Below are 528,666 nucleotides of genomic sequence, written 5' to 3' on the forward strand. Positions count from 1 at the left end.
TGCTGAGATGTATACATGTAGTAGGAAGAACTGAACTTCCAAATGATCTTTCCTAAGGCTGACTCCAAAACCTTCACCACTGAAGAAACCAATGGACAGCCAGCATAGCTGTGGCACACCCGTTGGAAATTTATCTGGTTTTTGCATTTGTGTATGGCAGATGCCCGAGTCTCTCCTGGTTTCTTCCCTCAGACCCTTCCCTGACAGAGCCAGAACCTATACCAGCACCCACACCTGCCAAATGAGGCTGCACAAGTATACGAGGCTAGGCTAGACCCCTGCAGCTATCCCACAACAATATGCACATCCATGGGGCTAGCCCCTCCAACTGTGCATGTGCAAGGAACCTAAAACCTATCATAGATTTCCAATGCCATGTGCCCATAGGAAGACAGTGTAGCCACAGGGGTATATACTCAGAACCAAAGATCCTACAGTTGCTTGTGGATCTGGATCAGACCTTGTCTGTTGTCACTGGTTAGCACCATGGGGCTCACCTGCAGGTAGCCCCTGAAGGGGCTGTGTAATTGTATGTCCCTGACCTGACTTCAAATACTGACCTAAACTGCTGTGTGCCTGTGGTGAGACCCAGCAGCCACAGTAAAGCACGCTAATAGCCAAGGTCTCCTAAGTTGCATTCTCTGTACCCAGGTCTTGCTGCCTGCTCTGGCTACCACTATTACATATGTTCTGCAACAGGCCCCTACCACCACACAGAAACTCACAGCTCTCACAGCCAAATATGAACACCACTGGCTCCAGTCACTACCACTGCCTGTCTTGGTCCCTAACCATTAGACCTGAATGCACCTCTGAGGACACCAATAGCCCTAGCAGCCACCGAAAACACTCAAAATGCTAGCCAAGGACTAAGGGTTGTCAATGCTGTAGATGCCAGTGGCTCGAGCCAAAGATACAACATGCCTTCCTAAATCTGGAGCCACAACACACCCTTGCAGTTGGCATTCTGCACAACTAAACCTGGGGTCACAACATGCTCCAGTGTGCCTCCATCCACAAGTGAGATCTTTCCATTCTAAAGTTAGTCCATAAAGTCTGGAAGACGCAACTGCTTCTTCAAATATGTAGACACCTATACAAAGTTACAAGGATCATGAAGAATCAAGCAAATGTGATACCACCAAGGGAACACAATAAACTTCTAGTAAGTGAAAAGGAGAAAAGGAGATCCAGGACTTGCTTGACATAGAATTCAAAACAAGTGCCATAAAGATTCACAGAGAGCTACAAGAAAACACAGATAAACAGTGTAGTGAAATCAGGAAATCAATACAAGAACAAAATGAGAACTTCAACAAAGAGATAGAAAATGTAAAAAAAAAAAAAAAAAAAAAAAAGGAACCAAATGGAAATTTTGGAGCTTAAGAATATAATAATTGAACTGAAGAGTTCAATAGAGAGTTTCAACTGCACACTTGACTAAGTAGAAAGGAATCAGTGAGCTCAAAGAAAGAGCAATTGAAATTATCCAATCAGAGGAACAAAAAGACAAAAAAGAATGAAAAATAAATAAATATTTTGGGACTCATGGAACATCTTTAACAGAAACAATGTATGCGTCATTGGACTCTGAAAAGAAAGAGAGGTGGAAACAGTGGTAGAAATCTTGTTTAAAGAAATAAAGGCTGTGAGCTCCTGGGTGGCTCAGTTGGTTGGGTGTCTGACTTCGGCTCAGGTCATGATCTCAGGGCTTGTGGGCTCAGGCCCTGCATCGGGCTCTGTGCTGACAGCTTGGAGTCTGGAGCCTGCTTTGGATTCTGTGTCTCCCTCTCTCTCTCTGTCCCTTGCCCGCTCACTCTCTGTCTCCCTCTCTGTCAAAAATAAATAAACAGTAAAAAAAAAAAAAAGAGAAAGAAAGAACGAAAGGCTGAGAGCTTCCCAAACCTAGGAGGTATTTGGACATTCAAGGTCATGAATCTAATAGGTCACCGCAAAATTAATTCCAAAACAATTTTCTCCAAAATATATTATAATAAAACTGTCTAAAATCAAAGGCAAAAAGAGAATGAGAATATCAAGAGGAAAAAAAAATTGGAAGAGAAAAAAAATTCTCATCCAAGAGAGTCTACAAAGGACTTTCAGGTTTCTCAGCAAGAATCTTGCAGGCTCAGAGACAATGGGATGATATATTCAAAGTGCTAAAAGAAATAAAAAACTGCCAACAAAGAACACTGTAACCAATAAAGTTGTCCTTCAGAAAAGAAGGTGAAATAAAGACTTTCCCAAATAAACAAAAAATGAGGAAAAGCATTACCACTAGATCTGCCTTATAACAATTGCTGACATATTTCTTAAAGCTGAAACAAGAGGCCCCTGGGTGGTTCAGTCAGTGCTGATAGCATGGAGTCTGCTTGGGATTATCTCTCTCTTCTCTCTGCCCCTCCCCTGCTTGTGTTCTCTCTCTCTCAAAATAAGTAAATCAACTTTTTTTAAAAAGCTGAAACAAAAGGATGATATTAGTAACATGAAAACACATGACACCACACAACACACTGATAAAAAGGTAAAGATATAGTCAGATCCAAAACACTCTCATACTGTATTATGCAGTGTATTAACCACTTAACTCTAGTACATAGATTAAAAGACAAAAGTATTAACAATAACTATAGCCATAATAACCTGTTAATAAACAATATAAAAAATTATATATTATCTAATTATATATATTATATATATAATTAGATAATATATATTATATATATTATATATATAATATATATAATTAGATAATATATATTATATAATTATATATATTATATATATAATATAATAATACAATATAATATTGTGATAATATATATTATATATATTATAATATATATTATATATAATATATAATAATATATATTATAAAAATATAAACAATATAAAAAATATAAAAATTTTTAAATTGCTACCTGAAAAACAAAATGTGGAAAGGAAGAAAAAGGGGACAGTTTTGGTATGCAATCAAAGATAAGTTGTTGTCAGCTTAAAACAGACTGATTTGTCCATAAGGTATTTCAAGGAAGCCTCAAGGTAACCATAAAAACGGATAGTAGGTACTAACAAGATAAAGATAAGATAATCAAAGTATACCACTACAGAAAATCATCAATTCAAAAAGGAAGACAACAGAGGAAGAAAGGAACAAAGGAACTACAATACAACCAGAAAATAATTAACAAGATGGCAGTACTAAGTCCTTACCCCAATAATTACTTTAAGTGTAAATGGATTAAACTCTGAAGTCAAAGGGTATAGAATGGTGGAACTGATTATTTATTTATTTATTTATTTGTTTGACTGAACTGATTTTTTAAAAAATCAGACCCAAACATATGCTGCCTATAAGGTCACACATAGGATCAAAGTGAGGAGGTGGAAAAAGATATTCCATGCAAACAGAAACCAAAAGAGAGGAGGGGTAGCCAAACTTATATTACATAAATATGCTTTAAGTAAAACACTGTGATAAGAGACTAAGGCCATTATAAATTGATAAAGGAGTCAATTCATCAAGAAGATATAAAATTGTAAATATATCTTCATACATCAGAGCACCTAAATATCTTAAGCAAACACAAACAGAGCTGAAGTTAGTAATAGACAATACAATAATAGTAGGGGACTTAAATATTTCACTTTCAACAACATTTGGACAATTGAGATGGAAAATCAGTAAGGAAACATTGGACCTGAAATACATTTTAGACCAAATGAAACTAAGAGACACATACAATCCATCTGATAGCAGTAGAATATAAATTTTTCTTAAGTGTACATGGAATATTTTCCAGGATAGAGTATATGTTGTGTCACAAAACAAGTCTCAGGAAATTTTTGAAAATTGAATTATACCAAGTATATTTTCCAACCACAATGGTATGAAAGTAGAAATCAGTAACAGAAGGAAGTTTGGAAAATTCACAAACATGTGGGAACTACACAACACATTCCTGAACAACATATGAATCAACAATGAAATCAAAGGTAAATCGAAATATATCTTGAAACAAATAAAAATGGAAGCCCAACATACCAAAATTTATGAGATTTAGCAAAAGCAGTGCTATGAGGGAAGTTTATAACAATAAATGCTTACATTAAGTAAACAGAAAGAGTTCAAAGAACCTAGTTTTATATGTCAATTACCAAGAAAAATAATAACAAGCTACCAAATGAACAGAAGAAAGGAGAAAACAAGAATGAGAGCAGAAATAATTGAAATATAGAACAGAGAAAAATATAAAAGATAGACAAAACTAAGAGCTGGGTTTTTTAAGATAAAATAAATAAACTTTAGATAAATTTACAGAAACAGAAACAGAGGACTCAAATAAATTAGAAATTAAAAAGCAGACATTACCATTGACACCACAGTCATTCAGAGGGTCATGAGACTACTATCAAAAATTATACACCCAAAAATGGACAACCTAGAATAAACGGGTAAATTCCTAGAAACATACAACCTACCAAGTCTGAATCATTAAGAAATAGAATATCTGAACAGACCAATAAAAAGTAAGGACACTGAATCAGTGATCAAAACCTCCCAACAAAGAAAACCTCAGTAACAGATGGCTTCACAGGTGAATTCTACCAAACAGTTAAAGAAAAATTAACACCTGAACATGGTGACAGCTTTATTCTTGAAAATAAAAAGCTTGTGCGCAGCAAAGGAAATAATCAACAAAACTAAAAGACAACCTACTGGACAGGAGAAGATATTTGCAAATGACATATTCGATAAAGGGCTAGTCTCCAAAATACATAAAGAACTTATAAAATTCAACACCCAAAAACAAATAATCCAATTTAAAAGTAGGCAAAAGACATGAAAAGACATTTCTCCAAAGAAGACATATAGACAGTCAAAAGACACATGAAGGGGCGCCTGGGTGGCGCAGTCGGTTAAGCGTCCGACTTCAGCCAGGTCACGATCTCACGGTCCGGGAGTTCGAGCCCCGTGTCAGGCTCTGGGCTGATGGCTCAGAGCCTGGAGCCTGTTTCCGATTCTGTGTCTCCCTCTCTCTCTGCCCCTCCCCCGTTCATGCTCTGTCTCTCTCTGTCCCAAAAATAAATAAACGTTGAAAAAAAAAATTAAAAAAAAAAAAAAAGACACATGAAAAGATGCTCAACATCACTCATAATCAGGGAAATGCAAATCAAAACTACAGCGAGATATCACCTTACACATGTTGGTATAGCTAAAATAAAAAACACAAGAAACAACAAGCATTGACGAGGATGTAGAGAAATAGGAACCATGGTGCACTGTTGATGGGGGTGCAAACTGGTGAAACCCCTGTAGAAAACAGTATAGAGCATCCTCAGAAAGTTAAAAATAAAATACCCTATAATCCAGTAATTGCAGTACTAGGTATTTACCCCCCAAAATACAAAAACACTAATTCAAAGGAATACATGCACCTCTATGTTTATTAAAGGCATTATTTACAATAGCCAAATTATGGAAGCAGCCCAAGATGAATGAATAAAGATGTGATATAAATAGGTAATGGAATATTATTCAGCCATAAGAAATAATGAAATCTTGCCATTTGCAATGACATGGATGGAGCTAGAGAGTATAATACTAAGTGAAATAAGCCAGTCAGAGAAAGACAAATACCATATAATTGCACTCCTATGTGGAATTTAAGAAACAAAACAAACAAGGAAAGGGGAGAAAAAAGAAGAAAGACAAACCAAGAAACAGACTCTTGACTATAGAGAACTAACTGATGGTTAGCAGGGATAAGGTAAGTAAGGGGAAGGATAAAATAGGCAATGGGGATTAGAGATTACACTTATCACGAGCACTGAGCAATGTATAGAACTGTTGAATCAGTATTCTATACACCTGAAATTAATATTACACTGTATGTTAACTATACTGGAATTAAAATTAAAAACTTATTTAAAAATGACAATAATGACAGTTTTACTTCCTTTTCAATTTGGATGCCTTTTATTTATTTTTCTTGCCTAATTGCTCTAAGACTTCCAATTCTATGTTGAATAAAAGTGGCAATGATGGGCATCGTTGTCTGTTCCTGATCTTAGAGAAAAGACTTTCAGCTTCTTACCATTGAGTATTAGTTGTGGACTTGTCATATATAGCCTCTATTATGTTGATGTACATTCCCTCTCCACCCACTTTGTTGAAAGTTTTTATAATAAATTGATGTTGAATTTTGTCAAATGATTTTTCTATATCTATTGAGATGATCATATGATTTTTATCCTTAATTTTGTTGAGGTTGTGTATCACATTGACTGATTTGCTAGTGTTGAGCCATCTATTCATCCCTAAAATAAATCTTACACTATCATGGGTATGATCCTTTTTTTTTTATGAAATTTATTGTCAAATGGTTTCCATATAACACCCAGTGCTCATCCCAACAGGTGCCCTCCTCAATACCCATCACCCACCCACCCACCCTTCCCTCCCACCCCCAAAAAACCCTCAGTTTGTTCTCAGTTTTTAGGAGTCTCTTATGTTTTGGCTCCCTCCCTCTCTAACTTTTTTTTTCTTTCCCCTCCCCCATGGTCTTCTGTTAAGTTTCTCAGGATACACATAAGAGTGGGAAAAAAAAAGTTAGAGAGGGAGAGAGCCAAACCATGAGAGAGTCTTAAAAACAGAATAAACTGAGGGTTGATGGGGGGTGGGAGGGAGAGAAGGGTGGGTGATGGGCATTGAGGAGGGCACCTGTTGGGATGAGCACTGGGTGTTGTGTGGAAACCAATTTGACAATAAATTTCATATTAAAAAACAAAAACAAAAACAAAAAAGAATCATGGACAAATATTGAACTCCTGTCAATCACATACAGACTGAAGCATCTGGGAGGAAGTATAAATAATGTCTCTAAATTAGTCTGAAATGCATCAAAAAATTGATGGATTGATGGGTGGATAGAGGATGGATCATTGAGTAGATGTATATATAATAAAACAAGTATAGTAACACGTTAAGGGGAAGAACCTAAGTAGTGCAGACATGGGTGCCCACTGTAAAAGTTTTCAACATTCCGATTTATTTGAAAATTTCCAAAATAAAATGCAGGGGTGGGGAAGAATGTCAATGATCCAAACTTCTTAAGGAAATTTATTAAATAATGATACATCCACATAATGGAATGAAGTAAATAATTATAAAAGAATTTTGTTGCTTTAAGGGTGTCTGAGAAGGGATGGAGTGGGAATACTTCTGCTTTTTCTATTTGCACAATTCTATTTTTCTGTGCTTGTATTACTTTGATAAAAACAAAAGCAAACAGAAACTTTAAATAAAATAAAAAATAAATGAAAGAGAAGTCATTACTACAGATCCTATGAACATTAAAAAAATATTATGAATAATTCTATGCCCATCAATTTGATAACCTACATAAAATTTAGGAATTCCCTGATAACAGTTAACCAAAACTCACACAAGAATAACAATTTGAATAGGCCAGCATACATTAAAGAAATTGAAACATTAATTAATAACCTCCCAAAAAAGAAAGTTCCAGGCTCAGATGGGTACCTTCCACTCAATTTTGCTGTGAACCTGAAAACATCCTATTTGAAATCCATTAGCTAATTAATTAATTGTAAAAACTTATCTGTATCAGCAGACAGGAAACATCAAGAAATCAAATACTGGGTAAGGAGAGTTTAATGAAGAGGCCATTATAAATGTGTGGATGGTGTTTAGGAATGTCAACAAGGGGTGATTTAGTATCTTAGTGCTAATGACAGCGGGAAGTTCTCACTATTCTTTTACCTGAAGAGGAATTCCTAGAATTCAGAGAATGATATATGACAGGAGGTGCAAACAGGTAGAGGGACTTCATTCTCCTCCAATTTCCTGAAGAATTTCTCCAATTTCTCCAACTTTTCTTCCCATTGGTCCAAAAGAAGTAGAAGAAAAGAAAGAATATTGGTAAATTATAAGGCAATAATATAGAAAACAAACACAAAAGAGAAATTCAGTGAAAACAAAAGTCAATTTGAGAAACTCAACAAAATTAATAAACCTCTAGTTAGGCTGATCAGAAAGAAAAGAGAAGACACAAATCACTAACAATAAAAATGAGAGAGGGGACTTTTCTATAAATCCTACAGACATTGAAAGGATGATACAGGAATATTATAAACAATTTTATGCAAATGAATTTTAAAATTTTACTTGAATGGACAAGGAAATATCTTTCATTGAAAGACAAATTAATAAAATACACTTGAGAGAATATACAGGCCTAGATATCTCCATTATTCAACTCAACCAAACGTTGAGGGAATGAGTAATACCAATTCTACATAAACTCTTCCAGAAAACAGAAGAAGAGGGAACATTTCCCAACTTATTTTATAAGGCCAACATTACCTGATACCAAAATCAAAGACATTAATAAGAAAATAAAAATCTAGACCTATGTCTTTTATGGACATAGATGGAAACATTCTCAACAAAATGTTAACAAATTGAATCAAGCAACCCTTTTTATTTTTTATTTTTTTAGTATGAAATTTATTGTCAAATTGGTTTCCATATAACACCCAGCACTCATTCCAACAGGTGCCCTTCTCAATACCCATCACCCACCCTTCTCTCCCTCCCACCCCCCCATCAACACTCAGTTTATTCTCAGTTTTAACACTTTTTAAAAAGTAAGACAACATGACTAAGTGGTGGTAATCTCAAGAATGCAAGTTTGAACATTCAAAACTCAATCAATGTAATTTAACACATTAGCAGAGAGGAAAAACCATAATTATCTAAATGAAGAAAATGTATTTAATAAGATTCCACTTTCATTCACATTAAAAACTTAGCAGATAGGCAATAGAAGGAAATAACCTAAATGTGATAAAGAACATCAATGACAAACCTACACCTAACATAATACTTAATGGACAAAGAATGAATGCTTTCCTTCTAAGAACAGGAACAAGATAAACATGTCTTCTTTCATTGTTCCTAATCAACATTGTACTGGAAGTCCCAACCAATGCATTAGGGCAAGGAAGAGAAACAAAAGACAATCATATTGGAAAGAATGAAAGAAATTCTCCCTATTTTCAGACAACATGGTTGTCTACATAGAAAACCCCATGAATGTACTAAAATATTTCTAGACTTATTAAATGAATTAAGCAAAGTCACTGAATTCAAGGTCAATATACAAAACTCAGTTGTGTTTCTATATACTAATTACAAACAATTGGATATTGAAAATTTTTAATATTTTATAATAGCATTAAAATGTGTGAAATACTTAAGAATAAATTTAACAAAAATGTGCAAGGTCTATACATTAAAACTATAAAACCAAACATTGCTGACATAATTTAAAGATCACCTGAATAAATAGAAAGTTACACCATGCTCATGGATCAGAAGACTCAATATGGCTATAATATCAGTTCTTCTCAAAATGATATATATATTCAATATAACCCCAATCTAAATTACAGTGGGGACTTTTGCATAGATGAGCTAATCTTAAAATTTATAGGGAACAGCAAAAGAACAACAATGATCAAAACAATTTTGAAAAATAATAACGAACTTGAAGAACTCACACCACCTGATTTAAAGACTTACTATTTATAATCATTCCAGTGTGAAATTGGTGACAGGATAGGTAACTATAGCAATGAATTCAAATAGGAAGTCTGAAAATAGTACACAAAGGTGGTCAATAGGTAACTGATAACAGTGCAAAAGCCATTCAGTGGAGAATGAATATTTTGAACCAACTGTGCAGGAACAAATGGGCATCCATATAAAAAAAAACAAAAATGAAACTTGACCTATACATCACATCTTATCTGAAAATTAACTCAAAATATATTATAGATCTAAATGTAAAACTTTTAAAAGAAAATACAGGAACAATATCTTCATGACATGGGGTTAGGCAAAAACTTTTCAACCATGACACCAAAAGCATAATCCATAAAAGAAAAAAATCCATAAATTAGGCTTCATCAAAATTTTAAACTTTCTCTGTAAAAGACTGTCAAGAGAATGAAAAGACAAGCCATAGACTAGGAGAAAATATTTGCAAATCATGTATTTAACAAAGGATGTGTATCCAGAATGTTTAACAAACTCTCAAATTTCAACAATAAGAAAACTTTAATAGATACAAAAATTGAACAGACATTTCACCAAAGAAGATATATAGATGATAAAGATATTCAAAATCTTCAGTTATTATGGAAATACAAATAAAAACCAAAATGTGATACTACTGCACATCTTTGAGAATAACTGAAATTTAAAAAAATAATAAACTAACAATACCATATTCTGATGGAAATGTAGAGCACCTATAAATGTTATACACTGCTAGTGAGAATTTAAAGTGCTACATCCAGGGTGCCTGGGTGGCTCAGTTGGGTGTCAGACTCTTGATTTTGGCTCAGGTCATGATCTCAAGGTGGTGGGATCAAGCCCCTGATCGGGCCTCCACATGGCATATGGAGCCTGCTTGAGATTCTGTCTCTCTTCCTCTTTCTATGCCCCTCCCCTGCTCTCTTTTCCTCACTCAAAATAAATAATATTTTAAAAAATAAAATAAAAGTATAAAGTGCTACAGCCATGTTGAAAATCAGCTCGTGGAGGCGCCTGGGTGGCACGGTCGGTTAAGCATCTGACTTCAGCTCAGATCATGTTCTTGTAGTTCATGAGTTTGAGCTCCACATAGGGCTCTGTGCTGACAGCTCAGAGCCTGGAACCTGCTTTGGATTCTGTGTCTCCCTCTCTCTCTACCCCCTTGCCCTCTCTCTCTCTCAAAAATAAGCATTTAAAAAAGAAAAAAAGAAAATCAGCTTGTGAATTTCTTTTAAAATTTTTTTAAAATTTTTTTTAACGTTTATTCATTTTTGAGAGACACAGACAGAGTGTTAGCGGGGGAAGGGCAGAAAGAGAGGGAAACAGAATCTGAAGCAGGCTCCAGGCTCTGAGTTGTCAGCACAGAGCCAGACGTGGGGCTCGAACTCAGGAACCCAGGAACCAACCATGAGATCATGACCTGAACTGTAGTCAGACGCCCAACTGACTGAGCCACCCAGGCTCAGAAACCCAGGCTGAGAAAAATATGTCATATTTAAAGGATTTACATGCAGTGTGATCTCATTATATGGAAGTTTAGAAAAGCCAAAACCATAAATAGAAGGCAGATGAGGGATAAGTGGGTGGGGTAAAGGGATTGAGTGAAATCCCAATGGAACATTTCAGGATGATGGAGAAGTTCTATATCATGATTTTGGTTGTCTCGTGGTTGTTACACAATTGAACACATTTGTAAAAATTCATCAATTTAATTAATTTTACCTTGTACAAATTATACTTCATCCAGGCTGAAAAAACAAAAGGTTTATTTATGGACTACCCACTAACTGGGCCATAACCACACCCTAAAATGTGATGCACAAAGTTTTCAAATCCCACTAGCACCATAATTCTTTCTTCATGGTAGGCAGTATAAGGTACATCAATTTATCTCTTATTCTTGTGGTTATATTCCAATATATGCCAGACCACAAGATCTCTAAACACATCACTAATTTATTAGGTTCCTTATCTTTTGCAGAGTTTATCTCCTACTCTCTGCCACGTATATGTGTCATCAAGGTATCTAGAATGCTTGATATTTCCTGCCCTCTAGGTCTACTAGCATAATATCATCAATATGATGAGCCACCTTGTTGGTCTATGGGATATCAGAATAATGAATTTCCCTTCAGTTTACATTATGACAGTGAGCAGAAGCATGAGAGAAAGGATATATGACCTCAAAAAGGCAAATTACTTTAAGTACTTTTGTTTTCAAGAATGGGGAATTTTTTTTAATGTAGTTTAATGCTGTATATCATATGGCAGGAAATAAGCAAATGAAATTAGCATTTCCATCTTAATAAATTTGGATATCTTTGACAGAAGTTTTCAAAGAGTGGTCTCAGGACCGGCAAGATTACTATCACCTAGAACCTGTTAGAAATGGAAATTCTTAGGTTTTACCCCAGACCTGCTAAATCAGAAATTCTAGGGATGGAACCCAGGAATCTGTGTTTTAATGACCCTGCGGTGATTCTGATGCTTACTAAAGTTCAATTACAACTCATCTACAGGTATTCTCCATGAATCATCTGGATTTTGCATAGCAGAATTAAGATTAAGAGGCTAATTAAATTGGGATGTAGTGGAAATCACTATCATACATATTTCAAGTCTTTGAAATCTCTGAAATTCACCCAGAGCTCCATTATTGATTTTGGTTTATACTGTTTTTTTATGCAATGAACAAGAAAATAGGCACATTTCCAGGCCCTTCCACTTCATCTTTTCACCAGAGAACAAAAGTGAAGATTCTGTCAGATACTAATTATATATATAATTAAGTATATTCTTCTCTACATACATTCTTGGCCTGGGGGAAAAACTGTGGTCCTACTGGCCTCACTGGGACAGACTTGGACCAAGATTCTTCAATTACCTGACTTTCTTAAACTTCCACTCTAACTGGCGGACCATGGTGGGGTTTCAGGTTACTTGGAAGCCACTATCAAATAATCTACAAGACATCTGGATATCTCCATTTCTCCCAATGTCCAGTCGCCCTGATGAATGACAGGTATTTTTAGGAAAGCCTGGGGGGAGAATGACAAAATATGTCTAGGGCCACCTTGCAGGGTCCTTCTTTTAAGAGAATGTTTTTTCCTTCATTCTAGAAGCTTGGGTCTGGGAACTGCCTTAGGTGTAGGCACTAGTATTAGGACATGGATCCCCACCACAATGATTTAGGTTGGATTTCTGCCCACCAAAATTAGAATTTTTCCTCTGATATACATTATATCCTTGATATGCTTCCCATCAATTTCATTTGTAGCAGTTAGATCAATTAGCCATTATTGTAGATTCATGGCTACCACTCATCCTGTGGCTTCTTTGTAATTCTGCCCAACTTGCCTCTGCCACTTAAGCACCATCAACTGCCATCTGCCACTTCTAGGTGAAACATTTTCCACCATCATCTCTGGCCTATAGATGTCAGTCACGTGGAGTTTTTCAAAAATGCTGGTTCTCCTTTGCTAGCTAAATGTCTCCATTAAAGGAACATCCTCTAGGCCCTGCCAGGGAAGGAGAGGGGGAGAAGGAGGGAGAAAGAGACCTGATTAGAAGCTAACTAATCAAGTTGTACTCAATAGGTACATTTCAACTTTTTTATTTTCCTGAGCCATTAGGGAAGTATTAGAATCTCTCTAACTCCAGGTCACTATTGAGTCCAGGTTTCAATTACTCAATCTAGTAGACTCAAGCCAACACATTAAATTCCAAATCACAAATGTATACATCTATTACAATAAATACAGCCTAAACAACCCTTATGTTTCATTTTTATTGGCCTCATACCCTTAAAATACATTCCCATACATTCCCCCCAAGCTCTAGCAGATAAAAACTGGCAAGATCTTATAACTCTTTTGGTGGATAGGCTATCTCCTACAAAAATAGGTTTTGTGTTCCTCCATCTGGGTTCTACTGGGATCTAACTCTCATATGGGCCTGGAGGCAATCAGGGCTGGTAGGAACATATAGCTGAGGAGAATCAGTATCCTTTTATTAGCAAATTCCTTGGGCACATTCATAGAGAACACTTATGTATGGGAAGGGGTTGCCTAATGGCAAGAGTTCAGGGGGATTTGGAGGTTTAAACTTCTTAGCCTTCTCTGTGTCTGCCCAAATGGCCCCATTACTTATCTTGGGGTCCCACTTATTCCCCACAAGTGCCATTAACTTAAAGACCCATAGGGCTATACACCATTTGGTGCTGCAATTCTGCAACCCATACATCATCAGGGTTTGTACCTCAGCCATATCTGCTGTGTGTCTGCAAAATATGAACTTCTATAAAGCTTCCAAACTTTCTAATTGTCTGGGTGTGTTCTGAGTAAATAGTGATAATAATCACAATCTTCAATTTCTCCTTTTCTCTTTTTACATTTTCTAATGCCAACAGAAACAGCCAGCTGACCTTACAATCCTTAGTATCACTGTTGCCATAATGACCAGGGCCATTTGATCTCCCTATTGCTAGTCCTCCACCTGTACTTCATCTCATGCCACCACTGGGGATTTGAGTGACTGTGATGTCACAATATGCTACAGCTGACCAGAGTCTTATTTCCCCCTAGCAAAGTTGTTGTATAGCCCTCTAATATATGAGCAAACCAATGCCAGAATTTCATTTTGAGGGTTTTGTTCCCAGGGCCATTTCTGGTACCAATTACTATGTCAATCAGATGTTATAGACATCATACTCAAATGGAGTAATTGAGGGAAGTTTAATAAAAGAACTACTTCAAAAGATTTGAACAAAAACAGAGATACAGGGGCGCCTGGGTGGCTCAATCAGTTAAGCCTCTAACTTCGGCTCAGTTCATTATCTCATAGCTCCTGGGTTCGAGCCCCACATCAGGCTCTGTGCTGACAGCTCAGAGCCTGGAGCCTACTTCGCACTCTGTGTCTCCCTCTCTCTCTTCCCCTCCCCTGCTCACACTCTGTCTCTCTCTCTCTCTCAAAAATAAATAAACATATTTTTTTCAAAAACATAGATACATAGAGGATAAATGATTAATAGATAAATAGATGAGTAGATAGATATTTGATGAATAGATAAATAGACAGATGGATGGCATGGGAGTAGTTTAGATAAGCCCATTAGGAATAATGAAGTATCTCATTTCAACATACAACAATAGACAGCCATTACCACTCCTAGCTTTCAAGGAGCAAGTTCTATTACAGGAAAGCAGAGAGAATAGCTATATGAAGAGAGCTATATAGAAAGAACTGTGGCCTTGATAAGCTGATACAGCCAAATCATGTGGTCCTGAATGGAGCTGGAAGATAAAAAGCCCAACTTCACTCTTTTGGTGTTTTCACAAGCAATTTCCTTGACACAGAACAGATGGCTTACCTTCTTAGGAGCAGGGCAGCAGGGAAAAGAGTGGAGAGAGGACCTGGAGGCCCAACAAAAGATACCCAGAACACTGTGAAATAAAAACCTTTCCTTGACGTTATCACTAGAAAATCGCCACCCAGAGCCAGACAACAAGGTGAAGCAGGTCAAGGAGGGGGGGGCCTACTGCTGTTGCTGCCACCCTCTCACTCCACTTCACTTCTCTCCCATTAAAACCCCCACAGCCCTCAAATGCTCTGACAAAGACAAGAAAAGGTTATTCAGTACTCTCATAATTTTCATTGCAAACAAACATGTCCTATTAGTGAACACATGTTGACCTCTTCTATGTTCTATTTCCCTAGAACTATCATTGTTGTCAGTGACTGGCTAATCTGATCAATTCAGTTGTGTTTATGAGCTAACTCATGCTATTGACTCCATCCATTTTTTATACTGTACAAGTGCATAAAGGAGATAGTACTTGTTGGGTGGTGCCCTAGCCCCTATAGAGGGATTTTTTTTCAGTGCCATCCCCTTGGGAATAGAACTACCTCTGGCCTTGAAATGGTCATATAGTGGTTTTAAAGTTAATGAGATAAAATAGTTCAAAGTACTTTATTTAGAAAAAATAAACTGACCAAAAATTTCAATAAAATGAAAGCAATATCTTTTTTGATTTTAGTAGGAAGCTCATCTAAAAAAATTCCAGTATTACATTCCTTTTAAAACTCTTCTAAATGAAGGTAAAATTTCATTACGAATTATGATAATTTGGCTTTAAAAAGTCATGTTCTGGAAAGTTAAGTCGTCTGCCTATAATAGAGCAGGAAGGGGGAAATACTTAGTCAAGAAGAAGAACAGAATGAAGAAGGTTTGAGGCAGGAAGTTTAGAAAAACAAAATGGCTGAAATTGAATATGCCCGGGAAAAATATTTGCCTTACCTAATCAAGAAATCCAATGCCATATAGCATAAGGTCAATTCTGGGTAAAACTGTGAAATAAACAAAGTTGCAAAGTTGGTATTTTATTTGATTTCTGTGTTCTTTCTCCACTTGTTAGCAAGCATTCCTTAACTCCATAGACACTGTGTTTCCTTCTTCTCATCCTTTATCTCTCCTCCTCTTCTCTCTCTTTCTCTCTCCCAAACCCATCCTTATTTCTTTCCCATCCCTATTTCTTTCTCATCCCTATTTCTTTTAAAATGGCTGCTATAACCTATGCAGTCCATTTAAATTTCACACTCCATTTAAATTCTAATTTCAAGAATTAGGAAAGTATCTAAGCAGGTCATTTACACTGAAAGTAAAAATGACAAACAAGGCTTATTATGTTATAACTTTATGAACTGCTATCATTTCACAGAAGACAATGACTTTATTTTTAAAAGAGAGAGTGTGCATGTGCACATGTGAGCAAGAGGGGGAGGGACAGGGGGAGGGAGAGAGAGAGAGAGAGAGAGAGAGAGAGAGAATCCCAAGCAGGGATCCCATGACCCTGAGATCATGACCTAAGCCAAAATTAAGAGTCAGAGACTCAACTGACTGAGTCAGCTAGGCACCCCTGACTTTTTAAGGAAATTAGGTCAAAGTGATATAATTTTGGAATTTTAGGCAATAATAAGTGTCAGGAAGAATATTCCTGTGCCTGAAGGTTGGTCACTAACATTCTAATCAAATATACACATTATGTATCTGGTGCCTACTAGGTACCCCATTAGGAGTTAGAAATGCATATATGGGTAAGACACAAACTCAATTGAGAACACTCTCAAAGAGCAATCTCTATAAGTGAACCAGGTCCAAACCATTTCACCACTAAATCATTTCTTTTTTTTCTTCTTTTTTTTTTTTTACATTTTATTTATTTTTGAGAAACAGAGTGAGACAAAGCGTGAGCGGGGGAGGGGCAGAGAAAGAAGGAGACACAGAATCTGAAGCAGACTCCAGGCTCTGAGCCAGCCGTCAGCACAGAGCCTGATGCGGGGCTTGAACCCACAAACTATGAGATCATGACCTGAGCTGAAGTTGGACGCTCAACCGACTGAGCCACTCAGGTACCCCAATTTCTTTTTTTTTTTTTTTTATGTTTTTAACTTATTTTTGAGAGTGAGGAAGCTTGGGGAGGGGTAAAGAGAGAGGGAGACAAGGATCTGAAGCAGGCTCAGCACTGATCTCAGAGCAGGATGTGGGGATGAACTGCAAGATCATGACCTGAGCCAAAGTCAGATGCTTAACAGACTGAGCTATCCAGGCACCCCATCACTAAATCATTTCAAATGTTATTCAAAATGTATATACTTCTAATTCTATTTAAACTGTCACAGAATTAGAAAGAAAAGCTTTGCATTACTTTTATCATTCTAAGGAATACTGATATTAAAATCTGAATAAAAAAAACACAAAAAAAGAAAAACTTAGGATTTTCCTATAAAATAGCTGTCCACATAAATTGTTCAAAAGCAGTAAGAAGAAACATAAATGCAATTTCTATCTTTGACAAAACAAGGATACATCTCTAACAACTAATCACAATATTTTAAAATGGGCTGCCAAATTTCTATCTTAAAAGATATTCATTAATCTCACTGATTAATACAGATGAAAAAATCACAAATAAATAAAATTGAACAATATTTACCAAAAACAACCAAGTAGAGTTTATCCCAGGAATAAAAATAAAATAAATATAATTATATTTATATTATTTATTATATATTAATACATATTAACTGTTTAAAGAAAAACTATCTTATCATCTTAATAATGGGGAGAAAACACTTACTAAAATTCAACATTTCTATATATGATATAGTAAAAAGCGTTATTTGCAAGTAGTAATAGAAGAGCTATCTTTTAATTTAATAAAAGATAGTTATCAAAGTAGTGCTAATATCACATATAATAATGAAAATGTAGAAGCATTTCTATTAAAATCAGAAATAAGCAAAGATTCCCCCTATCACTACTTCTGTTTGATATTAGACTGAATGCCCTAACCATGTATCATAGCAAATAATAATAATAATAATAATAGGTGTAGAAATTACAAAAGAAGGACTCAAACATTTTCTTCTGCATGTGATACATTGTCTCATAGAAAACCTAAGAGAATCCACAGAATATTATTAAAACTAATAGGAAACTTCAGCAAATTATGGAATAAAACAGCAACTTATAAAATATTACAATATACCATACAAAATTCAACAGTGGGAAGAAAAAAGACATCCTATTTCTTTTTTTAAGTTTATTTATTTATTTTAAGAGAGAGAGAAAGAGAGAGAGAGCATGTGAGTATGAGCAGAGGAGGGGCAGAGAGAGAGGGGGACAGAGAGATCCCAAGCAGGCTCCACACTGTCAGCACAGAGCCCAACATGGGGCTTGATATCCCAAACTGCGAGATCATGACCTGAGCCAAAATCAAGAGTTGTTGCTCAACTGACTGAGCTGCCGAGGCACCCCAAGATATCCTATTTCTAACAGCAATGAAAACTATAACTATATATATATATATATATATATATATATATATATATATATGGCAAAAGTTGTAAAAGGTTTTTTTGTCAGTGATTACCAAACATTACTAAAGAGCAAGAAGAATTGGATAACTTAAAATTTGAACTACATTCATGGAAGGAAAGATTCTCAAAATCATAAAGTTATCAATTATTCCTTATTTAAAATATAAATTTAAAAAATTACAATAACAATTTTAACAAGATTTTATGGGATTTTGACAAGAGGAAATTTTGTTAACAGATAGAAAAGCTTATGAAGCTGTTATAATTAACATAGTGTTTTATTGTCATCTGGATTGTGTAATATACAAACGAAGCAGAATACAGAAATATAAATGAAAGTATATGAAAAGTTGGTATATAACAGCATTGATATTAAGTATAGGGTGGCTGCGATTTCCCTCAAAAATAATATGATATCAGAGGAAATGAATAAAACTTAAATAGGATAGAAATGGCCAAGGGTTGATGGTTGTTGATTTGGGAGATAGGTACATGGGTATTCATTATTATTTTGTCTACTTTTCCCAAAACTTCCAGTATAAAAGGTATTGAAAAGGGGGCACCTGGGTGGCTCAGTCTGTTGAGCGCCGGACTCTTGATTTTGGCTTAGGTCATGATCTCACAGTTTGGGAGTTCAAGCCCACACTATCAGCATGGAGCCTGCTTGGGATTCTCTCTCTCTCTCTCTCTCTCTCTCTCTCTCTCCCCCCTCCCCTGCTCACACACTCTCTCTCTCAAAACAAATAAATAAGCCTTAAAAAAAGTATTCAAAAGTTACCTCATAAATATAGTAATAAACTCATATATAAGATTAAATATATACATACTGAGCAAGAAAAATCAAGGGAAATGAGAGATTATTTAATGAATAATTCTGGAACAATGGGTTATCATATGGAAAAAAAAAAACAAAATTATATCCCTATCTTATCACACACACACACACACTCCAGATAAGTTAAAAAAAAAAAAAAAAAAAAAAAACTTCTATGTGAAAAGCAAATTTTTTGAAGAAAATAAAGCAGAATATTTTCTTAATCCTGGGGTAGTATGATTTCTTCAACATGACACAAAGAGAACTCCTATGAATTACTAATAAAGTGACAAACAATAAAAAAAACTGGAGAAAGTTTATGAACAGGCAATTTACAAAAGAGAAAACCCAAATGAACATTAACAATATGAAAAATAATTTTCACTCTTGCTAGATATCTGGGCAATGCAAATTATAACACGAGATACAATTAACTTCACACTCATCAGCTGGGAAAAACTTTCAAATTTGAAAACAATAAGCATTGGCCAAGATATGAAGTACTAGAAATGCACATATAACGCTGGTAGAAATGTAGAATGTTAAATCGTTTGAGGGAAATTTGGCAATATCCATTAAATAATGAAGATGTGTATTTACTAAACACTGGCAATTTCATTTCTAGCTAAAGCCAAGAAAAAAGTTCACATATCTTCAAGGAGACTGTAAGAATGTTCATTATAGCATTCTTTCATTACAGTGTTTTTAATGGAGAAAAAGGATAATAGAATAAATTATGGCACATACAGCACATATATTGATGTGACCAAATCTAAAACAAAGTTCTGTTGAAACAAGGTACAAATAATATGTGTCCTGTAATACTTATGTAAAGTTTGATAACATGCAAAATACTACATATGTATTATTTACATACATGGTAATTGATAAAAATGTGCAAAGAAATGAAAACTACATAATTGTGAGTAATAACTACTCCTGAAGAGGTCAGAGGGAGTAGAATTATGAGTTTTGGGGCTTCAACTGTATTGTATTTCCAAAAACAGAAAATGAAATTTAAAATAAAATAATAAGGGGCGCCTGGGTGGCGCAGTCGGTTAAGCGTCCGACTTCAGCCAGGTCACGATCTCACGGTCCGTGAGTTCGAGCCCCGCGTCGGGCTCTGGGCTGATGGCTCAGAGCCTGGAGCCTGTTTCCGATTCTGTGTCTCCCTCTCTCTCTGCCCCTCCCCCGTTCATGCTCTGTCTCTCTCTGTCCCAAAAATAAATAAACGTTGAAAAAAAAAAAAATTAAAAAAAAAATAAATAAATAAATAAAATAAAATAAAATAAAATAATAAAATAAAACTAAGACAAATATAGTAAAACTATATGATTTGGTAAAGCTGGGTGCTAGATATGGAGATGCTTGTTTTATTCTCTATATTTTTATGTTTATTTAGATTATTTTATAATTAAGAATAAATAATTCAAGAAAGCTTACAAGAAATAAAATTAGATTTTAATTTACCTACTAAAAAGTTCCAGAAAAAGCTCACAAAGAATGACAAACATTAAGAAATATCTTGGTAAAGTAATTGGATTTTAGAGAGAATATCTTGAACAGCAAGGAAAAAAACACTAGATGAAGCCTTCTAAAAGAAACTATCAGGCAGTCCTCAGCTTTTTCCATAGATTTCACATTAAGAGACAGTGAACGATACCTGCAACATCTTCAAAGACATAAAAAGTAGTCTAAGAATTTTACAGTCAACTGAACTCTCATTTACATAAAAAGACAACAGTAAAATTTCATGAACATGTAAGAACTCGGTTCCCATGACCTCCTACTAAAAAAATTATTAAAAGATGGAGTTTGGCCAAAAACTAGCAGTGAACACTAAATCCATCAAATTGCAGGAATAGGATTAAAACAAATATTTATAAAGTAAACTTTATAAATCCTATTAATATATAAATAATACCACAAAAGATATAAGAAGAAAAAAGAGAAGATGGAAAAAAATAAAAATATGCTGGTTTTATCCTTACCTCTTACTCTTGGTTATATGATTATGCCACCTGGAGCTGATGAGTCAAATAATAAATATAAGTACATTTATAGGTATAAAAATAAAACCAATAATAAGTTAATACTGAATAATGGAGGGGAACAAGGAGAAAGAAGGGAAAACATTAATTATAATATTGTTCATAGCAAGAGGTCAAAGGATATTGTCTAAAGAAATAAAAAAGTAAAGTTATAAAGTTAATCATTAGAACAAAAATGTAAACCATTTCAGTTATCAGAAAAACAGTAAAAAATAAAGAAAATATAAGCCATATTATGAAAAAAATTAAAATCAAAGGTTTAGTGTTAAATATAGTGGCACATAGGAATTGGCAAAGGGTTATGTCAACATATGTAAATGAGTAAAACATTTTTTTTTTAATTTTTTTTTTCAACGTTTATTTATTTTTGAGACAGAGAGAGACAGAGCATGAACAGGGGAGGGGCAGAGAGAGAGGGAGACACAGAATCGGAAACAGGCTCCAGGCTCTGAGCCATCAGCCCATAGCCTGACGCGGGGCTCGAACTCACGGACTGTGAGATCGTGACCTGGCTGAAGTCGGACGCTTAACCGACTGCGCCACCCAGGCGCCCCTGTAAATGAGTAAAACATTCTTAATTACAGAAACAGACTTACAAAATATACAACAAAGCAAAATCCAACATTATGCCATATATAATCTAAATATTAAACATCAAATGATAGAGGGTATTAGGCAAATACAAATAAAAAAGAAATTGTAAATTTAACATTATTTAGGATTGACTTCAGAGCAAAAGTAGTAAATTATACCAAGGTAAATTTATTAAATTCTATCTATCAAATCTACTTTCATAAATCAAATTATACAATTACTCTAAAAAGAACTATACAGAAATGCATTAGTTATAGGAAACTTTATTTTACAAGCCTCAGTTCAGTACAGATGAAGTGATAAAAAATATGGAAAGATCTAATTGATATAAGGAGATGCATATATATGGATATATGGTGAATTCTATGTCCTGAAAGGAACAATATATCTTATTTTGACACATAACATGGAATATTCATAAAATTGGCCATATACTAGGTCATAAAAATACCTCAAAAAGTTAAAGGTATAAATAATATAGGCACCATTCTCTGGTCAAAATGAAATAAAACTATACATTAATATGGGGTTCCTGGGTGGCTCAGTCAGTTAAGCCTCTGACTCTGGCTCAGGTCACGATTTCATGCTTCATGAGATCAAGCTCCCTATCCAGCCTTTATGGAGCTTTGCACTGACAGTGGAGCCTGCTTAGGATTCTCCTTTTCCCTCTCTTTCTGCCCCTTAAATGTAAAACTGCTCTCTCTCTCTCTCTCTCTCTTTCAGTAAATAAAAAAAAAAGAGTGAGAGACCAAGAGTGGTTTCAGTATTAAAAACAAAAACAAATATATATATATATATACATTAATAACAATACAAGAAATAAAAATAAATCCCTGTCATCTCAGAATTTTAGAATGTTTACAGAGAAACAGAACTGTTCACAGAGAAATAAAAATTGAAATTGAAAAAAAGCTATTAACTTGTCATGAAATTATAGACATTATTAGAAATTATCATAGAAACACTCCATATCTGAACTTATGGGATACACATAAAGCAGTGAGAAATTCATAGCCCTAATTACACATATAAAAATAAGAAACAGGAAAATCTATAAATTAAGCATCCAATTTACAAAGTTAGAAGATGGGGTGCTTGGCTATCTCAGTCAGTAGGGCATGTGACTCTTGATCTCAGGGTCATGAGTTCAAGCCTCATTATAGGCATAGAGATTACTTTTTAAAAAATTTAGAAGAAAGGGGCACCTCAGTGGCTCAGTTGGTTGAGCATCCGACTTCAGCTCGGGTCATGATCTCACAGTCCATGGGTTCAAGCCCCACATCCGGCTCTGTGCTGACAGCTCAGAGCCTGGAGCCTGCTTCAGATTCTGTGTCTCCCTCTCTCTCTGCCCCTCCCCTGCTTGCACTCTGTCTCTCTCTTTCTCTCTCAAAAATAAATAAATATTAAAAATAAATAAATAAAATAAAAAATAAAATAAAAAATTAGAAGAAAAACATTACAATAAACCTAAGAAAAGCAAATAAAATTAAAAACAAGGGCATTGGTTAACAAATTATAAAATTTTCAATTTGCTTTTCTTTTTAAATAAATAAGTAAACTGATAGTGGTAAATGCCTGGTTTGGCTCTCTCAACTTCCTTTTAAGCCCCTTTCTATTTGGACAAGATATAAAATAAAGAACAATTTTTTCAATATTCCCCTGAAGTTGGGGTTCTGGTATATGTATAAGAATCTGCCAATTAGATGCACTTGCATAATACTTAGAAAGTTTTAACAACTTGAAGGGAATTGTCGATGGAGCAGGTAGAGGAGAAATATGAGAAGTTCAACTCGAGGCATGTTGATTTTACTTGTCTATTAAATATCAGCTGGATACATGGGAGTAGGCGACTGGATACATAAATGTGAATTTCAAAAAGAGCTCAGAGCCGGAAGTATAACTTCAGGAGTTATCAGCATATAGATGGTATTCAGTCAGGAGACTAGATGAGATACTCAAGAATAACTGTAGACAGAAAACAGAAAAGAACCAAATTGTGTGCCCTGAGGTACTCCAACATTCATTCAGTGAAAATAGGTGGAACCAGCAAAAAAAAGACCAAATAAGTATGACCAGTGAAATATAAAAACTGGAAAAGGGTGATTTCTTTGAAACCAAATGTAAAACAAAATAAAAAAGGTAGGGGTTATTAACAGCTAATAGAACAAGTAAGATGAGAACTGAGAATTGACCTTGGAAATAGCAGTATTGGTCTAATAGAGACAAGTTATTTAACTTTTCTCTATTTATTACTTATAAAATAAGTATATTTTAAGTTATTTATAAAATAAGAATGCTAAAAACATCTACATCAAAGGTAGTATTGTGAGGGTTGAGTGCATGAATATATGAAGAATTGTGCCTAGCATGTAATGACCAGTCAACAGATGTCATTTTTGCACAGCATTTTATTCATAAAAGAAGGAAACCCAAACAATAATCCCCAAAGAGTTGAGTGTGTGTGTGTGTGTGTGTGTGTGTGTGTGTGTGTGTGTAGAATATAGTGGAATAATATGCATAAAACTATTAATACCACTTCTGAGATGATAAGCATGATTTGGAGTGGGAACCAGAGCTGTAGAAAAAGTAAAAGAAATATTTTATCATATAGCTCTTTATTGAGGTCTTTGAACTTAGAATGTGCTCATGTATATTATCTGTTTGATTTTTTCTAATTAAAAATGTATAGAGAGGAACATTCTCAACTTGATAAAGATCATCTATAAAAAATCCACACCTAACATCATACTTTATGGTGAAAAACTAGATGCTTCCTTCTAAAGATTGGTAACAATCAAGGACATCTCATCTTGGGGCACCTAGGTGCCTCAATCGGTTAAGCATTGGACTTTGGCTCAGGTCATGATCTCACAATTCGTAAATTTGAGCCCTACCTGGGGCTGTGGCTGACAGCTCAGAGCTTGGAGGCTTCTTCAGATTCTGTATGTCACTCTCTCTGCCCCTCTCTCTCTGCCCTCTGTCTCTCTCATTCTCTCTTAAAAATAAATAAACATTTTAAAAAATCTTTAAAAACAGACATCTCCTGGGGCACCTGGGTGGCTCAGACAGTTAAATGTCCCACTTCAGCTCAGGTCATCATTTCTTGGTTTGTGAGTTCAGGCTGATGTCAAGCTCTGGGCTGACAACTCAGAGACTGGAGCCTGCTTCAGATTCTGTGTCTCCCTCTCTCTCTGCCGCTCTCCCACTCATGCTCTGTCTCTGTCTCTCAAAAAAAAATAAAAACATTTTATTACTTATTTAATATGAAATTTATCGTCAAATTGGTTTCCATACAACACCCAGTGCTCATCCCAAAAGGTGCCCTCCTCAATACCCATCACCCACCCTCCCACCCCCCATCAACCCTCACTTTGTTCACCGTTTTTAATAGTCTCTTATGTTTGGCTCCCTCCCTCTCTACCCTTTTCTTTTTCCTTGCCCTCCCCCATGGTCTTCTGTTAAGATTCTCAGGATCCACATAAGAGTGAAAACATATGGTATCTGTCTTTCTCTGTATGGCTTATTTCACTTAGCATAACACTCTCCAGTTCCATTCTGGAGAGTGCTACAAAAGGCACGTTGCTACAAAAGGCCATATTTCATTCTTTCTCATTGCCAAGTAGTATTCCATTGTATATATATAAACCACAATTTCTTTATCCATTCATCAGTTGATGGACATTTAGGCTCTTTCCATAATTTGGCTATTGTTGAAAGTGCTGCTATAAACATTGGGGTACATGTGCCACTATGTATCAGCATTCCTATATCCCTTGGGTAAATTAGCAGCAGTGCTACTACTGGGTCATAGGGTAGATCTATTTTTAATTTTTTGAGGAACCTCCACACTGTTTTCCAGAGCAGCTGCACCATTTGCATTCCCACCAACAGTGCAAGAGGTTTCCCGTTTCTCCACATCCTCTCCAGCATCTATAGTCTCCTGATTTGTTCATTTTCACCACTATGACTGGCGTGAGGGGGTATCTGGGTGTGGTTTTGATTTATATTTCCCTGATGAGGAGTGACATTGAGCATCTTTTCATGTGCCTGTTGGCCATCTGGATGTCTTCTTTAGAGAAGTGTCTATTCATGTTTTCTGCCCATTTCTTCGCTGGATTATTTGTCTTTCGGGTGGAGTTTGGTGAGTTCTTTAACATTTTAGATACTTAGCCCTTTGTCCGATATGTCATTTGCAAATATCTTTTCCCATTCTGTTAGTTGCCTTTTAGTTTTGTTGATTGTTTCCTTGGCAGTGCGGAAGCTTTTTATCTTCATGAGGTCCCAATAGTTCTTTTTTGCCTTTCCCTTGCCTTTGTGGATGTGTCAAGTAAGAAATTGCTGCGGCTGAGGTCAGAGAGGTTTTTCCCTGCTTTCTCCTCTAAGGTTTTGATGGTTTCCTGTCTCACATTCAGGTCATTTACCCATTTTGAGTTTATTTTTGTGAATGCTGTAAGAAAGTGGTCTAGTTTCATCCTTCTGCATGTTGCTGTCCAGTTCTTCCAGCACCACTTGTTAGAGACTGTCTTTTTTCCATTGGATATGCTTTCCTGCTTTGTCAAAGATTAGTTGGCTATAGTTTTGTGGGTCTAGTTCTGGGGTTTCTATTCTATTCCATTGGTCTATGTGTCTGTTTTTGTGCCAATACCATGCTGCCTTGATGATTACAGCTTTGTAGTAGAGGCTAAAGTCTGGGTTGTGATGCCTCCCGCTTTGGTCTTCTTCTTCAATATTACTTTGGCTATTCGGGGCCTTTTGTGGTTCCATGCAAATTTTAGGATTGCTTGTTCTAGCTTCGAGAAGAATGCTGGTGCAATTTTGATTGGGATTGCATTGAATGTGTAGATAGCTTTGGGTAGTATCGACATTTTAACAATATTTATTCTTCCGATCCATGAACACGGAACGTTTTCCAATTCTTTGTATCCTCTTCAATCTCCTTCATAAGCTTTCTATAGTTTTCAGCATACAGATCTTTTACATCTTTGGTTAGGTTTATTCCTAGGTATTTTATGCTTCTTGGTGCAATTGTGAATGGGATCAGTTTCTTTATTTGTCTTTCTGTTGCTTCATTAGTAGTGTATAAGAATGCAACTGATTTCTGAACATTGATTTTGTATCCTGAGACTTTGCTGAATTCATGTATTAGTTCTAGCAGACTCTTGGTGGAGTCTTGGGAGTCTTGGGTTTTCCATGTATAGTATCATGTCATCTGCAAAAAGTGAAAGCTTAACTTCATCTTTGCCAATTTTGATGCCTTTGATTTCCTTTTGTTGTCTGATTGCTAACACTATGTTAAACAACAACGGTGAGAGTGGACATCCCTGTCGTGTTCCTGATCTCAGGGAAAAAGCTCTCAGTTTTTCCCCATTGAGGATGATATTAGCTTGGGCTTTTCATAAATGGCTTATGATGTTAAGTATGTTCCTTCCATCCCGACTTTCTCGAGGGTTTTTATTAAGAATGGATGCTGAATTTTGTCAAATGTTTTTTCTGCATTGATAGACAGGATCATATGGTTCTTTTCTTTTCTTTTCTTTTATTAATGTGATGTATCACATTGATTGACTTGCAAATGTTGAACCAGCCCGGCAGCCCAGGAATGAATCCCACTTGATCATGGTGAATAATTCTTTTTATATGCTGTTGAAATCGATTTGCTAGTATGTTCTTGAGAATTTTTGCATCCATATTCATCAGGCATATTTGCCTGTAGTTCTTTTTTTTCTGGGTCTCTGTCTGGTTTATGGATCAAAGTAATGCTGGCTTCATAGAATGAATCTGGAAGTTTTCCTTCCCTTTCTATTTTTTGGAACAGCTTGAGAATGATAGGTATTATCTCTGCTTTAAATGTCTGGTAGAATTCCCCCAGGGAAGGCATCTGGTCCTGGACTCTTATTTGTTGGGAGATTTTTGATAATTCAATTTCTTTGCTGGTTATGGGTCTGTTCAAGCTTTAGATTTCTTCCTGTTTGAGTTTTGGAAGTGTGTGGGTACTTAGGAATTTGTCCATTTCTTCCAGGTTGTCCAGTTTGTTGGCATATAATATTTCATAGTATTCCCTGATAATTGCTTGTATTTCTGAGGGATTGGTTATAATAATTCCATTTTCATTCATGATTTTATCTATTTGGGTCATCTCCCTTTTCTTTTTGAGAAGCCTGGCTAGAGGTTTGTCAATTTTGTTTATTTTTTCAAAAAACCAACTCTTGGATTCATTGATCTGCTCTACAGGTTTTTTTAGATTCTTTATTGTTTATTTCTGCTCTGATCTTCATTAGTTCTCTTCTTCTGCTGGGTTTGGGGTGTCTTTGCTGTTTTGCGTCTATTTCTTTTAGGTGTGCTGTTAAATTTTGTATTTGGGATTTTTCTTATTTCTTGAGATAGGCCTGGATTGCAATGTATTTTCCTCTCAGGACTGCCTTCACTGCATCCCAAAGCGTTTGGATTGTTGTATTTTCATCTTCATTTGTTTCCATATAGTTTTTAATTTCTTCTCTAATTGCCTGGTTGACCCATTCATTCTTTAGTAGGGTGTTCTTTAACCTCCATGCTTTTGGAGGTTTTCCAGACTTTTTCTTGTGGTTGATTTCAAGCTTCATTGCATTGTGGTCTGAAAATGTGCATGGTATGATCTCAATTCTTGTATACTTATGAAGGGCTGTTTTGTGACCCAGTATGTGATCTATCTTGGAGAAAGTTCCATGTGCACTCAAAAGTATATTCTGTTGCTTTGGGATGCAGAGTTCTAAATATATCTGTCAAGTCCATCTGATCCAGTGTATCATTCAGGGCCTTTGTTTCTTTATTGATCCTGTGTCTAGATGATCTATCCAATGTTGTAAGTGGAGTATTAAAGTCCCCTGCAATTATCACATTCTTATCAATAAGGTTGCTTATTTTTGTGATTGTTTTATATATTTGGGGGCTCCCATATTCAGCACATAGACATTTATAATTGTTAGCTCTTCCTGATGGATGGACTGTGTAATTATGATATAATGCCCTTCTTCATCTCTTGTGACAGCCTTTAATTTAAAGTCTAGTTTGTCTGACACAAGTATGGCTACCTCCGCTTTTTTTTGACTTCCAGTAGCATGGTAGATACATAGTTCTCCATCTCCTCACTTTCAATCTGAAGGTGTCCTCAGGTCTAAAATGAGTCTCTTGTAGACAGCAAATAAATGGGTCTTGTTTATTTATCCATTCTGATGCCCTATGTCTTTTGGTTGGAGCATTTAGTCCATTTACATTCAGCGTTATTTTTGAAAGATATGGGTTTAGAGTCCTTGTGATGTCTGTAGGTTTCATGCTTGTAGTGATGTCTCTGGTACTTTGTCTCACAGGATCCCCCTTAGGATCTCCTGTAGGGCTGGTTTAGTGGTGATGAATTCCCTCAGTTTTTGTTTGTTTGGGAAGACCTTTATCTCTCCTTCTATTCTGAATGACAGACTAGCTGGATAAAGGATTCTCAGCTGCATATTTTTTCTGTTCGTCACATTGAAGTTTTCCTGCCATTCCTTTCTGGCCTGCCAAGTTTCAGTAGATAGGTCTGCCACTAGTCTTATGGGTCTCCCTTTATAAGTTAGCGCCTGTTTATCCCTAGCTACTTTCAGAATTTTCTCTTTATCCTTGTATTTTTCCAGTTTCACTGTGATATGTCATGCAGAAGATCAATTCAAGTTACGTCTGAAGGGAGTTCTCTGTGCCTTTTGGATATCAACGCCTTTTTCCTTCCCCAGATCAGGAAAGTTCTCAGCTATGATTTGTTCAAGTACACCTTCAGCCCCTTTCTCTCTCTCTTCCTCTTCTGGAATTCCTATTATACAGATATTGTTCCGTGTGATTGCATCACTTAGTTCTCTAATTCTCCCCTCATACTCCTTGATTTTTTTACCTCTCTTTTTCTCAGCTTCCTCTTTTTCCATAATTTTATCTTCTATTTCACCTATTTTCTCCTCTGCCTCTTCATTCTGTGCTATGGTCGCTTCCATTTTATTTTGCCCCTCATTTATAGCATTTTTTTTAGCTCCTCATGGCTTTTTCTTAGTCCCTTGATCTCTGTAGCAATAGATCTTCTGCTATCCTTTTGCTTTTTTCAAGCCCAGTGATTAATTTTATGACCATTATTTGAAATTCATGGTCTGTTATATTGCTTAAATCATTTTTGATCAATTCGTTAGCTATTGCTACTTCCTGGAGTTTCTTTTGAGGAGTATTTTTCCGTTTCATCATTTTGGATAGTCCCTGGAGTGGTGCGGAACTGCGGGGCACTGCCCCTGTGCTGTATGGAGTAACTTGTGTTTGTGGGCAGGGCCACAGTTAGACCCAATGTCTGTCCACAGCCCACCACTGGGGCCACAGTCAGACTGGTGTGTACCTTATCTTCCCCTCTCCCAGGGACAGGACTCACTGTGGAGTGGTGTGGCCCCTGTCTGGGCTATTTGCACACTGCCAGGTAGCCATGCTGCCTTGATGGGATTTGACGTATTAGCCAGTGTGGATCCGCAAGGTGCACAGGGGCTGGAGGGGTAGTCTCAGCTCGCTTTTCCTTTGGTGGTCCCCTGTGAGAGGGGCCCTGCAGCACTGAGAGGGAGGCTAACTCGTCGTCGGAGGCATGGACCCACAGAAGCACAGCGTTGGGTGTTTGTACCATGCAAGCAAGTTCAGTGACAGGAACTGGTTCCCTTTGGGATTTTGGCTGGGGGATGGGAGAGGGAGAAGTCACTTGCCAGTGCCTTTGTTCCCTGCTGAGTGGAGCTCTGTCTTCCAGGGCTCAACACCTCTGTCTCCCGGTGTCCTCTCACCCTCCTGCTCTCTGAGCAGAGCTGTTGACTATAACATTCCAGATGTTAAGTCTCACTGGCTCAGAACTCACAGAGTCTGACCCCTCTGCTTTTGCAAGTGAAACTTCAGGGGCTCTGCCTTGCTGAAAGGGCTGCCCCTCCACTGCCCTGGCTCCCTCCTGCCAGTCCATGTAGCATGCACTGACTCTCTGCCCTTACTACCCTCTTCTGTGGGCCTCCTGTCTTGCTTGGCTCCAGAGAGTCCATTCTGCCAGTCTTCTGGCATTTTTATGGGTTACTTAGGCAGATGTGATGAGCAGGATGAGGTGAGCCCAGCGTCCTTCTATGCTGCCATCTTCCATCCCTCCTCAAATAAAAACATTTTAAAAAATTGTTTTAAAAAAAGGACATCTCTCACCACTCTTTTTTATATTTATTTTATTTTTTAGAGAGAGAACAATGGGGGAGGGCCAGAGAGAAAGGGGGACAGAGGGTCTGAAGCAGGCTCTGTGCTGACAATCAGAGAGCCTGGCATAGGGCTCTGGGACTTGAACTGTGACCTGTGAGATCATGACCTGAACCGAAGTTGGACTCTCAACCAACTGAGCCACCCAGGCACCACTCCTCTCACCACTCTTATTGAATATTGTATTGGAAGTTGTAGCTCATGCAATAAGAAAAGTGAGTGATGGGCATTAAGGAGGGCACTTTTTGGGATAAGCACTGGGTGTCATACATAAGAGACGAATCGCTGGGTTCTACACCTGAAGCCAAACTACACTATATATTAACTAACTTGAGAATAAAAAACTAAGATAGTGTGGTATTTGTGGAAGAATCAATAACTAGATCAATTAAACAGAATAGAGAAACAATATATAGACCTGCATAGTCAATTGATCTTTGACAAAGGAGCAAAGACAATTCAATAAAGGAAGGATCTTTTCAACAAATGGTGCTGGGAAATTCAGACATCCACATGCAAAAAAAAAAAAATAATAATTAATCTAGACACAGACTTTACATCTCTCATAACAATTAACTCAAAATGGATTTTAGACCAAAATGGACTATAGACCTAAAATTCATAGAAGACAACGTAGGAGAAAATTGAGGTAGCCTTGTGCTTGGCAATAACTTTTTAGATACAACACCAAAAGTATTATCATGAAAGAAAAAGTTGATAGATGAGACCTCATTAAAATTAAAAACTTCTGCTTAGCAAAAGATATTCTTAACAGTTTGAGGAGACAAACCAGAAACTGGGAGAAACTATTTGTAAAACACATATCTGATAAACAACTAGTATCCAAAATATACTAAGTTCTCTTAAAACTCAATAATAAGAAAACAAATATCAAACTCAAAGAAGCAGAGAGTAGAGTGGTGATTACCAGAGATGAGGAGGCATGGGAAATAGGGAGATATTGGTCAAAGGGTACAAAATTGCACTTATATGGAATGAATATGTCTAGATATCTTCTCTATAGCATGACGACTATACTTAAAATACCATATTGAACACTGGAAATATGCTAAGACAGTAGATTTTAGGTGTACTCATCATAGCAAAAAGAATGGTAACTGTGAGATATGTTATATTTAACTATAATAATCATTTTACTATGTGTATGTATATCAAATCACATTGTATGCTTTAAATATATATAATTTTATCAAAAATACATAAATAAAATGAAGTAATAGGGAAAAGTGTAAAACAAATAACTCAGTTACAAAATGGGCAAAAGATCTGAACAGACAACTCACCAAAGAAGATGGCAAATAAGCAAATGAAAGGATTCTCAACATCATGTGCAAGTAAGGAATTGCTAATTAAAATAACACTGAGATATCAATATACACCTATAAGAATATAACAATTAGAATAGTAGCACAGAGTGGGTGCCTGGGTGGCTCAGCTGGTGAGGTGGCCTACTCTTCAGATCATGATCTCAGAGTTTGTGGGATTGAACCCTGGGTAGGGCTTTGCACTGACAGCATGAAGCCTGCTTGGGATTCTCTATCTGCCCTTCCCCAGCTTGAGCTCTCTCCCTCTCAAAATAAATAAATAAACATTTTTAAAACATAGTGGCACAGAGATTTCTCTCAGTTACCTATGGAATAAACATGGATTTATTTGCACTTAGATAAGATGTTTCAAAAAAGCATGATTTTGAACAGCAATCAAGGGGAGTAGATTTTGTGTCTACTTAAATACAATCTGAACTAACTAGAAAACAGACTAACCAATCAGACCACTGGCAAAATAAGGAAAAAGCAATCAGCCTTAAATGAGTATTAAGCAAGCAAATAAAATATTTAACATCCAAACCTAACTTTGTCATATTTCCTGTCACATATGGCCCATCCCTCAACCATCGCCATCATAATAAAAATATTTCAGAAGTAGAACTGTTATCAGTTTATTATATATATTTTCTCTTTCTCATCTCACTTCTTAATAAAAAAGTCCAATAGTGAATCTATTGAAGGCAGTTGTCCTCCAATTCCACTGCACATTAAATCACTAGGGAGCTCTAAAATGTCCCTGCCAATGAAATCAGAATTCTTAGGTGATTTTGTTTAGTTTACTTAAGATGTAAATTATTTATAATTGGATGATACATTTCTCTTATTTCATATTTTTGACAAGTTAGCCTTTGATATAATAATAACAATATTAGCTAACATTTATACAGTGCTTACTATGTAATGGAAGTTATGATAAAACATCAGCTTCTATATAAATAAATATAACTGCAATCTCAGCTTCTTTATGCATTTTCTCTTGCTCTTTAAGAAGATAAAGTCCACTTACTTGGTTATATTTAAACTGGAGGACTGAATTAAAGACTTCATTTGTTCACACACTAAAAAAATGCATCTGAAGGAGTGTCTATTTAATTTGCTGCCTGTGTATGAAACTGAAATTATGAAGAACTTAAATACATGATGGAAATATTTTAAGTCATTTGTCATTTCACTGCTGCAATAGGACACTGTCCTTATAGCTAATCTTGCTATCTTTAGGTTGTCTGATCAGACATTTCCTCCCCCTGACTTATTTGTAACCTGTAAGCAAGCCCCCAGAGGGCAACATAGCCAAAACTGTATGCCATCTTAAGACCACACTTAGTATTTCTCTTATCTTCAAAGCAGTCCAGCTGGACAATATGCAGATAAGAACCGGATTGCCCACTCAGGACCTGTGGAGTTATGGATAAAAAGCTAAATTGTATAGTTCCCAAAGGAAGTTAACCAAAATCTCCATTAAGCAGTTTTGTTCCTTTCCTCAAAATTTCTCTTCTCTGCCAACTAACTCTACTTTCCTCTTCTTTCCTTATAGGACCTATAAAAATGCTTTCTGCCAAATCCACATATTAAACTCTTGTCTTCATTTTCACAAGCCACTTAGCAGACCAAAAACCACCAGTTAGCCAGCCTTGAAGGGACAATCTATGTTTCTTCAAGCAGTCCCTTGAGGGACCTCATCTCCCCAGACAAGCAGCCTATCAGGGGGTACCTCCAATAAAAACAAGGTCTAGTTCTGTTTTCTTAGAAGACTTTTACTCATTAAATGTTTATTCAATTATACTTTTTCAAAGAATTTTATTAGAAAGATATAAATACATACTCACTGCAACTCTGAATCTACAGTTCTGAGGATACAAAAATGAACTGAATTTCACTTCCACTTGCAGATGGAGAAACAAGGGTATTGAAAGAATAGATGGTTTGTCCAATTTCTCATAGCTAATGGCAAAATTGAGACTATTACTCTGGTCCTTTGATTTATAGACCAACTTTCTTTCCACTAAAGAGCTCTGCCTCCCGCCAAGGGCCAACCTTTTGGCTTGAATTAAGTCGTTAATCTTTATTTTCTCATTTATAAACTGAAGCTACACTTATCTATGAAAATTCAAGTGGTTTCTATGAGGATTCATATTGTGAACGTATACATACTTAATGTTTCTTAAAAGAAATATATCTAATCAATACAGGGTGTTGCTCCAACAATGATCCAAGTTTTGACCTCTGATATATGTCAATGATTGATGTCATACATTTCAAAGCAAAATGTAGCATGATATTGTCTGGGTAAACCAGGCATGTAAATTAATTCAGCCATAAAACTCTTTTAAAAATTTAAAAGAGAGGGGCCTTGGCTGGTAGATTAAAATACAGAACAATGTAAGTATTTCAGGCTGTTAGTGCTACTCACTGCCATCTTGTACATTGTGATGACATTGACAAACGTGGGAAAGAATAGCAATTCTTGTGGGTTGCTAGATATTTTTAAACCTATTCTTAAGATCATTCATGTTAACTTCTCAAACTACCAACACAGGGAAGAAGGGAAAATTGAAACTACCTTCTTCCCTCCCTTCCCCTGGTGCATTGTCTATCTAGATAACATAGCAAATTGAAGCAAAAGTAAAGCTAGTAAATCATTTTTCTTTCCAATGTGGCTTATTTTACAATGCTGAGAGGATGATGACATCTTAAAACATGGATGACAGTTGGTGAACTGAATAGCATTAACTTTATGCCCAGAAACCTGAAGTTTCTAGTGTTTTGTTTTTTGTTTTGTTTTGTTCTGTTTTGTTTTGTTTTTTAATGCAGAAAACACATTTGAAATATATATGCCTGATAGGGGTATAAGATTGGCATAAAAGTAAACAACTGGCAAATTGTTCATAGGAATGAATTTTTGCAGTGGCTTTTCACTGCAAAACGTTAGAAATTACAGACTGTTCACCAGATGTTGTAAGAAAAAAAGGGGGGGTCCTAATTTAACTACTAAATTGCTAAAAGGTACACTCTGGTAAGTCTTCTTCTGACTGAAAATGTCTGTGTCTTATTAAATGTTTATTGAATACTGTAATTATATTGCTTTTGCTGTTAAATGATATTGACATGCTTGAATACAAATTTTTATCCAGGCAAGATGAAATGTGAACATCTGGCAGTAACCTTATGTGTAACATTGAAACAAACAAACAAAAAGCTAGACCAGTGTGTTTTTTCCTAATTTCTCTGGATGTGACTCACATCATAATATACTTAGACATTAGGACTTTGTCACTTATCATTGAAATGTTCAAAGTAAATCCCTAACAAGCTGGTGGCTGCTGAAATTGGGATCAATTTAGCCATGAAACAACTGTTTCTCAAACAATGAGGCAGCTGCTTGGTTCCCTTCAAATTATTGTGGTAGTAAAAAGGGGAAAATACTTTAAATATAGACATAATATAATGGCCATTTGTTCTAACATTGCCAGAAGCATAATATTTTGTGTAAGTTTATCCAAGATACCACAAATAAAGAAACAAATTTCCATATGGTACTGTCAGTTTGCTGTAGGCTTTTTTTTCTCTACGCAGAATGTTTTGGCTTAAGAATCTCTTAATTTTATCTATTATACAACTGACCCTCCACAAATTGGTCATAATTAGGCCACAGCAAGAGTATCAGTAGAGTGGCTGGCTTACTGTGTTCCCAGCACATTTCTTTCTTCTCTTTCCCATTTCCTATTGTGTAATGGAGTATGACAGAAACTTGGCTCTCCTGAACCTTGAGAACTCCTTATTAATTTAAAGGCAAATTTTGATTTATGCAGAAGAAAGAAGTTGCATATATCCCTGAGTGTTTCACAAGGAAATCTTCAAGGCAATTTTTTTTTCCTTTTAGGTATCCCTGTCAAAAATTAGATTTAGACATCAGAGTAAGTCAAATATTATCAAATGCAAATATCTAACACCAGCTGTATCTACACAGCAAAGCAACAGTTGGCAAGCCAATTCCCTTAATCCAAGCCCAAGTCTGAAGGCATTCATTCATCTTAAATATCCAGAATGGTTATCAAGAATGTCCCTAGTTGGCCAAATTGCTCAGCATCCTGTTTGCTTTAGTTACTTGAAAACATATTTCCGTATAGCCATGGCATAACAAAATGGAGCCAAAAGGTCAGATCCCTGTCCTTCTGCTCATCCACATAACTGCTTTTATAGTGTGCTAGAATGGCCTTAAGTGAATGGGAAGATCTAAATTCCACAGTCCCAGAACAGATTCTCAATCTGAATGATCTCATCTATCTATTAAAATAGCCTTGAAAATGGCAGGCCTGGAAACTTGCAGATAATTGATAAGGTCATTCAAGTTAAGGAAAAGCATAACAACACAAGTATAGGTGTTCAAAACCATAGGACATATTTGGTGAAAAATGAGTAGATTAACCTAGTTGGAGTAGATTCCTTTTAATCTTGAAAGATGTGCAGGTGGATGATGGCAGATGGAATGAGAGAGCATTAAAAAAACATCATGTACAACAGATTACATTAGCCTGGCAGGTAAAGATCATTGCAAGAAGCTTGGCACAACTTGAGCATAAGTTCTGAGTATGGCTAAGGTAGGCAGGAGTCAGGGAACCAAGGCCCCAGGTATGCTAAGAAGTTTGAATTTAATGTAACAGGCAATAGTATTTTGAGCAAGGGTGTAATATGATCAGGTATGTGTTTTAGAAAGCTCATCCTTATGCTTTATGGAAGATGAACTGGAGGGACAGTAATATAAGGGTGAAGAGATGAAGTGGGTAAGAGACACTCTAAAAAGGTAAAACAGACATGCCTTCTTGTTAGGTAGAATGTGGAAGGTGATGGAGATAATACCCCAGTTGATGGTTTCGGTTGCTGTCTCCATGAAGGTGCTAGTCTCAAATACAGAGAAGAAGATTTTGATTGGAGATATGATAAACTAGAGACTTGCTTATTAAACATTATAACTGAATATTTAATAGATGGCTATGGAATTCAGGGAGGATAACTGAAGTAAATAAACATATGTTGTTAGTATTATATAATATAAATAATATATAAATTATATATAACTACAGTAAATTATATAATATACTATATAATTATTCTTCTAATTAAAAAGTAATGCATGTTCCTTTAGGAAGATTTAGGAAAATCAGAAAATTGTAAAACATAACATATGCAGCTGGGTTAGCATATAGATTTAATAATTAACTATCCTGAATAATAATTGTTACTTCTCATAAGTGAGGTACACATTTTCAAAGACGTATCAAATACTAAAACGTATTTCAAAGTAAAACCAAACTGTATGCGTGAGATAGTTTGACTGTTATGAATAAAGAATAAGAAACAAGAAAGCTCAATATTAACTATGCCAAAATCTAACTCACATTCATATCAACCAAATTAATTCTTCAACTTCCTGGGAATATCTTTGCAGCTAACTCATCTTGGCATGCCCATTAAAAAATGGTAGTACAGTGAGACATCTGGGTGGCTCAGCTCAGGTCATGATCTCGAGGTTTGTGAATCTGAGCCCTACATCGGGATCTGTGCTGACAACTGAGAGCCTGGATCCTGCTTCAGATTCTGTCTCCCTCTCTCTCTATTTCTCCCCTGCTTGATCTCTCTCTCTCTCTATCTCTCTCTCTCTCAAAAATAAATAAACATTAAAAATATATAAATTTAATTTTTAAAAAAAGAAAATGATACTATAGAAAATCAGGCTCCACAAGAGACATAGCCTCAAGTTCATCTATAGTTCAGACAGGTAACTATCAACACCTGCTCTTACAGTTTTCTATTTTCTATATATGTAATTCTAAGATCTCAAATAATAATTGCCCAAATATATGAGCAAATCCAAAACTTTCTTTGAGAAATGACCTCTGTCTTTGGTTACCTCTACAGCTAATTTGTATTAGGAGGTGGAATAGAACCTCTTTGGGGCAAGAATAAAAGTATCTATCATTTTCATAAGAGACTATAACCTTTTAGGTTCATACATTCAGTGTCTCTCTTACCTATGTACATCATCATATACACTCTAGGCACTTACCAAAACAACTAGTTCTTTTCTTGTTTAATGACGTGTAACTTTCATAAAGTGCACAAATCTTAAATATATAGCTAGAGGGACACCTGGGTAGCTCAGTCGGTTAAGCATCTGACTTTGGCTCAGGTCATGATCTCACCATTTGTAGGTTCGTGCCCCACATTGGGCCCCATGCTGACAGCTCAGAGCCTGGAGCCTGCTTCGGATTCTGTGTCTCCCTCTCTCTCTGTCCCTCCCCTGCTCTCTCTCTCTCTCTCTCTCTCTCTCTCCAAAATAAATAAACATTAAAAAAATTAATATATAGCTAGATTAATTCTTGCATGTGCTATAATAGACCTATGTTATCACCACCAAGATCAAGATAAAGAACATTTTCAGCACCTAAAGATGATCCCTTGTGTATCTACCTGGTAACCACTGCCCTGAACTCCCATAGATAAACATTATTCTGAACTCTAGCATCATAGATTAGCTTTTCCTATTCTTGAAATACAAATAGAATCATTTAGTATCTTTAGCATCTGTTTTCTTTTGTTCAACATACTGTTTTTCGAGACTTATCTATGATGTTACATGTTTCAGTATTTTGGTCTCTTATTGCTGCATAGTATTCCATTGTATAAATACACCATAGTTTATTTATTCACTTTCCTATGATGGACATTAAGGCTGATTCCAGTTTGTGTCTATCATGAATAAAACTACTACAAATATTCAGCATGCATATTTTTGTGGACATAAGCATTCATTTCTCTTGGATATTACCAAAGAGTGGGTATATGTATGTTTAGCTTTAGAATATACTGTATAACTTTAGAATATACTATAAACAATCTTCCAAAGAGTCTATCCAAATTTATACTTTCAGCAGAAAATTTAATCTTCACTTTACAGTTGCTTTGAACACTGTGGGCTGAATTCATATTATATCAGAATAATATGAGAAACATAATAACTTCTTATTCAACTAGATTATTAAGGTCATACCTTATTTCAAGCTAGATTACGAGAAATACTTGTCTTTATTATTCTATTTTTTAATACCCCGAAGAAATGTCTCACTGGGTTTTATCAAGAATCTGTATTAGGGCGGCGCCTGGGTCACTCAGTCGGTTAAGCGTCTGACTTTGGCTCAGGTCATGATCTCGCGGTCCGTGGGTTTGAGTCCCACGTTGGGATCTGTGCTGACAGCTCAGAGCCTGGAGCCTGTTTCAGATTCTGTGTCTCCCTCTTTCTCTGACCCTCCCCTGTTCATACTCTCTCTCTGTCTCAAAAATAAATAAATGTTAAAAAAAATTAAAAAAAAGAATCTGTATTAGAAACAGAAACAAAAATTAAAACTTAGAATATCTTATCGCTATGACAGATGAAGATTTGTCCAACTTCCTCAAAACCAAAGAAATGTTGGATTTGATCTTTTAAAAAATGTTAATGTATACCTGACCTCAAAAGTAAGAAAAGGAAAAATTCCAGGTGCCCTATATATAAAAGGGAATTTAAGGTCAGAGTAAAATGTTGAGGTGAACATCATATGGTCTGCACAAATATCAGAATGTGATATGTGCCTAAGGAACAAAGGTATAAACGCTTACTCAAGAATCAAGTGTCAAATATTTTTCTGGGTTAACATCAATACCTCAAATTTGACTTCTCCCAAGGTAAACTACTTATCTTGTGGATTTCCAAACTCAGTGCATTTCATTCACCCAGTTAACTATAACAGATTCAGGGCTTGGCAAACTTCTTCTGCAAAAAGTCATATAGTAAATATTTTAGGCTCTGCAGGCCAGATGTTCTCTGTCACAGCTACTCAGCTCCACTTGCTATAGTGCAAAAACAGTCATCATGAGCAGTCATGGCTCTGTTCCAATAAAACTTTATTTACAAGAAGAGGCAGCAGACCAGATTTGGGGCAAGGGTTATGGTTTTCTTATGTTTGCTTATTAGGGCAGCAAGCTAGGTTCCTCTAACATACTTCACATCAACTTCTAATCATTTACTCTATCCTTTTTTAAATTACAATGTAATCTGTTCCCACTTCACCTTTGCTGACTACCCAAACTAATTATATTTCTACAAGTCTTCCATGTTGTTGTGTATACTTCATTCACTTTCAACTATTGTATAATAGTTCATTGTGTCAATATTTTAAAAAAATGTTTTATACATTCTCTTGTCACTGAATATTTGGGCTGTTTCTACTTTTCTTCCTCAATTTCCTCATCTGTAAAATATAATATCTACTCCATATGATTTTTCATGGATTAAACAAATAAATGTATATAAATTGCTTGAAAAATGCCTGATGTGATAAAGCCCATAAGAGTTTTCTACTATTGCCATGTTGTAGTTGTGTCTGGTTGCCTACCTCCCTACTAGACTGCAAGTTTGTTGAGTTCAGAGGTTATGTTCCTTCATTTTCTTATTCCCAGAACCTACCATAGTGGCTCTATAAATGTTTCTTAAATAAATTAATGAATGAAAAATTAAAGAATTGATTTGATATATAGATTCTAAGCAATTCCAATCAAAAGTCCAACAGAGCTTCCATGGAATTTGATAAGCTAATTCTTAAATATATGTTGAAGGACAAAGGACTGAAAAAAGATAAAATACTCCTGAAGAAAAATTAAAATTGGAAGAACTTGACTTGCCAGAAAATGAATATACATATAAATAACCATTTTTTAATTACAATAGAGATTTAAAAATTGACAGAAAATAACAGAAAAGAGAACTTGAAAGATAGCTGTGCATTTGTGGAATTCTGATAATTGGCAGAGGTGAATACATCAGTGGGAAAATAAGGGACTACTCAATAAATGGTGCTAGGGCAATTAGCTATCAATATGGGTAAAAAAAACATTGATCCCTACCTCACACCATACACAAAAATCAATAACAGATCAAAGACATAAATATGTAATAGCAAATCTCCAAAAAATTTGAATATAAAAAAATCATAATGTGTATAAAAACCAAATACTTCTTTTAATCAAATGACATCACTTTAATATGGAAAATTCAGTTCCTAAGCTAGAAGAAATTATTTGTAACACATATAACCTACAAAATATTCATATACAAAATATATGAAGAAATTCTAAAAATCCAGCAAGATAAGAACAAACAACCCAGTGGAAATATAGCTAAAAGACTCAAACAGATGTTTCACAGAAGAGGAAACATATGGTAATGCCCTCAATATCAGTAATCACAGAAATGTAAATTAAGATCATATAAGATTTCAAAAATTGTCAAGAATTAAGAAATTTGATAATATAATATGTTAGAGAGAAATGAACCAATGGGAATTCTTGCAGACTGCCAGTGGAAGTGTAAAATGGCACAGACACTTTGAGGAAAAATGTGGCATCATCTTATAAAATTTAACATTTACCCAATGACCCCTCATAGCTAACCATCCTAGAAAATATTTAAACATGTATATCATGAGACATGTACAAAAATGTTCATAGCAGCACTGTTCCTAGTAACAAAGAAACTTGAAACACCCCCAAATGTCCAATGATAGGCAGACAAATTGAAATTTTTCTACTTACACAATGGACTATATTATATTACAGTTGAAAATGAATGAACTGTATGCAGTGACATGGAAGACTCATGGAAATCTCATGTTGAGCATAAAAAGAAAGTCCTAGACCACTTAAAATTAAAAAACATAATAGTCAAGCTTAAAAAAGTTAAACAATATATTGTTTAGAAGTGTAGACAAGTATAAAATTTTACTTTTTAGACAAGTATAAAATTTTACTTTTTAGGATAAGAAAATGATAAAAATAAAAATTGAGATAGTGCTCACTTCTGGTCCATAAGTGGGAGGCACCAGTTAGTGGGAATGGTGTCAGTTTCAGAGTGAGTTTATACTCTGACATTATGCTTCATAGTTTCTATATGTTACATATACTCTTTTGTATCAAATATTATATTAATTTATTATAAAAATACAGAAAATGAACAAATCTTGTTAATGAAATGCCAGGTAAGACTGTTATCTGTATCAAACAGAACCTGATTTAAAAAAAAAAAATTAACAGACCTTGATCACCATTTCAGGTTTAGAAGGAAAAGGCAATATGTATATTCTCCAACATAACAGAGTAGATTAAATCTCTTTAGAGTTATCTTGGAGTGATCATATTTCTCCTGGATATTCTAAGAATTATTATTAGTAGTTTCTTATGTCCAGTACATTTAGAAGTCAGTTTTGCAGTTCTACAGAGCAACCTAGAACTACCAGGCAAAGGTCAGTATCTAATTACTTTCTTTGCCCTGCTCCTTGCTGCCCCTCTCAGGATGGACTAAAACACTAATTCTGTTTTCTCCATAAAGATAATCCTGGAGATTGCATGTTGTTTAACCTCCATGTACTTATTTGTTTCTTCAACTGAAAGGCTTGAATGGGTGAAATGTTTGGCATTTTAAGTGAGCTAAAGGATTTTGCTGTGAGGAACCATAGGAACAACAACAACAAAAAAAAAAAAAAAAAACAGATCCTGAAGAGATTTTATACAGGACAGATGTATTTTGGGAGGGTGGACTCAAGAAGGAGGTAGATCTGGAAGCATGAGTAGGAGGCCACTGCACTCCACAAGATAGGCCACTGAAGTGGGGGGGAGTGGGATTGGAGAGTGTAGGTAGTATCTGGATGTTGCACTCAGATAAGAAAGTGGAAGGGAAATGAAAAGGGGTAAGAAGAGGTCATAAAGATTAACAGATATAATAAATAGGGGCGCCTGGGTGACTCAGTCAGTTAAGCGTCCAACTTCAGCTCAGGTCATGATCTCACAGTTCATGAGTTCAAGCCCCGCATCGGGCTCTGGGCTGACAGTTCAGAACCTGGCATCTGCTTCGGATTCTGTGTCTCCCTCTGTCTCTATGCCTTGCCTGCTCACACTCTGTCTCTTTCTCTCTCTCTCTCTCAAAAATAAATAAACATTAAAAAAATTACAAAACAACATATAATAAATACAACCAAAAGAAATTTTGCCTATGTTTTGGCTTATGTAGTCACACCCTCAAAAGAACAAAGACACAGACAGCTGTAGGGTAATGTGGACACAAACATGTTGTAAGAATCCACTGTGTCTGACATGAGAGGCTGAAGTAAGTATGTTTTAGAAAAATTTCAAAATAATATTGCAAGATTAGACAGTTTTTCTATGAATACATGTTCAAAGTAAGTGAAATATTTCAAAAAAATATTTACAAACATTTCCATTTTAATTTATTCAACGAAAATCATTTTATATTGAAAGGGTAAGAGTACAATTATGTCTTTGAGAAAAAGGAAATGGGGTTTTTACCTTTCTTACCAAAACAGTTACCTTAATTTCCTCTGCTTCAATGAAGACTGTTTTGCTCATTCTCTACTAGAAGATAATATGAATGTAGATTACATTTGTCAAAAGAATATACACATTAAAACAATTTTAATTTTTTATCATCAGGGAAATACAAATCAAAACCACATTGAGATGACACATATCAGAATGGCTAAAATTAACAACCCAGGCAACAACAGATGTTGGTGACAATGTGGAGAAAGAGGAACTCTTTTGCACTGCTGGTGGGAATGCAAACTGGTACAGCTACTCTGGAAAACAGCACAGAGGTTCCTCTAAAAATTAAAAATAGAACTACCCTATGACCCAGCAATTACACTACTAGGTATTTATCCAAAGGATATAAAAGTGCTGATTTGAAGGGACACATGCACCCCAATGTTTATACCAGCGCTATTGACAATAGCCAAAGTGTGAAAAAAAGCCCAAATGTCCATAGACTGATGGATGGATAAAGAAGATGTGGTATATACATACATACATGGAATATTACTCGGTGATCAAAAAGAATGAAATCTTGCCACTGCAACAACATGGATGTAACTACAGTTTATTATGCTAAGGTAAATCAGTCAGAGAAAGACAAATATCATATGATTTCACTCATATGTGGAATTTAAGAAACAGAACAGATGAACATAGGGGAAGGGAAGGAAAAATATGATAAAAAAACAGAGAGGGAGACAAATGATAAGAGACTCTTAAATACATAGAACAAGCTGAGGGTTGATGGAGGGGTGTTGGGTGGGGGGATGGACTAAATGGGTGATGGGCATTAAGGAGAGCACTTGGGGTCAGCACTAGGTATTATATGTATGTGATGAACCACTATATTCTATTCCTGAAATCATTATTATACTATATGTTAACTAACTTGATTTAAATAAAAGATGATATTAATAAAATAAAGTAAAAGAAACTATTTTAATTTAGTAAATCAGGTTAAAATTTTCCTAAATAATCATTTAATGAGTCAGATTAACAGTAAGAAAGAGAAGAAACAAAAAAGACCTAAGCATGAAGAGACTCCAAAATGATATTAATGTATTTTCCTTTACAAATCCCTTATGCTTCGGCAGTGCTTTCTGTCTCCAAATGTAAGTAATCTCAGAATATAAAAATTTTAAGAAAATAAATATGTCAATCCTATTTTGGTCTCAGTAGCTTATGACATTAAGAACAAATATTATCTTGGGGAGCCTGGGTGGCTCAGTCGGATAAGTATCCAACTTCAGCTCAGGTCATGATCTCATGGCTGGTGAGTTCAAGCCCCTCACCGTGCTCTGTGCTGACAACTCAGAGTTGGGAGTCTGCTTCAGATTCTGTGTCTCCTTCTCTCTCTACCCCTCTTGTGCTTGTGCTCTCTCTCTCTCTCAAAAATAAACATTAATTTTTTTTAATAAAAAGGACCAATATTATATTGGGGCACCTGGGTGGCTCGGTTGGTTAAGTATCTGACTTTGATTTTGGTTCAGATCATGATCTCACAGTTCGTGAGATTGAGCCCTGCATTGGGGTCTGTGGAGCCTGCTTCGGTTTCTCTCCCTCCTTTCTCTCTGCCCCTTCCCCTGCTCTCTCTCTCTCTCTCAAAATAAATAAAGAAACACTTTTTTAAAAAAAAGAATAGGTGTACCTGAGTGGCTCAGTTGGTTGAGCGTCCAACTTTAGCTCAGGTCATGATCTCACTACTCATGAGTTCGAACCCCAAATTGGGCTCTGTGCTGACAGCTCAGAGCCTGGAGCCTGCTTCAGATTCTGTGTCTCCCACTCTCTCTGCCCACCCCCCACTCATGCTCTGTCTCTCTCAAAAAAATAAACAATTAAAAACAACAAATATTAACTTCCTGATGGTTTGGAATACTTCATTCATTCATTCACTTCTCAATTTTCTGAATAACCTATTACCTTCAAACTGATTTAGAAAGTGTCCTATATCTGGATAATTACTGGGATTAAGAACCTAAATGTAACGTAAAAGGCTACCTACTAATGGCATTAAATAAATGACATTCCCTTGTGACATATATTAACAGGGTAGAACTCTTTTTTTACACTTTTTTTAATGTTCATTTATTTATTTGTTTTGAGAGTGGGAGGATGGGCAGCGGAAGGAGAGAAAGAATCCCAAGCAGCCTCCACGCTCAGTGTGCAGCCCAATGTGGGGCTGAATCTCACAACCTGAGCCAAAGTCAAGAGTTGGACACTCAACTGACTGAGCCACCCAGGCACCCCTACAAAATTCATTTTCCATGAATGTTTGATGATATTCTAGAAGTGTAAAAAGAGGGATGCTTGGGTGGCTCATTTAGTTAAGCATCTGACTCTTGATTTTGGCTCAGGTCATGATCTAACAGTTAGTAAGATGGAGCCCCATGTGGGGCTCCATGCTGACAGTTTGGAGCCTGCTTGGGATTCTCTTTCTCCCACTCTCTCTCTGCCCTTCCCCCACTCACTCACTTTCTCAGAAATAAATAAATAAATAAACTTTAAAAGAAAAAGAAAATGAATTTTGTAAATGTGTATTATAAAACATTCATCTTCCTTCATCAATTTGTCTAAAATATTGTCCTACATTCTATTCACATTGGATCTATTAAAATCTTCCTTAATATACATGCTTAATATTTTTTGATATCAATCATCATCATAATCATGGCCAAAAGAAAAATACTCTTTATTTGGCTGAATTACCCCATAAATAATAATATTAAAACTATATAATTAACTGGAGAAATTCAACAATTGATAACCCAAGCCGAAAGGCTTAAGCTATTAACCTTGTAGGCACCAAACCATGGAAGAAACACAATATTGGACTGCACTTCTAAGGAATGAATTTCTAAAACAGAGTCTAAGTAGTAAAAACCTTTTCTACTAAAGATGTACATCTATATTGTGCCCATGGATATAATACCAATGCAGAATGAGCATGGCCACAGCAATTATTTTGAGCCGAGCCTTCAAATTTCAGCTGTTCTCAATAAAAGTCAATTTTTTAATTCTTTTCATGTTATCATTATTTTCCTATATAAATATGCTTATTTTTTTACTTATCACACATGTTACAAGTCAGTGATCTACGAGCAAAAGATTTTGATTTGGCATAGTGATGTTTTTAAAGTTTGCATTAGTTGTCAACATACAAAAATTTGGAGATTTCATATAAAAATCCAGTTTTCCAACTTGAAAACTCAGATGATCTGCCAGTTGGGGCCCATTTGTTTGATGGGTAATTACTTCCCTTCAATTACAACAAGTACTCCTTAGTTTGCCAGAGTCCCTAACCAACTTACTTTACCTGCACCCCAGAAATGTGACTTTGCAATTATTTTGTTTCATGGTTTTTAGCCTTTAAAAAAATTTTTTAAATTTACATCCCAATTAGTTAGTATATAGTGCAACAATGATTTCGGGTGTAGATTCCTTAATGCCCCTTACCCATTTAGCACATCCTCCCTCCTACAACCCCTCCAGTAACCCTCTGTTTGTTCTCCATATTTTAAGAGTCTCTTATACTTTGTCCCATCCCTGTTTTTATATTATTTTTGTTTCCCTTCCCTTATGTTCATCTGTTTTGTCTCTTAAAGTCCTTAGGTGAGTGAAGTCATATGATAGTTGTCTTTCTCTGACTAATTTCACTTAGCATAATACCCTCGAGTTCCATCCATGTAGCTGCAAATGGCAAGATTTCATTCTTTTTGATTGCCGACTAATTCTCCATTGTACGTATATACCACATCTTCTTTATCCATTCATCCATCAATGGACATTTGGGCTCTTTCCATACTTTGGCTATTGTTGATAGTGCTGGCATAAACATTGGGGTGCATGTGCCCCTTCAAAACAGCATACCTATCCCTTGGATAAATACCTGGTAGTGCAATTGCTGGGTCGTAGGGTAATTCTATTTTTAATTTTTTGAGGAACCTCCATACTGTTTTCCAGAGTAGCTGCACCAGCTTGCATTCCCACCAGCAATGCAAAAGAGATCCTCTTTCTCCGCTTCCTCGCCAACAACTGTTGTTGCCTGAGTTGCTAATGTTAGCTATTCTGACAGGTGTGAGGTAGTGTCTCAGTGTGGTTTGATTTGTATTTCCCTGATGATGAGTGATGTTGAGCATTTTTTCATGTGTCAGTTGGCCATCTGGATGTCTTCTTTGGAGAAGTGTCTATTCATGTCTTTTGCCCATTTCTTCACTGGATTATTTGTTTTTTGGGTGTTGAGTTGGATAAGTTCTTTATAGATTTTGGATACTAACCCTTTATCTGATATGTCATTTGCAAATATCTTCTCCCACTCCATCGGTTGCCTTTTAGTTTTGCTGATTGTTTCCTTTGCTGTGCAGAAGCTTTTTATTTTGATGAGGTCCCAATAGTTCATTTTTGCTTTTGTTTCCCTTGCCTCCAGAGATGTGTTGAGTAAGAAGTTGCTGCGGCCAAGATCAAAGAGGTTTTTGCCTGTTTTCTCCTTGAGGATTTTGATGGCTTCCTGTCTTACATTTAGGTCTTTCATCCAGTTTGAGTTTATTTTTGTGTATGTTGTAAGAAAGTGGTCCAGGTTCATTCTTCTGCATGTCGTTGTCGTTTTCCCAGCACCAGTTGCTGAAGAGACTGTCTTTATTCCATTGGATATTCTTTCCTGCTTTGTCAAAGATTAGTTGGCCATACATTTGTGGGTCGATTTCTGGGTTCTCTATTCTGTTCCATTGATCTGAGTGTCTGTTTTTGTGCCAGTGACTTTGCAATTCTTCAGAACATGTCTACTGACACAAAGACTAAAGATGGCAATTTTTATTGTTTAATCATATAAATATAGAGCCACCTCTATATAAGAAAATATAAATTGTGTTTTTGTCATATATGTTTTTTGTCAAAATTTCTTGCAAGAAGGTATAACTAAATGGTGATAAAAATTCTTAGAAATAAAAAGTCTTATTTATTTATTTTGATCATATTTGGCTCACAAACTCTTTATAAACAGTATCTTATTAGAAAGCAAAGGCAGAGACTGATTTATTTTAATCAGATGATCTTCATTCTCCTGTTAATGAGGACTGGGCAAGTAGGAAATGTTAAAAGGTGCTAGACGGGAATTCCAAAGTTCAAAGTGTCAAGGGGAAAAGTTCTAAAAGAATATAAGGTCGTGTCTGTGGAGCAAAGTGCAGCACAGATGAAAGCTGTGGCTTAAAAGGTTGAGAAATGGGAATATGCCTAAGTGTGGGATGAGTTATGACAGCAGAGAAGTCAGGGAGGAAGACTAGTTACCTAGATCATCAAGGAAGGTGTCCAGAACATCAGTTCTGACAGCATGAACTTTGGAGAAGTGGTGAATGATGTACACATGAAAGGAGAGATGTGTATAGCATTTACTGATATAAGCTCTACACCAGGTCAATCTGGTGGTGCTTAAAAAATTTTAATCAGAGAAAGAAAGAAAGAAAGAAAGAAAGAAAGAAAGAAAGAAAGAAAGAAAGAAAGAAAGAAAGACATGCCAGGTACAGCCACTTGATATGAATGCAAACAGGAGAAATAGAGAGAAAGAATGACCTGGAGGAAGAGACGGAACAGACTCCTTTTGGAAGGATTTGTAGGGGAAAGAGTGGAGGGAAAGTCAGACTTCATTCAGATGAAGAAATAGGAAAAATTGTTGAAAAAATGTTCAGGATATAGACGAGTTTGCTCAAAATTGAAAAAGGGATTCACAAGTGTAGTCCAGTTTCTATTTAAAAGGAATTAATGAAAACAAAAGCCCAAATGACCCATGTTAGAGAAACAAGATGTTTCTCCATTTCCAAATACTGTACTCATGATTAATAAGCTCTTCTCTTTAACCTGGTTTCTACATGCTAATATAAGGCAAATACTTTATTAGATCATTTTTTGCTAATTATAATTTTAAATTGTTAAGAACTTAGTTGGCTGTCCTATAGATTGTCAAATGAATTCTAGTCAAAGGCAGTATTTAATACATTTCTGCCAGAACTTCAAACACAATGATAGAATTATGTAAATTGACTCACTTTTCTAGGTTAAGTCTCCTCAAATATAAAGAGAATGTTGTTCATCAGCTAAGTTTCATAAACTGGCGATACATTTAAAAACTACAAAGGTACTAGAGTTCTAACATGAGGTAGAAAATTGACTTATAAGTATAGGATTTCTTTTTTCCACCAGAAACTTTCCGAGACTCTTTCTAATTTGGTACATCAGGAAAACCAAATAATTAAATATCTTGCTTTGATGCTTTCATTAAATTGGCCCTAGAAAGAAGCCTATTACTTTTAAAATTATTTGGTCTTAGTGGCACTTAAATTCTCCTTACTTATTCCCCTTGTCGCATTCTAGCATTTAAAAACAAAACAAAACAAAACTTGTTTTTCCTTATTAAACTGGACATTCACCTGATATTGGTGCCCTGAAGTTTTTTTCCCCCTTTTGTCACAAAATTATTAGATTCATATAATACAAAAAAGTGTGTTATTTGACTGTAATATAAGACATAGTAAAGTAGATGTTCACAGAAACCACTCTTAGTAGAACACAAAAATGCAGGAGTTATGGGGAGATGAAAAAAAAAAACTAGTATAACACATGATTGGGCTGGCAGAAAGTAAAGGAATTCCTCAGAAGCCTGAGAAGGAAAGTTCTTATCCACAGGAGTAAGCAGCACTGGAGCCACAGATTGATTGCCTTCCAATCTATGCTCAATCCTGGTGGCCTAGGTTCTGGATTTTAATGGACTACTCCTTAGGAGAAAGAAAACAAAACCAGAACCTGAACAGCCTAGATGATTAGATTAGAAACTAGAATTATAAGCTGGGGAACAGTGGTTCCAACCAGTCAGGAGAGAAGGCATAGAGAAGAAACACAGAGGAGACTCCCGTTGTGAAACTGCCATTTTACTCTTTAGGTGGGTGATAGGTACATGGGGATTCACTTTCTTTTTATTCCCCAAATTATACATGTATTATTCAATAAAATTGTTTTAGTTTAACTTGAAATAACTTTGCTGAACTCAAACCCATGTCAAAATATCAAAGGGTAATTACAATTTATAAAATGATTTTTTTTTTGCCCACAAAAAGCACACCTAATATGTTAAAATATCTGTAGACCTAAAGTCACCCATAGGAATGCTTAAACAACATTTTTACAATAACCTTTCTCCTCTGCCTCATTATCCCCATCTTGTATTTGAAAAATCAGAGAAAATCCTGAACCATGGCTTGTTCAATTAATTAAAGTTTAATTCTGCACCAAGTTCAACATCCTCTTCATTTTGCTCTCAGTTTGCAACAGACAACCCTCTGTAATCAGTAGGATCACTGCAAATGACTTGTGAGTTCAGAAATCAAATTCATACACCCAAAGCAAAGAATGATCAAATATAAGGTTTCATGGGGTACCTGAGTGGCTCAGTAGGTCAAGCACCTCACTCTCAATTTAGGATAAGGTCATAATCTCACAGTTCATGAGATCAAGCCCTACTTTGGGTTCTGCCTACTTAGGATTCTCTCTCTCCCTCCCTCTCTGCCCCTCTCTCACACTCTCTCTCAAAATAAATAAATAAACTTAAAAAAAATAAAGCTTCATCTCAATTTTACAATCATTGAAAACAATTTGAAACAGGAAATGCAAAATATTTAGAGGAATGGTCACTTACCAGAATATATGTCCAACTTCTTAACTGACAACCCAGAAGAGGCCAACATTGATTCAAATGCCAAAACTTTGTGCTATGTTTTTAAAGAATCAATTTCTTTTATTTATATTATACCCAAATAGTGCTTGATTAATAGGGAATTTTTTTTCTGACAGTCCACAGACTACTTACAGAAAATACTAGGTGTTGAAATAAAAAATTTAATATTTTCTCTTTGGAGTACTTGAAGAAATTAAAATAGATGTTGGAATTTGCTATTTTAATTTAGATTCACTTAAAATACGATCTGTTGGTGCAGCCGGGTGGCTCAGTCTGTTGGATGCCTGACTTCGGCTCAGGTCATGATCTCGCGGTTAGTGAGTTCCAGTCCCGGGTCAGACTCTGCTAACAGCTCAGAGCCTGGAGCCTGCTTCGGATTCTGTGTCTCCCTCTCTTTCTCTCTCTCCTTCTCTCTCTCTCTCTCTCTCTCTCTCTCTCTCTGTGTGTGCCCCCTGCTTGCTCTCTTTCTCTCTTTCTCAAAAATAAATAAGTAAACATTTTTTAAAGTCATCTTTTTCTGTGAGGCTTCCCTGCTAAGTCATTTAACACTGAAAGCCCTCCCTTAGCATTTCCTATCCTCCATTCTTCCTCCTTCTCATCCTTCTTTTTCCTCTTCATTTTGAGATATAATTGACACATAAAATCGTAACACATTTAAAGTATACATTGTGGTAATGTGATACACATTGTGAAAAGATTTGCCCCACTTAGTTAATTAACACATTCATCACCTCACTTTTTTTTCTTGAGAACATTTAAGATCTACTCTCTTAGCAAATTTCATTTATACAATACAGTGTTACAGTGTTGTCAGCTATACTCACCATGTTTTATATTAGATCCTAAGATCTTATTTATCTTATAGTTGAAAATGTGTACCCTTTTATCAACCTCCCCCTATTTCTCCCACCCCCTAGCTACTGGCAGCCACTTTTCTACTATTTCTATGAGTTGGATCTTCACTCCCTCTCTTTCTCTCTCTCTTTCTCCCTCTCTCTCTCTCTCAGATTCTACATCAAAGTGATACCATGCAGTATTTGTCTTTATTTGTCTAGCTTATTTCACATAACACAATGCCCTTGAGGTCCATTTATGTTATAACAAATAACAGGTTTGTTTTCTTTCTCATGGCTGAATAACTTTCCCTTGTACATATACACCACATTTTCTGTACCCGTGTATCCACTGATAAACACTTGGGTGTTTCCATATCTTGGCATTTGTAAATAATGTGAACACAGGAGAATATTTGTGAACATAGGAGTGTAGATATTGCTTCAATATCCTATTTTTATCTCCTTTTAATATATACCCAGAAGTGGGATTGTTGGGTTATATGGGGGTTTGGGCTTTTATTTATTTTTTTGGAGGGACATACATACTATCTGCACAGATTTACATTCTGCCAACAGCGCACAAGGATTCTCTTTCTTCCACATTTTCAAAAACACTTATTATCTCTTGTCCTTTTAATGATAGCCATTTGAAGAGGTATGAGGTTATATCTCATTAAGGATTTAATTTGCATTTCTCTGAATATTAGTGATATTGACAACCTGTTCATATACCTTCTGGCTATCCGTATGTCTTCTTTAGAAAAATATAAATTCAGTTCCTCTGCTTATCTTGTAATCAGATTGGTTTTTTTTTTTTGATGAGTTCTATAAGCTCTTTATACATTTTAGATATTAACCCCCTTATCAGATATGATTAGCAAGTATTTTCTCACATTCTGCAGGTTGTCTTTTCATTTTGTTGATGGTTTCTTTTCCTGTACAGATGACTTGATTTAAAAAAAAAAAGTTTTTATTAAAAAAAAATTTAAATGTAATCTCTGCCCTCAATATGGGGCTGGAACTCAAACCCCAGATCAAGAGTAATATGCTCTGCTGACTGAGCCATTCAGGTACCGTTCCTATACAGAAGTTTTTTGTTTGATGTAGTTCTACTTGTTTATTTTTGTTTTTGTTGCCTTTGCTTTTGGTGTCAAATCCAAAAAATCATCACCAAGACTGATGTTAAGGGAACTTTCTATGTTTACTTCCAGAAGTTTAATGGTTTCAGGTCTTATGTTCATGACTTTAAACTATTTTGAGTTAATTTTTGTGTAATTTTTGTGTTAAGATAGGGTCCCCAGTTCCATTGTTTTGCATATAGCTCTCCAGTTTTCCCAGCACCATTCATTGAAAAGATTATGCTTTTCCTATTTATATTCTCGGCTCCTTTGTCGTAAATTAACTGACCAGAGGTGCCTGGGTGGCTCAGTCAAGTGTCTGACTTCAGCTCAGGTCATGATCTCATAGTTAGTGAGTTCAGTCCCCATATCAGACTTTCTGCTGTCAGCACAGAGCCTGCTTCAGATCCTCCGTCTCCATCTCTCTGCCCCTCCCCTCCTCATGCTTGCACTCTCTCTCTCTCTCTCTCAAATATAAACATTAAAAAAAGTATTAAAATTTTAATACTTGCATGCGTTTCTTTCTGGGCTCTTTATTCTGTTCCATTGATCTATGTGTCCGTTTTTATGCCGATTCCATACTGTTTTGATTCCTATAGCTTTGTGATATATTTTGAAATCAGGAAGTGTGATGCCTCCAGCTTTTTTCTTCTTTCTCAAGATTGCTTTGGCTATTTGGGGTCTTTTGCAGTACCATACAAACTTTAGGGTTGCTTGTTATATTTCTGTGTAAAATGTCATTGGAATTTTAATAGGGACTGCATCAAATCTGTAGATTGCTTTGAGTAGAATGAACATTTTAATAATATTCTTCTGATCTATGAACACAGAATCTTTCTATTTATTTGTGTCATCTTCAATTTATTTCATTAATGTCTTACAGTTTTTAGTGTACAGATCTTTTACCTCATTGGTTAAATTGATTCCTAGGTATTTTATTCTTTTGATGTAATTGTAAATAAGAACATTTTCTTGATTTCTCTTTCTGGTAGTTCATTGTTAGTGTATAAAAACACAACTTATTTTATATCCTTCAACTGTACTGAGCTTATTTATTGCTCTAAATTTTTCAGTGGAGTCTTTAGAGATTTTTTGTATATAATGTCATATCATCTACAAACAGTTCTACTTTTTCTTTCACATTTTGATGCCATTTATTTTCTTTTCTTACCCAACTGATGTTGAATTTTGTCAAATGCTTTTTCTGCATCTGTTGAAGTGATCATATAATTTTTATCCTTCATTGTGTTTATGTGGTGTATTAATTGATTTTCAAATGCTGAACCATCTTTGCATCCATGGGATAAATCTCACTTGACCATAGTATATGATCCTTTGAATCCATTGTTGAATTCAGCTCACCAAGGCCACTATATTCATCTGGCATATTTGCCTGTAATTTTCTTCTCTTGTAGTGTCCTTAATTAGTTTGATATCAGGGTAATGCTGCCTTCATGAAATGAGTTTGAAAGTGTTTCTTCTTCTACTTTTTGTAAGAGTCTGAGAAAATTTTGTATTAATTCTTCTTTAAATGTTTGGTAGAATTCACCAGTGAAGCCATCTGGTCCTATACTTTCACTTGTTGGAAAGTATTTTTATTACAGACTCATTCTCCTGTAGTAGTAATTGATCTGTTCAGATTTTCTGTTTCTTTGCAATTCAATCTTGTTTGATTGTATGTTTGTAGGTATTTACCCATTTATTTTAGGTTGTCCAATTTTTTCTTTCTTTCTTTTTTTTTTTTTTTTTTTTTTTTTTTTGGTCTATAATTACTTATAGTAGTCTCTTAGGGTCCTTCGTACTTATGTGGTATCAGTTGTAATGTCTCCTTTTTATTTATAATTTTATTTTGTTCTCTTTATTTTCTTGGCAAGTCTAGCTAATGGTTTGTCTATTTCATTTTTTCTTTTCAAAAACAACTCAATTTTGTTGATTTCTTCTATTGCCATTTTAATCTCTATTTTGTTTATCTCTGCTCTAATCTTTGTTATTTTCTTCCTTCCACTAACTTTGGGTTTACTTTGTTCTTTTTCTAGGTCCTTGAAATATAAAGTCAGGTTGTTTATTTGAGCTCTTCTTTTTTTCTTAAAGTAGGCATTTATCATTATCATTTTCTTCTTAGAACTGTTTTTGCTACATCCCATAAGTTTTGGTATGTTATGCTTCCATTTTCATTTGTCTCAAGATATTTTTTAATTTCCCTTTTGATTTTCTTTGACTCATAGGTTGTTCAGTAACATGTTAAGTTTCCATTTATTAGTGAATTTTCTAGTTTTCTTCTTGTATTGATTCCTGGTTTCATACCATTATGGTCAGAAAAGGTGTTTTATATGATTTCAATCTTCTTAAATTTACTAAGACTTGTTTTGTGGTCTAACATACAATATATCCAGGAGCATGTTCTACATGCTTTAAGCTTTGGCTTAAACCCCCTATTTCTTCTTTATTTCTCCATAGTATTTGTCATATCTAACATATCACAAATTTTTTAATGTTTTTATTTTTTACCTTCCCCACTAGAATGTAAACTGTGTAGGTGCAGGGATTTCTGCCATTTCATTCCTACTTTGTCTCACTTAGAAGAGTACCTAGCACATAGTAGATATGCACTAAATATTCTTGAATAAATGAATGAAAGAAGGCCACCTATAGTCAACTATTTTGAATAATGATGAGAGGAAAAATACACCTAAGAACTCTTGACATTAGTCAAGATTTCTATTTACTATAATTATTAGGGTTTGCCAATGCAGTAATTTAGGAGCATTGCCAGCAACCCTCAGTCTTCTGTGCCTCACTACCAAATCAGAATTATAGAGCAGGGTACATTCATTCAAAGATTTTTCTCCCTTTGACCACTTTTTGAATCAAATAAACATTATAGAAAAATCCCTTATTTCCAATAGATCTTGCCAAAACCCTCCAAACAATGTTTCAACACACTCCCCAAAGAAGAAACCCAATGCTGGGAATGAGTCAAGCAATCAGTTAGCAGCTGCCATTCTTAGGTTACTCTCCATACCCTGTTTTTTCTCTCCATTTAAAATCCTTAAACCTTCAAGTTCTTTTAATTTCTTCTGGTGAGAGATTTAATTATTGGTATTTTTAATAGTACATGTTCACTACAGGAATGATGAAAGGCAATTAGCATCATGATTGAGAGAAGCTAAAGCATGCTGTGGTGATGATGAAAGTGAGCAATGAAGGAACACTGAGTGATGGCAATGGACCTAAACACCCACCAAGACTGGAGACGTTCAACCTCATGCAGCTATTACTAATTTATAATAAACTCTATATTCATAAAGCAGCTCAAAATCGCCAAAAGAGTCAATTTAATTCTTAGCATTATATTTTCTTTACATGCTGAATTATAAAATCTTAGTGCAATCTCAGCATTGAAAACTGTAATTTGCATGTGCTTCCTCTATGTGCCACCTTTGTAGAAACAGAGTTATACGGACTAAAAATTATCTACTTGCACTCTGATTTTGGTCCGTAACAATTTCCTTGGCTGGCTGAATAGTAAAATAAACATAAGTAAAATAATCAATTTTCTCTTTTATCACACTGATTTCTTACTGGTTTCATCCAACTATTAATTCAACACTTTATCTAGCTTATAGAAGTTGATAGTATACAGAAGTTGATACACAGTGAAATGAAAACAAAAAGATATTATTAACTAGCCACTGCTGTTTCTAAATGGGATAGAAACTTATTTATCTGCAGATCAGTTAGTGTCATTTGTCCTAGGGATTTCAGAAGGAGTTATAATAAGATTTCTCAGTTTATTTAATAACGCTAGCTACTCAAATTCTAAATGCAATCCTAACTTTCTACAGAAATTTACTAGTCTACATAGGCAGGTATATAGCTTTAACTGATGGATTTATTTTATGTATGAATCTTATTCATCATTTAGAGTTTACAGAAAATGCAATAACGTCACTTTTAACTAATTACATGGAATATAACGTAAACAATGTTGTCCAAACTTTAGGTATTCTTATTCTAGTTTCATGATTTTCATCATCTCCATTGTACTATCACTTCTTAATAGAACTCTTTAAATTCCCTTAATATATTTCTTTTTTTTTAATTTTTTTTAACATTTATTTATTTTTGAGACAGAGAGAGACAGAGCATGAATGGGGGAGGGGCAGAGAGAGAGGGAGACACAGAATCGGAAGTAGGCTCCAGGCTCTGAGCCATCAGCCCAGAGCCCGACGCGGGGCTCGAACTCATGGACCGCGAGATCGTGACATGAGCCGAAGTCGGATGCTCAACCGACTGAGCCACCCAGGCGCCCCAATATATTTCTTTATAAACCTACCTTTATCTTCATTCCAAGTGACAGTAACTATGAAATGATCCATTTGATTCATGAATTAATTTAAAAAATATGTGTCTATCACACACTTTGTGACACATTTTGGGGAGCTTAAAATACAGCTATAACTAAGAAAAGACCATCTCTCATGAGGGTTACATTCTAATGAAGAAGGTAATCAATCAGCCAATCAATCAATACAGGGCATTCTACAAATACAATGTTAGCTAAGTGCTATGAAGAAAGCTAAAGGAAAGTGAGGGGGGAAGAAAGAAGATGGAGTAGAGTAAATGACCTCTGAAGTAGTGATATTTTGAATGGAGACTTGACTGCAAACCCATGAAGGCCTCAGCAATGGAAAACAGAATGGTAAATGCCCACTGTGAAAATACTCAAGGAATAGCAAGAAGGCTGATGTGCTAAAACAAAGAAAGGAAGCCAGAGAGGCCTGGAGGTGAGACTTCAGGGTCAAGCAAGGTCCAAAACAGATAGGATCTCATAGGTCCTGGGAAGAAGTTTGGATTTTCTTTTGAATATAATGAGAAATCATTGGAGAATTTTTAGCAGGGGAATGACATTAAGTGTTTTTCACTCATAATCATTACTCAGGCTTTTGTGTGAACTGACCTTGGAGTAGAAATTCTGGGAATCACTTAGAAGGTTTCTAAAGTTAAGGGGGCCGTGAGGAGTGGGATGGTAGTAATGGTGGAGGTGGAGGAAATAGGTGGATTGGCTAGTTAGTTTTATTTTTTTTTCTCTGATACATATAAAAAATAAATAAACCTTTCTTGATAGTTGTACATGTTTCATCCATGTTCTACCTGAAAGTATTTCACATCTGGCATTCTGGCTCCCATCCTCTGTGAGATACTGGTGCAGTGGTTTGACTTCAGGCTCTGAAATCAGACTGCTTGGGTTTGAGTACATTATCTGACTTATTGTTTGGCAGACCTTTTAAAGTTTCTATTTCTTTGTCTTAGATAATGAGGATCTGATAGCTCTATCATAGGGTTATTAGAAGTATTCAGCTGGATAATGCATGTGCAGTGCTTAGCACAGTACCTGGTGGATCATAAGTAATGACCATTGTAGCTATGTAAATAACATATATCATGAAGATATCCAGTTCTTATTTTTTCTCACTACAACCATAATGAGCACATATTAACCTTACAAATATATTTGCTCATTTTTAGTCATTGTTGTTACCCTTAAGAAGAACCAACATTTCTTAATTGGGCATTTAATACATAGAATTAATATATTACAAATGTGGTGGTAATTTCCAAATAATTTTAGTGCTCCAGATTCAAAGTTCCAGGGGTTTTTTGCTCTTGTGCTCACACAGGTGAAATAACAGCTGGAACTCACCAGAATTCTACTTGTCAAAAAATCTGCATGCAGTGGCATAAAACTAACACAGGTGCCCCAGCATGCTGACAAAGAATAAATAGAAGCACATGTTCTGAAAGGTACATAATACTTCACTTCTTAAAATACTACTTATAAAATGTGGTCAGCTTTGTTCTGCAAATTGGCTGACACCTAACATATAAAGGAGCTGCTGTTGGTGCCCCAGTGGCCATGCCACCTGGATTCTCTTTATCTTGTTTATTATTACTAACTGTTTCAAAAACACTTTGGAGATTTTAAAGAAAGGGATAGATTGTGATCTCTGCTTTGAGTGTGGTCCTGCTAGGAGGCCAAATGACTTTTTAAAGGTCCCTTTAGTGACATGGTATGTCTTAACTGATACTTTCCTTTTAAAAACAACTGTCCTTTTGGGGAGCTCCCAGAAAGGATATTAGGGATTATGTTTGAATAAAAACACTGGAATTTGCTTTCCTATCCCCCCTTTTTTTAAGGAAGAAATCTTCGTGGAATGTGGAAAAGAAATGAGTTTGAGCATACTAAATCCAAATAATGCAACACTGATCTCTCTTAGTCACAAGTCAATACAATAGCAAAAGCCCCAATAACGTTCAACTCACTTTTGGGAGACAGGACCCATGACGTGCTCTGCCTGTGCGAGATAGACGGGTGGTCTGAAGAATGTGATTCTCCTGTAAAAACAAGGGCATACACACACACACACACACACACTTACAAAAACTTCTTGCAGGAGGCCTTCCAAGGAATCCCTGTGCCGCCACCCCCAATCCTTCTAACTTAAGTTGAAGAGCCTTCTTAGTTTTCAAGCTTTCCCTAAGTAACACCAAATGTTGGACTTTGCAGTGCTTTCCTGATTTGATTCTTACGTGACCAGCCTAATCAACCATCATTTGAGAATAAGCTCCCTAGCTTAATCCTTAATTTTCTTCCAACCACTGAAACTATGATGGCCAGGGAAGGTTTGCTTATCACTCAGTTGCCTCCCCTCAGCCATCCACCAAAATGAATGTGAAGGAGTAAAATTCAAGATAGAAATGAGCCCAGGCTCTTTCAAACTCAGGACTGGGTTATCGACAAAATCTTTTGATTTAGCCCAAATCTACCTGAGAGTTTTTACAAAGTGCTCACTTAGTTTTACAATTCGTTGATCAGTAGAGCTGGGCCCAAATTAACCTAGATTTGCAGTAGAAACATATGAGAGAAATACTAGGGACAGCATGCTCTAACACTGTCTTCCTAGTATGTTTCTCTAAGTCTGAATAATACAAGGTATTAGCAATGCCCTTGGGAACTGGTAAAAAAAACTAGATTACTCTACCTGGAGTAAATATTTCTTCTTCAGGACTTTTGTAGTAACTGAATCATTCTACATATTAAAAAAATGTAATAAGTGCCCCATTTATGGAGAATTTTACAGTTAAAATGTAGAAATACTATGGTTGGAATATTTTATAAAAGAGCCAAAACACATAGTAAATTAAGATTGATTTGCATGAAATTTTGCAGATACCCAGATGATAATATAAAAAAAGGAAACAAACTTTGTTTGAACTCTATTGCTGTTATATTAGGTTATCCCCTTGTCTGTACTCTACTCCTGTTCCTAATTTAACACCTGTAAATTGCCATGGAAATTGCATATAAAATGTAAATTTCATATTGCAAAGGTAGGGAGGTCAAATTGTGTATGAGTCAGAATTTTATTAGAATTTCTTTAGCTCATGCCTTTCCCCATCCTTAAAAATGTGGGTAATTCATTTTCTATCATTTTTTGTATCTTGTAGTGTTTGGCAATGGTTAGCAAAAGTGGTCAGGAGAGCCGGGAGGCATTGCTAGGACTATAAACCATGGCAAAGAGATGAAACACATAGAGTTTGAACTTAAAAGTCTTCTAATTCACTTTTTAAAATTAATTTCTTGAACAAATAGAAAAATTGGAGAAGGTCCTGGTGGCTTCAATGATACTGAACACTTGAACTAAAGGGCTGGTTAAGTGCAAGAAAGGTCTGGCTGTGCATCTCTGAAGTAATGAGGTGAGTCCTGGAGTTGTGCTTTTATTGTTCATTACATTAGCTTTCTTCTTTCTACAAATGGGACTTGTTGATTCATTGCTAAAATGGTCTGAAAGCTAAGGCATCAGAGAAATTCTTTCCCAGGTGCACTTTTATATATACTAATCCTTCTGAAATGTTTCATCAGCTTGAGTTTTCTAGCAGGAGCTGTGGGTCATGCTTGTCTTTGCCAAAGTGCCTTTCATCTTTTTTGGTCAATGTACCTTTGATCTTTTCTAATTTCTTGCCTGGCCTTTCTCTCTCTGCCTCTCCCTCCTCTATCCCCTCTCTCAGTTTTGAGAGCCAAGAGTATGGGGTCCAATTCCCACAATGCACAGAGCCATGCTCAGAAGGACTGTTCTAGAGTCACGAGGAGCTTGCCAGGACAGCAGCAGAGTGCAAAGCCTTGAAAGGGGCTTCTATACATGTGTTCTCTGCTCCTCATGTCTCAGACTCAATGAAGTTACAGAGCAGCTTCTAAGAGGACTTTCATTCCCATGGTTAATTTTTTGCCTTTATAAAAACAATTGTCATCTGGGTATCTGCAAAATTTCATGCAAATCAATCTTAATTTACTATGTGTTTGGGCCCTTTCATAAAATATTTTGACCATAGTATTTCTACATTTTAACTGTAAAATTCTCTCATGATTTTCAATTAGTACCATGGTGAAAGAGCATATCCTAAGCATATGTGCCAAGTATATGTCATTTTTCCACAGTGGACACAGTACTTCAGCTTCCTCAGTTCCCAAATCCTGAATCGTTCTCCAATTCTGCATCTACTGTTATGTTCTGTGTTTCTCTACTATATTAGCTTATAACAGGTTAATGGGAAGCACAGCTCATAGTTCATATGATGTGCTTTGAAAACTAAGTGCTGTGAAAAGTATTGTTTTTATTATTGTCATTTTTGTTATTATCATTATGCAAAGTCCTTGTAGCAAAAATTATAGTATCTATTTTCCAAATCTATTCTGAATCTATCTCTGAGCTAGAACTAGAATCTAGACTTTCTTAAAATCTCCATTTGCAGTGCTTGCAGTTACTTCATACACTTCCTTTGATAGGAAAGCATTTAACTTTTCTTTTCTCCTGAGTGCCCCAGCAGTCAACAGATGTGCCAAGACCTCAATAGGCAGGTGGGCATCAAAGACTCAGGATAGTGTGACTCCAGATGGCTAAACCTAGATGATGCGTTCTCCCCCAATAAGTGTAAATTTCCCATTCTTTGTTCCTTAATTAAAGCAGAAGGGGGTGCCTCAATTGGTTAGGAGCTCAATTGGTTAGGAGTCTGACTCTTGATTTAAGCTCAGGTAATGATCTCACAGTTTGTGAGATCATGCCCTGTGTTGGGCTCTGCGCTAGAGGTGTGGAGCCTGCCTGGGATTGTCTCTCTGCCTCTGCCTTTCTCTCTCTCTCTCTCTCTCAAAAATAAATAAAACCCCCCTAAAAACCATTTTAAAAGGCAGCAAAACTTAAAGGTAATCATTATTTTAAAGATAATTTTTTAAATAATGAAAGGAGAAATTCTAATTGTTATCTTTCCCTAGTTTTTCTGCCATATGAATGTATACGTTCAGTTCAAAGCTCTCTTTTGCTGGCAATTTGTTCCAAATGTTTGAGCTTCCTGCTACTACCACTCATTGATCACCTCCATGCTGTCTTAGCAGCTATAGGCCGGTCAAAGATTATTCTTGACTTAAACTGTTCACTAGGAAGATCTTAGGTGACTGAGCATTGATTTATATCTTCACAGGGAGAGAGAGGGAAAGAAAAAACTGACAAGGAGATCCTGTTGAAGGAGTCCTCCTTCCCCAGTTAAAAGGTAGACATTTCCACTCTTTTTGAGTTTCCACCACCTGCTAGTTACTTAACTTTGGTAGGTAGCCCTAGATGCAGCCTAATTTGTGTATATTACACTCATTTATTTGTGCCTTTAGTATTGGCAACAACCTGAAGTCACAAACTGCTTAATAAAGAAAAGTCCAAACAAAATATAAGCAACTCCTTACAAGCGTCTTTATTCTCAGTTAATTACACCATCCATTAACTGATGCTAATCTCCAACTGACAATCACCTGATCTCTCAGGGTAGGTTCCTGTAATACAGTATAGTTTTGGCATAACTACAGGACTAGAAATCCCAGTAGATCATAGCTATCCACTTATAAATTATAATTTTCCTCTATGTGGAAGAAAATATTCAAGAAATATATGATTCACATACTAAGAAATGAAAACAACTTATTTTTTGTCCTACTTTCTCAAATTGCTTGAAGGCAAAAAAATGTTAAACGGATAATATCTTTCAACACTGAATTTATTTCTCAGCTTAATTTAAGCATAGAAATTATGTGCCAGATGGCATAATCAACATGTTCTGTTGAAAGATTGCAATTTTATTCTTATAAGAAAAAATAAAGCATTTTTCCACGTGGTCTACTCAGTGGGAAAGAAAGTTTATATATGTTCACCCTAACAATGCCATCTTTGACATGGAAAATGACAATGGCTTTGAATGTATTAATTGAGCTCTTTTCCTGCTCTTGCTTGGTCTCATCCTGCCATAGATTTCACATAAGATTCATGGTGAATAACTGGAAAGTGAAATAGTAAAAAGAATAACCATGAATATAGTAAAATTTGTCTTAGTGCCATTTGGACATTTAAAGATGTCTGAAATGCACTTCATTTTTAATCATGTCATAACTGTATTTCATTCAATATCCTGAACTTTGTGCTATAAATCAGAATATGCCCTAGGCTCTTTCCTCCCAAGGAGGTCATTCAAAGATTTGCCTATCTTAGGAGAGATGGGAACTGACTGTTTTCACAACTCATTCCATTTTTATGTGAGATTTCTATTCCCAACACTTCCATAAAGCACTTGGCCAAGGAACTTAGTCATGAGCTAAAGAGAAAAGCGTGATGTTTATAAAGATGGAAGGTACAAACAGTTAACTGATACAAAAGTTTGAGCACTTGGAGTGTCAAGAAGAGAAAGGGAAAGGAGAAAAAGGAAGGGAAGGGGAGAAAAAGAAGGGAGATCAGAGGAGAGGAGGGGGTAATCAATGAATACAGAAAAACAAACACATGTAAAATAATTAGTGACTTTGTCTCTGAAAAATGAATGCCCTTCCTATAAAAGATAAATTATTGGGGCGCCTGGGTGGCGCAGTCGGTTAAGCGTCCGACTTCAGCCAGGTCACGATCTCGCGGTCCGGGAGTTTGAGCCCCGCGTCAGGCTCTGGGCTGATGGCTCAGAGCCTGGAGCCTGTTTCCGATTCTGTGTCTCCCTCTCTCTCTGCCCCTCCCCCGTTCATGCTCTGTCTCTCTCTGTCCCAAAAATAAATAATAAAAAAACGTTGAAAAAAAATAATAAAAAAAAGAAAAACAATTATCTTTAATAAAGGCTAACTTTATAAAAAAAAAAAAAGATAAATTATTGCTAGAGAAGATGGGACATTTCTGATTACTTTGAACAAAAATTTTAAATGATTATTAAAATAGATACTTGGAATAAAGTATGTATTCTGATGAAATTATAATTTCTCAATCTACATGTTTTGAAAACAACAACAAGAAGTCTAATAATCATGTCACCGTGACAAGTTTTTTTTCAACTGCAGGTTAAGATTGTTCCTTCTTATCTCTAAAACATCTGTATTTTGATGGCTAGTCAACTCTGGGCATTTCTGCCCTGAAAATGATAGCCTGCTTGGGATTATTATGCTAAAATACGTTTTTCAAACTTCTCGTGTAAATGCATTTGCTTGTAATATTGGATATACTTCAGGAGAACAATATTACAATCTTATTAAGACATGTAAATCTCATTTCTTGAGTATCAAATGTTTTCCCCATCATTATTCTCAGGATTAAATACACTAGACTATGATCTCTTACACAGATTACACCTACATACATATAACCACCTACTAAATTTACTAGGTATCAAGCAGGTCACTGCTTATACATGGTTCAAAAATGACAAATCATATCATTTGACATGTTGGTCACTTATTCTGTGCTTGGAATGCTATAAGAAGTACTACAGAATGTCTGGAGTCAAGTCTGAATTTTCTATGTGTTCCAATCCCATTTCTTTTCTGATACAAATGTAAACAATACAGAATAAGAAAATTTATTTTTTTAAGTGATTTGCCTTTTAGTTTGTATTTTAAATTAAGGCAACTGAAAATAAATAGCCCAAATAAGTGCAACATGATTTATAAGACAATGTGAGCAGAAAAGCTACATGTCAGTGGATTTAAACAAGAAAAGGAAGAATCAAGCATGTAGAGAAAGACCACAAAGTTTACATCCAACATAACAAGTGGGAAGGAAATTTCAAGGAGATAGCAGGTATCACTGTCAAAAGCAATATAGAGGTCTAGGAAAATAACTCAAAACTGTCCACTGGGACTGGCTGATCAGAAGTTACTTATTAGGAGATTTAGTGGAAAGGTGGGGTCTGAAGCCAAAGTGCAAGAGTTTAAGGTGTGAATGTGCAGTAAGAAAACAGGCAGCAAATAATCTTCTGTAGAATTTAGAGCTATCATCCTCTATTTTTTTCCCCCATGGACAGAAAAGAGAATGCCTAGTACCACACTACAGCTCCATCCTCAATTCTTTAAGTGCTATTGTGTATTTTTAAATTTTGTGTAAATTTTACAGACTTATTTTGCATCTGAGTGATATTGAGTATTGTGTATCATAGTTTTGAATTTTCCCCGTGCAAGTGAGAGAGCAGAGGGAAGGAGATGGAGAAGGAAAGAAAGCCATGAAGAGTGTATTGTTGAGCTGATTGCAACTGTGGGCAAATGGAATTGAACTTCGTTGAGATCCTTTGAGAAATTACACAGAGTGCACCTCAGAGAATTGACCTTTTGAAGGACTGGAAGCTGGGGAATATATGCACTGATTCCTGCCCTCACTAAGAGTCAATGCCAGGGGCATTAATTCCTTTGGCATTTCCAAAGTGTCTAAGTTCTAGGTGAGGAAGAACTTCTGTTTTGGAGAAAGCCCATTGTAGAGGAGCTGAGAGATGGAGTGAGCCTGGGGTGGTGGCGAAGCATGCACAAGGAAAGTGCCCCACCCTGCAGCAGAAGTCAGGGGGATGATGGTGGGGCACAGAGCACAGATGGCATCCTGGTTCCACCAAAAATCTCCAATAGAATTATCACTCCAGCAAGTGCCATGCTGATCCTGTACTTTCCCATATTCCCTAGCACATGGCAGGGATCACACATAACCTATTTGAGAAGCATGAATTTAGAAGCTGTGTATATAGGTATCTTTAAAGAAACAAACAAATAGGTTAAAAAACAAACAAACAAATAGGTTAAAAAAAAAAAAAGTCCAGGCTGTCTATGGAATTTGACTCAGGGTCAGCCTCCCAGAGCCCAGGCTGAGTGAGGGAGTGGTCAGGCAGACTTCACTCAGAGGTGAAGAGCCCAGGTTGCTGCCCAGAGAGATATGTGAGGATGGGGACCAAAGTTTAATTCTCCTACCAGTCCCTGCTTGCTACTTCAAAGGGAGGACCAAACCTGCACCACAAAAATGAATGAGGAAATTAACACTTTCCCTGACCATAATATTCAGGCAAACTCTTCCATTGTTAAAAATCACACGTAGTTAATGATTCATACTTTAAACACTGTCACACTATTAATAACAAAATTAACACTCTCTTCCAAACTAACAATCTGACTGGGTCTCTGCCATTCTCCATGCTCATGGCTCCCATTGCATTGACAGGTATTACATGTCTTACTCAGCTAGAAGTTAAATATTACCTCTAACAAAGTCTTTTTCCGCAAGTAGATCAGCCAAAAGTTGAAATACCAATTCCAGCTCTTTCAGTCTGAGTCAAACTCTAAAACAACTCTTCTTCCTGATGGCACTCATAATATTCTAAACCTGTGGGTCTTGAAACTTGGTTCCCAGACCAAGAGCATCATCACCTGGAAACATGTAAGGAATACAAATTCTCACCCCCTTACAAAGACTCTCTCCTTTACCAAACTTCAGTCAGGTTCCTCCAAACTCTTTTCTCAGGTCCTGAATTTTGGGTTCCTGTGTGTTTCTCTGCATTGTCCAGTTTTAGCAAGAATCCTGCTAATTTGGTTTAGCCAGATTCTCCCACCCTCAATATCTAATCAGGTTCCAGCACCAAGCCCCTCCTATATCTGATCACTCTAGCCTGCCTTCATAAAGAATCCTGTTAGGTTGGTTTAGTCAGAATCTTCCTTCACTCCTGATATTTCCTTTTAGTAATTTTCTATCACTGAGTACCACCCCTGCTCTGCTCCTTAACTGTAAATTCCCACTTTCCCTTGTTGTATTCAGAGTTAAGCCCAATCTCTCTCCTCTCCTACAAAACCCTGTTAAAGTAGCCCCCTTGAATAAAGTCTTTCCTACCACTTTTAACAAATGTCATGATCAATTTTTTCTTTAATGCCCCTCCCAGACCTACTGAATCAGCAACTCTGGGGGTAGAACCCAGCAATCTGTATTTTATCAAGCTCTTTAGCAGATTCTGGTGCTTACTAAAGTTTGAGACCCATTGCTCAAAATGTGACCTAAGTAAAGATGCATTCATGCCACAAAGGCAACATACTAAGTGATGTGGACAGGTGCCAGAACACACAGCAAAAACCAAATCCTCATTCTCATAGATCTCACATCTAGTGAGAGTATTTGTGAAGCTTCATTTAAAGATAGGTGCACACTAACGTTAAATAAAATGAAGAAAGGCTTACCTAGGCCCCCTGGAGAAACCATGGTTGTTCTAAAATAATGATGCCTAACATCATATGGTAGTAATTTAAGGATCTGGATTTAAAATACAGAGTCAGTTGTGGCTCTGAAAACCCCACAGGACAGTGGCTAAAATTCTAATTGTCAGGATCAGTTTTGTGGTTCTGTACTGACCTATGAGAAATACCCACAGCTGTAGAGGAAACCACAAAGGTCTGGAAGCTGCAGGCAGAGGTAAACAGAACCACAGTATATTCTACAAACGATAATAAGGAACCACAGAAAAATATCAAAAGGGAAAAAATGCATTCCTTGGCTGGGAACTTATTGAATGTTTAAAATCAGAGAACAGACTGGTAAGAAAGGGAAGGGGATATCCATAACTTTAATTCCACAAAGAAATAGCAGTGAAATCCTATATTTTTATTCCCCATTAAGGTTGGTTAAATACAGAATACAACAGAGAAGTTTATTTCAAAATATATCAGTATTTCACTTCATATTTTTTTTAAGTAAGCTCTATGCTCAACGTGGGACTTGAACTCATGACCCTGAGATAATTTTTAATCTCTATACACATTAGGAACTTATATGTCTCTGCAAAAGTTTAAAAATATTGAATTTTTTTTAACCACACATGCTTTTATAAGAGAAATATTCAAATAAGGGGAAAAACTAATTCTCCAACTTTAGCTTTTTGACCATTACCATTAAATCTGCATCCTAGGAAATTCTAGGTAGCAATGAGTAAGCTTTAACTGTTATGATGCAAAAGTTGCTTAAATTTTGTCCAAGTTTCAGAATCCTTGACCATTCAGAGGCCTTTCATACTCCCTCTAGTGGTGGCAGTTTTGGAGCTGGAGAGCAACAGGGCATTTCCAAAGTCTGTGCAACAGAATTTAATGTGAATTTTCAAACTCAAAAATTACTCTTTTACTGTTACCTGACCCCCCTCTACAAAAAAAATCACCTTTTTCTTAATCTGCTAGAAATACATACAGGGTATTTACTTTTTATTTATTCACTAAATCTCTAATGTAATATTTGAATATCATTACATTCTTTAAACTATTCCTTAAAATTATAATTTTAATGTGAATCCTTATAGTATACATCTTGATATAGTACTATCAAAGCAGTGTTTAATATTCATAACACAGAAATACAAAAGCTAGTGCTTTAATTATGAATGGTATGATCTACAAAATTAGTAGATTATCTCCAGACTTAGAAAATTATGTATCTTTGCAAAGGTTTAAACATATTCAACTTTTTAAACAGTCAAGCTCCTTACAATAGCAATATTCATTTTAGGAGAAAACTTCAATTCTCCAACTTTAGCTTTTTCAGCATAATTATTTATGCTCCAATTCCCTTCTCATTCCTACTTCAGAACCTAGCCCCTTCACTCTGAACACACCATTCCCAACAGCATGCACACCAACTTAATTCTTGTTCATCATAAATGGCATCACTCTTTACCCTACATGTCCTCCAGCTACCCTACCCCTATTTCTCTATTCATCTTCCCAGCAAAATTTCCACATTCTCATCTCACATTCTCTCTTTATTTAACACACTCTGGTTTAAAGCAGTTGCCATTCCTATGACTCAGCTAAACTGGCATTTATCAACAGCACCAACTATTTTCTTCTAGCAAAATCCAGAGATCCCTCCTGGATTCTTTACTTACTTTCTAAGTGGCATTTGACACATTTAACCAGCCTCCCTTTCTTTAATATCTAATAAAGTACCTCATATTTAAAGCCAAACTGTAGCTGTAGCTCTGTTCCCTGAATCCTGCTTATCCTTCCCAGTTTATTGCATCACCATCCACAAAATCCTAGGAGTCAGATTCACCTTCTCTGTTTTCCTCACAAGCATATCCCTCCAATGGCAAATCCTGGCCACTTTACCACCAGGATAAATTCTGAAACTGCCATCTCCTCACAGTTATACTTCCAGCACCCTAGTGCATATCACCATCATCTCTAACCTAGCACCCTTTAAACCTGCCTCCCCTTGGGTTACCTTCCACAATTTATTTCCACAGCAGCCAGAAAAACCTTTAAAAAAATTTTTTTAAGTTTATGTATTTTTGACAGAGACAGAGTGTGAGCATGAGCTGGGGAGGGGCAGAGAGAGAGGGAGACACAAAATCTGAAGCAGGTTCCAGGCTCCAAGCTGTCAGCACAGAGCCTGATGCGGGGCTCAAACTCACAAACTGTGAGATGATGACCTGGGCCGAAGTCAGATGCTTAACCGACTGAGCCACCCAGGTGCCCCCAGAAAAACCTTTTAAAAGTATAGAGTCGGGAGTGCCTGGGTGGCTCAGTTGCTTAAGCCTCTGATTCTTGAATTTGGCTCAGGTCACGATCCCAGGGTTATGGGACTGAGCCCTGCATTGAGCTTCGTGCTGAGCATGGACACTGCTTAAGATTCTCTCTATCTCTCTATCTCTCTATCTATCTACCTATAGATCTATACAGATAGATAGATATATCTATATAGATATCATAAGAATATACAGATATCTATGTTATATATCTATATATAGATAGAGAGATATATAGATATATAACATATCTATCTATATATAGAGAGAGAGAGAGAAAGAGAGAGAAAATATTCTGCCTCTCCCTCCCTGCTTCTGCTCTCTCCATTTCTAAAAAAAATTATAGAGTTAGATAGGTAGAATCTTATCTCCCAGTTTCCAACCCTCCAGTGGCTGCCCACTCAAATTAGAAGAAGATACAACTCTCCACACCCCATGGCCAGCAAGACACTCCATCACCTAGCTCTTGCCAAACATCTACATTTACATTTCCTCCACTCCTGCCTATATGTTTCATCCATCTTATCTGCTTTGTCAGTAGCTGTTTCCTGTGCTTGGCATTTGACTCCCTATGCATTGCTAGCTCCTTCTCATCTTTCATATCTCAAGTGCACTGTCACTTTCTCTGACTACTTCTCTGACCACTCTGTCAAAAGAAGCCCCTTCCAGTATCCCATTACCCTTTTTCATAATGTTCCTAGCACCTTTCCCTATTTTAAACCACCTTATTGGGACATCTGGGTGGCCCAGTTGGTTAAGCATCCGACTTTAGCTCCCTTCATGATCTCACAGTTTGTGCATTCAAGCCCTGCATTGGGCTCTCTGCTGCACAGAGCCTGCTTCAGATCCTCTGCTCCCCACTCTCTGTCCTTACCCATTTGTTCTCAGAAAGAGAGAAAGAAAGAAAGAAAGAAAGAAAGAAAGAAAGAAAGAAAGAAACTTAGAAATATAAACCACCTTATTGATTTATGTATGTGTTGTATCTCCATCCATCAGAATGTAAGCTCAACAAAGTCAGGGATCCCTTCTTGCTTATTCACCACTAGATTCTAGGTGTCAAGTGCTCATTACATAGCATACTTATTGAACAAGTCAATAAATGAATAAATTCCTTGGCCTGTGACTGGCAACATGCCCAACTCACATGCCATGAATGCTGTGAATTGCCCCTTCCCCAACATGTCTCTGGGTATATGGTTTGTTTCTTCTTCCTTGGTATACTCACAGTGCTTCAGAGCCTGTGCCCCAGTGAGTATCCTCCTCAGATTTCCTCTAGTTCCCTAAGACCAGAAGTGCCTTAAAGGGAAACTCTGATTCCAATTCTATATTCCTGGCTTTGGTCCCTGAGGCTAAAGAATTAGAGTATGAAGGATAAGTTGATTACAGCAGACACAAGACCAATATGAAGACTATTTTTTTTTTTTTTAAACATTACATGCTTTTAAATTTTTTTTTTTTCAACGTTTATTTGTTTTTGGGACAGAGAGAGACAGAGCATGAACGGGGGAGGGGCAGAGAGAGAGGGAGACACAGAATCAGAAACAGGCTCCAGGCTCTGAGCCATCAGCCCAGAGCCCGACGCGGGGCTCGAACTCACGGACCGCAAGATCGTGACCTGGCTGAAGTTGGACGCCCAACCGACTGCGCCACCCAGGCGCCCCTATGAAGACTATTTTAATTGTTCAAGAAAGAGATAATAAGGCCCCAGCAGTGAGCTTGGTGGAGAGTGAATAAATTCAAGAGATATTACAGCACTAGAATTGATCAGCTAGGTAAATGAAAATGGGAGTGTCTTAGTCTGCTGGTGTTACCGTAACAAAATACCACAGACCGAGCTTCTTTAACAACAGACATTTACTTTTCATAGTTCTGGAGGCTGGAAGTCCAAGACAAAGGTATTGGCAGGGTGTTTTCTCCTGAGGCCTCTCCCTTTGTCTTGCAGATAGCCATCATCTTACTGTCCTCTCACTGGTGTGTGTGTGTGTGTGTGTGTGTGTGTGTGTGTGTCTTCTTTAAGGACATTGGTCCTGTTGGATTAGGGCTCTGTCCTTATGACCTCATTTAATTTACATTACCTCCTTGAAGTCTCTATCTCCAAAGACAGTCAGGTTGGGGGTTAGGGCTTCAAACATATAAATATGGCGGGGGAGGGGGGGGAGGGCTGGGTGGGGTACAAAATTCAGTCCACAACAGGAAAGAAGATCTGTTAGGTTAAGAAGCATCAATGATGACCTCCAAAATTACATGATTTGTCTAATTGTTCTTCATTGCTGTTACAGATATATTATTTATTTTACATAGTAAGCACATTATAATCATTTTAAAGGGTAAAAAAATTTTCTGTTTACTTGAAGAGCATAATCTATATTGATTTTAGGATTTAGGATCTAGATCAGTTTTAGGACACATTATCCCTTAACTTACAAATTACACCCACAAATTTCTTTGTGCCAATTTGTGCATCATTTAGGTGAGTATGTCAGTTGGCTTCACTACTTTTAAGCAACAGAACAATCCCTGTTGTTTCTCAATCCTTCTTAAAGAATTGGGAAGGAATTGAAAATACCATGGGCCTCAGAGAAGTGCCAATCTGAAGGTTAAGGGTTTGAGGAGCTCAAGCTTGCACAGACCTAGGCAATAAGAATAGGAAGGGTCTGGGGCCTGTGCTTGGCTGCTGTGTTTTACTGAGCTGTCTGCACTTCCTCACTTCCCTGTTTTCCATGGTTCACTCCACACAGGCTTGAAGCCCCTCCTATCTAAGTTACCAGTTACCTGCATTTACCACATTCCATGTCGAGCCTGAAACCCACTTCATTTGAATTTTCAGTAAGAACTAACACAGTTGACCACACTTCTTCCTTGAGTTACTAGTTCCCTTAGAAAATGCATTCTTATTTCCCTCAAACACCACTGGTTCCTTCTTTTTACTCCTCCTCCTGGCTCTTCCTTTTTTCCCCCCACCTCTCCATATTCATGATCTCATTCAGGACTCTTGCTTTAAAGATCAAATCCATATCCAAGTTCTGGCCTCTTCCCTGCAACTCCAGATTCTTATGTCTAGCTCAACACCTTTGCTTAAAAATCTAATGATGGGGCGCCTGGGTGGCGCAGTCGGTTAAGCGTCCGACTTCAGCCAGGTCACGATCTCGCAGTCCGTGAGTTCGAGCCCCGCGTCGGGCTCTGGGCTGATGGCTCAGAGCCTGGAGCCTGTTTCCGATTCTGTGTCTCCCTCTCTCTCTGCCCCTCCCCCGTTCATGCTCTGTCTCTCTCTGTCCCAAAAAAAAAAAAAAAAAAAAAAAATCTAATGAACATCTTAGACTTAACACTTCCAAAATAGAATTCCTGATATTTTCCCCCAAACCTACTCCTCCTCCAGTCTTCTCCATCACAGTAAATGGTGCCAAATTCACCTAGTTGCTTAATTCACAAATAATAATGATAATAACACTTACTGACTTGGGCCAAATTCTGTTCTAAATAGAACCTTATTTTTCTGTTTAGAAAATACCTTAGAAAAAAACTTATTGTTAAGGTTTAATATTTTCTGTGTTGGGATTCCCTTTTGCCTTAGCTTCTTAGGAAAGTTTCTTTTGTTTGTTGTAGAAGCACATTCAAGGGATATTTCACTAGCTCTCCTCCCACTCCAGACTCCCATGCATTCCGAGGTTACTATGGATACTGTAAGCCTGCCATGCCTTGTTGACTGCTAAGTAAGTTTCTCCTCTCAGGCACATGCCAAACCCTTTTGTGTGGTAAGAATTAGCCAATGATAATAATTACCATGGCCATTTTACAACTATAATAAATATATTTCTGAAGAAGGTGTTGCCTCTCAAAATTATAACAGGATAAGCTACTAAAAAGCACAAACACAAGAAAATGCTGTGGGGAAAAATTAAGAATCACAAGGTAACAACAGTACAAATATTGCTTTACGATACTCTGAACTACTGTTTAATGTCACCTTTTAGCCATGAAAAGCATAGTATGAAAGAAGTTACATTCATGAGCCAGTCAAGGCATATAATGAGTATTGGGAACATAAACCCTTTGCCTCAGATTTTGGTGTCCATCTCTCATTGAAGGGCTCAGTGTGTGCGGTTCAGTTTCATAAGCAATCATGGGTATGGGTAAACATGCTTGACTGATTAATGATAACAGCTCTTAAAACACCACAGACATTTCCAGCGCCCAGAAATGTTTATTTTTTATACTAAATTAAATTCATTTTCTCTCTCATTCCCTCTAAGGAAAATGGTGACAAATTTAAATTCAGAGTGGACTGCTACATCGAAGATGGCCATGCGCTGCAACCTCTAAATAGACTATGGTTTGGGTTTGCATTTTATCTAGAGGATGGTGGGAGGGAGGAAGCTTAAGAGCAGGGAAAAGAAAAGAAAACCCACAATGAGCACTGAACCAGTGCTGAGCCCATTGCCTTGCACACAGAAGGACCTTGATAAATATTTTATATTTACCAAAACCAGTAATACTCAAAATAGTAATAATTTATCATATAGTATATGATAAATACTTACAACAGAAAAAGAGAAAGAAATAAATAAGGGGCATCTGCTTTGTGCACTACAATGCTGGAAACAGAAAACATTATCTCCATAAGGCACATTAATCCACTTTCCCACGGCAATACAGGGAAAAAACAAAATAAAAGCATGAGTCTTTTGGATTCCAAAGCCCACTTTCCATCTATTTATGTTTACCCACACTGCCTCCAGTGATGAGAGAGAGTGTCTAGTTTGTTAATATTAATTATTCTGGCCATTTATATACTGATAAATTTGTTACCTTTTAAAAATCTATATTGCACTAGACATCCTAGTCATGGCATCCTAACTGTTGTGGCTTCTTTCATGAGGAATGAAAGACATGACTCTGGTAATTCCTACCAGTTTACACTGGCCAGCAGAGAGATGCTCTCAAAGGGCACATCCTTCTAATAGATAGCTTTACAGGCTTCTAAGGATCATAGCTCTATGATTCAGAAATGTACTTAGACCTTAGCATGAGCTGAATCAGGAGGAAAAATTTAGATTGTTGTGACTATCATTTAAAAACAATGAGCTGAGGGATGCCTGGGTGGCTCAGTTGGTTAAGCGTCCGACTTCCACTCAGGTCATGATCTCACAGCTTGTGGGTTCAAGCCCTGCGTCAGGCTCTATGCTGATAGCTCAGAGCCTGGAGCCTGCTTCAGATTCTGTGTCTCCCTCTCTCTCTCTGTCCCTGCGTGCTCGCTCTATCTCTCTCTCTCAAAAAATAAATTTAAAAAACATTTAAAAATAAATAAATAAAAAATAAAAACAAACAAAACTCTTGTCCAAACCTAGTAAATATTCTTTGAGTTAAAGAGTTTTTCTGAAAGAGGCAACACACTTTGTGAAACACTTCAGGCCTTTCTACCATCGTGTTTCTGATCATAATGAACCTGTGGGGTGAATGGCCACATCCTATTTCTAAATGTTCTTCAAAGTCTACTAGAAAAGTTGTTCCTTCAAAGAAGATTTTATTGATTCCCTAATCTGAATATGCTGCATGCTTGCTTTACTACCAACTTCTAAATAGATCACTTTTTAACCTATGTTATGGCGATTTTTTCTGATTTTTGCTTTCAAGAACATATGGCTCAGGTCAAGACCATCTGAAGTTACCAAAAAGAGAAAGTTCACCTTTCTCCCTTTTCCTGGAGAATTTCTTCCTCTCTTGGCAGATAAGCTGATGTTTCGGAAATTCAGTCAAATAAATGTACCTCAAATGAGTATATATGGACTCAGTTACTAACTGAACAGTGGTATCCATAGCTTTCTGGGTGTGCCCTTCTCACCCAGCTCTGGCCTCCAAAAAGAAGAGACCATCTGTGGAATCCTGGAACATTGCACTGGGTATCTGCCCTCCATGAATCTACTTTTTGATCTTAGTAAAAAAAAAAAAAGTTACATCATGATGTATATAATTTCCCTGATTAAGGTTAAACTATACAGATGGAATGGGTAACCACTAGCCAACCAATCTCTGTTTTGGCAGCAATGCAATGTAGCAGTCAGCTGAGGTTGTGTTTTGCTGCAACAACAAACACCTCTGAAATCTCAGGCTTACAACAACAGAGATTTCTCTCTTACTCCTAATATATCTTTCTTGGCTATGGCTCTGCTCCATCCATTCTCTCTTAGGACCTAGAAGAATTAGCCTTTATCCAGAACAATGCAGATGTCCCAAAAGAGGGAGAAGTAGGTGACAGACCATGCGATGGCTTTTTCAGCTTTTCTTGGACACGGCACAGGTCACTCTTGCCCCTGTTCATTGTTAAAACAAGTCCATGACCAAAATTGACATTAATGTGTTGAGAGTATATAATTCCCTCAGAGGAAGAAACCTGTAGCAGGAGAAATGAATATTTTAAACAATAATTTCACCTACCACAATATGTGAGAAAGATTCAGATATTGTAGCAATCCAGAAAGAACACTAGACCAGCAGTTTCCTATTGAGTTTTAGTGAAAATGTGATCATGTTGATTGTCTGACTCTAGGCTTTAACTGTTTCATCTATAAAATCAGAGGTTTGGTCTACATAGTATCAAGGTCCCTTCCAACTCTGCCATTGAGCCAAAAGCCTTGCATTATGGTTATTTGTTTTGTTATCTTATTCAACAGACAAGTGCTAGTACCATTTTTACATTTCTCAGAGACCTCACCAAGTATGGTGCTTGGAAACATTTGTTAAATAAATAAGCTAAACCCTACAAATAACTTACACATTTGTGCATATTCATTAGATAATTTTCTGGAAGCAGGTTCCAATGATGGAATGTGGAGAGCACTGAGAGCCTCAGGCGGTGGTGAAGGAAGACAGAAATGAAAAACACAGCACGTGAGTGGACAAAGGCAAGCTGGAAAACCAAGGCTGAGAATGCTCCAGTTCCTGGGTAGTTCCTTTTAGAGCAGTTCTGTGACTGAAAGCATATATTATGTACAGTTCTGCATTTCCTTATGGCTGAAAATTGCTTAGCTTACTAAATCTAAAGACAAATATACTTTTAAACTATTGCAAATAGAAGGAGGTTTGGGCTTTTTACTGTTCCTTATTTTATATAGGAAAACTAGGTAAAGAGCACACTCTGAAACTGTTGGAATTCAATTATAGGAAATGTTGCAGTATTGTATAAAAATGAAATTCCTGATTTTACTGTGAAAAGGAAATGATAGCCTTTGAAAACTAACAAAATAGTTGATTTGCCAAGAAAATGCTCTCAAGTCAAGGGACTCAGCTAAGGAGAAAAATAGTCAGTACTTTTTTTGTTCCCATTTACTCTCCTAAATTTAGCACGACTACACAGCATTGTTATCTAAATAACTACAAAGCATAATTTGAATTTCACATTTAATCTTCAGCTGGACTGATGAATATTTGTCTTCTACTTACCCATATCATTCTTTCTGCCCACATAATTATAGCTTGGTGAGATCACTTGAGTTTTATTCCTTCTTTTAATAATTGTAGTCCATATTAGCTCCTCAATTATTTCACTTCTTGGTTGTAAGAATACATCAAATATGCAGATTTACTTTTCATCAGTGTGGTGTAATGGTGATCAAAGAATTTAGTGTAGCTTGAAGTTAAAAACAATTAGATCCACAACACAGTTAAAATCCATTCAAAATGATAGGGGCTTTTTTGTAAGCTCAACCAACACCATGCTGCTGAAAAACTAACCCCTTTTCTTCTTTTTTCCTTAACTAACTTTAATATGATGAGCTGTAAAACTCCAAATGCTTAGTGAAGATCTGAGAAGTGAAACAGAAAGCAAGTAAAAGAGTGACAAAGCAGGAGAGTACATGATCCCCCGAAGAATCCACTGTTTTCTATCATTCTTTTTTTGGTTTTCAAGTACTAATCTCAAACTAGTGATTTGAGCATTTTAGAAAAACACAATCAAGGAAAGGGGCTTTTAAATCATAACTTTTTACCTCCCTTAGAAATCTGTGTTCCTACATCTCTTGCTGACTCAAGAGACATCACAGAACTGCTTTGCTTCTGAACCAGTTGTCCCTACTCCCCCCATGAACCCCCACTGGCTCTGGTATGTTAGCAAGCAATGCCACCAAGTGGGAAATATCGATCCTTATGCCTAATACTTTAAATCAAAAGCATTTTGTAATTTTCACCAACTGTCCAGAATAGTGCTGTTTCCGGTGGTTAAAACTGTTTGTGGGGAATACTGAGAGTGCTTAATAAGCCTATGACATAAAATAAGTAATGCCACCAGAAATTTCAAGTGTTACTTCACTATTAAACTTCCAAATCTTGAAGCTTACCCTTGGTCAGGATGTAATACCCACTGGTCTGCTTTAGGAAGTCAGTACTAGCCTATTAGCATGCAGTTTTCCTTGGAGACAAGCCATCTTCACACTGTGCCTGCGATTCCCTTTCCAGCCTTCCTGTCACTGCTCCGTGTCCACGACCCGGCCTAGGGCGCCTTGGACGGATCTCTTGCCATTTCCTGCATTCAGCATGAGCACTAATTGAAAATTTGGGTGGCCTTGCTTATTTATTTTCCTGGAATGCAGTGGGTTATATTTTCATGGCATTTTCTCAGTAGTGCAGCATTTCCATTTCAAACTAGGACAATGGGAAGAAAAGCCAGTCCCCATCAGCACACAGACACACAACAAAAGAAGACTGTATGCCCCCCACCCGTTTGAATTTGCAGTACTGCCTTTATAAATTGTAACTAAATGTAAGCAATCAGTTTTTTTGTTTTTTCATGCAACTGAAAAGACAAGTTTACTTTCTCCTTGAAAAGGAGAAAACACAGTGATGTACTAAGTTACTGGAAAAATAAAAGATAAATAGGAGGTAATATTAAAAATTATTTGCTAAAATTTAACAACTGACTGTCCACATCTAAATCTTCATAAAATGCACTGGCTCAAATTTCCTGTCTGATTAATAAATGTATTCTTACAAAATCCAAAAATCTTGCTTCACCATCCTGTAACACTGGAGTTTCATACCGATTACAGCCTGCATGTGTTGCATGAGAATTTTTCTTTAGGAATATGAAGGCTAACAGTGAAACTTTTAATTTTATCAAGATGTTATGCCATGTTGTTCTAATAATCTACCACTGCTGTAAATTTTGTATTGCCTAACATTCAAAGAGGACTGTATTTCAGTGAATTTGTATAAAAACACAGTTTTGGCAAAACTTAAATTTATATACATGGTTTATAGAATTTACACCTCCAAATTGACTTTTGATTTCACCCTGGATGTGTGCATCTCTCATTTCTGAACTAAGAGTATATAGGGGGAGTAAATTTTTAACATGTGATACCTTTTGCATAAAATATATTAAAAGAAAGATTTAGGATGATTGAAATATATACACGTTAGAGTAATTTACTAAAAACAATTAGTTTAATTCAACTCCCTGAAAGTGTGCCAACTGAGGGGCAAACACAGTTCCAGTTTTGTACCTTTAAAACAGAACTGAGTCTAGATTATTTTCTTAATCGTGAGAGCTACCTTCCCTTGCTTTATAGCATTTCTGCCATTGGTATAACTGATGGGCACACTAATTATACATCAGTTAACTCCAAATGGGAAAATGGTAAGACATTTCTGCAGACCAAAGGTTGCCAAGGTTGTGAGCCAAAAGTAAAATCTTAAAAACCAATTTGTCCTATTTGGTTTGAGCAACTGCTCTGGGAAATAAAAAAAAATGTCATCTGTTCATTTTAGTCAAGCAATTGACAGTATTAAATTGCTATTCTGAGTTACTTTTATAAATTGGATCTAGCATTAAATTGTCAAAAAATCAATGACAATCACACTTAAGTCATATCTTTATATAAAGAATAAGTACATACAGGTATCTGACTTCTCAGCTGAACAAACTTTTTAATGCCTTACCATAATTCATAAACAAGATTTCTTTTCCATACAGATTTTGTCTTAACATTAAATATGTTAAAGAGGAAAAAAACTGTGCTTGGACTATGCAAATATTACTTAGCTGAAGTACTTATTTTGAATTATACATGTGAGCTAAATAACATAATTACAGTTTTTCATGTGATACTGATTATTTATTTGAAACTCATTATATAAGACATGCTGTGCAATTAGCAATGATCATTTCATATTTGTATAGCTCTTCTTAGGCTGTAAAAGTATTTTTCAACATATATAATTAAGGTTCATTATAATTCTCTGAGGCTCACTTGTTTAAAAAGCATATTAAACTCAAGAAAAAAATTAAAGTCAAATAAGTTTACGTTTATTAAAAAGACACACATACTAATAGAATCAAGTATGAAAAAATAGGAAAAATATGGCAGTTTACATAAAGAAGATACTTAACCTTAGATGGCTGTGCTGAATATTTAATCCAGTGAGGAATAGGATTATTGCAGCTCTTTCAATCTTCTGAGCGGTTTGGAAAACAGCCTAGCAGAAGTTAACTTGGTAAATTCAAATATATTTTATTGAGTAGTTTTTCTTTCCATTTGACTTTTTAAAATAAAATACTAAAAGCAAATTACATTTTCATAACCATATCATTTTTCTCACAGTTGTGGGCCTCTTATTGTGTCTGTCTTGTTATGTTATACCTCAAGGAAATAAAAATAAAAATGCCATCTGGGATATAGTCCATTTACAGACTTGCCTTTTGGGAAAGACATATTATTTGTACAAAGTCTCAAAAAATAAAAATGACACATTTCTAAGATTGCCCACTCTAATTTCCTCTTGGCTAGATTTAAATAATTTTAGTATGGCTGATGATTTATTCCCTAGATGTCAAATAGCAAAATTAAAATATTTTTTAAAACAAATGTACTTGACAGAATAAGCCAGAACAAAACCCATTTCTGGTGACTTACCCTTTCCGGCATAGAGCAGAGAGCTGCCATTTCCTTTCAGTAGAGATGTGTGACTCCAGAGTATATTTTACAATTTATACATAAACATAATTCATAGCTGAATTTAGGGATTTCCCAAAATAAATTAATTCCTAAAATTTCAAAACTATTCCTAATAGAAATGTACAGTCTGGGCTGCAAGATTTATGTAACAGAGGATGGGCCATTGTGTGCTGAGCAAGCTGGAGAGGCACAAGGTTGCCAAATGGGTGTGCACCCCCTGCCCCCAAAATGAAAGTGTAAGTATGAACTATTTTCTCATTTTTCTTCCTCTTGAAACTTAGAAAATTAGGGTAGATGTACAATGTTGGATAATAGAATTATTGGATCTAGGTATCTGTTCTACATCTGACTTCCAACTGTAAACAACTGACAACTTACCTGATTTGGATTGGTTTATCCAAAGCATAAGGCAAAATAAACCAGGTTCCAGATTTCTTTTTCTTGAAAAAGTAAGCTGGTTCTTCTGCACACTTTCTTGTGACAGAGGCAAAAAAAAAAAGCTATATAACTAAGACAACAAGGTGCCTAACAGACCTCCAGGCCTAAGGATCTACCAGTGTAGACTTCCTACTCACTTCAAGGCTAGAGAAGATGTCTTGTGGCTAGGAAGCCCAAATTCTCCCAAACACAATTCTCCTGTTATATAGGTCACGAATGATCTTAAGAGCTGTTGAAAGCAAAGTACCAGTTTACACTCTTCCTATGATGAGTAGGTCAGCCACAAAAGAGGAATGTGTTAATCAGAGAATTTTTTAAAAATTAGAATGCTGCTGTCAGCATTCTTTTTACATTGAATTCTGCTGAAAACCTCAATTTACAGAAAAGATGAAAGAGATGTAGGGAAAATAAATATTTAAACTGTGATTGATGAGATAGTCTGATACACGGTGGGTTAAAATGGGGCTAAGACAAAATGGAATCTAAACATTCAAAAGGCCTCAAGTCCCTACAGCCATTCCCCACCCCCAGTTCCTTACACCCACCATCAGGAGCATGATTCTAGAGGGACTGCCCCCCACTCACCCCATTCTAGCTTTTCTCAGTAGTTGCTACCTCCAAATTCAGTTTAAGTTTTCAATCTTGTTTTAAGAGGGTGTGTATGAGTATGTGCACGTGTGTGTGTGTGGTAGGCAGTGGTGGGCAGTGACCCACAATGTTCACCGCTGGCCTGACCACACTGCAAGCCTTTGGATGGCCTGCCAGGCAAGGTTTGCCCAGAGGAAATAGGAGACCCCTTGAGTTTGAATAAGGGACATTCTTCTTCAGGTTTTGGGAGGCCTGCCTTAATCTGCCACTGTCATTAGCTTAAACAGAGTAAAAGATAAAATGATGTCACGGAAGTTGTTTTTAAAAAAACTTCTAATATTCTCAGAACTATTTGCTCTGTTCAAAAATGAAAATAAAAGCAAGGAAGAAGGAAGAGAGGGTGGAAGAGAAGGAAGGAGGAAACAAGAAACTAGCCAGTCTATCTTGACTCAATTCTTTCTTCTGTCTAGTTCCACTGAATTTTTTTCTCTTAAATTTTAATTAGTTAGGTAATTATTCTCACTTGCCTATTGCTGGTCATTTGTGGCTTTGTACCATCTTTTTCTTCTCACTATGAAATGAAAAGCCATAGGATATGATCCATCCCTATGAATCTAAGATGAATTATTTATGCAAAAGGAATAAGAAGTTGACATCTATTGCTACCATTACTCGCAGACCAATCTGCTTGCTTCAATCTTCTGCAATGTTCCTGTGGCCACCATCTACTGACCACCCTGGAGCACGGGCACTCCCTGGACTGGCCATTAGGATCTCTGAGTATGTTATGTTTACAAAGGCCTGATAAGAACTTGGGATGTGTCAGTGACCAAAACTGGATCGAGATTTAATACTTCAGACTCCCATAGATTTTATACACTAAGGAAGGTTTTTGTCTCCAAGTGTTTCTTAGCAGTTGAAGACTATTATTAATTATAAATATTATTAACAATACTAATTATATTATAATTATTATAGATATGCTGAAAGGATAATGAGCCAGCATAAGTTCATGCATCAAAGTCACTAAATTTATTTATTTATTTATTTATTTATTTATTTATTTATTTATTTATTTTGAGAGAGAGAAAGTGAGAGAAAGAGAGAGAGAGAGGAGGTGTGTGGCAGAGAAGGGCAGAGAAAAAATCTTAAGCAGGCTCCAACACCAGCATGGAGCCTGATGCTGGGCTCAATTTTACAACTATGAAATCATGACCTGAGCCAAAATCAGTTGGATGCTTAACCAACTGAGCCACCCTGGCACCCCTATATTATTTCATATTTAAATACAGTGCTTATGTAGCCTTCTTGGAATTGTCATTCATTAAAATTTTTCTACAATGAGAAATATTCTAATTTCCATTTTAAAAAATATAAAGTCTCTCAAGTTTATAGAAGTTAATTAACTGTTGCTATTAGTTGGTATGCTAAGATAATATGAAATCTCATTGCATAAAGTAGAAAGCTTTGATTCCATAAAAGAACTACAGTTTATAATTATACTTTATAAAGGTCCGTATTCTAGTTATTTAGATTCATTAAATGTCATGCAATATATAACATTTCTGGTAATTTAAAACTGTTTAATGTGTAGTTATTATATTCCTAATCAGGATGTTCATATAGTTTCAAAACACATTTGAATGATTTCTCAGTATCAGTTTTCAAAAATAGCAGTAATAATGTGTATTTAATTGCATGTTTATTCTCATATGAAGCTTACAAGTGCCTATATTTCTATATTTCCAGTAGAGATCACAATAATGTAAATGAATACCCATAATGTGAATTACAATATACATATTTCTTCCAATACGAATAAGTCCATATTAAAAACTTCAAAGATTAATGGTATATGGGTCACTTAACATTTTTAAAGTAGTGAGTTTATTCAGGTTTGCATTGTAACAACCTTAGTTGTGTCAATAACCTTGTGCCTGGGATTATTTCCACCTCCAAATATTGCTTACATAATTGTATTTACTCATAAACCTAACTAACAGAACAGTCCTCTACTTGGTTCTACTCAAAATTTGATATTTAAATGTGTTAGAGTATACTTGAAAAGCTAGCAGGAAAGATGGATTCTTCAGAGTTTTAGCTGATATTTTCTTATTTTTTAAAGGTTTTTCCCCAACAGATTCTCCTAGGCGATCAATTTATATCAGCCCTAATTGTAAACATTTATCAAATAAGACCTGGGCACAAAAATTAAAAGAATACAAAATAGGATATTTCACTTATCCTCATTACTTCCCACCATTCAAAATATGATTTTATTTTGCTTTTGGAAAATAAATACTGAAAAAATAATAACTATAATATTTACCTTAATGGCAGATTAACTTAATATATAGAAACCAAGAGAGGACATGAAGAAAAAAGGATCAGTGCCTGAAGTATAAGAGGCACCATGTCAATATTTGTTGATTCACAAAAACAAGCCTGAATTGCTGTAATAACATGTACAAAGGATCTCTCTGAATTAGTAGTTAGACAATTAGTTTTATGCAGAAATAGACCTTTTCTGAATATGATTTCTACAATTGCACTCCCTCTAGGATGAAACACAGATCCCTGAGACACTTAAAAAACTTAACATCTCTATTGAGGTATAATTGATATACAAAAAATTGCATGTTTAATGTATACTATTCGATGAGTTTGGGACTTCGACATCTTTAAAGGAAAAAATTACTCTGTTATAAACCAAGAAAAGAAAGCAATGTGTAAATTCTATAAATATAGAAGATTAAAAATACAAAAAGCTCCTCTCTCTGCTTGATGTGGAAAGCTGACTCGTCTTGTTCAGGAAGAACAATCTAAATTCTTTGAGAATTAATTTATCTTTTATTTCTCTTAAAGCATGCCAAAACCCATTGGGGGATTGGGAGGAAGGACAAAGCCTGGTATAGCAATGCATTTCATTCCTCTTTTCCTTTGAATGATATCCTACTTTACATAGAGTTTCTGGCTTGAAATTATGATTACTAGAAAATTTGCTGCCATATTTACAGTCAGCAGTTACCAGCATAGTTATGCAAAGCATTAGAAAATTAGATGGTGTTTAATATTTTTTCCTGGATATTAATCAACATTGTGCCTTGTCACACCAAAGCTGGTCATTTTTCCACTGGACAGTGGCAGAGGACTGACACTTCAAAGCAAGCCAGGATAACCAAGGAAAAATATGGCCTATAAATTCTGGTTCAAACTGATTTTTCTAAAGAATGAAAACTTCCTTTGTAATGTGTTTTAACAAATATATGCTTATAAACAGGATGCCACTTAACAGCAATATCATATTTAAACATATCCAAAACACAAAATGATGTGAAAGGAACAGTGATTGATGAAATTTTCTTTCACAATTTGAAATCAACAGAGTATACAAATCTCTAGGATAAAATTATAATTACATCATTAGAGAGATAGTTGCCATTTGTTCTCAAATAAAACTTTCTTTTTTTTTTAAATTTTTTTTTTCAACGTTTATTTATTTTTTTTGGGACAGAGAGACAGAGCATGCACGGGGGAGGGGCAGAGAGAGAGGGAGACACAGAATCGGAAACAGGCTCCAGGCTCTGAGCCATCAGCCCAGAGCCCGACGCGGGGCTCGATCTCCCAGACCGCGAGATCGTGACCTGGCTGAAGTCGGACGCTTAACCGACTGCGCCACCCAGGCGCCCCTCAAATAAAACTTTCTTAGGAATCCTCATAAGTCTACAGTCCTGAAAAGCTATGCTTTCTTTCTTTATCAGAAAGAAACCATATGTATGGCTAAAATCTATCATTCATATCTTTTAATCATGCATTCATTCATTTGAGCTTTTAATCTATGTTAGTTGGATGAATATGTATCATGTTAAATATATGTAAAACATAATAATAATGCAAATCAACAAACACCCACACATTCAGGATCCGATAAAACATAGCCAAGTTTAGAAGGAAATACTTCATGGAAAAGTAGGACTTCTATAAAATCACAAAATTGAAAATTCAACCTAGGTATTTAACATTACACTATTTTCCTCTTTATTACTTTTCTTCACAGCCAGTCTACTATGGTTTGGCTTTCTACTACAATAACCTAGCAAGGAACAAAGAAGCAAAGCAATTAGTTCACAGGGCAAGGGCTGAGGAGGTGTGGAAGTCATTTGGGGCAAAAAAGCAAAAAGTTACAGAAACACTGAAGGACAATGTGCTTCAAGGTCTGAGAAAGCAACCAAGAAGTTCTCAGTGTGAAAATGGATTGCTTTACAGGTAACAAATTCAAAGAACAAAGTATCCAGGAGGAAAAACATTTCCTTTAATTGAATAACAAGAACAGTTAGTGTGATCCACTACTGCTGGCATATAGAGTTATTTGGAAAAACTCCACTAACACCACCCATATGTCCTGTCCTACGCAGATGGCCAGATAAAGTTGCCAGAGAGAAGGCCCTGTAGTTCAGCCAAAACTCACTGCAGAATAGTTGTTTGTTGAAAAGCGCAGTCATGGGATTTTAGAACTTAAAGGGACTTTAAATTTCTCTCTCCTAACCACCTTATTTTAAAAAAGAGATAACTAGACCTCTCAAGAGGTCAAAGAACACATCTGATCAGGGTCAATATCAGGCTCTACCCAAAATGTGGGTTTCTGGACTGCAAGTGTAATTAACCTATATCATCTGTACCTATCAACCAACAGCACTATAGTCAGCTGTTGATTTTTCAAGAACTATGGATATTTTTGTTTCTCTTGGTATTTCACTCCTCATTCTCCACTATGGATGGAAAAATAAGTACACATTCAAATCAATTGGCTATACTCTATGTTACCACTTTTGTTATGAGTTCAGTCAGAAAGAACCAATGTTCAGACTGTTGTCCAAAGTATGAACTGAAAATTATCTTTGGCTTTTTATTTTTTGTGCATTTCTTGTCTCTTCAAACCACAGAAAGTATAAAGAGAACTCAGAAAGCTTTGCCCTGTTGGGGGACTGGCCTGGGATACTGGTCAGCAGTAGAATACCAGCAGCAGCTTGAAGATGAGCTCATGGAAGACAGTTAGGTGCAGGTGGGCAGGGTAAGTCCTCCAGGGCACTCAGTTGTGAGCAGCCAGGAGACAGCCACAGAGGGCACACTGAGCGGGCATCTTGCACACTGATGCTCGTAATTGCCTTCAGGAATTATAGCCAATAACTACAAGGCAAACTCGGCTGAGTTAACAGTATAGATACGTGAAATCTATTGAATTTGGAGAAAACTGCCTTTAAGGAATTTATTTATTTATTTATTTATTCATTCATTCATTCATTCATTCATGCATTCATTTAACTTGAGAGAGAGAGAGAGAGAGGGAGAGAAAGAGGACGAGCTGGGGAAAGGGGCAGAGGAAGAGAGAGAGAGAGAGAGAGACAGAGAATCGCAAGCAGGCTCCACTCTCAGTGCAGAGTCTGACATGGGGCTTGATCCCATGACCCTAGGATCATGACCTAAGCTGAAATCAAGAGTCGAATGCTCAACTGACTGAGCCAGCCAGACATCCCTGCTTTTAAATTCCTTAAATTCTCCTTAGGGAATTTAAAATCTTTTATTGGGTTTATGGGAAACCAAGGTGATATCTGACTTATGATGAAGGGACTCAGATAAAAATTGTGTCATATTAGAACAAAAAGAAATAAGATATGAAGCCAGACACTCAAATGTTATGCAAGTCATTTCTAAAGTTTCTTGGAAATGGGAAGTCTTCACAAAGGAGTGTCAATAGGGTTCAAATCCTACACAAAAATCCAGAGGCCAGGAACATGGTTCTCTACTTAAGTGAAACCCAACTGGTGCTCCTGCTCTCAATGGGGTGATATTCCTTGACAGCAGATGTATAAAGTGGCAAGCAAGCTGGTGTGCTGCCCTAAGCCCCGATCTATTTATTAGGGGAAATACCATGTCAGTGGAATCAACTGGAAATACGGTACCATTTTCTAAGTCTTTTCTGTGATTGCAGACACTACTGATAAAATGCAAATTGGCCTTGTTCCTCCTGAAATATACAGAAACTTCAAGTGGAAAGTTTTAAAAAACAAAAAAAGAAAAAACCCACAAACACGCATAAAACCCAAAACAAAAATGCCAACCATCTATTGTCTAACAATTTAAAATAAATGAAATGTTATCTTATGTTGTTATAAGTTCTTCATTCAGAACAGAAAGAGGTCTAAATTCCTATTCACAGAAAATCACAGAACTTAGATTGTCCTGCCCTCTCTGTAGCAGCAGGGTAGGCCTATCATGGAAGGGAGATCCCCTGGCCACTAAAATGAGTCATTTCACATTCTGACCCACTTCCCTCTCTGCAGGTTCATTATCTCTCATATCTCTCTTGGTACTAAGTGACATTCCTTCATCTCTCTGTTCTCCAGACCACCTACAGATACAGTCTACTGCCAGAGGCACCCCAGTATAAACACAGGTGGTAAACACAGCTGCATCGTTGGGCTGGGTGGCAGTGATGGCCATATGGTTGGAGTAACACTGTTGAAACACCATATCCCTACATAGATCCAGCTTTATTTACAGTTTTCTTAATAAAATATGCAAATAGCAACTCAATAGAAAACCACAGAGCTCTACTTTGCTGTAAAATTGAGTGGAGACATTTGACTATTTTGAGGACTTTACACAAAAAGAGCTCTGAAGCTGTTGAGAAACATAGATGCTAAAACCTAACATAAAGGTATTTGCTAGAATTACACAATAGTGAGATTAAGGTAAAAGCAAAATGATGCAAGGGGCTTCCTTAACCAATAAACCCAATCCGGGAACGGGTACAATAGAGTTGTAATTGTTACAACCTTGGAGGATTTCAAATTGTTCTTATGATTTTAAACCATAAAAGACACCAGCAAAGGATGACAAAGTTGGGTGGTATTGAATGAAAGATCTCAAACATTCATATATCGTCAAGATTTACATATCAGATTTTGCTTATCTTTTATGCTTTTAAGTGACCATTAAGCATATTTTAAAATAGACAGCTGAAAACAGCCATCTCTCCAGCTTTGCTACTATAAGGTGCTGCTATTTTCAGTAGTTTTAGTTTTTCATTAAACATTGATTGAGTATCTACAATGTGTGAGGCATGAGTGCAAAATATAAAGTCCCTTCCCTCAAGGAGTTTATATCCCAGTGGAAGGAGACAAAAAAAGTAAACAAGTAGGCAATAATATATTTGTAGGCTGTGATTAGTGCTATTATTGGGTGGCTATTGTATTCAAAACCTGCTATGTAAGGTTCTGTGGTGTCTATAACAATGAATAAGACAGGAATCTGCCAGCAAAGGACTTAGAATCTATGAAACAACAGACTAAACAATTATCAGTCTCTGATAAAAAGCATCACTAAGATATGGCAAATTACAGTTGTTTTGAGGATTAGATTCTATAAAAACTATGGTCTATTACAAACTGATATGCCATGTAGTATGAAACACTTCAGGTGTTCATTTAGTGTAAAAAAAAAAAAATCTAAAAAACAGGGACTGTCATAGTGTTTTCTAAGCCTGAAACCAAAGGAATTTCATGCTTCAAAGTTCCTTTTTCTCTTTAGGTCAAACTAAATCTGATGTAGAATTAAAAACACACAGTTATATGATGATATTGAATTGCCTCAGTATCTACCACTGCAATTTTACATTAAATGATATTATTTGCTGCCAGCTTCTGCATATACTGCACTAACATTTGTTAGCTGCCTTCAGAATACAGACCAGAAATTTAAGTAAAAGAAAATACCACCAGTAAATTTTACCACCAGAAATTAGCAGAAGAATCTATCCTCTTTTGTGCTTTTGTTTCAGGGATACAGTACTGCCATTCTTTTGATCCAGGAAAGATCTATGAGTCCTCAAGAGCCATTCATACCAGCATAATTGAAGAATTGCCTAATTTGAGAAATGGTGTGTTACTGAGACCCAAAGGGGAGAAGATTAGCATGGGGATTAGTTTCACTTTAAGCAGGGTATCACTGTCAGGGATACAGAAAATTTAATTTCCTTTCAGCTTCTGCTTCCAGGTGTCTGACTCATGTTTTCTGTGTCTTTTAACATGGATGATCCTGGGACAGTCAAGTTATTGCACACTGGAGTAATACTTTGACATGTCTTCTTCTTCTTTTAAGTTTATTTATTTGTGAGAGAGAGAACACGAGCCGGGGAGGGGCAGAGAGAGAGAGGGAGAGAGAGAATCAATGTGGGCCTTGATCCCACAAACCGTGAGATCATGACCTGAGCTGAAACCAAGAGTTAGACACTTAACCAACTGAGCTACCCAGATGCTACTTAACAAGTCTTCTGATGTAGAGACAGAAGAGAGTCATGCTAAATCCCACCACTCAAAGCATCTATACAAAAAAATCACCTTTTCTTAGGATATATTTCTCTAATAGGTTTGTAATTCAGCACATTCAGATATTTGAGTTGTAATAACTATAGGTTGTTTTTGGTCTATGATAATGACTATCTCAGCTGGATTTCCCCCAGAAGCCCACTCTGAGATACGGTTTCAAGGGCTAGTATTTAACTTAGGAGATGATACTAAGGAAACACAGAAGGGAAGTGAGGAAGCCAGGAGGGAAAGGGAAGGAAGCCAATAAAAGGTATACTGTGAAGGTGTTCCTGAGGGCATTGGAGTTCAATCTCACGGGAAGGTCTGGAATATGCTGGATAACATGCTTTTGAGCTACCCTAGGATTGAGGCAACTGGATACTTATATACAAAATCCTTGCCTACCTTTGGCTAAAGCCTGCATCTGGGCCAATGAATTCTCCAGTGCTTCCAGCTTGCCCTGTGTCTAGGAAAAAAAGCCCTAAGGCAAAAAGGGGTATGTGTTCCAGGAAAGTAGCCATTAGAGAGTAAAGGGGACAGCAAAGGGGTATGGGTGGGCTCTGACAGCCTCTGTTACTATCTATCCTTTGCATGCTGTGTTGTGTTCACTTCGTTCTGTCTCTGATTCCTTATGCTGATGTCCAGTCATACCAACATCAGATGTATTGATACGTTGAAATATGGGCTTATGTTGCAGTTGATCCTGAGGCCACAGTGATTCCATCACCTTCCTCCTTTACCACCCATTCTAGATTCCCCTCATTCTCAACTAGCACTTCTGCTGGCCTGTACTGCTTGCTTGATGAAGTGACCCTGACCTCTATACCTGTGGGGTCTGAGCCAGTTGCCATGCCCTTGTCAGGCCAGGGTTGCTATGTTGCCCATTTACTGTTATCATCAGGCATGGAAAAGATGCCCAGGGAGTGCCCTGAGTTCTAGAAAAAATACTCCCTGTCCTATTTCCTCTTAACCATAAGGTCATTTTTTGTTGCCCAAATGAGGAGCCCAAATGAGGAGAGGCCTTTAGATTTAATGGAACCTTGTATTCCCTGGAAGAGCATTCTCTCCCACCACAAGATCTGAGGTGCAGTACCATATGCTGGCATTAGGTTCAAAATACATATTGCATTGAATAACATAGCATCTCGACCCTGCAAAATATTTTCTCCAAGCTGGAGCCTTAGTTCTCCAAGCTGGAGCCTTTAAGAGGTCATTCTAAAGTTCTCTCAGAGTGGCAGCTTCTGGGCGTGTGATGTAGGGTAGAACCAGTAGATCTTGTAGTGTCTTCTTTGTCAGACTTGTTTCACTCTTAAGTGTGTCCCTGGTCCCAGATGTTATTATGGGAAATCCCATGATGATAAATAAAACACTCTGTGAGCAACTGGATAGTGATGCTTGTCAGGGCTCTGCAGACAGGGAAGACAAACCAAAACCCAGGATATGTAACTGGGTCTGAAGAAATTAATTTGCCAAGTAGTTGCACTGGCCTTTGCAGTTGGAGGGAGTAGACACACTATCTGGATCTGCCTTGTTGAAAGGGGTCCATGGAGCTCCATCCCTGCTACTATGGCTATACCATTCACAGGCCCACTGCATAAACATTGGTGTGACCCAGGACTGAAGGTGTTGGTCAAATCATCCTGGGTACTGAGTTCTCCTCTGCTGTGGATGCTCTCTGGTGGGCATTCATGTGAGACATAAAAATTGACCAAAGATGAAATTTAGGTGAAGCACATGTCTGAGTTCTTAGAGTGAGAGATGGCAAAACCTTTATCATGGTTGTGCCTCTGCTTCACAGCTATCCTTTCTATTTAGCTGTAACTGGTGACTCCAACAGGTCTCGTATCTTTGGGAATTTCTAGACCAAAAGCAGATATAGCATACTAAGCAGATATAGCATACTCATAATTATGTTTAGTGCCAATGGCAGGCCAACTCTTCCAAGAACTTTGTTCCTATGCTCAGCTCCACTCTGATAGCAAACATAGGCTCCTGTATACCTCAGGTCAGCATGTACTAACTTTGCTTAGAGCCAGGTGAGGGAATCCCTTCTAAGCCCTGAAGAGATGTCTGACCTCAATTGTTTGCATCTCTCTTTATAAAGCAGTGTGACTTTAGTGTGACTACATATTGTCCAAACAGAGGCATTTTTGACACTGAAAGGGACACTCTTAACAGTTAAGCCAGGATAACAGACAAAAACCAGAGCTATCTCATGCAGAGTGGGACAAATGATCATCCTAGTTATCTGATACCTTAATAGTCTAAGTGGCCAATTTAAATTCCAGGACAACCAGAAAAATCCCTCTAAATACTGTTACACAAGCTTAAACTCCATTGTCCTCCATAATAACATTTCTTTGCACAGACTTTCAACTCCTTTGTTTCCTGTTCCTTTTGCCTTGTAAAACTCCATCCTCACTTAGAAATAGTTTTCTACTATTTCTCTACCTACACCAGAGCAGCCAAAGCATAACCAAGCATGCTGACTGATTCCATTTTAAATTTAGGACTACACATCCCAAGAAAGCTCTCAGCCCTGCCTGGAAATCTTGCCATATTTTCTTAGTAATTTGATTCGCAGTATCCAAGACAAAGATTTCACCTTTTTTTCTTAAACCTCCCTTGCCTCCCATCCTCCATTTTCATGGATGATCTTAATGAGTCTTCTGCTAATAAAGTAGAAACAACCAGAATTCTATTTTCTCAGTTTCCTATCACCACTTTCCCTTCATCCCCACCATTGTCTTTTCAGTGCAAACCAGTCATTTCTTGCCTAGGCTGTTGTAGTCACTCCCTAAGTGCCATTCTTTTTCCTCTAACCAGGCTCTGATTTATCCTCAGCCCAGCCAGATCCCGAAAGGAAGTGACTGCCTTTAATTCACCTTTATATCTCCAATGCCCTGCACAGCGCCTAGCCCATGCAGTTGTTCCTTAAATTTAACTACAACAGTCACCAAGTCTCAGAGTCTCCAGGTTGTAGCCTGGCATCCTCCTCCACAATATCCAAGGTCCTGTGGCTTTTGTGCCTTGCCTAGCTTCCAAAAGCCTCGGTAGGAACTACAACATCCCGATTCGGTGCAGAACCAACCAGAAACGCACCATCTCATCCTACATCCTCCTAGAGGAGATCCGAGGGTACCGAACCGACGCTGCAAGCTGTGGATCCCCTCGACCTCCCCACCCCAACCCTCCAGCGTTCCCAGCCACGCCTTCTGTCCTGCGGCCCCAGCGCCAGTCCCAGCCCTACCGGAAGCCGGCTCCGACCCTCCCACCAGCTCTTCCCGCAGAGGCTTGGATCATCTAGGACTCGGAGCTCGACTAGCCGGCGGATCGACGCTCTCGGCGCTCCCAGCGGGCGGAAGTGAAGGCGCCGGCGGTTAGGGCAGCCACCGCCCGGGACTCTTCGCGAGAGCCGCCTGGAGCTCGGTCGTTGCGGGCCGTAGGGGGCGGCAGGCAGGCTGGAGGTACGTTGTGGAGCCTGGAGGTCCTGGCTGAAGGCCAGCCTGGGGAGGCACGGACAGGCAGGGCGGCGGGCGCCGGCGGCTGGCCTCGCTCCCAGAGAGGCGGGTGGAAGTGGTCCGCCGGCGCCGGTGTCAGTCTCCTGCACCGCTCTTCAGTCCCTGACTGTGAGGAGGAAGGCGCCGCGCGGTTCCAGTCCGCACCGTCCCTGACACCTGCTAGAGGCCCAGAGACCTTCACCCCTGCGCCGGTCATGGGCCTCCAGAACACTGACCATCGACCCGTTGGTTGTAGTCGGCTTCACTCGTCCCCCTTGCGTCCCTGCGTATTGTCACTGTGTCAGGTGTAAGAATTTATTCGCGAAGAGCGAATGTGAGACATGTTTTGCTTGTTTTGCTTAAGTTTGCGTCATTTAGAGCTATACTGAGCATTTTCTAGGTGCCTTTCATTCAGTGTTTTAAGCGTTTATATTTACTAATTTAATTCTCACGAGAGGTAGATGCTGTATATCATCCCCATTTTACAGAGGGAGAAACGGAAGCCCGGAGTGGTTATGTAACTAGCTTGTAGTTACTCAGTCTTTTAACTTCCTTTGAGACAAGGCACCGAAGCTCTACAGCCTGCACACCCAAACACGGTGTCATCTCTCATGTAAGCCTGGTGATGCTAGCTTGCTATCCCAAGATTTTGTATAGACACTTCCTTAATTTCCAAGAAACAGTTCTTGCAAAAGATTGTCTTTAAATGGAAATAAGCTATTCTTAATCAGTAAAGGTCAATTATAATAATAGGTATGAGAAAGTTTTTTTTTTTTTTTCCTCTCATGAACCTGAGTAAACTTACAAGGAAACCTTTTAAAAAGGCTTACCCAGCCACACTTTAATTAAATCATTTGGATGGCACTATATTGAAAAACTAGTTATTTTTTTATTTTTTATTAAAAATATTTTTTTAGTGTTTGTTTTTGAGACAGAGTGCTAGCGGAGAAAGGGCAGAGAGAGAAGGAGACACAGAATCTGAAACAGGCTCCAGGCTCCGAGGTGTCAGCACAGAACCTGATGCCAGGCTTGAACCCATGAACCGTGAGATCATGACCTGAGGTGAAGTCTGAGGCTTAACCGACTGAGCCACCCAGGCACCCTGTAAAGCTAGTTGTAACTGAGGTCTTGTGGCTCAGTCTCCTAATACATTATATTTTCTGTATAAACATTAGTACATTCTGGTCAGGCTCTGTGTATCTGACTCTACCAACAGAAACTGAATGCCAGAAGCTTCCTGAGGATCATCTGTGTGTCCAAAGTTGTTGACTGAAAGGGTGGTAATAAAAAGAGGATGATGTGTGTTTACTACTCAAATGTTCTCTTCTGTTTAGGAACTTTAAAACATTTTTTTTTAATGTTTATTTTTATTTTTGAGAGAGAGAAAGAGAGAGAGAGAGAGAGAGAGAGAGAGAATGTGAACGGGGGAGGGGCAGAGAGTGAGAGGGAGACAGAGTCCCATTCAAGCTCAAACTCACCAAAGGTGAGATCATGACCTGAGCTGAAGTTGGATACTTAACTGACTGAGCCACCCAGGGGCCCCTAAGTAGGAACTTAATTTAAACAAGGAAACAGAATCCCCCAGTGTAATTTGGAATGACCCTTGAAAGGTTCAGAAATTTCTTTTTTATCGTGTCAAGCATTTAATTTTCTGTACTGAATATAATTTTGAAATGTTACTTTTTGAAAAGATGATTGTTAATCTGCTTAAATTTTCACTCATTGCACTAATATTTGAGAGCCTGTTATGTATGAATTGTAGGGAAAATGAAATCAGAACTCAAATTTTGCAAAGCAGCCTTCTAGTAGAGGACTTTGCATAATTTCTAGCACCAGGGAATGGCAGGATTAAGCCAGAGTATAGGAAATGCTATGTATAGTTATGTATATAGTTAATCTTTTAATTACTTTTTCACCCATTTTCCAATTTATTCATCTTCATGTAGCCAGGATCTAGTTAGCACCTACCACATCCCAGGAGCTTCAGTGTTTATTGAATGGATAAGTTTTAGGCCAGTGTTGAGTAGAGAGGATTTTGAAATTGATTGGCATGGGAAATAACATTGATCACTGTGCTAAGCAGTATGCTAGAATGTTGATTGTTCTCAGATGGTGAGGAATGTGTTCATGCATCTCCTGGATTGCCTGGTGAAATTGCATGGTAGTAGTGTTGTTATTATCACATGGTTCAGTGTATGTTTATGTTAATTTAAAATAATTATTATTTTAAAAAAGATGTTTATTTATTTATTTTTGAGAGAGTGAGAGTGAGCGGGGGAGGGGCAGAGAGGGAGGGAGACAGAACCCGAAGCAGGCTCCATGCTATCAGTGCAGAGCCTGACGTGGGGCTTGAACCCACAAACTGTGAGATCATGACCTGAGCTGAAGGCAGACGCTTAACTGACTGAGCCACCCAGGGGCCCATAAAATAATTATTCTTGATACAAACACACAAACTTAAAGTAATTGTAGAGAATATGACTCTTGAAGCTATGGGTACACCTATAGTCATCTTTGGCCCTCAGTTTGAAAATTATGGAGTCAAAAGGTTTTTCAGCTTAGGAGTCAAAGCAGCCATTTACTGGTCTGTGAGCTACCACCTACCTGCTTCATAGCATGGGCATAGCCTCTTTGGGCTTCAGTTTCCTTTTTCCTGTAGTCAGGGAATATATAAAACTAGATTAAGGGGGCGCCTGGGTGGCGCAGCCGGTTAAGCGTCCGACTTCAGCCAGGTCACGATCTCGTGGTCCGTGAGTTCGAGCCCCACGTCGGGCTCTGGGCTGATGGCTCAGAGCCTGGAGCCTGTTTCTGATTCTGTGTCTCCCTCTCTCTCTGCCCCTCCCCCGTTCATGCTCTGTCTCTCTCTGTCCCAAAAATAAATAAACGTTGAAAAAAAAAATTAAAAAAAAAAAAAAACTAGATTAAGATTTTTTCCTGGTTTGAAATTTTTCAGCTCAGTGAATCCAAAACCAGTTAGCACTTGTCCTATCCCTGTGTTGTTTTAGGGGCTATAGGTATTACTGGTATTTACATCTGTCAAAAGGCTAAGTTCTGGCTGGCTGGAGATTAGTTTTGGCCATTTTTGTATCTTCCACTTTAGCATATGCTTGACATACACATTAGAAATAATATTAGCTTAGATTCAGAAGGGGCATTTTTGCTCTCAGTTAAAGAATATCTAAGAACTAAACTATAATATTGAGTGTAAGAATAGCAGGAATTCAGAGAAGGGGATCTGTTGGGGTTAGAGTAATTGGGAAAGCTTCATGGAGGTCAGACCTTGATGGGGAGGATGTGGCCCTTCATAGGGAAGGCACTGGAACGTCTGGGTGGCACACAGAAGAAGGCCCACAGGCTGGTAAGTAAGTATGTTTTGAATTATGGAGTGCCTTGAAGGTAAAGCTGAGGGGTTTGGAACTGACTTACTATGCATTTTTTTTCCCCCAGGAAAATTGTATTAGGCTTGCTCTAAAGTTTCATCAACATTCTTTTTTTTTTTTTATTTTTTTTTTTTTCAACGTTTATTTATTTTTGGGACAGAGAGAGACAGAGCATGAACGGGGGAGGGGCAGAGAGAGAGGGAGACACAGAATCGGAAACAGGCTCCAGGCTCTGAGCCATCAGTCCAGAGCCTGACGCGGGGCTCGAACTCACGGACCGCGAGATCGTGACCTGGCTGGAGTCGGACGCTTAACCGACTGCGCCACCCAGGCGCCCCATCATTCTTTAACTTTAATACCATTGGTAACATTTAAGACTGGGGTGCATCCCAGGCTTAATTTTCGGTTTTGATTTTAGTAATTCCTTCTACTTACTACTTCCTGCTTAAAATAAGTCTTGGTGCCTGTAGTGGAAACAACAGTGGACACTGGGATTTGGGAAACCTGGAGTTTAGTAATTAGAATGTAAGCTGCATAAGGTGGATCCAAGCAGGCACCTAGAGTGGTGCATGGCACAAAGTTAGCATTCAATAATAATGGTGCATTGATGAATGAGTTCTCCTTTTGCTGCTTGCTAGCTGTGCTGCTCTTGTAAGGTTGTCTCATAGTTTCATCTGTAAGATTTGATGAATTTTTATTTTTTAATGTTTATTTATTTTTGAGAGAGAGAGAGTGAGAGACAGTGTCAGCAGGCTTCAGGCTTTGAGCTGCCAGCACAGAGCCTGACGTGGGGCTGGAACGCACGAGCTGTGAGGTCAGACGTTTGACTGAGCCACCCAGGTGCCCCAAATTTCCTGAATTTTTAAAGGCCTTTTCCACTTACAAAGTTATGTGATATTGAAGATTATATGATTTTAACTTTGGTTGTATTATAATTTTACTGAAAGACAAAACAAGACTGAAAGTCAGGGATATTTGGTTTTAGTTTAATGAAATCCCCATGTGATTGACATGATGTGTATCTTGATAAATGAGGGTCTCAGCAGGAATCAGAATTCATGCCAGATGGTTCAAGTAGGGAGATTTTAATAAAGGCACTACTTGCAGAGGTGTGGGCAGGGTTAGGGAACAAACAAGGGACAGTGAGGCCCAAAGAGAAACTGACAACAAGTAGAGGGAACAAAAGGACAAACTACAGCCTCCTGAGAGCTGGAGCCAAGCAAAGGGATATGGCTATTGCCAGAGATGTACCTGGGAGTGGGGAGGCAGGACTAAAGTGCCCATACCTGAAACTAGTCCATTTCTGAAATGCAAAGCTCAAATCTTCCACTCTTTGCTTAGTGTCTTATCTTTCTCACCCTCACTCAGTTACCTCCATTACAGCTGCACTTTTACCGGATCTTTGGTCACTCTCATACCAGAATGCTCAATTGTATTATTATCCGTTTGTAGCATCTGGCTGGCAAATTCTCCGCCCTGGACCATCTCAATTCTTTACCTTCTTTAATGCTTGAACTGAGTTGCTGAAACCAACAGGGGAAAATTCTAGCATCTAGATTTGTACTCCTACGGATCCATGGTCATCAATCTCAACTGACCATCAAAGAGTTTTCTAGGGTTTTCCTTGTAAGTGTTTGCTTCTGCCCTCTGCAGAATCTATTTTAAGCATTTTCCATTTTTCTCAAATCTCTCATCCTTTCACATAATCTATACTCCCAGCAGATACTCTTGCCACCTACTTCACAACGAGTAGAACTATCAGTGGAGAATCCCATGCTCTTTCTTTCAAAAAACCTTTCCTCTTTCCCCAGTTACCCCAAAAGAGATTGCATTTATCCTAAGACATATGTCCCAGGCCCCTGTATCCACTCTTGCCTTTGGGAGTACTTTATTTAGTTGTTCATTGGCCAAAGGCTCATTCTTGTCAGCCTTTAATCATGCCTAGACACAGATGACAATTAAAGCAAAATAGAAAAACAGTAACAATAAAAAAGTAGCATGCTCCTTTGATTTCACATTCCTCTATTCAAATTTCTTTTTCCATCCTAGGCAAAATTCTTAAATAGTTGTTTAAGTCCATTTCACACTCATCCCACTGCTTTCTGGTTTCAGTACCTGTCACTCTATTGAATGTCAGGGTCATCCATGACTTCCTTGTCACAAAATCTTGTTCCTATCATTTTACCAGTATAGTGCCTGGGACATAGCAAGTCCTTAATAAATATTTGTTTTGACTGAATTATCTGAGGTTCCTTGTTCCAAATTTTAGTTTATTTATCTCTTTAATGAGGAATCCAGCACTGTCATTTTTTGAGGTGCTAGATGACCAATCTGTATATGTCCCAAATCTTCTTGATGGACTAAACAAAGATAAAAATCAGTTTTATTTGATAATGCCTTCTTCAGTATTGTCCACGTGATCTGTGTTTCTGAAAAAACAAACAAACAAAAAAAACACTGGGACACTTTTTTTTTCCTGAAGAAATAATGTTTTCTGAAATATCAAGAAGTAATGTTTTGTTCACCCAATGTAAATCTAACGAAGATGAGGGTGGTAAGGGACATGGGTACAATTGGCAATAGATTGGTGAATGAATAAAGCTGTGCTTTTACATGAACTACGATTCCTTTTTCCTTCCATTGAGTAGTGTATTTTCTTTAAAATTATGTTTTTGTTTGTGTTTTTGGAGGGTGGTGGATTTGCGCTGGCCTGTTTTATTTTCAGTATGCTATCAATGTCCAGTGATGTAAGTTAGAGAACCAGCCACCTTTAGACCTAACAGCTTTTGACTTTGAAGTGTAGTGAAGCTAATTGTCTTCTAGGAAGACTTAGCCTGCTGTGGCAGGGGATTTTAAAGTTTCTGGGAAATAAAGAATGAGACTTTTAATTGACGGAATTAAGATGGTATCCAGTGTTTGTTTTAGATTAGCTGTGTACTCAAGTATTTATGTAACAGATCAGTTATGTGGGAGCTCTAGAGAGCCAAATTGTCAGGCTTTTCCCCTATATACTCTCTTGCTTCCAGTATTCTTTTCTAGTTACTTCTTGTACATTCCCTTCCCTTTACTCCAAAACATTATAGCAAGAGTGAAGGTTTTTTTTCATTATGTATGTGTGTGTGTATAATATTTTTTAAATATTTATTTTTGGGGGAGAGTGAGAGAGACAGTGCACAAGTGGGAGAGGGGCAGAGAGAGAGGAGACACAGAATCCGAAGCAGGCTGTCAGCCCACAGCCCAACGTGGGGCTCAAACCCATAAACCGTAAGATCATATCATGACCTGAGCCAAAGTTGGACCCTTAACTGACTTGAGCCACCCAGGCACCCCTATATATATGTAATATCTATAGATGCATAAGTTTATAGATACATAATTCAGTGCCATTTATCAAAGTTAAATTTTTTTTAATGTTTATTCATCTTTGAGAGAGAGACAGAGTGTGAGTGGGTAAGGGGCAGAGAGAGAGGGAGACACAGAATCTGAGGCAGGCTCCAGGCTCTGAGCTGTCAGCACAGAGCCTGATGTGGGCTTGAACCCACGAACCGCGAGATCATAACCTGAGCCGAAGTTGGACGCTTAACTGACTGAGCCACCCAGGCGCCCCTCAGAGTTTTATTTTTAAAATCATTGTTTTTTTTCCCAAACGAATTAACACATAAAAAGTTATGCTTTCATTTAAAAACAGTTATTTTGGGGAACCTGGGTGCCTCAGTCAGTTAAGTGTCTGACTTTGGCTCGGGTCATGATCTCATGGTTTGTGGGTTCGAGCCCTGCATAGGGCTTTGTGCTGACAGCTTGTAGCCTGGAACTCACTTTGAATTCTGCGTCTCCCTCTCTTTCTCTGTCCCTCCCCTCCTCGCATTCTCTCTCTTTTTCTCAAAAGTAAATAATAAAACATTAAAAACATTTTAAAAATTGCGTATTTAAATTATATTTTGTTTGTAGGAGTGATGAAGGAAAGAAGTCTAAAAAGAGCTGGGAAAGTAGGGATGCTTTATCTCTTATTTGTTCAGTCCTTCCTTTGTGCAGATGACTCACGTCATGATCCCAGGGTCATGGGATCCAGCCCTGCACCAAGCTCCACACTGAGAGTGGAGCCTGCTTGAGATTCTCTTTCTCTCTCCCTCTCTCCTTCTCTCTCCTTCTTTCTCCCTCTTTCTCCTTCTCCTTCTCCCCCTCCTTCTCCCCCTCCCTCTCTCCTTCTCTCCCCCTTCCATCCCTCCCCACCTTGCATACTTAAAAAAAAAAATGTTGGATAGAAGAATTCATGACCCTGTCTTTGAGACTTGTCCCACCCTGTGCCCTTAGATGGTAAAATGTGTGTTTGTGCTGAGATAACTTGATCTTGAACCTGCACAGGAAAAGTAGAATGAGTTTACAGAAAATGGAAGAAAACAAATTACCATTCTTTAAAACCCTTTTCCAGTATCTCAAGGAGATCCCTCTGGGGTTAGCCCAGCCCAACCCCAAGAGGCAAGTCTATTCTAGAGCAGGTTGAACATGACTCAAGGAGGATGTGGTGAATTCTACATTTGGTTCTGTTGCTGGGCGGCCTGAGTCTAGTGGCATGTAATTTTATCGTTGAAACTCTAGGCATCTCTGCAATGAGATTTTTCTGGGGTCCTTTGGATCCATGATGACTCTGGACAGGAAAAATCTATCTAGTGCTATTATTTTTTGGGGGAAACTTTCACTTTTCTGTGGCCTGATTTAAGAAAATAGTGCTTTAACATCAGGAGGCTTTCCCTGGCCTCTTTGGTGAGGGTTCTTTAAGTCTGCAGTGAATCAGAACTCCTGTTATTTCCAACTCCTGGTCTTATCTCTTTAGCTGAACCGAGCCTCTGGGGACCTCAGAGGGTAAGACACCTGATCACTTATTTCTTGTTAGCTATTAAAATCAGCAAAATTCTTCTTTAATAAGTAGTAAAAATTTGGTTAATCATTCTAAAGCTACTTTTGTGGTTACTATTTTTCTGTTTCTTTCCCTTAATATTTTTGTTACTAGTTATTTTTTTAAATGTATATTTAGACTGAAGTTATGTAAAAGATATTTTATCCTCTGTTCTTCTACCAGTAAATATTTTGGAAAATCAAAGGTTGTGTTACAGTGAAGTATGGGAAAATTACAAAATTAAAATTTTCTGACCTCTGTTGCAGAAGCACTAAATTCATTCTGTGTGCTCCATTAAAGGAAAAGAAGCAGATGGGTTAAAACCAATATAATATAAAATAAAAGAAAATGCACTTGTTTAAGTATACATTATAAATTGTAAGAAAATGTGGCCTTTCCTCTTTATTTTAATGAAATACTTTTATAATGGCAGTTTTCTCTTTTGACCTGTGATGGATAGAAGGTTAATTGATGTTAAATGCATGCTTTGTTAATCCTTCATCGGCTACTAAATTGGTATGGGGGAGTACAGGTCAAGGATACACAAGGCCATGGCCAGCTTGTTTTCTCAGGGAGGTTTTTCCCTTTCTCTAAACCATGTATCACTCAGTCCAGCTGTATGTAGAGGAGATTCTCCACTTTCCCCTCCCCCCTTTCCCTCTCTTTTCACTCTCCTTCAACCTCCCCCCCCCCCCCCCCACCATCCCTTGCCCTCTGTGCTGCCGAGTGACAGCTTGTAGATGTTGCGTGCGAGGAGTTCAGCTGGCGCTGTGTGGTCTGAGTGTGTGGTCTCACTCAGTAGAGAGGCTGCTAACAGGGTGGATGAGAGAGAGCAAGACTGTTTACTTTAATTTATTTCGGATGCCGGAATTGTGCCCAGAGTTTCTCCTAAACTTGATTCCGTAGCTAGCAGCTTCAATCCCTCACAGCTGTGGTGCAGTCTCAACTCCCTGTCTTCTCCCAACAGGCACTTTCCATAGCATCTGCCTGTTTAATCCCTGTGGCTCAGAAATGTTAATAGCACTGCTGAGTGCTGTGATTATTTTGCTTTCACTATGTCAAGATATATGGCCTTGAAGAAGTTTCTTTTGAGGTCAAGCTAGAGAAGTAAAGCAGAGATTTTAAGTAAGTGACAAAGTTGATGTATTTTTAGAAATGGGAAAAGCTATTATACAAAATTTGGGTCAAATTAATCCAACTCTGCTCATGTAAAAGAATCTGGGAGTTGTGTGACGACAGTCTGTCATGTTTAACAATTTTAATAGAATTAACCAATTTAAGCTGACAGTTGATTCCTTGACCCTTTTTGAAAATCTGCATTGATTTTGGCATGCCTGTTTACTGTAATTATTATATTTGTCATATTGGCTTATAATACAGTGATATTGGCTTATAATACAGATCTGACAGGTTGAGACAAGTGAAACTTTTTATGCAGTAGTATAAACTTAGGACAATATCTTTTTTTCTAATTCTTTCATTATAAATAAATTAGCAGTAGTATCTTGATTTTTGTTCCTCTCTCACTTCTGAACATTATTACTAAGATAGTCAAGTATTTTGTCATTTAAGTAAACACTAGACTGTTGATATCACTTGGGATTTCGCATTGTTTAGCTTCTTTATTTCCCCATCTTCCCCACAGTCTTGCTGGAATGGAGTTGGTGTTACTGATGTGTTGTCTAGGACTGGAAAGTCTCGACCACTGACATTTTCCAGAGAGGTTAATATGTCTAGCTTATTGTTGTTCCACTATTTTCCCTGTCATTTTTGTTTTATTTACTTATTTTTTAAAAGTTTATATATTTTATAAACTCACCTCAGGAACCATGAGATCACAACCTGTGCTGCAGTCAGGAGTTGGATGCTTAACCGACTGAGCCACCCAGGTACCTCTTCCCCATTATTTTTACCCTGAGTTTTAGTTAATGAACTCAGTTTCCATCACTGGGAGGGTAAATAAAGTCTTTCCTACTCCCTCCTGTTCTTTCAGTCCTGGCCAAGGTTTTCTTTCTTTCATCTCATTTGATCTTAAATCAGAAGACTTTAGGAATTCAAGTAGTGTCAAATGCTTTTTTTTTTTTTTTTTTTTTTTAATGCTATCATCTTGTATTTCCTCTTGTGTCCATTTTTTGAGTGTTCTGTTTTGTGGTGAAAATGGTAATCTTTTGCTCCCAAGAATTCTGAAGCAAAATTAGTGTTATGCAAACCATTGCTACTATCTAATCCTGGAACATTTTCCTTACTCCCCAAGAAAACTCTGAATCCAGTCAATCCTTTTCCATTCCCCCTTCTCTAGCTACCAATAATATACTTTATCGTTATGGGTTTACTTATTCTGAACTTTTATATAAATGCAATCATATAATATGTCACCTTTTGTGTTGACTATGGCAAAATATGTGCATAGTGTCAGTCATTACCCTATTTCTTTTACCTAATGACTGAAAATTCTGTAGATAGAAAAAACATTGATAAATGATGGGTATAGTCAAGTAAACATTATAAGTAGAATTGAACTTATGTTTCAGAAACTCAGAAATATTTAACAGGAGCTGTGAAATGCTCTAGGCTTATATTTTATAGAAATGCTATGTCAGTCACCCAGCCCTTACTTGTAGGAGTAAGTCATGCAGGGACCTATTCTCAACCTGTCTTGAACTGAACAATGCCATTGCTAACTGGCTTTTGAAATTTGATCTAGAACTCTAAAAGGATAAATCCTGATTGAACCAAATCCCTCCATTCCTGCTTTGCTTTTATTGGGCTAATGAACACTGAAAAGGAAGAGGAGCAGAGTTTTGGTCTATGTAACTGAGGTGGCAATTGGCCTCAACAGCAGTTGATTCTCTTTCAAGGGCAGAGAAACATTGTCTTTTGAGCCACACTGCTTTGGCAGCATTTTTAAAATAGCATTTCTAAGTGCATCTTTGTTGAATACAAGTTCATCTTTAGATCTAAGACAAAAATTACTGTCTTTGGAATTTTCATTATTTAGAACCAAAAAGTAGAATTTTAAAATATATTTTTGGTTTTGCTCTTCTTTTTTATGTGTGGATTTTGACATTTGAAAGATCAAACTTAAGTCAGTTTTGGCCTAGTTTTTATAGAAATAAAGGATGGTTGAAAAATAAGTATTTTTCTAATGTAAAGAATTATGAGGGGCGCCTGGGTGGCGCAGTCGGTTAAGCGTCCGACTTCAGCCAGGTCACGATCTCGCGGTCCATGAGTTCGAGCCCCGCGTTGGGCTCTGGGCTGATGGCTCAGAGCCTGGAGCCTGTTTCCGATTCTGTGTCTCCCTCTCTCTCTGCCCCTCCCCCGTTCATGCTCTGTCTCTCTCTGTCCCAAAAATAAATAAACGTTGAAAAAAAAAATTTAAAAAAAAGAATTATGAGAGGTACAATTAATTTTGATTTAGACATTTAAGATATTTTTTTGAAAAGGACACAATATTAAAGATCTGACCCTACTCATTAGAATTTCTGATTTTCAGGTAATTCTTTATGGAAGAGGTAATACAGTATCAAGTTTTTCACCTCTTGGGCCTTGTAATTAGAGGCCACGTTTGAACTTGACCTACTGTCACTCAGAGGTGACCCATAGAAGATGAGTTGTTCTGCACTTTGTGGTTAATTTGGATTCATTTCTGATTCCTTTCTGTGGCATGAACAAATAACTTGTCTTTATAGTTAGCATTTCTGTATAGAGTATTAAGAGGAGCTGTCACAGTTTGAGTAAACTTTTAGGTTGTAGTTAGAAGACTTAATTTCTTAGTAGTTTTTGATTGCTAGTGTGGCATGGATTTATTAGTTTACATTTGATCTTAGCCTGGAGGCTAACAAGTGATAGATTTACTGGTTTAAAAAATAGTGTGTGGGACACGGTACGGAATCAAGAAATGGTGTATATCCTGCAGTGGTACAAATCAAGCTGACATTCTGTTCGAAGACCACATCTCAATTCTCATAGCTAAAATTCCACATGGCTTAAAGTTTGCTGCTGTCCCTGAAGAGCCAAAAGAAGAGAGAATTGACAGCCCGTGTGTTCCCAGGTCTGTTCAGCCCAACCACTGTTTTACTGAGTATCTGCTTTGTTCTGGTACTGGACTAGGTCCTAGGAGTAAAGAAAAGAACATGATGCAGTCTTAGCCAAGCCCATTGAGGACAGTTCTTTATCAGAGACCTTGGTACAGCAATTCTCCCCCCCACCCCCGCCTTTTAATGTTTACTTATTTATTTTGAGAGAGAGAGAGAGAGAGAGCGAGTGTGTGTGTGTGTGTGTGCAAGCAGGGGAGGGGCAGAGAGAGAGAGAGGTAGAGAGAGAGAATCTCAGGCAGGCTTCATGCTATCAGTGCAGAGCCTGATGTGGGGTTTGATCTCAAACCATGAAATCATGACCTGAGCTGAAATCAAGAGTTGGACGCTAAACTCACTGAGCCACCCAGGTGCCCCATCCTTTCTTTTTTTGTTAAATGTAGGGAATATTATTTGTTATCTCTTTCATAAGAAAATCAATTAATAAGAGAAATCAACAGTTCCAGATCTGTCAAGAGGAAACATTATGTGGTCAGCATTACCAAGGAAGCTATATACTGCCTTGTATCCCCATTCATAAGGTTACTCCATACCATGCTCTGGAATTGACCTTTCTGTGTCCAAGGCCTTACTACATCTCTGAAAAATTTGTATACATGCTCACTGCCACAGGGAAACCAATATAAAAATGTATAAAAAACATGACTTTTCTGACCCCTCTACCCTCCTCAGTCTCCTTCCCCCTGTAATGTTAACCTCTGGTGTCTATCCATCTCAGACTTTCCCATATCCATTCAAGCATATATACTTGTACAAAGGCAGGTTTTTTCTTTTTTTTTTTTTTATATGTTTTTTAATGTTTTATTTATTTTTAAGAGAGAGAACCTGCAAGTTGGGGAGGAGCAGAGAGAGGGACAGAGGATCTGAAGTGGGCTCTGCGCTGACAGTAGGGAGCCCAATGTGGGGCTTGAACTCACAAACCATGACATCATTACCTGAGCTGAAACCAAGAGTTGGACGCTTAACTGACTGAGCCACCCAGGTGCCCCATAGTTACCTTTTAAATAGAAACTGTCTGTGCTAGAATGATGTCCATTGAGTCAGTTTTCCCTTTCTTCCCAATAGGCTCTTGACCAGTAAAGGGCATTTGATAAGCAGGCTAAAATTTTTCCAAACATCTAGTCAGAAGACTGTCCCATGGAAGCTTTATAATATATTATACATAATATAATGTATATACATACATACACAAAATGATTTAAAAATATACAACAAAGTTCCTTGAAGTAAGTATTCTAAAATGCTAAATGATTTGCTAAATATAGATTTACATATTTACATATACACACACACACACCCACACACACACACACACACATACATGGCCCCTTTTAAAAACTAATTTGTTATAAATATTTTCTTGCTCTGGCATCTTTTTGTAATATATCACTTACTGCATAATATTTCCTTGGATGGGGCACCTGGGTGGCTCAGTCGGTTAAGTGTCTGACTCTTGATATCAGCTCAGGTTATCATCTCACAGTTTGTGTTTTGAACCCCATGTCAGGGTCTGCCCTGACAGTGTGGAATCTGCTTGGGATTCAGTTTCTCCTTTCTCCTCTTTCTCTGCCCCTCTCCCTCTCGCTTGCACATGCTCTCTCTCAAAAATAAATAAACTTAAAAAAAAAATTTTTCCTTGTATAGACCTTCATATTTTACGTAAGTCGTTTTCTAGTTGTTTGGGATGTTTTTATTTTTTTCCCCTTTGTGTTAATAAATAATTACAGTTATGGAAACCTTCATGCCTAATAACAGTCCTCATGGTTTGGATTATTTTATCCATTGGTCACCTTTTAAGAATGTTTTAAGTCTCAAAATATTAGCAAACCACATTCAACAGTATGTTAAAAGGATCATTTGCCATGATCAAGTCGGATTTATTATGGGATGCAAGGATGGCTCAGCATTCCCATATCAATCAACATGTGAAGGATATAAATCATATATTTATCTAAATAGATACATAAAAGGCATTTGACAAAATTCAACATCTGTTCATGATAAAAACTCTCAAAAAGGTGGGATTAGAGGGAATATACCTCAGTGTAATAAAGGCCTTATATGACAGTCCCATAGCTCACATTATATTCAATGGTGAAGAAATGAGAGCTTTTCCCCTAACATCAGGAATGAGACAAAGATGTCCATTTTACCACTTTTATTCAACACACTACTGGAAGTCTTAGCCAAGACAGACAAAAAACAAAAACAAAAACAAAAAACAAAAAAAGCAAAAAACAAGTAAGAGGCATCCAGATTGTTAAAGAAGAAAAGCTGTCACTATTTTCCGATGACATGATTCTATACAAAAAAATTCCTTGAAGACTCCGCCAAAAACCTATTGGAATTAATAAATGCATTCACTAAAGTTACAGGATACAGAATTAATATACAGAAATCTGTTGTGTTTACACTAATAACAAAGTAGCAGAAAGAAATTAAGAAAACAGTTTCATTTACACTTGTACCAAAAAGAATAAAATACCTTTGAATACAGTTAGCAAAGGAGGTAAGAGACCTGTACTCTTAATACTACAAAACATTGATGAAAGGAATTGAAGACCACACAAACATATGGAAAGACCGAACATGCTCACAGTTAGGAAGAATTAATATTGTTAAAATGTCTCTACTACGCAAAGCAATCTACAGATTCAATCCAGTCATATCAAAATACTAACAATATTTTTCACAGAACTAGAACAAATAATACTAAAATTTGTTATGGAACTACAAAAGACCCCAATAGCCAAAGCAATCTTGAGAAAGAAGAAGAAAGCTGGAGGTATCACCCAGATTTCAAGATACGCTATAAAGCTATAATAATCAAAACAGTATGGTACTGGCACAAAAATAGACACGTAAATCAATGGAACAGAATGGAGAACCCAGAGATAAACTCATGCTTACTTGGTCAGTTAATCTATGACAAAGGAGATAAGAATATGCAGTGGGGAAAAGAGAATCTCTTCAATAAATGGTGCTGGGAAAACTGGACTGCTTTCTTACACCATACACAAAGATAAACCCAAGATGGATTAAAGACCTAAATGTAAAACCTGAAACCATAAAATTCTTACAAGAAAACATAGACAGTAATCTTTTTGACATTGGCCTTAGGAACATTTTTCTAGATGTGTCTCCTCAGACAAGGGAAACAAAGGCAAAGATAAACTACTGGGACTACATCACATAAAAAGCTTGTGCACAGTGAAGGAAACCAACGACACAGAAAGGCAACTTACCGCCTTTTGCAAATAATAAGTGGCTAATATCCAAAATATATAAAGAACTTACAGAACTCAACACCAAAAAACCAAATTAACTCAAGTAGAGCACCTGAATAGACATTTTTTCCAAAGAAGACATACATATGGGTAACAGACTAATGAACAGATATTCAACATACTAAGTATCAGCTAAATGCAAAGCAAAACCACAGAGATAGTACCTTTCACTTGTGAGAATGACTAAAATAAAGATAGGAAATAAGTATTGGTGAGCATGTGGAGAAAAAGAAGCTCTTGTGTACTGTTTGTAGGAACATAAATAGGTGCAGCCATTGTGGAAGACAGTGTGGAGGTTCTTCAAAAAAACAAAAAAACAAAAAACAAAAAAAAACCAGCAACAACAACAGAGGGCTGCCTGGGTGGTTCAGTCGGTTAAGCGCTGGACTTCAGGTCATGATCTCATGATTCGTGAGTTTGAGCCCCACATGGGGCTCGCTGCTGTCAGTACAGAGCCCGCTTCAGATCCTCTGTCTCCCTCTCTCTCTGCACCTCTCTCCCCTTGCGCATGCTCTCTCTCAAAAATAAACATTAAAAAAAAAATAGAAATATCATGATCCAGTAATTCCACTGCTGGATATTTACCCAAGAAAATGAAAACACTAATTTGAAGCGATATATGCACTACTGTTTATTGCACTATTATTTATAATGGCCAAGATATGCAAGCAACCTAAATTGGATGAATGGATAAAGAAGTGGTATATACATTCAGTGGACCATTAGTCAGCCATAAAAAGGATGAGGTCTAGCCATATGTGCAAAATGGTTGGATCTAGCAGGCATTATACTAAGTGAATAAGTTAGAGAAAGGCAAATACAGTATACTTTCACTTATATATGGAATCTAAAAAAAACAAACAAAAAGTGGAAACAGGCCCATAAATACAAAGAACAAACTGATAGTTGCTAGAGGGGAGGGAGAAAGGAGGGATGGGTAAACCAGGTAAATGGGAGTGGGAGGTACAGAATTCTAGTTGTGGAATAAGTCACAGTATGAATGTATAGCATAAGGAGTATAGTCAATGGTATTATAATAGTGTTGTATGGTGAAAGATGGTAGCTCTACCTGTGGTGAGTATAGCATAAGGTATAGAGTTGTTGAATCAATATGTTGGGGAAAAAAAGAATATATTCCAAGCACTTGTAAGACTTCGACACATTTTGCTAAATTTTTGTTTTCCAAAGGGTTGGAATGGTTTATATTGCTGCCAGCAGTACATGGGAGCACTACACAGATTCACTGGACAATCATGATTGTCTTAAATATTTTTCACTAATTGTCCAACCATGGAATCTCTTGTAATTTTTATTTCTGTAAGATTGATTTTTTTCCCATATTTTTCTTTATTGATTGCATTTCCTCTATTGGGAATTTTCTGCTTTATGCCTTTCTCTTTTTTTTTTTTTTTTGAGTCTTAGTGTTTTTCTGTTGATTTTGTGAGATGTATTTATAGTAAAGCTATTCATGTTTTATTTTGAACATTTTCTTTAATTTCCCATTTGGCTTTTAAATTTGGTTGTCTCATTTACTAAGGTGCACATGTCTTTAAAAAATTTTTTTTAACGCTTATTTATTTTTGAGAGACAGAACATGAGGCAGGGAGGGGCAGAGAGGGAGGGAAATACAGAATCCAAAGCAGGCTCCAGGCTCTGAGCTGTCAGCACAGAGCCCGACGTGTGGCTGGAACCCATGAACTGTGAGATCATGACCTGAGCTGAAGTCAGACGCTTAACTGACTGAACCACCCCAGAAGGCGTACATTTCTATATGATGTGTTCACTGTTTGGATTGTTCCATCAGGTTCAAACTTAGTCTTCCCATACCCAAAGCTGTAATATACATTCACTCTTAACGTTATTCTAGGTTTTTTTGCTTGATCAAAATTATATTTGACTCTTTAAATAACCAAGAATTCTTAAACTATATTGATGCTTGAATTAATGTAAGCAAGAAAATTATGCCTTGGACTATAACTATTTTGGGGATTCAAATTAATATATTAAAAATAAACAAGATGGGGCACCTGGGTGGCTCAGTCGGTTAAGCATCTGACTTCAGCTCAGGTCATGATCTCACAGTCTGTGAGTTCGAGCCCTGCATCAGGCTCTGTGCTGACAGCTCAGAGCCTGGAGCCTGCTTCGGATTCTGTGTTTCCTTCTCTCTACCCCTCCCCTGCTCATGCTCTGTCTCTGTCTCAAAAATAAATAAAAACATTAAAAAAAAAAACCCAAGAAAATAAAGTAATTGTTTAGACTATTAAGCTTAGTATTTGACTATCTTGGGTATATATCATAGTCAGCATTTGGAATTGTTTCATTGGATTGTGAACTACAGTGCTGTCGCTTTAAAGAAGTAGTTTCCCTGGTCTTGAGATATAATTGTTTACGGTTGCAGTATTATATTCAGCCATCTCCCTCCTGCTTCTTGGGTCTTTCCCAAATTATGTGGCATGAATCTTATAATTTTCTTATTTCTTTGTTAATAACATCTCTTCTGTCTTAAAACAGATTAAGGTCATCCTCCTGTAAAGTTTCACATCCAGTCTCCAACATGACAGCACAGTTAACGACTCACCCAGCCCATAAATTCACTTAAAGTTGTATTTTTATATATGCAGAGTAGCAATGCTGTATTATTCTTATAATGAGCTTTAAAGTTGGGAGAGACTTTTCATTTAATCCTCTCAGGGTACCTGTGAAGTTAGCTATTATTCCCATATTATAGATGAGAAAACTAGGAGTTTAAAGGGGCCTGAATAAATCATATAGTTAGGATTTGCATCTGTGTCTTTTGACTCCTACTAGTTAATTGGCTTTTCTAGGGTTTTATTTCCTTCCCAACTGAACAGGTCGGTTTTTCTTACTAAAGTGTGTTCTAATGACATCAGTGTTCCTTACCCCATTTAAGTTAATTTGCTTTGTTCTGATAAAGACTGTTGGTGGTGCCCTTAATGGCAGTCTGCATCTCTTAGTGCATTAACATGGCCACACTGTGGAGCTGGGCTGAGAGGTCAGCTTGTCAGCACTTGTGAAAACTATTCTTTTTGGTGCTTTTTTCATATATGAAGTACATCTATGTGTGTGTGTGTGTGTATGAGAGAGAGAGAGATATTACAGACACAGGCACTTGAGCAAGATTGCCTACGTGTGAATCCTGCTCTTTCAGTTATTAGTTGTGGGATGTTAATACAAAGTATTAATGGGGTATCCTCACAGGGAAGTTGTGAGGATTAAAAGTTATTACATGGGAAGGATAATACAGCGTTCAATAATTATAACTGTTATTACTATTATTAATTGATGTTTGCTTATTATCTAAGACATGTTGTGTTATTTTTTAATTAATGGCTATGTCCTTTACTGATGTTATTTGTGTTACATTATATTGAAAAATATTTTTTTTAAATTTTTTTTTTCAACGTTTATTTATTTTTGGGACAGAGAGAGACAGAGCATGAACGGGGGAGGGGCAGAGAGAGAGGGAGACAGAATCGGAAACAGGCTCCAGGCTCTGAGCCATCAGCCCAGAGCCTGACGCGGGGCTCGAACTCACAGACTGCGAGATCGTGACCTGGCTGAAGTCGGACGCTTAACCAACTGCTCCACCCAGGCACCCCGAAAAATATTTTAAATAAAGGCAAAAGCCATATTTGTTTCTAAATATACACTTCAAATGCTAACTGTCCATTACACATGAAAACTTTAATCCACTAATTAAGTAATCAAGATCCCCCATAAAGTGTCATGTGGGAAATTGCAGAACCTTGCATCCTCAAGAGTCACCAGGAGAACCTGTCCTTTCCAAAGAGTCAGTTTGGAACCATGGGTGATATGGTACACATCTCTGAGAATGAATAAAGCATCTCTTCATGTAGTCTGCAAAAGTCAGAGGTCAGTAATCCTGGATTCTCCTGTCACTAATTTGCCTTGGATAAATAATATAAAAACATAACTGTGGCCAGATTCCCTTAAAACACTTGGAGTTAAGGAATTTCTAAATATTTTTTGCTTTCTTCCCTCCTGCTAGCCTGAGACTCTCTTTGGTGAAGAGCGAAGATGGCATTTATTCATAGTGGCCCAGAAAAGATTGAAAAGGGAGGACTGTTTTAAATGTAGGTTTTATTATTATTCAGTTATAGTGAGGCCAACAGCAGGAGAAAAGGTAGCTCTTGAAAAGACAGTTTGTTATTCACAGTCCCTAAGAGGAGGGGGCATACCTTGCCAGGCAGGGTGGGAGAAGCCAGGGTTGGGGAAAGTATTAGGGTTGGTCAGTAGGCAGAAAGTGTGAGAATGGCTAGAGCCTTTATTGTGTTTTTCTTCAGAAGGAACAGGCAAGGCAGGGTAGGCAAGCTGAGCAAGTTTAGGATTGGATAGTTTGATTTTGGCAAACTACAGTTATCCTCAGGTGTCTAGTGTCTCGCCTTGGTGTGTTTAGGGCTGGGGAATGTTGTTCTGGACTGCAGGAGCCTGAGAAAAGGTAGGTGTGGACTCTGGATTGGTTGGTTTGCGTATCAAAGGCCTGCTTCTGCCAAGTTGTTTGCTCTCTAGGAATTAGCTAACCCTCTGAGAGGCAGTTCCTTTCCTAGTCTGCAAGGCCCCAAGATGTCAAAGCATTATAAAATACAGAAAAACAAAAACCATGATTAATACATGGACCAGGACTTTGTATCACAGCTTCACGATTTAGTAGCAGAGCAGAGCAAAGATCATAGTAGTGAATCATATTGACAATGAGAAGAGGCATAAATATGACCTAGAAAAGAGTATTGAGAGAAAGCATTTGATATCTAACCCCCTTCTCCCAATTATTTTTGAAGTTACTGTTGTGTTTTGGAGATACGCTTTCTTTTGTGTTTACCATAGTCCAAACTCATTTTTACTGGTAGGCTTTGGGAAGTGTTCACAGTCTACATTTTGTACAAGATAATTTTCTTATAGGGTGTGTGAACTCTTCAGAGGAAAAATGGCCCTCATGAGGTTTTTTAGAGTGGAGGGGTGGGGTTCGGAACCCACTGCCAAGAAAGAATCCTTGAAGACGTCTTTGGTGCAAGAAAGGTGATTTTATTAAAGCACTGGGACAGGACTTATGATCAGGAAGAGCTGCCCTGGGACCATGAAGAGAGACTGACTATATACTTGGCAGTTGAAAGAGGAAAATCATGGGTACTTGAGGCTTGAACTCATGAACTATGAGATCGTAACCTGAGCTGAAGCTGGATGCTTAACCGACTGAGCCACCCGGGCGACCCCCATTTTTTTTTTTTTAATGTTTATTTTTGAGAGAGAGAGAGACAGCATGAATGGAAGAAGGACAGAGAGAGACACAGAATCCAAAGCAGGCTCTAGGCTCTGAGCTGTCAGCACAGAGCCTGACTTGGAGCTCGAACTCAGAAACCGTAAGATCATGACCTGAACCAAAGTCGGATGCTTAACTGACTGAGCCACCAGGCTTCCCCAGAATGAGCTTTTTAAGTTTAGGCACAACTATTACAACTTTTCAAACTAAAAATGAAAAAGCCACTGAAGCATCCTATAGGTTTTTGGTTCTAATAAATATTAATGATGTTAACCTAAAAAATAAAACTTATTTTACTAGCAGAAGCCTCAGTTCTTTTTGCTGCCACAGTAAAGAATTACAGGACAGATAAATGAAAGTAAAGTGAGAAAAGTTTTGTTAAAGTACACTCCAAGGGAGAAGAGGGCCAGTCAAGAGAGGCAAAGGCCCTAGAACTCCATTTTTTTCTTTTGTGTGGGTGCTAGGGTTGCAACATTTGAATGACAGGCTTGGATTATACAATAAATAGCTAACTAAGCATGCCCTTTCCTGTGAAACCGCAGCAGTATTTTTATTCTAGAGACATAGGTCAAATAAGGGCAAGCACAACAAACGTAGCTCTTCCTCTGCCAGGATCTTGTAACCATAAACAGCCTGCTAGAGGGGTGAAATGGGGTTGTCTCTGGGCAGTCCTCTGTTGGGTCTTTCCATCAAGATGTCTAAGGTCCATCATCCTGTCACTCATGCCTAGCTTCCACGTAACAGTGATGGTTTCCCATCGTCTGAGTTGTGGCTGAGCTGTTGCTGGGCAAGGAGAAAATCTTCCACCTGCTGGGATAGTAAATTGGATTCTTCCTGCCCAGGAATGTGAAGTAAGCTGTGATGGAAAACTCCTTCAGGGCTTCCTGACTCCATCCTAAATGAGGTTTCCCTCAACTAATACTTACAGGTATATGGGAATTCTCTGTACTTTCTACTTAAATTTCCTGTAAGCCAAAAACTATTAAAAAGTCTATTCAGAAAAACATCTAACTTGTCAAGTCTTAAAAGAAACAAAGCTAAGTACCAACTCTCTCAGTTCTGTGCAAGAACTCTGATTTAACAGACCTTTATTTCTAGAAGGGATGTTAAAACGATTTTTGAAATTCTTTTTGTAAGCGTAAGTAATATTTGGAGGATTCATTCAGTTTTGTATCATTAGGATTTACAGGATAAAAATGCCATCGTATATGCCAATGTTTTTTACTTTCTCTCTTATTTTCTTATATGTTCTAATCACTATGAGGAAAATGCCAGTGCTGGAAACAGAAGGGAACCTTAACATATACCTGGAAATTCAGACAGTTTCAGCTGCAAGTCTTTCAGATTATAATCCTGTTGAGGCAGGGGATGCTGACCTGACCTGCCATCACCTAACAGGGGTTGATAGACTTTTTCTGAAAAGTGAGATAGTAAATATTAGGCTTTTTTTGGCCTTAAGATTTTTATTGCAACTACTCATCTCTCCTGTTGCAGTGAGAAGGCAGTCATAAACAACATGGAAATGAATTCACGTAGCTGTGTTCCAATAAAGCTTTATTTACAAAAACGGGTGGGCAGACCAAATTTCTTGGTTGCTGTAGTTTGCTGACTCCTGATCTAAAATAGACACTGGAGAAGCTCAGTGAATAAGTAAATGAAGAGATTTAAGAAGAGAACTCTCAATAAATTCCCCAGTTAGGACATTTGTGGACTAAATTCTCTGACCAAAACAAGTAAACAAACTCTGGAATAAGAATGAAGCCAGTAAAAGCTGGAATTAAAAAAAAAAAAAAGTTTGACAATAAACTGTTAACTGGAAGTTTTTAAAGTTTTCTAAAGTTAATCTTGGATCAAAGAAGAAATAAAAACTGCAACTACGGATCATTTACAAATGAGCAATGCAACCACTGCTTGCCAAAATCTATGGTGTGACTAAAGCTATAAGTAGAAAAAATGGTGGCCTTAAAAGTTATTACTAAAGGAAGACTAAAACAAATGAACTAAGTATTCAATCTAGACAGGTGGGAAAAGCAAAGCAAAATAAAATGCATGGAAGAGGACTTAAGCAAATGTTGAAGCTGCAGGTTGAAGCTGTAGGTAATGAACACCTCTCCTGAAAAAAGAAGGTAGAATTTATAACTTATATCAAGTTCTGCTATTATAAAAGATCATTAAAACAGTGAGCATTTACAAATCTAACCATGAAAAAAGAGATATTTACAGATACTGGAGACAATGAAAAAAGTGATAAAACCACAGCCATTCAAGAAAGTAGTGTGATATTAAATTTGAAAATCAGAATGAAATATTTAACTTTATGAAACATACTAATTATTTTAAGATTTATAAAATATGGTTCCATAACCATGAAGAAAATTCTCAAATAATCTTAGCTAATGATGCATTAGATGTAGATTGTTTTACAAGCAAGCAACAGGAAACATATAAGGAATAGACTATTTCTATAATTAAACAATTGTAAGATAGCAGATAGGAAAACTTCACATTCTTTCTGTAAGGCCAGCATAGCACTCCAGATATAGTAAATGCTCAGTAATATTTGTAAACTACTGAATGCTTCTTGATATTACAATAAATGAGCAAAGAAGTACAAGAAAAGATAATTTCTGACTAACTGAAAATAAGATTTAACATATAAAACTCTTAAAGTAGTAGCAAATCAAATCCAGGAATGTTTAAAGGATTGATAAAATGGAACCAACTAAAGTTTATTCCTAGAATATGAACTACTTCATTAAGAAATTTATTTCAATTCATTATATTAATAGGTAAAAATAAAGTTATGTCAAAAGATGCTGTGAAAATATTTGATAGATTTCACTGTCCATTTCTAATTTTAAAAACAGACTTCCAGTGAACTGGACTTTGTTCACAGGACAGTGATCCTGAACTTTTCAGGATCGAAAGCTGTTTTCTGTAACATAATTGTTACTATGTAATACAATAGCAAACAGCCTACCTAATGGTACAGTACTAGAGCGTATATTCTCTTTTTTCCTCTTTAAGATTTTATTTTTTTATATTAAATATAATTTATTGTCAAATCGGTTTCCATACAACACCCAGTGCTCATCCCAACAGGTGCCCTCCTCAGTGCCCATCACTCACTTTCCCCTCTTCCCCACCCCCCATCAACCCTCAGTTCTCAGTATTTAAGAGTCTCTTATGTTTGCCTCCTTCCCTCTCTGTAACCTTTTTTTTTCCCTCCTTCCCCTCCCCCATGGTCTTCTGTTAAGTTTCTCAGGATCCACATATGAGTGAAAACATATGGTATTTGTCTTTCTCTGCCTGACTTACTTCACTTAGCATAATACTCTCCAGTTCCATCCATGTTGCTACAAAAGGCCATATTTCATTCTTTCTCATTGCCAAGTAATATTCCATTGTGTATATAAACCACATCTTCTTTAGCCATTCATCAGTTCATGGACATTTAGGCTCTTTCCATAATTTGGCTATTGTTGAAAGTGCTGCTATAAACATTGGGGTACAAGTGCTCCTGTGCATCAGCACTCCTGTATCCCTTGGGTAAATTCCTAGCAGTGTTATTGCTGGGTCATAGGATAGATCTATTTTTAATTTTTGAGGAACCTCCACACTGTTTTCCAGAACGGCTGCACCAGTTTGCATTCCCACCAACAGTGCAAGAGGGTTCCCGTTTCTCCACATCCTCTCCAGCATCTATAGTCTCTTGATTTATTCATTTTGGCCACTCTGACCGGCCTGAGGCAGTATCTGGGTGTGGTTTTGATTTGTATTTCCCTGATGAGGAGTGATGTTAGGAATCTTTTCATGTGTCTGTTGGCCATCTGGATGTCTTCTTTAGAAAAGTGTCTATTCATGACTTCTGCCCATTTCTTCACTGGATTATTTGTTTTTCGGGTGTGGAGTTTGGTGAGTTCTTTATAGATTTTGGATATAGAGCATGTATTCTCAACAGGAACTGTAATTGAAAATTAGCCCATGAGGGGACAAAAAAAGATCTTAATTTTTATGCATAAAGTACATAAATGTGTATTTATGATATTAAAATTTTGGGGGGCAATGAGGATAAAACCTAAAAAATATCTTTTCTTAGAAGTAAGACAAAGATACTTGCTAATACTGGAGTTATTTAAAAAATTTTTTTAATGTTTTTTATTTTTCAGAAAGAGAGAGCATGAGTGGAGGGGTCGGGGAGGGCAGAGAGAGAGGGAGACACAGAATCTGAAGCAGGCTCCAGGCTCATCTGTCAGCACAGAGCCCGACGTTTGGCTCAAACTCACGAGCTGTGAGATTATGACCAGAGCCGAAGTCGGACGCTTAACTGACTGAGCCACCCAGCCACCCCAGTAATGGAGTTATTTAGCATTGTTTTGGAAGTTATATAACAAAAGCAGTCAGGCAATTAAAATAAGTGAGACATAAATATTGAAGAGCAAACGTCCAAGTTATGATAGGATTTGAAGGTAATAAGATTTTCTGTAGAGAAAACATTAAGGAAAAGATCATTTGGAAAATGATTTCAATTGAGAGAGACTCAGTGCTCAGTAAGTTGCCTGGCTTCAAGATAAATTACATGGGCTTCTCTGTGAACAGAGCTGAACAGTTTATTGACAGTTATAAGTGATTTGAATGTGTGGGAAGATTCAGTATTGTAGATAGTTTAAATGTCCTGAGATTATCTAGATAGTCAATGTAATTGATATATTTGTTCATTTAACAAGTATGTGTTGAGTGTCAGTGATATCCAGGTGGATGTTCTAAATGCTGGGTGTGTAGCAGTGTATGGAAATATAAAAAACCCTTTTCTTCTGGGACTTACAGTCTGGTTAGTAGAGGTAAATAAAAGAAGCAGGAATATAGTATGTCAGGGTCATGATAATCCCATCAAAATTTTAGTAGGGTTATTTTTAGAATCTTACACAATATTTTAAAGTTCATCTGGATCAATACCTATGACAGGATGGTAAAGATAACTTGTTAAAGATTATTTGTCCTATTGAATATTTCATTAAAATAACTATGTTATAGTTATAAAATACATCAGTGGGACAAAATATAGAAGGTCTAGAAATAGTCTCAAATGAGGATTTTTGTCATTAATAAAAGTGGCATTTCAGACTAGTGGAGAAAACAATGGATTGTTCAGTGAAATGGTATTTGGTCAACTAGCTATTTAATACTCCAAAGTAGATTCCAAATGAGCTAGGTAATTAAGAAGATAAAACAACATTAAAGTACCAGAAACAGGACTTTGAAAGCATGATTCTAGAAGTAGCAAAGAAAAGGTTTATAGGTTTGGCATTAAAAAAGACTCAATTTCCTAAGAGCAAAGAGCACCATAAACAACGTGAAAAGACGAAGGATAAACTGGGAAAGATATTCACAGTGTATAAAGTGGACAGAGAGTTAATGTTTTTACTAGAGGTCTTAAAATCAAGGAAAATAAACCTAATAAAAAGTTGCAATGATCATTAAAATGGAATTCACCCACAGTGCAGGTTGAGAGCATTTATTTTACTTTGCCTATCAAATTGCTACAGATTAAACAGATTGCTACTACCCAGTGTCCCTGGTGGAAGGGTGTGTTGATAAAGCTTTTCTGCAGGCCAGTTTGGTAATATGTACATGTTAGGATCTTAAATGCACAACTTTTGACTGGTAATTCGTCTTTGAATGTACTGTAGGGAAATAATTGGATAAATGTGCAAAAAGTTTTATAGAAAAATGTTCATTGTTATATTCATCATAGCAAAAAATTGGAAATTGTCACTTTGATTATACATCACTACAATGGAATACTAAGCAGCCTGAAAATGATGTAGATTTATATTTGCCACTGAGGAAAGATGTCCATCTTATAGTTTATAAAAATCAGTTGCAAATGTATGCCTAAGCATGCTACAGTTTTAGAAAGCACATGTAACGGTATGTACGTATATGTCCTGGTTGATGAAGACAGTATTAATGCATATACCAACAGAGTGAAATGTGGCTCTGTGAAAGATGATTTCAATTTTCTTTGTACAGTTTAGAAAGAATATTTAGAAGTTTCTGTGGTGGAATGCCTGTCCTTTTAATTAGCAGAGTGGAAACAGTAAAGCTCTTTTTAAGGGAGGAGGTAGAGGGAAGATGAAGATGGGAACAGAGGCCTTGGTTTTAGGGACCCCATGTCTGCCATGCCATGTTGCCCTTCTCAGGGGGCCTGCAGGTGAGTGGAACCCGAGTATTGGCTCTGTTGAGACCTGCTACATGTGGGGTCGTCCCCTGCTGACCAAGCTCTGGATGCCATCCTCATGGCATCATGAAGTTTTGTGCCAGCATTTCTGGCAAAGACTTTATGGAGCTCTTTATTCACATCTGCAGCACTGTATCAAAGCTGGAGAGAGTCTGTGTGCTCCACATGTGCCAGCACAAGTGTGCTTCAGGCCTGATGACTGCAGGGTCATCTGTGATGCTAGAGTGTGGTGTGAGGTGAGGCGGGAGACTTCTTCCACTGGTTTCACATGAAAGATGTTTCAGAGGAGTTTAATGAGATTTATTTAGAGCTGCCATCTGAGCATTTGTTCAGAGCGGTGAGAAGCACAGGGAATGCCTCTGCCCTGAAGCCCCAGTTGACCAATAAGTGGCTCCCCCACCTCACTGTGGCTGTGGAGCTGCCATTGCCCACAGGTTGGACTCTTGTTGTGGTACACAGTCGATTGATCGCCTGTGAGGTTGCTTCCCAGAATGGTGTTGGAAGATTTCCTGGAGCCCAGTGTGCAAGCCCATGATGTTAGTGTTTATCTTCCTGCTTTGAAGACTCTGAAGAGCACTATAGAAAGGCTAGCAAACTTGGGTGATCGAGTGCTGGTTGAAGCAAATCTAAATGGCAAAATGAACTTGAGGGTACAAACTGCTGTGTCTATTAAAAGTTATTTTAACAATTTTGGAAAATCCTTCCAAGTCTGCTCAGGATACGCCTCAAGATAGAAACCCTGAGAATATGTTGCAAGTACTAGTGGAAAGTAGGAAGCTTCTGTAGTTTTTCGAGGGACAGCAAAATAAATCCTACAATAGCCTTATGCAATATTTTGAGCAATACTCTTCTTCATCTTGTTTTTGGTTCATGAAGATGTCTCTTTTCAGTATTTTATTTTTGCTTATAAAAATTCAAGCGGCCTGTATTTTTTTTTTTTTCTTTTTAAAGCTTATGTAGTCTTTTCAAAACTGAAACAGACCCTGAGTTAATTGGGTTGCAAGTCTGCACTCTCACTGACCTATATAGAATGTACATTTTGTTCAGCCCTTCTTCCTTTACAAAGCTTTTATTAAAAAAGTCATTGGTGAAAGAATTGGATAGTTCATTTTTTATGTTTCTTGGCTTTTATCAGTTTTTTTCATACTTTTTAAGATGCCAACAAGAAAAAGATTTTCTATTTTAACTCTTTTTAACAAAAAGGATTGTAACAAAATAAATAAAAACTTTGACCTGGAACATTGGATCAGTTTTTATTATAAAATACTACCATGTGAAATGGGAACTTCATTCTTTTAAAGCAAGTATAATTTTCTGAGGGAATTTTCTTAGCTTGATATGATACCTGAAAGGTATTTAGCATTTGTGCATATTACATAGTTTTTATTAAGCTGTTTTTTGGTCAAAGTATGTATTAATGTATATTCATAGTTTTAGATTTATCATCTGCAAAGCTTGAGTTGGTTATTAGGCTCACTAATAGTGCATCTTATTCACTGTGATTCAAGGAAATGGTCAGTTTATGTTTACTAAGATATTTCTTATGGGTAACTTTTATATAAACCTAGTTTTCATTTTTTCCCCATAGTATTATTCTAACAGAAAATGATTCTTAATGTTTCAATATTTTGAGAAGAGGAAGGAGGAGTTATAAAGGACTACTACAGTGATTAGAGGGAAGGTTTATATTCTTTCATATTAAATTTTACTTTTTTAATGGCTTATGCAATAAGACAAGTCTTTAACTTGGCAGCCTTTATTTTTGCAGACTCAGTGAACTCCCATGGCTACATTTTAATCACCAATGAATAATTTCCTACTAGATTTGGTGATAAAATGCTTAAATTTGCTAATTTATTTTGTTTTGCTGATTTGTAAATTCCATTCATGCTGTTGTGGAAAGAACACAGAAACATGAGACCTAGGCAAGTCACTTGAACTCTGGCTCTTTAAGATCTTTCAGTTTGAGCAGATTCCGTTTCAGTCCTCTGAGGGTTTCAATATAAGAAGATTAAATAGTTGTTTTAAAAATTATTTCAAACATAGTATCTTAAAATTATTAACATAACTTTCAGAATTATGGCTTAAGTTTTTTTCTAATTTATGAATTAAACACAGTTGCTTGGTGAATATTTTAAAGCTTTTTAAATGAAAGATGAAAATGTAAAACAAATACTTTAACTCAGTTAGAAAATTATAAGATATGCACTTTTTTTTTTCTGTGCATAACACAGAAATGACTTCTCATACTTGTTTCTATATCTTTTCCAATTTTTTTTCCTTTGGTTTATTAATTAAGTGAGAATTTTCAAGCTGTAGTAAAAGTCTGCCTTTTTACCTCTCCTTCCTTCCCTCCGTCTGTCTCTCTGTCTCTCCCTCTCTCCCTCTATCTTTTCCTGTGCCTCTTTTCTCTGTATTTAATAAAACCAGGAAAATGAAAAAAACCTATTCTTTGTTTTGGAAAATACAGATTTGTGCACTTTAATCTAAGGTAAATTATTATGATGGTTAACTTTTAATAATTCATTAACAGAAAGTATCTATAAAAGTTTTGTAGCCTAGTCTTTCTAATGTAACTTTTGAAAACGGAGAGGTGTAATTTATTCCTCTACTCAACCTACAGGTATGTTGCTATTAAAGAAAAATTAAAAGACCATCTCATACTGTAACATCTAAATATAAGGTCTTAAAAATTCAGATTCTTTCAATGGTCTAGTAAAAAATGTTTATAATGAATACAAACATTTTAAAATAACATGTTTTTATTATAGTTTAGTTGTGAAAAGTCAGGCACTGCCAGTTTCTAGTCTTACAATTATTAATTGAATTTAAAAGCCTGGTCCAATGATAAAATTCTTACAGAATCATCCTTAGGGATGATCTCATCTACCCACCTTATATATAGATAAGAAAACAGTTTCAGAGAGCATAAAAGTAAGGGCTTTTAATTTTCTTTTCTTTTTTAATGTTTATTTTTGAGACAGAGACAGAGACAGCATGAGCAAGGGAAGGTCTAGAGAGAGGCACAGAATCTGAAGCAGGCTCCAGGCTCAGCTATCAGCACAGAGCCCGAGGCGGGGTTCGAACCCACAAACCCTGAGATGGTGACCTGAGCCAAAGTCCTATGCAGCATTGACTGAGCCACCCAGATGCCCCAGGGCTTTTATCTGTTATTGCCATTGTTAATGCCAGAACCCATTTTAAAACCCTGATCTACAAACTATGTATGTTAAGTATTTGAGCTTGGTCTATTATGGCTTAGTTTAGAGACTTAACAGATTGGATATACTTTTGTTTATCAAAATAAATCTAGATTGCCTTGTGACTCTATTACTTATCTGAAAAGATAAAATTTAAATGAAAAAAGTCCAAAACATTTTAAAAGCTGTTGTCTACTGTCCTTGTGTGAAGATATCCTTTGTTCTTGCAGGTAGGAAGGGGTTTATCTGCCAGAAAATGGTAATTCTCTGGAAGACCAATACACATTAAAAAATCAAGGCATCAAGTTTAGAAATTATTTCAGCTTCTGTTTCTGTATTTTAGAGAAAAACTACTAAGAAGCAGGAAAACACTTAGGCTTTTATGTTTCACTGTATCTTTAGAAAATAAATCATTGATGAAATGTGTAAGGTTAATACTATATTATTTTAATTAAATGAGGTTTATGACAAGGCAAAGCCAAATTTTTGTTAACCTGTTTAGTATATTTGCATAAGAAAGACCTTAGGACAGATTTTCAAAGACTACTGGTATTGCATTTGGAAATCTCTGTGAGGAAAATTTGTAGATACTTAATGACAAGTACAGATGAGAATTTTCCTTTAAAAATGTCTCTGTTAGCCTGGCATGGGTTGTGAAACTGAAAATGTTTGGAGATGAATCCTGTTTTGTAAGGCTTAGACTCTTCCCTCATAGTGATAAGAAATTATTTATTTGTGACACTAAACAAAACATTATAATGTAGGATATTTCTAATTTGGGACAGGTTGAAAAGAGATCTCTTTCTATAATTCATTTTACAAATAATTACTGAGTGCATACTGTGTGGTGGGCATTGTTTTATGTGTTTTGGACCTTGTAGAGTAAAAAGTAGATATTCTTATATTACTAAATTAAATGCCTAAATGGTCTTCCTGAGATAATGGTTTGCCCATATTTGGGGACATGTAAGTAATGTTTCATGGTAAGGAAATACCATTAATTTTTACATATGAGCCAGTATAATGAATGCTGGATTTTCAGCTGCCTCTGATTTGAATGTCTGGAACACAGCTGTACTCCTCAATCATAAATAAGAAAATAGATCATACTTTTTGATTCATTATCATTAGTAGTGGCCCAGACATTACCTATTGTTACCAGACATTACTTTGTTTTACTTGGACAAACTTTGAGGTTAACATAGTTAAGATTATGATCCTCTATATATAAATGCTCTCAAAATGGATTTGAAATACTGGAAGTAAATCGGAAACTACTTCTTAGTAGTGTTTCTCTGTTTGTTTGTTTGTTTGTTGGAGTGGGGAGGGTTTCTTTTTTTTTTTTTTTTCTTTTTCTTTTTTTAAACTAGAGTTTCTCTAATTTCAATTCTTTTTCATACCAGAATGAGCAGTAACTCAGTCACATAGGAAGCAACTAAGGTTCTCAGAATGTGGGCTATCAGATAGAAAAATGACCTCATAGTATGCAGTGTGGTATAAAGGAAAGAGTGATTTTAGACTCCTAGGAGTCAGGAAACCAAGGATATGGTCTCTTTTATAAGTACTTAGATGTGTGACCTTGAAATAATCATTTAACATCTTTGGGTTGCAATTTCTTCAGATGACAGGTCTAGGCATTAATTGGATCAAGTCTCTTGGCTTTGATTCTGTTGAGTAATTACAAAGTAATTACCTTTTCTGAATGTTTTCATCCTACTGTTTTTCTGGAAATAAAGATTGTAAGATATTTCTGCTTAAATCTTCTTTAGATTCTGAAAGTAATCAGTTGAAGCCACATGCTTATCTGTTTTATAGTCTAATACTAAAGACAGGGATTAGGGGCACCTGGGTGGCGCAGTCGGTTAAGCGTCCGACTTCAGCCAGGTCACGATCTCGCGGTCCGTGAGTTCGAGCCCCGCGTCAGGCTCTGGGCTGATGGCTCAGAGCCTGGAGCCTGTTTCCGATTCTGTGTCTCCCTCTCTCTCTGCCCCTCCCCCGTTCATGCTCTGTCTCTCTCTGTCCCAAAAATAAAATAAAAACGTTGAAAAAAAAAATTTAAAGACAGGGATTAATACTATAAAGATAATTAAACCACCACTCAACAGTGGTCTGATTTTCCATGCCAATTGAACAAAGCATTTTCCTTTGTCCAGAACTGTAGACATTAATCAGTGAGGCAGCTTAATTACCCACTCTTTCCTTAGTGTTTGTTTTCCCTGCAGTGTTATGGTATCTTTGGGAACAATATAATTTCTACTAATTAAAGCAGTTGTCGGAACTTTGTGTTGAAATATGTCTGTGCTTTCTTGAAAAAATTTATTAATATGTGTTAGCTTACTAAATTTCAGGCTTAACGATTTATAATAGTTTTCAAGCACATTCTCAAAACAAGCTTTATATTCTTTTGTACATGCTTAGAAACATGTTTAAAGAGATAGTACTATATGACCCATTAAAAGAATATTTATTTTTGAAATTTTTATAATTTTAGTGTATTTACTAAATATAGTTAAATATATGGGACTTGATATAAATATAGTTAAATATTTTTTTAACCAAACATTAGTTTTAGCATGTCTTTTGTTTAGTAGTTGTTTATTCATTGCTTATTTGTGCATTTTGCTAATGTGAATATGCAAGTAAATATCTGTTGACTAACAGTGGACCTTGTACATTGATTAGTAGGAGAATAATAATTTGATTTAGTTTTGCTTTATTTTAAAATATTAACAAAGCATTATTGAGAACTTTTTATTTTGATACAGGTTCAAACTTACAGAAAACTTAAAAAAAAATAGTAAAAGTAACTCACTCCTGTAAACTTATAAGAAAATACAGTGGTGGGGTGCTTAGGTGGCTCAGTCAGTTAAGAGTCCAGTCTCAGCATAGGTCTTGATATTAGGGTCTTGAGTTTATGCCCCATGTTGGGTTCCATGTTGGGCATGGAGCCCATATAAGGAAAAAAAATTATGGTAAATAACAACTGTAAGCTCTTTAGCTAGAGTGACCAATTGTTTACTTTTCTTTTTTTCTCAAGTTTTTATTTAAATTCCTGCTGGTTAACATACAGTGTAGTATTAATTTCAGGTGAAGAATTTAGTGATTCAGCACCTCCATACAACACGTTGTTCTCATCACAAGTGCCCTCCTTAATCCCCATTAGCTATTTAACCCAACCCCCACTTTTGATATATTTACTTTTTGTCCCATTTATTTTTATTATTCTGTCAGTCTGTCAGTATGTATTTCTTTAACTCATTTGAAAATATGGTGCAAACAACATTTTTTCCCTACATACTTCAGTAGGTAACTAAGAACAAAGACATTCTCTTACATTACCACAGTACGTTTATCAAAGTGAGAATTTAATAATAATACCATACTATGTAAATGGCAGTTCCAATTCAGATGGTGATAATTTGTCCAATTTTGTACTTTATAGAAGGTATTTTTTTCCTCTTCTAGAATCCATCCAGGATCGTGCAGTATATTTAGTTGTAATGTGTCTTTTCTCTCTGTCTCTTTTTTTAAATATTTTATTTATTTTTGAGAGAGAGTGCAAGCAGGGGAGGAGCAGAGAAGGGGGTGGGGCAGAGGATCCTAAGTGGGCTCTGTGCTGACAGCAGTGAGCCAGACATGGGGCTTGATCTCACCTAACATGAGATCGTTAACAGATGCTCAACTGACTGAGCCACCCAGGCATCTCTAGTTGTACTGTCTCATTATTGTCCTTTAATATAGAATAGTTCTTCAGCTTTTCTTTGTTTTTATTGACCTTGACATTTTCAAAGAGTACAGACCAATGATTTTATAGAATGTCTGTGAATTTAGGTTGTCTGATGATTAGTTTTGGGTTATGCATTTTTAGCAGGACTATCACAGAAGTGATGTCAGATTCTTCCCAGTGTAATACATCAACGACATGATGTTTGTCTCAACATTGGTGATTTTAATTTGGATCACTTGGTTAACGTGATAGGTGTCAGATCTTTTGTAAAATTACTGTTTTTCCCTTTGTAGGTAATTTGTAGAGAGATGCTTTGAGACTATGTAAATATCCATTTTTTTAAGCCAAACACTAGTTTTAGCATCCATTGGTAATTAATAATTGCATCATAACTTTCTTATTTATTGGTTAACATTCTGTAGTAAGGAGAGTTTTCTTCTCTATTTTTTTTACTGGTTTATGTTAATAGGATGGTCTTGCATATTTTCTTATATAATAGATTACAATGCATTGCTATCATTAATTTTTTTGATGTCCAAATGTCTCAGATTTGGGTAATGGGAGCCCCTTCGGTGAGTACTTCCCTATTGATGTAACAAAATGATTTAGGTTTATCTTGTAGTTGTCCTGCTTTGGCCCTGGAATCAGCAGTTTCTCCCAAGGATTCTGGTTCCCTTTATTGGATGATGGTACTTAGAAGTTAGGTATGCTCATTGCCACTTATGTAATATTACGTGTAGCCTCTCTCATTGTGTACAGAGCTAGGAAACACACACTCACAATCTATCGGATACATACATCTGCCTATCTGTGTATCTGTCCATCATATATGTCATATATATGTTTATTAAAAACTCTGAGTTCATCTTTTATGAAGAGGATTTTCAGAGTTTTTGCTCATTTTTTAAAAATCGGGTTACTTAAGTTGAAAAATTATGTTTTTGATATAAAGTCCTTTGTCAGATAAATCTATTGAGAATATTTTCTGCCAGTGTATGGTTGCCTATTTATTTTCTTTTGATGAGAAAGTTTCAGTTTTGATGAAGTCTAAAAATATCAGGTTTTTCAATGTATGGTTATTGTTTGCCATGTTGGAGAAGAACTCTATGTGTAGAGATGCCCTCTTATTTTATCTTCTTTATTGTTTATAATTTTATGTTTAGATGTGATCCATCTTGAATTAATTTTTGTAAGTGGTGTGAGGCTACATTTATATTCTTCCCCCCCCCCATGTGGAAACTGAATTATTTCAGTACCATTTGATGAAAATGTTTTTATTTCCCTTGAATTGTTTTGTTGTGTTGTCAAAAATCAACTGGTTATATAAGCATGGGTCAATTTCTGAACTCTGTTCTTCTCATTCATTAGGTTATCCTTATGCCAGCAACTCACTGTCTTGATTACTGTAGATTCATAATAAGTCTTTAAATCATGTTCTGTAAGAGTTAAAAAAAGTTAAAAAACTTTTCCCCTCCTAAAACTGTTTTGGCTATTGTAGGTTCTTTGAAGATCTGTAGGAATTTTAGCATCAGCTTGCTAGTTTCTTTACATAAGCTTGTATAACTTACTCTTCCATTTGGGGAGAATTGATATTTCAATAACATTGAATTATCTGGCCCATAGACTGTATAGTTCTTCACTTATTTAGTTCTTTTTTTGCCTTCTCTGTTATATTTTAAAGCTTTCAAGAAGTATTGTATGTTGTTTTTATTAAATGTATTTTTTTAAGTATTTTGGTTTTTATAATGATATTCTTAAACAGAACTTTTAAAAATTTGACTATAGTTGTTTCCCACTAGAATTTAAAGTAGATACTTTTTGTATATTAACCATGAATAATGATATCTTGCTAAATTCAGTTATTAGTACTATTAGTTGCTTAGTAGATTCCTTAGGATTTTCTATATAAACAATCTTGACATCTGCAAATGGAAATACTTCCTTTGCAATCATTATGCCGCTTATTTCTTTAGCCTTATTGTCTTATAGCACTGGCTAGGACCTCTAGAACATTGTTATATAGACAAAATGAGCGAGACATTTTTCCTTTATTTACTGGTCTGAGAGGAAAAGCATTGTATATTTCATCATTAAGTGTAATGTTAGGTGATCCCTCCCACCCCGTTTTCCTTTATTAAGAGGTCCTTTCTATTTCTAGTTTGTTGAGGTTTTTAAATCATGAATAGGTATTGAATTTTGTCAATGATTTCTACATCTTTTTAGATAAATATATGGTTTTTCTTTTTACTTTAATGTGATTTACAGTGATTGAGTTTTGAAAGGGAAACTGCCTTTGCACAGCAGAGTTTATAAACCCCACATGGTCATGATGTCTTCCCACAGCTTCTGTTTTCTGAAATAATTCATGTAGGCTTGGTATTATTTCTTCCTTAAATGTTTGATAGCTTTTATCAGTGAAACCACTAGGTCAGGAGTTTTTTTTTTTTTTTTTCCTTTCTTTCTTCTTTTTTTAATGTTTATTTTTCAGAGAAAGAGAGCGAGTAGAGGAGGGGCAGAGAGAGAAGGAGACACAGAATTTGAAACAGGCTTCAGGCTTGGTATTATTTCTTCCTTAAATCTTTGATAGTTTTTATCAGTGAAACCACTAGGTCTGGAGTTTTTTTTTTTTTTTTTCTTCTTCTTTTTTTAATGTTTATTTTTGAGAGGAAAGAGAATGAGTAGGGGAGGGGCAGAGAGAGAGAGGGTGACACAGAATTTGAAGCAGGCTTCAGGTTCTGAGCTGTCAGCACAGAGCCCAACTTGGGGCTCTAACTCACAAACTGCGAGATCATTACCTGAGCCAAAGTCGTACTCTTAACTGACTGAGCCACCCAGGTGCACTTCTGGGGTTTTCTTTATAGGAAAGTTTTTGATGATGAATTTGTAGCAGGATTCTTGCACAGAGAGACAGGACACTGAACCTTTTCTGTCCAGGAAGCAACTTCACTCATCGTGCTGGCATGGGCTCAGTGGGTTTGTACCCGAAACACTGAGCCCCTAGTGCAGTGGGGGTTTTCCTTTTGTACAAGTTTTGCTCCTTTGTCTCCCATATATAGTAACACTCAAAGTCTGAATGGATGGTCTTTGTTGCAGAGTTGTGAGGAATGTTGCACACCTGCACGTAACCAGGTCGCCTTCCCTTGGCTTTAGGTTTTCACGATATTCCTTAGGGAGGGACTCTACCACATTACCCCTATTGATGCTCGGACCCCTTACTTTGGGTCAAAGAGCATCATCTTGGTTTAGGGGTTTATACTTCCATAACATCATCACATGCATGGCTGTTTTCTTTTTGACCATTACGTCAGTGAGGCTGGAGACAGACTGCATAACCAGGGGAGCTAGGCAAGGTAGGATTAAGCAAGGTCACCAAATTAAGAGAATAATACCTATGAGGATTTTGAATCCCCTAAGAGTTGAAAACCGTCCTCCAAATAACTCCCTGGGGTCCCAACCTTTCCAGGTCTGGACTGGGACATGAGCAACCTTTCTCATTCGATTTATCGCCTCTATGACTTTTCCTTCATCATCTATCTGTAGGCAGCAGTTGCTCAGGTTAAAATTTCCACAAACTCCTCCCTCCGAAGCAAGCAAATAATCTAACGTCAAGCAATTTTAATAGATAACATTGCTTATTTTAGTTTGCTGCATGACTAGTAAGTTAAGAACTCTGGCAGTTTCATTGGTTATAATTTGTACAACTGCTTGCAGTCTGATTATGTGGTTTAGCATGCAGATGGGAGTGCATTAGCCCCAGGATCCATCTTCTGTCCAGGTGACAGGGCCATAATATTGGATTATACACTTGGGAGGCCATTCATTATCTTTCCAATTGCCAATTGGTAGGGCATGTTGTTTCCTTTGAGTCTCCCTGTCCCCATACACTTGGATTCCCAAATGTTCCCCTCTGGCAAGTGGGATCAGGAAGAAAGATGAACAAATAGTTCCCAGCACACATGATCCTGACCAGCCTGAGGGAAGTGTTGTGTAGTCTGTCCTTCCACATATCCAGTATAGTCCACCTGGGGCCCACCATTTGATGACTGTGTCGACAATGTCCCAGGCCTCTTGGAGATGAGAGAAGTTAGACAAGGGGTGGGGATCTGGCTCAAGGTGATCTGGGGTTCCCCACCATTGGGTTTCCTGAGTTATAAAATCTTTGGCCTAGGTAGGCATGTTAAGCTTCCAACAGAGATGGTGAACTTCCTTTCCCCCTGGGCAAGGCAGTTTTTTTTTTTTTTTTTTTTTTTTTTTTTCCAGTAATTGAGGTTTTGAGGAGCCAAACCCCAGTAGTAGGGTTGGGGCATTCTGTTCCATTATAAGGTTCTCAGGGATCTGATTCTCTAGCCTCCTATGGCCATTGATCCCCCATGTTGGTTCCCTCGCATACATAACAAGAAGAGATCTTTAGAGTTTGGGCTATAGTCTCTGCTAGGGCTAGAAGTAGATTTTTCATCGCGACAGACAGGAGGAGGACCCTTCTCCATTTTTTCATAAAAGGAATGAAAGACCTGGTGAGTTGTGGCCTCATGTGTGACAATAACTCTCTTAAAATACGACACTGTTCCTGTGTCTGTGCCCCGTCCATGGATATATATCCCCATCTGCCAGGTACCGTTCCATCAGGGGTCTCCCAGGTTAAGAGTAGTAAAATTAACCGGATTACAGGTCCCCAACTGACAATTTGGTGTAGTCACTCCCTTCTGAAAGAATGCTGTCGTGCCTTCTTTTTTCCCAAGTAGTCCATGAAACACAGCTCCTGCTAGGGCGTAAAAACTCAGGTGTATAGGCACCAAAACCATTTTCCTCACACACGTGTTTGTCATTGAGTCAGTATTCCTGCTCCTAATCTAAGCCTCTGCATGGTATATCAAGAGTCCTTGGGCCCTCTATGACAAGTGCCCACTTTTTTCATATGACATGCCTCTGGGCCAATACCTATAACCACATATGTCAAACAGCATTGACACCTGTCGTTTTGGGTTAATAATTTGTGTCTAGCTGACCAAGGCCCCCTACTCTTGGTAGGATCGGTCTTCTAAACAATCTTCACTGGGGGAATATTGTGGGTCAAAGCAAGTATATTGACTCTCCCATTGGCAGATAGAATATGTGGTCTTATTATGTCTGCAGGTCCCCAGGACTTTTCCTTGGCATAAGAAGTGAGTATGGTATAGTAAGGTCCAAGTGACTCCCTGGCCTGACTTGGTTATGTGAATACATGGGTCACATGGTGAGGAATCTAGGTCTACAGAAAGGGTCCAGATTAGAAGCAACCGATACCAATGAAGCATCCTATCCACAAAAGGAAGATGAGTGCTAGCAGAAATCTCTCACCATACTGCCATCTGGCCAGGGCGGTCTCTGCCAATCCTGTGGCAAAAAGTAGAACAAGAATCACAGTGATGGCAAGACACAAGGGGTGACAGCTCTTCACAGTAAGGGAACAGATATAGAAAATAGGGACAGTCTGTCTGTTCCACCAGACCATCGATTTCTCAAGCTTCTGCTGTGTGTAGATTAGTCAGCGTCCGGAGTGACTGTCCCCAGTCACTGCAGGGCTGCAGTCTCCCAGAGCCTCTGGAGTTGCACATTGCTTCTTCCATATGGTCAGCTTGCATGGCATTGATGAATCAGCTCCCAGTTTCAAGATGCTGGCTTCATTTTGCTGTGGTGAATCCAGAGACCCACCTCGGTTATCTTTACTTCAGTAGGGGTGGACGGAATGACAGTGAACGGGTCCCTTCAGAGGGATTTTAGGGGCTGGACATTCTCCTTCTTCACCCATACAGCATCTCCTGGTTCAAAGGGGTGAGCCTCTGTGGTCAGACTCACAGGTAATCACTCCCTAACCCAGTGGTGTAAGATGGTTAGGGTAGAGCCAAGGGTCTGTATCTCTTGCCTTAGGGTTAGTTGCCTATCTCATTTAGGTCCCCCCCTTATGCCCTTGATAATTGGGAAAGGGCACCCATAAAGATTTCATAAGGGGAGAACCCCATCTGCTTAGTGGTGCTATACCTGATTCTTACTTAACAAGGCATTTGGCAACACCTGGTCCCAGTGTAGGTGGGTTTCCTGGCATAGTTTACTTAATTGTAGCTTCAGGGTTTGGTTCATTCATTCTACCTTCCTGGAGCTCTGGGGTTGGTATGCCGTGTGTAACTTCGAGGTGATCTTTAACCCCTTTGCCACCAGCCGCACCACATCAGCCATGAATGCTGGCCTATTATCTGATCCCATAGTGATAGGGATCCCAAATCAAGCAATGATTTTTTTCTTTAAATATGAAATTTATTGTCAAGTTGGTTTCCATACAACACCCAGGGCTCATTTCAACAGGTGCCCTCCTCAGTACCCATCACCCACCCTCCCCTCCCTCCCAGCCCCCATTAACACTCACTTTGTTCACCGTTTTTTTTTTTTTAAACTTTTATTATTTTTTTTTTATTTTTTTTTTCAACGTTTATTTATTTTTGGGACAGAGAGAGACAGAGCATGAACGAGGGAGGGGCAGAGAGAGAGGGAGACACAGAATCAGAAACAGGCTCCAGGCTCTGAGCCATCAGCCCAGAGCCTGACGCGGGGCTCGAACTCACGGACCACGAGATCGTGACCTGGCTGAAGTCGGATGCTTAACCGACTGCGCCACCCAGGCGCCCCTGTTCACCGTTTTTAATAGTCTCTTATGTTTTGGCTCCCTCCCTCTCTAACCTCTTTTTTTTTTTTTTTTTTTCCCTTCCCCTCCCCCATGGTCTTCTGTTAAGTTTCTCAGGATCCACATAAGAGTGAAAACATATGGTATCTGTCTTTCTCTGTATGACTTACTTCACTTAGCATAACACTCTCCAGTTCCATCCACGTTGCTACAAAGGGCCGTATTTCATTCTTTCTCATTGCCACGTAGTACTCCATTGTGTATATAAACCACAATTTCTTTATCCATTCGTCAGTTGATGGACATTTAGTCTCTTTCCATAATTTGACTATTGTTGAAAGTGCTGCTATAAACATTGGGGTACATGTGCCCCTATGTATCAGCACTGCTATATCCCTTGGGTAAATTCCTAGCAGTGCTATTGCTGGGTCACAGGGTAGATCTATTTTTAATTTTTTGAGGTACCTCCACACTGGTTTTCCAGAGCAGCTGCACCAGTTTGGATTCCCACCAACAGTGCAAGAGGGTTCCCATTTATCCACATCCTCGCCAGCATCTATAGTCTGATTTGTTCATTTTCGCCACTCTGACTGGCATGAGGTGGTATCTCAGTGTGGTTTTGATTTATATTTCCCTGATGAGGAGTGATGTTGAGCATCTTTTCATGTGCCTGTTGGCCATCTGGATGTCTTCTTTAGAGAAGTGTTTATTTATGTTTTCTGCCCATTTCTTCACTGGATTATTTGTTTTTCGGGTATGGAGTTTGGTGAGCTCTTTATAGATTTTGGATACTAGCCCTTTGTCCAATATGTCATTTGCAAATATCTTTTCCCATTCTGTTAGTTGCCTTTTAGTTTTGTTGATTGTTTCCTTGGCAGTGCAGAAGCTTTTTATCTTTATGAGGTCCAATAGTTCATTTTTGCTTTTAATTCCCTTGCCTTTGTGGATGTGTCAAGTAAGAAATTGCTGCAGCTCAGGTCAGAGAAGTTTTGTCCTGCTTTCTCCTCTAGGGTTTTGATGGTTTCCTGTCTCACATTCAGGTCCTTTATCCATTTTGAGTTTATTTTTGTGAATGGTGTAAGAAAGTGGTCTAGTTTCATCCTTCTGTATGTTGCTGATCTACACATCTATCATTTCACGTATTTACCCTTTTTTGTTTTATTTATTTGGTGAAAATACTTCAGCTCTATTCTCTCAGGAAATTTGTTATATACAATATGGTGTTACCAGGTATAGTCACTATTAGATCCTTAGACTTTATTTGTAACTGAAAGTTTGTATCCTTTTACCGGCTTTTCCCCATTTCCCTTACTCCACAACCCCTGACAATCATCATTCTACTGTTTCTATGAGTTAGCCTTAAAAAAAAAAAAGTGTTTATTTTTTACTTATTTTTTTAGGTTCCACATTTTTTTAGTGATACCATGTAATATTTGTCTTTCTCTGAATGGCTTATTTCACTAAGCGTAGTGTTCCCTAGTTTTATCCATCTTACACAAATGACAAGATTCCCTTCTTTTTAAAGGCTAAATAATAATCCATTGTATGTGTATGTTACATTTTCTTTTATTCATTCATCCATCCATTGACATTTATGTTGTTTCCATATCTTGGCTATTGTGAATAATGAATGCTGCAGTGAACCTGAGAATACATATATCTCCCTGAGATAATGATTTTATTTCATTAGGCTATTTATTCAGACGTGGGGTTGCTGCATCATATGAAAGTTTCTTTAAATTTTTTTTTCTTCATTAAACATTGTTTTAATGGGTTTCAAAATTTCAGATTTTTGGTCAAGTTGCTTCCATCAAAAAGTACTGAATTTCCAGGTGCCTTGGTGGCTCAGTGGGTGAAGTTGTGTGACTTAGGCTCAGGTCATGATTTCATGGCTCATGCCTTTGAGTCCCGCATCAGGCTGTCTGCTGTCAACACAGAGCCTGCTTTGGATCCTCTGTCTCCCACTCTCTGCTCCTCCCCCTCCCGCCCCCTCCCCCTTCCCTGTCTCTCTCAAAAATAAACATTAAAATTTTTTTTCTTTTAGTACTGAATTTAAGGGGCGCCTGGAGTGGCTCAGTTGGTTAAATGTCCAACTCTTGATTTTGGCTCAGGCCATGATCTCATGGTTTATGAGATGGAGCATCGTGTTGGGCTCTGCACTGTCAGTATAAACTCTCTCTCTCTTCCTCTCAAATAATGAAAACATTGAAAAAAATAATGAATTTAAAAACTAATAATTTAAAACTGCCATATATACACACTGCCCCCACCCACATGCCAAATGGTTCAGATTATTCTCCTTTCCTTCTTAAGGTTTTCTCTGCATTATTATTGTTAACTAGTCTTTTACTATTAAACTTAAATGAATTGAGACAAATAGTACCGAGACTGTTCTTCCACCACTGATTAAGATTGGGGTGGCAGGTATTAGGGATAATATCCATTTAGATTTCTGACCTTTCTGAGAAGATTTGGTAACCTTGCCTGCTCCAGCAGTCTTCTTGTCCATGCTTTGATGACACCCACAGCAACTGTCTGTCATGTCATGAACAGCAACATGACCCCTAAGAGGATAGTCAGAGGAGCCCTCAACACATGTGAACCTGCCAGGAACCATATCAACAATGACAGGATCCCCATTTCAAGAGTAACTTCTGGCTACTTTTCAAAATGATGATCAGTCTTTTCTCTCATCTCAGCAAACTTGCAAGCACAGACACAAACCAGCATTGATTTGGCCTGGAGGGCTTAGGTTAATCACTTGAGCCATGAAGCCAGTAGCTTCTGTTGGTGGGTCATTTTGCTGTTACCAGACATGTTACCTCGATCAACATCTCTGGCAGACAAATTCTTTACATTGAAGCCCACATTGTCCCTAGGAAGAGCTTCACTCAAGAGTCAGTTGTAATGTTGACTGGAACAAAGGTCAACATGCTGGGTTTGAGAGTCTTCCCTCAGCCCAAAGACACAGAACCAATACCACCAATTTCGTAGATGTCCTGGAGGAGGGTCAGATGCAAGGGTTTGTCAGTTGGATGAGTTGGGTGTAGGATACAATTTAGAGCTTCAAGCAGCATTGCTCCACTGTCATTACCATCTTTAAGAATTATTTTCCATCCCTTGAACCAAGGCATGTTCTCATTCCAACCAGAAATTGGCACAAATGCTACTGTGTCAGGGTTGTAGCCAATTTTCTTAATGTAGGTGCTGACTTACTTAATTTCCTCATATCTCTTTTGGCTGTAGAGTGGCTTAATGGTATCCATTTTGTTAATACCAATAATTAGTTGTTTCAGACTCAGTGTGTAAGCCAGAGGGACATGCTCATGTGTCTTCCTGTTGCGGGATCATTTGAGAGAGTCTCCAAGGATCCTTGAGACATTTCATGGTGCAACTTAGTAAGTTCATTCAAGTAGCATGGGGATAGGACCTGTGGACAGAAAGAGTTGTACTTTTGCTGTATGAGGCTAGTGCTTATATGCTTAGGGATCATGGGGGAGGGGACACGGAGGGAGTATTAGATCATAAATGTTTTCTTCGAATTTCTACTTGTAAAACTACTTTCGCAAGATTTCTTGGGTGCTTAATTATAGGTGAGATTTACAAGCATTCATTATACCTTTTAAGAATATAGCAACAAGCATGTATTTGATCCTTATCAGAACTATGCAGGTTAGATGTTAGCATTCTGGGCTAAAGATGAACATTTTTCTGCTTCTATCCCTCATCATTCCCATTCTTGAAGATACTTGCTTCAAATTCATAAACACCATCAACAACAACCAGGACAGCATAGTCTGACGTGTGCCTATAATCATATATTTATATATCCACACATACACATACATATATATTTATCAAGTCTCTGTGTGTTGGGGCACCAATGATGGTCACATAACACTTGCTGGTCTCAAATTTCCACAGAGATATCAGTGGTGATACCATACTCACATTCAGCTTTCAGTTCATCCAAGATCCAGGCATACTTGAAGGAGCTCTTTCTCATCTCAGCAGGTTTTTTCTCAAATATTGTAATGGTTCTTATATTGATTCCACCACATTTGTAGATAAGATTGCCAAGGGTGGTAAACGTGCCCAAATCTACATGTCTAATGATAATGGTGTTGGATTGAGCCTTTTCCTTATCCATTTTGGCTTAGATTTAGCAGTGGTTTCATGACACCCTCTGTTCTGGTGGCAAACCTAGTGTGAAAAACTATTTTTAATTTCTTGAGGACCCTCCTTGCTATTTTCCATAGTGGCTGTACCAATTTCCATTTCCACCAGCAGTATGTAAGTGCTTTGTTTTGTCTACAGCTAATGTTGTTAATCTCTTTTTTATTAGAAGAATTTTTTTAAATGTTTATTTTTGAGAGAGTAAGCAGGGAATGGCATGAGAGAGGGAGAGAGAGAATCCCAAGCAGGCTCCATGCTGTCAGCACAGAGACCATTGCGGGGCTGGAACTAATGAACTGAGCTACAATCAAGAGTTAGACGCCCAACTGAGTGAGCCACCCAGGTGCCCCAAGAATTTTTTAAGTTTAAGAGAATGACAGAAAGAGAGAAAGAGAATCCCAAACAGGTTCCACATTGTCAGCACAGAGCCTGATGCGGGGCTCGAACCCATGAACATATCAGCCCATCAACTTCAGCTCGGGTCATGATCTCACTGCTCGTGAGTTCGAGCCCTACGTTGGGCTCTGTGCTGACAACTCAGAGCCTGGAGCCTGCTTTCAATTCTGTCTCCTCTCTCTGCCCCTCCCCCACTCACACTCTGTCTCTTTCTCTCAAAAATAAATAAACGTTAAAAATAAACCTTCATTTTTGACTTTTTTTCCCCCTTTCAGCACTTTAAGGATGTTCCATTTGTCTTTTGGCTAGTTTTTCTGATTGGAAATTATCATCATACAGTCATTCTTATTTATCAGTGTTATGTGTCACTGTTATTCACATCTGTTTTTAAGATTGTATCTTTGATTTTTAGCAGTTTGACTTCAGTGTGTCTTGGTGCAATTTTCTTTATATTTATCTTGCCTAGGGATTGCTGGACTTCGTAGGTATCTAGAAAATAACAGTTTTCAATAAATTTGGGAAAATTTCACCCATTGTTTTCTTGAAGTATTGTTTTCTGCCCCATTTTCTCTCCTCTCTCCTTCTGAGACTTCACTCATACCAGTGTTCGATATTTTCCATACGTCCCTGGTCCATAGGTTCCTTTTCTTTTTCCTCTTCTTTATATTATATAGTTTCTATTGATCTATGGTCATGTTCATTGTTTCTTCAACTATCTTTTGTTCAACTCATCAGTGTATTTTTCATTTCATATATTGTACCTAGAATTTCCATTTCAGTTTTGCTATTTTGAATATCCATACATTCATTCATTATGATAATATGTTCTTTAATAGCTTATTTGTTATAAACTCTTTCAGATTCTTGTTTACTAATTTGGATTTGGCTCATTTTGTTTCTATTGTCTGCTTTGTTACTTGACTAGGGGCTATGTATTTTTCACTTTTTTTAAATGGGTCCAGTCATGTTTATTGTATCTAGGTATGTGGATAATACATTTTAAAGACTTTGGATTCTTTTGTATTCTTCTGAAGAGCATTGGCTTTTTAAAAATTTTTCATTAAAGAATATTTTTTAATAGACATTGTTAATTTGATTAGATTCAGATTTCAAAATCTTGTCTCTCCTGTAGTGGGCAGCAATTGAAATCACTGCTTCTTTCATTCTTTAAGCTGTTGCGGTCTACTGTGCTATTTGGAGTCTCTCACGTACAGTTCAGGGTTCAGCCCAGGGTTTCAGTAATGTTTTTTCTGCCTCTGTGGCTCCATCTGCTCCAGGACTTTGTTCCTCTCTTTCTAGTTACTGTTGGCTCAAAGCTCCATCCTCCTACTCCTCAAGCCATAGGACTGTGGCTTTATGATTTTGTTTAGCTCCCTGTGCTAGTAAACTGGGAAGTTCTCTCAGATGAAAACTGAGTATCTAATATCTGTGTGTATTGAGTGATTTTGAAATTCTCTGAAATATCCTAGCAAAATACTATAAACTTTGTATGCCTCTTTAAACTTATCTGAAGAATTTTTTTAATGTTTACTTATTAATTTTGAGAGAGCAAGAGCACATACACACACACACACGCACACACACACGTACATTCGGTGGTGGGGGACGGGGGCGTGGAGTAGTAGAGAGAGATAGAGGCAGAGAAACCCAGGCAGGCTCCATGCTCAGTGCAGAGCCCAACCTGAGGCTTGATCTGCCAACAGTGAGATCATGACCTGAGCTGAAATCAAGAGTCAGACACTTAATCGACTGAGCCACCCAGATACCCCCTGAAGAAATTTTTTGTTATCTTTTTTTTTAAACATTTTTTTTAATTAAAAAAAATACGTTAGTTAATATATAGTGTATTAATGATTTCAAGAATAGAATTTAGTTATTCATCACTTACATGTAACACCGAATGTTTATCCCAACAAATGCCCTCCTTCATGGTAATCTCCTTCATGGTAATCTCCCATTTAGCTCATCCTGCCACACAACACCCCTCAAGCAAACCTCAGTTTGTTCTCTCTACTTAAGACTCCCTTATGGTTTGTCTCCCTCTCTGTTTTTATCTTATTTTTCCTTCCCTTCCCCTCTGTTTTATTTTTTTAAGTTCCACATATGAGTGAAATCATATGATATTTATCTTTCTCTGATAGACTTATTTCACTTAGCATAATATACTCTGGTTCCATCCATGTTGTTGCAAATGGCAGGATTTCATTCTTCTTGATTGCTGACTAATATTTCACTATATGTATACACACTACATCTTCATTATCTAATTATTAGTCGATGTACATTTGGGCTCTTTCCATACTCTGGCTATTGTTGATAGTGCTGCCATAAACACTGGGGTGCACGTGCCCCTTCGAATCAGCAGTCCTGTGTCTGTTGGGTAAATACCTGAGTCATAGGTAGTTCTATTTTTAAGTTTTTGAGGAACCTCCATACTGTTTTCTAGAGTGGTTGTACCAGTTTGCTTTCCCACCAGCAGTGTGAAAGGGTTCCTCTTTCTCTGCATCCTCGCCAACATCAATTATCACCTGAGTTGTTAATTTTAGCCATTCTGACAGGTGTGTGGTAGTATCTCATTGTGGTTTTGATTTGTATTTCCCTGATGATGAGTGATGTTGGACATCTTTTCATGTATCTGTTAGCCATCTGGATGTCTTCTTGGAAAAAGTGTCTATTCATGTTTTATGCCCATTTGTTCACTTGATTATTTGTTTTTTGGGGTGTTGAGTTTGAAAAGTTCTTTATAGATTTTGGATACTAACCCTTTAACTGATGTGTCATTTGCAAATATCTTCTCCCATTCTGTTGGTTGCCTTTAGTTTTGCTGATTGTTTACTGTGCAGAAACTTTTTACCTTGATGAGGCCCCAATAGTTCATTTTGCTTTTGTTTCTTGCCTCTGGAGACATATCAACTAAGAACTTGCTGCGGTCGAGGTCAAAGAGGTTGTTGCCTGTTTTCTCTTCTAGGATTTTGATGGCTTCCTGTCTTACATTTAGGTCTTTCATCCATTTTGAGTTTATTTTTTTGTATGGTATAAGAAAGTGGTCCAGGTTCATTCTTCTGCATGTTGCTGTCCAGTTTTCCCAACACCATTTGCTGAAGAGACTGACTTTTTTCCATTGGATATTCTTTCTTGCTTTGTCAAAGATTAGTTGGCCATACATCGGAACATTTCTGGATTCTCTATTCTGTTCCACTGATCTATGTGTCTGTTTTTGTGCCAGTACTATCCTGTCTTAATGATTACTGCTTTGTAATACAGCTTGGAAGTCCAGAGTTGTGATGCCTCCAGCTTTGGTTTTCTTTTTCAGGATTGCTTTGGCTATTCAGGCTCTTTTCTGGTTCCATACAAATTTTAGAATCGTTTTATTTTGATAGAGATTGCATTGAATGTGCTGATTGTTTTGGGTAGTATCGACATTTTAACAATATTTGTTCTTCCAATCCATGAGTATGGAATTTTCTCCACTTTCTTGTGTCTTCTAATTCAGTTTCTTTCATAAGCTTTGTATAGATTTCAGTTTATAGATTTTCACCTCTTTTGTTAGGCTTATTCCTAGGTATTTTATGGTGGTTGGTGCAATTTTAAATGGAATCAATTCCTTGATTTCTCTTTCTGTTGCTTTATTATTGGTGTATAGAAATGCAATCAATTTCTGTATGTTGTTTTTATGTCCTTCAACTTTGCTGAATCCATGTATCAGTTCTAGCAGTTTGTTGATGTAGTAGAGTATCATGTCATCTGCGAAGAGTGAAAGTTTGACTTCCTCCTTGCCAAATTGGATGCCTTTTATTTTTTTAATTTATTTTTATTTATTATTATTATTATTATTATCATTATTATTATTATTATTACTATTTTCTTTTTTTTGTCTGATTGCTGAGGCTAGGACTTCCAACACTATGTTGATTAACAGTGGTGAGAGTGGGCATCACTGTCTTGTTCTTGGCTTTAGAGGGAAAGCTCAGTTTTTTCCCAATGAGGATGATATTAGTTGTGAATTTTTCATATATGGCCTTCATGATTTTGAAGTATGTTCCTTCTCTCCCTACTTTCTTGAGGGTTTTTATAAAGAAAGGATGCTGTATTTTGTCATGCTTTCTCTGCATCTGTTGAGAGTATCATGAGGTTCTTATCCTTTCTTTTTTAAATGTGATGTATCACATTGATTGATTTGCAGATATTGAACCAGCCCTGCATCCCAGGAATAAATCCCATTTAATTGTGGTGAGTAATTCTTTTAATGTATTGTTGGATCCCATTTGCTAGTATCTTGTTAAGAATTTTTGCATCCATGTTCATCAGGGAAATTGGTCTGTAGTTCACCTTTTTTGTAGGGTCTTTGGTTTTGGAATCAAGGTAATGCTGGACTCGTAGAATCAGTTTGGAAGTTTTCCTTCCGTTTATATTTTTTGGAACAACCTCAAAAGAGTAGGTGTTAACTCTTCTTTGAATGTTTGGTAGAATTCCCCTGAAAAGTCATCTGGCCCTGGACTGTTGTTTGTTGGGAGATTTTTGATTACTGATGCAATTTCTTTACTGGTTATGGGTCTGTTCAAATTTTCTATTTCTTTCTGTTTCAGTTTCGGTAGTTTATATGTTTCTAGGAATTTGTTAATTTCTTCCAGATTGTCATTTCTTCCAGATTTGTTCATTTCTTCCAGAATTTTTCAGTGTATAATTGTTCATAATATTCTCTTATTGTTTGTTTTTCTGCAGTGTTTGTTGTGATCTCCTCTTTCTTTCGTGATTTTATTTATTTGGGTACTTTTTTTTTTATCAGTCTGACTGGGGGTTTATCAATTTTATTAGTTCTTTCAAAGAACCAACTCCTGGTTTCATTGTTCTGTGTTTTAATATCTGTATCATTGATTTCTGCTCCGAGGTCTATTATTTTCCTTCTTGTGCTGGTTTTGGGCTTTATTTGCTGGGTTTTTTTTTTCCCCCCAGCTGTTTTAGGTATAAGGTTAGGTTGTGAATTTGAGACCTTTCTTGCTTCTTCAGGAAGACCTGGATTGCTATATACTTTCCTCTTATGACTGCCTTTGCTGCATCCCAGAAGTTCTAGATTGTCGTGTGTTCATTTTCATTGGCTTCCATGTACTTTTTAATTTCCTCTTTAGTTTCTTGGTTAACCCATTCGTTCTTTAGTAGGATGTTCTTTAATCTCCAAGTATTCATGGTCTTTCTTGTGGTTGATTTCCAGTTTCATAACATTATGGTCTCAAAATATGCAAGGTATGATCTTGATCTTTTTGTACTTGTTGAGCATTGATTTATAACCTAGTATGTGATCTATTCTGGAGAATGTTTCATGTGCACTCAAGAAAAATGTGTGTTCTGCTGCTTTAGGATGAAATGTTCTGAATATATCTGTTAAGTTCATCTGGTCCAGTGTGTCATTCAAAGCCATTCTTTCCTTGTTGATTTTCCGCTTACATGATCTGTCCATTGTTGTAAGTGGGGTGTTGAAGTCCCCTACTATTATGGTATTATTATCAATGAGTTTTTTTATGTTTGTGATTAATTGACTTACATATTTGGGTTCTTTCATGTTGGAGGCCTAAATACTTACAATCGTTAGATCTTTTTGGTGGATAGACCTCTTAATTATGATAGAATGCCCTTCTTCATCTCTTGTTGCAGTCTTTATTTTAAAATTTAGATTGTCTGATGTAATCCAGCTTTCTTTTGATGACCATTGTCATGATAGATGGTTCTCCATCCCCTTACTTTCAATCTGCTGGTGTCTTTAGGTGTCCTAGTTCCTTTCCATTTCCATACAATTTCCTGATCAGCTTGTCAATTTCTGCAAGCCAGCTGAGAATTTAATAGAGATTGAATTTTATTTACAGATCAAGTTGAGTATTGTCATCTTAACAGTATTAAGCCTTCCTGTCCATGTCTTTCCATTTATTTAGCTTTTGAATCTTTTTCAATATTGTCTTGTAGTTTTCAAAGTACTAGTTTTGCATTTTTGTAAAATGTATTACTGAGTATTTTATTCTTTTTTTTTTTTCTTCAATGTTTATGTATTTTTGGGACAGAGAGAGACAGAGCATGAACGGGGGAGGGGCAGAGAGAGAGGGAGACACAGAATCGGAAACAGGCTCCAGGCTCTGAGCCATCAGACCAGAGCCTGACGCGGGGCTCGAACTCACGGACCGCTAGATCGTGACCTGGCTGAAGTCGGACGCTTAACCGACTGCGCCACCCAGGCGCCCCCTGAGTATTTTATTCTTTGTGAAGGTGTTGTATACAAGTGTCCTTTAAACTTTTAAAAGATTTTTGCATGGATATACCTAATATACATGTCTATATACCCAATAGGTATATAGACTATGTCTCTATACCCAATAGGTTATATAGACTATGTATCTATACTTTACCCCTTGTATTTCTTCTCTTCTATTTTAATTCCAGTGTTCCACTGATACCATGAAACATTCAGAAAACATTCAGAATTTATGTGATTTCTTTCAGCAGTCATATGATATGTCTATTTTGTGAGATATGTATGACAAGCATTGGTTGTATAGAGTTGGTTAAACATCTTGTGTTTTCAAAGAGGAGATGTAAACATGATATCTAAGATTTAACACAGTGAATATTAGAATTATGTATCAGAAGCATTGTAGAGGATCAGGGAGACTATTTTAGATTGACCTTGAAATATTGGTAAGGGTTTAGCAAACTTGGAAAGACTTTCTATTTAATCAAAATAAGATAAATCATGAAGACATAAAAGTTCTTGACAGTTCATAAAAGGTGAATGGGCTTATATAGTTAGTATCAAATGAAGGAAATGATTGAGAGTGAAGTAGGAAATACAGAATAGTTGTGACAGGTTTTAATAAAATGGTAAGGATTTTGTGGGCACTGGAGATTTCTGAGTAGTGGAGTATCGTGGAAGATTTTTTTAAATCTGGGATGATGTTGATTAGATCTGTATTTTAGCAGGTGTTTGCTGAGAGTGGATTGTAGTGGAGAGGTAATCGGGGCTGAGTAACCAGTTAGAAGTCTGTTAAATATCCAGGGAGAGAAGATGAATTTAAAAAAAAATTTTTTTTTAATGTTTCTTTTTTTTAAAACAGGATTTTTCTTTATTTAAAAAAAAAAGTTTATGTTTATTTTTGAGAGAGAGAGAGAGAGAGACAGAGAGACAGAACATGAGTGGGGTTGGGGCAGAAATAGAGGGAGACACAGAATCCGAAGCAGGCTGCAGACCACAGCTGTCAGCATAGAAGCTGACCCATGGACCATGAGATCATGACCTGAGCCGAAATCAGATGCTTAACCAACTGAGCCACCCAGGCACCCTGAGAAGGTGAATGTCTTAACTGGGAAAACCACAGGCTCTGACATGAATAGTTAACTTTGGATTCTAACAGAAAGATTTTGACTCTTTGATTTTGGAAGTAGGATAGGGAAGGGGAAGGGTTCAAAATAACTTGAGTTTTCTCATTTGGTTTGTTGGATGATTGGTAATCTCTTTCCTGTCCTTCTTTTGTTGTTGTTTTGTTATTTTAATTGTATTAAATAAATTATGTAGGCATGATTGATTGCCTCATTGGCTATGAGATTGAACTCAATCTCAGGCCTCATTCCCCATTTCTAGAAGAGGCCAAGCTGATGATGGCTCAAAACCCCAACCCTCTAATCACATGGTTGCCCTTTCTGGTTAGGCTTTGATATTGAGACGTCATGAATATTACATACATATGATATTGAAGGCTCATGAATAACAAAGATACTTCCTGGATTTTGAGTCTCCCAGAAACTAGGGACAAAGGTCAGTAACATTTTTTATTATACAACATAACCCAGACACCTATAAGTCTTCTGCCATATACCTCCACATTTCCAGATTCTGTGTCTAATCTGCCATTATCTTGATAATCAATTTTAGATAAAATGTATAATTCCATTTCTCTCTTTATTCACCTCTCCTACTCCCAAACACACATCTGCCTATTTGCAGCCTTATTGCTACCTTTGGTTAAACCAGTGTCAGTTCCTGCATTAAAAGTACAATATAAATCTTGTGTTGTTTTTTTTTTTTGCCTCTTTTGAAAGTTTCAAAAGTTTTTACTCTTGGATTGATTCATTTTCATGACATCCTATTCTTTAAGATAAAAATTTTCTCCCTCTGCAGATACTAATTTGGGGTCAAAGCTTACAATACTTTTAAAGGCTTTATTTTTCTTTTTCTTCTGTGTTTGTTAGCTAAAAATGCCGTAACAAAGTCCAATACATTGGGTAATTAAAAAGTTGAAACAATAGAAATTTATTTTCTCATGATTCTGGAGGCTGCAGGTTAAAGGGGTCAGCAGGGTTGGTTTCATCTGAAGCCTCTCTCCTTGTCTTATAGCTAGTTGACCTCTCCCTGTGTCCTTAAATGGTCTTCTTGCATGTGTGTCTGTGTCCTAATTTCCTCTTCTTATAAGGACACCAGTCATATTGGATTAGATCCCATCTGTATAAACTCATTTTACCTTTATAGCATGCTATTTTTTAGGGGACACAGTTTAGTGTATTACATTTGCCTTATCTCTGTTTTCTGTGGATTTTTTTGTTTATCTGACTTCCATCTCTCTCTTACATATTTTCCTTGACCATCTTATAGTCTTTGGCTGTCCTTGTATATTTTAGAGTCTGGGAGTAGCTGGTTTGTTTAGTTTGTATATGGGCAGAGTTTGTAAGTGGATTTTCTATTGGGCAATACGACTGCAAATAGCCCTTCTTTTTGGGGGAGAAGACGCTTACATGTCAAGATCTTTGGTCTTTTTCCCCTTTAATTTCCCCAGAGAATAATATTCAACTTATTGCAGGGTGAACTTTCACACCTTGCTGATAGAGGTATAAGAGCAGAGAAGGAAGAGGCCTGAATATTCTCACAGTTAGGTGTGCAGGTTGACACTTAATCACCCTTACTGTGCCTGGTATTCCTGATTACAGGTCCTCTTCAGCTTGGCTCTTCAGAGACTAAACTTCTAATCTCCTGAAGACTGCAAGGTTGAAGGCAGACGCCAGGGTGTCTTAACTTCTCAGTATGTGAAGATATAGAAAACCTGCAATTTCTTGCTATTTTGCTCTGAACCTCCCCTTCATCTTCTGGGGCATCTGAAGCCTTGAGCAATTGAGGAGTTCTTTGGGAGTATATTAGTGAGGTTTTTTTATGTATTGGTTGCCTACCATATGCTAGGTACTGTGCTAGGATTATCCTATGTAACCTTAATTGTAATCTTTGAAAGGTTCTACTATGAGGTTCATTTTACATATATGAAAACAGAGGGTTTAGAACAGAATTAGTAAATTGGAGCACCAGGCTGTGAAAACAAGTGTATTTGACCTCAGAAACTGCACTTTTACCGACTCTGCTACACTCAGAACAGTTGGCAAATTCATGCTTTTGCCAGTACGTCTACATTCTAGGTTTTGAAAAATGTCAATATATTGATTTGATCACATTGAAAAAGAGTTGTTATACTAAGTATAATACAAAAATAAAGTGAAGTTCAGTACACCTTTGGGAATATAGATGTATTTTACTATTTGTGAACATGATAATCAGAACATTTTCCTTTAACAACTTTGAGAGTAGAACAATTTCTAGCATATTTTGAGGGTTCTGCAGGTATAAGCATAGAACTAAATGGTGACATTAGGTTCTGTTATTTTATTGAAAGTTCTAGAACCAAGGGCTTATTTGTCTATTATTTTTCTGACATTTCCCTCACAGTACTAGATACAGTGTCCTTGGTAAATTTAATGTTCATGAGATGGCATATAAGCTAAATGACAACTAAGAAATTCAGAACTATATGTTTAAGAATTGTTTTTATGTTTTGGTACTTAGTGTCTAGCATTGTTGTATTTTTAGTCAACGCTTATTTCAGTTGTCACTTAATCCTTTTCTTTTCTTTCTAACAGATTACTTCTGTAACTAGATCTCCAATTTGCTCAACAAAGCAGAATGTCCCGATTGCGACAACCCCCCCTTGTGACAGGCATCTCTCCAAACGAAGGAATACCATGGACAAAGGTCATAATTAGAGGAGAAAACCTTGGGACTGGCCCAACTGACCTCATTGGTAAGAGCAAGAACTGTGCTGTGTTTCCATGGTAAATGCAGTTTTATAGTGGGCAGTTGAGGAAAGATGATATAAAAACAACATTGTGATCTGTACAGAATGAGCTGAATAAAGATTAAAGAATTATTTGGTTTTATGACTTTTCTGTTAAAATCATTATTTTATCAAATCTTGTCAAAATTGCCTATCACTAAGTCCTTCAGAAAGTTTCCCACAGGTGAGATTTTGCCTCCATTTCCTCAGTTTTGATCTCTCCTGCTTTGATTGCTCAAACAGCCTCCTAGCTATTTTTGCTCTCTTTAGTTTTTCCCTCCATTATACAACTGTTTGTATTCTTTCTCTAGTGCTTGTGAATTATGCCTCTTCTGTTTCTTATTGCCCTTCAAATCAAATCTAAACTCTCTCTCCTTGGTACCACACTATCAGTTTGATCTCTATAGTTAAGAGTCGGTTTCTTAGTTTGCCTTTCCCTTTCCTTTTTTCCCTATGCCCATTTGTTTTGTTTCTTAAATTACACATGAGTGAAATCACATGGTATTTGTTTTTCTCTGAGTGACTTATTTCACTTAGCATAATAGTCTCTAGCTCTATCCATGTCATTGCAAATGGCAAGATTGCATTCTTTTTTATGGCTGAGTGATATTCTGTATATGTATATCTTCTTTATCTACTCATTAGTTGATGGACATTTGAGCTGTTTCCATAAGTTAGTTATTGTAGATGCTGCTGCTGTAAACATTGGGGGCCATCCCTTGGCTTGTCTTAATCTCCTCTAGAACTTAAAAAAAATGCTCTGGGCTGCTATGTCTCAGTCTAAAGATGGAGCCTAATCATCTTTTTGAAAATGCAAATAAGTGTCATGTACAGCCAGGGTAGAGAGCTAATTATAAATATAATTGTATGGTCAGTTAGGATTATTTTTCTGTGAACTCTGAAGTGCATTCAGAGTAGAGGTGCATTCAGAATGAGGAAGGGAGAGGCTTCAGTATATGCTACTGCATGTATATGCCAGTTTCCCATATAAACTTTTCTGGATTCAGACATTCTCTTGACTCTTCTTAATTTATGAGGGACCTATTGGTAAAATACTGGAGATTATGAGTTGGAACTTGTTTTTCTTGAATTATTGGTGCAGGTTGACAGATTGTTTTTTGGCCATCTGGAAAACTCTTGGAAAAGAGAAAGTAAATTGGAGCTCAGCACTATATTTAATAACTGATTTTTGTACTTCCCAACTAATTCTTTTCACTAGTGTTATTTAAATGTCTTATTTTATATTCTTCTCTAGCCATGGTTTTTGTTTCTCCAGTAAACAATATTTAAATTATTATTCTTATGAAGATAGTCTTATTTAACTTTTGTCTTGGTTTTTTGATGTAGCTCATTTTAGTTTTTTCTTCATCCAAAGTAGAATAGTCCCTAGAATGCAGGCAAATAAACCATACAGATGGAGGTTATGTCCTACATTTTAACTGGAAGCTCCCAACATGACAGTTACTAGTCTATGTAAATTTTAATCTTGCTTTAGCTTCAGGCAGTGCTGTTCTTAATTTGACTAAGTGTGTATACTTTTATAAACCTCACTAGTTCAGCTTTCAACCTGCCTATGTATTGCCAAGAAACCATTTTATAAAAAAAGCAAACTTAACCTGCTAAATAATTTGAGTGTTTTTAGCTCAGATGAAGTCTACACTAGCCAAGTAAAACATTATAAAAGCAGTTTATTTGAAATTCTACAAGTTACTTAAAAAAAAGATATTATATTGTATGAAGCAGATTTCTTAGCTTGCAGTGACTTACTAAAAATGTCCTTAAGAAATTAAGAAATCTTTCTTACTATCTTATTTAACTTTTATGACATTTAAAATGATCTATTCAAATCTATGTTTAAAATTAAATGAGGATTATTAATTTTTTTTTTAGTTAAAATGCAGAGCAGATATTAAATCAGAGAAAACTTTATAGCAGCTACAACTAGATGAATAAACTTATTCTGGGTAGTTATTTTCCAACTTGTGCTTTCATGGATATCATTCATGTTTGTTCATCTGAACATGTTTTTAGGCTTCCTGTCAGTATATTGGAAAGCTAATTCCATTTCTTAATTTTTAAAAAAGATTTATTTATTTATTTACTTATTTATTTATTTAGAGTGTATGAATATGGGAGTGGGAGAGGGGAAGACAAAGAGGGAGAGAGAGAATCCCAATGTGGGGCTGGACATGGGGCTTGAGTCCAATGTTTAACCCGGGTGCCTCTCTCATTGTTCAGTTTTTGTTTTTTTTTTTAATTTTTTAAATGTTTATTTTTGAGGGAGAGAGAGAGAGAGAGAGCATAAGTGGGGGAGGAGCAGAGAGAGAGGGAGACACAGAGTCTGAAGCAGGCTCCAGGCTCTGAGCTGTCAGCACAGTGAGATCATCATCTGAGCCGAAGTTGGACACTTAACTGACTGAGCCACCCAGGCACCCCTCATTGCTCAGTTTTAATCATAAGGTTGTTCTTTAGCAAGGAACCTATATTAGGAATGACTTTATGTTAAATCCTGACATTTATTGTTGAGTAATTTTCCTTTCTGAAATGAGTTAATATTTAAAATGACAAGAATCTTTTTGATAGTATAAACTTTAAAAACATTAACGTATTGACCTAGAGTAATATCAAAATACCCACCATATATAACACTAAAAGTATTCAGTTTATTAATTAAAACTTTTTCCATTCATTTAAAAAATACATAGACTGATTTATGTATGCATAAAAATTATTTGAGCAAATATTCACTGAAGTGTTTCACAGTGCCTATCTTTTTTTTTAAGTTCATTTACTTATTTTGAGAGAGTGAGCAAGCATGGGAGAAGGGGCAGAGAAAGAGGGAGAAAGAGAATCCCAAGCAGGCTTACCGCTGTCAGCAGAGTCCAATGTGGGGCTCAAGCCCATGAACTGTGAGATCATGACCTGAGCCCAAATCAAGAGTCTGATGCTTAACCGATTGAGCCACCCAAGCTCCCTACTCAGTGCTTATCTTAAAGATGGAGAGGAATTCTAGGGGTGTTTTCAATCTCTTAGATTGTTTACATTTTTCAAAACAATATTGATTTTCAGGAAAGATATCAAAGATGTTCCCATTTTGAAAAAATAATTTTGAATTATGAATGCATTTAAAAATGTGTAAATGCCATTACACATTTAAAGAAACCAAAAGAAAACTTAGTCCTAAAGAAGCCTTTAAATGCTATTATTAGGGGGGCGCCTGGGTGGCGCAGTCGGTTAAGCGTCCGACTTCAGCCAGGTCACGATCTCGCGGTCCGTGAGTTCGAGCCCCGCATCAGGCTCTGGGCTGATGGCTCAGAGCCTGGAGCCTGTTTCCGATTCTGTGTCTCCCTCTCTCTCTGCCCCTCCCCCGTCCATGCTCTGTCTCTCTCTGTCCCAAAAATAAATAAACGTTGAAAAAAAAAAATTTAAATGCTATTATTAGGATTCCATACATGTATAAATCATATAGCTGTTTTAGGGAAATCTCTAAAATTCATTATTTCAATAAATGCATCTTTGAAATGTAGTTATTTTTCTCAATGGTTAGTACAACATTCCTACTAAATAGTGCTTTCATTTTAACGAAGGATGACTTGACTCCCTTCCTACACTTTTTAAACCAAATTTGGCATTAATTGAGGTGTTCCTGGTATCTGAAAAAAAATTGTATTACCAAACTTGACTGTTGAACAGTATAAAAAGTTAAATAATGAGAAAACAAAGTGTGAAGTGTCTGGGTCTTTACCACATACAGTTCGGTTTACTTTTTCCATAAATATTTATTACATTGTTCTCTGCTTTGCAGAAATAGAAAATACAAAGAAAATAAGTTAGTAGAAGAGCTGGCAGTATGTCCATATGGTGATATATTGTTGTTCTGTCTGGGGTACATCTTCCTCACTATAATCTTTCAGTGCCTCCATATTTGGCTACTGCCTAAATTATAATAATTTACTTGGTATCGGGCCTGAGATGCCAGGCATGAGTTGAAGTTTTGGGAGTGTTGGTTTACTATGAGAACAGAATGTAATATAGTGATAGTATCATTAGGGAAACTCAAAGGCACCATGCACTACCTTTATAGGATGCAGATATTAAAAATGAAATAGTAATCCAGTAATTCCCAAGAACATTAACTACATTCACCTGATTTCAAGCTGTGCCTGGAATAAAATATCCTCCATATATGCAATATATAATTTAAACACTAGGAAAAGTAAGTGCAGATTATGTTTAGGAAGATGGATAAATATATTTGTTTGTAGGGAATGATATATACATTTCTTTGTACACTGTAGAATTTTATATCAGCAACTTTGATTTCTAATAATAGTAATAATTTCCCCTTCTAAAACCTACGAACATAATTTAAGATTCTCATAAGCTGAGTATATGGAATGCCTACACATAATTATTATGGTCATTTTTTTTTAATCCCATTGGTGTTTGAAGAAATTTAAGTATAATCTAAAGAAGTCTTTGATAATAGAGATAAAAGAGTAGACAAAAATCAATAGAGACAGTATGTTTGCAAATAACATTGGGTATATTCAGTAATAGAAATAACTATTGAACAGGAAATGTTATTTCTAGATTTATTTTCTTCATGGAAAAAACCTGGTAAGACTGACAGAAGAATTGTCTTTTTATGTAACAGACATGACCAAGATCTTTGTTCTTTTGAACTTTGTTACATGCATGCTTTTATTTTCAGGTTTGACAATTTGTGGACATAATTGCCTCCTGACAGCAGAATGGATGTCTGCAAGTAAAATAGTATGCCGAGTGGGACAAGCTAAAAATGACAAAGGAGACATTATTGTCACAACCAAGTCAGGTGGCAGAGGAACCTCAACAGTGTCTTTCAAGCTACTCAAACCTGAAAAAATAGGTATCCATCTTTTATGACTTTTTTCTAAAGAGGAAAATGAAAATACATTTTGTCTTTTAAAATGTATAACTGGTAGATTTGTATAAAACGTTCCTATTTTCACATCTCATTAACTTAGATTATATTTATTTTGACAGGAATGGGATATTGGTTAAAATTTGCATTACTTTTGGAAACGCAGTTTAGTGAGCTAACAGTAAAACCTAAGGAGGATGGTCATGAGAGAATTATTATCCTAAATTCTTTATAAAATCTGTTTATTTAACATTTTGCTTTGCCAATTTTAGTTCCTTGATCTTGAACACAGTAATTGCATTTCTTTGTATTATACAGTTGAGATTTGAGGTAAAATATTCTCCTGATGTGGCCAAATTAGCAATCATATTATCTAAATAATGTTCTTGTTTCCTTCTTTTTCTCTATCCTTTGAGGCCAGTACACAATGTTGCCTGGCCAGAATGTGCCTTTAGCCCTCCAAACTAGAAATAATCTCTCTTTTTTGTATCCTATAGCACTTTATATGTTACTTTTTATGCACTTAACACTTGCTTCCTCAAATTGGTCTGAGGAGTCACTCTGAATACAAATCTGCGCTCTAGCACTACAATAGCTGTGGAACTTGAATGCTTAGGTTTTTTTGTGGGTAAAAGTAGAACAACAGTATTACCTACCTCACAGGATTAAATGAGTTAGAGCATGTATTGTATAGTGCTTAGTATAGACCCTTACCCTAAGTAAGTGTTTAATTAATTTATCATTTTAAATTATTCTTCTCATAGTTATTTCTGTGTATGGCCATCTCGCTTACTAAAATTAGGATAGTGTCAGATTCATCTTTCTGGTCTTGCAATGTCTTGTACATGGTCTGTACTTGATAAACATTTGTTTAAAGTAGCGCTATCACAGGCTTAATTAAGCCCAGGTCACATATCTCTCTTAAACTGAAAAGTAAATAATTTTAATAATTTTGCAAATTGTTTTTGTTCTCTATCATAAAACATAGAGCTTTTCTACAGCATTATCTTCCTTATATTTCTGGATTTTTTTTCCATAAATAAAAACTTAGATAAGGAATTTAAGGGAGAATTAAAAAAAAATATATATATATATATACACACACACATATATACATATATACACACATTTATACATGTATATACACACATCTGCACACACATGTGTCTGCATACATTGTACATATATAATATTCCTGTTTTTATTTACTCATTTTTATTTAACATCAAAAATTAAAAATTAAAGCAGGAACTTGTTATCAGTTTTCTGGAGGAACTTAAAACATCTTGGCAGAATCCAGCAATGTCTTATATTTATACAACAGATAAAGACAACTTAATCGAAAGTTTTAACTTTATTCTAAAACATCCTGCCCAGGACCTGGCACAGTATAGGTTCAATAAAGGCTTATCAGACTGAACTCAGGAGTATCTAGACTTGAGCATAACCTCTAACAAAGCCTCTTGTTGCATTCTGTCAGAACTGTGGGTACTAATAGAATTAGTTGGTTCACAAAGGTTCATACAGCTAGAAGTTGCCTGGGATCAAATACCTTCCATGAAGCCTTCACAGCCTCAAGCCACCCATTGGCCCTTTGCCCATTTTCTGTTTCAACCCACATTCAGAAGTGGTAAGCCTGTTAGTCCTATGCCAAAGTGAATGTCAAGAATCTGGTCACATAAAAGAGAGTACCATTTTCAGAGATTATATTTTGTTCACAGTGTCTGTCCACTTTTTCCTGAATATCCTAGTCATTTCCATTACTCAAGCCATGCATTTCTTGGAAAGTGTTTGACTGATATCCTTATATAAAGAATTGTTGGATATTTTTTTGAATTAGCCAACTTAATTATACTGTTTATTTTTTATAAAATACATTTGTTTGAGCAGAACTTTTTCTCAGAGGCTTAGCTTGTCTTCTCTGTTGAATAATGTACAATGTAACCATGAAGCAAGAGATATTATTTTTGCCATGTGATAGATTTTTAGTATTTTTAATCAAGCCACAAGCCATTAAAAAAAGAAAACACCCAAAAAACAAACAGAGCTTTTGTGCTGTCAAATCTCTTAAAAATTACCTTAGTGTGCATTTTGTTTTAGGTCTTTAAAAAGTGAAGCAATAGCGAAAGACTTAGCCTGTATCTTATTAAGGATGTGCTCCTCATTTTGGTAGGTATTTTGGATCAGTCTGCTGTGTGGGTTGATGAAATGAATTATTATGATATGCGTACTGACAGGAATAAAGGAATTCCTCCCTTGTCTTTGCGTCCTGCTAATCCACTTGGCATTGACATTGAAAAGTGAGTACCATCTTGCCTTCAGTTTTCTTTATTGCTGAAAACTTTTATATACTTAAGAGTGAAGAGAGTGACACTCCAGAAATATCCAGGCAAGCATAGTTGAAGACATCTCTGTTGTTGGGAGACAAGTTGTATTTCTGAAGCCTTGTCAGGTTTGCTGCTTGTGAGTGTTCCAGTTAGTTAAAACTTTTGGTGAAAACTACCTACCTCTTTTAGTTTTTTGAATTTACACTTTGTGAAGAAGAAAAGTATCTTGAAATATTTAATAACTAATACTTTTAATGATAGGAGAATGCGTTATCTCAGGTTTGTGAGTTTAAATATTTAGATGGTACTTGAAATCAAAATAGAATTTTCTGTGGCGCCTAGGTGGCTCAGTTGGTTGAGCCTCGGACTTTGGCTCTTGGCTTGTGAATTTGAGGCCACGTGGGGCTCTGTGCTGACAGCTCAGAGCCTGGAGCCTGCTTCGGATTCTGTGTCTCCCTCTGTCTCTGCCCCTGCCCCACTCATGCTCTGTCTCTCTCTTTCTCTATAAAAAATAAATAAACATTAACTTTTTTTTTTTCAAAACAGAATTTTCCAAGTGCTTGATGTTTTGGGGAAATATTTTAGAATAATTAGGCCCAGTGTAGTTTTTTATTTTGTTTACGATCCCTGCCTGTAAGTCGTACTTAATCCAGACTTACTTTATCAGTGTTGTGACAGGTAAATGATATTTTTCAAGATGTTACCGAATCTGTAATTTTTTATTCTTAATTGCTAGGACAATGTTTAGTAACTTTTATAATTAGTACCTTTATCCTTACATCTTACTTAATCAATTCATCTAACACATCAATCGTGTCTAATTTATTTTCTAGCCTTGATGGTTCTGCTCATGAAGTTATATACTGAGTGTTGCTCTGTAAACACTGAGGGTGACAAGTTAGTTCTATTAACACTTTACCCATAGCTTTAAGTTTTTCTAAGAATGGGGAAAATTCTCTGCTTAATCTTTATATATTTAACCTTCAAGCCTACACTTGAAGACCATTAGTAATTCAAATAGTCAGCTGCTTTTTCACCTAGTGAGGTTTTTACCTCTGGCTAAGAGGAAGGGAGCAAGTGTTTGTCTTGGAATTTACGATGTGTTGAGAAGTCCTCGGGTTTAGCAGCTTTTAGTGAGCTTGGACTGTCCTAGGTCACATCTTTGAAGCTCTTTGGCAGTATGGGTCATTCTGGAGCTGTTTTAAGGATTTCAGTGCTCTATAAAGAGTTTGAGGATCAAGAAAGTCTAGAAAAGAATGGTAATTACTAGCTATTTAGTTGAGCAGTTTCAAGCATGAATAGACTTTGCAGTTGATACTAAGCCTTTTAATAGGCTGCTTCAATACCCTTGAAAGCCAGCTTCTTTCCAAGTCCTGCCACAAAAGAAGTGTAGAGCAGGAGGTCCTATATGATTGTTCTTTCGTGAGGAAAATACAGTTTAGGAGTATTGTATGAATTTTGTATGAGCTTGAGACAAAACTTTCAAAGTTAGGATTAAATTGAATGTTTACTATCATAAAATAGATTTTCTTAATTTTCAGTTTGGCATATAACCCACCCCTTCTATGACTTTTTTACCTTCCTAGGCCCTTCCACCTTTTGACCGCCTTTATTATTCCTGTTATTGCTGCTACCCACAAAGGAGTTAGGCTTGAAATCTCTCTAATAGCACTTTTTCATAATACGGGTCAGGATTATTCTTTGCTAACATTGGTAATAGTAACCAGGAATAATGGCACTTAAAGTTCTTGGCTCTTTAAAAGTTCTTTTTTTTCTTTTCTGAGAGGTAATCTAATTTAGTCTAGAGCCAAACTCAGTTTGAATCATAGCTCTACTGCTTACTAGCAGTATGACTTAACTACTCTGACTCAGTTTCCTTAGGTAGAACATGCCATACCTGTGTCATGGGGTGGTTGTGAAGATTCAGTGAGTGAGTGCTTTAGAAGAGTGTCTCTCATAGCAAGTGCTTAAAAAATGTTTGTCATCATTACAAGGATTCAGTGCTCTTGTATAATACACTGTTCCTTGGCTTCGCTCCGTCACTTAGGAGGAGAATTTCTTTTTAATGACTATTAAGATTTCGGGGTAATAAATTTGTTAAAATCTTAAAATAGTATTATGTACATTAATTTAAGAAGTGTTTAAATGGGGATAAAATTAACAGTAGTATTTCTTTCAAGCTCTTACTTAAGTTTCAAATAATAATTTGCTCAGCCATGGGATAATTAAAGAGTAGCCTTTTGAAAAGGTAAAATCATGACTGTCCTACAAATATAAAATGAACACATTTTAAGAGCATTATTTCATTCATTAATTAATGGGAAATCGAGTAAAATGTTAAAACCAGTTCAGGGGGAATTCCAGAGGGTAGACATAATAGGCAATGAGGAATGCTAACAGATGCAGATGGGGCACTTATACTGCATGGTAATTAGTTACATCTTTACCTGATAGGTATTCCTGGTTGCCATCAGCCCTCTACAGTTTAACTTCTGTGTTTCTAACAGAGTTGCAAAATAGGGACAAAGGCATAGAGATCCCTATAAGAATCAGAAAATACTGGGAAGGTCCTCCAGACAGTGAAAGGATACCCAATAATCCTTTTGCTTATTTAAAGTCTTCTGAAAATTTTCCAGTAAAAGAAGGACAGACTAGATATACTAGCAAGCAAGAAAATGAAAGGTGAAAGTAGGAAGAGTTATAGACAACAAGAGAAGAGAATGTTTTTGGCTAGACATGCTTTTTCAGGTTCCTTTTTTATTTTTTAAAGGTACTGCCAGGAAAACCGCATTTATTTTATTGAATTCTCTGACCTCAGATAGAAATCTTATTTTAGAAAAAGAGAAAAGGAAAGGAAAAGCAGGTGTTAAAATATTGATGGATTTTATTTCCCTGACTCAATATTTTTCAGATAAAAGTTTTGCTGTCTGTAGAGAAGGATGTACTTTCAGGTTAGAATCCCTAAGAGCATTTCCTTACTGTTTTTTATTTCTGTATATTAATGTCATTTGGGGGATTCTTTTATTTAAAAGGTTGGAAGAGGATCTACTTTTAATTTTTTAGAAAACTTCGTTAGAGAACGAACACCAGGGTTTTAATTATTACCTGCTTGTTGAAATATATTAATTGAGAAGATTGGAAGAGTTATGTTATAAAATACTGTGGTCCCGATGAATTATCAGATTAAAGTGGTCAGGTCACTTTGGAAGATGAATCAGTTGTTGGTAATTGCATTGTGAATGTTTATGAAATTCTCTTCAGCTGACAGTCAAATGTGCAACGTGGAACAGTGGGGTGTCCTGTAGTGTTGTGGCCAGTTCATCTGAATTTGAAAAAGTGAGTGAGAGTAGCAGAATATAGTTTTCTGGTTGCTCTTTGGTGTGAGTCAAAGTTTAATAAACATTTTATTGTTGTGCCCAGCATGCATCCTGTTGTCTTTCAGCTATGGGTTTAACAACTGGCATTTATTGGCTTCATTTGCCTCCTTAAGTCCTTCATATTCCTAAATTTTTTACTGATGTTTTGCATACATGGTGCCTTGATATTTATAAAAATGTTACCAATTGCTTCAAAAAAGATAACTTCACCTTGAACTGAGACTAGGATTTAGTTGTAAAAAGTGTATATTTCTGATTTGTTATATTGATTGTCACAGATGTATGTGTTCGTTGCACAGCTTAAATTGTAATGGAGACAAATCATTTAAATTGAAAGAGAAGGTAAAACAGGTTCATGTTAAGTAAAAGCCCTCACTGGGTTGTATTTCTTAAAATAAATATTTGTCGAATGGAATATTTATAAGTAATGTTTTTGGACATTGTACATATATGGGAGTGAGGACATAAAAATGAAACTTTGCCCTTGTTTTTATATGGTCTACAACTTTTTTGTGAAATAGTTACATAAGAAAGGCTATCTAGAGTAGTCATTTGATGTGCCGTTTACTTGTTTTATTTCCATGTGGATTTTAGGGCATTGCAGATCTGATTTTCTTCTCATCAATTAGGTTTTTCAGTAGAAAGAAAAGGTGACCAGTTTTCCCAGTAGATTTAGAAACCAGGGACAGGTGGAAAAATAATTCTTAGTATGAGTGTAGAAGAGAAAAGCCTTGGATAAATTTGTCTTTTAGAAATTTTATAAAACAGGTTGTGGGCTGTGATACAGTGCCTAAGTTCAGAACCTGTCACGCCCTATCCCCCAAAATAAGAAAGAAAGAAAAAAACAACAACAGCACACATACAACCAAAAACAAGCTCATAATATTTAATATACCAAAGTGAAAATAGTGATGCTAAAAATTGAAAGCCAAAAGAATTGAGCATAATATACACACACTCAAAAGAACTATATAAGCTTACTTTTACTGTGTTGGCCTCCCTGCCTTTCATCTTTCCATCTGCCAAATCAAGAAAACATGTTCTCTTTAATGCAAACACAGAGTAACACAACTGTAACCAGGCCTCACTCTATGTGAGGTGGTTAGAATTTTTCTCAAAATGATTTTGTTTTGCTTGCTTAAGGATCATTACTGCAGATTAAGGGTCATTACTGCAGATTGTTCTCATACTTGAAAGCAAATTCTGATATGTTAAAAACATTCCTGTTAGTTTTAAATCTGACCAGTGACTCTGTATACCTGGATCTTCCCATGGCATGGGCTAAATCTTTTCAGAAGATTTAAATCTGAGCTTACACTGCCATCTAATGGAAAGTGTATATTTTAGGGGTGGCAAGAGTTGTCAGCTACTGAAATTGTTTTGATTCATGAACTTGCTTAGTAGAATATGTGTTGCTTTCACTGTCCCAACTATGGTAGTAGATTTAAAGTGTAAATTTAGTTTAAATTACTCAGAATATACCTTGCTTTTACTGACTTGTTAAGCCATCACTTCACTTGGTGGGCCTTATCCTAAAATCTGGTTATTGTGAACAAACATTTAAGTTTTAACTTTCTTACTTTCTCAGCACCATTGACACAGTGCTTCCTCCTCTCCTAATACTGTTATAAAGACCATTAACAATTCTCTGTATTCTAAAACAGCGCTGCCTTCACTCTCCTTAAATTTCTATCTTTCTAGATATGTAGTTGTGGTTTTATTTTATACCTCAGAGTCACCGGTTCTTTATTTGACAATAGAAGTACCAGGTTCAAATCTCAACTATTTACATGCAATGTCTCTGAGGCTGTTTCCTCACTGTAGTATGGGAATATGTTGTTATGACAGTATGTTGTTATGACAATCAAATAAAATGATACTTATGAAAATAGTCTGTGAAATACAAAGAACTAAATAAAAAGAATAACAATAACAGCAAATAACATTTTTGAAAATTTATTGTGTGTTAAAACTGCTAAGCCTTTCAAATGCATTATCTATTTTAATTCTCAAAACATTCCTGGGAGGAAGATATTATGATCCTAGTTATCCAGTAACTGGGACCTTAGAGTAAATAGCTTCTCGAAGGTTATACAGACAAATCTAGCAAACTTCCGAGATTGAACCTAGAGCCTGAGCTCTTAACCACTACTTATTATTATTGCCTCCCACTTATATAATGCTATGAGCCATCTTTGCTTTTTGTAGATACGTTCCCTAGGCATTGTCATTCATTGTGTTTTTTCCAGATCTTCTATTGCATGTTCATTTTGAGGTATTTGTGTAAAGCATATGTTAGGCATATATTTTAGGATCAAATACTGACTCAGGATGCGTTCAGCTATAAGAAAATGAACATTAACAGAAAATGAAAATTAAGCTTCAACAAAAAAAAAATATTTATTTTCTCATAATATACTGAGTCCAGAGATGGTGGACTCCATTGTTGGTTGAGTCAGTGACCTAGTAATGTCACCCAGATGTAAGGAATGTTGGTGTGCTATTCTGTGGCCCTTACTATAACACTTTTTTTCTTTGTAATTGTCAAGTGGCTAAAGCAATTTCTGCTATTCAAGCAATAATAACACACAGTAAGTAATAATATAAAAATCTAATATGGAAGCCATAATACACAATAATTAATAAAACACAACAATGTCTAGAGGCAGAAGGACTCTATTTCTTCTTTTTTTTTTTTTTTCAACGTTTATTTATTTTTGGGACAGAGAGAGACAGAGCATGAACGGGGGAGGGGCAGAGAGAGAGGGAGACACAGAATCGGAAACAGGCTCCAGGCTCTGAGCCATCAGCCTAGAGCCTGACGCAGGGCTCGAACTCACGGACGGCGAGATCGTGACCTGGCTGAAGTCGGACGCTTAACTGACTGCGCCACCCAGGCGCCCCCTCTATTTCTTCTTTATTCTCCTTCTTAAAGTTTGGAGACCTTTCTCAGAAATAGTCAAGTAGATCTTCCTCAGACATCACTGGTCAAAACAAGATCACTCAGTAGATAGCAAGGGAAATATGATAACCATGATTTGCTTAGGATAATTGATATTTATGATTGCGCTGGTGTGTGGGATTGTTTGGTCTGAGGGTGGAGAATGCATGTTGGATCACTACCCAAAATTAGACTTAATTGTGTGATTTGGGGCAAATTATTTGACCTCTCTCTTAGAATTTTGTCATCTTTAATATTATAATTTCTTATTCTTATAATTCTGATTCTTAGGGTAGGTCTCAATACTCTTCTTCCTATTTAAATTTATATAGTAACATTGGTAAATGAGTTTTAATGTCTTCAGTATGAAATCACTGTAAAGTAAACTCAGTCTTAGGGGTGATTATGAGGAGATAGTATTTTGACCAAAAGATCCAATACTTTTCAAACTCTGACTCATTTAGGTGCCTGAAGAAGCTATGTGAATGAGAAATAATAGTATAGTACATGAGAAATGAGATACTAGTAGGTAGATTAATGCTTCATATCTCAGCATAGAATTCTCTTGTAGAAGCACATAGCTTGTTCCAAATAGCCGAAGTGCCTCCTTACCACTTATACTAATTCCAAAGCTCCATTTCAAGATCTTCCGTCTCTTCCTCTCACCCTTGCCCTGCCAGTGGCGTGATGTGCCTATGATTGAGGAGATGAGGGTGCAAAGCCTATGGAAGCCTGGCCATGTCCCATGTGCTTTTCTTTATCACCAAGAAACTCCACTATTAATAATGTGGCCAGGCCCATTTCTGCTCCCTCTTGAGGAGGAGGGAGATATGGAGGTGTCCTGGAGTAGGAGAGTTTCTTAATGGTTTACCTCCTAGAGCCTTACCAGACATGAGTCTTTTATCTTGTGATAAGACAAGTTTATTTATATTTGTCGAAATAACAGTTTAGTACATTGTAAATGACACGTTTCTAAAATGTCAGAATTGGGGGCTCCTGTGTGGCTCAGTCAGTTGAGCGCCCGACTGCGACTCAGGTCATGATCTCGCAGTTCACGATTTTGAGCCCCACATCAAGCTCTATGCTGACAGCGTGGAGCCTGGAGCCTGCTTCGGATCTGTGTCTCCCTCTCTCTCTGCCCCTCCCCCACTCTTGCTCTGTCTCTCCCCCCAAAAATAAAACACCAACAAATATTGAAGTTTAAAAATTAGATGAATTTTAAATATGGGAAGTTGTAGATAGCTGCATATTTACATTGTTCAGCATCACCAGTTTAAGCATTTTAGCTGTTTAGGATGTGACCTTTTTCATATGTGCTATGTGTATCCAAGGTTGTTTTTTTTTTTTTTTTTTTTTTACACATCATCAGCTTTATTGAGGCATAACTGATAAATTTGTAAGATATTTGAAGTGTACATCTTGATGAGTTTATAAATGTATACATTGTGAAAGGATTTCCACCATCAAGGTAACTAATACATCCAACCCCTCACATATGTTTTCTTTAGCTTTTGTGTGTGTGTGTGTGTGTGTGTGTGTGTGTGTGCATGCATGTGTGTGTGCACATGCACCTCTCGACATTATTTTGTCTTATTAATTATAAGTGGCTGGTGCAGCCACACTGGAAAACAGTATGGAGATTCCTCAAAAATTAGAAATAGTACTACCATTATGACACAGAAATTCTGCTTCTAAGTGTATATCCAAAGAAAATGAAACAGGATATTGAGATATTTACACTCCCATGTTCATTGCAGCATTATTCATGATAGCCAAGGTATGGAAACAACTTAACTTCATTAATGGATGAATGGATGAAGAAGTTGTATATATGTACAGTAGAATATTATTCAACCACAAGAAAGAAGGATATCCTGTCATTTACAACATGAATGGACCTTGATTTCATTATACCACACAGAGAAAGACAAATAACAGTTTTTTCTTTCTTTTTTTTTTTTAAACTAACTATGTTAAGCGTGATTTAATGTCAAACCCATGGGGACTATGCAGTCTCAGCCATTTCACCAATACATACAACTGCTGTATTTTTTGGATTTGTGTCTGCATTTTTTTTATCCTTTTTTGATGTTAATCCCTCTTCACACTTCTGCTCTGATTATGGGTAGGGAACCCATGCAACCATAATAAAACTACAGGGCTTGAGTGAAGGGTAAAGTTCAGTTTGCCTTCTCAGAGTCCCCTTTTGCTGCTTTTTTGTTAGCTGTGTCTTTAATCTGTGAGTTTGGAACTGACCTTTGTTAGAAGAGGATTTCACATAGTTGAATACTTCATAAAGAATGTTAATAGTAGGGATTTAGTTGATATCAGATGATTCTGTAGTACTTTTTGATTCTGTTAAGATCATTCAACTTTCTGAACAAGCAAAGTGTTAGGACTACATAGAATACCAGTTTAAGTGTCAAAAAGAAGTAAGGTTGACAAAAAAAATGTTAGGCATTTCTCCATGTACTTTTCCTTCACACCATAGACAGACCCCACTAATTCATTATGCTTTTCTTTCCAGTTTAGACATATGATCTTTGACACAACACTCTAGACAGATACTGCCCACCAATTAAGGTAGAACTAGGGAGTATGGACTATGCATATCATAAGGAAGTGTTTTTAGTTACTTAGGTAGGGCTCAGCCCTTTCAACTCAGTCATTATATTCCCCCAAAGTTCTAACTTGGAGTCATGATGTACATTTTATTTATAAATGAGAAAAACTTCCCAAGGTGACAGGATTTTATTACTAAGTAAAGTACCAAACCAGCAAGAAGCATCCAAATCAAAATAAACTTCTAAAAATGCAGAGTTCTCCAGAGTCCTCTCAGAGATTCTGTCTGGTAAAAATGACCAACAAGCTTCTGGAACACATATGCACCCCAAGAAGATTCAGACTATAATCTAACTTTTGGAGCCAGTGAGTTATGCTGTGAGATTGACTTACTCTCTGAATTACTGATTACTGAGGTAATGCCAGCTTGATGTCCATGATTCTCTTAAAGTCTCATTTTATCTTGTCTGTTACTGTAGTGCTAAGCAAGGCTTTTTTCCCCACTAATTAAAAAAGAAAACATTGTAGGGCATGTGGGTGGCTCACTTGGTTAAGCATCTGACTCTTGATTTCAGCTCAGGTCATGACAAGCCGCACATTGGGCTCTGCCCTGACAGCACGGAACCTGCTTAGGATTCTCTCTATCCCTCTCCTTCTGCCCCCAGCACACCTTCCCCCACCTGCACTCCCCCACCCAGTAAATAAATAAACATTAAAAAAAAAGAAAGAAAATGTCATAGTGAGAAAGGTAAGTGTAATAGGAAATAAAGTGGGTCTCTTTCTATTGACTGACTTACAAATAGATGTAGGATTCTAGATTAAAGTGTAGGGTTTACAAAGGAAATCATAGAGAACTGGTTTACTCTTTGCATCTCTTGCCCTTTTAGGGACTATGAAGGGATGAAGGGAGCCAGGAGTGAAGGGGAAGAGTTTATGAGATTCTTTGACAGGAGCTGTGCTAGGCTGTGAAGGGGAGGTATGACAAACATCTGCTTTTCTTAACTCATAACTGGGGAGTGTGGCTTCCATGGAGTGTTCCCTGCATTTGTGAAACAGAGATCCTGGCACCTGAGAGCACAGGAACAGTGCACATAGACAGTAGAGGTGTCTGCCCTGGGAAAGATGTTTCTTGGGACAAGATGAGCACCTCACTAGAGAGTAGGCCCCAGTCCATTGTAAGTTGTATGTAAGGTCACTTGTAAGTCAAGGAGCTCCATCAGAGAGTTGTTGTTGGTAAAGATGGAGTGCTGATCTTGGACCACACTACGTGATTTCTGAATTGAGGCTGTGTTCATAATAATGTGAAATCAAGTCTCTCTCAGATAAGAGTGAGTAAAAGTCATTGCACCTGCTCACATTTTCTTACAGGGTGGTGATAATTCTGCATCACCCCCTCCAAATGGCTCCCCACAACCCTGAATACACTGGGCTATAAAACAGTGCTGTGTGCTGTCCATATCCCATGAGTTTGGCTTATCCAGTGTATGGGGTTGAGGACCACACTTCAGTCATAAAGGACACCAAGATCAGAGGAGTGAAGTGAAAATGAACATGATGTGTGCAAGAAAGTGTAATCCCTTTGAAGTTACTGAATCTCCCAGTTTTGAGGATTAGATGAGTAGAAATGAGTCCTGAGAGGTAAGCAGTTTTGAATCATGGAGAGACTTGACTATAGAACTTGGACTTTATCCTCTACAGATGAAGAGTTGGGGATATGGTGAGGGCTGCTAGCTCATAAGCCCATAACAGGGTTTGCCCATACTACTTTTGCTCTTAGATACAACTGTCTGACTTCCAGCATGGAGCCTGAACTATAGTAGTATTTAGTTATTATTTGAATGGATACATAAATGAAATGATCTGGAAGTTGACCTTAAAAATGTAGGCAATAAAGTCAGCTGCAGATAGGGGATTGCCTGTTATAAGCTTTTCTTAAAATTATTCTAGATATAGACATAGAAGTATAAATATAATTATTTTATTAATTAGCTCTAATTTTTATTAATAGGCTTTAGTATGTTTTAAAACAACTTTCATATAAGTCTTTAACAAAAACCATTTTAACAAACTAATGTTTAAATTTCAGTGTATACAAATTTTGATTTTTATTCATTGAATAGAGAATGATTGCCTATTTGGATAGATATCATAAAGTATCAACTCGGCCTCTTTAAATTCTATATTGATGTAATTTCTGTATTTTAACTAATTTCTTGCATATACATAAAGTTTATATAATAAGAAATGAGCTGAGGTGTAGGAAATATATTTTGTATACACATGTAAATATAGACTCCATAATGTAAGATGTATAATTTTAATGGTATATTTTGTATACACATGTAAATATAGACTCCATAATGTAAGATGTATAATTTTAATGGTTTGTAGTCCTGTTTATTACATTAGGTACCCTCGGATGTCTGTTACATTATTGTAGTAATAGCATTTGAAGTATATTTTAAATCTTTTTTCTCCCTTAGAAGTAAATTTCCCCAGAAGGACTTAGAAATGCTGTTTCCTGGAATGAGTGCTGATTTTACAAGTGAGAATTTTTCAGCTGCTTGGTATCTTATAGAAAACCACTCAACTACCAGGTCAGTGGATGTTGGACTATTGTTTCATGTGGTTGTACCTAATAGGATTATATGATACAAAGAGATTTAGGCTAGCCTCTGCCAGGTAGGAGCCCTTTGACTTTGGGTGAGCTCATGAATATCTCAGGCTATCTTTTCTCCTATTTATGAAATGTTGTTAATAATTAGCAGTCCCTTGTTTCCTGCTATCTTGTTTCTGTATGATTCATATTTGTGCAACCCATTAAAACTTTGTGGAGTCTCATCTGGGTACCTAAACTGATGTGATCTTTCTCTATTCAAATAACAAAACTTTCAAGTCCTGGTGTAAAATAGTAAACATACTTCTTTTCCTGACCATAGAGCAAAGGAAGATGATTTGATTTATCATTTTGCAAAGACTTGCCTTAAAATTAGCCAAAAATAGTCAAGGTCTTATATCCAAATTAAAGTGCTCCTTATTGTCTGCTAATTACATTTTGCCACACTCTTGATAAGAGTAGGTTTGTAACTTTTTTGCAGCAATTAAATTTAGTAACAGTGTTTGAATAAATGAATGGTTTATTGCTAAAAATTTACATTCCTGAAAAGTTAATTTGTTAAAATACACCTTAGGAGAAATTTTTCCTTCACCAGTTAGAGTGAAAACCATTAGAAAACATGAGGAAACATTGGTGTGTGTGTGTGTGTGTGTGTGTGTGTGTGTGTGTGTGTGGAGAGAGAGAGAGAGAGAGAGAGAGAGAATCCTGATACATTTTTAAAGGGAATGTCAAATCTTTAATTGCAGAAGATGGTTCTAATTTTACATCACGGATGTGCTTTTTCTATTACTGTATTTCAGAATCGATCTCTGTTTTTACAGCCAGATTTTCTTAGCCCAGCTGGAAATAAAAAAATATAGAGATCTACCAATTTTCTCTGCTTGAGATGTAGAGATAAAATATTTTGGTCTTTTTAGTTATTTAAATTGTTGAGTTGACTGCCCCTGCTCCCACCCCCCAGGTTTTTCTATAATTTCACTGTTAATGACAGAGGACTGGATATTGATGTGGTGAATCATGATACGGTTAATTTTGATATAGGACACAGAAATGAACATACAGAGGAGTTCTGCCTTAGATAACTTAGATAACCACTGCATTGATCGAGGTCTGTGCAAAGGGACATGATGTTCAGGACTCCTTACCTGGCAAATCATATACATGATACATATTACTTATAGAAATATTTATATGTATGTTCATTTCTTAGGGATCTGACATTTGGAATGACCATTTGAGGGCTACAGATCTGTTTTATAGTTGCTGTAATTTTGTTATTTATAATAAAAGGGTTTAGATGTAGGGGTGCCGCAGAGGCTCAGTCGGTTGAATGTCCTACTCTTGATTTCGGCTCAGGTCATGATCCCAGGGTGTGGGATTGAGCCCCGTGTCGGACTCCATACTGAGCATGGAGCCTGTTTAAGATTCTTTCTCTTCCTCTGCTCCTCTTCCCTGCTTGTACTCTCTCTTAAAAAAAAAAAAAAAAAAAAAAAAAAAAATTTAGATGTAGGTAAGAATTTGAAAGCTTTTTGTTTTAATCTGGTTACATCTTGTGTCAATCTATGTCTTTCTTAACTTAGGCTTCAGTATTTCACGTTTAATGCATTATCTGATTTCTTTTTTGCTTTTTAGGAGTCTCAAACTTTTGGTTTCTTAATTTCATTTCAGTTTTGAACAGCTTAAAATGGCAGTCACCAACTTGAAGAGACAGGCTAACAAGAAAAGTGAAGGCAGCTTGGCATATGTGAAAGGAGGTCTTAGTACTTTCTTTGAAGCCCAGGATGCCCTCTCAGGTAAGGTGACCCTCAGAGCCATCTGCTGGGGCTTCCACAACAGAAACCCAACACTGTGTTTGCAGAGTGTTTACAGGGTGTGACATTCAGTCTGTATTTATAAAAGTAGAGATCTAAAATGTGCCATAAATATTTGTTGCAGACCAGGCTGGAATCTCTTTGAAGGCTTGGTACTTTAAATATTTGTCTCTGAGGCTTTTGTTGACCCATTGTACATATGTGAAATAGGAGACTACTTTGCCTTCCCACAATGCCCAATCTCCAGGGCTGATAAGAAACTAAATCCCAATAGGTAAAATTCTAGAATTTTAAAAATCCTCTTATACCCATCAATATCTTACACATGTGACTAATTCTGTAAATGTGATCCATTGTGTGTTTAGTGTGTGGTAAGGACTGATGATAATGTGTCATTCTTTTCAGCTATCACCCCATGAACCTCATACACAATAGTTAAAAGTCCACCATCCATTTTGTCATCTTTATATGGGGGAGCAAGTATAGTAAATAGATATAGCATAGTTTTAGACATATCATGGAAAAGATGTTGGGTACGTTTTTTTCTCACCTAAAATTAACTTTATTTATTTAATTTTTAAGTTATTTATTTATTTTGACAGAAAGAGCAAGAGAGCACACATGTGTGCCTGCTGGGCAGGGGGAGGGGCAGAGAGCGAGGGAGAGAGAGAATTCCAAGCAGGCTCTGTGCTGTCAGAGGAGAACCAGATGCAGGGTCCATCTCACTGACCTGAGCCAAAATCAAGAGCCTGATGCTTAACTGACTGAGTCACCCAGGCACCCCTAAAATCACCTTTAATTAATAGAAATCAAATTACTGTTTAGTAAAAAATATTAATAAAAGTTAGCCTAATTCTTTTTAAAAACAAATATACCTATAACTAAGTACCTGCACATAAGCACTTTTAAGTGTAGACTAAGAAGCCACACTTCCTTTAATTCAGTAAGACTTAATTTTTTTTATTAATTTGTATTCTCAAAGTACAGACATCCTGTTACTGTTTCTAAAACCCTTCTCCTGGGTCAAACAAGCATAGATGACTTCTGGGAAGTTAATGTGCATCTGATACAGCTCTTTCCTTGCTAGGTAGAAGTTAGGTTTTTGAAGGAGCAAAATGTGAATGCCTGGGGGGAACAGAAATTAGATAATTTTCTTTGATAAACACTCTGTGCCCTGTATTTTTTGGTGGGATGCTTTTCTTTCGTTCTTTGTGCTTATTGATATTCTGTCTTAAGTTACTAATGTTACTATATTAACAATAGAAACCTGAGCATATATGAACAGAGTTTAGCATTATCAAGCAGAATTAGGTTAGTAATTCCCTAGTAGCTATGCAAGTGATAATTTGCCATAGGTGATTAGCAGTTCTCAGAAATTATTGTATTTAAAATTATTTCACCTAAGTATATTGGAAACTTAACATTTAACAAAGATAATTCTGACCAATTGCTTAATCATATAAGCAGGTGACTCTATAGCATATAGAAAGTGATTTTAATAATAAAATTCCAAGATTTTAGCTACACACATATCTAGCTTTTCTGTGTTTTAATGTAAATGAAATGCATATTACAAAAAGACAGTAAATAAGTAATGAACAGACACTATTTGTAATACCATTGTAAAGATAATTACATTAACATTTTGATGTATTTTCTTTTGGTCTTTTTGCTCTTGGCCTATATGAGTCCATATTACAAAATTGGAGTTGCGTTGTATATTCAATTGTGTATGCTAGAAACCTCCTTTACTCTTTAGAGTGTTCCTTTGGGTAATTATTTTAATATACTATAGCATTTGATTTGTTGGTAGCTCTTTAGAAAATTTTCTGACTATAGTCTTAAGTGAAATTGATCTGTAGTTTTTTGAAATGCTTTTTTGGTCAGGTTTTGGTATTAGTGTTTTACAGAAGCATTTGAATCTGTATGTGTATATATGTAGGTACTATGTGATGGGTTATGTAAAGTAGGAATTATCAGTTGGAAATTTGAAAGAGCTAATACATTGAAAGAACTAATAAATTATTTGCTCAGGTAATCTGTTTTACTTTTCTGTTTTGAAAAATGTCAAACATGTTAAAAGTAGAATAGTACAGTCACCCCTGTATAACTGTCAGATTTAAGTTAGTAATGTTTTTCAAACTTGCTTCAGTGATATTTTTTGAGGTTGGTTGTGTTTTGCTGATCTCAAGCAGTGAGTCTAAAGCTCTATGACATTTCCCTCCTATATACATTAGTATATGGTTCCCACCCAAATAAGGACATTTACCTGCATAACCACAATGCTGTTATTACAGCCAAAATAAGTTTCAGTAATTTTTCAATATCCTCTAATTCCCATGTCATACTCAAATTTCCCCATTTACCCACCAACTTTCTTTATAGTTGGTTTGTCCAAATCAAGATTCAAATAAGGTCCAAGCATTTCATTTGTTCTCTTTTAGACTAGAATACCCTTACCTTTGCTACCATGACTTTTTGTTTTCCCCCATGTAATTGATATGTTGAATACATGAGGCTGTTTGTCCTATAGGGTATCCCATACTCTGGATTTGACTGATTATTTCCTCATGGTGTTATTTAATTTATTTTAGTTTCCATTGTATTGCTTGGACTTATTTGGACATTAGATTTGGTTTTCAACATTTTGGTCATATATGGTACTGTGTACTCCTATGTTATTATTTCAGGAGGCCTTTAGTGTCTGCATGTTTTTCCTGTGGAGACACTGTGATGGATCAAGTGGGTTCCCCAGTGGGGTGGGTATTGGTAGTTGTATCGATTAGAATCAACCAAGGGAAAGGATGCATGAGGCACAGTTCAGGAAAGTTCTGTGCATGGAGTGAAAGTTGCCCTCTCACGGTCGAGTCATAAACAACGTTGATTTACCTGGTATGATGTGAGTCAGTGTACATGGAGTATTGCCTACTAGAGAATCTCATCCAAGCCTTGGTGTCCAGAGTTTTTATTAGAGCTCTGTCACATAGACATAGTTGACTGCTCCAATGGCTGACCTCCATCTAGAGGTCTCTCTGGAGGTCAAGCTGATATGGAGTGACCCAAAGTCTTCACTGTAAATTACGTTGTTACACTATCTGGTATAGCTCAAGGCTCCCAAGTAAACAAAGATACTTTTATCAGGTAAGAATTTGAAAAGCTTAGAGGTAACCTCTCAGAAGCTAAAGACAAAGGCCAGACCTCTTTTTGGATAAGATTAAATTCTTTAGTACGCGATTATATTAATATGAAATATTATATATGCATTTGCCTAATATATTATACATCATATTCTTTTTAACCTTTAGAAATTTTGATTTTACCATTTCTCTTGTAAGCAACATATGGTAGAATTTTTATATTTTTATACCAGTTTGGGAGTCTTTGCCTTTTAATAGAATAATTCAAGCCATATACATTTATCCTAACTGACATTTTTGTCTTTTTGTTTTTATTGTTCTATTATATTTTTCGGTTTTCATTTTTCCTTCTGTGCTATATAGACCATGTTGTTGCACATTGGCAAGAAATGTTTTTAAATTCTATTATAGGTTGCCTTTTGCCTCCTGTTGTGTATAACATCGGTTCAGGACATCTATATTTCTCATGCTCTTTCCTTTTTTTCTGGTCTTAATTTAATCTGGAGTTATAGCTTTTTATTTTACCTTTTCTTTTCCATTTCATTATTATGTTTCTCAATTATTTTTGTTTTTGCATTTCATTTTATAACACATTTACTGCAGTTAATTAAAATTTACCATCTATTCACATAAATTTAATTGGCTTTAATGTTTCTTGCCAGTCATTTTACATTTCATCTTTTCTATCTTTGAATTTTTTGAACAGTGGGATATATGTTTTGTGCTAGAGCTTTTGAATTCTTGCATATCTGGAAATGTGTCTTGCTTCATACAGAATTATTTTCTGAAAACATTGATCCAGTATCTTTTAGTGTTACAGAGAGAAGTCCTGAGCCAGTGTAATTCTTTATTACTTATAGATGAATTGATGTTTTTCTCTCTCCCTAAATGCTTAAAAGATATATTTGTTTCGACTTGAATTAAAAAAACCAAATGCCTTTCAGGATATATTAGAATGTAGGTCTTGTCTTTATTCATTTTTCCCAATACTTGATAAGCTTTTAGAATCTGTAGACCCATATCTGCAGTTTTCAACACTTTTCTTTTGTTGTGTCAACTATCATTTATGGTTTGTTTCTGAATGGCCTTGTATAAAAATAGTATTCCTTTCCTTCTGCTCTCCTATATGGTACCCAGTACCTTTTCTGTTTTTCAGTATGCTGCCCAATAGTAGTATGCCTCAACTAGTTTCCTTCTGTTTCCTGCCATACTGGGTGTTAGGAAATGTGGTCTCTAAATATTGTAAAGAGAAGGGAGTTGTTACAAGTAAGAAAAATGGGGGAGCAGAATTATAGTCCTGAAGATAGTTATAAAAAAATTAGAAGATGCGTTGTGTCAGAATTAAGCTAGATAGAGATGACAGAGTATAAATAAACACCTTACTCTTCTTTTTTTTGGTATCACCTGTGTTCTTCTCTTTGATTAAGTAGACTGTTTGATATGTATCCAAGGGTGTTTTTCGGGCCATCCCAGTCAGGTAAACAGTGGCTATTGCCCTCTTGTCTGGCCTTTATTTATCTTGAAGTATTTATGCTATTGTCAATTTTCTTTTTTCATGTGTGTATCCATAAATATTTTAATTAGAACTTGACTAGTGTGTCTGGTATAACTTCCAGTGTTAACCTCAGTATATTTATTGTAATTTTTACTTTACTATGTTCTGCAAAGATACTCCCAGCATCTTGTGTTACTTTTCCATGGCAGTCACCCTGCCATTCTCTTTTAATCCCTTGAAGTCTTGAAGTACTTTTTTGTTTGTTTGTTTGTTTGTTTGTTTTCTTTTGTAAGTAGGCTTCACACCCAGCACAGAGCCCAATACAGTGCTTGAACTCATGACCCTGAGATCAAGACCTGAGCTGAGATCAAGTTTAACTGACTGAGCCACCCAGGCGCCCCTTCAATCCTTTGAAGTGTTGATGAGACATATAGTTTCTTACCAGATATGAGTTCACACCAGTTCTCGCAGGCCACGGTGATGTTTGTGGAGCTTTTCATATTATTAAAGGCCTTCTTCATTTCCTCAGTGCCTTCTTCAATTTTTTTTTTTTTAATGCTTATTTATTTTTGAGAGCAAGAGAGACCAGAGTGTGAGCGGGGGAGGAACAGAGAGAGAAGGGAGACACAGAATCTGAAGCAGGCTCTAGGCTCTGAGCTGTTAGCACAGAGCCTGACATAGGGCTTGAACTCATGAACTGTGAGATCATGACCTGAGCCGAAGTTAGATGCTTAACAAACTGAGCTACCCAGGCACCCCTTCTCAGTGCCTTCTGATTGTCATCTTTGTTTTGGTGAACATTTCCCTGACTGCCCCTTGAGCTTTTCACCTGTTTGGTCTCTTGTTTTTATGGGCAAGTCCAACATTATCACTTGCTTTTTTTGAGAACAATTATGGACCAAAACTGTATGAATTATTTTTATTCATGTTATACTAAAGAATAACTAAGAGGCCGAAGCAGAGTAAATAACACATGGTGCTCGATACACAATTGACCTTCCCTCCCATGTTACTTTTGTTGCTGCTACTTGAGACAATGTAGCCATAACTGATTTTTTGGCACATTCTGTTATTAGTGTCTGTTGATATCTGAAGGTTATTTAGGCAGGTATGGTTGTCTAGGATCCAGTTATCTAAGTGAGAATCCTTTATACCTATTAGCCTTCTATATAATAGTCGCAATTATTTCATTATTGTTTTTCTTCCCAGTGTAACTGAGGAAATGATTCACAGATTACCTGGCCTATTTAAATGTAATTTATATAATTTAGCCACTCATAAAAATTTGGTGTAAGTAAAAACTAAATGTTTGAAAGTTCTTTACAAATTTAAATTTTTAAGAGATCTCATTTTAACTCTTCCTAGTCTCCTATTTTAGTAAATATTATCCTCAGAGGTTGGTGTGTGGGCCAGATTGGCCATTTTCTGTCTTTGTACAGGCCAGGAACTAAAGATGGCTGTGTTTTTCAAGGTTTGTGTGAGAGGAAAAAAAAAAAAAAAAAGAGGGAAGCAGTTGTAGAATATGTGATAGAGGCCCTATGTGGCCCATGAAGCCTAAAATATTTACTATGTGGTTCTTTATAGAAATAGTTGGTGGGGCACCTGGGTGACTTAGTCGGTTAAGCATCTGACTTGGGCTCAGGTCATGATCTTGTGGTTCATGAGTTTGAATCCTGTGTCGGGCTCTGTGCTGACAGCTCAGAGCCTGGATCCTGTTTCGCATTCTGTGTCTCCCTCTCTCTCTGCCCCTCCCCTGCTTGTGCTCTGTCTCTCCCAAAAATAAACAAACATTAAAAAAAAAAAAAAAAAAGAAAAGAAATAGTTTGCTAGTCTCTGACCTAGTTTGAATATTCCTGTCTCATATAGGCTAGTAGTAATATATAGTGGTTAGAGTGTGTAGATCACAGTGTACCTGACATTAAATCTTACAGACATTGCCTATACGCACATATCATTTCTAGTACCTCATTTAATAATGGCATTATATAAATGTATGGACAAATGCTATGAATTTTTTTTATTGAAATCTGCAAATTTGATGTCCACATTTAATTAGAGAGTTAAATAAAACAAATTTCAGTGAATCAATAGGCAGTCTTTTTATAACTCTGAATTTTCTTTGAATAGAACTTTTATATACATACTTTTTTGTTTCCCAAATACAATTTTATGGTGTGCAACTGTTTCACATATTTAAGTTTTAATAGATTAGAAACAATAACAAACCTGTGATCATGTACCAAGTTGCTTATTGAGTTATACTATTTAAAAATGTTTTTAGAGAAAATAAAAGGTCAAGTGAACCAGACATTGGGTTATTTGGTTTAATTTTCTGGAAAATAGGATTGCCTTTATCAGATCCAGTGTCTCCTGGTCCTCATGCTTGGCTGAAAGCTTGACAGTGACTCTGCTGTGCTGGAGATGGGTGGCAGGAAGCTGCTTTGTCAGCATAAAAAGGTTGTAAACTGAGCTGAGGGGAGCCAGACTTACCTCATTTTGACCTGCTGATCAGTGATGGGTTTTGTCAGCAACAGAAATGTGGCTGCATGGTTTTTAACAGTTTTGACTTAGAAAGCAACATTTGAAGCAAGGCTACTGTAAAATGCAATATCTTATTGCCATGGAAGAGCCATTTGCAATGCCCCCTTAATAAAATGCAATGTATGCCATATATTCTTTTGCAGCAAGATTGTCAGAAAATTACACCAGCATTAAATAAATAGTGTGAGTAGTCTTTTTAGTTTCTATTTTTTATATTTGGGCATTTTTATCTCTTTTCTTTAAAGATAGGGAAGTTCTTTTCCATTTAACAAGTTCAAGTTAAGTTTAGGTTTTAATATGTGGAAACATTTTATGTTGCTATTACTGTATAATCCAATTTTGGAGCATTAAATAACTTTTTTTTTTTTTTTTTTTTTTTTTTTTTATAATATATGAAATTTATTGTCCAAATTGGTTTCCATAAAACACCCAGTGCTCATCCCAAAGGGTGCCCTCCTCAATACCCATCACCCACCCTCTCCTCCCTCCCACCCCCCATCAACCCTCAGTTTGTTCTCAGTTTTTAACAGTCTCTTATGCTTTGGCTCTCTCCCACTCTAACCTCTTTTTTTTTTTTTTCTTTTTTCCTCCCCCTCCCCCACGGGTTCCTGTTACGTTTCTCAGGGTCCACATAAGAGTGAAACCATATGGTATCTGTCTTTCTCTGTATGGCTTATTTCACTTAGCATCACACTCTCCAGTTCCATCCACGTTGCTACAAAAGGCCATATTTCATTTTTTCTCATTGCCACGTAGTATTCCATTGTGTATATAAACCACAATTTCTTTATCCATTCATCAGTTGATGGACATTTCGGCTCTTTCCATAATTTGGCTATTGTTGAGAGTGCTGCTATGAACATTGGGGTACAAGTGCCCCTATGCATCAGTAATCCTGTATCCCTTGGGTAGATTCCCAGCAGTGCTATTGCTGGGTCATAGGGTAGGTCTATTTTTAATTTTCTGAGGAACCTCCACACTGTTTTCCAGAGCGGCTGCACCAATTTGCATTCCCACCAACAGTGCAAGAGGGTTCCCGTTTCTCCACATCCTCGCCAGCATCTATAGTCTCCTGATTTGTTCATTTTGGCCACTCTGACTGGCGTGAGGTGATACCTGAGTGTGGTTTTGATTTGTATTTCCCTGATAAGGAGCGACGCTGAACATCTTTTCATGTGCCTGTTGGCCATCCGGATGTCTTCTTTAGAGAAGTGTCTATTCATGTTTTCTGCCCATTTCTTCACTGGGTTATTTGTTTTTCGGGTGTGGAGTTTGGTGAGCTCTTTATAGATTCTGGATACTAGCCCTTTGTCCGATATGTCATTTGCAAATATCTTTTCCCATTCCGTTGGTTGCCTTTTAGTTTTGTAAATAACTTTCTTTTCACTCCTGAATCAACCAAGACAATTAAGAATATACTGGCTGACTTTGTTTTCAAAATGTATTTCTTTTTCTCTCTCTGAATGTGTTTCTCTAACAGAAGCATTCTGTTTATAAATTTCAAACACAATTTGAAATTGCTTTAAAAAAGGTATTAAAAATGGGCAGGGGCTCCTGGGCGGCTCAGTCGGTTGAGCATCCTACTCTTAATTTCGGCTCAGGTTATGATCCTAGGGTTGTAGGATCAAGCCTTGCATTGGGCCTCTGTGTTGAGCATGGAGTCTGCTTAAGATTTTCTCTCTGTCTCTGCCCCGCTCATGCTCGTGTTTGTACTTTCTCTTTCTCTAAAAAAAAAAAAAAGGCAGGATCAAAATTAGGAAGTAATTAAAGAAGGAGAGAAATAGATGTTATTATGCATTGAGAATATTTTTATACTGCATTTGAACACTGAATTTGCCCAGAATTTTCTAATCAATGAGTCAAAGGAAACAAATCAAATTGTGATTGATTAAAACAAAACACTTCAGTTTTTTTTTTCTTAAGCAGACCCCCCACTCCCTCAAATCTACCATGCTTGACTGATGGGTTGAGACAGAACCTGTTAATTCCTTTAAGAAGAGTTTGACATGCTATTTGAATGTTGGAGAATAAGGACTGTAAGAGTGATGTAATTTCATTGTACTGGCTGTGAAGCCCTTGGAGTTATACATGTTACATTTGAGTTTTTGCCAAGGAAGTTATGTGAAACAATAAAATCCTGGGTATTTTAGCAGCTATTATTTGGAAGAGAGATATCTTTTATTTGCATCTGAATGCAGTTCCCAACTAACATAGTAAGTCTATCCTTTTCATTCTATAAATGTGAAAACCGGCTTACACAGGTTAAATCGCTTGCCTGTGCATATAATCATATGGGGTGAAGTTTTGTTCTGAGACTAGACAGCTTGAGTTCAAATTTTGGGTTTGGCTTTGTGAAGTTGGTCAACTTATTTAGTATCACTGAGCCATGTAATTTCTCATCTATGAAATAAAAATATTAGAACATGCCTCATTGACTTCCTGCCAGATGAACAATATTCATTAGAAATTTATGATTGTGCTTAACTTATGGTCATGGCTCAATTAATGTTTGCCTTTCTAATTTTATTTTTATTATGTCACAGTTTTGATTTGAAATTGTATTTGGTTATTTCATTTTGTAAATTTTCTTAATACTTTACCTAGATAAGCTTGATTTGCTCTGTTTAAAACCTACCCTCTAGTAGGTAAAGCAGTTTTTAAATATAAAGTTATTTTTCATAATGTGTATCAGAACCATACAGACATATATCAATAGCAAAAAACACCAATGTCATTTGTATATCCACAAATTGATATATTGTTAGATATTACTAGATAGTTCGAGAACTTCCAAGGAAGTAATAACAGAATGAATAGAACATGAATAATATGTGTTTTGCCATTTTATGTCCAAGGCTGAAATGAAATATTTTGAGGTTGGTAGACTTCAAATACTAGTATTTCTGTTTTGCAGATGGTAAAACTGAGAAAGAAAAATGACTTTCCTGTGGCCAAATATCAAAGATATTAGTTACTTACATCTCAGTTTTCTTTTTTAATTTAACTGTGTTTACCACTTAGCCTGGATTATCAGATGATTTGAGTATATGTATTATGTACTATTTTAATAGTGTTAATCTGTGAATAACTTAGACTGGTGTCTGCTGGTTGCTTTGCAGAGTTTTTTCATGTTTGTGCTTCTTTCCAGCAGTGAAAATAATATGACCTTTTTTTGTTTTTAAAGTTGTTTAAAAATGTCATTTTGATGTAATGTGTTCCCACCCACTAAAATAGCCCACACTTTAACTAGATGTTTTTTCTAGCTATCCATCAAAAGCTAGAAGCGGATGGAACGGAAAAAGTAGAAGGGTCCATGACGCAAAAACTGGAGAATGTTCTGAACAGTAAGTTTTGTCCTCCTACCCAAAACTATTTATGGACTTTATAACAAGCTTTAATATAGTTCTTTGACCTGGTTTCACAGAATAAGGCAGTGAGTTGCATTTAATATTTATTTCTGAATAGTAATGAATTAATAAATATAAAGGGGAATAAAAACATTGAAAATGAATGTTCTGTTTCTGTTTGCATTTTGTTTATAAGAAATCATAATTTGAAAATAAGCCAATATGCTTCTTAAGAAGTGAAACTTGCTACCATAAAAGAGACCAATATATAAATAGCATTATCAAATATAAAATAGTGCTAAAGCAGTAGCCAGGATTGTCATTGACCAGAAATCTGAAAAACATCTTCATGTATCTGACAGTGTTAATATAAATAATATTAGCTACTAGAATGACATATGCTTACATGTCATTTATTTATCTATGGCATGCCTTTTTCCAAAGTGAGTTTAAGGCAGCTTCATATTTAAGAGTGTTTCTAACTCTGAGGCATTTTGTTAAAATTGTATGCCAAGAGAAACTGATAATGTACAGAGTTTGGGGTCCCATCCATTTCCTCTTATATTTCTCCCCCCCCACCCCGACATCCTAGTTCCCAGCTATTTACCCTAATGATCTGGAAAAAAAAATAATCAGATGAATTGATCCCTATTGTAATATTAGCAGCTTAAAAGTAAATTACCCTCTTTCACTCATATAATAAACATTTGACAAAGAGCAATAATGTCCAGGAGAATCTCCTTGTTTTTAAATGTAAGTATAGCAAATGATTTCCTCATGAAATAGGACTAATAATAACTAAAACATCTAAGAACCTTAACATCATATCTATAATGATTCTGTGAATGCAAGATTGTGATACTGAGTTAGTTTTGTACTTCTAGCTCAGTTTACCCCTATGAGTGTAACTTTCTGAACTTTTCTGTAAGTATCTATTTTAAAACCCCAGGGATCCCTGATAAAGTAGTTTCTGGAATGAAGCTTTAATTTGATATAGGCTTTCCTTGGTAGTAGAATTTGAGTACTTTGATTTTATCCTAAATTTGTGAGTTTAACAGCACTTTAAATATTTTTCCTTCTGGTGCTTTTGGGGGAGGGTTGTGGTTGTTGTTGTTATTATTTTGCCTTGAGATTTTGCCTGGTTTTTGTCTGAGAACCATCACCAGCTTGGTTGAAATTAATGTATTCTGACTTCAAACCAAATAAACATTTATTAAAGCTATTACTATATTAGCATAGTCAGACATTTTATGGTCTTGGAAAGATAGTTCTACTCATGGATGCTATTTTCACTGGGAAAATTGTCATCAAACCATGATACCTCTAAAAAAATTATTATTTCAGTAACTTTAATGTGACTTGTCGGACTTCAAGCTGTATTACAAAGCTTTAATCATCAAGACAGTATGGTACTGGCACAAAAACAGACACTCAGATCAATGGAACAGAATAGAGAACCCAGAAATGGACCCATAAGCATATGACCAACTAATCGTTGTCAAAGCAGGAAAGGATATCCAATGGAATAAAGACAGTCTCTTCAGCAAGTGGTGCTGGGTTATATATAACACCCAGTGGTGTTAGTATATAGTTAGTATATAGTGCAACAATGATTTCAGGAGTAGATTCCTTAATGCCCCTTACCCATTTAGCCCATCCCCTCTCCCACAACTCCTCCAGTAACCCTCTGTTTGTTCTCCATATTTAAGAGTCTCTTATGTTTTGTTCCCCTCCGTTTTTATATTATTTTTGTTTCCCTTCTCTTATGTTCATCTGTTTTGTCTCTTAACGTCCTCATATGAGTGAAGTCATATATTTGTCTTTCTCTGACTGACTAATTTCGCATAGCATAATACCCTCCAGTTCCATCCATATAGTTGCAAATGGCAAGATTTCACTCTTTTTGATTGCCGAGTAATACTCCATTGTATATATATACCACATCTTCTGTATCCATTCATCCATCGATGGACATTTGGGCTCTTTCCATACTTTGGCTATTGTTGATAGTGCTGCTATAAACATAGGGGTGCATGTGTCCCTTTGAAACAGCACATCTGTATCCCTTGGATAAATGCCTAGTAGTGCAATTGCTGGGTCGTAGGGTAGTTCTATTTTTATTTTTTTGAGGAACCTCCATACTGTTTTCCAGAGTGGCTGTACCAGCCCGCATTCCCACCAGCAGTGCAAAAGAGATCCTCTTTCTCCACAGCCTCGGCAACATCTGTTGTTGCCTGAGTTGTTACTGTTAGCCATTCTGACAGTTGTGAGGTGTATCTCATTGTGGTTTTGATTTGTATTACCCTGATGATGAGTGATGTTGAGCATTTTTTCATGTGTCGGTTGACGATCTGGATGTCTTCTTTGGAGAAGTCTCAATTCATGTCTTTTGCCCATTTCTTCACTGGATTATTTGTTTTTTGGGTGTTGAGTTGGATAAGTTCTTTATAGATTTTGATACTAACCCTTTATCTGATATGTCATTTGCAAAGATCTTCTCCCATTCTGTCAGTAGCCTTTTAGTTTTGCCAATTGTTTCCTTTGCTGTGCAGAAGCTTTTTATTTTGATGAGGTCCCAATAGTTCATTTTGGCTTTTGCTTCCCTTGCCTCTGGAGACGTGTTCAGTAAGAAGTTGCTGCGGCCAAGGTCAAAGAGGTTTTTGCCTGCTGTCTCCTTGAGGGTTTTAATGGCTTCCTGTCTTACATTTAGGTCTTTCATCCAGTTTGATTTTATTTTGTGTATGGTGTAAGAAAGTGGTCCAAGTTCATTCTTCTGCATGTCGCTGTCCAGTTTTCCCAGCACCAGTTGCTGAAGAGACTGTCTTTATTCCATTGGATATCCTTTCCTGCTTTGACAAAGATTAGTTGGTCATATGCTTATGGGTCCATTTCTGGGTTCTCTATTCTGTTCCATTGATCTGAGTGTCTGTTTTTGTGCCAGTACCATACTGTCTTGATGATTAAAGCTTTGTAGTGTAGCTTGAGGTCTGGGATTATGATAACCCCTGCTTTGGTTTTCTTTTTCAAGATTACTTTGGCTATTCGGGGTCTTTACTGGTTCCATACAAATTTTAGGATTGTTTGTTGTAGCTCTGTGAAGAATGCTGGTGTTATTTTGAAAGGGATTGAATTGAATATGTAGATTGCTTTGGGTATTATTGACATTTTAACAATATTTGTTCTTCCTGTCCAGGAGCATGGAATCTTTTTCTGTTTGTTTTTTTTGTGTCTTCTCCAGTTTCCTTCATAAGTTTTCTATAGTTTTCAGTGTATAGATTTTTCACCTCTTTTTTTTTTTTTTTTCAGATTTATTCCTGAGTATTTTATGGGTTTTGGTGCAGTTGTAAATGGGATCAATTCCTTGATTTCTCTTTCTGTTGCTTCATTGTTGGTGACTAGGAATGCAGCCGATTTCTGTGCATTGATTTTATATTCTGCAACTTTGCTGAATTCATGAATCAATGCTAGCAGATTTTTGGTGGAATCTTTTGGGTTTTCCATAGAGAGTATCATGTCATCTGCAAAGAGTGAATGTTTGACCCCCTCCTGGCCGATTTGGATGCCTTTTATTTCTGTTTTGTCTGATTGCAGAGGCTAAGACTTCCAATACTATGTTGAGTAACAGTGGCGAGAGTGGACATCCCTGTCTTGTTCCTGACCTTAGGGGGAAAGCTCTCAGGTTTTCCCCATTGAGGATGATATTAACATTGGGTCCTTTATATAGGGCTTATGATCTCAAGGTATGATCCTTCTATCCCTACTTTCTTGAGGGTTTTTATCAAGAAAGGATGCTGTATTTTGTCTAATGCTTTCTCTGCATCTATTGAGAGGATCATATGGTTCTTGTCCTATATTTTATTGATCTGATGAATCACGTTAATTGTTTTGCGGATATTGAACCAGCCCTACATCTCAGGTATAAATCCCACTTGGTCGTGGGGAATACGTTTTTTAATGTATTGTTGGATCCGGTTGGCTAATATCCTGTTGAGGATTTTTGCATCCATGTTCATCAAGGAAATTGGTTTATAGTTCTTTTTAGTGGGGTCTCTTTCTGGTTTTGGAATCAAGGTACTGCTGGCCTCATAGATAGAGTTTGGAAGTTTTCCTTCCATTTCTATTTTGGAACAGCTTCAAGAGAGTAGGTGTTTGAATGTTTGGTAGAATTCCCCTGGAAAGCCATCTGCTCTTGGACTCTTGTTTTTTTGGGAGATTTTTGATTTTCAGTTTGATTTCTTTATGGGTTGTGGGTCTGTTCAAATTTTCTATTTTTTCCTGTTTCAGTTTGGTAGTATATATGTTTCTAAGAATTTGTCCATTTCCAGACTGCCCATTTTATTGGCATATAATTGCTCATAATATTCTCTTATTATTGTTTTTATTTGTGCTGTGTTGGTTTTGATGTCTACTCTTTCATTCTTTATTTTATTTACTGGGTCCTTTCCTTTTTCTTTTTGATCAAACTGGCTACTGGTTTATCAATTTTGTTAATTCCTTCAGAGAACCCGCTTTTTGTTTCATTGATCTGTTCCACTGTTTTTTTTTTTTTTTTGGTTTAAATAGCATTATTTTCTCCTCTAATCTTTTTATTTCCTGTCTTCTGCTGGTTTTGGGTTTTATTTGCTGTTCTTTTTCCAGCTCCTTAAGGCGTAAGGTTAGGTTGTGTATCTGAGATCATTTTTCCTTTTTAGGAAGGCCTGGATTGCTATATACTTTCCTCTTGTGACCACCTTTGCTGCGTCCCAGAGGTTTTGGATTGTGGTGTTATCATTTCATTGGCTTCTGTATACTTTTTAATTTCCTCTTTAGCTTCTTGGTTGGCCCATTCATTCTTTAGTAGGATGTTCTTTAGTCTCCAAGTACTTGTTACCTTTCCAAATTTTTTGTGGTTGATTTCGAGTTTCTTAGTGTTGTGGTCTGAAATTATGCACGGTATGATCCCGATTTTTTGTACTTCCTGAGGTCTGATTTGTGTTCCAGTATGTGGTCTATTCTGGAGAATGTTCCACGTGCACTGTAGAAGAATGTGTATTCTGCTGCTTTAGGATGAAATGTTCTGAATATATCTGTTAAGTCCATCTGGTCCAGTGTGTCATTCAAAACCATTGTTTCCTTGTTGATTTTTTTGATAAGATGATCTGTCCATTGCTGGGAGTGGGGTGTTGAAGTCTCCTACTATTATGGTATTACTATCAATGAGTTTCTTTATGTTTGTGGTTAATTGATGTATATGTTTGGGTGCAGCACATTGGGGGTATAAATGTTTACAATTGTTAGGTCTTCTTGTTGGATAGACCCCTTAGTTATGATATAATGCCCTTCTTCATCTCTTGATACAGTCTTTATTTTAAAGTCTAGATTGTCTGATATAAGTATGGCTACTCTGGCTTTTCTTTCATCTACCATTAGCATGATAGATGGTTCTCCATCCCCTTACTTTCAATGTGAAGGTGTCTTTAGGTCTAAAGTGGGTCTCTTGTAAACACCATATAGATGGATCTTGTTTTCTTATCAATTTTGTTACCCTATGTGTTTTGATTGGAGCATTGAGTCCATTGACGTTTAGAGTGAGTACTAAAAGATATGAATTTATTGCCATTTTGATGCTTGTAGAGTTGGAGTTTCTGGTGGTGTTCTCTGGTCCTTTCTAATCCTTGTTGCTTTTGGTGTTTATTTATTTATTTATTTTTGTATTTGTTTATTAATTTTTTCATCTTTTCTCCCCTAAGAAAGTCCCCCTTAAAATTTCTTGCAGGGCTGGTTTAGTGGTCACAAACTCATTTAATTTTTGTTTCTCTGGGAAACTTTTTATCTCTCCTTCTGTTTTGAATGACAGACTTACTGGATAAAGAATTCTTGGCTGCATATTTTTCTGATTGAGCACATTGAATATATCCTGCCACTCCTTTCTGGCCTGCCAAGTTTCTGTGGATGGGTCTGCTGCAAACCTGATCTGTTTCCCTTATAGTTTAAGGACTTTTTGTCCCTTGCTGCTTTGATGATTCTCTCCTTGCCTCAGTATTTTGTGAATTTGACTATGATATGCCTTGTTGATGATTGGTTTTTGTTGAATGTAATGGGAGTCCTGTGTGCTTCCTGGATTTTGATGTTTGTGTCTCTCCCTAGGTTAGGGATGTTTTTTGCTATGACTTGCTTACATAACCCTTCTACCCCTGTTTGTCTCTCTTCCTTTTCTGGGACCCCTATGATTCTGATGTCCTCTCACGATTACTCTAGTTGTTAAATTGTGCTCTTTTGCCTTAATCTCCCTCTTGTTTTCTGCTTCATTATTCTCCACAAGTTTGTCCTCTATATTGTGATTCTCTGTACTGCCTCATCCATCCTTGCTGCTGCAGCATCCATTCGAGATTGCAGCTCCGTTATAGCATTTTTTATTTCATCCTGACCGGCTTTTACTTCTTTTATCTTCGCAGAAAGGGATTCTAATCTGTTTTTGACTCCAGCTAATATTATTGTGATTCTAAATTCTGGTTCAGACATATTACTTTTATCTGTGTTGGTTAAGTCCCTGGCTGTCATTTCTTCTGCTCTTTCTTTGAGTGAATTCCTTCGTTTCATCATTTTGAAGGGAGAAAAGGAATTAATGAGGTAGAATAAATTAAAATTAAAATAAAATAAAAAATTAAAAACACACACACACACACACTCACACAAATCAAATAAATGATGCTAGATCCTAGGTGTGTTTTGGTCTGGGTGTTGAAAGTGGCTTGATAGACTAGAGAAAAGGGGGGAAAAAAAGAAATCATTTGAGAATTTGAAAAAATGAATACACTGATGTAGACTAAAATGAAATGATGGAAGTAAACTAGAATTTGAAAAAATTCACATAAAAGTAAAAAATACAGTAAAAAAAATAAAGAAAAATATTTTTAATAAAAATTGAAAGTAAAAATGAATTTTTTTCTTTTTCTGTATTCATGAAAAAGAAAAGAAACGAAAAAGAGAAAAAGGAAGGGAAGGAAGGAAGGAATGAACGAAAGAAAGAAAGGACGAAAGAAACAAAGGAAGAAAATTGAATAGTTGGACCAGCTTACAGACTGAAATATGACTGAAATTACTTCGTTTCCCCCTAGAAGTCAAACTCTGAAGTGTTTTATAGTCCATAAGCTAAGCAGGTGGTGAGACTTGTGTTCTTGAAGAGTGAGGTTGGCCCAGTTGGTCAGGGCTCAGTGTTAATGGCTCCATTCTCCTCTAGATGGCAGTGCTAGCATATTGGGGTGGATTGTTGTGGTGCTTGTAGGTGCGTATGCGCATGTGCAGGAGTGGTGAAAATGGTGTCACCCAGCTACCCAGTCTCTAGTATTGGAACTCTGTTCTCCACAATCAGCAATTGTGCACCCATCCTTTATCTTCAGCTTCCATCCACTCCCACTTCCACACTGTCCGTGACCAAGCCCCAGGCACCACCTTCCTCCCCAGTTTTGTCTCAGGTGTGGCTGCCTTCCCCGGCCCCCCCGCTTCTAAGGGAATGTGGCATCGACCTACACTGCCCGTCTGCAGAGAGTCTCATCGAGCAATGGCCAGGTGCTGGCTGCACCCAGGAACGCTTGTGGCACCATGCTGTTGCCAATGCCTAGACACTGTGGCCATGTGCCAGTCCACCCCAGAAAAAGTTTGTGAGAGAGTGTAACAGCAGCGCCTCAGGGATTATGGAAAATCACAACACACATATGGTACCAGGCTTCACCCCCAATGACCTTGTTTCAGTACTAGCGAATGTGGCCGTTCTCTGGGGTCTCCTGGGCCCAGGTGGCCTCACAGCCTCCACCAAATGTCCTTCCAGCAGTGGAACTGCTTCTCCCTGTGTGGCCCAAGAACCTCCTGGACCCCACTCTGTTCCTGGGGATTTGCTCTTTCCACCAGAGCACTACCAGGTATTGAGCTGCAGAGTTTCAGACTCTGTGCTCCTCCTGTTTACCGTCTTAATGGAATTTAAACCCTCTCATTTCTCCTTTCTCCCTTTTTAGTTCAGTCCCTGTGGCTGTCTCCAATTTTCCACTTTCTCTCCAGCTGCTTTTGGAGAGGGGTGCTTTTCCCATATTCCGCCCCCCCCATCTCCATCCTTTCTCCATGGCTTTTCTCTCCCCAAGTTCCCCTCTCCACGCCCCATACCTGCTGAATTCTATGGTTCAGGTTGTGCAGATGGTTGTGTTAATCTTCAGATCAGTTTTCTAGGTGTGCAGGATGGTTTAATGTTAGTTTGGCTGTATTTTATGGTCGTGAGACACACAAAAAATACCCATGCTGTTCTGCCATCTTGGCTCCTCTCCATGTTGATTTGATATACATGTACATGTATCTTGCAACATGATTACCACCTTAGCATTAGCTAACACCTCTGTCATGTCACATAATTCCATTTCTTTTTTGTGATGAGAACATTTGAAATTTAATCTAAGCAGTTTTCAAGTATATGATATATAATGTTAACTATATTCATAATACTGTGCATTAGTTCCTTAAAATGTGTTCATCTTCTTACTGGAAATTTGTACCCTTTATCAACATCTCCCTCTTCCCCCCACCCTCCAGCCTCTGGTAACCACTATTTCTGTCTTCGTATCTATGACTTAAGTTTTTGTTTTGTTTTGTTTTGTTTTTTAAGATTCCATATATGAGTGATACCATGTAGTATTTGTCTGTCTCTATCTGACTTATTTCACTTAAGGATGATACTGTAAAGGTCCATCCATGTTCTCCTATCTTACAATGAGGAATATTTTACTGCTATTGTCAACATGACTATGATAGTGGCAGCCACAGTGCCATTACAACAGGCTTGCTCTTGGTGCTTGGGGTGCATCTGTAACTGAGACGAACATAGTCACAGTCCAGTGAGTTGGAGTTAAGACACCCCTTGTGGGGAGAAATGACCAACTTTCAGGTCTAGAGTTGCCTAGGGCTGGTATTTGTAAGATCAGGGTTGGTTCTGCAAACTATAAGACCTAAGTCATGTCTTTCACTACAATATAGCTCATTTAGTTTTGTTTCGTGGGTACACACTGGATGTTAAAACCCCTGCTAGCTGTCTTAAAATTGGGTGTTCTCGGTATAAGAAGGTGGAGTGAAGATGTGGATGGATTGGTACGTGGGGGAAATTGTTCTTGGGAGACTTGACGGATGTCTAACTGATGGTTTATCTGCAGTGCCACTTCATGTGTGAACAGCACCACTGAGTTTAGTGGTTTCGTTTTTCTTGTTAGTAGCCCTAGAGAATGAAGACATTAAAATACATTTTGTGAGCTTTTGGTGATTTTATCTGCTTACAGAAATCTTAGTTTCACTGCTTTCATTTTTTATTACTGATAGAATCATTCAGTTATCAAAGAGTTATGAACTCCCCAAATTTTATTGTGTATGCAGTAAAATTCACAATACAATAACAGTTTATGGATAAAAGTTATTTTTTAATTAAAATTATGATTTCTCTATGCACATATTAAAATTCTCCATATCTACCTTTCTGTACAAATCGTAGTTTTATAGTCTAATTTCTGCCTATTAAATTTTCACTATAAAAGACTTAATGATAAGTGAATTTTTTACTTGTACTTGTTTTCATACTTTTTAGAGGAGTTAAAATTATTAGTTGGTATTTTTTTGTTACCTTTAAAATACAATGAGTAAAACCTAATTTTGAGCTTTTATAGCTTTGTCCCAAATTCTTTTATTGTACACACGCACAAAAAAGTGCTTGGGAATTTAGTATCCACAGCCTACCGATTAGTAATCAGCCTTTTAAAACTATTTGGTCACATTGATGTATCTTTTCATTTATGAAGCGTCAGATCACAAAGTTTATATTTTTAAATGATAAATACTTAATAATAATTGTCTTTGAAGAAAAATGTTTTAACCTTTAATCAGATTTCAAATATTCGGTCACATTGATGTATCTTTTAAAACTATTCGGTCACATTGATGTATCTTTTCATTTATGAACCCTCAGATCACAAAGTTTATATTTTTAAATGATAAATACTTAATAATAATTGTCTTTGAAGAAAAATGTTTTAACCTTTAATCAGATTTCAAATATTCATTTAGCCACCATTATGTGGTTTGATGGGAACAAGGGAATATATTTTTTTCTCATGTTACAGAAATTTAGCATTCTGCATCAAGGAAAATGGCTATATTGACAAAGTTTTTATATAAGGTCTTTAAAATTTCAACAGAATTTCAACATTATTTAGATAAAACAATTATGTTACAAAGACAACTTTTAACGTGATCAGGCCACCCACAGTGTGGACTAAAGAATATGGCATGCAAACCACCCAGTGAGACTGAGGTCATTTTTTCATCTTTGCTTAAAGTATAGTCAGTAGACCAGATAATGTAGAAACTTTTTATGAGCAGCGATCAAATAGCCAAAAACAGTTACTCTTTTTCTCCCCTTTCTTTGTGGTTAATTAAAAATAATTCACAAGTTGAAAAAGTTAAACTATTTTTGTACATAGTAAATTTTGCTTTAGATAAGCAACTCTGTCATTATAGTGATTTGTATAGTTGGAAGACTTTTATATATATATTATATATACATATATATATATATATATATATATATATATATATATATATATTATATACACATAATGTCCAGTTTGTGTATAAATTGAATTAGCTGATTTAAGAAGCAAGTATTCATTAATGATATGTTAAAATTTGTCATTTAAATTGTTTATGTAATTTTTGTGCCTGTTGCATGAACAGAAGATAATTTTACCAAGAAATAGGATTAGTTCTAAAATACTTCTTTTGAACAACTTTCCTGAAAGATATTTTTATTGTTTTATTACCATATAATGCAGATATTAAATCCAGAGAATTTATCTAGTATAGTACCTAGTATCTAGTATGCCCATGCATGTGCATGTGTGTGTATATGTGTGTTTTAACCTATTATCTGAACTAATGAAATAATCTAAGGACCCATAATTGCTATAAAATTTGGAAGAGTAGCTAAAATAAATGTAGGTTCACATCAGCAATTTTATTTGGGCCTGGTAAATATAGTTATTTTTAATATACAAAAGGACTTTGTAGGCAAAGTGGAAATGTATTTTAACAAACCATAAAAGATCTCCAATATAACTAACTTTAAAAAAAGTCTGTTGAGTTTTAATGTAAAGCTATAATAGTAGCCTAACATGCCTAACATTTTGTTTTATCTAAGCTTCTTTTGGTCTTTGTAAAATAGGAGCAAGTAATACTGCGGACACATTATTTCAAGAAGTATTAGGTCGAAAGGACAAGGCAGATTCCACTAGAAATGCACTCAATGTGCTTCAGCGATTTAAGTTTCTCTTCAACCTTCCTCTAAATATTGAAAGGAATATCCAAAAGGTAGAGTACATATTTATGTACCCATGGTTATGATGTCATAAATTTTAAAGAGTTATTGAGATAGTTATTTATCGTAACCAAATGTGTTCATGCTACTTTACTGACAGTCTCCAAAATGTTTCTTTATTTTAAAGGGTGATTATGATGTGGTTATTAATGATTATGAAAAGGCCAAGTCACTCTTTGGGAAAACGGAGGTGCAGGTTTTCAAGAAATGTAAGATTTGTTTATTACTTTTAGATCTTCTACTTTACTTTTACAGGAAGAATGTAGAATGCATTCTGCAGAGAAAGTTATTTGAATTTTAATTTTTGTTATATGGTACTCTTTTTAAAATGTAAAACAGTTGCTTCAAAAATAAAATGGCTTTTCTAACCAAGATGTAGCAAAGATGAACAACCGCAGCTATAGGATAAGTTAGTCTTGTACATTCTGTGCTCCTTGTTAATCATAATGCTATTAAAAAAATCTTTTTTACTGGAAAGAATCAATTACAGATACTTTATAGAGATGGAAACTTAGTTTTAATCTTTTCAGAAAAAACATTATGTTTATGAATTCTAACCTTAAAGTGAACTAACACAATTTTTGAAATTATCTCTAATACAAGAGTTATAAAAAGTAAGAAAAGCCTAAAATGTCCTATGGTAATGCCTTATCAACTAGGAGAAATATCATAGGGCTTTATTAAATTTCTAAATGAAATCCATAAGGACTCAGAAAACTTAATTTCATTTTTTTATTGTGGTAAATTTACATGCAATGAAATGTACAAACCTTACTTACAAATTACAGGTCAGTGAGTTTGACAAAATGCTCACACCCATGTAACCCACACCCAGCAAGTTTCCTTGTGCCTCTTTTTAGTCAACCCCTATCCCCCAAGGCAATCACTGTTCTACTTGCCATAATTTGATTTTAAGTCTCCATTTTCTAATCTTATATGTTCTTTCCTTTTTAAATAGATTATGCTGAAGTGGAAACACGGATTGAAACTTTAAGAGAATTACTTCTGGATAAATTGCTTGAGACACCATCAACTTTACATGACCAAAAACGTTACATAAGGTAAACCTTTTGCAAGAATTTTGACAAATCACATGTACCTTACAGTACTAGATACATCATTTGGGGGAAATTAGGAGACTGATGAAATGGTGAAAGGGAAGATAAATAGAAATTTAGTGGTATCCAGTATAGGACACCAAAATTCTTTTGTATACTAACAAATTTGGGAGTATTCAGGGCAAGAAAATTCTGCTTGTTTGGGGAAAGGGAAAGTGGCCTCATTGTTTAGTCATTTCTTCCTCCTGCTCAATAAGGATTTACCTAACCTAGCCGGACAGTGTGGGTGTTGCACTCTGTGGGCACCCAGAGATCACAGGCAGGGGGCTTTTTGTCTGGTTTAGAGCACAACACTGTCATATTCTGGGTGGGAAATTCTTCATGCCACAAGAGTGGGCTGTGGCTCAGTGGTATAGAAAATTCTGAAAGGTTTTAGTATTGAGAAGAAAAAATAAATAAATTTAAAAAATTGCAGGAATATGAAAAGTGATGGATACCACAGGGTATGATGAGAAGAAGGCCTTAGAAGGAAGCATTATAGCAGGGTGGTAACTGGCTGTTCCCTTTCGGTGACTTACTTGCATTCTGTTTTCAGTTTCTTGATCTGAGATGACATGATAACACAATCTATGTCTTAGGGTAGTTATAAAGATAATCTAAGAATGCATTTAAGCATTTAATACAGCACCTGGCACATAAGCAGTAAATATATTACATACATATGTAATGTTTATACCAGGATTTGGAGATAAAGCATATGTTACAAACTTTTTATATCTATGATTTGAAAGTATTAACTTTTTTTTTTGAATGTGGCCTTTATTCTCAGAATAAGCTACTTTCCAAACTTAATGCCCTCTCTCTTTAATTAGTGAAGTTTATGGAGTATTCAGTACTTATAAAATAATAGATTGACTATATATATTTATGCATTTGGCTGTTGTTACCATATGACCATTGAACATGATTTCCAGGTATGAAAAGAAGGTCTGGCCTGAAAGCTGCTGTGTTTGCAATGGTGGTGGGGACAATGATCCACACTCAAGACTTGCATTCTTGGTGATTCAGTAGAATAGTAGCAACATGAGCCTTTGTCATTATCAGCACATTTGCGTTACTAAAGAAGAAAGGGAGAGGAGGCTTTAGCAGGGGAGTAGAGAGTACTAACATTGATTACTGCCACTACCTGGAGTCTGTAGTACCCCTGGGCATCATGCTAGATGCACTATGTATATAAATTCTAATCCTGATAGTTACCTTGTGGAGGCATTTGTCTGATACCCGTTGTATATAGATCAGGAAGTTGAACCTCAGACTTCATTCTTGCTCAGTGCACACGGCTAGCAGTAGGATTCCTCTGTTTGTCTGATTTCAAAGCTTATCTTTGCTTTTCTCTAAGCTGTCTTCATATAGGAAAGAATGTATTTGGGAGATTTTTCTGGCTTGTAGAATAATGGAAATCTAAAGCTAGAAATAAACTATATATATGTTAGTTCTCCATCTGCTTTTTTTTTTTTTTTTTTTTTCCTTTACATGTAAAGAAAAGCTCCAGGAAGGTTAATCCTCTTGTCCAGGGATATACAGCTGGTTAGTGTCTTGTTGTCTGTGTTCCACCATGCTACTTAATTTTGCTTTGTATTTATATTTATGCTATTAAATTTGCCAATAGTAATATATTAAACCTTATTGAATGTACAGTGTCTTTATATAGTGAATTCCCATTTATATACATAATGTGTAGTTCTTGTAACTAGTTAATCTATTGAATATTATTTTAAAGATGGTAGGTGTTAAAAAAGATTTTTTCTAAATGGCCTGTTTAGGTGCTTTTTTTCCTGTCATTTAAAAGGGGAAAAGAATAAGAATGTTAACAAAAATGTCAAGTAGTTTACTTATTTTGTAATAATTATTTTTGATGCTTTGAGAAGACACTGAGCAATTAATCCTCCCCTTTTTAAATTAAGTTTTTAGTTATTAATAAATAGGAAAAATAGCATCACAACCAGGTCAAGTATCTATTGGACTTTGGAATCTATGATGATAGGTACTGTGAACATCAGGAAGGGATGGAGAGGGCTTTATCATCAGCAAAGCATGTCTTTATTAGTTCTCTTACATATTCGGAAGTTTTGCATGGTGTGATTAAAAATCAAATTACTTTTGTATTTCATTTTTGTTCACTATTTTGTATAATTAAAAACTTTTGATTATTTTCACTCTTATTTTGTCTTGATTCTAGTAGCTTTAGTGAGAAGCAAAGTTATGTCATATATACTTCTTTCCATATGAATGTGATCCTATTCCTGGTAATTGTTAAAAATCATGTTAGAATATGGCTAAAAATTTTAATTCTTTAATTTTAAAATACTGAGGCTGTGCTCATAATTAGCATTCTTTACCCCTCTAAAAAAGCTGTTATGTTCTTTGATACATAGTTTTAGAAGAAATAGTAGTTAACATGTGGCATGTTTTAAACAACGATCTTTGAAATGAAATACAGTTGAGTGTTAAAACAGTGTGGGGGTTGGAGCACCAACCGTCTGCCCAGTCGAAAATCCATGTATAACTTGACTCCCCTGAAACTTAACTACTTACAGCCTAATGTTGACTGGAAGCCTTATCAGTGACGTGAATAGCCGATTAACACATTTTGCGTGTTATATGCTCTATTCTTACAATAAAATAAGCCAAAGAAAATGTTATTGAGAGAATCATAAGGAAGATAAAATACATTTATGGTACAGTACTTAAAAGATCTTTGTATAAGTGGACCTACACAGTTCAAACTTGTGTTTTCAAAGGTTAGTTGTACTTATTGTTTACTACTAAAAGAAAAGAAGAAATTTATTCAGTTAAGTCATGTAAGCAAGGAAAAGCCTACCACAGATTATACTTTTGAACTGCAACACTGTAGAATTTATGAGAGAACACATTTATCTTTATATCACATTTAATGTAATACCCACTAATAAGATGCTGTAAAGGATTATTAGTAAATTTTGCAAGGACCTAGGCAACATACTAAAGGAGCTTATAATTTTAAAAGTTATTAAGCAAAAGAGCATATTGATTTCTCTTGCTGTATTGAGCTCTTGTAATGGACCCTGTGTATTCCTATTCAGTAGTTTAAAAATTAAAAGGAAGCAGCTTTCCTAAAAGAGTATTCCTATATTTTACCACTGACACTAAATCTGAGGATGTTATATGAGTGAAAGTGTTAGGAAAAAGTATTGTAGAAGTATTCGGAGGCAAAACAAACCTACCTAAGGAGAATGCTAAGACAAATTATCCCCAACAAGAAAGAATAAAATTATGTTTTTTGAAAAGAAATGACATAGTGTACTATTTGTCATTTTATATTCCAGATGAAAAAAGAGGAGAAAGCTTTGTGTGAGTGGAAGAACCAGATTATGTTGAAATATTTATGCCATACTAAATGTATTTTGTTAGATTGTAGTTTTATTTTTGGGTGCTGTTAATTGATTTGTGCCTTTCTCAACACAGACATAGCCTATTAGCAGTCTGTAAATAGACGGTTAAGGAGAGGGAAAAGGGCCAGCTCTTCGGCTTACTTTGAAGCAGTGCTGTACAGTGTGAGCTACATTGTTTAAAGGGCCCTTTTGCAGGATGATCCTAGGCTCTGCTCAGAGCCCAGGCTATCTGCATTAGCTTGTGAAGGTCAGGGTGGATAGTTCCTCAATGTGATTGATGTCAGATGTCTCAACATTTTATTTATTGCTTATTACAAAATGTTTCTCCTCTAATTAGCTGCTAATTGAGATATCGGTGAGTTAGGAAATACCTAGTACTAGAGGGACATGGAAGAGAAGCATCTGGTGTATCCCTCAGTGATTAGGATAGAGTCACAGCTTGTAACCATTAATTAAAATTTATCATTGAACAAAATTCTTTAACCTCAAGACAATAGTTAGCTTATGGTTTAAAAATAATTTCAAGACAATAAATTCAGCTTTTGGAGTTGCTTTAATTGGATTTAACTTATTGCAGTAGTCCCCACCTTGTCTGCAGTTTCAGTTGCATGATTTCAGTTACCTGCAGTCAACTATGATCTGGAAGCATCATCCTTCTGAAGTGTAGTCAGAAGGCCAGTAGTAGCTCAGTGCTACATCTCAGTGCCTACATCATTCCTCACACTTCATTTCCTCTTGTAGGCATTTTGTCATTTCACATCATCACAAGAAGGGTGAGTATAGTAAGATATTTTGAGAGAGAGCGACACTGCATTCACATAACTTTTATTATAGTATATTGTTATAATTGTTCTATTTTTATCAGTTATTGTTGTTAATCTTTTACTGTGCCCAGTTTATAAGTTAAACTTTGTCACATATATGACAAAACATACTATACATATAGGGTTCAGTACTGTCTGTGGTTTCAAGCATCCTACTCAGGGTCTTGGATCATATTCCCCCTTTGGATAAGGGGGTGACTACTGTATGTTTATATATTTTGTGATAGCCGAGGGCCAAATCTGGAATTTGTCGGAAATTTTTCAAATGAAATGTATTTCAATTGTCATTCTGGGTTTGGATGTTTTATTGTACAAAGAAGATGTTAAATATTTGAAACTATTTAGAAACTAAGAAAAATGCCCATCTATACTACATTTTGTAGAGAAGTGTTTTCTCAAACAGTCATGAAAGTAGAGTTCAGACTTTGGAGGTTAAGTGTTTATTGTCACTGAATCTCTTCATATAATAAAATAGCCTATTAGGATGTATAGAAAATGGTGTCACACTGCCATCTAGAGGCCATGTTTCAGAACAGAAAGGAATAAAAAAGCAATTGAAATCAAAAGAATATTCACTAGGTGTCCTCTGCTGGCTCCCACTTGTGTTTTCTATAATGGTTGAGAACTAGGTATGGAAACACTCTGTGAATTAAATATAAATATAAATTTAAGTTCTAAGGTTTTAGGATTATTGCAAGCTGTAAATTTGTCTTCTCGGTTGTTTTTGTATAAAGTCCTAATTTTTAAAAAATACAGTTTTATTGTTTATTTTTGCATGAAAAGAAATTTGAATATATTTCATTTAGAATGAACTATTAAAAGAGTTCCTGGGTGGCTCAGTTGGTTAAGCGTCCAAGGCTCAGGTCATGATTTTTGGCTCATGGTTCGTGAGTTTGAGCCCCACTCGGGCTCTGTGCTGATGGTGCAGAGCCTGTTCGGGATTCTCTCTCTGCTCCTCTCACTCTCTCTCTCTCAATAAACAAACAAACAAACTTAAAAATTTTGAAGACTAATGTTAACAGGTGCTTTTACCATTTGATAAAATTTTAGGTTTGTTTTTTTTTCTTTTCTTGCTTTTTTTTTTTTTTTTTTGTGTGTGTGTGTGTGTGTTTATTTTTGAGAGCGAGCATGAACTGGGTAGGGTCAGAGAGAGAGAGAGAGAGAGGGAGACAGAGAATCCAAAGACAACTCCACTCTGTCAGTAGAGCCAGATGTGGCATGTGAACTCAAAAACTGTGAGATCATGACCTGAGCCAAAGTCAGATGCTTAATCGACTGAGCCACCTGGGCCCCCCCTTATAAATTTTCAGGTTTTCTTAAAATAAGTAATGACTTAAAAGAAAAATGCTAGCTTTCCTTTTATCCTTATTTATGGCTGTACAGAGGAAGCCTACTTGGTTAAACTTGGCCTTGTTTTTTCAGGTACCTGTCTGACCTTCATGCACCAGGTGACCCTGCTTGGCAATGTATTGGTGCCCAACACAGATGGATCCTTCAGCTCATGCACAGCTGCAAAGAGGGCTATATACAAGATTTGAAAGGCAAGTCTGCTTCTCTTCTAGTGCATTATGCCATTCCTTATTGTCATGCCATTCCTTATTGTCAGTTTAATATTTGGAAATGCTTAATGATTAAGGGAATGATTAATTTTCTTGATATTTGTGCCTGGTTTTTGTTTTGTTTTGGTTTGGTTTTGGTTTTGCTCCTGGTTTAGCATTATACCTGAGTGATTAACAAAACGGGAGGGAAGGGAGAAAATTCTTGATTATGCCTATTTTTATGGTTGGCACCCAGTGTTGACAAAGGTTTGGTTTCGGGAATAGTTAAACTTTTATGGGAAGCAACATGTTATTGTAGAAATATTAGTCTTTAATAAATGGTAGGAGTCCACTCACTATTCATCAAATATACGTTGAGCTCCGCTATGTGCCAAGTACTATGCCAAGTACAGATGGTGTTAAACTAACAAAAGATGAAATTATTGACAAGTAATATAAAGAAAAATCATAATATTGCGCAGGAGGAGAACAGAGGAGAATACGTTAGATGGCCATTTTTTTCTGAGAAAAAGAAACATTTACAAAGGCCCTGAGGTAAATTTTAAAGGAAGAAGTCACAGCTGCATTCACATTCAGGTTTATCAACCCTTATTTGTATAATTCTATCATTCCACAGATAGTAGATATATCCAGTTCCTGCTGTGTGTTGGCCACTATTGGGTGCTAAGGATATAACGGTCAGTGTGGCAGACAGGGGCCTGGCTCACATGAGACTTATAAAATAGCAGGGGGCTATGGACAGGGAAAGTAGAAAGGACTAGTAGAATACAGTGTTACTTTCTAAGCCTGGGAAGTTCCTAGTGCCATGGTAGTAGCACTTAAGAACAGCATTCAAATCAGAGTTTTGAGGTCACAGTGACATTCCAAAATCTGAAGGAAATAACACTTGTTTTGAGATCGGAATGATATATGTATGGGCCAGTTGAAATAGAGGAGGAGAAGAGGAAAGACCACTCCAGGAAGAGAAAACCGAATGTGCACAGGACTTCAAGCAAGAGATGGCCAGTGAATTCTCTGTGGCTGGAACATAGTGCACAATCAAAATGGCAAGAGTAGGGGCCAGAGTTAGGAGGTGCCAAGGCTTATATGGACCTTGTTAGCCACTTCAGGGGGTTTGGACTTGATCTAGAGGACATTGGGTTGACAGTTACAGGTCTGAAGTCTGAAGCAGGGGAAAGATCCACTGAGACTTAGTATTTGAAAGACTCCTTTGGCTTCCATGTAGTGAATGGATGAGAGGGAGCAAGACTGAACAGCAAAGCTCGTTACGAGGCTGCTACATTGATTCAGGCATCTTGCCTCACGTGGACGTGGTGGATATGGAGAAAGAGATACAAGAGCTGTTCAGAAACTGGAAGTGATAAGACTTGGTGATTGAAGAATGAGGAAGAAGAAGGGGTCAAAGGTGACTCCCAGATATCTGATTTCAACAACTAGTTAGGACGATGGCACCATTGAGTTAGGGAGCATAGAAGAAAAAACTTATTTTTTTTTCTTTTGTTTGGGAAGATTGATTTGGAGTTGTCTGACATACAAGGGAAGATACCCAATAGGTAGTTCGGATTTACAGAACAAGAGATTTGGATGTGATCTGTGTGTAGATGGTCCCTGGGAGTTGATGCATTCACCCAAGAAGAGTTAAAAAGGATAAAATTTCAGGCAGAAATCTGGGACACAATATTTACAGGGCTGATAGAAGAGACAAAGGAGGAGTGGTCTGCTGGGGTAGGAGGAAAACAGGGCGTTTAATGTCATGACATCACAGAGGAGTGATCAGCAAGTTGTTTTAAGATGAAGAATAAGATGAAAAGATGTCTTTTAGATTTAGCACTGAGGCTATTGTTGGTGACCTTGGTAAATGTAGTTTCAGTGGCATGAGATGCCAAATAGATTATATAAATGTAAAAATAAATGAGACATAGTGATACTTACATGGCAAGGTTTCCAGGAGGAATAAGTGAAGTAACATAAAAACAGTCCTGGAACACAAGGAAGTATAATGGAGAGGTCACAATTATTTGTTTATAGCATCATTTTGTCATGAATTACTTGGCTTGGTTTTGAGTACTTCCCAGCTGTAATTTTGTTTTATTCTAGGTATTTAGGAAAACCCAGATATCTCCTTATTGATGCCACATGAAAATTCCTACTAATGTCATTAATTACTTTAAAGTTTTAGCAGGTAAAAATGACCTCAAATTATATACACAGTCTGTATGTAGTCTTTAGGGATATTTAAAAGGCCTTACACATTTGTTTATTGGGTGTACTTTATTAGCCAGAACTTTCAACATTGACTTCCCATCAGAATTCCCTGGATCTTTTTAAAGACTGTCAATTCCTGACCTCTACTTTATTCCTACTGATTATTTTAGAATCTCTAAGTCTAGGCATCAGTATTTTTTTTTAATGCTCTCAGATGATTCAGGAATAGCCTGGATTGAATCTGTGCACTACATGCTGTGCTAGGGACTGGAAGTACAGTGGTGAGCAAGGCGACATGGTCTCTGACCTCTTAGAGCTTGTAGCCTAGTGGGAGAGATATATATTTTTAAAAGCCACATATATAATTGTGAAAAACATCATAAAGTAGGGAGTATAAAATTCTACTTCAGTCTATTGAGGGGGAGGTCCAAGGAAGTTTTCTAAAGGAGATGATATTTCCATTGAGTCTAAATGATAAATATCAGTTATCCAGATAAAGAAGTATAGAGTAGCCCAGATTCCTAGGAGGTGCTCAGTATTGTCACCCTATTCCCCAATCCACTAAATGGTTAATAAGTAACAGTGATTAACATATATCTCCAGATTCAAAGAGGATACATGGTCTAACTAAGGATTTTCCTACTTATAAGAGACATCTGATTGTGTAATTTGGTTATGAAAATATTTGAATTTTTGGGATATGTGTAATTTATAAAGACAACATGTAGACTATTTGAAATTGGAAATGTACCATGAAATTTCACTTATCTGAACACCTAATAACACATTTTGTTATGTCCATACCTGAAATATCTGGTAACCAGTATTCCATTGCTAAAGGTCTGAATCTTTAAGATAAATGGAGACACACTTTTACCCGATGGATTCCTTTCCTGTCATCTTGATGTTATGTATCACCATATGTATTTATCTAGAACTGGTTAAAATCAGTATGTCTGAAAAAAAATGATGATAGCTTATGTGTAACTGGAGCTGTACCTTTTAAATTCACTGACCAAAGTTATTGCAGAACTTGCTCATCACTTGTACTCATGAAATAATGAAAAGAATGTACGTTAAATAGATCCATTTGTTAGTGATGAGCTCTACCTAAATTTATTTTCATAAGTTGGTCTTTTTGATTAGGAAGTAAAAACATAACAATTTATAACTTACTCCACAGATTTTATAACCATACAAGATAAATTTCCTAAATATATAATTAGTCACATATTTATAGGTTATATTTTAATTTTTCTCTTTCAAAAGAACATGCTTAACTGCACTCTTTTTTTTGAGAGACACAGCATGAGCCAGGGAAGGGCAGAGAGGGAGACAGACTCTGAAGCAGGTTCCAGGCTCTGAGCTGTCAGCACAGAGCCTGATGCAGGACTCAAACCTATGAATGACAAGATCATGACCTAAGTCGAAGTCGGTTGCTTAACTGACTGAGCCACCCAGGTGCCCCTTAACTGCCCTCTTTTATTGTCAGCAAATACGACTAATAAAAACAACATAGATAATCCTAACATGGAAGAGCCTTTTACTTGGAAAATTGATGTGTTCCTTGAGCTCATATCAGGATGAGTTTTTATGATTTTATTTGCAGAATTCCAAACATACTTAAAAGCAGAAAGTGTGATAAAATAACCTCCAGTGTACCTAACCTAGTTTCAGCAGTTATCAATTCATAGCCAGTCTTACTGTATCTGTGCTCTTACCTGTTTTTTACCTCCCCTCACCCTGAATTATTTTTGAAGCAGGTCATATTCATTCATAATTATTTCAGTATGTAAGTTTCAGAGATAAAAATTCTTTTTAAAAACTGTAACCAAAACACCATTATGATTACTTAAAAGTTATTAATAATTTCTTAATATCAAATATTTAGTCTTCAAAATTCAGAATCAGTTTGATGTATCTAAGTACACTGATACCCTACCTTTTTAACTTACACTCAATGCAAAGGCAAAGGACATGAAATGTGGCATAGATATAGACTGAACATGTGTTTCCTAAAATGGAAAAACTAGCCATTAGTAAAATATGGCCCACAGACCCATTTCTGTTCTGGTTGCTCTCATTAATGCATGTATATGTCATTGGACACATGTTAGCTCTTACATACACATAATACACATTTACTACATTCACACAGATGATGTAATCATATATAGTATAGGTGTATGTATGTGTGGATGTGTTTATATAAAATATATGTCTTAATTAGAAGTGTGCTGGGAATAAGCTGTTTGTTCATGATGTACTCTCAGTTGATATTTGAGTGTCTAAATATATAAGTGTAAGGTAATATGGGGGAGGTCTCCTAAATATCATTTGGATTTTTTATTGGCTATCTTCTCATTGTTATGTCATTTTAGAAACGTAAAAAACCTGGGATAGTGTCTAGTTCAATTGATGACTATGTCTATTGTGCATGTGAAGGCGGTAATCTCAGAGAGTGACAACCCAGCTTCCCCTTGTCCTGAATAGGGGTGGAAGTAGTGAGCAGTTCAGATTTCTCCCCATTCCACCAGACTCTACTCCTTCTGGACCAGTGAGGTAGGACAGCAGGTTCTCTGTATTCTATTGTAGGAGCAAATATTTCATCAAACAGGATTTCTGAACATGATGATCATGATGATGACAGTGCCTTTATTTCATCTGGCACTTCATTATGAAGTTTCATTGCTTTTATTCAGGTATTCTCAGCATACTGTTTTCAAAATGAAACCTTATTGCATTCTAAATCTAAAGAATGAATTGTAAGTTCCTCTATTATAATATCTGTACTTTGACTTTTAACACTGGATAAGATAAAATGGTTGTAATTGTTTAAACCCCTAGGCAAAGAACAGTAGTCAAGAACGGAGACAGTCCTGTGAAATAAAATACAATTTTAAATAGATAGACTATACGTATTTCAGACAGGAAAAGGTTTCTTAATGTCTTTTTAAGTTGGTCTTTATGCATTAATTTAAGAAATCTAACATAATTTTTTTTCAAGTCTTAAAGCCTTTCCATAGTGGTTTAAGGAAAAAAAAATGTTAATTATATTTAGTCTTGTGGTCTTCAGAGAAAATTTCATAAGCAAAGATGGTGATAGATGTTCAGAGACAGCAATCCTATATTAAAAAAAGCCACCTTTTTCCAAGAAGGATTCTTTTGTATAGCAGAGCTATTCTTTTGTTAGCAGAGCTAGGTCATAATATTGATATTCTTATGGACACTGCATTAGACCTTTCTCTGAATTCTTATTTTTATAGTAATAACATAGGCTGGATTTAGTGGATGGTGTCTTCCAGATTATAAACACACAGAACAAGAGATTACCATTGTACCTTAAACATGCTTTGACATTTATCCCCAAATGTTCTTCATTGCTTTTCTATGACCTACCTCTATAGTGCAAATGTGACTTTTGGCTTTTCTAAGGGGAGACACAGGGGAAAAAACATAGGGAATAGGCATAAAGATTAATATTTTAAAAACTCATCCTAGCTTAAATACTAAAGGAAGAGTTTGATTGTTTTTTTTTCCCCCCAGCCTAAACTGTTTAACCATTTTGCTACTGTTCCCCTGCATTCACAGCAGCTTTATGTCCTGAATTGTTGTACAGAAAACTTTTACCACCTTATAAGAAGTGTCATTCCTCTCTTAAAATTCCTGTGAAACAGGTCCAAAATTAGACTAAGTCTTCAGGTTTCCTGTCAGGAAAAGCCTTTGGTTAGCCCCCTACTGACATTCTCAAACAGGATTTTTAAAGGTAGCCTTCAAAGGTGTTTTTTTCTTTGTTCTGAAAATGAATTTAACTCTTAAAATATATGCTGGTGATATCTAATAACTCAAGGGGAAAGGTATCAGCCTACTCATAGAGTAATTATTCCCTTCTTTCAGGTATGTATTTAATTAGGACTTCCCCCAAAGGACGTATTTGAGTATGGGCATAATCAGGGGCATTTAGAATAGGAGCAATAGCTTAAGTAAGCAACAGATTCTTTAAAATAGTCACACAACAGAAGAAAATACATTTATATGTGGCTCAGGTTCTCTTTGAAAACTTTGAGATGATATGTCATACTTGAAAGGTTTATTCTGAATCATCACGGTGTGTATCTATTATGGAAGAAAAAGTATTAAGAATAGAGGCTGTGCTAAATATCTACTCTTAATTTTTTCAAACACTGAGCAGATTATTGATTACTTGCTGAAATAAAAATATTTATGTTTATCTGATGATCTTAAGATATAAAAGGCTGTATTTTCCAGTTTATGAAATAACATGCATAGGGGCACCTGGGTAGCTCAGTTGGTTGAGCATCCCACTTTGGCTGAGGTTATGATCTTGCAGTTCACGAGTTCGGGCCCTGTGTCAGTCTCTGTGCTGACAGCTCAGAGCCTGGAGCCTGTTTCAGATTCTGTGTCTCCCTGTCTCTCTGCCCCTCCCCCACTTGCACTCTGTCTCTCAAAAATAAATGTTAAAAATTTTTTTAATGAAAGAATTTTAAAAATAACATGCATAAAATATTTTTTAAAACTTATATTCAATTTTCTGAATTTACAGAGTATAACTAAACTATTTTTCTTGATATTTAGAAAGTGTACCTATGAACTTTGTGTACATAATTTATACATGTGTATATGTGTGTGTATGTATACATACATATATATATGTATATATATGTGTGTATGTATACATATACATACACACTTTTAATTAGTGGAGTTAATAAATATAATTCTGGTATTTTTATAATGTAGGGTTAGGTAAATTTCCTGTACTCTTGATTAAATTGCAACCTCTATAGGGAATAGGCAGCAGATTATAGAACTACAAAAATATTTCCATAGTTAAAAGACATTAAAAATGTGTCTTTTTATTATTATACATGCATTAAATGTTATATATTTAACAATATATATTATATACATAACAATATATAGTAATATTGTTATACATATATTAAATATTTTAATAAAATTATAATTTTTTTAAGTTGTTACAATGAGGTTGTACCTAAGGATGGTTCTTTATGAAATTTATTTTCTGGAGATTTAAAAAATAATTTCTTTCCTGAATTTTGATCATAACAGTATAAATCTAGAAAAATAGAAGTTTATTTAAAAAGAAAAAAAAAGGAAAGGCACAACAGCAGCTACAGATAGAAGATTTTGATTTGATCTACCTGCTCTTCCTAAATCCCTTCTGATGTAGATTATACAACCCCAGCTTTATCTGTACCCTTGTTTTTTGTTGTTGTTGTGACTAGAGGATTTTTTTAATTGGCTCTAGAAGATTAAATGCTTCTAATGGGATTTTAGTCATTTGCTTTGAGATTTATAAGCTACAAGGGATATATAGAATAAGGCAGATTCAAGAGAGAGAAGTAGAGGTACCAGTTTAGGACTGTTATAAAAAAACTCTATTCAGCAATGTGGTGGTCTGATTTTCTTTTCCCGTTTGTCCTTTTTTACAGAAAGGGAAAAAACCCAAGTGATGTTCAGGGTGCCATGAATTAGATTTACAAGGCATACTATTAGAAGTCATCCCTGTTGTTTGTAGTAAGTGTAAGTTTATATAAGCGGTATTCACTACCTGAATGCAGATCAGCAGGTTTTTATATAATGACTGTAGATTTGTTTTTAAATCTAATTTGAAAAGAGAATTTTAGCTACCAAATTAAAATTAAGAGTAGTAATTAATACTAGTAATTTAAGTAGTGTTTTAAAGTCAGTAACTTAGGACTTGAATATTTGATTTACTTTTTTTGAATAACATAGCATTTGTTTGTAGATTTGCATAGTAAAATAACAGCTGTTAAACATCATAGGAAAGAGTTGGATTAAGTTCTTTTTACTTGTTTCTTCTATTTTATACTAGATTCCATTCACCTTACAATGAATGAGTGATCCATCTTTGTTAAGACAGGCCAATAAGGCTTATGTCAAAAGGACCTTTTTTTAAATTTGTTATCCTAGCAGCTGGTTCTTTTCTACTGTCTTGGCTTACTGTACATCTGGAAGAAGACATCTTGCAGCTGGGAGCCATTTCATGTCTAATTCATGTCCCCCTATCCTTAAGAGAGAAAAAAAATTTTGACAGTGCGTGTCAAGCACACACTGAATGCTAGCATTAACTGGTAATTTTAAAATATTCATTACAAATATTTTGTGTTATGTCATTTTGTAATAATTCTATTGCTTATATATTCTGAGCATGTTTTTTCTATTTAGATCTATAAAAAATTACAAAAAATATAGTACTTATTTATTTTTTTATTTAAATATTTTTTAAAATGTTTGTTTATTTTTGGGAGATAGAGAGACAGAGTGGGGGAGGGGCAGAGAGATTGAGGGAGACCCAGAATCTGAAGGAGGCTTCAGGCTCTGAGCCTGTCAGAACAGAGCCCGACGCAGGGTTCCAACCCATGAAGAGCGGGATCATGACCTGGGCCAAAGTCGGACGCTCAATCGGCTGAGCCACCCAAGCGCCCCTAAAAAATATAAGTATTTTCATAAAAACATAAATAATTTTATTTTGTTTATTCATCTTTCTAGCTTATTTCAAATATCTGGTTCTTGCTTACATAGCTAATGTTAGCTAATAAATACTTATTCAAAATTCACACTTCTAGTTTTGCTTTTAAAATATACTTTACTGTTTTACCTACTGTTTTGAATGATGTTAAAGTACACCAGAATTTTTGCCTGGAACCTGCTTAGGACAGTTGTGACACCCTAGAAAGTAAAGTGAGGTTAACAAAGAGTATGTTAAATATGTTTCCCTTCATTTAATTTAGATGAAATGATCCTCTTTAAATTAAGGAAATGCCCCTGTAGCAACTTTAAATATAGAGACACAGTAAGATCAAAAAGAACATTTTTATCTGTTGACACAGGTCTAATTCGTGAGGAATTTCTAATTCTGTCTTGATATAACCACCACCCCCTACTCCCCCCCCCCCCCCCCACCCCCTCCAGCTTTGGCATTGAAATTCTTCTGTGTGGTGTGCTTGAAAGGAATCCTATCCTGCCTGTGTCTGTGGAGGCTCCTGGCCCGTGTGTTTGGTCAACAAGCAACAGTGGGTGGTCGGGCTGCAGTGCAGGACAAGGGCCCGCTGTGCGCAGGAAAATGTGTTCAAAGGTGTTTAAGGGCGGTAAGGAAGTCAGCCGCCCTTCTGAGATTCCGGGGGCTATAGATCAGTGTTCTCCACACTATTGTAGACTGTGAGAAAACTTGCTGCAGGAGGCACGAAGGATGAGAAAATATAGTAAACTTATTCACCTGGTTCCACATCTGCAGGCTTCCCTTAAGAAAGGACTCTTCTGCCCTTTATGTTGTATAGTCTGTTAAATAAATATTGACTACTATTTGCATTGAAAATAGGGAAAACTTGCACAGCTTGAGTTGAAAGGATTTGATTGATACATGATAAGGTTTCCTGGAACTCTTTTGGAGTACTAGATACAATAAGCATTTTCTACAAAATCAAATTCATTATCAGGTTTTTTTCCTTAGGAATCAATGTTTTAATGTAAACCATTAAGTTTTTGGGCCTAAGGGAAGATCTTTTCAGATCTTTTAAGAGCAAATTGTGAAAGATTGTTTATTTTCTTTTAGAAAAGTAATACATTTTAAACTTTTGATTATTTCTATGCTTGCAGCTTTATTCTTTTAGTGAAGTGACTAGGATTGTTTTATTAGTGTCCTATAGAAAATAACTTCTGCAGCTTTTGAAAACATCTTTTTCTTTTTCTCTTAATGAAAACAAATTTTCTGTTCTGTTTATATAGTATCCTTAAAAGGGTTTTTCTGATTTTATGTTTGTTTACAATCTGTTAATTTCTCCTACATACTCACAATTAGAAAAAGTTCCTTTTGAGGTATAGAAGCTTTAACTGGAGAAATAAAACATAGATTTTTGATTGTCAGTAATTAAGAAGTTTAGTTATTATTTTTAAAAATTTTAAATGTAGTGTGGTACACTTAAATTTTAAGTGTAGTGTTGGTTCTCATGCTATCGGGTATGTTTCTGTGTGGAATTTTGTCTCCAGAGTAGTCTTTACACTGTTCCCCAGCTAACTGTTTATAGCCAAATAATTTTGATCTTATAAGCATTTATTCCTTTGAATGTATTTATTGGTTACCCTGCTTCGTGTCTTTAAAATAGCCAAGCTGTAACAAAATTCTGATGAATTTCAGAACAAATTCTGATGAATTTCAAAATAGGTTTCACTGTTACTTTTTTGTTGTCTTTATATTTTCTTTATATAATTTCCATTTAAGGCTTAATTTTCGCATTTGCTCTGTAGAGGCAGACTTTTTATACATTTAGATAACAACAGTAATCAGTGACCTAAGTTGTAGGAATAGTGAGCAAAAGAAACATATTTTCCATTTTATTCTCAGTGGTGATATAAAGTTTCAGATTTAAACTTCATATCTTAGAATCATTATTTTACAGCCAAAAAAGACTTTAAAATTTTTATAGTTTCAAGTCCTGATTTTTACAGGTGATGAAGCATTGGCCTATTATGACTCCTTCAGCTAGCTGTAGAATTCCATTCCAGTTGTAAAACCATGAGAATCCTGGGTTAATCCCTGCCTCAATTTCAAATATAGTGAACAGGTTGTTAGTATTAGCACAAATGAAGCCAGAAAGTGATAACCTTTCATCAAGGCTGCAATCCTACTTTTAATTTTTTTTCATCTAGAAAAAATTGTCGAAACAGTTAATTTCTGGAGAAAATTTACTGCCAAGAAAACAAATGATTTCTCATAACCTAATGCAGTATTGAGAAAGACATAGCCAAACACAATTTTACAAAAACTTTAGTCTCTGTCACCTGTAAAATGTTCCATTGCAAGCTAAAATTCTAATGAAAGAACTGAAGTTGTGTGTATACACTTGAACACCATCTTGTATGCAGGGGCAGATAACTTAGGTTGTCAGGGAAAACACACAAGTAAGTAACATAAGTTTCAGTTGCACATAAGTCAGAACATGATTTTATGAAACTTCCTAATTATTCTCATTTATTTATTTATTTATTTTTATTTATTTTTTTAACATTTATTTATTTTTGGGACAGAGAGAGACAGAGCATGAATGGGGGAGGGGCAGAGAGAGAGGGAGACACAGAATCGGAAGCAGGCTCCAGGCTCTGAGCCATCAGCCCAGAGCCCGACGCGGGGCTCGAACTCACGAACCGTGAGATCGTGACCTGAGCTGAAGTCGGACACTCAACTGACTGAGCCACCCAGGCGCCCCAGCTAATTATTCTCATTTAATAAACATATGTTTTGTATAATGTATGTATGTCTCATGAACACATCAAAAGATGTTGCTATCATTGTGTTGTAAAACAGCCAAGAAAAAATGCTGATTTCTTGTAAGGTATTTTAAAGCCTTTTGTTGATTTGATGTTACAGAAATAGTTTTTCTCATTTTTTGTTTTCTTTTTACTTATCGTCAAAACCACTTCATGTTTGTAATAATTTTATAGTGTAGGAATGCTACATCATGTAATTTAAGTTTAAAAGGGCTGTCAATCCTCAAGGATTTTTTTCTTTTGACACTTGATAGTAAATAGTTTCTGATAAATGAGATTTAAAATGTTTTAATTTTCTCTTCAAAGGATAATCTTCCTAATTCCCTGTAAAATAACTGATGATAAGACCTTTTCTTTGAGCAAAAAAAAAAAAAAAAAATGTTAGAGAAATGCATTTGCGAGTTTAATGCCCACTGTTGAGTTTTCAGGGCTGATGAATGTGTGTGGTGCTGTTGCGCTATCTTCTGGTCACTCAGCAAAAATGCGTCTTACAGATTTGTTCCAGATGCTGGTTAGTCCTGAGGGTGTATATGCTGTTTTAACTCCCTGATGCTGTGCTACACTGGATGGTAATTTGACACTGCCAATTAGAAATCAGTTCATGTTAAACTTTCTTTTCCTGATATAATAGAAAATGATGATATGGTTTCTAATAGAAGAAAAGCATATTCATAATATAATTTCTGTTATTAAAGGGGAAGATAAATCAGTGCTTTAACAGTTTCAAAATTCCAAGATTTACTTAAACTTCATAAATTACTTAAAATTAAACTATTTAAATTAAAGTTGTAAAGACATTATTTATGGGGAAAATCTTTTTCTGAGGATCTACTTGAATAATGATAATTATATTTTTCTGTAGGAATGGTACATAATGTATTTTTAGGAAACTAGGAAGTGTTTTCCTTCTTAATTAAAAATGTATAGTTCTGGTAGGCGCCTGGGTGGCTCAGTCGGTTGAGTGTCCGACTTTGGCTCAGGTCATGATCTTGCGGTTTGTGAGTTCGAGCCCCGTGTTGGGCTCTGTGCTGATGGCTCAGAGCCTGGAGCCTGCTTCGGATTCTGTGTCTCCCTCTCTCTCTGCCCCTCCCCCGCTCATACTCTGTCTCTCTGTCTCTGTCTTGCTCTCTCTCTCTCTCTCTCTCTCAAAAATAAACATTAAAAAAATTAAATAAAATTAAAACATATATTTCTGAAACCTTGAAGAGTAACTTGTAACATTTTAAAATTAAAACGTTCTAGGGGCTCCTGGGTGGCTCAGTCGGTTGGGCATCTGACTTTGGCTCAGGTCATGATCTCAAAGTTCGTGGGTTTGAGCCCCGCGTCGGGCTCTGGGCTGACAGCTCAGAGCCTGGAGTCTGCTTCGGATTCTGTGTCTCTCACTCTGTCTGCCCCTCCCTAGCTTGCACTCTGTCTTTCTCTTTCTCAAAGGTGAATAAATATTTAAAAAAAATTTTTTTTAAGTAAAACATTCTTTGTACCTTTTTATATAAAATTTTATTTATATTATAATTTTAATGTAAATACTTATTGTGATGCTAAATAAGTTTGGTCTTCTTTATATTTCCTATTAAAGTATGTCAGAAAATTGATATTATAATACTAATTTCCTGAATTCTACAGTTAATAGCAGTGGCAACTGTGTAACTGCAAAGGAAAATGTCATATCATTAAAGCTTCTACACACAACTTCTTTAATACAGAAAACAATCAATTATAAAAATACTGTTTCTCCATTGTATTTTTTTACTCTGTATCACATATCATTTATTTTGTTTTCCAAAGTAGAAATGCAGGTAAATAAATTATTTATATTTAGCACTTTAGTAGAACATAGTATGTCTTCAATAAAATTCTGTTCCACTAAAAAATCTGTTCAAATGATTTAATTTTTATTTTTACAATCCCTACCTTAGTAGAATTTGTGAGAATACAAGGAAATAGCTCATAGTGTATCATGTTAAGTGGCTCATGTTAGGAGGAGCTTGTGAAGGCAGGTTCTCCATAGCATGTTTTTACTGTATTTTTTTGCCTTTATTTTTTGCTTTATTTTTTGCTTTATTTTTTTGCCTCCACTACCAGAATGTAAACATTTTGAGAGCAGGGCCTTGTCTATTATTCATCACCTTATCCTCAGGGTCTACAGTTACTGGCACATAGGAGGTACTCAATAAATACTTGTCAGTGTTACTGAATAACTAATATTATCAGTGGCATAGATATGTTTTATCTTTTGTATCTGAAAACTAATCTATAAGCTTTTATTATTCTACTAAGTTATAAAAGAAGGAATAGAGTTCTTACTGAATAATTTAGTACCAGTCACTCAGTATATATTGAGGGAGTTATTTGCAGAAGGTCCAGTAATTATGGACACAGATATAATATTTAATCCTTACACCTGAGAATATAGTATTTTGATTTGGAAACAGGAGTAACTTGACTGTTAATGAACATCAGAAGGTAGAATGTCAAGTCAGTTGAATTATGTTACTTTTCACTTGTGTCAGAAGACAGAGAAGATAGGTAACACTTTGAGTTGGAATAAGAGGTGACTTCATGGAGCAGCTGTAATTCAAGTCCTATTTTTTTTTTTTAATTTTTAATGTTTATTTATTTTTGAGAGAGACAGAGCATGAATGGGGGAGGTGCAGAGAGAGAGGGAGACAGAATCCAAAGCAGGCTCTAGGCTCAGAGCTGTCAGCACAGAGCCTGACACAGGGCTTAACCCCACGAACCGTGAAATCATGACCTGAACCAAAGTCTGAAGCCCAACTGACTGAGCCACCCAGGCACCCCTCAAGTCGCGTTTTTAAGAATGAGAGTTTAATTGGGTGGACAGGAAGGATAGGTGAGGCCTTTCAGGTGGAGAGGGTAGGATATAAGGCAGAAAAATGTAAGATGATTTTTCATAGGGTGAATATGTAAATGTCCTATGCATGGCAAATTCTCTGTAAATGTGTTGAATTCAGTTTGTTTTGAACATCTTTGGATGCCCAACTAAAGAGCTCAAAGTGGTGTAGATGCCTCTACAGACTGGCAAGGCAAATGTTACCACCTAAAGCCAATGTCTTACTAACTCATTAAGCAACATGGGATACTAATAGTTCTTGGTATCCATTTTAGGAAAAAATGTTTCCTGGTTCTTAGAATAATTTGGGTTGGATTTATTTTTTTAATTTTTTTTTTTAATGTTTATTTATTTTTGAGAGAGAGAGACAGAGACAGAGCATGAGCGGGGGAGGGGCAGAGAGAGAGGGAGACACAGAATCTGAAACAGGCTCTAGGTTCCAGCTCATGACCTGAGCCAAAGCTGGACATTTAATTGACTGAACCACCCAGGCACCCCTGGGTTGGATGTCTAAGGGTTTTGTGGAAGACTTCTGAGAAGAGAATCAAGAAAGCACTATTTTGGTGATATTAATCCAGACAGTAAAGAGAGTTTCTAGACAGTAGTAAAATGTTAGGCTTCTGGAATATTAACAGTGTGAGGTGGGAAGGATCCAAATTAGGCGGCTGGCATCAGGAATAGAAATAGGGGATCAAATCCCACATACCAAAGAAATCATAGGATTTGGAGATTTAAATTTTACAGGAAAGTTAAAGATGTATGCTGTAAGTCTGCTCCATTAAAAGAATCAGAACTCCGTGACTTCCAAGCGCCAAGTTGTTTTTCAAAAAAGGATTTCTCATCCTGATTTTTATTTGTAGACTTTGTCCCACCCTTGCCCCTGCCAGTATTGCTGAATATTCATTCTAAAATGAAACATAAGTTTCTTTCATGGTTTGTTACCTCTCTGTATTAAGCCAAAGAAATGGATTGAATCCTACAAATCTGTCATGGTGGGACTGACTTTTAAAAGCTATTAAGAGAAAACATTTTTTTATTTTGCTTAGTGAATGTTTTATTTAAAAGAATGGAACAATTGATCAAGAAATAACTCTGAGAAGCAGTTCATTACATCAACTAAATAAGAATATATGGAATGTATGGAAATGTCACCTCTCTTCTAGGTACCCCAGGCCTTCACAGTCCCATGTTGGATCTGGACAGTGATACACGTCCCTTGGTGTTGGGTCATCTTAGTCAGACAGCGTCATTAAAGAGGGGCAGCAGCTTTCAGTCTGGTCGAGATGACAGTAAGTATCTCTCTCTACTCCTACTTTGTCTTTTAAATTTGTACTTCTATAATTTCAGACATTTTTGTCTTGGAAATTTTCCTTGTGTTGCTGCTGCTAAGTATTACCAACCTTCACAGGTGAATGTATATTCAACATACATAGTTAAAGTCTACTTTAATTTTTCCTGTGGTTGACTTTTAAAAAATATGCTACAGAAAATATTTTGTGAGAAATTCTTTAAGATGACATTTGTAATAAAAGTAATCTCTATAGTCAGTACAGAGAAACACCTTTTGTATGCATTTTATTTATTTATTTTTTTTTTCAAAGTTTATTTATTTTTGGGACAGAGAGAGACAGAGCATGAACGGGGGAGGGGCAGAGAGAGAGGGAGACACAGAATCGGAAACAGGCTCCAGGCTCTGAGCCATCAGCCCAGAGCCCGACGCGGGGCTCGAACTCACGGACCGCGAGATCGTGACCTGGCTGAAGTCGGACGCTTAACCGACTGCGCCACCCAGGCACCCCATGTATGCATTTTAAAACTTGGTTTAGAAAGAAGGGTTAATAATATATTAATTACTAATCATTTTTTCCTGAGAATAAAGTATCTTGAATTGTAACTATATTACATTTCCTTTGTAAAGTTGATATTTACCTATTGTTTATTTACCTGTGTGAGATACAAAATATATTGGTTATAATGCATTTGGGTACCAGTTAAATGCTATTAGTCACTAATTATTTATAACCTCAATAACAAATCTAAGAAATCCAAATAGGGTGGGGCACCTGGCTGGTTCAGTTAGTAGAGCATGTGACTCTTGATCTCGGGGTTGTGAATTCAAGGCACATGTTGGGTGTAGAGATTACTTAAGAATAATTTTTTTTTTTTTTTTAAAGAAAGAAATCCAAATAGGCTAATAGAAATATCTTACTTTATATTAAAAGTAAATATCTCAAAGTTTATTTTAAAGTATTTTATGTTATTCTTCTAAGTATTGGAGTTTACTTTTTTGTGTGTGATTTTTTAAATTTTTTTAATGTTTACTTATTTTTGAGACAACAAGAGGGAGAGAGACAGAACGTGAGTGGGGTAGGGCAGAGAGAGAGGGAGACACAGACTCTGAAGCAGGCTCCAGGCTCTGAGCTGTCTGCATAGAGCTTGACGTGGGTCTCAAACCCACGAACCGTGAGATTATGAACTGAGTCGAAACCGGACACTTAACTGAGCCACCAAGGCGCCCCTCTGTTTTTTTTCTTAAAGAAATTTTTCTTTACGTTGGTGAGAAAACAGTTGTTCCTTATTTTTCTTTGGAGTGGAGGCATTCTCCATGACAGACTGATCTTTGAGACCCAGTGGTCTATATATGTAGAATGTCTATATACTGTGTATATGTAGAATACATGGAAGTGCAGTAAGCCAGGCCACTCAGAGAGCCTGTTCAGCATCAGAGCCAACAAGGACTTGGTTCGGCATAGGGTGTTTTCACTTTAATTTCCCAGCAAATAGTCTTGCAAAGAATATATGAGATAAGGATACTAGTTGAATTTCTCACAATAGTGTTATATAAGTAATGATCGATATAGCTGCATGGAGGAGCTCAAACCTTTGAAACACTAATTTGGGGGAAGACATCATAACAGTCTACTTGCCACCACATGAGGCACGTGTTTCAGTGCTTCAGTTTTTAGATTTTCTTCTCCTATTTATTATCATTGGCCCATCATGCACTGGGTTGTGGTCTATGCTGTGTAGCATGCTGCCTGCCATTTGGAAAACAGTGCTTATCTGTATTTGTTTTGTCTCTTTCAGCTCTGTCTCAAGATAAAAAATACCTCTAATTTCATTAGACTCATATCACATTATCATTAGGACTCCTTTCATTGGTTGTCTGTTCAATTGTAGACTCCATGAAGGCAAAGACCTGTTCTGTTCATTCAGTATTAGTGGTCAGCATCATAGATAGACGTTATGGTATAGCCACAGGATTAAGACACAGGACACTTAATAAATATTGGCCAAATAGACAAGTACAGTTTGTAATGTACCCCTAAATAAAGAACTATGCCTTTCACGTATGTGACAACAATTTAAAGCTTTTCCCCCCAACTCATAGACAAAGGGCTAATATACCTAAGAGGTAAAGAGGCTCTGTAGGCCACAGATAGGAAGTCTGAATGGCTCTTAAGTATATGAAGGCTGGTATTCAGCCTCACTTACAGTAAAAATTTAAAAGGCTATGTAAGAACGATGGGATGTGAGTTTGGCAAAATCCCTAAATTTTTATTGTTTTAGGTTTTATGTATTTGGTTTGTTCATTGGTAAGATTATAAAGAAGCTTATATGTGTTTATGTGTGTTGCTGGTGGGTGTGTAAAGAATCCCTGTAGAGGACAGTTTAATAATACTTATCAAAATCATAACTTCATGTACTCTTGGACCTAGAAGTTCTTGTTCTGAGAATTTATTCTACACTGATACTTGCATATAGGCTAAATGTTGTAGGTAAAAAGTTATTGATTAAAACACTTACTTTGTGTTTTTTTTTTTGAAGTACTAATTTTAATGACAAAACATTGGAAACAGTCTTATCCATTAAAAGGGAATTTTTAAAAATTATCATACATACAAAATATGAAATACATTTGACCCTTGAACAACACTGGTTTGAACTGTGTAGGTCTACTTATACACAAATTTTGTTCAGTAAATATATTGGAAAGTTTTTTGGAGACTTGTGACAATTTGAAAAAACTCTTAAGATGAACCAGGTATCATTGAAATACAGAAAAATTAAAAAGGTATTATTGTAAGGGTACAGTATAATACATATAACACATAAAATATGTATTAATTGACTGCTTTATGTAATTGGTAACTTTCCTGGTCAACAGTAGGCTGTTAGTAGTTCAGTTTTTGGGGAGTCAGAAGTTATTCATAGATTTTTGACTGTGCAGGGGATCGGTGTCTCTAGCCTCTGTATTGTTCAAGGGTCAGCTGTACACAAATGTATTCGTGGGGGGAAAAAAGAAACATTTTATGTACGAATAGGGAAGAACTTCAGGATCCACTGTTAAATGAAAAAAAGGCCAAGTGTCAAAAGATTGTGTTGAGTTTGCTTTCATTTGTGTGAAAGAACATTTGGGTGGGTGGGTGGGGAGAATATGTATTTATATTTGCTTGTGTATATAAAAGACATTTCAGAAAGAATCACAAATGACTAATAACAGTGGTTTCTTATGGTTGCAGCTGGGAACTGGGCAAATGGAGAACTAGTGGGAGATAGACTTTGTTCTGTATGCCTTTTAAGTTTTCTTTTCCAACCACATCTTGTCTTTTTAAAATACTACAAAACATTTAAAATAAATAAAATCCATCTCCCTCCCCCCCCCTCCCCGCCAGAATAACAACAGTAATTATAGCAACAAAACTTTTTGCCTAGGAGTAATTTGAAAGGAAGCTGACAGTTGATAAAGGAGTTAAGTTCTCTTATCTGGCCAGTCTTTGAAATTGCTGAATAGAAGTTAGAAGTTGACCCCAGAAGTTCTCCTAATCATTGCTGTGAAACTGGACAGTGGGGATGCCTCTGCCTGCTCCTGCTGGAGGCTGTGAAACAGAACAGCAGGGCCAGGAAGCAAGGCATGGAGGAAGAAGGAAACAGGAAAGAATGAAATAAAGAAAAAGGAAAGAGATTGGAAGTGATTAATGCTCTTTAAATTACTAATTTGTTTTTATTCCAATGAACTTATTCCCATAAGAAATCTATAAGATGTTATTTCCCACTTGCAACAATAACTGCATTAAATGATATGTAACCCAAGAGACTTCAGTATTTTTATTTCTTAAATTTCTTTGTCATGGGAAGTTATTCATTATATGATTATACTTGAATATGTTCCTTTTACATGGTGAAAATTCAGTAATGAATCAAGTTATCATAGTGGCATTTCCTTTTTTTTTTTTTTTTAATTTTTAGATGTTTATATATATTTTTTGAGAGAGAGAGAGAGCATGCACACATGGCGCAAGCTGGGAAGGGGCAGAGAGAGAAGGACATACAGAATCTGAAGCAGGCACCAGGCTCTAGATTGTCAGCACAAAGTTGGATGTGGGGCTCGAACTCAAGAACTGTGAGTTCATGACCTGAGCCGAAGTCAGACACTTAACTGACTGAGCCACCCAGGCACCCCCATACAGTGGTATTTCCAACTGGTTGATATTTGCCTGAAATTTAAGGCTAATTGGCCTTGCCCTGACTTTGCCTTACTTTGCTGTTTGAGGGTAGGACTTTTGAGGGAAGTAGAACATCCTGAAGACAAGGTTGAAAAGCCAAAGCATCCTCCTTCTCCTGCTGTGCCCTCCAGACCAGTCTGCCATGCCCCTTTGAGAAAAACAGGAACCTCTGGTTAAAGTGTATTCTGTGTGCTGGCAGGCTTTGGTAGTGTGATGTGGAAAAGAACATTTACTGATATTGGTCTATCAATAAATTAAAGCTCTGTAGCCAAAGTGGGACAAAGTGCAACACATTTTTTAGGTGGGGGAGCAGTAATATGTTGAAACCAATTTTTATTCTTGACTCAAAGTATATTCATAGTATTTTCCCCCCTTAGCATGGAGATACAAAACTCCTCACCGGGTGGCATTTGTTGAAAAACTGACCAAGCTTGTTTTAAGTCAGCTGCCTAACTTCTGGAAACTCTGGATTTCATATGTTAATGGAAGCCTTTTCAGTGAGGTATGTATACAAATTTGACTGTAGATGTCGCTAAGTCATTGTGAATTAATTTCTAGTCTTAAAAAATTTTAGATTTCTAAGTGACTTTTTAAAAACTTGAGTCCCAAAGCTTATTAATATTGTCAGATATTTTAAGATTAATTAAGAGTTCTATAAACCTCTAACACTTCATAGCTGTATGATCTTAAACAAGTTACTTCATTGTTCTGAGAGTATTCTCAAATGTAAAAAGAGAGTAGGGCTATCTGTCTCAAAAGGTGGTCATGAGGATTAAATGAGAGTCAGTTAAAGAAAAAAAGAAAATGTGAAATATCTTCAAGGATTTAGAGTTGAGTAGATTGCCAGTTAGGTAAAATTATAGATGAAATTATTGTACAGTTGATTATGAACAAATGTTAAAACGAAGATAAAACAAAGGTAAAAGGAGCTTGCACATGGGTCTGAAATAACCCATGTAATTATGGAGGTTTCTAGCTGGAAAGAATTAAATGATCTTGTTTTCTAGCCCACTGTGATCAGCGCATAGAAGCTATTGCATTTAAATTTTCAAAAGTCGCACATTCACTTAGTGTCTTATTCATAATATAATTGGTAGCATAGAAATTATGAACAGAAAGTAATTGATGAAATTTTGGGGTGATGGTGGGGTCTTGGTCATAGCCAACGACCAAGAAAGAATTCTTGAAGATGTCTTTGGTGCAAAAAGGTGATTTTATTAAAGCATGGGGGGAGAGGACCCATGGGCAGGAAGAGCTGCACTGGGGTCCTGAGGGATAACTCATTATATTCCCTCAGGTTGGGAGGGAGTCAGGGACAGAATAAGTCTCTAAGAAATTTTGGAAGCAAGGTTTTCAGGACCTCAGAGGGGCTAGCTGTTGCTGGGGAATCACCCTTATCACCATTTTATAAAACCTCAGTCTGGAGACCCTTCAGATGCATATCAGGGGCCATAAGCTTGGAGCATGATTGCCAGCATATGTCCTGGAGCAGTTGAGATAAAGGAAGTAGATTTACAGGATCCTCAGGAGGTTGAGACAATGTTAAGTCAAGGTTCTCTTTTGCCCCTAGCAAAGTGTCATCATGGAGGCAGCTGAGCTCCTAAAGCTAGGTCACTCTGCTGGTTTCAAGGACTTGTCAATGGGCTGCAGGCAGTAAGGGAATTTAACTTTTCATTTGCCTTAGTTGCAAGCATTTAAACCCCTTTCCTTTGTTCTTGGGTAGCTGGGAGTGTCCAGGAATATCACACAGATACCAGCTGGGGTAGGGGTGGGGTGCTATCTTGTGCTTTGCCCCTCAGCCTGCGGCATTCTCCCTCCACAGTAATGACTGATTTTTGTGTGTAGCACACGGAATTCAGACTCATCATTCCAGACTCTCATTTCAAGTGCCCCATGAAAAGCCCCCAGGCCCTGGAGTGTAGACACTAATGCCCTTCCTTCGCCTTCAGCTGCCAAAGAGGCCCCACCTGTCACAAGGAGAAGACAGCTCTGGTTTTGTCTATCTACAGAGAACTCCTTTTGTCCCTGGGAGCTGGGACAGGTAGAGATCTTCATGAGGATAATGGCTATTTCCTGCTCTTTTATACTTGCATAGAAATAGAACATAGAAATTGGATATGGAAAGGGCTAACTGGTTTTGGTATTTTGGATGTAAGCACACCTTTGTGGTTCAAGACCTCTTCTCCTTCATGGAAAGTGGTTGGGTGTCTTGGTACTCCAGGGGTCCATCTTTTCTCCCTTGACCCATGGACATTATTCACGTGACTTCTAAAAGAAATAGAATTATTCTCTGGAGCAATTTGTTTTCCTTTGTATGTTTAATTCTCATTGGTTCACTGACTCTTTTCTTTTAAACCAGGTAGATCCTTGTTTGTATGAATGGTTAGTTATCTAAACCATAAAATTTCCTTGGTGTATGAAAAATGGAAAAACTATAGTGTATGACAAAACTCCTTAGTGCATAAAAACTGAGCTCTTAAGCATGAGTTATCACCATATTTTTTTCTTCCTTTTCAGCAGTGTATTAGTTACTGTGCTTTATAACATTAAAATATTATAGCATTAAATAATGTATGTCTTCTGTCTTTTTGTATCACTTGATTATACAAAAACTCTATTGAAAAGTTAACTATACAGGGGAAGTGAGCCTTCCATAAAATAAATGTAGAGTTTGGCTGCCCTTGATAAATGCAGAGTTGCTTGTTGCTACTGAGGATGAGAATGCTTTATTTTTTTTTTCTACAAATTTTTATTTAAATTTTAGTTAACATGAAGTATAATACTGGTTTCTGGTGTAGAATTTAGTGATTCATCACTTACATTTAATACCTGGGGCTCATCACAAGTGCCCTCCTTAATACTCATCTATTTAAACCATTCCACTGCCCTACCTCCTCCCCTTCTGCCTACTTCCCTAACCATCAATTTGTTCTCTATAGTTAAGAGTCAGTTTCTTGGTTTGCCTCTCTTTTCTCCTCCCATGTTCATTTGTTTTGTTTCTTAAATTCCACCTGTGAGTGAAATTATATTATATTTGTCTTTCTCTGACTGACCTATTTCACTTAGCATAATACTGTCTACCTCCATCCACATTCTTGCAAATGGCAAGATTTCATTCATCTTTATGGCTGAATAATATTCCATTGTGTGTATGTGTACACATACACACGCACACACACATACGTACACACACACACACACCAAATCTTCTTTATTTTTTTTATCTTTGTAAATTTTTATTTAAATTCTAGTTAGTTCACATATAGTATAATATTGGTTTCAGGAGTAGACTTTGCTGATTCATCACTTACATATAATACCCAGTGCTCCTCACAATAAATGCCCTCCTTAATACCCATCACCCATCTAACCCGTCTGCCACCAACCTCTGATCAACCCTCAGTTTGTTCTCTGTCATTCAAAGTCTCTTGTGGTTTGTTTCCCTCTTTTCTCTCCACTCCCCTTCCCATATGTTCCTCTGTTTTGTTTCTTAAATTCCACATATGAGAGAAATCATATAATATTTGTCTTTCTCTGACTTACTTCACTTAGCATAATACTCTTTGGCTCCTTCCACATCATTGCAAATGGAAGATTTCATTCTTTTTGATGGCTGGGTAATATTCCATTGCATGCACACACGTGTGCACGCACACACACACACATACATATATGTATGTCACATCTTTATCCATTCAGCAGTCGGACATTTGGGCTCTTTCCGTAGTTTGGCTGTCGATAATGCTGCTATAAACATCAGGGTGCATATGTCTCTTAGAATCTGGATTCTTTATCCTTTACCATGTCTACTTTATCCATTCATCAGCTGATAGACATTTGGACTCTTTTCCATAATTTGGCTATTGTTGATAATACTGCTATAAACATTGGGGTGCATGTGCCCCTTCGAATTAGTATTTCTGTATCCTTTGGGTAAATACCTAGTAGTGCAATTGCTGGATTGTAGGGTAGTTCTATTTTTAACTTTTTGGGGAACCTCCATACTGTTCTCTCAGTGGCTGCACCAGTTTGCATTCCACCCAACAGTGTAAGAGGGTTCCCCTTTCTCTGCATCCTCACCAATACCTCTTGCTACCTGTGTTGTTAATTTTAGCCATTCTCAGTGGTGTGAGGTGATATCTTATTGTAGTTTGGTTTGTATTTCCCTTATGATAAAGATGGTGGGCATGTTTTCCTGTGTCTGTTAGGCATCTGTATGTGTTCTCTGGAAAAACATTTATTCATGTCTTCTGCCCATTTTTTAACGATTATTTGTTTTTTGAGGTGTTGTGTTTTATAAGTGCTTTATAGATTTTGGATACTAACTCTTTATCCAGTATGTCATGTGCAGATATCTTCTCCCATTCTGAAGGTTGACTTTTAGTTTTGTTGATTGCTTATTGATTGTGCAGAAGCTTTTTATTTTGATGAGATCCCAATAGTTTATTTTGCTTTTGTTTCCCTTGCCTCAGGAGATATATCTAATAAGAAGTTGCTACAGCTGATGTCAGAGAGTTTCTCCTTTAGGATTTTGATGAGTTCCTGTCTCACATTTAGGTCAATCATCCATTTTGAATTCATTTTTGTGTATGGTGTAAGAGAGTTGTCCAATTTCTTTCTTTTGGATGTTGCTGTCCAGTTTTCCCAGCACCATTTGTTGAAGAGACTGTCTTTTTTCCATTGGATACTCTTTCCTGCTTTGTTGAAGATTGACTATATAGTTGTAGGTTCATTTCTGGATTTTCTATTCTGTTCCATTGATCTATGTGTCTCTTTTTGTGCCATTACCATACTGTCTTGATGACTATAGTTTTGTAGTATAATTTGAAATCTGGAATTGTGATGCCTCAAGCTTTGCTTTTATTTTTCAAAATTTCTTTGGCTATTTAGGTTCTTTTGTGCTTCTGTACAAATTTTAGGATTGTTTGTTGTAACTTTATGAAAATTCCAGTGGTATTTTGATAGGGATTGTATTAAATGTGTAGATTTCTGTGGGGAGTATAGACACTTTAACAATGTTTGTTCTTCCCATCCATGAGCATGGAATGTTTTTCCATTTCTTTGTGTTATTTTTATTTTCCCTCATCAGTGTTTTTTAAATTTTTTTTTTTTCAACGTTTATTTATTTTTGGGACAGAGAGAGACAGAGCATGAACGGGGGAGGGGCAGAGAGAGAGGGAGACACAGAATCAGAAACAGGCTCTAGGCTCTGAGCCATCAGCCCAGAGCCCGACACGGGGCTCGAACTCACGGACCGCGAGATCGTGACCTGGCTGAAGTCGGACGCTTAACCGACTGCACCACCCAGGCGCCCCCTCGTCAGTGTTTTTTTATAGACCTTTTACCTCTTTGGTTAAATTTATTTCTGGGTATTTTATGGTTTTTGGTGCAATTGTAAATCAGATCAATTCTTTAATTTCTATTTCTGCTGCTTCATTATTGGTGTATAGAAGTGCAACAGCTTTTTGTACATTGATTTTTAAAAAAAATTTTTATTACGTTTATTTATTTTTGAGAGAAAGAGAGAGACAAAATGAGAGTGGGGGAGAGGCAGAGAGTGAGGGAGACACAGACCCAAAGCAGACTCCAGGCTCTGAGCTGTCAGCACAGAGCCCGGTGCAGGGCTGGAACCCACAAACCGTGAGATCATGATCTGAGCCACAGTCGGATACCTAACTGACTGAGCCACTCGGGCGCCCCTGTACATTGATTTTGTATCCTGTGATTTTACTGAATTTGTGTATCAGTTCTAGCAATTTTTTGCTGCAGTCTTTTGATTTTCTGTATATGTCATCAGCAGTGAAAGTTTGACTTCTTCCTTACCTATTGGGATGCCTTTTATTTCTTTTTGTTGCCTGATTGCTATGGCTAGGACTATTTTAAATAACTGGTGAGAGTCGACATCCCTGTCTCATTCTTGACTATTGAGGAAAAGCTCTGAGTTTTTTCCCATTGAAGATGATATTAGCTGTGCGTTTTTCATATTGGCCTTTATTATGTTGAAGTTCATTCTAAATCAACTTTGTTGAGGGCTTTTATCATGAAAGCAATGTTGTACTTTGTCAAATGCTTTTCTGCATCTACTGAAAGGATCATATGGTTTTTATCCTTTCTTTATTAATATCTGTATCATATTGATTGATTTGCGAATATTGAGCCACCTTATAGCCCAGGAATCAACCTCACTTGATCATGCTGAATGATTCTTTTAATGCACTGTTGGATTTAATTTGCTAGTATTTTGTTGAGAATTTTTCATCCATGTTCATCAAAGATACCAACCTGTAGTTCTCTTTTTTAGTGGAGTCTGTCTGTTTTTGGAATCAGAGTAATGCTGATCTCATAGAATGAATTTGGAAATTTTCCTTCCATTTCTGTTTTTCAGAACAGTTTGAGAAGGATAGGTATTAACTCTTCTTATTTTATTATTATTTTTTTAATGTTTATTTATTTTTGAGAGAGAGACAAAGCACTAGTAGGAGAGGGGCAAAGAGAGAGAGAGGAAGACACAGAATCTGAAGCAGGTTCCAGGCTCCGAGCTGTCAGCACAGAGCCCGATGCAGGGCTTGAACGGAAACCGTGAGATCGTGACCTGAATTGAAGTCAGACACTTAACTGACTGAGTCACCCAGGTGCTCCTTAACTCTTCTTTAATTAAATATTTGGTAGAATTCCCCCTGTGAAGCCATCTGGCCCTGGAATTTTGTTTGTTGGGAGATTTTGATAACTGATTCAGTTTCTTTGCTGGTTATCAGTCTGTTCAAGTTTTCTGTTTCTTCCAGTTTTAGGTTTGGTAGTTATATATTTCTAGGAATTTATCCATTTCTTCTAATTTGTTGACATATAATTTTCCTAATATTCTCTTATAATTGTTTGTATTTCTGTGGTGTTGGTTATTTGTCCTCTTTCATTTGTGATTTTATTGATTTGGGTCTTTTTTCTTTTTGATAAGCCTAGTTAGGGGTTTATCAATTTTATTAATTTTTTCAAAGAACCAGCTCCTGGTTTCATCGATCTGTTCTATTGTTTTTTAGTTTCTATATCATTTACTTCTGTTCAAATCTTTATTATTTCCCTTCTTCTGCTGGCTTTTAGTTTTGTTTGTTCTTTTTCTAGCTACTTTAGGTGTAAGGTTAGGTTGTTTATTTGAGACTTTTCTTGCTTCTTGAGGTAGGCTTGTATTGCTATATACTGCCCTCTTAGGATGACTTTTGCTGCATTCCAGTGGTTTTAGATAATCATGTTTTCATTCTCATTTGTTTCCATGTATTATTTTTATTTCTTCTTTGACTTACTGGTTGGCCAATTCATTCTTTAGTAGGATGTTGTTTAATCTCTTTGTATTTGTCATCTTTCCAGATTTTTTCTTGTGTATGACTTCAAGTTTCATTTCATTATGATCAGAAAATATGCATGGTATGATCTCACATTTTTTGTATTTGTGAGGCCTGATTTGTGACCTAGTATGTGATCTATTCTGTAGAATGTCCCATGTGCACTTGAAAATAATGTTTTCTGCTGCTTTGGGATGAAATGTTCTGAATATATTTGTTAAGTCCATCAGGTCCAGTATGTCGTTCCAAAGACACTGTTTTCTTGTTGATTTTGTGCTTAGATTATCTGTCCATTGATGTAAGTTGATGGTGTTAAAGACCCCTACTATTATTATGTTATCATCAAAGAATTCCTTTATGTTTGTTACTAATTGTTTTACATATTTGGGCACTTTCATGATGCGGGCATAAATTTTTACAATTGTTGTGTCTTCTGTTTGATAGTCCCCTTTATTATGATATAGTGGCTTTTCTTTTTTTTTTAATCTCTTGTTATAGTCTTTGGTTTAAAATCTAGTCTGTCTGTTATAAGTATTCCTACTCTGGCTTTCTTTTACAGTCCATTTACATGATAAATGTTTCTCCAGCCCCTTACTTTCAATCTGCACATGTCATTAGGTCTAGAATTAATCTCTTGTAGGCAGCATATAGATGGGTTTGGTTGTGGGTTTTTTTTTTTTTTAATCAAAAGAGCATTTAGTCCACTTACATTTAGAGTAATTATTGATAGATATGTATTTAGTGCTATTTTATTACCTGTTTTGTCATTGTTTCTGGAGATTTTCTCTGTTCCTTCTAGTCTTTCTTTCTTTTGGTATTTCCTTCCCACTCAAAGAGTCCCCTTTAATATTTCTTGCAGGGCTGGTTTAGTGTTCACAGAATCCTTTAGTTTTTCGTTGTCTGGGAATCTCTTTATCTCTCCTTCTATTCTAAATGATAGCTTTGCTGGGTAGATTATACTTGGCTGCAAATTTTTCCCATTCAGCGTGTTGAATATATTGTGCCCCTCCCTTCTGGCTTGCCAAGTTTCTGTGGTGAGATCTGCAGCTAGCCTTATGGGTGTTCCATTGTAGTATAGGGACTTCTTTTGTCTTCTTTTAGGATTTTTTGCTATCACTATATTTTATAAATTTAACTACAGTATATCTTGGGGTTGGTCTGCTTTTGTTGATTTTGATGGGAGTTCTCTCTTACTCCTGGATCTGGATGTCTGTCCTTCCACAGATTAGGGAAGTTTTCAGCTGTTATTTCGTCACATAAACCTTCTGTCCCCCCTTTCTCTCTCTTTTTCTTCTGGGAATCCTATGATAAAATGTTATTACATTCAATTAAGTCAGTGAATTCCCTGAGTGAATTCCCTAAGTCTGTTCTTGCAATCCATAATTCATTCTTTCTTATTTGGCTTCATTTTCCATTATACTGTTTTTTATATCACTTATTCATTCCTGTGTTTCTTCCATTCTTGTGGTCATTTTATCCAGTCTGTTTTGAATCTCAGTTGCTGCATTTTTCATTTCTGACTGGTTGTTTTTTATCTCTCTTATCTCTGTGGTAAGAGTCCCCTTGATGTCTTCCATACTCTTCTCAAGCCCAGCAAGTATCCTTTTCACTGTTGCTTTAAATTCTGCATCAGGCATATTATTTATGTTTTGATTAGATCTCTGGCTGTGACCTTTTCTTGTTCTTTCTTTTGGGATGAATTCCTCCATCTGTGTACTTTATCTGGGTCTCTGTCTTCTCCTGCTCCTGAGAGTGATGGCTTTATGAAAGAGTAGTCCTATAATGTCCATGGCCTGGAGCTTCAGGAAGTGTCTCTGGTGTGTACTGCATGTACTCTGCTGCTGTATTTTGTCTGCTTTATCCCTCAGGTCAGTTGTCTACAGAGTTTCCCCTGTCTGCATCAGAGAGTGTTTGGACCTTGGCCAAAGCATGCCCAGTTTTAACTAGGTGTGCTCTGGTCTATTTGTTAAATGAGATCTGATGATATTTCCACCACACCTAACGTTTTGAAGAACTCTATAGTTAGTAGATGTAGTGCGTGTGGGGGTTTGTGCCGGTCTTCTGAGGAAGGGCCTACTGTGCTGGTTCTTAGGTATACTTGCCCAAGAAAAGCAGTACAGGGGGATAGACTTGGTGTGCAGGGGGATAAGACTTGGTGTAAGTAGGTGAGGCAGCCAGTTTTGGGACTGTGCTGTTTACTGAAGTTGGTTTATGCTGAGGGAGAAGGGAGGGAAAATGGTGCTAGCCAGCTTCTTTGTCTCCAGAGAGTGGTCTCCATGCTTGCTGGTCTTGGAGAAGCACTCCCAGAAGAGTGAATAATTTCCCCCTCATTCATTCCAGGGATTTTTCAGATTGGTGTTTTCTTTTTTTCTAAATTTTTTTTTTAATGTTTTTATTTATTTTTGAGACAGAGAGAGACAGAGCATGAGCAGGGGAGGGGCATAGAGAGAGGGAGACACAGAATCCGAAGCAGGCTCTAGCCTCTGAGCTGTCAGCACAGAGCCCGACGCGGGGCTCGAACTCACAGACTGTGAGATCATGACCTGAGCCGAAGTCGGATGCTTAACCGACTGAGCCACCCAGGCACCGCTCAGATTGGTGTTTTCATGCTATCTGTGTCCACATTATTTGTCTGCCTGGAGCAGTCCAGTGCACTTTGGGTTATATACCAGCCAAGCCTGCTGACTTTTAAAACTCCACAAACTTTAAGGAGCTGCTATAGTGGGGGCCTGTGCTGGTCTTCTGGGGGAGGGTCTTCCTGGGTTGGGACAGATGGAGGATTAACCCAGAAGAGCAGTCACACAAGAGTTCAGGGGCGTGGGATTTGGAGCAAGTAGGCTAAACAGTCAGTGTCCAGGTTTGCCACCCTCAGCACATGTCTCTGTACCTGTGCTTAGGTGCAGGCAAAGGAAATGGCTCCCTCTGGTTCTTTTGTCCCCCAAGAGGTGTGTTTGTGAATGTTACCTCTCACAGGTATGCTTCAAGAAGAGCAAACAGTTAGTCTCTCCCTGTGCACCTTAGGTGATCCTCAGATTTCTGTCTGCCGCCAGGGTTGCTTGCCTGCTTTCTCTCCAGGAGTGGGGCAATGCCCTCAGGTCTCTATCCCAGCCAAACCTGCCAACCTCTACAACTCCAGTCTTTGAGCCCTACTGGTTGCAAACACTCACAAAAATCAGCTCTTCTCATTTTCCCAGCCACTGGCTTTGGGGAAGTGTTCTCCTTATTCATTTCCCTGGGCACTCCACTCTCTCTCTTGCCTTTCTCCAAGACCAGGACTTCCTCTCCTCCACAGCACTTGTGATCTGTTTGTCCCTCAAACCACATCTCTGCACTTCCTATCTTCCTTGATGTGACCTCTTCTCTTCCTTTAGTTGTATAGTTTGTTCTGTCAGTCCTCAGGGAGATTTTTGGGTATTCAGAATGATTTGATAGTTATCTAGTGGTATTTGAGGACAAGCCTAGGATTTTCTACAAACCTCTATTTTCTACACACCTCCATCTTACCTCCTCCCAAACCAAGGAAGAGAATGTTTTAATTTCAGCTTTTCTGGTGTCCTGAAAAAAGTTTTCTCAACATTCTGCTTTCATACATGTCTCCATCAATTTGCATTTTTATTCCTCTTAGCTGCATGAGAGTTGTGTGACTGTGTGCTGAGGACAGGTTTGGATTTCTTGCCCTCTGCCACAGTGGGGAACAGCTGTACCACCCATATCATGGCATAACTTCCCCTTCTTATCTACTCTGTCTCTAATCCTGATTGCTCATAACAACTGGAAAGGTAGATGCTTCCATTTAAGTGCCTTGGACAGATTGTGTGCACAGCTCCTCTTACAGAACATGAAGTGTTTTAATAGAAACATCCAGTATATTTCACTTACTAGCTGTGACCTTAGGCAAATAACTTTACTTCTTTATGCCTAGTTGTATAGTTCTGGTTTGAGAATTAAACGAGTTAATGTCAGTGAAGTACTTATAGCAGTGTCCAGCAGGTCAATGAAAATGTGCTCTTATTATTTGGAAAAAATATTTATTCCAGTACTTGAAATCTCATTGGCGTGGCACATAATAGGTATTCAGGGAACAAAGTTTAGTAGCATTAAGAAATAGTGGACTGATGAACTACTAGAGTCATGGTGAATAATGTCAAGATAGATTGACTCATCAAAAGAGTTAGTACCTTAGGAAATGGATTTTAAACCTAGTTATTTGTTTCCAGTCAAATGTTTCTTCCTTCCAATTTGATTGGTTCCCGTAGGTGGCCTACCACACAAGGATCGTAGTTGCCTTATTTTGAGTCTTTTTGGAGGTTGTAAAATTCCCAAGTTTTTGATCTGGGTATTTATTCATTCATTCATTCATTCATTCATTCAGAGAGCGGGAGCAGGGGAGGGGCAGAGAGAAAGGGAGAGAGAGAGAGAGAGAAAGGAAGGAAGAGAAAAAGTCCCAAGCAGGCTCCATGCTGAAAGCTCAGTCTCACAATCGAGCCCACCTGAGACTCAGTCTCATGTGAGATCATAACCTGAGCCGATTGTATGGAATCCAATTTGACAGTAAATTTCATAAAAAAAATAAAATAAAATAACCTGAGCCGAAATCAAGAATCGGATGCTTAACCAACTGAGTCACCCAGGTGTCCCTTGATCTGGGATATTTTAGTGAAACATTAGTTGTACTGAATTGGATATGTCTGTGGTATTTGTAAGCTTTTAAGAGTTGATAGTAATTATTGTTAATTGAGTGTAATTCATTATGCAGATCTGGGCATGTTTTTAAATTGTTTACCCTCTATTGAAAAGCTAGAAAGACACTAAGGGTACTAGAAAGGAATGGATGAGTTAGGAACGTGTGCCTACCATGTCAGTTTACTAGTGAAATCCTGAAACTTAATTAAATTAAAACTGGGAAGAGTTCTGAGGTTTTTGATACTTGGTATTCAAACTCATACAAGAAAGCTCTGTAATATTTAAACAAAATTTACCTGAAAAATTTTTTCTAGTTATAGTAACTATTTGCTTTATTAAGAGCCCATCCGTTAAATATTTAGATGGAGTTTCCAACAGTTTAAAAAATGGTTCTTCAAACCAGTCATGCCCATGTGAAGTAACATACATGAATCAAAACAGTGAAATCTAGCCGTTGGTCTCACCACAAAGTAGTTTTGGTCTGTGTGTGCAGGAAAGAGTTAAGGTTTTTAAAGAAATGGTTAACAGTAGCTTGAAATCTCACCTTTAGACATATTTTAAATATAGTATAATTTGGAATGAAAAATTGTGAAGCATCCAAATAATTTTCAACATTAGTAATTGACATTTTTTAAGTTGCATAACTCATAAATTGTAGATTAAAATGCACTTTATGTTCCCAAATCAGATTTTCTTTTAAAAACAGGGCAAAAATTATACAGTTCAGTATGTTAAAGATATTTGACTCTTCATCAAATTAAAATAATAAGTAACTTTTTTAATTGATAATTTTAAGAGGTATGCCTTACAATTAATTCCTGTCCCCCTCCACTCTCTATATATTTGGAGACCAGTCCTTAAAGTTCACAGATTATTTTGTCTAGTAGATGCCATTATGCACTCATTAATACCTCTTTGATGGGCAAAATTTAGTTTTAATTTTGATAAATAATCAAATTTTAAAAATTACTTTTCACTCTTTTCTTTGATTTAAAAATATTTCACAGAAGGACTATGAAATAACTAGCCGATTAAACAAAAAGTTCAGTATTAGGTACTGTGACAGATATAATTAGAAAGGCACCAACTGATCAGTATACTTAGAATTTTATACTGGCTTGACTCATTATTGAAACAAATTGTGCCTTTATTTCAGAGCTTCATCCCTTTGTCCACAACATACTAAACCAGCGTGTGTTAGGGTTCAGAGAAACAGAACCAATAGGATGTTGATTCTGTATCTGACTGTGTATATAGAGAAAGATTTACCATAAGGAATTGGCTCACATGATTATAGAGGTTAACAAGTCCCAAAATCTGCAGTAATCAAGCAGGAAACCCAGGAATGCGTATGTTGTAGTTCCAGTCTGAAAGCCAAGAGGCTTAAGACCTAGGAAGTACCAGTGTTTCAGTTCAGTGTCCTCAGTCAAAGCAGTCAAGCTGGAGGATTTCCCCCTTACTGGAGGGAAGGTCAGCTTTCTTGTTGTATTCGGGCCTTCCACTGATTGGGTGGGTTCCACCCTCATTAAGGAGGGCAATCTGCTTTCCTCAGCCTACCAATTCAAATGTTAATCTCATCCAAAAATACCTTCACAGACTTTACCCAGAATAATGTTAAAGGAATATGGGGCGCAGTCAAGTTGACATATAGACTTAACCATCACAAGGTCCTTAACTTAGATTTTGCAGTATAGAATTCCAGTGTCATTTGTGCCTCCTGACATCACAGTAGGTACAGGGCTCCTCAGCAACATCTGAATTCCACACCTACAGTAGTCCTCCTAACCCCTAGGAAATTCTTAAACTTCTGCATACCCTTTTGTTGATATCTTAAATCTCTAGGAGAACAGTAAGTCTGTTGGACTTTTCAGGAGTATATCATAGGATTATGCCTAGCAGATACCCTTCAAAGGGCCTGTCTGCCATGTGGAGACCCAGGACTTTGAGTTTTTTAAAGAAAAACTTCAGATTATTACAGTACTGTTCAGGGCCCTCAGGCTTTCTGAAATATATCCCAGGAGGTCCTGAAGAACACTAACCCTAACCTAGGTGATCCTTCATTCACCAAATATTTCATGAATACCCTGAACACTCTATGTGCCAGGCACTGATAGATTTACATACACACACACGTATACGTACATGTACACATAACGCACACGTGCATAAATTGAAAAAAAATATATATATAAAGATGACCAAGATAAACATCATCTCTCCCCTCCTGGAGAGACAGAACCAAAATAATTTTTTTAAATGTTTATTATGTTGAGAGAGAGAGAGAGAGAGAGAGAGAGAAATGAGTGGGGGAGGGGCAGAGAGAGAGGGAGACAGAGGATCCAGGGCAGGCTCTGTGCGCAGTGCACAGCCTGATGCGGGGCTCAAACTCATAAACCATGAGATCATGACCTGAGCTGAAGTCAGACACTTTACCAAATGAGCCACCCAGGTGTTCCCCAAAATAAATTTTTTTAAAAATTATCCTAAATTTTGCTAACAGCTATAAAAGAAATAGGGTTCTAAGATAAAGAATGTCAGTAGTGGGATGGAGATCCTGGAAGATCTCTCTGTAGAGATGATATTGAAACTAAAACTCAAAGCATGAGAAGGAAACAACCTCACGAAGAATCGGAGAAAAAATGTATTAGGCAGAGACAATGCTACATGCAAAGCCAAGGAAAAGAGTTTGGCATATTTAAAAAACAGAAGGTCATAACATCCTGAGTATACTGAGCAGGGACCAATTGACAGGGCTTTGTTGTACAGACATGGTAAAGGATTTATATTCCAAGTGTGGTAGGAAGCCATGCATGGACTCTAAGTGGTAGAGTGACCTGATCAGAGTTTTGGTTTTAAAAAGACCACTTTGGTTACCTATTCAAGAATGAATTGTCAGGGAATAAAAATCGAAGTGGGTAAGCTGTTCAAGCTGTCTGGACAGGAAATGATGGTGGTTGGATTAAGGTTTGTTAGTGGAGTTGGAAAGAAAATGATGGATTTCATTTGTATTTTGGAAGTAGTGTTGACCAAACTTACTGATAAATCAGGTGAGTAAGATAAGGACAGGAATTAACATAGAGCTACCAAATGGACCGACCCCTGAGTGAGTAGGTATGCCACTTATGAAGTCAGAAATGATGAAGCTCTGAGGTGACAGTGGGGTTTGTGGGGTCCCATAGTTCATTTTTGCTTTTTTTTCCCTTGCCTCCAGAGACATGTTGAGTAAGAAGTTGCTGCGACCAAGGTCAAAAAGGTTTTTGTCTGCTTTCTCTTCTAGGATTTTGATGGCTTCCTGTCTTACATTTAGGTCTTTTATCCATTTTTTTAGTTATTTTTGTGTATGGTGTAAGAAAGTGGTCCAGGTTCATTCTTCTGCATGTTGCTGTCCAGTTTTCCCAGCACCATTTGCTGAAGAGACTGTCTTTATTCCATTGGATATTCTCTCCTGCTTTGTCAAAACTTAGTTGGCCATACGTTTGTGGGTCCATTTCTGGATTCTCTATTCTGTTCCATCGATCTGGGTATCTGTTTTTATGCTGGTACCATACTGTCTTGATGACTGCAGCTTTGTAGTACATCATGAAGTCTGGAATTCTGATGCCTCCATCTTTGGTTTTCTTTTTCGGTGCAAAAAAGTGATTTTATTAAAGCCTGTGGGAAGAAAGAGCTGCACTGGGGTTGTTGTATGGCTGGTTATATACCATGTACTTGGGAGAGGTAAAGTTAAAAGAGAAGTTTCGGAAGAGACTTTCATGTGCTGAAGACTGACAGATTACTGGAGGCCTACCTATTGTCAAGCTAAGGTTGTTTTTCCCTCTAGCGAAGCATTAACATTAAGATAGATAGTAAGGAGTTCCTGGAGTAATGTTATACTTTGTGTTGCCTCAAGTATTTGCCAGCGGGCTGCAGGTTATAAAGAAATTTAATTTTACCTGCCTTTTTCTTCTTGCATTTGTTCCCCACATCAGAATGGTTGGGATGGTGATACTATGGGCTCCAGGAAACTTGAGTCTATAAGTTTCTGGATATTAGGCTGTTGATAAGATTGCCTTTTTCTTGTAATTTACTAAGGTATTTGTAAACTGATGGAGACTGTGTCCTGCATGACTGTGATCTTTATCAGTTAGCCATTTGTTTTCTTTTCTTTCCTTTGTTCTTGGGCATCCAGGAGTACCTGAGGAATATCACATGTGTCCCTCCTGGGGGTGGGGAGTGTACTAGCTTGTGTTGGCCCTCAGCATGCTTTATAGTCCCTCATCAGAAAGACTTGAAGAACATGCAGTTTTCCACTTTTAATATATTGGATTTGAAATTCCTGTGAATTATTCAAGAAGAGACATCAAGTAGTCAATCTGATATTCAAATTTGGGCTTCAGAGGAAAGATTTGGGCTGGAAATATAAATTTGGAAGTGTGACATTGTGGTTATATATAAGAAATATATATTTGGTCTTCTGGTTTCTGGCATAGAGCTCCTAAAACCCTCAGAATTTCCTAAGTGAGGAATGCAGAAGTAATGTTATGTTATGTTATGTTATGTTATGTTATGTTATGTTATGTTATGTTATGTTATGTTACTTTTGTCCCCACCTATGGAGGAAGAGGGTTGGAATTTTCAGTCTCACCCTCAGACCTCTTGGGAGAGGAATGGAGCTGGAGGTTGAATCAGTTGACAATGACCAGTGATTTTATTAGTTGTGCCTATGTTAATGAAACCTCCTTAAACACCCAAAGGACAGGGTTCAGAGAGCTTCCAGGTTGGTGAATTTTTGGAAATTCAGGGAAGGTGGCTTGCCTGGAGACTGCATGGAAGTTCTGCACCCTTTTCCTATACTTTGCCTTATGCATCTCTTCCACCTGGCCATTTCTGAATTATATCCTTTTATAATAAACTGGTAATTGAGTGAGTGAACACATTTTCTGGGTTCTATGAGCTATTCTAACAAATTATTTGAACCTAGGCAGCGAGTCATGGGAATGTCCAATCTATAGCCAGTAGGTCAGAAGCACAGGTAACAACCTGGTCTTGAAATTGGCATCTAAGTGTTAGGGGGAGGGGGTGGCACAAATCTTGTAGGACTAAGCCCTTACCTGTGGGATCTCACTTTATTCCCAGGTAGAGAGTGTCAGAAGTGAGTTGAATTGTAGGACACTCAGCTGGTGTGACAAATAAGCCCACTGCCCCAATCAAAGGAGGGATGCAGAGACTCGGAGCACAGTGAAGCAAGGCTTTAAATCAACACTTTTGCAAGAGTGGGTGGCAGTTACAGTAGGCAGTTTATCTCCCAGCATGAAGTCCTTCTCCTGATTCCTCATTGGCTGAGTACTACAGAGGTTATAGCCTTACTGGGAAGTCACCTATGCCCTTGTAAGGCCAAAAAGTAGTCTGTTTGTAACAAATGTACATTCCTTGAGGTGACACAGAGACTTCAGTTCTCTGATGCATACTCATTGTGAAGCCTTCGAAAAATAAGCCTGCAAAATGGAGAGGGGGTGGGGAAGAGGAACCAGGAAGTGCAGTGTCTTAAGGGTTTGGGACTGCATTTTTGGCGGGCAGTTCGTACGCATTTCCAATAGGTTGTAAATCTCTTGCTACTAGACAGCACAGCTTTTATCTGGTATTTCTGAAAATGAATCATGTCACTTCTCACAGCTGGTATCTGGAAAACTGCTTGTTTTTAAGGGGAGGCCCCTACCCCTACCCACACATGTTGGAATTGAGTGCAGAATCCAAAATAGAAGGCATTACATAGAAATGATATTTGAAGCCATGAGAATGAATTAGTGAGAGTGTATAGAGAAAAAAGTGCCTAGGACTAAGACCTGACAAACTGCACTATTTAGAGAATAGTTAATTCATCACCTCAGTAAGGCTGTGGCCATTCATTTGTTTTTCTACACCTAGGCCACTATATTGCCCAAAGTGTTACTTTGAATCAGAGCATCACACTTGACAGAAACAGAAAGTAGGCTAACAGACATTCAAGGCTGGTTGGACTTACCTGAGTAGTCATGACTCAGATGGCAGTCACTCTTGACATCATCTCTCCTTTCTCACTGCAATACCCAGTAGAATTGCCATGATCAGTTTACTCTACCTTGGAAGCTTGTGGCTAAGCCATCAACAGGAGTTCATGCTCCACCTCCTTTTGTCTAAGGTGCTGTGATTGCTCACCTGGTTAGTGTAGCATCCTCCTAGCTGGCTGTGCTCCTAATATTAGCCCCTCTAGTCAGTTCTCACTGTTGCTTTAAAACACTTTAATTACTTCTCATTTGTCTTAAAAATAAAGGGACAAAAACATCAGCTTCTGAATTAAATCCTGGTGTTCAAAGAATTTTGAGTGTTGTTGCCTAGTAAATTTTAGGAATTGGCTTATTGACATTATTGAAGTGAATTTTAGGTTTAGATTTTTCAAAAATTAAACTTTTATCTTTTAAAGCAAACGTGCATTTCTACAAAGACAAAATGATAGGAGCGCCTGGATGGCTCAGTCAGTTGAGCGTCCAACTTCGGCTCAGGTCATGATCTCACAGTTCCTGGGTTTGAGCCTTGTATCAGGCTCTGTGCTGACAGCTTGTTCAGAGCCTGGAGCCTGCTTTGGATTCTGTCTGCCCCTTCCCTGCTCACTCTCTGTCTCTGTCTCTCAAAAATAAATGTTAAAATTAAAAAAATTTTTTTAAATGTTTATTTTTGAGAGAGTGTGAGTGGGGGAGGGGCAGAGAGAGCCAGAGACACAGTATCTGAAGCAGGGTCCAAGCTCTGAGCTGTCAGCACAGAGCCCGACACAGTGCTCAAACTCCTGATCATGAGATCATGATCTGAGCCAAAGTTGGGCGTTCAACCGACTGAGCCACCCAGGCGCCCCCCAAAAAATGTTTTTAAATGATAAAAACCTACAGTTTAATATAAAATTGTAAAATAAATGTAAATCAGAGCCTGAAGAGGTATGTATGTATATGTATGTTGACTGCTTTTTATTAGGTACATCTGATGGTTTTTGTCGAAAACATTTAGCAATCCTTACCCTTCTTTTAGTCATTCACATTAGTAATATTCATCATAATAATGAACTCTATACATTGTTTCTCTAGCTTATACAAAAGATATATATAACATTGTATTTTATTTTATTTATTTTTTTTTTTTTTAATTTTTTTTTTCAACATTTATTTATTTTTGGGACAGAGAGAGACAGAGTATGAACGGGGGAGGGGCAGAGAGAGAGGGAGACACAGAATCGGAAACAGGCTCCAGGCTCTGAGCCATCAGCCCAGAGCCCGACGCGGGGCTCGAACTCACGGACCGCGAGATCGTGACCTGGCTGAAGTCGGACGCTTAACCGACTGCGCCACCCAGGCGCCCCTATAACATTGTATTTTAAAATCAACTTGATGTCAGTATCATAATCATTTATAATCTTTTTTTTTTTTTTAAGTTTATTTTGAGAGAGGGGGAGAAGGGCAGAGAGAGAGAGAATCCCACGCAGGCTCCACAGTCAATGAGGAGTTGGGCGTGGGGCTCAAACTCACAAACTGTGAGATCTTGACCTCAGCCTAAATCAAGAGTTGGGCGCTTCACTGACTGAGCTATCCAGGCGCCCCTATAATGCAGTTGTTCTTAACTTGAAAGTTCTTTTGACATGTCTCTAACCAATAATACATAAGCATTTCAACTTTAAAGGATAATTTTGCGTTATGTTAATGAATTATCAGAATTTTCGTTTACATCATACCATCTTGTTATTTTTCCTTTATTTGGAAAGTTTTCTAGGCTTGCCCTTCCCAGACATGTTATATGGTAATATTTAGTTGTTAGAAAATTTGGGAATAAAAAGTTAAATGAAATCCAATTGAATAGATTTCTGTTTTAATCAGTGTAGTCTTCCAAATATTACTTTAAGGAGAAAGGAATATCAAAGGAAAGTACGGCTAGCAGGAAACAAATAAAAATTTAATTCTAGGATTCTAGAATATATTCTCTCCTAAATTATACAGTAAAATCCCTGAAAGAAGAATCGTGACTTTTAGTTTTGTAAAAATAAAATGCCAAATATAATGCTTATTTATAAATGTTTAAGGGAAGGGAATGGATATCCTAAGATTCTTAGACATTAATCCAGAGTTTACTCTTCCTTTTACTTCTGTACCAGCTAATGAAAAATAGGGTTGAAAATGTTGTCTTGGGTATGATTTAGGCTTAACAATATATAAAATTGTTGATGAGCATGGCACATGAAATTCACCTACGGAAAAGGTAATTTCAGCTTAATGCTTAGGTTTATTTATACGAATTGCACTTAAAGGTTTTAGGAGGATAAGTAACTTCTTGTTGGAATAAGAAAGGTTTTCTAATTAAGTCTGTTTTTAAGTCACAAACTTAGATTTTGTCTTATACATTCCTTTTAATCAAGTTACAACCGTATACAATGCTCTCTTTATATACAGCTGCTAAAGTATTTCTTATTTTTATACATTATTTCTAGAGATAACTAATATATTTTATTTTGCTGTTTTGATTTTTAAGACTGCAGAGAAATCAGGCCAGATTGAAAGATCAAAGAATGTAAGGCAAAGACAAAATGATTTTAAGGTAAGTTAAGGATAAGCGTGTAGACTTTTTCACAAGATAGGATTTTCTCAACCAAAGTTGCTAGAAAACTTTATGTTCGAACTATTCATCATTGTTCAGGCAGAGTCCTTTAGTTGATTTAATCAAATTAATGACTTTTAATGCAGTTTTACTTTCATCATTGTCTAGAAAATGATTCAAGAAGTAATGCAGTGTCTTGTGAAGTTGATCCGTGGAGCCCTGCTCCCACTTAGCATCCCAGAGTGTGGAGTGAGGCAGTATGGAGGCTGGGAGGTAAAGTCTGAGCTGTCAGGACAGTGGCTTGCTCATATCATCCAGACCATAAGGTAAATATGGAATATCTTTTTTAACAAGAATGTCTTCTAAAAAGGGGTAAATTTTTTTTTGCCTTTTGAAAAAAAAAGACCAAAGAATTTTACTCTGTCCTTTTGCCTCTAGTATTTCCTCAATATATTCCTCAGTGCTAGAGCACCTGAGCTCCTAAACCTTCCTGTTGCTTACATTTGATGAGAATATCCTACTGAATGTGCATCTTTTTTATTATTTCAGTGGTACTGTTGTATTAAAATTCTTGTTATGGTCTTACTTTGCCCTTGCTTTCAATATAATATTGTAGCTTATAACCTCCATAAGGCATCATTATATAGAGTGGCCAAACTGATGACAGGAATTGCTTTGAGATCTCACTCTGCTCACTTTTGTTTTCTTGTGTCTCTTTTACAGGCTTACTTATGAATCATTGACTGCCCTTGAAATTCCTAATGACATGTTACAGACTATCCAGGATCTCATTTTAGATCTCCGAGTACGTTGTGTGATGGTCACATTGCAACATACAGCGGAAGGTATGTTAAGAGAAATTGATGACATTTGCTAGACAATGATTATCTGAATATCCCACCTCTTTGTAGCTCCTAATCCTTGAAAATGAGAAAATTCCTTTTATGGAAACTTGAATATTTTAGATCACCAGTAGCTGCTCAATAGAATTTTTTCCTTCTTCTTTTTTTTTTTTTAATGTTTATTTATTTTTGAGAGAGCAAGAGACAAAGCACAAGATGGGGAGGGGCAGAGAGAGAGAGAGAGAGAGAGAGAGAGAAAGAGACACGGAATCTGAAGCAGCCTCTCCAGGTTCTGAGCTGTCAGCACAGAACCTGATGTAGGGCTTGAACCCATGAACCCATCATGAGATCATGACCTGAGCTGAAGTCAGATGCTTAACCGACTGAGCCACCCAGGCACCCCTAGAATTTTTTTCCTTCTTTGAATATCTTTTCAAATCTATTTACTTGAGATGCCAGACCATGCATAAATTAAGGTGGATATATTTGAAAATATTTAAGGATATAAGAACATTCTTATGGCAAATGTTAAGTAGAAAAAGTATAGTATAAAATGAATATAACATATGATCCCAGTTTTGAAAATGTGTGTGCATTTTAGATATTTAGAAATACGAATGTAAAATCAGAAGAAAGATAAATAATAGTTTTCTGCATAGTAGAAATTATAGGTGATGCTCGTTTTCTTTATACATTTTAGAATTTTCAGGAAAAATTTTGTATACACAATCATAAAAAACAAGGTTATCTTTACAAAGCCACCTTCTGGATATTAAATATCGTTGAAAACAATCAAGAACATCATTATAAATGACATACGCCATAACTATCTGTCACCAAGACTTTTGAGTAAGAAGGTCACATCTCTAAGAATTGGTGACTAAATATACTGTGTCAACAGAAAAGGAGTAGAATCCAGGTGAGAAACAGCAGTATCCTCTGAATTCATTTACTTGTTCCCCACAAGGACCTGAGACAGCATGAAATGCTAAAGGTTTGGACAGGTAGGATTCCTTTAGCCAAGTGAGAATCATAGTGCCAGTCATCAGAAGTATATAGGATTAAAACAATATAAATTTTTCATCAGATATTTTGGGAAAAAACATTTTGTAGCTTATTTTGTACATATTGAATATTATCAAGAGTCCTCTTTAGGTAAAAAACCATTGTCAAAAGTTGTCATTAAGCCTAGCCTAGCAGTCTACAATTGGGGCTAAATTTATTTACGTTAATGTTTTATTAAAAATGTCCAGAAAAACAATATACATTTAAAAACTTGAGTCTACCAGAAATATGTCTTATGCCTATTACCTACTTCCATTTTTTTTTTTACAAATCTATATAAAATAATGAAAAACCATGACCTTTATAGATTTTTATTTATATAAAGTTCAATGAGAAATTAAAATAAAAAGTACTGTGTGCTTATTTTCCCTGCAGAAATAAAGAGATTAGCTGAAAAGGAAGACTGGATTGTCGATAATGAAGGACTGACTTCTCTTGTAAGTTTAAATACTTTTCAATGATTAATGATTAATGTATATAATATTCAAAATAAATGACTAATTTTATTAATAGGGAGCATATGTTTTTTGCATTGTAATTCTAAATCATCTCTGGAAACAGAAAAATAAACTTCTTAAAGTTTTCTTTTTTAGACTCATTTTTGCTTAACACTACAAATATTTAAAAATTAATAAAAGCAGTGGATTTCTTTTAGCGTGCTCTTTCTTCATCATGTGTCACTATATTTTATTTGCATTACATTTTAAAATAGATTGTGCTTCAGCTGTTGGTGGGAATGCAAACTGGTGCAGCCACTCTGGAAACTAGTGTGGAGGTTCCTCAAAAAAAAATAGAATTACCCTGCAACCCAGCAATAGCACTACTAGGAATTTATCCAAAGGATACAGGAGTGCTGATCCATAGGAGCACATGCACTCCAATGTTTAGAGTAGCACTGTCAACAATAGCCAAATTATGGGAAAAACCCAAATGTCCATCAATTGATGAATGGTTAAAGAAGATGTGGTTTATATATACAATGGAATACTACTTGGCAATGAGAAAGAATGAAATCTGGCCATTTACAACAATGTGGATGGAACTGGAGGGTATTATGCTAAGTGAAATAAGTGAGTCATAGAAAGATAGATACCATATGTTTTCACTCATATGTGGAATTTGAGAAACTTAACAGAAGACCATAGGGGAAAGGTAGGGGGAAAAATAGTTCAAACAGGGAGGGAGGAAAACCATAAGAGACTCTTAAATACAGAGAACAAACTGAGGGTTGGTGCCAGGGATGGCAGGGGAGAGGGGAAAATGGGTGATGGACATTGAGGAGAGCAGTTGTTGGGATGAGCACTGGGTGTTGTATGGTAAGTGATGAATCATGGGAATCTGCTCCCAAAGCCAAGAGCACACTGTATATACACTGTATATTAGCTAACTTGACAATAAGTTAAAAAAATAAAATAGATTGTGCTTCATTCTAAGTTTCTCAGTAACTTGAATTTTTCAGAAAAGTAGAATGGGAAAAAAAAATTCTGTTGCTGACCCCTAAGCCAAAACAAAAGAAACCAACAATAACTAACCTCTCCAGATATATACATGGGTCAGGCAGGCAATTATAAACATGATCTATTCATTTTAGAGTCATCATCTGTTTAGATGGGACTTATAGATTATCAAAATACTTTTGAAAATAGTTTTCATGATTTATCATGTTTTCACATCTGTTTCATGGATTCCCACAATGATCCTGTAGGTGGGTGTGTCAGTTAAATTGACATTCAGCTGCTAAAACATCCAGGGTCTTTAAAGGAGATGGGCATTTCCTTTTCTTCTAATATTAAAGAAATTAGGACTGGTGTGGCAGATTAATCATGCAGTCAGTACACAAGGCTCCTTCTGACTTTCTTCTTTGTGATCTTTATTGTGGCTTTTGTCTCACAATGGCCTCATGATCAAAGGAATGCTATTGCCTTTCCAACCACCATGGCCTTATTTCTGTCATGAGAAAAGTCCAGCACTTTTTCAGGAGCCATAGCTGACAATTCTTCCCACATCTAATTGGCTAGAATTGATTCACATGCCCATCCCTATCTACTGTGGAGGCTGGAAAAATGCAGAGTTTTTTTGTTTGTTTTTTTTTTTGTTTGTTTTTTTTTTGTTTTTTAGCAGAGCACATTGCTAATCCCAACAATTTCTGTTTTACCTTAGTAAGAAAAATGGAGAAAATAAATCTGGAGGAGGCAGTCAGGTTTCTGCCTGTTTAGTAGGTGAGGAAATTAGAATAAAATGGTTTTGACTTGCCCAAATTTACAAAATCATGGTGAGTGAGGTTGTTGAGACAGAATGATCTCATGTAATATTTCTTCAGTTCTTCAAATTGCTGTACTTTTTGAAATAATTGTATACTTCCTATTGACAGTCTTACTTTGGGAGTTGGAAATTTTTGACAAGTTGAAATTCTTTCCTCCTATCCCTCCTAAGTACACTAAAATATACCTTTATATAACAATGTGGTTTAGAACATCAGTGCTTACTTACAAATTTTTGTAAATTAAATCATGTTTGAAATGAGGGAAATTTAGTTTTAATAAATTCAATTATATTTTAAAGGATTTATTTTTAATAAAAACTACTTTTATTTGGCTTATTCTACTTTTCATAATTATTAGTGCTTATATACAAACTATCCTATAGCTAATTCTGTCATAGTAAATATTTAGAGAAAGGAGACATAGAGTAGACCTGCATGGTCCAATATCCAATATAGCAGTCATTATAGACATGGTTATTATAAGACTCAGTACAAAGAAAGAATGTGAAATATCTCAACTTTTTATTGATTACATGATGATATAATATTTTGGTATATTGCATAACCTGAATTATATTAAAATCAATTTTTCTTTTAATATTCTTAATGTGTTTACTGGAAACTCTTAAATTATATATATGACTTATGTTTGTGGCTCACATTATACTTCTTTTGAACAGTGCTCATATGGAGGAAAATGTGCTGCCCTGGATTTGGAATCATAATCTGGTTCAGTCCATAGTTCTGTCACATAACAGCCATGCAATCTTTTTTCTTCTTTTTTTTTAAGTTTATTTATTTAATCGTTGCATCCAATGTGGGACTGAAACTCATGACCCTGAGATTGAGGGTCACATGACCTTCTGACTGACCTAGCCTGGCACCCCATTAGCCATGCAGTCTTAAAGAAGCCACTTTCCCCCTCTCCCGGTTAGTGCTTATCTGGTAGCTGCCACATCTAACTTTGGTTGTTTGATTATAATAGATAAACCTCTTTGAAAATACTTTGAAATGTTGTAGAAACTTGTTTGTAGTCCACTTAAAGTTTGACTATAATAGTAAGAAACTGGAACCATAGAATAACTAATTTCATGTTTGTCACACATAAAAGCTAGAAGACTAAACTTTGTGGATGAATGACCCAGAGAAAGTTACCCTTCTGATGTCAGCCATTATATCGTCTAGCCAGATGTAGGTAAAAAAATATGTAACATAGGGGCACCTGGGTGGTTCAGTCATTTAAGTACCCAACTCTTGTTTTGGCTCAGGTCATGATCTCATGGTTTGTGAGATCGAGCCCTGCATCGGGCTTCATGCTGGTAGCACTTTCTCTCTCTCTGAAGAAAATAAGTAAACATTAAACAAAACAAAACAGAAAAAAAGAGGGGCGCCTGCGTGGCTCAGTCAGTTAAGCTACCTACTTCAGCTCAGGTCATGATCTCACAGTTCATGGGTTCGAGCCCCATGTTGGGCTCTGTGCTAACAGCTCAGAGCCTGGAGCCTGTTTGGGACTCTGCCTCCCTCTCTCTCTTCCCCTCCCCTGCTCACACTCTGTCTCTCTCTCAAAACTAAACATATATTAAAAAAAAAGAAATGAAATGAACTTTGCCTCACTATGACTTATTTCAGCTGAAGTTTGTTTATTATTTATTTGTTTAATAAGGTTTAGGTCTCTCCTATGTTTGCTTTTTAAGAGAGAGAACATGAATGAGGAGTGTTGGAGAGAGACTGAGCATCTTTTTTTTTTTTTTAATATGAAATTTATTGTCAGATTGGTTTCCATACAAAACCCAGTGCTCATCCCAACAGGTACCCTCCTAAATACCCATCACCCACCCCCACCCCCCATCAACCCTCACTTTGTTCTCAGTTTCTAAGAGTCTCTTATGGTTTGGCTCCCACTCTAACCTTTTTTTTTTTTTCTTTTTCCTTCCCCTCCCCCATGGTCTTCTGTTAAGTTTCTCAGGATCCACATAGGCGTGAAAACATATGGAATCTGTCCTTCTCTGTATGACTTACTTCACTTAGCATAACACTCTCCAGTTCCATCCATGTTGCTACAAAAGGCCATATTTCATTCTTTCTCATTGCCACGTAGTATTCCGTTGTGTATATAAACCACAATTTCTTTATCCATTCATCAGTTGATGGACATTTAGGCTCTTTCCATAATTTGACTATTGTTGAGAGTGCTGCTATAAACATTGGGGTACAAGTGCCCCTATGCATCAGTACTCCTGTATCCCTTGGGTAAATTCCTAGCAGTGATACTGCTGGGTCATAGGGTAGGTCTATTTTTAATTTTTTGAGGAACCTCCACACTGTTTTCCAGAGTGGCTGCACCAGTTTGCATTCCCACCAACAGTGCAAGAGGCTTCCCATTTCTCCACATCCTCGCCAGCATCTGTAGTCTCCTGTTTGTTCATTTTGGCGTGAGGTGATACCTGAGTGTGGTTTTGATTTGTATTTCCGTGATGAGGAGCAATGTTGAGCATCTTTTCATGTGCCTGTTGGCCATCTGGATGTCTTCTTTAGAGAAGTGTCTATTCATGTTTTCTGCCCATTTCTTCACTGGATTATTTGTTTTTCGGGTGTGGAGTTGGTGAGCTCTTTATAGATTTTGGATACTAGCCCTTTGTCCAATATATCATTTGCAAATATCTTTTCCCATTCCGTTGGTTACCTTTTAGTTTTGTTGATTGTTTCCCTTGCTGTGCAGAAGCTTTTTATCTTCATGACGTCCCAGTAATTCATTTTTGCTTTTCATTCCGTTGCGTTTGGGGATGTGTCAAGTAAGAAATTGCTTCGGCTGAGGTCAGAGAGGTTTTTCCCTGCTTTCTCCTCTAGGGTTTTGATGGTTTCCTGTGTCACATTCAGGTCCTTTATCCATTTTGAGTTTGTTTTTGTGAATGGTGTAAGAAAGTGGTGTAGTTTCATCCTTCTGCATGTTGCTGTCCAGTTCTCCCAGCACCATTTGTTAAAGAGACTGTCTTTTTTCCATTGGATATTCTTTCCTGCTTTGTCAAAGATTAGTTGTCCATACTTTTGTGGGTCTAGTTCTGGGGTTTCTATTCTATTCCATTGGTCTATGTGTCTGTTTTTGTGCCAATACCATGCTGTCTTGATGATGACAGCTTTGTAGTAGAGGCTAAAGTCTGGGATTGTGATGCCTCCCACTTTGGTCTTCTTCAATATTACTTTGGCTATTCGGGGCCTTTTGTGGTTCCATACAAATTTTAGGATTGCTTGTCCTAGCTTTGAGAAGAATGCTGGTGCAATTTTGATTGGGATTGCATTGAATGTGTAGATAGCTTTGGGTAGTATCGACATTTTAACAATATTTATTCTTCCAATGCATGAACAAGGAATGTTTTTCCATTTCTTTGTATCTTCTTCAGTTTCCTTCATAAGCTTTCTATAGTTTTCAACATACAGATCTTTTACATCTTTGGTTAGGTTTATTCCTAGGTATTTTATGCTTCTTGGTGCAATTGTGAATGGGATCAGTTTCTTTATTTGTCTTTCTGTTGCTTCATTAGTAGTGTATAAGAATGCAACTGATTTGTGAACATTGATTTTGTATCCTGCTACTTTGCTGAATTCATGTATCAGATCTAGCAGACTTTTGGTGGAGTCCATCGGATTTTCCATGTATAGTATCATGGCATCTGCAAAAAGTGAAAGCTTGACTTCATCTTTGCCCATTTTGATGCCTTTGATTTCCTTTTGTTGTCTGATTGCTGACGCTAGAACTTCCAACACTATGTTAAACAACAGCGGTGAGAGTGGGCATCCCTGTCGTATTCCTGATCTCAGGGAAAAAGCTCTCAGTTTTTCCCCATTGAGGATGATGTTAGCTGTGGGCTTTTCATAAATGGCTTTTATGATGTTTAAGTATGTTCCTTCTATCCCGACTTTCTCAAGGTTTTTATTAAGAAAGGGTGCTGAATTTTGTCAAAGGCCTTTTCTGCATCAATTGACAGGATCATATGGTTCTTATCTTTTCTTTTGTTAATGTGATGTATCACGTTGATTGATTTGCGAATGTTGAACCAGCCCTGCATCCCAGGAATGAATCCCACTTGATCATGGTGAAATTCTTTTTATATGCCGTTGAATTCGATTTGCTAGTATCTTATTGAGAATTTTTGCATCCATCTTCATCAGGGATATTGGCCGGTAGTTCTCTTTTTTTACTGGGTCTCTGTCTGGTTTAGGAATCAAAGTAATACTGGCTTCATAGAATGAGTCTGGAAGTTTTCCTTCCCTTTCTATTTTTTGGAATAGGCTCAGAAGGATAGGTATTATCTCTGCTTTAAATATCTGGTAGAATTCCCCAGGGAGCCATCCTTCCTGGACTCTTATTTGTTGGGAGATTTTTGATAACTGATTCAATTTCTTCGCTGGTTATGGATCTGTTCAAGCTTTCTATTTCTTCCTGTTTGAGATTTGGAAGTGTGTATGTGTTTAGGAATTTTTCCATTTCTTCCAGGTTGTCCAGTTTGTTGGCATATAATTTTTCATAGTATTCCCTGATAATTGCTTGTATTTCTGAGTGATTGGTTGTAATAATTCCATTTTCATTCATGATTTTATCTGTTTGGGTCATCTCCTTTTTCTTTTTGAGAAGCCTGGCTAGAGGTTTATCAATTTTATTTTTTCAAAAAAACAACTCTTGGTTTCATTGATCTGCTCTACAGGTTTTTTTAAGATTCTATATTGTTTATTTCTGCTCTGATGTCTATTATTTCTCTTTTTCTGCTGGGTTTGGGGTGTCTTTGCTGTTCTGCTTCTATTTCCTTTAGGTGTGCTGTTAGATTTTGTATTTGGGATTTTTCTTGTTTCTTGAGATAGGCCTGGATTGCAATGTATTTTCCTCTCAGGACTGCCTTCGCTGCATCCTGAAACATTTGGATTGTTGTATTTTCATGTTCATTTGTTTCCATATATGTTTTAATTTCTTCTCTAATTGCCTGGTTGACCCATTCATTCTTTAGTAGAGTGTTCTTTAACCTCCATGCTTTTGGAGGTTTTCCAGACTTTTTCCTGTGGTTGATTTAAAATTTCATAGCATTGTGGTCTGAAAGTGTGCATGGTATGATCTCAGTTCTTTTATACTTATGAAAGGCTGTTTTGTGACCCAGTTTGTGATCTATCTTGGAGAATTTTCCATGTGCACTCGGGAAGAAAGTATATTCTGTTGCTTTGGGATGCAGAGTTCTAAATATATCTGTCAAGTCCATCTGATCCGATGTATCCTTCAGGGCCCTTGTTTCTTTATTGATCCTGTGTATAGATGATCTATCCATTGTTGTAACTGGAGTATTAAACTCCCCTGCAGTTACCACATTCTTATCAATAAGGTTGCTTATGTTTGTGATTAATTGTTTTATATATTTGGGGGCTCCCATATTCAGCACATAGATATTTATAATTGTTAGCTCTTCCTGATGGATAGACCCTGTAATTATTATATAATCTCCTTCTTCATCTCTTGTTACAGCCTTCAATTTAAAGTCTAGTTTGTCTGATATAAGTATGGCTACTCCAGCTTTCTTTTGACTTCCAGTAGCATGGTGGATAGATAGTTCTCCATCCCCTCAGTTTCAATCTGAAGGTGTCCTCAGGTCTAAAATGAGTCTCTTGTAGACAGCAAATAGATGGGTCTCATTTTTTTACCCATGCTGATACCCTATGTCTTTTGTTTGGAGCATTTAGTCCACTTACATTCAGTGTTATTATTGAAAGACATGGGTTTAGAGTCATTGTGATGTCTGTAGGTTTCATGCTTGTGGTGTTGTCTCTGGTACTTTGATGTCCTTGCAACATTTAACTCACAGAATCCCCCTTAGGATCTCTTGTAGGGCTATGAATTGGTGGTGATGAATTCCTTCAGTTTTTGTGTGTTTGGGAAGATCTTTATCTCTCCTCCTGTTCTGAATGACAGACTTGCTGCTTAAAGGATTCTCGGCTGCATATTTTTTCTGTTCGTCACATTGAAGATTTCCTGCCATTCCTTTCTGGCCTGCCAAGTTTCAGTAGATAGGTCTGCCACTGGTCTTATGGGTCTCCCTTTGTAAGTTAGAGCATGTTTATCCCTAGCTGCTTTGAGAATTTTCTCTTTATTGTATTTTGTCAGTTTCACTATGATATGTCATGCAGAAGATCAATTCAAGTTACGTCTGAAGGGAGTTCTCTGTGCCTCTTGGATTTCAGTGCTTTTTCCTTCCCCAGATCAGGGAAGTTCTCAGCTATGATTTGTTCAAATACACCTTCAGCCCCTTTCTCTCTCTCTTCCTCTTCTGGAATTCGTATTATATGGATATTGTTGCGTTTGATTGCATCACTTAGTTCTCTAATTCTCCCCTCAAACTCCTGGATTTTTTTAATCTCTTTTTTTCTCAGTTTCCTGTTTTTCCATAATTTTATCTTCTAATTCACTTATTCTCTCCTCTGCCTCTTCAATCCGAGCTGTGTTCGTGTCCATTTTGTTTTGCTTCTCATTTATAGCATTTTTTAGCTCCTCCTATTTCTTAGTTCCTTGATCTCTGTAGCAATAGATTCTCTGCTGTCCTGTATACTTTTTTCAAACCCAGCGATTAATTTTATGACTATTATTCAAAATTCTTGTTCTCTTATATTGCTTAAATCGTTTTTGATCAATTCGTTAGCTGTCGCTACTTCCAGGAGTTTCTTTTGAGGAGAGTTCTTCTGTTTTGTCATTTTGGTTAGTCCCTGGAGTGGTGTGGAACTGCTAGGCACTTCCCCTGTGTTGTCTGGAGTAACTTGTGTTAGTTGGCGGGGCCACAGTCAGACCCGATGTCTGTCCCCAGCCCACCACTGGGGCCACAGTCTGACTGGTGTGTACCTTATCTTCCCCTCTCCCAGGGGCAGAACTCGCTGTGGAGTGGTGTGGCCCCTGTCTGGGCTCTTTGCACACTGCCAGACTTGTGGTGCTGCTTCATTGGGATCTGGCTTATTCGCTGGGGTGGATCTGCAAGGTGCACAGGGGCGGGAGGGGCACGCTCAGATAGCTTTTTCTTCGTGGTCCCCTGGGGAGGGGTCTGCAGCACCTGGAGGGAGGTAGACCCTTCAGAGGAGTGTGAGAGTCTTAAGCAGGCTACATTTTCAGCGTGGAGCCTCACTCAGGGCTCAATCCCAAGGCCCTGAGTCGAAATCAAGAGTCGGACCCTCAACCAACTGAGCCACCCAGGCACCCCCGAAGTAGTGTATATTTAATTTGAACCTCACTTCAGTGCTCTGAAACAGCTTTTTTGAAAGCATCCTGCTTTCTTTTCATATTGAAAATGTGTACTGCTTTTTTCAATTTGGATAATTTTGAGAATTTTTTTCTTTCATAAGAACTGGAATGATTTGTGATAGCTCTTATAGTCAGCTAAATTGGATGATTCACTGACAACATGCAGAAATAGCACTGCTTCTCTTTAGAAAAAAGAAATAGCAGATGTTTAGACTATCATTACTCCCAATTTAACTGAAACTACTAAATCAGTTCTCTGGTATTATCCATTTATTGTATTAGTGTAGATATAAAAAGAAATTAAGAAAATCTAGTCCAAATATTAATGCAAAAAATCCAGGTAACAACAGGTTTAATTACCCACAGTTGAATTTTGGATTTAATTTTCACCATTATTCTTAGATTTTCCTACCTTTTGAGGCGGGTAAGTTGGAGGCATTAGGTCAGGTATTTAACAAACATTATACCTCTTGAAATAGTTCTGTGCAGTTGGTATTTTATCCCATATTCTTTTTTTTTTTTTTTTGTACTTAGAAGTTGTTTTTTGTTTTGTTTTGTTTTGTTTTTTTATGGTGCCCTCTGGTGGCTTCAAAGTGCAGTATTAAAATAACATTATGTTGAGGCACTATTTTAGCTTTCATTAAATCTGGGTTCCTTTTTGTAAGAAAATAAACTTGTCTCTTCTGTTCAGTTTTTTTCCCCAATCTCTTTTAACAAATTGAAGCATGTAGTGAGGAGAGGTTCTGACTCCGGATTTTTGCACAGAGTTTTTTTGTTTTTTTTTTTAATTCAACTATGTGCCTTTTTAAAAAAAAAATTTTTTTTTTTTGAACGCTTATTTATTTTTGAGACAGAGACAGAGTATGAACGGGGGAGGGTCAGAGAGAGAGAGAGGGAGACACAGAATCTGAAACAGGCTCCAGGCTCTGAGCTGTCAGCACAGAGCCCGACGCTGGGCTTGAACTCACGAACCGCGAGATCATGACCTGAGCCGAAGTCAGATGCTTAACCGACTGAGCCACCCAGGCGCCCCTCAACTATGTGTCTTATACAGCCCTCTGTCTGAGTGAAACCCAGACCCTTAGCCTCATCTTGTACTGCCAAACTCATGCCTAGTGGTTGTGATGCACTGCTGTTCTTGTGGTTTCTCAGTTCCTTTAGGCTCTGCCCTCCCTGGCCTGTGTACATATTGCCCTGTCTCCCTGAGCTCACCACTCCCTTCCCTTATCGTTTATGGGGCTGAGTCCTCTTGCCCTTCAAGTCTCCACTTAAATGTTCTCACTGTCTAAGGGAGCTCTTCTTTGACCATCTTAGTTAGAGCAGATTCCCCTCCATCATCATCATTTCTGAGTTCTGGTTTTTTTTTTTTCCCATGGCACTTACTCTAGTTTGTAGTTGACTTATTTCTGTATTTTTTTTTTTTTTTGGTAAAAAGTAACAGTTTTGTTGACTGTGACTTTTTTGGTTGTGACTCTTATCCTAGAGCATACACTTGATGAGAACTCAATCTTACTCCTATATCCCCATCACGTAGAGTATGCCTAGCACAAAGTGAAACCTTAAGTACAGTAGGAGCTAAGATGTTACAATTCATTCAGATTTATCTGAATGCCAGTTGTTGGACATATCTTCACTTATTTTATGACTTAATGTATATGAAAAATGACTGTAATGACTTTTGAATTGAATTTCCTGGACCTTCTACAAATCATTATTAGTAACATTAAATTTTGTTGAACACTACCAGAGATGTGAAAGATCTGGAAGATTGAGCTCAGAATATATCTTCAAAGTAGTGTTTAAAATATAAACTTGCTGTATCTGTTCTTCATCAAGTCATTTCCCTCTTAGAAGAGTAGGATTTTTAAGAAGAATTTTAATTATACCTGATTTCTGTTCTATTTGAATTAGATGTACTTTAGAGTTAAGATTTACCCATATTTAAATATCAAGTGCAAACTTGCCAAATCTAAATCTTGATCGGTAGGAGATTATTTGTCAAGTTGTTTGCATCTGTTTTCCTTTCAATAAATCTGTAAAATTGAGAGTTTGGGGCCATAATTTGCTTCTGTTAAATGTCTTAATAACCATTAATTGTTTTTGAATTTTAAGGTAATGTACTTTTTTTTTTTTTCCTTCAGCCATGTCAGTTTGAACAGTGCATTATACATTCTCTGCAGTCACTTAAAGGAGTTGTAGAGTGCAAGCCTGGAGAAGCCAGTGTAAGTTTTCTATTAAATTCAACTTCTATTTCAGACTTTCCCAGGACCCCTTGGGAATCACAGTTGTAAATGAGTCATTTCAGCACAAAAGACCTTTTCCCTCAGATACTTATTTGTTTTATTTGATTTTGTGTGTCGATTTCTTGGTTCCCAGATAGGCTGATGGAAGTTAAAATGTGAATGTAAGTGTTGTAGGTAGAGTACTTAGAATTGTTGGCACTTTGTATACAGAGAGAATAACTGACCTGGATGTTGTCAACCAGCTCCATGTCAGTGTCTTACACAGGTGCCAAAACACTGCCTGTAGGGCAGCTCTTCATACCTGTCCCTTTTGGAGTAAGGTTACCCACACTGGAAGAAGTTTCCCATAAGTGATTTTTTTATATGGAACTTCACAAAGAAAAAGTTTTGTTTTCTTAGCTAAATCTAAAAACTTTCATCAAAATTCTTCCTTATAGGTCTTTCAACAACCTAAAACACAGGAGGAGGTTTGTCAACTCAGCATCAATATCATGCAGGTAATATGTAAAAGTACTGATGCCCTGAAGCCTGAAATAATGCAAATTATAGTAAACTTCCTCCTATTAATAATACATGTATAACATATATTGAATGTGTATTCTTTTTTCATCTTATCTGAGTCCATTATAGTTTATAGGAAGTAAGGTAACAAAAATAAAGTTCAAGGTATGGTTAATTCCAATTTATTCTAGCAATACCCCTTTATATTATACTTGCTTTTTTGTGTTCTCATTGTACTTTACATTTATTTCTCTTAGAGCACAAATTCAATGATGTGATAGTTGTTTATACCGTATCTAGAGTATGAAATTCTTTGATTGGAACCAGCGCTTAGTCAGGACATTAATAAAGTTGAGCATGTGACTGAGTGGATGAGAGGAAGGAAAAGGTCTTTTTCCTAAAATATATTCAAGATTTTATAGTCAGAGAAAAACACAGATGCTTTTAATTGACCATCACTTATGTTATATACATTGTCATATATATACCCAGAGCATACATAAACAGTATATATATAGGATATATATTCTATCACTTCTGGGAGATATACATGCGTACATACATATATAACACAGTATATATATTTCTGGTTTTCTATTTACATAAAATTAGTTTTAATGTCCAAATATATCAGTATCTAAGAGTTCATGCCACTGAAACTTCTTATTTTTGACTTAGATTTTTATATACTGTCTGGAACAGTTGAGCACTAAGCCTGATGCAGATGTAGATACTACACAGTAAGTAAACTAACACTAACCTCATTGATGTATTTAGGAAGATTAAAAATACAGAATAATGTTTTATATGTGATCTTATATCCTAAGGCAATGGAAGAGATAGATGGCGTATGTTGAAATCATATTTTTATATATTTGACCTATATTTTTTATATGATTTATCTTCTGAACTCATCTTAATTAGTATTGCTAGAGACATGTTGAGCAAACTGAACACCTTATTAGCTTACTAATTATTGAAAGGAACAAGTTTTATAAATAATAAGAATGAAAATTAAAATATATAACTCCTAGTTGATAACCTTTAGAATTCTGGTGTTAGAGATTTAGCAATACTTTTGTTAAAGACTAATTTTGCTAGTAGAATTAAGTCAGGGCCGGGCTTAGTTACTTGAGCTCCAGAAGAACACATTTTGATTGTTAATATTTATGAATTCTGGTAATAATTATTTTATAATGTTGTTCTATAGGGTCTTTCAGAAATCTATTTTATCTGAATGATACCTGAATGTATTTGACACGTGTAACTTTTCTGCACCTAAGGTTAAATACTGAAATAGATGCCTCTTATATCTGTAATTGATAATTTCAGAAGTTTTCCATTTTTGTGATTTTCTTGGTATTGGTTTTTGCCTTTAGGTATATAATACTACTACTTCTCTGAGACCTAATAAATACTTAACTCTTCTAGTTTTTCTGATTTGATTTTATATATTTAACATAATCCACCAAGAACTTGTATTGTTAATCAGTTTGCTAATATTGTTGATTAATAAGTCTTTCTTTCCGTATTATTTTGTTGCAATTTCTGTTTCAGACACCATTGAATTCTACTAAATAGTGCAATATATTTCTGAACTTTTTATTTATTTTATTTTAAATTCCAGTATAGTTAACATACGGTGTTACATTAGTTTCAGGTGTGCAATATAATTCCATATATCCCGTGGTGCTCATCACAAGTGCACTCCTTATTTCTATCACCTATTTAACCTGTCCCTTTACTCTCTCCTCTATGGTAACCATCGGCTCTCTAAAATTAAGAGTCTGTTTCTTGGTTTGTCTCTTTCTCATGCTTTCTCTTTTTCTCTTTGTTTTGTTTCTTAAATTCCACATATGAGTGATATCATCATGTATTTGTCTTTCTCTGACTGACTTATTTTGCTTAGCTTAATACTCTCTAGCTTTATCAACCTTGCTGCAAATGGTAAGATTTCATTCCTTTTTTTTTTTTTTTTTTTTAATGGCTGAGGAATAATCCTTTGCATATATACTACATCTTCTTTATCCATTCATTAGTTGATAGACATTTGGACTCTTTCCATAATTTGGCTATTGTTGATAAAACTGCCATAAATATCACAGTGTATGTGTCCCTTGGAATCAGTACTTTTGTATCCTTTGGGGAAAGACCCAGTAGTGCAACTGCTGGATCATAGTGTAGTTCTATTTTTAACTTTTTGAGGAACTTCTATACTGTTTTCCAGAGTGGCTGCACCAGTGTGGCTGCACCAATTTGGATACCCACTAATACTACATAAGCGTTCCTTTTTCTCCACACCCTCGCCAACATCTTTTGTTTCTTGTATTGTTGATTTTAGCCATTCTGACAGGTGTGAGGTGATATCTCATTGTAGTTTTGATTTGCATTTCCCTGATGATTTGTGATGAACATCTTTTCATGTGTCTGTTGGTCATCTGGATTCTTCTTTGGAGAAATGTCTTTTCATGTCTTCTCCCTATTTTTAAAAAATGTTTATGTATTTATTTTGAGATGGGAGAGGAGCAGGGAGAGGTTGAATCCCAAGCAGGCTCCATGCTGTCTGCTCAGAGCCTGACATGGGGCTAAAACTCACAAACCGTGAGATCATGACCTGAGCTGAAATCAAGAGTTGGACACTTAACTGACTAAGCCACCCTGGCACCCTTCTGCCTATTTTTAAATTGGATTATTTGTTCTTTGGGTGTTGAGTTTTAGAGTTCTTTATAATTTTTGGAAACTAACCTTTTTTTGGATATGTCATTTGTAAATACCTTCTCTCATTCCATAGGTTGCCTTTTAGTTTTGTTGAGTGTTTCCTTTGGGGTGCAGAAGCTTTTTATTTTGATATAGTCCAATAGTTTATTTTTGTTTGTGTTTCCTTTGCATCAGGGAAGTTATCTAGAAAAAGTTGCTATGATCAATGTCAAAGAGGTTACTACCTGTGTTCCCTTCTAGGATTTAAAGTTTCAAGTCTCACATTTAGGGCTTTCATACATTTTGAATTTATTTTTGTGTATGGTGTAAGAAAGCGGTTGTTTCATTGTTTTGAATGTGGCTGTCCAGTTTTCCCAACACCATTTATTGAAAAGGCTGTCCTTTTCCCATTGGTTATTCTTGCCTTAACCATATAATATGGATTTATTTCTGGGTTTTTTATTCTGTTTCATTGATCTATGTGTCTGTTTTTGTGCCAGTACCATAACTGTTTTGATCACTGCAGCTTTGTAGTATAACTTTAAGTCTAGAATTGTGATGCCTCCAGCTTTGCTTTTCTTTTTCAAGAATGCTTTGGCTAATTGGGATCTTTTGTGCTTCTGTACAAATTTTAGGATTGTTTGTTCTAGCTCTGAAAAATGCTATTGGTATTTTAATGAGGATTGCATTATGTGTAGATTGCTTTGGGTAGTATAGGCATTTTAACAATATTTGTTTTTCCAATCCATGAACATGGAATATCTTTCCATTTCTTTGTGTCATCTTCAATTTCTTTCATCATTGTTTTAGTTTTCAGAGTGCAGATCTTTCACCTGTTTGGTTAGTTTATTCCTAGGTATTTTATTATTTTTGGTGCAGTTGTAAATGGGATTTTTTTCTTAATTTGTCTTTCTGCTGCTTCATTATTGATGTATAGAAATGCAACAGATTTCTGCACATTGGTTTTATATCCTATGATTTCACTAAAGTCATTTATTAATTTTAGTAGTTTTGGTGAAGTCTTTAGGGTTCTCTATATATTTCTTAACTGTATTTTCTGTTCCATTCATTCATATATGTTTTATACCAGTTTGTGTTATTTTAATGTTCTTTAGTTCATTTTTTTATTGTTTTTAAGATTGGTACCCTTTTATTGCTTCTGTTAAGATATTATTTATTATTTTCATCTATTTAGTGTTCCATATGAATCTAAAATCCATTGGTTACGTTTAAAGAAAAGAATTTTCACAGAAGTGTTTATTATGATTCTATTATATCAATTAATCAGTAGATTTATAGTATATCCTTCCCTGCAATTTTGTATATCTGGTCACTTGTTGGTTATTAACTAATTTCCTAACTCAACTCACCTATAAGTGATTTACTATGAAAATGAGCTTGAAAAAGCCCTCTGGAGATTCTGATAGGCAAAAACATTTCAATTAATTTAGTCTATACCTAAAAACTAAACTATTTGGTATTTTCCCCTTTGGTGATTTTTAAAAAATTTAACTGAGTATTGGGAAGGTCCAAAAGCAAATGTCATATGGCCTCTGTTAATAGATAGCCTATAGTGTCTACTTTGAGCTGTTAATTGTTTAATATAAAAAACAGAGTTATGAGATTTTTGACCAAGATTTTAAAGTCAAATTTACATAGGGTTTATTGCATTTTTTAATTGAGGTGTAATAAGCATATAACATTATATTAACATTTTTAATATTAACATTTTTTAATTATTAACTTTAATTGTCACTGTTCTCTTACTTGTTTTTGTATTTAGTCTTTCTGTTGACGTTTCTTCTCCTGATTTGTTTGGAAGTATCCATGAAGACTTCAGTTTGACTTCTGTAAGTAAGATGATAAATAGAAAGCTAAACATATCATTTTAAAACTATATGATGACTTACAAATCAGCCTAAATTACTTTGATTGCTATTGTATAACTGCTATAATATATTGCTCTATACTTTGGGGCTGGTTTTTTGTGAAAATTTTAGTAAAAATATAATTTCATATGTATTCCACACTTAAAAACTCTTTAGCCAAAGTTGTAACTTAAGTAATTCCATCTACTCATGCATCATGCAGGTTTGTGACTGTGAAAATACATGCCCTAGTGGTTCCCTGGTGTGTGAAAGTTGCAGAGGAAGCAGAAGAAAAGGGCCCATTTCCCCATACTCTTCCCCTTTAATCAGAGAAGCTCTGATTCCTAATAGTTTCTAATAGTATTTCATTTGAACATAAAGTTCCATAGCAAAAACAAAATTATACTACCTTTTATATATATGTGTGTGTGTATATAATACACATACATACACACACACACACACTTAGATTGGTTTTCAACATATATATGTTTTTAGGGATGATTCATACACATACTTTATTATATGTATAAATTCAGGTCTTGAAATCCAAACCCATCTATCTTTTTTTTTTTTTTTTTTTCAATTCTAAACCCATCCATCTTAAAAAAATAACCCCCTCTGGTTTGTCATTTGCTTGAAGGATGTGGTTGTGTATATGTATATATGTATGTGTATCTCTCATAAAGAAAACATATGACCAAAATTTCCTGCCCTATATCATTCCCACAAACACTATATTTATTTATTCATGCATTCATTCATTCATTCATTTATTACACACTATAAGTGTGAATTACTAAATAAGAAATTTGTTATATTAGGAGAGATTAAAAATTTTGTTTGGGACCAGATGTACTGAATGAGTGACATTCAAGGAGAGATATTTAGTGGGTAATTAGATATACTTGCCTGGACCCCAAGAGAGAAATCTAGATACAGATTTGTGAATTAGTAATTTACACTTGACCCTTGAGCATATGGGGATTAGGGACACCAATGCCCTGTTCAATCGAAAATCCATGTATAACTTTTGACTTCCCTAAAACTTAACTACAAATAGTTACTGTTGAGTGAAAATCTTAGCAATAACAGTCAATTAACACATATTTTGTGTTATTACTATATGCTGTATTACAATAAAGTAAGCTAGAGAAAAAAATGTTAATAAAATCATAAGGAAGAGAAAATTACTTTATAATACTGTGCTGTGTTTACCTCGAAAAAAATTTGCATGTAAGTGGACCACTGCAGTTCAAACCTGTGTTGTTCAAGGGTCAACTGTATAAGCAAGATAAGACCTGGGAGTGGATGAGTATACTGTGAAAACTACTAGTAGAATGAGAGGAGGGCCAAATGTATAAAATTAATATAATATATAAAAATAATTTGGGACATACTAGTATTTATGAGATGGCCAGAAGCAGAGAGCCTCAAAGTTTTCTGAAAAAGAATAATAGAGAAAAAGAAGAAAATCCAGATGGAGCAGTGTTCTTGAGAAAGATAGAAAAGCGTGTTTAACCAAAGAATATTTAACAGTATTGCAGACTGATGGAGGATTAGGTGGGGTCAAATGAAAACTAGAGCCTTGTGGGCTTGACAGTTAGTTGGTCACGTGTGACTGTAGAGGAAACATATCAGTGGATTGCTAATGGGCCATCTGTATGCCCTGGGTCAAGATCCAGTAGGAGCTGAGGAAATTGATGTAGTGAGTTTAAACCATTTTTTCCACTGTGAACATAGAAGACTAGAGAAGGACACAGGCTGGAGGAAAGAGCTAAATTGAGAAGGGCCTTGTGAGTTATTGGGCCAGCTGTGCTTTTTTCTCTGTCCTTTAGAACAAGCCTAATTTCTACATGACAATCTTTCCAGTGTTTGAAAACAGTTGTTGTGTAGGCTTGGAATCTTCCTTTTTCTTGGTTAAGACCCTAAATCATTTAGGCATTTCCTAGTTAATATGGCAGTGGTTTTCCTATTAGTCTATTTCTGTCCTTTTTCAAGGGTGGAGTATAGGACTCTGATGTGACCCTAGTAACTGGGAAGCAGCCAGAACTACACCTTATGTTAACACCTCTATTGACTCCTATTGAGTTTACTGTCAGCCAAACTCCAGGTGTTTCATACTTGATTCTGCTAATCAAGGGCCTTGTCGCTCCCATTTTGCTCCCTAAAATTATTCATTTGGTACCAAATTCAGTTCCTGTTTTGCTACATTTGGATGATGTCTCATTAGATTTGGTACAGATTATCAAGATCTTCTTAGGGTCTTGTTCTGTTATCCAGCAGAGAAGCAGTTATGGTAAGGAAGAGGTCTAGGTTTGCCTGGTCTTTTTACTAACTGAAGAATCTTGAACATGTCATTGAGGTTGTCTAATTTTCTCCTGGACAAAATTGGGATGGTAATGCCTACATCTGAGAGATTCTTTGAAAAATAATTGAAATAATACATAAAGCCATAGCCTAATTAGCAAGTACTACCTTTGATAGGTTGAGTTGTTATTTTCAAACATACATATTCATCTAAATTGTTAATAAGCTTTTAATTTGTCATCCAAGTTTAAGAATTTGATTATTTGTGTTCAGTTCCTCCCACTTTCACTTCTTATGATTGGTTAGATTTGAGAAGAAAAAAATGCTTATCAAGAGTAAGACTTCAAATCACTCAAATCATTTTTCCATTTTGGGGGAAGAACCATGCAAATTACAAGGAGAAAAATTAAGAGAGTTAATTAACCAGGCAAAGAAGATGTGGCAGGCTTAGGGGTCTATTAGATAAGGCTAATATTTGGGGGGAAGACTCTTGAAGGGAAAGGTAATTGAGGATTGATCTTATAACTGAAAAACCAGTTGAGATTTTTGCAGAACAGAGCATGTTTAGAGCAGCTGATGAAACTTTACGCTTACTTTATTTCATGTTCTTTATGAGGAACCCATAATGGTAACACCAGGTATGGGGCAAGAGGGAATATACCCCTCCCCAAGTGTGGCCTGAGTGCCTATGCAGGGCTGTTTACTACATTCTTTCTGGTTCTTACTTGCCATTTATTCACAAAATGTGGAGGAGTGGTATATGTACCAAAACCCTGTTTTCCTTGTTTTATAATTTATTTCCCGTCCACAGATTCATTCAAGACCACTAACAACCTTTCATTTCTTTGAAGGCATTTAATAACTCCTTGCCCTTCAGTTACATTTGTTGAATAGGCCAAATTCAGCTAGCAATATAGTAATATTTTAAATAAAGATATCTAGAAAGTTTTAAAATTTTTGATGGAGCTAAATGAAATTATTGGGAGATATAGCTATGCTTGACATTTGAGTTCAGGGTGTACCTCAAAAAACAAGGATATATTTATTTTCCATATCTATTATATTGTTTTTTCCTCACATTTATTATATTGACTTTAACATGAGTTATAGACAAAACAGTAAGTAAAATATGGCTGAAAGTTTTTCCTGGAAAAGTACTTTTGCCTTAGTGTTTAGTTAAGGGATCTTCAATCAAGGCTCTAAATTACTCAAAATTGTTCTAGAGAATGCTCTGACACTGAGGGAGCATGGGAAAGTGTTCTTGGTGAGCCGTAACAGCAGTGATAAATGCCATTCCTGGAATTTTGTTTACAAAAATAGTTCTTCTGAATTGTAAAGTGATGTTTATTCATCAGCCTTGGGGTCTGGTAATTTTGATAAGAAATTACCTTAAAGTGGCTAGAACCCTGGAGAGTATAGAATATGAGGCTTTAGCCCTCTTCATGACTGTTACTGTGGGAGAGTTCCTAGCTCCTGTCCCATCACTCCCCATAGGAGGGAAACTGTTCTACATAAAAACATCTGTGAAGGCCCAGTTTTTCGAAGGAGCCCATCGTATGGATAGCATTGTAATTCTCTGTCAAGTTATGAAAAATTTGTAAATTATTTTCTATGAGTTTATGCATTTTTTGTAATTATTTTAAAATACCCCTTTTTATAGCATTTTTTGGTGCAAAAAATATTAGGTAGAAAAACCAACAAAGTAGAACCCCTTTCATAAGAACAACAGCTTACTAGCTAACTGTTTTTCCATATAGCTATTAAATTTCAAAGGCAGCATTATTTGACTCTTTAGTGTATTATGTAATAACAAGCAGTTAGTAGAATTATAGAATTGTATTGTTTTTTTTTATGTTATTATTGGGAAAGAAGGAACCATGGAAAGTAAAACATTGAATATTGACATTGTAATTACATTATTGAATTATAAGAGAGTATAATTAAATTTAATAAGTGTTAACTCTCAATTTGTTACTATAAAGATAATTTTCTATATATTTGTTTTGCTTTTAGGAACAGAGACTTTTGATAGTCCTAAGTAACTGCTGCTACCTAGAACGTCACACCTTCCTAAATATAGCAGAACATTTTGAAAAGCACAACTTCCAGGGAATAGAAAAAATAACACAGGTAAATAAATTATGTTAAATTGAACAGGTTGGTGGTTTTATCAATTTAGTTTCCAAACTATTTTCCTAGCACCCTTTCTCTTTTGGTTTTCCTAAACTTTTCTCTCCTGATCCTCCCCACATCCGTATTCCTTCCCCATCTTCACTCCACCCTGACTTTGAATGATTCCTGTCCTTAAAACTCACCTTGAATCGTTAATATTCTCTTCTTTCCTCTAGATCAGAGCTTTCTCAAGGTGAAAACTGATTTACTTCCCACCTAACCTGCTCAAAGTAAGGGAAGGAAATAGGAAAGAAAGGTTTCAAACCGAAATCTTTAAGAATCATCTCATATTTGTCTCCTTCTAGGTTAAAGCTTTTACTTTAGAGCCAACAGCAAACTCCCTGAGCCTGCAGAAAAACCTTTTCCTGCTTATGCACACTTCTTCTTCCTTTCCCCCTTTCCAAATGACCACAGTGATGCTTTTGCTTTTTACTACTTAAGCATGGGTACAGGTGCACAAGCACAGAGACACACACAGACACAGATACACACAACACGACCCTGGCTTACAACTGCTTTAGGATGCTTAATAACTTACCTGAAAAATAACATGCTTTCTACTCTCCAATCCATGGATGTAGCAAAGTCGGACAAAAATGAGTCCTGTATAAATCCATGGAGTAGGGTTTTTTTTTGGATATTATACTTTGTTGTTGATATTTTTCAAGTAAGCAGAAAAGGAAAAAAATGAAGGAACCTTGTTATTAAAGGTTGGTTGGTTCTTGGGCAAAGATTTATCAGATTTCTAAGTAAAACGAAGAACCATTTTTACAGTTTTCTCGGTGCAAAAAATAAGAAAGATAATGATCTTGTTAATCTTATAATCAAAAAGTACTTGTGATGGATTGCATGCTTTTTATAAGTGATAGTTCCATTTTGTGAACTAGAAATGGATTTTTTTTTTCTTCAAAGAATGAAAATGTCAAAGTGGGTGGCTCTGTCTTGTTTTCCTGCCTTTTTGTAAAGATTAATCATCCTGATGAGAAATGTTGTGACTTAAGGCTATAGGGTCAAATGTTGAGTTTATTTCCAGAAATTTTTGTGTTGAGAATTGCAAGATGCTCTCTTGCAGTAAAGAATTAGTATTTGTAGAAATTGGGCACTTTGCTTTTGTGCAGTAACAATAGTGACACAAATATATTTATTGAACAGTTTTTTGATCATTTAAAAATACATAAAATGATTAGGACTTGCATATAACAGAAGCAGTAAGCTTGGTTTTCTTTAGGTTTTTACAAAGTTATTAGTAGTAATTGTTGCTTCAGTTTGTGTAATAAAGAAATAGAATGAAATTGACATGCCTTTGATATCCTTCCTAGTCTTGATATTATTTTGAAATCAAGGTAATATGTTATTGGATCTGGGGGTACAGCTTAGGATAAATGATGGGCTATATTTCACACTCAGAATTAGGATTTTTTTTAATCATTGACATTGAATACTTTGAAATCATTAATTGTATATTAAATGAATAGGCAGTAAACTAGATTTAGATGATAGTAGATGTGCTGATTTTGTTTATTATGAGTGAATCCATTAATTTCATGATGCCAACCAAGTAAAATATATTTCTTGCATTAATGGAAAAACACTGCCAAGTTCCATTGTTTTACATAGTTCCCTTCTCAAATGACAACTCTAGAGGCAAAGATCCCAGCGAAACTATGGGGCACATTGTTTACACAAATAGTTTGTTATCCATGTTGTCACTCTGTTTCTGCTCTTGGAAATAACAGTGCATTATGGACTTCTAATTTAGTGTCACAAGACATTAGACATTCTCTCAGATCTCCTTCCAGAAAGGATTGGTGGTTTACTGAGGGTCTTCTAGGCATATTTCCTTCTGCTTTCTTATTAGTACTTTTACCAGTAGAAGTGTGAAAACGTCCAGTTGTTAATTCCCTTCATCTTGATCCTCCTCTTCAAAAGCGGAATTAATTTTAATATAGAAACAGTACACTAATAACTATATGTTTCAGGAGTTTGTTAAAATTTAATGATCAATGATCATTTAAAACTGGAATGATTTCATATAGACATTTTTTTAGTGCAAATAACTCTGTGAAGTAATTAAGGAAAAAATTATTAACTCTGTTTTTTTTCTTATGGAAATATGCTTAGAGATGTTCATGACTTGACCTGTAAGTAGCAGGGCAAAGCAGAACCTAAAATTAAGTATTCTAATTCTGAATCCAGAATGCTTTCTGGTCCAGTACCATACATCTTAAAATAAAAAACAAAATTGTTCCCATGAAAATAAACCAAATAGGACATGAAGTCAGTTGGCTAATGTATATTGTTTTGGACTTTATGAAACAACATTAAATGGTAATTCATCAGATCAGTGTATCAAACTCGTCCTACAGGTTACCTCTTTTAAAATAAGCCCTATTATTGGGGCGCCTGGGTGGCGCAGTCGGTTAAGCGTCCGACTTCAGCCAGGTCACGATCTCGCGGTCTGTGAGTTCGAGCCCCGCATCGGGCTCTGGGCTGATGGCTCAGAGCCTGGAGCCTGTTTCCGATTCTGTGTCTCCCTCTCTCTCTGCCCCTCCCCCCTTCATGCTCTGTCTCTCTCTGTCCCAAAAATAAATAAACGTTGAAAAAAAAAAAAATTAAAAAAAAAAATAAAATAAGCCCTATTATAAGCCTTAAATGGACTTTGTGCTGTTGGATCCCAAATGGCAAGTTCCAGCAGTGAGTGTCTTGTCATTTGCATGCACTTCCATTTGCATTGCCAATTCCATTTTGCTTTATTGTAAGCCTTGAAAATGTGTTTTCCCAGGCATACATTTTCTCCTGCTTATAAAAGTAAAAGCAATCATTATTTTTAGCAAGGAGAAATACTGGTGCACCTGGGTGGCTCAGGTCAATTGAGTGTCTGACTCTTGATTTTGGCTCAGATCATAATCTTGAGGTTGTGGGATCAAGCCTCATGTTGGGCTCTGTGCTGAGAGTGAAGCCTGCTTAAGATTCTCCCTCTCCCTCTCCCTTTCCATGTCTCTGCCTCTCTCTCTGTCTCTCTCTCTGCCCCTCCCCCGCTTGCGTGTGCACGCTCTCTCTCCCAAAATAAATAAATAAACATTTTTTAAAAATATATACTGAAAAGTCTAAAAAAATTAATTATCTATAATACCCCAAGATAAACACTGTTGTGTTTTAGTATATCTAGTAATAGTAAGCAGTACTTTATATATACCATATACCTATATGTGTATATGTAATAAAATATGAAACATTTTTCTGAATTCAGTTTGTATTGAATATATCTTTTTCTGTTGACTATTCTGTTGTGAAGACCTTTATTAAATAGGTAGATGTGAGTTTTATGTCTTACGATAGTTAATGTGGATGTACCATTTTTTTTTTTTTAAGTTGTTTCCTAGTGGGAACCTTAAGGTTATTTTTATTGTTGTGACTGAGAGGTAAAGATAATCTTTGATGACATGTTTTATTACTTTCTCAAAACTGGTTCCTAGAAGTAGAATTAGAGCTCCAAAGACCCTTGGTAAATATTGCCAGGTTGCTTTTCAGCAGCTGGTTTTACCACATTTTGGTCATCATTGCTGATGCTAATATTTTCATTTGATAGATAAAAATACTGTTTCATGGTATTTTAATTTGCATGCTTTCCCTATTTGGTAGTTTAACACTTTTTGATGTGTTCGTTGTTGATATTCTAGTAGAGTTCATTTTAAAGGTACTTACAGGGGCTCCTGGGTGGCTCAGTCTGTTGAGTCTCTGACTTCAGCTCAGGTCATGATCTCACGGTTCGTGGGTTCGAGCCCCGCATCAGGCTCTGTGCTGACAGCTCAGAGCCTGGAGCCTGCTTCGGTTATGTGTCTGCTTCTCTCTTCCCCTCGCCTGCTCACACACACTCTCTCTCTCTCTCAAAAATAAATAAACATTTTTAAAAAATTAAATAAACAAACAAACAAACATACTTACAAGGTTAAGGAAATACAGAGTTTTTCAAACCAAATTTGCTGTAAGTCATTAACTCTTGAGACCTTTGAGAACAGACGACCAGAACTATATGGTTAATAAACTTTTAGCACATAATTGTGGTAGCTGTAATTACAAAATTCCAAAGAATTTTTTTTTCTTACATAAAATGCTATTTTAACCTGTTCCAGTCTTTAAAAAGTGAACTTCTAATTTAGAGTTTGTATAGTTGCAGATTTTTGACTGACTTGGGACTGTAGTCATTAAACAAGTTGGGCATTAAATTCTTTTTTTTTTTTTTTGGCATTAAATTCTTGAATGATGTTTTATTTTATGCACCTAAATCTCTTTCAGAAATTCTGACATGGTGGGTGGGGAGAGGGCAGCTTCTTTTGTTCACATGTCTAGAAAGATCCTTTACATACAGCAATCAGTTTTAAAGATTTTTGTATCACTTGAACCATACATACCATATTTTATATATTGGATTATTTTTTAGCTTAATTGTATATAATTCTCAAGTTTCATTGAAGCCATTTGAATTCAGTATATTTTGTGAATGACTATAGTTTTGTGGCCTCATTATATTATCTCTTTATATTTTATTTCTCTCATTTCTTCTCCTGCTAAGTTTTGTTTAGAGGCTATTTTTATATAATAAGTTAGTTGTAAATTAATAGATTAGAGACAGGAATTATAAGTTGATCAGATGTGTCCCTGTCTACTACATACGAAAGGTGATTTTTGACCTTATTTAACTGCCTCAAGTTCTTTTATAAATGGTAAGGGAAAAATGAAACAGACATAAAGAGATAATAGTAATGACACAAGAACCTCGTAATTTATAAAGTAAAATATTGCTTCCCCAATACAGAAAGTAAATCAGAAAAGCTTTTCCAAAGCAAGGAAGGATATTAGATTTCACATAGAAGTAGTTGCTTTGGAGATGAGAGAAAGACTAAGTCTCTTTGGAAAGTTGGCAATAAGTAAGACCGTTGGTCATCAGTTGGATAGGGTGTGGGGTCCTAAATCAAAAACCTTGAACCTGAGCAGGTACAATTCAACAACCTAAACAGTTCTCTTTCATCATTCCTGTACTGTTTCTCTTCTCTTGGCTTGTGCTTGTTTCCTCTTCACACTCTGTACCTTTTCCTTAGAGCTCATTTATTCCCAACACTTCATTTATCATTGATGCCCATGAGTCCCAAATGTATATCTTTTTTTATTTTATTTTTTAAAATTTACATCCAAATTAGCATATAGTGCAACAATGATTTCAGGAGTAGATTCCTTAACCATTTAGCCCATCCCCCCTCCCACAACCCCTCCAGTAACCCTCAGTTTGTTTTCCATATTTATGAGTCTCTTCTGTTTTGTCTCCCTCCCTGTTTTCATACTATTTTTGTTTCCCTTCCCTTATGTTCATCTGTTTTGTCTCTTAAAGTCCTCATATGAGTGAAGTCATATGATTTTTGTCTTTCTCTGACTGACTAATTTCGCTTAGCATAATACCCTCCAGTTCCATCCATATAGTCGCAAGTAAAATTTCATTCTTTTTGATTGCCGAGTAATACTCCATTGTATATATATACCACATCTTCTTTATCCATTCATCCATCGATGGACATTTGGGCTCTTTCCATACTTTGGCTATTGTTGATAGTGCTGCTATAAACATGAGGGTGCATGCATCCCTTCAAAACAGCACACCTGTATCCCGTAGATAAATGCCTACTAGTGCAATTGCTGGGTCATAGGGTAGTTCTATTTTTAGTTTTTTGAGGAACCTCCATACTGTTTTCCAGAGTGGCTACACCAGCTTGCATTCCTACCCAATCTATATCTTTAGCTTGCATTTCATTCCTAGGCTGCAGATCTGTTTCCTGTCAGACATCATCACTAAAGTTGCCACTGCGATTTCAGATCAACTTACCCAAACCAAAAACTTATTCCTCTTTCTTCCTCCAGATCAGCTTTTCTTTATGTGTTTTCTGCCTTAGTAGTCATTGAGTCAGCAAGCCAGAGTCTTGGGAATTGTTCTTGACTCAACCATTATCCAAATCTGTCTCTACCTCCCTCATTTGTTCTTCTGTCCACAACCAGCTCTTTTTCATCATCTGATCATTGTGCTGTTGCGGAAAGCTACCTTCTAAGTGCTTTGCTTATGCTCTAAATTTCACTCTTTAACTCATTATCTATGGACTTTCTTGGATGGGTTTTCAGAAATACAGATCTGATTATATTGTTCTTCCTCCTTGCCTTATGTTCATCTCCTCATTGACTGAGGGATAACACATAAACTCCTTAGGCTGCTGTTCCTATTGTTTTAATCTGGCCCCTCTTACCTCTTTCTCTCATGCCATTCATCTCCTGTATTCCAGTACCTAAAATCTAGCACAATACCCAATTTCCAAATTGGGAGGGGTGGACAGCAGTTAGTTTCTACTCTGGGAATTAATTTTCTCTTTGTTAGAGATTTCTAGCCACTCATCTTTCCTTGAGCATTTCATATTATTTTTTTCGGCTCATTCATTCCTTCAACTAACATTCATTCAACATCAGCTTTTACCAGGTTCTATTTTAAGAATATATACCTATAGCCTGTATGGTTCTGTTGGTCTGGAACGTCTTTTCCTCAACCACAACTAGACAAAATCTTGATCATCCTTCAAAACCTGTCTCAGATACAGGTGTTCCATCCTGTGGAAAGACTACTTATGCATTCTCCCAAACTGCCAAATGGATCAAATCATCTTCTTTATTCTTATGATGCTTTGTTTGTAACCCTAGAATAACATTTTAACACATTACATTACTATTAGGTTAATGTTGGTGTACTTCCTTAATAGATTTAATTTTTTTCATATATTTTTTATATTATATATTTTATGTGTACAAAAGACTGGATCTTTTGTAGGTGTGAGATATAAGACAAATAAAATGGGGGCTCTGGGTGGCTCAGCCGGTTAAACGTCCAACTTTGGCTCAGGTCATGATCTCGAGGTTCGTGAGTTCAAGCCCCGCGTTGGGCTCTGTGCTGACAGCTCAGAGCCTGGAGCCTGTTTTGGATTCTGTGTCTCCCTCTCTCTCTCTGACCCTCCCCCGTTCATGCTCTGTCTCTGTCTGTCTCAAAAATAAATAAAACGTTAAAAAAAATTTAAAAAAAGGAAAATAAAATGAACAAGTGCATCCATCGCCGAGATGAAAAATGGAACATATTCTCAGGACCCTTCATGCTTTGCATATATGCATCATCCTGTCTCCCTTATGGACAGTCACTTTTTCATTTTGTGGTTTCTAAACAATACCTTGTTTAATGTTACCTGTTTCTGACTTTTAAATAGCATAAATGGGATTGTATGGTATCTATTTTTCTATGACTTGCTTTTTCTACTCTATTATTTTTGTGATTTATCCATGTTGCTATATGTAGCTTATGCTAATTTGTAAAATAAAGAGTATATCCCTTTTTTCTTCCTCTGAGTTTATGTAACATTGGAATTATTTGTTCTTTGAATATTTACAAGAACTCTGTGGTAAAGCCTTTGTGAGATGGTTTTTAATGACTGGTTCAATTTCTTCAGTGGTTAAAAAAAACATTTGAATTTTCTGTTTCTTCTTGTTAGTTGTGGTGACCTATGTTGTTTTGTTTTGTTTTGGACTTTGTCCATTTTGCCTAAATTTCTAAATTTATTGACATAAAACTATTCTATGATTATTTCATCTTATTTCAATTTTAGCTGCACCTAAGACTGTGACCCTTTTTAGACTTAGTATTTTCAGTCTTTTTACATTATTGGAGTCTTCTCAAGAACCAAATTTTAGCTTTACTAATCTCTCTTTATGTCCTTGTTTTCTGTCACAGTAACTTGAGCCCTTAGCTTGTTTTATTTATGTAGCTCATTGATTCCAAACTGTTCTACCTTTTAATATAAACATTCCAGACTATCACTTTAGCTGTTTCCCACATATTAACATAAGACATTTTAGTTGTTCTGTCATATCTTCTAATTTTGAGTCTTTCTTTGACCCACATATATAGAAGCATGATTTTAAATTTCCAAAAAATTTTGGTGGTGGGGGTGGGGGGAGTAGGCAGCAATTAGTTTCCGTAAAGGGAAATAGTTTTCTCTTTGTTAGAGATTTCTAACTTAATCATGCTGAGTTCAGAGAATGTCATGTTGTTAACTTTATTGAAACTTGAGTTTTCTTAAATATTCTCCCTTGCTTGAAGAGATTATATCTTTCAGTTTTGAATACCACATTCATATATGTCTATTAGATACAGTTTGTGAATTATGTTGTTCTGTCTTCTGTATTCATTCCTTTTGTGTGTTTTGGTCTATAATTTGTCATTTACTTAGAGAGATATATTAAAGTCTTTCTTTAGCTACTTTCTAGATTTTTTTAATTTTATCTCTAATAGTTCATAGTTCCACTATTATGTGTCTCTTGATATGTTTTGTTTGTCTTTTTTCCTTTGTCTCTGATACTTTTAATTAGTTCTGGAAATTTGTCAGCTGTTACCTCTTTTCTCTCCTTCAAGATCTCCTATTGGATATATGTTAGACCTTCTCACTCTGTTCTCCATGTCTCTTACATTATTCTTTCATTCCCCTGCCCCCATCTTTAATTCTCTGTAATGATTAGGAATAATTGCTTCAGCTTTCTCTTCTCATTGACTTTTTCTTCACTTGTATATAATCTTGTTGAAATTTGCTGTCTATTCACATTTTATTTCAGTTGTTTTTCATTTCCAGAAATTCTTTGGAAGTTATTAACTAAAGGAAAATGATTAACTTACTCTAGAATGGTTTGATATCAAACATCAGTGTAGGAGGTAGTAGCAGTAAAGTTATTTCCTATGCCCCTTAGATCGTTCTTTGTAGGTGACCAAATAAAATAGTCTATTGTCAAGTAAAAGACTATCCTATTAAGGAGAAGAAGATTGGAGCATTTAAGTGAAGCCTCAACAATGGGATGTAAGACGGTTAACTTGATTATAAAAAAAATTCACAGAAAAATTAGTTTTAGGAATGATGAAGATAAGTAGTAAGTCACCAGGTTAGAATCACAATGAAATGTGAAGGAAGCAAGGAATGATAGCTCTTCCTAAGTCCTAGAGACATCATCTGTTCTTCTATTTCACGGTGACAGTATATCCTGTTTTATCTTGGTTCTTTTTTCAAATTTGTTTTCATAGTGCCGCCTCAACTAGAGATTAAGTGTTTATTTTTAAAAATCAGTTATTGGCATTTATTTTGTCCATATTTGACAATTATGGTTCAATACATAAAGTAATGCCATTTTGCTATTTGTACAGCCATCATTCATTTGTAAAAAATTTTTAAAGTATATTACTTTGACTGAACCTAGTCATCCAGATTCACTTGGATAGATGTTCTAATTATAGTTTGATAATTTTATTTCTTTAAAGATTGTTCAGTTCAATGTATCCTTTCTGTTGTCTTTGAAATGAAAATAACTTTTTAAAAATTATTTTTTCTTTCTCAGAAACATACTTTTTAAGAAGCATTTTTAGCAAAAAATGTTTTTATTTTTATTTATTTTTTATTTTATTACTATTATTGTTATTATTTTATATTTATTGCCAAGTTAGCTAATTTAGTTGCCAAGTAGTATAGTCTTGGCTTCAGGAGTAGATTCCCATGATTCATCACTAACATACAACACCCAGTGCTTATTGCAACACACGCCCTCCTCAGTGCCCATCACCCATTTTCACCTCCTTCCCACTCCCACCAACCCTCAGTTTGCTCTCTATATTTAAGAGTCTCTTACGGTTTGCCTCCCTCTCTGTTTTTATCTTATTTTTCTTTCCCTTCCCCTATGTTCATCTGTTGTGTTTCTTAAATTCCACATGTGAGTGAAATCATATATTTGTCTTTCTGTGCCTGACTTATTTCACTTAGCATAATAACCTCCAGTTCCATCCATGTTGTTGCAAATGGCAAGATTTCATTCTTTTTCACAGCCGAGTAGGATTCCATTGTATATATATACCACACCTTCTTTATTCCTTCATCAGTTGATGGACATTTTTGCTCTTTCCATAATTTGACTATTGTCAACATCCTGTTATAAACATTGGGGTGCAGGTGCCCTTCCAAATCAGCACTCCTGTATCCTTTGGCTGAATACCCAGTAGTGCAATTGCTCGGTCATGGGGTAATTTGATTTTTAATTTTTGTAGGAACCTCCACACTGTTTTCCAGAATGGCTGTACCAGTTTGCATTCCCACCAGCAGTTCAAGAGGGTTCCCCTTTCTCTGCATCATTGCCAACACCTGTTGTTTCCTGAGTTGTTAATTTTAGCCACTCTGAAGATTGTGAGGTGGTATCTCAGTGTGGTTTTAATTTGTATTTCCCTGATGATGAGCAATGTTGAGCATCTTTTCATGTGTTTGTTTGCCAGTGGATGTCTTCTTTGGAAAAGTGTCTATTAATGTTTTGTGCCCATTTCTTCACTGGATTATTTGTTTTCCGGGTGTTAAGTTTAATAAGTTCTTTATAGATTCTGGATATTAACTGTTTATCCGATATGTCATTTGCTAATATCTTCTCCCATTCCATCATTGCCTTTTAGTTTTGTTGATTGTTTCCTTTGCTTTGCAGAAGCTTTCCTTTTTATCTTGATGAGATCATTTTTGCTTTTATTTCCCTTGCCTTGGAGACATGTCAATTAAGAAGTTGCTCTGGCTGAGATCAAAGAGGTTGCTGCCTGTTTTCTACTGTAGGATTTTGATGGTTTCCTGTCTCACATCTAGGTCTTTCATCCATTTTGAGTTTATTTTTGTGTATGGTGTAAGAAAGTGGTCCAGTTTCATTTTTCTGCACGATGCTATCCAGTTCTCCCAGCACCATTTGCTCAAAAGACTGTCTTTTTTCCATTGAATACTCTTTTCTGCTTTGTCAGAGATTAGTTGGCCATAAAGTTGTGGGTCCATTTCTGGGTTCTCTATTCTATTCCATGGGTCTGTGTGTGTACCATACTGTCTGGATGATTACAGCTTTGTAAACAGGTTAAAGTCTGGGATTGTGATGCCTCCTGCTCTGGTTTTCCTTTTCCAACATTTCTTTGACTATTCGGGGTCTTTTGTGGTTCCATACAAATTTTAGGATTGCTTATTCTAGCTCTGTGAAGAATGCTGGTGCTATTTTGATTGGATTACATTGAATATGTAGATTACTTTGGGTAGTATTGACATTTAAAAACTTTTTTTAATGTTTATTTATTTTTGACAGAGAGAGAGAGAGAGAGAGAGCATGAGCGGGGGAGGGGCAGAGAGAGAGGGAGACGCAGATTCCAAAGCAGGTTCCAGGCTCTGAGCTGTCAGCATACAGCCAGACGCGGGGCACGAGCTCACAGACTGCAAGGTCATGACCTGAGCCAAAGTCGTACGCTCAACCGACTGAGCCACCCAGGGGCCCCAGTATTGATACTTTAACAATATTTGTTCTTCCAGTCCACGAGCAGGGAATGTTTTTCCATTTCTTTGTGTCTTCAGTTTCTTTCGTAAGCATTCTATAGTTTTCAGCATACAGATACTTTACCTCCTTGGTTAGGTTTATTCCTAGGTATTTTATGGTACAATTGTAAATGTAAATATTGTAAATGTAACTTGTAAATGTAAATATAAATATTTATGGGGTGCAGTTGTAAATGGGATCGATTCCTTGATATTTCTTCTCATTGCTTCCTTATTGGTGTAAAGAAATGTAACCGATTTCTGTACATTGGTCTTGTATCCTGTGACTTTGCTGAATTCATGTATCAGCTCTAGCAGGTTTTTGGTGGAGTCTTTCAGGTTTTCCATGTAGAGTGTCGTGTCATCTGTGAAGAGTGGAAGTTTGACTTCTTCTTTGACAATTTGGATGCCTTTTATTTTGTTTTATTGTCTGATTGCTGAGACTAGGACTTCCAACACTATGTTGAACATCAGTGGTGAGAGTGGACATCCCTGTCGTGTTCCTGATCTCAAGTTGGGGGAAGCTGTCAGTTTTTTTTCCATTGAGGATGATATTAGCTATGGACCTTTCATATGTGGCTTTTATGTTGTTAAGATATGTTCCTTTTATCCCTACTTTCTTGAGGGTTTTTATTTAAAAAGGATGCTATATTTTGTGAAATGCTTTTTCTGAATCTATTGACAGGATCATATGGTTCCTATCCTTTCTTATATTAATGTGATGTATCACATTGTTTGATTTGCAACAAATCAAATTCATCCCTGCATCCCAGGAATGAATCCCACTTGATCATGGTGAATAATTCTTTTAATATGCTGTTGAATTCAATTTGCTCGTATATTGTTGAGAATTTTTGCATCCAGGTTCATCAGGGTTATTGGCCTATAATTCTCCTTTTTAGTGGGGTCTTTATCTGGTTTGGGATCAAGGTGATGCTAGTCTCATAGTATGAGTCTGGAAGTTTTCCTTCCATTTCTATTTTTTGAAACAGTTTGAGGAGAATAGGTATTAACTGTGCTTTAAATGTCTGGTAGAATTCCCCTGGGAAGCCATCTGGCCCAGGACTCTTATTTGTTGTGAGATTTTTGATAACCAATTCAATTTCCTTGCTGGTTATGGGTCTGTTTAATTTTCTATTTCTTCCCACTTGAGTTTTGTTAGTATGTGATTGTCTAGGAATTTGTTCATTTCCGGTTTCTTGGCATATAATTTTTCACAGTATTATTTGTATTTCTGTGGTGTTGGTTGTGGTCTCTCCTCTTTCATTCATGATTTTATCTATTTGGATCCTCTCTTCTTTTTGAGAAGTTGGCTAGGGGGTTACCAATTTTGTTTATTCTTTCAAAAAACCAACTCTTAGATTCATTGATCTGTTTTACTGTTTTTTTTGGATTCTATGTTTATTTCTGCTCTAATCTTTATTATTTCTCTTTTATGGTGGCTTTGGTCTTTCTTTGATGCTGCCTTTGTAGCTCCTTTAGCTGTGATTAGGTTGTGTATTTGTGACCTTTCTTGCTTCTTGAGATAGGCCTGAATTTCAATATATTTTCCTGTTAGTACTGCCTTTGCTGCATCCCAAAGAGTTTGGACTGTTGTGTTTTCATTTTCATTTGCTTCCATATAGTTTTTAATTTCTTCTTTAATTTCCTGGTTGATCCATTCATTCTTTACTAGCATGTTCCTTAACCTCCATGTATTTTGGAGCTGTCTAAATTTTTTGTGGTTGATTTCAAGTTTCATAGAGTTGTGATCTGAAAATATGCATGTATGATCTCAATTCTTTTATACTTTTTGAGGGCTGTTTTGTGACCTAGTATGTGATCTGTTTTGGAGAATGTTCCATGTGTACTCGAGAATGTGTAGTTTGATGCTTTGGGGTGAAAAGTTCTGAATATATTTGTTAAGTCCATCTTGTTCAATGTGCCATTCAAAGCCATTGTTTCCTTGTTGATTTTCTGCCTAGATGATCTCTCTTGGAAGTGGACTATTAAAGTCCCCTACAACCACGGTATTATTATCTATACATTTATTTATGCCTGTGATTAATTGATTTATATATTTGGGTGTTTCCACATTGGGGGCATGAATATTTACAATTGTTAGCTCTTCTTGAAGGATAGACCCCTTAATTTTGATACAATGCCCTTCGTCTCTTGTTACAGTCTTTGTTTCAAAATCTAGTTTGTCTGATACAAGTATGGCTACTCTGGCTTTCTTTTGACATTCAGTGGCATGATAGATGGTTCTCCATCCCCTCACTTTCAATCTTCAGGTGTCTTTATGGCTAAAATGAGTGTCTTGCAGGCAGCACATAGATGGATCTTGTTTTTTATCCATTCTGATACCCTATGTCTTTTGATTGGGGCATTTAGTCCATTTACGTTCAGAGTGATTATTGAAAGATACGGATTTAGTGTCATTGTGTTATCTGTAGATTTCCTGTTTGTGGTGATGTTTCTTGTCCTTTGTAGTCTTTGCTGCTTTCCACTCACAAAGTCCCCCTTAGGATCTCCTGCAGGGCTTGTTAAGTGGTCATGAACTCCTTTAGCTTTGGTTTGTCTAGGAAAGCCTGTATCTCTCCTTCTATTCTGAAAGACAGCCATGCTGGATAAAGGATTCTTGGCTGCATCTTTTTCCTATTTAGCACATTGATGATTTCCTACCGTTCCCTTTTGACCTGCCAAGTTTCAGTAGACAGGTCTGCTACTGCCCTTATGTGTCTACTCTTGTAGGTTAAGGCCTGTTTGTCCCTAGCTGCTTTCAGAATTCTCTCTTTATCTTTGTATTTTGTTAGTTTCATTATAATATGTCATGGTGTTGACCTGTTTCTGTTGATCTTGAAGAGAATTGTTTGTGCCTCTTGGACTTGGATGCCTGTGTCCTTCCCCAGATAAGGGAAGTTCTCAGCTATAATTTGTTCAAATAAACCTTCTGCTCCTTTCTCTCTCTTCTTCTTCTTCTGGAACTCCTATGATGTGGATATTGTTTTGTTTCATGGAATCACTTAGTTCTCTAAGTCTCTCCTGGTGATTTAGTAATATCATTTCCCTCTTTTTTTCAGCTTCATCATTTTCTACAATTTCATCTTCTATTTCACCTATTCTCTTCTCTGATTCTTCCATCTTCACTGTGACTGTATCTAGTTTATTTTCCATCTCATTTATAGCATTTCTTAATTGATCATTACTATTTCTTAGGTCTTTTATCTCTACAGCAATAGATTGTCTGCTGTCTTTTATGACTGTTACCCTAAATTCTTATTCAGATATATTGTTTATATCTCTTTTGAGCAATTCTCTGCCTGTCATTTCTTCTTGGATTTTCTTTTGAGAATTCTTCCATTTTGTGATTTTGGCTAGGTTTCTGTCTTTTACATGTTTTAGTAGATTGTTAATGTGTCCTGTGCCTGCTAGTACTATTATATTAAAAAGGAGTCGTACACTGACCAGGGCCTGGAACTTCAAGAAGTGTTTTTGGAGTGTGTTCTGGGCACTCTGTTGTTGTGTATTTGGCTGCTCTTTCCCAATGGTCAGTCCTCTGCAAAGCTTCTCCTTGTTCATAGTGGTGGATTGTTTGGACCTTTCACTAGGTGTACTTTGAGTTGTTCATTGAAATAACCCTGGAAAAAAAGGAAAGCAGGGGTGGAACCTGATCCCATACAAAGAGAAAAATGCAAGGAGTGAAAAAAAAAAAAGACCAAGCAGAGAATCAAAGAAGCTATAAGCTTAATCCAGAGAAAGAGAAAGGAAAATAAAGGAGAGGAGTTACAGGAAAGGTGTAAAAAGAATAAAGTAAAATTGCCTGATTAAACAAACAGATAAATAAATAAATAAATAAATGTTTTGTGTGTGTGTGTGTGTGTGTGTATATATATATATATATATGTGTGTGTGTATATATATATATATATATATAAACATATATACAGAATTGACCAAAACTACAGGAAAGGTGTAAAAAAAATAAAGTAGAATTGCCTGATTAAACAAACAGAACAGATAAATAAATAAATAAATATGTGTGTGTGTGTGTGTCTGTGTGTGTGTATAAACACATATATACAGAATTGACCAAAACTCAAATCAGAAACTATGAGCCTGATTCCAAAGGAGAACAAGAAGAGGATAGAAAGAAAAAGAAAAGAGAAGCAAAGAAAAGCAAGGGGGGGGGGGGTGGGGAAGAAACCAGGCTAACATAGAAAACCACAGGACAGTTGTCTGTTGGTGCCTGGGACCAGTGGCTGTGCTGGTCTGGAGGACAGACTGTCTGGTTTGCTGAGTGTCAGTCTCCCTCCAGTAGATAAGCAGTTGTCAGGCATGGAGGGGCAGTGTTGGGTGTAAGCAGGTCCCACCTCCACTGGGGGTCCTTGAAGCCCCACCATCTTTGTGATGGGGAGAGAAATGGCAACACCCCAGTCTCTCCTCCACAGACCAGGTATCTCAAAGCATGCTGTTCAAGCAGCCCTCAGAGAGTAGCAGACAGTCAGCCCATGCCTCCTAAGCATTTGGCTGGGATGCAAAACCTGATGTCTTAAAGAGCCCTGCAGGTGGATTCTGTTCTGGTGTAGTGCCACTTAACTTAGCCAATAAAGGGCCTTTGGGGCCTGCAGGGTCTTTCATCCTTGGGGAGGCTGTAAAGCCTCTTCCCACAGTACTGGAGGAAAGGGACTGGTGTCTCCCAGTGCTCACCTGAGATTGCTACTGCACCCCGGGGTGGCTCTCCTCTCCCCAGATATGCACACACAGCCGATGAAAGTGGGCACTTTTGAAAACTCCAGTGTTCAGCTCCTGAATCTATTTGCAAAATAGAAACTGGCACTCTCTGTATTTCTCCTTCTCCAGTCCATGATCCAGAGAGGTTTTTCTCTTGTATGAGCAATATACTGTAATTCCACAACCTTTCTCTCCTTTTTGTCTTTCCACAGAAAGGTTTCCCTCCCCTGTATGCCTACACTGCCATTTTATCTCCCTCAATTCACATACATGCACCTCTGTCCTGCCACGCTGTTTTCCTTCACCTGTGGAGATTTTTCCTTCACTCTGCAGATTGATTTTCTGGGTGTTCCAAGTGACCTGACCTCGATACAGCTGCATTTGAAGGGCAAGGGAAATCCCAGTCCCCCTACTTCTCCACCATCTTAATCAGCAAAAAGTTTTTAAAATAGTAAATTAGAAAATTTAAATTAGAAACATTAAAATTAATGATTTTTTAAAACTATTTTGAGTAAGTTGAAGACAACTATATAGAAATTGAGGAAATGAGAGACATGCTTCGGTGTTTGTTTTCCAGCACCTGTCTGATGTTCACACAGCACAGGTCAGGCTGTATGCTCTAAGAATATCTTTTGATGTGCATATTGCTGCTTAAGAGGATGTAATGGTAGATTGTCCCAAGTATTATTTGCCCCTGCATCAGAAATGCTACCCTCCTGGTGTATTCTATATTTCTATAAGTTATTACCAACTCTTTGAAGTACTTTAAAAGGTGCTCCCCCAGTTCTAATTTGTTAAGAATTTAGTGAGTACATCTATTTCTGGTTGCATAATTACTGAATTAGTACCTTTTTTTTTTCTTAAGAAAGCTTTTCTCAGTGCCCTTAGAAGTGCCCCATAAGTACTCCCTCTCTGCCTTAATAGCCATATTCTTTTAATGTTTTATCAAAGTTTTCTTGCCTTTCTTCCCTATTAGACTGTGATTTCTGTAATAGAATTTTTTTTCATTTAACTTTCATTCATCACTATTAGATAGTGCCTAAATTATGGGAAGACCTTATCCTTGCAAAGTAGGGTCAAGAAAACTTAGTTAACATCTTTGTTCATCAGCTGGTGTGAACAGGGCTTAAGTGAAAATTGAGCATGTTGAAATTAATTAATTAATAATAATAATAATAATAGCTGAGAACATTTATGATGTACTTTAAATGTGCTACATAAGTTTCATACATTATCTTTTTCAATTCTCACAAAATTTATTTGGTACTCTTGACCTCAGTTCTGCTTTGTTAGACGTTAATATTGGCACTCCACCTTCTCTTTGTTTCATTATCTATCTGCCCTTTCATTTATTTTGAACCATTAAAAAAATTGAAGTATAGATTATATGTAGTAAAACACACAAAATTAAGTGTGCATTGATAGGTAACTTGTTTATCTATACCTTGTGTGTGTATACACACACACATATAGATAGATAGATAGATAGATAGATAGATAGATAGATTGATTTTCCTCATGCCCCATTCCAGTCAGTAGGCACCTTCTCACCACCGTTTTGATTTCTGTTAGCATATATTAGTTTTGCCTGTTCTTTAACTTCATGTAAAATGGAACCAGTTACTAATCTTTTATGTCTAGCTGCTTTGCTCCAGCTTAATAATTTTTTAGATCCATCCAAATTGTTGCATGTATAAGTTATTTCTTTTCTTTACTTGCTAAGTTTGGATAACTCAGTTTTGTTTAATCATTCTCATTGTAACAGACAGTAGGTTATTTCCAGTTTGAGGATTTTATGAATAAACTTGCTATGAACATTGCCGTGAAAGTCTTTTGTGGACATTTGTACTCTTTCATCTTGGATATAAACCTAGAAGTGGAATTGCTGGTCATGGGTTGAAATTCTGAATAGTTTTCCAGACTGGGTGTGTCATTTCATTGCTCATTTTATAGCTGTGTATGAGTATTCCTTTTGCTCCATGTTGTTCTTACAAACACTTAATATTTTATCATTCTTTTTTTAATTTTAGCTAATTCTGTTGCTTTCTCTGATAAATAATATTATTAAGCACTTATTCTTATACATTTAGGTATTCTTATTCAGATACCTTCTTTTTGGAAGTGCTTCTTCAAATCATTTGCCTATAGTTTAATTGGATTGTTCACCTTTCTATGAGTGATTTTTAGAAATCTGCATGTAAATTCTTTGTCAGATATATATTTTTTTTCTATGGCTTGCTGTTTTATTTTCACAATGCTATCTTCTGAGTAGAAATTTTTAGTTTTGATGAGGTCCAATTTATCATTTAGAACCCTGTCAAAATCTTTACCTACTCAAGTGTACTGAATATTTTTTCCCAGAAGCTTTGTAGTTTTAACTGTTATATTCAGGTGTGTGATCTATTCTGTTTCTTAATTTAATTTAATTTTAGAGAGCAAGAGAGGGACCCTGTGACCAGAGGAGACAGGCAAAGAGAGAGAGAATCTTAAGCAAGCTCCATGCTCAGTGTGGAGCCTGATGCAGGCCTCTATCCCACAACCCTGGGATCGTGACCTGAGCTGAAATCAAGAGTCAGAAGTTCAACCGACTGAGCCACCCAGACGCCCCTGATCTATTTTTTATTAAGTATTACATGGTGTTAATATTACGTTATTATTTTATAGATATATATTAGAGTATTTCTTGAAAAAAAAAACAGTTTTCTTTCCTGATATTTTTTACTATAGTGCATGGACTAGGATCTCTAGTACAATTTTGAATTAAATGGTGAGAAGGGACACTTATCAAGTCCATTTTTGTCATCTATTGAGAGAATTCCACTTCTTTATAACTTATTTGTAGATTGTAGTTGTCATACTAACATAACACTATAATAACCCTTTAAAGAACCCACTTTTCGCATTGTTTTTTTCCTCTAATAATAATCTTAAAAAAATTTAATAGATATCTCTTCTTAATTTTTCCTTGTACTTTCTATGAATTTAATTTTCTTTTTCTTGCTGTCTGAGGGAGAAGATTAAAGCATTTATTTTAACCTTCTCTTCCTATGAAACTTTTTTTTTCTAATTAATGCATTTTTAGTTATAAAACCCACTGCTGTATCTCTGTCACATAGATTTTGATATGTTGTATTTTCATTGTCATTCTAGATTGTTATTAGTATTTCCTTTTTGGATGCCTCCTCTCTTTCAGGTATTAGCATTTGCATTTCACATGTCTGGAATATCTCTAATCATCTTGTAGGTTTATGTTTCTAACTATTAGAAAAAGAGAGATGAGGGAGGCTAGAAGGGAACTCAAAGTTCATTGCCTGCCACTGTTATCCTCAATTGTTCATCCTTCTTAGTCTGATATATTTACTATTGTTAGGTGTCAACCCTTTCTCAAGTGTATGGTGATATATATTCTTTGAATCTTTGCATGGCTAGAAACCTGTTTCTTAGACTCTGTTAAATGAATGACATCTTGGCTTAATATAGTATTCCATTCCTGTGGATATTATTCCAATGACTTTAAGTTCTAGTGTTGCATCTGAGAAATCTGATGTCAAACTGATTATTCTTTTTAAGTAATTTATTTTTTTGAGCTGGAAGCTTAAAAATTTTCTCTCTCTTTTTTAAATATTTAGAAATTAGGCACTTAAACATTTTTTGCAGTATCTCATATGTCTAGCCTGGAACCCAGCAAGCCTATTCAAATTGCAAAGTCAGTCTGTAGATGTAGATATTTTATTCTATTTGTTTTTTTTTTTAATTTAAATTTTAATTAAGATACAGTGCAATATTGGTTTCAGGAGTAGGATTCAATGATTTATCACTTACATACAACACCCAGTGTTCATCACAACAAGTGCCTTCCTTAATACCCATCTAGCCCATCTCCCACAATTATCCCTCCATCAACCCAGTTTGTTGTCTATCATTAACAGTCTCTTGTGCTTTGTTTCATTTCTTCTCTTTTTTCCCCCTCTTCCCATAGATTCACCTGTTTTATTTCCTAAATTCCACATATGAGTGAAATCATATAGTATTTGTCTTTTTTCTGATTGACCTATTTTGCTTAGCCTAATACATTCTAGCTCCATCCACATCATTGCAAATGGCAAGATTTCATTCTTTTTGATGTCCGAGTAATATTTCATTTTTTGTATATACCACAAGATGTGGTATATTTATCCATTCAGTTGATGGACATATGGGCTCTCTCTGTAGGTTAGCTATTGTTGATAATGCTGCTGTAAACATTGGCATGTATATACCCCTTTGAATCTATATTTTTGAATCATTTGGATAAATACTAACAGTGCAATTGCTTGATTGTAGGGTAGTTCTATTTTTTAGTTTTTTTAATGACCTTCATACTGTTCTCCAGAGTGGCTGCACCATTTTGCATTCCTACCAACAATGTAAGAGGGTTCCCCTTTCTCCACATCCTCACCAACACCCGTTGTTTCTTGTGTTGTTAATTTTAAGCCATTCCGACAGTGTAAGGTGGTATGTCATTGTGGTTTTGAGATTTCCCTGATGATGAGTGATGTTGAGCATTTTTATGTGTCTGTTAGCCATCTGGATGTCTTCTTTGAAAAGTGTCTATTCATGTCCTCTGCCCATTTCTTAACTGGGTTATTTGTTTTTTGGGTGTTGAGTTTGATAAGTTCTTTATAGATTTTGGATACTAACCCTTTATCTGATATGTCATTTGCAAATACCTTCTCCCATTCCGTCAGTTGCCTTTTAGTTTTCTTGTTTATTTCCTTCACTGTGCAGAAGCTTTTTATTTTGATGACGTCCCAGTAGTTAATTTTTGCTTTGGTTTTCCTTCTCTCAGGAAACATATCTAGTAAGAAGTTGCTACAGCCAGTGTCACAGATGTTACTGTCTGTAACCTCTAGGATTTTGATGGTTTCTTGTCTCACATTTAGGACTTTCATCCATTTTGAATTTATTTTTGAGCATGGTGTAAGAAAGTGGTCCAGTTTCATTCTTCTGCGTCATCCTGTTTTTCCAGCACCATTTGTTGAAGAGACTTTTTTCCTTTGGTTATTCTTTCCTGCTTTGTCGAAGATGAGTTGACCATAAAGTTGTGAGTCCATTCTGGGTTTTCTATTTTGTTCCGTTGATCTGTGTGTCTATTTTTATGCCAGTACCATACTGTCTTGATGATTACAGCATTGTAATATAGCTTGAAATCTGGAATTGGATGCCTCCAGTTTTGTTTTTCTTTTTCAGGATTGCTTTGGCTATTCAGGGTCTTTTGTGGTTCCATACAAATTTTAGGATTGTTTAATCTGGTTCTGCAAAGAATGCTAGTGGTATTTTGATAGGGATTATATCAAATGTGTAGATTGCTTTGGCTAATATATTCATTTCAACAGTGTTTGTTCTTCTAATTCATGAGTATGGAATGCTTTTCCATTTTTATGTGTCCTCTTCAATTTCTTTCATAAGTCTTCTATAGTTTTCAGAGTACAGATCTTTTACCTCTTTAGGTTTATTCCTAGATATCTTATTGGTTTTGGTGCAACTGTAAATGGGATCGATTCCTTGATTTCTTTTTCTGCTGCTTTGTTATTGGTGTATAGAAGTGCAACAGATTTCTGTACGTTGATTTCATGTCCTATGACTTTGCTGAATTCATGTGTTAGGTCTAACAATTGTTTGGTGGAGTCTTTTAGGTTTTCTACATATACTGTTACGTCATCTGTAAATAGTGAAAGTTTGACTTCTTCCTTGCAGATTTGGATGCCTTTTATTTCTTTTTGTTGTCTGATTGCTGAGGCTAAGACTTCTATTATTATGTGTTATATACTAATGGTGACAGTGGACATCCTTGTCTTTTTCCTCACCTAAGGGTGAAGGCTCTCAGTTTTTCCCCATTGAGGATGATATTAACTGTGGGTCTTTCATACCTGGCCTTTATAATGTTAATGTATGTTCCTTCTATCCCCACTTTCTTGAGGGTTTTTATTGAGAAAGGATGCTGTATTTTGTCAAATGCTTTTTCTGCATCTATTGACAGGATCATATGGTTCTTATCCTTTCTTTTATTAATGTGATGTATCATGTTGATTGATTTGTGAATGTTGAACCAGCCCTGCAGTCCAGGAATGACTCCCACTTGATCATGGTGAATAATTCTTTTAATGTACTGTTGAATTCGATTTGCTAGTATCTTATTGAGACTTTCTGCATCCATCATCAGGGATATTGACCTAAATTCTCCTTTTAAGTGGGGTCTTTGATTTTGGAATCAAGGTTATTCTGGCTTTGTAAGAATGAGTTTGGAAGTTTTCCTTCTATTTTGGGGGGATAGTTTGAGAAGAACTGATGTTAACTCTTCTTTAAATGTCTGATAGGATTCCCCTGGGAAGTCATCTGGCTCAGAATTCTTGTTTGTTGGGAGATTTTTGATAACTGATTCAATTTCTTTGCTGGTTATGGGTCTGTCCAAATTTTCTATTTATTCCTGTTTCAGTTGTAATTTGTATGTTTCTAGGAATTTGTCCATTTCTTCCAGATTGCCCAATTTGTTGGCATATAATGTTTCATGGTATTCTCTTACAACTGTTTTTATTTCTGTGATGTTCATTGTGATCTCTCCTCTTTCATCCATGCTTTTATCTTTTGGGTCCTTTCTCTTTTCTTTTTGATATGTCTGACTAGGGGGTTTAACAATTTTGTTAATTCTTTAAAGAACCATCTCTTAGTTTTGTTGATCTGTTATACTGTTTTTTTGTTTGTTTCTGTATCATTTATTTCTGCTCTAATCTTTATTCCCCGTCTTCTGACTTTAGGTTTTATTTTCTGTTTCTTTTCTAGCTTCTTTAGGTGTAAGTTTAGATCATGTATTTGTGACCTTTCTTGCTTCTAGAGATAGGCCTGAATTGCAATATACTTTCCTCTTAGCCTTTGCTGCATCCCAAAGGTTTTGGACTGTCATGTTTTCATTTGCATTTGCTTCCATGTATTTTTTTAAATTTCTTCTTTAATTTTCTGGTTAATCCATTCATTGTTTAGTAGGTTGTTCTTTTTTTTTTTTTTTTTTTTTTCAACGTTTATTTATTTTTGAGACAGAGAGAAACAGAGCATGAACGGGGGAGGGTCAGAGAGAGGGAGACACAGAATCTGAAACAGGCTCCAGGCTCTGAGCTGTCAGCACAGAGCCCGACGTGGGGCTCGAACTCACGGACTGCAAGATCATGACCTGAGCGGAGGTCGGCCACTTAACCGACTGAGCCACCCACGCGCCCCTGTTCTTTAACCTCCATGTATGTGAGGGCTTTCCAAATTTTTTCTTGTGGTTTACACCAAATTTCATAGCATTGTGATCTGAAAATATGCATACTATGATCTCAGTCTTTTTGCACTTGTTGAAGACTGATTTATGACCCTGTGTGTGATTTATTCCAGAGAATTTCCCATGCGCACTCAAAAAGAATGTGTATTCTGCTTTAGGATGAAAGTTCTGTATGTATCTGTTAAGTCTATTGGGTCCAGTGTGTTGCTCAAATCCATTGGTTCCTTGTTGATTTTCTGCTCAGATAATCTGCCCATTGCTGTAATTTGGGTGTTAAATTCCCCTATTATTGTTGCTTTATTATCAGTGAGTTTCTTTATGTTTGTTATTAGTTGATTTATGTATTTTAGTTCTTCCATGTTAGGGACATAAATTCTTGCACTTGTTAGGTTTTCCTGATGCATAGACCCCTTAATTATGATATAATGTTCTTCTTCGTCTTTTGTTACAGTGTTTGTTTTAAAATCTGGTTTGTCTGATATAAGTATGGGTACTACTGCTTTCTTTTGATGTCCATTAGCATGATAGATGTTTTTCCATCCCTTCTCTTTCAATCTGCAGGTGTCTTTAGGTCTAAAATGAGTCTCTCGTAGGCAATACATAGATGACTCCTGTTTTTTGTATCCATTCTGTTACCCTATGTAAATGTAGTCCTTTTACATTCATTGTGATTATTGAAAGATTGAATTTAGTGCCATTGTATTGCCTGTATAGTTGATGTTTCTGGTGATCCTCTCTGGGCCTTTCTAATATTTGTTGCTTTTGGTCTTTCATTTTTTTCTCCACTCAAAGAGTCCCCCTTAAAACTTCTTGCAGGGCTAGTTTAGTGGTCACAAATTCCTTTAATGTTTGTCTGGGAAATTCTTTATCTCTCTTTCTATTCTGAATGACAGCCTTGCTAGATTAGGAATTCTTCACTGCATATTTTTCCAATTCAGCACACTGAATATATCCTGCCACTTCTCTCTGGCCTGCCAAGTTTCTGTGGACAGTTGTTCTGCTACAACCTGATCTTTCTTCCTTTGTAGGTTAAGGACTTTTTTTCCCTTGTTGCTTTCATGATGCTTTCTTTCTCTCTGTGTTTTGTGAATTTGACTATGATATGCCTTGATGATAACTGGCTTTTGTTGAATTTTTTTTTAATGTTTGTTTATTTACTTTTGAGAGAGAGATAGCACAAGTGGAGGAAGGGCAGAGAGAGAGAGAGAGGGAGACAGAATCCATAGCAGGCTCTAAGCTCTCAGTGCAGAGCCTGATGTGGGGCTTGAGAGCATGAATTGTGAGATCATGACCTGAGCCAAAGTCAGATGCTTAATCAACTGAACCACCCAGGTGCCCCAACTTTTGTTGAACTTAATGGGAGGTCTCTGTGTTTCTTGGATTTTGATGTCTTGGTCCTTCCCCAAATTAGGGAAGTTTTCAGCTATAATATGCTCACATAAACCTTGTGCTCCTTTTTCTCTCTCTTCATCTTCTGAGACTCCTATGATATGAATGTTATTAGGTTTTAATAAATCACTGAGTTCCTAAGTCTGTCTTTGTGATCCCTGACTTTTCTTTCCCTCCTCTTTTCAGCTTCATTATTTTCCATAATTTTGTGTTCTGTATCACTAATTTGCTCCTCTGCCTTGTCTATTCTCGTTTTTATGGCCTCCTTTTGGGTTTACATCTATCTCGGTGATAGCATTTTTAATTTTGGCCTGACTAGATTTTAGTTCTTATATCTCTGCATAAAGGGATTCTCTGGGGTCTTATATGCTTTTTACAAGCCCAGCTAGTATCCTTACAATCGTGTTTTTATTTTTTATTTGTTTTGACAGAGAGAGAGTGAGTAAGTGCTAGCGGGGGACAGGGGCAAAAGGAGAGAATCCCAAGGAGGCTCCACTCCACCAGCACATAGCCTGACCCAAGGCTTAAACTCACAAACCATGAGATCATGACCTGAGCTGAAACCAAGAATCAGACACTTAACTCATTGAGCCACCCAGGTGCCCCATAAATCATGATTTTAAATTTTAGTTTAGACATCTTACTTATATCTGCATTGATAAGATTCCTGGCTGTCATTTGTCCTGTTCTTTCATTTGAGATGAACTCCTCTGTCTTGTCATTTTGGAGGAAGAAAAACAATGATGATGATGATGATGATGATGATGATAGTAACAATAATAATAATAAATAGAATGAAATAAAAAATTAAACATCTTTTAAAAAATCAAATAAAGGAAGCTAGATCCTAGGTGTGTTTTGGTCTGCTTGTTAAGAGAAGCTTGATAGAATATAGGTATAAGAAAAAAGCAGAAAATGGGGCACCTGGGAGGCTCAGTCTGTTAAGCATCCTCCTTTAGCTCAGATCATGATCTCACAGCTCATGAGTTCAAGCCCTGTATCGGGCTCCCTGCCAACAGCTCAGAGCCTGGAGCCTGCTTCCAATGGATTTTGATGTCTCCCTCTCTCTCTGCTCCTCTCCTGCTTGCACTCTGTCTTTCTTTTTCAAAAATAAATAAACATTAAAAAAAAATGTTTAAAAGAATAAAGAAGAAAAGACATTAAAATTTAAAAAAAACTAAAAGTTGAAATAAATATATAAAATAAAATGTAAAAAATTTTCTCTTTCTGTATCAAAGAAACAAAAGAAAACAACACCAACAACAAAAAAGAAGCAAAATTCAAACAAACAAAAAGGAACCCAAGTGAATCTAGATCCAGTTTCTCCTAGTGCTGAAATTTTGCAATACTCTATGTACAGTAGACTGAGCACATGGAAGGGATTTGTGCTGGTCCTCTTGGGGAAGATACTGCCGCTTAGTTTCTCAGGTCAGCTTGCTACAGTGGAGCTGTACCTGGAGTGGGCAGTGTGGCTTTGGTGTAATGGCTCCATTCTCTGTTTGGTGGTGCTGTTTAGCTCACTGGAGTCTGTCCCTGTTGGGCTAATGGTGAAACTGGCTCTGCCAACTCTCAAATCTCCAGAGGAGGAAGTTCTTAGTATTCTCACTGACAGAGGATTACCTCTCCTGTGTTCCCTGCTTCTGTCAGCTCCCCACCTACCCCAGAGTTGTTCACCTACCAGTTGGTGCCTCCTTCCACAGTTTTACCTCAGGCTTGGCTGCTTCAAAATGCTGCATTTAAAAAAACCCTGAGGTATGGACTCAAAATGATCCTCTGGGGGAGGGTCTCCCCGCACTGAGACCAGGAAATGATCATGCATCTGTGCAGCAGCAGCAGCTCAGACTTTAGGGTAAATTGCAATACACAGCTGGTGCGAGGGTTTGCTGCCCTCAGCCAGCATCTTTGTTCTTATATGGGTGAACATAGAAGCTTGATGGGATGGTGCCTGCCCGGTCTTTTGCCTTGCAGAGGCCTTATCGCCACTACCAAATGCACTCTAAGCAGGGGAAGTGCTTCTCCCTATGCCACCCAGGGGATCTCAGACTGTACTGTCTGCTCCTAGGCCTCTGCCCTGCTTTCTTAGTGGAGCACTGCCAGGCACTGACCTCTGAAACTTCAGACTCTGTGCTCCACTGTGTATAAAAAACTTGTAGTATTGAAACCCTCTCCTTTTTTCTCTGCCATTGATATTGGGGAACAATTTTCTTGTGCAGTCCCCTGTGCATGTATTCACTCTTTCTCTCTAGCTGCATTCATGGGGAGTACTTTCTTGAGCAAAGATGACACACTGCACTCTCCCCATCTCTCTTTGTTCCTCTCCCTCCCCTCTGCATCACTGCAGCTCTTCTCTCCCCCAGTTCACCTCTCCACACCAGGTACCAGCCCTGTTTTGTCCCTCAAATTAGGCAGATTGTTCTATTAATCCTCAGATCGATTTCCTAGGTGTTCAAAATGGTTCGTTGTTCTAGCTGTGTTCGAGGGCCAAGACAAGCCCAGGACCCTCTTACTATTCTGCCTTCTTAACTCCTCCCCACTATTGCTTGTTTATTATCTCTTCTGTGACCGCTCATATTATCCTATTTGAATTTCTGTTTCTTTGCATATAAGAGTTCCTGGATCTAAGTCTCTTCCTTCCTAATTTCCACCCCTTTACATTTTACTCAGTGCTTTGAAGTACTTATTACACTCAATTTCAGTCTCAGTAGTGACCATTGGTTGCTCCAATTAATGTACTCCGTTGTTAGCTTTTTTGAAATCATGTGTATTATCTCCATAAAGTCTTGTGTTGTATTGTACATTAATCTCCTTAAATGTTTCTAAGTTCAAGTTGTTGCTTGTCTTTTCTACATCTGAATTTTACTTCTTCACAGATATTCCTGTTTATAGCTGCTAGACTATGTGGTGTAGAAGCAGACAGATCACCAATAGTCCACTGCAGAGGCCCCGGGGCCCACAGATTCTTTACTCTCAAATTTAGGACTCTACCTACCTACTCTGCAACATCTTGGCCTCTTGAGTGCCAGTGAGACCAGGCACAGACTTGTAGGACTGAGGCTACCTTCCTTACCCTGTTCTATTCCCACTACCAGCAGGAACTTGCAGTTCATGTAGGCTGAACTTTCTGTGTATAGTCCATATGTGGTAATTAGTTCTTGCTAAATACCTGTGGTCTTTGTTACTGAAAATAAATAAAAATCATGATTTTTGTAGGAAAAATTATAAGTATTTTTAAAATATACTGAAGTATTTATATTATTTTACTTTTTCCTTCATGCTCAAATAGACAACTCACAGTTTTTCTTTATTATGTGTTTATAGGTTAGCATGGCCTCATTGAAAGAATTAGACCAAAGACTCTTTGAAAATTACATTGAGTTGAAAGCAGATCCTATCGTTGGCTCCTTAGAACCTGGAATTTATGCAGGCTATTTTGATTGGAAAGACTGCCTGCCACCAACAGGTAAATGGTTTCAATTTACTGAAGTTCTCTAAAAGTAGTCCAATACATCTAGAGTAATAAATATGGATACGATATTATCAATCAGTATATTCTTTTTTTTTAAGTTTATTTATTTTGAGAGAGAGCACGATTGCCGAGGAGGGGCAGAGATAGAGGGAGGAGAGAATCTCAAGCAGGCTCCATAATGACAGTGCAGAGCCTGATGCGGGGCCCAGACCCACAAACTGTGAGATCATGACCTGAGCCAAAATCAAGAGTCAGTCACTTAGCCAACTTAGTCACCCAGGTGCCCCTCAATTAGCATATTCTTAAAATGTTTTTCTTTTATTCACATTTTTTCTCATATTTACTCAAGGATTAGTTTGATTTTAACGTTTTACTAGCTTAAACCCATTTTTTATAGTTTGGATATTAGTGTACTTTATATTAGTAATATTTAAGACTTAAAATTATTCTTAAATTCCAGAAGATAATTAGTTACACCTTATAGTATTCAACCATTTTAGTAACATGTACCTTTTCCCCGCGATGTGGCTTCATTGCATAGATATACTATGAGTGACAGTTTTATATGATAACTTTGTGACTATCATCCAAAAATTTAAGAAATCTGGTCACTTCTATATATGACCTAATTATTAATGCTGAAAGGTGAAAGAGGAAAAATGTGTAAGAGTATGATCATTATAGTAATTTAGCAAAAAAAATTGGACCACAGAAGGATGATTGACACAGTTCCAGTATTATTTCTGTGACATCAAATGAAGCCATTTAAATCACTTCATGATACATATTTTAAAAATAACTATTGCTTGCTGAATCAAACTTCTCGATGCGTCAAATGTTTATGATTATGTGTGGATTATGTGTAGTATGAAATAGTGTGAAATACGTAAAACCAGGCTCCCTATTAACCTTTTTTATAAGAGTCTTACATAGAAATGGTCATGTTGATGTTAGGCATAGATTCTGTTTAGATGTATATATGTAGATATAGCAGTGAATTGTTAATAGGCTTGAGTTAATTTTCATTCTTTTACCTAATTGTTTAAACCCTTTTTTTTTTATTGTGTAGTGCATTTCTTAGATGATGATTAAATTGTTTAATCTTTAAATACCTTTGGATTTTTATTGTGTGGTGTTAATATTAGGTGATAACATAATTTTGATGCTAGAAGTCAAAACTAAAAACCATAATCATCAAATTAAAGATATTCGGGGCACCTGGGTGCCTCGGTCAGTTGGGCGTCCGACTTCGGCTCAGGTCATGATCTCATGGCTCAGTTTGAGCCCCATGTTGGGCTCTGTGCTGATGGCTTGGAGCCTGGAGCCTGCTTCAGATTCTGTGTCTCCTTCTCTCTGTCTCTGCCCCTCCCCTGCTTGCACTCTGTATCTGTCTCTCTCTCAAAAATAAATAAACATTTTTTTAAAAAAAGGTATTTTATGTGACTATATAAGTATTTGATTTTCTGACAATCATTATAGTCCTATGAGTCCTTCTGCCTACAGCTGGCCATAATTAATCTTTTTTCCTTAAACTCTGTTACTTTTCTATACACATACTTTGTCCAAACTGGATTATAGTTCATGTCCAAATGTATCCTTTTGTAATTCTTTTTTTTTTTTAAGTGTATTTGTCTTTAGAGAGAGAGAGAAAACACACACACTTGAGCATGAGTGAGGAAGTTTTAGAAAAAAGGAGAGAGAATCCCAAGCAGGCTCTGTACTGTTACTGTGGAGCCTGACGTGGGGCTCAAACCCACGAACCATGAGATCATGACCTGAGCCAAAATCAAGATTCAGATGCCTAACCGACTGATCCACCCAGGTGCCTCCAAATATATCCTTTTAAAGTTTAACTCAAATTCTGTTCATATTTTACAATCCTTGCAATACCTTCCCATTATATTTACAGTAAAATGTGCAAAACAGGACAGGACAGGGCAGGCCCTTGACTGGTGCCCTGGTTGCTTGGCCCATCATCCATGAGTGTACCCCATGGTCTCTCTCCAACTGCACTTTAGCACAGTGAGCCTTTTTGTTGCCCATATCTTTTTGTTTCCAAATCCTTCCACCTTACCCCTTCAAGACTGGTTTTTCCCTTTGCTTAGGCAGTAATTCTCCCTTCGTAGAACTGATTCCCTTTTATCATTCAGGTCTTAAACTTAAATATCACCATACTAGCCATCCAACCTGAAGAAATGACATGGCCAATGGGCAATAAGTGTGGTGTTTTAAATTTAACCTGTGAAAACTATTCATATTTTACTTGTAAAATAATTACTTACAAGGGAGAATGCTGTAGATGTGGTTTCAGCACTGGCCTTTATACTGGTTGAACTTATTGCAGCTAAATCTATGAGGTCACAGTTAGTGGGTTAATTATCACTTTAAGTGAACACACATGACTTTTAACAACAAATTATCATTCTCAAGATCATCAGTCAGTAGCCTCTGGAATTTTTCGTCTATAATCCCTTTTCAGAACTCTTGGGCCCAGATTTTGGAATTTCAATATTTTTGGATTTTAGAAAGACATAGTGCATGTGCCATATATTATGTTACATTCCCAGCAAGGATTTCTGCAGGGAAACATGTGAATACTTAGATGAGGAGTGCTAATGTAGTATCCTTATTCAAATCAGGTGAGAAATGCCACCAGAAGAATTCATCACAAATTTGCAAATTCACAAACAAAATTTTGCCTCTTGAATTCTGTACCTCCAGTATCTAAACTACTGCTTGGTACATAAGTCTGGTCAGTAAATATTTGTTCAGCGACTACTTGGATGACCTCTTTGTAGCTACCATGGGTGCCTCTGCTAGTGTCTTCACTTCCTGGTCTTCTCTTCCTTAGCTGGCCTGTACATGCTTCAGGGTCCATCTATGAAAGGAGTGGTTTTTCTGGAAAGTCTTCCTCCATCAACCCCAACAGGACTCTTTTTTCCTGAATCCCTACTACACCCTTTAACCTCTTTTATAATTCTTTAGTATATGTACATAATATATATATTTTTGTATCTGTTTTTATTCCCCAATTTTGGAGGAATTTTTAATGATGTGAGGAGATTCTTTTCACATTTACAGACTTCAAATTATTTAAGTATTTTTGTAGAGCAATGACTGAAAGTTTCAGAATTCCAAGGGATGGATATTAGAAGCGTTTTCAGTAAAATCTATTTTCTACTCAGGGTAACAGTGCACAATACTGAGATATTGCCCTTACTGTTCCTGGACCACTGCTAGTGAGCTAAATGTCACTGCCCTGCCCTTTCCCCCAGTCTTAGAAGAATTAGACAAAAATTGCCAAGTGCTGTGGACCAGCCTGATAACTGCTTCTCCTTCGTCTGGGCTGCTTTCACCTTCCAAGACTGCTGAGAGGGATGGCATCTGGTGACCACTTTTCCTTTTTCATTTGGAACACCTCGTGTATACATAAATAAATTATCTCATAGGGAAAGAAAAGCCTGAGCCTTGCTATGCCAGACTTTTGTGGAAATAGTTTAGCAATCCCAGATATTCAAAAATAAAGCAGTTGTTATAGACAGGCCATGTACACGCAAACACACACACATGCACACAGGCATGTACATCCTAAGTTTTAAGTCTCTTGCAGGCAGATGGCTTTAGTTGATTTGTGTCCTTATAACATCTGACTAAGTGACTTGCATATAATTACCACTTACTACCTGTGGTTCTAATTTTCTAAATTTTGGCAATCTTAAAATAACCAGATTATTTATAATCTCTTGTGAATCCAGGGGGTAGGACACTAAGCACTAAACTAGCAGCTGTAGGCGCCCTAACTGTAAATCACAATCCCCATCACTCTTCTCTTTACAACCCAGCTTTTAAAAAGTTATGTCTTCCCTCAAAGAGTCCATGCTAGGGCTATCTGTGTTCTTGTGTCACTTGATCTCTCTCATCCCCTGAAGCCTGCCACATCCCCGCCCCCCTAGTTGAGACTGTTCTCACTGAAGCTACCTCTGATGCTATACAGCTGACCCTTGAACACACAGGTTTGAACTATACAGTTCCACTCATACATGAATTTTTTTTAACACAGCACAGCACTGAAAATGTATTTCCTCTTCCTTATTTCTTTAATAACATTTTCTTTTTTTGTAGCTTACATTATTGTAAGAATACAGTAGAAATGTATTATATATAATATATAAATATATAATATATATTGAATGTATTATATAATATAAATATATAATATATATTGTATGTATTATATATATTAAATAATACACAGAATATACAAAATATGTGTTAATTGACTGTTTATGTTATTGGTAGGACTTCTGGTCAACAGTGGGCTATTAGTAATTAACTTTTTGCACAAAGTTACAGTAGATTTTCCATTGTTTAGGAGTCAGCACCCCAAACTCTGCATTGTTCAGGGGTCAGCTGTAGTTTGGAATCTGTGATGCAGACACTTCATATTCCGTGTTTCTGTAGTACTCCCATTGTTGAACTCCCTTCCTGAGACTTTCTGTGGCATCTCTGATCCCACTACTAGTTGACAGCCCTCAGCTTCTTTGGTGGATTGGCTTCTCTTCCTCTGCATAGCCTTACACTGCTGGTATCCCCAGGACTCTATCTTTCTCTCTTCTTGCCAGACTGTCCTCAAACTATCTCTGAGTGATTTCATCCACCATAATTTAGATAAAATCAGACTGACTGGTGCCTCCAGCATCTACATCTATAGCCTAATCTCTCTACTCTGAGATCAAGGTCTTCCTATCAGCCTTCCTAGTAGATGTCTCCACTGGAACATTCCAGAGACCTCTTCAGCTTAGCAAGTCCAAAAGCAAACTCATCACCTTTGCTTTCTCATCATCACCACATCAGCTCTTTCTGCTGCTGAACCTCCACTCAACTGGGAATGGGTGAAGACCTCAGCTAAGACTCCCCTCTCCATCTTGTTCAAGAAAACACTTGGTTATGAGTCTCCTCATTTCCATTTCTGAGTTCTGCCCCTCATCATTTTTCACTGTTTCTTGTCAAGATACTTGAGGGTTCTCTTCTTCGTACCAGCACCCAATCTTGCCTGTTTCAGGTTCACTTCTGCCTTTTTGGAAAACTCCTCTTTCTAAAATATAAATGAGATCTGTCACTCCTCTGAAACGCTTCAGGATGACCTATTATCCCTCAGGCTTAAACCTAAACTTGCTAGACATTGCTTACACTTAATTATGGCTATCCTTTACCTCCCTCATGCTTCTTCCCTATACCTCTTACACATCCCTTCTCTAGGCAACTGGCAGTCAGAGCCATTTCAGTCCTGAAAGCCTTCTCCACTCCTGCTCTTTTTTGATAAGTAGGCACTGCCTCCTCTGTGAAGCTTTCCTTCCCACCTCCTTGCACACCTCCAGGTTGGGTTGGTCTCCCTCATCCCTCCTGCTCCTGAAGCAGTTTTCTGTCCCTCTTGTACATAGGAATTGTCATCATCTGCTTGCTGCTGTTCTGCTGTGCTGGGACTCCTTAGCACAGTGGCTGACTTTTTCATATCCACACTCCCAGGGTTTAGCAGAGTCTACATAACAGAAGATGCTCTGTAAATGCTTGTTAAGTGAACAAAGTTGGGTAGTTTATTAGTATACAGTCTTAACTAAATCTGTAGGTCAGTCTTCAGTTTGTTATCTTTCAAGTATTTGCTACATGGTTTTGCAGTGGTTATTCTAATTTTTTTCAATAAAAGAGTTAATCATGTAATCTTCTAGTTTCCATTATTCTTGTTGACTTTTTTTTAGGTGGTACGCAGTAGATATTATTTGTTGAATTGAATTAAAATAAGCCTTTAATTTTTTTTTACATTTTTTAACATTTATTCATTTTTGAAAGGCAGAGAGAGACAGAGTGCGAACGGGGGAGGGGCAGAGAGAGAGGGAGACACAGAAACAGTAGCAGGCTCCAGTCTCTGAGCTGTCAGCACAGAGCCCGATGTGGGGCTCGAACTCACGGACTGTGAGATCACGACCTGAGCCGAAGTCGGCCGCTTAACCGACTGAGCCACCCAGGCACCCCAAAATAAGCCTTTTAGCACTCATGTTCTTATCTTCTGTGAATTCTCATATGGTAGTTTTATGCACTCCCTAAAGTTTGAACAATTGCATCTGAGTTAAAATGTGAATATAAAGTATATCCCACACATCAGTAGTTCTGTGTGGCATTGCCTAGTTTTAAGTGAATTTAGTTAAATTTAATATTTTTTCCGATGATTAGCATGTGTTGAACATAATTGTTAGCACTGACATTGTTCTTAAATTATTTGGTATTTGTTTAAGGTTATGAAATTATTTGTGATGTTTCTGTGAGAATGGGAAAAATCATGACATAGCCACTCCAAGTTTCCTGCATGTTCAATGATTGCTACAACAAGGCTTGGTCACTAAGCTTCAGTCTCCACTAACACTTGTTCATATCTATCTCCATTGAAACTCTGGTTGTTACTGAGAAACATAATTTACTTGTAAATGTTGCAGAGGAGGGCTGTCTTTCCACCTCCTTCCCCACCCCAGACTTGGAGCTTCCCCTAATAAGCAGTTAGGTGCCTTTAGTGCATGCTGAAGACGAGCAACAGCAATCACAGAATTCCTGATGGGGTAGGACTGAGGTCTTTCTTATTAGCTCATCCCTTTAAGGGGTGTCTTTGGAAAAGAGCAGTTCAGGAGGTCTTCTTTTCCCTAAAGGGGCATGGTCCTTTTACTACTTCAGAGGCTGTGATTGCTGGCCACTGTTATGCCATGGTGGATGCCAGGAAATGACCTCAGTGAGGAGTCACAAGAGAGCAAGGAGTGTGGGAAAGGCAATGCCAGGCTGTTAGGGATTTTTGGTTTCTATTTCATCCAATTAGATGATTTCAGTGATTCAGAGTTTCCCAGTCCTCCCGTTATATAATATTTATTTAAGGTACTCAAAGTTTCTTCTCTACTACCTTCATATTTTCTCAGCCATAAAATTGAGCTAGTTTAAGCCACTGATGTGAGTAATAATGTGAGTTTAAGCCACTGATGTGAGTTTAGGCCACTGTTGTGGCCTCTGGATAAATTTTTTGTAGAAAATTAAGATTCTCCTGCCTGTGTGACATTAAGTGGTATGGCTTTCGCCTCCTTTTTTTTTTTTTTTTTTTTTTTTTAAATAAACATCCTTTCAAGAATAGAAGGCACATGGCACTGCAGTGTCAGCAATTTATTTACTCTTTCCCAAAATTCCAAAAACACTTAGAAATTGTCAGTGTTTGTTTCCCTTTTATAAACTGTTTTTAATACTGTTCTTTGTGTAGTTTTGACTTCATGATCACTAACTGAACCTGTCTTGCATAGTCATATAGTGATTCTTAGTTTGTTTAAAGTTGACTTAAGTTGAGACCTCATGTAAAGTGAACAGCCAAAATAGTTTGACTATTAATCTTGCAAAATAATTTCAATTAACAACATTAGTATTATCTTTAGAGTTTTCATCTTGAAAAACTGAATTTTGCAAATCAGATAGGTAACTGATTACTTATTACTGTAGTTGGCAATAAATTTAGTTTCTGATACTGTATGTAGTAATTAAAAAAAATCCAGTTGATTAATTTCATGATTCAAGAAGAGATATCCGTTAGAGCCATTGCTATGCTTTTTTAACCTGACAGTTGGATATTTAAATTACTGTCACCCCTTTATTTGTGTACATGTCAAGAAAGATTATTCTGGTTAGTTATGAGTCACCTAACTGATTGTTTAATTGTTCTATTATCCATAGTTATTAAGAGCTCTGAGTATTTGCATTTGATAAATTTTAACTAAATTTTTTTTTTAATTTTTTTTTTCAACGTTTATTTATTTTTGGGACAGAGAGAGACAGAGCATGAATGGGGGAGGGGCAGAGAGAGAGGGAGACACAGAATCGGAAACAGGCTCCAGGCTCTGAGCCATCAGCCCAGAGCCTGACGCGGGGCTCGAACTCACGGACCGCGAGATCGTGACCTGGCTGAAGTCCAACGCTTAACCGACTGCGCCACCCAGGCGCCCCAAATTTTAACTAAGTTAAGAATATTGTTTTCCATTTACAGATGCATATGGAAATTCACATCTTTATAATAGATTAAATAAAAATAACTTTTCTTTAAATTTTTACTTAAATTTGGTTTTAATGATTTTTTTCTATCTAAAAGGCATATAAACATATATGTATTCCTTATATATATTTAATTAATGAATTTAAACTTAACCATTTTTACATAGGTAGTTAACTTTTAATTATCAATTTTTATTGAAGTATAGTTGGCATACAATATTATATTAGTTTCAGATATACAGCATAGTTACTCAGCAAATCTGTACATTGTGAAATGCTCACATAGTAAATATAGTTACTGTATTTCACCATTCAATGTTATTAAAATATTAATGACTATAGTCCCTATCCTGTACTTTTCATCCCTATGACATATTTATTTTATATAACTGGAAGTATGTACCTCTTAATCCCCTTCATCTATTTCAGCCATTCCTCCACCCACCTCCCCTTTGGTAACTATCAGTTCATTCTCTGTATTTATGAGTCTTTTTCTGTTTTTGTTTGTTTTGTTTCTTAGATTTCACATATAAGTGAAATCATATGATATTTATTTTTTTCTGTCTGACCTATTTCACTTAGCATTATACCCTCTAGGTTCATCCATGTTGCAAATGACAAGATTTCATTCTTTTTTAATGTCTGAGTAATATTCCATTGTATGGAACCATAAAGGTACCATATCTTTATCCATTTGTCCTTTATCCAAGGATGCTTGGGTTGCTTCCATATCTTGTTTTTGTAAATAATACTGCAATAAACATAGGGGTGCATATGTCTTTTCATGTTTTTGTTTCATGTTCAGGTGCTTTTGTTTTCTTCAGGTGAATACCCAGAAGTGGAATTACTGGGTCATATGGTATTTCTGTTTAATTTTTTGAGGAAACTTCATATGGTTTTTTTATTGTGGCTGCACCAATTTATATTCCCACTAATAGTACACAAATGTTCCCTTGCTCCATGTCCTCACCAGCACTAGTTTTCTCTTATCTCTTTGAACTAGCCATTCTGACAGGTGTGAGGTGGTATCTCATTGGAGTTGTGATTTGCATTTTCCTGATGATGTTGAGCATCTTTTCATGTGTCTTTTGGCTATCTCTGTATCTTCTTTGGAGAAATGTCTATTGAGGTCCTCTGCCCTTTTAATTGTATTATTTGTGGGGGGTGTTTGTTGTTGTAGGAGTTCTTTATATAGTTGAGATATAAACCTTTAATAGATGTTATCATTTCCAAATATCTTCTCACATTCAGTAAGTTAGTTGCCTTTTCATTTTGTTAATGGTTTCCTTTGATGTGCAAGAGCTTTTCCATTTAACCAGTACCAATTGTTTATTTTTGCTTGTTACCTTTCCTTGAGAAGACAGATACAGAAAAATTCTCCTAAGGCTGATGTCCAAGAGATTACTGCCTATGTTTTCTTTTAAGAGAGGTTTTATGGTTTCAGGTCTCACATTTAGGTCTTTACTCCATTTTGAGTTTATGTATGGTATAAGAAAGTGATCTAGTTTTAGTCTTTTGCATGCAGTTGTTACAACATTATTAATTGAAGATACTTTTTTTTTTTTGCATTGTGTATTTTGCCTCATTTGCTATAAAGATACCATATAAGCATGGGTTTATTTCTGAGCTCTCTATTCTGTTCCATTGATCTATGTAGCTCTTCCTGTGCCAGGACCATACTGCTTTGATTATTATAGCCTTATAGTATATCTTGAAACCTGGAGTTGTGATACCTAGAGCTTGTTGTTCTTTCTCAAGATTGCTTTGGCTATTTGGGGTCTTTCATGGTTCCATACAAATTTTAGGATTATGTTCTAGTTCTGTAAAAAATACTATTGATATTTTGATAGGGATTATGTTGAATCTGTACCTTGAGTATAGACATTGTAACTCTTCCAATGCAGGAGCATGGAATATCTTTCCATTGTTTTGTTTCATCTTCAGTTTCTTTCATCAGAGTTTTATAGTTTTCAGAGTACAGGTCTGTCTCTTCCTTGGTTAAGTTTATCCTTATGTATTTTATTATTTTTGGTGTAATTGTAAATGGGATTAATTTCTTAATTTCTGCCACGTTATAATTTGTATATAGAAGTGCAACAAATTTCTGTATATTAATTTTGTATTCTGCAACTTCACTGAATTCATTTATTCCAATTTTTTTTGGTGGAGTCTTTAAAGTTTTCTGTTTAGTATCATGTCATCTGCAAATAGTGACAGTTTTACTTTTTCCTTCACCAGTTAGATGACTTTTTTTTCCTTTGCGATAGCCATGGCTTGTTTTTGTTGTTGTTTTCTAGTTTCTAGCGTCTTGACATACAGAAGCAGACACAAGCAAGGCAGGCAGCACTAGGTATACAGAAAGGAGTGGCCTGGGCCAAGGCCCAAGCATCCCTCCCCTCCATGCAAGGTCCCTAGGAGATGCAGCTGACCCAGCCTCTGTGGAGCAGAGGGTGAAGGGGGACACAGATCTCTGGGGATGTGGGCAGGTTAGGCAGCTTCCAGAAAAATGGAGCAGAGAGTGATTCCTAGAGGTAAGGCCTTACAGTACCCTGAGAAACAAAGAAACCAGGACCTTCCCAGGGTGTTCCAATTTTTTCCTCATTAAAAACTTTTTTTTTTTTTTAATTAGCACAAACAAAACCAAATTGAACAGCTTTAAAGTTCCAAGCAATCTGAATCTAGGGGGTATGCATGTGGCCAGATGTGCTTGTGTGAACAGCAGCTACTGAACTGTCCCAGGCCTTTGACCCCTGGGGAAACCCCTACACCCAGTGCACAAGCCCCCATGTGAGGGAATGGCAGGGTCCCAGGCAAGTTGCTACACTGGTCCCCTTCCTTGTTAAGCACCGCTGGCCCCAGCCCAGGGAAGATCCATAGAGAAGGGTCACTTGAGCTCCCCAGCTCCTGATCCACATTGCACTTGGGTCACAAGTTGGGGTTTGAGGCAGCAGGGCTTGGCAGTGACAGGGCTCTCTGGCAAGGATCAGGGAGAAATAGAGTTGAGGAAGAGAGCATGTGTGCACACACATGCTCACCACCCACCAGTTAACAGAGCTGGGTCTGCAAGTGTCAGAAAGGCTGAAAAGAGAGTCCTGCCATGATGGAAAAGCAGCAAATCCCGGGGCCCTTCTGCTCTTTTTAGTGCCACACTGACGATAAGTGGGTATACTCTCTGGAATAAAGATGGTAAGAGTAGACATCCTTGTCTATTTCCTTATCTGTGATAAGGGGGTAGATAAAGGATTACCAATTTTCTTGATCATTTCAAAGAACCAGCCTCAGGTTTCATTGATCTGTTCTGTTGTGTTTTTACTCTCTATTTCATATATGTCTGCTCTAATCTTCATTATTTCCTTCTTTCTGCTGGTTTGGGGTTGTTATTCTTTTTTACCTTCTTTAGGTGTAAATTTAGATTGATTATTTGAGATTTTTCTTCTTGATGTAGGCCTTTATTGCTACAAACTTCACTCTTTATTACAGCTTTTAGAGCATCTCAAAGGTTTTAGACTGCTTTCATTTATCTCCATATATTTTTTGACTTCCTCTCTGATTTCTTGGTTGACCCACTCATTGTTTAGTAGAATGTTATTTAACCTCCATGGATTTGTATTCTTTCCAGATTTTTTCTTGTGGTTGATTTCTGTCTAGTTTCATAGCATTGGTAGAAAAGATGCACGGTATGACGTTAGGCTTTTCAAATTTGTTGTGACTTGTTTTGTGGCTTAACATATGATCTCTTCTGGAGAATGTTCCATGAGCACTTGAAAAGGATGTATATTCTGCTGTTTTAGGATGGAATGTTCTGAATATATCTGTTAGATCCATCTAGTCCAATGTGTCATTTAAAGCCACTGTTTCCTTGTTGATTTTCTGTCTGGCTGGTCCTTGTGGGAAGGGATCTATAGGCACTTGGGAAAACTGCTGAGGCCTGCTGGTTTGTCCACAGAAGAATGCCTCATGTGCTGTTACCAAGCTAGGTGGAGAGGGTTGGCATTGTGCTGCTTCTGTAGGTGTCCATGTATCTAGGTTGGGATATGGGGAGGAAGATGGTGCCTGCCAGCTCTTTTGTGATTGAGAAGGTTCCAAAGATCTCTGCTCCTCCAGCACAGGCTTTGAGATCATTAAATAAATCTCCTTCCCATATATCCCAGGCATTTTCAAATTGCTTCTTCTATGCTATATCTCACCAGTGCTGTTTGCTGTGCTGTCTCTTTAAGGGTGGGGATTCAGTTTCCTCTCACCCTCCCTGCTCTTCCAGGCCAAGCCAGCCAGGTTTTAAAAGTCCAGGTGTTAAGAACTCTGTAAGTCAGGCAACTCTGGCCTTGAAAGTCAAATTTTATGGAGATTTGTCTTCCTAGTACATGCCCTCTGTGCCTGGGAATCCCAGCCCAGTCTACTCTTCTCCCCTCTCCATGCCCACAATATCCCTCCTTCCTGTGGACAGTCCCACAGGTTCATTTGCCTCCTGACCCCATTTCATTTCCACCCTTGCTACCTACTCTATTAAATGTGGCCCTTTCTCTACATTTACCTGTGGAGAGTCTGTTATGCCAGTCTTCTGCTCATATTTTCTGTTTATCTACACTGATTTGTGTTTATCTAATTGTATCTGTGGTTCGAGGTAAGCCCAGGATCCTCCTATTCCACCATCTTCTCTGGAAGTTTTCTAGACCATTTACACTTAAAATAATGATAGTAATGTACTTATTGTCATTTTGTTCACTGTTTTCTGGTTGTTTTTGTAGTTCTTCTCTGTTCCTCCTTGCTTTCTTATGATTGACAGTTTCTGTAGTGTTATACTTCAATTTCTTTTTTTTTTTTTTTTTTTGTATCATGTTTTTGGTTTGTGGTTACCATAAAGTTAAAAAATGGCATTTTTTTCAGATAATAACATTTTAAGTATATAGCAATATATTTTACATTGATGGTCACTTAAGTATGAATACATTCTAAAAGCACTGTACTTTTACTCTCCACTTATACATTTTATGTATATGTTATATTTTACATCTTTTTATTTTGTGAATCCCTTGACTGATTTTTTAGATATAATTAATTTTGCTACTTTTGTCTTTTAATCTTCATATAACTTTGTAAGTAATTGAGTACTATCTTTACTATATGTTTGCTTTTACCAGTAAAATCATTTTCTTCCATAATTTAGTTCAAATTATTTCCTTTTCTGCTTGCGTCCCTTTATCATTTCTTGTAAGTCCAGTTTAATGGTGATGGACCCCATAACTTTTGTTTGTCTTGGAACCTCTTTCTCTCTCATTTATTTCTGGATGATAATTTTGCTCAGTAGAGTATTCTTGATTGTAGGGTTTTTTTCTTTCAGCACTTTGAATGTATCATGCCACTCCCTTCTGGCCTGCAGAGGTTCTGCTGAAAAATCAGTTGATAGCCTTATGTGGTATCCCTTGTACACAACTCTTTGCTTCTCTTATGCTGCTTTTAAGATTCTCTATCTTTAATTTTCAACATTTTATTTATTTTATTTTGAGAGAGAGGGAGGAGCAAGTGAATGAGGGAGAGAGAGAGAAAGAAGCGGGGCTCATGCTGCCCCAATGCAGGGCTGGTGCTCACCTGAAGCGGGGCACAAGCTCACCCAAAGGGAGGCTTGAGTTCACCCGATGCAGGACTCAAACTCATAAACCATGAGATCATGACCTAAACCGAAGTCAGATGCTTAACAACTGAGCCACCCAGGTACCCTAATTTTCAGCATTTTAACTATTATGTGTCTTGGTGTGGACCTCTTTGGGTTCATCTTGTTTGGGACTTTTTATACTTTCTGGGCCAGATGTCTGTTTCCTTCCCCAGGTTAGCGAAGTTTTCAGGTATTATTTCTTCAAAGAGGTTTTCTACCTCTTCTCTCTTCTCCTTCTGAGACTCCTATAATGTAAATGTTATTACATCTGATGATGTTTCAGAGGTTCCCAACCTAGTCTTATTTTTTATTATCCTGCTTCTTTTAGCTGGTTAACCTCAGTACTTTCTGTTACCCTGTCTTACAGATTGCTTATCCCTCCTTTTGCATGCTCTAATCTACTGTTGATTTGCTCCAGTGTATTTTTAATCTCACTTACTGTATTCCTTTGGTCTAATTGGTTAATTTTTATATTTTCCATCTCTGTTGAAGTTCTCACTGAGTTCATCCACTCTTCTCTCAAGTTCAGTGGGCCTCTTTATAACCATTATTTTGGACTCTTTATCAAGTAGATTGCTTATTTCTGTTTTGTTTAGTTATTTTTCTGAAGTTTTGCCTTGTTCTTTCATTTGGAGCATATTCCTCTATCTCTTCATTTTGTTTTACTTTCTATGCTTCTTTCTATGAATTAGGTAAAACTGATACCTCTCTCAGGCATATTTAGGAATGCCCCTACATACATGGTGTTGCCTGGTGGCTTAACTAGCTGGAACTATAATGGGCATGGTCTGGTAGTCCTGGGGGTGTTCTGTGCCAGGGCTCCCTTGGTGTGGGATTGCTGGAGTCAGGACAGAGCAGTTCAGCGTGCTCCATGCAAGAGACACCCCAGTGGGATGGCTGGACCTGAAGTGGATGAGAGCTGACAAATCCCATGGTACTCTGCACTGGGGCCACCCTGTCGAGACTGCTGGAGCTGGGACAGGCCCAGGATACTCTTGGCAAGGGGCACTCCAGCAAGATAGCTGGAGATTTCGTGGCCAAGGGCTGGGGCTGCCTTGGTGGAACACCTGGAGCTGGTTGGTCATAGGTGAAGATGCTGCCTTGGAAGGATGTTGATGATGGTGTGGGCAAAAAGCCCAAGATTTATTGAGGTGGCAGGCCAGCTAAAGCACCTGGACCCAATTCTTGCCTGTGTTATCAAGGTAGAGGGAGAACATAAACAATATTTCTCACTTGCACCTCCAACCCTGGAGAGAGTTTAGTAGCAGTTTCTTACTGTTTTGTGGACTCTCTAGGGTTAGAAATGGGTTTTCCTCACTTATAGTCTAGTTTCTTGTGAAACCACTGTTCTTTTGTTGTGCCCAGCTTGGGCAAATCTGTCCAGGGGCCCTTTAGTGCTATCCCTCCCCCTTGCAGTTTGCAGTTTTGGGCGGTGGGTTTCCTGTAGTTACCATATCTTCATTGCTCTCACCTCATGTGGTCCCTCTATCCTTTGTTGTGCAGGGCCTTTTCAGTGAGCCCTCAGTTATTCTTCAGGAGGAATTACTCTATATGTAGGTATAGATTCAGTGTGTCCATGAGAGAACATGAGTTCAGGATCTTCTATACCACCAGCTTGGAGACAAAGACAAATGTACAGCTTTTGTTAAGTCTGTAGTCAGTCTGTTCAAGAAAATTTCAGTTTTATTTTAAGATCTCTACCTTTCAGAATTTTTCACACATTTACATTGTCTGAACTTTGTAATAGCCACTGGATAGCTATGTTATTTTTTGCCTTTTGTAACTTTCAGTGATTCAGAGCTGAGGCCAGTTCAGCATTTCTAGAGAATAAGTTGTTAGAAGAATGGAGATAAAGAAAATAGTATCTTTTATTTGATTTAAAAAAATGGAAAACTACATATCTTGAAGCTTGGTTTGTGCTTTTTGAGAAAAGGGATCATCAAAATATTTGAAGACCTGTGTAAAATAATAAGTTGGGTATGTTGTATGTGTATGAATTTATATACACACATACATATGTTATTATATATATATACATAGCATTTATTGAGTATGTACTATGTACCAGGCAGAGGGCTTTACATGGATTATCTGAGTTAATCCTTATAACAGCACCTCAAGGAGCAGGTGATATTTTTATTCTTATTTTATAGATGACGTCATTGGGCACAGAAGAGAGTAAGTAATTGCCTTAGGTAACATAGATAGGAAATGGTGGAGCTGGATTCAGAGTTCACATCCAGACATCCCCTACCTGAAAGCACTATCTTGTGACGTGATGTTAGGCAAAGAGCTAATAACCTCCATTAAGAATCTATTAAAAAAGACAGAAGAGTAAACACAAATCATGAAATTCACAAAAGAACTAAAATGATCAAAAACATGAAAAAATACTAAAAATCTTCAATATTAAATACAAATTTAAAAAAGCATTAAGTTTCGTTTTCATAAAGTATGCTAGAATGGCAAATGTTTTTTTTTTTTTTTTAATTTTTTTTTTTTAACGTTTATTTATTTTTGAGACAGAGAGAGACAGAGCATGAACGGGGGAGGGGCAGAGAGAGAGGGAGACACAGAATCGGAAGCAGGCTCCAGGCTCTGAGCCATCAGCCCAGAGCCCGACGCGGGGCTCGAACTCACGGATCGCGAGATCTGACCCGGGCTGAAGTCGGACGCTTAACCGACTGAGCCACCCAGGCGCCCCTAGAATGGCAAATGTTAAAAAGCCTGATAATGCTTTTTGGCAAAAGTACTAAAAAGAAAACTATCCTATCATATTTTTAGGAATATAAATTGGCATATCTATACCAAACTATTACACATTAAATATTGTGCATTCTTTATAATGGAAGAGGTTGCTTTTAAGTAGAGGTAGCTGTTCTATAGTAGATGAGATGGAGACACACAGATACTGTTCATATATTTGGTAGAAAAATATTTTCATTATTTTCTCACTTTTATTTTAAAAAGACAACATACAATTTACAGTTTGTAAAATTTGTCATGTGCAAATGTATCTTGACAAGGGGTGGGAGGTAGAATTTCAGAAAAGTATAATTTTCTACTTTAGAATTATGTGTTATTTGAGTATTTTCAAGGAACATTCATTTTTACTTTGAAAAGAATTTTACATTTTTAAAAAAGAAGAAAAACTATCCATGGAGTCAACATACTCAAAAAGAAGCATGTAACACTAATTTTTTTCATGGGCACGAACTTGATTTAATAGTCAAAGAAATGACATACAGGGCAAATCTAGAATTTCAGCAAATCATTTGAAACTTGTTCCTGATTTGCTTTTGGAATCATCATTGCTGGAGTAATTATAGCCAGGGTGTCTTAAGGTCAGCCTAGAGGGAAGCCTCTAGTTAGTGCAAGAGGATTTTTGAGAAACAGAGTTCATTCAATAAGATGATTCCAGGGGCGCCTGGGTGGCGCAGTCGGTTGAGCGTCCGACTTCAGCCAGGTCACGATCTCGCGGTCCGTGAGTTCGAGCCCCGCGTCGGGCTCTGGGCTGATGGCTCAGAGCCTGGAGCCTGTTTCCGATTCTGTGTCTCCCTCTCTCTCTGCCCCTCCCCCGTTCATGCTCTGTCTCTCTCTGTCCCCAAAATAAATAAACGTTGAAAAAAAAAAAATTAAAAAAAAAAAAATAAAAATAAGATGATTCCAAAATTTGTTTAGAAAAGGTGAGGACTTTGTATAGCCAAAACAATCTTGAAGAAGAACAAGAAAGTTGGTATACTCACACTACTTGATTTAAAGACTTTTTAAAGCTACTGGAATGAAGGTAGTGTGGTATTATAATAGGATAGATAAATAGATCCAGGAAATAGAAAATATAAAAAGACCTACACATCACAGTCTGTTGATTTTTAACAAAGGCACCTAAACATTTCCATGAAGAAAGGAAATCTTTTCAAGATATGCTGGAACAAGTGCATAAATATATGAACAAGCATTTCACAAAGAAGATACATAAATGGCCAATAACAAATTAAAGGTATGCACCATTATTTGTCATCAGGAGTAAATAAGTAAAAACCACAATGTGCCACTACTTCAGACCTACTAGAATAGCTAAAATTAAAGAGACTGATGAAACTACATGTTGACAAGGATGTAGAACAACTGGAACTCTCAGACATTGCTGATGAGCCTATAAGATGGTAGAGCCACTTTGGAAAGAGCTTCTTATAAAGTTAAACATAAATCTACCCCTTGACCTACCAATTCCACTTCTAGGCATTTTCCCAAGAAAAATGAAAAATAAGAGCATGAGTGGGACTTGTACAATGTGGTCATCACAGCTTTATTCATAATAGCCCAAAACTGGGGACAACCAAACTATCCATCAAGAGGAGAATGTATGAAATTATAATATATTCATACAGTGCAACAATATCCATACAATGGGGGTGCAACTTATCCTTGTTATTGTTGTTACCCATCAATGTGGATAGGTCTCGAAAACATGTTTAAGTGAAATAAGCCAAATACAGAATACATAAAATGGGATTCCATTTAAGTGAAATTCAAGGACAGGCTAATAATGTATGGTGACAGAACCAGAATGGTGATTACCTGTGGGAGGATGGTGGGAACTGATGGAGAGGCACCTTCGAAGTGTTATATGTCATGGTTATGGTAGAGGATACACAGTTATGTACTTTAATCAAATCCCATCATATTGTACACTATATGCGCATTCACTATATGTAAATTTTACCTAATTTTTTTTTTTTTACCTAAAAAAATGACTGGAAAAAAATTTAAAGTCCTGCAATAAAAATTGAATTACTGGAAAAGAATACACAAAATAAAGAGGCATAGTTAGAAATGTAAAAGAGAACTTGACGTTTAAGTTAAACGGAGGGGATAAGTTTGCTAATAGATTTATTTTTTTATTGATAGAAAAGTGTACTCCATGAAAAGAAAAAATTATTGTAATACTTATTCAGGTGTAAAAAAGTTAACATGTGTGAATTGAATAAGAATAGTTATGGGGATGGCTTAATTTTACAATAGGAAGAAAGAGATAATAGCTTACTAAGAGCTAATGCATAAATTCTAAATGTTTTAGATAATTTGCAATTCTGTTTATAGGTGCTCTATGATGTGGCTGCCTCTAAGTAGCCATTGAAATGGTAGTTACAATTATAAAAGTGTAGTTTCCAGGATAGGAGGGGCAGATACCTGTGCCTTGGAGTCATCACATCTGGTCTTAAAGCCAAGCTTTTTGAGAAATGATTGTCAGAACAGACTATATTAGGCCTGGAGAAAGTGTTAGGGACAGATCTAATAGTTCTCTTCAAATGGTTTTAAAACAAAACAAAACAAAACAAAATCAGTTCTGTATAGCTGGGGAGTTAGAATTACAATCAATAGGTAGCAGTTGTAATTAGAATTTTCTAAAAGTGGTTAGCCTTTTAAGAAACATATTTTCTGTAGCTGCCAGTGTTTACATCAATGATGAGCATTCAAAAACAAGTGTGTATACTGTTTATCAGGGACTTTTGTTGAATCTGAATGAACTTGAAGACTTGGCAGACTGAGACCCTCCCCTACTTTTATCTGGGATGATCAGACTTGGCGTTATATTGTAGGTGTCTTGAGGAACAAATAGGTTTTGGGAAATTAAAATTCCAAATCCCTGAAAGTTTCCCAAACAGTAAGTAATGTGTTTGAAGTGACTTTTTTTTTTTTTTTTTTTTTTTTTTTTTTTTAAGAGAGAGAGCACAAGGGAAGCGGGGGAAGAGGCAGAGGGAGAGAAAATCTTAAAGAGGGAGAGAAAATCCACACTCAGGATGGAGCTCGATGTGGGGCTCACATCCCACAATGCTGGAATCATGACCTGAGCTGAAATTAAGAGTCAGATGCTCAACTGGCTGAGCCACCCAGGCGCCCCTTGAAGTGATGTTTTAAGATGGTGGCATGGTTGTGGGTTGGGATAGCAAGCCAGCAGGGTTGTGGGTCGGGAGACAAAAAAAGGGAGGCTATTTTGGAAGTCTTGGAATGAAAAGAATGGACTGTGAGCTTGGGTGTGGTCAGAGGACAGATAAGATTTCATTTATAATGAACTATGGGTAGATAAGTTAGCAATATTAAATACAGTAGGTACATTAACAACTTGGGGAGAACTGTAAGACAAGCCTTTTTACATTTCAGTCAGCACAGTATCTGTTTTTTGCTAGAAAAAAAAAAATAATTAATTTTGAGATTAAGTAAGTAAAACTGCTTTCCAGAGTAGGAATTGAGTCTCTTATACATGTTTAGAAATTAAAGGGGAAAGTCAATTCTTTTAGTTCACTTACTTTGGTGTATATCACTGCTCAAGTATGTGTATTGCTTGGATATTAAACTAAGAAAGCAAATTATCACTTTAGAAATAGATTTTCCTGGCATTCTGTCGTCTGTAAGTTCCCAATAGGGCCTGAGTTGACACTCAGTCGTTGCATGACTCTGCTGACTGTCTTTGAGGCAGGAGCAATACTGTTTCACTACGGATCCTAGTAAGTCTAACAGTTCTCTCCCCATATGTCAGTGTCCTAACGAACACCTGAATAAATATTACAAAGATTTTCTCTTTTCACTGAGTATACTTTTCTATCAAAAAAATAAATACATAAGCAAAGTTATCCCTTCCGTTTAACTTAAACTTCTCTTCCCTTAGCTTCATTTTCAGGTTTTTGTTAAAGCATTCAAATATACTTTTACTGCAGTATCATTTCTGACCAGCTCTGCATGCCCACCCTTGCATACATAACTGCCACCAAACGTTGCCTTCGTATAATAGTACTTTATTAAAGATACTGATTCAGTGGAAGATACAGGTATTTTTCCATTCTAAATAGTACATTCTTCTAAAGAATTTGAATGCTGCATTTCAGTCATACAAGTTATCATTTGTGACCAACAAGATTTTAAAGGACCTCATTGTACTTTACACACTAACCAAAGAAAACTATACGTTTGTTGCCCTGTTTAAAGTTAGTGTAAGTTGGGGCACCTGGGTGGCTCAGTTGGTTAAGTGTTCAATTTCAACTAAGGTCATGATCTTGCTGCTCATGGGTTCAAGCCCCTCACTGGGCTCTGTGCTGACAGCTCGGACCCTGGAGCCTGCTTCAAATTCTGTCTCCCTCTCTCTCTCTCTTCCCCTCCCCCGCTCACATTCTGTCTCTCTCTCAAAAATAAACATTAAAAAAAATAAAAAAATAAAGTTAGTGTAAGTTGGATTTACAGATACAGAAATATATGTATTTGGAACACTGAGACTAGAATAAAAAATTAAAATCAGTCTGTTAATCTCTGTACTCAATACCTGTAAAATATTTCCCTCATGTACAGATAGAAAATACATTTGCTTTTCATTCACAAATTCAGCAAATATTACCCAGCTTTCCAGGTTGTTAAAGATAGCAGTTCCTGATTTCCAAGTTTAAAATTTAAATAGAGAAGCTGACAGTATAAAAGAGATGAAATCATTGTGATTTTTACTTAAGTAAGTTAGAAGGCTCTCATATTCTTCTATATCCTGTGTTCTTCTCTGAGAATTGAAAAATGTATGGGGAACCAGGGCAATAAACTTGAGTGTGTCCACCTAATGTTCTTTATACTCTGGAATATTTTTATTTTTTTATTTTTTTTTATTTATTTTTTTTCAACGTTTATTTATTTTTGGGACAGAGAGAGACAGAGCATGAACGGGGGAGGGGCAGAGAGAGAGGGAGACACAGAATCGGAAACAGGCTCCAGGCTCTGAGCCATCAGCCCAGAGCCTGACGCGGGGCTCGAACTCACGGACCGCGAGATCGTGACCTGGCTGAAGTCGGACGCTTAACCGACTGCGCCACCCAGGCGCCCCATATACTCTGGAATATTTTTAAAATCAAGGCATTTGCTGGAGGATACTCGTGAAACTTTCTTAGTATCTGTATCTGTGGTGCATGCTTCTCTTTTGTTTGTTATTGGTTGGTTGGTAGTGTGTTGTGAGGGTAGGTATTTTGGTGAAAAATATCTTAACATTAGGTAGCAAAAAAAAAAAAAGTTACATGCCAAAATAGCTCTGTTATTTTCATAAGATTTTATATCCATTTATTTTGAAAACAATACCTTCTTGGAACACTTGAGATTTTTCTCCCCTTTAAAATTAAAATCCAGTGAGTTATATGGGAGGAAAATATGAAAACCAGCTGTAATTCTGTTCATTTGACTACTCATCTATTATTTTCTTTTAAATTATCATCATTTCTTTACAGTTACCTAAGGAAAATATATTTCCACTGACATGTGAAGGCTACCCTAATTTGTTATTGTATATTTTTTTCCAACATTTTTCTGGTAATACTATTTTGTGATTTTTAACTAGATCTTTGTATTTCATTGAGTTAGTTGCACTTCTCTCTGCATGAAGAACTCTGACCTCGTGGCTAAGCTACTTGACACTTATATCATTAAATCAGCACCACCCATTTAATTGAACACTCATCAAGTGTTTAACTTTCCATAGGGAAAATCTTTCTCTGAAAATTTTTGGAGAGTTTACTAAAATGCATATTCATGCCTGGGACAGGGTATACACACATTGTTGCAAAATTGCTTAATAGTCATATTCAATATTAGAGAAGAGAGAAAAGAAGTGACTGTCTCACCCCATCAGTATCTAAACCTAAACAAAGTAAAGAAAGAATAATACTATTTGAATCTCTGAGGATAGGGAATCAATGAATAACAACACCCTTCTCTGCCCAAGTTTCAGGTTTTCAAAGAATAACGCAAAAGAGTCAGCAGATGAGAAGCTGATACTGGAGAATATGATTTAGATATAAGAGCCAGATGGGCTCCCTGGCCTCCAACTTCCATCTTGAAACAGGCCACTAAAGGGAAAGGCTGATTGCCGAGCAAATACCCAGGTCACTGCCTCACTGTCCAGAGCAGAGAAGGAAGAAGAAAGACAGCAAGCCCCTTGCTCAGGACTTCAGTAGATTCACTTGACCCAACCAAGAGGTGGACTAATGGTTGTGCTTCACCAACTGGGAAGTCCCATTTCTGTAGGAGAGGAGTAGGGGCGGGGCAGGGGGGTTGGCAAGAGGTCACGAGTGTCAGGGGAAAATCCCACTCATAAAAACCAGAAGAGTGGAAGACATCATCCCCCTTATTAAAAAACATAACCAGCAAGAGATACCTAGCTCTAGGTTTGCAGGCAAAAAGATATAAGCTGATTTCAGCAAATAAAAAACTTGTGTCCATTTATATACCAAGAATCAGAATTATTTCAGAATCTAAATATCCATTCTTATTACAAATAAAATACCTCAGCCAGCTGTTTAAGGATCAGTTATAAAGATGGTAACATTCTAAATTGACTCTGAAGCATTTTTCACTCCGCATCCAACTTCTGGTTTTCTGAATGATGGAATCCAGCAATCAAAACCTTCACTTCTGTTCCCTCTGATTTCTGCCTATGACTGCATGTGTACCCATTCTTCCCTTCTCAGCCTGTTGAGGGCTAATTGCATCTGCTCTCTGATCCAATCCCTGCTACCCTTTTAGGGGCCACATGCCATCAACCTTCTTTTTCTCCAGGTCTTTGACATTGTTTCTCATCTTTGTGTTCATAGCTCCTAAATGGTGCCTGATTCATAGTAAGCCATTGGTAACAGATTTATTCACTTAGTTGATTAATGAGAACTACCTTATCATAAGTTACTCAAGCCAGAGATGATAGGGAAAATTAAACATCAAGTAAAGTACCAGTTTACAGTTTAGTTTTTAAGAGTAATACATACTTTGAACAGAATCTTTGATTTAATTATCTTTTTACAATTCAGTAAATGTCAAAGAGAACTTCGGTTGATTAGATACAAGTTACGAAAAATAACATATTAACAACCTATTTAGAAATGATCAGAATATTGTAAAGTACATTAACACCAAAGATCTTTTAAGTGTAATTTTACCTTTCTAAAATTATTCTGAAGATTCTTTGAGTCTTGCAGAATTTTAAGGGCATCATTCTGAACATTATATTCTTTTTGCTATTTGTTGAACACTTTTAAAAATCTGCCCTCTTCTCTGAATTTGGAACATTACTGGTTCTTTTATGTTTCTCTTCTGACCTACCTTCCACAAGTCTCCTGCTTTCTAATCTTGGAGTGGTTTGACACTTTATTACTTCTGCTTTTGATCAAAACAAATGCTAATTGAGTGAACTTTCTCTTTGAAGAGAGAAGTCTAAGTCAATAATCTTTTCCTTTACTGAACTCTGAAAGACTAGTTTTACTAATTACTTGGACTAGTTTTCTTAATTTCATTTAAAAAGTATTACAAAGTAGATTTCAGTAAACTTGTATTTGATCTACTTATGAGAAAAGCAGTTTTACATTTTCTAGGGAGAATAATCCTAGTCAGTCTTTTTTTTTTTTTTTTTTTATCATGGTTTCATTATTTTACCTTACCTTTTTTCCAGACATTTTCTCCTTCTTTATAAGCAGTTTATATATTAGAGTCAGTGCTATAAAGCCATTTGTACAGTGCTTTGAACATTTGGTTATAATTTCTTTGTCTGCCAAACATTTTTCGATGTGAAATTTATTAACCTTGAGATGACCTGTGGCCCGCATATTTTCTTCATTACATGCCTTATCTGTTAAAGCATTTATTGTATTATGTATTAAATTGATAGCTGTAAGCTATGCTGTTTGTCATCAGGGTAAAGTACTTTTGTACACATAAACAGTCTAAGTCACTTTTTTTTTTTTTTTAACTTTTCATTTTGGGCATTTCGGGCATATATCAAAATAGAATAGTAAAACAAATCTTGACTGACATGTTGGCCAGCTTCAACAATTATGAGCTCATGGCCAAACTTGTTTTTATCTGTACCTCTCAATTCCCCACTACCTTTGGATATATTATTTTGAAGTGAATTCCAGACATTAGATCATTTCATCCATACACAGATCAGATAAGGACTGATTTTTTAAAAAATAACCATGATACCATCATCAGATCTGGAAGAAATTAACAATAATTTCTCACTTTTATCAAATATCTAGTCAATGTTCAGAATTCTCATAAAAGCTTTTTAGATAGTTTGTTCAAATCAGGATTCAGCCAAGGTCTATATGTTGCATTTTGTTGATATGTCTCTTAATTTTTTCTTTTTTTCCTCTAGGGTCCCCTCTTTAATTTATTTATTGAATAAATCAGGTTGATTGTTCTCTATGTGTTCTCACTTTCTGCATTTTTCAAATTGCTTCCTCATAGTGTCATTTACTGTTCTCTTCCATTCCTTGTGCTTCCTATAAATTTGTGATTAATAAAGTAACTTTATCAGTGTCAGGCTTGGTTTTATTTTAATTTTGCTTGCTGCCATCAGGAGGTACATAGGGTTTGGTTGTCTTTTTTTGTGATGTTAAAATTGAAAATTGAATTCAAGTGTTACTGGCTCAATCCAGTCTTTAAAAGTTTATCATAAACTTTTCATCTGGTGGTTTTAACATCATTGGGAATTGTTGCCATGACCAGTTTTTTCCTTAAGGATTACAAATTCATGATTGTTTGCTGAAACACTAAATAGAAATTTTTCATCAACTGTTTTGTTACTCTGAAGTGAAGTTCCTAAAGGAAAGGCAGGATATGCTTAATTCTTTCTCTTTTTTTAAATCAGTTTTCAGATTGAGTTGGTTCCCTCACATTTTAAAAAGTGATCAATAAGATTTTTAAAAAATTATTGTTTTTGTTGGTTTGAACATATTTAATGAGTTTCAACTTATTATAGTAGTTATTTTTTTAATAATCAATTTGTGCCCTCTTTGTCTGGGGAATCTCTTCAGATGGGCTCCTGACTCTCAAAGTACAGCTTCATGGTGCTCCCTTACTCCCTGGTATATTGAGGTGTTGCATGCTTACTGTGTGCTTTCTTGTCCCAGATGTGGAATCAGCCATTGGAAGGAAATGAAATAATATAAATATTGAAATAATGTAAAATTTGAAGCAACTTCTTTTCTTTTACTTTGCTTTTACTTTTTTCATACTTTGTTCCTGTTCTTCCTATGTCCCCCTGGGCTTTTTTGTGGTCTCTCTGTCTCATTAACTCTCATCCAAAAAGCTCATTCTGTAATTGGATAAGCAGTGTTAGCAGCAGTCACATTACCTGGTGGCTTCTTATGTTCCAACAATACCATTGCTTTTGTTCAAGTCAGCACCAGGTAAGCCCATTCCTTAACATCATAGTTCTTACCAGTCAGGTAGTGAAAGGTTATGTCCCCTGTAAAGAGGTGTCTCCTAGTCAGGAAGACATTAGAAGAACTATATATGTATATTCTGTAATTATGAATCTGTAAAAAGGGCCTATGGGAGGTGTTAGGGTTTTATTTTCCTTACTTTACCTGATTTTGTATACCTAAGAGTCATTCTATTTTTTTTTCCCTTCCCCTCCCCTTAAAAACTGAGAATAAACTGAGGGTTGATGGGGGTAGGAGGGAGGGGAAAGTGGGTGACGGGCATTGAGGAGGGCACCTGTTGGGATGAGCATTGACTGGGTGTTGTATGGAAACCAATTTGACAATAAATTTCATATTAAAAATAATAATAAATCAAGGATAATTATTATAATGCCAATTCAGAGACATACATGAATGTTTAAAGGGACAATAAAATTAATAGTTCTCATGGTGAGGCTATATGTAAATTCATTTTTTTAATGAAAATTCTGTAAAGTTTTGTCATATAAAAGTTAGAATCCAATTGTCCACTGTATGTCTCAATAATATGTTTACTTATTAAATTATCTGACTCATTAAAAAAAAAAGTCATTCTAAAAGTCATATACACACTTCACAGTTGTGTGCACCATGGTAAAACCCAAGATAACAGATATTTGTCTGTATTCTACCATTTTGGCAGTCTTTTCTCCACCCCAGCTATTTTATTATTTCCTTGTGACCTTGGCTACACTAATTTAAAAATATTTGTCTTTAAATAGTTCTGTGTGAAAAATTTTAAAGGGCATTAGAGGGCTTGCCTTTATTTTGATCTCTGACTTAGGGCATGCCCTGAAAACCTGTGGAAGTCCGTGGTGCCTGTCAGACACGATGGGCAAGTGGCTATGTCCACTCTTCTGTTTGGCTAGTTGCAGGTCTAAAATGTAACTGCATAGCTCCAGGTTTGGTAACATTGACAGCTTACAGGTACTGTTGACATTTGGATCATCATTTTCATAATTTAGCGTAGGTGTTGTAACTACTATCAAGGAGTTACCTTATTTCCACTTTGTTCATATTCAGAAATTTTTATTGACCTGATACAACAAACTGATTAATTTTAGTATAGTATCTCTTCACTCTGCATTATATGTAAATTTTAATGAAACACTTTATATTGTCTTAGTATTTAGATGGGTGCAATGCATTGGACTAGTGGAATGAGTAGACAATTCCAAATTATTATTTTAACCTGGAAAGCTCTGACAAATGTTATGCTTCCCCCGTTATTTGTAACATGCATCACAACAGAAAGCTGAAGTTCAGATGACTTCCAAATGTTATATTTGAACTTCTTAACAAATTAAGTCACCATCAAAAGTTTTTTATTTCTGGGGCACCAGGATGGTTCAGTTGGTTAAGCATCCAACTTCGGCTCAGATCATGATCTCATGGTTCTCAAGTTCCAGCCCTGTGTCAGGCTCTGTGCTGACAGCTCAGATCCTGGAGCCTGCGTCAGGTTCTGTGTCTCCCTCTCTTTCTGCCCCTCCCCTGCTTGCGCTCTGTCTCTCTTCTTCCTCTCTCTCAAAAATAAATAAACATTTAAAAAAATGAATTCTTCCTTGCAATAATCTAAAAAAAAAAAAAGTGTTTTTATTCCTTAGTCACTGGTTAACAGACTCTAAGGCATTAAAATAACAGAAGTGAAACTAAGGACAGACAAGTTGTCAAAAAAAAAAAAAAAAAAAAAAAAAACCCTGAAAGCTACTTTATACTCACTGCAGATACCTAAACATTGTGTGTGGGTGTGTGGGTGTGTGTGTGTGTGTGTGTGTGTGTGTGTGTGTGTACATGGTCTCTCTTTTGAGAGAAATTATTATTTAATTAAAATTATTGCTAGTTGTTATCTCTCCTTCAAGACTATAATGTGCCCTGTTATACCAACACACCTAGAATCCAATTGGCCATACTTTGGCTCCAAAACTACTTGTGCTAAGATGGGTCTGCATAGCTCTATGGAATTGCCTTATATCCAACGGATATTTTGATAATTTTAAAGAGAACAAGAGAGATTACAAAAAAGCCAGGGATAGGTAGGAGATCAGAAAACTCAGTGTGGAAAGGACAGAAGGATGTTAAGAGAAGAATTTTTTTTCTATTTTCCTATTCACTTCCAATGCCCACATTCCCTTAACTGGCCTGCCTGGTTTTTTGTTCTTTAATTTCTTTGTTTCTCTTTGTGTTTCTTTACTTGGGGAAGTGTGGGAGTAAGTTAGGATTCCTAGTTGCTAACTTCTAGGAAGAACTGAAAAATGTGTATTTCAAGTGTTCTCTTCTTTATACCATAACAATATTATTAATTTGTTTCTGGCATATTCTGTAAAAACCAATATGTTTATAGTTTCATCAAACGCAAAACCATTCATATGCCTTTACTGTGGCTAGGATTGAAAGGGAAAATTTTGAAAACTGTTACTTTATAACTAAGCCATTGTTGCTTATCATTCTCCTTAAAGTTTTTTATATGCACAAATCTGGTCATTGGCTCCTATAACTTTCCCTTCACAATAACCTTCAAAGATATCTCTTGCCCTCATTTAGCTTTGCCAGCCCTTACTCAGCTGCTCCTGCATCCCCCTGTACCCTCCTCTGGGCTTCTGCTCTGCTGGAGCACTCCAACCCCTCTCAGAGCTTCCCACCTGAGCATGCCTAAGGTCCTTGTGTGCACCTAGGTGTGAGCTTCCAGAGAACCCCTGGAGGGGCTGCATCTTCATCACCACCAAGTCTGAAGCCACTGAGAAAGTGCCACAGGCAGATTGTGTACTCAAAAACTGTGCTCAGTGAATGGAAAAGGCACATGAATTTACTCATGCTAGTAGAAGATGCACACCTATAGAATTTTGTGAGAAAGCTAAACTGTAGAACAATTCTTTGGGTTTCATCTTCTCTAATATGTCATCAATCAGGGTCAGAAAAGCCATCTCTGTCTGCATCTCTCCCCCAGTACAGGAGAGAACCTCATAGGTAAACAGCAGGTTGATAAATACTTATTGGGTGAATTACATCCAACTTCCTTAACCATCTTCTCTTAATAAGCAACAAAAGCCCACCCCTAATTACTTTAGTATAGCTTAAGAATAAGCCATTTTGATAACTGTTGAACATTACAGTGGAAAACTTTTGAGTATGTGTTTTTTAAAACAACAACATCTTGAATATTTCCTGGGAGTCCTCATTAGAAGGGAAACTGACAGGTCTGAAAGGGTCTCAGACACCTGGCACATTCTTCTCTTCAGAACAGAGGAAACCAAGTCTCAGGTGAAGGGTTACTGAAGGCCCTGGAGCACCATGTTGTTGACAAAACTGGGACTTTTTCTGCCTCGATTTATTATTTATCAGCAAGCTAATTTGGTAAACTCTGTGTTGTATCAACAGTCCAACAGTGATATTGTTTGAATCCAAAACTCAGTTTGGAGCTAAGTTTTAAGTGATTAGAGCAATAGACATCAACAAAGCAGCTTGTGTCTATAGGAGCAAGTTAAACATGATAATAAAATCTTTATAATGTATAAGATATTTACTTGGGATATGGATTTTCTTTTGTATCAATTTACTGATAATGTTTCATACAGATAATAAAAATTTTTGAGTGACAACCAAAGTAAATTCATAAATATGATATATTTGAAAACCCATTTTTCATTTTTTGAAGTTGCTGTCCTTTCTGATTGCAGATGGAGTGACAGCCTATGATTACAGTAACAAGAACTTTAAGAATTATATGTAGAATGCATATCACTTTTAGTAAGTTTGTGTATTGAAGGAGCTTAGTTATAGGTTTTATGAAAACACAAAAAGCCACCTTCAGGGAGTTTAAATATGATGGATATGAAAAAGATTAATATTCTACAGTTGGGTTGTATAATGAAAAGAAAAATTGGTATATTTTCTTAGACCTTTTTCTCTTCTTTTTTGATTTTGTGCTATGGCTTATTTTTTTTTGTTTTGTTTTCTACTAAGGAAAAGTGATTAACAAATCCCTTCCCCCGTTTTTTTAACTAGAACAAGTGCTATTTTTGGACACATGTGCCAGTATCCAGCAAGACCATGCATAAATTAATGTTGACAGTGAAGTGCTTTTGGTGGGCACATAGTCTTTCACCATGGGAAAACTGGCAGTGTCCACTAAAGATAAATTTGCATTTTTGCCATGACCCAATTTGATTCCAGTATATTGCCTAAGAGAAATGAGTGTTATGCCTACCAAAAGACAGCAACATTCATAGCAGTTTTATTTAAAATAGCTAAAAATTGGAAACAATTCAGATGTTATTCAACAGTTAGAATGGGTACATAAATTGTGGTGTAGCCATACAGTAAGATTTGTATAGCAATGACAATGACCAAGCTCTTCCATATGCAATATTAATGGTTCTCACAGATATAATAGAGGAAGAGTCCATATCCAAAAGAATACATACTGTCTGCTTCTGTAGGAGTTCCTTATTTCATTTGTATGAAAGCCAACATACTGATCAATGGAGATGGAGGTCTGAATAATGATTACCTTATAGGTGGGGGTATATTGTCTGGGAAAGACTACAAAAGAGCCTGATGGGATGCTGGATATAAATATTTTATGTCTTGATGTGGATGGTGGTTATATATGTGTATACAAATTTAAAAAAAAAACCATCAGGTTATACACTTAAGATTTACATGGCTTATTATAAGTTATACTTAATTTTTCCCCTTCATTTTGTTTTTATTATAGCATGATTGATTAATTTACAGCAAGCAGAAAATAAGTTGGGTCTTGTTTTGATCTAAACATTGATGTTTTCAAGGTTGACACAATATTTGTTAAAAAGAACATATAAAAAATACCTTTTGAGAAGCTTCTAAAAGAAAGAAAATATGAAGTTTAGCCCCACAACCTTCCTCTTTGGTAGAACTGCAAACGACTGCTACAATTTTAAATAGACTTTTTGTTGTAGAGTTTACATCTGGGAAAATCTAAAAAAATTAGATGTGCATATAAATTATTGCATAGCAGAACATAAACATTAACTGCAAACAGTAAAGAAATGAAAGTTCAAAATACTACCAAATATACAAAAGTTCTAGAATCAGTCCATTAAAAACATTCCACAAGTAGTATTTTATTTTTTTTAATTTTTATTTCATTTATTATTTTTATACATAGTTTATTTATTTGTTTATTTATTTTTAATATATGAAATTTATTGTCAAATTGGTTTCCATACAACACCCAGTGCTCATCCCAAAAGGTGCCCTCCTCAACACAAGTAGTATTTTAAAACTATGTTTTGTTCTTTACAGGCAAGGCCTATATTACTAAAACAAAAATTGATAAAAATGATCCTCCAAAAGGAATTGTCTCCCCACAATATTTCTTATACCTGCAAACAAGTTATCTGTAATTTTTAAAGATACCAGCCTTTATTCTGAAATGAGTTTGGGCATGTCCCTTTTATTGCCCCCCAAATGATTTCTCACAGAAATGCTAGAAATTATAAATAGTTGAGATATAATTTTCTTTTTTAGTCAGGTATTGCCAGATACTACATTGATAACCAGCCACACTCAGAGATGTGACTCTTACTTAAAGTTAATTCTTTTTCCAAAATATTTTAAATTTCATGGCACCACAGAATCAACTAGAATGGGACTACTCTTTTTCAACTTGCCTCACATGCAATAAACAGGTGTGAAAAACAAGCTTCCTTCATAAAGTGGTAGGCAAATTTTGATACAAATGCACAGACCGAGTGCTATAAACATCAAAATTCAGTTCTTTTGTACTATGCATATGCATAAACATAAGCCTAGTTTGAAGCAATTTACTTGCTGCTTTTTAATAGCAGTAAGAAAACGAAGCAATATGACTAGCAATGCTCTTTAAAGTTTAAGGTAACTACTTGAGAGCATTTTTTCCCCTTAAAATTATTTCTGCCATCATTGACCTCAGATTTTAAGGTGAGTTCTTCCAATGTTTATATGTTCTAAATCATCATAGAAACCAGAAAAAAGCAGTGAAGGTTACATCTTTCAGTCAAAAACTCACAAGTCCTACTTAACCCAGTTGACATCATTCCCCAAGATAGTTAGCAAAAGAACTATTCCACAGTGTCATAAGTTAACTATTATCATGTATCTAGTAGACATCTTAAGACAAAAAGGTCTACCCTAAATGTGTCTGATCAGTCTCACTTGTACTATGGCTACAACTTCACTTTTACATCATTCTATCTTATTAGCAAGCTACATTTCTGTGTTAACAGTTATACCAAATATGGATATGAAAGTAAATTTTTAATAAGATAGTGTTGCAAATTATGGTCAACCAATATCTCTTCACCAATACTTCAAGCATAAAAAATGAGAATCTTTACAAAAATATACAGAGGGGGCACCTGGGTGGCTCAGTCAGTTAAGTGTCTGACTTTATCTCAGTTCATGATTTCATGGTTCATGGGTTCAAGCCCCGCGTTGGGCTCTGTGCTGACAGCTTGGAGCCTGGAGCTTGCTTTGGATTCTGTGTCTCCCTCTCCCTCTGCGCCTCTCCCACTTGTGCTCTGTCTCTCTCTTTCTCAAAAATAAATAAACATTAAAAAAAATTTTTAATACATGGAGATACCACAAACTGGTAGCTGCCCATAACATTAAACAAACTGGCTCTTAAGAGTGGCTGCTCAACTGCCTATCATTTTAATTATAACCATTTGCCCAGTACAGGGAAAACTGCCACGTGTTTTTGAAGCATTGTTGCAACATTGTATTCCTGATAATTTAAGTAAACAAAGCCATGAGTAAATGAATGATACATGCCCCAAAATATCAAGATTTATCCATTTGACTTAACACTAGTATCTAAGACTTTGATTTAGATTTTGACCTAGACCTAGATTGTGATCTTGACTAGATTTGAATCAAAGTGGTTCTTTTTTCCTTGATTCATTTTTATATCTTGAGCCAGCCTTATAATGTGTTTTGGAATCTGTTTTAGAAGTAAATGCCTCTGGTTTTTGTAAGAGATGCACACCTAAAATGTGATTGAGCCTTCATTTCTGTCTTTAAGTTTTATTTAGATTCAAGTTAGGTAACATACATTGTAGTACATTGGTTTAAGGGGTAGAATTTAGTAATTCATCACTTACATATAACACCCAGTGCTCATCCCAACAAATGCCTTCTTTAATGCCCATCACCAAGTTAGCCCATACCCCCCACCTAGTTCCCCTCTATATTTGTTATCTATATTTAACAGTCTCTTGTGGTTTGCCTTCCTCTCTGTTTTTATCTTATTTTTCCTTCCATTCCTCTCTGGTTGTTTCTTAAGTTCCACATATAAGTGAAATCATATGATATTTGTCTTTTTCTGATACTTATTTTGCTTAGCGTAATGCACTCTGGTTCCATCCATGTTGTTGCAAATGGTAAGATTTCATTCTTCTTGCTTGCTGACTAATATTCCATTGTGTATATGTACCACATCTTCATTATCCAATCAACAGTCAGTGGACATTTAGGCTCTTTCCATAGTTTGTCTGTTGTTGATAATGCTGCTATTGCATGTGCCCCTTCAAATCAGCATTTTTTGTATCTTTGGCTAATACCTAGTAGTGCAATTACTGGGTTATAGGGTAGTTCTTTTTTAACTTTATGAGGAACGTACATACTGTTTTCCAGAGTGGCTGTACCAGTTTGCATTCCCACCAACAGTGTAAAAGTGTTCCCTTTTCTCTGCATCCTCGCCAATATCTTTTATTTTCTGAGTTGTTAATTCTAGCCATTCTGGCAGGTGTGAGGTGATAGCTCATCATAGTTTTGATTTGTATTTCCTAGATGATGAGTGATGTTGAGCATCTTTTCATGTGTCTGTTAGCCATCTGGATGTCTTCTTTGGAACAGTGTTTATTCATGTCTTCTGCCCATTTCTTCACAGGATTATTGTTTATTAGGGGGTGTTGAGTTTGATAAGTTCGTTATAGATTTAGAGGCATTTACCTCTAAAACAGATTCCAAAACACATTATAAGGCTGGCTCAAGATATAAAAATGAATCAAGGAAAAAAGAACCACTTTGATTCAAATCTAGTCAAGATCACAATCTAGGTCTAGGTCAAAATCTAAATCAAAGTCTTAGATACTAGTGTTAAGTCAAATGGATAAATCTTGATATTTTGGGGCATGTATCATTCATTTACTCATGGCTTTGTTTACTTAAATTATCAGGAATACAATGTTGCAACAATGCTTCAAAAACACGTGGCAGTTTTCCCTGTACTGGGCAAATGGTTATAATTAAAATGATACTAACCCTTTACCCGATATGTCATTTGCAAAGATCTTCTACCATTCCATCGGTTGGTTGCCTTTTAGTTTTGCTGAGGGTTTCCTTTGCTGTGCAGAAGCTTTTTATGTTGATGAGATCCCAATAGTTCATTTTTAGTTTTGTTTTCCTTGCGTTTTGGAGACATGTCAAGTAAGAAGTTGCTGCACTTACATCAAAGAGGTTGCTGCCTTTATTCTCCTCTAGGATTTTGATAGTTTCCTGTCTTACATGTAGGTCTTTCATCCTTTTTGAATTTGTGTATGGTGTGGGAAAGTGGTCTAGTTTCATTCTTATGCATGTGTCCAGTTTTCCCATCACCATTTGCTAAAGAAGCTGTCTTTTTTTTTTTTTTTTTTTTTTTTTTTTTTACATTGGATATTCTTTCCTGCTTTGTCAAAGATTAGTTGGCCATACATTTGTGGGTCCATTTCTGGGTTTTCTGTTCTGCTCCTCTGGTCTATGTGTCTGGTTTTTTTTGTGCCAGTACCATACTGTCTTAATGGTTACAGCTTTGTAATATAGTTTGAAGTCCAGAATTATGATGCCTCCAGTTTTGGTTTTCTTTTTCAACATTACTTCAGCAATTCAGGGTCTTTACTGGTTCCATACAAATTTTAGAATTGTTTGTTCTAGCTCTGTGAAGAATGCTGATGGTATCTTGAGAGGGATTGCGTTGAATATATAGATTGTGTTGGGTAGTATCAACATTTTAACAATATTTGTTCTTCTAATCCATGAACATAGAATTTTCTCCCATTTCCTTGTGTCTTCTTCAATTTCTTTCATACCTGTTCTATAGTTTTCAGTGTACAGATCTTTTACCTCTTTGGTTAGGTTTATTCCTGTGGTTTTTGGTGCAGTTATAAATGGGACTGTTTTCTTGATTTCTCTTTCTGCTGCTTCATTATTGATGTATAGAAATGCAACAGATTTCTGCATGTTGATTTTATATTCTGCAGCTTTGCTGAATTCACGTATCGGTTCTAGCAATTTTTTGGTGGAGTCTTTCAGTTTTCCATATAGAGAATCATGTCTGCAAATAGTGGAAGTTTGACTTCTTCCTTGCCAACTTGTATGCCTTTTATTTATTTTATTTTATTTTATTTTTATTTTTGTTGTTGTTGTTGTTGTTGTTGTTGTTGTTGTTGTTGTCTGATTACTAAAGCTAGGACTTCTAGTACTATTTTGAACAAGAGTGGTGAGAGTGGACATCCCTGCTGTGTTCCTGATCTTAGGGGGAAAGTTCTCAGCTTTTCCCCATTGAGGATGATATTAGCTGTGGGTCTTTCATATATGGTCTTTATGATGTTGTTGAGGTATGTTTCTTCTATCCCTACATTCTTGAGGATTTTTATCAAGAAAGGATGCTGTATTTCGACAAATGTTTTTTCTGCATCTACTGAGAGGATCATGTGTTTCTTATCCTTTCTTTTGTCAGTGTCCTGTATCACGTTAATTGATGTGCAGATATTGAACCATCCTGTAGCCCAGGAAAAAAATCCCACTTGATTGTGGTGAATAATTCTTTTATGTATTGTTGGATTCGATTTGCTACTATTTTGTTGAGAATTTTTGCATTCATGGTCATCAGGGAAATTGGTCTGTAATTCTCCTTCTTAGTGGGGTCTTTGTCTGGTTTTGGAATCAAGGTGATGCTGACCTCATAGAATGAGTTTGGAAGTTTTCCTTCCATTTCTGTATTTTGGAACAGTTTGAGAAGGATAGGTATTAACTCTTCTTGACTGGTAGAATTGCCCCTGGGAAGCCATCCAGCCCTGGGCTCTTGTTTGTTGGAAGACTTTTTTTTATTACTGATTGAATTTCTTTACTGGTTATAGGTCTGTTCAGTTTTCCCTTTCTTCTTAGGTTATGTGTTTCTAGGAATTTATCCATTTCTTCCAGATTGCCCAATTTGTTGGGGTATAATTGTTCATAATATAATAGTTTGTATTTCTGTGTTGTTGGTTGTGATCACTACTCTTTCATTCATGGTTTTACTTATTTGGGTCTTTTCCTTTTTATTTTTGATAAGTCTGGCCAGGTATTTATCAATTTTGTTTATTCTTTCAAAGAACCAGCTTTTAGTTTCATTGATCTGTTCTCCTGTTGTTTTGATTTTGATATCATTGATTTCTGCTCTAATCTTTGTTATTTCCTGTCTTCTGCTGACTTTGGGCTTTATTTGCAGGTTTTTTTTGTTTTGGTTTGTTTTTCCCCAGATCCTTTAGGTTTAAAGTTAGATTGTGTATTGGAGACATTTCTTCCTTCTTAGGAAGGTCTGGATTGTTATATACTTTACTCTTTTAACTGCCTTTTCTGAATCCCAGAAGTTGGGATTGTCGTGTTTTCATTTTCATCAGTTTTCATGTACTTTTTAATTTCCTCTTTAATTTCTTGGTTAACCAGTTCATTCTTTAATAGGATGTTCTTTAACCTCCAAGTATTTTTGATCTTTCCACATTTTTGTTTTTTGTGGTTGATTCCAAGTTTCATAGCATTATGGTCTGACAGTATGCATGATATGATCTTTGCACATATTGAGGGCTGATTTGTGACCCAGTATGTGATCTATTCTAGAGAATGTTCCTTTTGCACTCAAGAAGAATGTGTATTCTGCTCCTTTAGGATGAAATGTTCTGAATATATCTGTTAAGTCCATCAGGTCCAGTGTGTCATTCAAAGCCATTGTTTCCTTGTTGATTTCCTGCTTAGATGATCTGTTCTCTGATGTAAGTGGAGTGTTAATGTTCCCTACTATTATTGTATTATTATCAATGAGTTTCATTATGTTTATTATTAATTGATTTAATTGATTTATATATTTGCATGCTCTCAAGTTGGGAGCATAAATATTTATAATTGCTAGATCTTCTTGATGGAGAGACCCCTTAATTATGATATAATACACTTCTTCATCTCTTTTTACAGCCTTTGTTTTAAAATCTAGTTAGTCTGATATTAAGTATGGGTACTCTTGCTTACTTTTGATATCCCTTAGCATGATAGACAGTTCTCCATCCCCTCATTTTCAATCTGCAAGTGTCTTTAGATCTAAAATGAGTCCTTTATTGGCAGCATATAGATGGATCCTGGGTTTTTTTTGTTGTTGTTGTTGTTGTTGTTTTTTAATTTTTTTTTCAACGTTTATTTATTTTGCGGACAGAGAGAGACAGAGCATGAACAGGGGAGGGACAGAGAGAGAGGGAGACACAGAATCCGAAACAGGCTCCAGGCTCTGAGCCATCAGCCCAGAGCCTGACGCGGGGCTCGAACTCACGGACCGCGAGATCGTGACCTGGCTGAAGTCGGACGCTTAACTGACTGAGCCACCCAGGCGCCCCGGATCCTGGTTTTTTATACATTTTGATACCCTATGTCTTTTGATTGGAGCATTTAGTCCATTTACATTCAGAGTGATTATTGAAAGATTTGAATTTAGTGCCATTGCATTGCCTGTAGAGTTGAAATTTCTGGTGATCCTCTCTGGTCCTTTCTAGTATTTGTTTCTTCGGATCTTGTTTTGTTTTGTCTTTTTCTGCTTAAAGAGTCCCTTAAAATGTCTTGCAAGGGTAGTTTAGTGGTCATAAACTCCTTTAGTTTTTGTTAGTCTCGGGAAACTGTTTATCTCTCCTTCCATTCTGAATGACAGCCTTGCTGGATTAAGAATTCTTGGCTGCATATTTTTTGATTCAGCATGTTGAATATATCTAGCCACTCCTTTCTGACCTACCAAATTTCTTTGGACAGATCTACTGCATACCTGATCTGTCTTCCCTTGTAGGTTAAGGACTTTTTTCCCGAACCTTACTGCTTTCATGACTCCTTCCTTGTCTGTCTATTTTGTGAGTTTGACCATGATATGCCTTGGCAATGATCAGCTTTTGTTGAATTTAATGGGAGTTCTCTGCTTCTTGGATTTTAATGTCTGGGTCCATCCCCACATTAGAGAAGTTTTCAGTTGTAATTTGCTCACATAAACTTTCTGTCCCTTTTTCTCTCTCTTCATCTTCTGGGACTCCTATGATACGAATGTTAATCCTCTTTAATAAATCACTGAGTTCTTTAAGTCTTGTATAATGATCCATCTGCCTTTGTCTCACACTTCTGTTCAGCTTCATTTTTTCCCCATAATTTTTCCTTCTGTATCACTGATTTGCTGCTCTGCTTCATCCATCCTCGCCATCATGGCATCCATTCAAGATTGTGCCTTGGTTATAGCATCTTCCAATTTCAGCCTGACAAGATTTTAGCTCTTTTATCTCTGCAGAAAGGGATTTTTCCTGTGTCTTCTATGCCTTTTTCAACCCCAGCTTGTTCCTATAATTTTGGGGGGGGTGGGGTTAATGTTTATTTTTGGGAGAGAAAGAGAGACAGTGTGAGCAGGGAAGGTTCAGAGAGAGAGGGAGACATAGAATCTGAAGCAAGCTCAAGGCTCTGAGCTGTCAGCACAGAGCCCAATGTGGGGCTGGAACTCACAAACTGTGATATCATGACCTGAGCTGAAATCAGACACTTAACTGACCAAGCCACCCAGGCACTCTTAGTTTTTTTTTTAATATTTTATTTATTTTAGGGGAGAGTCCAAGTGGGGAAAGGGCAGAGAGAGGGGGACAGAGGATCTGAAGCAGGCTCTACACTGACAGGCTGACAGCAGTGAGCCCAATATGGGGCTTGAACTCATGAACTGCGAGATAATGACCTGAGCTGAAGTCAGACGCTTAACAGACTGAGCCACCCAGGTACCCCATAATTGTGCTTTTAAATTCTAGTTCATACATCTTACTTATATCTGTGTCAATTAAATCCCTGGCTGTCATTTCTTCCTGCTCTTCTTTTCTGGATGAAGTCTTCTATGTTGTCATTTTGGAGAAAGAAAAAAAATTAATAAAGTAAAATAATAAGTAAAAATCAGGGGCGCCTGGGTGGCCCAGTTGGTTAGGCCTCTGACATTGGCTCAGGTCATGATCTCAGGGTTTGTGAGTTCAAGCCCCGTGTCGGGGTCTGTGCTGACAGCTCAGAGCCTGGAGCCTCCTTTGGATTCTGTGTCTCCCTCTCTCTCTCTCTGTCTCTCCCCCACTTGTGTGCTTGCTCTCTCTCTCAAAAGTAAAATATACATTAAAAAAATATTAAAAAATATTAAAAATTAAAACAAAATGAAAAAACTTCAATAAATGAAGTTAGATCTTAGGTGTGTTTCAGTCTGCTTGTTAAGAGAGGCTTGATAGAGAAAAGAGAGAAAAGAAAAAAATTTTTAATAAAATAGAATAGAATAAAAATGTTCTTTATCTAAGAAATAGAAAGAAAAAAAACTATAAACAAAAACAGAAGCAAAGAAAATGAACAAATAAAAGGAAACCCAAATAAAGCTAGATCCAGTTTCCCCTAGAGCTGAAACACCCCTAGAGCTGCAGCACCCTATGATCTGTAGACTAAACAGGTGGAAGGGATTTGTCCTGGTCTTCTCTGGGAGGGGCCTGCTGTGCTGATTCTCAGGGGGCCTTGTTTCAGTGGAAATGTGGCTCCAAAGTGCAGATGAGTGGGACTTGGTGTAAGCAACTCTGGCCTCCACTAGGTGGTGCTGTGTTTCCCTCTGAAGTCTGACCATGCTGGTGGGCTTGGGGAGGGTGGGTAAGGGAAGATGCTCTTTCCTTACCCTGGGAGGGCAACGCTTGGCTGCCTCTGTTCAGGATAGCCTTCATTTCTTTCTTGAGCTGGGACTTGGACTGTGATCTTGAACTGGATTTGCTCTTGAAAAGATCGATGGCAGCGTTTGAATTTTATGATTGTCAGAATGGCTTCTGCTACACTTTGGTCTTCCAGCTGGTCTGTTTCCAAGGCTATAAATACTTCTATAGTTGTAATCAAACTACCAGTTTCTTGATCTTTCATAACTTCTCCTAGAGCATCTATATTGTATCTGTCGTAATCGTCGTAGTGTGAAGAACTGTACACATTCCTCCCTTCCTTGGTTTTCATTTAATTTGGAGTCTTCTGATCCCTCTGTGCAAACTGTATTTCATTTTGGCATCCATAAATACATTTTCTATCCAAATTACGTAAAGCATCTTCAGTGTCACATATCCTTGGTTGAACATAAACAAATCCTCTTGGATAGCAGGTATAAAAATCAAGTGGAGCATACACATGAACTATAGGACCATAATGACCAAATTCCCATTGTAAACCTTCAGTCTGATATTGTGGGCCATATTCCTTACAAACAGAGATGGGGTTGGGAGGGAGGGGTGTGCACAGGTAGCGTGATATGACAGCAACATGAGTCTGGGCAGGGGCATTAATGGGCTCAGTAAACTGTACACAGATCCTCAGACACTCTCAGCCAAAGGGATCCACTGTGACAGCCCTCTGTAAGTTATACTTAATTTTAAAAGAGGGAAAAACTGAAAATTTAAAAATCTTGAAAACAGAGTATCATCATTTAGTAAGTACAGCCAATTGCTTACCTTTTTCAAATACGTATCTTTGTGTAATATTTTGTGTAGGACATTTTCAGCTATGAAAGTCACTAAATCCAAGTATCTAAACAAAATGAACATTCAGACCTTCAAATCACTGTTATTTCAATTTAAAAACATTTTTTATTCTGCTAAATGTCAAACTTAGAAAACTTATATTAAGGTGAAGCCTCATAAGCCAAGACCCCTGGCCCCCATTGGACATGTCTCATGAGGACATGCATTTGCTATTGTGTTAAGATGATACTGTTGTTTTTTTTTTAACTTTAGCATAACCTAGCATATTTAAACTAATAAAATAATTTTTATTTCCTTTGTACATTCTCCTTTTCTGTTTTTCTTATTTTTAATGCATGGAATATATAATATGCATCTATATGTATAAATTATGTTTTATACATTTATGTATTTGTTTTATTTTTTTTTATTATATGAAATTTATTGTCAAATTGGTTTCCATACAACACCCAGTGCTCATCCGAAAAGGTGCCCTCCTCAATACCCATCACCCACCCTCTCCTCCCTCCCACCCCCCATCAACCCTCAGTTTGTTCTCAGTTTTTAACAGTCTCTTATGCTTTGGCTCTCTCCCACTTTTTTTTTTTTTTCTTTTTTCCTCCCCCTCCCCCATGGGTTCCTGTTAAGTTTCTCAGGATCCACATGAGAGTGAAACCATATGGTATCTGTCTTTCTCTGTATGGCTTATTTCACGTAGCATCACACTCTCCAGTTCCATCCACGTTGCTACAAAAGGCCATATTTCATTTTTTCTCATTGCCACGTAGTATTCCATTGTGTATATAAACCACAATTTCTTTATCCATTCATCAGTTGATGGACATTTAGGCTCTTTCCATATGTTGGCTATTGTTGAGAGTGCTGCTATGAACATTGGGGTACAAGTGCCCCTATGCATCAGTACTCCTGTATCCCTTGGAAAAATTCCTAGCAGTGCTATTGCTGGGTCATAGGGTAGGTCTATTTTTAATTTTCTGAGGAACCTCCACACTGCTCTCCAGAGCGGCTGCACCAATTTGCATTCCCACCAACAGTGCAAGAGGGTTCCCGTTTCTCCACATCCTCTCCAGCATCTATAGTCTCCTGATTTGTTCATTTTGGCCACTCTGACTGGCGTGAGGTGATACCTGAGTGTGGTTTTGATTTGTATTTCCCTGATAAGGAGTGACGCTGAACATCTTTTCATGTGCCTGTTGGCCATCCGGATGTCTTCTTTAGAGAAGTGTCTATTCATGTTTTCTGCCCATTTCTTCACTGGGTTATTTGTTTTTCGGGTGTGGAGTTTGGTGAGCTCTTTATAGATTTTGGATACTAGCCCTTTGTCCGATATGTCATTTGCGAATGTCTTTTCCCATTCCGTTGGTTGCCTTTTAGTTTTGTTGGTTGTTTCCTTTGCTGTGCAGAAGCTTTTTATCTTCATAAGGTCCCAGTAATTCACTTTTGCTTTTAATTCCCTTGCCTTTGGGGATGTGTCGAGTAAGAGATTGCTACGGCTGAGGTCAGAGAGGTCTTTTCCTGCTTTCTCCTCTAAGGTTTTGATGGTTTCCTGTGTCACATTCAGGTCCTTTATCCATTTTGAGTTTATTTTTGTGAATGGTGTGAGAAAGTGGTCTAGTTTCAACCTTCTGCATGTTGCTGTCCAGTTCTCCCAGCACCATTTGTTAAAGAGGCTGTCTTTTTTCCATTGGATGTTCTTTCCTGCTTTGTCAAAGATGAGTTGGCCATACGTTTGTGGGTCTAGTTCTGGGGTTTCTCTTCTATTCCATTGGTCTATGTGTCTGTTTTTGTGCCAAAACCATGCTGTCTTGATGATGACAGCTTTGTAGTAGAGGCTAAAGTCTGGGATTGTGATGCCTCCTGCTTTGGTCTTCTTCTTCAAAATTCCTTTGGCTATTCGGGGCCTTTTGTGGTTCCATATGAATTTTAGGATTTCTTGTTCTAGTTTCGAGAAGAATGCTGGTGCAATTTTGATTGGGATTGCGATGAATGTGTAGATAGCTTTGGGTACTATTGACATTTTGACAATATTTATTTTTCCAATCCATGAGCAGGGAATGTCTTTCCATTTCTTTAAATCTTCTTCAATTACCTTCATAAGCTTTCTATAGTTTTCAGCATACAGATCCTTTACATCTTTGGTTAGATTTATTCCTAGGTATTTTATGCTTCCTGGTGCAATTGTGAATGGGATCAGTTTCTTTATTTGTCTTTCTGTTGCTTCATTGTTAGTGTATAAGAATGCAACTGATTTCTGTACATTGATTTTGTATCCTGCAACTTTGCTGAATTCATGTATCAATTCTAGCAGACTTTTGGTGGAGTCTATCGGATTTTCCATGTATAATATCATGTCATCTGCAAAAAGCGAAAGCTTGACTTCATCTTTGCCAATTTTGATGCCTTTGATTTCCTTTTGTTGTCTAATTGCTGATGCTAGAACTTCCAGCACTATGTTAAACAACAGCGGTGAGAGTGGGCATCCCTGTCGTGTTCCTGATCTCAGGGGAAAAGCTCTCAGTTTTTCCCCATTGAGGATGATGTTAGCTGTGGGCTTTTCATAAATGGCTTTTATGATCTTTAAGTATGTTCCTTCTATCCCGACTTTGTCAAGGGTTTTTATTAAGAAAGGGTGCTGGATTTTGTCAAAGGCCTTTTCTGCATCGATTGACAGGATCATATGGTTCTTCTCTTTTTTTTTGTTAATGTGATGTATCACGTTGATTGATTTGCGAATGTTGAACCAGCCCTGCATCCCAGGAATGAATCCCACTTGATCATGGTGAATAATTCTTTTTATATGCTGTTGAATTCGATTTGCTAGTATCTTATTGAGAATTTTTGCATCCATCTTCATCAGGGATATTGGCCGGTAGTTCTCTTTTTTTACTGGGTCTCTGTCTGGTTTAGGAATCAAAGTAATCCTGGCTTCATAGAATGAGTCTGGAAGTTTTCCTTCCCTTTCTATTTCTTGGAATAGCTTGAGAAGGATAGGTATTATCTCTGCTTTAAATGTCTGGTAGAACTCCCCTGGGAAGCCATCTGGTCCTGGACTCATTTGTTGGGAGATTTTGGTAACCGATTCAATTTCTTCGCTGGTGATGGGTCTGTTCAAGCTTTCTATTTCCTCCTGATTGAGTTTTGGAAGAGTGTGGGTGTTCAGGAATTTGTCCATTTCTTCCAGGTTGTCCAATTTGTTGGCTTTTAATTTTTCATAGTAAAATTAATTCCCTGATAATTGTTTGTATCTCTGAGGGATTGGTTGTAATAATTCCATTTTTCATTCATGATTTTATCTATTTGGGTCATCTCCCTTTTCTTTTTGAGAAGCCTGGCTAGAGGTTTGTCAATTTTGTTTATTTTTTCAAAAAACCAACTCTTGGTTTCGTTGATCTGCTCTACAGTTTTTTTCAATTCTATATTGTTTATTTCTGCTCTGATCTTTATTATTTCTCTTCTTCTGCTGGGTTTAGGCTGCCTTTGCTTTTCTGCTTCTATTTCCTTTAGGTGTGCTGTTAGATTTTGTATTTGGGATTTTTCTTGTTTCTTGAGATAGGCCTGGATTGCAATGTATTTTCCTCTCAGGACTGCCTTCGCTGCATCCCAAAGCGTTTGGATTGTTGTATTTTCATTTTCATTTGTTTCCATATATTTTTTAATTTCTTCTCTAATTGCCCGGTTGACCCACTCATTCTTTAGTAGGGTGTTCTTTAACCTCCATGCTTTTGGAGGTTTTCCAGACTTTTTCCTGTGGTTGATTTCAAGGTTCATAGCATTGTGGTCTGAAAGTATGCATGGTATAATTTCAATTCTGGTAAACTTATGAAGGGCTGTTTTGTGACCCAGTATATGATCTATCTTGGAGAATGTTCCATGTGCACTCGAGAAGAAAGTATATTCTATTGCTTTGGGATGCAGAGTTCTAAATATATCTGTCAAGTCCATCTGGTCCAATGTCTCATTCAGGGCCCTTGTTTCTTTATTGACCATATGTCTAGATGATCTATCCATTTCTGTAAGTGGGGTGTTAAAATCCCCTGCAATTACCACATTCTTATCAATAAGGTTGCTTATGTTTATGAGTAATTGTTTTATATATTTGGGGGCTCCGGTATTCGGCGCATAGACATTTATAATTGTTAGCTCTTCCTGCTGGATAGACCCTGTAACTATTATATAATGCCCTTCTTCATCTCTTGTTACAGCCTTTAATTTAAAGTCTAGTTTGTCTGATATAAGTATGGCTACTCCAGCTTTCTTTTGGCTTCCAGTAGCATGATAAATAGTTCTCCATCCCCTCACTCTCAATCTAAAGGTGTCCTCAGGTCTAAAATGAGTCTCTTGTAGACAGCAAATAGATGGGTCTTGTTTTTTTATCCATTCTGATACCCTATGTCTTTTGGTTGGCGCATTTAATCCATTTACATTCAGTGTTATTATAGAAAGATATGGGTTTAGAGTCATTGTGATGTCTGTATGTTTTATGCTTGTAGTGTTGTCTCTGGTACTTTGTCTCACAGGGTCCCCGTTAGGATCTCTTGTAGGGCTGGTTTAGTGGTGACAAATTCCTTCAGTTTTTGTTTGTTTGGGAAGACCTTTATCTCTCCTTCTATTCTAAATGACAGGCTTGCTGGATAAAGGATTCTCGGCTGCGTATTTTTTCTGTCTAGCACACTGAAAATCTCGTGCCAATTCTTTCTGGCCTGCCAAGTTTCAAAAGAGAGATCAGTCACGAGTCTTATAGGTCTCCCTTTATATGTGAGGGCACGTTTACCCCTTGCTGCTTTCAGAATTTTCTCTTTATCCTTGTATTTTGCCAGTTTCACTATGATATGTCGTGCAGAAGATCGATTCAAGTTACGTCTGAAGGGAGTTCTCTGTGCCTCTTGGATTTCAATGCCTTTTTCCTTCCCCAGTTCAGGGAAGTTCTCAGTTATTATTTCTTCAAGTACCCCTTCAGCACCTTTCCCTCTCTCTTCCTCCTCTGGGATACCAATTATGCGTTTATTATTTCTTTTTAGTGTAACACTTAGTTCTCTAATTTTCCCCTCATACTCCTGGATTTTTTTATCTCTCTTTTTCTCAGCTTCCTCTTTTTCCATAACTTTATCTTCTAGTTCACCTATTCTCTCCTCTGCCTCTTCAATCCGAGCCGTGGTGGTTTCCATTTTGTTTTGCATTTCATTTAAAGCGTTTTTCAGCTCCTCGTGACTGTTCCTTAGTCCCTTGATCTCTGTAGCAAGAGATTCTCTGCTGTCCTCTATACTGTTTTCAAGCCCAGCGATTAATTTTATGACTATTATTCTAAATTCACTTTCGGTTATATTATTTAAATCCTTTTTGATCAGCTCATTAGCTGTTGTTATTTCCTGGACATTCTTCTGAGGGGAATTCTTCCGTTTGGTCGTTTTGGATAGTCCCTAGAGTGGTGAGGACCTGCAGGGCACTTCCCCTGTGCTGTGGTGTATAACTGGAGTTGGTGGGTGGAGTCGCAGTCAGACCTGATGTCTGCCCCCGGCCCACCGCTGGGGCCACAGTTAGACTGGTGTGTGCCTTCTCTTCCCCTCTCCTAGGGGCGGGATTCACTGTGGGGTGGCGTGGCCCGTCTGGGCTACTTGCACACTGCCAGGCTTGTGATGCTGGGGATCTGGCGTATTAGCTGGGGTGGGTAGGCAAGGTGCACAAGGGCAGGAGGGGCAGGCTTAGCTCGCTTCTCCTTAGGTGATCCACTTCAGGAGGGGCCCTGTGGCAGCGGGAGGGAGTCAGATCCGCTGCCAGAGGCTTGGCTCCTCCGCAGAAGCACAGAGTTGGGTGTTTGTACGGAGCGAGGAAGTTCCCTGGCAGGAACTGGTTCTCTTTGGGATTTTGGCTGGGGGATGGGCAGGGGAGATGGCACTGGCGAGCGCCTTTGTTCCCCACCAAACTGAGCTCTGTCGTCCGGGGGCTCAGCAGCTCTCCCTCCCTTTGTCCTCCAGCCTTCCCGCTCTCCGAGCAGAGCTGTTAACTTATGACCTCCCAGACGCTAAGTCGCGCTTGCTGTCGGAACACAGTCCGTCAGGCCCCTCCGCTTTTGCCAGCCACACTCGGGGGCTCTGCTTGGCCGGGGAGCCGCCCCTCTGCCCCGGCTCCCTCCCGCCAGTCCGTGGAGCGCGCACCGCCTTGCCGCCCTTCCTTCCCTCTTCCGTGGGCCTCTCGTCTGCGCTTGGCTCCAGCGACTCCGTTCTGCTAATCCTCTGGCGGTTTTCTGGGTTATTTAGGCAGGTGTAGGTGGAATCTAAGTGATCAGCAGGATGGGCGGTGAGCCCAGCGTCCTCCTACGCCGCCATCTTCCCTCCTTCTATGTATTTGTTTTAAACAATATAATTATTTATTAACATAGTGGCACATAGTTTTATATATCAGAGGTTATGTATCACACATTATAATCTTATATCAAGAGGGTTCAAATTTATTTTACTTATAACTTGGGTAATCAATAAGTTTGAAGACTGTGCCTCTTGATGGCAGGTACCATGCCTTAGTCCCACTGGGGTCCCCACCATAGGAAGTCCCTTTACATAGTGGATTCTCAACATATGTTTGAACAAATGAGTATTTTAGTAAATGAATGGTTTCCCAGTATGAGAATTATACTAGGTCTTAACATTTTTTCCTGATAAGAAAACATTTCAAACAGGTAGCATTTGTGTTTTCAGATGCCTGTACAAATGTAAGTGACACCTTTTGTGTACACTGCTTTAGAAAGAGCATGAGAGAGGACCTGGTAACACAGTAAGTCATAATTGTACAATTGTGTACATAATTGTACAAATGGAAACATGTAGGTTGCCCCATTTTTGTCATTTTTAAGCTTGTAGCATTGAAAATGAAATACCAAACATCATTTTGCTTTGGGTCATATTGAAAACTTGATGAATTTGTTAAGATACTGCATTTTGGTCCATTTTTAAATAAAAATAACTTACAGTTTAACTGTTATTTTTACATACATTATCACATTTTATCCTTCCAACAACCTCATTGGAGTAAGATTTTATTTTCCCCATTTGGCTGATTTTTAAAATTTGAAGAATCAGAAAAGGAATCAGACTTGTTCAAGATACTAGACTTAGGACCTCAGCCCTGTTCTTCTGTCTCTAAATTCTAACTTTATCATTCTTATTGGAGAAGTATATAGGGTATAGGAGACCACAGAGATAACAATACTATATAATTTTGCACATCCTAATATTTTGTAAATAATTGGATTAAAAAAGCACTTTGTGCCTTTGTCTGTCTGAGGTACCCCTAACAAGGTACGAAGAGGGAGAGCTGCCACTTTCCCTGAATGAGGGCTCATAGGCTTTGGTCTCATAGTCCTACTCCAGCTGAAGAAACAAGTGGCGGCTTGCTAAAAGGACAGTATGTGTATTCAGTTTTCCTTTTTCTGTGAAAAACAGTGACTTATACTGGATCATTTCAATGTATGATAGAATTATAAATGTTACTATAATGAAACATAAAAATATCAGGAAGAATAAAGAGGTTACTTTTGTTTTTGGATAAAACTGTACCAGAATCTTCCCTATGCAATAAATTTGGTAGAGTAATAAAAGGAAGCATTGATTTTGAAGATGGAAGAGCAACTGCATAATTGTTAATAATAACTTCAAGAGAAAAAATAACTTAGAATTCAGATATTGGAAAGAAATTTTGTTGCAGAGTCAGAGAAACAAAATCCTAGCAATAAAATGAGTTGTTGTTACTACCTTTCCTGCTCCTTCTTGCTACTATTGAGTTCCCATGCCTTTGTAGTTGATAGTCCTTACAATAAACTTTATATCCAGCGTTATAGATAATGCAAATGTAGGCTAATGTAGGTAAACAGCTTGTCAAAGTCAGATGCTACCATCAAAGCCCTTTCTACCTTGCTATACTGCTTCTTCAATTTCATCATTTCAAACATTTAACAACCAATTGCTTAGTAGTTTTAATTGTCACAGTTAGGCTTAAAAGATACTTATTGAAAGATTTAAAAGATTTTATCACAAATGGCAAGATTTCATTCTTTTTAAGGCTAATGTTTCACTTAAGGCTAATATTCCATCACATCTTCTTTATCCATTTATTTATCTATGGATATTTAGGTTGCCTCCATATGTTGGCACTGTATATAATGTTACAGTAAACATAGGGATGCATGTATCTTTTTATATTAGTGTTTTTGTTTTCTTTGAGTAAATACCCAGTAGTGGAATTACTAGATCATATGGTATTTCTATTTTTAGTTTTTTTGAGGACCCTCCATAACTGTTTTGCACAGTGGCTGCACGAATTTACATTCCCACTAACAGTGCACAAGGGTTCCCTTTTCTCTACATCCTTACAAACACTTGTTATTTCTTGTCTTTTTGATACTAGTTGTTGTGGCTGGTGTGAGGTGACAATATGGATGGACCTAGAAGATATTATGCTAAGTAAAATTAGTCAGACACAGAAAGACAAATATCATACAATTTTGCTTTTATGTGGAATCTAAAAACCAACAAAAAAACAGAAACAGACCCATAAAGAGGAAAAACTATTATTTACCAAAAGGTTAAGGAATAGGAGGATGGACAAAGTGAGCAAAGGGGAGTGGGAGGTGTAGGCTTCCAGTTATGGCATGAATAAGTCACCGTTGAAAGATACAACATAGGGAATACAGTCAATGGTAGTGTAATAGTGTTGTGTGGTGATCGGTGGTAGGTACACTTATGAGCATAGCATAATATTTAGAGTTGTTAAATCACTATGTTGTACACCTGAAACTAATGTAACATTTTTATCAACCATGTCTCATTAAAGAAATTTTTTTTAATGTTCATTTATTTTTTAGAGAGAGAGAGACAGAATGGGAACAGGGGAGGGGCAGAAAGAGAGGGAGACACAGGATCCAAAGCAAGCTCCAGGCTCTGAGCGGTCAGCACAGAGCCTGAAACAGGGCTTGAACTCGTGAACAGTGAGATCATGACCTGGACCTGAGCCGATGCCGGATGCTCAACCCACTGAGCCACCCAGGCCGAGACCAAATGTTGAGAATACGGACTTTATGTTATTACTTCTTTGCTGTGCTCCACAGTGGTGATTCCACTGATAGGGATACAATAGCTGCTCCATAACATGGATAGTACCACTCTGCATTTTCATACCATCTACAGTGGACCAGACAGTGGTAGAGCACTTTCTGTGTGTTCAATCACTGAATCACAGAGGCCCACACAGCTAACTAGAGAAGGCAGGATTCTAACCCAACCAGTCAGGCTCTAGTGCCATGTTCTTCAGCCTGGCTTCTCTCATAACCATTTTATTAGTTGTGATTTAATTGAGGTCATCTTTATTTAAAAAAAAAAACAACAACTTGAGACTTTGAAATTAAAGTCACTACAGACTTGTTTATGAAATGTTATATACAAATGTAATAAAACGTTGTAAGTGTAAAACAAAATGCATTCCTTTGCATAGATAGAATGAATCTTGTCTCTTTGACTTTGCTAATTGAAGTACTTTCTAATGAAAAAAATATTTTCTGCCAGAAGGCTAAATTGAAACAAATGAGTTTGTTTTATCAACTGATGCTAAATTGATTAAATGTCTACCTTTAGGTCTGAAATTCAGTATATCATGTTTCAAATGATGAAACTGATATTCTCTGTTAAATGTATGAGGTGATCTGTAATATTTATGGTAGTGTAACTCATAATTTGTTTTACCCATCAGACTTTAACTTTGGAATGGGAGATGTTGTGATACCCTTGCTCATTTTTGAGTCTTGAAAGACATTTGTCTATGATGTATATGAATGCTAAACTATTAATAAATAGAAATCTTTTCTTAAAAATGGAAAACATAAGCCATGAAATAATTTTATTGTTATTTTCACTGCTGGCAATGTTTTCTCTTTTCATGAGACAAAGTTTTCCTCTTCTTATTTAAAAGATAGGAGATCATGGGGCGCCTGGGTGGCTCACTTGGTTAAGTGCCCCACTCTTGGTTTCAGCTCAGGTCATGATCTCACACCTGAGTTTGAGCCCTGCATTGGGCTCTGCACTGGCAGCACAGAGCCTTCTTGGGAACCTCTCTCTCCCCTTCTTTCTGCCCCTTCCTCTTTCTTTTTCTCTCTCAAAAGAAATAGACTTTAAAAATAAAATAAAATATAGAAGATCATATTAATTAAAGCCAAAAAAAGATTCTGATAAAATTGAGAACTGTAGAGGTTGAGGTTATTCACTCAAAGACTACATATGAAGCATATCCTCTCTTCAAGTGTTCACTTTTAAAATCCCCTATATGGCAAAGACAGTCTGTCAATTTTGGCAAAGAAATCAACTTAGGAATGAACAAACTAAAACATAAAGACCTGGAACTTAAAACCCTTTCTCTATTCCAGCAAAACTAATTTTATTGCAGAATATTTAGGCCTTTCTGTCTGCCAATACTGATACAGTTCCTGGTTACCTTTTTTTAATAGGCAGTAATTTCAATAATGTGCCTTAAGAGTGTAATTGAATAATTTATTTCAAAAAAAAAAAAGTTTTTTCATGTAGTGTTTCAGTTTTACCAAAAAAAGTACATTGTGGGATATTTATAGTATTTTTCAATCTATTTTTATCTGTAGACTAGGACTGATAACTGCCTTAGGGCATAGGGGTTAAAAACAGGAAATGTGGTTTATAAAGTAGGTAGTGTCTCCAGAGTTTCCAAAGTTTGATTTCTTATAGCACTGACTGAAGAGTATCATGTTTCAAAACAACATTAGGCAGCGTACCTTGAAATCAGTCTGTGTTTAAAGGAGTCATCTGTCCAATTAAGACAGGAAATGCTTCATGGAAAAGTTTGCGCTCTTGGTATAGGTTCAAGTAGTGTAGCAGTTGTTTTCTGTAATTATACACTGTTCTTTCTCTCCAGCTCTGTTTTAGACAGTCTTTATGTAGTTAGATTGAGCATAAGTCTCATGTAAATTTTAGTAAATTTCCTTTGACCTTTGTGTTTTGATTAAAATTTTATTTTAGTGTTTTAATGGAAAGTTTTGTCTTTATCATAGTTGAGAAGGAGCATATATTATAGTTATTAATTATAGTAATTAGAAAATCCAAGTTAAGAAAACAAAAAGGCATGAAAAAGCAAGGTTATAATTTTTATGGCCTTGAATGACAGTTTGTCAGAACTGATCAAAACTGAAAACCCTTGACTCAGCAATTCCATTTCTAGGAATATATCATACATAAATTATTCTATGAGAATATAAGGATTGATGTTCACTGCAGAATTATTTATAGTAGTATATAATTGTCTAATATAATAGGAGAATAAATTATGAATAAATAAAAAATGAATAAATTGTAAATAACAGAATAAATCAATTATGGTACATCCATAATATAGGATACAAGGCAGCACTTGAAAATGATAAGGTAAATATATATACACTGGCATGGAAGAATGTTTGTGATATGTTACAAAATGAAGTAAACAAGTTTTACTTGGAATGTGTAGTGTAATCTCATTTTTTAGAGGAAAAAATTATATTCATGGGAAGAGATTTGGAAGACTACATGCCATACTAAGGAGACTGATGGAGAAGTTTATTGGACTTTTATTTGTTATTATGAAAACTTATACTTCTGTGTTGTTTTAATTCTTTTCAGTGAGCATTTAATGTTTTTCAAAATAAGAAATCAAGAAGAAAGACCTGATTAATCCAAAATGTTCACTATTCTGTTCTTATAAAGACATTCTTTAGAGAAGTCTGCTTAGTGATTTGTCCAAATTACTATTATAAGAGGAGTCAAACCCATTTATGTAACACTTTTTAATTTATAAAACATTTTCCCATACTTGAAAGAATACCTGAAGCTCCAGTTAATTAACTGATTGTCCAGCTAAAATGTAAATCCAAGCCATTCCATACACACCTTACATTATCTATTATAGGTTATTGCTAGGCATTATTTCATGAGATTGGCCCAAAAGCAACACTAAGATCCTTCCAACATGTCAGGGAATTGTTTTTTTCACAATGGTGCTGAGGATTTCATCAAACAGAGCCCTCTGTTTACCAGTGTGGGTTTTAGTGTTTGCTGAACAATTTTCTTTTGTGCAGTTACTTTCTTGTGCTGTTTTATAGGTAATGTAAGCCTCTCTCCCGTGTGCAAGATGGTTGTGTTCTCTTAATTCTGGTAGTGTCCCCATTAGAATGTGAGGAGAGGGGGCTTTATTTTTTATGAAATTGCTCTTATTTTGGTCACTACTATATCTCTAGTGCCTGGAAGAGAGTCTGCCATGTAATAGTAATAGGCACTCAAATATTTTTAGTAGTATGCCCATTCCAAAATCAAGTGCCCTCCCTATTTGATTAAAAGAAGAAAATGGCAAATAGAGCAAGAAAAAAGACTTCTTTTCCACTTTCATGTATGAAAATCAAGACCTTCATTGTTGAAGAAGATGGTATGTGGTCCAGGCCCAATTACAGGAAGCTTACCCTGCGAGAAGAAGCCTACAGGTTCTTGCTCAGAGCAGAGATGAGCTTTGTTTTCTCCATGGGGAATTTCCACACTGGGCTACTAGATTAATTGCTAACTGATAGTCTAGATTGATACTGTGTGGGTGGGGACACTTTTTTGGTCAAATAGCATGACACATTCTAATTTTATATTCACAGAGTAGAGGAGATACATATTATAAATACTTAGAAGTTGTTCTCAGTCCCTTGGAAAGTTGTGGGGGCTTATCTAAATGGGAACCTTTTTAAAAACAATACTTATTACTAAATCATAATAATGTAGCATTTGTAACTCCAAGAAACAGTTTGCCTTATTTTTCTGTGTGCACTATTCACATGGACAGCTCATTTCCTTGTAGTACAGTAAAATGTGGCATTTATGGCCCACTAATGTTGAAGCTAAAGCTGAAACCCTGGTTTCCTAACACATTTACTAAATGTTCATTATGTCCTAATATATCTGAGCTCTTTCTGAGTATCAAGCCTATAGTGAGCATTCAAAAATGTTGTTTATTATTTGATTGAAATAGCTGTTTGCTAAGTATATAGCCAGAAAAACAAAGCATATTTGTAAAACTAATGTATTTAGACTTAACAGTATTCTATGCTGCTATACTTAATTTATTCAAACTATATTTTTCAAATGGATCCTGAAAAATTATTTCGAAAGGACTGTTTTTTGTTTTCTTTAACCCTATGAGAAGTAAGAGATGCATGCTTTAGCAGAGTATCTCCTTTACACATAAACTGAGGCATGTACATTTTTAGTGAATGGCTCTAGTACAAAATTATATATTATTTAAAACTTTTCTCACATGTATTTGTTCACTCATTCATTCACTTATCAATTTATTTAAGAGGGTTAAGGGAGCTTACTAGTGAGCAAGACCCACATGGTGTTTGCCTTCTTTTATTTCTGAACTTGTGCTACAGGCCAGCCACTGTGGTAGGTAGTAAGGATACAAAGACAAAGTAAGTGAAGGGTGATGCCCATGCATGTGGAGTTAACAATCTAGCAAGGTAGATAGATATTAATCAGGTCATCTTATAAATCAGTGGAAAGCTGTTACAGTGGGAGGAGAGAGAGCTGGTGCCAAGAGGACATGAGAGGTCTTCCCTAACAATTGCTAGTATGTTCTATGCAGCCCTTCTTTCCAAACCAGTGCACAGTATGACAAAACAGTTCCACCAAAATTCCAACTTCTAGAGAACTTTGTGTAAACTAGCAAAACAAGAGTATAGTCAAAGACAAATCTCTCCAGTTCTAGCACATCCCAGTAACATTTGGTATTGTATCTGGGCAGCCTGCCTCTGTCCTGTTCTTAAGCTGTTCAGAGATCGCTGGTGCCACTCAAAAGAACTTTACCTACAATTAGGATATGCTGCAGCCTGGTGACAGTCATGATGTGTTAGAATGTCCAATCTTCAGGGGCACCTGGGTGGCTCAGTCGGTTAAGCATCCGACTTTGGCTCAAGTCATGATCCCATGGTTCATGGGTTCGAGCCCCGCATCAGGCTCTGTGCTAATAGTTCAGAGCCTGGAGCCTGCCTCAGATTCTGTGTCTCCTTCTCTCTCTACCTCTCCCCCACTTGTGCTCTGTCTCTCAAAAATAAACATTTAAAAAAAAAAGAATGTCCAATCTTCTCACCGTGTGTTTCAGAAAAAGAAATTGGTGTACTTTTTCTAGTTATCATACCTATTACCCAACTATTTATGTCTTTGTTAAAAAAAAAAAATGTACCTGAAATGTGTGTACTGTTTTGTAATCTACAAAGTGCTCCCTACCATGGAGATAAGTTCTCTTAGGGTGGGGCCATTTCTGTTTTGCTCTCTTTTGTACACCATCACCTGTCAGTGCCTAGCACATAATAGATACACAAAAAATATTTAAAGAATAAGGGAATAAATAAATATATATCACATTTTTGTAACACCTCTGATAGCAAAACAGACATTGTAATGTCTACATTTTGTAAAGTAGGCAGTTGTCTAAAAGGTGAACTGATCTTTGTCTAGGGTCATATCATTATGTATAGATAAGCCAGGACTTTGATCCCAAGTCTTCTGGCTTTACATTGAGTATTCTTTCTGTTACCTCAATGAACTTAAAAGTCATCATCAACCATTAATGTTAATAATCTTAAAATTAGAATAAAGTCTAGTCGGAAGGAAACATATACCACCAAAATCAACTACAAAATGGTCCCTTTGTCATAGACATGGAACTTTTGAAAATAGTACCATAACCTAAAATAAAATCCTGGTCCTGTCTCCAGGTACCATGACCATGGTCCCTTTAAACCCTGCCATCCACTTCAAGGCCTCAGCCAATTTAATAACAAAATTTATGTACAACTCTTCTCTGATGGCTCTAGGATCTTTCTTGGCATCCTTACTACCTCTTTTTTGCTTTATAAATCTAACCTGTTCCATTCAAGGAAGTTAGCTCAGCTGTTAGTGGGAAGACCCAATTTTACATTCTCCAAAACCCAAATCTGTTCTCTTTCAACTCTGAGTAATTGTATTTCTCTCCTTTTGTCATGATCTCCATGTACTTTCCTCTTTGAGGTCAGAAAAGAGCAAATTGATCAGTCTAGCCACCCAAAAGAAGATTGCTCCCTTCTGTCACCTGTGTTTTGATGGGGTCCTTTGACATAGTGCCACATGAGCAAGTGAGGCAACCTCTGGCATCCTGCCACTGTTATAGGCTTTTTTTTTTTTTTTTTTTTTTTGGGTACAGATCTTTGAAAGAATTGACATCCTCCTATAGCTAGAATTGGAGCAACACTTTTTAAAAATTTATTTATTTTGAGAAAGAGAGAGAAAGAGGTAGAGGGAGAGAGAGAATCCCACACAGACTCTACACTGTCAGCGTAAAGTCTGACATGGGGCTTGATCTCATGAACTGTGAGATCATGACCTGAGCCAAAATCAAGAGTTGGACACTAAACGGGCTGAGATCATGACCTAAGCTGAAGTTAGACACTCAACCAACTGAGCCAGAAAACTCAAAAAGCAGTTAAAACCAAGGGGTTAATCTATGTTTAGTTTTTTAGAAACACATCTGAAAGGCTCAGTGTAGACCCCTGAGTGAGTAGGGTAGGTACTAGGTTGGCTAGTGTGTAGGGTGTGATACTGGTTTTGTTTCTCCTTAGGCTGATAACTGGCTATTGAGTGGAATAAAGAGAAAGGAATTGAAATTCTTAACTAGGAAGACCACAGAGATCTTATCTGTTTCATGTTTGTGAACCTTCAGACCTCAGTCTCTAGACATGGACGCTGTCTAGTCTCTAGGTCCAGTGCCCTTCCTCCACCCCTCCCAAATACTATCCTTTAACCTTTCAAGAACTTGACAAAAAGGAAATCACAAGTAAATGTTTCACAAATTAGTATAAAACAAAGGTTTTGTTTTACAGTATAAAACCCTTTCATACTACGTATTTGCTACATACAACTTAAAAACCTATATGAATACTAGTACATTAGGGTAAAACGTAACAGCTAAGCACTTCGGGGTCTTACACATACTGGGGATATACACATATTCTACTTGAAAGACCTAATGTCTCACTAAATCTGATGTGTGCCTATCAGAGTCCACCATGAAGTAGAATCTCAACAAATTGATGTTAAATGAATGAATGAGAACTTTTAGCCATTCCCTTAGAACTAACAACAATTTCAGCCCAATATGCAGTAAAAAATACTTATCTCTGTATTTAACACAATGGGTAGCTTTTTAGAGAGAGACAATCATTTATTTTCATATTTTTAAAATTTTTAAGTTCTTAACACCAGCATATACATTGCTTTGGAAGGTTATAATAATATTTCACAAATCTCCTCCTCTAAGTTAGCATGTATTTTTCATGTGCGTTCAATTTAATGTTATCTTTTTGAACCCTTACTGACCTGACATGTGGTTTGGCCAGGAATTCTCTTTCTGTTCATCCCTAGGGACAGAAACTTTTTTCCTCCCTTTTCCCCCCAACATTACCACTTATTCCTTGAAGCAGTTGTGGTTTTATTTTTTGGTGGTGGGGGGGGGGGGTATTATTTCATTTTCTCTATTCAAAAAAAGTAAGTCTCCAAGAAATACAGGTTCTTGTTTTTGTTTTTGTTTTTGTTTTCTCAATTTGTTATGGTTGAGGCTGTGTGTTCCTTTTAGCATACTATCCTTGTGAAACCTGTGGTCAACCTAAAACAGGAAGCTTGATTTTGTTTTCATATTTTTTTTTATTAACAGCAATATAGTTCTGATGGTGGAAAGTGTCCTGTGATTTTATTCTTATTATTCACAGCTTTGCCTTTAGAATTATATTGAGTAATTTAGATTTATGTCTTTTACAGGGTATTTTATTAGTAATGCTCCAGTCTGATGGGTTCTTGCCAGGAAATGTTTTTCCTATCAGGGTCAGAGTGGGAGTTGAGTTGATAGCATGTGACACTGGCTTGCTTTATTCTAAGTTTAATTTTCTGCTTTTTAGTCAGCATTCTGGCCCCACGTTTACAGTGAAGAATTATAGTTAAAAATTGCCCTCACATTTCTAGTCATCACTGCTAGAACATTTCTAGCACCCAACCTCTTGACATTTGTTCATATAATAGCATTGACAGGATCCTGGTTTTCACCAAGAGCAGAGACTGTTGAATTTCTTTTTTATTTTTAATTTTTTTTAATGTTTTTAGTATTTATTTTTGAGAGAGAGAGAGACAAAGTGCAAGTGAGGGAGGGGCAAAGAGACAGAGAGACACAGAATCCAAAGCAGGCACCGGGCTCTGAGCTGTCAGCACAGAGCCCAACAGGGGGCTCAAATCCACGAACTGCAAGATCATGACCTAAGCTGAAGTTGGACACTCAACCAACTGAGCCAACCAGGCGTCCTGAAACTGTTGAATTTCTTAAGTTCCTTATATCATCATTGGCCTAAGATTGTGCTTCTATTTTTAGTAACTATATACATGGCGTGTATGTGTGTGTCTATCTCTCTCTCTCTATCTATAGAGATAGAGAGAGAGAGACAAACAGACAGACAGAGAGATATACGAGCTAGTCTTTTACAGGGTTGCAATTTAAAAATTCTTGACCTGAGCACAGTGATTATGAACTCAGGAACCAGAGAGCCCTTCCCTGCTTTCCTCCACTCACTTTGAAAGAACTATCCAGAGAGCAAGGAACAAGATGAGGCATACTGACTGAGGTGATCATAGTCATCAGAGACAGATGTCACACCCAGGTCTCCCTGTTGCTCTGACTGTAGCAGGTAAACAATCCAAAGGAACAACTCTGTGGTATGCCTTTCCTCTTAGAGGAAGAAAGCTTTTCTGGTCTTGAGCACAAGGTAGTTTATTTCACTTTCACTTATAATAGGTTCCTTATATTTTCCTCGCTTACCTCCCAGATAAGACTTGTTACCTTGCAATTAGTTAATTTCAACTAATTTCTGGATTATATTTGTTTACTCTTCAACAGATTTCTTTATTTTTCCACCAGAAAAATAGAATTTTTTCTATTCCATATTCCAAAGTATATATAAATTGGCTCCTCAAAAGAAAAATAGTGTGCCTATTTAAAACTATAGCATATGACAGAATCAAAAACTAGTTATACATTTAGAATCTAAAACTGTCAATTCAGAAAGTTGGTTATAGTTCTTGGCTTTTAAATTCTCAACCTTTCTAAATCATCAGTAGCTTAGATGACATAATGGGAAAAGACTCTCCTTAACACTGTAACATTGTTACTGTTAACATCCATGATTTTACAATAGAGAATTTTCTCTGTTTTGGTATAAAAGGAATTCTCAATATTTGCAATTAATTCTAGAAGGCATTCTGAAATAATATTCCACTCCAAGTAAAAATAATTTATTTGGAATTAAAGTAAACCAGCTTCTTGCTTTCACATTTTTTTTCTTGCAAAATAATGATAATTGAAAGTTCTTAATGAGCCCTGTGGGTACCTGGACCAATCACATGCATTATTTCCTATAATCCTCACTACAAGCCTGCAAGATAGGTACTGTTCTTACACTTTTTAATGGGAGAGAAACCTGGGCTCCCAGTTTTCTTGCCGAAAGCCATAGCTTGTAGGCGACAAAACTGACTTCAGACTCCTGCACTAGTAAATCTTGCACACACCTGCTATTGAGTGCCTACTTTTGAGTGAAGTAGTATTTGTTAATTCTTTACTGTCCTTAAATCTTGTATTTTGTCTAACCTTTAACTTGCTTTACAAAATCAGATTGATTTTTGTCAGACGTTTCTCCCAGAAGTAATTTTTTAAGATCAAAATAGCCTGCATAAGTTAACTTTTACCTTTGGAAGTAAAATGTTATAATAGATATGTAGCTTCTATAAGCTTTAGTAAATATCTTCCTTTTGTCTTTTCTTTTTTGATCTGCTAATGTATGTGTGTACCAGGTAGGCAAGTACGCGCACACACACACACAAATGAAGAAACATGTATATAAAGAAACTGAAGGACAGTTTTAAATTTCAGTTTTGAAGCAGACTGACCATCAGTTACAGAGAAACAATGAAAGAAAATGTTTAACTTTTTTTTTTAACCTGAACGAAAATAGTCCTTATACCATTTGGTTCTCAAAGGAAATAGACAGTGATAGTGTTACTTTCTGTTTCTCCTTAGAAAACTCTAAGGCAGTAGTACAGTGCACAGTAATGCCGTCAAGGGAGGTGGGTAGCTTTTTTCCATTAAATGCCTTTTTTCCCTCCCTCTTCTTGGATTTCAGGTGTCAGAAACTATTTAAAAGAAGCATTGGTGAATATAATTGCTGTGCACGCAGAGGTAAGCTGTCATTAGATGTTCTTAAGAAATATGGGTAACTGGAAAACAACACAAAGAGGCAAATTTGATGGTTTTTCTGGTAGTCTTTTTTCCCTTCAGAATATATCTTGGGTATAAATAAAACACAACTCTAACACATGCACACACACGCATGTGCTTTTACTATGAGAGTTTTTTTTTTTTTTCTGAAATTGTGTTTAAAACTAAATCCATTAATGTTCAAAAGGTAAGGAGAAGAGAGATTGTTTTTTCACCTTGGTTTGGAAGGAATATTAAATCCCTTATCTTGCAAAATTCATTAACCTCTTTTTAACCAGAATACAAATAAGCTTTGGTGTCTTATTCACGTGGCAATGTGTTCTTACATAGTGGCTGGGAATCCAGAAAACTAGACTTGTTAGAAAGATAGGCTGAAAGGGCAGGCCGAGGTTAGGAAGCAGGTGCATGGTTTCCTATCAGTGACTGACTTAGGTACATGTGGATGTTGATGCTTCTGGTTCATGCTAAAACTTGCCCTCACTTGAAGCATTATCATTTTAAGCTTTACGTTAACATCCTTTGTTAACGTCCTTCTTAGAAGGACTCTTCTAAGGAACATCAAAAGAGGCACAGCTACCACCATTATCACCACTATGACTACCAATTCTATAATTTCACAATCCATTACTCACTGCTTTGCCAGTACTTTCAGAGTGGTTATGGCTCATACACAGATTGGTGACCAGATAAAATAAGGCCCACAAAGATGTTATCATTAGATAATTTCCACTGTTGTTTGAGTGCCTTTTAAGCTGCATGCATCTGATGTAGGTGTATTTAGTTTGTACCACTGTCTTCATCAAAAAGTATCAGAGGTTGTCAAGATAAACTGGAAAACATGGATAATCAAGGCTAAAGCAAAAGAGTAACCAAAGGAAACAGAATGCTATCTTGTTCCTGAATTTGTCTCTAAGTTTGAAGCAGCTAGAGCACAAAGAGAAACGTAGTATGTTATGTTTTCATTTCTTAGTAAAGGAAAACATACACATTCTTCTATGGAAGTATTATATATATGATTTAACTCCAGCAAGAATTTATCACATACATTTTTAATGATTTTATCATCAAAGATATACAAATGCTTTTTTGTTATGTTAGCTTCCAATAAAATTAGAGTATAAATTAAATCATCACTCAGTGAAAGCATTTCTGTGGTAGATGAACAGGTGGTAGTCAGAGGAATTGCAAAATATGTATGCCTTTTAGTGATGACAGTAATTCCTAAAGAGGCAGCTTTTATTAATGTCCACTATAAGTAACCATGATTTGTATGATGAGGTTTTTCAAACCCCCTTCTAATTTATCCCAGTGACTAGAAGTAGAATTTCATTCATAATGTTTATTTACTATTTCCCACATGATCTTAACTTGACAAATTTATAAATCAACATAGTAAAATGTTTCACCACATTTTCAAATATAATAGTTCTTATTCTGAAAATACCAAGATTCAAAGTTTAAAAATAATCTTTTTTGTCAAATGAAAGGACACACATATGAAATTCGGCAAACAATAAAATTGGGGACTTTGTTGTCCAATATGCAATAATGTGCCCAGTTTATACGGTGTTTGTTTCGATCTAAGAAGAGTCTGACCCCATATGTTTTTCTTTTAATTGTGGTAAAAAAAACTGACACAGTGTGTTTTTATTTCTATAATTTCATATTTCTAAATTTCTATAATTTTATTTCTATAATTTCTATATTTCCTTTTGTGAAAAGGGCAAGAGGAAGATGAAATCTTTGAAACTATTTTTAGTTTGTCAACATCAACAACACCTTTCAAAATTATATTTGCCTATATATTTTTAGAGGATTAGTTTTTGCCATTAATCACTTAATACAACTGTATCTTCTGTCTGTATCTTCCTTTCATTCATAATTGTGATCCTTTAAAAATATGGCTTAGAAGGCCCGTGAGTTATTTTGTTTTGTGCATCTCTTTGTTTTTAACAAATTCAAGTCAGGAAATGTTCCTATAACACATCATTTGCTCTTACTTTAAACCCTTCCATCAGGTGTTCACTATTTCCAAAGAATTGGTACCTCGAGTTCTATCCAAGGTGGTGGAAGCAGTTTCTGAAGAGCTAAGTCGACTGATGCAGTGTGTTTCATCCTTCAGCAAAAATGGAGCATTACAGGTACCAAAATCATTCAGTTCCATGTTGAACTTTTATTTCATTTAAAACATATAAAATGTATTTGTAGTCATCAATCTTATATACAGACAGGTGTTTGTGAATCTACCAATTGGAGATCTACATCTTCTCTATTGCATAAGCCATACCATACCCATGCATTGTCTACAAATTTTAGAGTTTCTGTTTCTGTAGAGCAAGATCTTAACAACTCTTGTGAAATTTTCTGAATGCAAATTCCTTCTAAAGTTATGTGACTTTTTTTTTTTTTAGCTTGCAGCTGTCTTCACTACATCCAGTTTCACAGGAATTTTTAGCAACTTAACTTTTAATAAATCTTTTCAAACCATTCAGTGCAGTTTTCATAGAAATGACAACAGTCTCTTCACACTCATAATCCATTGGTTTTATGTTGTAGTTATTTAAATTACATAGTTATAATAACAATTATAACTTCTATAAACCAAATACGTCTTGGTATGCATATAACCAAATTGACAATAGCAAAGGTGTTCATGCATAGGGAGAGTTACCTGCTCCTATGAACTGCAGTGATTTAGAGCATTGCAATTGCGCTTTTAAAGGGCACCTGTTGGGATGAGCACTGGGTGTTGTATGGAAACCAATTTGACAATAAATTTCATATTAAAAAATAAAAAAATTGGGGCGCCTGGGTGGCGCAGTCGGTTAAGCGTCCGACTTCAGCCAGGTCACGATCTCGCGGTCCGTGAGTTCGAGCCCCGCGTCAGGCTCTGGGCTGATGGCTCAGAGCCTGGAGTCTGTTTCCGATTCTGTGTCTCCCTCTCTCTCTGCCCCTCCCCCGTTCATGCTCTGTCTCTCTCTGTCCCAAAAATAAATAAACGTTGAAAAAATAAATAAATACATAAATAAATAAATAAATAAATAAATAAATAAATAAATAAATAAAAAATAAATAAATAAAAATAAATAAGAAAATAAAAAGTACTGGCAGTTTTGCTTCCAGTAGTGGCTGAGGAAGTTTCTGTCAACCAATTCCCTACAGATAATATAATCTTGAATAATATTTAAGAATAAAAGGTGTAAAAACAAAAACCTGAAGATATTAGAGAATGACCATTAGTGAGTGATTCTAGAAGAAATGGTACTTGGGGAATTTTTCACTTTTTACAAATTTTAGCCTACAGGCCAACAGATGCCTAAGATTTCACAAAACCTGCTATCTTTCTGGCTTGAAGAATAGGCTTCAGAGCAACCACAGTTACAGGAAAGTGAGGGTGGTATCCCAGAGAGCAGAAAACAAAAACCACAAATTTTGTATGTACACTGCCTAAATCACAGGTTGACCCCTGAACTACACATGCGTGATTAAACTCTACTCCAACCAGCCCAGTTAGACTAGAAGAATTGAAGTAAGAATTGAAGTGCTTGCCCAAGAGCTGAGAGTTTTCAGTTTGAATCCAGATAAGTTAATTGCTTGCTAAAATGAATGAAACAAAGATCAGTCCTCTTCAGGGTCCTGTAATAGAATCCAGAGTCTCAAAAAAAAAAAAAAAAAAAAAGAGAGAGAGAGAGAGGGAGGGAGCCAAACCATAAGAGACTCTTAAAAACTGAGAATAAACTGAGGGTTGATGGAGGGTGGGAGGGAGGGGAAAGTGGGTGCTGGGCATTGAGGAGGGCACCTGTTGGGATGAACATTGGGTGTTGTATGGTAACCAATTTGACAATAAATTTCATATTAAAAAAAAAGAATCCAGAATCTCCAGTCACATTATTGACAGTGTCCAGGAAACAATCCAAATATACTTAAGGCACAAACAAGATAAAACAGGAAAATGTGACCCACTCTTAATAGAAAAGACAATCAACTGAGACCAATCTTGAGATAATGCAGTTGTTGGAATTTGAAGACAAGGACTTTAAAGCTGCCCTATTCAGTGATGTAAAGGTGACTATCCATACTCATAATGAATAGATAGGAAATCTCAGCAGAAAAATAAAAACCCTAAAAAAGGAACTAAATGGAAATTCTGGAATGGAGAAATACAGAATATGATTTTTTTGAAGTCTTCTAGATGTGAATAACAGCAGAATAGACAAAAGAGAAAGTCAGTGAATTTGTAGATCAACAGAAATTACCAAATTTGAAGAACAGAGAAAAGAATCATTGGAAAAAAATGAATGCAACTTCAGAGACCACTAGGACAATGTCAAAAGGTCTAGCATACATGTAATTCAATTTCCAGAAGAGTCAGAAATGGTTAATCAGTACATGAAAGGATGGTCAACATCATTGGTTATCAGAGAAATGAAAATTAACACTACAATAATATACCATTACATATCCACCATGATGAACAAAATTAAAGACTTAAAAATACCAAGTGTTGGCAAGACTGAAGAGAAATTAGAGATCGTACGAATTGTTCGGACGGTAAAATAGTACAGTGACAAGAAAAGCTCTTTCTTATAGTACTACTAGGAATTTATCCAGAGGATACAGGAGTGCTGATTTGTAGGGGCACATGTACCCCAATGTTTTATAGCAGCGCTATCAACAATAGCCAAATTATGGAAAGAGCCCAAATGTCCATCAACTGATGAATGGATAAAGAAGATGTGGTTTTGGCACAAAAACAGACACATAGACCAATGGAATAGAAGAGAAACCCCAGAACTAGACCCACAAACGTATGGCCAACTCATCTTTGACAAAGCAGGAAAGAACATCCAATGGAAAAAAGACAGCCTCTTCAACAAATGGTGCTGGGAGAACTGGACAGCAACATGCAGAAGGTTGAAACTAGACCACTTTCTCACACCATTCACAAAAATAAACTCAAAATGGATAAAGGACCTGAATGTGACACAGGAAACCATCAAAACCTTAGAGGAGAAAGCAGGAAAAGACCTCTCTGACCTCAGCCGTAGCAATCTCTTACTCGACACATCCCCAAAGGCAAGGGAATTAAAAGCAAAAGTGAATTACTGGGACCTTATGAAGATAAAAAGCTTCTGCACAGCAAAGGAAACAAGCAACAAAACTAAAAGGCAACCAACGGAATGGGAAAAGATATTTGCAAATGACATATCGGACAAAGGGCTAGTATCCAAAATCTATAAAGAGCTCACCAAACTCCACACCCGAAAAACAACCCAGTGAAGAAATGGGCAGAAAACATGAATAGACACTTCTCTAAAGAAGACATCCGGATGGCCAACAGGCACATGAAAAGATGTTCAGCGTCGCTCCTCATCAGGGAAATACAAATCAAAACCACACTCAGGTATCACCTCACACCAGTCAAAGTGGCCAAAATGAACAAATCAGGAGACTATAGATGCTGGAGAGGATGTGGAGAAACGGGAACCCTCTTGCACTGTTGGTGGGAATGCAAATTGGTGCAGCCGCTCTGGAAAGCAGTGTGGAGGTTCCTCAGAAAATTAAAAATAGACCTACCCTATGACCCAGCAATAATAGCACTGCTAGGAATTTATCCAAGGGATACAGGAGTACTGATGCATAGGGGCACTTGTACCCCAATGTTTATAGCAGCACTCTCAACAATAGCCAAATTATGGAAAGAGCCTAAATGTCCATCAACTGATGAATGGATAAAGAAATTGTGGTTTATATACACAATGGAATACTATGTGGCAATGAGAAAAAATGAAATATGGCCTTTTGTAGCAACGTGGATGGAACTGGAGAGTGTGATGCTACGCGAAATAAGCCATACAGAGAAAGACAGATACCATATGGTTTCACTCTTATGTGGATCCTGAGAGACTTAACAGAAACCCATGGGCGAGGGGAAGGAAAAAAAAAAAAAAAAAAAGAGGTTAGAGTGAGGGAGAGCCAAAGCATAAGAGACTGTTAAAAACTGAGAATAAACTGAGGGTTGATGGGGGGTGGGAGGGAGGGGAGGGTGGGTGATGGGTATTGAGGAGGGCACCTTTTCGGATGAGCACTGGGTGTTGTATGGAAACCAATTTGACAATAAATTTCATATATTAAAAAAAAAAAGATGTGGTTTATATAGACAATGGAATACTACTTGGCAATGAGAAGGAATGAAATCTTGCCATTTGCAGCGATGTGGATGGAACTGGAGGGCATTATGCTAAGTGAAATAAATTAGAGAAAGACAGATACCATATGTTTTCACTCGTATGTGGAATTTTAGAAACTTAACAAAAGACCATGGGGGAAGGGAAGGGGATAAAATAGTTACAAACAGAGAGGGAGGGAGGCAAACCATAAGAGACTCTCAAATACAGAGAACAAACTGAGGGTTGGTGGTGGGAGGCACATGAGAAGGAGAAAATGGGCGATGGGCTTTGAGGAGGGCACTTGTTGGGATAAGCACTGACTGGGTGTTGTATGTAAGCAATGAATCATGGGAATATAGTCCCGAAACCAAGACCACACTGTATACACGGTATGTTAACTAACTTGGCAATAAATTATATTTAGAAAATAAACAAATATACATATGTATATCTATACATATGTATACATTTATATACATATATATAGATGTACATAGAAAAGAAAACCTCTTACTTTAAAAAAACAAAAAAAACTAACCAAGAGAGCTGAAAACATAATAGCCAAAAGCTGGAAACAGCCCGGGTATTCATCAATAGAATAAGCAAACTGTGATATGTTCATAAAACCAAATGCTATTCAGCATTAAAGAGGACACAATTACTGGTACCACCTGGATAAATCTCGGGAGCATTCAGCTGAGTGAAGGAAGCCTTACACAAAAGCTCATATACTGTATGGGGTTCATTCACATGAAATTCTCAAATAGATAAAACTATCTATGGTAGAAAAAGTCTCAGGATAGTGCTTTCCTCTGGGTGGTTGAGATTAACTAGGGAGGGGCCTGCTGGCTAAATTCTCTCAAAACTAGCAGGGAAGGGTTAGGAAGAGGTACCATATTTAGCTAGGGAACTTTTTTGATAAATACATGTCCAGGAGACTGCTGACCACCATGACTGTTCCAACTTCTAATATTCTAATACTTCCTAGGAATTAGGCAGTCATTTCTATATTGGAAAAGTTCAAGTGAGTCTAAACCCCCCATTTCCCCCTCTCCCATTGGGAATCCCTGTGTTAGACTGTTTTTCTATTGAGCAGATAATTCAGAAGGACTACAAGTTAACCTGTAATAATCATTTACATAAAGGGCCCATACCTCAATCTTCAGAACCTTCCTGAGAGCCAGTTTAAAGAGGAATGGGATGACAGTTTGGTGATTTTAGCTGATCTTTTAACATGACATTTTCTGGTGTACAGTTCTATGTATATTTTATAAATAACCACAGCTTTTATAGTTCACATAATTCATAGATTAATTTAAAACACCTATCACTTTGAATACAATTTGGGCATGAAGATTAGTTTTAAAGTGATTTAATCCTTCTGCAATATCAACTAAAAGTTCTACCTTATTTTTACTTTTTGATATTCTCTTTGTAGATCTGTTTCAATATATAGAGTATCAACAATAGAGACAAACTGTCATGTGCATGCTTTCTAGTTACAAACTATTTTCTAGGCTTCTAAAGCACTGAAAAATGAAACCAAACAACTGCTTTCCAAGCAGAAAAAGTTTTACTGAATATACTGTGTCTTATATAAATCAGCATTTATCTTGATTGTTTACAAAATTTCTCTTACCATTGTTTTATGTTTTATGTACTCCTGGAGAATAAGGGCTGTCTCTTTTACTTTTTTTTTAATTTTTTTTTTTTTTTTTCAGTTTATTTACAAGTTGGGGAGGGACAGAGAGAGGAAGAGGCAGAATCCCAAGCAGGCTTCACACTGTCAGTACAGAGCCTGACACAGGCAGGGCCCGAACTCACGAATCTTGAGATCTTGACCACATCAAAAGTCCAATGCTTAACCAGCTGAGCCACCCAGGTGCCCCACAGCTATCTCTTTTTAATAGTCTCCTGAACATTATACACACTGTGGATGCCTGAGTCAAAGGTAGAAGGTGTGTAATGTGGTTGTCATTCAGAGCCTCTTCAGGAGCTCTGAAAACAAGTGATCTGCATGTAAAGTCATTTCAAGATCGCAAAGAAGTTTAAGCTTTAGATTACCATGTTTTGTTTTGTTTTGTTTTCTTAAAAGTTTTATGCAAGATATGGGGCACCTGGGTGGCTCAGTCGGTTGAGCGTCTGACTGTAGCTCAGGCCATGATCTCACCGTTCGTGAGTTCGAGCCCTGCGTTGGGCTCTGTGCTGACTGCTCAGAGCCTGGAGCCTGCTTCAGATTCTGTGTCTCCTTCCCTCTCTCTGCCTCTCCCCCACTCATGCTCTGTCTGTCTCTCCTTCAGAAGTAAATAAACATTTAAAAAAAATTTTTTTAAGTTTTACGCAGATATAACTCATCTGCCACAAGGTAGATGAGTGTTGTGTTGTCTACAAGGTAAAAGTGCACACAGTTCAGTGATTTTTTTATTGTGTTCACAGAGTTGTACAGTCATCAACACACTCAACTTCAGAACAATGCACCCTAGAAGAAACCTTGAACCCATTAGCAGCCGCTTTCCACTGTCTTTCCAACCACCCTTCCCATCCACAGACAAGCAGCATTCTGGTTTCTTCCTCCATGATTTTCTATCCCAATGAATTGCCTATTCAAAAAATTTCATACAAATGGAGTCCCACAAATATGACTTTTGGTAACTGGCTGCCTTCATTTAGCATAATGTTTTCAAGGTGCACACATATTGCAGCATATACCAGTACTTAATTTCTTTTGATGACTGGATAATATTCCATTGTATAAATATACCACATTTTCTTTATCTGCTCATCATTTGATGGACATTTGGGTTATTTTCTACTTTTTCACATAAACGTATTTATGTGTTTTAATTTCTCTTGGGTATATACATAGGAGGGAAATTGCTAGGTCATATGGATACCCTATGTTTGATCTTTTGATGAATTGCTTGAGTGTCTTAAAATTATTTTTTTAAGTTTATTAATTTATTTTGTGAGAGAGGGGAAGAGCGTGAGCAGGGGAGGACCATAGAAAGATCCTAAGCAGTCTCCTTGCTGTCAGTGCGGAGCCCGACATGTTTTCCCAAACCATGAAATCATGACCTGAGCCAAAATCAAGATTCAGAAGCTTAACTGACTGAAACACCCAGGTGCCCCTGACAGACTGTTTTTAAACTGGCTGTTCCATTTTACTTTCCTAACAGCAATGCATAAAGATTCTAATTTCTCCACATCCTAACCAATACTTGTTACTACCTTATGTTACTGATTATAGACATCTTAGTGTATGTCAAGGGTATCTCATTGTGTGGGTTGTTTTTTTACTTTCTTGATGCTATAGTTCACCGCACATAAGTTTTTAATTTTAAGTTTAATTTATCAATTTTTCTTTTGTTGCTTTTACCTTTAAAAAATTTTTATTTTAATTCCAGTTAAATACAGTGTTATATTAGTTTCAGGTGTACAGTATAGTGATTCACCAATTCCATACATCACTCAGTGCTTATCATGACATGTGCACTTCTTAATCCCCATCACCTATTTAACCCATCGCCCACCTTCTCCCCACTGGCAATCATCAGTTCTCTATACTTGAGTCTGTTTTTTTTATTTCTCTCTCTCTCTTTCCTTTGCTTCTTTGTTTTGTTTCTTAAATTCCACATGAGTAAAATTATATGGTATTTGTCTTTCTCCAACTGAATTTATTTTGCTTTGCATAATACTCTAGCTATATCCATGTCATTGCAAATGGCAAGCTTTCATTCTTTTTTATGAGTGAATAATATTCCATTGTATATATATATATACACCACATCTTTTTAATCCATTCATCAATCAGTGGACATTTGGGCTGCTTCCATAATTTGGCTATTGTAAATAATTCCACAGTGAACACAGGGTGCACATATCTCTCTATTTCTGTTTTTGTATTCTTTCAGTTAATACCCAGTAGTGTAATTGCTGGATCATAGGGTAGTTCTATTTTTAACTTTTTGAGGAACCTCCATACTGTTTTCTACATTGGCTGCACCAGTTAGCATTCCCACCAACAGTGCACAAGGGTTCCTTTTTCTCCACATCCTTGACAACACCTGTTGTTTCTTGTGTTGTTAATTTTAGCCATTCTGATAGATGTGAAGTGTTACCCCATTGTAGTTTTCGTTTCCACTTCCCCAGTGATCAGTGATATTGACCATCTTTTCATGTGCCTATTGGTCGTATCTATGTTTTCTTCGGAAAAATGTCTGTTCATGTCTTCTGCCCATTTTTTAGAGTGATTTCTAGATGTTGTATTGTATAATTTTTTAATATATTTTAGATACTAACCCTCTATCAGATATGTCTTTGCAAATATCTTCTCCTACTCCATAAGGTTGCCTTTTAGTTTTGTTGATTGTTTCCTTCTCTCCAGAAGCTTTTTATTTTGTAGTCCCAATAGTTTATTTTGTTTCTGTTTCCCTTACCTCAGGAGACGTATGTACAAAATATGTACTATGGCCAATGTCAAAGAAGTTACAACCTGTGTTCTCTTCTAGGATGCTTTGATTTCAGGTGTCATATTTAGGTCTTTAATCCATTTTGAATTTATTTTTGTGTATGGTATAAGAAAGTGGTCCAGTTTCACTCTTTTGCATGTTGCTATCCAGTTTTCTGAACACTATTTGTGGAATAGTGATAGCAGAGACTGCTATCCAGTTTCTGAACACTATTTGTGGAAGAGACTGTTCTTTTCACATTGGATATTCTTTCCTTTCCTGCTTTGTCGAAGATTAATTGACCATATGGTCGTGGGTTTATTTCAGAGTTTTCTATTCTGTTTTATTGATCAGTGTGTCTGTTTTTATACTAGTATCATACTGTTTGACCACGATGGCTTTAACAATTTCTTCCAGGCTGTACAATTTGTTGGCATAGAGTTTTTCATAATATTCCCTTATAATTGTACTTCTGTGCTGTTGGTTGTTATTTCTTCTCACTCATTTGTGATTTTTTTTTGAGTCTTTTTTTCTTTGATAAGTCTGGCTAGAGGTTTATCAATTTTATTGATTTTTTTTCCCCCAAAAGACCAGTTCCTGGTTTCATTGATCTGTTCTTTTTTTTTTTTTAAGTTTCTATATCATTCATTTCTACTCTAATCTTTATTAATTCCCATTTTCTGCCGGTTTTCAGTTTTGTTTGTTGTTCTTTTTCTAGCTCCTTTAGGTATATTTAGGCTATTTAAGATTTTTCTTGCTTCCTGAGGTAAGCCTGTATTGTTGTATACTTCACTGTTAATGACTGCTTTTTCTTCATTCCACAGGTTTTGGCTTGTTGTGTTTTCATTTTAATTTTGTTATATGTACTTTATTATTTCTTCTTTGACCCTAGTTGACTCATTCATTGTTTAATAGAATGTTATTTAACACCATATATTTGTGTTATTTCCAGATTTTTTTCTTGTAGTTGACTTATAGTTTCATACCATTGTGATCAGAAAAGATGCATCATATGACTTTGATCTTTATGAATTTGTCAAGGCTTGTTTTGTGGGCTAATATGTGATCTATTCTGGAGAATCTTCCATGTGCACTTGAGAAGAATGTGTACTCTGCTGTTTTAGGAGAGAATGTTCTGAATATATCTGTAAATCCATGTGGTCCAGTGTATCATTCAAAGCCATTGTTTCCTTGTTGATTTTCTATTTAGATAACCTATCCATTTGATGTAAATGAGATGTTAAAGTCTTCTACTGTTACTGTATCATTATCAATTAGTTCTTTTATTTTGTTATTAACTGTTATATGTATTTGGTTTCTCCCATATTGGGTGCATAAATATATAGAATTGTTACATCTTCTTGTTGGATTGTCTCCTCTATTATTATATACTGTCCTTCTTTGTCCCTTGTTACAGTCTTTGTCTTAAAGTCTATTTTTGTCTGGTATAAGTATTGCTGTGCTGACACTTTTTTTGACATCCATATGAATGATAGATGTTTCTCCATCCTCTCACTTTCAATCTGCATGTATCCTTAGATCTAAAATGAGTCTCTCTAGTCTCCGTAGACAGCAGGATCTTGTTTGTTTTGTTTTGTTTTGTTTCCATTCAGTCACCCAGTGTTTCTGATTGGAGCATTTAGTCCATTTACATTCAGAGTAATCACTGATAGATATGTATTTATTGACATGCTATTTCATGTTTTGTGGTTGTCTTCTGAAGATTTTCTCTGATCTTTCTTTCTTTCATGATTTTCTGGTTTTCTTTAGTGATATCATTGGATTTCTTTCTCTTTATTCTTTGCAAATTTATTAGTGGTTTTTGATTTGTGGTTACCGTTGGGTTTGTGTATAACATCTTGTGCATATAAAAGTCTATGTTCAGTTGATGGTTGTTTAAGTTTGAACCCACTCTTTTCTCCTCCCCACACTTTAGGTATATGGTGTCATATGTCAAATCCTTTTATTTTATGAGTTCATTGACTGATTTTTTTTACAGAAATATTCCTTTTTGCCACTCTTATGTTTCCTATCTTCATACTGTAATTTTTGGTCTTTCCTTTCCACTCAGAGTCTCCTATTTCTTGCATGGCTGGTTTAGTGGTCACAAACTCTGGGAACCTCTATTTTTCTTCTGTTCTAAATGATAGCCTTTCTGGATGGAATATTGTTGGCTGCAGATTTTTCCCATTCAGCACTTTGAATATATCATGCCACTGCCTTCTGGCTTGCAATGCTTCTGCTGAAAAATTCCCTGCTAGCTTTATGGAGTTTCCCTTGTATGTTACTGTCTTCTTTTGTCTTGATGCTTAAATTTTTTTTTCTTTATCACTGTATTTTGCCAATTTAATTACAATATATCTTGGTATGGGTCTGCTTTTGTTGAATTTGTTGGGGAATCTCTGGGCCTCCTGGATCTGGATATCTGTTTCCTTCCCTAGATTAGGGAAGTTTTCAACTACTATTTCTTTAAATAAATTTTCTGTCCCCTTTTTTCTCTCTCTTCTTCTTCTTGATTTCCTATAATACAAATGTTACTATGTTTGATGGAGTTACTGAGTTTCCTAAGTCTATTCTTATTTTGCATACTTCTTTTTCTCTTTTTGTTTACCTTGATTACTTTTCATTACTCTGTCTTCTAGGTCATTAATTCATTCCTCTGCTTCTTCCAGCCTGCTATTCATTCCATCTAGCATGTTTCTAATCTCATTTATTGCACTCTTCATCTCTTATTGGTTCTTTTTTTATCTTCATTTTAAGGGTCTCACTGATGCCTTCCATTTTTCTCAAGTCCAGGGAGTATCTTTATGATCATTGCTTTAAATACTCCATCAGGAATGTTACTTATGTTTTGCTGTGTCCTTGTCCTATTCTTTCATGAGACAAATTTCTGTCTTTTAATTTTTCCTAAGTCGCTGTGCCTTTTTCTGTGTTAGGAAAATCAGCTATGGTCCTGTTCTTGAGAGTAATGGCCTTACCTGGAAGAGGTCAGTGCCCTGCTGGGTAGTGTCTCCTGTTTTCTAGGGCGTGGTGCTTCCAGGAGTGTCTCCAGTGTGTGCTGCGTGTGCTCTGCTATTTTGTTCTGGCCACTTTATCTTTCAGGCCAGTTGTTGCAAGTGGCTCTTTGCCTATTGTGGGCAATGTGTGGCCCCTGGCCTGCATGTGGCACATTTTAACTAGGTGTGCTCTGGTCTGCTTATAATATGACACCTGTCACCATCACTGCCAGAACTGAGGCTGTGCAAAACTCCTGATTGGAGAGACATTGTGTTGGCAGGTGTTGGGGCCAGTGTTCTGGGGGAGGAGACCTACCATGCCATCACTGAGCTAAGTGTGACTGGGAAGGGCAGTTCCACAGGAGCTTGGGGGACAGGGCTTGATGAAGCAAGTTAGGTAGTGAGTGTGGTGCTCTGCTGGTTCCCACAGGTGGTCCTGTGCTTATGCTGACGGGCAAGGAAGGGAAATGGTCCCTGCCAGTTCCTTTGTTCCCTTGAGCGGGTCTCTTTGTGAACACTGTCTCCTGGGACATGCTTCATGATGAGCAAATAGCCTCCCCACTGTGTGCCCCAGGTGCTTTTCAGATCACTGTTTCCATGCTGTGTCAAAGTTGTTTCCTTCCTTCTCTCTAAGAGCAGCACAGTGCCCTGTGGACTCTGTCCCAGCCAAGTCCATTGTTTAAAACTCTAGACTTTCCACCCTGTTGGTTGCAAGAACTTACAATATTCGGCCCCTCTCACTTTCTTTTCCAATTGCAATGGGGATTTATTTTCCTTACGTCTATCTCTTGCCCTTCTCTGTGACTGTGGCTCCCTCCCTACTGCAGCTGCTGTGATATGTCTTCAACACCGCATCTTTGCACTTCCTGCCCTTTTGCATGTGGCCTCTTCTCTACCTTTAATTGTGGAGTTTTTTCCGTCAGTCTTTAGGTCAGTTTCTGGGGTATTTAAGATGATTTGGTAGTTATCTAGCTGTATTCATGTGATAAGGTGAGCCTAGAGTCTTCATACACTGCTACCATCTCCCAACTCCTGCTGACCTTTTACAAAACTTAGGCTGTAAGCTTTGCCTATTCCAAGAGCTCACGAAATTTGGGCCCTCTCACTCTCCAAGCCAATTGCTATGGGAATTTATTTTCCTTGTGCACTCTCCTATATGCTAGTCTGTTTCTTGTCCTTCTCTGTGACCATGGTGGCCACAATCTGTTTCTCTCTCAAACCACATCTGCATACTTCCTATCTTCTTCAATGTGGCCTCTTCTCTACCTTTATTTTTAGAGTTTGTCCTGCCAGTCTTCAGGTCAATTTCTGGGGTACGTAGGATAATTTGATAGTTATCTAGTTGTATTCGTAGGATGAGGTGAGCCCAGGGTACTCTTACTCCACTGCCATCTTCCCCTCCTTCTTCGTTGCTTACACTTTTGATATCGTTTCTAAGAAGGCTTGCCTAGCCTAACATTACAAAGATTTACTCCTGCTCTCTTCTATGTGTTTCAGAATTTTATCCCTTCCATTATGTCTGTGATCCATTTTGAGTTCATCTTTGTGTTAAGAAAGGGATCCAGGTTCAATCTTTTGCATGTGGCTATCCAGTTTTCCCAGCACTATTTGTTGAAGAACGTGTTCCTTCCCCCATTGAATGGTCTCAGCACCCATGTCAGAATCCATTGATCATAGATGTTAAGGGTTTTTTTCTGGACACTCACTCCTAGTCTACTGATCTGTATTTCTACCCATATAACGGTGCCACACTATCTTAAATATTGTAGGTTTATAGTAAGTTTTGATATCAGAAAATGTTTCTCTAGTTGTGTATTCTTTTTTCAAAATGGTTTTGTCTGTTTTGGATCAGCCTGTCAGTTTTTGTAAAAGAAACAACCACCAAACAAACAAAAGCCGGCTGTGATTTTAATAGACATTGCATTGAATCTGCAGAGCTGTATTTTAGTTTTTGAGATTAAAGTCAGTGTGCCCAAAAGAGCATAGGTGTAAGGAAGTAAACTGATCCACTTCCTTAAATCTGTGGTGTAGGGTTATAATCCAGGGATAGTGTTTCAAATTCTGCTTCCTCTCAACAAGCAGACTAAAGGAAAAATTACTAGTTAGGTAGAAAATACAGATTGTGGGAAAACACCTGGACAGGTTGAACTTTTTATAATAAGGTATCTGGCTCTCTGCCTTCACACAGGCATACTTGACTCTAACTTAATTTTCAGTAAAATAATATTTTATCATACCTGATTCCTGTGGAGTGTTTTAGAAAATCTGTTCATAACTAACAGTCACCATGGCAGGTGGGGGGTAAAACTACATGGCAGTAGTCTTCTGTCAACCCTGTCCCTGCAGTAATAAACAGTCTAGAGACTATCCCCACATCACTTGTTTCAATTTAATAATTGATACAGTTCCATATTGTCACTTGTCCTTTTCTCATCTTCAGGCACGGCTTGAAATCTGTGCTTTGAGGGATACTGTGGCTGTTCACCTGACACCTGAAAGCAAGTGAGATGCTTAACATTCTTGTTATGAGTGCTTCACTAAAAATAAAGCTTATCTTTGTAAAGATAACTGATCAGAGTGAGTGCTCGTGATTGCGATGTGATAAAGTTTATATTTGATTAATTTTTACCTAAAAAGCATAATAAGCCAATGACTCCTAATACTGGTTCTTTGTAGCATAATATAAAAGAAAAAATATGTAGTATGATTTTATGTTTTTCATTCACTAAGATAAATCTCAGTCTCATAAATGATATAGCAGAGCATTATATACTTCTTTCTAAAATGAGAAAATGAGAATTGAGTCTTACTGTATTCATAGCAGACTCTGAGGGACAATTTAAAGATTGTAAATATCAGCATAAGAGGAAGCCTTGTGGTTTCTCTGAAAATTTTTGTAGTGGAAATTTGGTGATAATTTTTAGCTGTTTTGAATGAAAGTCAGGATTTCCTATCATCGAAATATCAGTAGGTGAACTGAAACATAAGTAACTACTTGCCTATACAAAATTGTTTATTCCATTGGCAATATTACTTAGGAAAAACTGGGTTATATTGTTAATATGCCTGAGAATACAAGTAGTATACAAATAAAATGTTTAAGGACATTTAAAAAGTTTTTCCTAATGAATTGAACTTAGCTTCTTATTCTTATTCATGATGGCTGACCAGAAGACATTTCTGGATGGTTCCCATGTTAGTTATTTAATGACTCCTTTTCCCAACCATCATTTTTCTACACAAAGTGTTAAGTAATAGATGATAGAGGGCACTCAGTCCAAATGTGATGTGGGTGCATGCTTTGTGTAAGTACCTAGATATTTATTCCTACTAATTTAACCTTTTAGCGCCTAACTGCCTCATCTATAAAAGAAAGATAATAAATACTTTCTAGGCAAAGTTTTAGGGGAATTAAATGAAAAAATATGCCAAGTTACCTTCTAAACTATTGGTGCATTACAAATAATTAATGGTATCCTCTTCATCATCATCATTATTGTCATAATGTAAAAATAAAGAAATAATAGCATTACATTTTTTTGATTGAGTGAGAAAAGGTTTACAGGAAAGAAGGTGATAACAGCAGACGCTCCTCTCTACATCAGGGAAGAGGAAAGTCATTTTGGAAAGGGAGCTAGGTGTCCCCACAAGCTGTAACCCATCCCTTGCCTTAACCAAGAACAACTGAAGCTTCCCAATACCAGTTTTTATAATCTGTTGGGACTTTGTAGTCTATTTGTTACTGTGATATTTGCCCCAAATAGGAGAAACATTGCTCAAAAGTATATTTACTGGTACAATGATGAGGATCTGTTTTTATAATAACAAAATTAAAAACCACCTTAAAGTCAAGAAAAATTAATTTCTTTACCATGGTCAACAAGTTATAAAAGAAGAAGAGATAAGAAGTTAAAAAGTATTACTTAGTGACAAGTACAAGTTACTACCAAATAATTTCCCCTAAAATGCTTTTTATTTGATGCAGAAACTTTTTTGGTACTTTCTGTTTTAAATAGTTAAGCTTACCAAGTTGGTGTTTTTTTAATTTGTACTTTTTATGTTTTTTTATGAAAAGAAGTGATGTTGAATTAAAATCAGTCAATCTCTACTTATTCTACAAATTTTAAATATAATAATAACTAAATGCCAGAGACCATGTTTAGTTATTGTAAGAGATTGGCTGTTAATCAGGCCCTGTACATGTCAATACTGTAAATGTCCCCATTTGTATAATCTGTCATAAGACCATCCCTATTTCTACTTAGTTTCCTTCCTTTCTTACCAGTTGCTTAACACTTCAGTTTTGTTTTGAAAGGACTTTTTAAAAATTAAACATGTCCACATTAAGCCCTCATTAAAGTAGCATCTTTTGTAAAAATCAGTCTCTTTTAGCTTTTCTGTTTCATTTCATAGTTGAGTTTTTGACCCTACTCCTACAAGGCCTCTGTGTGGGAACTATACCCTGTACCCTCAACTTTTACTTTTACTTTTTCTATTGTTTTTCACTTTTACTTTTTCTCATATTTTTACATGCTTCACTAGCTTATACTGGTTTCTTTATATTTAAGATATGCTTAAGAATTTTTAATGATGCTCTTAATTCCCCATAGAAATATGAAATTTTTCAACTTAAATTTTGCTTCTCTGTGTTCCAGGTCTAGTTTTAAACAGGCTTTGGAAGCTCTGCCTCAGCTCTCAAGTGGAGCAGATAAAAAGTAAGTACTATATACTGTTTTCAAGGGCCAGTTAAGATGTGTTGAATGAGATTTTGTTACCTAAAAGTACTCTTTGTATAGATAATGATTTGTGCTTAATAGCCTTTGATAGTATGCTGTACCTGGCTTGTCTCTGAAGTGACAGAATAAGATAAAACCTTTCCCCTGGGTTTATGACTGTTCAGAAATTAGTTCCTTTCTTGCTTTAAGTGACTAATACAGAAAACATTTTAAGAAAGTTTATTTTGACTCACTCAGTAAACTGTATTATTGCCTTACATTTTTAAGAAGATAATTCTTAGAGAAATGTAAAAAGGACAGCATGATAAAATGCAGAACTTGATGATTTTTTTCTTTTGAGTAGCTCAGCAATAGAAAGTAAATTTGTACACATGACATAAAAAAGTTGTATATGTTTCAGTAATACTATGTTAATGGTCTTGGTCAGAGTTTAAACTTTGCTACTCATAAAACAGGAAATTATTACCTGAGACAAAATGTAGGCCAGGCAAATTTCATAAATGCTCAACCTACCCTAGACTGAAGCAGCGGAAACAATGTAGGTCTTTGTTCCTTCACTAACCATAACTGAAGTCCACCTGCCTTTGCATTTGGCCGATCAGTCTATAGACATGAAAACCTTGGTGTAAGCTCTGTAATTTTGCATAGGTCAATGTTATAGAAACTCAGAAGGCAGAGAGAACACATGAGTCTGGGAAAATGGGAGGAAAATGTCACATGGAGACAATTTTGAGCATTGTTAAACCCATGAAATAATCTGTTGACGCCAATCTCATTAAAAGCACTTCTTGGTTGCTTCTTCTGAACCAAATGCACTCTAAGATTTCTGGCCCTAAAATTATACATCAAACCAGTTAAAGAAATTGATTATCAAGTAGTAGAATGATTTACCCAGTGGAATTAGAACTAGCCCTTACTCTTCTGGTGCTTAATTCACCACCTGAGTTTACCACTCTCTAATATTTGTTAAAGACAAAACTGCAAAATAGGAGGAACAGACAATAGACTGTTAGTTGGTGAGGGGTCAGGATGAAGAGAAAGGTGGCCACAAAGGGGCAACACAAGAGAATTTGGAAGGTGATGGAACTATTCTGTGCCCAATTATGGGAGTTATTAGGTTGCTAATATGTGTTCATTAACATTCATAGAACTGTATGCCAAAAAGAGTACATTTTAGTGTATATAGTTTTTAAGTGAATTTTAAAAAAAATGCAGGTGCAAACATTAATGTGTTTTAGGGGAGAAATCTAATTAATCTAGGGAAAGGAGACAGGAGGGAGATTTTTATATATAAATATACAGGTGTGTGTGTGTGTGTATTCCTTTTGATTAGCTTCTTTGATTAATTTACTTCTGTTATTGAGTTAAGAATCCATATGTAAATAACTTTTCAACAAGTAGAAGCTAAAACTAGGCAGTTGGCTCTCCCGAATGTTTTCTTATGTTGCTAGGCAACCTTCACTCTGCCAGGTTGTAAAATAGCCTCTCCTCCTGCAGGTTACTGGAAGAGCTGCTGAACAAGTTCAAGAGTAGCATGCATTTGCAGCTCACCTGTTTCCAAGCTGCTTCTTCAACTATGATGAAAACATAAATACCTCCACAGTAAGGGCAGTCTAAAGATAACAAGTAATAAATTGTTATTACTTTGTTAAGTGCGCTACAGGTATTAGCATATAAAGCATTAGGTTTGCAATCTCTGTCTCTTTTCCCCAAATTGGTAGCTTAGAAAGATGTTGGTATATGTTCTATTTCAACCAAAATGACCTTGTTTGAAATGCCCGAGCAGTAATTTGTTTTGTCATTTTTATTACATTAGGCCCTGTATGGCTTTAAGATACCTTTAAATATATATATTCTTAGCTAGATGTTGCATGATTAATGCTACAGGAAGAGATACCTTTCCAGAGAGTGCTTCAAGATGGCATATGATGTAACAAAGGCATTCTTCAGTGTCTCATATACCAGACTTTAGTGTCTCTAGCTTCCAAGGCACATGGAGACATTGGTAAGAAGAGATTTAGAAAGTTATATTTAGACATCTTTGGAACTTTAACTGTCCTAAACTGTACATCTGTACTTAAAAATACAAATACCTCACTCTCCTAACTCAAGTGGATTTTTAGAAAATTTGCCGTCTGCTTAAGAAAATGTTATATTTGGGGTAGATTATTTGTGCCCAGATGTCCATGAGTTAACTTTGTATTTTTCTGCCTAATTTTTATTTCTCACTGTGCTAATAAACATTAAGCACCTTTCAGTGTGTAGCCTTTCTTTGTTGCATTCACTCATAATTTAATGTGTCCTTTCATGTCAATGTGTTGCCTGTCATTGAGGACCCCGTTGTTACTGCGGTGGAGCTTGGATACCCCAGTAGATGCTGGTGGGAATAGCCACAGCCTTCACTGCCTCCTAAAGAACAAGCCAGGTCCCCTGGTGACAGCTGGCATTCCTGCCCACTGCTATTGACTCCTTCCCCCTCTGGTAATGTCTTTTCTCTCCACTGCTCCTTACCCTTTGAAGCATCTTGCTCAGTAACTAAAAGAACACTGCTCTGGCAGAGTCTATGTTTTCTGAAGATTTAAAGACATTCCTCTGTTACCAGGCAGTAGGAACTGCTGATAAACCTCATGCCATTTGTCCTACATTCGATGTTGACTTCGTTTACCAGAATAGGTGCAGGGCACCATGACCTCTTTCAAAGTCAGCTTCCCCTACCTAGCTGCATCATACCAGTTGCTTCAGAAAACTGAGTAATTCTCTTACCTGCAGGCTGTATGTCAGGGTTCTCAAATTTTTCTGTGGATGTCGCAGAGTCCCTTTTTAATGTGGAAATTAATATATTTACTAATAAAAGTAATTTTTTTTATTTTTTTATTATGAAATTTATTGTCAGATTGGTTTCCATACAACACCCAGTGATCATCCCAACAGGTGCCCTCCTCAATACCCATCACCCACCCACCCCACCCTTCCACCCCCCATAAACCCTCAGTTTGTTCTCAGTTTTTAGGAGTCTCTTATGTTTTGGCTCCCTCCCTAACCATTTTTTTTCCTTCCCCTCCCCCATGGTCTTCTGTTAAGTTTCTCAGGATCCACACTAATACAAGTAATTTTAGAGTACAGTATAGCCAAGTACAGTATCATTTAAAATAAGTCAGTGCTGGGGCTTCTGGGTGGCTCAGTCTGAGTTCGGCTCAGGTCATGATCTGGCAGTTCATGAGTTCAAGCCCCTCATCAGGCTCTGTGCTGACAGCTCGGAGCCTGGAGCGTGCTTCAGGTTACATGTCTCCCTCTCTGCACCTCTCCTGTTCACACTCCATCTTTCTCTTTCTCTTTCTCTCGCTCTCTCTCTCCAAAATAAATGAACATTAAAAAAAATTAAAATAATTCAGTGTTGTTATGTTGGTTCATTTGGTGTATGGGGGAAATCATACTAACTGGAAGTAAAAGTTTAATTTCTACAAATTTGCTCCATAAAATTTACTAAGAAATATACAGAATATGGGGCGCCTGGGTGGCGCAGTCGGTTAAGCGTCCGACTTCAGCCAGGTCACGATCTCGCGGTCCGGGAGTTCGAGCCCCCGTCAGGCTCTGGGCTGATGGCTCAGAGCCTGGAGCTTGTTTCCGATTCTGTGTCTCCCTCTCTCTCTGCCCCTCCCCTGTTCATGCTCTGTCTCTCTCTGTCCCAAAAATAAATAAACGTTGAAAAAAAAAAAAAAGAAATATACAGAATATTGTCTCTCCTAAGCCTGGTAACTATTATATTTAACATGATTATGAACTAAATTACAAATCTGCAAGCCTGAATGTTTGTGTTATTTTAAATATCTAGTACAGAACATTAATCCAATAAAGAACATATTGGACAAAGAGCTAGTATCCAAAATCTTTAAAGAACTTACCAAACTCCACACCCGAAAAACAAATAATCCAGTGAAGAAATGGGCAGAAAACATGAATTGACACTTCTCTAAAAAAGACATCCAGATGGCCAACAGGCACATGAAAAGATGCTCAAACGTCACTCCTCATTAGGAAAATACAAATCAAAACCACACTGAGATATCACCTCATGCCAGTCAGAGTGGCTAAAATGAACAAATGAGACTATAGATGATGGTGAGGATGTGGAGAAACGGGAACCCTCTTGCACTGTTGGTGGGAATGCAAACTGGTGCAGCCATTCTGGAAAACAGTGTGGAGTTTCCTCAAAAAATTAAAAATAGATCTACCCTATGACACAGCAATAGCACTACTAGGAATTTACCCAAGGGATACAGGAGTGCTGATGCATGGGGGCACTTTTACCCCGACGTTTATAGCAGCACTGTCAACAATAGCCAAATTATGGAAAGAGCCCAAATGTCCATCAACTGATGAATGGATAAAGAAATTGTGGTTTATATACACAATGGAATACTACGTGGCAATGAGAAAGAATGAAATATGGCCCTTTGTAACAACGTGGATGGAACTGGAGGGTGCTATGCTAAGTGAAATAAGTCATACAGAGGAAGACAGACACCATATGTTTTCACTCTAATGTGGATCCTGAGAAACTTAAGACCATGGAGGAGGGGAAGGAAAAAAAAAGAGAGGGAAGAAGCCAAACCATAAGACATTTAAAAACTGAGAACAAACTGAGGATTGATGGGGGGGGGGGGGAGGGGAGGGGAAAGTGGGTGATGGGCATTGAGGAGGGCTCCTGTTGGGATGAACACTGGGTGTTGTATGGAAACCAATTTGACCATAAATTTTATATTAAAAAATAAAAAATAAGACATTAGGTTGGATTCTCAAAAAAAAAAAGTCTTTAATACAAGATATAACTTAGATGTCATTTTTTCCCCTAAGCATCTTTATGTCAGCATTTTCATTAGTTGTATCACTTTTATATATATAGTTTAACACACAAAATACATACTTAAATTTTAGTTTACCTTATATTTGCCTAATCATTGTCAGAAAGCATTTATCAGCTGTCCACCTAATTCTCTACTTGTTGGGGGCTTACCAGATGCTAGGCATTGTACCAAATTATCTCATTTAGCCTTCCCAATAGTGTTATGACAACCTAATGAGCTAGAAGGTATTATGTCCATTTAACAGATGAGGAAATCAGGACTTAAGAGAGAAATTCGTGACTTCAAGACTACAAGGCTGGTAAGAGCAGGATGTGTCACACTCGGAGTTGTCTGACTTCATTGCCCTTTAATTTAACCATGGCCAGTTCTTCCTCCCAGCCAAATATACTTTCTGCTGTCCCTCAAGTGACATGGCTCAGGGAAGCATATAAGTGCTAGAGGATAATAAAACTTAAGCAAAATAGGGACAAGTAAGTGTTTTTTTATGGCTCAGAGAATTGAGGGTAGGCACATAAAAACCCCATACCCAAATGAGGTGGTTCAAGGACTACTATTCCAACAAGTCAAGGGAAACTTCTTGGAAGAAAGGGGTATTTCAAGACTTTCTTGAGGTACAGAAGAATTTAGTGGTTAAGAGGAGAAAGCTGAATATAATGTAAGTTTGCAGAAAGCTGAGAGATAAACCAGGACTTGGAGCAAATTGACAAAAACATAAAAAGAATTAAGATACTCAAAAGTGCTTTCACACATAGGTAGCATTTGGGCTTAGCACACCCACATTCATGTGATCATCCTGACTTCATATCAGTTAGCAAAGTCAGCCCCACCTTCAATACTAAAAAATGTATTAGGAATAATTTGGTTTCACTACGACTTTATCAGTATGCCATGAAAGTGGCATGCTCTAGAAATGATTCTGGCATTGCAAGACAAGCATCATTGCCATAGGCAGGCTTTCTGAGGCACTCTCCTGGCTCTTCAATCCTTGTATGCAGCTTTCCTAGAGGGGATAAATAGAAAATATTACACTTTAATTCTGGTTTGGTGCAAGATGGTGATGTGTTTCAGTTTTGATTATGTGCTGTAGGATATTTTAGACGTGTAAGAGCATTATGATGTGTTTTCTGAAAAGTTATAAATTTCAACATTTTAAACCAAGATTATGTTTCTAAAGTAAAGTTAGCTCTATTTTATTTAATATATGCTTAAAATAATTACACTTAACTATAGACTGAAACTAGCATACATTTTTGTCATTAAACATTTTTGTAGCAGTGCTATTATAAAGGTTTTCATATGAATGTATAAAATGCTGTAACAATATAAAAGATATATTGAATATTTGATATGCATACCTCAACTGGAACAGCAAGGGTTTTTTTTAATAAATATGTCAGAACAGCAAATGATTCAAGCTTTGCATTGAATGCATATTTTTATATATTAGAGTCATGTTTTTGGTGTGTTGATGTCTTCTTTCTATTCACCCACATTTGTAATTCAGTTTTATCATATCACTGGATCACTGGAAAGCCTTTTTGTACCTGGCCAGGTTATAAATACATAACAAATATTTTACTAACAGGATCTGGGTCTTTGGGTTATCTGTTTGTAACTTGGCTAATAAAAGTCAGTAGGATGCTAAACTACTTTTTTCCTGTCCAGCCTATAAACTCTATACTTAGGGAAAGGAAGTACTGAAGCTGGTCACCCTGTTTTCATCAGCGTCATAACCATGACTGGTTGTCCCACTGGCTGTGTTGCTATAATCATTGTTGATAGTGTTGTGGTTGTTCTCATTATTTCTATCACATATTTCTTGACTATTCCTGTCCCATCTGCCTACAAACTCTTCAGCTAGGCCCAGATTCCTGAGAACCAAGACAACTACCTGATCACTACCTGCCAAAGAAGGCCCACAGAAGGACTCATCACAAAGGGATGAGGGGAGCCAGGGAACGATGGAGTCACGGGGGTCACAAAAATAAAGGGAAGAAGAATCATGTTGGAATATAGAGATTGTTGGCAAGGTCAAATGTTGCAGATGTGTACAAAGGATAAATGCTGAGAAATGGTTGCTAAACTTGGCATTTGGAAAATCATAAGTGACCAGAGAATGATAAGGAAGGAATCAGAGAAACTTTCTCTTAACTTGCCCACAAGAGCTGTCAAGAAAACTGTCTCTTTCTTGAAGATCACAAAACATCCAGGCCTCAGCACAAAAGTGGAATTTCTAAGGGTCAGTCTTTTTTTGTTTAATGATATTTTAGTTCACATACAGTGCAATGTTGGTTTCAGGAGTAGAATTCAGTGATTCATCACTTATATACAACACTCAGTGTTCATCACAAGTGCTCTCCTTAATACCTATCACCTACCTAGCCCATATGCCACCCTCCTTCCATCAACCGTGTTTGTTCTCTGTCATTAAGAGTCTCTTATAGTTTGTTTCCCTCTCTCCTCTTTCCTCTCCACCTTCCCATATGTTTACCTGTTGTGTTTCTTAAATTCCACATATGAGTTAAATCATATGGTATTTGTCTTTCTCTGATTGACTTATTTCGCTTAGCATGATACATTCTAGCTCCATCCATGTCATTGCAAGTGGCAAGATTTCATTATTTTTGATGGCTGAGTAATATTACAATGTATACCCGTACCACATCTTCTTTATCCATTCGTCAGTTTGAACATTTGGGCTCTCTCCAGTTTGGCTATTGTTGATAATGCTGCTATAGACATTGGGGTCCATATACCCCTCCTATCTTTATTTTTATATCCTTTGGGTAAATACCTACTAGTGAAATTGCTGGATCATGAGATAGTTCTATTTTTATTTTCTGGAGGAACCTCCATACTTTTCTCCACAGTGGCTTCACTAGTTTGCATTCCCACTAGCAGTGTAAAAGTGTTCCCCTTTCTCCACATCCTCACCAACACCTGTCATTTCTTGTGTTATTAATTTTAGCCATTCTGACAGGTGTGAGGAGGCATCTCATTGTGGTTGATTTGTACTTCCCAGTTGATCAGGGACGTTGAGCATCTTTTCATGTGTCTGTTAGCCATCTAGATGTCTCTGGAAAATTGTCTATTCATATCCTTTGCCCATTTCTTAACAGGATTATTTGTTTTTTGGGTGTTTAGTTTGATAAGTTCTTTATGGATTTTGGATAGTATCCGTTTATCTATTATGTCATTTATATATATCTTCTCCCATTCCATAGGCTGCTTTTTAGTTTTGTTGTTTGTTTCCTTCACTGTGCAGAAGTTTTATCTTGATGAAGTCCCAAGAGTTCATGTTTGCTTTTGTTTCCCTTGCCTTTGGCAACATTTCTAGTAAGAAGTTGCTATGGCTGAGGTCAAAGAGGTTGCTGCCTAGGTTCTCCACTAGGATTTTGATGGTTTCCTGTCTCACATTTAGGTCTTTCATCCATTTTGAATTTATTTCGTGTGTGGTGTAAGAAAGTGGTCCAGTTTCGTTCTTCTGCATGTCGCCGTCCAGGTTTCCCAGCACCATTTGTTGAAGAGACTGTCTATTCCATTGGATATTCTTTCCTACTTTGTCGAAGATGAGTTGACCATAAAGTTGTGGGTTTATTTCTGGTTTTTCTATTCTGCTCCATTGATCTATATGACTGTTCTGTGCAAATACTATACTGTCTTGATGATTACAGCTTTGTAACATAGCTTGAAATCCGGAATCGTGATGCCTCCAGTTTTATTTTTCTTTTTCAGGATTGCTTTGGCTATTCAGGGTCTTCTGTGGTTTTATACAAATTTTAGGATTGTCTGCTCTAGCTCTGCAAAGAATGCTGGTGGTATTTTGTTAGGGATGGCATTAAATGTGTAGATTGCTTTGAGTAGTATAGACATTTTAACAATGTTTGTTCTCCCAATCTGTGAGCATGAGATGCTTTTCCCTTTCTTTGTGTCCTCTTCAATTTCTTTCAGAAGTCTTCTAAAGTTTTCAGAGTACAGATCTTTTTACCTTACTTTAGTTTATTCCTAGGTATCTTATTTGTTTGGGTGCAATTATAAATGGGATCAATTGCTTAATTTCTTTTTCTGCTGCTTTGTTATTGGTGTATAGAAATGCAATACATTTCTGCACGTTTATTTTATAGCCTGCGACTTTGCTGAATTCATACATTAGAGCAATTTTTTGGTGGGGTCTTTTGGGCTTTCTACATAGAGAATCATGTCATCTGCAAATAGTGAAAGTTTGACTTCTTCATTGCTGATTTGTATGCCCTTTATTTCTTTTTGTTGTCTGATTGCTGAAGCTAAGACTTCCAGTAGTATGTTAAATAGTAATGGTGAGAGTGGGCATCCTTTTCTTGTTCCTGACTATGGGGAAAAGGCTCTCAGTTTTTCCCCATTGAGGATGATATTAACTGTGGGTCTTTCATACATGGCCTTTATGGTGGAAGTATGTTCCATCTATCCCTACTTTGTTAAGGCTTTTATCAAGAATTGATGCTGTATTTTGTCAAATGCTTTTTCTGCATCTATTGGGAGGATTATAGGTTCTTATCCTTTCTTTTATTAATGTAGTGTATCACGTTGATTAATTTGCAGATATTGAATCAGCCCTGCAGCCCAAGAATAAATCCCACTTGATCCTGGTGAATAATTATTTTAATGTACTGTTGATTTTGATTTGCTAGTATCTTGCTGAGAATTTTTGCATACAGGTTCATCGAGGATATTTGCCTGTAATTGTCCTTTTTAATGAGGTCTTTGTCTCGTTTTGGAGACAAGTAATCCAAGTAATGTTTGCCTCATAGAATGAGTTTGTAAGTTTTCTTCCCATTTCTATTTTTTGAGATAGTTTGAGAATAGGTATTAACTCTTCTTTATTTATTTTTTCAATTTATTTATTTTTAAATTTACAATACTTACCTGGCAGGGGAGACACCATGATCAGGAAAATAAATAAATAAATAAATAAATAAATAAATAAATAAATAAATAAATAAATTTACATCCACGTTAGCATGTAGTGCAACAATGATTTCAGGAGTAGATTCCTTAATGCCCCTTACCCATTTAGCCCATCCCCCCTCCCACAACCCCTCCAGCAACCCTCTGTTCTCTATATTTAAGAGTCTCTTATATTTTGTCCCCCTCCCTATTTTTATATTATTTTTCCTTCCCTTCCCTTATGTTCATCTGTTGCATATCTTAAGTTCCTCATATGAGCGAAGTCACATGATATTTGTCTTTCTCTGACTAATTTTGCTTAGCATAATACCCTTTAGTTCCAAACACGTAGTTGCAAATGTCAAGATTTCATTCTTTTTCATTGCTGAGTAATACTCCATTATATATATACCACTTCTTCTTTATCCATTCATCCATCAGTGGACATTTGGGCTCTATCTATACTTTGGCTATTGTGAATAGCACTGCTATAAACATTGGGGTGCATGTGCCCCTTTGAAATGGCACACCTGTATCCCTTGGATAAATACCTAGTAGTGCAATTGCTAGGTCGTAGGGTAGTTCTATTTGTCATTTTTTGAGGAACCTCCATACCATTTTCCAGATTGGCTGCACCAGTTTGCATTCCCACCAGCAATGCAAAAGAGATCCTCTTTCTCCACATCCTCACCAACATCTGTTGTTGTCTAAGTTGTTAATGTTAGCCATTCTGATAGGTGTGAGATGGTATCTCGTGGTTTTGATTTCTATTTCCCTGATGGTGAGTGATGGTGAGAATTTTTTCATGTGTTGGTTGGCCATCTGGATGTCTTCTTTGGAGAAGTGTCTATTCATGTCTTTTGCCCATTTCTTCACTGGATTATTCATTTTTTGTGTGTTGAGTTTGATAAGTTCTTTATAGATTTGGATAGTAACCCTTTATCTCTTATGTCATTTGCAAATATCTTCTCCCATTCCATTGGTTGCCTTTTAGTTTTGCTGACTGTTTCCTTTGCTGTGCAGAAGTTTTTATTTTGGTGAGGTCCCAATAGTTCATTTTTGCTTTTGTTTCTCTTGCCTCTGGAGACATGTTGAGTAAGAAGCTGCTGCGGCTGAGGTCAAAGAGGTTTTTGTCTGCTTTCTTCTCTAGGATTTTAATGGCTTCCTATGTTACATTTAGGTCTTCCATGCATTTTGAGTTTACTTTTGTGTATGGTGTAAGAAAGTGGTCCAGGTTCATGTTTCTGCATGTCACTGTCCAGTTTTTCCAGCACCATTGGCTGAAATGACTGTCTTTATTCCATTGGATATTCATTCCTGCTTTGTCAAAAATTAGTTGGCCATACGTTTGTGGGTCCATTTCTGGGTTCTCTATTTTGTTCCATGGATCTGAGTGTCTGTTTTTGTGCCAGTACCATACTGTCTTGATGATTACAGCTTTGTAATACAGCTTGAAGTCTGGGATTGTGATGCCTCCAGCTTTGGTTTTCTTTTCAAGATTGCTTTGGCTATTTGGGGGCTTTTCTGGTTCCAGACAAATTTTAAGATTGTTTGTTCTAGCTCTGTGAAGAATGCTGGTGTTATTTTGATAGGGATTGCATTGAATATGTAGATTGCTTTGGGTAGTATTGGCATTTTAACAATATTTGTGCTTCCTATCCTGAAGCATGCAATATTTTTTTTCATTTTTTGTGTGTGTCTTCTTCAATTTCTTTCACAAGCTTTCTATAGTTTTCAGTGTGTAGATTTTTCACCTCTTTCGTTAAATTTATTCCTAGGTATTTTATGGGTTTTGGTGCAATTGTGAATGGGATCGATTCCTTGATTTCTCTTTCTGTTGTTTCAACCAATTTCTGTGCATTGATTTTATATCCTGCGACTTTGCTGAATTCATGGATCAGCTGTAGCAGTTTTTTAGTGGAATCTTTGGTTTTCCATATAGAGTATCATGTCATCTGCGAAGAGTGAAAGTTTGACCTCCTCCTGGCCCATTTGGATGCCTTTTATTCCTTTGTGTTGTCTGATTGCTGAGGCTAAGAAATGTCTGGTAGAATTCCCCTGCGCAGTCATCTGGCCTTCAAACAAACCAGGACTCTTGTTTGTTGGGATATTTTTGAAACTGATTTAATTTCTTTGCTGATTATGGGTCTGTTCAAATTTTCTATTTCTTCCTGTTTCAGTTTTGGTAGTTTGTGAGTTTCTAGGAATTTGTCTATTTCTTCCAGATTGACAGTTTGTTGGTATATATTTTTTCGTAGTAGTCTCTTATAATTGTTTGTATTTCTGTGGTATTGGTTTTTATCTCTCCTCTTTCACTCATGATTTTATCTATTTGGGTCATTTCTCTTCCTAAGGGTCAGTCTTTAAAGCTCTTCTTTAGCTTCATTTTCTCTTTAAATTCTCTTCCTGAGTGTCTGATCAGTTCCTCTGCCTCTACTCCTTTGCCTGTTGAAATAACTTACAAATATTTATACACATCCCTTTCTTTTCTCCAAACTGTTTTCCTTCAAAATGCTTATTAAATTTCTCTAGCTACATGGTAGGGGCTCCTAGTACCAGGCCTCACCTGAATATGTACCCAATGTCAGATGGCTATGGAGTTGACTTTCATTCTGCTGTGTGTCCTGTGCCCTGCTCTCAGTTGATCCCCAAAGCCCTTCCATGGATGGCATAAAGAGCTCCGTGTGCTGTAGGCAGTAGCCATTGGGCTGCATCATTGTGGTGACTGTAGGTTTTAGTCCAGCATTTGGTAACAAGTAAGCCCTCAGGAAATTTTTCTTCAATGTTATTGATGAAGTTAGAGTAGCAAAAGTGTCAAATTACATATGTAGTTTATATGCAATTTTTAAAAAATTTATTCTCAAGGTATCTAACATACAGTGTAGTTTTGGCTTCAGGAGTAGATTCCAGTAATTCATTACTGACTTAACAACACCCAGTGCTCATCCCCACAAGTGCCCTCCTCAATACCCATCACCCATTTTCCCTATCCCCCCTCACACCCATCAACCCTCAGTTCTCTGTATTTCAAAGAGTCTCTTATGGTTTGTTTCCCTCTCTGTTTTTATCTTATTTTCCCTTCCCTTCTCCTGTGGTCATCTGTTAAGCAGTTCAGAGCTCCTCCCTCCCCATTTGCCTGCTCCCTAAAGCCATTCACTTTCAACTCTTTTGGCATTTAGTTCAATATCTCTAAATAGGTTTATGTTGCTACTTTTTAATTATTCTGCTTAGTCATTGTTGTCTTCCTTAAAGCAGAAGATGAGAACTTAGCTTGCTTTCATTGCCTCTACCATACAAGCACACTTCCCTAGCCTTTCCTCCAAGTATATTTGCTTTGGTTAGGTCATTATTCATTGTTCAAGTTATTATACATATGTAAATGCAATTTGGTCGTAAGCCAATAATATACTAACATCCTCATCCTGTTGTATTTTTTCATCTGCGAAGAACATATTTCATATTTTGACAAAATATTCATATTTTTATTTATTATATGTAGTTTTCTGTCATCCCAAAACTTCCTCCACCCAAGTTATGCAAAATATCCTTGAACCATATTCAAACACATATATATTTCATCAAGTTTATTTACTTGAACAAACTTACCCACAGCTTCTCAACCTTCTGTAGTCTAGACTGTGTACCCCCTAAGTCGGCCCGACATCTGCCATCTTAGGGTCTCCCATAATATTCATCATCCTAGAATTTTTCTCTGCCCTTCTTTTGTGTTGAATCAACTGCTTTTGTATCCCATAGCATCCACTTTCTTGATTTGCTCCCTAGCTTGATAGAGTTCAACCTCCAATAACTTTCTGGGAAAAGAGTTTATGGGAGGTAAGTTTTTTGAGCCTTGAATATATGATGAAAATCTTTATGATAGCTTGGCTGGATATAGAACTCTAGGTTGGAAATCCTATTTCCTCAAGATTCTCAAGCATTTTCACTTTTGTCCTCCATTATCTGTCAATCTATGCTTGGAGAATCTTCTCCTTCTCTCAGTTTTTTGAAAGTTCATTATGTTGTTCTGGGTATGATGCCCTTAGTCAATCTAATGTCTTTATATTGGAGGAATTTTTCTTAAATTGTTTATTGGAGTCCCTTTGATCCCAGTTTTTATCCTTATCTTTAGTATTTGGATCTCCTATCCTGGCCCTTTTTTAAAAAAATTACATCTTTTTCCTCTTGTTTTCTTTTTTGGGTTTTATTCTACTTTCTGAGAAACCATCCAACATTATTATTATTATTATTATTATTATTATTATTATTTCCAGTGTAGCTAACATACAGTGTTATATTAGTTTCAGGTCATCCAACCTTTTTATTGATTTTTCATTTCTGTTGTTTTTAATTTATTAGAAGTTTTTTTTTCTCTGAATATCCTTTTTTATAATTCTGTTGATTTTTTGTTTATCTGGAAATAATTACACTATTTTAGAATTTTTTTCTATTTTTTTAATGTTTACTTAGTTTTGAGAGAGAAAGAGAGAGAGACAGAGAGAGTACAAGCAGGGGAAGGGCAGAGATAGAGACACAGAATCCGAAGCAGGCTCAGGCTCTGAGCTGTCAGCACAGAGCCCAATGTGGGGCTCAAACCCATGAACCACGAGATCATGACCTGAGTTGAAGTCAGATGCTTAACCAACTGAGGCACGCAGGCACCCCAAAGTTGGTTTTTCCTTTTTGCATAGTCTCCAAATTTATTTATTCTTCTCATATTATTAGAATAAATATCATAAGCTTTTCTAAAATTTCTAGCAAGCTTTGATATTTATTCATATTTAGCAGTAGAGCACTCAAAAGCTGAATTGTATTGTAAGTTCCATGGAATGGATAGGGCTTATCAATTATGAGCTTCAATTAAGGTAGTATAGATGGATGGGCCTTTTCATTGGGAGAATCTCTAATATTATTATATTTAGGTCATTTTTCTGGGGTTGGTCAGATTCCTCAGACAAGGTACTTCCAGTCTCATGCCATGAGCAAATAAACTGCTCTCAGTATCCTAAAAGTCAAGAGAAAGAAGAAGCCTCAGAGGTCATTTTTGTTAGGACAGTACACGTGCTCTCAACTAGATGTGGTATGCCACAGCTTTCTGCATTTACCCTCCAGAGAATAAAATGCTAGTCCTCTGATCAAGTGGGAAGGTAGAGGGCATATTCCCAACTATGTAGGGAGGAAGAGGAGACCTGGGAACATCTAACTGTTAAACACCCTGTAAACTGATCACTTGATTTTTAACCCCCACTTTATCCCCACTTCCAGAAGTTCCCATACCACAAACTCTTGAGCCTTTTGAGAAATTTGCAATGTAAACTAGGTTGCATCTTTTTGTCTTTCCTATTGCCTATTTCCTATTCCTATTTAGCATCTGACTTGTTTAGATCTTCTTTAAAAAAAAATTTTTTTAATGTTTATTTATTTTTAAGAGACTAAGAGAGACAGAGCACGAGCAGGGAAGAGGCAGAGACAGAGGGAGACACAGAATCCAAAACAGGCTCCAGACTCTGAGCTGTCAGCACAGAGCCCAATGCGGGGCTCAAACCCACGAACCATGAGATCATGACCTGAGCCAAAGTCGGACACCCAACCGTCTGAGCCACCCAGGCGCCCCATGACTTGTTTAGATCTTCTAAATCAGTTTCCACATACCCATATGTTTGGCAGCTTTCAAACTCTTATAGCTATTATTTCCTCTCCTTTTTTTCTTTGTGGATGTATGCCTTTTATGTATATTTAACTGTATTAGTAACTGTCTGTAGTAACATATATGGTTATATGCAGTATGCATACGGTGTTTATGTATAGACTGCATGTATGCATGGGTGCATATTCACCCATGCACACACACACACGAATATATAAAATGACAGTACAGTTCTATATATAGGTATATAGGTAGAGAAAGTTTTAGTTAGAGCTAAAGTAAATGTGTGGTTTCAATCTGCCATCTATATTTGAAAGGTCAGATTTTTTTTGTTTGTTTTATTTGATCATAACACCAAACTGTTCACATCTGCATGGGCTTCAGATTTGTAGCTCATAAGATATTATTGTTTACTACAATTTTTAACCATTGAAAGGAATTTTCTATTCTGTTGACCCCATTCCCCATCCCTGGACACTAAAGGTACCAAATCAAGCTTAGCACGCAGAAACTACCTTTTATCCATACTTAGAAACAAGTCTTACAATACACCACTGATGTATTCTTGCTAAAATGTTGAACCTGAATGTCTAAATCTACTTAACAATTTGTAGGAAATACAGGGGATTATCTATGGATAATCAGCAAAATCAATATTGCTGGAAATTAAAGCAAATGACCCTTTGTTCAATAAACAAATTTCAGAAAAAATTAGGGAGAGGCCAGAGGGCATCCTACATAATAAAATATACTTGAGATGTATCTGCATTGTATGGATTTTTTTTTTAAAAATTTAACATTTATTTATTGATAGGAGACAGAGAGAGACAGAATGTGAGTGGGGGGAGGGGCAGAGAGGGAGGAAGACACAGAATCCAAAGCAGGCTTCAGGCTCTGAGCTGCCAGCACAAAACCTGACATGGGCTTGAACCCAGGAACCACAAGATCATGACCTGGGCCGAAGTAGGACACTTAACCTACTGAGCCACTCAGGTGCCCCTCTGTGGATTTTATTTGGATCCTGAGTTGACCCAACAAATTGTTTTTAGAAAACTAGACATTTGGTGGGGTGCCTGGGTGGTTCAGTCGGTTGAGCGTCTGACTACGGCTCAGGTCATGATCTCACGGTTTGTGAGTTTGAGCTCTGAGTCAGGCTCTGTGCTGACAGGTTGGAGCCTGGAGCCTGCTTCAGATTCTGTGTCTCCCTCTCTCTCTGTCCCTCCTGCTTGTGCTCTGTTTCTCTCTCTCTCAAAAATAAATAAAGGTTAAAAAAATTAAAAAAGAAGACTAGACACTTGGGAAAATTTTAAACACTATTGTTCTAACAATATTGAAATAACATTGATTACATTAAAGATTTGTTGTTGCTATCATGTGTTGTGGATATGTGGTTATAATTTTCAAAAGTCATTATCTTTTAACTCTTTATAAATGACATGATAACATGCCATATAAGATGTCACTGTAAAGCTACAGTAACCAAAACTGGTATCACCAAAAGAACACACAGATATATTAATGGAACAGAATATATAGCCCAGAAATAGAGCCACACAAATATAGTCAACTAACCTTTGACAGGGAGCAAAGAAATACAATGGAGAGAAGATAATCCTTTCACCAAATGGTGCTGGAACAACTGGACAGCACATGGAGACTAAAGAATTTAGACAAAGACGTTACACATTTTACAAAAATTACCTCCAAATGGATCATGGACCTAAATATAAAATGCAAAACTATAAAATTCCTGGTAATATGGGAGAAAATCTACATGATCTTGGGTTTGATTTTTTAGATATAACAATTATTTTTAATTGCCAATACTTGGAAGGAACCAAGATGTCTTTCAATAAGTAAATGGGTAAATTAACTATGGTATATTCATTCAGGAAAACATTCAGTGTTAAAAACATACATATCAAGCTATGAAAAGACATGAAAGAAGCTTAAATGCATATGACATATACAATACATATGATATGCATTACTGTTTGGACCAAAATTTATAGCATTGTCATGGTTTATAGCATATATAGATGTAACATAAAAAGGGGAAAATGGACATACATATTTGCAAGATTTCTGCATTTAACAAGGAGTAATATATAACTTCAAATGGACTGTGACAAGTTAAGGATATGTATTTTAAATCCCAGGACAATCATTAAAACAATAATGTAGAGAAGTATAACAAAACCCAATAAGAAAATTGTAACTGAATTTTTAAATAACTTAAATATTATTAAGATAATATTTAAAAAACATGAAAGGAAGAACAGAAAATAGAACAAATAGAAAACAAACAATAGAATGATATACCAAAAAACAACAGCAGCAATAATTTTATTAAATATGAATAGATTAAACATTTCAATTAAAAGGCAGAGTTTTCAGAATTGATTTTAAAAAGCTTTACCCAACTGTATGCTGTATATGAGAGATGCACTTTATATTTAAAGGCATCAGATAGATTGAAAGTAACTATGGGAAAGAATATACCATGCAAACAAGCAAACATAAAGAAAACTGGAATAGCTGTGTTAAAATGAGATAAAGTAGATTTTAAGACAAAAAAAAATGTAAGTGACAAGGAAGAATTTTTCATAACCATAAAATGGTCAGAAAGACCATCATACATGGCCTAATAAAACAACATGTAGAGCATTAAAATATAATGAAGCAGTAGATACAATGGGTGAAATAGGTGAAGAGAATTAAGAGCCACAACTTCTAGAAAAAAAAAATGAAGCCAGATTGATAAGATTAAAGGGAAAGATAGGCCATTCCATCATTCTCATATTTGGAGAGTTTTAAACTCTACAGAGATTGCTACAACTAGACAAATCAATAACGACATGGATTCTTTGCAATACTACCTTGACCTAGTTGATATTTACAAAACACTACAGCCCACACTGCAAGTGTTTTTTAAGTTGCATAGCACATTCACCAGCCTAGACCATACTCTGGGCCATATCTCAAAAAAATAAAAATATTCAAATCACACAGACTTAGCCCTCTGATCACAGTGGAATCAAATTAGGAATCAATAACAACAAAATGTCTAGGAAAAACATAAATATTCGGAAGTTAACAGATTTGTAAATAACCCATGAGTCAAGGAATAAATCACCAGAGAATTTAGAAAATAGTTTGAAAATGAATGTTTAAATGAAAAGTAAACTAGCTGAATGAAACATACATCATCCAAATTTGAGGGGTGCTTAGAGGGGAATTATAAAGTTTAAATGTTTATGTCAGATAAGAAAATAATATAAATCAATGATCTAATTTTCCACGTTAAGAAATTTAAGAAGAACAAATTAGGGGTGCCTGGGTGGCTCAGTCAGTTAAGTGTCTGACCAGCTCAGGTAATGATCTCGTGGGTTTGTGAGTTCAAGCCCCACGTCGAGCTCTGTACTAACAGCCCCAGCGCCTGGAGCCTGCTTCAGATTCTGTGTCGTCCTCTCTCTCGGCATTTTCCCTGCTCATGCTCTGTCTGTCTCTCTCTCTCAAAAATAAATAAACATTAAAAAATGTTTTTAAAAAGAAAAGCAAATTAAACCCCAAGCAAGTAGAATGAAGGAAATAATGAAGAGCACAAATCAGTGAAATAGAAAATGCGTAAGCAATAGAGAAAATGAAATCAAAAGGTTCTGCGCTGGCTTCTCCCTCAGCTCTGTCATTAAATCTGCACAACACTGAGAAAGTCACTTTACCTTTCAATGCATCTGTTTACTCATTTACATATTAAGGGAGGTTGGACTTAGAGACCCACAAAGTGCTCTAAATTTTTAGGTGCTTGCAGAAGTGGAAGAGCTACAATAATGGAATTTTAAAAATAAGCATGTGCTAGTAGTTGCTCATAAATATGCTGAATAAAGGAAACCTCATAATATCATTTTTCCAAGTATTTATTTATACAATTGATAACTGATCAGTTTGTATTTTAATACTCAAAGGAATATATGTCATGGACATAGACATGATATACAAATACAATGTTTTGTATTAAGCATTAGACAGCTTAGCTAAAAGTGAACATATGCAAGTGTTGGACTGCAAAGCAGAGATTAGAGATTCCGAGCTTGATTTCTGTTTGACTTGTATAAACTTGAGGCCCTTAGGAGAATCATTGTCTTTGTTCTGTGGGCCTATTTCCCCACATGAGTTGTCTGCATTATTTTTAAGATTTAATCAGACACCCAGCAAAGCCAAATGTTTTCTGCCTTAAAATAAATTCTGGTGAGACTGCTACAAAGGAGGATCCTTGATTTTTCCCTTAGCTCTCACTAAATGAGATTTTTTTCTTAAAATTACTGGATTCTTAAAATAACGATTTAGAATATGACTTTACTTAATGTCCAGAAGGAACCACACCACGGAAATCTGGAGACATTATTTTTTTTAATTTTTTTTAATCTTTATTTTTGAGAAAGAGAGAGACAGAGTGTGAACAGGGGAGGGGCAGAGAGATATGGAGACACAGAATCTGAAGCAGGCTCCAGGCTCTGAGCTGTCAGCACAGAGCCCCACGCTGGGCTGGAATTCATGAAATGTGAGTTCATAACCTGAGCCGAAGTCAGACGCTCAACCAACTGAGCCACCCAGGTGCCCTGAAATCTGGAGACTTTAAAGGGAATAAATAAATTACTGTTCCTCCTAAGTAGTATTGGACATAGTCTCAAATTACATGTTCTCCAGACCAGTTCCCAAGAGTTCTCACATTCAGCTATAACCAGCAACTGTTAAAGGGGTCTTTCCTTTGGCCTGTTGGCCATTATGGCCCAGGACTACTTGAAGTTTAGCAGGTTGCCTGGATCTGAGCATTTTCTTGTCTGTGAATTAGGGGGTATGAGATAGAAAAACAGGATGTGAAAAGCATAACAACGGGACGTAAACCACATTGGCACTGAACACTTCCAATTTGCCAACAGGTAGCACTAATACACTTTAGGCAAAAAAAAAAAAAAAAAAAAAAAAAGCAGAGAAGTTATGCTCATAACTTAAATTTAACCACAAAGACACATTAAACAAGCTCAACTAAGGACATTCTACAAAATACCTAATACTGTTCAGAAGTGTCCAGTCATGGAAGACAAAGAAAGACTGAGGCCTTGTCTCAAATTGGAGATGTAGTTAACATGCAACGTGTGATCCAGGATTGGATCCTGAAACAGAGAAAAGAACATCAGTGAGACAATCAGAGAAGTTTGAATAAGATCTGTAGATGAGTTAATAATATATTGTATCAATGTTAACTTGCTGGTTGTGGCCATTGTACTATGTCTATGTGAGATATTAATATTTGGAGAAGCTAGATGAAGAGGAATACAGAATGTTTTATACTATTTTTGAAGCTCATTTTTTGTAAGTCTTAAATTATTTTGCAATAAAAATGTTGTGTTTTGATTTTTTTTTTTTTAAGTAAAGATGGGGCATCTGGGTGGCTTGGTCGGTTAAGCATCTGACTTTGTCTCAGGTTATGATCTTATGGTTTGAGGGTTCAAGCCCTAAGTCAGGCTCTGTGCTGACAGCTCAGAGCCTGGAGCCTTCTCTAGATTCTGTGCCTCCCTCTATCTCTGGTCTTCCCCTGCTCAAAAATAAAATAAACATTAAAAAATTTTTTAAGTAAAAATATAGAATAGAAACTCAAATCAGTGTATGTTGGTGAGAAAGTTTTCTAAAAACTAAACCAATAAAAGTAACTAATATGGGGAGATTGAAGCACGAAAAGAGTAAACAGAAAATGCAAATGAAGCAGGTAAAAATATTTTAAAATTAATTAACAAATGTCAAAAATGATTTTTTCAATAAAATAAATCTTTAGAACAAAAATATCCATCTATATGTTACTTTAAAATGTGTTATATCTGGGTCCTAAAATAAAAGACTCATAAATATTAAAAGCAAAAGAATACTAGGCTAAAAAAATTATGTCAGGAACATATTCATGGAAAGAAAACTAGTAGTGCTAATTTGATATCAACTAAAACACACTTTAAAGCAAAATCTATTTAAGAATAAAAATTGCTACTATATACTGATAAAAGTAACAATTTTCCAGAAAGATAAAATGATTCTAAACTTAGGTACATTTAACAATATAACCTCAATATGTAATTTAAAAATCGCTGGAATTTACAACCCACAATTATATTAGTAGATTTAAACACATTTTTCTTAGTATTAATGGGTTAAGCAAGGAAAATAATTATCAAATTTGAAGAAAATATAAAAAAGCATAATTAGGCTCTTTCCATAGTTTGGCTATTGTTGAAAGTGCTGCTATAAACATTGGGGTACAAGTGCCCCTATGCATCAGAACTCCTGTATCCCTTGGGTAAATTCCTAGCAGTGCTATTGCTGGGTCATAGGGTAGATCTACTTTTAATTTTTTGAGGAACCTCCACACTGTTGTCCAGAGTGGCTGCACCAGTTTGCATTCCCACCAACAGTACAAGAGGGTTCCCATTTCTCCACATCCTCACCAGCATCTATAGTCTCCTCATTTGTTCATTTTAGCCACTCTGACTGATGTGAGGTGGTATCTGAGTGTGGTTTTGATTTGTATTTCCCTGATGAGGAGTGATGTTGAACATCTTTTCATATGCCTGTTGGCCATCTGGATGTCTTCTTTAGAGAAATGTCTATTCATGTTTTCTGCCCATTTCTTCACTGGATTATTTGTTTTTTGGGTGTGGAGTTTGGTGAGTTCTTCATAGAGCCTAAATTTCCATCAACTGATGAATGGATAAAGAAATTGTGGTTTATATACACAATGGAATACTATGTGGCAATGAGAAAGAATGAAATACGGCTTTTGTAGCAATGTGGATGGAACTGGAGAGTGTTAAGCTAAATGAAATAAGTCATACAGAGAAAGACAGATACCATATGTTTTCACACTTATGTGGATCCTGAGAAACTTAACAGAAGACCATGGGGGAGGGGAAGGGAAAAAAAAAGGTTAGAGAGGGAGGGAGCCAAAACGTAACAGACTGTTAAAAACTGACAACAAAGTGAGGGTTGATGGGGGGTGAGAGGGAGGGGAGGGTGGGTGATGGGTATTGAGGAGGGCACCTGTTGGGATGAGCACTGGGTGTTGTATGGAAACCAATTTGACAATAAATTTCATATTAAAAAATAAATAAATAAAAAGCATAATTAAAAAAAATCTGGCTGAAATTTATAGAAACTTACAGTCATTAGAGGACTCACCACATACTGGCCCCAAAGCAAGGCTCAAGAAATAATAAAGAATCACTAACAAGTTCTCTGACCACAATAAAATTCTGTTAGAAATCAGTAACAGGAAAACTTTTAAAACCCCATATATGTTTGGAAATTTTAGATCAGATTACTGAAGAACATCTTGGTCAAAAGAGAAAACATCACAAAAGTTAGAAAAATTGAGAGCTAAACAATAATGAAATTTTTCATATCAAAATGTGAGCTGCAGTTGAAGAATTACTTCAAGGGCAGAGGAGATTGAATATGAGGTAAGTCTCAAACTCAAACGTTTAAAAAAAAGGAAGGAAATAATAAAAAACAGAAATGAAAGAAGTACAAAACAAAGATACACCAGAGATGATCAAACCAACAAGGCTGAAAGTTGGTTCTCTGAGAAAATGTAAAAGAGAATGGGGACAAAACCTGACAAGACTGAGAAGAAGGAGAAGGAGAAGGAGAAGGAGGAGAAGGAGAAGGGGGTAGGAGAGGGAAAAGGGGAGAGAGGGGGAGGAGGAGGAAGGGGAGGAGGAGGGGGAGAAGAGATTGCATAAATATTAGGAGGAAAACATAACAAAATATATGATCACTTTTTAACAGGAAGATAGTTCTGTGATCAGACTGACTTCCTGAACATAGCAAGCTGAGGGATTCACCACCTCCTAAGAATGCTTGGGATCCTAACCAGACAGGAAAAGCTACTCAAAGCTGAGTGGGCCCTTCCCCAATCCCATCTCAGTCCTGTCAGTCACTTGATAAAGAACTTAAAACATATCTTCATAAGAATAAGGAGATTCTTTTGAGGAGGAAATTAATATATATTATTTTTTAAAGGTTTGTTATCCTGCTTGACAGTACCAAGTCACAACACAAAAACCATTATATATAAGTTGATGGGTGATATATTATCCATGGTGATGTTTCCAATGACAAATGGGTTTTGAAACTGTAGGTTCCTAATCAGAACCTTTGAAAAATGCCACTGTTTTTAAGAATACCTTGCCATCTGTTAATGACACACAAATGATAATCCTCACAGCAGCCCTGCAGTCCTTGTTGGAAGTCAGCCCTCATTATTGAATACTCCTCCACTAGCTTAGACTGATTAAAAGAATTTAGGAGGAAAGAAGTGCCTTGGTTACCTACTTTTCAAAGTTTTTATTTCGTGAAGGGGAAAAAATCCAGTTTTGTCTATGAAGCAGTTCTCAAACTTGGTTGCAATGGGATCAATCAGGGGGGTTGGGGCAGCAAACCCAGGCATCTGTATTTTTACCTAACTCCCTGGTGATTCTGAGGTACATTAAGGTCTGCGCAACACAGTTTAGGGTTCTAGATTCTGTACATGTACCCCATTGTCAAGGGCATGTCCATCCCTAGGCACTTTGATAACATTGAGTACTTACTATTTGTTAGACATTGTTCTAACGCGTAGAACATGTATTAGCATTTATTTACATGTATTAGCATTTATTCTTAGAACAGCTTTTTCAGATCTATACTATTATCCCCATTGTACACAAGAGGAAACTGAAATACAGAGGTCCACTAATGCCCAAAGCCACATAACTGATTAGGAACAGTCTAGGATTTGAACTCAAAGAGTCTGGCTCCAGAGCTTGTGCACTTAAGTATGGCCTATACTGCCTGATATAAAACTGACCATGTGACAGCAAATATTGCTGAATGAGGGTCCTCTTTAAAGTAACAAATTCACAGAGGAGAAACACAAATTCATCTGTCAAATGTCACAACTGAGAGGTGTTACCCCAGATAAGTTGGTAATTCTCAGGCTCCATGAGGTTTTAGAGATGAATCACATTTAGCTCTGGTCTCAAGGAGTGCAGAACTAGACATAGGACCCCGGCCTGTGCTCCATATAAGGAGAGGTATAAGCATCAAGTAACAAAATGTCTGTTTTTGGCCTTCTGGTTGCCTGCCTTTGGCAAATCTATGATCACACAAAAAAAGGAGGGAAGCATTTAACCCATGAAAAGGTAGGTTGACAGAAGTTCTAGCTGAGTTTCATTATTTTCTCCAATTCCTTGATATTTCTGTTTGGTTTTGAAGAAATTGGATGAACCATTCTGGACTCCCATGACCATGAGCACAATAAGTCATAGTCAGGAGTGTCTGGGTGGCTCAGTTGCTTGAGTGTCTAGCTCTTGATTTCAGTTCAGGTCATGATCTCATGGTTCACGACTTCGAGCCCTGCTCGCACTAACAGTGCAGAGCCTGCTTGGGATTCTCTCTCCCATATCTCTCTGTCCCTATCCCACTTGCACGCACTCTCTCTCTCAAAATAAATAAATTAATTAAAAAAAAAAAGAAGTAGATGGTAATTGATGCCATGGAATAAATTTGAACATAGACAGGTACAGGAAAAACTCCAAGGTACACCCTGAGAGGCAGATCTCTGAAGACAGGTGTGCAGAGAACATTCAGAGTGGCCCAAGAGGAAGGAAGTCAAGTGCACAGAGGCTCAGGGCCAAAAGCAAAAGAAACAGTTACATAAAAGTTTACTTCTTAGAAAATGTGTTCAAACTTTGCAGTCATTTAAGTGATTAGTGTCCTATAATTTTTAGGGAGAAATTCTACAAGTAAATTTTGTCTCCTGATGGTACTTTGTATATCTCCTAAGATTTATGGAAGAAATACTGTTGCACTTCATGAACACCAGTCATGTGAGGTCTATTTGGTATTATATAACAAACTATTCCTCTGTGGAAATAACAAAATATAGATATCATCGTGCACACTAATATGCTAAAAGGCCAGCTCATGAGCACATGTCTGTACAAGCATGCCTGTATTTAACCATCATTTCTTTTCACAGCATTGCCTCTCATAGCTTTAGCACACTGCTTTTCTAAGAACCTTCATGCACAAGATTTTTTACCCTCTGTCAAGTGAGCAGAAACGATATTTACATGTGGATTTTACCAAGTAGAAAGCTGAGGCTAAAATAAATTAGTGCCTTCCTATGATCCCAAAACTAGCTTGAGAAAGGGATGAGCTATAACCAAGACCCACTGAGTCTCACTTCGTGCAAACTCCTTCACATTAGAGCTCTCTCTGGTCAGGATGAAGTTATCGGTGTGTAACCTCAAGAAATGAAAGAGTTTCTTCTACCCTTCTCTAGAAATACCTCTTCTTATCAAGTTCTTGCTCCAGAGCACTAGTGATTGCCCTGGAAATTTGAGGTCCTAAGAAAAGGGACTGGTTTTTGGAAAGGTTAGTATTTGCATTGAATAGTTTCAAACCCACATCAGAACTCCTACATTCAAACAAATTCTGCCTTCAATGTAATTTGTAACATGTTATTTCAATATAATAGTTAGTAAGTCAAGTGTTCAAAGACATTTTAGGGATAATCAGAGGAAGCTTAAGTATGGACAATATTTAGAAGTTAGTTTTGGTAGGTGTGATGATGAATTGCACCTGTGTAAGAAAATGGCCTTACTTTTAAGACTCCTGCTGATATTCAGGGATGCAAAATGGCCTGAGATTTAGGCTCTGCTTCAACAATATGGCAGTGTTAAGTTTATGCGGATAAAATATACAACCTGGATAGACAACAGTTCTTTTGCCTGAATGTTTTGTTTTTGTTTTTGTTATTTAATTTTCAGAAATGCCTTCAGAATTGATTTATGAACCACAAAGAAACTGAGCCACACTCCTTTAGAGTTTTACCTCATTTGAATCCAAAACAAAATTACCCCATTCTCCAGTGTTGGCTCTGAACAAGGATACTATATCCACATATTTGTTACCTTAAAAGAGTTTCCTTCTACTTTATATCTCTCTGTGAAAGAATCTTAAATTGTTTTATTAAATTCCATGGCCAAGCCTTAAGCTCAAATGTTGACAAAAACAAATGACTCCACCTATGCTTCTGGAATAAACTTTAGGGAGACTGGGGTGATTCTAAATCTTTCCTCCAACAACCACACTGCCTAGAGCTTGCTTTGTGGGGACAAAAATGGCCTCCCTGGGAACTGAGTGGGACATCCATGGGTGGGGACAAGAACAGCAGAACATCTCATGGAAGAGAAAATCAACCATAGGGGCAGCCAGCCCTTGCCTCTGAGATGAAGGCTTATCTTATTAAGCACACGTGGCAATGAGCAAATATATTAGTGGATGCCTGGAAAAGGGTAGGAAAATGAGATGTCCTGAAGAATACCACCATAGCATCTAGCAATTCTGAAATTAAAGAGTTTGATCAGCTATGCTGACAAGAAGCATGAATGGGGACAATTGTTCTTTTCCCTTTCTTCACCTCATCCCCAGCATTTTTTTTAAAGGAAAAAAGGGAATTTGCTAAGATACTAGTTTTTCTGTTTTCACTTTTCAGGGATATACTATATACTAAAAGTTTATTTTCTGTAAGCAGTGTCAGCTCAAATAGCAGTTCAAATCTGCCCCATTGACAGAACATGGAAGTAGATTTTGGCAAGTGTGAGAGCCCAGCCTGGGACCCTCAAGCCAACCCAAAGGGACTCTCTCCTATTTGTGTGAAGAGTCTGCTTAAAAACATTATAGTTTGGGGTGCCTGGGTTAAGCATCTGACTTCAGCTCAGGTCATGATCTCTTGATTCATGAGTTCGAGCCCCATCGGGCTCTCTGCTGTCAGCACAGAGCATGCTTCAGATCCTCTTTCTCTCTTTCCTAAAAATAAACATTAAAAAAACCCATTATGGTTCAGTGAAAGCCTCCTAATCTGTCTTTATATGCAGTACTTTCTCTAATTAAACCCTCTAGAGTAAAAGGTCATCTACTGACTAAGCATCAGTCACTGAGATTGTTGACATCTAATCACCCCGGTGGCTTCAGGCATAAAGGGCCCTGCATCTACTTCCCTTCTTCCCTCCAAGCACAGATACACATCTTCTTCCCAATCTGGGATCCCGGATGGGGAGCAGAGAGGTTTGGGAGATATGTTGTTAGGGACACAATAGAAACTAGTCAAAACTCCTCTAAAGGCCCCAACCTTCTCCCTGTATCACAGGCAAATGCTGTGAGAGATGTCTCTACAAAGGCCACGTTGTCACTTTTGAGACAGAGAAAGAGGTTCCTATGCATGCTTCACGAAGGCCAGACCAGAGCAAGACCTTGTTTCACTTCATTTCAGGAAACCTCAGTGTTGTTTCATTTGTAAGAAAATCCCATAAATACTTTCATTCAGTAAAACAACAAGTGTTTCTTTACAAAAATAGACAATACATTTGATAACCCACTTTACAAATGAAACTCAAGTACTCTGGGATATTTTTAAAGCATAAAGATACTCATTTAAAGCACATGAAAAAAAAACAATGAGTGACCTGAAAGTCATTAGGCATGAAAATTTCCCATGAAGGTTCAGAGGTTTAGAAAATGCTCCACACCAGCTTCTCTGAGCACATGGCCATAGAATACTGTAAAAGAGTTAAAATTCCACATTCCAAGCCAGCAATTTCCTAACTCTTCCTTATTAACTCAAAACAGGATTTCCTCTTCTCTTTGGCCTATTCTGTTTTGGATGACCTTGATGTAAAGTCTCAGATTCTCTGCACCAACCTTATGATCCTAACTAAAAAGACTGCCAAGAACAAGTCATGTCATTTCTGTTTTCTCAGATGTGAGTTTTACTACCCAAGTTGGGTATTCTGGAGATTTAAGTGAAAATATCGAGTAGAACAAAAATGGGATGGAAAGTCAGAAGCTGGGCTGGCCCTCCCTCAGCTGTCACCCAGCAGAAGCAACTCTGGGCCCAAGTGCCTTTTCTATGACTATTGGGTTGGGCAAGATCCTCTCTGAGGCTCCTCATGGCTCTAAGACTAACCTGTGGTTAGTCAAACTCGGGTTCTGGACACCCATTAGTAATTTTGTGAAAAAGTTTGTAAACTGTAAAGAGCTCCACAACCATTATCTCTCTATCTATCAGGTAGTTTGTCTCTTCCCACAATAACCCACCACAGAATTGACCTACTGGTACTTTCACCCTTTCAGATGGGGATGTGAGTGAGACAAGGAAGTCAAGATGTCTTGCATACAGGACCATCTTTACCACCAGTCCCAGTGTCTGCCTCCTTCAGGGTCCCAGCGCTGCCCCTTTCCAGATGCCTCTTTCAACCAGTTGTCACCTGTTCTCAGAACTCCATTAAAACTTCATTCCCTGTGGTAAAGACAAGGCCTTAAATCTCCTTTTTATATCCCACTTATCTGCAAACAGAGCTTTAAGAGTTGAAAACTGAATTGTCCCTTGAAAATAGTTGTGTGTTAGATGATCTCTTGCTGTTGACTATGATAAAAACTGGCTGCCTGCAAATGATGCAATAATTGCTTTCATTCAAACAAGTTAAATCTGAATTAAAAATCTGTATTCTTACCGTAATAATTTTTACAGTAATAATAGTTTCATAATTGTACTATGTTTAGATAAGATATTAACATTAAGGGAAACTAGGTGAGTATGTATATGAATACTCTGTACTATCTTTGCAACTCTTCCATAATTCTAAAATTATTTCAAAATAATTTTATTCAGTTGGGAAACAAACTGAGGACCACTTTCTAAATCTACTAGAGGTTTAAGTGAATAATGGCCAAGCAGCCCTTCCCCTTGCCACCTGAAGAGACTTAGAGGGAGTGGGTCTGTTGTCTAAAACAGGCCTTACAAGCAAGGGAAGTGGTTTGGAAAGGTAGTCAGAATGGAACATTTTCTCATATTACTTCCAATCAGCTCTAGCAACTTCACTAAAAAGAATGCACCCCTATTCAAGTTCACTACTATCCACTCTCTGACTAAACAAATCCTCACTTTCCTTTTGTTGTCCCTACTTTGATGATTTCCAAATGGAATTGGGGTTGGGACATTCCTGACTCCATGAAGGCTACAAACAGACTCTTCCCATGTACACACACTGTGTCCTGAGTCATAATTTTACCAGAAGGAATATTTCCAAAACTTTTAAAGGATTCATTTTTATTCCTTCTTTTATTCATTTTCTGCAATGACTATTTTCAATACCCACTCCATGTAAAGTGTCATGCTAGTCAGAAGTAAAAGTTTCATCCAGAACTAATCAAAGTGGACTAACCCATTTCTCATAGATTTCTAACTGCTTGGGCAGATTTCAGTGTTCATTCTGATATCTTTCCCACCGCGAAGTGACCACAGGCATTTTCCTGTGACTCAGAGTACTCTTTGTCCCTCAGTGAACTCATTGTCCTCAACAAACAACTGAATGAATGCTAGATTAAATTTCCCTCTTACCTTCTTGTCTCCAGGTACTTCCTGGCATCTTCAGTGCCAACCAGAACTTAACATTTTGAATTTCAAAGCCAGGCTCATCAACCACAGATCTGTTTTGTTCCTCTCCTCTTCTTTTTCCTCTTGCTGTCAATGTCATCATTTCTCAAAGATTCCTCAGTCTCATCTTGAAATGTTCTTTAATTTCCTCTTACCTTTATTCTCCACCTCCTCCCCTGGTCAGCACTTGTCTGCCCATTTTTGCTACACAGGGCTTCTAGGATTCTACTCACTCATCACCATATCCTTAGCCTGACCCAGGAGGAATGACATCTTAAAGGAAAGTATAACTATTCTATCAACATGAAAATTTCATAATTTCAGTGACTTGACACAATAAAGTTTATTTTGTGCTCACAAAGAAGCCCAATGTTATTTCGTAGTCAGGTGACCCCTTTGGCAACATATGGAAGTGGGAAACATGGAGACTCACGCAGGAGGGCTTCTAAAGGCCAGGCCAAGAAGCAGTGTGTGTGACTCTTACTCACATGCCATTGGCCAGGACTTAGCTCTATGGCCCCTCCTAACTGAACCAAAGGCTGGCAAATGGAGTCTGGCCATATGCCATGAACAGAAAAGAAAGTAGGTTTTGTGAACTGTACTCATTTCTACCACACACATTTCTACCACAAACAAAAAACTGTTTTTTTTTTTCTTCTTAAACTGCCATGCTTACTTTACTTCCTTTCTTGAAAGGATACCAGACAGGTAAACTCCATGGATTGCTGTCACATTTTCTATCCAACTTCTGCCATTGATGTCCTTAAAGCTCCACTAAATAACAATCTCTAAATTCCTGGATCTCATCAACACCAAGTTATCTTTTTCTGTTATTCAATCTTAAACCATACTCTGAGAACTAGACATTTTCTATTTGTCCTTCAGACTATCCGTCCTTCCCTACCCTACTCTGACTTGGATAATAGGCTATATAACAGGCTACCATGAACTCTGACTTCTGGTTAAGTATGAACACTGGGAAGGCCTGGCAGGAAATAAGAGAAAGGCAGGAGAATGTGCTGAGATTAACCACACCCTTGACCCAAAACCACCCCTCCTTTCACAGTAACCCTCTCTACAGGTGTCTTTCAGGCTTAAGGGTGATAGGGATCTGCTGTCACTAACCCCAGGATACTGCATATCCTGTTTCTAAACAACCGTTTCACACCTCTGTAAGTAGTCCTTTTATTAAACTATCACTAAATTATCCTAGTTTGATTCCTGGTAGGATGTTTTCTGATACTCTTTGGATCTTTTCAGTACCCAGCAGGGTGCTCAGATCTCCTACAAATCCTGCCCTGCCTACTTCCTATTCTACCCTCATGATGACTGGGTCACCCATCACCTCTGTCTTCAGGCCACCCACTCAATGATCCTCTTCTTTATTTTCAGACAAACTTGCTTTCTCTTTATTAGTTCTCAGGTATGATTCCTCCTCAACCTCTAACATTATCTAAAATAAACTTCATTCCTCTGTTACTAGTTCTTTATTCCTGTTTACTAGTCTCTAAAAATGTGCTATTTCCCTTTTTGTTTTAGGTCTACCTTTGGACCTGTGCCCTTGATTCCAACCTTTCCTGCCACCTTCCAGATTTTGTTCTTTAAGCTTCCCAAGGGGGTGCTGTTCACACTTCCTTTGTCATATAGCACTATCCTCTGCATTATAGGACACTACAGCAAATTTAACATTCCCAGCTCCACCCCACTAAATGCCAGCTATAATCTCTAGTCACTATGAGCCAAAAATGTGCCTATACATTTCCAAGTATTCCAAATGTTACTTCCATGAATGAATGCATTCACCCACTGTTCTACATATAAAACACTGTTTAGACACATATGTATAAAAGATGTTTCTGAGAGTGCTTATTTTCATGCTGAACAGCATGATGAACACATTCCCTGAAATACTACTGTTCTCCACTTTATGCACAAGTAGAACTCTTACAAACATCTTTTGCATATGTCTGTTTGTACTATACTATACTATACTATACACTATGCTTGTCTTCTACAAGGACTTTGTAGACTATGATTCTTGCTGCCTATGGGATAAAGCATATAGTACACACTGTGATGTGCTCCCAGGTGCCTTCCTTACCCTTCATATCTGTACCTGAATTTCTTTTTATTTCAAGTATATACACCTCCAAGCCTTTGCTAATAGTACTCATTGCCTGAAATGTCCTTCTTCCTGCCATATACCTAATTCTTACTTTCCTACAAGTCTCAGCTCTTCTAGGCAGCCATCCCTAGCACTTTTTGTCCCTCCAAGTAGATATTCTTTCTCTGTGTTCCTAAAACATTCTGCTCAAATTTATGTCAGTTAATTCTCTTACCATATTGCATTACAGTTTCTATCGTTACCACTAGAATTTCAGATCTTGTAAAATTATAACTTTTTTCAAAAGTATAGTAACAAATAGAGTATTTGGCACATTGGCATTCAATACATTTTTAAAATTAAAATATGGATGAATAATTCTTGCCTTCAAGTATTTGAAGAGCTATTATATAGAAGATGTATTGAATTTATATTGAACCTAAACAGGTATAGTTAATTAGTGGAAATTATGAGAAGACCAATCATAACTAGACATAAGAGAGATCTAGCAATCAGAGCTATCCAGAGATAGAATAGTCTGCATTGAATGTTAGTGTCCTATTAATTCTAGGTTATATAAATAACCTAATTGCCTGGGCAGTTAGATGGCTAGATGAACTTGGATGAGTAGTTGGACTTAAATATCCCCATTAGGTCTTAGAATTTATAATTTTAAGGGCTAAACAAATCTTTAATAAAGGTGGTTTCTGAAATGTTAATAGAGACAGAGCAGTGAAAGAGAAAACCACACTGGGAAGGCCTGCTCCTCATGGCCCAGGTTCATTAGTCTTTCTTGAGACTGCAGCTGGACCTGGAGAACTAAGAATCTTTCAAACATCACATCAGTCAACCTCTGGGAGGGGAACGTGAACATAGAAATAGATAACCTTTACAGACATGCAAAAATGACTGAAAACTGAGGGTGGAGCTCTCTGCATTCAGGTACCCAATAAACACAGAGTAACAGAAGCCCACTACTAGAGAATTTGGAAACTTGCAGGCACTAAAGATAATGAAAGCAAAAACAATCCAGCTTAACTACTGACCAGATTGACTCCATCCTCTACATTAATGGTGTGCCTGAAGAAGTGATTGTGTGTATGCTATTTATCTCAGTACCTACTTTTCTATACATGATGCTTGTCATTTAGTCAAAAATTGAGATTCAAAAAAGATTTAAAAAAAAACATTGTCAAGAAATCAAGCAATCAGCAGAGTATACACAGAGATGACCCATATATTTGAAATATCATACAGGACTTTAAAATAACTATGATTAGGAGTGCTTGGGTGGCTCAGTCAGTTAAACCTCCAACTCTTGATTTTGGCTCAGGTCATGACCTCACGGTTTGGGAGATTGAGTCTGGCATCAGGCTTCGTGCTGACATAATGGACTCTGCTCGGACTTATCTCCCCCTCTCTTACCCTCATCCACTCGTGCATGCTCTCTCTCTCAAAATAAATAAATAAGGGGCGCCTGGGTGGTTCAGTCGGTTCAGCGTCCGACTTCGGCTCAGGTCATGATCTCGCGGTTCGTGAGTTCAAGCCCCGTGTCGGGCTCTGTGCTGACAGCTCAGAGCCTGGAGCCTGTTTCAGATTCTGTGTCTCCCTCTCTCTCTCTCTGACCCTCCCCTGTTCATGCTCTGTCTCTTCCTGTCTCAAAAATAAATAAAAACGTTAAAAAAATAAAATAAAATTAATTAATTAATTAATTAATTAAAAAAATAAAATCACTATGATTAATCTCCAAGAACCTAGTAGGAAAGATGAATACCATGCATGAACTGATTTGAAATTTCATCAGGGAATTGGAAGTAATAAAAAAGAGTCAAGTATAAATGTTAGAAATAAAAACATAGTATCAGAGAAATCCTTCAGTGGGCTTTTAGCAGATGGACATAACCAAGGAAAGAAGTCAATAGAAATGATCTAAAAGTAAATAAAAGAATTGGGATAAAAAACTGAACAGTGCATCCAAAAGATATGGGTCAATATCAAATGGTCTAATGCATCCCTTTCAGGTCTCTAGAAGAGAGACAGAATGAAAAAAAGATAATAGCTGAAAAATTTCCAAAATTAATGAAAACAACAAACCAAAGATCCAATAAGCGCATAGGAATCAAATATGACAAATACACACACACACACACACACACACACACACACACACCTAGTTACATAAAGTAGTATGCTCCAAAGTATAGAGAAAGTCTTCAAGGCAGCCAGAGAAAAAGAAATGCTATATATGCTTTAAGGACCTTGGGAAGACAGCAGAGCAGGACAACCCTGAGTTTTCCTCATTCATGTTTACAACTGGATCATCTACATCCAAGTCAATAAACCAGAGAGCAATCCAAACACTGGCAGAACAAACTCCACAACTAAATATAGAGAAAAAGCTGCTTCTGAAAGCTTAGGAAGGTCCAAATTGTGGAGGGAAGCTATTGACATGAGGGGGGGAGTTGGGTGTGTGGAGAGGGCAGAGAAACAGGCCCTCTCACCAGGGAGCTCACATGGGGAAGACTAAACCCTTTAATATTTGGCTTTGAAAACCAGAGGAGCTAAATTTCATGAGATTGTAAAACCAGTGGGACTTGGAGCCTGGAGTTTAAAAGTCAGCTGACTCAGCACTGGGCAAGCTGGGAGGTAAAGTGATAGGTGGGTTGCTTCCCTTAAAGAAACAGCAGCCTATGCAGAAAGGCAACTTAAAAACAGCACTTAACACAGCTCTGGGAAAAAACAGAAGACAGATTTGCTCATACTGATTTTGGAGCATCTTCAGGGACTTCTCCAAAAATGAGGGATAAGGGATACAAGAGTACTGATGCATAGTGGCACTTGTACCCCAATGTTTATAGCAGCACTCTCAACAATAGCCAAATTGTGGAAAAAGCCTAAATGTCCATCAACTGATGAATGGATAAAGAATTTGTGGTTTATACACACAATGGAGTACTACGTGGCAATGAGAAAGAATGAAATCTGGCCCTTTGTAGCAACGTGGATGGAACTGGAGAGTGTAATGCTAAGTGAAATAAGCCATACAGAGAAAGACAGATACCATATGTTTTCACTCTTATGTGGATCCTGAGAAACTTAACAGAAACCCATGGGGGAGGGGAAGAAAAAAAAAAGAGGTTAGAGTGGGAGAGAGCCAAAGCATAAGAGACTCTTAAAAACTGAGAACAAACTGAGGGTTGATGGGTGGTGGGAGGGAGGGGAGGGGAGGTGCTGGGCATTGAAGAGGGCATCTTTTGGGATGAGCACTGGGTGTTGTTGTATGGAAACCAATTTGACAATAAATTCCATATATTAAAAAAAAAAGAGGGAGATGGCAAATGTCATTTTTCTCCCCTGCTCCCCAGTATAAATACAGAGCAACCTGCGGGAGGTGGTGCTGTGCAGACACTTACTACTGAACTGGCTAGTGGTGTGCCACACCAATGAGTTCTCCTGAAGACTTGTCCACTCCAAGCCTGCTTTGGCCCTGGCTCAGGAAAAATTTTGTTAGTGTGTATGCTTTGCCCAGCTGCGGGATGCACAGCTGATCCTGCATGCCATACCCAGCTGCCACACTATGGCCAGCCACTGCAGTGCACCTCACTCAGCTGCTGAGTACACGGTTGCCACCCCAAGCCACACCTAGTTACTGTCCCACACCCAGCCACTTGCCACAAGCCACCTTCACACCCAGCCCCAGCTGTGCCTGATGAACACCACATTTCATGTCCAGTCTTGTGTCCTAACCACCCCAGCTCACAGCCCCCAGCCACCACAGCACTTGTGGTGGAGGGGATCTAGCATAGAACTAGAAGCTCAGTGAAAATTTTATAATCATCCCTGCCTGGCTCCCAAATTCCCTGGTGGGCACACCCCCTCAGAGCTAGCCTGCCTGGGTCCCACTAACAAAACCAGAGCAAGCACAGTCAACAACAGGCAGAGAGTCAATGAAGACAACTGCATTGAAAGGAGACTCTACTGAGACACAATAGCAGGGCATTAGCAACACACATATGATACTCTCCTGAAGTGCCAATTTCTGATGAACAGGGAACATTGCATTGCAGGGCACTCAAGGACATCTTCTTCATACAGTCACTACTTTAAACAGTAGAAGACATAACTGACTTTCTTAACACAGAGAAACAGACACAAAAAGGAAGACAAAATGAGGGTACAGAGAAATTTATCCCAAAGGAAAGAAGAATAGGTCATTGTCAGAGATCTAAGTGAAACATGTCTGATAAAGAATTTGAAGTAAGATCATAAAGATACTCACTGTACTTAAGAGGGGAAGGCATAATTGAGAGCCTTAACACAGAGATGAGGAATAACATAATAGAGATAAAGAGCTCAATAAATGAAATGAGAAACACACTTGATGGAATGAATAGCAGGATGGAAGAAGCAGAGGAACAAATTAATGAGCTATAAGACAGAGTAATGGGTAGTAATCAAGCTGAACAAAAGAGAGAAAAGAATTTTATAAAATGAGAATAGACTTAGGGAACTCAGTGACTCCATCAAACACAATAACATTTGTATCATAAAAGTCTTAGAAGAAGAGAGAGAAAAGCGGGCAGAATTTATTTGAAGAAATAATAGCTGAAAACTTTTTAACCTGGAGAAAGAAACAGATACCCAGATCCAGGAGGCACAGAGAACTCCTATCAAAATCAACAAAAGCAGACCCACACCAAGACATATTGTAATTAAATTGGCAAAATACAGTGAGAAATAAGCAAAAAAGTTTAAAGCAGCAAGACAAAAGAAGTAAGTAACATACAAGGGAAATCCTGTAAAGCTAGAAGATTTTTCAACAGAAACTTTGATAACCAGAAGAGAGTGGCATGATATATTCAAAGTGCTGAATAGGAAAAATCTGCAGCCACAAATGCTCTATCCAGCAAGACTATCATTCAGAATAGAAGGAGAGATAAAAGAGTTTCTCAGATAGCCTTGCAAGTATTGTTAAAGGGGACTATTTGCATGGAAAAGAGAGACCAAATTGACAATACGAAAGTAGAAAACACAAAAGCAGTAAAAAGAAATATTTCTGTAAAAAAAATCAGTCAAGGCACTCATACACAAAAAGATATAAAATATAATAACATATACCTAAAATATGGACAGTAGAGGAAAAAAGAAACTTAAACGACCATCAACTTAATATAGAATGCTATATGCACAAGATATTATATACAAACCCAGTGGTAACCATATTATCAGAAACCACTAATAAATATGCAAAAGGTAGAAATAAATCTAAATATATCACTAAAGAAAATCAGCAAAACATGAAGGGAATATATCAGAGGTTCAGAGAGGGAATCAGAGAAAATCTTTAGAAACAATCACAAAATAAGTAATAAAATGTCAACAAATGCATATCTATAAATAATTACTTTGAATGTAAGTGGACTGAATGCTCCAATCAAAATACATAGGGTGACAGTATGGATTAAAAAACAAGACACATCTATATGCTGTCTACAAGAGACACACTTTATTTTATTTACTTTTTAAAAAATCTTTTCTATTTCTTTTCCTTTTTTAAAAATTTAAATTCAATTTAGTTAACATATAGTGTAGTATTAGATTCAGGAGTAGAATCAGGAAACCACCAGGAAACCATCAAATTCCTAGTGAAGAACACAGGCAATAACCTCTTACACATCAGCCATAGCAACTTCTTACTAGATATGTCTCCTGAGGCAAGGGGGAAAAAAAGCAAAAATAAAGTGTTGAGATTTCATCACAATAAAAATCTTCTGCATATCAAAGGAAACAATCAACAAAGCTAAGTCAACCTATGGAATGGGAGAAGATATTTGCAAATGACATATCTAATAAAGGGTTAATATCTAAAATATAGAAAGAACATATAAAACTCAACACCAAAAAAAAACCTTCCACAAATAATCCAATTAAAATAAGCAGAAGACATGAACAGATATCTCTTCAAAGAAGATATACAAATGGCCAACAGACCATTAAACCATTAAAAGATGTTAATCATTACTCATCATCATAGAAATGCAAATCAAAACTACAATGAGATATTACCTCACACCTGTCAGAATGGTTAAAATCAACAACACAAGAAATAACAGGTATTGGGTGAGGATGTGAAGAAAAAGGAACACTTGTGCTCTGATGGTGGGAATACAAACTGGTGCAGCCAATGTAGAAAGAAGTATAGAGTTTCCTCAAAAAGTAAAAAAGAGAACTCTCCTATGATCCAGCAATTGCACTACTGGGTATTTACCCAAAGAATACAAAAACACTAATTCAAAGGGATACATGCACGCTATGTTTATAGCAGCATTATTGACAGTAGCTAAGATACAGAAGCAAACCAAATGTCTATAAATTTATGAATGGATAAAGAAGTGTTATTTGTATATGTATACAATGTAATGTCATTCAGTCATAAAAAATGAAATGTTTCCATTTGCAGTGACATAGATGGAGCTAGATAACATAAAGTGAAATAAGCCATAGAAAGACAAATTTCATATGATTTCACTCCTACATGGAATTTACAAAACAAAACAAAAGAGCAAAGGGGGGACAAAGAGAGAGACAAACCAAGCAATATAGACTCTTAATTATAGAGAACAAACTGATGGTTACCAGAGGAGTGGGAAATGGGGGGATAGCTGAAATAGGTGATGGAGATTAAGAAGTGCGCTTGTCATGATGAACACTGGGTGATGTATGGAATGGTTGAATCATTCTATTGTACACCTGAAACTAATATAACACTGTATGTTAAATAACTGAATCAAAATACTTTTTTAAAAATTCAAAAAAATGAAAAAATGAAAAAAAAACACTGCATACACAATTACAGAAGACTTCTTATCCAAAACTATGCATGACAAAGACAATGGGTAAATACATGTAGCACTGAAAGAAAAAAATTGCCTATCCAGAATTCTATACCAAATGAAAGTATCTCTCAAAAATAAAGGTAAATATAGATGTTTTCAGATAAACTGAAGATGAGGCAATCCATTGCCACCAACACAGAAGCTCATAGAATTTATTTAGAACAGACTAACATTATAAAAGATGTTAGAGGAAGTTTTTCAATCAAAAGGAATGTGATACTACTTAGAAATTTGTATATACATACACACACAGAACACTGAAAATTTTAAAAAAATGAGAATATATATCACTTTTCTTATTTTTTAATATTTTACATTTATTTTTTAAAAATTAAAAAAATTTTAACTCCAGCATAGTTAATTTACAGTGCTATATTAGTTTCAAGTGTACACTATAGTCACTGAACAATTCTATACAATTACTCACTTTCTGCTCATCATGATAAGTTTACTCTTAATCTCCACCTATTTCACCCATCCCTCCACCAGCATCCCCTCTGATTACCAGCAGTTTCTTCTATATAATTAAGAGTCAATTTTTTGTTTTTTTTTCTTTGTTCATTTCTTTTGTTTCTTAAATTCCATGTATGAATTGAAAATCATATGGTTTTGTCTCCCTGACTAATCTATTTCACTTACTATTATACACTCTAGATCTATCCATGTTGTTGGAAATTGCAAGATTTCATTCCTTTTTATGGTTGAGTAATATATATATATATATATGTATATATACATATATATAATTTAATAATTTTATTATAATAATTATTATTTTATATATAATATATTGTCAATAATGCTGCAATTATACATACACATACACACACATATATGTATATATACAGTCAATAATGCTGCAATAAATAGGGCTGCATATATCTTTTTGAATTAGTGTGTCCATATTCTTTCAGTGAATACCGAAAAGTGGAATTACTGGATCATATGGTAATTCTACTTTTAATTTTTTTAAGAACCTCCATACTGTTTTCCATAGTGGCTGCTCCATTTTAAATTCTGACCAATAGTACAAGAGGGTTCCTTTTTCTCCACATCCTCACATCCTTCTTGTGTTATTGATTTCAGCTATTCTGACAGGTGTGAGGTGATATCTCATTGTGGTTTTAATTTTCATTTCCCTGATGATGAGCGATGTTGAGCATGTTTTCATGTGTCTGTTTACCATCTATATGTCTACTTTGGAAAAATGTTTTTTATGTCTTCTCCTGATTTTTAATCAGATTACTTTAATTGTATTATTGGATTTAATTGGATTATTTTTTGTTTGTATTGAATTTTGTAAGTTCTCTATATATTTTGGGTACTAACCCTTTATTGGATGTATCAGTAGCAAACATCTTCTACCATTTAGTAAATTCTTTTTCAGTTTTGTTGAATATTTTTGCTGTGAAGGTTTTAATTTTGAGGTATTCTCATTTATTTTTGCTTTTGTTTCCTTTGCCTCAGGAGACATATCTAGAAAATGTTGCTACAGCTGATGTCAGAAATTACTGCCTGCACTCTTTTCCAGGATTTTTATGGCTTCAGGTCTCACATTTCAGTCTTTAATCAATAATGAATTTATTTTTGTGTATGGTGTAAGAGGGTGATCCAATTTTATTCTTTTGCATGCAGCTGTCAGTTTTCCTAACATCATTTGTTGAAGAAATTGCCTTTTTCCCATTGCATATTCTATTGTGCTTTGTGGATGATTAATTTACCATATAATCATGGGTTTATTTCTGGATTTCTATTCTGTTTCATTAATTTATCTGTCAAAATTTGTGCCAGTACAATACTGTTTTGATTATTACAGTTTTGTAATATATCTTGGTTTCTGGGATTGTGATACCTCCAGCTTTATTCTTCAAGATTTTCTTGGCTATCTGAGGTCTTGTGTGGTTCCTCATAAATTTTAAGGTTATTTGTTCTAGTTCTGAGAAAATGCTGTTCATGTTTTGATATGGGTTGCATTAAATCTGTAGATTACTTTGGGTAGTATAGACATTTTAACAATACTTATTCTAATCCATGAGCATGAAATGTCTTTCCATTTCACTGTGTCATATGCAATTTCTTTAATCAATGTTTTATAGTTTTCAGAGTACATGTTTTTTGCCTATTTGGTTAAATTTATTCCTAGGTATGTTATTGTTTTTGGTTCAATTGTAAATAGGATTGATTCCTTAATTTCTCTTTCTGCTACTTCATTATCCTTAGAAATACTAAGGATTTCCATCTGTTGATTTTGTATACTTTCATAGACTCTGGGTCTAAAGTTCTCTCTTGTCTAGGAAGAGAGTGGGATGCAGAATGAAAAGCAAGAGATGGCTAATGCCCGAGAAAAGACAAGAGCCCTGAATAAGGCTCCTTGCCCCATTTTTATTAGGATCAGAGGCTTACAAACATGGTGATGGATGTACACAAAGTGACAATGAATCTGTGAACATTAACTTGTGAACATGAGGGAAAGGGGGTCTTGAAGATATCTGGGGTTAGGGGTTTGGGTTTATACAAAGCAAAATCCTGATGCTGGGCAGTTAAGCGGAAGGTTGTTTACAACAGATATGAGGCACCACCTCTGTTTATCTTAGCTAGCCTAGGGGATGAGACAGGTAGGACATGTGACCTCAGAGTTAACAAGACATCTTTTCTTTTATTAATCATTTCCCCTTTGGGCTGTCTCACCTGCACTGCAGTGGTCTATAGCCCAATTTACCTGTTTACCTAGCTAGGTCCTTCCTTCATGTAAAAGCAGCTTTCTGCTATAGTACTAAATTGGGGGTGCTTCCACCCTGAATATCTAATCTTATTTATTTCATATACCTATTTATCGGGTGCCTTTGCACTTCCCTATTCGTGGTTGCCTTGTCTTGTTTACCCAAGCTCAGGTGTGAGCATCCTATGGCTTCATAATTCTTTATGCCTTGTTAACCCATTGGTGTAAGCCCAGGGAATTTCTAAGCTTATTCTCCACAGTATACCAGAACTTTACTGAATTCATTTATCAGTTCTAGTAGATTTTTTGTGGAGTCTTTACCGTTTTCTCTATATAGTATCTTTTCATATGCAAATGGTGAAAATTTTACTTCTTCCTTACCAATTTGAATGCATTTTATGTCTTTTTCTTGTCTGATTATTGTGCCTAGCAATGTTAAATGAAAATGGTGAGAGTGGACATCTTTGTCTTGTTTCCTGACCATAGGGGAAAAGATATCAGTTTTACCCTAATGACTATGATGTTACCTGTGGGTTTGTCATATAATGTATTTATTATGTTCAGATATGTTCCCCCTAAACCTACTTTGTTGAGGGTCTTTAACATGAATGGATGTTGTGCTTTGTCAAATACTTTATCTGCATCTATTGAAATGATCACATGATTTTTATCCTTTCTCTTGTTGATGTGATGTATCATGTTGATTGACTTGCAAATCTTGAACCATATTTGCATCCCAGGAATAAATCCCACTTGATTATGATGAATGATTTTTTAAATATATTGTTGGATTTGGTTTGCTAATATTTTGTGAAGGGTTTTTGCACTGATGTTCTTCAGGGATATTAGCCTGCAGCTCTCTTTTTTTTGTAGTGTCTTTATCTGGTTTTGATATCAGGGTAATGTTGACCTCATAAAATAAATTTGCAAGCTTTCCTTCCTCTTCTATTTTCGGTGTAGTTTGAAAAGAATAGGTATTAACTCTTCTTTAAGTGTTTGGTAGAATTCACCTGTGAAACTGCACTTGGACTTCTTGTTTGGAGTTTGTTGATTACTGATTCAATTTCATTGCTGATATCAGTTTGTTCAAATTTTTTATTTCTTCCTCATTCACTTTTGGAGGTTATATGTTTCTATGAATTTATCCATTTCTTCTAAGTTGTCAATTTGTTGACATATAATCTTTCATAATATTCTCTTATAATCCTTTGTATTCTTGTGGTGTTTGTTGTTTCATCTCCTCTTTCATTTCTGATTTTATTTGAGTCCTTTCTCTCTCTGTTTTTTTTTTTTAATTTTTTATGAATGGGTCTGGCTAAAGGACTATTAATTTTGTTGATCTTTTCAAAGAACCAGCTCCTGGTTTCATTGATCTGTGGTTTTTATTTATTTATTTTTGTTCTTTTTAGTTTCTATTTTATTTCTGCTCTAATCTTCATTATTTCCTTCCCTCTACTGGTTTAGGGTTTTGTTTGTTGTTCTTCTTCTAGCTGTCTTTGGTTAGGTTGGTGATTTGAGATTTTTCTTGTTTCTTATGTTAATTCTCTATTGTGAAAAACTTCCCTGTTATAACAACTTATACTACATCCCAAATATTTTAGACCTTTTTGTTTTCACTTTTATTTTTTTGCATGTATTTTTAAATTAAATATCTTTAATTTCTTGGTTTACCCGTATTTCTTTAGTAGCATGTTATTTAACCTCCATGTGTTTGCATTCTTTCCAGACTTTTTTCTTGTGGTTGATTGCTAGTTAATAGCATTGTGCTCAGAAAAGATGCATAACTATGACTTTAATCTTTTTGAAATTCTTTGAGACTTGTGTTGTGGCCTAACATATGACCTATTCTAGAGAATGTTCCATGCACTTGAAAAGAATGTGTATTCTTCTATTTTAGGATGGAATATTCTGAATATATCTATTAGATCAAACTTACCCAGTGTGTCATTCAAAGCCACTATTTCATTATTGATTTTTTGTTTAAGCCATCTATCCACTGATGTAAGTAAGATGTTAAGGCCTGCTACTATTATTGTATTACTATTGATTAGTTCCTTTATATTTATTATTAGCTGCTTTCTGTATTTGGGGGCTCCTGTGTTGGATACATCAATATTTACAATTGTTATGTCTTTCTGTTGGATTGTTCCTTTTATAATTATATAGTGTTTTACTTTGTCTTTTGTTATAGTCTTTGCTGTAAGGTCAATTTTGTTCAATATAAGCATTGTTATCCCAGCTTTCTTTTCACTTCCATTTACATAATAAATTCTTTCCCAACCTTTCATTTTCTTTTTTTTTTTTTTTTTAATTTTTTTTTTCAACGTTTATTTATTTTTGGGACAGAGAGAGACAGAGCATGAACGGGGGAGGGGCAGAGAGAGAGGGAGACACAGAATCGGAAACAGGCTCCAGGCTCTGAGCCATCAGCCCAGAGCCTGACGCGGGGCTCGAACTCACGGACCGCGAGATCGTGACCTGGCTGAAGTCGGACGCTTAACCACTGCGCCACCCAGGCGCCCCCATCCTTTCATTTTCAATATGCAAGTGTCTTAAGGTCTGAAATGAGTCTCTTGTAGGTAGCATGTAGATGTGTGTTGCTTTTTTTAATCCATTCCTTCACTTTATTTTTTTTAATTAAAGTATTTAGTTTATTTGCAAAGTAATTATTGATAGGTGTGTTCTTATTGCTATTTTGTTACTTGCTTTATAGCTATTTTTGTAGATCTCTCTTCCATACTTCTTTTGCTATCATCTCATGGTTTGTTGGCTTTCTTTAGTGATATAATTGTTTTCCTTTCTCTTTATTTTTGTATATGTATTGCGGATTTTTGATTTGTGGTTAACATTGGTTTGTATATAACATCTTCTGGATATAGCAGTCTATATTAAGTTGTTGGTTCCTTAAGTTTGAACCCAATCTTTACTCCCCCAACCCCAAATTTTAGGCTTATGGTGTCATACTTTACCTTTTTTTTATTTTGTGAATCCCATAAGTGGTTTTTATATACTTAATTTTACTGGTTTCATGCTTCTTACTTTTCTTATTCCTACTTATGGTCTTATCTTTCCACTCAAAGAGTCTCCTTTAACAATTCTTATAGGACCGATTTAGCTTAACGGTCATGATTTCTTTCAACTTTTGTTTGGGAAACTCCTTATCTCTCCTTCTATTCTGAATGATACCCTTGCTGAATAGAGTCTTTCAGCATTTTGAGTATATTATGCCACTCCCTTCTGGCCTGAAGCTTTCACTAAAGAATCAGCTGATGGCCTTATAAGGTTTCCCTTGTCTTCTCTTGCTGCTCTTAAACATTTTTATCGCTACTTTTTGAAATTTATATTACTGTGTGCCTTAGTTTGGATCTCCTGTGGTTGTGCCTCTTTATATGGATTTCTGTTTCCCTTCCAGATTTGGGAAGCTTTCATCCCCCTTTCTCTGTTCTTTCTGGGACCCTTATAAAGTGAATGTTTTTATGCTTAATGGTAGTGTTGAGTTCCCTTAATATATTTTCATTTGTTATAATTTTTCTCTCTCCTGTACAGCATGATTGTTTTCTGTTACTCTGCTCCTTTATTCTTCTTTCTCTAGTCTACAATTTATTCCCTCTAGTGAATTTTTAATTTCAGTTATTGAATTCTTTATCTTTGGTTCTTTTTGTTTTCTGTTTGTTGAGGTTGTACAGAGGTCCTCTGCTCTCCTCTCAAGTCCATTGAATATCTTTATGACTATTACTTTGTTTATATATTTATATATTTATTGTTTGTTTATTTGTTTATTTTTATTTTCAGATTTTTATTTAAATTCTAGTTAGTTATCATACAGTGCAATATTGGTTTCAGGAGTAGAATTCAGGGATTCATCACTTCCATATGTTCTCAGCATAACAAGGGCTATCCTTAATACCCATCACCCATTAACCCATCCTCCACATACCTCCCTCCACCAAACCTCAATGTCTTCTCTATCATTAAAAATTTCTTCTGGTTAGTTTCCCTCCCTCTCCCACCACCCCACATGTTATCATACCACATATGAGTGAAATCATATGGTATTTGTCTTTCTTTGACTGACTTATTTTGCTTAGCATAATACACTCCAGGGCCATCCATGTTGTTGAAAATGGCAAAATTTCATTTTTGATGGCTGACTAATATTCCAGTGTATATACCACATCTTCTTTATCCATTTATAGTCAGTTGACATTTGAGCTGTCTCCATAGTTTGGCTATTGTTGATAATGCTGCTATAAACATCTGGGTGCACATACCCTTTCGAATCTTTATTTTTGTATCCTTTGGGTATATACCTAGGAGTGCAATTACTGGACTGTAGGGTAGTTCTATTTTTAACTTTTTGAAGAAACTCCATACTGTTTTCCATAGTGGTGCACCAGTTTACATTCCCACCAACGGTGCAAGAACGTTCCCCTTTCTCCACATCCTCACCAACACCTGTTGTTTCTTGTATTGTTAATTTTAGCCATTCTGACAGGTGTGAGGTGGTATCTCATTGTAGTTTTGATTTGTAGTTCTTAGATGATGAGTGATGTTCATCTTTTCATGTGTCTCTTAGTCATCTGGGTGTCTTCTTTAAAAAAAGTGCCTATTCATGTCTTCTGCACATTTCTTTTTTTTAACTATTTTTTGATGTTTATTTAATTTTGAGACAGGCAGACAGAGTGTGAGGGAGGGAGGGCCAGAGAGAGGGAAACACAGAATCTGAAGCAGATTCCAGGCTCTGAGCTGTCAGCACAGAGCCCGACGCGGGGCTCAAACTCACAAACTGAGATCATGACCTGAGCTGACATCAGCCACTTAACCGACTGAGCCACCCAGGCACCCCTCTTCTGCACATTTCTTAAATGAACTATTTGTTTTTTGAGTGTTGAGTTTGAGAAGCTCTTTATAGATTTTGGATACTAACCCTTTATCTGTTATGTCGTTTTCAAAAATATTCTCCCATTCCGTAGGCTGCCTTTTAGTTTTGTTGGTTATTTCCTTTACCACGCAGAAGGTTCTTACCTTGATGAAGTGCCAATATTTAATTTTTGCTTTTATTTCCCTTGCTTCAGCAAGATCTAGTAATAAGTTGTTATGGCTGAGGTAAAAGAGGTTGCTGCCTATGTTCTCCACTAGGATTTTTATGATTTCCTGTCTCACATTTAGGTCTTTCATCCATTTTGAATTTATTTTTGTGTATGGTGTAAGAAAGCGGTCCAGTTATTCTTTGTATGTCACCATCCAGGTTTCCCAATACCACTTGTTAAAAAGACTGTCTTTATTGGATATTCTTTCCTGCTTTGTCAAAAATGAGTTGACCATATAGTTGTGGGTTCATTTCTGGGTTTTCTATTCTGTTCCACTGGTTTGTGTGTTTCTTTTTGTGCCAGTACAATATTGTCTTGATGACTACAGCTTTGTAGTATAGCTTGAAATCTGGAATCATCATGCCTCCAGTTTTGATTTTCTCTTTCAGGATTACATTGGCTATTTGCAGTGTTTTGTGGTTCCATACAAATTTTAAGATTGTTCTAGTTCTGTGAAAAATGCTGGTAGTATTTTGGTGGGGATTGCATTAAGTGTGTATACTGCTTTGGGTAGTATACACATTTTAGCAATGTTTGTTCTTCCAATCCATAAACATGGAATGTTTTCCATTTCTTTGTGTCCTCTTCAATTTCTTTAATGAATGTTCTATAGTTTTCAGAGTATAGGTCCTTTACCTCTTTGGTTAGGTTTACCCTTATGTATCTAATTGTTTTTGGTGGAGTGGCAAATAGGATTGATTCTTGATTTTTTTTTTTTACTGCTGCATCATTATTGGTGTATAGAAATGCAACAGATTTCTGTACATTGTTTTTATATCCTGCGACTTTGCTGAATGTATTAGTTCTAGCAATTTTTTTGTGAAGTCTTTCAGGTTTTCTATATAGATTATCATGTAATCTGCAAACAATTAATGTTTGACTTCTTTGTTGATTTTGATGCCTTTTATTTCTTTTTGTTTTCTGACTTCTGAGGCCAAGACTTCTAGTACTATGTTAAATAGCAATGGTGAGAGTGAACATCAGTGTCTTGTTCCTTACCACAGAGGAAAAGCTCTCAGTTTTTCCCCATTGAGGCTGATATTATCTGTAGATCTTTCATATATGGCCTTTATGATGTTGAGGTATGTTCTACCTATCCCTACTTTGTTGAGTTTTTTTTTTTAAACAAGAATGGATCCTGTATTTTGTCAAATGCTTTTTCTGCATCTATCCAGAGGATCATACCCTTTCTTTTATTAATGTGGTGTATCACATTGGTTGATTTGCAAATATTGAACTATGCTTGCAGTCCAGGAATAAATCCCACTCGATTGTGGTTCCTAATTCTTTTAATGTACTGTTGGTGCTGGTCTCTTGTTGAGAATTTTTGCATTCAGGTTCATCAGGGATATTTTCCTTAATTCTCCTTTTTAGTGGGGTCTTTGGTTTTGGAGTCTAGGTAATGCTGACCTCATAGAATGAGTTTGGAAGTTTTCCTTCCATTTCTTTTTTTTAGAACTTTTGAGAAGAATAGATATTAGCTCTTCTTTTAATTCCTGGTAAAATTCCCCTTGGAAGCCATCTGGCCCAAGATTTATTTGTTGGGAGATTTCTGATTACTGATTCAATTTCTTTGCTGGTTATAGGTCTGTTCAAATTTTCTATTTCTTCCCATTTCTGTCAGTTTTGGTAGTGTGTGAGTTTCTAGGAATTTGTTCATTTTTCACAGATTTCCCAGTTTGTTGGCATATACTTTTTCATAGTACTCTCTTATAATTGTTTGTATTTCTATGGGGTTGGTTGTAATCTCTCCTTTTTCATTCATGATTTTATTTATTTGGGTCCTTTAGCTTTCCTTTTTCATAAGTCTGGCTAGGGGTTTATCTACTTTATTAATTCTTTCAGAGAAACAGCTCTCAGTTTTGTTGATATGTCCTATTGATTTTTTTGTTTCTGTATTATTTATTTCTGCTCTAATCTTTATTTTTTCCCTTCTTCTGGCTTTCAGCTTTATTTTCTGTTCCTTTTCTAGCTCCTTTAGGTATAAGGTTAGGTTGTGTATTTGAGACTCTTCTTGCTTCTTGAGGTAGGCCTGTTTTGCAATATACTTTCTTCCTAAACCACCTTTGCTGTATCCCAAGGTTTTGGACTACCCTGTTTTCATTTTCATTTGCTTCCATATATCTTTTTAATTTCTTTTTAAATTTTCTGGTTATTACATTCAACTTTAGTAAGATGTTCTTTAACTACCATTTATATGTGGTGTTTTCAAATTATTTATTATGGTTGAGTTCAAGTTTCATAGCACTGTGGTCTGAATACATGCATGGTATGATTTCAATCTTTCTGTACTTGTTGAGTGCCGATTTGTGACACAGTATGGGATATATTCTGGAGAATGGTCCATCTGCACTCAAAAAGACTGTGTATTCCACTGTTTTAGGATGAAATGTTCTGAATATACCTGCTAAATCCAACCAGTCCAGTGTGTCATTCCAAGCCATTTAATGGGAATTCTTTGTGTTTCTTAGATTGTGATGTCATTGTTCTTTCCCAGGAAAGTTTTCAGCTATGATTTGCTGAAATAAACCCTCTGGCCTCTTTTTTCCTCTCTTCATCCCTAGGACTCCTATGATATGAAAGTTACTCAATTTTAATGGGTTGCTAAGTTCTCTGAATCTACATTTGCAATCCCATACCTTCCTGCCTTGTTTTCAGCTGCATTATTTTCCATAATTTAATCTTCTATATCATTGATTTGTTCCTCTGCTTCATCCATCCTCATTGTTATGACATCCATTTGGGTTTGCATCTCAGTTATAGCATTTTAATTTTGACCTGACTAGAGTTTAATTCTTTTATCTATCCAGTAAGGGATTCTCTAGTGTCTTCTATGCTTTTTTTCAAGTCAAGCTAGTATCCTTATAATTGTTTTAAATTCTAGCTCAGATATCTTATATCTATATTGATTAAATCTCTGACAATTACTTCTTCTTCCTGTTCTTTCTTTTGGTATGAATTCCCCCATCTTGTCATTTTGTCCAGAAAAAATAAACAAGATTAGCTTGATCCTATGTGTGTTTTGACCTGCTTGTTTTTATTTAAGTTTATTTATTTATTTTGAGAGAGAGAGTGTGTGACTTGGGAGGGGCAGAAAGAGAGGGAGAGAGAATAACAAGCAGGCTCTGTGCTGTCAGCTCAGAGCCCTTCATAGGGCTTGTTTCCGTGAAACATGAGATCATGACCCAAGCCAAAATCAAGAATAGGACGCTCAAACAAGTGATCCACCCAGGTGCCCAAGTCTGTTTGTTAAAAAGAAAAAAAAAAAAAAAAAAAAAGCTAGATACCGGTGGGAGGAGTCAACATGGTGGAGAATAAAGGCACCCAAGCTTCCCTGATCCCTCAAATACAGCAGTACTGAGGCCAGAAGTCTTGGAATTCCAGGAATCCAGGCTACAGAGTGACAGAAACATCTCCAGGGGCCCATGGGGACAACTTAGTGGGCTATGGGTATGTGATTGTGAATTGGCAGAGACAAAACAGACAGCATCATCATGGAGGGTTGCAGGGCTTTCTTTGGACTGGGGTCTGCCTCACTGTACATGCACCTGTGGGGGGTATAGCGTGGGGGGGGCAGCCCCAGGTTCAGTAGCTAGTTCAGAGGTGCAGAGAGAGCAGTCCCCTCCCTTTAGTGTTGTGGGAAGAAGGTATATAGCGACTCCAAGGACAAAAGACCATGCAGGCACCCTCCAACCAGAGGCCTTTTGTCAGCTGGTTGGGTGGAGTGGCCCTACCCCATGACTAAGGCATGTGGAGTGGGATCCTTTAAGACATCAGGGTTTGAATCCCAGCCAACCACCTGGAAGGTATGAGAGACTGTAGAGTGGGACAAACCATCCCACTCAAGTCCATGTGGCACCGTGAGGATGGCCTGAACAGAGTGGTCTGGGACACCTGGTCTGGGGAGGAGATACTGGGGTGTGGCCATTTTTCTCCCCATCACCAACAAGGTAGGGCTTCAGGGAAGGGAGAGCAGGCCCACAGTGGAGATGGGACCAGCCTACACCAAACCATTCCCCTCTATGCACAGTAACTGTGTATCTACTAGAGTAAGATTGACACTGACTGAACCAAACGGCCCCTTTTCCAGACCAGTGCAGCCACCAGTTCTAGGGCACCATCAGTCCAACGGTTTTGCATTTTCTAATTTGATTCTTGGTCAATTATTATATATTTTTTTTCTTCCATTTCTTCCTATTATTTCTTCCCTTCTCTATTCTGGTTGTTGGTTTGTTTAAATAGATATTTTTAATCTATTACTTTTACTCCTCTTCTGTATCTCCTTTATTTACCCCTCCTTTTCTCTTTCTGGATTAAGCTGTATAGTTTCTCTGATTCTATGCCTGGTCAATTTTTTTTCTTTTCTTTTTTCCCACCCCTGTCATTTCTCTCTTCACAAGAGATAAGTCTTCTCCTACAACCACCCCACTTTTAAGTTTTTTTTTCAGGATTACTTCAGTGAACAAATCAAAACACACCTGGTGCAAGCTCCAAAGCCCCACTACCAGTAGGGAGATGAGCAGAGTCACAACAACAGAGAGCATGCAACACATTCCAAAAACACTTCCTGAAGGGCCAGGCTGTGGACAGTGTATGACCCCTTCTTAATATAGTAGTGTACATGGATGCAGGACACATAACAAGATATTAAAATACATAAAGGACAGAAAAATGGCCAAAATGATGAAATGGAAGAATTTTCAAAAAGAATTCCAGGAAGAAATGACAGAGAATTACTCAAAACAAATATAAACAATTTATCTGATCAAGAATTTAGAATAATAGTCATAAGATTAATAGATGGGCTTGAAAAAAGCATAGAAGACAGCAGAGAATCTACTGCTCCAGAGATCAAGAAACTAAGAAATTGTCACAATGAATTAAGAAATGTTGTAAATGAGGTACAAAATAAACTAGATGCAGTGAAAGCGAGGATGGAGGAAGCAGAAGGGAAGATAAATGAAATAGAAGCTAAAATCATGGGAAAATGATGAAGCTGATAAAAAGAGAGATAATAAAATCCTAGACCACAAGGGGAGAATTACAGAACTAAGTGATTCAATGAAATATAATAATATCTACACAATAGAAGTTCCAGAATAAGAAGTGAGAAAGGAACAAAAGGTTTATTTGAAAAAATTATTGTTGAGAACTTGATTAATCTGATGAAGGAAGTTGACATCCAAATCCAGGAGGCACAGAGAATTCCTTTCACATTCAAGGATAGGTTTTCTCCATGGCACATCATAGTGAAACTAACAGAATACAAAGATAGAGAATTCGGAAAGCAGCTAGGACTTTACAAGGGTAGGGACTTAAGGGTAGTAGCAAACCTGTCCACTGAAACCTGGCAGACCAGAAAGAAGTGGCAGGAAATAGTCAATATGCTGAATAGGAAAAATATGCAGCCAGGAATCCTTTATCCAACAAGGCTTTCATTCAGAATAAAAGGAGAGAGGCCACCTGGGTGACTTGGTTAAGTGTCTGACTTCCGCTTGTGTTATGGTCTCAGGGTTTGTGAGTTCAAGCTCTGCATTGGGCTCTGTTCTGACAGCCCAGAGCTTGAGGCATGCTTAAGATTCTGTGTCTCTCTCTGACCCTCCCCCACTAGCACTCTGTATGTCTCTCTCTCAAAAATAAACATTAAAAAAATTTTTAAAAAGTATAAAAGGTGAGAAAAATATTTTCCTGGGAAACAAAAACTGAAGGAGTTCATGACCACTAAACCAGCCCTGCAAGAGATCCTAAGGGGAACTCTATGAGTGGAATGCTACAAAGACCACAAAGGACCAGAGACATCACCACAAGCATTAAACCTATACATAATACAATGACACTAAATCCATCTCTTTCAATAACTATGAATTTAAATGGACTAAACGCCCCAGTCAAAAGACACAGGGGATTTAAAAAAACCCATCTATATGCTGTCTACAAAAGACCCATTTTAGACCCAAGGACACCTTCAGATTGAAAGTGAGGGGATGAAAAGCCATCTATCATGCTACTAGAAGTCAAAAGAAAGCTGGAGTAGCCATTATTATATCAGACAAACTAGATATAAAAAAATTTTTTTAACGTTTATTTACTTTTGAGACAGAAACAGAGCATGAACAGGGGAGGAGCAGAGAGAGAGGGAGACACAGAATCCGAAACAGGCTCCAGGCTCTGAGCTGTCAGCACAGAGCCCGAGGTGGGGCTCGAACTCACGGACCAGGAGATCATGTCCTGAGCTGAAGTCAGACGCTTAACCAACGAAGCCACCCAGGCGCCCCTCAGACAAACTAGATTTTAAACTAAAGGCCATAACAAGAGATGAACAAGGGCATTATATAATTACAGGGTCTATCCATCAAGAAGAGCTAACAATGGTAAATGTTTATTCCTCCAACTTGGGAGAACCCAAATATATAAATCAATTATCACAAACATAAGCAACCTTATTGTTAAGAATATGGTAATTGCAGGGGACTTTAATACTCCACTTACAACAATGCACAGATCACCTAGTGGGAATCAGTAAAGAAACAATGGCCCTGAATGGCACATTGGACCAGATGGACGTGACAGATATATTTAGAACTCTACATCCCAAAGCAGCACAATATACTTTCTTCTCGAGTACACATGGAACGTTCTCCAAGATAGATCACATACTGGGTCACAAAACAGCCCTCAATAAATATGAAAGAATTGAGATAATACCATGCATATTTTAGATTACAGCACTATGAAACTTGAAATCAACCACAAGAAAAAGTTTGGAAATCCTCCAAATGCATGGAGGTTAAAGAACATCCTACTAAAGAATGAATGAGTCAACCAGGCAATTAAAGAAAAATTTAAAAATATATGGAAGAAACTTAAAATGAAAGCTCAACAGTCCAAAACTTTTGGGATGAGACAAAGGCAGTCATAAGAGGAAAATACATTGCAATCCAGACCTATCTAAAGAAACATGAAAAATCCAAAATACAAAACCTAACTCACACCAAAAAAACTAGAAGCAGAACAGCAAAGAAACCCCAAAACTAGCAGAAGATAAATAATAAATATTAAAGCAGAAATAAACAAAATAGATCAGGAGAACAGATCAATGAATCTAAGAGATGTTTTTTTGAAAAAATAAACAAAATTGATAAACCACTAGCCAGACTTCTCAAAAAGAAAAGAGAGAGGACCCAAATAGACAAAATCACAAATGAAAGAGGAAAGATCACAACCAACACCACAGAAATACAAACAATTATTACAGAATACTATGAAAAATTATATGCCAACAAAGTGGTCAACCTGGAAGAAATGGGCATATTTCTAGATACACATACACAGTACCAAAAAATGGGAAGAAATAGAAAATTTGAACAGATCCATAACTAGTGAAGAAATTGAATCAATTGTCAAAAATCTCCCCAAAAATAAGAGTCCTGGGCCAGATGGCTTCCCAGGGGAATTCTACTAGACATTTAAAGCAGAGGTAGTACCTAACCTTCTCAAGCTGTTCCAAAAAATAGAAATGGAAGGACAGCTTCTGGACTCATTCTCCGAAGCAAGCATTACCCTGATTCCCAAACCAGAAAGAGACCCCACAAAAAAGGAGAATTACAGGCCAATATCCCTGATGAACATGGATGTAAAAATTCCCAAGATACTAGCAAATCAAATTCAACAGCATATAAAAAGAATTATTCACCATGATCAAGTGGGATTTATTCCTGGGCTGCAGGGCTGGTTCAATATTCGCAATCAATCAATGTGATACATCACATTAATAAAAGAAAGAATATGATCCTGTCAATAGATGCAGAAAAAGCATTTGACAACATTCAACATCCTTTCTTAATAAAAACCCTCGAGAAAGTCAGGATAGAAGGAACATACTTAAAGATCATAAAAGCCATTTATGAAAAGCCCACAGCTAATATTATTGTCAATGGGGAAAAACTGAGAGCTTTCCCCCTGAAAACAGGAACATGACAGGGATGTCCACTCTCACCGCTGTTGTTTAACATAGTGCTGAAGTGCTAGCATCAGCATTCAGACAACAAAAGGAAATCAAAGGCATCAAAATTGGCAAAGATGAAGTCAAGCTTTCACTTTTTGCAGATGACATGATACTATACATGGAAAATCCAATAGACTCCACCAAAAGTCTGCTAGAACTGATACATGAATTTAGCAGAGTTGCAGGATACAAAATTAATGTACAGAAATCAGTTGCATTCTTATACACTAATAATGAAGCAACAGGAAGACAAATAAAGAAACTGATCCCATTCACAATTGCACCAAGAAGCATAAAATACCTAGGAATAAACCTAACCAAAGATGTAACAGATCTCTATGCTGAAAACTATAGAAAGCTTATGAAGGAAACTGAAGAAGATAGAAATGGAAAAACATTCTGTGCTCATGGATTGGAAGAATAAATATTGTTAAAATGTCAATACTACCCAAAGCAATCTACACATTCAATGCAATCCCAATCAAAATTGCACCGGCGTTCTTATTGAAGCTAGACCAAGCAATCCTAAAATTTGTATGGAACCACAAAATACCCCAAATAGCCAAAGTAATATTGAAGAAGACCAAAGTGGGAGGCATCATAATCCCAGACTTTAGCCTCTACTACAAAGCTGTCATCATCAAGACAGCATGGTATTGGCACAAAAACAGACACATAGACCAATGGAATAGAATAGAAACCCCAGAACTAGACCCACAAACGTATGGTCAACTCATCTTTGACAAAGCAGGAAAGAACATCCAATAGAAAAAAGACAGCCTCTTTAACAAATGGTGCTGGGAGAACTGGACAGCAACATGCAGAAGGTTGAAACTAGACCACTTTCTCACACCATTCACAAAAATAAACTCAAAATGGATAAAGGACCTGAATGTGACACAGGAAACCATCAAAACCTTAGAGGAGAAAGCAGGAAAAGACCTCTCTGACCTCAGCCGTAGCAATCTCTTACTCGACACATCCCCAAAGGCAAGGGAATTAAAAGCAAAAAAAAAAAAAAAAAAAAAAAATTGGACCTCATGAAGATAAAAAGCTTCTGCACTGCAAAGGAGACAATCAACAAAACTAAAAGGCAACCAACAGAATGGGAAAATATATTTGCAAATGACATATCAGACAAAGGGCTAGTATCAAAAATCTATAAAGAACTTACCAAACTCCACATCTGAAAAACAAATAATCCAGTGAAGAAATGGGTAGAAGACATGAATAGACACTTCTCTAAAGAAGACATCCACATGGCCAACAAGCACATGAAAAGATGCTCAACGTCGCTCCTCATCAGGGAAATACAAACCAAAAGCACATTGAAATATCACCTCATGCCAGTCAGAGTGACTAAAATGAACAAATGAGGAGACTATAGATGCTGGTGAGGATGTGGAGAAACAGGAACACTCTTGCACTGTTGGTGGGAATGCAAACTGGTGTAGCCACTCTGGACAACAGCGTGGAGTTTCCTCAAAAAATTAAAACTAGGTCTACCCTATGACCCAGCAATAGCACTGCTAGGAATTTACCCAAGGGATAAAGGAGTGCTGATGTGTAGGGGTACTCTTACCCCAATGTTTATAGCAGCACTTTCAACCATAGCCAAAGTATGGAAAGAGTCTAAATGTCCATCAACTGATGAATGGATAAAGAAGTCGTGGTTTATATATACAATGGAATACTACGTGGCAATGGGAAAGAATGAAATATGGCCTTTTGCAGCAACATGGATGGAACCAGAGAGTGTTATAAGTGAAATAAGTCATAGAGAGAAAGACAGATACCATATGTTCTCACTCTTATGTGGATCCTAAGAAACTTAACAGAAGACCATGGGGGAGGGGAAGAGGGAAAAGGTTACAGAGAGGGAAGGAGGCAAACCATTAGAGACTCTTAAAACTGAGAATAAGCTGAAGGTTGATGGGGAGTGGGAGGGAGGGGAAAGTGGGTGATGGGCATTGAGGAGGGCACCTGTTGGGATGAGCACTGGGTGTTGTATGGAAACCAACTGACAATATATTTCATATTAAAAAAAAAAAGAACTTACCAAACTCAACACCTGAAAAACAAATAATCCAATGAAGAAATGGTCAGAAGACATGAATAGACACTTTTCCAAAGAAGACATCCAGATGACCAACAGACACATGAAAAGATGCTCAATGTCACTCAGCATCAGGAAATATATATCAAAACCACACTGAGATACCACCTCACACCGGTCAGAGTGGCTAAAATGAACAACTCAGGAAACTACAGATGCTGGTGAGAATGTGGAGAAATGGGAACCCTCTTGTACTCCTGGTGGGAATGCAAACTGATGCAGCCAATCTGGAAAATAGTGTGGAGCTTCCTCAAAAAATTAAAAATAGATCTACCCTATGACCCAGCAATAGCACTACTAGGAATCTATCCAAAGGATACAGGAGTGCTGATGCATAGGGGCACATGTACCCCAATGTTTATAGCAGTGCTTTCAACAATAGCCAAAATATGGAAAAAGCCTAAAAGTCCATCAACTGATGAATGGATGAAAGATGTGGTTTATATATACAATGGAAAACTACTTGGCAATGAGAAAAAATGAAATCTGGTCATTTGCAACAACGTGGATAGAACTGGAGGGTGCTATGCTGAGTGAAATAAGTCAGTCAGAGAAGGACAGACATCATATGTTTTCACTCATATGTGCATCTTGAGAAACTTAACAGATGACCACGGGGCATGGGAAGGGGACAAAATAGTTACAGAGAGAGAGGGAGGCAAACCATAAGGGACTCTTAAAAACTGAGGGTGGATGTGGGGGTGGGGAAGAGGGGACAATGGGTGATGGGCATTGAAGAGGGCTCTTGTTGGGATAAGCTCTGGGTGTTATATGTAAGCAATGAACCATGGGAATCTACTCCAAAAACCAAGAGCACACTTTACACACCATATGGTAGCCAATGTGACAATAAATTATATTAAAAAATTTTTTTAAAGAAAAAAAAGAAAGGAGAAAACCATAATTTAAGTTTATACACTATATGGAAGTGGTAAATTATTTGAAGGTATAGCATGAGAAGTTGAATATGTTAATATAAACCCTATAATACCCACTAGCAAAGAACTTTTTGTTTATTTTTTTTTGAATGTTTATTTTATTTTTAAGAGAGAGAGAGAGAGACCGTGCACAAGTGGAGGGAGGTAGGAGCAGAGAGAGAGGGAGATACAGACTCTGAAGCAGGCTCCAGGCCCTGAGCTGTCAGCATAGGACCCAATGTGAGGCTTGAACTCACGAACCGTGAGATCATGACCTGAGCTGAAGTTGGACACTTAACTGACTGAGCCACCCAGGCGCCCCAACAAAGAACTTTTTATTTAAAAAAAAATTTTTTTTTAACGTTTATTTATTTTTGAGACAGAGACAGAGCATGAACAGGGGAGGGTCAGAGAGAGAGGGAAACACAGAACCCAAAACAGGCTCCAGGCTCTGAGCTGTCAGCACACAGCCCAACGCGGGGCTTGAACTCATGGACCATGAGATCATGACCTGAGCTGAAGTCGGACGCTTAACTGACTGAGCCATCCAGGCGCCCCAACAAGGAACTTTTTAAACATACTAACAACAGTGGAGATTATTTTACTAGAATAATAAATAGTCAATCCAGTATTTGATTGAAAGAAGAGAGGGAATAAAGAAAAAAAAATGAACAAGGAACAAGTGAAACAAATAATAATTGGCAAGTTGATAAATTTAAATCCAACTACGTCAATAATTACAATAAATGCAAAATTCCTAGTTAAAAACAGATTACAGATGGAAGAGAGGAAGGAAGGAAGGAAGGAAGGAAGGAAGGAAGGAAGGAAGGAAGAAAAGCCCAATTATATTCTCCGTACAAAAATCTCACTGTAAAATATAAAAACATTGATAGCCAAAAGTAAAAGAATGGAAGAAAGTATACCTACAAACTCAAAATTAAGTTACAATGACAATATTAATATCAGAAAAAGTAAACTTTAGAACAGCAACTATTACCAATGATAACAGGAAGCCTTATTTTTTTAATTTTTTTTACATTTATTTATTTTTGAGAAACAGAATGAGACAAAGCATGAGCAGGGGAGGGGCAGAGAGAGAAGGAGACACAAAATCTGAAGCAGGCTCCAGGCTCTGAGCAAGCCGTCAGCACAGAGCCTGATGCGGGGCTCAAACCCACAAACTGTGAGCCGAAGCTGGACGCTCAACCGACTGAGCCACCCAGGTGCCCCAACAGGGAGCATTATTTAATGCCCAAAAGATCAATTCATTAAGAAGAAAAAGTAATTTTATATGTGTATGTACCTAATAAAAACTTTGATTCATATAAAACGGAAATGTTAAAACTAAGAGGAGAAATATACGGGTCTATAGCTGTAATAAATACACTTGTAATAACTGACAGAATAGAGATAAAATCGATAAAGATATAGAGGACCTGAATAATACTGTCAACAAACTTACATAATTGACATTTTAAAACTCTTCACCAAACAATAGCAGAATACACATTTTTTGCAAGTGCAAATGGATCGTTCACCAATATAAAATATAAAACATTAAAAACACACTTCTAAACATCCCATAGTTTCAAAGAGAAATAGCCACGTAACTTAGAAAATATTTTTAAGTGAATGAAAATACAATACATCAAAATTTGTGGGACACATTGAGAGCAGCGCTTAAAAGGAAATGAATAGTATTAAATGCTTATCTGAGAAAACAGCAGGTGAGCCTGGGTGGCTCAGTTAAGAGTCTGACTCTTGAATTTGGCTCAAGTCATGTTCCCAGAGTCATGGGATCACGCCTCACATCAGGCTCTGTGTTGAGTGTGGAGCCTGCTTAAGATATCTCTCTCTCTCTCTGCCTCTCTCCCCCACTCATGCTCTTTCTCTCTCTAAAAATGAATGAATGAATGAATGAATGAATAAATAAAATACCAAGAAAGGTCTGAAATCCATACTTTAAGCTTTCACCTTAAGAAAATAAGAAAAGAAGTGCAAATGAAGTCTAAAGGAAACACGGGGAAGGAAATCATCAATATAAGAGCAGAAATGAGTAAAATTGAAAACAAAACAAAAAAAAAAGATAGAAGAAATCAACAAAACCAAAATGTAGTTCTTTGAAAAAAGTCAATAAAATTGATAAATTTATGACCAGAATGGTGTAGGAAAAAGAAGACACAAATGACCAATGTCAGAGATCTAAGTAGGGCTATTACTCCAGATTCTATAGACATTAAATGGCTAATAAGGGACTTTATGAACAGTTTTATGCCAATACATTTGATATCATGAATGAAATGGGCAAATTTATTGAAAGACAAACTACCAAAGTTCATTCAAGAATTAGATAACCTAAATCATTCTGTATCTATCAGATAATTTGAGTTCAGAGTTTAAAATCCTCCCACCTAAAGACACCTCCAAGCTCAGAGGTGAATTCACTGGTGAATTCTATAAAACGCTTAAAGAATAATTAAGTTCTTTTAGAATATAGAACTTGTTCAAAATATAGAAGGGAACGTTTCCAAATTCATTTTATTTTTTTTTTTTATTTTTTTTTAATATATGAAATTTATTGTCAAATTGGTTTCCATACAACACCCAGTGCTCATCCCAAAAGATGCCCTTTTCAATACCCATCACCCACCCTCCCCTCCCTCCCACTCCCCATCAGCCCTCAGTTCTCATTTTTTAAGAGTCTCTTGGGGCGCCTGGGTGGCGCAGTCGGTTAAGTGTCGACTTCAGCCAGGTCACGATCTTGCGGTCCGTGAGTTCGAGCCCCGCGTCGGGCTCTGGGCTGATGGCTCAGAGCCTGGAGCCTGTTTCCGATTCTGTGTCTCCCTCTCTCTCTGCCCCTCCCCCGTTCATGCTCTGTCTCTCTCTGTCCCAAAAATAAATAAACGTTGAAAAAAAAATTAAAAAGAAAAAAAAAAAAGAGTCTCTTATGCTTTGGCTCTCTCCTACTCTAACCTCTCTTTTTTTTCCTCCCCCTCCCTCATGGGTTCCTGTTAAGTTTCTCAGGATCCACGTAACACTCAATTCATTTTATGATACCCATATTACCCTAATACCAAAACCATACAAAGACATTACAAGAGAAGAAAACTGCTAACCAATATCCTTCATGAACAATGACTCTAAAATTCTTAATACAATATTGGCAAATTGAATCCAGCAATACAGCTTGAATAATGCAGAGGTTAGGGACATAGAGCCTTGTGTAGTTGAAAATCCACATATAACTTTGACTCCCCCCAAAAGTAGTTACTAATAGTCTACTATTGACCAGAGACCTACTAATAACAGTCGATCAGCACGTATTTTGTATATGTATTATATACTGTATTCTTACAATAAAGTAAGCTAGAGAAAGGAAAATGTTTTAAAGAAAATCATAAGGGAAAGAAAATGCATTTACAGCATATTGTATTTATTAAAAAAAAATCACATGAGGGGCGCCTGGGTGGCGCAGTCGGTTAAGCGTCTGACTTCAGCCAGGTCACGATCTCGCGGTCCGTGAGTTCGAGCCCCGCGTCGGGCTCTGGGCTGTTGGCTCAGAGCCTGGAGCCTGTTTCCGATTCTGTGTCTCCCTCTCTCTCTGCCCCTCCCCCGTTCATGCTCTGTCTCTCTCTGTCCCAAAAATAAATAAACGTTGAAAAAAAAAATTAAAAAAAAAATCACATGTAAGGGGACATGCACAGCACAAACCCATGTTGTTCAAGGGTCAACCATATATAAAAAGAATAAAATATGACCAAGAGGAGTTAGACCAGAACTGAAAGCCTGGTTCAACATTTGAAAAGTAATAAATGTCGTTCATCTTAAGAAAAGACAAAAAAGGAAAACTGTATAATCATTTCAATAGATGCAGAAAAATACACTAGCTTTGGGGTCAAACCTCAGCTCAAATTCCATTTCCACTGCCCACCAGTTGTATAACCTTTATCAAATATTATTGAGCAGCCCTAGTCTATACACTGTGTAGAGTAATTCCACCCTCATATTGTTAGAGTGATGATTAGTTAAGACATCTATGAAGTGCTCAGAGTGTACTCTGCCCCCAGTGACTCCTTCCAGAATAACTTTGGTTTGAGGACTGGTGATGGGATTATTACATGAGGGCCTAAGAAGCAAGAAGGGTCAGCACTCATCACTGTTCCCCACTCACTGAGCCAGTAAGACTGAGCTCCTCATGGAAGCAGCAGCAGCTGTCTTAGCTGGCCCTGAGGGGAGCTGCCTTGCTCTGAAGCCATACATAGTAAGCATCACAGAGTGAGGTCTCAACCTGTGGGCTCTGTGTACAGGACGCAGCCTTCAGTGTGTCTGAGCCTTTGCCAGAAATGCTGCTTCAGTCATTTCAAAATCCTGTGAGGGGTTGGACTTAATTCACTGAACTGCGAGAAGCACTTGGAGGTTTCTGAGCAGAGACATGACCACAGAAGTGTTTGGAGTTTTTATTGGAAATCTGAACTGTACATACATCGGATGTAACTTTGTTGAGAACCTGAAGTGACGAGGTCTTAGAGAATTTGCCAAGGAATGCTACACCAGACAATTCACCCTAGCAGGAAGGAACACTTCCAGGTCTCCTTGCATTTGTCCAAGACTTTGTATGGCCTTTACCTTCTCAGGCTAAGGCATCCTGCTGTGTTTCTTTGCACAACTTGTTTGTCCAAAGGAAGGGGCTCCTCCTTTGTCACACAAGGGAAAGCCCCTCTGGGTCATTCTCTCTGGCCACATGGAGGAGCAAGGAGAAATGTGGGTGGACTCAAAGGTTCATCCACAGGGGGTACTCCCCACCCAATCTGATGGATGATATTGTTGCCCCACTTCTGTCCCCCTTTTGCCTTTAGAGTCCTTTGTCCTACTCCCTTCACTTCAGGGAGGGATGTCAGGGCAGAGAAGAAACTTGGATGATCCCCATGAGGGGTCCAAATGGCTTGTAGCAAGAGTCTCTGGGATCCTGTCTGGAGCATTTGCACATTTGTCAAAGCTAAGCTAGGTGACACTTTTTTCTTTCTGAAATATGTTGGGAGCCTCTTGGGAGACTGATCCAAAGAAAAAGACTCTTGGGTAGCTCAAGGTTAACAGCAGTCCTCAGAGAATAAATAATCAGTTTGGGTTAATGAGATAACAACTAATAGAGCACGTTGTGTGGTGCCTGGCACATAATACATGTTCAATAATTTTTAGCTGTTTTTGTCTTTAATTATTTCTTACAATAGGAAATAAATGGCCATAGGCAAAGGGCCAATTAATAGCTAAAACCATAGCACTTAGTATAGACCAGGCACTGTTTAAACAGCTTAACACATGTAAGTTTATTTTATCCTCACAAGAATTCTATAAGGTAGGTACTATTATAACATCCACTTTACATTTGAGGAAACTGCAGCATAGATCATTTAAGTTATTTTCCCAAAGTCCTACTGAAAGTACCCAAAAGGTGTCATGCAAGCCTCTGTACCAAGGACACATTCTGGTCCTGTAGTTCCAGGATGCCCTGTGCCTACAGTTCATGTCACGAGTGTGTGTCTGAATTTTTGGTCTCATTCACACTCTTGTGGGGCTGATTACTCCAGAACTACCAATAACTATGGAACTAGCACGGATCTTCTTTGCTTGTTTGCCAAAAGTAAATAAAAACCCAGATACTGTAGATACTGTATGATGTGTTGGAAAGAGCAATGGCATTTATTATTTAACTTAGTGAGAAGCCTGGAGGTGGCAGCTCTAGGGTTGACCCAGCGTTAGTTTCATGGACCCAGGCTACTGCCATTAGCAATGCATAGCTTTTCTAATTAAACTGGTCCCTCGAGATGCCAAACGTAAGGCAGGCAAAAGAAGGGAATATTTTTGTCTCATATGCCTTCATTCAAGTGAGGCCTTCTCAGAACTGTATTTGCCTGCATTAAGGATATGTCTTGGGAAGAAGACAGATCTCTGCAACTGGCTTACACCAAACAATGTTCACTTGAGGGGCCTAGGGGAGACTCAACCTCTCCTGAATGATATAGCCTCTCACAGGTGGTGGACAAAATCTGGGTTCTATGAGTAATGAAGAAGTGGGGAGTGGCTTGTGGAAACAGTCATGTATCCCTCATTACAGTGGAGGAGTGCCTGTGCCTGCCGCCACCACCTCCAGCCTCTTCCACCCCTCCCCCCCACCCCGCCCACTGCCTCTTCAAGGACATCAGTGGAGCATTTGTTCCCTTTCTGTCTTCCATGCATGAACAAACTGCATAATTCTCAGCAGCATACAAACAGGCACTATATCTCCGACCTCGAAAATCCTTACCTTGATCCCACACATCCCTCCAGCCACTGCCCCATTTCTTTGCTTCTCTGATAGCCAAAACCCCTTGAATTGCTTATCCTTACCATCCCTTCTACTCATACTCTGACTCAGACTTTTGTCTCATTGTCCCCACCAAAACAGCTGTTAATGCCACCGAACTTTCACTTGCCAAAGCCAGCATTCATTTCCCAGTCCCTGTGTCAATGTCTCAGCAGCAAATACACAGTCAACACTCACTCCCTCTTGAAATGCTGCCTCTGCTGTATTCCTGGAAGCCTTGTCCTAGTTCTCAGCTTTGTGGCTTCCCACTCTGTGTGGCTTCTCCTCTTTTCTCTGACCCTCTCAGTTATCTTCTGTACACAGTGAGTCTGTCCAAGCTGAGTACCTGAAATACCACCTCCGTGTGCCCCATTCCTAAGTTTTTACATCTACAGCCTTGATTTCTTTCTGGTTCAGGCTGGTGAGGCCAGAAGCTAACCACTTGCCAAGTCCAGTTGAGGGTCTGACAAGTGCTTCCAGCTTTGTGTGCTTAAAACCTGATTTTTCACACATCCCCATTCTATCAAGAGCTCAGCCCAAACTCTTGAAATCATTCTTTAGTCTTCTTTTTCTCTCTTGCACCCCAATATAATCTATGAGCAAATATTGTCCACTCTTCTTAAAAATAGATCCAGAGTTTACCCACCACTAGCACTGTACTTCTCACCTGGGCACTGCAGTGGCCTCATAGTTGCTCTGTTTCCACTCTTTGCTTCCTGGGTTAGCCAGTCCTCCATGTGCAGCCCAGGTGATGGCTTCACAATGAAGACAGGAACTGTCAGGCCTCCTCAAAACTCTCCCAGACTCCTCATTCCACCTACAGCAAAGCCCCAGTGCTTACTGTGTATTACCAGGACTAGCTCCCCCTTCCACTCTGACTTCACCTCCTGGCAGTCTCTCTTCACTCTCCATTCCAGCCACACCCTCCTCCCTGCTCTTCTAGAACTCACCAAGTGCGGCTTCACTTACCCTGTTTATTTCTCCTCCATATCACTTTTCACTACCCGACAACACATATTAATGTGTTTATTTATTCTTTGATTCCTGTGGTATAATATAAGCTGTGTGAAGGCAGGGACTCTGTCAGTCTTGCTTAGCGCTAAAACAGTGCCTGGCACCTACTGGATGCTCAGTAAATATTGATTGACTGCTATTTAAATGTGTGACCTCATATAAGTCACTTTAGATTGGAAGGCCTCAGTTGCCTCATTTATAAAGTGAGGGGTCTCACTGACTTCCAATATTCTTCTTTCATTTTTTAAAATTAGTCTCTAGAAACACAATGTATTAATTTGCTAGGGTTGCCATAATAAAGTACAGACTGAGTGCCTTATGCAACAGAAATTTATTTTCTCACAGTTCTTTGATTGGAAATCCAGGATCAAGGTGTTGGCAGGGTTGGTTTCTACTGAGAGCCACTCTCCTTGGCTTGTAGGTGGCCATCTTCTCCATGTGTCTTCACATGGTCTTCCCTCATGTATGTCTGTGTCCAAATTTCCTCTTTTAAAAGGACATTAGTTCTATTGGGTTAAGGCCCACTCGTGTGACCTCATCTTAACCTAATCACCTCTAAAAAACCACACTTTCAAATGAAAACTGGTGCAGCTACTCTGGAAAACAGTGTGGAGGTTCCTCAAAAAATTAAAATAGAACTACCTTGTGACCCAGCAATAGCACTGCTAGGAATCTACCTAAAGGATACAGGAGTGCTGATGCATAAGGGCACATGTAACCCAGTGTTTATAGCAGCACTTTCAACAATAGCCAAATTATGGAAAAAGCCTAAATGTCCATCAACTGACGAATGGATAAAGATGTGCTTTATTAACGTTTATTTATTTTTTTTTGGGGGGGGGACAGAGAGAGACAGAGCATGAACGGGGGAGGGGCAGAGAGAGAAGGAGACACAGAATCGGAAACAGGCTCCAGGCTCTGAGCCATCAGCCCAGAGCCCGACGCGGGGCTGGAACTCACGAACCATGAGATCGTGACCTGGCTGAAGTCGGACGCTTAAACGACTGCGCCACCCAGGCGCCCCAAGATGTGCTTTATATATACAATGGAATACTACTTGGCAACGAGAAAGAATGAAATCTGGCCATTTGCAGCAATGTGGATGGAATTGGAGGGTATTACGCTAAGTAAAATAAGCCAGGCAGAGAAAGACAGACACCATGTGTTTTCATTCATATGTATGTGGATCTTGAGAAACTTAACAGAAGACCATGGGGGAGGGGAAGGGAGAGAAAAAGTTACAGTGAGGGAGGGAGGCAAACCATAAGAGACCGTTAAGGACTGAGAACAAACTAAGGATAGATGGGGGGTGGGGGAGAGGAGAAAGTGAGTGATGGGCAGGGAGGAGGGCACTTGTTGAGATGAGCACTGGGTGTTATATGGAAACCAATTTGACAATAAATTATATTTTTAAAAAAACCCACCTTCAAAAACAGTCTCATTCTGAGGTATGGGGGATTAGGGTATCAATGTATGAATTTGGTGGAAGGAGGTATACAATTTAGCCCATAGCACTTGAGACACATTGTGTGGCCTCTAGATGGGACTTCATGCCCAAGAATCAATTATAAGGCTGCCAAGGCAATGGCGAAGGAGAGAGACAATTTTGAAAACAACATTTGAATGATGAGAAGGTGGTTTCAAGATTGCTGTGCTTACACTTCTGACTCTATTTGTTAGAAGATTTTCCACTAAGCCTCCTGTGGGGATTTTTTTTCTCCCATTGTTTTGCTGTCTGATCACAACCCAAACAGGTGAGTGGAACATCAGGGCTTGGCCACAGATGCATGACTAGCAGGCACCTCTGCTTACTCTGTATTTGCTGTTTATAAGCACCCTTTCATCTGGCTCATTGTCTTTCACTCTGGTTTAAATATAGAAATGAACCCCTGATATAGTACTTCAAAGGTGTCTTAGTTTCTGGGGCTGCATGGGCTAGGAGACTGTGGTAAATGTTGCCATCCAGAAAGAGAAGGATCACTCCTGAGCACCTTGGCATTTTCCTGTTTGAGCTCTTTGTCAGCACTTCATTTTGGGAATGCCACCCTGCTTTCCCACTGGTAAGGAAACCATCCAAACCATTACTGGGTCATTCTCTCTCTTTGCTGGATGCTTGGAAGTTCTCTTCAATGTTATTCTCTCCCCCATGCAGTAGAAATTGTGAACTGACCTGTGAAATATGGAGCTGGTTTCTGGCAAAACTGACAACTTTAGTAAAAGTCCTCCCATGACACCAGTGCAGAGGAAATGGTATGCTCCAGGTGGTCAGTATGTTTCAAGAACACTGGCATCTTCCACATTTGCTGTATGCAAATCCATCTTCTAAGATGCCTCCCAGGGACCCCAGTGCCTCTTCCTGGCCTGAACATTCAGTTCCATCTACACAGTGCCTACTGTTTGCACCCACACTGACCATCTAGAGAAGGGAACAACTGGACAAAGAGCCTCCTCAGGTTTTCATCCCTAAAATAGGGCCTCAGATTGCTGGGCATTGCAGTGCCCCCCTCCCTCCCTAGCCAGGTGCTCTTGGGTTTCCCCAGCACCTCCTGGGGCTGTCACAGCCCCCTGCTGGTGTTCCACGGGGGCTTCGTGGTTTCTTGTAAAAGACAAGATTAGAGAAACCCTGAAGCTTTATTCCCACCTTATTTCATAAACACAACAGGGAAATGCCAGTGACACGCAAGCCTTTCCTCAAACCACCTTGTTTTTGAGCTCTGCAATGGAAACACACCACTTCCTTCCACTGAGTCAGGCTCTGCCGCAGTCCCCCTTTCTGGGCACCTGGCTTGCAGCTGCTTAATGCCAGTGAAACATGAGTGCTATATCATTATTTCCACTAAAATTTTTACTCTCCTGGTGAAACTCAACCATTGAAACACACATTGTTTTGTGTGTTGTGTGTATGTGTGAGTTTTTTTTTAAAGATTGCATAAGTCACTAGATAGGTGACAAGCGATGATAGGTGTGCTCACCCACTGTCCACATGCCTAATGCAATGAAGTCTCCCCTACTGGCACTCACTGCTCAGGAGATGCTTGCATGTGGATGTCTCAGTCTAAATTAGGAAGTTTGGCAAGAGCCAAGAATGCTCAGGGACACAGAGACAGTGGAGTTTGGGGGCAGAATAAGCTGCCCTGAAGCAATGACGCAAGTGGAATCCATGGTCAGGTTGAACCTTCTCATTATTGTCATTCAAATATGCATCCCTCCTTATTGCTAAATTCTATCTGTTTTATAACTTTCTAGGTGGAGCTACAATAATTTCTCCCATGTTGGTCCCCCACTCAGCACTTCAGAGTCCTCCCACTGCCTGTACATAGATGATAACAGCCAAGAACATGCTCCATATTTATGTCCCTTCTCCCAACCCCAGCAGAAGATATCCCCACTCCTCATCCTTCCAAATGGAATCTGCACTGCAAGGACTTGGGTGGCATTGAGCCAGGGCAGGCTAGGCTCAGGGAAGGATCAGAAGCTCATCGAGACTGGTAGAGGTCCCACCTAGAAGGCTACAGAACTGGCCAGGCAGGCAGATGACCAGGTCCTGGAAATGTGATGGGGAAAGTTTCAGAAGCCCAGAAGTCTGGGAAAACAAGAGTTGGAATCCAGGGTAGGAGTCTGCAGGTCCCCTAGCAGATAGAGACCTTGCTTGTTTCCTGTAAAGAAGCCAGCTGGAGCCCATGGGCAGAAACGTTGGCCCTGTTGGGCTGGTTGAGAAGCTCCTTTGCAGGGGCAGCAACTCTTGAGTGGCAACTGCCTTCACTCCTTCTACCAGCTGCACAGCTTCCACCCTCCCCCCATTCCTTGCATCCAGACCACTCCCTGCTCTTCTTTAAACCATAGTGGCTGTCCCCACTCTAGCCTTTTCTGAAAGCCCACAGTAAGTCCAGTACTTTCACACCACCAACATCTATAGTGAATGTGCCCCACCTCCCAGTGCCCCAAATCCCTTTGCTCTCATTGATCCATCTAGAAATTCCCATTGTCCCTTCCTGTAAGTGTAGATGTGCCAAAAACCATATCCAGCTGTTAACCTGAGTCTCAAAGTCCTACTACTGCCTCAGGCTTCCCTAAAGGCTTGGTGACCCCAAGCCAGGGGGCTACAGAATTGGAGGGGACCACTTATCCTGACTGCCAGAGATGAAGCAGGATCCAGATCATATTCCCTGCTCTCTGAGGGATTGATTGCCCCTGCAGTTTTTCTATCTGCATCTCCAATTTTAATACAATGCTAGACTGTCTTATGTGGCAGATATGCTTGTCATTGCCAATCCATTTTTTCCATTTTTCTTTTAAACTGTTTTTTGGAACAGTTCCTATGGTGGCTTCTGAAAAGGCCCAAACCTGGGCTCCTGAGCACAGCTCTTTAACCCTGTTTTGTTTCAGAGACTCTATTAAATACCAGGGTTAAAAACCACAGAAACCAAAGTTACCAGCCAGCAGGCATGAAGATGTGTTCCATTTTGTTTATTTACAGTGATTCTTATGAGTCCCCTAACTTACTACTTGAAACTCTGAAAAATCAGAAAAAGAAAAAAAAAAAAAAACAGCCACTACTGTCATCTGAAAGGGAAAAACAAAAACAACTCTAAGCACACTTCACACAGTCTGGGGTTTCTGAGCCCCGCCCAGAGTGCTGGCTGCTTTTCCATTGTTTCTCTGCGATGTAACCCTCACTCTGTCTAGAACCATCCTCTCATTTCCTCTTCATGGGTGTTGTGGTTTGGTCTTTGATTTCAAATTCATTCAACATTCATTCACCAAAATTCTGATGAGCATGTTATCACATCAATTCACCAAACACCTATTGAAAGTCCATTGTGCCACGTCCATCCAAGCTCCTGGGGCCCTCTGTGCCTCATGAGGGGCTCCAGTCTTCCCTGCAAGCTCCAGTCTTCCCCCAAGACATGAGGCTGAGAGGGCAAAAATTGGTTATACATGGTCACATTTTGGGCTCTGTTTATTCAGTGGATAAAAGTATGTAGCTGCTGTGGCTCATGGAACTAGACCTTTGTAAGCACTTGTCATAGTTTAGGATCATTCACAGCTGCTTTATGAACTGTGTACTATCATCACCCCAATTTAATGGATGATGGAAGCTGAGGCACAGCAAGACTAACTAGGTCATTCCAAGCACTCAACTAGTCAGTGGCAGAATGCAGACGACATGAAGACAGATGTTACCTTGAAGTGAGGCAGACAAGGGCCAACCCAAGAAAAGTCAAATGCTGCAGAGGCTAAATAAAAGCTATGCAGCAGGGGCTCCAAGAGCCAAGAAGAGTATTTAGTTTTGATTTCTAAGGTATTTTTATGGGCTGAGTAATCAGGGAGTATTTCATGGCAGAGGAAGGAAATGACTCTAGTCCAGGGGATTGAAAGTGTAGGGAAAAGATGGTTTCAGTTTAAGAAAAGGAAACACTCTGGCTGAGTCCTTGAATGAAAACAGGGTTGTCCCTGGTGGGTGTGTTATCTGTTCCTGAAGAGGATGAAACTGACAGATCCCTGGGTGGGGATGCTGCAGGGAAGACCTAGGTCAGACAAGTTACTGCCCACCCTGTTATCTATATGCTACCCCTCTGCCTTCTATGCTGTCACTGGTATTTCAAGGGTCATTGAACTTCACAGCTCCTACCTGGTTACCCATCCCCTCCAGTCCAACACCATTACTGTTCCCAAAGGGTTCCCCTGGGGTCGCATCCCCTGGCTCTCAGAACTGGTGCTGCTGGGCAAGGCTTAGGCAGTGCAGGCCACCTCCTGACTCACTTCTGCCCTCTGGGATTAATGATGGCTCTGTGATTGCCAGTCTTCCTGCACTGGCTGGCTGAGGTTCTCATTTGATCTCTCAGTCTCAGCTTTGCCTCACTGCTCCCCAAATGGCAATTCTTTCCAGGTAGGGATTCAGCTTTGTTAGCAGGGTACAGCTACAAGGGCTTTGGCAGTGCTGGGGCCCTGAGCACCTTCATCTCCTCACTGCTCTTTCCTGCTACCCTCCCTCTTACCCTTTATTTTCTGCTCTTTTGTTTTCTTCCATTGCATTTCTCTTCAATTCAGTCATTTAAAAAACAGGCACAATTTCTTTCCCTCCTTATATCTTCCATCTTCCTCCCAGTTTCTCTAGCACTGATTTTCATGTATTTACATTTGTCATTGGTTCCCACTTTCCATCATTCTGGCCAAAACATTTACATCAAGACCCATTTTACTTTCTGGCTTTTCCTCTGGGGTGGGGTTGGTACCTCTTTTAACTACCATAAGTGAAGGATGATGGGTTCTGTGCTGAGAGTTTGTGTTAGACAATCCTCCTCACCCTGGAACTGTAAGCATTTTACTGAAAGCTCACAGGCCTACTCCTTTCCTGGACTTGTGTCTGAGGTAGTGGTTGACATCCCCATTTTACAAATGGCCACCAAGATATCCAGTGACCTCAGCCTCAGTGTTTCCCAAAACATCACTGGAAAAGCATTCTTTCTTTTTCTTCACAGTACACACTTCTCTTGACAAATTCAAACACACCCAAATCTTAAAAATTCTAAATTTTTGTTATGGAAAACTTCAACCATACTTGAAAGCAGCTAGAAATAATACAATGAACCTCCATGTACCTATCACCTTGCCTCAATAATGATCAAAGTGTTGCCACTCCTGTGTCATCCTTATCTCCCTTTAAAATGTATTTTCAAATATGCATCAATTTATGAAATATAAAATAAGGAGCTAAAATGAATTTTGCATTTGTTTTATCACAACAGAATCTTATGTATTTTTAAAATAGCAGTAAAATTACTATATTCTTGATATTCATATATATTCATAGACCTCTACTGACAGCTATGTAGCCATGGGTCCAATTCTTTTTGTGTTGTTGCTCTTTAATATTTTATTTTGAAATCATGTAGATTTGCAAAAAAAGTTGTTAAAATAGTGTAAAGAATCCCCATATACCTTCTACCCAGTTTCCTAAATGTTAATACTTTATTTATTACTTGTTGCTTGTTTCTTTGCTGGCCTCTCAGTTCTTGAGACCCCAGTGGGTGTCAGGGGAAGGGACAACTCTTCTCACACAACTGGACCCTCACCTGCTCTGTTCTCAATAACATACTCCGTTATTGCTCATCTCTAATGACCCCCCAGGGAGATGAAATATAAGATGGGTATCTTAAAGATCTTTTTCTGTTCATTTCTCTCATTTCTCCCACTTTGCTTCAGTCTGGGTTTCCAGTTAGACAATTAGAAACTCTAAGGAAAGTGAAACCTGGACAAGAAAGCACCTTATTTGACTGTACAAAAGCAGTCTTCATATGTAAGCACATCATTGCTTTGTCAACTGAGGGACCAGCAGTGGAAGACTTCATTATGGTGACTAAACAGAGAGTTGGTATTATCAGCTGTAAATTGGTCACATAGGGAATGTAAAGTATTTGATTTAACCACATAAAATAACAATACAGCTTACAGAGGAGCTGGCTGATGTAAGCTTCTGCATGCTGCAAAGGAGGGCCTCCTTTCTAAGCTCAGTGAGAGAGAAATACAAATATTTTTTAATTTACAGAGATTGCCAGTAAGAGACCTAGAAACAGAGAGGCAACAGTAAGAGAGAGTGAGTGAACAAAGGACAAGTTTAAGAAAAGAAATCCTCAGGTCTGGTCTTCTGGGGAAGTCAGTAGAACACGCTTAAAATTAATAACACAGAAAACAGTTGTGCTCAAATGTTATGGAGGGACATGGATGTATCTGCTATGAGGACAGGTGAAAGAATGCCAAATATGGCTTCTGGGAACCAGGCCTGGGGGAAGGAGCTGTGCCAGGACTGTTTCTTTTTCTAAGCCTTGTATTCTCTGACAATTTACCATGTAAAAATTGCCTTGATTTTTTTTAAAGATCAATGAACTAAGAATCAGAAAAGCTGGGTTCTTGTCTTGGTTTTACCAGTTACTAATAACCAGCTATTACCTTGACAACAGTTTTCTGCCTCATAGATAATGAATACCTGCCTCACCTACCCTCTCAGAGTCTATTGCATGGGTCAAAGAAGATAATGTGCCTTATAGGTATTTTGTCAGCTGTGTGTTGCAGGTAGTAGCAATAGTAGTAGTAGTATTGCAATAGTGTCATTATTAGAAGGGGAGGAACAAACATGTGAAAAACAGTCCATAAATAAAAATAAATAAAGACTATAATGAAAGCCATACAGTACCATTTAAACAGAGGATAAAGGTTTATAGGGGAAAATTTGAAGGCCCCCAAGATAAGGTAAAGGTGCTGCTCTCAGGACTGTCCCACCCTTGGTGAAAGCAAAGCCCCAATATGTGTATACAATCATTTCAAAAGGCATAGCTTTGACCTATTCATTCCACTTGTGAAAATGTGTTCTTTTGGAAATATTGATAGACATGAATATATCTAATGGAGCCAACATAAATGTTAATAGAAAAATAAGTAATGAAATATGGTACTTAAACTTGCCATAACATATGAATACTGCTGCAACATGGAAAATGTGTATTATACTACAAGCAGACAATAAAATTGCATTACTCTGCTTTATACTATGATTATAGCCATGCAAAACTACAAGAATATGGACAATAATTGGAAAGAAATAAAGAAAGTGAAAATATTTGTTGTGTTAGGAAGTGTATAATGGGAGACTATGTTCTATATTTTCATTCATGTCTCCATTCAAAGCCCCCATGTTGTCCCAGGCATTATGTGAGCCAAACAAAAATAGCCCTGCACTCCTGGAGCTTACGGTTTAATACCACAGTTTTTATGCCATTTTAATTGTGCTAAGAACTGCAAGAGAAAGGATGAGGGTGAGATGGCATTTTCTTCACAATAATGTTTTAAGAAGAGGAAGTCTTTGCTATGAAGTGAATTTATGCCCCCCAAATTTATATGGTGAAGCCTAACCCCCCAGTTGATGGTATTAGGAGGTGGGGACTTTTGGAGGTGATCAGGTCATTGGAACCCTCATGAGTGGGATTAGTGCCCTTATAAGAAGAAGTTATTATGAGTCTACATTTGAGGACACAGTGAGAAGAGAGTTGTCTACAAACCAGGAAGAGGGAACCAGATACCAGAGCAGCCAGCATCTTGGTCTTTACCAGCCTCTGGAACTGTAAGAAATAGATGTTTGTTGTTTAAACCCTCCAGTTTATAGTAATTTATTATAGTAGCCCAATGGACTAAGACAGTTTCTGATGAGGAAACATGAAGATTAAGAATGGCCATCCCTGAAATTAGGAGGTGGCTGTGGGGATGAAGACTGGAAGAGAAAAATTAAGGAAGGAATATTTCACAAACTATGAAGTTATGAACCTTATTTTCCTGGAGAATTCTAAAATATGGTTATACAAATAAGTTCTCAAAAGCTTTAGATATATTGACCCAATAATAGATTTATCCATGATGACACAGGGAGGGCCTGTTGTCTCCAGACTCCAACCCTGAGACAAGAATTGTAAGCAAGATGCAGGATGGGGAGTGGAGAGCAAGGTGGGGTGGGGGGAGGAGGTAAGTTGTGGGGATGCCTGGGACACTGGAAATAGAATCCACCCCACCATTGAAGGCAAGGAAGCAGGGCATTTGTCCTCCACTCCCACATGCTGCTGCCTGGGAGTTCTCTCACTGCCATCCTACATACAGATGGACCTGGGATTGGAATCCCATGAGGAGTGCAAGGAGGATATATAGGCAGGACCCCACAGCATTGGCTACAAGGAGAATTGACACACATGGATGTGTGTCTGAGCTTGAATGATGACAGCACAGAAGGTATCTTGCATCTTTGAGAACTGCTCCAGCCAGACCTTTGCCCAGTGGAGCCCTGAGCTGGGGGGCTGCCTGCTTGGGGAAGATGCACATTGGGTCCCACAGGCAGGATTTTCCAACTGGTGGTATTGGTAGAGGGTAAAGTTTCCCTGAAGTAAGTTCCATACATTTCTGTGCATTGACCTCATCATGCACTGTTTGGATACATCTGGAAAGAGCTGCAATAACCTGCCCAAATGAGTCACTAAGGGGAAAATCAGAAACACCTGCTCCTGCCAGCTAACCTCACTGCCTGTCCTCAGGACTGGGCCTCTCCCAGAAGGCAGCCAGGCACACATTGCCCATACTTCCTTAGTCTATTCTGAACCTGCCTTCCACCGGCACCCCAAACATCCACAAACAGAATGTGATTAATGGGCCAGGCCATTTGGAGAGGCTTGTTCTGCCACCAGAACAGTGGATGTTGGGCAATGAAAAGGTCACTCCTTGAGAGTGGAGGATTGGAGGAAATTGGAGGAAAGAACTTGTGATAGGCCAGAGTAAGTCCCAGGAAGTCCCTCAGTCTTGGGCAAAATGGGATGGTTGGTCACTCTGCACATCTGAAAAATCCTAGTGGTGGCTTGTTCTAGTGTAGACATGATCCTGTCAGACAATGAGAGTCTGCCCAGGGTCCTTTGGTGTAATTCAGGGGCTTTGAGAAATCTTCTCTCCCCAAAGTAGCACTCCCACCAACCTTTCTAGAACTTATTAGAAAGTTCTAGAACATGGTTAATCCTGCCCCCAGTTTTTAAGCTACTTGGGGAGGTCATTTATTGTTTCTTCTTCCCATTTTTCCAACTATATAACCACAATACATGGATGGAAGGTGGGAGGGAGACATTTAATCTGCTTTGCCCACTTTCCTTATTTTCACTGTCTTTGTGACCTAGTGAACAAGGGACATTTGCTATCACCTGCTTGTGGGAGGCAAGGATAACTGTTTCTCATGGTACCATGAGCATCCACAGGCCCCACAAAGCATGGTTTTAGAGTCTGGTTCTTCATGGACATTTGTGGTCACAGTGTGCCCAACACTTTTCTAAAGTACAGAGGCAGTGATTCTTACCATATATATTGCTTTTTATTCTGAGGGAAAAAAGCAAAGGAAACAGTATATTGTAGAGAGAAGAAAACAAAATATAATGGTTGGAATAGTAAACTATGCCTGAGACAAATGCAGTGATGGGGCTATAGATACATGAGGAGAGAGAACAATTTGTCTTGATTGGCCTGGGATCTTCTCATTTTTAAAACAGAAATTCCAGAGTCCCAGAACCTCCTTAGTCAGTTCTGGGCAAGCTGGGACATTAGTCACCATGCATCTATGACAGATCCTAGTGGTGGCATGTCTTGGTGTGGAGGAGGTGCCAACGAAGGATGCAAACTAAACCAACAGAGTCATGGCAAGCATCACAGGGAAGGACAGCAACAACATCTCCAACCTGGTACACAGAGGGCAGGTCTGGAGCTAAATATCACTGAGCCCTGTCTGCTCTCCTCAAGCCACCCTGTCGATGGACTAATCTAATTTCTCCCCTAAGCGTATAAGAGGTAGAAAAGCATGTTTGGAGTTAAACCAGGGAGCTCTCTGCATCTGGAGGACAAGAGCTGGACATGGGTTCCTTGGCTGGAGGAGCAGTAGGATCAGAGGCAGGAATCCCAAGACAATTGGCAGTAGAACTTGGCTATCATGGCCACTGGTGCACCAGGTGGATGAAACCCTGTCCACATGCAAGCTTTCAGGATCCCTTTGGCTAAAGAAAAGAGAACGTGGCAAACTGCATACTAGCTCTTAAAATCTCCACCTGGATGTGACTTGTGTCACTTGCTCTTGCACCTCATCCATCAAAGTAAGGAGTGTTGTAGTATTAATCTACAAAGAAGGCAAAGGAGTATAATCTTACCTGGTGCTTGCAAGGTGAAGAACAAGAGCATTTGTCAACAGCCCAAATGATTTCCATAAGAGGAAATTTTTGTCTTCAGTGATGGGAAAGGCTTGACATTGAAAAAAGGCTATGTCTCTGGACCATAAATGGCATGGTGTCTGTAGTCTGACCAGCAACCCAACTTCTCAAGGCACCTGCAGAATAGAAGCCTGCTCCCCACAAGCTGGGGTCAGCCCCACTGAGCTCCTAGCCCAGAAATGGGGTCCATCTGTTCCTCTTCAAGTCCTTGGTGACTGCCCCACCCAACCTTGTCTCTGTGAGGACAAAGGTCTCTTTCTGGATGGCCATGGTATTTAGGATAAACATAGTTCAGTATGAAGATGTGACAAGAAAGGATATTTTCAGGAGATGGAATAGGATGTACCCAGACTGGGTAGTTTGAAAGAACCTGCTATGATCTGAACTTAATCTATGTTTTTATACAAAATTCATTTTGTGAACTGCAAGGGATAGAGGCTTTAAGTAAGTTAATGTAAGTAAAAGTGCTTTGTTGAAACATGCAGGACAAATGTCAGATATGTCATTATTACCCAAGTCACAGTTTACAGGTTACAAAGTGCTAATTATTACAGAAAATTTTGATCCCAGCTACAATGCACGACAGCTATGTTAGGTCCATCTTGTTGGAAACTTCTTTTCAGAAGAGCTGCTGTAAACACTCTTTTCTGGAGTTTCCGCAACCAAATTTGGCAGGGAGTGGTTTTGTTACACCCCTATCAGCAGATCAATAGAGCTCTCCTGGGAAATTTAAATTTCTTATGTTTTCTAATATTGCGTGATGCTCTTTTGGGCCATATTTTTGGAAAATAAATATGCACTAGAATCTGATTTTCAATGCTCCTAGATTAGCAAAATGTATTTGGTGCATTTATATGAGGAAATATTAAGGTTTTGTTTTTTTCTAGTAAACCCAGATGAATCTAAAAAATACAAATTGGTAGATATTTAATACAATCTTCACTGATTTTCATGATATATTTTTGTTAAATAAAAGGTTTTTTGAGGTATGTATGCTTTTAAAATTAATTTATTTCTTGATGTGATGCCTGGGATTTATTTAAAACAATCCTGAGGTTAGGGGGTGGCGAGACACTCACAAATGGAACAAGACTGGCCATGAGTGGAGAATTATTGGAGCTGGCAAGGAGTGCTTAAGGTCATTGTGTTATCCTGTCTATATTAGTATATGCTTGACATATAATGAATGATTTAAAAGTCACTGTATTTACACTTTGAGCAGATAAATTTATTTAAGGCAATTTCTGGCAATTCCTGGTGCCACTGTCAGTAATGAAAAGTGTTTAATGAGATCAAATACCATGGGATTAAGAATAGTTTTCATGTTTTTTTTAATGGTTGAAAAAATTATCATATCCAGTGACCTGGATTTGATCCATAGGCTATAGTTTGCAGACTCTTGATATAATGTCATGTAGAGAGGAGTCTAAGACAAAATGAAGGCATGAGTCACCCCCAGTTAGCATAGCAGCCCCATTCTGGTGGCCCAGTATCATCAAACATGGAAAATTTTCAGTGTCTACTAATAAAGTTCAGTTGCAGCCATGCTCACTCAATTACATATATTCTGTGGTTGCTTTCATGCTCCAATAGTACCCTTGAGTAACTTCAACAAAGACCTACATCATATCTTCAGGTTCTCTTCTTGGCCTGAAAAACCTAAATATAGGATTATACCTATATCCCCAAGTACCTTGGTGGCAGGTGTCTGGTTGTTTCATACTTTTTCTTCTGTAGAGAGGACAAAAAAGTACAAGACCATGGACTTTGAAGCCAGTCTTCCTGGAGCTGAGTCTGAGTTCCTCTTTATTAACTGTTTTACCTTGGGTAATTTACTTGACCTCTCTGTGCTACATCTGTAAAATAGGATGATGATAGTACCTCCTATGTGGAGTTGTTTTCATGAATCAAAAAGTTAATACCTGTAAATAAATTGCTTTTTATATGTTACTATGATTATTATCCACAAAGCAGTCTGAATTCATGTCAGCAGCTGAAATGAATTCAGACTGCTTTTGTTTTATATCTGTATAAGACAATATCCTTCTTGTTGATTTTCTTAGATCTACCTTCCTTGGCCATTGCTGCTTCCCTCCACCCCCCACCAAATGCAATCTGTTCAAAAAGAATATTGAACTCTCTAACTCTTGCCAGGTTCAAGCCGCTGCAGCTTTCATATAAAGGGACTTCCTTCCATCACCCAAGACTTGGCAACCTTTGGCTGCCAGGGCTACCCGAGACACAAGTGCAGAGACCCCTCTCTGGGCACACCCCTGGGGACCTCCGTGCAGAGTGTGCTTGTTTTCACCACTGTCTCCTGCCAATGTGCTCTCCTTCAAAATTTGACTAAGGACACATCCCTTTGACGAAGGCTGCCCTGAAAACAGTGGAGGGTTGGTGCACTTACCCTGGGCTCCTGCTGCCACTGCACATACCCCTTCTTGCCATGAACTATGGTTAAAATTGCAACTTACACCTGTCTCTAACTTAAAGAAAATAAAGCTCTGGTGCCTGTGTCTCATCCCCAAATTCATATGCTGAAACCCTAACCCCCAAGGTGATGGTGTTGAGGAGGTGCCTTTGATTAGGTCATGAGGTCTCCACCCTCATGGGGTTAGTGTCCTTATAAAAGAGACCCCAGAGAGCACCCTTGACCTTTTAACCATGTGAGAATGCAGTGAGAAGACAGCTGTCTATGAACCAGGAAACTCTCATTAGACACTGTCACCAAGCAAAGGGGCAGAGCTAAAATTAAAAAAAAAAAAAGGAATGATTTGGCATTTCAGAATCGTAATTTTAAGAACATATCAACCCAAATAGTGACTCCTAAAGGTTTTTAAAGACAAAAGGAAGCACTAGTATATATTATTTATTTACAAAGAATTTGGATTGGTGTTAGCAGCAGAAAACTAATCTTGATTGAATATTATTGGCTGCTAAGGCTATCACTAAGCAAAGTTTCCTACAGTGGAAACTTACAGGTGTTTGGACTGAATCCTTGAATGTTTGCAGTTTGGCCCAGATCAAAAGTTCATGGTCTTTCCAGGGAAGATCTCTTTCAAGACCTCCCAGATCCATTTTAAACCCCTTGACATAAGTGATTCCATTTTATTTCGTCTTACGCAACACCAAATCTGTCAGCATCATGATCTTGGACCTCCATGCCTCCAGAACTTTGAGAAAATAAATATCTGTTGTTTGTAAGCCACCCAGTCTGTGGTACTTTGTTATACCAGCCCAAATGGACTATAACAGAGAGGAAATGTAGAGTGGTACAACCCTGTAGAAAACAGTATGGTGACCCCTCAAAAAATTAAACAGAGTTAACACATGATAGAGCTATTCCACTTCTGGGTATATACCCAAAAGACATGAAAGTACAGGCTTGGAGAGATACTTGTGTCCTTGTGTCCCCATGTTCATAGCAGCACTATTCATAATAAGTAAGAGGTGGAAGCAACCCATGTATCCATCCAAAGTGGGATAAATGGATAAGCATAATGTGGCACATGCATATAAAGGATACACATTCCATCGTAAAAAGGAAGGAAATTCTGACACATGCATGAACTTTGAAGACATTATTTTTGGTGAAATAAGCCAAACACAAAAGGACGAAAACTGTATTATTTCACTTATGTGAGGTACCTAGAGTAGTCAAATCGGAAGAGACAGAAAGTAGAATGGTGGTTGCCAGGGGTTGGGGAAGGAGTGATAGGAGTTAGTGGATACAGAGTTTCAGTTTTGTAGGGTCAAAAAACTTCTGTGGTGTTGGTTGTACAGCAATGTGAATGTACTTAATACCACTGAACTGTACACTTGAAAATGGTAAATGGTAAATTTTATGTTATGTGTATTTAAAAAAGAGATTAAAGTCAAACTTTCCTTTATCTCCTTATCCTCTGCCCTGGCTCAGAGCCTGGTATCCTCCTTTGGAACTCTTTCCAGAGCAGAGTGTAACATGTTCCTTTGAATATTCACAGTTGATTTGAAGAAACAGCCAACTATTACTCAGGGTCAAGTCAACAGAAAGTGTTCAGTTCAGAAGTTATGCGTGGCAACAAACTGATGCAACTGTGAAGCCCAGAAGCAGACAATCAGATGTATGACCACCACAAAGTGTTTGCAGCATCATTCATGAAACAAGTGTGTCCTTGGCCAGGAGTCCAGGACCAGGCTCTGACTGGGTCCCATAGGTCAAAGAGCATGGACTCTTCTGGACGGCTTCCCAATCTTACAAGCAAAGTTTAGGTTCCTGACTCTCATGGTGGCATCTGACACCTGCTGGCTTTACTCGATCAGAGCCTCTGGAGTCAAAATTCCTGCCTCTGCAGCTTTGCAAACCTGAACTCTGGGCCATAGTACCTGTTAGAATTAGAATTAGAGTTAGAATTAGAATTAGAAAATTAGAGTTAGAATTAGAGTTAGAATTAGAGTTAGAGTTAGAATTAGAGTTAGAATTAGAGTTAGAATTAATTAGAATTAGAATTAGAATTAGAGTTAGAATTAGAAAACAAATTCACAAAAATTTGTTTCTGTCCCTTCTTAGCCCAAAGTTAATCTTAATAAAAAACAAATGAGGCCAGTTTGTGGGCAAATTGCCTCTTGCATTTCAGCTTATGCCAATGAATAAGGCCAAGGATTTTGGGAAAACTACACAGCATTTCTAATAACTGAAGAACTGTGTTTGACCTGGGCGTTTTCTCTGTGAAAGCAGACAGTTGATCAAGTCTGCAGAGAATGTAAAATGAACATCGGCGGAGAAATGAGTCACTGCTCTCTGACCACTCATCTTGGCTGTGGGGCAGCTGCCTCTTCTCTGGTCTGTCTTCATTGCCTTGCACAAGGAGGAGCGTCTCAAAGGCAACCCCACCAGCATAAGAAACAGACAAAGCACAGCACAGAAAGATTCCCTGTGTTTTCTTGCTGGACCAAAATAAATTGAACTTACTTCCTTTAAAAATCATTTTCTGCAATTAAGGGAATTCTTGTTTTGACTATAAAATATTCATTCTGAGTGGTGTGACCTGAAGTGCTGTGTAAATAATCCACCTAAGATTAGTTACCTCTCCCTAAAAAGATGTCATATTTTAATGTCTCTGGAGTTTTTTCCCCTTCCTCCGTAGGGCAGAATCAAGGACAGCAGTGCAAGCCCAGTTACTTTGCCCAGATTATTTTAAGTACCTTTTCATCAATTATCAGTGATATCTCACATGGTTTATTGGTCGTTGGGAATGTAGAATCAGTAAGACACAGCTTATACAACTAGTATAAAAGTGGAAAGAATATAAAAGTGGAAAGAAAATGCTGAATGCTCAGGGTGCCCACTGCATCTTCAAACCAAAGCTCTGTGTTTCTATATCTCTTAGGGAAGCCAGCAGGCAGGCAGACCAAGGAAAGTGAACTTTCCTTTTTGAATTTTGACTTTTCTTGAGAATACCTGGCTGGGGATGCTGAAGATTTCCTGTGGTTTGGCATTTTGAAACTTTTTCCAGCAAGAGAAAAATGCCAAGGAAGGGGAAAGGGCCATAAGATTTTGATGACAGATAGAGAAACAGTACCAGGTGCACACCTTGAGGGTACATGCCCCCTGCCATCCACCCTGATCCCTCCTTTCTCTCCCCCACCCCAACCCACCCCACAGCACACTGCCAGTCATGGCCCCAAAGAGCTGATGTCCAGGCCCAACTTTATGCTGTCCAAATGTGACCTCAGCTTCCACATCTCTGAAGAGCAAACAAAACAAAACAAAACAAAACAAAAAACTAGCATTTGCTCTTGGAGGTGTCTTCCAACTTAAACTTTTGCATTTTTAAGGTACTCTGCCATAGCCTGCCTAGAAGCTTGTTTCTGTTTTCTGATTATTTCTTGACCCTGAAATATATAAGCTCTGCAAAAGTTGTTAATGGTATCAGCTTCTGTCTTTTCTTTTTTTTTTTAATTTATGTTTGGCTCTTCCAAGGAATATTATCTATTAGAAAAATAGAATTCTATCACATTTTTCAGAAGGGAAAATAATTTTTCTGAGATCTGAAGCCACTAGAATTAACAACTTTTGATGTTGATTAATAAAACATTTTACATGCAGTAAAATTCACTCTTTTTGGTGCACAAATGCATAGAGTTGGGTAACTATCACCAATCAGGACTCTGGACAGTCCTATCATTTCCCAAAACCTACCCCCTATCTTCACCATTGATCTTTTCTCTGTCCTGATAGTTTTTTCCCTTTTCTAAAATGTCATGTAAGTGGAATTATCTAGTAGGTTCCTTTTGAGTCTGGATTCTATCACTTAAAAAATTTCATTTAAGATTAATTCATGTTTATGTGAAAATAGGTTTTACATTTTCTTGGTTAAATGCCTAGTAGTAGAGTTTCTGGGGAATATATTAAATACATGTTTAACTTTATAAGAAACCACCAAACTGTTTGCCAAAATGGTTGTAGCATTTTGTCTTCTTACCAACAACCTATGGGAGTTTGGGCTGCTCCACATCCTTGTCAACATTTGTTTTTGTCAGGTTTTTTCTTTCTTATTTTAGCCATGCTAACAGGTGTTATAGAATTCTTTGTAGTTTGAATTTCTCTGATGACTAATTATAGAGAACATCTTTGCATGTACTTATTTGCCATCCATATATTTTTTGCAGAGAGGTTTAGTTGTTAGTCAAATACTTTAAACATACAGATGTTAATAGAACAGATGTTCATCTGCTATTGACCACTAACATCTATGAGATTTAGCTACCACCCTGAAGTTGACATATATAATTCCCATGAATATTCTTGTTCACTTACTACTTTTGTAGACACCCACACTATAGCTGGAGAGGTAGAATTAAACTGGAGTATTTCTGGAAAAATACAATGGAAATGGAGTTTGTCACTAATTTTAAAGACCTACCTCTCCAAGCCATTATCTTCCTGACAGCCTCTGTGAGCTGGGCAAAGCTGTGTCTGTTCTATTGTTTAGCAGTTCTGATTTTTCTCCTATAGCCTGTTTGCATAGTGGTTAAGATGTGAGTATAGCCTCTGGTGGATGTGGTCTCACCAAACAGTCTCTCCTCAGCTCTTTGAAAGTCCATGACTCTTCCCATGAAGAAGTGGTTTGAGGTAGCTATTGGATTCAGCCCTGACTTCATGAATGCTTGAGGCAGAACAGTTCTCTGGAACTTCCCTTCTCCTACTGCACTGTAGCAGGATGTAGATGTCAGAGCTCCACATTCCACTTTTATCTTTACATTAGGCATGAGTCTTGTGCCTTGAGCTTGAGTTTTCATAATTCATTAAGAAAGGCTCATATGAAAATGGACTGTGGGGGCAATTATCCATAGAGCTGAGGCTGGTTTAGTGGATTTGTCTAGTGAATAAGGGTAACGCCATGACATTGAACCAGTGGGTGCCAACCAGGAGTTAGCTATCTCCAAAATATATGTTTCCATGGACATCTGGGAAAAAGGGCATGGATGAAGGAGCCCAAAGTTGCCCATCACTGGGAAAACAACATTGTCTTAGTGCTGATAGGTCAAGGTTTCAGCCTTTGTGGGAGCCCAGTATGTTTCAAGACCTGTTTTAGGTAGTGGTGACACCCACAGGAGAGAGAAGAATCATTTCCTGGTATAAATGTGGTCCCAGGAGAGTTATAAGGCTTAACTGGGTATATTATGTTCACATGGCTTTATGGTACAAGTGGGGAATCCTCAGTCCTCAGAGACAAGCCTAGAAACCCATCAACAGACACTCAACTTGCACACAACAGTGATAACAGAATTTTGGACAAGTCACAGTGGGTCAGGGAAAGCTGGAGCTGGAATCTAGCACAGGTAACTGCCTTTCAATTTCATTCATCTACCTCCCCCATTTCCTTCCTGGCCTCTTCCACTTGTCTTCCCAGGCTTATTCCCTCCTTTATCCTTTGCTTCCCTTTCTTTTTATCTTCTCCCTGTTATTGGACATGTTTTACTCTTTCTTTTAATCTAGTAACTAATTGGTATGCCTACCTCCCCCAGTGGATCAGTGGTAAAGTAGGGTCACTGAGGACTGTTGCAAAGGTTTTACACTGCATGAGTCTAGGGGCACCATTTATCTCATAATCAATGTAGTTGTATTTATAAATATATACATATTTCTGTTTGTTAGGAATAAATACTTTCAGAAAGAGGTGCTTTTGTTTAACTTGCACAAATGTCCAGTCATGCTAACTATGATGCTGATTGTAAGCAACTAGATGTCAATGACCCTGTCTTCTTCTTCTTAATATAATTTATTGTCAAATTGGTTTCCATACAACACCCAGTGTGCATCTTAATAAGTGCCCTACTCAATGCCCATCATCCACTTTCCCCTCTCCCCCACCCCCATCAACCCTCAGTTTGTTCTCAGTATTTAAGAGTCTCTTATGGTTTGCCTCCCTCCCTCTCTGTAGCTCCCCGCCCCCCATTCCCTCACCCATGGTCTCCTGTTAAGTTTCTCAAGATCCACATATGAGTGAAAACATACGGTATCTGTCTTTCTATGACTGACTTATTTCACTCAGCATAATTCCCTCCAGCTCCATCCATGTTGCTGCAAATGGCATGATTTCATTCTTTCTCATTGCCAAGTAGTATTCCATTGTTTATGTAAACCACATCTTCTTTATCCATTTGTCAGTTGATGGACACTTAGGCTCTTTCCATAATTTGACTATTGTTAAGTGTTGCTATAAACATTGGGGTACATGTGCCTCTACACATCAGCACTCTTATATACCTTGGATAAATTCGTAGCAATGTCACTGCTGGGTCATAATGTAGTTCTATTCTTAATTTTTTGAGGAACCTCCACACTATTTTCCAGAGGAGCCACACCAGTTTGCATTCCCACCAACAGTGCAAGAGGGTTCCCATTTCTCCACATCCTCAGCAGAATCTATGGTCTCCTGATTTGTTCATTTTAACCACTGTGGTGTGAGGTGGTATCTCAGTGTGGTTTTGATTTCTATTTCTCTGATGCTGAGTGACGTTGAGAATCTTTTCATGTGTCTGTTGGCCATCTGGATGTCTTCTTTGGAAAAGTGTCTACTCATATCTTCTTCCCATTTCTTCACTGGATTATTTGTTTTTCAAGTGTGGAGTTTGGTGAGTTATTTATAGATTTTAGATACTAGCCCTTTATCCGGTATGTCATTTGCAAATATCTTTTCCCATTCTGTCAGTTGCCTTGTCATTTTGGTGATTATTTCCTTTGCAGTGAAGAAGCTTTCATCTGTATGAGGTACCAATAGTTCATTTTTGCTTTTAATTCCCTTTCTTTTGGAGATGTGTTGAGTAAGAAATTGCTGTGGCTGAGGTTAGAGAGATTTTTTTCCTGCTTTTTCCTCTAGGGCTTTGATGGTTTCCTGTCTCACATTCCTGTCTCACATCCCATTTTGGGTTTATTTTTGTGTATGGTATAAGAAAGTGGTTTAGTTTCATTCTTCTGCATGTTGCTGTCCAGTTCTCCCAGCACCATTTGCTAAAGAGACTGCATTTTTTCCATTGGATACGCTTTCCTACTTTGTCAAAGATTAGTTGGCCATACTTTTATGGGTCCAATTCTGGGTTCTCTATTCTATTCCATTGGTCTATGTGTCTGTTTTTGTGCCAATACCATACTGTCTTGAGGATTACAGCTTTGTAGTAGAGGCTAAAGACTGGAATTGTGATGTCTTCCACTTTTGTTTCCTTCTTAAATATTATTTTGACTATTTGGGGTCTTTGTGGTTTCATAAAAATTTTAGGGTTGTTTGTTCTAGCTTTGAGAAGAATGCCAGTGCAATTTTGATTCAGATTGCATTGAATGTGTAAATTGCTTTGGATAGTATTGACATTTTAACAATATTTATTCTTCCAATCCATGAGCATGGAATGTTTTTCCATTTCTTTGTATCTTCTTCAATTTCCTTCATAAGCTTTCTATAGTTTTCAGCATACAGATCTTTTACATCTTCGGTTAGATTTATTCCTAGGTATTTTATGGTTCTTGGTGCAATTGTGAATGGGATCAGTTTCTTTGTCTTTCTGTTGCTTCATTATTGGTGTGAAAACGCAACCAATTTCTGTACATTCATTTTATACCCTGCAACATTGCTGAATTCATGCATCAGTTCTAGTAGTCTTTTGGTGAAGGCTGTCGGGTTTTCCATGTAGAGTATCATGTCGTCTGTGAATAGTGAAAGTTTGATTTCATCATTGCCAATTTTGATGTCTTTGATTTCATTTCTTCATCTGATTGCTGAGCTAGGGCTTCCAACACTATGTTAAACAACAGTGGTGAAAGTGGACATCCTGTCATGTTCCTGATCAGGGGAAAAGCTCTCAATTTTTCCCCATTGAGGATGATATTAGCTGTGGGCTTTTCATAAGTGGCTTTTATAATGTTTAAGTATGTCCTTATATCCCGACCTACTTGAGGGTTTTCATCAAGAAAGGATCCTGTACTTTGTCAAATGCTTTTTCTGCATCAATTGACAGGATCATATGGCTCTTATCTTTTCTTGTACTAATGTGATATATCACATTGATTGATTTGTGAATATTGAACCAGCCCTACAGCCCAGGAATGAATCCCACTTGATCATGGTGAATAATACTTTTTATATGCTGTTGAGTTTGATTTTCTAGTATCTTGCTGAGAATTTTTACATCCATATTCATCAGGGATATTGGCCTGTAGTTCTCTTTTTTTGCTGGTTTTCTGGCTGGTTTGGGAATCAAGGTAATGTAGGCTTTATAGAATTATTCCAGAAGTTTTTCTTCCATTTCTTTTTTTTGTAACAATTTGAAAAGGATAGGTATTAACTCTGCTTTAAATGTCTGGTAGAATTCCCCAGGGAAGCCATCTGGTCCTGGACTCTTATTTGTTGGGAGATTTTTGATAACTGATTCAATTTCTTTGCTGGTTACGGGTCTGCTCAAGTTTTCCATTTCTTCCTACTTGAGTTTTAGAAGTGTGTGGGTGCCTAGGAATTTGTCCATTTCTTCCAGGTTGTCCAGTTTGTTAGCATATAATTTTTCATAGTATTCCCTGATAATTGCTTGTATTTCTGAGGGAATGGTTGTAATAAATCTATTTTCATTTGTGATTTTATCTATTTGGGTCCTCTCTCTTTTCTTTTTGTGAAGCCTGGCTAAAGGTTTATCAATTTTGTTTATTAATTCAAAAAACCAACTCTTGGTTTCATTGATATGTTCTACTGTTCTTTAAAAATTCTATATTGTTTATTTCTGCTCTGATCTTTATTATTTCTCTTCTTCTGCTGGGTTGGGGTGCTTTTGCTGTTCTGCTTATAGTTACTTTAGGTGTGCTGTTAGACTTAGTATTTGGGATTTTTCTTGCTTCTTGAGATAAGCCTGAATTGCAATGTATTTTCCTCCTAGGACTGTCTTTGCTGCATCCCAAAGGGTTTGGATTGTTTAATTTCTTCTCTAATTGGCCCAGACATTCTTTAGTAAGATATTCTTTAACCTCCATGCTTTTGGAGGTTTTCCAGACTTTTTCCTGTGTTGATTTCAAGTTTCATAGCATTGTGATCTCAAAGTGTTACTGGTATGATCTCAATCCTTTTATATTTATTGAGGGCTGTTTTGTGACACAGTATGTGATCTACCTTGGAGAATGTTCCATGTGCACTTGAAAAGAAAGTATATTCTGTTGCTTTGGGATGCAGAGTTCTAAATATATCTGTCAAGTCCATCTGATCCAATGTATCATTCAGGGCCCTTGTTTCTTTATTGACCCTGTTTCTAGATGTTCCAGCCATTGTTATAAGTGGAGTATTAAAGTCCCCTGCAATTACCACATTCTTATCAATAAGGTTGCTTATGTTTGTGATTGTTTTCTATATTTGGGTACTCTCCAATTCGGTTCATAGACATTTATAATTGTTAGCTCTTCCAGATGTATAGACCCTGTAATTATTATATAATGCCCTTCTTCATCTCTTTTTACAACCTTTAATTTAAAGTCTAGTTTGTCTGATATAAGTATGGCTACTCCAGCTTTCTTTTGACTACCAGTAACATGATAGATAGTCCTCCATTCCCTCACTTTCAATCTGAATGTGTCCTCAGGTCTAAAATGAATCTCTTGTAGACAGCAAATAGATGGATCTTATTTTTTTTATCCATTCTGATACCCTATGTCTTTTGATTGGAGCATTTAATTCAGACTTTCAGTGTTATTATTGAAAGATAAGGGTTTAGAGTCATTGTGTTATCTGTAGATTTCATTCTTGTAGTGATGTCTCTGGTACTTTGTGGTCCTTGCAACATTCCACTCACAGAGTCCCCCTTAGGATCTCTTGTAGGGCTGGTTTAGTGGTGATGAATTCCTTCAGTTTTGTTTGTTTGAGAAAACTTTTGTCTCTCCTTCTATTCTGAATGACAGGCTTGCTGGATAAAGGATTCTCGCTGCATATTATTTTCTGTTCATCACATTGAAGAATACTGCCATTCCTTTCTGGCCTGCCAAGTTTCAGTAGATAGGTCTGCTACTACCCTTATGTATCTACCTTTGTATGTTAGGGCCTGTTTATCCCTAGCTGCTTTCAGAATTCTCTCTTTATCCTTGTATTTTTCCAGCTTCACTATGATATGTCATGCAGGAGATTGATTCAAGTTACATCAAAGGGAGTTCTCTGTGCCTCTTGGATTTCAATGTTTCCTTCCTCAGATTGGGGAAGTTCTCAGCTATGATTTGTTCAAGTACACCTTCAGCCCCTTTCTCTTTCTGTTCTTTTCTGGAATTTCTATGATACATATATTGTTCCGTTTGGTTGTATCATGTAGTTCTTTAATTCTCCACTCTTGATCCTGGATTTTTTTTTAATCTCTCCTTTTCTCAGCTTCCTCTTTTTCCATAATTTATCTTTTAACTTACCTATTCTCCCCTCTTCCTCTTCAGTTCATGCTGTGCCCACCTCCATTTTATTTTGCACCTCATTTATAGATTTTTAAATTCATCATGACTATTTTTTATTTCCTTGATCTCTGCAGCAATAGATTTTCTGCTGTTCTGTGCCTTTTTCAAGCCTAGAAATTAATCTTGTGACTATTATTCTAAATTCTTGTTCCGTTATATTGCTTATATCTGTTTTGATCAATTCTCTAGCTGTCACTTCTCCTTGGAATTTCTTTTGAGGAGAATTCTTCTGTTTTGTCTTTTTGGCTGGTTTTCTGTCCCTTATGAGTTTAAGAATCTTGTTATGTGTTCTGCACCTGTGAGCACTGCTATATTAAAGGGGGGTCATACACTGTCCAGGGCCTGGCCCTTCAGGAGGTGTATTTTGGAGAATGTTACTTGCTCTCTGTTGTGACTTTGGTTATTTTATTTCTCTACTTTTAATGATGTTTTGGACCCTCCACAAGATGTGCTTTAATTTGTTTTCTGATGTAGCCATGGAAAGGGAAACAAACACATAAACAAACAGGAAACAAAACATGCAAACACACAGACAAATAAACAAACAGACAAAAAACACACAAACAAAAGAAAACACAAAAACAATCCAAAAGAAATAACCAGAAACACCAGCTACAAGTAAAGAACAGGGCGGAGGTGGTGCTGATGGAAGAGCACATACAGACAGAAATGACAAGGGTGGGGACAAAGAGAAAATAAACATTGACCAGGCAGAGACTAAATGGCTTAATTCAGATAGAGAGAAAGAAAAATAAATAAGGAGGTGGTTGGGGGGGGGGAGGGAGAAACGAAGATAAAGTTACCCAAACAGAGAAACTATACTGCTTGATTATTCCAGAGAGAGAGAAAAGAAAGTAAAGAAGGAAGTGTAGAACATGTATCAAGAGAATGGAGAAATGGGAACACTCTTGCACTGTTGGTAGGAATGCAAACTGGTGCAGCCACTCTGGAAAACAGTGTGGAGGTTCCTCAAAAAATTAAAAATAGATCTACCCTATGACCCAGCAATAGCACTGCTAGGAATTTGTCCGAGGGATACAGGAGTGCTGATGCACAGGGACACTTGTACCCCAATGTTTATAGCAGCACTCTCAACAATAGCCAAATTATGGAAAGAGCCTAAATGTCCATCAACTGATGAATGGATAAAGAAATTGTGGTTTATATACACAATGGAATACTACGTGGCAATGGGAAAGAATGAAATATGGCCTTTTGTAGCAACGTGGATGGAACTGGAGAGTGTTATGCTAAGTGAAATAATTCATACAGAGAAAGACAGATACCGTGTTTTCACTCTTATGTGGATCCTGAGTAACTTAACAGAAGACCATGGGGGAGGGGAAGGAAAAAAAAAGTTAGAGAGGGAGGGAGCCAAACCATAAGAGACTCTTAAAAACTGAGAACAAACTGAGGGCTGATGGGGGGTGGGAGGGAGGAGAAGGTGGGTGATGGATACTGAGGAGGGCACCTGTTGGGATGAGTACTGGGTGTTGTATGGAAACCAATTTGACAATAAATTTCATATTAAAATAAATAAATACATAAATAAGAGAATGGATTAAATATGTCTGCTTAAACAAACCAACCAGAGTAACCAGCCTAGAGGAGGGAAGAGATAAGAAGGAGAAGCGATTCCCCAGTCTCTTCTCCGCAGGCCCAGTGGACTCTGTTTCAGAGTCATCCTCACTGTGCCACTGGTGCAGATGGGGTGGGCAGTCCTTCTCACTCCGCCAACTCTCCTGATCCATGAACTCTGGCACTGGGGAAGTGCTTCTCTGTATGGCCTGATATGTGGTCCCAGCTGGCTTTGTGCCACAGCACTTGAGGGAGGACAGCCTTCTCCTGCTGCAGACTGTGTCCCTGACCTAGCCACCAAGCCCAGGGGTGGCAGATGCAGTCATGCTTTGTCCTGTTCCACAGCACTCCAGGGAGGGGACCGCCTTCTCCTACTGTGGACTGAACCCTCAACCTAGCCACTGAGCCCGGGGTGTCGGTCACAGGCAGATTTTGTCTTATCCTGCAGCACTCCAGGGAGGGTGTCGCTTTCTTCTACTGCGGATTGCACCCTTGACCTAACACCAAACCCAGGGGTGGCTTCCCTCCTCCCCAGGTGTGAGACCAGGGCAGCCGGACCCAGTCCAAGCAAAGCCCCGCAGTTAGAGATAAGATCCCTCTCAGTCCCAGTCCAAGGTTTTCTCTTGTCCAGATACAGTCCTACGCTTCCACAGCTGCTCTTTCTCTTCCCTTTGTCTCTCCACAGAAGGGGATCCTTTCCCTCTGTGCCTATGCGGCCCATTTTATCTCCCCCAGTTTGCAATCACCCACCTATAGCCCAAGTTTGTCCTGGTGTCTCCCTTTTAGACTCAATCTCTTTTCCTTGGCTCTTGGGCTTCAAAGTCCTTTGGCTTCAGCCCTTCTTTGAGAGATGCAGGAAGTATGGATCCCACTTCTTCTCCACCATGTTGGCCCCTCCTCCTCTTCAGAAATCAACCATGTCTTCCTTTTAATATATAGGCTTTATTTTTTAGAGCAAGCTTAGGTTTATGTAAATTACACAGAGAGTACAGAAAGTTCCTAAATACTGCCTCCCCCTCTCACCCCATCTCCTAGAAAGGAACTGTGTCTTTTTCTTTTTTCTTTCTTTCTTTTCTTAAAAGATTTTATTAAATAATTTTTACACCCAACCTGGGGCTTGAACTTACAACCCCCAGATCAAGAGTCACATGCTCTACTGACTAAGCCAATCAGTCACCAGAACTGTATCTTTTTTTTTAAGTTTCTTGACTTATTTTGAGAGACACACACACACAAAGAGAAAGAGAGAGCATGCGTGCATGAGTGGGGGAGGGTCAGAGACAGAGGGAGACAGAGAATCCTAAGTGGGCTCTGCACTGTCAGCACAGAGTTCTACTTGGGGCTTGAACCCAGGAACCATGAGATCATGACCTGAGCCATATCAAGAATCAGATATTTAACCAACTGAGCCACCCAGACACTCCTGGAACTACGTCTTTTAAAACATCAAGCTCCCATATCCAAACCCAAGGTCTGGAACATAGGTTTTCAATACAAGTTTTTATTTAAAAATTGAATCAAGTTACTCACCCCTGGTGATCTCTACCAAAATGTGGTCTTGAATTACTTAAATGATACTCTGAGGAATGAATGTATTTCCCAAAATAGCTGGAAGGAAATTTACCTAATGAGGACACTAGCCTTAGTGATAGTAATAAATATAAACATGTCACTAGGTGCCAGGAACCAAGAAGGCTGCTTCCTGGACATCTTGAATTTGTTTGGATCATATAGTCTTCACAACCTGATAGAACAGGTATTCAAATCCTGATTTTACATGTGAGGATACCTGAGTTCAAGGAGACTAAGAGATTTTTAAAAGTCACACCTGTAACAAGGGGCAGCACCAGAATGGGAAACCAGGGCTCACGCCCCCTGAGTTAAGTGTCTATATGTTCACAGTCTAATACAATAGCCACTAGCCATGCATGACCATGGAGCACTTAAAATGTGGCTAATCTGCATTGAAATATGCAATCAGTGTAACATACCCACTGAAATTAATACAAAAAAAGAATGCAAAACATCTCATTAACAATTGTTTCATATTGAGTACATTAGAAAGATAATGTTGGATAGACTGAATTTATATAGAATATATTATAAAAACTAATTCCATCTGTTTCTTTTTATTCTTTTTTTAAATGTGGCTACTAGGAAACCTAAAAATACAGAAGTGATTCACTTTTGTGGATAGCACAGTGGACCTTGCACTGTGCTTCTACTGGATACCTCTGATTGGTAGGAGAAGCTGAGAGAATTCATTTTCCTCTATGGGAAGAATGGTACGGGGAGTCTGAAGACTTGGTTTAGTCCCAGCTCAATCAGAAATCTGGTCCTAATCAGGCCCGTATCCCTCTCTGTGCCTCAGTTTTCTTAAGAAAAGCAGAAATACTGGGCAGGATAGGTGGCAGTAAACTCTCTCCCGACTCTTAAGTTTTATGGAAGCCAAAGGGATATTTGTGCCATGCTTCTTATCCTTCCTTGAAACACATCCAATTACCCTGTGGTTTTGTGGTTTAGATACATAACCATCTAATAGAGAAGATCATTTTCTTAGGATATAGAAGTAATAGTTATAACAGTATTGTTGTTCTTTTAATCTCCCTCCCACCCTCCACCAAGGGCACAAAGACCATGCTGCTCATTCTCTTGGAGAATACTTGTGGGCAAAGGAATCTTCAGATGCAAGAAAGTCAAGCAGCTTTTGTTCTTAGTGACTTTTAGGATGTTGTTCCTCTAACACACTTTATTTCTTTCTTGTGGTTTATTTCATCAATAGAGGACCTTGATGTAATCATTTCCCTGTAATTTATAGATAACATCTCTTTCACTAAATATAGAACACTGTATCTGTAAATGTATTTTACAGGCAAGCCCTTTCTTGAATGGGAATTAAACAAGAAATTGGAATTATTAATAATGACACAACAGTGGTGCAGATATGAAGTTGAACTTAAAATATCTAAATTAAGAGAATAACATCATTGGGATAAAGATGTAGAAAAACAAATTATATCCATTGCAACACTTTCCATTCAATTCCAGACACATACCTTCTGACATAGGCACTATCCATTACACAGTACTTTGTATATTATTTTAGCTGCCTTGATATAAATAAGGTACCTAGAAATAGCAAACTGATAGTCCCCTCTTGTTCCATAGCAATTGGTTAAGAATCATGTTTGACATTGAATATTTCAGGAACAGGATATAAGAGAGAGGACAAAACCTAGTTCATTCATGTAGTCCACACAATCTACTCTGAGGTGATGATGCTTCTCTTGGGGTGAAGGACTGGGCTCCCCAATCTTTACTCCAGATAATCAGATCACTCAACTAGGCATCTCATTGCCAAGTGTCTTTTATGATACCAAAGGGATTTTTCTCAAGCCTGAGTGATACGCATGAGAAAGAGAATTAATAACTGATGTACTCAAGCCAGATAAAAGAGAATTAGTGGAACCACGGTATAATGACAGTAAGCAAAGGGAGGTAAGATGGAGCTTACCATTTGGACCAGCTTTCCCCTGATATATTTATTTAAAGTTTGTTTATGTACTTAAGTAATATCTACACCCAATGTGGGGCTCAAACTCAAGACCCTGAGGCCAAGAATCATATGCTCTACCAATTGAGCCAGTAAAGCACCCCAATTTTTTTTTAATTCACACCCTCTGCCTTACTTTGTTAGATTTGGAGAAGAGAAGTTTCAGCCAGGACAGGAAAGCAGGAGCCAAGTATTTGGAGGATGTTGTGATGAGAAAGGCTCTGCTAGGCACAGATGACTCACCTTTAGATGAGCAGGTAACTCAGCACATAGAGCATGTGAGTCCAAGTCACTGTAGCAAGTCTATCTTGCTGACCTCACCTGGGGCCCTGGGCCCATTAAAGATATTCCATAGGTGGAGACCAGCTTGCCTCACCCCCTCTCAGAGGCTGCTGGGACTGTGGAAATGTGGTCACAGCCTGCATTTCTCCAAGGGAGGTATGGGGAAGAGTGTCCTGTGTCCTGTGGACCTTCTCTTAGAGTTATCTGCTATCTTTCCTCTTATCCTCAATAGCCTCCAAAGCAGCTAAAACCAGAGGTGAGAGAAGCTGGCAGTGAAAGAGCAAGTTAAATTCCACCAAGTGGTGTGCTGGTAAAACACATGGTTTACAACAGGCTGGAAGTGGAAGAGGAGAGGAAACCCTGATTTGTAGTGCTTACTGATTCCTGTGGTGTAAACACTCCTGCCACGGTTAGCTTCAAGCTGCAACATGATGCCACAGAAGTGGAGTTGGGATAATGTGTTCAATAACACATGGTTGTGTGGCATTGTATTTCCACCATACACATACAAAATATGAAATAATGCCCAAAGCAGAGATAATAGTATATTGTAGTCAAATAATTTAGAAGTAATGAGTATTTTGGGGCTTTGTTACCTTTGTGTTTAGTATAATTTATCATATATTTATACAGTTTAATTTCTAATAATGGCTTTATTTGATGACCACTGAAAAGTAGACACTCAGCTGTTGATAGCTAGCTTGAGCCAGCTCCAGTACCTCACAGCCATGGCTGTGGTACAGGGAAGGAGGCAAAAGGTGTGTCAGTGATGCTCAGCATGTCAATGTAGGCATACCATTCAGTCACCTTCCTCCTTCTGTGCCCCTCACCGTCACAAAGTTCTGTACTCAGGGACTATTTCTCAGGGCAGAGGGAACACAAGGGCTCTGACTCACAGGAAACCCCACTTTGCAGTCACCTCTTTTTTCTCCCTGTAAGGAAGCAGCAGTGACACTAGGGGACATGCAAACATGCACCTGAGGAAGCAGATCTGGGAGTTTTTTGGTTTCTGTTCAGCCTCACATGTTGCGAGAGATCCCACATGTTGGCTTCCAGATTGTGAGGCCTCCCAGGTCTTGGGTCTGAATGTTCAGCTCTGCCCAAGCCTTTGCCCAATAACCCTAGGACAGGCCTCCCAGCAGCCACTCAACTACTGCCACTCAGCTCTGCACTCTTTTATCTCACTCAAGCTCTTGTCCCTCTCTGTAGCTGACTTTGCCTTCTCTACAGGCCCTATAGTCATCCCCTCATGCTCACTCTATGCAGGCTGCAGCTCCCCTCTCCCCTTCTGCCCCACAGAAGCTCCCAGTCTTTCAGTTGTGAGGGACTTCCTAACTGGGTAGTAGATACCAGAGTCACCATCATGGGAAGCCATACAGCTGAGAAATCCTGCAGACTTCCATAGGTTCCCAATGCCTCTCTCTTTCCTAGGAGGAGAGCTGACATCCAGACATCTGGCAGAGACTCAGAGCAGAAGAGTGGTGGCAGCAGAAGGAAAAAACAAGAATCCCTTCAATTGGGGGACATGTTAACCAGCTGGCAAGACCAGGGGAGTGGCTCCTGGTTCAGGATTCAACCATCCCCACAAGGCCAACTATAGCCTGAGAGGCAGTGGCCCCAGGGATGTAGAGCTCTGTGGGAGCCCATGCTGCTGGCACCAGGAGAGCCACAAAAACTCAGTTGTCAGATGAGTAAAGGTTTGTTTTTCCCCTGACCAGAGGTTTTGCTTCTGTTGCTGGTGTCGTGTTCTAATTGCAAAGCAGTTATTCATCATTGTGGACTGGTGGGGACTTTTTCTGGGCTTACCAGGAATAGACTGGCCAGGGTTCTTGCACTTGTCCAGGTCTATAGCAAAATATGGCCCTGGGAGAGCCTTATTTGTCCTGTGCCTAGGAAAAGTAAGCAAAGTGCATATAATTTCATACCAACTGTGTGCTATCCCCTTCACAAACACCATTAAACCCTCTCATGAATCCTCCTTGAACTTCGATGTCCACAGATGGGCTGACATGTGGAGCAGAGCCTGCCAGAATCTTAACCATCACTGGTAGTTGTTAGATCTCTCCAACCTTGTGCCAATGGAAAATGCTTGGAAGTTCCTTAGAACTCGCTACATGAAATTGATGTGAGGCTTAAGTTTGCCTTTGAAGGTCCTTGCTTCTGCCCCAAAACTTGCTCCCAATGTGCCTCTCCATTCCATACTCCACTCTCTTTTCCTCTTTGGCCATGTCCATCCTTCAGGGGGCAATATTTCTCTCTAGCATCTCTTGGGCAGAAACTTCTGTCCAGAATGCTCAGGATCCACCAAATTCTCACTCAAATTCTCTGGTCCCACAAATCTCTTTCCATTCTCAAAGTAGTTGCACTAACCAGCTGAGTTTTTCTTCTTCATTTCCAATGGGGCCTTTGAGGGCTGATTGTCTTTACCCTAAAGATTAGGTGGCAAACTGACCTGCCTGAAGAAAGAATATGGAATTAGGGAGTAGGAAGGGTGTTCCTCTCCTCCTCATGCCCTACCCACCCACTGTGGCCCATGCCCATGTTTGAGGAGAGGGGCCAATATGCAAAGAGCCCTGCTCAGGCCAACAGTGAAACCATTTTCCCTGATACATGAGTCCTTCCTCCTCACCCAAAGTTTCTCAAATAGGAAATAACTCTCCTAAGAAATATCCTTCCCTGTTAACCCATTTTGGTCATTGTGGAGATGAAAGTTGTGAGCTAGAGCCCATGTTCCAGTTGCAAGGAAGCACAGAGATCCACAAGGTAGATGGCCTTTTATAGAAGAAAAGGAGACAAATGACTGGAAAGGCCCATTAATGCCCATCATAGCTGAGGGAAAAGTTAACACAGAGAACACCACTCACTCTGCTTCCTCTCCCACTTTTTCTTCAAAAGTAGAAGATAGACTAATATTTGTATCTAACCCTAAACGTTTTTTTTTAAGTTTAATGTTGTCTATGATGACTGAGATCCTAAATGTCAGAAAACTTTGTGCCTTGCTGTTTGTTAATATAATGGGAAGCAGCCCACTTAGCTGCATTACAGGAATCACTGAAGCACTGGGCAGGAGTGATGTGATAACCAAATCACACAGTGGTGAGTAAGACCTGGGGCGAGATGGCCCAAGCAACACAGGGACAGGAATGACTGAAATGTTTGCATGCTTCTTAATTTAATGTCCCAGCTTTAAAGTTTGCATTTCTTGGTCTTTCTGCCAGGAAAAGGCTCTAACATGTCATTTATAGAGAAATGTTTTAGCAACATGAAAAAAAAACCATAAGTCAGTACATGAGACTAACCAAGGGCATTTAGTTTATGTTTCTTATCCAGAAGAAAGGCAGCACTGGAGAAGCCCTGGGCTGAACCACACTTCTCAACAAGACTGAAATTACACAAAGAGATCCAGCCAAGTTTAAAAGAGGGATTTGCTTATTTGCTTGAGGGTTATGGTAGGTCAGAGAAAATGTTTTCTAAAGAGTAAATACTCCCTTCTAGTCTATACAATCTGATCATCAGATGGTGGAAGGTGGAAGGAATTAGCACTCACTCTAGATTCCAGTGGGCAGAGGGTGCTTGGTCATTTGGGGGAGGGGGATAGTAGATTTTCTTTAGAACCTGCTATGTTCCATTTCTTCAAATTTAACACATGAACTGTCTTTAAAAAAATCCTTAAATGCATTACACTATTTCCATTAATATATCATTGCTAATTGAAGTTACACAGTAAAATATGGAAAATTTCCTATGAAGTCAATAATTGATCAAGAAGTTAATTCTTCTTAATTAATTAAATCTGCCATTCATTTGATAAACACTGCCACAAAGCACTATGTCAAGTGCTGTGGAAAGATGGGAAGACAGAAGTATTTGGTGTCTCCCCAAGGAGTGGTGTGCCCCATAGGTAGAGTGAAGAGTGTTTTAGATGGTGCAGTGATGGGTAATTTTATTTCAATCATTATTATTTATTTTAAATGGATATTAGAAAATAGATATACAAGTGCGTCAACTTTGTGTCTTTTACCAATTTTTATTGCTTACAATGATGCTAGACATTTAAATTTTAATTTTTTTTTCAACGTTTATTTATTTTTGGGACAGAGAGAGACAGAGCATGAACGGGGGAGGGGCAGAGAGAGAGGGAGACACAGAATCGGAAACAGGCTCCAGGCTCTGAGCCATCAGCCCAGAGCCTGACGCGGGGCTCGAACTCACGGACCGCGAGATCGTGACCTGGCTGAAGTCGGACGCTCAACCGACTGCGCCACCCAGGCGCCCCATAGACATTTAAATTTTAAAAGTGAGTCCACCTAAAGATTTTAAGAAAATAACAATATTTTAAAATGTATTTTGAGAAGTCACATTTTTAAATAGATATTGAATGAATAAATATTTGCCATAAGTTTTAATTAGGTAATATATAAATAATCATAAAATTTTGAGTGCAGTATGTGACTACTGAAATAAGCTACCTTCTCTAACTCTCAAAGGAGCTTATAATAAATACTGAGCTTAAAATAATAACCAATAGTTCCATAGCACTAACTAATAATATCCCAGACATTATTCTTGACACTTTACCCACTAATCCTGACAATGATCCCATGAAGTAAATGCTGATGTTACAAAGTAAACTAAAAGACAGATTTTTATAGCAGACAAGTAGAGTACCTGGTATAGGATGAGCTGGGGTTATGTTCTTTCCCTGACACTTGTTAATCATGCAACCCTAATATGTTACTTACCTCCTGGCCCTCAGTTTCTCTTTTGGTAAGGTGAGAAATACAACACTTGTCTTCTAGGATTACTTCAAGGATCAAATGAGCAGATACATATTAAAGCATTTAGTACCCAATAAATGGTAATTTAATGAGATTTTAAATGGGGGTTAGCCAGATCTTAAAGCAAAATCTCAAATCCTTGGATTTTCTCTCTTTCTGGATGTCTTGGTGTTCTCTTTGCTTCTAGTCCCTTTCTCCATCTACAGGGATAGGCTCCCATCTGTGGGACTCATCTTGGTGAAAAAAGGCCAAAGGTCTTAGTCTGGGTTTGATGCTGGTAGGAAGCTCACCAATCATGTGAATGGGGTAAACTGTCACCTCTCTGACTACTCAGTCCCTCAACTACAGCTTGGCATCAGAATCAACGTGAGGCTTTGAAATCAGAAAGATCTGGATTAGAATCCTGGCTTTGCTTCTTAGTAGTTGTTCATTAGGCTAGTGCCTTAAGGTTTCTGAGCCTCAGTTTCTTCACTTTAAAAATGGGGATGAAAATAATTCCTTCTCAAGGGTCATCACTGACCACCCCCACCCCTGACTGGTGAAGGTGCCCTGCCCACAGCACCTACATAGCCCATACCATACCTATGCCATCCTTTGACACCCTCAAGGCTAGGATGTTGTCCTGTTGAAGCTGTGTATCCCTGGAAACCAACAGAGGGCCAGGAACATGGTGGATCTTCAGGAGATGTTTGTTGAGTTAATAATTTTTTTTAAGCTCTTCAGAATGTAACAAGTGTTTGAGACAATGTGGAGAAATTGGAACTCTTTTGCATTGTTGGTAGAAATGTGAAACGGTGCAGCTGCTATCGAAAACACATAAAGTCTTCAAAAAATTAAACATAGAATTACCATATGATCTAGCAATTCCAATATCCTAAAAAACTAAAAGTAGGGTCTTGGACAGATATTTGTACCCCCGTGTTCATAGCAGCATCATTTAGAATAGCCAAACATTGGAAGCCACCCAAATGGTCATTCATAGAAAGATGAATGGATAAAGAAAATGTGGTATATACACACAATGCATGTAAAGGAAGGAAGGTCTGACACATGCTACAACATGGATAAACCTTGAGAACATTACGCTAAATGAAATAAGCCAGTCACAAAAGGACAAATATTGTATGATTTCTCTTATATGAGTTACCTAGGGTAGTCAAATTCATAGAGACAGAAAGTAGAATGGGGGTTACCAGAGGCTAGAGGGAGGTAGGAAAGGAGTGAATGTTTAATGAATGCAGAGTTTCAGTTTCATAAGATGAAAGAGTTTTGTGGTGGTGGTTGTACAACAGTGCAACTGTATACTTGAAAATGGTACGTTTTGTTTTTTGTGTATTTGGTCACTATATATATATATATGCCATCCCATAACACCTTCAAGGCTAAGATGTCCTGTTGAAGAGATATATATATATATATATATATATATATACCTTTAACAGGAGAAACAAAAGCAAAATTAAACTATTGAGACTACACCAAAATAAAAAGCTTTGTATAGCAAAGGAAACCATCAACAAAACAAAAAGGCAACCTACTGAATGACAAGGTATTTGCAGGGTGCCTGGGTGTCTCAATTTTGTTAAGTCTGATTCTTGATTTCAGCTCAGGTTGTAATCCCGGGATCATTGTATTGAGCCCTGTGTCAGGCTCTGGGTAGGCATGGAGCCTTCTTGAGACCCTCTCCTATCTCTCTTTCCCTCTGCCCTGCTCTTTATCTCAAATAAATTTTAAAAATAATAAGAGAGAAGATATTTGCAAATGATATATCTGGTAAAAGGTTAATGTCCAAAATATATTTAAAAACGTATACAACTCAACACCAACAAAACAAATATTCCAAATAAAAATGAGCAGAGGAGAGGCACCTGGGTGGCTCAGCCAGTTAAGCAATGGACTCTTGAGTCATGATCTCATGGGGCATGAAATTGAGCCCCAAATTGGGCTCCACGCGTGGAAACTGCTTGGGATTCTCTCACTCCCTCTCTCTCTTCTCCTCCCCTGCTATCTCCTTCTCCCCCCCCCCATCAAAATAAATGAATAAACTTAAAAAAATGGGCAGATTTTTCTAAGAATATAGAGATTTTTCTAAGACATACAGGTGACCAGTAAATGCATGAAAAGATATTCAGTATCTTCATTCATCAGGGAAATGCAAATTAAAAACCACAATGAGATATAATTTTGCACCTCTCAGAATGGCTAAAACCAAAAACACAAGAAATAACAAGGGTTGGTGAGGATGGGGAGAAAAAAGAATACTGGTACACTGTTGGTGGAAATGCAAATTGTGAAGCCACTGTGGAAAACAGTATGGACATTCTTCAAAATATTAAAAATGGAATTACCATATCATCCAATAATTCTACTATTGGATATCTACCCAAAGAAAACAAAAAGACCAATTTGAAGAGATATATGCACACTATGTATATTCCAGTATCATTTACATTACATCAGCCAAGATATGGAAGCAATTCAAATGTCCATAGATAAGATAGATGAATGGATAAAGAAGATGTGATATACATATTAGGATATATATATCACATATACATGATATATATATATATAGGAATATAATGGAATATTATTAAACCATAAAAAAGAATGAAATCTTGCCACTTACAACAACATGGATGGACCTAAAGGGTACAGTGCTAAGTGAAATAAGTCCCAGAAAGACAAACACCATAAGATTTCACTCATATGTGGAATTTAAGAAGCAAAGTAAGTGACCAAACGAAGAAAAAACAAAACCAGACAAACAAAAAACTAGACTCTTAAATACAGAGAACAAACTGGTGGTTGCCAGAAGTTGGTAGAGGGGGAATGGGTGAAATAGATATGGAGGATTAAAAATACACTTACCTTGATGAGTGTTGAGAAATGTATAGAATTGTTGGCGCTTTATATTGTGCACCTGAAACACAACACTGTACATTAACTATACTGGAATGAAGGAATGAATGACTGCATGAGTGAATGAATAAAGTGTTCTTTTCCTTCCTGTTTTCGAGCAACCCCAAGTGTTGCCATTCACATGAAAGTAAACAGTGGAGGCAAAGGCAAAGTGTGGAGCCTAGAGGAGTAAAAGAGGATGGGGGAATGATAGAGGGAAGTCTTCCTAGGGAGGGTGGGGAATGGGGGTGAAAGAGGGCCATAGCTACAGCCAGTAAGCCAAGACAGTGTTCATCTTCAATAGGATAGCTGGGAGGAGCATACCATTCATCTTGGAGAGATGAAGAGTGGGAGAGAAAGGGCATCCAAAAGGAAGTAAAGACAAGAACCCCAGAGAAAGGCAGGGAAGAAAGAGTTCTTTTTCCCTCCCCACAGTCAGGGAGGAGCTTCCTGTGGCAGCAAAGATCCACTCATGTGCTGTGCCTTTCCCCTGGAAAGGCAATGAGTAAGAAAGGAAATACACACACATGTTTAAAGAAACGTACAAACTTAGAAGGAAATATACAAACTTTTCTGCTTTTTTTCCTGATAACAAAATAAGTGATTGAAGAAATTTTGGAAAATATAAAAGAACACACAAGAAAATTAAAAATTGCTACCACTTAAAAAAAATCTCACATTGTTTTGAAACTTGCTTCCTTTTCACTTAACAAAGTAACAAACATTTTTCCATGTCATAAAATACTTGCATGCCATACAAATTTTTATGTGGTTACATAACATTTCATTCTATAGATGGCCAGTCATTTAGCTAATACCCCTTTGGACACTGTTGGACCTATTAGGCAAATCCATGTGAGTTCATACTAAGGGTCAGATGCTGCTCCAAGTACTGGCTATACAATAGCAAACCCAGCTTCTATCTTCAAGGAGTTATGTTAGGGAAGAAAAATTAATAAATAGGCAATTACAATAAAGAATGGTCAGTGTTGTGCTACAGACACAGCAAGTACAAATCTAAGTCTACAGTGAAAGTTTTTAAGAAATATAATTCAAATTTTCTTTAACAATATATTTTTCATTTTAGCTCTTATTCCACAAGGATAATGAAAACTCAATCTCAATTCACTTTGTATCTCTTGAGTGGGCACTAAATTTAGCACTGCTTCTTTAGGGCCCAGGCAGGTGGTAGGGGGAGAAAGTGGAGAGGGCATTCTGGTCCTCAGTGTGGTCTCCACTCAAACACATCCTGGGATGCCCACCATCCAAATGGTCACTGGTCCACACAGGTTACTATGGGGTTCTCCTTCAGTCCTTCCCCTCTGCCATTCCATAACCTATGCTTCATCACTATTCCTTTCAACAGATTTTCTCAAGTTTATTTGTCCCTTAAAGGCTCTTTTTAAGAGGCAGTAGATATTTTTTTTAACTTAAATTCAAGTTGAAATCCTAACATACAGTGTAGTCTTGGTTTCAGGAGAAGAACCCAGTGATACATCTCTTACATATGACACCCAGTGCTTATCCCAAAAAAGTGCCCTCCTTAATGCCCATCACCTATTTAACCCATCCTCCCCACCTCCCCTCTAGCAATGCTCAGTTTGTTCTCTGTATTTAAGAGTCTATGGTTTGCTTCCCTCTCTGTTTTTATATTATTTTTCCTTTCCTTCCCTTATATTCATCTGTTGTGTTTCTCAAATTCCACATATGAGTGAAATCACATTATCTTTTTCTAAATGATTTTTTTACTTAGCATAATGTCTTCTAGATTCATCCACATTGTTACAAATGGCAAGATTTCATTCTTTTTAATTGCAGAGTAGTATTCCATATATATATGGAACACACACACACACACACACACACCACATCTTCTCTATCCATTCATCAGTTGATGGATATTTGGGCTTTTTCCATAATTTGGCTATTGTTGATAGTGCTGCTTTAAACATTGGAGTGCGTGTACCCCTTTGAATCAGCATTTTTGTATCCTCTGGATAAATACCTAGGAGTGCAACTGGTGGGTCATAATGTAGTTCTATTTTTATTTTTTTGAGGAACTTCCATGCTGTTTTCCAGAATAGCTGCACCCCACCAACAGTGCAAAATGGTTCCCTTTTCTCCACATCCTCGCCAACATCTGTTGTTTCTTGAGTTGTTATTTTTAGTCATTCTGACAGGTGTGAGGTGGTATCTCATTGTGGTTTTGTTATTTTTTATCAGGGAGATGCTGAAGTCTATACATTCATTTCTTCTCATTCTTCTTCTTTGATGCTCAATCATCTTTCTCTACTCTGGAGTGGGAGACCAGAAATGGTGAAAGAGTTTATCTTTCTTAAATTCCCAGCTTTCTGAGTCCTATTTTCCCCCCAGAAAGAGTATCTTTAGAAGAAAAATGCCAGAAGTAGACAGGCAAGTTACTTTCTTTCTCCTAATTGCTCAGCAGTAGGCAAAGGGGAGAGTGTACATAGTGGGGGTGCTTTTTTCAATACTCCAACAAGATGATTCTTTACAGATCCAAACAGAAGGTACAAATAAGAAAGCCTCCTGACCTAGTTGTAGGAGGTGAAGGAATGCTTCCAGCAAGAGAAAATGTCATGGCTAAGACTTAGCAGAGAAAAGGGGGTTAGCCAGGTGACCAGGTAGCAACAGAAGTCTTCAGGAGAGAGAAGAGGTGCTCTTGGGCATTGCAATAGTCTGGCAGAACTGGAATGTGAAAACAGAAAGGGGGATGACAAGAAATAAAGGTGGAGGTTTCAGATGCATTTGTTAATTTTCTTCCAGGTAAAGATTGCTATGGAAACCTGACTCAGGAGGAGAGGGGGAAGAAAAGGCATAGGAAGTTATATTTGCTGGTACAATTCTCTTTAAAGCTACCATCAAGCCCAGGCTTATGAAAAAAAGGGGAAAAAATGAGAATTGTAATTTACCTAAAGTAGAGACACAACAGCTTTTCAAGAATAATAAAATGTTCATAATTGAACTCTATGGATTCCAAACTTTTGAACAGTCACTCAAGGACAGGGATAAAATGAACATTATAATAGATTATGACAGACAGGTGGTCTAAACAAAAATGGCAGATCTAAAGACTGCCATATGCCAACATATTGCCAACCTGGCAGGAACAGGGGCCACTGAAAGTGTTTTCTGATATCTATAACACCCTAGAATTCATAACTCTCTACTAATTCAGAAGAGATTTATCTACCTGAGTTAATTTAGGTATAGACTGTCCTAGAAAAAAAAAAGATATTATGACCCCTGGGGTGTCTTTCCAAAGATATGATGTAGAACTTGATGATGTTTTTCTGGCATTGATAAACACTGCCAGTGCACTCTATATAAAAGTATGTGTTTGTCAAGACAAAACTTGCTTTAAGAAAACTGAACTCAATATAGTCAAATTTGCACTATGTATAAAGAAAGGCTTATAAACATTGGTACCTAAGGAAGGTGTGAAATTACTTAAGAACAAGTTCAAGGGCTCAAAATCCCTTTGAAATTCTTTTTTAGACATAAAGAGTTGATATATTATTTGAAAAAAAATCCTGCTTATATATAGTGACTCAAGTTCATTCATATTTGTTGAGCAGATAGAGCCCCCAAAAGCAATATGATTGTTTATACTCCCATTAGCTCTATTTGATTACCACCTAGAAAATTCAAAATTATTCTGAACTAGTATTCTGGGGCTCCTAGATGCAGATTACAAACATTTCTGACAGTTCCACAAAATTTTTGGCTGCAAGGCTTTTAACACCACAAGCTGCAGCCCTGTCCTTCTAGTGTTCCCAGTAGACTTGTAAGCAGTTGATAGGTTCTTTTTCTACAGTTTTATGTTATATTTCACATTCCGGATGCTGGTTAACCTACATCCCCTCCCCTTTAACTACAACGACAAAATCAAAGAAGCAATGAATATAAAAGGAAACATTAACAATTTCCTTGGGTCTACTAGACCTTTTAAAATACACAAGGGAGAAGAGGGAAAGGATTGTTCAATACTCTCCTTAGATGTGTTTCCATGGGCTGGAGAAACTGCTGTATGCTGGGACAAGTTTTGCTGGTTTTTTTTAAACAAGCAGAGCACTTTGCGATCTGATTTTATGGACCCATACAACAACCAGGAAGGAAGCAGGCTGCTGCGGCAGCCTCTCTGAAAGAACACAACAGAAGGAGGAAGTATTTTAAAAGCTATCAAGATGAGTGTTTAATAACACACACACACAGCTCACAACAGATTACTTTTTAAAAAAGTCTTTATAATAAAATTCATGCATGATTATATACAATTGTCCATGAGATGATCTACCTAGTTCTCCAGACACCCTTGCCTGGGAGGCCTAGCAGCAAGATGGAACCAACATAGCTTTGGATTGAAGTCAAGGGGCTGCTTGGTCCTATCCACTTATACAGATGGGGTGCAGCAAAATGAACCCCACTACCCATTAGGTTTCTTCCATCTCAAAGAGTCTAAAACAAAATATGAGTTTATATTGGAGGAGGATTGGCCTGCTGACCTTTCTTTTATCTTTCACATCTCCTCTTTCTTCTCCTTCACTTCAACTACATTTCACATACAGGCTTTCCTGAAAGCAGTGAAAATAAATACCAAGAAAATTGACCTTCACTGCAATCATGTGACAAGCTTTTTGCCACCAGTTAACAAGAGATGGATGAGAACACTGACATGGAACAATCTCAAAAATGGGGCTATGAAAAAAGTAAATTGCAGAACAATACATATGGCACAATGGCCCTATTGCAATATTTAAATAGATGCCAGTCAATTATAAACTAAGGAGATACATAGAAAAATATGGACCTTAAGGAAGCTCACCACTTCCAGAAAAACATTCACCTGGAGAAAGGGGAGAAATGTGATCAAAGAGAAATAACAGGGGGGTTGAACTAAAAGAATTTTTGCTAAAAATAACTGATGGGAAGAAATATTGATGTTCATGGGTACAGCCAACACAGGAGCAAGGATTCTCTTGGGATGCATGTCCACCTGTTGCTCAGCCTCTTAAGCAAAAACCCATGCCAGACCCTGCACCAGAGTTGTCCAACTCTGGGGTTTACATACAGTGACATGCAAAGAAAACCTTGTTTAGACCCTAGCCCAGTGTGTGCCTTTTTCTAAACATGAACCTGGGCATATCGGTGCTTTAGTGATAACCATGTTGTTCTGCTGCTCATTCCATGCAGGATAAATTTTATCTCCCAGTAGAACAGTGTCTTCTTTGCTCAAAGGCAATAGTCTTGCTGGGTTTCTCTATAGGGTGACTGTCCTGTTTTGCCCAGGACTGAGGGGGTTCCAAGGTTTGGGTTTTAAATGGGATGGTCACCCTGGTTCTCTACAGTGTTCCAGAAGACATCAACTACTGCCCAGTTCTACTAAATCCAAAGAACAGGAAATAAGCCCTTAGAACATGCACCTATGAGACTTACACATTTTTAAACCTTGCCATCCAAAGCTTTTTAGCATAATAAATGCCTAAACTCTTCTATAGTATCTTCTACTGAAAACAAACTAAATTCCACTTTGCTAATCCCACTTCATCAAGTCAAGGAATGAGTCAAGGAATGAATAGTTACTCATTTTCAAAGTTCTGAGACAGCTGTCGGGATTCTTCACCCTGATTATTTCATGATTCATTCACTAATGCCCGCTCTGGATTCTTCCAAATTAAAAAAAAAAAAAAAAAAAGCCAATGTAGATGAGAGTAAAAATAAGAAAAGGTAAAGTGGCCCAAGCCAAGAGCATTTTCCAGAAAATTTAACTCCAGTGTTAAAGCAGCTTAATATTAAAAAAAGAAAGAATGAAAAAAAAAAAGACAGTAAAGAATACACAACAGCATTTGAAATCAAGCATCTGCTTGGAGAATTCAGAAGACAAAACAGCCCTGGGACTGACACCATAGAGCTTCTCTGATGTCCTGGGATGGGGTTAAACATTCTCCAGGGAAGAGGGCCACACACGTGGGGCCTGTGTCACAGCCATTCCTAATTTTGTTTCCAATTCGTCCTTAGGATAATATACCCTAAAACATTTTGCATCTATAAGATGTATAAATTACTGCAATTCATGAAGTATAATCTGCTGTCCACGTGTATTCATTCTTAGTGGCTGATGAAATTCCATAAACTATGCTACTGACTGCACGGTGGTGGAGTTCTATGACAATGCCTCTAAAAAGAGTGAGGTAAATCTGTATTGTTAGGTTAAAAGAGCACTGCATAAAAGTGGTTGCAAGATGATCCTATGAGGTTTTTTTGAGCTGATGCATATGTATAGAGAAATGGAGTGTACTGGAAGAATAAGTCAAACTCTTCTTGAGGATATTTCTAGGGAGAAGGATTTGGGCTGCAGTAAAGAAGGATGATGTGCTTCATTTTTGCCTGTCTATACTGTTTACATTTTCCATAGTTAATATGTATTATGTTATTATTAAAAACTCCTTTTAAAAAGTTAAAAATATAACATTCCAATGCTTCATTGCTTACTAAACTGGATAAAGGCTATATATAATCTATCTAATGAAAGGGATACAGTTTGTTGAGTGATTTAAAAAATATAGATTAGAATAAGAGTGGTATATATTTGAGAACTATCAAGTCTTTTGCTGGGCCTGAAAGTAATAGCAATTTTTTTGTAGTATGATAAAAATATCAGTTGCCAGCATCACAGTCTAAACATCTGTACTTTTCCAAAACAATCAACAAGGAAGTGATCAGGTTTACTTAAGCAAGTAAAGGCCCTGTTAAACCATATTGGCATGAGGAAGCATATAATATACAAAATAAGCAAAAACAGCCCACTGAGTCTGCAGTTATGCAATCAGTGAAATCCTGTCATCATCTTTCCTAACAGAGTTCACCAAATTGAAAAGCATCGGCTCCTCCTCTTTAGTGTTGTCATGGATAACTAACTGATAGCCAAACAAAACAAACAGGATAAGAGGGGAAATGTCACCGAGTTTCAAAAATATATCTTTAGTATTTGGATTGTTGATATTTTTTTCTTCTTTAAAGAAAAATAGTTTTACCAATAATTTCTATAGAATGACAGACAAAAAGACAAACAAAAAATATCTTAACCAGTCATTATGAGATTGTAGAACAGACAAAAATATACTAATCAAGTGTAGCACTAATGCTTTTTGGTTCCACAAAATACCAACTGGCTTCCAGGGGCATTCAGGAAGATAGAGAAAATGGAGGGACAGTGTGAGGCAGGGCAGGGAAGCCTGTCATAGGGTGAGACCCAGGCCAGGGCGGAGGTGATGAGCCACCCCAAAGCTGGAGGCCCCGTGGTCCAACCTCGGTCAAAGATTCTGTTCCTTTCTATTAGCAAGCATTTTCTACAAGAGCAACATCACCTATGTGCATTAATACATTTCTTTTGTAGGCAGAGCCACCTCAAATTTAGATATTACTTCCCTGAGAAATAGTACAGCACTTAAGTACTTTTATCCTTCTAATTAGTGGTAAATACTGAAGACAAGTTTTCTCAGTTTTAAAGCAAGAAATAATCCACATCAAATTAAAGATATCATTTAAGTAAATGTAAACACCTTCTTTGGTCAATTTTCACAGTAATTATCAAAGATGGCAGTCTACAGAAGACCCTGAAGACCATCCTTCCTTTTGGAATAAGCTCATCTGTCATTTACATGGAGCTGGTTTTTTACACTCATTCTCGCTGAGATTCTCCTGAAGTGTTGAACTGAAGCCCCAGTTTCCAAGTTTCTCAAAAGAAAAAGAGGGAGTTCAATCAGCTGTTCCTGTCAAAGTCAGATGTTTAAATGAAACAAAATCACTTGTCTTGGTTTTCATTCTTGAATGGAGGAGTGGCGAATAGATCTATGATAATCCTCTGGACTGCTAACATGTTCAGGTAAATCATAGCCCCTCAGGAAATGTCCACTGTTCTGCTGAGCAAAATAATATAGTTGTCTGGCTAGTAGAGGTTCGACCTTTAAAAAGAAATTTTAAAAGATATTTTTGAAATATTCTTTTTAACATCCTATAATTGGCTTATAATTAAATAACTCAATATCTGAAGGTATGGTAAAGTTAAATCCAAAGGTAAGTGCTACACACATCAAAACATTCTGAAGAAGTAACTTTTTGTTAGTCTTTACACATACTAACCTTTAAAAAGATTCTAACTCATTCTGGGTTTTAACTGAAGTTAAAGTCAGAGATGATACTTTTAAATCAATAGCCACTTAAAATTTATGTTTAAGCCTAAGCAAATCAAGTAAAATGGCCAAATTAAAAGGAAGTTTGAGATGATTAATGAAGTTTGAGATAATTCAGGATAATTTAGGCCAATGAGTTTTTCACAACCACAGTTTGACAGGGATGAAGGTGTAAATCCTGAACAATTTACAATTCCTGGATGATTTACATAATCTGTATATTTCTAAACCTAAAATAAAGGAAAACAAAAGGAGCAAAATCAAATAACAGCATTGCTATTATGGGGAAAGAGAGGTTAATTAACCCCAAATTCATCTTGTTTGGCTATTGTGTGGTTCACATTCACTAAAAAAAAACTCAGCTTTCAGCATTTCCTTAATTTACAGCGTCTAAGAAAACTGAATAGTTTGTCAATCAACTAAGCCATTAAATTGAGCCTTTCTGTCATTTGAGATATAGAAACTTAAGCATAATTCATATGAAATACCTAAAATAAACTAAATCCATAGTAAAAAGGAGTATGAACTCCTAGGTATACACATACCCATTTTTCTTTTCCATACCAGACAACTCCCAGAGACCCACTATTGCCTCAGAGGAGAGCTAGTGCATCCAAAAACCCCTTAAAATCAGACAGATGCAGGAGTTTTCCACCAACTTTTGAAATGTTATTTATCAATCCCAAGTATATTTAGTCAGGTGTTAATAAGATATCAATTATTGTATCAATTACCGGAGAGAATTCATGACAAAGCTCTAAAATATATAAAGACCATATTTTTGTTGGTTGGTTGGTTGGTTTTTGATTTTACAATCAAGAGGCGGGACTGTGTGTTTAAAATTAGTGTGCTATTTCAGTTTTCAACAAGAAACACTATCAGAACTAAAATATGACCTGAATGTTTTTATTATTTGTTATAATTTTTTTTTTATTGCCTGGACCCATTAATAACTCTCAAAGCTAGGTAGCAATATAAAGCTTTCAGATTCAAAAATCTTAGGTATTCAAAACTCTGTTTCCTGTGGCAAATTTATTCTAAATATGACCTATATAAACCTTTTTTCTTTTCTTTTTTATGAAAAAGATGTTTACTTGGTGCAGTTCAACCTGTTTTCAACTCTGCTAGAGAACATTGCAGTGGTCTGGTCTACTTAAACTCCTTGAAAGAGACTCCTTCAAATAATACATGGCCCTTGGTTTCCACTAGTTAAATAATTTCTAAAAATCCAGATATAAAGTAGGATTTGGAAAACTTTTGGAGAAACTGCAAAATACATAAGTCAGTAAATAGTTTACCATTTGGGAAAACTTCTCCATCAAGTGAAGATCAGCTAGACAGCATTTTAAAAGCAATATTAAACATGGAGAATTTTATCATTTTCTTTTTTTTTTTTTTTTTTTTTTTTCTTTCAACGTTTATTTATTTTTGGGACAGAGAGAGACAGAGCATGAACGGGGGAGGGGCAGAGAGAGAGGGAGACACAGAATCGGAAACAGGCTCCAGGCTCTGAGCCATCAGCCCAGAGCCCGACGCGGGGCTCGAACTCACGGACCGCGAGATCGTGACCTGGCTGAAGTCGTGACCTGGCTGAAGTCGGACGCTTAACCGACTGCGCCACCCAGGCGCCCCATAAACATGGAGAATTTTAAAGGGCAACTATAACCGCCAGTCCTTTTAGATCCTTATAAAATGAAAATAGGACAATGTCTTGATCAATACACAAGATGGAACAAATAAAGCCCATGTTTGCAGGTTTGTGATTAGTAGACCTCTAGGGCTGGGAAAAATAAATGGGTCTCTGGGCTGTGCTCCCTGCACCATTCACTGGGCCCTGCTTCCTCCCTCATAATTTTCCCAAGTCACTTAACATTTACTTTTCCTTTGAGACTTTCCTAACTGGGACCCTGCCCTTAATGGAAAACAGGGAAATTCAATCATTTGAATGTGACTAAATACTCACGTGAGCAGTGATGAGCTTCCTTTGCCTCTGAGGATCTGGAAACTCTTCCCCAAAGCACAGAGTTACCTGGAATCTTGGCAGGGGACGGCCATGGTGAGCAAATGCTTGTAGCTCTGGAGAAGCCCCACAATAAAAAAAAAAATTAACCTGATCAGAAACCATCACTGAACAGGACAGGTTAAAGGAGGAAGCAAAAGTTTACCATTGATCTGGAAAACTAAAATAAGAGTGAGTATTGTTTATTTCTCTAAGCGGGGTTCTTAACTTTTAGACCCCAGATACAGAATTTCATCTATATGTTCATATGTGTGCTTTTCCTGAGAGGGCTCCAGCTTTCACTTGATTCTTTAGGGGAAATATGCCCTGCAGATTAAGAACCTTGCTTTGCAGCATTGACCCAAGAGAGGGACCTTTCTGTGACTGAGGCATCACTGAAAATCTTCACATTATCTTGGAGACCAAGCACCAGTTATGGGCGTCTGTGTCCTACTTGGCACTAAGCCTAAACTGTGGGACTTTCAGCTGACTTCTTGCCTATCTTCTGGGACAGACATTGATTTGAAATGAGAAAGGTAGTGATGAAGCACTAGGGGTCCCCACTTTGTGGATATGTATATCCTGAAGGCACCATCCCTACCCTAAGGATTCAAAACAGAGACTGAGCACTGTGGAAACAACACGTGTACAATCCCTGACATTGACCCATGTCCCTTTGCCCACATTCAAGATGATTCTTATGCCTCTTGTGGCTCCTATTCTTTCCTTTCCGCTAGAGTTAAATGTCACCTCCACAAAAGAAAACACACTTACACGGTTGCTGCAACAACTTCTGCAGAACAGTGTGCGCATGCATCTTGATCAGATATGCACCCTTGGGCTTTGCCTTTTGGGGCTGTCCCTAGTAGTTTGCAAATCCCGAATGGGTAGATATCAAAGATCTCCACTGTTCTTTTCAACTGAAGAAAAGTTTCTAACTAACTCACTGGACTGTTTGACTTCCTGCTTTTTTTTTCTTCCAGAATTCAAATCAAACCTAACTGACTTAGTCAGAATGTGTAAAAGGCATTCACACTACTGAGGTCTGAGACTACACCTACACAAGCTAATCAGAGTGGCGAGTTGGCACAATTCTCCGAAAAAGTTGTGCCTCAAGTGCTTGATAACATGAGAACATTCTGTGGGAATCCTTCATTATGCAGAAGCTGGTCTACATAGCTGCAGTTTTTAAGTTCACAGGTTCTTCCTTGAACTTCAGTGAATACTTCAAGATAGGAGGTTGCAGTGAGCAAAAAGCACAGCCCTTAGTTACAGATGAAGAAAAAACAATTCTTGCTCGCAGATAAGTATTAAATTCTAAGCAAGTGAATTCACAGCTTGAGGATGTTCATAGCTGGTCGAATATGCCTTCCTTCTTCTTGCCTATAGAATGGGAGGATTCTACCTTCCTAAAACATACAAGATGAGAGAAACTCACAGAAGCAAATGTCATTCCCCTGGGACAACTTAACTAAAGCCCTAGCCCTGTGGCATCTTCTGAATTCAAAGAGACCAAGATTCACAGTCTTGGTGAGGAGATCTATGAGGAGATCCAACCCCATAAGGGCTCTTTCAGACTTCACTGCAGATATAAGAAGTACAGACAAGATGACCCTTTGTGGTTCTTGACTCTTCCTTGGGTGCCCACCATGATTACCACAGGGGACCCCAGGATGGACAAAACAGTCACAGTGTAGGCTTGGAGCCAGTTCTGCAGCTCATAGAGAGGAAGAGGTGTTCAGGCCCACATGCTTTTCTCACCTTGGTGCTGCCTCGGGGAACCAGAAACTCAGTTCTCCCTCTTCCTCTTGTCACACATCTTAGTCAAAGGTTAGTCATATAGAGACATATTTTTCTTGGGGCACTAAAGAGAATTTGATGAGCCTACACAAATTTGGGCAACTTAGACCCAAAAGGCTAAGCAAATGTCAACGGTGTCAAAGCACATAGATGCTTTATATTTTTATTTTAAATGAATTGAATCAAGAAGCACATTCAGGGAAAGTAAAGTCACATGAAAATCCAAAGACATAGGGTATTTCTGAAGGGGTACTTATAAAAGAATAACTTAAGGATAAGATACAGAAAAAGGTGGAAGGGAGCTAATGGAACACCTTTCTCCCTCCAAAGGAGGCATCATCCATATAGATAGCTGAATGAACACTCTGGATGAAACTTCAACAATAATTTCACAAAAGTGGTTTCACAAAAGCCAGCCTATGGCTAATTTAACTGTTATGAAATCAAACCTAGAAAAACAAAACTTACTGGTTTTAGAAAATATGTTTTGAAACATGCATATCATAGAGATAACTCAAATCCTTCTCATAATTTCCCTTTTGCAAAATCAGTTCCACATACTCTATCCTTGGTCCCACCTGCTGGAGGGCATCTGCATAGGGGTAACACATCTCAGAACCAAGAACATTAACAATACACTTCTAACCTTTATGACTTTCCTAGGAATCTTAAAAAAGCTGACACATCAGCAGACATGCTTGCTGAGATCATACTACCAATAAAGTGTGAACTTTATTAGTCAGTGACAATTGGTTGAAGACCAGAATTTTAAGATATCAGCCTGAACCACAATGCCCTTGAGCAATCTCCCTCCTCCTCACACCCCTCTGCTGATGGAGAGGAGCAGGTGGTAGAGGCAGAGGTGAGAGATGAACAAACAGGAAATCTATTTTCAGATCATGCTGGCTGGGCTCAGGGGTTAATAGAAGGAAGACCTCTGTCTGGTGTGGGAGTGACCTTCTGTTTGAACCACTGTGGCAGGCACACTGTCACCCCCTCTATTCTGTCTCTTAGGCTCACAGGTGTGGGATGCTCTATTCTAACAGATAATTTGGTGTATTACCTGCTAAAAATTGCTGTGTGTCAAAGAGCTTGCAGGTCTGGTCCCTCTCCAACTTGTTGGGCCGGTCACTGCACAGTGCCAGGGGCCCATCCCAGTAGATTCTGCTCTGGCATAGTCTTTTGGCATAAAGCCCATCAGGGGCCATCCACAGGACCACACCCCTTTCCAGGTGACTCAGAAGTTTCTCAATGTTTTTCCTCTGGCCATTGTCCTCTGGGTAGGGGAAAAGGACCTGGTCCAGGTTAGTGGCGTCATAGGTATGCCCATGGGAGATCCGACACCCTTCAGGGCTAGATGTGGTTAGCTCTTTCACCAGGATCTCTCGGTAGTACAAACAGATGTGGAGTCGACAGTCTGTAAAAATAGAGGTTTCAAAGTCAGTGCTAAGGGACCAAGGAACATTGGATACCCACCAGGATGCCAAACTACTCAACCAGAACATGTTTATTTGATACTCCATAAAAAGCAGAAAGTTCCATAGTGAAGGAAGTGTAGGAAATGTTACATGCCCTCATCTCCCTCCTGGAGTCACAGATAGTGACCAATATTAAAGAAATCCTGCAAAAATCTACTTAATGTTATTGAACTCAGAATTTTCCAAATTTATGTGACCATAGATATTTTTGTGGAGAGGGAGCACCCCTTACATTAGTTTTCTGCACCATATGTTTGACTTGTATTAGAGAGCATCACTCTTACGAACTTTCTATATCATTGTTTTCATGATGATGATAGTGGTCATGACAATTATGTCTAAAATACGAAGTCATGTGCCACTGAACAAAAATTCCTCTTTAAGCATGGTGATAAGTTTTGATTTTGGAGGAAATAAACCCTAAGTTAAATTTCTACTAGCAAAAAGAATATAATGATGTTTCAAAAAATAAACAAATATTTTACATCTGAAACTGTTCTAAAATATCAATATGATGTCACTTACATAAAAATACATATATACACACATATACATATATGTATGTTGAAGTTTCAGGAAGTATAATGGGAATGACTTTTTTTTCCATTTTTGCTTTCCCGATTGTCAAGTTAGTTTTTATGCTATATGTGTACGACTTGTATAATAAAATTAATTCATGTGGAAAGAAAAGAATCAATAAGAAAAATGTTCAAAGGCTAAAGTCCCACTAGGCTTTCAAAATATCCCTTGAAAATAACTGCTTTCTAAAACATTAAACAAGATGAGTTCACTTACGAAATTTTTCTGATTTCAGAACCTTCTTCTGAAGGTTTCACAAACTGGAAGGACCAAGCTAGGTTTGCAAAGGGCCCCTTAACTGAAATGCAAAAGGGCTTTATGGAAAGGCAACAGTTACCCACCCATAACTGTATGGGATTTCAAATGAATGGGAATTGCAGTTGTCCAACAAATGTGCTCAAGGTTGATAATTAATCTGTATAACGCATACCGAAAAAAGAAAAAAAATCCACAAAACCCTCTTATTCCTCAATGGAAGGTTTTGAGACTTAAACAACCCACATCACTGTCTCAATTCTCCACTTCAATTTCTGCTGCTGTAAACACACTAGCTGAGAGTGAGCTCAGACAGCGTACCTTGATGACAGTGAGTGTTGGCCATTTGAGTTGACTTTCAGGGCAGGTTTCATTTCATTTAATGTCATCAGAAATCACAAGGTCCCAGTGATATAAATAGCTGTTTATTTCCTACTTTTCAGGCACCCACACAAGTCTTAGGTGCTGAAGAGAAGGGTTAGAAAGTTTCTAAAAACAGACACAACCCTTTCTTTACAGTAACATCTCCCCTCCATCATTTAGGAGCATCTAAGAAGAAAGGCAGTAAGCCTCATTCAGAACTTCAGAACTGAAAAGAAATAAATGGTTAACCTGAAAGTGCGAAAGGTGCCCACAACTCCCTGAAACCTTGAGAATTTATATTTTCTATATCTGATTTTTAAAAAGCCTCAGGGGCAGGTGAGAATTCTGAAGCTTAAGTTACTTATTTTTAATATAATTACAAGTCCCATTTTAAAACAATCCAAATGTTATCTAAAAAATAAATATACACATACCACATATGTTTAGTAAGCTTTGAGGTGACTTCCTTAAAATAAGCAACATCTCTGAACTGCAGGGAAATAAAACTTTAAAAATCATATCTAATCTAAATTTTTTGTAGGATATGTCAAATTTCAGAGGAAGATCTCAATGCCAAAGAGGATGACCTATTTGCAGCTAAACCTGGAAGGATGATCAGCTTTTCAAAATGAGAAGTCCTTGTGTATTTTTCTAAGAAATTATACTACATTGTGAGAATGTTGGCTGAAGAAGGGCCCTTAGTATGTAAAGCTGAGGTGTTTGCATATTTCTGGAAATTCAGATAGATGTCAAATGGAGACCTTAAAATGACTCAGTTCAAGCCAGCATTTAGAATTGGCATCAGAATAGCAAGCTGGCTTCTTAGTGCGAAGTTTTCTAATGATGTTCCTTATTCACACAAGTTGGGAGTCAGATGTGTATACACCCACTTGAGGCCCCAGATGGAAGAAAGCCAGTGTCCATGGGCTGTACTCAGGGACACTCACCCCAATCAAATCTACCCCAAAGTGAAGGTGGAGTCACAGCAGAAGCCAGCCTCCTGGGGGTGCCTCTAGAACAGAACGCTGCACTCACCTGAGAGCGCCAAGGCTTCAGCAGACCTTATGCTTGGCTCTATGGGGATTCCGGGGGCCTGGGACTCAGGCGGGGCACAAGCATAAAAGGTTCCTGTCACCTGGCAACCTGCATTTGTAAATAAGAATCAGATGATGTCTAAACAGAATCTGTCCGACGCATTGGAAGGTCTCCTCTCCCTGGGATATGGCCACTCAGCCCCTGAGGGGTGCACCAACCCTGGGAGGGATGGGCCAAGGGCCCTCTAGAACTGACCACTGGCATTCTCCAGGAACTAAGACAAGATGAGGTCCAATCAGAAAAAACAAGACTGAAAGGGGAAGGAGCCTTTCACAGCTTTGGAAGGAAACTTGGAACAATCCCTCTGTTATTTTTTCTTTCTTTTTTTTTTTAAGTTAGTTAACACCTTCATCACCTCACATAATTGCCATTGTGTGTGTGTGTGCGTGTGTGTGTGTGTGTGTGTGTGTGTGTGTTGTATACTGGGAACATTCCAGATCTACTCTTTTAGGTGCTTTCAGTAGAATAGAGTATTGTTAACTATAGCCATGTTGTACTTTAGATCTCCAGGACTTATTTATCTTATAATTGGAAGTCAGTACCCTTTGACCAACATCCCTCCATAATTACCCTGATAAACAGGGTAACCTAGGCTCAGAAAGATTTATTCCTGTTCACGTAGCAAGTTCACAGTAGAGTTGTGAGCTCAGGTCTACTTGAGCTCTGATGCCAAAGAGCCCAATTACAAACTTACAAGTTTGTTTAGTTCACACTTATTTAGCTTTCTATTTCTGGGTTCAGGAGAAAATTGAACCATGTCTCTTGGCAGCCTGGTAGCTTTGGGTCACACTAAACATTAATAGAGAAATAATATGTAATAGAACCTAATTTTGTTGGCACTTCACTTAATGTCACCTATGCTTCAAAATATATCTACCTATTCCATATTTTTGTATAGTTTGAGGCATTGCCTTGTTAATAAAGTTCTTAGTTCAATAGAGCCTGATGCACTAGCCATAGGTCTGAATTTCAGAAATGAGTTAGCTAACTCCTCCACTGTGATATGGAAAACAACCTTTGCTGCAAATCACTCTTGAAAAGCTAATAAAATCAAATTCTGAGCTTTTTTGTAAACATGCCACTCAATGCAAATTTTAAGTGATGGTAAACCTAAACATGATTAGAAAAACAGATTAAATTGTGAAGGACCAAATATTCCTAGAACATACAGAAGGACTTGAGTGTTTACCTGTCTCAGGATTTCTATTTAAATAACTAACTCAAAAGTCCTAAAAGCTTGTGTTTTGCTGTATTCAATATACTGTGTGAAGTTTTCTCTGCTCTTAGTGATTAGTACTTCCACTGAGAGATTTCATTTTGATGTCTGGGGAGCTCCTATGGGCATGGGACCACATCTAATCCAGAGTGAGCAAAGCTCTTTGGGCCCTAATACCAGCACTAATCACCTCCTGGAGACTATTTTATGTTTGTAGTATTTATTCATTACATTCTTACTATCACCTTTAATCCCAAGAACAACTATAATGGGTGCACTATTGTTTTGTTTTGTTTTTTTTTTAAGTAAACTCTACCCCCAGTGTGGGGCTTGAACTCATGACCCCAAGATCAAGAGTCTCCTGCTCTACCAATTGAGCCAGCCGAGTGCTCCATGGGCACACTATTGGTTAAGAGAACTATGGGGCACCTGGGTGGCGCAGTCGGTTAAGCGTCCGACTTCAGCCAGGTCACGATCTCGCGGTCCGTGAGTTCGAGCCCCGCGTCGGGCTCTGGGCTGATGGCTCAGAGCCTGGAGCCTGTTTCCGATTCTGTGTCTCCCTCTCTCTGCCCCTCCCCCGTTCATGCTCGGTCTCTCTCTGTCCCCAAAATAAATAAACGTTGAAAAAAAAATTTTTTTAAAAAGAGAAATATACCAGCTCAATAATCTCCTGGTGTCCCTATAGAGGGAGTGCTTGGGCACAGCTATAGTATGGAAGAAACAGACCAGTGAGATTATGTGGCCCTGTCAACATTAAGGGACAATCCAGGAGGGAAGACTAACAAAATCTATTATTTTTTACCAAGACTATTTCAGGGAGGATGAAAAATGTTACCCTAACCAACAGATAATTTAAAAACTACAGCCAACCAGTTTGATATCTGACATCTTCTGTCTTAAATGAAAGACTGGCCTTTGGGGTTAGGAGATCTGAAATTAAACCCCAGCCCCTCACTTTCACTGGATAACTTTGGGCATTACTTATATTCTGTGTATCTGTCTCAAAAATGTGGGGCAGTTAACTGCCTGGGATGGATCTCTGTGATGTTTAAATAAGATCTCACGTAAGGCAGTTCCCAGCACAGATCCTGGTGCAAGCAGGCCTTGGATTCCTTCCCCTGAGGGCCTTACCATCCTGCAGGAGAGAGAAAACCCTCTCTCCACTGCACGTGAGGTCTTTCCTAGCAGCTCTGAGAAGGGGAAAGAACTGGGGTACTGCTCAGAAGGACAGATCAGGAGAGAACAGGGCTCTTTGGCCCAGATTGTTCCGCTGAGTCAGCCACAGGCATAGGAACCAGTCCAGCACACTCCTTACCATTTTCGCAAGCTGGGCCTTGCCAGTGGTGGCTGCGGGGTCCAAACGTTACAGGACATTGATATGGGATTTCTGGGTGAGGCTGATCAGGGACGTACTCCCTCCAGCTTCGGTCATGGGGTGGCATCATGTAGTTATGAACCTGCTAAAGGAACGTGAGGGAGAAGCTGAGATGAAAAGCAACCAGCTCAGCAAAGATCAGTTGGTTGGTTCTGGGAAAGAGCGGCAGATTCTTTTATATTCAAACTTCTCACAGAATCTCTTATTTGGCTGACAGCCAAATAATTTTATCATCTCAAAAGACTTTGGAGTGAATAGCTCATCACACTAGGTGGAAAGTAGCCACAAAGAATTAAAAAGTACAATGAAGACAGTGTTATAAAGTAATAACTTATGTAAAGCTTCATCATATGGTTAAACCTGGCACCAAAAGTACTGCAGGGAAATTTCCCTTCTTTTACCCACCAGAGTGAATAAAACAGAGCTGCAATTCACATCAGAAAAGTCTGAAGAGATCAGCTGCCCTGTGGTTTCACATGATAAAGTATTGCTTCCAAAAGTTTCATCTTCCACAACAGATCTGTTTCCCAGATTTCAGAATCAGTAGAAGTCTCTACCAACAGGCAGATACACCCACCTCTCCTCTCCTTCAGACCAACACTAATAGTAACACCAGGTGGAAAGTGAGATATTCATCCAGTGATTGGGAATTTGGTTTGGCTAATTGACTAATAGCAAAAACAAAGTGCTGCTGTTTTTGTTTGTGTATTTTTCCTGCTATGTGGGATTAGCTTGCTCACATGGCCTCACCCAGACCCAGCCTCCCCTTCTAGAATCCCTGCATTCTCCACCATACCTGAGCTGGGAGTGAGGTATAAGGAGCTGTCATGGTGTAGGGGTGGCTCACGGTCATCTGTGGGTCCTCCAGGGTGAGCTGCTTTGCTCCTATGTATTTGAGCAAAAGACAAATGGCAAAGTGTGAAAAAAAGAACTATCATAACTAAAAGTGAAATCTTAGAAAAATACCTAAGAGTTTAATTCCTAGAATGCATAACAGTGTTGACAAATAAGGCATTTTTTTTTCCAGCAATTACCATGGGCAATTACTTGTTCTGTCCATTAAACTGGTTTCTACAAGGTCTGACTTATGTAGGAAGGGTAGAGAAGGAGATGAAATGCTGTGTGTGAATGCACCTTGTCACATAAAGAGCCCCACCAGCAAGATGTTCCATAAGTGAAGTAATTTGTATGGCTAGTTTAAAATGCATATTTTTGGGTTCTACTCTGACACACTGGTCAGAAACTTGGGAAGAGAAGTTATGAATTTCAATAAGCATCCCAGCTGACCACAGTACACTCTAAAAGTTGACATTTTTTACTTAAAATAGTAACAATATACAGATATATGTATGCTTCCTTTCTACAAAATGGTTAACCATGAAACACTGATAAGTAAAGATAAAGCTTCAAACAAGTTTTCCGTTTTTTGTTTGAAAAATTTGGCCTATATCTTACATCGATAGAACTAACTGAAAAATATGCACACACAGATGAACACACATGCATAGATATACACCCACAGGTATAGAGTTGGAATCTGAGAAATATCCTAACCAATACCACAAGAATTTCAATTTATGGCCCTGAGGACTTGGCAAAGAGCCTGCCGGGGTTGGACATGAGGCAGGAGGCAGGCAGGCTATTTGAAATATAATAGACAAATCAATCCTCAGAATGAAATTAAGGCATTACAAGTGTGTGGTTGTCTATATTCTGTGACCCCAATCCAGGAAGTCCCACCTTTTTTTGCACCCTCAGGAACAATCCTGTATACTTTGTAGGGGTCTGAGATGTCCAGCTGGCTTCTCTCAACCAGTTCCTCAAAGTCATTGCTCTTGTTCAAAGCACATCGTAAGCGTGTCTTCCAGGTAGGAGGGTCTGGCTTATCTATGCCTTCTCGGAACTTTCCTTTAAATAGTGCCCAAGCCTTGTAGGAAAGAAGAGATTAAAAAGTTAAAATACAAGTCTTAAAAAAAGAAAAAGAACCTGAGAATTGTATTTCTAAAAGAAAGAATGATGCTTAGGTGCCTTAGATTTACACTTTTGCTCAAAACATGGGACAAAAAGACACCAGGTGTACTCTAGGCATAATACTTTTCACCTTGGACTCTATCATTGCTGACTTCAAGACAAGTGGTTTGAACATTCTCTAGGTATTTATAAAAGGTAGGTGAGATGTGGAGGATCCCTGGAAAGGGGCCCTTATCAGCCCATCCCCTCAGTATCTGAAGTGAGTTACACTGGAACTAGGGGCAGAGTTGTGGGGTGAGCTTCTACCCATAGAGTATGTCTGAACGGTCAATCTGAGGTATTCTGAGAGCAAATTCCTGAGGAAGTCCCCTTTGCCTGCTCTGCCTGCAGGTGGTGGGGCTGGGCCCTAATGCACACTTCACTGGGTAAACTGCTCTAGGGGAAAACAATCATCACCACACACACACACACATACACACACACACACACAGAGAGAGAGAGAGAGAGAGAGAGAGAGAGAGAGAGAGAGAACTAGAGAAATATGTCTATGTCCATGTCTATGGAGAGAGGCTTGAAAAGAGGGAGTCAGAGACAGAGAGCAAGAAACACAAAGAAGGACCAAAGAGAGTTAAAAGATAGAGACAGTACCAGAGACATTGAACTAAAGAAAAAAAAAAAAATCCAGAAAGGTCTCCATAGAAAAACAGTGAAACAGAGAAAGACAGACAGACATACTGAGAGGGACACGAAAAGAGAGGTGGACTCAAGCACATCTAAGGGTGTTCACAGAAAAGAAACAAGACAAAGAGAGACACATGCTGACCAAAGAAGGCAAGGAGGTATCCAGAGGTACAGAAAGAGAAAATCACAGAAATGCAACCAAGAACACTCAAGTCAGAGTCCTTGGACTGCTGCTCTCCCCGGACTGAGCCTCCAGACATTTATTTCCCTGCTGCTGGAGCCATCTGACTCTCTGTCTACTGCTCATGCCACACGCTCAGGATTGGGACCTAGTCCCCCATTTCTAAAAACACTACAAAGGTTGAAATCTCCTCTCAAGCCTTCTGCCAATTGACTGCCACCTGATGCTCCCGGACCGCCCGCCCCGCGGGTCTCATTCCATCCCGTCCTTCCTACGAGGTTCCCTTTCCTCTGAGAACCGTCAGGCGCCTACAGGGTTCGCCATGGAGTCTGGGTTAGGGACCCACCAGGTTCCTGGGGCCTTCCCTCCACCCCCACCTGGGGCTTCCCTCGTGCTAGTAACCTTGAAGAGCGCGGCGTCCTCCTCGCGGTTGTAGTCTTGCTTGCCCGCGTGCTTCCAGGGGATGCGGAAGATGCTTTTCTCCTCGTTCTCCCACACCAGCCCTGGGTACTTGCCGCTGTCGATCTGGTCAATCAGCCACTGGCGGAGTTTCCCGTTGCCGCAGCTCACCGAGCTCATGCCGAACTCTCCGCCTCGGCCGCTGCCCTCCAGGTTCATGCCCAGCGCGCCTAATGTCGCCCTCACGCGCCTAGGATCCGCCTCCTGCTCTAGCTCTGCGCTACAGAGAAGAGGGCCGGCCTTTAGCCACCGTGGAACAGCGCTCTGAGCACCCTTCTCAAACCCCTCTGGCATTGACCACGAGGCACTGCAGTCTCTGAGGCAGCTAAGCGCGCTCTATAAAAGTCGGTGTTGCCAGAGGCCCCTGAGAGAAGGCACCCTGTCTCATCCCTTGGCGCGTCCGGTATTGCCGCCCCTCCAGCGTGCCCCTGGCGTAGTTCATCCTCCTTCCCCACCTTCTGGACTCTCCATTCTTGTTACACATCCCATAAGCCAAACGCTGCCCAGGCAACACAACTCTAGCCTTTGTGCACTTTGCAAAATCCAGCCGCCACCAATCTTTGGCACCGTTTTGCTCGCTCACTATTAGTTCCTGCTCTTCTTTACCCATTCCCAAACCGTTGCCAGTCCATTCCTCCCTTCGTTTTCAGTTACCACTCTCTACCACTCTCCCATTCACATTCCCTTGGTGGCCCCCGAGCGCCACGGATCTCGCACGTGGGAACGTCTGCAGTTTGGACGTTCTAGGTGCTCAGTACCAGTTAACTCTTGCCTGGGCCTTCTCCTCCAGTACCTGCGCTCTGCCTCAAGAGTATCCCTGAGCCCTCTGCAGCTAGCAAGGATTAGTGGGCCCTGGGAGCAACACGCGGCTGAGACCCGGGTCACGACTAGGCGAGCTGCGCACCCAAGTAGATGGAGATTCTGGCGCTCAGAGCATCAGCAGGACCCCGGAGGCCAGCAAGCGAGAGCGGAGGCGGGGAGGGTGCCGGGGGGGTTCTCAGAGGGCATGGGGTTGTGGCAGCAGAGCGTAGGGCCCTAAGTGGCCCAAATTTGGAGCTCCTCCTCCACCGCCACCAGCCGGGGAAAAATGCGCGGGAGGCCACAGTGAGTTTGGGCCCTTCAGGGCCACAGGATAAAGAGTCTGAGACTGAAGTCTTGGGAGTAAGGGGATGTCCCCTCTCAGGGAAAGCCTGTAGTCCTACGTGAGTCCTTTCGATAGTCCCGCCTCGGGCACTCCTGGGGCCCTGCCAGTCTCTTTATCCCATCCCATCCAGCGCGTGGCCTCTCCCGGGCTTGGGAGGAGCCGGCCCACAGAGTGGTGAGGGCAATGCTTGGGCATTGCACCGTCTGGCCCTCCACGGAGCTCCCACAGAGGCCCCGGGGCCCAGAGCAGAAGAGGTGAGAATCGGAGCTCCCACAAGGGGTATGCTCCCTCCCTCCTCCTAAGCTGGGTTTCCCTGCATTGCCCTCGATATGAACCCCGGGACCTCTAGTCTCGCGTTCCCGGTTCTCTGTAGTGCCAGCCTCACATCCGTGCTCCTGCCCGACCCCAAGCCTTACCTCGCCCCAAACTCGTAGCTGAGGGCAGCAGTGGGTCCCAAGTTCAACTGTTGAAACTAAGTATCGGAGATGGGAAAGAGGAACTTTATAAAGCTTAAAAGCCCCGCTGGGGAGGAGCCTGGGGCGGGGCTGGGCGGGTACCAATGCGCCTGCCGCGTTGGGACGAGGGGGGCGCTGTGAGTGAAGACTGGGGCCCTGCGGGAGAGTCCCAGGGCCAAGGATAGAAGGAGTGTGCGTGTTGGAGGGTCTGCTGCCGCCGCCGCCGCCAGGCTGGAGGCTTTCGCGCTGGCTGCGACCCTCGTCGCGCTGTGAGCGGAGAGCGCAACTCGAGTCGGGCGTTCGCAGCCTGGGGGACTCTCACTTGGGGCGGTTTCCCGCAAAGGGCAAGGCACTAAAATGGGGACCCCGCCTCAGCGCCAGGTCCTGCGGGAGGCCGATTAATGATAACTAATAACAGCTAAACGAGGGCGATGTGGTTAGGGAGGGAAGTTGCGGGGGACGTGTAGGAGCGGGAATCTGGTGTGACGGGGACTTCACCTGCAGAGTATGTAACCAAAAACGTAGGAATTGTCCACATTGTAGAACGGAGGGTGGGTGGGAGGCACCCTTGGCATCGCAGCTTTTGCTGACAGCCCTGCCCTCCTAGGTGTTTAGAGAACATCCTACTCATTAAAAAGAAAAAGAAGAAAAACATGGTTCAGATACTTTGAACAATAAACTGTGGCTCAAATACTATCTACATGTTTGAAATGCTTACAGACTTTTGTATCTATTAAATTGCCTTGAGGTGACTCAGACAGACAATGCATAGACCCCAAAGTCAATTATGGCAACATGAATGAGTTGGGGGAGGAGTCTTGAAGTATCCAAACACTTAATTGCCTCTGGACTTCAGTTCACCTTAAAATGGCATAGTTTTAACCTCAATCTGGTAGGAAGCAAATTTCTAGTGGGTTATAAATGTCCAGAAAAGGAATAATATTTAAATCGAACTGTGATAATACTTAATTTTCCAAGATATCCTTAATGTTAAAATTAAACTCCCTGTGCACCTGCCCACTAAGCTTTCACCAGAGCATCTTGGATGCTTCCAGCATGTTTATGTACTTAGCAAGTTCAGGTAAACCGTCAGATCACTGGTTTCTATATGATTTTAGACCACCACCACCCTAGGTCAACTTGCAACTTTTGAAAAGCTTTTGATTTCACTTACTTCTCAGTTTTTCTCTTTTCAACTTATATATATGGTCAATGTCTCCTACTCAAAGATAAAACTAAGTTTAGTCTAGAGCAAAACAGGCAGTGAGACACAGATTTAGTATGCTTTTCCTACAACTAAAAGACTTTCTCAGAAATTAACAGGATGCCATATTTTTATTCACCCAAGCAATTTTCCATTATCAGAGTCTATGTAATAAACAACAAAGTTGTGTTCAAAGAAAATTCTAGTCACAACCTGTTTTTCTTCCTTTCTTCTCCTTTCACTGATTCATTCAACAAAATACTTTCTTGAGCACATGCTACCTATCAGAGACTGTGGTAGGCACTTAGGATACTTACGTGAACAAAGCAAAAAAAAGGTCACTGCCTTCATGTTGCATTACATTTTAATCAATGGGTTACTTTTTCTTAAAGTGTTCTCAAACAACAGACAGAAAGAGATTGCTAAGAACAATAATGGCAAATGAGCTTTTTGCATTTTTCTACACGTGTCCTCTGTGCCAGGTTTAGAAGTGCAAAACAATAGTCACTGCATGAAACTTTCTGAGACTTCACATCTACCTTGCTGTAAAATGTGATTGCTAATCTTCAACGCCATCTTCTGGTTTACTCATTTGTCATATTGATCTGCTATTTTTTTTTATGATGAGAATACAAAGAATAATATATGTTAAACACTAAAACTCTTGATGTTCTCATTACCCCTGGGGAAGGGAAGGGAGTAAACAGGTAGAAGTTGCCAGTTACTCACCAAAGGCTTACATCTTAGTCATAGTTGAAACAAAAATGACAAAAGTTTTTAAAGTTGAGCAACCCCACCCCCCCATACTACTTGAGAAAATCAAAGGGTTCTTTAATAAAAGACTAGACATTTATTTTCAAAAGTCACAACTTGTTAAAAAGTGAAAATAAATAGGACATCAGTTATTTGAGTGTCTATCCAAAACAAAGGCTGATCATTATATTCTGTGAGGAGGTTATTTCAGTGAGTTGTCCAGAAGTTGTAAATGGAGCCCAATCTGAGTTAAGCATTGCAATTTGCAATTTATAATATCATAAAGAGAGTGTAAGAAAAGTCGAATTTACTTAAATTCAATGTGGTAACAAATCAATCTTTTAAAACTACACATTCATATACAAGAAAAATATTTTGTAAAACCCATACTAGGCACAAAAAATAAATTATTGAAGTCTTGTTTTTGATAAACCTATTTTCTTACTAATTCATTTTTTAAAAGAGGTGACATTATAATCTGTTAAAAACAAAGCAACTATATCCTTGAAAAAGTTTAAAGGACATTTATAATTATTTGTAAAAATCAGGAAAATAATAAAATATTTTGTTGTTATGATGTAGGATCATTAGGATAAATATCTCCTCTTTGGCAATATGTGTATGCAATGTCAAGTATTACCATCAGCTATGCATCTTGTAGTGCAGTATTATTATACTATTATTGTATTATTATATAAATAGTAATACTATATATTAGTATTATATGTATCATAGGTAATACTAATGATATTATATAATAGTATAACATGTACTAGTATAGTAATATACAATATACTGTAGTGATATAGTAATATGCACTACAGCACTACTACAATACTATAGTAATATAATGTAGTATTATAGTATTACATTATATAATATTATAGCACAATTATTGTATGGTACTATTAATAATTAAATGCTCGAGTATGGGGGTCTACTAGATCTGATTCAAATCCATGAAGTCTTAGGTGAACTGTTTAGCCAAAGTCTTACCTTCATATATACAATGAAGATAGTGGCTTTCTTGCCAGTGATAATGTGTGCTGTGATAATGAAATGATGCTTAGCACAATGCTTGGCACGTCCCAAGTGTTCAACAAATTGGGATTATTATCATTTATTATTCAACATTTAAGGAAGTTTCCTACACTTTATCTCATTTGATCTCCCAACCAGTACTTCCTGGTGAGCAAAGCAGAGGCTGATTCTGAAATACTAATGCAACAGGCAGCTAAATACCTGTAGACAAGGGGAAAGAACCGTTGGTCAGAATGTGTCCTGGGCAAACCATTTGGACTCAGTGGACCTCTTTCCTTATCCATACAATGGGGCTTTTGAAAATAAATGTCTAGTCTTTTATTAAAGAACCCTTTGATTTTCTCAAGTAGTATGGAGCGAGATCATGACCTGAGACGAAGTCGGTCACCCAACCGACTGAGCCACCCAGGCGCCCCGTAAAGTGATAAATTCTAATACCAATATGGTATGTAAACATGATTTTTTTTCATTCAGAGTTATGTAACCTTTCCTAATTTGCAAAGTGCTCTGAGTTTCTTCAAAGAAAGAACTTTGCAGAATTTCATCATAAGCATAACACAGGCTGTTCGAGACTAGCTTGTGAACTCTTTTTGGCCACAGACCTAAAATGTGTGGCTTTTGTTTAAGCAGAGTATAATCTGCTTTCAGACTTCTAGGAAATTGGACTGGTCATTTTAATCAATTTTGTAACAAAAAAACTTACCAAAATCAGCACCCTAAAACCAAGTAATCCAGTGAAGAAATTGGCAGAAGACATTAATAGACACTTTTCCAAAGAAGACATCCAGATGGCCAATAGACACATGAGAAAATGCTCAACATCACTCATCATCAGGGAAATACAAACCAAAACCACACTGAGATACCACTTCACACTGTTAAGAGTGGCTAAAATGAACAATTCAGGAAACTACAGATGCTGGTGAGGATGTGGAGAAACAGGAACCCTCTTGCACTGTTGGTGGGAATGCAAATTGGTGCAGCTACTCTGGAAAACAGTGTGGAGGTTCCTCAAAAAAATAAAAATAGAACATCTCTACAATCCAGAAATAGCACTACTAGGAATTTATCCAAAGGATACAGGAGTGCTGATTCATAGGGGCACAGGTAACCCAATGTTTATAGCAGTGCTTTCAACAGTAGCCAAATTATGGAAAGAGCCTAAATGTCCATCAACTGATAAATGGATAAAGAAGATATGGTTTATATATACAATGGAATACTACTTGGCAATGAGAAAGAATGAAATCATGCCATTTGCAGCAACATGGATAGAACTGGAAGGTATTAAGCTGAGTGAAATAAGTCAGTCAGAGAAGGACAGATATCATAGGTCTTCACTCATATGTGGATATTGAGAAACTTAACAGAAGACCATGGGGTAAGGGAAGGGGAAAAATAGTTACAAACAGAGAGGGAGGGAGGCAAACCATAACAGACAAATACAGAGAACAAACTGAGGGTGGATGTGTGGTGGGGGAGAAAGGAAAATGGGTGATGGGCATTGAGGAGGGCACTTGTTGGAATGAACACTGGGTGTTATATGTAAGTGATAAATCATGGGAATATACCCAAAAAACCAAGAGAACACTTTACACACTATATGTTAGCCAATGTGACAATAAATTATATTTTTAAAAAAGTCACAAAGTCAAAGACTAAGGCAACATTGTCTCCTGTGCCTTTGTTTAGAAACAACTGTTCTCTTTTTATCTCCTCTTTTTTGCCAGTATTCTAAGAAGTCTCCTTGTAACATTTCTTTTCTCTCTGACTTGTTACGCTCTCTACATAAGTAATGACATGGTTTTAAACAAGGGGCCACTTGATGCTGCCAACTCTCTTCACCAAGCCAATAAAAATGCAAGTGCAATAACTCTGGGCATTTTCTGAAAATTGAAGCAATAGGTGAAAACCAAATAGCTTTGTCTAATTCCACCCATTTGTAGCAGTTCATAATATTGGGTTATTCTAAAGTTCATCAACTGCCCTTGCAGCTGAACATTGTGAAATAACACGCCATTACTTGTCAAATGAAGTACTACTTCTGAGACTCGCGGGCACTTTGGGTGGTAGAGTATATTTTCAGGAAAGGTTAGATTATGTTTTGGTAATAAGTCCCCCAAATCTCAGGGGCTTACAATAATGCAGGACTACTTCTTGTTTACATGAGTTATATGTTGATTGGTTATCACTACTCTGAGAATCCAGGCTAACACAGCAGCAGCTATCTAGTATATTCCTGGTCACATGGCATAGATAAATCATACAGGGAGAACCACATACTCGTTCTTTAAGTTTTACATCACTGTGACTCATGTTCTCCTGTTATGAGGTAAGAACTACACTGAAGTGCTAATTGCCTGGCAGTAGCATGGGTAAGGTAGAAGAGTGAAAAAAAGCCAGGAATCCTAAGAAGACCCAGATGAGACACAAGGAGTTCTCAGACAGGGGCAGTTGGAAAGTTAATTAGAAGGAAAAGAGAGTACATAAGGGGTTATGTGGATATGGTGCAACAAGATAGGGGTCAGAGATAACTGGAGAGTTTCCAGGTTAATAGATTGGGGAAATGGTGTGACTAAGAACCTAAACAAAGACATCTGGAGGAGGAAGGGGTTTGTGGGAGAATATACAGGGGAAATTTGAGATGACATCTCAACATCCAGGCTGATCTAGTTAAGTGCTGTGGTTCATTTATGGGCATTATCCCTTTCCTCCCTTGGAAACACAGAATTATCTCTTGCTCATCTTTGAACCATAACACCTGAATATGCTGAGTGCCTTGTACCAATGAGCTCTAAAAATGAATGTGTCTTGCTTTTAAGGGGATGCTTTTGGAGACAAGATTACAATGGGGTCCTTAAAGACTGAGGAGTCTCTAACCAGTGGAACAGAAGCAGACCCTAAGATGGAGGTTAGCTTGTGGGACTTATGAGTATTAGGAAGTAAATACCTACAGGCTAAATACCTATGGAGTCAGGAGAAGGAAGCAGGATTGGGCAGGGAGAGAAGCTACAGTTAAATGCCTACTGTAAAGGTCTCAGTCAATGCCTCAGAGTTTTAGAGCTGGAAAGAGCCTGTTTCAAATTGGGGTGAAGGGATAGTGTCAAACTCATGGGCTGATCAGTCACAGGTGCCGGCTGTCCTTGGAGAGAGGCATAAATTTGGCAAGGTGATTTTCTTTACTTGGAACAACCTTCAGAGAGGGCTTCTTGCTGTGTACCATCTTCCACAAAGATCCCAGTAGCCAGGGGATTGAATCCATCACTCTGGAGTGGGTATATGAGTAGTGCATGACAACAGCCACCAAAGTATACTCCTTGCTTTACTTTGATTCACTTTCTCTTATAGGTTCTGGGAGCAGCTCCTTCAGGCTTCCAGTGGTTTCCCTTCCTAGAGTAGGGTTGTCAGATTTAACAAATAAAAATATAGGACTCCTGGTTAAATTTGAATTTCAGATGAACAATGAGTAATTTTCTTAGTATAAGTATGTTCCATACAATATTTGAGGCATGTTTATATCAAAGAAACCATTAATTGTTTACCTGAAATTCAAATTTAACTGGGAAACTTATATTTTATCTCACAACCCTATCCTGGAGGAAAATTTGAAGAGACAGTTTAGTGAGGCAAATTATAAGCCCATCACTGTAGCTGGTTTGGGGGCCCCAGTGGAAATTTATCAATTGTGCCTCCTCTTCTGTCCTTTCCAGATTCTTTCACCTTTAGCCAGCAACTCTGCTGGGCCAGTGTCTGACTTGGTGACAAGACCTAAATCTTTAGCCCTGAGGGTCCTGACCCCTTCATGCCCTTACTGACCTACCACTGCTGCATCCCCACTTACCATCCGCCACCAAAACCACACAAGAGAGCACAAGAGGAGCCCAAATGGGTCACTCATTCTCACCTTATTGTATAAGAAACTTACATCTTCTGTTGAGCAGGGTCAGCATGGTGACTTCTTACCTCTCAAGTGGGTATCTGAGCAGTGAATGACAGCATCCACCAAAGTATACTCTTTGTTTTACTTTGATTCATTTTCTCTTATGGGTTCTGGGAGCAGCTTCTCCAGGGTTCCAGTGGTTTCTTGGGCTTCAGGAGCCTCTCAGGTGGCTACCATAGCTTAAAGCTCAGTAGCACTCTTGCTGTGTCTCCTGGAGTATATTGTCCCCTTTAGAACAGGGAACCTTGCTTGAGCCCAGCTTTGCAGCACATATTCCCCAAGTGGTCTCTGAGAGTGATGATAGTGGGTCGCTCCTAATTCCACCCCTTAGTTCCCTGACCTGTGTGTCCTGCTGGGGACAAGTACAATAGGAAGCATTCTGAAGGCTTCCTCCATCACCCACCCATGGCTGTGGCATTTCTGCTTTACTTAATGTGCACCATTGCTTTCTCATATTTCTAGGCACCATCTTACCTGCATACTTCCAACATCTCCTGGGGTCTTGCTGACTGTTCAATCCTGTCACTCTTAGCTGAAGGTAATTCCCACCTTCTTATCCCAGCACTCTCAGAACTCAGTCCCATGAGTACCCTCCAAGATCCTGTCATACATGTAGATAAGCACTGTGGTTCCTTCAGAGCACTATCCTTTTGCTCCCTCTGCACATTCTGCACATTCCCAGTTAGGCTATCTAGTAACTTGACCCTGGTTATTGGCTTAAGGGCCAGGAGGAGCAATGGGGAAGAGCCTGATGGGAGTATATGTTCTCTTACAGAAGAGAAGCCTCTATCATTTCCAAATAAGGGGGAACACAAATTCTTTGTAGGAAGGAAGGTGACTTCTGCTGGCTCAGAGCATTTGTTCAGGAGAAAATGAGGACTCAAGCTTTTCTGTAGTGCTTCTTCTAGCAGCTGAGGGTATAAATCCCTTCCTCAAAGCAATGTGGGTGGTGACTCCCAGCACGAGCCACAGGGACCAAGGGCAGTGCATGTCTCCTCTGGGCCTCAGTGTTCCTATCTGTGCTGTCTACCAACTTGTTCCTTTACCTCTGTACCTCTGAGGTAAGGGCAGAAAAAGACTACAGACATCACTTGCATAACCAAGCAATATGTAATGAGGCTGTTGGGAATTTGTAAGAAGGTTTAATGAAAGAAGTGATATTAGAACAGAACATTGATGGGAGAGTTGGGGGTTTCTAAGCAGGTCAGGGTGGAGGTGCATTTCAGATAGGGGAACAATGGACAACGACAAATAGACTAGAGGATCCCAAGGCCTGGTGTAGGGGCTGGAGGGAGGTTTGACACCTACAGCAGATGGGTAAGGAGTGGGCAGGAGAGGAGAATCATCCCTCTGGCTGTTTGGAGAGGGTTCACACAGTATATTTTAGAGTGAGAAATTGTTGGTTTCTTCTTTGCTCCCTACTTTATATGCTAGAATGGCCCCTGTCAAATAGCAGTTTAAGAGCTTTGCATGCATTAATGGATTTGAGCAAAAGAGTGACTAAGTTTATTTTAACTTGAATATTAGGCAACTCAAATAAATTCTCTTTCCACATCCCTCCACATATATTTAGCTTAAAAAATCTGAACATATTTTCTTTTTAATGTTGTGAGGCAGCTGATTTGTTCTGTTTCAGAAGTTTGATTTGTTCTGTTTCAGAAGCTACCTAGGCTAAGTCAGGTGGCAATTTGATTTGGATGGTGGTTTTGATATATGTTCTCCACCTATCCTACAAAGCCACCAGCAGCTCTGGAAATGGACACCTTTGGATGTTTGATAGGAACCCCTGCTTCGGATCTTGAACTGGAATAAAGGGCTGGCCCTCCAAGGGTCTTCTAAATCTGTCTGGGGGTGAGTGGGGGTTTCTCTAAGGCAATGTGGCATAGCACATGCCAAGAAGGTCACACACTCTTTCAAGCTTGGATACTTCGGGGGAGCACAGAGGGCAACACCAGGCCTGCTCCACCTGGGCTGGAAACACATCCCCTTCCCCAGATGTGATCTGATTGGATTAGAACTTCTTTCCTTTCAATCTCACTGGTGCAGCTTGGCATTTTCCCACTAGACCTGTGTCCTGCTGGCAATGCCAGACCTTGTTTCTGATAATTAGGAGAGGCTTGTGACACATTTGAAGGTAGTTTCCTCAATCATTTTTCACTATAACCCAATGGGGAAGTAGAATAGGCATTATGTCTACATTTTAGAGAGGAACACTTGAGATTAAGGAGTTTCTAGAGGTGCCTATGTCAACAGAAGGAACTGGGCAGCGAAGACAGCCCTTGGCCATATGACTTGCTGATGCCCACAGGCCCCTGACCTCTGACTTTGCACTCAGCCATTCTGCCGGTCCCTACCCAAGATTGTCACCTATGCCACCTCCACTTGCTTCCTTTCTCTCACTCAGGCTAGTCCTGAGAAAATAAAGCCACACAGATTTAGCCTTTCTTGTGTTTTGGTAGTCTTGCAGGCTTGGCTTTTGTCCTCTCCATTTTTTCCCTGACTCCTCACAGTGCATAATGTTGCATGCTTTTGCCCCACTTGTCCCTCACCCCCACCTCCCTCCCCTGCAGAGAAGATGAGGCAGGAGATGTGACTGCCCAGGCAACTTCCCTTCCACCTTCTCTCCTGTCCCAGAGGGATTTTCTGCTTCCACTTGCAACGTGTTCATACAGCTAAATGAGTGAATAAAGGCATCACCGTGATGCTTGTTCTATTTCCCTCTAAGCACCCAGTGCAGTCAGGCCCAGGTGCTTGGTAAGATTCATGTTTACATTTGCTTAGCCATTTCACCTGAAACCTTCAAAGTTCTGAAAAGGAATGTATGAGCAGGGTAGTAAGATGTGTGAAGGGACTCACTACCCCACAGGAATGGACATAAATCATGTTGGTGTCATTCAACTGACAGGAAGAGTTGCACAAAACGTTTGAACATTCTTGAAAGGCATATGTTGTTATAAGTTGTTTTCCATAATGCTTATCTGACAGCATCAGATAATGGCACTTTTTGTGAACAGCAGAGGTCTTTAAGAGGATGATTCTGCTCAGAAATGCCTGAGGTCTCCAGTGAGATGTGAGCTCTCCTCCCTGCTGACTTTGTGGGAGTCTTATCTGCTCTTCTCTCCTCCATGCCTTTTGGGCCCTTGTGTGAGGGGCCACCCTGGGGCCATTCAGGCTACCTGTGTTCTCCTGTAACACCTCGAAGACACCCAACTCACAAAACTAACTAATCTATGTTCCTGAACTAACCTGTGTCCTTCATCCAGTTTAAACTGAAAGTTTGCTTTGGAAACTCCGTTCAAAAATTCCCTATTTCCTTTCAATGTTGTGGCTTTTTCTTCAACTCTTTGCAAAATATTACTAAAAGCCAGTAGGCAGTACAGTTTTAATAAATCCAGGGACTTGTCTGTCCTTTTCTGCTCACTGAATTTGATTCTGTTTTTATTTGGTATAATCTGTCAAGTGTAAAAAGGAACCAACTTCTATAAAAGACAAGGCCTCAGAGGGGCTATGCTATAAACATTTTAATTAAACTTCTTTGGCAGATGTACTTTAATTTTATCTTGAACAATCAACGTGTCACTATAGTCCCTGACAATGTAGTCACAGTTCATAAATGAATTCTTACAGGTTGTACTTAGGCGTGTTCATCCTGGGTGACCTATACAGAACTTTTAGGAGGCTTAACATGTTGCATTTTGCGAGTTTGTGATTTATATGAACTTTTAAAATAAATTAATATACTTTCCTTGTTTGGGTAAATTTTGACTGTTTGTTGGCTTTAACTTTTGGTTAACCAAAAGTTATTTTCTGCCTCCATCTTTATAAATCTGAAATGAATGTTATTATTATTATTTTTTCCATAGAAACTTCCAAATTCCTTCAATGTTTCTTCCTTTTGAAAATCAAGTTCAGGGTCTATCAACAACGTTAAGTTCTAGTACATGTTAATCTTGATTCCCATGTTAAAACACCCATTAGATGAGTATATATTTTGTGGGTACTATTTTTGCATTAACCTATCAAATAATTTTCAGGAAAAAAAAATTTCCTTTTGAAAATCAAGTTCAGGGTCTATCAACAACGTTAAGTTCTAGTACATGTTAATCTTGATTCCCATGTTAAAACACCCATTAGATGAGTATATATTTTGTGGGTACTATTTTTGCATTAACCTATCAAATAATTTTCAGAAAAAGGTCTATTCTTGAAATATTGATTTATCATGCATAGATCTCAGTAATTTTAGCACTCTCCTCACCATGGGTTTTGTAGACACATGTCTCCCTAGTATTTTGTGATGAGACTCCATGACCTCTACTGATGTGCATTCACTACCCTGACCCCCACCCCGCCCCAAGGCTCATCGCTTTTTCTGACCATCTGAGAGAGATTTCTGTTCACTATTTCATTTTGTCCAGTTGAAGAAGATGTCTCAATGTGCAAAAGTATAACCAGAGGAGGCATTTACTTTTCCAGGGGCTTGCAAACCCCATTTTGTGACCAGGTCTCTTAGAGAACTACAAGAGGGGCCTACATTATGTGATTTTGGAGCACTCTAAGTCCCACTCACCCACTACACAATTCATTCAAACATTCCACTGCATTCTTTGAGTCCCTTCTCCAGAGTGGTTGTGTGAACTGCCTAGGGCACCCATCCTCTCTCAGTTCTGCTGCAGGTTCCCCCTCTCTTCTGGAGAGGCAGAGCTTGCTGAAGCAGAGTCCTAAAATTGGCAGCAAGTACATAACATTTCTCTTGTACCCATTCAAGCTTGAATTATATCCTGAATCTCAACAAAGCATGATTGTCTTTCAAGATTCTGTGGTTTATACCAGATGGGGTGCTTTTGTGAGGCACAGCACCAGGCACCAAGGAAAACCTAAGTATAACCATTACATGGAACCTACCACATTATGGGCCTAGACTGTGCACACACCATTCACCCACAGGAGGAAACACAAAGCAGAATGAAATAGAATTATGACAAAATAGAAAAGGAGAAGGGAAATTAAGGGAACTAGAGAGCATCATGGAGGTGACATTTGGACTGGACCTTGAAGTCACAAAGTTTCAATATCACAGCAGAAGAGAAAAGGACATTCTAGGCTGAGATTAAGCATGGCCAACGTCCTGAAGTATGACAGTGGGTTGCTGTTAGAAGAACACACTACAGGGGCGCCTGGGTGGCGCAGTCGGTTAAGCGTCCGACTTCAGCCAGGTCACGATCTCGCGGTCCGTGAGTTCGAGCCCCGCGTCGGGCTCTGGGCTGATGGCTCAGAGCCTGGAGCCTGTTTCCGATTCTGTGTCTCCCTCTCTCTCTGCCCCTCCCCCGTTCATGCTCTGTCTCTCTCTGTCCCAAAAATAAATAAAGGTTGAAAAAAAAAAATTAAAAAAAAAAAAAAGTGTTGTGTTAAGAAGAACACACTACAGAGTAGAGGTGAGGACTCAGGGTACAGGGGCCAGAAAGGAGGCTTAAATCCCATCAAGGGAGACCATGAAGGGCCTTGAAACTAACTAAGGGACATGTACTTTATCAGCAGAATGTTGGTCCTTCAACATTGCTATTATCCTAGAGATTCAGACTCGGTCAGTAGGCCTAGGAATATGCATTTCTATTAGACAGTGGAGATTTTGATTCAGAGGTTCCAGGACCACACACTTCAGACAACATGGGGCAGGTACATTAACAGTTTTGGAGCAAGAAATGCCATAACCCAACTCAAGTTTCAGAAAGGGAAATTTGCAGTGGGTACAACATGGATTGGAGGTGCAAAAGCATGTAGGTGGAAAGTCTAGGTATTTCTGGGTCTGACACAGGCCCTGGAGACTAAGGAAGTCACCGAGAAGGAGGTACTGTGACAGAGATTTATGGCTCACTGAGGTGTAGGCAAGAGAGATACCAGACATACTGAGAACCAGGAACAGGAAATGATGATAACAGAGTGTGAGGGTGTCAAGTCTGTCTTGGGAATTTGGGCTTGAAGCACCAAGAAGGATGTTTGGACAGATTGTCCCATAAAAAACAATTGGAATTTAACTTTGGAAGCAGGTGAGGTAGGGGACCAGGTATATATGGCCCACTGGCAGACAGGGAGATAGCAGAGGACTTATTAACTATCTTAAACACAGTGGCTATTTTGGTTAACAGCAGGCTTCTCTATTTGCCTGACCCAAACTTGTATGGTTGGGGGCAGGGGGAGGTCAGGAGGAACTAAGCTTCCTCTCACCATGGAGGTTGATCACTTCCCTCCAACAGAGGTTTCATTCAGTGTGGTTGTGGAGTGGCTCTGGGTGGGAACGACCCAAGGTAACTTCCTTTATGGGCTGCTGCAGGTTCCTTTTCCCTGGAAGGAAACACTGTTCTATGCTATGCCTGGTCAGAGCAGACTTGGGAGCTGTGAGGGAAGAAAGGAAAATAGGTGCCATGTGCAAGCAGGCAAAGGAGGGAAGATGGGGAGCTCCTATGAATACAGTGACTTTTTGGACAATTCTTCGCCTAAACTGTTTTGAAACATGAAGCTGTTCTGTCCTGCACTGGAAGGAGGGAGCTTGGGGGCCACATATTCAGTCAGAGACCTCTTCACATGGTCAAGATAGCAAAGTCTCCACAAAAATGCTACTTTGGATTAGTGTTCTGTGGAAAACTGCAAAGGAGCCAAACTAACATCTGGTCTACAGCTAACCAAATGGGACTTTCTTCATTGATTCCTCAATCATTTTTCACTATAACACAGTGGAAAAGTGAGGTAGACATAATGATCCCATTTTTAGAGATGAACACATTGAGATAGATGGGGTTATTAGAGGTGCCCATGTCAACAGAAAGAACTGAGCAGTAAGGACAGCTCTTGGCCACATACCTCGTTATGAAATGAACCCAGTATGATTAATATTGAAAAAAATGTTCAGCCTCGTTAATAACCTCTCTCTCTGGGAAAACTCTTCACAGTTATCTGTGCCTGCTCCCTGTCTTTCATCAGGCCTTTACTCAGACCACCATGCAGGGAACCCCCCCCATACTAATGCTTAGACACTTGCCTTAATCTTTCCACATGGCACTTAGCTTTTCACAGTCTGTTTCTGTTACTTGTTGATATTATTGATGGCTCATCTCAGCTTACTAAAGTGTGAGCCCCATGAAGGTAGGGATTTTGATGCTCTTGATCACTGGCATAGCCAATGCATACAAAAGTTTCCACACATATTAGATGTTCAATACATGTTTTCTATATAAATAAATGAGTAAATGATCATTAAAAAGAGAAAATACATACCCATTTAAATAATACCATATGAGACATCTATGTGGCTAAAATAAACACACTCCTTCTAGAAAGCAGTTGGATACTCTTAAAAATGTTCATCTCAGCATTTGTTACTGTAAAAATTGAAATTAATCTAAATACCTAATCATTTAAATTAAATTAAACTAAATTAAACTAAATTAAATTAAATACATGTTAGTACATTCACATAGTTGGAAAATTTATTTATGAAAATTTTTGTTAATTTAGGGGAAATACTTATGATATAAAGTTAAGGGAAAAGAGCAGAATGCAAAATTGTATGCATGATACCATCTTAACTGAGAAAAATGAACAAGAGTTAGGGAAAACCCCAACATGTGTGGTGAGGTCACACATTATTTATATAAATTGTTTTTATCTTCATTTTTTCTGAAGTTTAAACTTTTAGGGGCATAAAAATATAACCAAAACCATAAAAATAGTTTCTTAACAGAAAATTAACACATATTAAGATTGATCATGTTGATTTATGTCAATACTATGACAATATCTCTTGACCTTCACTTTTACTCAATCCCTCAATCTTTGCCAGCCCTCCATATTTTCCTTCTTAGTATATAATTCATTTCTTAAACACATCTTTGGTGCAAATTACTCCTATTTTTACATATGTGCTTTTTTCTGGATTGCTTGCAATCTGGTTTGGGTTGAAGCTCTCGGCAGGGAAACATTCACAACCTTCGTTGTGAAAATTGGAAGATGATATTCTGGGTTAGGTATTTGGGGAAAATACAAAGATATATTAAAGCATGTTTCCTTCCCTCAATAAATTTTTACTTTAGTAGCTCTAGTTCTCTGGAACTAGATGTTGGAGGAAATACTTTTATTAAAACACCAATGATTTTTCTGGCAAAAATCCAATGTCCTCATCCCTTTTCTGAGCCTCTGGGCCTCTCAGCTCCTCTACCTAGGCTGAGCAGCCCCTTCTCTAGGACATCCCTCCTAATCTGATCTTTGGCATCATAGCTTTCACAATCCTTTGGTGTCTAACTGAACTCTTTTCCTGCTTCTCAGAATCTCTAAGCCTCACAATGTTCTTGAATCAACCCCAATTATCTGACCAAACACTTCAAGATGTTTATCTTCATGACACCAATTATTCTCATAACCTTGGGCCTAGTGGCCTATGCTGCCATCTTCAATCAAAAAAATACACCTCAAAGCTTTCCTTTAACCTCTACTATACCCCTAGTGCCTAAGGATCCAAGTGCTCTGTTGTCAGCAGGAAAACGCAGGTCTCTCTGCATCTGGGAATACTCTCTTCACAGCCCTAATTCAACCATTCAATCACAGCTTTCAACTTCCTCTTCCTTGACTGATCCTTTATGTCCCACCTACCTTTAATGGGCTGATCCTTGTGTAATATCTATGGGCATGGTTTTTTGTTTTTGTTTTTGTTTTTTTTTTTTTAATTTTTTTTTTCAATGTTTATTTATTTTTGGGACAGAGAGAGACAGAGCATGAACGGGGTAGGGGCAGAGAGAGAGGGAGACACAGAATCAGAAACAGGCTCCAGGCTCTGAGCCATCAGCCCAGAGCCCGACGCGGGGCTCGAACTCACGGACCGCGAGATCGTGACCTGGCTGAAGTCGGACGCCCAACCGACTGCGCCACCCAGGCGCCCCTGGGCATGGTTTTTAAAGTCAATTATCTATTTATTTCTAAAACCACTTTTCTGAGGTATGATTGACATGTAAAAAGCTATATATACATATGTGTGTATACATACATATATATATATACATATGTGTATATACATATATATAGATATAGATACAGATATTTAATGGATATAACTTATGTTTGGAGAGAGGTATACATCTGTGAAATCATCATTACAATAAAGGCTATAAATACATTCATCACCTCCTAAAGTTTCCTCCCATCCCTTATTATTATAATTTCGTGGTAAAAACACTTAACATAAGATCTATCCATGCTCTTAGCAAAATTTAAGTATGCAGTACAGTCTTGTTAGCTATAGGCACTATTCTATATAGTGGGTCTCTGGAGCATACACATCCTGCATAACTGAAACTTTGTACCCTTTGACCATCATCTCCCTCTTTCCGCCTCTTGCCAACTCCTGGCAATTACCATTCTACTTGCTGCTTTTATCAGTTTGATTGTTTTAGATTTTACATATAATCAAGATTGTACAGTATTTGTCTTTCTGCATCTGGCTTATCTCACTTACCCCAATGCCCTCCAGGCCCATCCATGTTGCAAATGGCAGAATTTCCTTCTTTTTTAAAGGCTGAATAATATTCCATTGTATGTATATGCCACATTTTCTTTATCCATTCAGTACAGGCATGTTTTTAATCTTTGATTTGTGTATTTCTCTTGTAATATCCTACTTCCTCCTAATAAATTTTATTTTTTTAACATTTATTTATTATTGAGAGACAGAGAGACACAGAGCATGAGCAGAGGAGGGGCAGAGAGAGGGGGACACACAGAATCTGAAGCACGATCCAGGATCTGAGCTGTCAGCACAGAGCTCAATGTGGGGCTTGAAGTCACAAACCATGAGATAATGACCTGAGCCAAAATCAGACACTTAACCGACTGAGCCACCCAGGCGCCTCCCTCCTAATAAGTTTTAAAGGCAAGAGTTACATTTTCTATGTCTTTATTATTTTCCACAGGACGTAAAATAGTGCTGTGCACAAAGTAGGCTACCTGACAGGAAAAATGAGAATTTAGGCAATTTTTCAAATAAAGGTTATTTTTCCAACCTGCTATTGAGACAAATAAGATATTTGGGTTTGCATTATCCTAATTGTTCATCTACAATGGCCAAATTCAGATGCTTTTTCTCTGATACTTCATTTTATCCTTATAGAAACTTCAGAGATACATTTTATTCAACTCTCAAGGTTTCCAGATAATATCCAACTCCTGCCAGAGTTTAAGAGCCTCTTTTTATCCAACTCTTCCCTTTTTGTTTTTAGAAGGGCAGATCACCAATTTTTTTTTTGACATTTCCTCTGTCATTCCTTGTTTTTCATGCCCTTGACACTGTTGATAGTACTAGTTTGTAGAATCTCTCAAAATTTGGATTTGTTTGATGTTTTCTCATTAGTGATTATATATTGAGGTAATATTGAGGTAACACATTTTTGGCAGGAATCCCAAGGAAATGATGCTGCATCCTCCTTGGTGCATGATAGCAGGGGTATGTGACCTGGTAGGTCTTCCTGGTGATATTTCCTTAAGCACTTTGTTAAGGTGGCTACAGAGTTTCTCCACTGCAAAGTTACTATCTTTCTCTTTCTAATTGGCCAATCACTTGGGGAAAATAAGTCGAAACTGAAAATATCCTGTTTCTTCTCAGGCTTAGACCAGAGACTTTTGTATTCATCAGAAAAAGTTGCTTGCAATGATTATTATGATCCTGTTTGTCTATTGGTAATTTTATATTTGCCTCATTCCTTCCACATTTACTAACTTGAATTCTCATGTAAAGAACAGATGCTCCATAGCCAAATTATGGAAAGAGCCTAAATGTCCATCAACTGATGAATGGATAAAGAAATTGTGGTTTATATACACAATGGAGTACTACGTGGCAATGAGAAAGAATGAAATATGGCCCTTTGTAGCAACGTGGATGGAACTGTAGAGTGTTATGCTAAGTGAAATAAGCCATACAGAGAAAGAAAGATACCATATGTTTTCACTCTTGTGTGGATCCTGAGAAACTTAACAGAAACCCATGGGGGAGGGGAAGGGGAAAAAAAAAAGAGGTTAGAGTGGGAGAGAGCCAAAGCATAAGAGACTCTTAAAACCTGAGAACAAACTGAGGGTTGATGGGTGGTGGGAAGGAGGGGAGGGTAGGTGATGGGTATTGAGGAGGGCACCTTTTGGGATGAGCACTGGGTGTTGCATGGAAACCAATTTGACAATAAATTTCATACATTGAAAAATAAAAAAAAAAAAAAAGAAGAGCTGCTCCTTTGCCATTTCTATCTATCTATCTATCTATCTATCTATCTAATCATTATAGATTCATGAATATTTATTTTGTCTTGTGGATTAGAATACATTATTTCTAATTTACAGATTAAAATCCATTTTTATTGTGTCGCTCAAATTATTCCAATTTTGGCCAATGGGCGCTCATTCAAATTGGATATTGTGCCTTCACTTTCTTTTTCAAACACTTTCCTATTTTCTGGCCCCACAAGTCTCAGGCTTATCTGATATTTTCTCTGCTCCATCTCTGGAATCAACCACTTCTTTTTTTTTTTTTTTAGTTTAATTCCAGTATAGTTAAAATATAGTGTCATATTAGTTTCAGGTGTGTAATATAGTGATTCAACAATTCTACACATTACTCAGTGTTCATTATGACAAGTGCATTCCTTAATCCACATCACCAGTTTCCCCCATTCCCCCCCACCACCTCCCCTCTGGTAACCATCAGTTTGTTCTCTGTAGTTAAGAGTCTATTTCTTGGTCTTTCTCTCTCTCTCTTTTTCATTTGTTTGTTTTGTTTCTTAAATTCCACATGAGTGAAATCATATGGTATTTGTTTTTCTCTGACTGACTTATTTCACTTAGCATTATACTCTCTAGCTCCATCCATGTCATTGCAAATGGCAAGATTTTATTCTTTTTTATGGCTGAATAATATTCCATTGTATATTGGAATCAACCACTTCTCCACAAAATCCATCCTCACATTTTTAAAACATAATTGCATTCCAGTCACCAACTTCTCATGGAGACTTTGGCTTCAGGAGAGTGGGGACATTGTTTGCCTGGTCATGGTTATTTCCATACCACCCAAAACAGCCCCTAACATAGTTTAGGAGCCCACAGGGTGTTCTTCATTGTATGCACACAGGTTGGCTTACTCCCATATCCTTTAGGGACTTCTCTTTACTCAGCAGAGAGTTCTGGTGACTGGCTTTGAAGTAATTCTAGCTTCTTTCAGCCTGGAAAGCCTGAAACTACCAATCAAATCTCTGTCCCAATTTTTCTAAATATAGTTTTTAAATGCAACAGAATTTAGGAGAGCATAAGTCACACCACATGCTTGAATGCTACTTCAAGCAATAAGGAAACAGGGATATATCATATGACATGTCAGTAACCATTTAATCATTATGGTTGGTTTATAATGTGCAATACTGACACAAATTCCAAAGAATGCATTGGCACACACATGCCAAATTTATAAGCCAACAATTGACAGACAGCCAATTAGCTGCTCAGTCAGGTAGTCAAATATGTATAAGAACATTTGGAATAAGGCTGACTCCAAATAACAAGGTATGAAGCATTAGAGCTTCTGCTAAATGTTATTAAACTCATCTAAAATAAGGTACTTTAAAATTTATCAGTTATCTTTATCATTGGCAAAACATTCTAACTCAATTAACTTTTCAAAAATAAAGTTTGAATGGCATAAGATATGCCAGAACAATCTTTCCATTTGCCATTATTGCATTGTTAAACCAAGGAGATTCACTGCTTGGAATCACAAAGATTGATGAGTTATGGCATATTACAGTGTAAATAGTAGTTCTATACACCTTACAATGAGGAGCCAAAGGTTTCAGTATCTTACAAAATTGGTGTCAATCCTGGCTCCTGACTCACATGACAAGATAACAACTAGGAAGCTAATTGAGTTTGGGCCTCATCTTTGGGAGGTAAGAGTTTTAAAAAAGCAGAGTTTAAAGAGACATCCTTGAGTTCAAATCCCAGCTCTGCTCCTTACTAACTGCACTTCCTCAGGCAAGCATTTAACTTTTCAACCACCTGTGAAATGGTGATAACACAATTCCTTCATTTAAGTCTTGTTCATTAAGCACCTACTATGTGTCATCTTGTATTCTGGACACTAGAGAGATACAATAATGGGTAGTGGGCAAGACAAGTGAAATCCTCCTCTTACCGGGTCTGCATTTTTTATATTAACATAGACCCATGGAAATTTATTTTTTTCTATGGATTAGAATCCCATACTATCATTTTTTTTTCTTTTGCTCAACTCTTCCTGCTCTTGCCATTGGGAGCTCCAACAGGTTGGCTTTTGTGCCCTTTTGATATGTCTCCATCCTTTTTTGAGTGCTTCCTTCTTTTCTGACTCCATAGGAGCAGATTAAGTGTTAAACAAGCAATTACAATAACACAGAACTACCATGCATAGAGGTGCTTTTACCTAATAGGACTGCTTATAAGCTAAGACTGTGGGGTGGGGGATGGGCTAGGAGGCTGGGAATGGTAAGGACTGGTGCCTGTTCCCATAGAACCTGAACAGGAGAGAGGACAGGATGTGCAGAGGAACTGAAGGAAGGATGCAGGCTGAGTGCTGGCGGGGCATGTGGCTAGAGGATGGTAAGTGGAGCTAGATGCTGCATAGGGTGTTGTAAGTCAAGTCAAGGAACTCAGACATTATTTTAAGGGCAATTGAAGCTACTAAAAGTTTTAAACAGGGCCATTTTCAGGATTCAATTAGATTACATCCAGGACAGTGTTTTGCACAGAGGAGGTATTCAATAAAGGGTGGCTACTGCTGTCATTCTGCTGCCATATCTACTGATACTGCTGCTAATACTACTACATCTACTGACACTGTTGCTACTACAACTGTTGCTGCTGCTGCTACTACTACTAACCACCACTGCTACTTCTACTACTGCTACTGCTGTTACTGCTGATACTACTACCACTGCCATCATTTCTACTTCTACTGCTGCTGCTGTGACTATTACTACTTTTACATTTTTACCCTATTTGAAAAGCTATAACCAAATTTTGTTTTTAGTAAACTCTTTGCATATCTGAAGGCCCCCAAATTGTATACTAGCCACTCCATAACCCCTCTATTAATTTTTAGGGAACTTGTTCAGACTCTATGGGTGCAGTGTGTGAGTCTGGGGAGTTTGTCTGATGTTCTTCCAGACTAGAGGGTGCTCCAGTCTGGAGAAGACTGGTCTAGACATGAAGTCAGAACTCCACCTGAATGTTTATTACCTGCTATGAAGTCAGTCTTTGGTTCACAAAAAAGTTGATTTCAATTCAAATACCTTTGCTCCTTCAGTAAGCATGTGTTGAGTATCCATCATGTGCCAAGCATTATTCTAGAGGCTGGGATACAATAGGTATAGGGCAACTTCTGGCCCCCTGAGATCTTACATCCTTAGTGAGCAGAGCCCAAAAGGGATCTCAAAAGAATATATTAGAACATCTGCTTCTATTTGTTTTAATCTAAAATTTAAACAATAAGCTGAACTCATCCTTAGCTAGAGAGTGACAATGGACCCACTTTGGCCACCCCAGGTGGCCATGATGCTTCATGATACACACAGGAAGGTCCTAACAGGAGGTGGATCTCCCTGAGGCAGAGGCTGGCAATAGTAGCTTCCATGGTGACTGCCACAGCACACTACAGGGACCTCTTTAAGTGGATTTGCAAGTAAAATCTTCTGGTGTTAAGTAGACAACCCCAAAAAGAACTATTATGAAAGAAACTATGAATGAAAGATAATAGTAATAAAGAGGAAGCAAACTGGAAATGGCAGAGCCTGTTTTTCTCCAGATTAAAGACATTTGGTGCTAATATAACAAGATCTAACAAGAACTCAGCCTCTTACATTTGAAATTCTCAAAATGGCTATTTAAAATATGGTTGCTGTAGACTGAATGGTTGTATCCTCACAAAATGCATATGTTGAAACTTCAATGCCCAAAGTGATGGTATTAGGAAGAGTCTTTAGGAGGTGATCAGGTCATGGGGTGGAGCCTTCATGAATGGGATTAGTACCTGATAAAAGAGACCTCAGATACCTTACCTTATATAAGAGACCCTAGCCTCTTCTATCATGTGAGGACATAGTGAACCAGGAAGAGGGTTTTCACCAGACACCAGATCTACTGGTGCCTTGATCTTGGACTTCCCAACCTCCAAAACATGAGAATAAATAGTTATTGTTTAAGCCACCTAGTCTGTGGTAGTTTGTTACAGAAGCTCAAATAAATGACTATAATGGATTTCCATGCTCTAGTCATTAACACTGATCCTCATACTAGATATATATTTTACTCTAAGGTATTGGCTACTGATATCAACCTTATCACAGGGGATGGGAAGTGTGAGCTTAACTTTTCCCCACTCCACAGAGATACATTATGTAAAAGTACAGGCTTAGAATCACCCCAACCCTACACTCACTGAATGTATGATTCATTCCATAACACTTACACCAGGCAGCATGTTGGAAGTTAGGAGTGCTGAGATGGATAAGATACCCATCTCCAGCCTCAAGGGGCTTGTGAGAGAGCATGTGTGAGCATGCACACACACTGCATGATATAGTGTGACAAATGGTATGTAAGAAGACTCCTGCAGGATGAAGTTTGGTAGGTGCAACAAAGGATGTGGTGGGGAAGCAAGGAGGGCTCAGGGGATGAGGAACTAAGTCCTAGAGAAGAGGGGGCTCAGCAGCAGCCTCCCTCTGAGACAGGCTTCTATGAGACAGAAGCAGCCCACACTGAGGGATCAGCTCACTCAGAAGCAAGGAAGCTCTAGGATGTGCAGCATACAGAAAGGACAGCAAAAGGCCTCAGGAGAGAACCTGGCAACATGGAGACTATCATGAAAGGCACATGTGTATGGCCACCAGACTGTCAAATTTTCCCACACACATACCATTGCCCATGGGCCACACAGCATCTCTAAGAGAGCTAAAGGACTGTAACAAATGCCAGATGAATCTTCCATAAATTGCCTATAAACCCCGTGGTTTCCAAGTGAATCCCATTGTCCTGGGAAGAAGAGTGCCACATGTCTGTATGAACATGCTGGCTTCATAGAGACCCACCTAAATTGTAGTTTCTTTCACCCTAGTCTTACCCCCAGAACCTTTTCAAAGGCCACCACAACTGTGATTTGGGCCCGTAAGCCTCCTACCTATTTCTAGCTTTTATATGCCCATCTGTGAAGAGTAAATAATATTTTTGATTATTTTTAAAGGTTATAGAAATTATATTTGTAACATATTCTTTTATAGAAAAAAGTAGATATGATAAGCTATTAAATTACCAATTCTTAACAGTGAGAACTTGGATATTTGCCATATTGTACTTTGTATATTTTGTATTTCTTTTTTTTTAATTTTTAACGTTTATTTATTATTGAGAGACAGAGAGACACAGAGCTTGAGCAGGGGAGGGGAAGAGAGAGGGAGAGACACAGAATCTGAAGCAGGCTCCAGGCTCTGAGCTGTCAGCACAGAGCCTGACACAGGGCTTGAACCCACAAACCGTGAGATCATGACCTGAACTAAAGTCAGTCGCCTAACCAACTGAGCCACCCAGGCACCCCACATTTCTTTTTTTTTTAAAGCCACTAAAGCTTAGGACCCTAAGTGGCTGACAACTCTGCTCCTCAGCCCCATTCCATTCAAGGTTCAGAATCTAGAACTCTTTCTCATCAATTCTTCTGAGGCATCTACATGACCAAGGGTGGAGCATGTGCTATGTCTGAAGCTGCTTGTGTGGTCCTTCCAGCAGAGCCTATGTTTCAGGGGACCATGGGAATCTGCACATTTAGGATCTGTACTCTTTGGATTACTGTTGGGTTCTTCTTGGCTCCAGGGCAAGGCATGAACTCATGGGAGCATTTTTGCCCATAGCACTTCTGTTCCTATGTAGTATGTGGCAAAGTCAAGAACATGCCCATGGATCTGACCACACTCAGTTTGAGTCATGTTATCCTAATAAAATTTCCCAACAGACTGAGAATGGAAATATTGCTACTAACCTGGCCCTGAAACACATGAGGCTTATAAAATCCTTTACAAGTTGGTGGTACCATCTTCTTCTAGTGATCATCCTGCTCTGTGATAGAGTAAAAATGAAATAGATCTACTTTCTGTTCAGGACCAATAATAGTACCTTTTCTTCCTAATGATAGTCTTATGAGGGTTTTAAAAAAAAAATCTTGTCAAAATTTTTAGTGCTTTTTCAGTAGAAGAGATAGCACATAAATACAAAAGAGCATATTCTCTCATTTTGAGGTGAAGGAAGCCAGAGTCTGCCAATCACTGGATGACTTGACAATATTTCACCATCTAGAATTGACATTACTTCTCCCTCCTCATTGCACTTCAGATCTCCAAAATTGGGATAAACATTTCCTGAGTACCATTTTAAAAATAATGGGGGCGCCTGGGTGGCGCAGTCGGTTGAGCATCCGACTTCAGCCAGGTCACTATCTTGCGGTCCGTGAGTTCGAGCCCCGTGTCAGGCTCTGGGCTGATGGCTCAGAGCCTGGAGCCTGTTTCCGATTCTGTGTCTCCCTCTCTCTCTGCCCCTCCCCCGTTCATGCTCTGTCTCTCTCTGTCCCAAAAATAAATAAATGTTGAAAAAAAAATAATAGTAATTTAAATCTTATGTAAAAAGTAAAATGTCTCCAAAGATGACTAAGAATGAGAAGAAGATCACAGAAGACAGGCTTGAAAAGAGGAGGGAGGTACTGAGGGAAGAGAAACTACTGACAAAGTAGAGCTAAGCTTCATCCAAGGAACACAGGTTTGGGGATAAATTTCTAAAAGGTAACAGCTTCTAACCTGAGAGTTTCTGGCTCCCAGAGATTTTTTAGTTTTCTGATGGAGGCAAACATTTCCCAGGAGCACAGAGTAGCATCCTAATGGAAGAACAGACACATTTTTAATGAGTATAGTAAGAAGAACAAATAACAACTGCTCCTCGCTGAGATTGTGAGAGCTTCATCCATTAATAAGTTCTGGAGGGAGATGAACACAAATGATTCTAAGAACATTCCCTTCTCTCATCATTGAAACTCAAAATACTTATCCCTGGAATAGTTTTTAATTTTTTAATTAAAGGGTGAAGGTTGGGGAGGAGGCCTTCACTTACATTTCCTTCTTTTTTTTTAGGTTTATTTATTTTGAGGGAGGAGGGTCAGAAAGAGAGAATCCCAAGCAGTCTCCACGCTGTCAGCACAGAACCCAATGTGGGGCTCAAACTCAGGAACCAAGAGACCATGACCGGAGCTGAAATTGAGAGTCAGATGTTTGACTGAGCCACCCAGGTGCCCCTACATTTCTTTAATTTAATTACCCATGCCAGAGAAAGAGGGAGAGAGAGAGAGGGAGAAGAGAGAGAGAGAGAAGTTAAATGGAAAGCCAAAATCCAGTGTTCTGCTCTGTTGTATGATGTACAATTTGATCTGGTATTTATGGAGAATGTTTAAATATGTAGATAGATCCATTGACCCATGATAGCACTTCTGGAAAATAACCTTAAGGAGAAAATCACTTACCCTTGTAAAACTGTGTACATGAGGGTGTGCAGGGGAGTACTGTACTTACCAGCCTCCCATACTCCCTAACCTCCTTTTGTGGAAACTGACTTTCTTTCCCCTCCCACTAGCATTCATGTTTGTCTTGTTTGCTGATGTATCCCTGGACCTAGAAGACTTCATGGCATACAATAGGTGTTCAGTTAATACTTGTTAAATGAAATGAGTAACACTGGGGAAAAAATGGCTGCAATCTCAATGTCCAAAAAAAGAGAATCTATCTTTCTAGCATTTAGCACAGACCACGAATCCATTGATGTAAGCAAGAAGGTCCAGCATAAGATCCTTGAAGCCTTTCTAGAATGAAGGAGAGCAGTTCAAAGAGGTGACTGAGGCTCTCTGTATAATGGAAAGCATGCTCATGGGATAGTGTGGACTCTTAAGGTCATAGGTATCCACTGTATTAGTTTTTGTGTCAAACTTTTGCATTAATCCAAATCCAGTCTTTAGTAGACTCAGCTGGGTTTAAAGAGTTTAGGCTGAAGATAGCTCTAGAATTTTAAGAAATAATAAATCAAGAGGTTTTGACTTGCTGAAGGTTTGTTTAATGCAGATAGTATTGGCTTGATTCCTTTCTCGTTGGCATCCTTTGCCCCATTGTTGGACTTGTGAGGTCTACTTGTCTTGTTCCAACCTCACAGTAGGGCTTAAAGAAAGAGAGTATAAGTCAAATAGATTATAATTAGAATCAGTGTGGCCTTTATAATGATTATTTAGAATTAGATATAGTAATGAGAAATGTCAATCTACATGTTCAGTAAAAAAATTTTGCTGTAAGACAGTATCTATACTATAGTTTCATTTATATAAAACTCTATCTACCATCTATTTATTTATCTATGTATCTTTGTATCTATCTACCTACCTCAAGAGATGGCAACAGGAATATTCAAGAGATGTTAAGATGGCTTATCTGTAGGTGAAGAAATGGAGATAATTTTTACTTCTTTATATTTCATATACATATGTACTATTTCAGTAGTTAGCACATGTCATTTTTATCTTCAGTAAAAACTCTAGTTTTATTTTGAGACACACACACACACACACACACACACACACACACACACACACACACAAAAGCCCACACAGACTAAGGTTTATAATATTCTTGAACTTCAAATGCAGATAGGTCATTTGATCACTCAGTTGAATCATCTGTGGACAGTCTTGGAATGACTGACCTGGAACACTTACGTGTGGAGTTATATCTTTTTTTTCAACAGAAAATATTTTTAAGGGCAATTTTAAATCCACAACAAAATTGAGAGGAAAGTACAAACATTTCCCATAGGCCTTTCCCCTACCTCACCATCAACATCCCACACCAGAGTAGTATATATGTTACAGTCAATTGATACATCATGATTACCCAAAGTCTATAGTCTAAGGTTCACAGTAGAGTTCACTTTTTTTTTAAATTTTTTTTAATGTTTATTTATTTTTGAGACAGAGAGTGAAAGAGCATGAGCAGGGAAAGGACAGAGAGAAAGGGAGACACAGAATCTGAAACACTCTCCAGGTTCTAAGCTGTCAGCACAGAGCCCGACGCAGAGCTCGAACCCACGAACCTCGAGTTTATGACCTGAGCCAAAGTTGGATGCTTAACCAACTGAGCCACCCAGGCGCCCCTAGTACACTTTTGATGTTATACATTCTATGGGTTTGGACAAACGTCTAAAGACATGTTTCCTTCTTTATAATATCATATAGAGTATCTTCACTGCCTATGTGCTCATCTCCCCTTACTCCTGCATCCACTGATCTTTTTATTGTCAGAGTTACATCTTTTTAAAGTCAAAATTTTCTTTTGTACTAATGCTCTCTTTGGAATTTGGATTTAGAGAAAATTTAGGTTTCAATCCTGGCTCTACTATCAGCTGTGTGGCTCTGAGCATATTTCTTAACTTCTCGGAGTATAAGTATCCCCAACTATAACACAGACACATAAAAGCTGATAGTGATGAATAAATGTGTACAGGGTGCTTACGGTAATTCTGAGGTATGTGTGTATGTATGTCTGTGTGCACACATACATGTATGCGTGGATGTATGTATGTTTGTGTATACATATTTGTGTATGTGTAGACATTTGTGCATGACTGTACAGGCATATAGTGTGCATACTGGTGTGCATGTGTATACATGTGTGTATTATGTATGCATGTTGTATTTATGCACACATGTATGTTTATGCATGTATTTTGCTCTCAGTTTACTTCCACCATATATTTCTGATGTGATTTACTATTAGCATAAACAAGAGGTGCTAATGAGACTCAGAGATAATAAAGGACGTTAAAATGCAGAAGAGCTGCCAGAAGATCCAATTCTGCTCCCTCTCTCCTCCCAGCCAGCACACCTACCCCCACTTGTCTACCTCCTCACCCTTCTCAGTCCCTGCCTGTATCTGGCAGGGCTGAAGAAGATCTGCTCACTGGAACAAAAGAGGGGTCAGAGCAAGGAGAAGTTGCCTGGGGCAGCTGAGACGCCACTGTTTATTTGTCAAATTCCCAAAGGTATCCTCTGCCAAGTATGGTTTACTGACTCACATCACATCAGTCTCCTTTTATGTTATTAAGCCCCAAACAAAGTACTTTGTTTCTAATTCATCATCACACAAAATTCAAAAGACCTAAGAGATGGAATTCCACCTCTTGGCATCTCAACCACCCCAGAGAAAAACTCAAGCAGCCAGCAAGTCCCTGGTCTCAGATAAAACAAAATATTTTACTTCTGGCTAATTTCTTCTTATTCCTAAGAGGGGCTTTATGCATCAAATGCTGGGTGATAAGAAGTCTTCAGTTTTGTTTTTTTCAGTACGGTTTTCCTTTAATCTCTGCCCCATGAAAACTTTGTTTACTAATGTTAAGAATAACACAGTAGATTCAAAATTCTGCAGCTGAACTGGAAAAAATATAACTAGGGTGTGTAACATTGGTGGTCATGCCACAAAAATGATGGTGCAATTTGTTGTTAATAGACAATGTACTTTATTAAATGCCTTTATTATTAGGCTTCCAACAGTTCCTGCAGATTCTTGGGAACTTATGCTGTATAAACCAACATCATTTGTTTCTTTTTTGCTGCTAAATTTTCACAGCCAGATTGTATTGAGATCTCAACCAGGAAACAAGAATTGTGTACTTTTTTTCTTGTCTCTATCTCTGGTAGACAGTTCAACCTACTGAATAATATTTTAGGAGATTTCAGAGTTTTCCCAAGTGGTAAAAAAAAGTTATCTGTTTCACAAATGAGTTCATATTTTAAACAGACATAAAAATGAGACAAACATAACCCTAATGCAAAAACATGTAGTACAGTCATAGGAAGGGTTTCCACAATGCAACATTTGGTTTTAAATATGTACCCCAATGATAAGTGAAAATTCAGTAAAGTCTAACTCCAGGATTCTCAAGTTTTGCATCACTGAAATTTTGGTAATTCTCTGTAATGGGGGCTGTCCTGTGCATGGCAGCCTCTATTTCTGCTGTGACAATCAAAAATGCCTCCAGATATCCCTCAATCAGTCCCAGTGAAGAACCACTGGTCCAATCCACCAGCAATCAGCCCTTAACTCCAATAAAAAACAAACCAGGCTATTCAATAAAAGAGAAAGAAACACCAAAACATGCTACACTGTGGGTGAATCTCAAACACTTTATGCTAGTTGAAGGAAGCCAGACACAAAAGACTACATAGTGTATGATGCAATTTACATGAAATATCTTGCAAAGGCAAATCTACAGAGACAGAATGTAGATTAATATCTGTTATGTTGGGAGTGAGAATGAGTTAACTGCAAATGGTCATGAAGGATCTTACTGGGATGATGAAAATGTTCTGAATCTGGATAATGGTGACGGCTACACAACTTGGTAGGTGTACTAAAAATCATTGAATTGCACACTTTAGATGGATGCATTTATAGTATGTAAATTTGACCTCAGTAAAGCTGTATTTTTTTAAAACATGAAAAGATAGGAGGATAAAATGTATTGCAGAAGAGAAAACATGAGGTAAACACAATCCCATAGATTTCCTTTAACTATGGGAAGTAGTCTCCTAAAAACAGAGAGATCAGATTTCCCACATTCTATCAAACCAAATGACCGTTAGGGCAGGCCACAATATTTTTGCTGGCCAGACAGCTGCAACGTCTGTTAGCACCTGATGCAACTCAATGGGCTGTTTAGTTCTGGTGTGTATCTTTCTATGGAAAATAATGTGTATGCATGGTCACCCATGTTCAACATGGCAAAGAAGACAGGGTGATTATCAGGGGTTTGTCTTGTAAGACATTCTGTGTTTTCTGTTAACATATAAAATAATTCCCATTAATATGAAACATGCCTAGTGTGACATGATATGTGAAGGGGAAAAAGATCTGAAATCACCCAGAATCCCCATTACCCACTTAAACTTCTGCCATGGTGAAAAAAAATTGTCTTATTTGGTGTGCATTAAATGACAGCTGTTGTTGCTATTCACAGAAATTCTGGGGACTCTCTTATTGTAAATGGGACAGCACATGTCTTCTTGGAGAATGCCCAGCTGCTGTTTAAATTATTTACTGCCCAAAATATGTACTCTTTGCTTAGAGGCCTACACATTTTCAGGGGGTTCATGGCCTGTCTGGGGTGTAAGCAAAGGGGGTGGAGGAGCCTTCCCTGGTCAAGTTATTAACACTAACTTGGCTGAATACACAACCCTAAGTGAGGCAGCACTTGAAATTTCTAGAATCTTCAGCTCTGATGGAGCTAAGAAAAGAGAGAAATGGGTTAGAAATGGGGCCTTTTCGGTAAGTTATCCCAAGACTTTAATCTGGAAAAGTTTTGGGTAAAGGAAGGTATTGATAGTAAAGTCATCCTCTGCATCCCTTCCCCCTGTGCCATTCAGCTGGAAACTGTGTGAAAGAGATCATTTCAATAATTTAAATTTTTCCCAAAGGCCACACACATGAAAGATACTTTCTTCTTTTAACAAGTCTACATTTGATATGTTAAGAACATTATAATTCTGAGAAATTCTGCCCCTATTTTATTTTCAGGCCTAGTAAACTAAGTACCAGAGAAATCATATTCAACTTGAGCAAGAAGGCAGCCAGAATGGCAATACACCCAACAAAGATGCCTGCCAACATTACAAGAAAAATATTTGAAGCAATAAATAACTCTGATTAGGCCCAATTTGCAAACTGGAGGCTGAGAACAGGAAGGATGCTGATCTACCTGATTAAATCCCACCAATTTCCTAGAAAATGTCATGTAGAACATTCTCTTTGATTTTTGCTGATCAACTAGGACAACATGCAATGAAAGATTATCAAGACAACAGTATTTGTCCCATGCATATTTTGTGAAATATATACACACCATTTTTGCTGAGCAGGATTCAGGAAACAAACACATTTAAAAAATAAGCATTTCCTAAAATATAGAAATAAGAAAAAGGTGACATTGCTGGAGAAGATCCAAAGATTTTTTTTTTACCTTAAATGTTACTTACCTCTTTTTTTGTCAATAAATAATTTTGAAAAGTTTTCTTTCCATGTATTGACAGTTGTCATACTCCATAATCAGGCTGAAAAGCATATGGGTTGGACAAAATAAAATCCTTACTACCTAAGTGGTGTAAGTTAGGCTATTTTCTGAAATACTAAGTTGTATTTTGCTTCCAAAGAACATCATGGTTTTCTGCTTTTTCACTTTAGAGTTTTAAACTTACAGAAACCAAAGTGTGTGTGGGGAGTACTGATTCAACATCTTGACTAGGTTTACTCTAGCTAAGAAAGAGATATATTCACTATGATACTTAATCATTGTCCTTTTAAATATTTACTCATTGTCTCTCTAAAATGGTTGTCATAACTACCTTTCAGTTGTCCCGTTGCTTCTTTTCCTACTCAAAATTTTCTTTGGAAAAAGTGGATTCTTTTCTATGAACTTCAGAGTTGTGTGGGGTTTTTTTTGGGGGGGGGGAAGGTTAGGGCAAAACAATTCTTACCTTTGGGCAAAAGAGGATTGACTCTATGGTCTTAAAGGTTTATTAACTTACATCTGATGATCTGGTATTAGACTGAATATGTCATTGGTCCAGAATTGTATTTCTTAAAAAGTGTAAGTACACATTTGACCTGTCCAACTATAGATGGTGAGCATCCTTTCACTCCCCCTCACAGATTCCCAGGAGCACATGGGTACTCCTTCTGTGTGAGCACCTGCTCCTGCAAGACTCTTCCTAACCTAGATCAAATTCCCTGCTGTTTGCTCAGTTCTTGGTCCCCACCCCCTACTCCCTCTCCTGTACAGCCTCTGCCTTGCCCCTTTCTTCTTTTCTGCAACTTCGTCTTTCTTAGTTCTTCTAGCGTGGTTTTTCTTGGCTCTTCCAGCAGTGTCCCTCCCAGAAAGACCCCATTTCTGTCTGCTGCCCTTCCTAATCTAGATGCCACCCACTGGCTTGTTCAGATTTCTTCAGTGGATCCCAGGCACAACAAATTCAAGTCCATAAGCCTCAAAGACAATATCATATTGTCAAGTTATCCTTGAAGAAAGGAATTTTCTCGCATAAATGTATCTTGTACAGACAACACTCCCTCATGGTCAACTGTGGCCTCTCTTGTTATTCATTTCTGCTTCATTAATTCATAAATCAATCCATTGAAAACTATGTCACATGATAAAGTTGCCTCAATATTTGTTTCTAAATACTTTTGGCAGGTTATATTTGTGTTTTGTTCAGATTAAGAGCTTGCTGTCTATTGGCTCCAACATGGTGTAGTGCAAAGAGCACTGGACTAAGAGTCAGAACTGACATCTATCTAGATCTGGTCCTTCTAGTTAGCCCCTAAATATGGATGCATAGGTTTGTGGGTAAAATGAATTAATATATGTGAAAGTGTAAAACATAAAGCATTACAAAATTGGCCAAATAAAAGTAATTTTCAGAATTTTATTGTAGACTACTTTTATTTAGGTGCTGGTGGAGAGAAATTTTCATGATATCAGAAAGAAGCTGTTAGACAGAAAATCTTGAGAGTCTAATCTTTCCCCAAAGAAACCTGAAGAAAAGATGTTGTAAATTAAAACAGTTATATACTTGGATACTGTTTGTGTATGGCAGTATACCAAAGACACTTCAGATCTGAATCAAGATTCTTCATGGGGGTCTTGGCCATCAACATGTTGGCTT

At 37.4% G+C, this 528,666-nt stretch overlaps 3 protein-coding genes, 3 long non-coding RNA genes and 2 pseudogenes across 14 annotated transcripts; 2 read left to right on the plus strand and 6 right to left on the minus strand.

Moving 5' to 3' along the window:
- Nucleotides 1-38,858: 38,858 nt before the first annotated feature.
- On the minus strand, nt 38,859-94,124 carry LOC123608125. 3 transcript variants are annotated; one of them, XR_006717108.1, is made up of 5 exons: nt 94,109-94,124; nt 91,264-91,339; nt 81,845-81,936; nt 59,970-60,041; nt 38,859-38,876 (listed from the first exon to the last, which is right to left on the minus strand). It is a non-coding gene; the product is annotated as an uncharacterized LOC123608125 (long non-coding RNA). The 3 variants fall into 3 exon arrangements; XR_006717109.1 differs by lacking the exon at nt 38,859-38,876 and adding an exon at nt 54,097-54,112; XR_006717110.1 differs by lacking the exons at nt 81,845-81,936; nt 91,264-91,339; nt 94,109-94,124 and adding an exon at nt 93,961-94,076.
- On the plus strand, nt 94,081-371,915 carry EXOC2 (exocyst complex component 2). 4 transcript variants are annotated; one of them, XM_045497613.1, is made up of 28 exons: nt 94,081-94,325; nt 149,644-149,804; nt 154,552-154,728; nt 156,917-157,043; nt 168,434-168,547; nt 170,236-170,360; nt 180,815-180,895; nt 192,126-192,271; nt 192,406-192,487; nt 193,237-193,339; nt 199,014-199,132; nt 214,703-214,828; nt 219,424-219,548; nt 239,587-239,652; nt 239,821-239,978; nt 240,376-240,497; nt 241,935-241,996; nt 253,225-253,305; nt 253,764-253,823; nt 254,506-254,567; nt 258,308-258,374; nt 262,716-262,832; nt 291,024-291,165; nt 351,214-351,269; nt 353,327-353,449; nt 367,363-367,424; nt 369,578-369,637; nt 371,156-371,915. In XM_045497613.1, exons 2-28 carry the CDS (start codon nt 149,687-149,689, stop codon nt 371,247-371,249), a joined length of 2,775 nt encoding a protein of 924 aa, XP_045353569.1. In that variant the 5' UTR covers nt 94,081-94,325; nt 149,644-149,686; the 3' UTR covers nt 371,250-371,915. The 4 variants fall into 4 exon arrangements, with proteins under 4 accessions (XP_045353569.1, XP_045353572.1, XP_045353570.1 ...); XM_045497614.1 differs by lacking the exon at nt 94,081-94,325 and adding an exon at nt 129,626-129,669; XM_045497615.1 differs by lacking the exon at nt 94,081-94,325 and adding an exon at nt 145,915-145,953.
- HUS1B (HUS1 checkpoint clamp component B) lies at nt 119,570-134,240 on the plus strand. Its single transcript, XM_045500899.1, is given in 8 exon segments — nt 119,570-121,719; nt 121,722-121,804; nt 121,807-122,013; nt 122,015-122,248; nt 122,250-122,357; nt 122,359-122,415; nt 122,417-122,478; nt 133,967-134,240. Coding segments are annotated over 8 exon segments (1,125 nt in total). The 5' UTR covers nt 119,570-121,619.
- Nucleotides 137,409-139,413, minus strand: LOC123609878 (annotated as a pseudogene).
- On the minus strand, nt 217,233-233,149 carry LOC123608124. The gene is made up of 4 exons (XR_006717107.1): nt 232,667-233,149; nt 221,208-221,314; nt 219,081-219,194; nt 217,233-218,419 (listed from the first exon to the last, which is right to left on the minus strand). It is a non-coding gene; the product is annotated as an uncharacterized LOC123608124 (long non-coding RNA).
- LOC123609351 lies at nt 330,794-339,294 on the minus strand (annotated as a pseudogene).
- A 3,250-nt stretch (nt 371,916-375,165) lies between the features above and the next one.
- On the minus strand, nt 375,166-434,660 carry LOC123608126. Its single transcript, XR_006717111.1, has 4 exons — nt 434,472-434,660; nt 390,159-390,264; nt 386,663-386,747; nt 375,166-375,523 (listed from the first exon to the last, which is right to left on the minus strand). It is a non-coding gene; the product is annotated as an uncharacterized LOC123608126 (long non-coding RNA).
- A 42,221-nt stretch (nt 434,661-476,881) lies between these two features.
- On the minus strand, nt 476,882-495,949 carry IRF4 (interferon regulatory factor 4). 4 transcript variants are annotated; one of them, XM_045497620.1, is made up of 9 exons: nt 495,850-495,949; nt 494,233-494,509; nt 492,738-492,924; nt 491,794-491,882; nt 490,938-491,079; nt 488,347-488,454; nt 485,700-486,053; nt 482,801-482,913; nt 476,882-480,609 (listed from the first exon to the last, which is right to left on the minus strand). In XM_045497620.1, exons 2-9 carry the CDS (start codon nt 494,446-494,448, stop codon nt 480,466-480,468), a joined length of 1,353 nt encoding a protein of 450 aa, XP_045353576.1. In that variant the 5' UTR covers nt 494,449-494,509; nt 495,850-495,949; the 3' UTR covers nt 476,882-480,465. The 4 variants fall into 4 exon arrangements, with proteins under 4 accessions (XP_045353576.1, XP_045353574.1, XP_045353575.1 ...); XM_045497618.1 differs by having other exon boundaries at nt 490,938-491,082; XM_045497619.1 differs by having other exon boundaries at nt 490,938-491,082; nt 494,233-494,504; nt 495,850-495,872.
- Between the last annotated feature and the right edge of the window lie 32,717 nt (nt 495,950-528,666).

The sequence above is a fragment of the Leopardus geoffroyi genome, chromosome B2 (assembly GCF_018350155.1).
Source record: "Leopardus geoffroyi isolate Oge1 chromosome B2, O.geoffroyi_Oge1_pat1.0, whole genome shotgun sequence".
In the NCBI taxonomy this organism is placed as follows: domain Eukaryota; kingdom Metazoa; phylum Chordata; class Mammalia; order Carnivora; family Felidae; genus Leopardus; species Leopardus geoffroyi.

Excerpts from the sequence above, each read along its gene's own strand:
- EXOC2 (XM_045497613.1), top strand. The coding sequence starts at position 149,687 with ATGTCCCGATTGCGACAACCCCCCCTTGTGACAGGCATCTCTCCAAAC. Across the intron at positions 192,272-192,405 it reads TTGAAAGGAATATCCAAAAG|GGTGATTATGATGTGGTTAT; the intron begins GTAGAGTACATA and ends TTTATTTTAAAG. Across the intron at positions 239,653-239,820 it reads AAAGACAAAATGATTTTAAG|AAAATGATTCAAGAAGTAAT; the intron begins GTAAGTTAAGGA and ends ATCATTGTCTAG.
- IRF4 (XM_045497618.1), bottom strand. The coding sequence starts at position 494,448 with ATGAACCTGGAGGGCAGCGGCCGAGGCGGAGAGTTCGGCATGAGCTCG. Across the intron at positions 492,925-494,232 it reads AGGACGCCGCGCTCTTCAAG|GCTTGGGCACTATTTAAAGG; the intron begins GTTACTAGCACG and ends CTTTCCTACAAG. Across the intron at positions 482,914-485,699 it reads CACACAGCAATTTTTAGCAG|AGCTACAAGCATTTGCTCAC; the intron begins GTAATACACCAA and ends GGGCTTCTCCAG.